Below are 532,699 nucleotides of genomic sequence, written 5' to 3'. Positions count from 1 at the left end.
TCTGTGGCTGCCACACAGAGTGATCTTAAATTGGGAAAGTCTGTGCACGGGCAGATTTTAAGAACTGGATTTGAATTGGATACCCATGTCGAAACAGCGCTTATAGTTATGTACTTGAAGTGCAGCAACATTGATATTGCCATTCAGATATTTGAAAGGACTGCAAATAAGGATGTGGTTCTGTGGACGGCCGTGATCTCAGGGCTTGTGCAAAATGATTCTGGTGACAGGGCACTAAACGTTTTCAGTCAGATGCTACAATCAAGAACAGAGCCATCTAGTGCTACCATAGCTAGTGCTCTTGCAGCTTGTGCGCAACTGGGTTCTCTTGATCTGGGAACCTCAATTCACGGTTATGTCTTGAGGCAAGGAATGAGACTGGATATCCCTGCCCAAAACTCCCTTGTTAGCATGTATGCAAAGTGTGCACGTTTGGAGCAAAGTCGTGCCGTTTTTGAAAGGATAGGCAAAAGAGATTTGGTTTCTTGGAATGCTATAGTTGCTGGATATGCACAAAACGGTCATTTACGAGAGGCTCTGGTTCTTTTCTCCGAGATGAGGGCAACCCTTCAGAAGCCCGATTCATTAACCGTGGTCTCCCTCCTCCAAGCTTGTGCTTCTCTTGGGGCACTTCATCAAGGAAAGTGGATTCACAACTTTACCATGAGAAGTTGCCTTAGACCATGCATCTTGATAGACACAGCTCTGGTTGACATGTACTCGAAATGCGGTGACTTAGACAGAGCTCACAAGTGCTTTGTTGAGATGTCAAACCAGGATCTGGTCTCATGGAGCACAATTATTTCTGGTTATGGCTGCCATGGAAAAGCAGAGACTGCATTGAGGATGTATTCAGAGTTTCTGCACACTGGAATGAAACCAAATCATGTCATTTTCCTATCAATTCTTTCTGCTTGCAGCCACAATGGGCTTGTCAATACAGGTTTGAGCATATACCAGTCAATGACTCAAGATTTTGGCATTGCACCGAGCTTGGAACACCGTGCTTGTGTCGTCGATCTTCTCAGCCGAGCTGGAAGGGTTGAAGAGGCCTATGACTTCTACAAGAGGGTGTTTCAAGAGCCTGCAGTTGATGTCTTGGGCATACTTCTCGATGCTTGTCGAACCAAGGGCAATGAGGAACTGGGGAACATTATCGCAGAAGAAATTTTCACGCTGAGACCTGTGGATGCTGGAAACTACGTGCAACTGGCACATAGCTATGCTTCAATGAACAGATGGGATGGCGTTGGTGAGGCATGGACCCAAATGAGGTCTCTTGGTTTGAAAAAACTCCCTGGCTGGAGTTTTATTGAATTGCATGGGACTGTCACTACATTCTTTACGGATCACAATACAAATCCTCAATATGACGATATGTTGTCAATATTGAAAATGTTGAGCTGGGAAATGAGTAAATCGAGTATTGATTTTATAAACCAGACAGTTGATTGCTAAATTTTGCGAAGACCTCTCTTCAATCCTTACTGCAGTATTAGTGAGAGAATTCTAAACTTGCACGCACATTATTTGTAGACCATAGAGTTTTGGTCCGTGTAACAATCCACACCTAATGATACACGAGGAAATGAGCCACTTTCAGCTTAGGCAGTGGCGCAAGGAGGTCTAATTTTGCACAGATGTTTCGAAATTGTAAGAAGACAACGACAAACGAAAAATACAAAGATAATCTTAAAACAGGCCCAAGTAAATGATGCAATCTTTTCAAGCAGATCAAAAATGTCTGAAGTTCCAAATTATTCAACTCGCCTGGAGGGTACAAAGATAATATTTTAATTGTTATATGCGTCTCGAGCACCGTCATGAGAAGACAAGATGATGATGTTCCTATTTCAACATTATATAGAACGCAGCAAGTCTGACTGGAACAAGCATATCCTATTGGATATTTCCTATCTTCTCTGTGATAACTGACGACTCATCATCTTTGAAAAACGTTGAACAGCTGCATCTCTACAACCTTTATAGTGTGTTTAGTATCAAATTCTATCGTGTGAGTGTGAGTGTGAGTATAATATATCTGTAAACCTCTGGTGGGCTTCTTACTTGCTCAGATTTTAGTTTCAGTGTCGGCTAACAGTTAGTGAGCAGCGGCAAGAACTCTTCAAGTATAGGATCATGGTGGTGGATCTAATAATGAAGAGGTATCAAATTGACCAACTACTTCCTCGCTAAGAAGGCGCATGGCAGCCCCTTGGGAGAATTTCCTTGCGAATAAAAAACAGGGAACATATGTCGAATTTACACAACACCACTCTGTCCGGTATTCCGTCTCATAGTATACATGGTTGATCTCCTGTCAAAATAGGCTGGCACAAGTCAAAACAATGAAACAGGAAGGAAAACAAGCCAAGAAAATATTAAAAAAACTCAATAACACCTTTATTTCCTTTATTTTCTGAGGGGCTGCATTTGCGTGGGTGAAAGTCATAGGATGCCAGCCTTTACTCTCTGTTTTAGTTGCAGAGTTGTTCCACAGTGTATAGGTTAATGTCCTTCGCTCAAGTTCATCTTCACGCTCACTCATCTAACAAAGAAATTCATAGAACAGGTAAAAACAAGGATCCCAATCAGAAACTCTCGAACTAGTGATAACTAATTCATAAAAAGCCATTGCAACAGAGCAGTCAATTATAATAAATAAATAAAAAATAACAAAGGGGGAGAAAGATACAAAACAACAACAAAAATTAAAAAATCTTACCGTAAGCAGTGTCTGCACATAGTGTTCATCTGGGATACAGTTGTGTTGCTTCTGAAGTTTCTGCATTTCGAATTTAAGCCAAATCAGAACCTATTATCACTCACTTGGATGAGAAAAACTACACACTTTTAGACGTTATGCCCTGAGCCTATGCACACTTACAATGTTCAGCTTCCCCTTTCTGACATCCAGAGGTGGGCGACGCTGCAAAATAAGAAGCAGTGAAGTTACTTGCTATAAACAAATTAAGGGGATGTAGTTCTATTATCAATGACTTTCAGAGAACAGAAAGAAATTTTGAAATATGTTACAAAACACAGAAATACTCAAGACATACAATGATTGATTACGTACCTTGCAAAATTTCCTGAACGCTGGTAGTACAACTTCATCATCCACAAGGACTTCAGCATGGCTTCGAACCAAAGCAATCCACTGAGATTCCCCAATCAAATTCAAGTCAGAGCATAATCATGCATAATATTACATAGTACTACCATCCCTACCAACCACAGATGCAGAGGAATAATCATAACGATGGCGACAGTAATGATAATATCTAAGCAAGTGAACCAGTGTTAAAGACTACAGACTTGACTTAACAAACAAGAATGTTGGATCTGTAACCCCAAAAGAGGAAGTTGTGGCCTTTGAATGTCCTTCAGAGAATTCAAATAAATGAATTTTTTTATACAAAACGTTTAAAATATATTTTTCTTTTGTTTTACAAGTAAGGCAAGGTTTAGTGCAAATAAAGATAAAAGCAGTCAATAGATTATCACCTGGGATCCTTTTCGCCATTTTTGTTTTGGTATGTTAGGTGACATTTTCGGGTTGTAGCGGCCCTCCTTTACATCAAGAAAGCTACAAAATAAACAAACTGCATAAATAACTTTCTCAGAAACATTCAGAATGCCTTTTCAATTCATATCCATTCAATAACTTACTGAAAATAGAATTGAAAATTTCCTAACTGGCATATCTACAAATTATCCATGATTGGCACCTCAAAATTGAAATCCCTGCATCTACCTGTCCACAAAGCTCCTTGGAGAAGCCATCAAATAGTTGTATATATAGCTGAAGTTGTACAAAGGAACACAACTGCAGTACAAAAAGTAATAAACTTAGGTAAGTAGCACACCATTAACACTCCTATTCTTCAGAAGAAAACACGGTCATACTATAACCTACTTTCTTTTCGGTATTATAACCTAGTGCTTATACACTCATTAATATTACACAGTAAGAATATTAACCTGTCAGAGAGGAGTACAAATCGTTGATTCGCTGGATCCTCAAGAGCTGTTGCGAACAACAACCTCTCTGCTTCAATCATACTTGATTCTCCCCAACCCACCTGCAATATATGACCACCAGTTTGCATTCTATGTAAGTAGGGAATAATACCATATGGACAACAACACGTGATATTGAAGCAAATAATTCCTTTGAACTCAATTTGGATCATTCCACTATAGAATGTTATAATTTATAAGACAACAATCACCACATAACAGAGTTGAATACCAACTCTTTAAACTGCCTTAATCTTCTCCTTAAATTCCCTTCAGCAAACATTCAGCAAACAGGGAATATAAAGAACTTAAGGGGAAAAGGCAGACTGTGATATAGGCATTCATAGGGTGCTAGAATGACATTACTAAAAAAAATAACGGAAGTTTTTGAATTTTTTAATACTTTTCTGTTTCATTTTTTTTTTCTTTCGTTTTCTTAGCAACCAATCATAAGCTAAATGAATAACTACCTGAATGCTATTCGTCAATTGGCGGCCGTAAAAGAAATGTGATCTCGTCGTCGACTCGTCGAAAGAAAAACCAGGCGCCGAGTGAATATAAATCGAAAAATTCGGCATGTCAGCATTCTGCCAAAATTACAGGAATTCTCCTTCACTTTCCCGAGAAAGTCCCAGAAAATAGAAATGGAAAACGATAAATTTATAAAAGTAAAAGACTAAACCTCGAAGAAGCTGCCCCAGAGAAAATCGAGGGGGAGGCTACGGCGGGCGAGAAAAAGGAAGGCAATCTTGGGAGGGCCGCTAAAGTTGTTGCCGTGACGAGAAAGTCGAGATCTTGCGATAGATAATGAAGAAGGAGAGGAGTAGAGGTCAGGTTGCGAGTGAAGCTTGAAGAAGGCCAAGACGCAGAGAGTGATCGAGAGGATGACCACCAGCTTCCAGCTGAACCTGAGTACGTGGCGCGCCGGGATTGGTGGTGACTTCTTCGTCATCATCATCGTCTTTCCTTGAATTAATTGAAAAATACGTGAACTTTATCAGAATGAACAGAAGTCATGAACTCAAAAATTGAAAATCAAAACTCAGAGAAGGAGAGAGAGTACATTGAAGGTTAGATTTTGAAGGAGGAAGAAGGAGGAGCATTTGAAACGGGAGGAGAGAGAGAGAGAGAGAGAGAGAGAGAGAGAGAGCGAGAGAGAGAGGACTCTGAGAATTTGGAGGTTTCTTTCTTTTGCGGAGGTCGGAGAGAGAGAGGGTGGACTGACAGACTAGGCAGGGACTCTAGAGAAAGACAAACTTGGTCGTCGTTTGTTTCCGTTTTCGTGGGCTCTCTTCTGTTGTAGTTTGAAATTTGCGGGCCGTGATCTGGGCCGCGCCAGGTGGTAGTCAGTCGTATGAGGGAGGGAGGGTGGGTCCCACGAGAGAGGGGACGCTAATGGACTCTCCTTTAATTAAACGGCACGGCCTATTTTTTTGGTTACAAAAACGGCACCGCCTTTGCTTTGCCACATGGTGTGATAACGTTTTTCTTCTATTTTCTCTCTCTTCTTTTCCTTTTCGTTTTTATGGAAGTTGCCAAGGGAGGAGGAGATGAATGGAGTATGTTGAAGAATTTTCTTTTTTTCTTAGACTCAACCATTTGAAAATGAGAGGGGTTCATCATGATTTTTTTAAATTATTAATTATGGATATTTTATTAAAACATCAAAAAGAAAATTATTAACAGCAATGAAAGATTCGAACTCTGAATTTGTTTAAATATCGAAAAGAAAAGTACTACTAGAAGTGCTAATAGACCCAAGTTTATCAAATTGCTCATGAGGGTTGCTGCATAGTATTATCTTTTAGAGCATCCAATAAATTCACACAAAGAAACCTTTCAAAATGTCAAGACGAAGGTTTGAAACCCCATCGTTTTGCCAGTACTTGTTCCAAAGGTTTACATCATGTTCAAAATTAAAATTGACCATTGCTTTGCCAGTACTTGTTGCCTCAAGCTCAACCACCACAATTCAACTCGCATTCGATTTTATTGTCACGACTAATCAATCAGATGGGTGGGGATAAGTCCGAGTCAAAAACTCAAAAGCTTGTTGGTTTGTTCACCGTTGAGCTACCAAATCGTGACAGAATCAAACTATATTTATGAATTATTATAAATCACCAGCTTTACATTACAAGAAGAACATCAATGTATATACAATATTGAAGAAAATGATCCCCAATATACCATTCTCATACCAATACAAGTGGCATACAGAGAGGTGTAGACTTTGAAGCCAGACCCACCCCTTTTTCTGATCTACACTGTGGTTTGCGGGTTACTCTTCTTCTGTCTCCATGATTGGCATATAATTCTTCCGCTTACTTGCATGATTTTCATTGGTAAGCAAGGCAAATAAAGGCGGAGCTGTTTCTTTATGGAGTCATCAGACCAGACCTCATCAATGCCAAAATGGGAATGAAGGGATTATCAGACTGTCGCCTTGACGTTTTGAAGGTCCAGGATAACATTCAGGATCTTTCCAGGGACAAAAATCCTCTTTTTAATCACCTTCCCATTCAGATATTTGGAGAGTTTCTCATCTCTTGATGCCAATTGGAAAGCATTCTCCTCTGAACAGGTCTCTTCAACCTGGATTGTGCCCCTTGTCTTGCCATTGATCTGAACAGGTAGGACAATAGTAGATTCCTTCAAAAACGCAGGATCCACCTGCTCATAGGAAGAAATCAAGAAGTGGTCACCATCTACCAATCAGCGTTCCTCAAGTTTGGAAACAAGAAAGAGAATGCTTTCCTTAGTTATCATTATGGTTATGACACCATAGTAATCAGTGATGATATGTTAGAGAGAGGAATTCACACCTTAGGAAAAGGCTCATATGCCAATGATTTGGAGTGTCCCAAGCGAAACCAAAGTTCCTCAGCCATATGAGGTGCATACGGTGATAGCAACAAAACAAATGCTTCAATAATCAATCTTGGATGTTTTTTCCACTGAAAGATAAATGAAACAATTACTCAGTTAATGTGTCATGCTTAACAATCTCCAAAAGATGATACGTATGTGTTTCAAATGGCTTCAAGGACCTTATAAGCCACATTAAGGAACTCCATCATTGCAGATATTCCAGTGTTGAATCTTGTCGCTTCTATTTCCTCTGTTACCTGCAATTGTGGGGGGAAATGAAAAGAAAAGAAGAAGAATTCATTGGTTAAAAAGTGCACACTTTAAACTGATATAAAGGTGCATGCTTCTGATTTTCGGACAGTCATTCTAACATAAGTTTTCATGATTCATTCTGTTCATCTATTATGTGTTTCAAACGACGACCACTATCCATGTCAGATTATGACATCAAGAACACATGGTGGCATATGAAGTCTTCAAACTGCTGCTCAACTTGAACAAATTATCAAGTAAAGAAACAAGTTACCTTCTAACAACACAACTTATAGAAAAAGACAATTGAGGAAAAAATAGGGAATATAACTTATAGAAGACAAAGTCCCAGAATTTGAGATCTGACCTTCGCAATGCATTTATGGAGAGAACGAAGTTGCTCCAAAGTAGGATCCTCATCAGTCACTAATGTTCCATCCTTGAATGTACCATCTGATAATGGTGAACCAACAATTAGCCTCCAGGTTCTTCCCAAAAATCGATGGACACCTTCAATACCACTCGTATTCCAGGTTTTTGAATCTCTAGAAGCAAAATTTAGTAACAAGAAAATTATTTAAGAATAGAGTAAATCTTTTGTCGAAATAATTTAATTCCTTAGAAATGCAAAGATATCGCTAGACAGTGTGGACACATTAGTGGAAAGATAGGCCAAACAAAACAGTTAATAAGATAAAAATGCAATTAAAAAAACTACCTAAGTGGCCCCATGAACATTTCATATAAACGTAGAGAATCTGCCCCGTATTCAGAAACAACATCATCAGGATTGACTACATTTCCCCTGCTTTTACTCATTTTATGAGAACGTGCAATCAGACAAATGTTTGGATTGTCTTTCATTACGAAAGAATCCCCAGATTTCATGACCTACAGAAGGAAAAATTACGTCAAGAGAAAATAAAAAGTGGAAGAGGAATACGGAATACCAAACTAAAGGTTCTTTCTTCCATTAACCCTATCAAAACAGAATCAATATAGAAGAAAAAACTATCCAGAGGGATCCAAGAAGCAAACCTTTTCCTCTGGTATTAGTTCTTGATGATACTCAACTGATGTTCCAGAGTCTGCAGAGATAAAATTCCCATCAGAGTCCTTGTAAGCAATATATTGAACCTGCAGAGCAAAGTATTAGAAACATGTGTTGGCAAAAATTACTCTTCAGTATACAAAACAACTTTTCTTACTTCGCCAAGAATAATTCCCTGGTTTATGACACACTTGAATGGTTCTTTGGTGGACACGATGCCAATGTCATACAGAACCTGAAATAAAAACGTCCAAAGATTTAGTTAAAAAACATGAGAATGAATATTGGACAACGAATCCAGTCAAGCATTTTTTTTCTTCTCTTTTTACTACCCTTTGCATTATTAATTTTAGGTAGTCCTTGGGCATAATGACAATAGATGTAACTATTGCACAAAAATGTGCAATTTCATATTGATGAATCCTATCTACTTGTATTTCTCAAAATGAAGAACACGACAGATTTAAGTCACAGACCTTGTGCCAGAACCTTGAATAAAGTAAATGAAGAACAGCATGTTCAGCACCGCCAACATACACATCAACTGGGCTCCAATACCTGCAGATCAAGAGGAGTTTTATAAAACATGAATAGAAGGTGAAATTCACATAATATCAAAACGGTAATCACTATCTGTTTTTATTTTTATTTTAATAAAGAAAATAGAATGCGAAATGAAGCATGCACAGAGAAAGACTTTACTTACATTTCTTTTGTCTTCGCCACCACTTCTTTTAAATTTTTTGGGTCCATAAATCTCAAATAGTACCTGACATGGTCAAAAAAAAGGTACAGCATCTAAAACCTAAAACAAACTTTCTAACATTTCATATCTGCCTTAACTAACAGAAATCAACTATTGAAGGTATTGAACAGATTACAGAAATCAACTATTGAAGGTATTGAACAGATTACCAGCAAGAACCAGCCCACTGGGGCATGGTGCTTGTCTCTCGTCGAGCAGGTTTTCCAGTTAAAGGGTCCTTAGTTTTGACCTGAAAATAAGTTTCAATGGTGTACATATATAAATACAGAGGGCAACAAAATCATCTGGAATACTTGCGAGAAAAAGTTAAGCAGTTCACCAAAGACTAATAAAACCACAAATCTGAAGTTGCATGAACTCATCCACAAACAGACTAAACAGTAGACAAAACAAAGAAAGTACAGGAGGGAAAACATACCCAAGAAACTGATTTTGATAGTGGTGGTTCTCCTGTTCCAGTGGGAGAAAAATCATCCAGTTCTGGTAGGGTAAGGGGCAGTTCAGTTTCAAGTAGGGGAACAGTCTCACCATTATCATCCAAAAAAACTACTGGGATAGGTTCCCCCCAATAACGTTGCCGAGCAAAAAGCCAATCCCTCAACTTATAGTTCACCTGAAAAAGACAAGTTTGAGGGAAAGAACATATCATATCATATGCATGGAGCAAGTGGGCATACTCCAAATTTCTAATTACATAAGCTTCCGTGCTCTGAAATATCACCTTTTTCTTCCCATTTGCAGTTTTATCAGCCCATTCGATGACTTTAGAAGCAGCTTCTTTGCTGGATAAGCCATTAATGTCCAGCCCCACTGTTGAATTTGAAGAATTTACAACAGTGCCTTCACCTGAATAGGCCTTTCCAGAACCACTGAGATTTTTATCATCCGGCATCACAACCCAACGAATTGGGATGTCAAATTTTGATGCAAACTCTAAGTCACGAGTGTCGTGTGCAGGTACAGCCATAATTGCCCCCGTTCCATAACTGCATAAGGAACAAACTCACATGGTAAGTTATATTGCAATTTAATGAAACATATTTGCATAACAGGAGCAATAATCAACACACACAATTCCCATTTTACACATCGTACCAAGGTAGATGTCACAACTCCAGCACGCATGAATCTTCCAAATGAAAAATACTGGTAAAGAATGTAGGAAATGAGCATAAGCCAAACAAACCTCCCCAGGACATAGTCTGCAACCCATATAGGGATGGCTTCACCACTAACTGGATTTTTAGCATAGCAACCACTGAAGACCCCGGTTTTTTCCTTCTGAAGCTCAGTCCTCTCCAGGTCACTCTTTCTTGAAGCAAGATCTGTGTACTCCTCCACCTGTCCTGAATATTGTTGGCCCTCTAATTACCCATCATAAGAAACCTTTGAGAAAACTGGGGATGAAACAATTGAACGTACACTTTTTCTCTGGGCTGTTGATACTAACGATGACAACAAGGGATGCTCCGGTGCCACAACTAAATAGCTGGAAGCAAACAGCCAAAAAAACTAATATAAATTCAGGGACACTGTGTCAAAGATTCTCTGTACAAGTGAATCTAACATAATAAATTCACGAACAATACAGGAATATGGTGTATGATTATTACGTTGCTCCAAAGATGGTGTCAGGTCTGGTAGTATAGATTGTAATCTTTGTGTCTCTTTCATGTCCATCACTGCTAAGAATAGGAAAATCCATCTCAGCACCTTCTGACCTCCCAATCCAGTTTCTTTGCATTTCTTTTATGCTTTCAGGCCAGTCAAGGTCATCTAAATCTTCAAGTAGACGATCAGCATATGCAGTAATCTTGAGCATCCATTGCTTCATTGGCTGCTCGGCAATAAACAATGACACTGTAAAATTATAAAACCATCCGAAATTTGGAATTAAGCCTAGAAGATTATAACTTAGATGGCTTGTAAAATGAAAGTACATAAAGCTGGTATAAACCTTTCTTATAACTGGATGGCCCCCACGCTCGCTCACACCATCTACCACCTCTTCATTTGCCAGGACAGTACCAAGTGCAGGGCACCAATTAACTGGCACTTCAGCCTGAATGCAACAAAAATAGAGTATCCTATCTGTTTTATGGTGAAAACTGATGGAAACTATCTACAGCCAATATCACATTTATACCTGATAAGCCAATCCTCTCTTTAATAGCTGAAGAAAGATCCACTGGGTCCATCTATAATATTCTGGTTCCGTTGTAGAAATTTCACGATCCCAGTCATATGAGAATCCCAATGATTTAAGCTGCAAAGCAACTGCAAAATTTCAACAAATAGAAAACAAATAATACAATCCACCAAAACCAAGAGAGAAACAAAGCTATTTTCGAACAGGGATAGCTACCATGACTAAAATTGACAAGCATTTACAACTCTTGAGGAAAGAAGAAATGTACAGGGCCAAACCCCTTTAATTCATCAGCATTAAGTTATCTAATAACCTGCTTTATATAATAACCAGCCTATCAGCCATTAGATTGAAGCAACAAGTTCATTTTAAAATGTAACTTCTAAAGGGGTCTTTCATGGAATCGTGACCATAATGCTCAATATAGATATATAGCGTTCTGTAGTTTATCTTAAGTCACAATTAACCAAGTTTCTTCATTTACTGACTTGTCGCACATCCAGCAAAAGAATGAAAAGTATATGACCTGGGAGCGAAACCGATCAATGTTCTTCAAGGTTGTGATCTTTGGGTGAGTTCCTGTCTGTCAAACACATACAAGGGAACCGAATTAGTAATTTAACTGTTCAAACCCGCTGCAGTTATTCAAATAGTTTTAAGCCGCAGAAAAAGCACCTCGATTGCATATTGCTCTGCTGGCAATCCAAATGCATCCCATCCCATTGGGTGTAATACATTGTAACCCTGCATACGTTTAAGCCTAGCGAGAATGTCTGTGGCGGTATATCCAAGTGGATGGCCAACATGTAACCCAGCTCCACTGCAAAAATCCATAAAAATTAGCATAAAAGTCTCAGACTTTCTGTTCCTACACAACCACAATTGCCATGAGAAGAAAGAAAAAAGAAAGCATTTAACAGTCCAAAATCGATTTAGTAAAACTGGGCCTTCACCTTTTTTACATTCATAATCACCCAGCACTCTAAATAAATTAAATCAAGAAAAGCAGAAGTTTTGTGAGAAATAGAGAGACCTGGGATAAGGGAACATATCAAGGACATAGTATTTGGGCTTGGAGGTATCAATTTCATCGGGGGTTCGAAAAGTTTGATTTTCCTCCCAATAACGCTGCCATTTGAGCTCGATTTCGTGGAAAGGGTAGGGCCTCTTCACCGTCACTTGCTGCTTGGGCTTCGGCTCTGCCGCGCCATTGGCTTCCTCAGCCACTGAGCTTCTTATCACGCCACTTTTTCTACCAAAGGCACTGCTTTTAGAGCCGTTATGGTACAATCTTAAAGAGAAACTGCTGTTTCTGATTCTCTTGGATTGAATTGGGTGCGAAGGAAATAGAACTGAGCCAAAGCGTAAGGGAGGTGGTGGAAGTGCTTGAAGCTGGAGATGTAGTTGTGCGTGACCAGAACTCATTTCGCATTAAGCTGAAATAGAGAGAAGAGTGAGAGTGGCTGAGAAGAATGGATGAGATAACGTGCTTCAACTGTTATTGGCGCTCGTTTTGCTTTGTTGGGTTTTCTGGGGGTTTTGGGCTGAACCAAGAAGAAAACTAGCCCAGTGTAAATTGACTAGAATGGACCACAGCCCACTCCACTATAATTGGGCAAATTGACGGGAGCTGTTGCGATGAAGAGCTTAGAGTAGCGAAATTCTATAGCGAGGGTGTTATATATGAACCCTTCATGTGGACTTTCATATTACTCATAGGATCATTTCATTAACCTTAATTACAAGATCATTTCATTAAACTTAAGCAAAATTACTATTCAGATGAATCATGTGGCTAATATGAAAGTCCACATTTATGATTCATATATGACACATTCACCATATAACTATTCGCTTAGAGTGAGGGGGTTGTTTGGGGTTCATTTAAAATGTTTAAGTCTAATAATTTCTTTTCAATTTTTTTATGGTGGGATTGGACCCCTCAAACAACTCCCTCACTCTAAGCTCCTCATTATAGCATTTTCCGCGAATTGACCTTGAATGAACCCCAGCTCAGTGTAATTGGGTTTCTAGAGTCATTCTATAGTGAGAGATGATGTCATATCTCTTATTTGATCCAACGGTTAAGAAATAGAGCCCGCAGTATAGAATTCTTGTGGGTTTCTAATGTTGTCATGTGTAACGACGTGGGTTAGACTAATTGGTGAAGGCAATCAACCTCTTGCACTCAAGTATGAATCCATAGTCTTGTAGAGTATATTTATTTATGATAGTTTAGACTATTGTTGGTATAAAAAAAATACATGTAAGGCGAAATTCTAGTATTTTTGTAACTCAAAATTTTTTTCTCCTCATAATCCTCTTACTTTCTTACAAGTTTTAGAGGTAGATTTGATTGTCATTACTTACTTATTGTAATTTTTTAGAGAAGTTTTTAATATTGGGACTCTGTGTGTGAAGGGGGGAGGCTTATATCGTGCATCCTTTATCACAACAATTACAATTGATAGAAAAGTTCAAACTTTGTTGGTTAAGGACACGGCAATCTTACGTGGGATTTGGATCGACTTTTGAAATATTGGATTAATATATAGCTAATGAATGGCCATGATTCATTCAACTTCTTTAATTGGATTCTAAAGTAAGGACAAATTTGTCATTTCACATAAACAATGAAACCCTAGATCTAACTATAAAAAGGACTTGTACCCTACCATTTTGTTTGGTCTTCCTTGAAGATGGGTTCTCTTGGCATTTCCAGGTTTCAATGCTCTCAAGCAATTCATCTTTTGGTCTTGACTGCTTCAGCAATTGGTGCTTTCAAACAAGGTATGCTTAGGCATGCATACTGATATGAAGATCTGTAGAGCAAGAAACTATACTCCACACAATGATTCATGGTTGATTTCTAATAGAAGAGTGTGCCAATTATTGCCTTGAAACATGGTGGATTGCTTGCGGAGCGCCTGAGATCTCCAAAAGCCTAAAAAGAGGTTTTCATTGTTTGAGAAAGGTTGCTATTCATGGGCTGCTAGTAATTTTGGGTAAGGAACCTGCACAATAGGAGAAGCTTCTTTTGTGGAAGCAATTTTTCTCTTAAACTTTGTTATTTATTATTTTATAATTATCTGTTGTTTATGATTCATGTTAAAACATAAAGAAAGAAGAAAGAAATAATGAGAATTTTACTTATCTTTTTCTTTTTTCAAACCCATTTTCTAATAGAAAAATCTCAAATAATATATATGTATTTTATTTTATTTTTCCTTTTAATATAATATAAACTATGTGAAATGAGATTCGAACTCGAGTACAGAATGGGGCACATCAGCTCTAATCAATTTAGCTAAGTTTATATATGCAAGTAATATATTTTTTAAAATTAGTTTCTTCCACTACTTCATGCAAGTAAAAAGTATTTTTCTAATACGAAGTAGCCATCTAAATTTAATTGAATAAAGTCTTTGATGTGCTCCCAAGTGGTCTTGAGTTCGAACCCCCTATATTTGTGTGTTTCCCCATCCCATCCTAATCTTGGCAAAAATAGATGAGCAAGATGAACTCTATAAAATAACTGCAAAGATTATGATGTGATATATATATATATATATATATATCAATGATTTTGTTTCTACAGGGATAGAGTTGAAGGAGAGTTAAAAAAAACAATTAATCATGTTATCAGATGGGCCCTAATATCATGATTTGTGCCATATTAAGGTATATACTGGTGTGCATCCAAAAATTTATATATGTGTAGGTGTTTTATGTGTGTGATGCATGCAAATTGTTTTTAAAAGTTTTGAGAAAATTTGGAAAATATATGATTGAGTTTGTCCTTTTCATTTGTGAATGATAAGACATAATATTTTACTTAGGGCATATTTTGGGAGTGTTTTTGCAATGGCTAAAAGTGCTTCCCAATAAATTCTGACTGCATTTAGCAAAACAATTCAAAATTTCTTGCGAGTCATAAATCGCTTTTTGGAGAGTGCTTATGAGCAAAAGTACTTCATGTAGAAGCATTTGCATAAGATTTTTCATTAACAACTTAGGGCACGTTTAAGAGTGATTATAAATGCCAATAATCACTTTTATGGAGAATTATTTATCCAAATAATCACTTTAAGTGATTTTTTAAGTGATTTTATGGAGAAGCACATACTTAAAAACACTTTTAGTGATTTTCTGGAGAAGCACGTAGGAGGTATTTCCAGGGGTGGAGCCAGCATGGGACTAGTGTGATCCCAGGCCCCCACTCCATTTTTATCTCTTATATTTGTATATTATATATGATATATGATATTATAATATATTAGATTAGTTTTAGGATATTTACCTTAAAATAAAATAATATATTAGGTTCTTTTTGTTCATAAATCAACCATAAAATTTCTTGACCTCCCTTCTACTCATCTTCCTCAAATCTTCTAGGTTAGTTTATGATATTTGCACTAAAAACTCCTAAAGTTTTAACATTTCTCTCTCTTTTTCTTCCTCTTTTATTTCCTCTTTTTTTATGTATGAGTTGAGTATCTAAATATTGCGGTTTATGAATTTTTTTTTCTTTTCTATGTTGGAATATAAATTACTAATTTTAAGGGGAGATTCACTATTATACCCAATATAGGAGCCCAAATTATAAATAAATAAATAACCTATATGAAATGGACTTTAGAAACACACCCAAAGTTCATTTATAATATAACAAAAAGACTTTTAACTTCTTTTAAATTACAAAACTGTCATTGATTTCTTAAACAAACTCAACCCCAAAATCTCATTAAAAAGCCCAAAACACTTCATAGGACATCAAAGTAATTTAATAATCAAAATTAAATTCAATAGGGCCAGTTGTCATTTTTTGGATTTTTTTATAGAAATTAAATTATGTATGGGTTTATTTATAGTTTTAGTGCTAAGAATGGGTATATGACTAAATATCTCTATTTTTAAGTCTTTAATAATGTAGATGATGAAATTAGTATTTAACCAACTTAAAATATGAAATTCACGATAATTATGAAGAGAGATAGGTTTTATTTTATGAAGGGCCCTCTCTAATGTGAAATATTAGCTTCGCCACTGGTGCTTCTTCCCAAAAATGATTCTAGCCTATCTAGAATCACTCTCCAAACGAGCCCTTAAATGTGCTTACATTTGAGAGTGATTTTGGCCCAAAGTGTTTTTGGTTAATTACAAAAACTCATTTATTTTTGTAGTTTTTGGTAAAAATAGATATAAGTGCTTTTTGCATGGTTAAAAAACCATTTAACCCAAAAAGCAATTTAGTCTTCATGGAAAAGTAAGGTCTATGAAGAAACGTTTGCAGATGAAAATGTAGTTTCACCATGTAAAGATCATTTGAGTAAAAAAAACACCAAAATCAGAAAAAAAAAATCATTTTATTAAAGGTGGTAACTATTTCCCCAATGAGATCTAATCCAGTGAAAAAAGGCATTGATTTGCAAAATAGTAATTTTCTAGTCCGAACCACCATGGCACCTTGGTAGTGTATGTAAGAAACATCTTTCCCTTATAGCTTAGACTATCGCTTGTATTAAAAAATGTGGTAACTTTCGTGTTTCTAGGAAGCACTCTGTTAGTCTATTTTCCTTGATAGGTCTAATTTATTTATTTATTTTGTAGAGATGATCAACTTGAAAATAGACGATTCGGATCATTGAATCATTGGAGTTGGAACTTCATTAGGTGTTCTTCAATCAAGACATAATTTTGGAATACTGAGCAAAATAAGTACCAAAAAACAAAACACTTCCTATGGTTCTCACGAAACACTAAAAGTTCTTTTCCTTAACTCACAATGCGTCCATATGTTTTGCTTAATTTCGTTGTGTAGATATTAGCTTAGTTTCATTTCATTCTACCTTTGATTTTATCTGATTCTAACGTTCATGCTAGGAATCTAACACTAGTTGGTCTACTACTTTTGCCTTTAAACTCAAACATCTATTGGAAACATTTATACCGTGACAATAACAATGGGTTCATCCAAGGTAAAGATGTTGGCCTTAAATCTAGTATAATTGGCTTCAATTTATTTGGAGTGCAAAGAGAACCCCAACGAACTTTTCGACTTTACAAAAATGTTGCTGAGCAAAAAATTACAGAAGCCAACATCAGTATTATGAGAAAATATAATTGCATAGTTGCAAGGTTGGGGTAGTTAGCTCCTAACGCTCAAACTTGAGTTGATACCAAGGCTTCCAAATCTTTAAGGGCTTCGTCGACTGCATAAAGTATCATTTTCTTTATCTGTTCCACCAAGAAGATGAATGACCAAACAAGTTTAGGAGAAGAAATAAAGTGAAACAAAATTGCTTACAGTTAAACAGAGTACTTACCTCAAGTTTGTCTTCTCTAGCTCTATGGTTCTTCGGAAGTTGTCTGAACTCCTCGGTCAAACGGAGGCACTCGTGGACATTTTCAGGAGATACGAAGTCTGCTGCTACTTTTGTACAAGACTGCAGGATGAAAACATAATATTTTAGAGGAACTGTTAAACAAGACAAAATCTTTGGAAAGAGGAATCGTGAAGATAACTAATGATTTAGGACCTTGAGATTCCTGACTTGGTGTGGACATCCGGCTGGAATAAATACTGCCTCTCCAAGTTTTTGTAGAAATGTCCATGGTTCAACACCAAATTCCTCCTTCAGCTTCTTTTTGTGCTCCAATGTTAAATAAAAAGATTGGTCATGAATTGGATGAATGACCTGAACACACAAAAATAAGGGCATAAGAGTAAATAAATACATATATACAGCACCCTTTTAAGCACAATTTGACTAGACAAAAACTGAGGATGGATATATACCCGTTCAACTAGTGAACAATAGGTGTGCCTAAATTCCTTATAATGTTTCATAAGGTATGCCTCTAATTTAGGAACATCCTCTCTCCGGAAGATGTCCCACAAAGCACCACCAGTTTCCTCTGCCACTTCAGTGGAGGAAGAACCTGATGTAGTGGGCCCATCTAACTCATCTTCATCTTCATCTTCATCTTCATCTTCTGGTACTTTCAATTCTACGTTAATTTCAGGAGAGAGAGTGTTTTCTAGGGCTTCTCTATCCTGTGTCTGTTGACCAGGTTGTCCACCATCCTTGAGAGAATTCATCCAATCCATAAGCTCTCTTTCATCTTGGGCCCTATGTAATTTGTTCAACCTTGAAATTGCAGATTGCTGCTCATCACTTAGCTGTACTTCTGATGTGTGTGTCAAAATATTCACCTACACAAATTGAAATAACATGTCAAAATATCGGCATAAACCTTTTTTTTTGGGTCGCTGCAAAGTGAACCAATATCCAGGGAAAGACATTACAGTACGAGAAAGAATAAATAAAAAGAGAGTAGTAATAGTTTAAAGTCATACTGCATCGGACATGTCGCAATGAAGTTTAGTTACAGAGTCCCCTCTTCCAAGCTCTTCCATAAGCCCATAAGCAATATATGTTTTTGGGCCCATGTCTGGTTTCAAAACACCTGGTGGCAACTTAACAGCAAGGTTGAGAATACCAGCTCTAGGATCCGTGTACTCTTGAAATGGCAAGGCACTGATAAATTCATCACAATGGCGGGGCAAAAGGTCCTCAAACTTATCAGAAGGGGGCCAATCCTTCAGCTTAAGCATCTCTGGCCATAAATTACTATACATTCTCCCTTCGGTGTATCCTTCAAAAAATTCACGAGTACTGATTTCCACCTGAAAAAGTTCACAAATCGGCATTAGAAGTGCATGGGTAGGGAAAACCAAGTCAAAAGAGAAAAGAAAAAACTTGAGAAAAAAGTGTGTGGGAGGGAGACAGAAGACTTTTAAACCAAACTCCTGGCAGCCACAGGTCCAGGCAGGAACAAGCTTGTGCCAAATCAATGAAGTGTGAAAAGATATGGAATAAAAATATAAAAGTTAACCTGCATAAGAAATCAGATTGGTGTACCACACTATAAAACAAGTAGATTTGAAAAGGAACTTATAGATATTCAAACAAATGCAATGCCAAATAATTTATTTTTTTTGCATGAAAGTTAAAAGAGTGCGTAGAGTAATAACCGGTAAGAGAACCTCACCTCACAACCCGCCAGGCAATCGATGGTCTTTACTTTTGAAAACTGCGAGGTACTAGCTGTATCCATATTTTCACTTAAAGCACGCCACATGACCATTGGCTCCCAGCTCAATCCATTTGCCTGTTCAAGCACATTTCTGACAATAACTGGTTCACCATTAACCCAATGTTCTTTGAAGCGCAAAAGCCCTTCTTCTTTCAGAGTGTCCCTTGAATCTGGACAAAATAAGAAGTTGTCACAAGAATCCTCTCTAGAAGCTGCTTTTAGTAACGTATCTTTTCTTGTTTCAGCACAATCATGCTTGAAAGTAGAATGTTCTGTTTGGAAAATCTCTAATAAATGTTTTGCTTTGACTTCTAAATTTGAGATCCAGTCAGGTGGAAGAATTCGCTTAAGATCCAACATGCAATCACCACAGCCACCCATTTCTTTCGGAGCACAAGTAACAGTAGCATCATCGTTTGCCTTCCACTCAGTGAACGGCTCAATATGGTCCTCTGAAGCTTCTAAGGGACAACAGTCAGGCGATGGGTCTCCACCATGGATGTAATCATAACCCCTACTCCTATATTGAAATTTCACTTCTCCACGGTCTAAGAGGCATCCCTGGCGAATTTCTCGGCAACAACTTAGACAAAGTTCATAAGAACATTTTGGGCAGCTTCGATGTAGATCAATGATTGAAGTTGCACAATGGTTGCTATTCCAAGCATTAAAAAAAACATTTAGACAGTGACCAAACAATCATATTGTATTAATGTCTAGTAAAGTACAGATGCTTACCAATAGACACGCTCATCATTGAAACAAAGGGTCTGTGGTATTTCAAATTTGGAAGGTGAAAGTCCTGCCAGAACAGTTTTTGTTAGTGTCTAAAACTTCAAAATAAATTGAAACCAAAGCCGAAAATATTTAATATTGTACCTCGAATATTAGCTTCAATCTCTATCTCTTGAACTTGTTCTTGAGAAATTTGCTTTAAAAATGGAAGCAGGTTGGAAATTAAACACTCCAGATGCTGAGCCCTCTCACGATCACTTATATCCCTCTTTGGTGTCTAAAGTTCCCAACAAAAGAAAAAAGAAACGTCAATGGTAATTTTTATCAGAGGGAGCAACGGATAGAAAACAATCTGTGTAATAATAGGGAAACCAACCTCAATCACCCCAGTTGAGTGCAGGCATGCATTACAGTTGCAATTTCTGCGGCAAAATGGGCAGAGGTCCTTCACTTCCTTTACTTTCATGTGAGGATACCTATAGGAACAATAGAAAGAAACCATGATACAATTAAAATGACTATTGCAAATTCGGAAAAAAGAAAAAAGAAAAAAGGAATCTGTATAAAATACATACCATTGCTTGATACAGCGGACGCAATAGGAGTTCTTTTTACACTTGGAGCAGGAAACTATGGTTTTCTTCTCCTCTTTCATACAATGATGACACTTCAAATAAACTTCTCTATTATCCTGCTTTAAGAAGGAAATACAAAATTTTATGTCAGACTAATTTATTTTCTTAAATAAAATAAAATAAAATACAACTCCAGGGGAGATGAATGAATAGAGATATAATACCTCCGTATATTTCGAAGTGCATGATGATCCAGATGAAGATGGTGGTGAAGAGGATGAAATTTTGCTAGTAGTATTCCTTAACTCATATTTTACTCTTTCATCCTTTGAGGAATCTCTTCCCATCACTTCACAGTCAACACTTCTCCTTTTCCGCGATCGTGCCTTAATCAAAAACATAATTTCTTCATCTTCTTCCAATTCATCCATTGAAAAATCATTTTCACAACTTTCTACCACATTTGAGGAGGCACTCCGCTTTTTTGAAATCCTTTTGCCATTTGAGGATCCTTCTTCCTTTCCATGATGCAGGAAATTTGAACGTTTTCTCTTAGGTGTACGGATCTTGTTATCATTATACTGCCCCAGCGTTCCTTGTTCTACTATCAAAACTTCCATTCTCACTTACCTATAAAACAAAAGAGATTCTTAGGTAACTAGTACTGTAGTAGTATTCAAACTTAACAGTCTATAATAGCTTGTGCAGATTAACATAATCAACACATCCACACGTCAATTGTGTTCACATAATGAAAAAACAAAGTCTATTGCACCATGCAACATTGTATTTCTATAATTTCCAATCTGTTTTGATTTGAGTCAATGCAGAACAAAGACCTCAGTTGACTTAAGTCAACCCACAATTCAGGTTAATTCAATCCCATCCCATAAACCCTTGATTCAAACTCATCCCATAAAGCCATGATTCAATCAATCCCATCCCAGAAGACCATGATCCAATACCACCCCAGCATGACAATTTTCTTCTTCTGTTTGTTTCTTGATCAAACAGGACACTGCATTGATGAAGGCCGCAGCCAACAGCAGTACAAGGGAAACAAAGATAGCTAGGGAGGGAGCCCGTCCCTTGACAAAACATGCATGCATTAGGGCCTTGACAATTTTCTTCTTCAGATAACAGATTTCATTTTATTTTCTATTTTAAGTGCCCAGAAAAAAGAAAAAAAAAATCAAAGAAAAGGAAAACGACAATATCAGAGAAGAACAAGAATTCCAATAAACCGGCGAGAGGTGAATTCGAACGGGACTGACCTACGAGATGACAGAAAATCCAGAGCCAAATATTCAGCTGAAACTGGTTTTGAGAGGCGTTGATTGTTGAAGCTATCGAATTTCTTAAAATTTGGGGTTTGTGAGTGACAGACGGATCCGCAAGCTCGACCAAGGAGAAACGCCAAACAGAGAATGCGAAAGATGGGGCGGTAAATTTTGACGAAGAATATTTATAGAAAGTTACGCGTTTCCTGAAAAGCCTAGGTAAGAGGTAAGTACCCGTGTGCGTTTGGTGAAAAACCAAATTTTTCCTGTGTGCGTCTGGTTCTATTCCTTTATTGCTCTTTTAAGCAAATACGGTAATCCCTTGTTTTGATTCGTACATTAATTGTATTCGGCATGTTTGCCTTTTTTGTTGATGGGAGAAGAGATTTGATTTGAAGATGGGAAATCAATTGATTTTCTGTGTTTGGTAAGTTCAATTATGGAAAATAGTTGCTTATGACATAAGAAAATAGAGGAGAAATTGTAACTCACTTCCCCACTTGGGTTTCATTTTCTCTTCTCGAAAGTTTGAGAAAATAAGCAACATCCAATGCATATTTTGTATGACAATTTTGTCCCTACTAGAATTTAAATTACAATATAGCATTAAATGTATTTTTTTTTTATTTGATTTCGTATGGATATAATTGAAAAATTCAACAAATTTTGTTTTACATTCCTACACAAACTAAACATGATAAAATAATTAAAATGATATTTCCTGGTTACTTTTCGAGCATTACCAAACATGAAAAAGACATGAGAAATTAGTTCCCATCAAATCTTTTCCGTAAACCAAACAAGACATAGTTTGTTTTAGTTCCTGTTTAGCCCTTATTCTTCTTTTAGTTTGTAAATTCATGTACTCGCTAAAAATAAAAAAGGAACAATTTTCATCTGCGAGAATGCTAACTATCTTCACCTCTTGCCTTCTTAAAAGGGGAAAGCAAGATTGAGGAGGAAACAAATTTCATTTACGAGAATGCCTACTACCTTCCTTCACCTCTTGCCTTCTTAGAAGGGGAAAGCAAAGATTGAGGAGGAAGCAGGGAGCACGCGGGAATTCAAGAATGCAACTTTTTGTTTTTTTTTGGGTAAGCATAATTGAACAAGGCAGGCAACAATGCTACTAACATCAAGTCCTGCTTGGTTACAATGGTAAGGAGGACAAGGTTCACTGTATTATGCTCTTTAAGGAGATCCCGTCGATTTACAAACCAATTCAAAGTCAGAATTCCTTGCATAATTACACGATTTGTCAACAGAAACAAAAAAAGAAGAAAAGGGAGCTGAATCATAAACCACTTCAAAATCACATAATTACACAATTCCATTGCCCTTTTCATCCTCTTCTGGTTTGCTTCCTCCTTTGGACAATGAATAACAAAAACTCAAGCTGGCATGGCTCACCAGAGCCTATGCTCAGCTCTCTTCTCTCTCTCTCTCTGGCCTCCCCATATGCCTCGCTATCGGCTCATTTAATTTACAGTCCAACTATCTTCTTCCACTTGTGCAACATTGTAAAGGTCAAATTTACACCTAAAATGTAATTTTCCGACTTGCAATTTAAGGCTGTGCATAGTCTTCAACAACATCAGGCAGAGATGGTGAGGATCCACCTGTCATTCTGCTAGGCACTGGGGTGTTCCTCCGAGAATGCCGTTTTGTGGGCACAATCACGCTCTCATTTTCACCCTTGTCAATCGACTCATTGTCTTCATCGTCATCACAATCTCTAAAAACTGGATGGACATATGCGCTCTGAAGATAGCCTTTCAAATTCAAGTTTGGTTCTTTTGCACGTTCCAGAGTATCTTTCATCATTGCTTCCTAAACCCAGAAAAACAAATAGTTAAACGTTGATGATAATTGTCATTAGTAAATCTTAGAGAGAGAGAGAGAGAGAGAGAGAGAGAGAGAGAGAGAGAGATCATGTGCATAGTATAAAAACCAACTTCAAGAGGCAATAGGGGCAAGTGAAATTACCTGTAATGGATATGTCACAAATGCAGGTTCGAAACGACCTTTGCAATACCTATAGAACCATATGGTCAGCACTGGAAGTGCAATGAGAAACGGTGTTGACTGAGCAGCTTCTTTTGTACTCAACAATCCTAAAAGGAGGAGTTGTGAGATAATCAATGCAGAGACAACACGACCATGGACATCAGGCCAGAATGCTGCAGCGCTTTCATACTCCTGGTTATAAACATTTATGATCTGCATGCGGAGAATAAAAAGCATATGGGTTAAAGAAAGTGATATATCCTACAAAAAGAAATAGATAAATGTAATCCTTCGTCTGTGAAATTCTATAATCAATATACCAACTCTTTACCTGATGACGGAAAACAACATAAGCCAGGCCAAAGAAGATAATTATGAACGGAAGTAAGGCTGGTGTCACTGTAGCATACACAAGGCCTAGTAAGAAATACAACTGTATACGAGGCTCTCCAGTGTTGAAACCAATACTTCCTGGATCCATTGCCTCCTCCCTATCCTTATCGGTCTTAACCAGGAAGAAATTCTTCAAATGGAATATTATCAGTGGTTTCAACATCAAAATCTCTGCAGCTATACCAGCCCATCCATCAACCATTATATATGTAATAAAGAAAGTTGCTTTCATTGGGATTGCAACACCAATTGTTTTTGGAATCCTGCAGAAAGAAGAAAAAAACTTAATTTTCATGATCTGAATCATGCCAGAAAGAAAGAAAATAACTGACAATAATATCCTTATTTATTAAGTCAATCGTTAAAAAGTACTTAATGTAATAAGTGTTCTCCCTATATGTACTATAGATTTAGGAATTTTTGATACAGTTTGAATTGTAAACACAATATCTCTATCTGAAAACCACCTCAATACCAGGTTTTCTACACAAATTTTAGAATAAGATTTCTCCTAGTCAGAAAGGCTCAAAGAATTACCTTAATCCTCTATGGTTTAACACAGAACTGTAATTCAAAACTGTCTTGGATGGAAGATGCATATCTTGTTTAAAAGCGACAACTTTTTATGGATTATTTTAGAATAACTTATCCATTAAAACCATAACACCTGAAGCCACACAAACCAATTTATAACCTCTTGCACACAAAAACACAGGTTGATTTATAGAGCAGCAGCCTACAAACGAATCCAGACATGCAAATATTATCGCATAGCCAAAATAAGAGACACTGAACAGTATATTGAAACAAATTATCTTGAAGAACTACGTACTCAGTTGCTGATTGGTGAATGAAAGTATCTAGCTGTTCAAACGCTGTTCCAGCAATAATGCTCCCAAGGAATACATTCACAAAACTGAAGAGATAGTATCTAGATGCGGCTCTCCTTTCAAGGGAAGACTTAGACGTAAAGCCCTCAAATTTAGCCATGATCATCAATATGGTTGGCAGAAAGATTAGAAACAACTTCAGTGCAATCCCAGGTAGAAAACCTGCAATGACTGACTTAATGAACTTCCTGCATATGAATCAAGGTGATATAGTAATTAGTAAAGGAAGCCAGATAAGAAGTCAAAAAGTACAAAGCTAAGATAACTCACATTTCTACAATGGGTTTTAGGAATGGAGCTGCTTTCTCGATTCCCTCAAGGCTTGCAAAAGATTGTACAATTGCAATCGGGATCATGAAAAAGAAGGTGAGAAAAAAGAATGCAACGCCCATAATTAGTCTCTTAACTGAGAGTGAAACATATGGAATTGCCAGGTTTGGCCAATATACATCACGTGGCTCTGGAGCCCAATCGGTTAACCAAATAGTTGGATCTCTGGATTGCTGAGTTTGTGCACAAACAGCAGCACCCCATCGAGTTTTAAAGGAAACAAAGGCAGCTGGCATGATAGACTCAGAATCATTTGCAACCCTCTCCTTTTCTTCAGCTATCTGAGAAAGAAAAAAATAATGCATTCAAATCAACCAAGACCACGGGAATTAGAAATTTGACTAAGAACTCGAGGACTGGTACTTACATCATTTGACAATTTCTCAATCTCAGTTTCATAATATTCAATTGCATCAACTTTAGTTCCCCAAAGCCCAAGAAAACCAGTCTGTGAGTAACACAAGCACAAGCCAGGTTAAAGCATAAATTAATTAGTAACTCTAAACAGTGGAATCATATTAGCTCCTACATATGTGTGCATTTTAAGTACCTTCATTAAGGGCCTTATTGAATTTTTACTTCTAGAAACTTTATTCCGATAGTAGACAAGCCAGTTCTGCATCTTTTTCCTCTTCTTTACCAACTTCGCAAGTTTATTGGCATTGTATACCACCTGCATGTAATATATAACATGGATTAAATTATATAATATACTTCTTTAAATAGAAATAATTGGAGAAGCATGTGCAGTTAACGGTTAATTAAATGGAGATGTTTCACAAGTCTATACTATTCAGGCAAGTAGAGATAAGTATCTATATTACATAATCACTGACTAACTATTCAATAAAAAGTATCTATGCAATTCTTGATGCAAATAAATTTATAGAAAAGTACGCATAGACTGCATGGTTGCTTTTGACTCAAAAAAATTTATTTCCCTCCACGTGAGAATATCAGAAGTCTATTATTAACACTAAGCTACATTTTATACTGTGTAATAATGTGTGTTCTGCTTTTTTATGGAACAAACCTGATGTGTAAGATAGTGATCTGGATGGTTGACCAGAAAAAAGTGCTCCACAAGCTCACTTGTAGATTCGTCTGCGTCTGGTGGAACATTTCTAACAAGGACCTGAGAAAAAACAAATTCATAAGATACAAAGTTGTTTTGTCATCTCTTTTTCTCTTCTCCAGGGTAGATAATGAAAATGAGTTGTTCGCATTCATGTAGCATTTCAAAATTATCACATCAAATAAGCCCAAATGATACCTCTAGCTACTATTCTTATCACAAAAGGAAAAACGCTATAGAAGTAAACATTGATCATTATAACAGATTTCAAGAAAGGAAATAAAATATTCCAAGAAAGGAAACCAAAGCCACCAAATAACCTCCAATGTTTGAAACAGAAAGTACCACGGTAAATTGATCAATAAGTCATATGTTTTATTTAACTATCCAATAACATGAACTAACATACTGAGGAATGGAGTCAATCTCACCGTAAATTGATCTGGTCGGCGCTGCTCTGTTGCAAGAAAATGCAACCGCATTTTGGCAACAGTCTCATACTCCTTCAGCAGCACATAGCATGTCCAAAAGGTAAAGATATAAGCCATCACTATATGACTCCAGAATCTGTCAAATACAATCACATTATTATTGCACTTATATATTGATAAAAAAAGATGAGTACACTTGACCAGAATGAAATTTATAATGATAGATAATCTCCAGCTGAATTAGATGTCAATAACACCAATGACAACATTGATTGAATAAGAATGCAGAATCAAAATTACAGAATTTTTAATTTGAGAAAATAGAATCACGTGATTAGTGCACTTACTTTATGTTAATACGAAAAATGAGTATACTAACAAGAACAAAATTTACATGTTGACATCCTCTTCTCAAAAGAAGTATTGTCCAATTAACTAAATGTTTCTAAAAGCAAAAGTACAGATCAAAAAAGAATAAAGAAACAAAACAATACAAATGCATATGCATGACAGAACTTTTTATGTTTCTAAGCATCCAAAAGGGGCATGTGCTGTACAAAAATGGTAAAGTTACCAGGGGAGTAAAATTCATGAATACTTAGGAATGAAAATGTAAGATTAATAAGCAAGAAAGAAGGATTTCTAATGCGGGAAATTAGAGTTGCAAGATTATCACTCTTAACTTATAACATAAGAAAGATGAGAGAACACTTAACCAGAATTAATTTGTAATGATTGATAAATAATAGCACCAGATATAGATAGAATAAGACTACAAAAACAAAAAATACAAATAAATGCTAACGTGAGATTATTTATTATGTTTCCCAATATAAAAAATATAAAAAAAAAAAAAACAAGTGTCATCAATATCTAGAAAGAATACAAGTCATTATTTGTAAGCAAGAGAAAAGGGTGGGTAGAAAGAATAAGTGTCAAAAATACCTTTGTGATTTAGCTGGGACATTTGAAATTGAGAGCTTATCAATGTCACTGGAAGTAACATTGGCTAGCTTTGCTAGATCCAAAGTGCTATTTGTCCAGTTGACCGGTACCAAAACAGCCCATGCAAGGAATGCTATAGGAACAAAGATTTTAAGCCTACAAGAATATACGAAGAATAGAATTCTCAACATAGGCTAACATATTATACTTAAAAGGGGAAAAGTAAAGCAGATAACAGTGGAAATATAAACTTTGAAGGGTGGGTGTGAGAGTTCAATTAAAACAGAAAACACTGAATACTAGTTCTTGAATTCACAATGAGAGCTGTGAGTTTGCAATCATAGTTATTCAGGATTGGATTTAGTAAGGTTGCTGATGAATGCCTGCCTTTTCTTGCATTAAAAGCACAACAAGTTTATGTGATAGGGAAGCAATGAAGCAAATAAGAAAGACAAGTGGAAGGTAATATTAATTTTTAATCACTGAAAAGCCTAGAATAAGCAGCATAATGCCATCATTAAGAGCAGAACATGGCGGTTCAAATATACAAGAAGAAAGTAGGTACATGCTGAAAGAAAAGAGAAGGAAATAGGAGAAAAATATTGCAGCCTACCCTATCAAATATATCCGTAAGTAAACTGCAGAATCCAATCCTGCATGATCAATAAGCTCCGGTTCCGGCATCTTCAATGCAGCTGGCATCCAATTCAAAAACCTTATGTATGACCTAAAGTCCAGATTGACAAACTTGCGCACAAATGCACCAGAATGAGTGGGACTCTCCCTTAGTCCCTTAAAATACCATTTTGGAAAGTACACCCTATCATTGAAGGGTTGAAGCCTAAGAATGGCAAATACTACAAAGAAAAGGAATGCGCTAAGAATATTGATGGCTGCTCCAACCCCTAAATCTCCAAGTGTAGCCATTTATATCTTCCAGAAACAAAAATGCAATAGCCTGTAAAATGAGAATGAACATCTACATTAGCGGAATAATATCCACACATAATATCCACATTATGTAAACACTTGTAATGGGTTTCTAACAATATCTAACAAAGGAAACTACAAACACTGGTATTACTTCCAATCAAACGCAAATTTTTTACAACCTTGGAACCATTGGCATTTGATGAAATAGCAAAACAATACAATCTCAATATGGTAACACAAATGTATTTGACGACTGGCAGCTCATAAATTTTCCCCTTTGTTCACAGAAAAGTAATGAATTTTAAAGTCTTAAACAATCACAAATAAGTTAGACACAAAATGATCAAATAATCATTCGATGATACATGGTACCCGAAGCTTTACACCATACTTGTTTCTAGGAAATTATAATTCCCGGGAAAACCATCTTCTTTCCACAAAATCACACACAGATACAATTAAAAACCAGTTCAACCTCACGTAATTTCAATATGATTACCAACAGACACACCAAGGCACAAAGTTAAACAAACAAACTTCTTTTCTTTATCAACAAAAAGAACATGAGATTTTAAGCTCAATAAAATAGTTGGTAAACCTGAGAGCTAACTTCACAATTTGGCCTACAGAAAACCCTGGAATTAAAACAAAGATGGAAGGAGAGAGGGAAAGAAAAGCAAACCTGGGATTACGGATTAGGGAGTGTTGGAATTGCTTCAAATTCCCATAAAAGAAAGCAAGATATTCCTCCCACGCCCTCGGCAGGAAACCCAGAACTCACGCTACTCTAACTGTGCCTCCCACTCCGCAAGTTTGCAACTTTTAATCAGAACCACAGAGAAACAGAAGAGTGGGAAAAAAATAACTACAAGAACGATCCCTTTCCAGACAGACACATGGAAAAATATCAATAAACCAAACAGTGGAATTCGTTTTCGTGGAAAAGAGCATTCGAAGAGAGGAGCTTGGAATTTGGGAAAAACGGTGGTTATGATGGATGGGAGAGAGGAAGGAGGTGGTTTGAGTTTTGTTGGCTTCCTTCTTACTCTGTCGTTGGGCTTGCTGGATTTAGTCAAGATTAGTCGTAATTAACTACGTCGTTTGGCCTTCGATGTCGGCAAGGTGCCAAGTGGGACGTCCAACGGCTACTTTTTTTGTGAGTGTCTGGACTCTACGATGGCAACGGGTGTTTTTTCAGGCGCGCTTGTGGGACGTGGACGGCACGGACCAATTGGATTGAGCAGTTGGTGAGGCTGTTCTACCCCGACAACAGTTAAGTCGTTGGAGATGAATGATTTTTTTTTTTTTGTTTTGTTTTGTTTTCGGAAACGTAAGAGACACTGATGTGTTGTGGCCGCGTGAATAGAGCGTCTGCTACGTGGGCTGTGATGGTTAAAGTGGCGACAGCTCGGACATAGTTGGATTAGGCCAGCGGCAACTGATTTACTATTGTTACAGGGCTGTGATTCTTGGGTGTAACAGGAAATTGACGCCTGGAATTTGCTTAACAATGGCCCAACAAATGTCACACTCGCACACACCGCCAAAATGATATTTTGAGGTCATGCTTGCGGATATGGTTGGTTGTTGGTAAACATCAATGATCATGACATTTGATTTTGGAGCTTCAGAATAATGCAGTTTGTGCTTTTCTTACCACTTTGGCAATACATATCATTACTGATTTGGTACTTAGAAGTAGAAGTAATGTTGTTTTGCGAAATTGGTTACCATATTGTTAATCAGAAATACGCATTTCTCTCGCGTTACATATAATTTCTTTTAAAAACTAAATTTCGTAAATAATTAGAGTTATAAAATTAAAATTTTGTAGTTACACCATGTTCATATTTTGGTTAAATATTCATATGCACATTTGGAATTTGGTTGGCACCTTATCTTATCAAGCATTTATTAAATTGAGCTAATTAGATTTATGAGCATGTCATTTTCAACATGGACATTTAACCAAAAATTGCAGACGGATTATTCTAGAGAATTATTATATAAAATGAAAAAGTTCCCCTGGGATTATTACTTTTCAAAACACGGAGATTAGTATGTCAATGACGACGATTAGACATGGCGCACTAGCATCAATTGATGTGATTTTAATGTTCCAACTTTTAGACTAATTAGTGGAGGACACTATTGGTTTGTAATATATTTAATACAATCAGCTGAAATCTGTCTTGGTTTTTTGGTCCTCCATTTGACATTTAGGAGAGCACAGAATTAGACAAATGGAGAATTTCTAGTGCAGGCAAAGACTAACCTAGATATCGTGCTGTTTGCCGACTCCATAAAAATATTCCAATTTCTTGTTTTGGGTCAGTCCAAGAAAACATGAGCAGAAAATGCAAAGTCCAATAGTGCAGCAGAGAGAGGGAAAGCAAACAAAAAACGGCCGAAAAACATGAATTTCTTTGTCAAACGACAACAACATACAATCAGCAAGGTTCAAGGTGAATGAAGGCAAACCAAAATGTTGATATTTACACTGGAATGGAACAAGTTGATATGAAGTAATATACAATGTCGTTTTTTCTATATTATTCTGCTGCCCATTTTTCCTTAGTGAAAACAATATTAAAATCATCTTTGTGCAATGCTTATTTACAGATGATTGCAGATGATTTGACAGACAATCCAAAAGCAAGGAAGTTAGGACTTTGTTCTCTAGAGATCACTTGTCTTGGCATGCCATCTTAATACTTACTTTGCTTTGCTACCTCCCTGACATTAGATTGACTAGATCAGCTTGGCTTTCATAAAATGAACCAACATCCCAGTCCTCATTTGAAGATGAAAGTGTCATTAGTGCAACCACAATAGATCTCATGCTTGGCCTCAGTTGAGGGTTTTCTTGTGTGCAAGCCTTGGCAAGTTGTGCCATCTGCAACCACAACAGAAGACATCACAGCTTTTATTTTATGAAATAAGATTACTAGCTAGAGAACACATCCGCATTCTGGAAGGAAATTTTACCTTACAGACTGAGTCAAGTGGGCAATCATCAGCGAGCCTGGGGTCAACAATTTTCCCCAGATCTTCTTTCGGATCTGGCTGACTTAGAATGTTTTCAAACTGCACATTAAGTACAGTTTTGATCAGTTAAGGGCTGATGGAAACCGTTTTGGGAGTTTTACTTGTTGATGAAGCAATAGTAGAGGCAACGAAGGAAAAACTTACCAAAGCAACTAGTCCCTTTGATTCACCAACATATTCATTTGTCCTAACAACAGCTTGCTTGGCAGATATCAGTTCAAAAAGGACAACACCAAAAGCATAAACATCTATCTTGGGAGAAACATCACCATATTGAGCATACCTGTTCACAAATGCTTTATTCAGAGCCAAATAGAAATGAAAATAATGTATATTTTCGAGATGTTACTTATTTGTGCATGGTTCAGATTATCAAGAAGAACATGCCAATATTCACAGCTGTGAACAAGGTTGTAGTAATGAATGAGCTGATGAAAAAAACTTGGAAACTAATTGCGTACTCTGGAGGCATGTATCCGAATGTACCCACAAGACGTGTCTGCAATGAAGCACTTCCATATTCAGACAGTTTTGTTAGACCAAAATCTGCAACCTGCACGGAAGTTTAATTTTACATATGCATTATACAGAAAAATTGCAGAGCCTACAATAACAGTAAAGGCCTTTTTACAACCTTTGCACGGAAGTTTTTGTCTATTAAGATGTTTGCCGACTTGATGTCACGATGAATGTAGACTGGAACAGTATGTTCATGGATGTATTCAAGTCCTCTAGCTGAATCCAAGGCTATTTGCATCCTGGTTGACCAAGGCAATGGATCTAGACCTGAGAGCAAAAGCTGTGAAATCAGAAAGAGGCCAGGAAGTTAGATACCTTATAAGCAGATGCATTATCTTTCTCACCTGAAGAGCCACGCAAATGTTGACTCAAGTTACCATTCTCAATGTACTCATAGACTAGAAATAAGGAGTCCTCAACGCAATATCCTATCAAGCGCACCTGCATAAAGTTAAAACATTAATGCATGCTAGAAGATACTGATCAATCCACTTTATGGAACTACTTACTGAGTAGAAAAAGAAACTTTGTGACAATAAATTTACAGACAGGTTTACGTTGATTAGAATTCTTGCCCAACAAAAGTTCCTAAAATGTATCTTAGCCCTTACAGTATTATACTCTGAGTAAATTCTCTTGCTCGATCCACATTAGCTAAAGGCCTCAGATAGAAAACCAATCCATTGCAAAGTTATCATAAAAAATATATAGAAAATTTCCAGTGTCATGATGCTGTCATAGGGAAAGTAGAATACCAGGTTTAAGTGATGAACATGTGTTAGAACTTTCAGTTCAGCAAGGAACTCTTTTGATGCCTGCATATCCATCCTTTTAATTGCTGCTTTCTGCTTGATGGGAGGAGAAAAGAGTCAGGCATTGGACTTTGCGCACAAGTGTCAAGTCAGATGACAAGCACTTGAAAGTTACATCTTCACTGCTCAGTTCAAGAAATTTTCCTCATATTTAAAGACCAGGATTTGGTATGGATCATCATACACGTAAAACAGAATAAATAGTTATATGATTGTGAAGCTCATAAGAAACTTTGTGGATGGAACACAGAAGCAAGAACACAAACCTCGCCTCTAAGTTCTGCATAGTAAACAGCTCCAAATCCACCTTGGCCAATTTTATTAGCAATGTTAAAGTCACTAGTAGCCTTGGCAAGCTCTTCATATGAGAACTCCACCGATTTATCCACAGTTATACCTGTAAGGCCCGGAGAAGAAGCACCAACTAGAGCAACCGATTCCAAAGTTTTCTCTGAACTATGCCCGGAAACTACACATGACAAAAAAACTATCAATTACTGAAGTGAGACAACCATATGAAATTTTCCATTTGAAATACATGTATCGCAAAAATCTTTGGTATCGCTGGGAATAAGCCAGCTGCTGCAAATGATTTCCAAAATATCCATGTGATTGGCTAGATGTGTTTGTCTCATTGATCATTTTGAACACATTCAAGTAGCTAACTCATAACTAATATTACTCAGAAACTTACTCTTATCAAATAATTTTCTCAATTTAAACTTATATTTCTCTTAGGATTATTTTTTAACTGACAAATGACAAAAAGAAAATGAGAGACAATTCATTGCATTGGAAGGATTACCATGTACATGTTGAATATATCGGTCTTCAGATGCTGCAGAAAACGGTGCCTCAACTACCTTCCTTTTATAATGCCAAGCATAGAGAAGAAGTGCCAAAATTAGAGCTGCAGAAACTCCTGCAACGCATATGCCAGCTATAGCTCCACCTGAAATACCTGCTTAAATGCCATCACAATGGAAGGCACAAGACATCATCAATGCCCATTTTGAAGTTTTATATTTGACCTTGAACACATTACAGAGAGAGATATATCATTGAAGCAGTAATCAGACAAGCTCGTACCACCTGCTCTGCAAAGAAGGACAAAAGGGAATGAGATGCAAATTTCTAGACAACATCAAAAGAAAAGTCTATATTAAGTGATCAATTAATGCAATGTGATATAGTTTACCTCAACTTCAATGGTGGAAAACTCCCATTTTGATCTGCCAAAAAGAAAGCCAAAATTTAGTGAGAAAAAAAGCAAACAGCCTCTATCACTCCTGGTAAGGGAGAGAAACTAACTGAAGTATTTTCTCTAATTCATAAGTATCCAAGGAAGAAGCAGCCTTTGCCTTGGGTTTGAAGGCAAGGCTGGGCTGGTTTCTCACAGTATTGGGCCTCAGAGTTAAAGTATGGGTGGATATAAAGTATTCTAGCCAAGAACATAAAATAATGTGTAGCTGTGGTTCTTTGGCCTCATGTGATTACTATAACAATCCACCACCAGAGAGTTAATCAAGCCCCCGTATGATTGATTAGCAACTTTCCTATTTCATTCACAGTAAATGCACATAATAATATTCATGTCGACAGTCCTTGTCGTGTTTTTTTTTAAAGAATGGGACAAACATCCACAAATGCAACGGTTATTTGTCATTTTATTTCTAGCAATTATCAGATGAACTCTGAATTATTCTCGAATTATTGTTTGAGCTCTGTCTGATTAGCCGCTCAAAATGGAATATGCTAAGCACAGCAGGTAATTTTATATTTCTATTTCCCTTTCAGGCTAATGTAAAATATAGAAAAACTGTTGAAGACTATGAAGACCATAGGCACCGTGTTGAATATGCCAAGCTTATAAATCTCCATAAGTTCTCTATGAATGAGACTAAATACCCAGCAAAAGACAAAGAATAAAACCAAATACAATACTCGTATATTATATTGCCAGTCAGTCACTTCATAATTCTCATCATGGGTTTGAGAGAAAATAATGAAGAAAAATATATATAAATCTACTTCTCTGAGTTTTAATCTCCTGCAAAAGAAGCACTACAACAAACTAGCTAGTGATCATTGTTTTATCTAATTTTCAATGGTTGCATTATAATAAGGAATAGTATTATTATTAAATAATAATGATGCATGCTAACCTCTTGCCGGCACAAAGACTAAGCCATTCCCTGAACTAAAATCAGACCCTCGGTTGTACGTCACCAGCAGCCCTGCCGGGACACCAGTCTCCACCGCCACGAAGGACAAGTCCTCGCCGGGACGGAGAGGGTATGTCTCAAAAAGCCCATAATCCTTGGAGACATGTCGATTGCCGCAGGAGCAGTTGACTGTTACATTGATTGGAACATTATCTGGTATCTGAGTTGGCGCATAAACGTTCACCCTACTCAGCCATTCCACTGTGGTGAGATTGGCAAAAGCATTCTCAGCAATGGTACTATAGGTGTCATCATGCTGGGTTATGTAGGTGAAGGTATGGCCCAAAAAATCACCATTTAAGCAGTCACAAGAAAAAGGTACTTTGATTCGGGTACCGTTATAATCTCGCAATACTTGACGGTTGTATTGGAGAATTTCAGGAACTTGCTGGCCAAAGATGTTGCTGATATACGTGAGATTTGCACCTTCCCACACATGGTATGAGGCTAAGGCAAAGTTGCAGCCAGTTTTGCATTTGGCTTTGGCTTTGAAGGACAGAAGGAGAAAAACATGGAAGGCCAAGAACTTAATATGTATATTTCCCTCCGCAAGAACGATCATTTTGTGAAAAGACAGAGAAAGAGTATGGAAGAAGCAAAAGCAATAGGTTCAGAGAAAGTATTGCATTATTATAAAGTCTAGACTTGGTTAGTTGATCATAGATTAATTTTTTTGTTATTAAAAATACAGAGGTGACAGCGTCCTGTTTTATCTTTGTCGTCATCTTTTGCTTATGATTCGTTCAATCACGAACCACTCTAGCAATTTGGTTCTAAAGAGGAATTTTTTTGGCTTCAAGTACAGGGCAAGAGAATAGCAATATTCATTTTCAAACTATATTGTAAACAAATGGGGCAGGCGGCCCAAATTCCAATGGGTTGAATTGAAGTTGTTCGGATCTACTGAATTACATATTGGAGCTCCAGAAACAGCTGGTGGGTTCCACAAATGGATATCTTCTCAAAACTCCACTTGCTTTCAAGGTAAGATCATAGATATTTTTTGGACAGTGTGGACTTGGACTTGTGGAGCTTGAAGATTTTCTTTTTCTTTTACTGGGAAAAAAATATTTGGACTGAATTCAAACATAAGCCTGTTTCATTTCAGAAATCCCAGTTCACTGTGCTCTCTCTCTCTCTCTCTCTCTCTCTCTCTCTCTCAGTTATCCATGGAAGCCTCTGCAACAATGCTCCCACTCTCTCAGGTCCCTCGTTTCTTCCCACATAAACCCAACAGAAGCAAATTAGCTTGTCCTCCTTGTGGGCCATCTAAACCAAGAAGAACCTCTCTGCCCAGTCGTCTACACTGCCAAAAGATGTATGTCCCTGGTGGGTAGGGTAGTTTCAGTACTTACAGAGTAAAAGTCCCTCTGCACTGCACCTATATTTGTGACTTGTTAGTGTTTCATTCTGGTATGAAAAGTTGGAAGTTGTTTAATTATGATATCCAGGATTTGGAGAAGCATCGCCAGAAGCAAAAGCAGCCAACAACCTCCATAGTTTCTTCACTTACATTGCAGTTAGGATTGTCACTGCACAGCTTGAGGTTCTGTTCTTTTTTTCTTCCATATATCTTGCTTTAAATTCTCAGTCGTCTCATCGTTTGTTTGTGTTTTCTGTTGAATAATATATAAATAAATCTGTTAACAAGAGTAAATTCCCAGAGCAGAGTTACAACCCCGAGGCATATGAAGAGATGATGGAATTTTTGAGTAGAAACTCGTTGAACGATGGAGACCAATTCTGTGCCAACTTGATGCGTGAATCTTCCAGGCATAACGCTCTTGGTATGTTCATTTCATTTCATTAGATTGTTTTTTTGTGTGCCCTTATTTCTGATTAGCTACGTTGGACTTATTATCTTATCCTATGGCATCCACATGGCAGCTTTGCGCATCTTAGAGGTCAGTCTCTTCTCTTGTGAAGGTCAATTTGAATATTTATTTTATTATTATATATTTGTTTACTGACTTAACTTGCTGACATTGACAAATTGAATATGATGCGATTTGTGTCTAGGTTCGATCGGCATATTGTAAAAATGATTTCGAGTGGGACAACTTAAAGCGATTAGCTTTCAAGGTCTGCTTTTTTTTCTTCTTTTTTAATTTATACCCCATAATTAAATTAAATTTTCAAGCTACTCGTTTTATGTTTCTCATCTGGTTGTGTGGCATCGTGTTTTCAGATGGTGGATGAATCCAACACGAGAATCATGAGGGATTATGTCTTAGAAATAAGTCATGTGGAAGGTGAAGGGAAGTGACAAGTGACCAATCCCAGTCCAATTTCCAAGCAATGTCAAATTAATGTTAGTATTATATATGTAAAACACATTGGGCTCCACATTATAAAGTTTACGTTGAGCATCCTTCCCCTTTGAGCCTTCATCGGGTCTATAAAGAAACACGGTATACTAAAGATGAAGAACGTTTAACTCAAGCAAGTTCGGCATGAAGATGAACATCCAGTTTGGTACAAAATGTGTGTGAATAGAGATGCCTTCAATTTCAAACCATATGTAATCCCTTACTTATTTCATTATATATAGCTGCCTGTCTACAATCTTGAAATACAATCTATATTATGGCACAATCTCCGCGACAAGAATCAAAGAAAACCATCAACGGCGACAGCAAACATTTGAACTGCTTATAACAATCTCTGTACACAAATTTATAAACAATGGTTTTCCATTACAGCGAACCACCAAATTACCAGTAAGGAGATACATACATTGAATTTCAACCCGCCTATAATGTTGTCACTTGAGGTTCCTCCAATGGCTGCAACCAAAATGACATCCAGAATACATGTGAGTTCGTAGATCCTAGGCGTATGTTTTTTGCACATGAATGTGTAAGGCATGTTTGATGGTAACTAATACATCAAGGTGCCCCTTCTGTACATAACTTACCTTAACATAACGGCTTAGATCGCTAGAAGTATGGATATGCCCTGAACTGAAATATGACCGAGCATAGTCTTCAATTTTCCCCAATCTGCAAGCATTGACCAATTAAACCATTCAATAGGTGATATTAAATAGAGATATACTCCATCAGTGAAGTGGTGAGCAAAAAAGAAAAGGCTGGTTTTGGTTACCTGTAAACATAGTTCACCATGATACCTCCGCTTTGATTAAGGCCTTTCTCTGACCGATCTGCCATCCAATTTATTCTTTCAACCATCTGCTCCACAGTAACAAAACTCAGACTTAGCATATCAAACTCCCGCACTTATGAAACATACTTTCTTTTAATTCACCTAACTTATCAAACAGCTCATTTCTAGCTGTTGAAAAAAATTTCTTTCTTGTTCTGAGAATTACATAGAAGAAGCAACATAATTGATCTATGCATCTTAGGTGTTTTACCCAATCCATCATATTATACAACAACTATAAAGGCCCATATGAGGAAAAGTTAACCAACTGTTCTGCAAACTTGAGTTAAATGACGTACAGCTCCATTTTGTAAGTGAAAATTTGCAACAGAATCCAGAGCTTTTCCTCTCTTTTTCTCTTGCAGAAGGTACCTAGAGGCAAAGGAACAAGAATTAGTTAACAGTGTTTCAGACGGAATAACATAGAACACAAGCTTGTGCAAAACTACAAAAGCAATTTGTATGATGTAATCGCCAATTACACAATATTCACTCTTAGCTGTTTCATACCACAACAGAGCCGTCGTCTCCATTTATACCAGTTTTGCAAGAAAAATTCACTTATTAACTAGTTTTATTAGAATACTAATATACCTGGCACACAGTCGCATTAGAGAGGGTTTTAATGCTGAAAGCAATTTATCAGAACTTGTCCACTCATGGTTTGGTGAAGTCAATAAATTGAACAACACTTCCATGCTGTTTTTCCCAGAAGTGAATTCCCTGAAAGTTTAAAATGTTATTGAGTATGCTACTCTCTAGATGCTAAAGTAACTTGCCAATTACAGTATGAAGCTTACACAGAGGCATCCATCAGTGCTCTTTCCTCTTCTGGTTCAAGTATGTTCTCCCAAAACGTAGAACCAGATGTATCAGCTGGCGAATGTTGTATGTCTTCACCTTCAGAAAGTTTTGATTGAGAAGCCAGCTTAGATAGGAGCCACTGCATGTACCCTGGGATGGGGCTGAGAGTCGCAAATGTCTGATTTTAAAGGGAAGAAAAGGCCATGTGTCAGAGAGCAAATCTATGAGCAAGACTTAGACAGAAATGTATGACTAATTTATATATCCTCAAAATTTTAAAAGAGACTGAAGCACTTACAGAAATATTTGTCATTTCTCTTTTCACAAGTGTGATCACACGTTTGATTAGAAACCTTCCCAGGTTGATCCCTTTTAAGCCAGGCTGTGGAATTTTTTCAGTATTCAGATCAAGCAATGGTAGCAAAAAACCGAAGATAAGAGGTCAATATTCCCTTTCAAAAAGGAAACAAAGAGTTGAAGGTTATTTAAATTCTAGAAATAATAATTAATGTAACAATATGCACACCTGAGTTGATGATATGGAGTAAAACAAAGCGCTTGTAGCCTCACATTCGGGACTAGGAGGGTCATCCCACAAAACTTCCTGTCATACTGATATTAACTACATGGCCATTGACCAGAAAACAAAAAAAGAGAAAGAAAAGAAGAAGAAGAACAGTCTAATAAGCTGAAACAAAACTGACCTGTACTGTTTGAGCCACATTCTTCATGAGTGCAACTTCAATGAAAATAAGCGGTTCACCTAAAAGAAGAAAATAGTAAAAACATATAGAACATAATAATCATTCTAGTATGTATTCAAAACCATTACAATGAACGGCCACATAATCAAACATATTATCTACTGAATAACCATAATATTGCTCTTAGGTGACATCAAAAATTACCAAAGAGACAACAATAATAGAATACCAGGTATTGCTGGATGTAAATATCCAAAACAACGGCGACCAAGTCCCAGCCTTCTCTTGAGATCTATAAGATTGCTAATTGGGTGCACAGCCTAAACAATATAATAGGACGACGTCAAGGTTACATACATATAATATACCTAAATTTGTTACGAGACAAGGAAGATTGCGTACCTCATAAGCCACAATTTTTTCCAGCAAAGAGGCTGGATCATGCCATGTGATCTGGTGAAGCTCTAATGCAGCAGGGCTAAGCCAAGTACTAAGTTTTTCCTTTAAGTAGGAATCCAATGCTCGCAAAGACACAATATTTTCCTCTCTGAGAATATGCAAAAATAGCAATTCATCCTGGGGTCTGATTTCATTCTTAACGTTGTAATAGTTGTAAGTGTAACCTTACGCGAGAATGGATAGAATATCAGCTCGAAGAATGGACAAGAACTTCAACCCGCCGGGATGCGTGTTCAGCCGCTCAAATAGAACTTCGTACGCCGGCTTGAGAGCATATCTTAGATTTCGCTCAATACGATAGAAAGCAGAAAGACAAGCCTCCTCTTCAGTGCCAGTTGAGGGAGCATTGTCACCTAAACATGTCGGATGGACAAACCAACTCAAACTCACAAAAGACCAAGTGCAACATGTAAAGAACAACTAAAATAAATCAACACACAACTTACTGCCACCAGGAAGCTCAAGACCCAAATATTGCATTATCAAATCGCGAACTTGTGTCCTGTTAAGATCATACTCCTTGGCAAGTAGTTCAAGTAATTTTCGACGGTTCTCATAAGAGAGGCTAAAATATCCCTACATTAATTAAGAATAAAATAAGGAATTTTCTTATCAAAAACATCAAATAAAATAAGGAATTTCATCGTCCAAATACGATTAAGCACCAACCTCCGAGAAATCATTCAGTACAGAGTCTAAGATTTCGGTTTTGCTCAGTGAAATCGCCGAGTGCATGGACTCACGTACAACTTCAAAATCCCTAAAGAAGAACATGTAAATTCATGCTTTGATAGTAATTAAAATAAATAAATAATAATAATTACCTCTCATTGTTGCTCGAGGCATTGAGCTTTTCGTTTCGTTGTTGTGGAGCACCTTGCACCAGTCGTCCACTTGATTGGCTTCCATCGGAATTGGGCAGCGTTTGGTTAACCAGGTTCTGTTGCAAAAACATCAACACTATCCAAATCCATAAGAAATTTCTTCGTAATCCAAACGCGGACTACGAAAATTGAATATGCTTACGGCGAGAGGAGAGCGAGCGAAGTCTCTGGCGTCGTTGGGCCTCATTCTGGTTCGCATCAAAATGGCCAACCCTTTCTTGTTCATGTTTAGTTTCCAAGTTCGATTTTTATAGTAAACTGTAAATGTAAGATTCAATTCTCAGTCTCTCGGACACTCACTTTTGTCTCTTATCTGGTGGCGCTTCATTTTCCACACCCGCCACTGCCAGCCGCACAACCAGGTACACATTTATTTCGTCCAAAAAAAAAAAAAAAAAATTTCGTCCAAAAAAACCAGGTACACATTTATTGACGACACACTCATACCTCAAGGCCCCTCAGTCTCTTGCAAATTACGAAATTACCTAACTTCTCTTAAGCTGGCTTGGGCTATTCCTTGGATCCGCGCCGACAAAAATTAAAGGCCTATATTTAAACAGTAAAGCCGACCGGCTACTCTTTAAATATATTCAAATATTTAAAAGTATGGCCGGGCGGCTATACTATTTTATTATATTCGAATATTAAATAGTATAGCCGCGCGGCTATACATTGTCAAAGCTTTCTTCCCTTGCTTTGTATGCTAAAACTCTGCAATTCCCATTGATCATGGAAAGAAAGAAAAAAAACAATGACTAGTATTTCAGTGTTATGGGGTCCACTTGTGCATTTCCTATTAAGTCATCTCCAATCATCAAATTTAAGTAAGAATATTGAGAACCAGTAAATAAAACTAAAATGATAAACATGAAGTGGAATGATGGAACTCCAAATGGGTACCAGCTTTTTTACAGGTTTCATTTGTGCTGATGCTTCCTCACAGTTCCTTGACTGATAAAGATTGAGGCCCTTCACCGAGCGCTAAGAGATCATCAACATGACTTTTTCCTTCACTTGCTTGTATTAAAGAAGAAAAATTTACAGCAGCCAGTTCACTATCAGTGTCATATTCTGTTCCTCGTCTTTGTCGCTTTTCCTCTCTGCGCCCAAGTTCATCAATTTGCAGTTCAGTTTCTGTTTGAACAGTAACCCGAAAACAGAAGTGCAATGCTTCATTCCATATGTTTTTTTATGATTCATGCGTTAATGAGAACAAATCTTTTACAGAAGCGGCTGTGTGCCATCTGCTCCAACAAAAAAATATTCAGCCTGGGCGTGTCCTTTTTTAAATAAATAAAAACCTTTTTTCCTGGACTGGACCAAGGTTTAATTTAATTGGGCTTCGTGTGTAATGTATATTGAAGTTGCAAGTCCACAGTGGTTGACGGTTGACTTGTGTCTTTAAAGCGTACAGTCGGCAATGGACTATCGCTAGCAGCTTGGGAATAATGGCGGTGGTGGGGGTGGTCATGTGGTGGGCTAGTCTAGTGAGAGTGAGAAAATGACAAACAAAAAGTGGGTGCACGACAACTGGTAGGGGTCCTCTTCTTTGCTTACTTCAATTTGGTCTTAAAAAATTGAACTAGTCAGGATGGTAAATACGTTTCCTTATACTCAAGTTTAAATCTTCTCCGTAACTTGTATTAAATGCGGGTGGATAGTTGCCCTTTAACATCATATGACTATAAGCATCAAAATAGATTGAGTTAACTCTAAGCATAAAAATAAATTAAGTTGGTGTAAAAAGCTGAAAGACCCAAAGCAAATTTTATATATCATGCCCAGAGTCCTAGACCACCAGGGATTGTGCCGGATTATAGTCAATGAGATGCACTACGTAGAAAGGGCCAAAGCTAGATGCAGTGCGCGGGGCCATATTTGATTAATCAACAAAAGTAAAATAGTCCGTGAATGGCCTTGTTTGGTTGATGGGATGGGACAATGCTAGCTAGCTAGCTGGGCCCTGAATCACCGGCTGTCTTGGCTAATTGCCACAGCAGCCACCTATTATTCTAATTTATAACCCTACCACCGGCCTTTTTATTCGTGTATCTGTGCTGACAAAATGGAGAAAAAGTAAATAATAATTATTAAGTTAAGTGGGGGGGCATGCAACGTGGCTAACAATGCAGACTATTGGAAGGAATGAATACGACTGTGCTGATTCCTATAGAAGATTGAGTGTTAACCAATTATTCAGACCAAATATTAGTCTATAATTAACATAACTCTTTTTTCGATAAACAAATTAAAAATTATATAGAATTTTAAAATTACAGAATCTAGATTTTCATGATTTTAATTTTTAATAATTAAAGATTTCAGTGTTTGAATTTATGTATATATCGAATTTTGTAAATAACATAATTTTATAAATTACACTATGAAAATTGTGAAATGACACCTATTTTTGTGAAAATTAAACTCATGAATTTGATGCTCCAATTTCCACTAATGTTTATGCTGATCATTTAATAAATTTCACTCTTAAGTTACCAAATAAGGGAGCTAATGGTGCGTTTGAACGAGGGAAATAAACTTGAGATTTTAACAAAACTCAGAATTTCTAAATTGACATTAACCAATTCTGGTGTTTTGATAAAAAAAACATAGAAATTTAGAAATTCCGCGCTGACAAAAACATGGAATTTGGAGATCATAAATCCCAAGTTTAAATTATATTTAAAAGTCGTCATTTCTAAAATCCCAAATAGATTGAGTTTTAAAAAAAGATAACTTTATAAATAAAGGTTAAATTCCGTGTTTTAAATCAGTCACCCAAACAATAAACTTTACAAATTCTATAACATTAATTTCCGTCATTTTAAATTCTGTTATTTATGAAATCCTTTGTACTTTTAAATTTCTTCATCCAAATGCACTGTAAGGGAATTGTCAATTTCTACTATTAAATTTTTGACTTTTAACTAAATTATGAGTTATTTTCTCTCATCCATTAAAAGAAATTATATTATCATGTTCAGGATTGAGAAAGAAAAAAACTTATTCTGTTCACTTGCAACAAAAACAAAGACAAAAATTTGAGGCAGTGAAGAAGGAAGCCTGCTCTCTCTCTCTCTCTCTCTCTCTAGTATATATACAATAAAATAAAAGTAAGCTAGTGTAGTCAACAAACAAACAGATGAATTAAGTGACCTAATTTTAATTCAGAATGGATTGTCTCTAATTATGTTATTTTACACTGTTGAAGGAATCTAAGGCAGATGAGGGGCAGTTCGTTGCCTTCCTTATTGGAATAAAATTTAGGAAGGTCTATCTATACAAGTCACCCTTGGTTCTTCAACGCTTACCACACAATATATAACTTTCCACTTTGATAATTATAATTTCCCCATATTTGATGGCTAACAATAATAATGTTCCCTTCATCCTCGCAAATAGTAAATTCTTAATTCTTAAAAAAAAAAAAATTATGGACTTTTGCGATACTTGGGGAAAAAAAGGGGTTTCATGACATGATTCGCAAGTCACCTTTTTCATTTCAATTAATATTAACTTTTTCATGATTCGCATAACATTATTGGTTTTTTGGAACTTCTTCAATTCAACATATCATATCATATGCTTTTTTCCTTTTTTGTTTTTAGAGGATTAGGTACACAACGCATAATTGACATCATTTATTCAGTGCATGCCTCATGTGCAATAAGTCTTTTGGAATTTGATTTTACCACTTTCCGTCCAATGTGAATTCATTTGATTATGGGATTAATTTTGATGTCGTTGGACTATATGTCGAGAAATTATAACGGTTAAAAGAGGTTTTTTAAAAATGATTTTCTAGTGTGATTCTCTTCATATCATTTCAGTTTTTTGGATGGCTTATATCACTGGTGAAGTTGTATCCACGATTGCCATATTGTTATTGGAATGACTTCATTTACAATATGTGTCATTTGTACTCTTTATTCTTATTAATCTAATAAATTTCTATCGTACTTTTATAAATAAAATAATAATAATAAGATCACCACGATGGTTGGGATAAACAAACAAAGAAGTAAGGTCATCATGAAAATAATTGACGCTTTTAGTTGTATTAATTACTTCCTATAAGATCCCAAAACCTCAATACTGGAGACAACTAAGGTTTACAATTGTGTGCAACAATACAATCTACAAGTAATAATACGAAACCAATAAAATATAATTTTGAACGTTAGAAAATTATAATATCATTATTGTTGGCAATAAAAAATAAATTAAAAAAATCCAATGACCAAAGTAAATGCCAATGTTGGCTTATGTTATTATTGATGGTGGAGCAACACGAACATGCATGTACACAAATAATGTGAGATTAATAGTGAATTTTCCCGTGATAAAAATTAAATAAAAAATATTGTGGGAGTCGTTTAACACATGAATATAATTTGTATAATAATATTTCCCATCACTAAAAAGTGAAGAGCGAGTCATGCATGGGACAATTCGTAATCGGCTTTACTGTTTCACAACGGGACATTTTTGTCATTTTTGGATATTCCTTGGTTGCTAGTGGCAGACGTCGTTTTCTCTCAATTTTACACACATGTTCATTTTAACTAGGTTTTTTTTTTTCTTCACAATTTTAACTAGGTATATAGGAGTTCTTCAACTAGGCACCCTGTCGAACCTTTGCTCTAGTCCCAACCAAGCCATCATGCCCTCGTCCACCTCTATTAATATTCCTTCCTCTAGAAAACCTCGGATCTTCATATGCCCTGATTCTGGTAATACTAGATGTCACCTCAGAACTCTCCACAACATCATCAGCAAACACACGGATATGTTCCTCGGGTATATCAGATAAAATGATGAGCACGTGCTGCTCAACCTTAACATCTTGCACCTTCCTGAGTACAAGATACAACTTTCACTTGATTCCCAGGTTTCAAAGTATTTGTAAAGCTCTTTTTCGTTTATGGCAAGAGTTTTTGCAACTTCTTTCATTTCGGGCAAGATATGAACAACCTCTTCCTCAACTCTCTCAACCCATCCTTTCAAATTTTTAACATCTCCCTTGGTAACAATAACTGTATGATATCACCCTTCATAAAGCGTCCCTTCTTTCTGTTTGAATGTAATGTTGACAAAACGACACCATTCTCTCTGGGTTGTTCAAGTTCATCAAAAGTTATTCTCAAAGTTTAAATCAAACAAAAGAGATCAATAAATCAATGTTAAAAAATTTTAGGAGTTTAACCATCATTTCGATCAGAGATGTTCTCATCAAGAATCAAACCCACGATCCCACAATCGCAAGTTCGTCCTAATCAAGGGGCTACCCAAGGGTGGATATCTACCTCATCAACTAATGAGTAAGTACATATGAAAACACCCCCTAAAATTGCAATAAATATAGATGATTATTGTTTTAAAAACACTTAATGTTTCTCACATTTACTTCTCAAGGTTCAACCAACTAAACTCTTTTTTTTAATGCACACATTGCATTTGAGCTGGCTACTTATCAATTGTATAATAAAGATATAAAAAAGAAAGAAAAATTAGAGAATCCTTATTTTGTGGATGAAATTCGAGAAAAATCAGGGGATCCAACTCCATCAATTATTTAAACAATGACCAAATATGATAGTTTTACTATTTATCAATCATTTACAATTGGAATTAAAATAAAACTTGCACTACTGTCGAATCAAAGCAAGTGAGATTTGGTATCAAAAATCAGTCACAAAATGAGTTGCAAACCGGTCAAAACTCAACTCAGAAGTTGTTTTGACTTGTTCTTGTAATCTTGTTTAACGTACTTATTTAAGGTTTAAAACTTTAAATACATATGATTGCGATTGCGTATAATTACCAAGCCCAATCCCCTTTCTCTATGCTTCCACTCGTTATGTCACAAATAATTCGACCGAGCAACATCAACGTCGATCTGTTCACCCATCTGCCTATCAAACACGTGGCAAAATCTCGAGCAAAGTTGACAACAAAAAAACATAGCCGAAAAGCAGAGGATCCAAAATCAGTGAGAGAACTGAGCAAGAAGAAAGAGACGTTCCGGAAAAGGAGTCATACGTTACTTGGCTACTTCTCCTGTATTTACATCTCATTTTTTTTCTTTTCCCAAAATTTAAAAATTCCGTTTCCTTTTTTCGCCGACACAACGCATGCACAGTGACACACACGCACTTTATTTTTTATTTTTTTGTCTCTCTTAATTACTCAAGCTTCGAATCTCCATCGCACTCTCTGAGACTCTGACTCTTTTCTTTAATGGCAATGCTTCTTATTACTGGTGCCCGTCTCCTACTCCAACTACTACTACCTGCAGCCCCACCGGCTACCATTTGGTTTTCTCTTCCTCTTCTTCGCCTGCGCCTCCATGGTTCTCTTGCATGAGCCTCGCCATCCTTAACTCTCTCTCTCTCTCTCTCTCTCTCTCTGCTTCTAAACGCTATAATGGCTGATCGCAACTTCGCTCACTGGTTCTCTGTACCTCGCTTGCTCACTGGATTTGTGTTAATAGCTTCGACCTTTGCTGTTCTGCCTCTCGTTAGTGGCACCACTGATGCTTCTGATGGTATGCTTTTTATTTTGTAAAAAAGTTTTAAGCTTCAATTCCGGGAAGCATCTGATTTATGGATTTGGTAGTGCTGATTGGCAATGTGGATTTTTAGATAGAAAATGGACTTTGACTTTGGGGTTTTTTGATTTTGTGATCTATTTATGCATTTTTTTCTTCAAAGATGAAGATACACAGGCCTTTTATCTTTTTTCCCCGTTTAATGTTGATTTGCTTCGTGGAAAAATGAGAAATTTACCATAACTTGGCTAAAGCTCAGCTCAGGCCTGATTGCACAGAGGAATCTAAGCTTGATACTCTTCCCCATTTTTCAAATTTTCGATTTCTTTTACCAGATGGGAAAGAAATGCAGTGTATATGTAGCAAAGCTTTTGTAAGAAATTTGCGTGCTTTTAAAAAAGTGTTGTTCTTTGCTTTGTAGTTCAAGCACTTCAGGTTTTGTACACATCGGTAAACAGTCCTTCTCAGCTAACTGGTTGGAAAATTAGTGGCGGTGATCCATGTGGAGAATCATGGAAAGGGGTAACTTGTGAGGGCTCAGCTGTTGTTTCAATGTATGATTCTATATTTTGAAAATGCGGCTTTGAATTTATACAATTAATTCAACTGGTTTATTGACATTGTTAATGTGTCTTATTGTTGTTATAACAGAGAGGTTTCTGGGTTAGGTCTCAGTGGAACTATGGGATACTTGCTTTCTGACCTGTTGTCGTTGAGAAAATTGTGAGAATATTTTCATCCTGTTTTTCTTATGATTTTTTTGGGGGGCTTTTCCGAGTATAACAAATTCTATCATTTTCATTGATTTTCTGAGTTGTTAATATTAAGTTCTTTGTGTTCCTCAGTGATTTGAGTGACAACAATTTTCACGATACACTCCCGTATCAGCTACCTCCAAATCTTACAAGCCTGTAATGTTCATTCATTAATTTATTCATTCTTTCGTTTTTGGAAGTTGTTTTCATTGCCAACTATGACACTCAAAATTGTTTTTTTTTTCTTTTCTTTTTTGTGTATGTATGCACAGAAATATTGCAAGGAACAACTTCACTGGGAATTTACCTTATTCCATTGCTAACATGGTTTCTCTCGGTTATTTGTGAGTTTACAGTATTGAACTTTAAGAATTGTTACTTTCTTATGCATTCCATGAGGCTGTTCTGACATGTTTCTGAAATCCATGTTCCTAGGAATGTTAGCCATAACTCACTATCCCAGTCAGTTGGTGACATTTTTGCTAATCTTGTGGGCCTTGCAACCTTGTAAGATACCTTTCTCTAGCGATATATATATATATATATTCATAAGCATTCTGATAGCTTGATGTCATGAATATTTTGCCTGCGTTGTCTAGGATTCGTTTTTTGAAAACTTTTTTCATATAATGGGCCACTATGCTTTTCCGTGCAGGGATCTATCTCTTAACAACTTCTCTGGTGATATTCCTAATTCCTTCACTTCATTGACCAATCTTTCTTCCCTGTGAGTTTCTTGAAGTGCTGATTTCTTGTGAAATTTCTGTTTGTGAATATTATGCTATTTATTTGCTATCACTTGTAATGACATCTCAATTTGTGCCAGCTATGTCCAGAACAATCAATTGACTGGTTCCCTCAATGTTCTTACGGGTTTGCCATTGACTACTTTGTAAGTGTGTTTTCCCTCCTTAGTTTGGCATTTATGATTCTACTCTTATCTTGTTATGCTCATTATCTTGAACAGAAATGTCGCCAACAACCATTTCAACGGGTGGATACCGCACGAGCTTAGTTCAATTCATACTTTTATGTAAGTGCCATTTTTATTCAATGCAGATCTTTATTTAGTGCTCAACTTTTTAAGCATGTCTAATTTGGCTCTTTAAAATTGAAATAGTTATGATGGAAATGCTTTTAAAAATGGTCCTGCTCCTCCACCGCCACCGTATAACCCACCTCCCCCAGGAAGATCCGATAAGAATCACAATCATTCTGGATCTGGAACACATCCAGAGCGTTCTGATGGAAAATCACGTGATTCAAAAAAAGGGCTGACAGTTGGGGCTTTGGTAGGGATAATTCTGGGTTCTGTTGTTGTTGCTGCTCTCATTATCTTACTTGCTCTTGCCTTTTGCATTCGCAAAAATAAAAGGGAGGACCGTGTTGCAAGAGCTTCAGGGGGAAGTCTCACTGTTCCCACAAGTAATGGTAGAGTCTCTTTCCCCACCCCTATTTTTTCCCTTTAATTTTGGAGTTTGGCTTTTTAATATACAGGAATATAAGTTGAGAGGCATGTGATTTCTTTAAAACTAGATTATGTTTTATTGTAACACTCAAAAGTTTTGATAGTTTTCTGACAATGACTAGCATATATATTTTCCCCAAAAAGTCAGAGCTAAAGCTTACCTATGTTTGCAGGTGTATGGTCTTCTCTAAGCATCTTAACCATTTCAATGTTGCATCCTGTTCTATTTTGCAGTAAACACTGAGATGCAAGAGCAGAGGGTAAAAAGTGTGGCTACTATAACTGATCTCAAGCCCCCACCTGCAGAAATATTGGTAGTTGATAGGTTACATAATAAAAATGGATCAATAAAAAGGATAAAATCACCTATCACTGCTACTCCTTATACGGTTGCTACTCTCCAAACAGCAACAAATAGCTTTAGTCAAGAATTTCTTGTTGGTGAAGGTTCTCTTGGTCGTGTATACAGAGCAGATTTCCCTAATGGAAAGGTACCTTTGTTTATGTATTGTTGTTTTCTTCCTTTTCTTTAAAACAATGTTGTATGGACGTGTTTAAAACTAGTGATGGTTGGATTAGCTAATGTAACAAATATTTCCATTATAAGAGATCGATGGTTCTGCCATTACTTTTAGCTGGTGGGAACTGTGCAAGGGTCCTGAATCTCATTCTCTCTCTCCCTACACGATATAAACACACACACACACACACACACACACATTGATGCATGTATGTATCTTTATTTGCTTTTGTCCTTGCTGTGTGGAGTGTGACTAATCTTAACGGTCGCATTGTTCAAAATTATGATGACCTTTTGCTTATTTAGTTTTTATGATGTGCAAATGCTCAACGCAAGTAAAAGGTTAAAATAAGATCAAATTTAGTTTGTTACCCATGATATAGACTTCAGTCTTCAATAGTAATAGATGGAGTTATCTCCACCATATACTTCTTGCCCTATCTGTTGTACTTACCTTCACTTGCTAATTAGGGTCAACTATATTTTGGCACCCTGAGCTCTGACTTCTATTTGAGGTTGATTTCTCCTGTAGTACCAAATAGGACTAGTGGCACATCAACTAATTTCTTTTTCTTCTATTTTTCCTACTGTAGATAATGGCCATTAAGAAAATTGACAATGCAGCACTATCCTTACAAGAGGAAGATAATTTTCTTGAAGCTGTTTCAAATATGTCGCGTTTGAGGCATCCAAACATTGTTACACTGGCCGGATATTGTGCAGAGCATGGACAGCGTCTTCTAGTCTATGAGCATATAGGAAATGGGAGCTTGCATGACATTCTTCATTTTGCTGAAGATGGCAGTAATACTCTGACTTGGAATGCCCGTGTTAGAGTAGCACTTGGCACAGCTCGAGCTTTAGAGTAAGTTACAACTTACACGTATATGAAATTTAAGCCTCTGTGTGTGTGTGTGTGGGTGTCTGTTTGCACACCCTCACACGTGGATTAAAGGTGCATAATGATTACTCAAAAACACTTCTTAAGTTAAAGACCCCTTCTGCCTGCCAGGTACTTGCACGAAGTTTGCTTACCTTCCGTTGTGCATAGAAACTTCAAGTCAGCAAATATTTTACTTGATGAAGAGCTCAATCCCCACTTATCTGACTGTGGTCTAGCTGCTCTGACGCCAAACACAGAGCGACAGGTAAATGGATGGAGTTAAATATGGGTTGTGAGCGGTCCTCATACTTTTGTCCAATTGATTTATTCAACTTCATGATTCACAGGTTTCAACTCAGATGGTAGGTTCATTTGGTTATAGTGCTCCTGAATTTGCCTTGTCAGGAGTGTACACTGTAAAAAGTGATGTCTACAGCTTTGGGGTGGTGATGCTTGAGCTATTGACTGGTCGCAAGCCACTAGACAGGTATACCTGTCCCACTTTACTGAATTGTCAGGTTTATGATCTGGAGTTTCTTGATTTCATTTTAATGTTGATTAATAGTTTCCCTTTTTCCTCAAATTCTTCTACTTTTTTAGTTCAAGGGTGAGGTCAGAACAATCCCTTGTGAGATGGGCTACTCCCCAACTCCATGATATAGATGCCCTAGCAAAAATGGTTGATCCTGCACTAAATGGCATGTATCCTGCGAAGTCTCTTTCACGTTTTGCTGACATCATTGCCCTCTGTGTTCAGGTAACTTCTTTATGAATGATAATACCAATTAGTTGCCCTCTTATGGCCTTTAAGAGCAGCTTAATACTTGGTAGTGATGGTTTAAAAACTAGGGAATTCTCAAAAATCACTTTAAATAAATGGCCTTAAATATATTCCTTGTATGTCACTTTAAATAAATTCCCATATCTCATCTTTTATAATAACCAATTTACATTATTGGTCTTTTTGCATAGCCGGAACCTGAATTTCGGCCTCCCATGTCTGAAGTTGTACAAGCACTGGTGCGCTTAGTGCAAAGAGCAAGCGTGGTCAAAAGACGTTCCAGTGACGAATCTGGTTTTTCGTACAAGACCCCTGATCATGAAGCAATTGACATGTCATTTTAAGTGTCCCTGCCATCCTTTTTTCCCTTCTTTCCTGCTTTCTTCTGCTGGGAAAGATTCTAGCAGATTCGAACCCAACCGTATCAAAGGAGACAAGTGCCTTTTCAATCACACCACTTGGGTGTGGTGTCATTGCAGCCATCTTAAACCTGCTGGTATTTGCTGTTTCATGTACTAGCTACCATGTGTGGAGGTGAGGGATGGCTGAAGCACATAGTTTCAAGATATTTGCAGTTTTTATATACAGAGGCCAGGGTTTGGATAAAACACACAGAAGCGTAGAGGAACATGCAATATGTACTAAACTTAGACGAAAAATATATGTAATTATGATTCATAGAGTTATTTGCACATAATAAGAAGCCTGAAAAACACTGTCAAACAATGCAATGCAATGCAAATAATTGCAAATATTCTGACAGAATTTGAGTCAGATGCCTGCTGGAACTTGGCAGATAATTTTATCTTGTTTAAATGTTTTGGCTTATTTATTTTTCTGAAAGCCATGTAAATCAACTTCTTATTTTCTTTCATTTCATGCGATAGAAACTAGAGGCAATGCAAAATGTGATTGATGATGTAGTACACTCACATGATGGCATATTTGATGTTGAAATAGTCTGCATGAAAAGTAAATAATTATAAATTAAATCATGAGTTACGATAGAAACCTTCAAAATTCAATTATAATCAGCAGCCAAAATGAAGTTCAGTTATAATTCGAATTGATAAGGATAATAATCGAAACCTTCAAAAAAAAAAAGTCTAATTTTTTTAAAGCTAATCTGATTGGCCATTGCGAAAATCGTTATCCTAAACTCGACCGCAGACAATCTTCAAGAATACGGACAAGAAAATCAAAATAGATACGGTAAGTCCCAGTTGGAACTAGGACAACTCCAATTCGTTCTTCCATTTTTAGCAAATTGCGGACAGTCATTTTAGCAAAAGGACCCGAAGAGCAGACTTATCGCACTCGTTTCGCTTCCGGCTTCTTAGCGTTTCTTCCTCAGGCTCTCTCTCTCTTAGCTCTTGGGGCCAAATCCAGAGGAGCCGAGCACAAATCAATGTCCTTAAACGCCATTCAAGTTAAACCAGTCTCAGAAGAAGAAGAAGAAGATGGACCTTCAGCTCAGCCCGACCCCAACACCTCCTTTCCCAGCCTGTTGCATTACCGCTCCGGCTCTGGCTCCACCACTCCGAGGAGCCGCCAATCCTCACCTGGTAACTCGCCGCGACTCGGCCCCACTCGATTCGCCAACTCGGACACGTGTGATCCACAATATACGCCGTTGTTTTGGGGGTTCGATAAGGAGCTGAAGATGCAGAGGAGGGCCAAGAGGAAAGTAGGGAGGGCTTGGTATAGCAGAAAGCGAGTAAAGTTTGTTGTGGGTGTGATTGGATTATTGGTTTTGTTTTTCTTGATGAATTGGGTGATGCTTTTACGGCTACAAGATCATGGGCTCCATTCTGAATCTGGGTTTTCCGGGAATTCGTCTGTGGCTTCGGTATCGGTTACCGTTCGGGTATGTGCATGTTGGGCAAGTTTAAATTTTTCTTGGTTCAACTCTAAACTATTGAATTTGAGGCATATTTTTCATTGAGGTATGATGGGTTGCTTTGCAATATGGTTAGTCAATGTGATTCAGGTATTTGAGAAAGAATAGAATTGTAGATTATATCAAAGAAACATATGCCCTTTCATTATTGCCTCAATAAAGGATGGTGATTTTGCTAAGTATAGCCTTCAGGTTATCAAACTGTCAAGCTTGACTTGCTGTAATTGCAATAAGATTGTTCATGGAAAAAGAGTTGCCGTCAGATTTGATTGGTCATGTTCTGTCAAAAGGTTCAAATTAATATCCCTAATATTATGTACATGAGTTGATGTCGGAATGAAATTGTTAAGGGCCAGTTTAAGTTACGTTTAAGTTTTTGGTTTTTAGTCCCCCCTTTTTTTTTATATAAATTTTATATAAAGTTTAAGAGATACAGGAAAATACATGAGAGAAATGAGGGAGGGAGGTGAGATATGAGAGATGCGAGGAAGAAATGAGGGAGAATACACAAAACTAAAACTAAGAACTACATGTAAAATTATTTTTGGTTTTTATTTTATGAACTATACCATGTACATTTTCTCATCCTTCCCTCACATCACATCTATCCCCTTTCTTCTCACTATTTTCTCATTTTTCCTTTCCTATGTTTAATTAAAAATAAAAATAAAAACTGAAAATGAAACATTACGGATCCTAAGATTTTCCTTTTTGGCTCTTACTTGGTATGTTTGCAGGAAAAATGGAGAAAACTTGGTAAAGAAAAAAAGGCACAGAAAGGTAATTACGGACGGATGTTAGATTTAGCTGCGCATGCATTGGCAGAGGTACTCTCATCTGGTTAACTGGAATTTCAGTTTAGTTAGTTAAGGCAGGCTTTAATTGATGATGTCTCGTTCTAATCACTTGTTGTGGCTGATTCATTGATATGATGCAGGGACTGAATAAACCTGAGCCGAAAGATTTGTGGCTGGAGCCATTTGTTCCTGCTTCTTCTTGGAAACCTTGTGCTGACCAACGGAGCTGGGAACCTAATGGTATCTCTCTCTCTCTCTCTCTCTCTCTCTCACATGTAAGTGTGGATGGAAGCACATATTTTCATGCAAGTCCTTATCTATGCATTTTGAAGATTGCAAAACTAATGGATTAAGCTGGCTCTAACATTCATTTTTCTGTGGTACGTTATAGAGGGAAAGAATGGATACATTTTGGTCACTGCAAACGGTGGGATGAACCAGCAGCGAGTGGCTGTAAGTGATGCTTGAGGCTCACGGCTGTTTTTAGGATTACTTGTGTGCAAATTCTATGAACTTGCACTGAGTCATAACTTAGAAACATAAACATAGAATGTGGTTCTATGGGGCCTTATTTCGATGTGGGTTCTATTTCTTTACCTAATAGTATTTTATTTGGGTACAGGTTTGCAATGCTGTCGCTGTTGCACGATTACTCAATTCAACCCTGGTTGTTCCCAAATTTTTGTATAGCAGTATATGGAGAGATGTGAGGTCACCTATTTCTTCCTTCCTTCTTTTTTTCCACTCAAGAATTTTTCTTTGTTTCTTATGCGTATGGTTGATGTCAGTTTTGTAATAAAAGAAAGCTGCATTTAACTTCTGGATTCAAAACTTGAATAGGGTTGGAGGGTTGTTGGGGTTGATTATAATAATTGCTTCATTATTCATATTCATATTGATCATGGTTAAAATAATAATATTCATGTGTGCTTCCTTCAAATAATTAATTGCATTTCCTGGTCTGCTGGGTATGAAATGAAAATTTCTAGCCCCGAATGCTTTCATATGCCCCAGTTATTTGGGATATCTTCGTTATAATTTTACTTTAGGTTTAAATTTTTATTTATTAATATCATTGTTTTATTAGTGGCTTTGGCGTTTTGTAATTTCTTACTGTTGACTTTTCATCATGCGTTATTTGGGACATCTCCATTATCATTTTCTTTAGTCATTTTCTTTTCGACTTTTTTTTATATAAAAAAAATAATTGTTTTATTAGTGTCTTTGGCGTTTGTGATGACTTATTGTTTTCCTTTAAAATAATAATAATAATGTGTTGATTATACTAACTTCATGTATAACTAGTGATTTATTTTTAATTTTTGTTAATCTCATATATTTGCCTTTAAAATTAATGACAAGAAGTTGTGTGATTTCATAGTCAATTCGGCGATATCTATCAGGAGGAGCATTTTATTAACTACTTGACTCCTGATATTCGGATAGTGAAGGAACTCCCTAAGGAGCTACAGTCACTAGATTTGGAAGCAATTGGTAGTGTTGTAAGTCCCTGAGCGAAATTAAATATTCTTAACCATCAAAGTGTTTGCTCCTGTGATGAGTTTGTTTCTACTTGTTACAATTTGTTCCAGGTGACAGATGCAGACATCCCCAAAGAGGCAAAGCCAAGTTTTTACTTAAAAAACATTGTCCCTATTCTACTTAAGAATGGAATTGTACATTTTCTTGGATTTGGGCATCGCTTGGCATTTGATCCAATACCATTTCAGTTGCAGGTACACAATAAGCTTCTAAAACCCTACCCTTAAGAGTTTCTGGCTAGGAAATTTTTAGTGGATTTTCATCCTCATCCTCCCCAAGTTTCACTTTCTTGCTTGCCTACCATTTATCTTTTTCCACTCTTCCTAATTGAGGAACTTCATCTAGAGACTTCGATGCAGATGTAATTTTTATGCCCTTCAATTTGTCCCGAAGATACAAGAAGTTGGTGCTTTACTTCTTCGAAGACTGCGTCAAAATGAAGGTCACCCTGGACCTCTGGATCGTTATCTGGTTGGTTCATATGCAAAACGAATCAAGAAAAATAAAAGTCATTCTAAGAAAGCTTCCAGATATCTCGCTTTACACCTGAGGTTTGAAATAGACATGGTAGCTCATTCTTTGTGTGAGTTTGGGGGAGGTGAAGAAGAGAGAAAGGAGTTGGAAGCATATCGTGAAATCCATTTCCCTGCATTGACAGTTCTCAAGAAGACTACAATGTATGCAGTATATCATTTGGTTGGTGTGCTTATTTTTTTGTTAGTTCATAATATCATAATATGATATTAATGGTAGAATGAGAGAAGCCCATTTGGTTTAAGGGTTTCTGTTCTTGCACTTAGCATTTTATACATGCTTTTTAGCTGAACAATGAGATTGAGTTTTATGGTCTTTTCCTACGCATTTCAGGCTGCCTACTCCTGCAGAGCTCAGGGAAGAAGGCTTATGTCCTTTAACACCTGAAGAAGCAGTACTCATGCTTGCTGCTCTTGGTTTCAACCGTAAGACACATATATTTGTGGCAGGTTCACAATTATATGGAGGGAGATCAAGGATGAATGCTTTGACGAGCTTGTATCCTAAATTGGTGACTAAAGAAAATTTGCTTACGCCAACTGAACTTGAACCCTTCATGAATTTTTCATCCCAGGTAATAAGATGCTGTCAAATGTTAAGATTATTCCATTTCAGTTTTACTGCAGCTTTTACATGACTAATTCAGTTCCTTCTGTAGTTAGCAGCACTGGACTTCATAGGCTGCACTGCTGCCGATGCATTTTCCATGACTGATTCAGGAAGTCAGTTATCGTCCTTGGTGTCTGGTTATCGAATATACTATGGTGGAGGAAGAATGCCAACGATACGACCAAATAAACGCAGGCTCGCGAGCATTTTTATGAAGAACTCCACTATTGAATGGCGTGTGTTCGAGCAGAGAATTAGAAAGGCAGTTAGACAAACTAAACATGTCCAACCAAGGCCCAAGGCAAGGAGTGTGTATAGGTATCCACGGTGTGACGAGTGTATGTGTAACATGACAATAACCACCTGATTATTTTTTCATGCCTGCCTTCAATTGTGTCATGCTCTTTTTGATGACCTAGCGTATCTGAGTCTTTGGCCCGACGAATTGGAACAGCCAGGACTAACAATGGGGAGGTGGCGCCACATGGGTGTTCGCCTTGTTGCTAATTCAGTTGTAATATGGAATCTTCATCATGCTTTGTATTCTAACCATTGTTCCAATCATAATCAAAATCATTCAAATACCATTCATCAAATCTTTTTGGCTTTACTTATCGTGGGTCCGTGTTATTTGAAAAGAAAGGGACTCTCCAATTTAGTAGTGCGAAAAGGTGTGTTTTTTTCTCTCTTTCTGGGGGTCTGCCTTGTGAGAAGGTTATTTGAGCGCCTATAAAAGCAGGCAAATCGGAGGTACCCAGGTAGATCTTTTATTTTCATGAAATTCCGGATTGCATTAAAACAAATTATGAGGACTTTTAAGCTCCTCTAATATAAGCAACATCATATTGGCATCAATTTCTGTTGTATTGATTGGCCTAAATTTTGTATTCAAATCGTTGCACAAGGAAATGCATGTGAGAGAAAGCCAACATTTGCGTGCATTGGATTTCCTTGAGCATGGCTTCTAACAAGTATAGCAACAGATAGTGCAAATGAAAGCTAACACTTCTCATGTGTTTGATGTGGAAACGGGGAAAACTGATAAGGGTATCCTCACAATATGATTTAAACTTCCTGTAAGAACAATTTCGCCAAATGTAAAGCCATCCATTGCTTGTGCCACTTTAACTTGTATATGTAGCTCTTGGCTGCCTTGTGGAGCAATTCTAAACCAAGTTGGACACAGGTCTACTATTGTTCCATTAGGTGACAAAGCAGAGCAAAGGTAAGTCTCTGGCTTGCTCCCTACGTTTGTGAAAGTCCGTCGAACGATTCGAGACCCCTTCAATGCTGATAATGTTACTGAAGGAATGTTCAGATTGGCTGGATGGTCAAGTGTGTTGTTGCACAATTCTCCAGTGGCATTTCTAATTGTAGCTGGATTGATCTCAGGTAATGAACACAAGAAACTGATATAATCTTCATATCCAGAAGACAAGACTAGACCGGGGTCCATTGCACGACTAGGACTGACAAAGCCAGCTCCGAAATCGAAAGGGGTGGAGGGATATGAACTGCCTATATCGGATCCTTCAGCCATTATAAATTCTCCGTCACCGTCATACTTTGTGGCAGTGGTGGAAATTGCAGATGCAATCATGGATGGAGTCCATGAAGATTTGTACTGCTTGATAAGTGCTGCTATACCGGCCACATGAGGTGTAGCCATGCTTGTACCAGATAGTAGTGCAAAATTGTATCCTAAACAACCAAAACCCCCCAAGTTTTGTTAACTCTTGCTTTTTATATTAAGGTATTGCAAGAATAGCACCTAAAAAGAAAAAAAATTAAGTTGCAACTTCTACTTACCTGTTAATGTGGGTTCTAAGGCGCTGATGGGGCTCCAAGCTGCCCAAATTTGGTGCCCTGGGGCAAGGATGTCAGGCTTTAGTACATCACAGGGAGTTCTGGAGCTGTTTATGAAATCTGGTCCCCTCGAAGATAATCTGCTTACAACGGGTGCATGGCCCGTGAAAGAAGCAACTCTTCCTTCTCCAATAGCTGCTTTTGCTGCAAACCTAGTAGCAAATCCTTTCTCCTCCTTGCAAGTTTCTTGTTCATAATATTGTAGAATAACCTATAATTTATTATCAATTCTTGTAAGATTCTGATAGTTCTGATTAGGCTAAGGTTCATGGGAAATATGATAATATTGTTAATAATAGATACCTGGACATTGGTTACGTTTGGGACCATAATACCAGAAACACCAAAAGGAATAGGTTCTGCAATGAAATCACCATAGTTTGGATTTGCAACCAGAACAAAACCCATAAATCCTAGAACTTTTGCGGTGTTGATGATGGCGGTGATGGTGGATGTCCCGTTATAGAAGCCCTCTGAGAAGGTGCAGATCACAACACTACCTTGCACCACATTGGGGTCCAATGCTTCTGGATATTGACACTCTTCAACATATGGTGGAGTTCTTGGGAATGACCCACTTGCCTTAAGTACATCCTTAGCCAAAACCAACTTATGCAGAAGTAAACCATATCCAAAAGTTGGTCCTGAAAGAGAAATAGATAACCAATTCAAGAAACAGTTATGGATGAATTTGAACCATATAGGTCTATTTAAGATGTTCTTGAAATTAAGATATTAGTACCTGATAATCCCACACCTTCAATCTTCGTGCCATTTCCAAGAATAACAGAACCAGGATAAGTTCTATCTGTGCTGGATGAAGCTACACCCACAGCCCAAGGGCTATAAGACACTACGCTTGAAGGAGCTGGCCCTTGATTTCCCGCTGCTTGCACCACAAAAATCCCAGCTCGTCGACCAAATAACATGGCAATATCAAACGTGCTTAAGAAGGTCGCCGTGTCTTCTGGAGGTTCATCTGGTCCTACGGAGAGTGTCAGGATGTCCACTCCATCTAGAACTGCCTGTTGTTGCACAAAGGAAAAGATATACAGGTGAGCACGCGCGCGCGCACACACACACACACACACCAGAAAGAAACTGCTACTTGTTATGGAACTAACTAGTAAGTTTCTGCATTGCTTAGATGTCCAGTTGATTGGGATAATCTATCAGGCACTGAAAGATGAAAGTCTAGAATATGAGTACTTACTTGATCAATTGCTGAAACCACATCCGTTAAAGTTCCAACCGTAGGATACACAGCTTTATATACAGCAATTCTGTTACAAACTAAAATCAAAACTCAAAAGAAGCCAGAAATGTTTTAATTGAAGTCTGAAATAATCTTGAGGTTGCTGCAACAAGCATAGACAACACATACCGTGCACGTGGTGCCATCCCACTGGCTCGTCCATAGTAGAAGCCATTCACAACCACCGGAACTCCAGCATTTCCAGCGGCAATTGATGCCACATGACTGCCATGACCGACTGCATCAAAGGGTGAAAGAAAATCCACTGTTGAGTTAAGTGTGGCAACAGCTTGAGCCCCAGCAGAGAAGAACTTTGCTGAAACTATTTTTCCATTGCATGAACTTGCTGGAAATTGAGGACCCGTTTTGCAAGCACCCGAAAAATGAGAAATATTGGAGGTGAAAGGGTTTAGAGGATCATAAGCAAAACTCGGGTGTGTGGGGTTAATGCCTGTATCCACAAAACCAATCACAATTCCTTCACCCGCATTGTGATCATCTCCTCCTCCTTGTGTCCATACTCCTTGGGGTAATCCTAGGAATTGAGGGGTGTATGTTGTCATCAACTTAGCTCCTCTGTCACTCTCAACCAACTTCACTCTTGGAGCTTCTTTGAGCTTTTCTGCCTGTAATATTAATCATAATCAAGTTTATTATTGGCTCGAACTAATTACATGGAAAGAATTTAAAATTAGATAATACGTGAAGTGGGAGAGGACCTGGGAAGGGGTGGTATGGACAGCAAAGCCATTTAAAATGTGTTTAAAGCTGTAAAGCTTGCTGTAGCTTCCAGTCTCCAGAGCACTCTGTAGAAGTTGGTCATGAGAATCCACCAAGCTCTTTGCATGAGCCTTGAAAACTTCGCTAACCATATTATCCATGCATGAAACCATAAGATAAAGATCATAATCACTAAGTGATTACCATAGGAAAACAAAATTAAACAAGTTGTTTGTTAATCTCACCCATTTACGTCGAGGCGTCTTCCATCTCCATACAATGCAACTGGGTCTCCTTCCATCAAAACTATATATATTGCTCGCTCTTCTGCAAAACTTGTAAATACAACAGAAACAAGAAGCAGCGTGAAACATAATGGAGGCATTACATTGGCCCTTACTGTCATGGTCACATTACAAACAGAGAAATATCGGGGATTATGATTTCAATTGCTTTTGGTTTTAACAATTAATTGTGGTGCTAATAAGTACCAATATATAAGAGTCTCCAGTGATCAATTATGGACAAACATAATTTTGTCACACTGGACAGATTTAAAAATGAACAAGTTGCCATATGAGCCATGCAGACAATCAATGATTAACCGTGCCATCAATGTGAATAGGAGCTTTTTAAGAGTAAAACCAGCCCGCTTTGGACTAAGCCGTTATCATTCATTGAATTATGCTCATGTTTTCAAAGTATATGTGCACGCTGTTCATGCTGCCATCTCACACCAAACAACCTTGATGAGTTCATATCTTTTTTCCTTTTAGGGTGGGAAAAAGAGCGAAAACTATAAACAAATAAAAAAGTTGGGTTGTGATTGTTGATTTCAGTTATAATTCAAAATCTACCGAGTTGAAAAAAGCAGCTACCAGACCAGATGTTTGCTGTAGTAGCATTTTCCGTGCGAACTTTTTTATCTGCGAAAATGTTTTCAACTGCAGTGAATCATCCCATGTTTCTTACAGCTTAAAACATACAAAAAGTTGCATCCTTTTACATCTTTAACTTCTTTCTTAATACAAAATCACGGCCACCATCATTCATTGTACATAGATTTTTTTTTTGGGTCTGAGCTTTCCTATTTTGGTACCAGGAAAATGGAGAAGTGCAGCAGCACAGCTGTGATTGTGTCACATAGCTGCCTCATGAGTCGACTAATCTAGAAAGGTTACACAGCCGCAATGTTAAAGAGAACGAGCAAAATGGATTCAGATGTTAATGCTAAAAGAAAGATCCGGCAATTTGGCATAGCAATAGACAAAATGATATTCTGTCAAGATAGAGAACAAGGTTCGAATTGAATTATGTTTTGTTAAATATACAGGACCAATTTCCTAAATGTGGAGCTGGTGCATATAGCCTAAAGTCAAACTAAGGTCCTGATATCCTACTGTACAGTCCACATGACAGCAATCAAAAGTCTCGCCTCTAGCAACCTATGCTTGCAAAGGAAGTCATTTCTTCCGCCGCTTCAGCTCTCCCTACAAAAGGTTATGAATTCTGATTATTCATTTTGTAGGAATCGTAGTAAAAGTAAAGAGCAACAGTTACTGTAATAATTATAACATAACTTGATACATGGAGTATACGATGAAAAGCAAAACCACTCTATTTTTAACCTTAAAAAGTTTTTGCATTGAAAAGAAAAAACCTTAAACATTGCATGAGCTTGTTATGGGGGAAAACAAATCTCATAGCCCAGAAATAACATCACAGTATAAACAAGGAGAATGGACAATACATGTCCATGACAAAAGCAATGCAGCATTGATCATAACTTTACAATAAACATGTAACACTGCTAGTTTAATCATGCACTCTTGTGACAGCCAGATTAAATTTGTGGTGAACCTATCACACACAAAATTGCATCTCAGAAAGAAAAAGTAATCAGACATGACGAAAAAAGAACTGAAAAGTGATTCATCAAGGACTAGACCATCACACAGATACTTGGGACGAGTAGTTTGTCAATAAATATATTTTAGAACAATTAACTAAAACTCCATTATGAGTAGCCAAACCTTTGCACCAGCTTGTGGTGATGCTGAAAATGCGTTCTGGGGCTTTTTCACATCCTCCTCAGATGAACATTCTGAACAAAGAAAGCTATCCAATTTTTTTGCTTCTACAATAGTCATGCCCACGCAAGCAGGATGGTACCTGTAAGTCCGTAGTTAAAAAAAATGCATCTATGAGGGTATTTAAGATGTACTAGGGGAGATTCAATAATGTTGCAACAATGACCCAAATTTCTTCCAAACAAGATTCAATAATTAAATATTCATAGTATTAAGCCCATCATGGACATCAGGAACCACACTCAAGCATGAATATGAGCAATAAACTTCTAAGCAACAGACATGGAAATTAACCTTCATACAGCGCAATTTTTGAGTTGGTTAAAGTAGAAATATAATTTAAAGCCACCAGGAGACACAGAAAATTATTGTCAAAAGATCACTCCTTTTCTTTTCCACCTTTCCATGGTTAAATTGCTTCTTCCAAAACTTATATGTTGTCTGCATACATACTAAACAAGTGATCAAGACTGCAATTGTTAGAACCATTAAAGATACTTTATTTAATGTTTCTTTTGGGGACAATATTCAAGTAAGACAACACAACACATCCAACAACTCAAATCTCAAAAACGAGCAATATACTAAGAAATAAAAGAACTTGAAGAAATCACCAGTCTTTGCACCCCTCGCACTGCACCATGAGGTCATCCGGGTTATATGGCATCTCACACTTGCAATACCTTCAAAACCGACAAAAACAAACCCATCAAATCCAATCCATAAACACCACATTTCCACTCAAACCAAGGCAACAGGAAAAGACACTCACACAGCAACTCTGTCTGGTGTGAACGCTCCAGTAGCAGCCTTGTACTCAAATCTACAGTAATAATCTTCAGCTCCCACATTCTCAAGCTTTGTGTAGCTCTTGAAAGAGTGGACCGTACACTTGCCTTCGATGGTGTGAGCGCTCTGAACATCATAGTGGTCAGACAAGAAGAGCTCTTTGGCTCCATGGAACTGTCTGCGCCCTCCTATGGACTCCTCTGGCCTATAGTACCACCTGACTCTCACTTTCGTGTTGCCCCGGTTGTCAGCTTCGATCTTCTCGATGCGTGCCACGTACGGAGGCTTACCGGTGTCCGATGGGCGCATCAGCACACAATCCCCAGCTGCAAAACCACCATTTATTCAACCCATTTAGCTTCCCAAAAATTAAAAAATCAAATTTTTTCTTCTACATTTTTTGGAAACAAACAAAAAGCATTGTTTTCTTTACCTCTGACGACCTTGTTGGTGCCTCTGATCGTGTACGAATCCGCGTCCCTTTTCCCCGGTCTAGTTTTGGCCATGGAGGGTCTTTTCAAGGAAGACTTGGTGCTAGAAAATGTAGCAACTTTGAAGCAATTTTAATGGCGTAAATAGGTTTCCTTTCAAAGCCCTAAAATTTGGACATGCGGGAGGGGAAAACTCAGAACATAAACCCTAGGCGCTGCTTCTCGCGGAGACAAAAAGAAGAGAAGAAGACAGCACAGGCGAGTGTGACGCTTGGCCTTTATGGTAGATAGATAAATCTCAGGCTCATAATACGCGTCTTAAATTTTGGAGTTAATGCCTGTTTCTTTCGATGTTTTGCTGCTTCACCTGTGTCTCTTTGTTTGCTTACAATTTCCACGTGTCAAAATATACGACTCAAACACAAATTAGCACAAAAGATTAAGTGTGTGCGTCGGGTCGGATCGGATCCATAACACACATTTCTTAACCGGACTGAGTCAATGTTTACTAGTTTCTCATCGTCCTTTCTTTTATTTCGCTCTTCTTCTTTTTTTGGTTACACTGTAGGAAAAAAAATCCAACTAGAGTTCGATCCTGGGCGCCATGCCGAGAATCCACCACCTCTGTAGTAGGAACCCATTTTCTCTCTCCTTTAGATATTTCGATTTCAAGTAAAATTTTCAATAACAACCATTTAAGTGGGACACTTAAATAATTACAGCCCCGTAGAGTAACTTAGCTTCGTAACAATAATGTATACAACAATTAACAAAAACAACATACACATTAGTTTTTGGCTAAGAGTTTTGGCCTTCTTTTAGCTGGTTCCTATCCTGAGTTAAAAGTAATGGAGTGGTGCATGGAGACAAGAAGAAACTAGTTCAACGTTTAATTGGAGTGTGCATCCGCTCAATAATTTCATTTACCGCAGCACGGGACATCACCAGTGTATCATGCTGCAGGATGCTGTAGACATTCAAACCCTGCAAAACGTGTGAAATACACTTTGAGTATTTAGGGAGAGAGAGACACAGGTTTTAGTTCTTGTGAATCAAACATTTTCAACAATGGAAAAAATTTTGTCAAAAATTTATACTCTTGAGCAATTGCTAATGTATAAATACGCCTGCTGATCTTCGGAATAATGTGTCTGTGGAATGGCATCTCATCTCAGGCTGCATATAGTTTGCTAGCTATAATACAACACTTCTAAAGGGTCAGAAAGAGCAACTCACTACTGCGGGCAGCACATTCACATAATGTAAATTTTGTGTAGCCAACTTGAGCTTTTCAGGTAACATACCATCTACCAGCAGAAGTTTCTTGGAGTTCCCCATTTGCTGGACGTAGTTCACAATATTCTTGGTTTTATGTGTTGGGACCTCAAAATCATCAAAAACCAGAAGCTGCAGTTTCATACAGTTTCTCTAGTTAAGTTACATTTAAAACATAAAAGTTCAGATATTTAATTAAAATAATTCAGCCCCATTAGCACACAAAGCAAGAAATCCATTCAGAGAGCGAGAGAGAGAGAGACAGAGAGTTGCCTTTCCCTCTGCTGCTCAAGCTGTCAGAGCAATCTTTAGCCCTAGACGCCGAACCTTCTTATTCAGCTTAAAAGCATGGCTTCGTGGCTTAGGACCATGCATTGTGGAACCTCCTCTGAACTGTTAACACTCATTAAATTCATTATGCAAAAGCATCTTAAAGGCAGAGTTAGATTGAAAATCAAGAAACATGCTAATTTCAAAGCATGATAAAATCAGTACCTGGGGACTACGCAATGATCCCTGCCTCGCTCGACCAGTACCCTTCTGATTCCATGGCTTTCTCCCAGTCCCACTAACCTCACTAATAGTTTTTGTTGAATGCGTTCCCTGTAGACCACTCAACAAGCATAAGTTTTTTTTCTTTTCTTTCTCACATTCACTTGTGTATAGAGTCTCACCAACATTATTTCAGTGGTTATTGCATAATTTTTGCTAGACCTTCAAAAGTATTTTAAGCATGGACGACAAGAATTTCAAAACACATGACATGTGAAAATAAAAATATAGAAAAGTTATTGGTCAATTGACTTCCTCTTATGCAAGAACCCATATACTTCGTATGTGATCCAGAAGCTTTTTCGGCAAAATGCTCCCCCACAATTCCCCAACACCAAAAAAAAAAAAATCTCACTAAAGCAGAGACTATGTACTTTCAAGTGGCATAGCAACTAAGATTCTTTTCTATTTTTAAAGTTCAGGATCAGAATGCAATATTTGCTCAGCCATCATTAGTGCCAATCTTTACATGCTTGAGGTGTCAATGCTTCAGTTTATAGATAAGTCAATACCTGTTGCCGTTTTGCTAGCTGCCATAGTACAACCCGATGAACAATATCCTTCCTAATAGGTACATCAAAAACATCACCAGGGAAAACTGTGAAGCCTTTATCTTCGTAATGAAAATTTGTCACTTGAATTACAAGGTCTTGACAGAGCCCTATATTACAATACACAAAATCATTAAAGAAGTTCTGCACGTTTTTTTTTTTTTTATAGATAACATTAATAAGACATCCTTACACCTGGTTTATAATGTAAACCCAGTAAGTAATATATAAATTTTACCAAAAACTAACCCTTGATGCATACCAACACTTGCCTATAATGTTTTCACTTGTCTCAATTACTATTTGCAATGGGTTTTAAGTAAGAGAACATCAGAAGCACGCGGTCATTCTCTTTTATATCCATTGCAGAGATCAGGGACAAGACATTTGAAATTTATGCCAAAAGTTGGGCAAAAACTTCAGCCCATACCCACTGTATAACAATTAATGCAGGCATTTCAATACTTATAATGCTTTTCCTAGGTAACATAAACCTGAACACAAGCAATGTTTTGTGACCTTTCCTCGTACCTGTAGTACCCTCTGATGCAACCACAGGCTTTGCAGACAATAAATTAGAGGAAAATGCACCTCCACTTGATTCAGGAGTTGAGATAGAAGTTAAAAGTCTTCGATTTGCTAGAAAAGATGATCCAGCCTATATTGAGATACAATATAAAATGAGTTCATTACTGAGTTCCAAGGTATACAGAAAGCAAAGAATCCAAATAAATCACCATGTTGAGTATATGAACATGCTGCACTGATTCATATGATATAGCTTTCATGATATTCTTTTCTTTTTTTAATGTAAAAAAAAAAAAAAAAATCAGGTACGGTGTAATGAAAACAGATATGATGCCAGAATACCTTAGAAATAGGTGACAATTCTTCACAAAATAAGACATCCCCTGGAACATGGCCACATAAATCCGTTCAAGGACCAAAATAAAGGTAGAAAAAGAATAATATTTGCAACGCCACAAAATGTTCCAATCATGTAAGTCAATAACAAACAGCTACACGTCCTCATCGAGAGAGGCATGAAGTGATGGATATAAACTACTTGGAGAGTCACAGTGGCCCGATGCTAAGACGGAACCAAACGAAAGTAAAAGCCTTCTGGATACCGACAAAGCCATACTCAAAAGCACTACCAAGACTTGGCCGAATTATATTCAACTGGTTATGTAATCAGCTTTCTCAACGTTCCCACTACAAAAGGACACCTTTAGACTTTCGTAAAAAATATACATATTTAAATATCAAATTGATAGTTCATCTATCATGCTCTCATTACCACTAGAACTATTGCCTACATCCCCAACAGCACTCATTTTCTGTTCGAAAACATCATTTTTTTTTTAAAATCTCAAACAAAAATGCTCATCAGAAAAATATAAAAACAAATAACAAGAATATAAAGCCAAACACAGTTTTTAGAAGCCGAGGAATGATTAACGAATGGTAACCTTAATTATTTTTTTCACAAACAAATATTCATCCAAATACAATATTGACAACGCAATACGAAGATAATAAGTGCCCAGACGGTGTAAGAGCTGATAAGAAGAAGAAGCAAGTACCGTATCCGTATGGAAGTAATCGATGTAAATCTGGCCGTCGAAATGCGTTCGAAGATTTACAACCTCCAATCCTCTTCCTCCAGCCAGAGAGAGAACCTTCTTTTAGTTAGGAGGAGGGCGGAGCGAGAGTGTGAGCTAGCCGGAGGAGCCAGGTCTGGTGCGGAAAATGAAAAAGGCAAAAGCCCAAGTAGAATACTACAGCACCCCAATGTAACAATTATTAGATTTTGGGCTTTTTATGCAGCAGGTCCAATATGAAGCCCAAGTATTCCACATTGGGCTGCTGTACTATGTCTTGTATAAAAATTAGAATGTAATCGTCAGCAAAAAAATAAATAGAAATTAATTTTTTGTTTTCAAGATTGTTGTGAGGGCCTCAATTTTGTATTTTGGTTTTTTTTTTTTTTAAATTTTATACCCTATAACTTAAAATATATAAAGTTAAGGAGTACATGATTTCTACTCCTAGTATAACATATATTAAAAAACATTTAACCTACTAACATATCTAATTAGCAGGACATTATCTCATATATATTTAAGTTAAAAAGATTGGATGCATACTTTTAAGGGAGTTTCTAAAACACCCAAAATAGGCCCAAAGCACTGTTGACTTGAGACTACCAATATGTATACTTGTAATCTCGAAGACTACCAATATGTTTAATTAATGCAATCCAATAACTAAGGTTAAAAGTATTTAATTAATCTTTAACATAAAATACCTTTAGTTTGCAGGTTTTCTCTTATTAGCAGTCCAAACCATCAGTACTATATATCGTATACTCTTTATGGTGTTATTTTATTTATAAACAATCCATCTCTTCCAACCAATGAAAAAAACAACCCACATACCTAAAATTATAGCGAAACTTCATTTTGAAGTGGAGAAAAGTAGAACTTTTAGATGCAAAATCAAACAAGTAATTTAAGTGCTAAATATCGTAATAATAAATAACCCCTACATAAATATATATTAGTACACATAGATGATTGTGTGACAATCACAATCCATTGTCAAAGGTCATATATAAATTGTTCAGAATGACTACAATTAATAAAGATATTGGAATAATCTTAGCATCATACTAATTAATTAGTTGGCACGTTGTTGTCGAGTCAGAGCAATGTGGGAGAAATATCCATGGGAAATGGGTTGCCCAAGACAGTGTCCATGTAATAGTGGCCAGGGTGTGTAGCATCCATCACCACAAACTGCATATCCTCTGAAGGCTTCCAATGCCTCTTCCTTTGGTTGATAAACCAGTTGTTTATTTGCTTCTGGTCCAGCCCTGTCGATTCTGCAAGAGCCAGCTTCTGCGACTCCTGTAAATGCATCAACACACGCGTGCGTAGGTACGTAGGTACATATATATACATATATACAAAGTGAGATGAGGGAGAGCAAAAACTACGTAGAGCCTACGGAATTATTGATGAACAAATCCAGCAATTAATGTTCAGATAAATTGATAATAATATGGTACCGATGGATAAGGCCATTTGTAGTGTCTGCTCCACCAATCCAGCAACTGTTGCCTGGCTTCTTTAGGCAGCTTCCCTTTCTTCCTCTTCTTCATGAACTCCTGCTTCAAACTGCCTAGATATCCACTGTACTTGCGCAACAGCTGACCTTTTAGCTCCCTATCTTCTGCTTGTGGATCTATGAAGTTGTTATTAACATCAACCTCTTCCTCAGATGATCCGTTCCTATCAAGTCCATCGCCACAAACTGATGACACACATCATGAATACATATACAAGTCCATCAACAAGGAATTGAATCAAAATCTTTAACCATGGTAAAACTGATTAAAAAACAAGGGCTCCCCAAGAATCCCTAAAGTAATAGACTGACAGTGCAGATTTAAGTGCACAACACACATTAATTTGGTTAATCGCAAGGAGCAATGGTTAAATTATTCTCTTACAAGAATCACAGGCATGCCATAACACAGAATATCCGATTTGTACAAAAACACTACACCAATATTGTTTCTACACATCGCATTTTTAACGGCTAAGTGATGCATTCAGGTTAAGAAGAATTTAGGCAGTTTTGTGGCAAAACATGGCCAAACTTTTGTACTCTATATATTGGCTGCTCTAGTAACATTCTTTAGGGCCTGCACCATATTGTAGTCTCTCTTTATCAATTCAAACTGATTCGATCTTTGTAAGGAGTCACTGACCTCTTACACTTACGAGGAAGAAAAAGCACCTAATGATTTAAAGGTCAAAAGTTCCAGCTGGGTTCGAATAAAACTTCATTAAGGTCTATTGCTCTATGATATGAAAGTTTTATGCATAAATTCTATAACCTGCAGACAATTCCTTCACAACATATTATCGAAAACATACATTGCTGCTGTAAATTCAGCCTTAGATATATTCTAAGACACAAGATTTAATCAAACTTTTTTCCTTTTTCCCCTTTTTCTTTTTGCTAAGGATTGAGTAGAATTATATCCCTAATCATGAGGAATATATTCAGCCCCCAGAACGAAAGTACTTTTGAGTTCTTGTACAGCCAAAAAGTGTATCCTGTAAATAGTGTGTGATATTCTTTTTGTTATAGGGGGAACTTTTTAGACCCATAGACATTCTTTTTCTACATCCAACAAAGAATACAATCACAACTCCATGCAGAAGCAGACCTACTTTATCCAAAACATATAGGGCATGGATCTAAGCTACTTAATTCTACTTTGAAATGCAATTTACCAAAAATGCAATCGCCACTTATCAATTCCAATGTGGGCCACACCAACACAGAAATCCAGTATATATACGAATACATAGGCCAACTGCAGATACATATACTTCCTCCCAAGGTTACAAGGAATTCTAGGCTATATCAAAAAATGAGAACAAAATTAATACATACACAGGTTAACAGCTAGCACACCATTCAAGGACACGGCTGTTAGATTAGCTCAGGATTTGTTCGATGAGCTGCGACTCCACTTACATCATTAGTTTGTGTGATTAAATACTCATTCATGCATTCAGAGCGAAGTTTCTCACTCAGAAACCAACCATATGCGCTAATAATTGATTCCTTTAAACTATTCTTCGTAAGCTACTAATCAAGTATTTCAAACGACTCCCTAACTGCAAATATGAGATAATTCATCAACGTATTAACGCTAAATAGCCCCATTTTCTTCTGTAATCAAAGTATCCGCTTAACAATCTGTAAAACCTTCATCACATGCTTTCTTTATTGTAATCTAATTAAGGAACCTTTATCCATTCCATTGCACAACCAAAAGAAAATAGAAGGAATTGTGTCTATCTAATCATATGCATGCAAGCGTAAACAGAATTGAGTGCAGAAGAACTGACACCTCGAGTCCAACACGCACATAATCTAGGAACCAAATTGTCAACTTCTATCTAATATCTTGGGTTGTCTATCATAACATTTGGGGCAACCAATTCAAGTGTAGTATTCTTTGCGATGAAGACCCGTGTCATTACAAAAACACCCACTGTGATTGTAAATACTAACTAAAACTTAAATGGACATGTTGTACTAATGCAAATATTTAGAAAGATGGCCAATGAGGCTTTCACAAATCTTGGAATTTGGAATGATCACAATTGCAATAAGCTTTATTCTATTTACCAACCATAAAATAAGGTTGACCAGTAGTACACAAACTCATTTCCAAAGTAAATTTCTTTTAACAAATCTTTTCTATCTATATGTACTTACCAGTAAGCATTAAGAAACAAGAGCATACACACTGCAAATACACTCCAACTTTGGCAATGACAAGACAAAAATATAAAAATTAGCGTCACGTGAACATAACCAAGATAATCAGTTTCAGATCCGGGGAAAGCAACAGTTGTTTCAGAGTATCTGAGCAATGCAATTTGAATCTAACAATTACACAGATCTTTTCAGCTTTCACGGAGTGATTAAACCCTAACTAAATATTTACAATACCCTAATTAGAGTACATAGGCTTCTTCCAAACCTCACCTCACTCGAAAGAGAACACAGATATTCAAAGATCCATTATTTAAACTGAACATTAATTTTCTCTGTCCACAATCTGGGTTCAAACAAACCCTAGTCTCTAGGACAGCAGTTGCTTCAGCATTGCTATATATATACATGAAAGGGGGAGACGACACAAGCCAAACCTTTTGTCTTATATTTAAATATAAGGTGCATCGGTGTTAATATCAACCAGGTAAAAAAATAAGTAAAAAAAACTCGAAAGAAACAAATCAATCTCATTCAATTCACAAACACCGAGAAGAGAACCAAAGCCAAAAATCTACGCAACTCCAACGATTTGTATATAGCTAAAAATAAAATGACTTGCGCGTGCAAACCTAGCTAGTAGTAACAAAAGTTGAATACACGCCAAAAAAACTGAAAAATATAATTAAATAAGTTATAGAAGCAGGTAATTATTTAAGCACAAAACTTAAAGAAGAGACTTGAAAAGCAGAATGTAGACGAACTGAGCACCCACGTTGGGAGACATGCTCTTCGCTAGGTTGCTATATCCATCGTTTTTATAATAAAATAAACCTACAGGATCTTAGAACCAGCATTCATGCATGGCTGGTTATTATATTATTTTCCTTATTAAAAATTCGGATGATTAAAAAAAATCAAAGAAACAGTTTAAATCTTGCTAGACTTACTAAAAAATAGTTGGAAAGATAAACAGTGATAAGAGGAAGATAGAGGTAGAGAGGAGAGAGAGAGTGAAGTGATGATGACCTGCAGAATCGGAAGAAGAAGAAAGAGTGAGGGCTTTGAATTGGGACTCAATCCTCTGCAGGAAGATCATAGCTTCCTTGAAGGGTTTGGAAAGCTCTTGCTCATACTTGGTGAGCATCTCGCAGTAGGCCTCCATGAACTGATCCAGAGCTGGATCTTCACCGAGACACCCTGATCCGCTGCTGCTACTCATCATTTGACCTATTGACGCTGCTGACGAGCACGCTTCTTCCAGTCTTGCCACCACTTCAGGCGGTGCCCCAACCTGCACTCAAATTCTTTTCAAATAAATATTTCGACCTTTTTTCCTGTATATGAGAAATTATATAATGATGAAAAAGCAACAAAACCAGCTATCAATCGATCAGCTTGTTTGAAAGAGGTTTGACTCCCTCATCACTTTACTTCCTCGAAACATAATTACTCAGTAAAGCGTGACAGTAACAAGTACTTGATGTCCAACTTCATCAACTATTAATTGAGGTTCTCAGATCCAAAACTTCCAAAGAAAAGAAACTTGCAAAGATCAATTATCTATCACTTTCGGGCATAGGGTATCTAAATTTGTGTTTTTTTTTTCCTTTCACCAGAAACAAAAGAAGAAAAAAGGAGGCAGAGTTGTGGTCCTAACTCCTACGTTTGTGGGGGAATTAAAAGCAGATATACTTGGACATTGACGTGGTTTAATCTTCACCTTTTGACAGTTGATATAGGAGGCCAAGAGACGGTGATAGTGAGGGTGAGCCATGATCTTGGCCTTGACAGAAGATGAGGAAGAGCTGCTGCCGTCATGGTTGCTGTTGTTGTTGTCCATGAAATAACAGGCGGCAGCTGCTGCAGGGTGGTTGTTGTTGTTGTTGTTGGGGTGGTGGTCGTTGAAAATGAAAGAGGAGGTGCTGCTATTGCGGTTGTGGTTGGATGGAGGTAGCTGGGGAAGCTGAAACGGAGTGGTGGTGTTTGGGTCTGCATTAGTAGGATTAGTAGGATGGTGATGTTGATGATGATAGTGATGAGAGTGATGGGAAGTCATTAGAGCTGGCACCATCATCATGGGACATAGTCCTCCTCCATTACTACTATTTTCTCCAAAAGCCATCATACTACAAGTGCCATTAGAACCACCTTCCATTCTCTCTCTCTCTCTCTCTCTCTCTCTTGCTATCTTGTCTTTCAATTTACAACTTTCCTAAAGTTATTTTGTTCACTTGGCTTTGCTATACCCCAAGAAAGAAACACAAACAAAGAACTAGTCTCTGTCTCAAAGTCTTTTTCTCTCTCCTACGCAATAATGTTTATTTTTTGGGTTGCTGTCGATCTAGGTAGCTAAAGAAGGGGGGGGTGTGTACATGCACATGTGCATGAATGGATCTGATCTCTCCAAGGGAAGGGAAGGAGAAGAGGAGAAGGGGAAGGGAGGGCTCTCCCGGGTTTTATGCCACAAACTTTGAGCAGGCTTTTATCAGGGAAATCCTAAGTTAGTGAGAGTGATAGTGTGGGAGAGTGGATCAGTTAATGTAGCGTTTGTTTTTCTCCATTTGCTGGGGTCTGCCAGAAAAGCCTGCTCAGATTTCCTTTGGAAAATGCCTTGGTTTTATCTCTCTCTACACATGCATTAACTCACACAAACAGTACTTTCTCTTTTTTTGTTTTGTTCTTTTGACAGCTGCTGGCTTCAGTTCAGACTTCTGATCTTCTTAACTTATATATACAAAATATTTGGGGGGGTATTGGTATTGTTGTACACAAACACAAGTGAATGACTGTGAGAGTCATTTATTCATACGCAGAATCCGCACGCGGGGGTGGAAAAAGAAAGGGCGGAGGTGGTAATTCACTCAAACTCGAAACTCAGCCGGTTTCATTTCATATATATTTATTGATGATAGATAATAGATAGGGTTTTAGATAGTGGTCATGTGAATATATGTATCTCTCTCTCTCTCTCTCTCTCTCTGTGTCGTGTGATGCAAAGCTTTACCTTCCCGATGAAAACTCTCACCCTCTTTTCTTGCAGTGGCAGTGCTGCACTGCCATTACTGGCAAAGAATTATGAGAGAGATAGACAGCCAACGATCGATCAAATCGAGGAAGAGCTAAACCGGCCGGACACACACACCCCTAAATAAATGGCTAATAGTATGTCTTTCTTTCTTTCAACTTTCAACTTTCAACTTTGATGGATGGAGAGAGAGAAAGAGAAAGAGGAAGAGAGAGAGACATAGGTTTTTTTGGGGCATGGAAATTGGAATCACTACTGCTACTACCTAGCTACTCTCTTTCTCGCTCTCTCTCTCTCTCTCTACAGTACCCCCTTTGCCACTTTTTCTTGTTTACTACTGGAGCTTGATTGCAATCTGTCCACTCATTTAATATTCGCATTCTGTACCTTGTCTTCTTCTTCTCTTATCTTCTCTTCTCTTCTCTACTACGCGGCTACGCCTCAACACCAACGGCAGCCCCAGCCCAATATCCATCACATTCACAATGTTCATAATCATCAATTAAATACAGTAATATTTAATAAAGAATATTAGTCTTATCATACTATTACTTATTTCATTTTTATCATGTGCAATTGTCACCTGTACTCATCCCTATCGGACACTCAAATGCATCAAGAATATATGTTTGCTATTTTCCTTTTTCTCCATACTTGGACACTTGTTCATATAAAGGAAGGTTTGGTGTTAGTACTTACATCAAATTCAAACCAATCATTCCTTTTACATTGATTCAAATCACAATTTGACTTGTAGGAGGAAGCATTAATCGTTAGATACTGGATTCATATAGTAATTTTCAACTTCAATTAAAAGCAGTCAACTGGATAATTATAATGACAAAAGGGCTTGCACATCATCAGCTCATGTGGTACTTTATTATATTTTGATTATTATTAGGTAAACTTGGGTTTATTGTACGTTACGGAACGTAATGCTATTTTGTTGGCATCGATTCTCTTAATAAGTTATCAACATCATGCATCCTATATCCATCCTTGTTGTATTTGCCAGATTTGCTTCGTAGATACAATATTCTACAAACAAGTATTTTCCACAAAGAAAATACAACGGCATGTCCACGAGACCGTCTGAAGAAAAGAGCTTTTTCAGTTTTCTTGGATTTGGGTCAAGCGAAAAATAAACTGACAAAATCTTTTTACTAACCAGTATATATACATGAATAAAATCTCTCACTCCATCCCATTAATTATTAGTCAGAGTCATAGCATCTAATCTGTAATTATTTGGCATGGAGAAAGAAAAAAAAAGTAGGTTTGCTGCAGCTAAAAATAAAGCTGGTAAAGCTAGTGGGACAGTCCGAATGTCTCTTCCTCAAATCTCCCTCTCTCTCTCTCTCTCTCTCTCTCTACATATTGTGATCTCGGTTCCAATTTTCTCTCTCCTATTAAAGTTGGTAGCTCTATGTTCCAATGGAGCTCCATCGCTCCAATCCTGCGAAATCCGCATTGCTCCAATCAATGGAGAACAAATTGTCTCCACTCCACTTAATAATCCCTCCATCCAATCCAATACAATGTTTCCTTGTACGCATTGTCCATTCCCTTCTTATTTTTCTCAACACATTTTTTTGTACTTGAATCCATTTATTTGTTAATTAACAGTTAACAGTGCATTATCGCATATATTTGTTTTGGATTTGGATGAATCAATTATACTTACCCTACCAACCTTTTTGTAAGGGAATGCAAGCTTAAGCTCAACTCTCCCGTAGCTGATATATTTTCCTTTTGCTCAATGTTCATCTTATTTTTCTCGTTTTACACCTCCAAATAAATGAAAGGTAGCTAACAATTTAACAAGGGGCCCCCCTTTAAAAGGGAAAGAGGAAGGAAAAAGAAGTGAATTACCGGAATCTGGCCAGAATAGACAAAAGAGTTGGGGAAATAATTTTCAATGGAGGACACTAGATGATGGTTTGAACCAGTGGGTCCTAAATCTCCTCATAGATATCCCGTACGCAATAAATCAACCCATTTTAAGATACAGAGATTGATTGGCATTTCAAACTCGTTCTCAGGCAGGAAGCTAAAGACAAATCAATTTGGGATTTTTTTTATTTTTTATTTTTTGTCCTGGAGTTTCCAGGAGGAAGCTACAGAAAGTACTGATCCAGCCTCTGAACATGACACTACAACCTGGGGTTGATGGTTAGGGTTTGGTTTGGAGTTACGGTTTTATAAGTAGGTATAGGGTTAGGGTTAGGGTTTGGAGTGAAGGAGGATAATAGTACGCGAATCCGTCACAAAAGCGTAAGAATAAAAAGCAAGTAAAGAAAGAAAGGAAAAATGTTAGACAGACGTCACTGGTGTGAAGTTTCAAGAGTGAAGTGTATAGAGGGACAGGAATGCTAGGCCCCTTGCAAGCAAAGCTTTTCTGATGCACTTTACGTCGTGTCCATCAACAGTTGTTTGATTGAAGAATTGCTTCATTTCATACATTAAAAAAAAAATTTCAAAAGACCTTTGATTATCACAAATTGTTAGGGATGAAAGGATAGAATGGTCACGTCGATAAACAATTTATTATTACTAATACATTTGATAAAAGAATAATGTTACTCTTATCACATTTGTATATTACATTTTCATACTATCTTATGTGGCATATGAGATGAACAGTCACATTAATTAAAATTAGTTTATTATTTTCTTTTCTTTTATAATTTATTGACACTTTTTAATTGATATAATTGTTCACTTCATGTATCACATAAGATAGTATGAAAATGTAGTATACAAATATAATAAGAGTATCATTTCTTGATAAAGTTATAGCTTATCTCTATCTCTATTTTTTGTAATTTCTAATAGTTCCTATTTAGTAAAACAATTTTCATTTTTAAAATTGCTATTAATCTAATTTAAATTTAATTACTTAGAAAATATTTGTACATCTTTGTTTTCAAGTTCTTATTAGGGAAAATCTGTAATTGTACCATTCTTATTAGGGAAAATTGTAACTGTGCTAATATCACTAAGGTCTTTTAAGATAAAACTTTATACCTTTTGGGTTTTGTAGATGGTTAAATCATAGATAATATATGTGTTGTTAGTAGCGGATCGCTGACCCATCTCTTTGAAATCTAACAAACAGAGCCTCGCCTATTCATGACTGTGATTCAATTCCCTGTTGAAAATCTCTTAAACGCTCTTCATGCTTAGAATCCCCTCAAGCACTGAAATAGTAAAATAAATGGGAAATTATAGTGGTTTTTTTGCGGTAAGAAGTGGAAGTTATGATTTGTGGTTGCTGAAAAGTTTAAAAGGAGGGGAGGCTACCCATCCCAGGGCCACCGAAGTTATGATTTAATGTGGAGAATATTGTAAATAATTAACAACATATAGGAAGGATATTCCCACAAGAACGAGAAAGATGAGAAATCCAATTTCAATCAAATGAGGTTGATATGTTGATTTTCACATAGTACAAACGAGTTGTAGCTATAGCTTAGCTAGCTGCAATATTAACAGTCTGAGTGAGTATATGCGTACATATTTACAAAGTAGTTTGTTCTTGTTTCGCATATTGTAATTATTCCCTTTGGCTCCATATATACGTTCTGTTGTTCCCCAAAAATGCAGCCTTGCAGCTTCTTTTTTAATGTCTCATTTCGTTTTGATCTCTTTTTTCCTTATTTCCCCAATCAATGGCTTGGGTTTATAGACCCTGCTTTTTCCAAAGCTGTCATTCTATGGCATTGAGGAATCTAAATTCATAGGAATACAACGGGGTTTTGTTGCCAATCTTGTTGTCCATTGGTGAAAAGCGAAGATGATGCTACTTTCCAAACAAAAATAATGGTGATGGACAATTTTCTTTCTTTCATTTTCAAATTTATTTATCATTTTAATATTTTTACATATCAAATTTTTGTATGAAGAGAACAAAAAATGATTGAATACAAAACCAATGGCATTCTGTGGGTGATTGTTGTTAGTGAAGCTCAATATGTTCGACACAGAGGTGTTCTAGTTCAACTTGTGCGTGCACTGCTTGAACTCAAACACCTCTAAGAGATAAAAGGTACCAAAATATAAGCAAATTATGAGACTTTGTTAGGAAAACATGAGAGTATTCGTCAGAACTGTTATAATATGATTTTTTATTATTTAAAACATGATGTTCCTAGCATTGCTCAAGAATAAATCATTGATTTTGACAGGGAACTGCAGGAGAGAATATTATTGAGAGGCTATTGGTCAACATTTATTAAAGCTTATCATGTATGTGTTCCTTCCATTAGTGCAAACGCTTCCAGCCAACTAGAAAGGAGTAATTTGCTTTTCTACTTGCGGATATAAACTCATCATGTTTTCCATTTGCGGTGGCCGGCCCCTTTGCTCCCTCCCATTAAGCTTTGCTCCCTGCATGGTAATATTGTGATTAATTCATGTTAATATTGTGATTAGTATAAATATAAACATTATGTGGGAAAAGTTCAAGGGGGAAGCTTTTTGTGGCTGGCACATTAGCATTAACTAGGCGACCCAAACTCTAATGATGCAGAAAGATTTTTCATATTTGAATAGGATATATAGTCCTCCCAACCCAAAATGCTAAAAAAAGGAAGAAAGAATAGGATATGTAGGCATATAAATAGTTCTTTTGGCCGACATTGTATGGCTTTTTGGTGTCCAATCTATGCCACTATGAACGGAGCCGAACTGTTGCGCAGAATGAGATGCCTAATTAATTTCCTTCCCACGCTCAATCCCTCTCTGGTAAAACCAGACCACATCTAGTATCTGGCTCCTTGTATTGCTAATTACTATTTACCCCATTTCTAAGGTGACCGACCGATGAAATGGGTTAATAACTTAAGTAGTTAAGAGCAATTATATATGTACCCGAAGTTCTATATTTGAATTCCCTCATTCATCTCCCAACGATGAATATGATCTTTAACTCACCGACGTACAGTCAGGCTCAGAGAGTGGTTCGGCCTACTTGGTTGGTGGGCTTCAGTCCAATTCGATGGGTTGGTCAACAAGGGCTTAGACTCAAAACCGGAAATTGATTTGAGGTACTGCTCATAAGTTCGGAAGTCCAGTATCGGTGAGTCATGCCTAAACACAAAAAATCCAAAGATTCTGGGTTGGGTTGTTGCGGTTGTACCTGGGTTCTCAGTGTTTTTGTTTTTGGTCTGATGTGGCTCTTGGTGTTTAATGCGGATGAAACCAACTATTTTGTGCCGTGTACAACGCACAGAAAGCTCCATCTTTATCAAATGCTTTCACAATTGCAAATTCTCAACTCAATGTCAAGCCAAATTAAAACAAAAAATATGCTTTCCAATAGAAATTCTCCACCATTTCACTAGTAATTTTTTCTTAATTTTGAAGGAAAATGCCTTTTTAAGTTTCCAAAAGTATTTTATAGAATCCACCCACTTCTTGAAAGACATTGTACACATGGAGCAAACAGTACAGGTTAACGTTCTTAATACCTACCTGGTACATATATATAGCTAATGACCAGATAGCAAATTACCATGGTGCTGCTGGCTATAACTTCTGGATCACAACCGAATTGGCAAGCCCTGCCTGCTCTATTGTTTGAGTCGGGTCATTCAGGAGTTTGGGAGGGAACCCCATAATCTGCAGCTGATAACTCCTCGGACCCTCTGGCCTAGATGTGTCAATGAAGGCGCGTATGTCACTTATGGTATGGTTGTAGTTAAAATGTGCAGGCAAGCGGGTCCCATCAGCCAACCTAAGCTGAACTGATGTTGATGGCAACGTTTCATCCACAACCAGGCCAACGGATGGGGTTGGAGCAGTGTTTAGAGGAGTCGGTGCAGTTGTTGGCTCAGATGCTACTGGAGTAGAGCTGCTACCTAGAGTTCTTCCCACACCCTGAAATGGAACACGCCGCTTCACCGGTTCCTGCAAGAACAGAAATATCAATGATTGGTAAAAGTAAAAATGTTCCACTGGCCTTTGATATCAGGCCATCTAAACTTAAATGCATTTGCAGATATGACTTCATATTGGAGAGCCTTCAACTAGAATACTATTGAATGGGAGTGTACAAAGTATATATCTTAAAGAGAGAACTCACTGGGCATTTCTCATTCCTCCTTATTAGATTGACATGAACTGAGGTACTTCTATCTTCAGGTTCCAACTCTTTTGGACATTCAGACTTTTTGATGCTCTGGGTTGAGACAGGGAATGATTAGATACAAAATGTCATTCCTGACAATGGTACAATACCATGAAACAGAGCAAGAGCAACCCAGCGCTTATGCCAGGGTAATTTGTTGTCAATAATAAAGATGAACATCTACGTATGCAGAAACAATTCATCCATAAGATCACAAGCAGAGTTATCACATCAACTAATACACAAGAATGCACCGTGCAAGCTTATTGTACAGAAAATAACTTTAAAGGACAGTAATAATCAATCTCATCCACAACAATTGAACCTATAATCTACCGGTTTCTTTTTCTTTTTTTTTATGTCTATGAGTCACACTTCCATGGCCATTACCTCTAAGAAAGATGCATTTTCAGGATCATCCAACGGCCTCAACGGGCCATCATTTATGGTAAAACCGTTGGACCAGAAAATGATGTTGTGAACAACAGTCTCGGGCTGCTGAGGAGTAGATTGTACAGTTTCCCCAGAGAGTAATCTACCAGTTCCAGTAAAGCTTCTTGAGCTTGAAGATGCACTAGAAGGATCAAAAGGCCCCTCTACAGCTCCCAATTCCCTAGCTTGATCAAAAATCGAATCCACGTCATTACCCTTTGAAGGATCCTGGACAAGCATTCCACTGCCAATATTGTAATTACAAATGTTAGAATTTCTTTGAACATTTAAAGTTTAACATCAGCTCTTATTACTGTTCATTTCTGTAAGACAGAGCATTAAAAATAATAAGAGTTTTTTGAAAAAGAGCCACAAGGATACTACCCATGTAGCCACAAGGCAATATAGACAGGGGGGGAGAACCAGTTTTAGCAAACCCCTAGCACATTTAGTATCCATTCACCATCACCCTCCTCTAGGAACTAAGTTACCAATTAACTTACAGCTGCATCCCATAAATCTCTCTTTCATTTCATAACATCATATGCCCTTCCAAATATGTTTCCTAATGGAACCCAGACTCACCATTAGCAGTTCCACAACAACCTCAACCCATCTGATGAAAACAGAAAATAATGGCAGTATGTCCCACTGTAAACGAATTGATGTCGTTAAGTGTGAGTACAGGATCATAACAGTGCCTCCTTTTCTTTACCAAAACATACAAAAATTCAGTTTTCTACGTTTTAGTTGATACAATTGGCAAACAAGCATGAACAAATGAACAACAATGATCAACAAAAAAAGACTGTTAAATTCAAAGCTTAGCATGTTGGCTATTCAGTGATACAAACAAACCAAAAAGAACAAGAATTTCATAAACCCCATAAGAACAGAATCCGAGAATCGAAAGAAATGTTAAAAAAAACAAGAAAAAAAAAAGTCTCAAAAGAAAGAGAAGGACGGACCTTTTCTCGCCACCAGTGTAGTATTCCTGGGGGCCATCCGAGTCACTGTCCGAGTCGGCAGACCTCCGGTTCAGATCGGAAAGTGTCCGAATTCCTCCGATTCGACTTTTGGGCGCTTTCTTGTCCTCCGACGCCATTGCTGCTATCTCACCAGAGAGAGAGAGAGAGAGAGAGAGAGAGAGAGCGATCTTGATTCTTGACTTGACTGATCAGCTAATGTGTGCGTCCGTCACTTTTAACTTATTCAACGCTCTTCAGAAGCGCGTGTCCACGATTTTCCAAACGTGAGATGTGATAGGATGAGGGCGGTCTCACCGACTGTTTACTGAGCTCTCCTAGTTTTGACTTTTAACTGTTTAACTTGGTGTGACATTAGTTACCGTGGAGTAAAGTGTATAATATACTTGTAAATTTGCTTATTTACGTAAAACCAATAAAACGTCAACCAAACGGTGCATCGCTTTTGCTTTTCCGTAGTTGAAGAAGATCATCGCACAAACGAAACGAGGGCCCGATAGTGATAATAATGGCATTTCAGACCGGTCGAACCAGACCGCTGAACCGGAACGCACGCAACAACGAGGGCCGTCAGAATTACGCCTTTGATGCCGGGCTCTTATCCGGCGCACGCCCAAACGTAGCCGATCGCGATGGTGAAGATTGTGACGTGCAGTTCAGCTCTGACTCGGAGAGCTCCTCCGACTCGGATGGCGAGTCGACGCGGTTGTCAGGACTCGCGGCGAGCTTCCGAGTGGTGTCCGATTCGCTTCTGAGAATGGAGCAAACGGAGCTGGAGATGGCCAAGGCGAGGGAGGCTTTGCGGTTGAAAGCGGAGAAGCAGCGGGTTGAGCTGGAGGCCGAGTTGACTCAGATGCTGTTGCAGACTCAGTTGCAGGTGGCGTCGTTGGTTTCGCGGCAGAGTCCGAGGCGTAAAAGGAAGCGAGTTGAAGACGCAGATGAGTCGCCGTCGCCGTCGTCATCAATCTCCCAAAGGTATGGCGGGTATTGTGTTTGCATTGATTGAAGTAGTGGAATTTGAGAGTGATCAAAGTTTATTGTTGTTGAATGCAGGGAAGGAGCTTTGGTGTTGAGCCTTGTTCAATGCAATTTGCTATTTTAGTTATGTCACCGCTAATAAGGGGGTGGTTTGTTTATTTCATTTTAGCTCCAGCTCCAAGCCTCTAAAATGGCGGCAGTGCTTCATATGCTTGTGCCTGCCTGTATTACATTTCAAGGGGCACATTCATGCTTGTACTTACTTGATCACTTCTACTTTGATTATATAAAATTTTGGATTTTGACCATATCTACTGCTGCTGTTTAAGAAAACCTCTGATAATTAGACATCATATAAATAAGGAACTACCAAAAAGGGCATGGGATGTAGGAACTTTTAATCAACTAAAAGCTTGGGCTTCTTCGTGCCAGACTCAGAACTTTGGGGTTTTCCTTGTGCGGAAGTGAGTAGACCCTTGAGTCGATTCAGAGCACTGTCTAAGTAATGCTGCAGAGGCGGAAGAAGAATGCTGCCTTGCTCTCCTCCATCTTTGGATATTTGTCCACGGATTATCTATCAAATTCAAAACCATGAATGAAGATAAGCTGTTTGTAAAAACTTGGATGAAGACAATTGTTTACCTTTGATGCCCACGACCGCTCAGCTTGTTGACACACGTCTCTAATATCCCTTCCAGACATTCTGAAAAATGGCACGGCAAGGGACGATTGAAACAGTGAAGCAAAAGCCAGATCTTTCTACTAGGATTAAAAGAAGCTTTTCGTTTATTGTTCTGTTAGGAGGTCAGAATGGTATGTCCATGCACATGGTGATCAAAGAGGGGAAATAAGGTAAGAAAGTTTTGTATGTCAGGGCCTATGTAAAACTTACCCCTCTGTTGCTGTTGCCAATTCATCCAATTCAGATTCAGTCAGGTGCTTTGCATACTGAGCTGCTATTTCCTTACGATTTCGCTGATCAGGGAGGTCGAACGTAATGATTGAATCAAACCGGCTGCACATTATTGATAAAAAGTGGGCAAACAATTGCGGCAACTTAGGGTACTGTACTACTATCATCCTCTTAAGGAAGAAAATATACCTAATCATGGCCGGATCGAGGTCTTGCTTTCTATTTGTTGCAGCAATTACAACCACTTTCTTATCTTGTTCAAATCCATCAATCTGCATGGGAAGAGTATGTTTACCCCTCTGTTGGTATGTCCATGCACTGATAGTTTCTTAACAGTACGAGTTTTTTACTCAAATTACTTATTAAAAAAAAAGTTTGCCTCAAATCACTTGGAAGTTGGAGTCACAGTCTGGATCAAGCAAACCCCTGTTCCAGGGCATGCTCTATCTAGAAATAAGCCTTTTCTGTAATTCTTAAAAGGGAATATTGAAGCTTTGCTTTTAGGCTTGTTTTCAACATTACTGTAAAGCAATGAGAATCCAATTTCACCTGTCGCAGTAAAACTGATAAGACTCTCCGTGTAGCTTCGTGCATGTCACTATCACGCGAAATAGCAAAAGAATCAACCTGAAATAGAGTCAATATATCAGGAAGCAAGGTTATCTCAAAACAAAATACAAAAATATAGAACTGCAGTCAAACCATACAACAACATATTATCAGTCTCCAAGAAATATCACAAACTTGGATGAATATCTCTAAGATCGCCGCTAGGCATTAATTGCTTCAATTACCTCATCCAGAAAAATGATAGCACCATCAGGGAGTTGATTTGCAAGTGAAAAGACTCTTCCTAATAGTCGTTCACTCTCACCATAGTACTTGGACAAGATAACCTCAAGAGGCACATATAGCAATGGGACGCCCTGCAAAAACAGGTGACTTAGCATGCCAATAGATAGACAAATAAATAAATTAATATACTGAAAAATGGTAGTGCCTGGAAGCGCACCGCTTGATTAGCAATGACACGAGCAGAAGATGTCTTTCCCGTGCCTAAAATTGAACACACATTCTTAGTAAGTGTGCCAAATATCAAAACTAATGCATTTGCATAATTCTCATAAGTTCCAAAAGCAGGCATGTGAAAACCCAAGTCTATTTGTTTTGGTAATTCTATTGGCACCCCAAAAAAAAGGTTCAACACACCGAAGTTTTCACAAAAAAAACTCATGGTAAATGTATCATTTTGAATTAGTAAAATGGACCACGATTTAGGAAGAAAGAAAGCCAGTTCCATGGTTGGCTTCTTTTCTAAAGTGTTTTGTTTTGGGAATTTGCGCTCCCCATCATCTGAAGTAATTAATTTATTGCCCTAGCACATTAGTTTTCCATTAGCACTATGATGAATATTATGCTCCTGTGTAGAAAAAGATTCCAACCTATGATAAATGTTTTTTCAACAAGGACCAAAATTCACAAGTTTTTTACTTGATGCTTTTGTACTCTAATGAATCATTACATTCTCTTGACAGAATGACAAACAAGAATCAGGGATGCATAAAATGATCAATATCAGTATGTCAATGCCAAATATAGCAAGTTATTCAGGTTTGATAGGTGCACCTGGTGGACCTTCAAACAATACAGCTCGAGGTCTATTTGACTCAAATTTACAACGAGTCCCACGGGCAATATCATCATATGTTTTAGGACTAAGCAGAGCCAACAGTATAGTGTCTTCTATATCCCTGCACAATGAGAAGCAGCAGTTGAATATTGGTAAGAAATGAATGCACTCTCATGCATATACATAAATGCACTTATACATAAACAATATAACCACAAACCAAAGCTCTCTTTCTTAAGTATCAGACTAATTTAATATTAACACAAATGATTAAACTCAGCCAGAACATCCATGTTACTGTGACTCTTCAAAGAGATAGCAAAGGCAACTATGATTTCATACAAGAAACAATTCCATTACTCATATTTAATATTAGGTACAACTCAGTGGTGAATTGACTGCTTTCCAAGGACACGGCCTCAGTTCAAGTATGGACCCTAACACCCCAAAAAAGCATTGCAACATAATTAAATCGCATTTCGGTTCAAGCATTGACTGCTTTATTTACCGTTTTTGCTGATCATATCCAGCAATATTGTCCCACGAAATCTCTTTGCTAGAGGAACTCACATGGGGTTCATTAATTCCATAAATTCTCACTCCCATAGACTCAAGACTGGCTATTAATTTCTCTGAAGATGGCACTTGTGTGGTATCTTCTCTCGGTCTTCTTTCCAACGTACTGTTTTGCCCTGACTTTGTCCCAGCTAATTGTAAAGCAGCCACCAAAGCATCAAGCTCTTTGGGACTCAAGCTCCCCTCCTTCATAAATTCAATGTCCTGCAATATTTTATGCTGACTGATATGAAAATCTCATAGCCCACCCCTTCTTTACCTTTGTGCTATTGGAGCAGCACAAAGTAAACAAGACAAAATGCAATATTTTCAAAAACTGCATAAAATGGAGACTTACAGCTTTATCTGAGGGAGTAATTACTGAGCGGAATACAAGGATGCGCAGATCTCCTTCATGTTTATTCACATCTTTTAATTCCCCTCTATCACTTCCAGTTTCCTTCTTTTTTTCTGGGTGAGTTAGCATTAGTTGCCAAGCAACTCCACTTACATAGTTCACAAGAAACAGAATATTTAGCACATTATGGTTCACACAACTACAAATAACGCTAAATGGCTCAAACAAATGCAACATAACGTTTAAGCTAAATCTGATAGTTAGAGTTCAGAATACAATAATAGAACCAAGAATCAATGGTCTAAGAATACCTGTCCCAAGCACGTAACGACATATCTGAACCACCACCATGTTCTTCTACCTTTAGTCCAAGATGCGAAGCAATATTTGCAATCAGTTGTGAAGCTTCACATGCTGGAGGAATTTGGAACTTGATGGAAACCTATACCCATTGGAAGCTCGTATCAACACTGATTTGAAAGAGTTCTATACATGTATTCTTTTATGAGAACAAAACCACATATAATAACTAATAAATCCTACAAGTAGATGAACCCTTTATAAATTGAGTATTCAAAATATGTGATTATCAGGCATGCCTCAACGCTTAAGATATCAACTTCATAAACCATGAAGAGTAACGACAACCAAGAATATTATAATATAATAAAGACCCATCAAAACCCTCTTGTCAACAGAACAAAATCATATTTACCAAGTAGTTTTCTGAAGAGGACACTGCATAATTAATTATAAGACCTTAGCATGTGTGCATGTTCGTGTCTAAGTATGTATTAAACTTCCAGACATGTAAAACTGTGGCATTTCAATTAAGTGCAATAACCTTTTGTCCCTTCACAGCAACAGTAAACTGGGGATAAGAACCACGTCGAATTCCTTTACTTTTCAGCAAGTCTTCAATTTTCTGTCGTTGTTTCTTGGCAATTTCCTCCAGGTCCACATGACTTTCAGTTGCAGGAGACTCAGCTGGCGAAGAGGGCTTGGAAATATCCTGCACAAGTTAAAGAGTAAGAATAGTAAAATTGGTCCAAGAATGATGATCCTACAGAAAATTTATGCACATGTACCTCCTCCCCGCATCTGCATAAGCCACCTCTATCCCTCCAACTCCAACTCCAAGCAAACCAGCCAACACAGCTGGAAACATAAGATTTCGTCCAGAACCATTCGGGTTGGGCACCTGAATTTCAGATGCACTGGAATGAAATTGATGCTCAAAAGCCCCTGCATTTGTCAATTATAAGCATCAATTTCTAGCGAGATGCATAGGCACCGAAGAAATTAAACAGAAAATTATTAGTCTAAAGGAGAGGAGAGAGATAGAGAAGGCGAGGGTTTGAAATATCACGTGAGCGAGCACGAGGAAGAGGGTTTAGGGTTTGGGAAGGGGTGGAGATTGACCGCCAATTCCGATTCCGAGCTGTTCTAACCACCAGTCGCAAAATGGTCATAGTGTCTTCTGTCTCTAAGTATCAGCGTAAGCTTTGTGAGTAATTGGTGCCGTGAAGTTTTGATCGCTGTGTGTTTGTTTTCATGAGTAAATGTGGCGCGGAATCCCCGCACACCTACCCAACTCAAATGTAGCCAGCCAGCCAGTCACGAAACACACACCGACGATATTATTCTATTCCATTGCCTTCTGGTAAAGTATCGCTGCGCCAGAAAGCTGGGTTTTTATGCCACAGTAGTCCATCTCAATTATGTGGCCCAATCTAAATCTGGTCCAACGTTTAGGCCCCTTCTTTTACGTCAATGTATAATAGTACTTTTTATTATTATTAATAATTCACATTTGAATTTATTTAAAGTCTCCTTTGCATCAGCAACAGTTCAACATATTATGTCTTACAAATCTCATGTGTCACTCATAAAAACTAGCTTTGATTAATCTCCAGTCCAGTTTAACTCGAATCCAGTTTAACCCGAGTCACCAAACGAGACCCAAATATGTAGGTATTTATTTGCAGTCAGTACCAGTGTACTGCCAACAAATATAAGTGAGTTTGGGATATTCCGGTGCACAATCTTGTTTTCAAGAGGTGTGGGTGAAAATATCACCAAACCAAGCCTAATCTTATAAAAAACAAAGGTGTATACCCAGCCATTTTGTGTTGTGTGTATTTAGCAAACAGTATCCAGAAAATATGGCGCCTCACTCTCTCTCTCTCTCTCTCTCTCTCTCTGCAACTTTGAGTGAATAATTGGTTGGCTCGGGTTCTAATAATAAGTCATCGGTTCGGGAAGAAGGACCACTTCTTTCATCATGGACAATTATCAGCGTTATAGCAACCTACAACTTGAACTTGTAGACAGGAGGATTTGGAGGAGATAGTACTACACCAACAAACAAGCAACCAATTTTGTGAAATCTTTAAAAGCCACACCGCTTTGTTTTCCACTTTTTGCCTTTCTTTTTGTGATAAAGGCAAGGGAAAAGGCCATCACTTTCCTGATTGCTCGCATTGCATTTGCATATATTTTGCATATGCAGTGAAGCTTCTCAAGTCAACAAGGCATATGCTGCTGAACATGGCTGCTGGTAAGAGGTAGGGCTCCAGTCCAGAAAGTTGATGATAGGTAGGGCTCCAGCCCAGAAAGTTGATAATACGTAGGGCTCCAGTCCAGAAGTAAATCAACAAACTAAAACATCAGATAAATAAAATTATACAACCAAACCAACCCATTTGTTTCTGCTCAGAAACCTACTTTTCAATCTAATTACATGTAGAAAAGATACCCTTTTCATATTATAAATATTTTTTCCGGTTCTATTCGCCAGAGAGAAAAGAGAAGAAGAAGATTATACAAAATCAATCAACCATGGACCCTCGGAAATTATACAAAAATAAGTTAAAAAGTCGAAAGACGATTAATATTACTTAATACACCTTCTTAGAGAAAAGGCTGCGCAGATTAAAAAGATTACCACCGACGCCACTATCTCCACCGTGACCACCGCCGCCACCGCGGTTTCTGCTGCCACTGCCTCCACCGCCGGCCACACCTACAGCACTATTCTCGTCACTTCTACAACTCAAATGGCTTCTGTACCCAATGCACATCGGAACATTCAAATTCAAGACCCTGCCTTTCGCACCACCCGCGCCAGCGACAACGGTGGTATTTTTACTCCGGCGACTCTCGGGCACTTCCTTTTTGGTCCCCTTTTCAGCATTCCGAACATGTGGTTCCAAGCTGCTCTTTACCGCCACCGAGCTCCCGCGCCGGACCTGCCAAACCGGGCTGCTGCGACCCAAATGGACTCCGGGCCGACCCGGACTTGCAGGAGGCCATTTTCTCGACTTCGACTCGCCCGTCGAGTTGCTCCTTGAACACGGCGCGCTGTTCACCTTCCGGGTTGCGGGGGATCCGAATGGTGGTTTGGGTCGGGTATACGCGTTCCCGGCGGATCTACTGCGTGAAAAAGGCCATATATTGATGTTCAACTCGGCCGAGCTCGCTCCGGTTCCACCCTTTCGCTCTTTCTTCTTGTCTTTCTCTTTATCATTCTCGTCACCTTTGACGGTTTTCTTCTCGCCCTTCTTAAAAATGTCCCTCCAACGCTTCGATGCGGTTAGAACTGGAGCGGTTGACAGCTCGGGTCCTGGGCTGGGTTCCAGTTCTGGGTCCGGAACAGCTGGTTCTGAGACGGTTTCTGAGTCTGGAACAGGCTGTTCTGAGATAGGTTGTGGATTTGGGTCAGGTGGGTCGGGTTGGTTGGGGAGGAGGTGGAGAGGGAGGAGCACGCCATCAACAAAGAGTTCATCTGCGGAGAGGAGATTGGGTTGAGGGCAGGAGGGGTTCCGGACCATCCAGAACTCGAACTCGGGCGAGTTGGAGTCGGTGCTGGTTCGTCTTCTTCGACTGCTGCTCTGCGAGAGGGTTTGTGGTTTGAATTTGGGGCTTTCTTCCATTGAGATTGAGATTTTGGCAGTGGGAGAGGGAGGGGGAGATGTGTGGAGGATGAAGAGCGTGGGTGAGATACTTGGGAGGTGGGAAGTTTCTTTTGGTTCCTGAGTGAGCTGCTCAGGGTTCAGTGCTTGGGACCCTACAAACAATAAAGAAAGGAGAATGAGTTTTCAAGGCATTAATAAAGCAGAGAGAGAAGGGAGCTTGGGTTGCTATTTAGTATTGGGTCCATTTTTATGCATACAAGTAGCAAAGGTGAAAACAAATGCTAATTAGAAATTGTCATGGATGTGGTTTTACCCTGGAAAAGGAGAATAATAAGTTTGGTGAATTTAAAGTGTTTGTTGTGATTGATTCATTCCTAAGTCATACCTAATTTCGTTTAAATTGGAGTTTAACTAAACACTGTCTTTACGCGTACACGTAAATACGAACTAAATATTAATTGGTGAAATTCACACTGACTAAAATAACCATTGATCATTTCGTACGCGCATAAACAACAATACAGTTAATTATCGTAATTTAATATCAGATTGCAATTTTGGATTTTTGAATTATGATCATATATTATGGTACGAATCGTACTCTTACGTTATGATATCTCCTAATTTAGTATCCATGTGGTAGAGTAATCAAATTTGAAGCATATGTGATCCAATTCAAGTTTCTAAGGCAATATGATATTCCTATTTCGCAAACGACGACTTCAATGTCTTTCTAATTTAAATGGAGAGCTATGATTATCTTTATGAACACGTATCAAGTATTAAGAATGATGATGAAGATACACCTCAAGTTAAAGTGGTGAGCAAAAATATTTTGATTCAATTGTACATCTTGATTTTATTCTAACATCAAGAATCTCAAATGTGTACAGCCTTTTTTGGGCTTGATTTGTAAAATGAAAGACATGTTTGCAAATTTATCCTGCCTATTAATTATGTATAGGAATATTCACCCGCATTTAAAAAAAACAAAAATAAAACAAAACAAAGAGGAATATTCACCATCCAACATTATTTTTCCCATCCAAATTGATCATTGAGCATCGCATAGCTGATGTGTATTTTGGTTGATGATAAGCCTATTATTAATTAGATAATTAGTTAATTAATGAGAATATGCTGACAACATATATACAACAAGGAAAAGTGGATTAAACCCCAACATCAAAAAGTGTGGACAATATATGAAGTGAGGCTGACGTCGTATCAAGGCGCCATGTGGATGTGGGGTTTCCAAATTCAAACCAAGTTGCCTACCCAGATTCATGGCACCTCCTCCTCATTATAGAGTGTCATCCTAAGCGTTGACATTCAGTCCCATTATTATTATTTATCCCTGTTGATCCAAAAACATCAAACACAATCATTTTACTCACATTCGATTTATTAGGTATCATACATAGATGAAACTAATCAAACTCTCCCTAACTCAAAATGATTATATCATATTCGTTTTATGACTACTTTGAATTCTTGATATTATACAAATTTGACAGAGAGGAGGGAATACGAATAGAAAACTTCAATCGCATCGATAACTAATCTTAACTACTCATACGCGCAAAATTCCTTGCGAATCTGCTATACCTTTGTAGGCATAAGTGTGGATTATAGAATGTTTTTGTTGAGGATGAACTATATTTTTCATCTATTTATCGTTTTATTAGCAGTTGACTTGCTTTCTCTAGCTGGCTGCGGGCTGTAAATAAATGAAGAAACTTTTATCAATTTAGTTTTGGCCCATTTATTAATTTAATCTTCCCAACAACTATCAATATTGACCATGTGATGGGCAGAAAGTAACAGGAATAAAATAAGATCACACGGTTGGAGTGGTCGTGGCAATATCGAAACCTATGCATTAGGTTTAGGTGTACAAAATGACAACAATATTTTGGGCGGATATGTTATGTGATCTCATATCAATCACAAAATGAGAGAACATAAGGAAGATGATGGGTAAGTTGTTGTATGCTAGTAATGGTGGTGGTGAAGCCTGTGGACCTGGGAACCAAAAGCATAGCTATTGGGAATGGCTGAAAAGGATCTTCCTTTTTTCCCTTCTGTTAATGGCGTTTGTTTGTAGGCAAAATGATGAGCCATGTGAAAAGCAAAAAAACAACCTTCTCCATCGATGTAACGGGCCCCTCCTCCGAAACAGACCCTTGTTCATATGTATCAACACTACATGTCGTGTCTTTACTATAGTAGCAACGCACGACTGATGTAAGCACAACTCACAATATGAATTTCACATTACCCGTTTAAAGACTCATCATAGAACCGCTCTTATTACTAATTCGTTGAGATAAGATCATAATTAGTTTAATCATGTGGAGCATATGAGTTATATACGAGTGAAGAAAGAGGTCTAATAGCATTATACCTCAATTGAAAAACCAAAAAGAAGAAAACAAAAGGACCCAGGCTGTCATGAATCAGAAAAGTGTTGAAGGCCTGTAGTCTAGTCGGTATAAGGACAATAACACATGATATAAGGACTATCAAAGGGTCCATATTGCTTAATTTTTTGCTTTTGATGGGTTTACAACTTTAGAGATATTAGGTGAACTATTATTCTCTGTAATTCCCATATATTGCCATCCTTCCTTGGGGCTCTTGACAACCAACATAAAACAAGTGCACAAGACAAAAGCTTCGTCTCTCTCTCCCTCTCTCTCTTAATTTTCTTCTTTTGTTTATTAGGAGATGAAGATGGTGGCCCCCCACCCACTTCATCCTCCCCTCAACAAGGGAAAGGAAGGCTTTATTGCATCCACCACAGCCCAATGCTTTATCTAGGAAACCTCGAGAAACCCACATCCAGGAACCAGTCACTCAGCCAGGGATGGTACCCAAGAGGGTTCAGTGGCTCATAGGCTAACTTACTAGGCTCATAGCACTAGGTCTTGGGCTTCGGTATCCTCGATTCTTACACTCTATTGGTTTTTATTGCACACCAGTCCCAACTTTGTCACCATGCTTATGCTTGCTCGTCCTCTTTATGTGACGAGAGTAACATTGTTTTACTAGTCGACAGGTGTGATTGATAAAAAATAGCAAGCTATCTCCGTTCACACATACGTTTCTCCCTTTTTGGGGTTTCTTCTTTCTTTTTGCTTAATCTTTTGGTTCTTCTGATGTGATGGTTAGCTACTATTTTACTATTTTCGTGTAAAATTTAAAATTGCACTTCACTTGGGCTTTGAATTGAAGGCGAAATGATATTTGCACTAAGATTGAATTATAGAATAGAATACTATGATAACACGGTTATGTAGTACTTATTGTACACGTGCTATAATATGAGTCTTGTGATAATAGTTTATTTTCTCTTTTTCAGAGAATAATATCAATAAATATTTACTTATATCATGACATATATATATAATATACCACGTGATCGTATTACCATAATATTCTATAATCACTCCTTACTAAATCATATTTTTCATACACTTTTAAAGTCTATATATATGGTATCAAATTGTACACAGATTAAAGCAGCTCGTTATATTCTGTTGAAGGAACAAAATGAAAAAACACTAAACATGGCCTGAGAGTCGCACATGAATGTGCTGTGATTACGCCCCTGTTGTTTTTCCAAGTGCCACCTAAACATTATTATATCATTACATGGTCCCAACTCTCCACACATAAAACATTTCCAATGAGCTCGATCGAGAATGAGTCATCATCTACGGTGAACGAAATGTCATGTGCCTCAATAATGTGAGCCAAAGGGATCGTATCATATGTCTTGTCCAAAGGTTTCTTTTTCGTATCGCATTTAAAACCATTCTGTAAAACTCACAATTATACTTGGTTTAGCACCTAAACCCAGAAGAGTAAGCCCATGTCTACCCAGAAATGCTATAATGAAGGGTTGCAGGGAGGATTCAATCTCATCAGATAGACTATAATGAGGGGTTATAATGAGCCGTCTGATCCAGAACTTCGAGATAAAAAATATTAAACTTAAACTTTTTTAATAATTAAATAGTTGGATTAAATCCCTCATTCAACCCCGTCACCCAAACCCACCCGGCAGCACATGTTTCATCTCTGTTTTCTGGTCTCTTCACACAAGTACATCCATGCCCGTATTAGACGGTCTTTGGCTTGTATAAATCATAGGGAGTCAACCTAGGAAATAGAAGAAATAAATAAACGAGATGAAGTCAAAAAGTGATCAATCTATATTTTAGCCTACGTTTCCTAAGATGATTTGGCACCATTACCTGCCTCGGTTACTCATAACCCTATTATTTTTGTAAAATAATGTGGTGGGATCAGTGACCAGAAAAATTAGGTACAAAAAATAGAGAAGTAACATCAATATTCACAAATAAGATAAGAGATCGAAATATAATCGACAGTATAATGCTACCATTGCACAAGTTTTTATTTTATATCTTATTTATTTTTCCGCAATCGCAAAAGTTGTATTCGGTCTAGACTCATTACGCAGTTCATAAACTCACAGTCGAACTCTAAAATGCAAGGGAAGAGCGAAAAGATATATGTAAAGGAAAAAATGGGGCTGGGCTGACACACCCAAGTTCCACGTATTGATGTGGAACTTTCTTGTTCATCAATCCTTTAATTTAAGCAAGTGCCACTATTCTACTCAAAAGCAAAACAAGGCAAAACGTCAAGGACGCTGCACCAAGACCTAATAAAACGGCTAAGCTTGTACTCCAAGTTCCAAGAGTAGCGTGTGACTAAGAGCATTCGATGCTGGCCCGTGAAACTGAATGGGACCTGCAATGAAAAAAATTCAGATGAGTTACAGAGGAATGTAGCGAGGCCTAAAATCAAAATTACAATAGACACATGGTTAACAACACCAAAAAAAGAAAAAGAAAAGAATCGTGAAGTTCATAGAATGTTGGTGAGAATCACAAACCAGGACTGATGTAACGATTGTTGATAGCCCAATCATTCCTCAGGGATGCAAATTTCTTGAAGGGTGCACCTGAAAATTCATTATGAATAGTTCATGTTAAGTTGTTTGTTGATTCAAGATTTGAGAGTGATCATTGTCACCTGATATGCTAAATCACTACGCCTACTACTAGCAGGAACAGAAATACTCTCGAAGAAAAATCTTTACCTTCAAGTTCCACCATTGCCTTCTTGATCACAGGCTTGAACTTACCTGGAAAACAAATTCAATATTCAGAAAATCTCCCAGTAATTTTGAAGAAACTTGAACGCCAAGTTACAGCCAAGTACATCAGACAAAAACAAAAAACCTAAATTACTATTCTAATGAAATTTTGTAAAAGACCAGAAAGGTCATTTATAGTGCCAAAGAAAATTGTCATAATTATTTTTGGAGAGATGTATAGTATGCTGGTATGCCTAGGACCAGGACAAAGAACCTACAACTGCATAATAACAATAGCCAAAGGTTACTATACCATGTCTCCTCTCCACGTCCATTAATGAAGTCAATGCAGTCCCACCAACGGTCCATTCCTCCACAGGAGCAGCCAAATTCCCAACCTGGAGACACCTCACGAAATATTACATACATAAAAAGACTCTTAGTCATAAATAATACAATTAGGACAATAAAAATCTGGAACCAACAGCAACTAATAGAAGAAAAATGGTTTGGCAGACTGAATAAACAAGAAATAGGATAGAGGCACAAACCGATGATATCACTCCAGTTTTTCCACTGTGAAGGAGTGCTCCAGCACCATAACCCAATGCATAGCAGTAGGTAGAATCAAAGTTGGTTGGTAAACCACATCTTCCTTCATACCTGCATAAATTACGAAACAGGTGAACTAACCAGGGATGCAAACATTAAGCAATATGTCTCACACAGAAACCCTAAACCTGTATCCAAAATAAAATGATCAATCCACACACTCAGTGCATCTGTTATCCTCAAGCCCAGACCCTAAACATGGAATGCACACACATGCAATCAACAAATCCACATCAAGCCAAAGTATTATGTCACTAGGTTCAAAAGATAATTACCCGAAAAAGTGAGACTGTCCTTTGAATTGGCCATTATATGAACCTTCCTGCCTTCTCTTCTCCAAGTCAGTCTCAACCATTTGAATAAGCATCTTCTCTGTTTCTATTTTGGCAACCTAGTGGTAGAAACAAAGATACAAAACATGATTATGCCCAGAAAATCCCCAGACAGGTGAAAGCCAAATAGAAAAATCGTAAATGTACCTGAACATTTCCATGTGGATCTCTTTCAAGCATCAATTGCTCTTGGATTGCTTCAGGTAGGAAATCAAAAAGCTGTAGAGACTGACTTGTAAGTTTATTTTTCCACAGCCCACCTTCATCTACGACGTCATGGGCCAGGATTTCATTCAATTCAGCAATAAGGTTCTGCACCTGAAAGTGGAAAGATTACAAACATTATATGTTAGTCAACACAGTTATTTGAGTGTGCATGTATGTGTGAAACAGTAGAACATTTGATTTCTAAGTAAACATACAAAGAAAGATGAAGAGAGGAGGATGAAGAAGTTAATACATTAAAGATCAAGAATACTACCTCAGGAATGAAATCAATTAGACCTTCAGGAATAAGTATGACACCATAGTTATAACCAAGGTCAGCACGCTTCAAGATTATATTCACAATGTAGTCGGTGACATTTTTCAGCGTCTGCTTCTTTGCAGCAACCTGTAGGAAAATATTAGTTAGATATATACAGCAAATGGATATTTTTCATTGCAATACTAGATTTTTTTTTGCAATATTAGGTATTTCAAAACATTCCTCTTCTTTGGATATTTGCACCATGTGGTTCTTTTATATAACCTTAACAATTGAGGAAGATCAGCAATAATACAACATGTACAAAGAATGATTGAAGAGGCTCTTTGAAAGCAATACCTCTTCTCCAATAATTGTAATGTTTGGATGGGTTTGCAGAGCACACTCCAATGTAATGTGTGAGGCTGCACGCCCCATAAGCCGTACAACTGCAGACATACACACTCAGTTAAATATTTATACTGAATACATGAACTTGAAAATATCTAAGCCAGAGAGAGAGGTGAGGAAATGTTGCCCTTAAACTGCATGCCAGCTATAAGACACCGTGTTTGAAATAACAGCTATAAGACGGCGTATTTGAAATAACAGCTATAAGACGGCGTATTTGAAATAACAGCTACAAGACGGGTATCTCACCTTAGCGTACCAAACATAAATATGTATAATTTTTATCAACTAGATGTAAATTCTATATACTTACAATGATAATATTTTCCAGTTGACCGGGCATCTATCATGACATTGCCAATCATTTCTGCATATATCTGCATAACATTTTAACAGTCTATTAATATTATGCTGAACCAGAGTGAATGATAGCTAAATTTATCACATAAGGTATCTAAATGCTCATGGCGTTCCTGTTGGTCAAGAAGAATTTAAACCTGATCATTACAAAAATAATATAATAACAAGTATAGGCATGTAAATTAACCAGCGAAACACAAAATTATATGTTGAATATATGCAATGTCATTGCAAATAAATTAAAGGTACTTTCATGTTTGTGATAGGAAAGATGAAAATGAACAACAATAGAAAATGGAGGTGTAAAATTTGAGTTTATATTAGTAGTTATGGCCAGCAAGAAAAAGTTTTAAAGGTTTTAGTCACCTTGCAAGCAGTGTCAAACCCAAAACTTGTAGGGACCTCTTTACATTTCAAGTCACCATCAATGGTTTTTGGGCAACCTATCACTCGAGTTTTCAAGTTCTTCCCCCTGGTTTAACAGATAAAAGAGAAAATTATCAAACCGGAAAAACAATTATATCAAAAGAAAAGGCAAGCTACTCTTCTCATAGAAGAAAATTCCCACGTCATTAGGTTTAATTTCAAGCAAATGATAGAAAAAGCTGCCACAAACAGAGAAGAATGCAAGTTTCCTCTGACCAGTAAAATCACTCCAAAGAAATTCATCACAACATACCTGAAGTTTTCAGCAAGGAGGCAGGCATTTGTGTTGGAGTCATCTCCGCCAATAACAACAAGGCCATCCAAATCCAGCTTCACAGCTGTTTCTTCTGCTTGTTTAAACTAAAATTCATATCCATTAAAAACTGTTAGTTGTCAATGGTTACACAAATATACTTAACATGAATTTCCTCACAAAGAAAACAAGAGTCACCTGCTCTGGAGTTTCAATCTTGTCCCTTCCACTACAAATCATATCAAAACCACCCTGGTAAGAAGAAAATATGAGTATTACGTCATTATTTTCTTGATAAAATGCATCTGCACATATATAGCTAAGTACATGTGCAACACTTGCAATGCTTACAATCTAAATACAGACGCGCATATCCTCATGATAGATTTATGTGCATGTACATATACAATTACAGTGTTACATACTAATTGCTCCTTGCAACAAGTCACTTGAGGTAAAACCTTCACAAAACTAAGAGATTCACATCAAAATTCTCACCTGATTTCTGTAGGGATAAATATACTCGGAGTTAAGTTCGACGTATTTATTTTTCATGATCCCAGCAGGCCCGCCTCTGAATCCATACAATGTGCTCCCTTTGGCACGGTCTTGCAAGTAATCTGTCACCAAAACACAGATAGAACTCAACCAAAATTCAAAAACAATAGAAAGTTAACAAAAAGGATCGAATTGGTCATTAAGACACTCACCAAAAATTCCAGAAATCACATTGTGCCCTCCAGGTGCTTGGCCCCCAGATAAGACGACACCGATCTTCAACTTCTGCTGGGGTAGAGCAGAATCGGAGTCGCTTGGCACCAACAGTGCAGATGGCTGACCGAAAACATTCGGAAACAGCTTTGCAATCTCATCTGAAAAAAAAAAAAACCGAACAGTCAAATACGGAAGAGAAAAAACATAGAACACACAGAATCCTCTGTTTGATCAACAAGAAACAGCAGGAAAGTGAAAGTCCGAAAGAAAATATTATTTTGCACGTCAAATATTCTGCTTTTAATATCTAGAAAAACAAAAACAGAACGAAAATAACTTCACCAATACAACTAAATCTAACGTGAAATTTCAAAATCTTCTAATCTTACGAAGTCGAAATTCTCCAAGATCAAACGCTACTATCGGTTGACCAACTAAAACTCACGGATCGGAGTAGAATATGAAAAGAAGAAACTGACCTGGATTGCCGGCGGCGGAGCTAGCGGGTCCGTCGACGACCTTGAAGGGCTTTGTGAGCACGGAAGGCAGAGGAAGCGCATGGTCAATGCGACTCGACTGAACTTCGCTGTAGACTGCGGCGACTCGGCCGGTGACTGGCGCAGCAACTGCCTCGCCGGCGGCGACACCACCATTAGCAACCAGTGAAGGAGTCATTGTTAAACCTAACACACACAGACAGTGTCTCCGAGATCTCTGAGTTTTAGGTGTGACAGCGAGCGAAGCGTGAATCTATTCAATTGTGTTTGACTCCCGACAGTGCGTGCGTGTTTAAACGAGGGGTTGAAAAGGGTAAGAACGTCTTTTTAAGGGTTTGGACTCTCCGCCTTGGAGCGGAATGTTAGTTGTTGCCCCGTTGGATTCGAGGGTATTTGGGAATTGGACGGACTAGATTTGTGGAAGAGGCGGTGTATAGTATGTTATGGTGGTCTAGAGGGCAGTGGATATTGGATGGATGGTTTTGCGTGTAGGTAGATACCTAACCTTCCGGTGGTTGGTGGGCGCCAGAAATCCAGACGCAAAAGGCATATTCCGGATTCGAGATCCTTCGTTTGCGTTCAAATCAAGGGTGCTGGTGGCAAATCATTATTTGCGTAAACAATTGGGTAAATTACGGGCCCAGTTGCCTCAGACATTTTCGTCACCCAAATTGGGCTCAAATGAAAACCCAAAAGTGAGGTCATTATGGAGAAGGGGATTGAATTCGGGTGTAAGAGAGCCGATACACTGTCTTAGCCGAATGGTCTAACACATGTCTACATTAGCTTATGAGGCAAAATATTGTTAAGCAATAATTAAGCAAATTGAACACGGAGAGAATGGCATAATACCTACCAACTACCAAGGCTTTAACTCATAATTTAACCCACATGGAGATGATGGAGGCAATACCCCTCTAATCAAAGATGTGGTGATGATTAGCCTACTACAAATCACTTTAATATCATATCATTAGGATGTTTATGCTTTAGCTTTGCTTTACTAATGAGGATCATCATAGCAACACCAACACGTGCCGCTATACTCATTTAACGAACTTGGTTAGCAGCAATGATGGTTTTGTACATACAGATTAACTTAAACATATGATCAGTTGTACATAATCCAAATTAATATGATCACATGCTAAACACCTTGTGCTTACATTTGATTTAATTTTCACTTTTCCTTTCTAGCTTGCTTTGTGTTCAACCTACAGGGAGGAATCCACAAAAGAGATTCTCACCAGCTGTGTAAAATCCTTGTCGGATTTTCTGCATAATTGGATAAGGCAACATGCAGCATTAAACAAGTAGAGAAAATGGAGATTGAAAATATGCAAAGAAGCTCCATTCAGCTCATCTTATCATCTAAAACTTAAAAAAGAGACTCCAGAAGAGGTGAGCAAAAGCACTTTGTCCCTGAAGAATATGTATGTATGTATGTATGTATTGGTATGCATGCATGTATTTTCCTTGTAATATTTAAGAATGCCAATGTAACTAAATATTTTTAGCATCAATTTTGAAACCATGAAAATCAACTTTGACATTCTGTTTTCTTTTACAACATGGAAAATCCGATTTACAGCAGGAAAGGCTAATTGATAGGAGGAGATTGTAAAGTTGACTTCCGTGTAGGCTAGGAAAGGAAAGCTGCGTTAACACATACCTACTAGTCTTTAATCAATAGGCTTCATGGAATTGGAACCCCAATGAGATGCTGCTTTCCATATTATTAACCAAACTTTCAAAACAAGGCCACCTAATACCAATGAGATGAGACCCTATAAAGAAAACTGTTAATTAAGGTCCACTTAAACATCATGATTACTTACTGGCTCGATTAACCAAACGAATGTTCCCCATTTGCCTTGTAATCTTTCACTAACTCATGTATTAAATGTCCTAAACACAAGACACAATCATGATAAACTTGCCCCACTTGCCAATTGTGCATAAATGATTTAATTTTGGCACAAAATTTTTCTTCAAAGCTCCAGCTTAATTCATGTCCAAGAATGAAAGCCTCCTCCAGTTCCAGGCAGCAGAGCAAGAAGCAAGTCCAGCTTCAGCAGAAAGCATGCAGGGCTCTGTGTTGCAGCTGCAGGCTTAGCGTGTCTTCATCGAATTCAGAGGAGGTAGAGAGCTCAAGCTCTGATAGGTACCCTTCCATATCAAGCCTGTCACATGCCATGGTTCAAGAGAGATTGGACCAAATGATTAGAGAGAGGCAGGAGGCCTCAAGATATGTAGATTGTCAGAAAAGAAAGCAGAGAGCAGGTGATCATCATCAACTTCAAGCAGGAGGAGGAACTAAATTCATTGTGATGGTTGCCATGGAAAAATGCTCTTACGATCCAAGAGAGGATTTCAGGGAGTCCATGGCGGAGATGATAATGGCGAACCGGATTGAAGAGCCCAAGGATCTTCGCAGCCTCTTGAATTATTATGTTTCCATGAATTCGGAGGAGTATCATGGGATTATACTCGAGGTGTTTCATGAAGTTTGCTCTGATTTATTCTTATGTAAATTCCATTAATTGATGACCACTGTGCTAATTATTTGAGCATAAAAATGAAATGAGGATTATGGGATGATACTGAAGCGTTTGTCATTGTAGTTGTCCTTATGTAACTTAATTCATGAGATGATTTTCATGATAATATTGTGTGATTACGGTTAGCTCAAGTGGTTAATAACACTTGGTAGTATTTAATTATGCACTTGAGGTCTTCGATTTTCCTCTTTCCAAGCAGGAAAAAGAACCAAATTTAAAGGCACAATGCAAAACAAACATTATACACCTTAATCAACATATAAAAATTTATATATATATAAATCCAAATCACAATCGCAAATCAAACACAGGCATGATACTAAATCTCAATTAGCATACAATTTATGACAAAGTCCTTATTAGTACTAGTAGTCAGGGAAGATTGAAGACACATTAAAATTGTACAAATCATACAACGCTTCATGCTGGCTCTGTGATTCAGTTTGCCTTGGTCTTATCACATTGATTTTCTCTTGGCAAAGCTGCGGAAGGGCAAGAAAAAGGGGTGGGAAATCTTTTTAATTATATGAAATATGACTTTGACAAACTGATACATAGGAAATTGCAGCAGGCCAAATAGAGGGACAGGAAAAAGGGCAACAGAGTAAAGCAGAGACTTAGTCCATTCCTTCTCAACACGAATCAAAAGAAAAATACTAGCAGCGAAGGCTAGCATGGTGGTTGCCATGGACAAGAAGAGCAAGATGAAACCGGTCATGAGCTTGCGGGGAAGACCGTGACAGAAAAATGAGTACTCAAGAGGAGAGGAGAGGATAGAGAGGAAAAAGGCCACCGAAGACAATGAGCAGGAGATGGCCGCCAGGTCCATGCAGGTGAAGATCCAAAAGAAAGAAGAGTCTTTTGGTACTTTAAATGTATCACCAGGAATGGCGTAAGCTGCTGCAAAGACCACACCGACGAGCACTGCCACGGTTGAGCACGACTGAGCTGTGTCTTTTATCCATTCCTGTGCTGACTTCAGAAGCTCATTGTGCTCCTCGTTGAACAGCTCCTCCGCTGTTTGATCCTTCTTGTTGCGGTGCATGGTGTAATGAGGTAGGTACTATATTTTTCACACGCTGGAGACGGAACATATATAAGTCTAAGCCCAACGTTTGTCTTTTCAAAGACCACTTTTGTTATTAACAAGTTATCAGTAGTATATTGTCAGTCCGTGAGTCCGTAAGTCCGTGAGTCCGTGAGTCCGTGACCGCCTCTTTTAATATCAAAAAAAAAAAAGAGTGATGATTTCCCCACTCCATATATATATCAAGTAAGTATGAATATAAAGGGGATCTTACCAACATCCATCGCAACTCAGGCTTGCAATTGCATGGCTGGACCAATTAATTTCTGAGCATTGCTATAGAGTAATCGCTCCTATTCTATCCGCAGCTTTGTGCAATATGGTGTTGCCATCACCGTCAATCCTCGCATTCAACCTTGACGGTGCTTAATGGCCAGATGCAAAATGTTCTGTTGATCAACGCTACCGTGCTCAGCTGCCTGAGGATGCTGCCCAGGTATCTCTTTAACAATAGGCACAAATCCTGTGATAGTAGCTATAAGCAATGGGGTATAGGTATAAACTTTCTGCTTCTTAGATTTGGTTGGTCTTGCAGAACCCTTTCCTTTTTTATATCCTCCATGTTCCACTGGCACCACAGTCGTCTCGTCTTTTGCTTGTTTAGTATTCTGGCACGAATAACCTTTCTCGGCGAGCAAAGGGATGAGTTTCTCTAGAGAATTATTAAGTTTCTCAACTTAATTATAGTAAAACTCATGGACATGTGCCAACATTTGAGAAAGGTGATGAGGGGAGCGAAAATGCTTCCCCCTAAGAGAGGGGAAAATAAACTATGTTGTATACCTATCTTACAATTATTCAAGTATTCAAATTTGACGGTAACAACATAACTACGCTATCTCCCCTATCTATCTCACGCTATGCTCAAGAAATGCAAGCATAAATTTAGACGTGTTTGTCCTTGGGAACCTGGCCCACTTGCCAATTGTGGATAAATGATTAGTGTTGCACAAATTTTCCTTCAAAAAGCTCCAACTTAATTCACGTCCAAGAGCGAAGGCCTCCAATTCCAGGCAGCAATAGAGAAAGAAGCTGGTCCATCTTCAACAGAGACATGCAGGGTTCTGTGTTGCAGTTGCAGCCTCCAATTTTAAAAATATTTTTTTTTGGTCTTGTTTAATTATGTTAAGCATACAAATGAAATGAGGTCTTCGGTTCTCCTGTTCACGGTAGCTTGCTCAAGTGGTTAATAACATTTAATCGCACTTGAGGTCTCCGGTTCTCTTGTTCCCAAGAAATTAAAGGCACATAAGCAAGTCCTATATGCTAAATAAACATTAGACACCTTAAGCAGATACAAATGTGTATATATTGTGGGAGCAAATGTTTTCGTCTCCAATCACGGCACACCACATGGAAAAGAAGATTATCTCTTAAATTAATTAATTGAACCAATTTAGTTGGCCAATTAATTAATAGGATAATATCTGAATTAAATATGATATTATCTTTATTTAATAAGATAATATCATTAATTCAGATATTATCCTAATAAAGAGAAGATAATATCATTAATTAAGATATTATCTTCATAAAAAGAGAGAATCATTAATTCAGATATTATCAAGTCCGACTCAATCCCTACGAATTTGGGTAAAGAATAAATTAATCCGAATAAGAGTTTATTCTCTACGAAATCATAGCCCCGATACTCCTATAAATAGATGATTTCATTCATCATTCAAAGTAAATCTAAACCTACTCCTAAACTCTAGAAAAATACCCAAAGTTCTCTCTCCCTCTCCACTCTCCATATTTTCTTCACACGGCTCCGGCCACCCGGTTCACACTATACATACAACTCCGTACCCATTTTTTTCCTACAAACACTATACATACATCCGGACCCTTTGCTTAGCTAGTGTGGTCTATTTACTTCAATCTTTTTTACAGAAATTGAGGAAGAGAGAGAAGGAAGATCGAAGGTTGAAAGGATCTAGAAGCGAATATTCTCCCACGAGATTATTTGTACAAATATATATAACCCAAATCACAAAGCAAATCAAACAGAAGCATGATACTGAATCTTTATTAGCATACATTTAATGATGACAAGCCTCTTCAATATTCTTCTTATTGTCCATATTAAATGGGAATGAAGATTGAAGACACATTAAAATTGTACAAATCATATACTGCTTTATGCTAGCTTTGTGATTCAGTTTGCCTTGCTCTTACCACATATTGATCTCCTCTTCGAAAAGCCGAGAAAGGGAATGAAGAAGGGGAGGAAAATCTTGGTAACTTTCTGATACATAGGAAATTGCAGCAAGCCAAATAGAGGGACCGGAAAAAACGCAATACAGTAAAGCAGAGACTTAGTCCATTTCTTCTCGATATGAATCACAAGCAAAATGGTAGCAGCAAAGGCGAGCATGGTGGTTGCCATGGACAAGAAGAGCAAGGTGAATCCGATCATGAGCTTGCGGGGAAGATCGTGATAGAAAAACGGGTACTCAAGGGGAGAGGAGAGGATGGAGAGGAAAAAGGCTACCGAAGACAATGAGCAGGCAATGGCCACGACGTCCATGCAGGTGAAGAGCCAGAAGAGAGGAGAATCATGGAAAACAGGAAGGCCATTTGGTTCGTTACCCCCAGGCATGGCGTAGGCGGCTGCAAAGACAACGGTGGCCACCAGCACCGCCACAGTTGAGCACGACTGTGCTGTGTCTTTTATCCATTCTTGTGCTGACTTCAGAAGCTCATTATGCTCATCATTGAACAGCTCCTCCGCTGTCTGATCCTTGTTGTTGTGGTGCATGATGTAATGAGGTGGTAATATGTTCTTCACACCCTGGAGACAAGAACACACACATTTATCAAGTTGATCAACGGACTAGCGAGTTGTGAGTATGTGAAGAATGTTCTGCATTGGAAAGTTAAGAAACCTCGCAACGGCCAATTGGTTAGCATGAACATTTTGTTTTATCTATTGTCAGTCTGTCCTTCTCGTTCAGAGAAGAAATGTATAATAAAGTAAATGCGAATATAAAAGGAATCTCACCATCATCCAAAGCAACTCTGCTTGCAATTGCATGGCTGGGCCAATTAATTTCTCAGAAATTGCTACAGAGTAGTAGCTCCTATCTGCAGCTTGGTGCAATATAGTGTTGCCATCACTGTCAATCATCTCATTCAACCTTGAGATGGTTATTGGCTTCCTTTTTAGAAGCTCAAGGATCTCTCTTTGACGGTGCTTAATGGCCAGATGCAAAATGTTCTGTTCACTATCGCTAACGTGCTCAGCTGCTTGAGGATGCTGCCTAAGTATCTCTGCAACAATAGGCACAATTCCAGTGATAGTTGCTATAAGCAATGGGTTATACTTATACATGCTCTGCTTCTTAGAATTGGTTGGTTCTGTGGAATCCTTTCCTTTTTGGTCTCCTCCATCATTATCACCTTTACAAAGATTTTCCACTGACCCCAGAGAAATCGTCTTGCCTTTTGCTTCTTTAGAATTCTGCCATGAATTGTCTTTCTTGACGAGCAAAGGGATGAGGATTTTAAGAGCATGTTTAATTCTCTTATCCTTCCAGATCTTTTCGATTATGTCCATTTCTATCCATCATGGCCAAGCTTATACACGATTAGTTCATGTATAAGAGAATCAAATGAAAGAGAAATGAATTAAGCGCTATAATTAAGCAAGCATGCATGCATCATAAAGTATAGAAAAGCCAGAAACTAAGCAACCTTTAGCAAGGAAGTCCCACAGGGAAGTGTACACCTTCAGAATACCTGCAATGTTATGCATGCAACTTCATCAGGATCCTAGCTATATTAAACTTGTATGTATAAATATAAATATTAGTTCAAAAAATCTGGTTAACAATTAAATAGATCACAAATTATTTTGATTACCTTCAGGCTTCTTCCAAGAGATGGCTTGGTGGGGTTGGTTGCTGCCCAAGCTGCTCTCCACATCATCCTTGGGATTTGCTATGACCTCCAGGTCTCGAGCAGGAAGGCCTGCAGCAGCATGTGTAACAAGAATTAATATGCATGTCAATGTCATAAAACTTGAGCATCTGTTAACTGATGTGCTGTAATTAAACTGCAAGGCTTAACCATCATACAATAATATATGAGCATCTTCCATCTACTTTGTTGAAATTGCGGTGTGAAGGCAGTTGGCATTTGGGCTAGCAACTGAAGGCTTGTCAATCCTTTACCTTCCCTCTTAGTTGCAAGAAATGGGTACTTGCTCTGCAACCAAAGAGCAGTCCCTGCATATTGGATGCCAAAAGAACAGTTGTATAAATTAATGTGCACTGCATACATTGTACACACACACACACACACACACACACACACACATATATATATATATATAGAGAGAGAGAGAGAGAGAGAGAGAGAGAGAGAGAGAGACTAAATTGTTGGCCAATGACTGCGATATGAAGAATGGACATTCTATCATTTCGGTGGAAGTGCCTCCGAAGATTCTCCGGATTCTCCTCCTCCAGTTTGTCAGCAAAAAACTGGACCAGGTCAGGGTGACCAAGAGCAGCAGCCCTGTACAATGGCGATTCTCCTAACTCATTCCGAATATCTAGCAGAGGCAGTGTAGAATTCTCCTCGTTACTAGTTTTTCCTGCAGGTTTGTTGAAGTTGCTCACTAAGAAAGTTGCTGCCTCCAGATTGCCGGACATCGCCACCTCGTGAAGAACGTTGTTGCCGAGTTTATTTGGAACCCTCACGGCCTTGCATCTTTCATCATAGCTTGGTGGCAGTAAATTAATCAAGAATTCAAGGACTTGTTTACCCTGTGATTTGCTCCTGCAGCAGGAAGCTACAATGTGCAATGCAGTGTCTTCGTCCACTGTCATTGGACAATTCAGTTTTTGCGGATTGTCCACGTAGTATCTCTTCATGCCTTCCCAGTCATTCTCCATGGCTAGATCATAAGGAAGTTTCAGTACTTCAATTTCACTTGCACTCTCGCCCACCCCCTCTTCTTTAAGAACATCTTCCGTTCTCCAGTAAGCCACACCTGCGTGCTCTAAGTCCTCCATCCCTACTTGCTCCTGCTCTGTGTGGTGGTTTTTGCTTCGTTTTATACCTAGGCTAGCTGCTCCTTTTGTATAAGAAATTCTTATGTGCAACTGTTAAGCTTTGATACTTTGCTTAATAAATTCCTGTGATAGTTCCTTTGATCAATGGGGTATAGTTATAAAGATGCTGCTTCTTGGTTGTTTGATACTGCAGAACCATTTCCTTTTTCATCTCCTTCATTATTAGTATCATTTTCCACTACTGCCCCCAGATCAAGGTCTCGTCTTTCGCTTTTTTAGAATTCTGCCATGAATGCTCTTTCTTGACGAACAAAAGGACGATTCCTTTAGAGAATTTTTATTTTTCTTGTCCTTCCAGATGTTATCTATTATGCCAATTTCTATCCATCGCGATGATCACCATCAAGATTATACACGATAAGTTAATGCACAAGAGAATCAAATGAAAGAGAAATTAATTGAAGGAATATAATTAAGCATGTAGCATACATAGAAACACATGCATCTTGGGTGTGTTTATAAATGGGTTTTGAGTGTGTGTAATGATGGGTTTTATTTTGTAAGCATGTGTTGCGCGGGATGTGCGTGGACACAGCCGTTATTATTAATTCCTGGCTTTCATTTCACAGGAGGAGGAGAAATCGGAGGAGCCATAGAGGATCAGACACCGTTAGGTGATTGAAGTGTAGGAATATTATTGTCTGTAAACTTTGACAGATAAAAAATAATAGAATTGCATTCGCACAAGGCAAGTGATGAGAGAAAAGTGAGAAAGGACTCAATCAATCAGACAAAAGGAAATTGCTCTTTCTATTACTAATGGTGTGGAATTAATTCTCAGAGAGTGTAATCCTATTACAAGATCTTTTTTACGGGGAGTAGAAAGCTGCATTTTACATTTACAACTTAAATCCACTGTTGCCATGGTTGTTGAGGTTGTTCTTTAGAATCGTTGTTACAGTATTCAAATTTAATTACTGCATTATCAACAACAAAATCTTAGCTATCCCCTGTTTCATGATCCATCTCACGCTATGCAAATGCAATCCCTCTGCCCAAGAAACAGAGCATAAATTTAGACAAAACTTTTATTTCAATGAAACAGAGGATGGAGGCATGTTTATTTGTCCTTGAGAACCTGGCCCAAGTAAGAACTCCTGTTTTCTCAAATTGAAAAAAATTCCATGAGTGTGTGTGTATGAACAATGTTATATGGAAGTGTTTCATCAAGTTTGCTCTGATTTATTCTTATGTAAATTCCATTAATTGATGAACATAGTGCCAATTATTTGAGCATACAAATGAATTTGAGAATTATGGGATGATATTCAAGAATTTAGGGTTATTTACTCAAATGGTCCCAGTGGCGGTTCGGATTTGAAAGTCGACCGGACAAAACTTATATAATAAACTCGACGATACGAGTGAATTTCATTAATAAACGTAAAAAGATACATATAGTAAGGGGGGGACGTAATGAGCCTTACCCTCAAATGCATCTATATCTACAAATATAAAAACTAAAATAAAAACCAAAAGTAAAATTAAAAGAAAAAAATAGAAAAAAATATATTCCAAATTAAAAAAAAAAGATAAAACAGGGGACTACATTAATTTAAAAAAGCTGGGTTTATATCGAGAGAAATGGGAAGGAAGAAAATTGGCAGAGCTAGGTTTATTTATTTATTTTAAGTAAATGAGTTGTGACCTCATTTCTCCCCTTGTTTCCTTTTATAGACGTCTATTATGACACCTATTTTTGGTTTTCCACCTCGAGCTCCACAGCCCCATCAATCATGTTCAATAATTTCTGAAACAACTGTCTTTGTGCGAGACAAAAATAATAATAATCATAAGTAGTGTAGGAAATATTTTTTTAACAAAAAGAGAAAGAGGGAGAGAAGAGAGAAGGAGAAGAATGGAAAGAGAGAGAGAGAGAGAGAGAGAGAGAGAGAGAGAAAAGGAAAAGAATTATAAAAAAAGAGAGGAGAGTGTATGTAATATTTTTTTAACAAAAATTTGGGCTCGGGATCCCTAGATTAATAGTACCACGCGTGGTGTAATGCAGACCTCTCACTTGCACACGCCTATTCTACACTTGGATAATCACATTTATTAATCTTGTTAAAATTAGAGTTCAGTTACATTTAAGCATTAGAATTAGGTCACTTGAATGATATCCTAGTGATAAAGAAGTGATACAGTGGTGATACAAAATGTTGATTGTGTTTATCTTTGGTTTTTGTTTTGTTTCATTTCGTTTACTTTTCTTTACTCATTTCTAGTATCCGATTTGTATTTTACCTTTGTGTTGTGTTAAATAAATGTTGTTTACGTACTCAAACTAGACCTTTGTATATGCCTCCAATTCCTCGTGGGAATGATCCCGTATTTACAAATCTATACTCTAATAGATTTGTACACATATAGGTATTTTTAATTGGATGATTAGCACATTAATTTGTGCCAATTATTAATACAACACTATGTGGTACCTCTTGTACACGTGCAATAAAGGCGAGGAATTAAACTCTATTTGTCCACTCATATTATTATAATATAAGTTGATATTTATTAATACTATTCCCAAATGGTTGTTGAGGTGTTCTTACAATTGTTACAGTATTAAAATTTGGCAGTAACAACATAACTACTGCTATCCCCTTTCATCCATCTCACGCTATGCTCAAGAAATGCATGCATAAATTTAGACATGTTTGTCCTTGGGAACCTGGCCCACTTGCCAATTGTGGATAAATGATTAGTGTTGCACAAATTTTCCTTCAAAAAGCTCCAACTTAATTCACGTCCAAAGCGAAGGCCACCAATTCCAGGCAGCAATAGAGAAAGAAGCTGGTCCATCTTCAACCGAGACATGCAGTGTTCTGTGTTGCAGTTGCAGCCTTCAATTTTAAAAATATTTTTTTTGGTGTTCTTTAATTATGTTAAGCATACAAATGAAATGAGGTTCATGAAATAATTTTGTTTGTTTATGATAGCTTGCTCAAGTGGTTAATAACAATTAATAGCACTTGAGGTCTTCGGTTCTTCTGTTTCGAAGAAATTAAAGGCACAGAAGCAAGTCTTATATGCTAAATAAACATTAGACACCTTAACCAGCAGATACAAATGTGTATATATAAACCCAAATCACAAAGCAAATCAAACAGAAGCATGATACTGAATCTTTATTAGCATACAATTAATGACAAGCCTCTTCAATATTCTTCTTATTGTCCATATTAATTGGGAATGAAGATTGAAGACACATTAAAATTGTACAAATCATATACTGCTTCATGCTAGCTTTGTGATTCAGTTCGCCTTTCTCTTACCACATATTGATCTCCTCTTCGAACAGCCGAGAAAGGGGATGAAGAAGGGGCGGAAAATCTTGTTAATTTTCTGATACATAGGAAATTGCAGCAAGCCAAATAGAGGGACGGGAAAAAACGCAATAGAGTAAAGCAGGGACTTAGTCCATTTCTTCTCGATACGAATCACAAGCAAAATGGTAGCAGCAAAGGCGAGCATGGTGGTTGCCATGGACAAGAAGAGCAAGGTGAACCCGATCATGAGCTTGCGGGGAAGACCGTGACAGAAAAACGGGTACTCAAGGGGAGAGGAGAGGATGGAGAGGAAAAAGGCTACCGAAGACAATGAGCAGGCGATGGCCACGACGTCCATGCAGGTGAAGAGCCAGAAGAGAGGAGAATCATGGAAAACAGGAAGGCCATTTGGTTCGTTACCCCCAGGCATGGCATAGGCGGCTGCAAAGACAACGGTGGCCACCAGCACCGCAACAGTTGAGCACGACTGTGCTGTGTCTTTTATCCATTCTTGTGCTGACTTCAGAAGCTCATTATGCTCATCATTGAACAGCTCCTCCGCTGTCTGATCCTTGTTGTTGTGGTGCATGATGTAATGAGGTGGTAATATGTTCTTCACACCCTGGACAGAAGAACACACACATTTATCAAGTTGACCGACGGACTAGCAAGTTGTGAGAATGTGAAGAATGTTCTGCATTAGAAAGTTAAGAAACCTCGCAACAGCCAATTGGTTAGCATGAACATTTTGTTTTATCTATTGTCCAGTCTGTCCTTCTCGTTCAGAGAAGAAATGTATAATAAAGTAAATGCGAATATAAAAGGGATCTCACCATAATCCAACGCAATTCTGCTTGCAATTGCATGGCTGGGCCAATTAATTTCTCAGAAATTGCTACAGAGTAGTAGCTCCTATCTGCAGCTTGGTGCAATATGGTGTTGCCATCACTGTCAATCATCTCATTCAACCTTGAGATGGTTATTGGCTTCCTTTTTAGAAGCTCAAGGATCTCTCTTTGACGGTGCTTAATGGCCAGATGCAAAATGTTCTGTTCACTATCGCTAACGTGCTCAGCTGCTTGAGGATGCTGCCTAAGTATCTCTGCAACAATAGGCACAATTCCGGTGATGGTTGCTATAAGCAATGGGTTATACTTATAAATGCTTTGCTTCTTAGAATTGGTTGGTTCTGCGGAATCCTTTCCTTCTTGATCTCCTCCATCTTTATCACCCTTACAAAGATTTTCCACTGACCCCAGAGAAATCGTCTTGCCTTTTGCTTCTTTAGAATTCTGCCATGAATTCTCTTTCTCGACGAGCAAAGGGATGAGGTTTTTCAGAGCATGTTTAATTCTCTTATCCTTCCAGATCTTTTCGATTATGTCCATTTCTATCCATCATGGCCAAGCTTATACACGATTAGTTATTGTATAAGAGAATCAAATGAAAGAGAAATGAATTAAGCGCTATAATTAAGCAAGCATGCATGCATCATAAAGTATAGAAAAGCCAGAAACTAAGCAACCTTTAGCAAGGAAGTCCCACAGGGAAGTGTACACCTTCAGAATACCTGCAATGTTATGCATGCAACTTCATCAGGATCCTAGCTATATTAAACTTGTATATAAATATTAGTTCAAAAAATCTGGTTAACAATTAAATAGATCACAAATTATTTTGATTACCTTCAGGCTTCTTCCAAGAGATGGCTTGGTGGGGTTGGTTGCTGCCCAAGCTGCTCTCCACATCATCCTTGGGATTTGCTGTGACCTCCAGGTCTCGACCAGGAAGGCCTGCAGCAGCATGTATAACAAGAATTAATATGCATGTCAATGTCATAAAACTTGAGCATCTGTTAACTGACGTGCTGTAATTAAACTGCAAGGCTTAACCATCATACAATAATATATGAGCATCTTCCATCTACTTTGTTGAAATTGTGGTGTGAAGGCAGTTGGCATTTGGGCTAGCAATTGAAGGCTTGTCAATCCTTTACCTTCCCTCTTAGTTGCAAGAAATGGGTACTTGCTCTGCAACCAAAGAGCAGTCCCTGCATATTGGATGCCAAAAGAACAGTTATATAAATTAATGTGCACTGCCTATATTACACACACACACACATATATATATATATACATAGAGAGAGAGAGAGAGAGAGAGAGAGAGAGAGAGACTAAATTGTTGGCCAATGACTGCGATATGAAGAATGGACATTCTATCATTTCGGTGGAAGTGCCTCCAAAGATTCTCCCGATTCTGCTCCTCCAGTTTGTCAGCAAAAAACTGGACCAGGTCAGGGTGACCAAGAGCAGCAGCCCTGTACAATGGCGATTCTCCTAACTCGTTCCGAATATCTAGCAGAGGCAGTGTAGAATTCTCCTCATTACTAATTTTTCCTGCAGGTTTGTTGAAGTTGCTCACTAAGAATTTTGCTGCCTCCAAATTGCCGGACATTGCCACCTCGTGAAGAACGTTGTTGCCGAGTTTATTTGGAACCCTCACGGCCTTGCATCTTTCATCATAGCTTTGTGGCAGTAAATTAATCAAGAACTCAAGGACTTGTTTGCCCTGTGATTTGCTGCAGCAGGAAGCTACAATGTGCAATGCAGTGTCTTCGTCCACTGTTATTGGACAATTCAGTTTTTGCCTATTGGCCGCGTAGTATCTCTTCATGCCTTCCCAGTCATTCACCATGGCTAGATCATAAGGACCCTTCAGTACTTCAATTTCACTTGCACTCTCTACCTCTTCTTTAAGAACATCTTCTGTTTTCCAGTACGCTATCTCTTTGCTCTCCATCTCTACTTGCTCTTGCTCTGTGTGTGGTAGTTTTTGCTTCGTTTTATACCTAGCCTAGCTGCTCCTTCATGTACACGAAATTCTTATGTGCTACTGTTAAATTTGATATATAATACTTTGCTTGATAAATTAACTAAGTTGAAAAATATAAAGCATAAACGAATATTGAAGGTTACTAGCTGTTTACAGGATCCGTACAGTACAGGGATCTGCCTTTTTTTGATACAATACTTTGCTTGATAAATTAGCAAAGTTGGAAAATATAAAGCATAAAACGAATATCTAAAGTTACTATTTGTACATGCTCTTTCCGAAAGTTAAAAAAAAATGAGAAAAAAAGAAAGGTTACTATCACTATGCTTGATCCGTACAAGTATCTGCCTTTGCTTAGTTAATTAGCTTAAGATTGTTGATTCTGCGTGCATCACATGATTTAAGTTAAGAAATGTTCTGTCGCCAAAGAATGTATACTATACGTACAATCCAGTGATTGAAGTATTCATATAATTCATTATAGAAAATTGCATCCCCCTATCCTTGAAGAAGTACATAACACACAATAAAAACTTACTCTGTGTGTGAGTTTGATCAGGGAGTCAAGACGGAGCTACCTTCCTTGATGAGCACGAACACACTGCCATTGTCTCCCTTGAAATCCGAAGCTCGGGATCAAGGTATGCGGTTAGCAACCATGACTCAGCTTTGCTGTTTGAGACGGAAAAACTTAAACGGGGGTTGTCTCCCTTGATTTGGTTTCTGCAGAAAGTAACCGGACTTATATTTTTATTTATTTTTACAAGCCATATTAGTAGAGGAAGAATCAAACCTAAAATCTTATTTATGCAAACACTAATGGAAGCAAAGAAAAGGGAATGAATTGACCAAACCTGGACGCGCTTGGGGCTTCGAACTTCAAATGGGGTGTATATTTATTTGTCCCTGAGAACCTGGCCCAAGTGAGAACTCAAGTTTTCTCCAACTGAAAACATTCCATGCCAGTGTATGAAAATGGTATATATACGGAGGAGTTTCATCAAGTTTATTATGATTTATTCTTATGTAAATTCCATTAATTGATGAAACAGTGCCAATTATTTGAGCATACAAATGAAAGGAGGATTATGGGATGATACTGAAAAATTTGCCATTGTAGTTGTCCTTATGTAACTTCATTCATGAGCCGATTTTCATGGTAATATGTGTTTATGGGTGACGCAAGTGGTTAATAACATTTAACAGCGTTTAATCTTTTCCCAAGCAGGAAAAAGCACCAAATTTAAAGACACAGAAGCAAGTCTTATATGCAAAATAAACATTAGACACCTTAACCAGAGCAGATACAAATTTGTATATAATAAACCCAAATCATAATTGAAAATCAAACAAAAGCATGATACTGAATCTTTATTAGCATACAATTAATGACAAGGCCCTTCAATATTCTTCTTATTGTCCATATTAATTGCGAATGAAGATTGAAGACGCACTAATATTGTACAAATCATCAAATAGTACTGCTTCACTCTAGTTTTGTGATTCAGTTCGCCTTGCTCTTACCACATATTGATCTCCTCTTGGAAAAGCCAAGAAAGGGAACGAAGAAGGGGCGGAAAATCTTGGTAATTTTATGATATATTTCTTTGAAAGACTGGTACATAGGAAATTGCAGCAAGCCAAATAGAGGGACAGGAAAAAAGGCAATAGTGTAAAGCAGAGACTTAGTCCATTTCTTCTCGATACGAATCACAAGCAAAATGGTAGCAGCAAAGGCGAGCATGGTGGTTGCCATTGACAAGAAGAGCAAGGTGAACCCGATCATGAGCTTGCGGGGAAGAACGTGACAGAAAAACGGATACTCAAGGGGAGAGGACAGGATAGAGAGGAAAAAGGCTACCGAAGACAATGAGCAGGCGATGGCCACGACATCCATGCAGGTGAAGAGCCAGAAGAGAGGAGAATCATGGAAAACGGGAAGGCCATTTGGATCGTTACCCCCAGGCATGGTGTAGGCGGCTGCAAAGACCACGGTGCACACCAACACCGCCACAGTTGAGCACGACTCAGCTGTGTCTTTTATCCATTCTTGTGCTGACTTCAGAAGCTCATTATGCTCATCATTGAACAGCTCCTCCGCTGTCTGATCCTTGTTGTTGTGGTGCATGATGTAATGAGGTGGTACTATGTTTTTCACACCCTGGACAAAGAACACACACAGCTATCAAGTTGACCGACGGACTAGTAAGTTGTGAGAATGTGAAGAATGTTCCACATTGGAAAGTTAAGAAACCTCACAATGGCCAATTAGTTAGCTTAGCATGAAAATTTTGCTATTGACATGTTATCTATTGTCAGTCTTTCTTCTTGTTCAGAGAAGAAATGTATAATTAAGTAAATGTGAATATAAAAGGGATCTCACCATCATCCAACGCAACTCTGTTTGCAATTGCATGGCTGGACCAATTAAATTCTGAGAAATTGCTACAGAGTAGTAGCTCCTATCTGCAGCTTGGTGCAATATGGTGTTGCCGTCACTGTCAATCATCTCATTCAACCTTGAGATGGTTGTTGGCTTCCTTTTTAGAAGCTCAAGGATCTCTTTTTGACGGTGCTTAATGGCCAGATGCAAAATGTTCTGTTCACTATCGCTAACGTGCTCAGCTGCTTGAGGATGCTGCCTAAGCATCTCTGCAACAATAGGCACAATTCCAGTGATAGTTGCTATAAGCAATGGGTTATACTTATAAATGCTTTGCTTCTTAGAATTGGTTGGTTCTGCGGAATCCTTTCCATTTTTATCTCTTCCATCATTATCACCCTTACAAAGATTTTCCACTGACCCCAGAGAAATCGTCTTGCCTTTTGCTTCTTTAGAATTCTGCCACGAATTCTCTTTCTCGACGAGCAAAGGGATGAGTTTTTTAAGAGCATGTTTAATTCTCTTGTCCTTCCAGATCTTTTCGATTATGTCCATTTCTATCCATCATGGTCAAGCTTATACACGATTAGTTATTGTATAAGAGAATAATGAAAGATAAATGAAATAAGCAAGCATGCATGCATCGTATGGTATATAAAAGCCAGAAACTAAGCAACCTTTAGCAAGGAAGTCCCACAGGGAAGTGTACATCTTCAGAATACCTGCAATGTTATGCATGCATCTTCATCAGGATCCTAGCTATATTAAACTTGTATGTATAATATATAAATATTAGTTCAAAAAATCTGGTTAACAATTACTTAGATCACAAATTATTTTGATTACCTTCAGGCTTCTTCCAAGAGATGGCTTGGGGGGGTTGGTTGCTGCCCAAGCTGCTCTCCACATCATCCTTGGGATTTGCTGTGACCTCCAGGTCTCGACCAGGAAGGCCTGCAGCAAGCATGTATAACAAGAATTAATATGCATGTCAATGTCATAAAACTTAAGCATCTGTTAACTGATGTGCTGTAATTAAACTGCAAGGCTTAACCATCATACAATAATATATGAGCATCTTCCATCTACTTTGTTGAAATTGTGGTGTGAAGGCAGTTGGCATTTGGGCTAGCAATTGAAGGCTTGTCAATCCTTTACCTTCCCTCTTAGTTGCAAGAAATGGGTACTTGCTCTGCAACCAAAGAGCAGTCCCTGCATATTGGATGCCAAAAGAACAGTTGTATAAATTAATGTGCACTGCATACATTATACATATATATATATATATATATAGAGAGAGAGAGAGAGAGAGAGAGAGAGAGAGACTAAATTGTTGGCCAATGACTGCAATATGAAGAATGGACATTCTATCATTTCGGTGGAAGTGCCTCCGAAGATTCTCCGGATTCTCCTCCAGTTCGTCAGCAAAAAACTGGACCATGTCAGGGTGACCAAGAGCAGCAGCCCTGTACAATGGTGATTCTCCTAATTCGTTCCGAATATCTAGCAGAGGCAGTGTAGAATTCTCCTCGTTACTAGTTTTTCCCACGGGTTTGTTGAAGTTTTTCACTAAGAAAGTTGCTGCCTCCAAATTGCCGGACATCGCCACCTCGTGAAGAACGTTGTTGCCGAGTTTATTTGGAACCCTCACGGCCTTGCATCTTTCATAATAGCTTGGTGGCAATAAATTAATCAAGAATTCAAGGACTTGTTTGCCCTGTGATTTTCTCCTGCAGCAGGAAGCTACGATGTGCAATGCAGTGTCTTCGTCCACTGTCATTGGAGAATTCAGTTTTTGCGGATTGTCCACGTAGTATCTCTTCATCCCTTCCCAGTCATTCTCCATGGCTAGATCGTAAGGAAGTTTCATTTCTTCAATTTTACTTGCACTCTCTCCCTTGTCTTTAAGAAGAACCTCGTCCGTTTTCCAGTACGCCATCTCTTCGTGCTCTATCTCTGAGTCGTCCATCTCTACTTGTTCCTGCTCTGTGTGGTGGTTTTTGCTTCGTGTTAAACTTTGATATAAAATACTTTGCTTAATAAATTAACCAAGTTGAAAAATATAAGCATAAACGAATATTGAAGGTTACTAGCTGTATACAGGATCCGTACAGTACAGGGATCTGCCTTTGCTTAGTTCATTTGTTTAAGACTGTAGACTTTGATCTACAATACTTTGCTTAATAAATTAGCAAAGTTGGAAAATATAAAGCATAAAACGAATATCTAAAGTTACTATTTGTATATGCTCTTTCCGAGAGAGAGAGAGAGAGAGAGAGAGAGAGAAGAAAAAAGAAAGGTTACTTAGCTGAAGATTGTTGTTTCTGCCTGCACCACATGATTCCTAAGGGCTAATGAAATTAAGAAAGCCGCATCTAACTTGTGGGTTTACAAATTAAATGGGGTTGCCATGGCTGTTGATGTTGTTCCTTCTTACTATTGTTACGTTATTCAAATCCCTTGTTTTATCCGTATCTGGCTGTGCAATCCCTCTGCTCAAGAAATGCATAAATTTAGACCAAACTTCAATTTTTCACTGAAACAGGGGAGCCATGTTTGTTTATCCTTGACAACTCAAGTTTAATGCACAACATTTTTCCTCAAGATATGTTCTGTCACCAAAGAGTGTATACTATACGTACAACCCAGTGATTAAATTATTCATATCATTCATTGTAGAAAATTACATCCCCCTATCCTTGAACAAGTACATTGTGTGTGAGTTTGATCAGGGGGTCAAGAGGGAGCTGCCTTCCTTGATCAGCACGAACACGCTGCCGTTGTCTCCCCTTGAAATCCGAAGCTCAGGATCAAGGTATGTGGTTAGCAACCATGATTCAGCTTTGCTGTTTGAGATGGAAAACTTAAACGGGGGTTGGCTGGATATGGTCTTTGCAACAGATGAAGCAGTGTCTTGAACAGAGGTGAGCAAACTTTTGAAGACTGTGAGGTCAAGTTTTTGTCCTAGAAACTCAACATTTTCTGGTATCACTAGTGAGTCTGTCAGCTGGGGAGTCCCAATTACGCCTTCTTCAAACTTAATCTGAATCAACAAATTAACGGGGAAACAAAAAAACAAAAACAAAAACTCATTTAAATTCAGTTTCCAATGTGCCAAAGAACCCTAAATCATATTTGTTTTTTGAATGAGCTAGCTTTCCAGAGTGACATAAACACTAGGACACACAATTAATTAATCTGATTTGGTTTTGTGTAGAAAGTAACTCCAATCATATTTATGCAAACACTAACGGAAGCAAAGAAAAGGGAAATGAATTGACCATACCTGGACGCGCTTTGGGCTTCGAACTTCAAATGTGGCGTTAGTGGTAATAGAAGTGGTAGCTAATGGCCCAGCAAACTGAACAGAATTTTGTACGGTGAAATTCTGAGAGTCAATCGTCTGCGAAACCTCCTCCACCTTCACCAATGGAGTTCCTCTGGACAACAATGGAAACAGACCTGCAAACGAAGTGTACCTGCAAAACAATTGTCTTCAACACTCAGTCTGCGAATTAAAAGTCAAATTAGGGTTTTAGGTGAAAGGGGATGAATGGATGGGACTAATTACGTACGCTAGAATCCATTTGCCATTGAGCAGAGGCAAGGCCTCGGTCGGAGCCGGGGTCGGGTTTTGGGCCTCCAACTGAGTAATAAGCTCCACAATCTCGGCCCGGGTCTCGCTGGTGGCGCTCAGTCCACGATCAGTTCCGTAAAACGAGTCTACCAGAGCCTTCTTCAGCCTACTGGTTTCGGCTGGCTCGGGCTCAGCCGGCTTGTCATCCTCAGCCACAGCCACAGCCGACTCGGTCTCCTTCTCGGGGCCCCATTCGTCCTCGTCCACCACCCGGAGCCGGGTAGCAGGTCGGGTCCCGACGAACTCATGGGTGGAGAATTTCAATTGGTTGTTGAATTTGGCGGCGAGCACGATAGAGTTTGGCGCGAACAAGAGGGAGAAGGGCTTGGAGGCGAGACGGTGGTGCGCTGGGTTTAGCGATAGCATCTTGCAGGGGAATTGGTTTAGCTGCGAAGCGAAGGCCATTTTCGTCTTTTTCTTTTCTTGAATTACAGAGAGAGAGAGAGTAAAGAAAGTGGTTCTGGCTTTTCTGGGTTGAGCAAATTTAAGCAGCAGCGAAAGGGCTCGAAATTGGGAGGGAGTTGCAGGCTTTCTGGTAGTTTTGGTACTGTTGCCTTGTCATGCCTGGCAAATGGTGTTTAAAAGGACACTTATGTCCCTAATTAGTTTGTTCTTATGTGCTTTGGTGGTGAGGGTAAAATGGGACTCGCGGTCTCTAAATCATGTGGGAGAAGTAGACACGGATGCTGTCCACAGCTATAAATTTTATGACACGTCGATTGCGCGTAATGAAAAGACAAATCACATGAGGAGAAGATAGGGGAAGAGGTGGAGCCGGAGAGGAGGAGGACCCTTATATGATTTTGGCAAAAGGCTATTTTATTGGCTTCCCGACTCTATTATCCTGTTTGGTCACTTTCATCTACAAGTACGTGCGAAATGAATGAGTGAGTGATTTGGCTCAAATATTTTCATGCTTATTAATTGTTGTTCTTGGCTCAAATATTTTCATGCTTATTAATTGTTGTTCTTGTTTGTTAGGAGATAAAGGTTTTTCTCACGCACACTAATGTCATGACGATTTGAACATGATACCATCAGTTTACGCTTTTTCATCTAAGCAAAAAACTATTCACGTGAATAGTGTCAAAGTGCAGAAGTTTAGTATGTATAATTGAAAAGGGCATGATGATGAAACTGTTTGTTTTTTTCTTCATTCTTTTATACTTTAAACTACTTAATTTGTTAATTTGCACTTTTTAGATTTATCAAAATTTGTAATCTACAATTAGCACACATATATTACCATAAATTATAAATTAATATTGTAACAAAAGTAGTTCTAAATATTGTTATATTAATATAACAATGTGTTTTGAAATAACAAATATTTCAAACATAAATATTTTATGGCTAATTAGATTTTTCGTAGCGATGCTAAATGCATTCTTGGTTTTGCCTTGACTAATTCTATGTAAAAAGATAATTTGAAATGCAAAAATCATATATATAATTATGAAAAGCAATTAAAATGGATGGCATAAAAATTTTTCTTTTTTCCATACTCGTTGCTCAAGATTTTGAAGTGAAAGTGAAAAATATTGGAAGGAGATGAGCCTTTTATGAAGATTCTGTGGGTAGAAAGTGAAGAAAATCAGATTATAGATATATTATAGAAAAATAATGGATGTCATAATTTTTGTCTCAGTATTTAAACATTTAAATGTTCAGAATTCTTTTGTCTAGAATCTTCTTTTACCTAACATTTTCTAATAACTATTGTGTGTTTGACAATATAAGCAGAAAAATTAAAATGGTACGTTTTCTTTCATCCTAACCCAGACTATACGTATACATATATAGATGGCTTGTACGTATAACCATTTGTCTTCTAACTAAAAGAGAACTAAAACTAAATTTGAGCTTGAAGACAACAAGGTGAGGACATTGCAACACGGACCTGACTTGGGGACTTGGGAATCATCCATAGAACTTACAAAGCCCCAAGAACACAAATCCCCCAATTTCATAGAAACCAAACTACGTAATGGGAGATGAACTCACTGATAAGTAGCTGATTGTTGTCGGCAATTAAGGTCCTTGATTGAGATGGAGTTTTGAGATGCCAGTGAGAAGAGCAGTCTGTGACAGAGAGTGTGAAGTCTGAGATCTAAGTGGGTCAAATGTTGTCACTTAGATTCTTTCATTAATGAGAAAACCGGCTACACCACATACCTGACTTTGATCGATTTCGCTTTTTTTCATTGCACCTATATCTTGTTGATTATTATACCTTTCAATTCATAAACTTTTATGAAACATAAATAACATTATTTTGTTATACCCAACTAATCCCAAACTACCATATTAAAAAATTATCACGCATGACAAAACTTTTCATGCAAAGTGTTTCTGGCCTCTTTTACATTGTGCCGTTGGGCGTGTTTTAGATTTGCAACTATTGCTCAACAGCTCAAGCGTTTAAATTGAAATTTGGGTTGGGTTGGGCCTTGCAAGTGGGGTTTGGGGCTTGGGGAAAAGGGTGAAGGAGGAAGCTTCAAGCTTGGGCTGTAATTGTGAAGGAAATAAGTAAAAGAAATTTGCAGGTCCAGTCCAGGTTTGAGTTAGGGTTGTGTCTAATATCAAAAGACGTCGTCATTGCTTGAGCTCCATGTATGCAATGGTACCAATGGCAACTATAAAAATAATTTTGTGTAGAATTGTTTACGCGATATTGAGGACTTAGCCAATCATTGATGACTTATATGGAGATGAATATTTGCAATTATATGCTTGCCTGCCGCTGCCAGCCGAGCCGAATATTGACCATAAACCCGTTAGAATAAGAAACCTGTAAAATGGGTATAAACTATTATTAAATTAGATGATAACCCACGAGAGGGACCACTCTAGGTTGCGAATTCACGTTATTAAATTATTAATCACAATACATAATTAGGTTAGGCTTTAGGCTTTTCAATGATTTTCTTCCTTTTGAAGCAGTTGATTGATTGATCCAGCATCACTCACTCTATTCGCTAATCAGATATGCTTTGTTTGCTAAGTTGCTCGCTCTCTCACTCGGAAATGGCATATATTCCTCTTTCTCTTTTTTGCGCAATCAATGCCATGCCCTTTTATTTGTGGAGGGACAAACTTTTTTCAGTTACATCATGGCGCATACCCAATAATGATTGAACTCGCACCAACCTCGCATAAAGTCGCCTACCAATTTTACAAATAAATGAGCTCGGGGTTGACCTCATTTTTTGCCCTTGTGATTATCTCTGTGTTCATTTTCTACATCGACGTCGTGCTAGAAAAATGTCGGTGATGAGCGAGAGCTAGTAATGTTAGAAATTCAGCTCCCCATTTTCCTATCTTTAACATGCATTCTGAGCGAGAGCCGAATATAGGAATGATCCAAGGGCCATAAATAGAGGATATGCATTAGGCAAAAGAAAAGTAACGGAAGAATAAATCTGGTATATATAAAAAAAAACATTTTAAGCACCTAAGGATTTTCTGTCTAAAAAAACAAAAGCACTAGGGATTTTCATACCAATTGAACCATTGGCATTGAAGTTATAGTTTTGGAGCATTCGATTGTTTGGGATTGCTTTTACACAAGATTAACAAATCTATATAAGAGCACATCCATGAAAATAAAATATAATTGTCGTATATTAAATAAACAAACAAAACTCAAGCGTTGGAGGGTAGTGCCACTTGGCAGAGCATCGATCGATGCGCCGGCTTCCAGGGCTTTTGACTTTATTCTAGCCGGCGACCAGCCAGCCAGCGTACAAAGAACACCAGCCCAAGCTACCTGAAATCAAATACAAAACCAACCAATTTCTCTGTTCAAAATAAAATTTTGATTTTTATAATTGAATTCCCACCAATACACCCAACACAAAAAAACTAGTTCTTGAGTTGCTCCCAGCCCAAGAGAGAACACAGAAACCCTGTAAAGTAGTTCCTTTTGTTTGCTTTCCTTCTTCTTCTATTTTGTCTCTTTTCCCTTTTTTCAACTCCAAAATCCTCTTTTTCAACGAAAGAGTTGGGCATCAGCTCACAATTCACAAACCCAGAGCGTCCTCCAAAACCCAATCATCCGATCTTGCTTTTTTGTTAATGATATTGGCCCAGATTTTTGCTTATGACGTTTGGTCACTGTCGGCTTCTCCTATTTGATCAGCGAGATTGGTGCTGGGCTAACTACTTTTCTCCTTCTTGAAGATACTCACGGGTTTTCCATGGACAGAGCCCTCTCTTTAATCCAGACCTGTACGTCTTTTTCATCTCATCCTTACAACAATTCTCTTTCTCTGCTGTTTCTCTGTTTTCTTCTTTTGGGTTTGGTGGGTGTTGAAGAATGAGTCAACTCAGTGTGATATTGCAGGAAACGGTGCGTCGAGAGAGGGAAGCAAGAACTGTTCTTGAAATTCTGAGGGAACAAATGGACGATACGGATGGAGCGAGAGGCGGGAGGAGGACCTTCAAGCAACGGCTCAGATTGAATGGGTTTGGCTGCTGTGGGGCCGCCTGGGTTTTTGGACGAACGGCGGCGATAAGCGTAAGAGATGGCGATGAGGACGACCAAGAACCACAAAACCATCATCTACCACTACCACCACAACAACGAGTTGTAAGTGTGGTGGGCCAGGCTCAACCGGTCAACAATTGGGATCCGGATTGCATGGGTCCGATTTCGACCGGGTCGGGCATGAACTTGGCTGCCGCCTTAGCAGCCGAGCGTCAGTTTCGGGCACCGCAAGAATCGGACGGAGGAGGGTCGGTGGTGGGGCCCGCGGGTGTCGGAAGTGCAGTAGCAACGGCACCTGGCACGCCAACGAGAGTGTCGTTGATGAGATTGCTGGAGGAAACGGAAGTGGACGGCTGTGATGCGTTCGGTGGTGCGACGGCAGAGAGCGACAAAGCAGAGGGAGGGCTGGGCAATGATACGGTGTGCTGCGTGTGCATGAGCAGGAAGAAAGGTGCAGCTTTCATCCCATGTGGGCACACCTTTTGCAGAGTGTGTTCGAGGGAGGTGTGGTTGAATCGAGGGTCTTGTCCCCTCTGCAACCGTTCGATCCTCGAGATCCTCGATATATTCTAAGATGGTTTGATGATCAACAATACTAAAAGAGGAACTACATTGATGCGATTGGGAGATGCCTCGACATTCGTGTGATTGTTCAAGTCTTGATGGCGGAGTTTTCAATCGCAGACAAATTCAATTGAATTGTTCAAATGTAATTGTTTTTACTCTATTTTTTTCTTCGTTATGCAACCTGCAAAAGTACAATGAAGCTGCAACGATTTTGTGATTGTTTTTTTCAAAGTAATGTTTGGTTTCTTAGCAAATGTTGTTAGAATATCCATGCAGCATGCCAAGAATTTGGTGCTTGGGTTGGGCCTCATAGTACGTATCAAGTCATTTATACGTCCTGTGCAATCTTCAGGAACATATGCATGACAAAATCAAAGTGCTTTTGAGGTTGGGTTGGATCAAACCTACCATCAACTTAATTTTGTGCGCTTTTAACAAATATATGGGCTGATGACAATCAGCTATAAGCACAGCACTCTTCAGCATTGGACTCACTTGAGAGCAGGCTATGTTACTTATTGATGAAGTTGGTGACCCAAAATTAAAATGAAGTTGGGCCTAGTCCTGAACTAGCAAACCTAAGGCTCTTTTTCTTTTTTGGAAACAAGCTATACTTGAGTGATAGAGATTCGAATATAAGACCTTCGGTGCACGGCTATCTGCTCTTAATCATTTGAAATACAATCCTCTTGCAGACATTGGCAGATCCACAGAGGCGCAAAGAGGTGCAACTACACCTCCCCTCGCCAAAAGCTTCCTTTGGGATGCCAGAATTTGCCCCTTTGCTAAGTGAGACCCTGAATATTTACCTTAGATTGTTGGGCTCGATCTCACGAACATGTAGGAGAAAACGGTTCATCAATCGGAGCTCCACAACCAAAGTTATGAATTTTCGAAGTTTTTATAGAATATGTGGAGTTAAGTTGCAGAGCCACAGTTCGAGCAAGAAGAAGACTCCACGTCTGCGCTTCTCATTTTGATTTTTTTTTAAATGGTCCAATAGCAAGCTGAAATATGTCTATTTATAATTGGTCTAACTTAAAAAATTCATTAAAAACTCATATGTGTTTCGAAAAATTCACCAAAAATTACCCCGAACTTTTAATCACGTGTACTTTTATCTCGTGACCTCTAAATCACATGTGTTTTTGGTTAGATTAATTGGCATTGATTTTGGTTAGATTAATTGGTATTGACTTTTATTAAATTAATTATGTAATTGACATGGATTTTGTTCATATTTGATATGAATTTTGGTAAACTAATTGTGTGACAAGGATTTTGTTCATATTAATTGATATTCCATATAGACTATAATCAATTAGTTATATATGTAAAACTCTTATTGTTTTAATTATGAATGACATTAGTTTTGTTCAAATTCTAAGGGCATTTGGTTGTCTAAATTGTTTTTTGAATTTTTAGCCTTTTTTTTTACACACTATACGAATGTTAGTACTTGAACTCAGGACCTTGCTTGAGTCCTTTGCGAATTTTTAGACCTTCAAATATTGTACTTCCCCTAAAAAATTCCTAAATCCGCCAATGCTTACAGATTTTTTTTTTTTTTTTTACGTACTCATCAAAGTAAGATGCCTTTTTATATCGTCATTGTTAATTTGTTGGTGCATTAATTCCTTGTTTATTGACTTATATATATATATTCTCATATTCTGCTTGCTTTTGTGTGTGTTGGAGAGATGAGAGAGCTTTCATGTGCAGTGATTGAAAGTGGGAGAATCGTGTAAAAGCATAAGAATGAGCTAGTCGTGCATTAGGAAATAAAAAACAACTTAATTATGATAAACGAGGGTGTGCAATATATATACATATAGGAATAGGATTGATGAAAGTGAGAGCATCATATTCATTTCATGCATAAATAAGTAGTGATCTGATTTGAAGTGCAGGATATGAATCTCTCTGACCTGACGAGGTGATGAGAGTTGGTGTCGTTTGAAATGCATGAACATGTTTTATTTTTACGCGCAGTGCACATCCACTCCACATGTCTTTTTATTTATTTATAAAAGTGCAGAATATGTGTTTCAAGGAAGAGTTTCTTTCAGGTCCAATCCAAGACACAATTCCATTAAATTTGCATAAAAATTCCGTCCACTTTTGAGAAAAAGCTTCTTCTTCAATTGGTTCCAATTATGTGGCATATTTTTCCTTCTTCAATTTAGCAGTGTGACAAAAATGTACTGCCCCCTTTCACTTCATTGACGTTGATCAACTCTGAGCTTTTTCAGCTTTGGCATGATGGAGACGCTTTGGCATCTATACCTGCTAAAATGTATAGGGTTTTTGACTCAAATAGTCACGAACTTATTCACGATTTGTCTTTTTGTCAATTAACTAAATTATTGATTCCAATGGTCTCTCGCTTGCCTTTTCATTTTTATTATAATATAAATAATATTGACTATTTACCTTCTAGTCTTGCCCATGTAGAGTTAAAGATTGCCTGCTTCTTTCATATTTTAAGGTTTCATCGCTTCATTTTATATCCATGGACGCTCCTGGTTCCCACTACACTAAAGATTCTTATGAATATATAATTTATTCTTCAATCCAGTGACAGACTCACAAAACAGGTCACATGTTACAAGAAGGGAAGTTGCAGATGATGTAGAGCCTATTAAATATCAAAAGCAAATTCACAAGCTTCGATATCATGAAATCTAGTCGCCCCCATACACATGCATGCTGGATCTGGATGGACCCCCCTCTATGACTTATCCAATTCATCTCTCTCATCTCAACTCAATCACATGACCGAAAGAAAGAGCTATATAGCTACTACCAAACTGGTCAATTGCACGATCAAGGAAGAAAAACATCCCACTGAGGGTCCACTTTAGATCATTCATTCGTATTTATATGATTGATTGATATATAGAGCAGATACCTCACATCAGAGATCAAAGACTAACAATCATAAGTTTTGGACCGTTGATTGACATTTGATTCAACACGCGGGGTCCATATAAACAAATATATACACAGGATCCAAAATAATAACATGTTGCCACCATGCTTGACCTGAGAGAGAATTTGTTGAGTGCAGGGCTAGGCTAAGGCTATAGAGGGGGAGGGGGGAAAGGTTAATTTCATTCGCCATTTGGGCAGCTTCTCTCTCCTTTCATTTCATGGAAAGAATAAATCTACTTTTAGTGGCCTTCTCTCGATCAGGATTAGTGGTTAAAATAGGTTAGTAGTCTGGCTAATCAACACTAATTACAAATTATATTCGAATCTACACAACCCAATTACGTAATCAATTAAAGAGTTGATGGGAGATCATGGTACGTAATCTCGTTCAATCTTAGGTTTAGAACAACCAGCCACTGCCACTGCCATTGCCGGGGATATGATGTTCGCATAATAAATGTCAATTCTTGTTTTATTTAAGGCACTTGCTGAGTGCAAAAGACCATAGTCATTTTCCATCTGAAAGGTAAGGAATCCTATTCGTCTAATCGAGCCGATCCAATTATTCTAATCAAGTAATTATTCTCAAAACTATAGTGCTTCTTCTTGGCAATGCCATCTTTTATAAGTTATATTCTGTTCTCTTTGGCCTTAAAGTACTACACTACTGTAAGAGATTTCACTTTCAAATGGATGAAATCTAAGCTATTGGTGAAGGAAGTTGAGGTTCCACCTCAAAACCAATTGGCAATGAGGGGAGTAGCCAAACTCCTTATAAACCCAGGCTAGTCCCTTAACATTTCAATGTGGGACAAATACTCTCAACACGCCCCCACACGTGTGGCGAACTTTCAAGCCTAACACGTTCACAACACATATTGGGTGACGTGGGAGCACATGTGGCCGTTGGGCCCAACACGTGAAGCCTTGCTCTGATACCATGAAGGAAGTTGAGGTTCCACCTCAAAACTAATTTGCAATGAGGGGAGTAACCCAACTCCTTATAAACCCAGGCTATGTCCCTTAACATTTTAATATGGGACAAACACTCTCAACAATTGGGCCAATAACTCTCTCTCTCTGTGGCAGAGTAGCCATGGCTGCTGTTGGCTCAGAAAAAAAGAAAAAAAAAGTTGTAGCTAGGGTAGGGCAGTAGTAGTATGCATATAGCGCCAAACTGGGGAGGCTTTGGCAGATATAGATATAATATATAAGTCCTGGAAAAAAGAGATTAATTGTTCTTTATTTACCCCATATCATATGTCAATAATATTATGTAATGTGATTGTCTGGTACGGCGGTTCTCCGACCAACTCAACTTCATTTTTCTCAATGATTTCTTGTAATGAAAATGAACCAGCAGTAACTGTTCATGGTTATTGGTATTTGCTAGGTGAAAGTAATAAAGACCGAAAAGAAAAGAAAGCGCTTATGCTCTTTGGGTTTAAGATTATCATGCCCGACGTGGAATTCATACTCTCAATTGTCGAGCGATGCATGCATGACTATACATTCTAGATTTAACAAGCAAAAGGAATTGCATTATTTGAAGATTATAAAACAATACCGAAAACCCACCAATAGAAAATACATGGAATTTGGAACTTGATCCAAAAACCAACAAAGCGATCGAGTAAGAGGGACGCATGATAGATCATGATCCAGTTTTTATGCTTTTGGTTTGCTCTCCCTTATCGAGAATGCGTACATGGGATATTCTTAGCCGAATAACTTGTTTGACCACTATACATTTTTATGCGTAGCCTAGATTGTGTGTGAATTTAGCACAAGTACGTATATATTTGAACTAAACGACTAAAACTGATTATATCGAAACTTTCAGAACAGATTTCTAATAAGATGATTTCATTTTCCTTAATAACCTACGAATCAGTCAAATGTATAATCAAAGTTAGTCGTCACGGAGTTGTACTTGTTGGGCCATATAACTCGAACTGGGAATTTAGATGCTATTTTTCTACATGTGTTTTTTCTTCTTCCAACTTCTGGTCGTTAATGGCAGCGACAGATTTACTAGATGGGGTTAAATCCAACAAAAGAGTGAATAGGCAGATTTAGAATTTGACTAAGCGACATCAGCATGTGACTGAAGACCGAAAGACCGAAAGTTGAGAGCAGAGATTTCTTTGGTCAGATGTCAAGATGCTTGAAAGTTGGTCAGGTCCAGGTTTTGTCACCTCAACAAATCAAAAAGCCCATAGATTTATCTTTGCTTGAAGCTGTTTGGTGGTAATTAACATGGAAGAAGGAAAATTAATCCAAATTCAACCACCCTAAGTTGTTAATTAGTTTATCAATATCTTTCATTAAACATAAGAAGAGCCCTCTAAAATCTTTGATTAAACCTTGGTTAATCATTAACAAAGCTTGTTAATTATATTCATTAACGCGCTAGCTTCCCTTCCCTATAGTTCATGTCATGAATGATGAAATGTTACCTTTTGTGGCATGCCTTACTTTTGTTTTTACTGCTTACGATAATTGTCATTATTAAGAAAAAGTGAAACAAAACATGGCAAATGAATAAGGCATTCATTTCAAGTAAAGGAATTGGGGCCATGCGTATCACTCATGCACTCGCGGGACACTTCCCCTTTTTCAGGCTTTATGTTTAATGATAATTGAGAAATTATATTAGTGTTTAATTGGGATAATTGAGAAATTAGGGTTTTTTTTTATTCAAATAGAAAAGCTTAATTAGGCGCGTGCATGCATGGTTTGGTTTGGTTGGTCTAATTAAGACTGGAAGAAATAAATAAACAGAAAACAAAAAAAACATGTAAAAGACAAAAAAGAGGAAAGAAAGATAGGTGATCCAACCAACCAACAGGGCATAATATATAGCATAGATCATGGCTGCAGCTTCGAGACAAAAGTTGGTAGGGGTCCATCCACCATGGACGGGCTTTCTTACATACTCCACGAGTTCTGTTCCTTTTTATTCTGTTTTATTTCATTTCATTTTCTGTATATTTTCTATTTTTAAATGTAACTGGATTTACATTCATCATTTAAATTTACTTTCATGTTTTCAATTCCATGCGTTGAGTTGATACTTATAAATTCTTCTTCTTAATCTTCAGGGTCAGTCAGGGTATTCTTTTCTTACGTGAACAATTTCGTTTCAAACTTTCTCTCTCTCTCTCTCTCTCTCTCTCTCTCTCTACGTACAAAAATATGCCAACATTCCATTATACTAATTTTCTTATAAATTATTAACTAAGAAATCCTAGGTATTCACAGATCTGCCACTCCCTTAGCGCCTATAAATTGCCACCATATACAAGTACACCACTCACCAAATAGAGCTAGCCACATAGACTCACTTACATCGAGAGGATTAAGTTTGCGTGTGTGCGAGAGAGAAAGGGAGAGAGAGATTGCGAGAGAGAGTAACTAAGGAGAGAAATGGAGGCTTTCCCAGTTGTTGACTTGAGCCAAATTAATGGTGAAAAGAGAGAAGCTACCATGGAGAAGATAAATGATGCTTGTGAGAATTGGGGTTTCTTTGAGGTAAACCAACCATTAAGCTGCTTTGAGATCTTTTTATTTCTTTTAAAGCTTTGATGAGAAGTCAGCTAGTTAATTACAAATGATGTTTTTTCTTTCTATATCACGATCATATGTGTTTCTAATAATAACTCTTTTTTTTTAATGTACAAATTAATTAATGAAGTTGGTGAACCATGGGATATCTCATGAGCTGATGGATACTGTGGACAAGCTGACAAAGGACCACTACAAAAAGTGCATGGAGCAAAGGTTTAAGGAAATGGTCGCAAGCAAAGGCCTTGAAGCTGTCCAGTCTGAAATCCATGACTTGGACTGGGAAAGCACCTTCTTCTTGCGCCACCTTCCTGTCTCTAACATATCCCAAATCCCTGACCTTGATGAAGATTACAGGAAGGTCATGAAAGAATTTGCAGTGGAATTAGAGAAACTAGCTGAGCAACTTCTGGACTTGCTGTGTGAGAATCTTGGGTTGGAGAAGGCTTATCTGAAGAAGGCTTTCTATGGATCAAAGGGACCAAACTTTGGGACAAAGGTCAGCAACTACCCTCCTTGCCCCAAACCAGACCTGATCAAGGGCCTCCGGGCCCACACCGATGCAGGTGGCATCATCCTACTCTTCCAAGATGACAAGGTCAGCGGCCTCCAGCTCCTCAAGGATGGTCAATGGATTGATGTTCCTCCAATGCACCACTCCATTGTCATCAACTTAGGTGACCAACTTGAGGTACAAATACCATAACCTAGTTTCAAATTTTGACTTTTTTTTTTCTTCCCATTAGAACGGTTATTTTAAATCTCAAATTTACTAATTAAAATATGATTTGAATTATTAATATAGGTGATCACTAATGGGAAATACAAGAGTGTGATGCACCGTGTGATAGCGCAGCCGGATGGTACCAGAATGTCCATAGCCTCATTCTACAACCCAGGTGATGATGCTTTTATCTGCCCAGCTCCAGCATTGCTGGAAAAAGAAACTGAGAAAATTTCAGCCTACCCCAAATTTGTGTTTGATGATTACATGAAGCTCTATTCTGGCCTCAAATTCCAAGCCAAGGAACCAAGATTTGAAGCCATGAAGGCCATGGAATCCACCGTTAATTTGGACCCTGTTGCAACTGTCTGAGCTGTCCAATGGATGACAATAAAATAATTAAAATTTGGTTTGTGTGGTTTTGTGTGGTAGTAGTAGTTGGTGTGTTCTAAATAAAGCTGTTGGGAGGAGAAGTTTGGGTTTTATTTTAAATTTTGTGTGTTTTATTTCCTCCTGGCCTGGTGGAATTCGTAGTTATAAGCTTAGCTTGGGAGTTGGGAGTAGCAGTTCCCATCCCATGGTGTGGTGTTTAGTGCTTATGATGTGGATGAAGTATACTGTTATAGAAAGTGACCAACCATATCTGATCTGCATAACTGTTTCTGTAATTGAAAACAATATATAAATACAAATGATTAGATGCCAAAAACTTGAGGGACCCATGTTTGATTGTTAATTAATCCTCATTATATTGAATATAGAATGGAATTATTGGGAGATGCAAAAAATATATTAGCTGATTCTCATTCTATCTATTGTAATTTGGAGCCTCCAAGATAATATATTCAAGCACTCCATCCATTTGGTATGGCTCAGTCAGAGCCCTCAAATTTTGATTTGCCGTCACTAAAAATAATGGCACCTTCCCATCATGGTCAAGATTTAAGTAAAAATCGATTTCATCCTCATTGGCATTGGCAACCAAAGGGAGAAAAGTCCTGAAAATCTCTTCATTTTTCTACTGACATGAAATCACATCTGAAACTGACACTAACAAGAATTTAAGAATTAACAAAATGAGGGGAACAAATTTGAAGAGCTTGTATCCATTTGGTTTCTGGTGATTTGTAACAAATTTAAGAATCAGCTCAAATAAGATGCATCGTAAAAATTAAGATTAGCATTTATAAACCACACTGCACTGAAGTGGAGCAGCGAGCTAAAAATAAGACCCTACGCGCATAAAGTTGACACTTGAAACTCATCAGCCTTGCGAAAAAAATGTTTACAACATGTTATCTTTACCATAAGAACATTGCCCAAAATCTTGTTGAGTACACAGCTGCATATTCTGGCACCCAATCTTTCAGAACTGAACAAAAAGAATTCCAGCATTCCTCCATTCAGTACAGAAAACAAAAGCAGTTCATCTCTCCAGTTTATTATCATGATTAACAAGCACAAATTGAAGATTATTCACGGAAGCCACCATTAAAATAGATTATCTCGCTTCCCTGAAAAAATCTCATTGTCTTTATTGGCTTCAACAGGTACATCACTGCCTAAATTCTGAACCTTTTTCCCATCTCCCTCAACTCCATCGCCATTGGAGAAATGGTTCTTCAGAACCAAAGAAATGTCAGCCTCAGAAGCTCCAGCAAGCTTAAAGCGTTCGACAGCAGCATCCAGGTTTTTCTTCCAACCATCCAGCCCCAATTTGCATTCAACCTGAGATCGCTCAAAAAGCATGTTACCCCAGAAAAGATGGATCTGTGATCTCATAACAGCTGCCTGTTCTGCTGCTTCATCTGCCGAAATCTCACCCTGACCAGATGCTCCAGAGGACTCTCCTTCATTACCGCTTCCTTGTTTTTTTCTTTTTTTCAACAATTCTTCTCTTTTGCTTGCACTTGGATCCTTTAGTTCCTTAGCTCTCTGCTCCTCCAGCTTCTCCCACATCTCAGTGGCAACTTTCATCTTCTCCTCTGCACTGTCGAAAAGGTTCAGCATTTCTGTGGAATCGCAACTTGAGAGATCTATTTTCTTAGCAAGTGCAAATGACCAATGAAGTTTGGCCATTTCAAATTGCTGCTGCCCCAGGGCCAGCAGCCCCTCATAAAAGTCTGGCTTGATCGACAGTGCTTCCTCATATTTCTCTCTGGCCAAGGAATATTTTTCCTTGACCCAGTCATAAGCCGTTTGAAGCTGTGATTCCACTACCTCCTTTCCAGCAGACTCATCTAAGGGAATCCTTTTCCTTGCCGCACACATATAAACATTTCCCCAATTAAAGAAAGCCAATGCAGCCACCTCCTGGAACTTTGAGGCAGCCTTGTCAAAAAGACCCTGAGCTTCTTCACTAGTTACTGCCTCTTCAAGGGCCTCAGAACAAAGCTCCATTCCAAGCTCATGCAAATCAATGTGAGCATCTGGATCAATACCGACATGGCTGCGGAAAAGCTGAGAAAACTCAAACAACCAATCATCCATTTCCAATTCCTTGCAATCAGGATCTTCCGAGGCTCCTGGTTTCTCCTTTTGAGCTTCTTTCTCCGCCTTATCAGTTTCATAATCACCAGCTTCCAAAACAGATTCACTAAGTGATGAATTAGAATTGCTTTCATCTTCCTTGATCCCCTCGTTTTCGGCAGCTTTTTCCTCCTCTTCTTCCAACAAAGGTGGTTCCTGCTCAGGAGTCACGTCCACAATATGCAATCTCAACATTCCAATCGAGTCAGCTTTATCTATTTCAGGGTCTTCTGGAATGAACCTGTCTGCACAAGACTCAGCCAACCTAAGTTCAGCTGTAGAGGTTATAGTCACCAAATCACCATCATTATCCTTATACTTGATCAATACTGACTTTGATGATGGAAAGCGTTTTGTTACAGCTTCCCTTAACACTCTGAAAGTGCAATTAACAGGCATTTGGGAAAGCCTTATGTCGTGATCATAAACAAGCTTCAATGGTCTCCATCGATTGGCAGCCTCAGAACGCTGCCCATGAATGGACAATGAAACTGATGATGGCTCCTTCTGGTTAGCCTTACTTGGATTAGGAGATTTTGAAGAAGCATTTGTAGGCTTCAATACAAGTTTTGGCATCTGGGTTTTGGGCTCAGGTCCATTCTCAGCCGGTAGAACTGTTTGTGGCTTATCTGGCCTGTTAATTTGGGATAAACCAGAACCCCCAGCTGAAGCAGCTGCCTTCTTTGCTGCTGGCCGGGCTGGTAAACAAGGCCCCAGCCCAGCAATTGGAGCACCGCGAACTGCGGAAGCCCCAAGGGCAGCAGGGGACGGGCGGCTCTGGAGGTCCTGCTGAGCCTCCTGACGAGGCCCAAGTGCTGTCCGCAACCGCTGGGCAATCTCCAAAGCATCCCGGTGATTTGGGTCAGCCCCCAGTAACACCTGAACATCCTGCATTGCCATTTCATACTTCCCTATCGCCTCAAATGCCCGAGCCCTCCGAAGGAGAGCCCGGACATACCGGGGCTGAACCTGAAGCGCCATGGTGCATTCAGCAACCACAGTTTCATAATCTATAGGCTTCATTTGCATCAAACAAGCGGCTCTATTGCTATGAAAAACCGCCCTGTCCGGGTGAATCTTAGGAGTGAGCTTAAGAGCATTATCATACTGCTCAAGAGCACCCACATAGTCCTTACTCTGAAATCTCTTGTTCCCTTCTTCTTTGAGCTCTTGTGCTCTTTTCAAAAAGATTGAAGAGTCTAAATCAACACCACCATTAGCCATTGGAGATGAATTTCCATCACTAGAAACTTGGTTTGAAGCTCCCTTCTTCTTTCTGCCCCCTGATTTCCCCATTTAGTACTCTCCCTCTCTCCCACTTGCTCACAAACGCACCCTCGCTTGTATATACAAAAGCTCGTATCTATCTAATTGAAAATTAAGGCACAGGAGAATTAAAGCAGAGAGCTTGCACTATTTTACACGGAAATTTAACGAAAAAGGAAAGAGAAGCGAGGCACTTACCAATGAAGAAACTCAAAAAGCATGAATCTCTTACGCAAAGGCTTTGATTCGGAAGGATGGGCTTTTGGAGCCTCAAGAGCCGAGGTAGATTGGATGAATTCCAATCCTAGAAATGTTCAGGCGCTCAGCAACTCAGGTGGGGGAGGATAAAAACCCTAAATAGCTGGAAGCACACTTGGGCTTCAAACCCTAAACTAGTTGGATGAATTCCGTCGGGGTTTAATAATCTAAGGTGGGCCCTACTTATTAGATCATCTTCCACCGTCGATCCTTGTTATGTTGGTAGAATCGTTGACTCTAACGGATTTGACTCTTCTATTGGACATTCATCAAATCAGGTAAGCGGGGCCACTGGGATCCAGATATCCCTGCATCTTTCTGATAAATTGTCGAGAAGATTGGGCCCGTTGGTGCGAGATTGGGACTGAATGAAAATTACAGGCCCAATTGTGATCCAAGTATGGTAAGATAAGGGTTGTGTGGTAATTTCGAAGGGGGCTAGGCTAGGGTTGGCGACTCTATATAAATTCCCACGACGCAGCAGCTTTGGAAGAATTGAGTTCTTCAGCCCCTCTCTGTAGATCTGTAGTTTGCTGGTCTGTGTTTTGTGCTTTTGTTCTTTTGTTTTATATTTCTTTGTTTGAATTAATTTATGCCTCGCTTCTTTTACATGACGAGGGACAGTTTGTGTGTCTCCTGGATTGAGAAGAATAGCGAGGTAGAGTGAAAAGGCCGAGCCATCGTTTCGGTCGTCATTATTTGGATTGGCGATTCGATTGTTTCTCGTCCACATTCTTTTCAATTTCATTTCATTTTATCTTTTTCTTTGCCAGAATTTATGACAATCTCAGAGTGTTCAAAAAATCGGCCTAGGCGGCTCTAGGCGGGGCTAGGAGGGGCTAGGCGGTCCTAGGCGGCTCTAGGCGGTGGGTTCTTTTCTTTTTACTTTTAGCCTACCGCCTAGCGATTTTTCAAACTTGTGCACTGCAGTTGGTTTTCATGCTTCTAAACATGAATGAACCCTCCAATTTTCGACTGGGAATCTAGTGACAGATCAAATTCATGCATCATAAAAAGTTTAAAGTAAAGTTGGAATCAACGCGTATTTTGTACTGCGAGGTACAGATTTGCATGATAATGAACACGCATTTTGAGTATTGCACATTCTTCTGGACCTGATCAGTCATCAATAATCAACTTCACATACTAAAGCACCGAAAGGTCATTCTCCAGGGAGCGAATGACTCTACACTATCCTTTTCGAACACGAAAATGACATTGGCAAGTTTTTGAAGCCAGAAATATCAAACAATTCGATGAACCTTTGATCTGAAACTCTAGCTTTTGCAGCAGCAAACCTCTGGTACTCGTCGAAGATTGAGGTCAGGCACCATTTTTGCAACTTTCTTAAGCATCCAACAAGGCAGCCTGTCCGGTGCTGCACAATATCAAAAAAGAAAACACTTGTATTGTTGGAAGATGGAACCCAACATTTTGGGTGAGAGAATGCAAATAAGTTAAAAAGAATTGAGTACCTTCCCTCGTTTGCAATGAATCAGGAGCGGGTGATTCCTTACATCTTGCACACACAGGCATCCAAGTCGATAAGCAAATTGCTGTGGTATAATCTTAAGCACGAAAAAGAAAGAAAATAAAACTTTAAGTCGAAGGTGTTATGATATACCAAGGACTACGTTTAATGCTTCACGAATTGCGTGCTCCGGAATTTTCACAAAATGTTCCTGTCGTCCAGCATCCATTTGCAAATATGTTGCACGCCACATGAGTGAAAACATCAACTGATAGCAATCATAACTAGCTCAAAGAAGAAAAGTCCCTAGCTACAAACATGAGTGAGCTCAGAAGATATCATCAGTCAACAAGCTCATTTCAAAAGATTGAATAACATTTAAGTCACCGAAAACAGAGAAACAACAGCAGAAAGAATCTTAGATTATGCAGGGGTTAGTACAAGGATCAAAGTGAGATAATCGGTACTGCAGACAAAACCAGAGTAGAGAACAATAGGCAAATGAAATCTACGCTTACTGCCAGCTGACAAAACCATATCTAGTAACTGAAAGAGTTAAGGTAAACTGTTAAAGCACAAGGCAAGCAAAAACAACCTGAGGTTAGAGGTGCACGGCTGTTTTCAAACATGGAACATACGTCAGTAACAAGTAAATATAAAATCCAACTGCCTATTAGGATTGTCAATATGTTTATCTTGTCGTTCCATTCAATTATATATTTCATGCAAAGCGGAGGCTTAGCAGAAAGGGGCATTGTAGTGGGAAAAAAGACAACGGACACGGGGCTTGCACCAGCAAATTGGGAATGGGATATAGCAAGGCCATAGGCTCATGGTGATGCATCTCTTACCCAAAAATTCATCAGACTTGCACTTAAGCTGATGAAGTGAAGTGATTTTGACACGCAATTTGCCATGTCTCTTTTTCTCAACAAGCGGTGACGGATGTTAATTATTTTAAAAACTCATGAACTCAAACCAGAAACTCTTTCACTCCAAAAACAAATTTCATCTGAAATCATCAATCAAATAGTCTTTTTATTTTCCCCAAGCCCTCATGTGATTTCTAATAAATTCAAGCTTTCGTCCCGGAGGTTCAACTCTTCTGCATAATCATTTTTCTACAGAAGAGCACCCAAATTGATAAACACACGCGGTTATAGCAGGAATTATAACGTAGAGATGACAAAGTTTGCATCAGTATCATCTTATTGTCTAATCTCAAGATATTATGTCAAAATACCATTATTGCAACATAAGGCAAAAAGAAGAGGAAACCTGAGAGCCATCCATCCCAAACTGGAAAAGCCTAATCCCATTTGCTTTCAAAAACTCTTCGGTCTCCTCCGGATATGGCTCTGGGCACAAGTATCTAACGCAAACGCACGAACCCAAACCAAAGAGTTAGTCAAAATTACCGAACTCTGATAAACTGAAGTCAAATTTGAAGTGCCCAGAAAAAGAAGAAACTAGGAATAAATTAAATTTACAAAAACATTGCTGGATTTGACTTACATAACGGAACGTAGACCTAGGGATTTCAAAAAGCTGAAATTGGCAGAATGAGGGAAACCGGACCTAAACACGCCATTGTCGACCATCGCAAAGTTTAGAGGTGGCACGAATGCGTCTGCCTCCCTCTCTTTCTCATCTCCGACCGACGGAGCCTTCGCCGCAGGCGAGGCCACGCACACCTCCCGATCCCCATTGGCTATTTTCATTGCTGCCTCCTTTTTTTTCGCGCCAAAAAAACAGGGAAGCAGAGAGAAAGTTTTTTTCTTTCCTTTATAATTTTTTTCTTTTCTGGGTTCGTTTCTGGTATCTCAGAGAGAGAGAGAGCGTGATTCTGGGAATCTATAGGGAGGAGGAGGATCTCTATTTATTTATATATGAGTGCTGCTATTTGTACATAGAAGGAGCGAAAAGGGAATAGGATTGTAGGAGAGAGAAAGAGAGAGAGGATCTTGTAGAAGATGCGCAGTGCTGGCAAGCAGCAAGCCTATGGGGAAGAAATAGACTGCTGACTTGGGGTTGGGTTGGGCTGGGCTTGGTACCTAACAAATTTGCATTCACATAAATTATTCGTTACAAATTTCATGGTCTCATGTCGATCCTTTTTTTCATTTGAAACATGCAAACAAAAAATAAGAAGCCAAGTTTGAATCCAAAAGATGGATGAAGATATCTTTCTTTGCCTTTTTCTAAAGAAATCCCCGTTACAAAGAAGCTTTTTATTTAATGAATTTCCTTTATGACTGGCTAATTTACTTTTATAATTCCTTTATTTTATGTCCAACTTATTTCAGTTGTTACAATATTGATTGGCATCTTTTATTTCTTTGGCGGTAGCAAAACTTTATGATCAACCGTTTCGCTTTTTTAGAAGGGTGTTGCATTTGGTTATATAGAGTTATTTACACTAACACCCCTTAAGGTTGTCGAATTTTTCACAAAACTCCTTGAGGTTTTAGAAATTATGCAAACACCTCCTGAGGTTTTAAATTGTTTTCACAAAACTCATTTTTATTGATTTTTCATCCAAAGATTGATGATTTTATACAAGAACAACAAAATTCTACAAATACAAATTTGGCTTTTGAAATTAGATTGCATATACTTCATTGAGGTTAATTTTGTAATTTGCATAAGTTTGTTTTTTTTTTTTCAAATGAAATCATCAATTTTTGGACAAATAATCAACAAAAAAAGGATTTTGTGAAAATAAACTAAAACCTCAGGGGTATTCGTGTAATTTTTGAAACCTTAGTGGGTTTTGTGAAAACACAAGAAACCTCATGAGGGTGTTAGTGTAAATAACCCTTAGAAACGGACACAACCTTGCCTCTATGTGGGGGTGCGGCACAAGAACAGAAGGCCTCCCTCCCTCCCTCCCTCCCTCCCTCCCTCATTTGCATCCTTCTTTTCATCAACTGTCCCTCCCTCCCTCCCTCATTTGCATCCTTGTTTTCATCAACTGTTCCAATTGACCCCATTTTCGCTAAGGAAATTCCCTTTATTTTGGTGTATGCCCTTCACTTGTTCTTTCGTACGTTCAAAGGAAAGAAGGGAACCATCATTAAAACTTTCGAACGTTTTAATTCAACTATTGCAACACAAGAAACAAAATACCAGGTTTGAATTCAATACAAAGACACACATCTTTGTTTAGCATCGATAAAATTGATGTATATCTTTGTGTTGGCGATACCTTAAAAGAAATTTTTACTTGATTACCGATATTCTCAGGCTGCAAGTAGAAGCACATTAATTGTTCCTCGACTGTTTGCAGTCAATAGCATTGGGCTATCCCTCTTCCAACACACAGCACTGATAAAGAATGATCCTGCGTCGTCGTCATTCTCGCCTAAATCTGAAGAGCCATGCCAAGCCATAGGTTTCGAGATTGCCTGCAAGTAGACACCAAAACTGAATCAACTACTGTTGGTGCCAAGTACCTTATATACAATGTAAACATTGTAATTTTGGTGGGGGTTCAATTTTGGCATGTCAACTTAGCTACCACATCATTTTCTTGTTTGTCAACTTAACCTTATGGTAAACGAACACTTCATTTGTCTCGCTGCCGCAAGCAATATATTCGTTATTTACAGCGAGACCCACAAAATTCTTCTCATTCATGTGGCCTCTATACGTGCACAACTGTCATTGTGAAAACAAAGAATGAGCTCAAACTCTGTTTGGAAATTAGAAATCAAAAGTCCCATAAGCAAGATGACTCACAGGCAAGTTTTCCTTTACATCCCACAATCGCAATGTGCTGTCAGTGGATGCAGAAGCAAGTTCATTGTTAGACAAGAATTTCACATATGAAACAGCTTTCCTATGCCCACTAAAGACATGCAGTGGTTGGCTGATATTTCTCAGGTCATAATAATGAATGTGATGATCTGCAGAGCCAACCTGCAAAATTACCAAGTGCATTATACCAAGCTCTGTGTCCTAATTTGATTAAACGATATGTTTTCAATCACATTGGGCTCAGGGAAAGGCTATACATATACTAGTTTTGTTTAATCACTAATTGGCATGAAAAAAAGGAATCGACAGTGAACTTTCAAAATATGGTGTACGTATAAATTTTTTGCATTCTTCTGGATAGGAGAATTAAACAAGCTATGTTCTCATTTTAATCTTAAGAACAGAGACATACTGCCACATAAAAGCTGGATCCAGGATTATACTTGACAGAACAAATATTTGCCTTCATGTTGATGTTAAGAACACTTTCTTCTTGCTTTGTGCACCAAATTTTGACCTGTTTAGCATAAAAAATGCATGCTGAGAGCACTTATATAAACATAAGACCATCTAATACATCCCTAGCAAGTGTATCATTTCCTAGAAGTTGGAAAACAATTCGACCGGCAAAAATTATCCCACATGAGAATTTCATATAGGGTTGGCAGGAGGATCAAAATGTTGCAGTGTGGACAGATTTTCCAGAAAATATGAATTACTTTAGCTTCTGGAAAGTAGAAACATAATCGCATTATGAGTTTCTATTGAAAATGAAATGCTTCCTTACAATATAATAAGCTAAGGATCTTCACCGTTCATTTTTTACAGAGACCCTATGCAGAGGCCTTCCAGGCATCATGAAGGCCATGCATTTCTTACTTTCTATTTATACATCGCTAGCCAAACTTCTTGATGCTACTTCAAATACTCCAAGCCTATAACTACAACTAGTTACTTTTTAGGTCACTTAACAAGATACAGCTCACAAACCCCTAAGATATGAGCTAAAATTCATGTCCAATTACCTTGCAGTCATCACTTCCGGATACAAGCATTGAAGGATCAATAGACGAAAAATCAACACTCCAAGTACGCTTTTCATGCTCCTCATATTCCATCACACTCTGGTAAGAAAAGAGTCTGGTTAAATAACTGGATGTGAACAAATGGGTTGAGGCAGTGACAAAATTATGACAGCATAGGGGTGCAGATTAGCACTATTTTAATGAAAAGAAAAGATTTCACTACCTGATGAGTAGTTACATCCCAAACAGTTACTATCCCCTCATAGTCGCTACTAGCAATATGGGTTTTAGTGTACTTATTCCAGCTCAAGCAACTAAGTTTGGATCGTGCGGATATCTCTACGATAGGACAGTGGATATCTGCTGGTTCATTAACCACCTGGAAGTAATCACAATAGAACTTATTAACTATGAACAAATAAAGAAAAAAAAAAATTCCATGAGACTGAGGTGTTCAGGCACAACCCAAAGGCGACAGGTATATCTGCGAAAGCATTGTCTTATGCAGAAAAACAACTATTACCTAAAAGTAATATAAAAAATCAAAAATGGCATCCCTTTCATATTTTACCATAACATACAACTTTTAGATATCAACTAGATTAGTGCACTGAAGAAGTATAAAGATGCACCAGTAGCACTTGGAAGCAATATATGGAGTCATTGCTCAACTTCGGCCCTGGAACATTATTCCTGCTTAATAAAAAACTAAAAGTAACAGACTTTATAAAGGTACTAAAGCGTCTGTCCAATGCTTACCGAGGAAAATTCAAAAACTTTTATGCACCGTGAAACTCCAGCAGTAGCAAACAGTTCATCATCACGATCAAATTCTATACTGCAACAAATGTAATGGGAACCTCAAATATCACGATACATTACCAAGATCAGCTAAAGATAAATTTTCAAGCACAGATCACATGTTGCAGTAACCAAACGACCTAACTAAACAATGGACCATGATGATAATTTGCCTAAATTTAGTAGATACAGCCTACAGGTGTACAACCAATGATGGTTACAGGGTAGCAAATCGCTGATGAAAGGGCTAACAAAATTGTACGAAATGAGAACCATTTCCAATTTGTCCTGAAAAAAGTGCATGAGGGATGACATTTTAAATCACCTGGACACAATATTGGCAGAGTGAAAAAGATCACCATGCCTCAGTTCAGCAATGACCCTCATTCGACTGTTTCAAGCAACCAAAAATTGCATTAGTAACTATAACAGGATAGGATTTCCTAGAAGAAACTTGAAATTGATACTTGAGAAGTTTGTACCTGTATTGTGTAAAGCTTGTAAACACAGATTGAAAATCTTCAAGGCCTGGATTATAACCTTCTATATTCATAGTGTTTGCGCCCCTTTCTTCCTGTCTGTACCAATTTCGTCGCTTTTGCAAGTAGCACTCTTGTAGGTGATTGAACTGTTGCAAGGAAAAATAGAAGTCCAATAGTTCAGAATCTGGGAAGTTTTGTTGGTAGCCTCCTCAGATCAATTTGCAGGATCACTAACCTGTGAATGGACTCGCCTTTTTCTTGCTAGTGATGCTACACCTGGTGTTGTCACACACTGCATATCAGAGCTGCTGCCATAATCATTATTTAGTTGGAGTGCCTTGGAGATTGCTTGAGCCTTTACATCAGATCTTTTGTTCTGTAAATCGTTACTACTCATTTGAGCTTGCACGTGATGCGTGCTACAGACAATGCCATTGCTGTGCTGCTGCTGATCACCAGGAGCAAGCATTTTCAGCTTCATGGAGCTCTCCTGTTCCCAGCTGCACAGCTCTAGTCTCCGTCTCTCAACCGCAGTTATGTCCTCCTTGATGTACTGAAGATCGGCCTTTATCTGCAGAGGAAAACAGAGCATCATAATCAAAGTACAGAGCCAAAACAAAAGAATGCGAAAAAGAAAATTAAACTCATGTCATAAAGTTTATACATATATATTAATTTGGACCTCATTGAGCTCTTCAAACTTTTGCTTTTTCAGGCAATGTAAGAAGCCAAGCATGATCTCCATGCTTATCTCAGATTCTTGCTGCTCCATTTTTCTCTTCTTCTCTTCAAGGAGAGACAACAGGCCGTCCAGCTCTTTCATCGACATCTCGCAACCCTGTCTAAGATTGCGAATTACAAGTCGTACAAGTAAATACGATCAAATTATTAACTAATCAAAATCATGTGAATGAAGAAGAAAAATAAACAAGTTTTGATTTAATTATGACAAAAATGGCTACTGACCTGGTGCAGTCCCCGACGAAGTTGTTCAAATGGAGATGCAGTCTTCGCCATTCGAGAAGCCAAAGCATTTTTCAGCAACTGCAAATTCCAATATGATGTTACTTTCTTTCTTGACACTGTCAACCAAACACATCGAAATGGAAAGGCGAAGAGAGAAAAGAAGGAACCTTGTCGAGCAAGAAATTGGGGAAAATGAGGTCTGTGGTGAGAGAGTGAGCGCAGCAAGGGCAATCACTCTTGATGCGGAGGTGAGTGAGAATGCAGATGTAGCAGAAACTGTGGCCACAAGCCGTGAGGAAGGCGTCTTTGATGATCTGCATGCATATCGGGCACATAATGTCCTTGTCCGGCTCCTCCGACGCAGTTTCGGTGGCCGAGCCTGGTAAGTGTTCACATCCTTTCACGGTGGGGACTAGCGCACCGCCCATTGAGCTGTCTTCCATTGCAAATATAAATGGAATTTGTGAATTTGTGGTGAGCGAGAGAAGGAGAGAGAAATTAGAAAAGTAACCAAAGGAAGAGAGGAAATTAGAAAATAAAGGAAAGGAAAAGAAAAGAAGGCTGTGTCTTTTCTACTTTAGGTCTTCTAGTCTCTCTGTGTGTAGTGACTTCGAGAGCATTGATTTGAGTGAAGACTTTGTTGTGAGGGCAACAGCGGCCCACGTAACGTTAGGCGGGTGATGTATGTTTTTTTGTTTTTTTAAAAAAAATTAGGTGGGACGACGAGTATTGAACACGACGTACCAAAGCTGGTGCAGTGCAGCTGCAATTACTGGTTATTAATAAAAACAGGAAAACGAATGATTCGTGCACCAAACAAAACAAAAAGGAAAATGGAAAATGGAACAAAGACGATAATAATTTAGCTTGCATTAATGTTTAACACACATTGACAGATTTTATGTTTGAGAGATTTTAGACGTATCCCCAAAGCAGAGAATTCTTTGTGCATGTACATTTTGTTGGCGATAATGTATATGTTTTGTTGGCAATAATAGTATTGATACATTATCGACTACATATCAACAATCTGCTGCATGGTCCGACTAATTCCGCGAGAGGTAAAGGTAACCAATCCAGTTTAGGGGAAGATTTCTAAAATATTAAATATAGTTTAAATTTAATAAGTTTATTCCTACTCCAATAAATATTTAGCCCACACATGCATTGTGTGTCTATATATATATATATATATATATTTATTTATCACTGTTGATAACTCATACCATCACCACGAGCCGAGCCTATTGTAAGAACGCCATGTGGCCGTAGTAGACTCGTATACCGACCCGATCGTGTACAATTCAAGGGGTGTCGTCGCCGACCCTCCCTGTGGAAATGCAACGAACTCAAGGAATGAGCCAGTGCTCAGGTAATCGAGTATTTACCCAACCACTGGGCCGAGCATTCTAACCAAAGGCGTGTTACAGACCAGCCGACCCTACCAAGCTCCTGTCATGTCCATTACTTCACCCTTGCGGTACACTGCCTGGCAAACAAGAAAGTTGATTAAGTGCACGTCCCATTCTCAAAATAGGTGTCGCCTTATCCGTTGATCTCCGAGTGAATAGGCAGGTGATGGAGAGGGATCATTTAATTCCCCTCCCATCCTTGGTAGCCTGTCACTTCACCACTTGACCTTTGTCAGAGACAGAACATTTAATGTAACTTAGGCCAGGGGGACAGGAGATAAAGATCTATTCTACAAAATATCTTGGTCCTTCATTCCCCTTATAAATACTCATCACCTATCTCTAGACAAAGGTAATAAGTTCGTGACCTAAAAAAGATCCACATTGTGTAAACCCTATATCCATTCTCCCCAAGCTTAAATCAACTTCTGACTTAGTCATTGGAGAGGGCTCAACTGGGATCAACCCCAATTCACCCTGGTTCTGATACTATTTTAAGTGTGCAGATCTTCTCTCAGAGATTGCCCAGCTACAGGATTAGAAACGAGCTCAGGCCCTAGCCCAAATCCAAGTCACATATACGAGAAGGATATGCAGAGTGCAATCGCTAATATAATAAACTAATAATAGCCCAATATTAGTAAAGTAAATAATAACTTAGCCTTCTATTTAAAATAAGCCCACTCCTCTTAAAGCATACAGGAAATAATAAACATCAATCCAAACATATATAAATTTGATTAGACGCAGAACTCACGCTAAGGGTGTACCAATTTGAGCTATTCTAATCGTACTGATATTATGTTACACCCACAGAGAGCAAACATCAAAAAATTTCTTCTAGCCACCCAAAACGTCATATTTGAACCTTGAGAGCCTAGAGGAAATAGTTCTCCTCCTCTTAAAAATTGTACAAACCTATCTTCACTGGGTTCTTCAATCTTGGTAAGTTTTTCTCTTTTTATATATATTCAATTTCCAATTTTAATTGTTGTTGTTAAGTTTTTATGATTTAGGGTTTGAGTGAAAACTTTTGCAGATTGTTGATATATGTTTTATTTTTGCAACTTGAATTATTAATTAGCATATATGATTTTTGATGTCTAGTATTTCTTGTCAGGATATCATTTCACATGATGAGAATAGGCTGGTAAAGAGAGAAAAAACTATTTATTCATTATTCAAAAAAAGTGGATTTTATTAATATTTTGTACTTCTTTGTGTTATATTTGCTTGTAATGTGACTTTGATTTACAAAATTTTATTTATTTTTGTTTCAAGAGAAAAAGGGCTTACAATATATCTCCTTTATAAATAAAAAAAATTATTTAGCCTACCCCTATAAAAATTCCTGAGTCCACAATTGAAGGTAACTACGAGTATGATAACATCACATCACATATGAGATGGCTTATAACGAGATGTCATTCTAAAGAATAATACTAGTCTTACCACATTTTTTATACCACATGATGTGACAGCTGATGTGTACATTCGACATCATGTAAAATACTAGTTTTTGTCTTTCTAATTTTATTTATTAAAATACACTTCTTTGTACATTTTTTAAAAAAAAATTTGGGTAAATGGTTCTTTTTTATTGGTGAGGCTGGGTATCTGGTTTATTTATGTCCTTATTTTTCTGGGTGAATTATGTTGCTCATTAAAGATAAGATGATAAGGATAGGTACATAAACATAATGCAATTAAAACGAGAGTTCATCTTCTTTTCTTAGCATAAATGCCGGTGGAACACAAACTCACTGATTAGTGTTGATATTTTCTAGGGTTTTTAAATACAGGCGGTTTGCGACACTGGAACAACGCAAGAAGATAGCAGTATGGGCAGGCATTGTCAATGTCACTCGGTCACGACGCGCGGACCAAAAAGAAGATATGCTGGGGTAGGGGGGGGTGCCACCACATATTAATGATAGCTAAGCTAATAGTCCCACAAAACATGTCCAAAAAAATGGAAATATGCGAAACAACCACGCCTTGAAGCCTTCTCCCCAGTGGAAACTAGAAAAGCAACCTTCATTGGATAACCAAATGCTTCTTTTGGATCTATATCATTCTTGTGTATACAAACAAATTTCTTATACCATTCACTACTTTTACCTAATTTCCTCGTCCCCTCTTGTGTCTTATATGATCAATTTTCTGGCTTTGTTGTCACGGATTTTGTTATACAATCTACAATACCTTCACAGTCTGTTTGAGGAATGACGCACGGGGCGTCATCTTCTTCTTCTGCACGGGAATGAGGAGACCACAGGTTCCCGTGAGTCTGGCAGGCCTTCATCGTCTTACAGTGTTCAGCTTCGTCATCTCTTATGTTCAGAAACACGTCGTACAAATTCTCTGTGAAAAAAGAACAGATCACAATATGCTTACTCTTATTCTTAACTCATTCAGTTGGTGTTACAAGACACCAAGGTTAGTTGGCCCAAAAATCTCAGTCCTGTGGAATGGTGTAGGTGGGACCCACAAACTTCTATGGGTCCCACAACCCATACTATGTGAGAAGCGAAATTTGTCCATCCCACACAAGTTTATTTCGTAAAGGAGAGAGATCATAATCTAAAACAAAGTTTGACAATAGAGCTAACTCCTAGCATGATCATGTACTAACTGGCAGAATAAAATCAGAGTCTGAAAGTTACCTATTTTTGGCCTTCGAGAATTGGGAGCTCTGGAAGTTTGAAATTCATCTGGATGAAATTTGGGGGGATTGTTAAATCTAGGATTAAAGCATTTCAGGACACAGAAACAAAGATTGAAAAACAGAAAAACTTACCAAATAAGTACAAGTCACCGCTAGTGTAATATTTTACAGCAACCTCAGGAGCAGGCAACCTTTTCAAATCCTCTACAACAGAAGAAAAGACCACGTCAGAATAAGTGAATATGCATTTGAGGTAAGCACAAGACAGTGCACTTTACAACTGATCGGATGATACAAGATCATCTCTTTGACTTTGCATGCTTAGAAGTTAGTGTAATTTGATGTGATCCAACAAACACCTTTATATGAGCACAAACATATAGAGAAGTGATCTAAAAAATACCTCCTCTGGCCTTGATAAACTTGTCGTAAGTTGAAAATGCATGGCCCTCTACACATTCAGAGAAGTGATCTGCAGTAGTCATCAAACTTAATACATAAAAACACATTACTGCAAGCATGCAGGCTAATTCAGCATTCTGTAGAACTTAAACAGAAAATAGAAATATCCTAGAAACTATGCAAATATTATCAAATTTCAACAAGTTTGCCTGCATACTTGGTACTAAAAGGTTTAATTTTGGTTTAGATGGAGAGTTCTTGCAAGTTTGCAACCACCAAGGATAAATGCACCAACAGGGATGCTCAGACGCATGAGCGACAAACCCAGGAAATTATAGTACATTAAAAAACCAGATACTCATACTTACATGCCATTCTTGGGCTTATTATATACATAAAGGCCGTCATAAAATAATAGAAGATCGCAATATGCTGAGCAAGAAAGCGGTCAAACCACCAAGCATTTCCCCCCAATTCCTGCAATTGTATCCATATGCTATTATTAAATCAAGCAAACCATGTGGACCTCTATGTGCACAGAAGGGAAGCCAGAAGTAAACAGATGAAGCTACCATAATCTACACAAAGTTTTTACAAGAGTGCCTTTGAGCCAGAACATCATCATTTGAAAAAGCCTTCACCACATGTCATACTAGTTTTCTTCTATCTATTTTGTTATCTCTCCTAAATTCACTCTAGTCTCCTCCTGCAGGCTTACTTTGTTGATGCTATTTATCTAAATTTCTTTTATTGTGGAATCTCCAACAATGTAAGGAATCATTGGCGAGAGAACAAAAAATAAAGATACTCACTTCCATGATAAGCAAGTGGTGCATCTCATTCCAGCTCTCAGCAAAATGCACTTTCAGATAATCTGCTCTTCTCCACCAGCCAAAACTCTCATACATGTGCAAAACAGACATAAAGGCTGCCACAAAATAACACACACACACAAATTAAAAATCACAACTGAGAATCACAATAATATATTAGGAAAACGATTACAAAAGAATGTATTCTTAGCAGTAGCAGGTAAAATGCACATTTGCAGAGAAAATTAAGAGGAACTAATGGGCATGCCTTTCCATGATCAACATCCGAATCCATATTTCGGATGAAGCATATTTATAATACAAGATATTGGACCAATTGTGATGTATGCGAGGGCATGAACGATTGGCAATGTATTGGTAACTGCTCCTCAAGCATTTGAAGGCTTATATTCCTATTGTTTGAAGTTATTCACATATCTTTACAAATACCCACTTACAGAACTGCAGAAATTTATTACTAAACAAAGTGTAGCACTCACCAAAGTAAGGAACCCTTGCAATGGTTTCCAGTACAAAAAACCTTGCATAATCTCGGTCACGGTACAGAGTATCAAGTATCTTTATGACTGTATCCTGGAATGATTAGTAGAACTGAATTAAAGATCAACTAAGAGGACATCTCAAAACGTTGAATGAATTAAGCTCATTCAAGCATCATGCCAACAGTCAACAAGGAAGATAAAAAACTGCAACTGTGCACATTCATTATGCACACAAAATGAATCAACAAAGTCACAGCCTGATAACAATTATTTGACAATTCGAAATGGGAGCGACGGTTAGTACTGTAGAACAATTATTCGATAAGAGTTAAGATTTACCGTAAGGAAGATGTTGATGGTTTGTTCACATATAATAACCCAGCTCTCAAAAGTACTTGAAGACGAACTCTCTGATGGGCCCCCACTGCTTGATTTCACTTCATCTGAGGGAGAAGAAGTCTTGAACTCAAAGGATTCCTCCACTATCACTTTCTCTTCATCTTCTTGCAGAATAGTTGCACGAACTCTATACAAATTCCAACACCAATTATGAATCTTGTTATCCAATCATGGAAAAGGCCCAAAAGTTTGAATGATGAATCCACTTGCCAGATCCCACACCGAACCATGCTAGGTTTCTACATTTTCTCACAAATAGGAACATTAAAGATTGTTTTTTTCAACATATAAAGTGGTAGCACACAAACATACCTGGAAATTGATGGACGAGCAGAAATGGGATTGTAAGGAAGACGATTCTGAGAACAAAACGAGGAGCAAGCTAAGTTCTTGTAGTTCCTTGCTTTGAGAGACGAAGAAGAGCAGGAGGTTGAGATTGCAACCACCGAGGAGGACAAAGTCGCCGCTGCCATTCCCGACGGTTTTTGCAGAGACGGAAACGAAAATCAAATTGGAATTGGTTTCGGTCAGTTGGTATAAGGGAAAGTGTCAACCGCCAAAGAGGGTGAGGAAAATGGCATAAATGGGGTACCTTTCTTATTTTTGTTTGCAAGTATTTTGTGTCGTCTCGCAAGTCTAGCAAAGTTGGCGCGGCTTGCGTTGCGCATAAATTTTGGGGACGGCCAATGCCATCTGTGTTTTTGCTTGGTGCTTTGTAGTTGCACGACACAAATAAAAAATATATAACGATAGGATGATACTATGTTAATACATACAAAGTCATGAATTTTATTTTATTTTGTGGCTTATATGTTGTTCACATTTTAGCTCTCGTGGCTCCTCTTTTCACCAGTTGTATTAGACTGTGGGCTCTGGTTTTGACTTTCTGCAACTTGTGTGGTCATTGGGCTTGTCCAGGTTTGGCGCGTCCAGATTTTGAAGCGGCCTTTGACAGATTCTGCATAAAAAGCCCATCACAAAAATAGTAGCCCTTCCATATTATATTTATCTAAAAAAATTAGACCAATTCATCAAGACAATGTTCCCTCGTCACACCCTTACACACGAATTAGATCTCATTTCCCGTATACATTATAGTAATTCAGAACATCTTATAAATAAAAATCACAGTCGACCGGTTGACTGCAGATCATGGGTAGCTCTCTCTCTCTCTCTCTCTCATTGGTAGCTTTCAATCAACCTCAACCTCTTTTACGCGTGTACAGAAGAAACCCAAACCTACTCTAAGACAGTTGAAAATTGGTTGCCCAAATTCTTCAAATTGTAACGTGGCGCATCATGAATTCATAAGACTTTTTAACACATTATTTTATGAAAGTTGCTAAGTAGGTGTCTTGTGCACCTTGATTCAAGTAGAACTGACCATTATGTCATAAATTAAAATAATGTAGAACTGACAAATTAGGTTGGTATAGAGAGAAATCCGATTTGTTTAGTTCGTTGTTGGATCTGAAACTTATTATGAAAGTAGTGACTAACGTTGTCGGATCTGCTTTTTTGTTTTTTTTGTTTTTTTTTTGAGAGAGAGAGAGAGAGATATATATATATATATATATAGTTGACAGGTCTTCCATTTCTCTTGGCTATATGCTTTCCTCTGCTTTCTGATTCTAACTCGAGAAAAACCAAAGCTTACAAAACCATGGAAGACGAAAGGCAATCATTTCTATCAAAACACCGAGCAATCTCAGGCTACATAGGGCACGAAGGACTTGAATTGAAGAACTTCGATGCATGCCTCAAATGGGTTTTCGTGGATCAGTCCAATGTATGGAGGACTGGTATTTCATGGTCCATCTTTTTCGTTTTAGCCATTGGCGTGCCGCTTGTCTCACACTTTCTCCTCTCCTGCTCCGACTGCGATGAAAATCTCAGCAGGCCTTACCATGTAGTTTCTCAGTTATCACTTTCTTTATTCTCAGTGCTTGCGTTCATCAGCCTCTCCTGCTGGACCCGCAAATATGGTTTGAGGAGGTTTCTCTTCCTCGACAAATTATATGACGCAAGTGAGAAGGTTCGCCATGGATATAAACAACAGTTTCAGGTATATATAATTAGTTGACTTAAACAAAACCTTAGACAAAATCTTGAAACTTTGAGCTTCTAATCTCTATGTTTTTACGTATTGCTGCAGAATTCAACGAAGCTCCTCTGCATGATCGTGTTCCCCTGTTTTGCGGCAGAGTGTCTCTACAAGATATGGTGGTATGTCTCGGGAGCAACCGAATTACCGTATTATGGGAACATCTATTTAAGCGACACGATTTTGTGTACGTTGGAGCTGTGTTCATGGCTTTATCGAACCACAATTTTCTTCCTGGTGTGCGTTCTGTTCCGGCTTATTTGCCATCTTCAAATACTGAGACTAGAAAATTTTGCCCAAGTTTTTCAAAAGGAGACCGAGGTTGAGTTAATCTTGATGGAGCACCTCAAGATCAGAAGGAACCTTCGGCTGATGAGCCATAGGTTTCGAGTATTCATCTTGCTCTCTCTAATTATGGTCACAGCAAGTCAGCTCATTTCTCTGGTCATGGTAACTAGGTCTAGTGCTCATGTTAATATCTTCAAGGCTGGAGATCTTGCGGTAATTTTCAATATTTCTTTCACTTACATATATGACAATATCTGATTCTTGTTCAAATTATATATTTATTGTCATTTTTGTTTTCTGGTCATGTTGCAGTTATGTTCCATTAGCCTAGTTATCAGTCTTTTCATTTGCCTGCGAAGTGCAACAAAAATAACACACAAAGCACAGTCGATAACGGGGCTTGCTGCAAAGTGGCATGTCTGCGCCACAATACAGTCTTTTGATTACACAGAAAGTGAGACTCCAATGGCTCCGATTTCCTCAGCTCAAGTGTTTCCTTTTGGTGCTGATACCGAATCAGAAGATGACGAAGCTGGAGAAGATGACGATTTGGACAACACCAGGCTGGTGCCAATTTACACTCAAACAATCTCATTCCAGAAAAGACAAGCTCTAGGTTGTACTAGGAACAGATCATCATCTTCAGTGACAGTGTTGAATTTATTTATTTATTTTTGTTTTTGGGCCCCCCCCTCTTTCTTTTTTTTGGTAATGATAGCGTGTGGTCGCTTTTGCAGTGAAATATCTGGAGAATAATAGAGCAGGGATCACAGTGTTTGGGTTCACGGTGGATAGAATGTGGCTTCACTCTATTTTTGCAATTCAACTGGCCCTTCTGCTCTGGCTGCTCAACAAGACAATTGGTATTTCTTGATTTTTTCATTTCTGAGACACAAAGAGAATCAGAGATTGAGTTTTGCATTGATGCTAATATTTTCTTCTTTTTTTCATTACAGGGTAGTTAACATTGTAAGAACCGAGTATAATACCTAGCAATGTGGATTTTGGTGAGTGAAATTTTCTAATGAAAATGGTACAACAGTAAGGCTCCTGGAAAATGTCTTGACGTGCAACAGTAACTCTCAGTCTCATTCAAACAAGCCTCCACAGCTGAAAACACATTATTTCAGAAGAGTTTGGAGGCTGCATTTGGAGTTTGGAGTTTTATTTAGTTTTGCCATCTGATGCGTGTCAAATTTTATAGCCTTATAAAAGGATACAGCTTAATTGCTTTTTAGTTGGGAGCAGAGACTAAACCAAGTTAAGAAAAAAGAGAGAAACTGGAGAAATGATAGCATTCGTTTACTTTATAATTGTTTTTCAATACATATTTTGGATGTACAGAAGGAATCAAACACTAATTAATTTTCTGCACATCCCAAAACATCTGGCTTGCAGCTAATCATTCTCCAAGTTTTATTTCATACCATCATCATGCACACACACCCTTTAGAACAGAGGAACTCTGCACATCACAAAAGTAAAAAGAACACATTAGTCCAACCAAATCATATATATCATATGAACAAAAAATGTGTATGATATTCTTAGATACATAAATAAGAAGAGAGAGAGAGAGAGAGAGAGAGAGAGAGATTACTTGCTGCAGTCGACGGTGGGGTCAAGAGGTACAGGAATGGAGACCTTGCAGTAGTCGGGGATGGCCTTAAGTCTGCCTGGGTCAATCTTCATCCCAGCTGCAGCTTTTTTCAAGCATTCACAGAGGCTCCTGCGGATTTCAGTGGAGGTAGCCTGAGAAACAAGGGTTTGGACACCAGCACAACAAGGAACGGCAGGAGTGCCTGGGCCAGAACCCACCAAGTATGTCTCACAGGGCATCAAAGTCATTAGGGCCTCTTGGCATGTGACCCCATTTGCAGGACATGCATTGTTCAAAACCATAACCACCAACCCAAAAACTATCAGAGACGAACAACCCATCAGTTTCATCTCCGTACTCTCTCTTTCTGAACAAAGGGAAGAGAAAAACACAAAGGCAATATGAAAACTGCTTGCTTGTTGGATATTGTAAAACCTCAACTCACTCACTGTGGCTTAGAGCATAAGATGCATGCCTCTCTTTATAGGGCAGGCACCACCACGTTTTTGGTACCTCATTTACTGTGCAGTTGTGCAGTCCAGATTTTTTTGATTCTTCCTAAGGCCCTGTGTGTAACTGTCAGTCAGACCAAAAGAAAAACTGGTTTAGAATATGTAAAACCACCGGCGCCAACTAATACAGGCCATTGCAAATACCATTAACAGCCTTATTAAGCCTGTGTTTCTTCAATCAGTCTTTGTTTTTAAGTTTTTTTTTTGGGTTCAAAATATGATTTCTGTGAATTGTGGAGTTTGATTTAGAGACATTTTCCACAAACTCTGCAGATTTCCAGTTGAGGGCCTTATTGGCATGGATTACACTTGACATCTTTAGCCTGGTTCTATTTGTTATTTTCTCTGAAGAAACGTGATCTTTGCTATCTGTTAAACCGCCTTCTAGTCTTGAAACAAACAAAACATGAACTGTGCTGAAAGCGTGATTATATTCCATTAAATATACTTAAAGGGTATATCCGCCCGGCTATACTATTTAATATAAAAAATTTAAAAAGGGACGCACGTATAGCCGAGCGGCTATACATAATAAATATATTATATTTAACGAGTATCGCCATTCGGCTATTTATTTAAAAATTTTAAACAGGCTCAGGTATAGCCGAGGGTGCGAGTATAGCCGCACGGCTATACTATTAATTAAAAAAAATATTCACAAAGCGCCGCCGGGCTATACTATTAATTAAAAAAAATATTCACAAAGCGCCGCCGGGCTATACTATTAATTAAAAAAAATATTCACAAAGCGCCGCCGGGCTATACTATTAATTAAAAAAAAATATTCACAAAGCGCAGCCGTATAGCCGAGCGGCTATACTGTTTAAATATATTATATTTATAAGTATAGCCGTGCGGCCATACGATTTATTTTTTAAGTTTGATGACGTGACATGAGTGTTTTAGTAATTTTGTGCACTTTAATTTTTTATTCATAAATTTGAGTGGGTAATGTGGCAAAGTGGAGCCCACCTCCAGCATGGATTAAAAAAATTAATAAAAAATTAAAATACAAACATAAATTATTTCTCTCTCTCTCTCTGAAAATTTTCTTAAGCACATTCAACCATTGGCACAACGTCTTGGAGACCCATTCTACTTACCTAACCAACATGCCTTCAATTCTGGGTATAAAACGAAACAATTTTTATGGTTTCTTCAGCACTGTATAATGAATGCAAAATCTCCACTGAGAAGAATTTCAAGCAAAGCAACACCATCAATATAGAACTCAGAAATGCGACGGCTCTAATATATTAACAAACCATTCGCAACAGAGTTCATGAATGTGAACAAAGCAACTGGGTAAGGAGGCTGGGGATCTGATCTGCTGGGTTTCTTCAATTTAATCATTTTTGTTTGATTGGGTTTCGATAACTGAAAAGGAGAAATTGAGTTTGATGAGTAGAAGAAATTGAGTTTGATGGTTAATTGAAAGAGAAGGAAAGTTGTCTGGTTAAGGATTGATTCAATTAATGGGTTTGGGTTAGTGGCTGTTGGAGAGATGGAAGGGATGAATGTTCAATGTTAATTTTTGATACATATGATTGACTGGTTTAGGATTGAAATTTGGAACTTTGGAAACTGATTTGTTCAATGTTATGCAGCATGATGCGGATGCTGGTGTGTTGAAGAAGGTGATGTTGGCAGAAGGCGCTGTGGTCACAGTGAAGGATACTGGGAAGGGGTTTGCTTCTGGTCTTGTGATGGGTAGTTTTTTTTTTTTTTTTCTTTCTCTAAAATATATATATATTTCAATTTTATGTTTATATTTTAATTTTTTTAAGTAATTAAAAAATCTATATGCACAAAATTAATAAAACACCCCTGTCACGTCATTAAATAAAGGGAGTTTCACTAAAACACCTAAAATGAGGGCTGAAATTATAAAAAAACCCAATACCCAAAACTCATTATTACATACTCAAAACTCATTTATAAACACACCCAAAACATATACAATTGTTGATTTTAGGGTTGATTTTGGGTGTGTTTCTATGTTTAAATAGTGTTTGAGTTTTATTATAAATACATGTATCTAGGATTGAGTTTATTTATAAATTTGTATTAAATTTAACAGACTTTTGGATGGAGTTAACGGAAGGGGCAATGTGAAACATCAAACCTTGGCCAAGGGGGCAAAGTGAGTCACTTTAACTTTAAGGGGGTAAAGTGAGAATTGACCAATGTTTGGGTGTACTGTAGCACTTAAGCCTAAAAAATATATATGTATGTGTAAATTATTCTCTAACTCCGCTTTTTTTTTTTTATTTTTTTATTTTTAGGATATTTCGTATTGAGAGATGCGATAATATAATAAACTCACTTACAACACATGTGCTAGAAGAACCAAGAACCTTGTCTAGATGAGCAATTACTTCAAACCATTACACTTATGGGTCATTTACCGTTCAATTTTTAATATAAGCTCTAAGTTGTACCTTTTTTTTTTTCTTTCTTTTTTGGGGTGCAGTTTTCCAAAATTAGAAAGTAAAGAATATAATTATTACCGCGTGGAATATGATTATTAGTTACGATAACTCAGACTCAGAAAAAGAAATGAAATCAAAATAATAATGAGTTGAAGTCAACTCACGGATTATCTTCATCAAATAAAAGTTAATGACAACTCATTTATGAGGAAATCAGGAGAATTGAATAGAAATCGATAATTATTTATTGAAAATCAGGAGCAAAACAATAGTAAAACACATTAGTTGAAAATCTATTATTTCATAAGAAATGTCGATTAAAAAAAACCAATTTAAATGTTGCTAAAGGCCAATCATAGGGTAAGTTATTAATTTGTCGTATCTGCAATTATATAAAGGGAATCATGTCTCTGTATATTATCTCTCTGTATCTAAGCAAGCATTTTTTGGTTTTTGGTGTCGCGTTAGAGATCTATGGAGAACCAATCCACAAACTGCCATGCTGCCGAAAGTAAGGAGGTTTGGTCTTTTCTTCTGTTTTTTTTATTTATAATCCGGGTCGTTTGTTATCTTGCTTGAGGAGCACTTTTCTAAGCATAATTCCGCTTATTTTACTCTCTTTTTAATATACTTTACTACATATTATGAGTAATATATGGGTGTAATATGATGAGCATGCCGACGAGGAAGAAGAGGAGCAAGAGAGGACGACAAAATCGCCACTTCATGGCAACCATAACAGATAACATATATATATATATTTTAAAATTTGAACTATAGTTAGCTAACAAACAAAGACATTGTTGCTTGGGGGGTTTGAAATGGTTTATACGCTTAGCAAACTTTGTAACCATCGGATGGACGATGTTCTAACGCACGTCCAGATCCCCAACTTTAATTTCTTGGTGCTCAAAACGCGTCCTGAATTGTCTGAAAACAAGAAAGGATCAATCGATCCACCTTCTTCTTTTTCTTCCTCCACCCTCATCTCCTTCTTCTTCACTCATCATTTCTACAACAATTAATCCACCGATATTATGTCCGTAAGTCATGTTCTTACTATATATGCTTTTTTGAGTTTTGGAATTTGACTTATGTTGATTGGTTTTTGTGAAGAAATTGATCGTCATTGGTTTATTGATTGGTTTTTGTTAGTTGGTTAAATATCGCTCGATTCACTCCATACATATATTTTTCTTATTTTTATTGTTATAGGGTCATAAATTATTTGCTTCATGAGTGGGAAATTAATTATTTCATTTTCTTAAGGATTTATTTGATTAATTCATACCATAAATTAATGTCAGGTTTTGAATTGAGAGTTGACCGTCTTTGTTTGATTGATACAAATTAGGAAATTTGAAATTTTTAGATTTTAAGTGGTGTGATTCGTATACATTAATTTCTCATCGATATTTAGTCGAGAGGATTCTCTTTTTTTTTTAATTTGTTTATTTAAAAAAGGATCTCTCTTAAACTTTTCACTTTTGTTTTTCTTTTGCAAAGTAATTAGTAGCTTTCTTTCTTGTTGAAATGACTACGTTGCAGAAAAAAACCCATGTCCCGAAATTTGGGGACTGGGACAGTGAAAATATATCCTACACTGCTTGTTTTGAGAACGCCCGTAAAGATGGGGTGAAGAGGAACCCAAATGATCCTGAAGAGAACCCAGAGGCCTTCAAGGCCATGCTTGATTTCCAAGCGGCACAGCCTCCATACAATGGCATGAGTTCCAGCAGCACATCAAGAACCTTGACAAACCCTAAAGCAGAACAAACTGAGGGAGACGCAGGCCATGGGGCGCATCGACGAAAGACTTCTGTAGGGAGCCGCAAGAGTAACACGTCCGAGTCTGGCAGTGAAAGGAGCAACTCAGATTATTCACTGTTGCAGCAACAACAGTCAAGACACAGACGTGAGAGATCTGATAGAAGAAAGAGCAGTTTGGCTTCGTCTGGAACTGGAAGCGATCATAGCAGCATGTCCCATTCTCAGAGCAAGCCTAAGAGTACTACCAGTAGCCATCACTCTCACTCTGATCTTCTTGGTCACGACACTGTGAGTTCTCTTTCCGAACAAACACTATAAATCAGAACTGTTTTTGGTCTCGCTTTATAATAGTAGAGATTTCTTTCTCTAGGGTCATCTTGTTTTAATAATCTTGTGCAAAATTTGTAACGTGACAGCATACTAGAGTAGCGTCAATACCCAAGTTTGGGGATTGGGATGAAAAAGACCCCCACTCGGGAGAAGGTTTTACTTACATATTCGAGCAAGTGAAAGAAGAAAAAAAAACTGCATCACAATTTCCCAGTATGCCCCAACAACAACCAGTCAATCATTTAAATAGTGCAAATAAACGTGGAAAATCTTCTTCCAATTCCAAATCAAAGGTATGGTTGAGGCCGGCCAAAGCTTCTGTCATTATATATGTTTTACATTTCCTCATCATCAGGAGCAAACTACTAATATTTTATGTTCTTTTCTTCTTTCGTAGAGTTGGTGCTGTCTATTTCGAAGTGAAAGGCAGTGACATGGGCATGGCTTTGCTTTGGGTCTTTTTGGAAGTGAAAGGGAGAAGAAAAGTTTAATTGGTTGTTTTAAAGACCGGAAAGTTTATTTGTGGTTGTCATTATTCTTTTTCTTAAGAAAATGTTTGCTATATTGACTTAATATTAAAGTAATTAGTACGTATTCTTGGATGTTAATTTTTTTATAATCTTATTTGTCATGTTAGTCTTCATTCTTTGGCTCTTATTAGTGTTATGCCTCATCTTGCATGAGGTTATTTATGTAAATGAAGGATTTCATGCAAAGTATATATTATTGAGTTTGTTGACACATAGAAAAAGAATGTAACAGCTGTACCCAACTTTTCTTTATTAGTTTTTGAATTTTTGTAGTTTCAAAGATTTCAAAAATCGGAATAGAAATGAATTCAGCATAGAATTATAAGTTTTGGAAATACTTTGAAGAGAAATTATAAAATAATACTGAACTACAAGGTGGAGATGAAATCTTTGGGTGAACTTAACTAATTTGAACACATATTGGCCCAAAAAAAAAGAAAAAAAACAAAGACTAATTTGAACATATAGGCGCTCGAATTTTTAGTTCAAAACTTCAAATTACGCACTCCTCTATTATTGTCCCCAAACAAAAATTAGCTTAGGTAAGAATGGCGTACAGACGCCCCCACCTTCTTATGCTGTTCCTTACGCAGTTGCATTAATCCAACGGCCGGATTTAGACCTAGTTTTTTAATTTCCTAAACGGGGCCCAGTTTCGACGTCCAAGTCCACCAGCATGATTATCACCTGGCCCGAACGTAAAAATCATACAGATCAACGTTCCACAGGGACTCTGGCCCCGCTTATAATTCAAATGCGAACCGCTTTAATATTTCCACTGGCAAAATACCATTCCGCCCAAGCGCCAAAACTGTTACAGAAAAAAGAGATAAAAACCACACGGCCGCTCCGGCCCTCTCTCATAATCTCATTTCGTTTTTCAAATTTCTAAGTTCCTTTTGGCTCTCAAATGGGTACCGTCAGTCTGTGCCCGAAAGAGTACCAGAAGGTTTACCAGGAATGGTTCAACTTGGTTGATTCAGGTATAATTTGTTTCCGTCTGATTCTTACTGAACTTTAATCAAATATTGGTTTGGATTCTTAGCTATGTTTTTCTGGTTCAGATGGAGATGGTCGCATTACCGGTAACGAAGCCACTAAGTTCTTCGCCCTGTCAAAGCTTTCTCGACAAGAACTCAAGCAGGTTTTTAAGTTTCACTGTGATATCAGGCTGATTTCTATTTTCCATTCCAGTGCTTTTTGTTAGAATCCATGAGAGAGGAAGAAGCTAGAATTTGTGAGTGAGAGAAACCAGAGAAGAAAGATAAAAGAGAAATGAAGTAGAATAAGATTCTGTTCTTAATTCCAGTGATTACAAGAGGAAGGTGCTATTTATAGCAACTCCATGACAGCTAACTAATAATAAAATAATAATTAACCCCAAACTATTGCTGACGAGGCTGGTCAGCTATTACCCCCCTGCAAACTCATGCGAGGTTTACCAAGCATGAGGTTGTTGCGCAGATATTGAAACTGAGGAGCAGCTAAGCTTTTGGTCAGAATATCTCCAAGTTGCTCAGTACTAGATAGATGACAGACTTGCATTTCCTTCCTTTGAACTCTCTCTCGAACGAAATGAACATCAATTTCCATATGTCGAGTCTTACTATGAAAGACTGGATTATGAGCAAGAGCAATAGCAGAAATATTGTCGCACCAGATAACTGGTGGTTTACGAAGAGTGATGTGGATTTCCTGCAATAACTGTTTGAGCCAAACCAACTCACACGCTGAATTTGCAAGAGATCGATACTCTGCCTCTGTGGAAGACCTGGATACTGTTGTTTGTTTCTTTGCTCCCCAAGAAATGGGATTTCTCCCTAAGAAGACTACATAACCTGATGTTGATCTGCGATCATTAGGGTCACCTGCCCAATCAGCATCTGTGTAGGCCTGTAACTCTAGGAATCCTGAAGTAAACTGAATCCCATAGTCAAGAGTGCCTTGTATATATCTCAAAATTCTTTTGACTGCAATGAGATGTGTGGTCGTAGGTTGTTGCAAGAATTGACAAGCATAATTAACTGCATATGCAATGTCTGGTCTGCTGAAAGTAAGATATTGAAGAGCTCCGACAATACTTCTATAAAGAGACGGAGTGTCCAACAACTCACCATCATTCTTGTAAAGTTTTGTTCCTGTAGCATTGGAGTAGGGACAGTGGCACAAGTTTGCATGTTCATCTTGGCAAGTAACTCTGAAGCATATTTAGACTGATTGACAAACAAGCCTGAGGAAGTATGTTGAATTTGTAGTCCCAGGAATTGTGGTCTTGAAAGGGAATGTAACCATCATTAAAATTGCCTCGATTATTAAACCGTCCTCCATTGAATCTATTATTATACCTTCCACCATTGTAGTTTCTGTTCTGACCACCTCTATAGTTTCTATTGCCACCACTGTGATGCCCCCTATTATTCCAGTGGGAAGAGCCATGATTCCAATTGGAAGAGCCATTATAGCCGCTCTGATTGTTATGCCAGTGTCCTCCAGCAGGAGAAGAGTTGAGAGACTGTTGGTTCGACTGATGCACAGGAACTGCAGTGGATTTAGCCATCATAGCAGTAAGTACAGGAGGATTAGAGTGTGAGGCAGCTGCTGCAATGTCTTGTTCTTCAGCCAACAATAGAGACCTCAACTCAGCAAGGGTAATGGAAATAGGTCTAGCTCGAATGTGGGACTTAAAATGATTATACTCAACAGGTAAACCAGTCAAGGTAATTAGTAATATATCCTTGTCAGAAACTTGTATTTTAGCACTGCTGAGTCTCTGTCTTGCAGTTTTGATCTTAGAAAGATAGGTCTCAATATCATCCACACCCTTTTGAATTGTTTGAAGGTTTGTCTTTAGTTGCATGACATTGGCCTCTGAGATAGAAGCATAGCGGTCTTGTAAGATGTCCCAAGCATCCTTAGAATTAGTACAAGTCATTATCTCAGTATATGCATCCTCTGAAATTGTAGCAATGAGCATATTCAAAATGGCCATATCATTGTCAACCCAAGTCTGATATGAATCTGCTGTTCGAGCAGGGCAAGGCACAGAACCATCAATATACCCTAGTAAATGATATCCTTTCAACAAATGCTGGATTTTCGAGCTCCAAATGACATAATTGGTTTCATCCAATTTGAGGGACATGAAATCACAGACTCTACGAAGCAATTCCATCACATTAATTTCTGGAGCCATAGGTAAGGTTTCACCAAAAAACACACCAATCTTGACACAATGTCGATACAGAGAGAGCAAAATCCCAAATTAATGCAAAAATTAGGGTTTCAAAATGTGCGCCAGAAACACCAAGAATTAAGCTGTCGCAGAAAGTAATGAACCGATTGCAGAAAAGAAGAGTCTCGAAGAAAGGAACTTAGCTAAGCGAAGAGAGATGACGAAGCGAAGAATCTTGAGTCGGCGCAATTGAAAGCAGCGGAGGAGGAAGCGAACGAGAGCTAAAAGAAGATGAACAGGTCAACCGCACGGCTCTGATACCATGTTAGAATCCATGAGAGAGGAAGAAGCTAGAATTTGTGAGTGAGAGAAACCAGAGAAGAAAGATAAAAGAGAAATGAAGTAGAATAAGATTCTGTTCTTAATTCCAGTGATTACAAGAGGAAGGTGCTATTTATAGCAACTCCATGACAGCTAACTAATAATAAAATAATAATTAACCCCAAACTATTGCTGACGAGGCTGGTCAGCTATTACTTTTAGCTTATGATTTTGTTTGTTTTATAGCCTAAACTAGTTTATTGAACTTGGAAAGTAAGATTTTGTGGTTTTACCCTCAGATCACTAGTTTTTGGCTGCTAATTTGCTTGTATCTTGTATTTGGTCTCTTAGCCTCTTCTATGTGACAATCTGATGTATGGGGTTTGAAACTCACTTTCTGTTTCTCATTTATCATTGAAGGTTTGGGCCACTGCTGACAAGAAGCGACAGGGGTTTTTAGGTTTTACAGAGTTCATTACTGCAATGCAGGTTGTACATGATTTCTTTTTTGTGTAGAATATTTGGGATATGTTATATTAGCTATTGTAATAGAATCTTACCCTCATCTGTGTTCGAATTGATAGCTGATTTCCTTGGCGCAAGAACATGAATTAACCCCAGACGTCCTCAAAACTGAAGGCAAGTGGAATATATTTGTTTAATACTTCTTTGCTGTTTTGCATTGCATGCATAAATTCAGAACCATACAACGTATACAATTTGACTAGGTCTCATTCATTTTTTTCCTCCAGTTATATTATTTGAAAGCTTTTCCTTGAGGCTGACAAGAATGTTATGCGTTCAGAACTCTCTAAACATTATTCTTATTTAATTGCAGTTGACTGGGAAAACATTAATCCTCCACTTATGGAAGGTTTGGATGCTCTGTCAGCCGTGAGTATCTTCCGTTTTCCTGCTTCTTGACATTGTGGCCTACACTATGAATTTCACTCATTAGTTTCTTGATTCTATATCAACAGAAAACCAAGAGTTCAACGACAAATGGACTTGAAGTAAATGGTTAGAAAATCCATCTAACTTATGTGAATAAATGTGTTACGATCTTTTACTAAGTTTGTTTGTTGGTAATGATGTAGGAAGCATTCAATCTCAACCACCAGCCCAGTGGTTTGGTTCAAAATCAGTGAAGAAGGTAAGATCAGATGTCCTTTCTTCCACTGGAGATAATTTTTGATTTTGAATGATTTGCTTTAGAACTGCTGCCATGTCGTCTTTCCAAAATCTTATCATTAGCATATATAGATAATGATGCAAGTCTATCGTCCTTATTGATGGTTGAATTACAGTTAGGACTGTATCTTTATACTCGTACATTTTTTTATTCAGTTGAATTATCTCCCTAACCAGTTTCTTCGCTTATTCAGTTAAAAGTAGTTAGTTTCCCTGTGTTCTAATTCACGGATATGACATTGTATTTTTCGTAGACATCTAACCCTGAAATTTGGTAACTGATATTCATTGTTTTACTCCCAAATCTTTGGCAAAGGTTTTTTTTTTTCTTGTGTCTCTTATTATTTTGATTCTGTAATCTACATATCAACTTGTTTTCATATTTATAAAGGGATGCCTTCTCTTTCCTTATTGCCTGACTTGTTCAAATCCGTTTCTTCAGCTACCTCTTATTGCTGTTACATCTATAACTGATGGTTTGAAGAGATTGTACAACGAAAAACTAAAGCCATTGGAACTTACTTATCGCTTCAATGACTTTGTATCTCCATCATTGGTGAGTCTCATATCTTCTTATGTATTTAGTAGGATACATATGATTTTGTTAGTTCTCCAATTGGGATGGGAATGAAATATGGTTTGCTCTTCTTAGTAACGTTTTGTTTAGGTAGAGCATTTGCTAAATTTATGGCTGATTTATTTTTTCGCAGACTAATAGTGATTTTGATGCTAAGCCTATGGTCATGCTTTTGGGACAATATTCAACTGGAAAAACAACATTTATCAAACATTTGCTAAGATGTAACTATCCAGGTTGGTTAAGTTCTCTTTCATTTTATTTTGAAGTGATTAATTGACAACCAAACGATTTAATGACCTAACATTTACTTCTTTGAACAGGAGCTCATATTGGTCCAGAACCTACTACTGATAGATTTGTTGCTGTGATGGTATAATTTTTAATAACAATGATTCCTTTTTTAAAACTAATTAAGTTTATCATTGTTTCTTTGTAATATGAGGTTTATTGTGTGTCAAATGTTCTTGGAAATTCTGAATGATACTCATATTTTTGTACTTAGTCTGGACCTGATGAGAGGAGTATTCCTGGAAATACCATAGCCGTTCATGCAGACATGCCTTTTAGTGGGTTAGCAACATTCGGAGGTGCATTTCTGTCAAAATTTGAGTGTTCTCAAATGCCACATCCAGTGAGTTGAAAGTTTTTGATAACCATATATTTGTATTACATTTTCATCAGTGTGTTGATCTTTCTTTTTTATGATTACAGTTGCTAGATGAAATTACATTTGTTGATACTCCTGGAGTTCTATCGGGAGAAAAGCAACGAACGCAAAGGAGTTATGATTTCACTGGTGCTATATCGTGGTTTGCTGCAAAATGTGATGTTATTCTTCTTCTGTTTGACCCTCATAAACTTGATATCAGCGATGAGTTTAAACGTGTAATTACATCTCTACGTGGTAATGATGACAAGATTCGAGTGGTTCTAAACAAAGCAGATCAAGTTGATACTCAACAAGTGAGATGCACTTCTAGTTTATATATTGTTTTGGCTTTGTGCATTTTACTTTTTCTTGATAACACTTTTCAACTTATTAACTCTTCAATTACACATTGTAGTTGATGAGAGTTTATGGGGCATTGATGTGGTCACTTGGAAAAGTTTTGAATACTCCGGAAGTTGTGCGTGTTTATATTGGGTAAGCTTTCTAGTTTTGAATTTGTTAATTATTTAAGCTGGTTTTATGCGTAGTTGATTTAAGTGAATCATGTTTTTGTTTTTCTTGGCTTTGCAGATCATTTAATGATAAACCTGTCAATGAATCAGCTGTTGGCCCTATGGGTAAAGAACTTTTCGAAAAAGAACAAAACGATTTACTAGCAGATTTAGTTGATATACCAAAGAAAGCATGTGATCGACGGGTAAGATTGTCTTATTTTGATATTTTGTTACTGTTTTGGTTGATATACCAAAGAATACTTGGTTACTTTTGATTATATAGTGTCCTTTTTTATTTCTATATTAGGTTCTTAGATTTGCACTGATAAAATTTGATTCTAATGTTGTATATTGTAGATCAATGAATTTGTTAAACGTGCTAGAGCTGCTAAGACTCATGCCTATATAATTAGTCATCTGAAAAAGGAGATGCCTGCTATGATGGGCAAAACTAAGACTCAACAACGATTGATGGATAATCTTGAAGATGAATTTGCAAAGGTCTCTCTTTAACACTATTTAGTTTTACCCCTATATATTCCAAGCATACTTACTCATATTAAGCTTTCCAAAAACAGGTTCAGAGGGACTTCCATTTACCAGCAGGAGACTTTCCAGATGTGGAGCACTTTAGAGAGGTCTTGAAAGGTTACAACATCGATAAATTTGAGAAATTGAAGCCGAAAATGATTCAAGCTGTAGATGACATGCTTGGCCGTGAAATCCCGGAACTGTTGAAGAATTTCAGAAATCCTTATGATTAAAAATGTTGGTTTCTAGATATATGGCATGGTATATCAGACTATATTGTTCTATATTTGATCATCCATCCATTTTATTGTTGGTTGAATACCTTTTGAGAGTTGCATTCCCAGAAGTTGGAACGCATCATCATCCATGGGCATGTAAGATGTGAACATGATTTGGGTATTTGGGCTTTCATACTGAAAGCTTTGGCTTTTCTTAAGCTGTATGTGGGATGGTCTTGCTTAAATTGATGTTCCATTTCTTTTCTCGTCTGCTTATTGTTTCAATACTGAATTTGAAATGGCTTTTCTTACCCTCTGAATCTGAATCAGTTTTCTAATATCTATCTCATTGGAACATAAAACAAATATTACTAATAAATCAATAGAGCTTCAGTATAATGACACTATTTTTATCTCTAATTACTAATAATTAGCCAAAGAATGAGGGATCATTACATTTTAAACATTAAATAAGTACTATGTAAAAATTCTTAAACTCTTAACCGTTTTCCCCTCAGGGTCAGGAGGCAATAATTTTCAGTTTAAAAACAAAAAAACAAAAAACAAAAAAACAAAACAAGTCTCTGCTCGCTGCCTAGCTAAAAAAGACAACTTGGTTACGAGAAACCCAAGAAAATGGAGAAATCGAAGATTGGGAGGAGATTCGAAGGCAAAGTAGCGATTGTGACGGCTTCCACTCAGGGCATCGGATTCGCCATAGCCGAGCGCCTCGGTTTGGAAGGAGCCTCTGTTGTTATATCCTCTCGCAAGCAGGTAATTTTACATCTTTGGCCTTTTGTTTTTCATGAAATTCATCCGGATTATCGTTGCTTCTAGTCAAGTATGATTGCTTTTTGGTTTCTGTGGAAACTGGGATCGAAAGACGAAACGCTGAATTTCGTTATATGTGGTTGCTGAAAATGATATCAAATGTTCAGTTTGTAATGTATATTTAGCTTTTCAATATTGCAAAGCTCAGATGATGATTGGACCAATTTGTTCCATCAAATTGGATTTCATCCCCCTCTCTTAAATTAATTCCAGAGAGAAAGGGAGAGAGGAAAAATTAGTGAAATCTTGCGTATCATGAACTTAAAATTGCAATAGTTTTATGGATTACACATACATTTCAGGTTCAATCGAGCTAAAATGGTACATGTTTGAATCTGTACTTTTGGTTCTTTTGCTATCTTCCACAACCAGCCAAGTGGTATTGAGTTTTGTGTTGTTTTTGAATAGTTGTGTTGAGTTGTTTCAAGCTTAATCAAATCTTTCCAGAAAAACGTTGATGAAGCAGTTCAAACACTTAAAGCTGGAGGAATTGAAGTGTTTGGAGTCGTTTGCCATGTGTCAAATGAAGAACAGAGGAAGAACCTCATAAGCAAGACTGTGCAGGTAAGATCATTTGTTGAATCCTTGATTTGCCACTTATTCTCCAAGCAGGATGGAAAATATAAACAGAAAGTTGTGAGAAAAATGTGGGATGTATGAGTTTTGTTTAGGTTTAAAAATCTACTTGTGGAGGTCTCAAATTCAACGACAGATGAGTTAAAAAGCTGTTATCTTTGTGATGGCTACAGATTATCTCTTTTACTTGAAAACAGTTACTGTTTCTATTTCAAATGGTTCTTCAATGCCATTTTGTTGAATGGTTGAAATTTACTTGTTTGTTTGCAGAAATATGGAAAAATAGATGTGGTTGTATCAAATGCTGCTGCCAATCCATCAATTGATACCATATTGCAAACCAAAGAATCTGTGCTTGACAAGCTATGGGAAATAAATGTCAAAGCTTCTATACTTCTGCTGAAGGTAAAATGCCATAGGTAGACACGCTTGAGGAGCCATGACTCATCGTGAGCTCTTTTCCCATGGAAATTTTCTGCTTGAGCTTTGGAATAAGCTATTTTGATCCTCTCTTTGCATTTTCCATGTGCATAATACTTCTGGTGTAATATATTCAAGGTTATAATACAACTTAATTATTTAACAGGACGCGGATCCTCACTTGAAGAAGGGTTCTTCAGTTGTTATCATTTCCTCGATTGCTGGCTACCACCCACCAGCTTCCATGGCAATGTATGGGGTCACTAAAACAGCTCTTCTTGGATTAACCAAGGTATGTACATGATTCATGTTTCACCTCATTTATTTCTTCATCAACTCACAAGCGAGGCATTTCTTCTGCTTATTCTTTGCTGGTCTTACTTTAGGCCCTTGCTGCTGATATGGCCCCAAATACTCGTGTAAATTGTGTTGCTCCTGGTTTTGTACCTACAAACTTTGCTTCATACATTACAGAAACTGATGCTGTGGTATGTATATATCGACATATGTCTTTGCATATATAGTATATAGTTCCTAGGGATCTTGGGCAATGGGCATTCACATTTGCCGTTGACTGAATTTGAATGGTAATTTATTGCAGAGGAAGTCCCTCGAGGAGCAGACGTTACTTAACAGGCTTGGTACCACTGGAGACATGGCTGCTGCGGCTGCCTTTTTGGCATCTGATGATGCTTCTTACATAACGGGAGAAACTGTGGTGGTGGCCGGAGGGATGCCCTCTAGACTCTAGTTCCTTTCTTTATCTCTGTGTTTTGGCGGCTCAAATGCTTACTAGTTACAAGAACACGTGAATTTTATATTTACTGTTAAAGTAGCAAATATCAATAAGGATTTGGGAGGGATGAAGTGCAAACAAAAAATGTCATGTTACTGGTGTTTCTGAGCCGGTGCTCTTTGGCTTTTCAATAGAATTAACCCATAATACTATTCATTCATGGTCAAATTTTCGCATCTGAGGGTGTAGTTATTCTTTCCCATCTGATACAGGCGCTTAAAATAAAGTGCTACTTAATAATAATACTAGTAATCACACAAGGACAATAACTATTGCCACATACGATCTTGGGGAGGGCAGGAAGCATAAACACTACAAACCATGCTGAGAAGAATTTTAACATTACTCAGCTTGTCACAAACAATACACATGAGATATTAAGATAAAAATACACGTGATGGCAGATGATTATAATGGAAAAGAAAACCAGAGACCCTAGTAACTACTTTTTGTACTAAAATTGAGCTTCAGAAGGAAGGCAGCCGAACCCCTTTGGGCACTCTATGAAGCTATTGACTTATGTACATGAAACCAGAGCATCCTGATTTCTGACGTTACATCATCTAGGAACTTCTTCAAAAGGTAGTAGTAGATCCTTTTTTCCCTATTGCATCACCACCTTCACAGAACGCTTAACCTTGATTATTAGATGATCTTCGGTCTATCTCTCTGAACTGTCTTTAGGCGAAATTACATACAATTAACCAGGAAAGGAAAGAACAGAGCTGGTGGTGGTATCCGCTTTCTCCTTCAGTTTCACCCTTCAACTTTTTACATGCAAAATCCACTTATAAACAAAACTATCATGAAGCTAAATATATCTACACAGGAACCACATCAGCATTCTGATTATCATCGCATGTCAGAATGAGGCCTTCAACATAGGTTGGGAGAAGGCAGCGTAACCATTGAAAGCCTGTTGAAACAGGCTCTGTTGGAGGAACAATCATGACCACGTTATCATGGCGCCTTACAACCCCCATCACACTTACGGTGCTTCCCTCTTTAATATACCTGACGAAGAAAAAACACTCTTAAAAGCCTATAAATTGTAAACGATCTCATAAATTGCATAAGCCTATATAAGTTTCTATTTACAAGTTCAAAGTAAAAATTTCCAACCATCCACAAGTTATGAGGGGGCTAGAAATAGAAAAGTGGCATACCCTTCTTTGAGGCGCATTATGCGGTCATCAGTAGAGAGGTTGCGCTCAGCAAGCCACCGCAAAAAACTTGGAGATAACTCTTTGTTTTCCTTTGTGACATCCACTACAGTGGCTGGTTTTACGAATGGGGCAACCTTGGCCCCATAGCCAGCTTTCACTAACGCTCTTAATCCAGATTGGAAGTCTGATATGTAAAAATCAGCCACATATTTCTGTTCAAAATAATCATAAAATTAGCTTTTGATATTAGTGATACGGACAATTGAAGGTACTGATTTCTGTACCAACGAACCTGATTGAAGGTAAACAGGAAAAATGCATAGGCAGTCTTTTGGTGGGGTAAAATAATTGCAAACATGGCATTCATTTACTTCTTCAGGGAATTCAGGTCAATTAGACTATATTATTGCTCCACACCCCCCAGAAACATGCATGTAAGAGAGCCAAAAATGGTTGAATTGAAACTACTGCATGCCTAAAAAGCTTGACTCTACCTAGTGTATGTACATTTTCAAGGCCCACCTCATATGTAAACATTCTTTCGGTTTTCCATAACAGACATATGTCTGATTGATAGTACAGTATTTATAAATTTGTATTTAAAATCACCATTGGCCAAACTTTGAACCTCAACATAATTCAGAGCATAATCTGACAACTAACCTCTGAATGTCTAGATTTTTTACTTTCCGACTTGCCACTGCATCCTTTAGATTTGCATAACTCTGTAGAAACATATACACACCTAGGTACCCTTTGGTAGGACGATTCCAAAGGAATACTGCCACAGGTAACAACCTACATAAAGAGATCTCCATCATATATTTACTACGGATTAAAACAAACATAAAAAGTAAAAACCAGACCCCATCATAGTAAAATAAAAGAGCACTTGTGATGAATCTCATTCCTAGGTGGTTCTGAATGCCCTAATATCTACAACAAGGAAATGAGCAGAAGAAATTGGAAACATTTTGCAGAACATATTGTTATAGCATCCAATGCAAATGGTCGCGGTAACCACAATTATTCATGAAAAATGGCAATCTATGCCTCCTGGGTCAAAGCGGACTCGTACTCAGATTCCCTTCCCCAATTGACACTGACAGTGATGATAACCCAAACTCTTAATAATAATATAGCTTAGTATTTGTCAAAATCAAACAATTGACGTGTTCTGTCTCGAGACTAAATTATAAATAAACGTTGTACCAAATAAATCAAAACAAAAAAAACAACATATAGTAGCATCAGCAAGTATCCCAAAATCAAAATCTTCAAAAATAACAAATTGGGAAAGCATTAAGTGTATCTAATTTAAATAACAAAGTTAAGCTGAATTATTTTAAGAACGAGCATCAGAAAGAGAAGAGGGGGGTGGGGGAGAGTGAAATTACCCCGGTGACCTTGACGTACTGTCCGTCAATGGCACCTCTAAGCTCAGCATCAGGGTACCTCCTCACAAACCCTAGCAACCCTCTTCTCCCCCAGGCGTAATTCCACACAATCACCACCACCACGGGCACCAAAAAGAGCGCAACCGCCACCAAAATCACCCACTTCTTGACGGCCACCATCAGAAACCCACCCACCAGCAACCCCATCACCACCACCACCATGAACACCCACACTGCCGCCTTCGATACTCGAAACTCCACCTTCACCTCCTCGCTCAAGGTCGTCACGGCCGACCCGTACACCACCTTGCTCATCGACCCGGTGTGCTCTAGCTGGCCGGAGGACCTCCTCGGTCCGGAACCTAGTGGGCCCGAGCCCAATGGCCCAGAAGTAATCAGACCCGTGGGCTGGAGCTGGGGCGTCAATGGCCCGGAGGATTTCTTGGAAATCTGGCCGGAGTTGGGTCCCGATCGAACGGATCCGCTGTTGTGTTGGGAAGAGGAGGAAGGGCGTGAGCCGGAGAGCTTGGAAGGAGGAGGACCGTTGGATGGGAGATGAGGAGGATGATCGGCGATTGGGATATCGAACATTTTGCCGAGCTCCCCGGACTTTTTAACGTCACCGCCGGTGTAGGGGACGGCGCGTGACGCCATTGTGGGCTGGCGCTCCTTGAGCTGCTGCTCGGGTCGACCCGACACCACCAGCCCGTTGCTGAGCTGGTGCGATGGGATTCGGCTCCCCATTGGGCTTTTTGGGTTTTTCACAGAGAGAGAGAGAGAGTAGCAGCAGCAGCAGCTGCAGAAGTAGAGAAAAAGCGAGTGAAGGAGGGGACTGAGGAGGAGAGTGTCAGTGTGTGTGCGTGCGTGCGTGTGAAATGGAGATGGTGGTGCTTGAGGGAGGAGGTTAGTCAAATGACGGAAATGGGTCTGTGGCTTTGTGATAATGACGTGTGTGTCCCCTGTCTTCAAATGGCGGTACAGCGAGTTTACTTGATTGGGTTTTTCCCATTTGGATGATGATGATGGCTGGTTACTCCCCTCCTCTCCCCTCTCCTCTCTCCTCTCTCCTCTCCTCATGCCTTCTTCAAGCCTTCATTCAAAGCCTTCATGTGATGTATGTATAATGTACCCACCCCACATACGTACTCACTAAGTAGTCTGTCTTTGATTTTACCCTTTTACCCTCAAGCTCCTTTTTGTAGCTTGGCTGTTCACTATAGAGATGAATCAATCATCTCCACCACACCCTTTGCAGTTAATAAACAACATCCATCACTCCATTCTTTTGTTTTTCATCAAATAATAGTAAAGAGTACGTTTAATTAATGACATTCAAAATGTTATGGAAATTTTTTTTAATTTTTTTTGTTATGACAATATTCTAAACTATTTTAATATACGAGGAAAGTTAAAACTCGAATAAAATGAGACATGTATACTATATTGGCTAATTGACCTAACTCACATTTGCTCCTCATTTATGAAATATGATGTTAAAACCCAATTAGGCAAATTACCCTCCCTCCATATAGCGCATTTGATATGATATTTCCAAGAATTATATAGTGATGATTTTATATATAGTCCTTAAATGAAGCTAACAAATTTGATTCAACGACTAACCAATTTGATCTAACAACTAAAAAATAAAGTCTCACCTAAGGGTCATATATAAGACCCTTACTATAGAATGACTCATGATATCTCACGGTCAATCTTATAAGTCCAGATCCCACCCACCATGAAGTTGGGATTGTTGTGAGTTAATGAAATGGGGTTCTATGGTTGCCATAAAATCTTCAAATATTAGAATCTTCTTAGATTCTGCTTATGCACAATAAAATGATTATTAATTTGTGATGGTTGGGGATTTATAAACTAAGGGCGAATATAATCTCATTAAATCCAATTCAATGCAATGAAGATTAGATTTACAGGAACTATAGTCGGTAGACAAAAATACACGAATTAATTGTAAATCATATATGTATGCTGGTGCTAGGGTTCGTGCCAACTTTCAATATAAAAATCAGATCATTCAAGACCTTGATTTTTATTTTTATTTTATTTTATTGTTGCTTTTAATACAATGATTTTGGCCGAATGGGTCTCTCTGTCTCCCTCACAATCATGGAATACACACAACAATGTGGTTTATGAATTTCAAGACATCGTGGAATTTAAAAAACCCCAAAGGGCAACATTGGAATTTGAGTTTTCAACTACGTCGGTAGCGAAACACATACACTTCTCCAAAGTAGTAAACGGTAAATTTGATTATGACTGAATGGAAATAGATTTGGTTCGTTGTGAACTTGTGAAAGGGGTAAGGTAAATTTGTAAAGTACTACCGCCTTTGCAAGGGTAATTTGGTCAAGATGTTGTGGTGGGCTCAGACTCGGCGGCAATTTAATATTTATTTGATACTTGAAGAAGGTTTGTGATGCCGGTAAAGGTTTATCCGCTTTTTCTTTTACAAGGGAAGGGATTCTCTCTTCGCGTCCTTATTTACGTTTTTCCTTTTTATTTATTTATTATTATTATTATTATTATTATTTGAAATTAAGTTATCTTGATTCTTCTTAAGGATTGAATTCAAACTTTCTAGTTGTATTTGTATGTGATAAATTTGGACTGTGGGCCTGTTGGTTAGCAGCTGCATAATGGAGGATCTAATTCAGCATTAAGCCTGTAGCCCAATAGGCCACCCAATATATTTTCAACTTCATTCCTCGTGAAACCATTGGTAGTAGAAAGCTCATCTATGGTTATAAACTTATAATCGTTTGCAATTCAGGACAATTTATAAGAGAAATATAAAGATCCACATCATTAAATTTAAGTGAAGTTACTATTCAAATAAATCATATGGCTCATATAAAGATCCACATCTATAGTACATATATGACATTCACCATAGAACAACTCTTATAACGCCTCTGGTTGTTGGGTTGAGATTTCAAAAGAATTTGACATCGTTATTAAAAAAGTTGTCGGTGCGGCCGGAGGAGGATTGGGGAATGTAAACAAATGAAAATAAATCAAATAAAAATAATTAAATAGTGTGCGTGTGTGTGTACATGAGAGAGAGAGAGAGAGAGAGAGAGAGAGAGAGAGAAGGAACGTTAGGTGAGTTGTAATAGAGAGAAACAAAGTTATTGAAAATCAGCCTCATGTTTGAAATAGGTGTTGGGTGATGACCATGATGGGCATTAAATATGCTACAAGTAATAGTTGAACTTGAATCAATCAATCATTCTTGGAATGTGAATGAACCCAATATTATGGACATACATTTCCATTCCATTCCATCATCCCATGTATTGAAATCAAGATTAGAAAGACCCATAAAGCTCCAAGGGGTATACAAGATTAGATCATCATGTATTGAAAACCAAAGTAACCAACTATAAGATATGAATGAACCAATGAGATAGACAAATTGTAGCATTGACAGAGGAGGGGGAAGTGATCAATGGTAAGTAAATCCTTAATCATTATACATTAGTTTTTAGTCAATTGTAAGGTGTTTGAATTCGAAATACCTAAACAAACATAAACAAAGGAATGTAGGAGTAGGAGCATCGATCGGCTATGAATCTGATTACAAATAATAAGGAATCTACCTTGACGGAAAACTGCTAAATCACTCTTTTGAAATCCAAAGATTTCATGGCATCTCCCGCTTCTTCTATCTTCCTTTTCTGAATATGCTTATCTATAATTTGTTGTATCTGAAATGGAAATAAGCATATATGATTTGATAGTCATTATTTAAGCAGCAGCAGCAGCAGCAGCAATGTGATTTGGGAATCTGAAAACCTGATAACAAGTACATACCCTGTTAACTAAGACCTCCTCTCTTTTCTATCTCTTGCCAGTTTGGGTCCGTGTAAGGAACCAACTTCTCTTTCTGCAAAGGAAGTTTGGATTGAGTAATTGTGATAACAGTAAAAGGCAATATAAAAACAGAAAGACATGAAGCATGCATGCATATATATATATATATATATATATATGTATGTAGGCAGAATCTTTAGTTCCTTTCTTTTACCTCCTCAACCCTAGAGGGAAGCCAAGGGATAAAATGACTACAAAATTTCGAAGCACCGGCCTCAACAGCAAGGTGTGAATATTGTGGGTCTGTCCTTATGACGATCTCAGCCGAGCACTGGGTACAATTGAAGCAAAATCCTGAATGTGTGATCTTTCCAAACCTCCCAAAACTCCTGTAATTAATGATGCAACAATTAGTAGTGTGTATCGCATGAAATTTAAACCTGTCCAATTAGAAAACACCAAAGCTCTCAAAACCTAGAGCGAGAGAGAGCTTCCATCATCAACAAAATTAAACAAACCCTAGAACTAGAACTAAGAGAGAGCAAAACGAGAGATGAACTGGCCAATTAAAGCTTCAAAACACGAACAAGATTAAGATTAAAGAACAATAATAAGCCAAGTAAGTACCTCGCCGAGGACTTCTTCTTTGCTGGAATTCAACTTGGTGCCTTTGGCCATGACAGTGCTACAAGCGGTGCAGCGAATGCTCGAGGGAAGCATCATCAGAACATTCTCAATCTGCGGGTTCTTACGCTGGGCCGCCATCACCACTTTTATATGATATCTCGAAATCGAAGGTTATTGGAGTATATTTAACCGTATAGCCGAGCGGCTATACTTTTAAATATTCGAGATATTTAAAATGTATGGACGCGCGGCTATACTGTTAAATATTCGAAAATATTTAAATCTTATAGCCGCACGGCTATACTACTTAAATATTCGAATATATTAAATACAAATTTATAAATAAACCCAATCCTAAACATATATTTATAAAAAAACTCAAGTACTATTTAAACATAGAAACACACCCAAAATCAACTCCAAAGTCAACTTTTGGGTGTGTTTATAAACGAGTGTTGAGTGTGTGTAATAATGAGTTTTGGGTGTGTTTATAAAGTGTTTTATTTTATAATTTCAACCTCCATTTTGGCTTATAAACTCCCTATATTAAATATTTGAATATATTAAAATCGCGCGGCTATACTATTTAAATATGGGCCTTTAATTTTAGTCGGCCCGGATCCAAGGAAAATAGAGCAACAGCCCAAGCCAGCTTAAGAGAAGTTAGGTAATGTCGTAATTTGCAAGAGACTGAGGGGCCTTGAGGTATGAGGGTGTCGTCAAGAAGTGTACCTGGTTGTGCGGCTGGCGGGTGTGGAAACTGAAGCGACACCAGACAAGAGACAAAAGTGGGAGTCCGAGAGACTGAGAATTGAATCTTACATTTACTATAAAAATCGAACTTGGAAAATTAAACACGAACAAGAAAGGGTTGGCCATTCTGATGCGAATCAGAATGAGACTCAACGACGCCAGAGACCTCGCTCGCTTTCCTCTCGCCGTAAGCATATTCAATTTTGGAGCTATTGAGCGAAATCTAAGACATGCTCTCAAGCCGGCGTACGAAGTTCTATTTGAGCGGCTGAACACGCATCCCGGCGGGTTGAAGTTCTTGTCCATTCTTCGAGCTGATATTCAATCCATTCTCGCGTAAGGTTACACTTACAACTATTACGACGTTAAGAATGAAATCAGACCCCAGGATGAATTGCTATTTTTGCATATTCTCAGAGAGGAAAATATTGTGTCTATCTCTTTTGGTAATTTTTGATGTGGGTCTTACGCCTAGAGGAGTAATCGGGGGCCCATCTCTTCTTTTGTTTTTTTTTCTCTTCAACATATGAATGCAATTTTCCTTCTCAAACCCTAACTCTAACAAGAGCCATCTTCCAGCCCCTCTCTCTCGCTCAGACTTCTTCTTCAATCCTCATCTCTCTGTCTCTCGCTCATAGCACCATCGTGATCTCTTCCCTGACCTTGGAGATTCCAAAATGGCGTTTTTTTTTTTTAAGGCTCAGCGCCCTCCTAGCCCGCCCGCCTAGACCGCCTAGAGCCCGCCTAGCGACCGCCTAGACCGCCTAGCGAGCCTAGCCCAGCCTAGCCCGCCTAGCCCCTGCCTAGAACATAGAGATCTTGGCCACCATCTGCATATACCTCATGTCGCCACCTAGACCGCCTAGAGGCCGCCTAGCGACCGCTAGACAGCCTAGCGAGCCTAGCCCCCGCCTAGAACATAGAGATCTTGGCCACCATCTGCATATACTCATGTCGCCCTCCTAGACCTCCTAGAGGCCGCCTAGCGACATCCTAGAATGCCTAGCGAGCCTAGCCCCCGCCTAGAACATAGAGATCTTGGCCACCATCTGCATATACCCCAGTGTTTTCAAAATCATGCCTAATCGCGCCCCGGTGCGCGCGTTGGAGCGAGGCGAATGGAAATTGTCTCAAGCGTTCATCTGTTTAGCTTGCTGCACTTTTAGCGGAGTGAGGCGCAGCGAGGGGTGGTGAGGCGGCCCAGGCGGAGCGAGGCAGAAACAGCATAGCGCGATGAAGAAGATGAAGTTGTTTTTTTTTAAGGTTTTCTTCAATAAACCGACTTCGTTTTAAGGTTTTGGTTTCTTTATTTTAAGTTAAACGCAGTTTTGACTCCCCAACTATAACCTGGACATATATATATATATATATATATTATATACTATAACATTAGTATTATAATGTTAAGAATGAAATCAGACTCCAGGATGAATTGCTATTTTTGCATATTCTCAGAGAGGAAAATATTGTGTCTTTGCGAGCATTGGGTTCCTACTTAAAGGAAAAACTTAGTACGTGGCTTAGCCCTGCTGCATTAGAGCTTCACCAGATCACATGAGATGATCCAGCCTCTTTGCTGGAAAAAATTGTGGATTATGAGGTACTCAGTCTTCCATTTCGTCCAACAGTAACCGCGCATTCGATTCCTTGTATTCTCTAACAGCTCCCTTCTACCCATGAATTTTTGTTGGAGCAGAAGCTGTGCCATAGTGATGATTGTAAGGTAGTCTCAAAATCTTTAAAATCTTAAACCAAGTCTTGTATTATGCTTAGGTGATCTGAAATGTAATAAAGTACCCGTTTTCTTTTGGAAAAGCAAAGAAACTTTATGTTACACGCTATATTCTGTTTTTTCTATTATTTATTAAAGCGTTATTTACACTAACACCCCCTAAGGGGTAAAATGATATACTCACTATTTGCAAGTGACTATTCCTAGTGGGTATAGTCGAGATGTTGTTGACTATGCTACTAAGTTTTTTGTATGCTTGACTTAAGGTTGGTTGGTTTAGGCTACTCGAATACGTGATCTACGTTTGTATCTGTTTTATTTAGTATATGAAAGTTTGCATATACAGGACGCTAAATTGATGCGTTGTGTGTGTAGTATCTGTTCTTGTATTTCAGCTGGGAGAAAATAAATATGTTAATTTTGCAAGAAAAAATTAATGGATTCAGAGAAATATTGGTATGCCCTTCCTTGTGTAATTTTGACGTTACATATTGGTTGTCGAATTGTTTAGTATGTTTTAGCAATCCCAATAATTGTGGTGTATGCTTGAGTTAAGGTTTGGCTAACAATACTTAAATATTAGATGCCCCATACATTGGCTGCCCTCACAGTTTACCACCTACCCCATCTGTAATTTAAGCGGACTATTTAAAATGATGCTGTGCTTTCAGCTTTTTTGGTGCTCAAGGAATGTTCATTGAAGACTAACTATGCTGTCCTCTATTCTCTGTATAACAAACAGGTGAAAGTTTGGTGCACACGGCAGGAAAGGAAACTAGCTAGTGTAAAAGGAACCTTTGCTGTTTTGTCCAAAAACCTTTACTCTCTTTGTTTTTGCATTTATGAAACAGGCACATTACACGATTTATCAGCCAACGCCAATCTCGAAGCTGAGGTCTGTGATTCATTTCATGCAGTACCGGAAATGGATAACATGAAAGAAACCGGAAATCCTTCTTCATGCTCTGAATCGATGCTCCCTTCAACTGAAGAAAGCCCTTCCTCTCCAGCATTTATACAACCCAATCTTCCTGCTGTCACAAATGTTGGGAAAGGTACAGGGGTGAGGAGTTACTCGCTGTGCAACAGGGTTAGAGTTTACACAGAATTTCTTGATATTGCATTCCCTAATCGCATAACGGTGCTGCCCGTTAGTGATGACAAGTGGGTGGCTTTCAGGTTGGAGTTCCCAAATGAAGAAAGCAATTAAGTTGAGTTGCTGGTGTTACCAGAATATTGTTTTTGATAAGACCCAGTTTTACCATGATATCCAACTAGACTTTCAGTTATGTTTAACCTAAACTTATGCTGGATGCTAGTTTTACCATGTGTCTGATCCCATTTGCACCAGTCTTATGAACTTTTAAGTTATGGTTGAAACAATTTAGTATAAAATTACTTTTGGGAAAATTATCAAACATGAACATTTAGAACATAATAATAATTTTTAACTGGTAAATCAAATTGTACAATGAAAATGTAAGTAAGGGAATTAGGGATAACCTTCCAATGGTCAAGCCCTTTTATTCAATTCATGCATTTTTCATAGAACCGAAGTACCAGAACAAATAAAAATGCCAAACCCAAGTTCACCATTATTTTCCTTGGCTGCTGCTTCATCTCCATAACCAGCCCATCCACCACCTGCTTATAGTTATAGTTAGAAGAGCACTTCTCAACACCAGCATTGTCCTCAGGATGCCCAAATATTGCTCTTCTAAGCTCCTTCTTTGTCGAATCCTATCATCATTTCAGGTAAGAAAGCATCACAGGGATAATCAAAGCTTTCCCAAAAGATTCCTCCAGATATATGATCTCTCAAAATGAAGTTTCCGGAGTCTAAAAGCACGAGCTGGGCTGCACGCATGGGTCTTACGCCTAGAGGAGTAATCGGGGGCCCATCTCTTCTTTTGGTTTTTTTTTTCTTCAACATATAAATGCAATTTTCCTTCTCAAACCCTAACTCTAACAAGAGCCACCTTCCAGCCCCCCTATCTCGCTCAGACTTCTTCAATCCTCATCTCTCTGTCTCTCGCTCATAGCACCATCGTGATCTCTTCCCTGACCTTGGAGATTCCAAAATGGCGTTTTTTATTTCTAGGCTCAGCGCCCTCCTATCCCGCCCGCCTAGACCGCCTAGAGCCCGCCTAGACCGCCTAGCCCAGCCTAGCCCGCCTAGCCCCCACCTAGAACATAGAGATCTGGGCCACCATCTGCATATACCCTCATGTCGCCACCTAGACCGCCTAGAGGCCGCCTAACGACCGCCTAGACCGCCTAGCGACCGCCTAGACCGCCTAGCGAGCCTAGCCCCCGCCTAGCCCGCCTAGCCCCCGAATAGAACATCGAGATCTCGGCCACCATCTGCATATATCCTCATGTCGCCCGCCTAGACCGCCTAGAGGCTACATCCGCTTTGTTTTACTCCATATCATCAACTCTGGTGTGCATATTGTTACATTAATTATTATTTCTAGAATTTAAATAACCTTCAACTCTTTGTTTCCTTTTTGAAAGGGAATATTGACCTCTTATCTTCGGTTTTTTGCTACCATTGCTTGATCTGAATACTGAAAAAAACCGGAAATGGATAACATGAAAGAAACCGGAATTGAAGTTTGGGCTTGAATGCGCATGAAAGTGATAATGGTTCTGCTCTAAATACTGAACAAACCAGAAATGGTTAGTTGCAAAAGTAGGTTCAAGTATTGGTGAGCCTATGATTGGAGGTCTTCGAAAAATGGCACTCATAAACTTCAAAGGAGGAGCTAATTTGTTGGTGTCTAATTCTGAATTCAGTTTTCCCTTTGGCTTTATATTTTACCTATGGCCATATAGGGCAAGTGAATTTCAGTGGCATACGCATGTACTACTAGTCTTCATTTGATGTTTCATTGTTTAGCCGATTGCAAATTGCACCCATTTGGTATAAGATGCAAAACTTTTACTTTCAACATTGAAATGATTGAATTTTTTTCCGCGGCCATTTTTGTTTACTTCTGAGACAGGAGATGTTGTACTTGGAAATTGTAGTGGGATTTTAAACTTTTGATTTATTAAACAAGAACTATGGTAAAGTTTAGTCTTACTATGCTTTAGTTCCTTGATTACACCAGTTGAAATGTCTTGCTATGTCGTTTCATGCGTGATTATGCTAATTATAATAGTTAGCATGTTAACAGAGATGTACCACCAGTTTTAACTTTGATGCAATTTCAGTGGCATGCTCTTCTATACGGCCAGCCTCTCAAGCTCCTTCCCTCTCTTACATGCTCTTAAAGCTTCGGCAGACCTTCCTACTACTCCCTTCAGAATTTTATACTTCTTCTCATCCAAAGCTTGCTGACGCAACTCCTCAGGAGAAGCAGATCCATCACCACTCTGTAAATGATTAGGCTCATCAACAGAAAGACTTCTATGTATTTCTCCCACCCCATGCTCTTAATGCTGCATACTAGCAACCACATTACTGTTAGACTCTTGTCCTGATTCATTCCTATCATTACCGAGAATTTGGTTCAGAACTTCATCCTCAGGCTTTGATGTCAACTTCAAACTGCCTGCACAGAAAGTTAGAAGTTTGATACAGAAGGAACCATCAAAGGGTAGAGTAATTCAATCTTTTTCTATCTGCCTTTAAAATGAGGCAAGTGCAACAAAATCTATCTATACCATAATTCAGCAAAAGAGCATGTGGCAGAATCACAAAACTAGCAAAACTGGTGACAGAACCGACAAATGTTCAACACAACAAGAAATGAACTAACAACCTTAGAAGGAATCAAGATGGCACCTCTCCCAGCTCTAGTCTTGTGCTCATGTCTCTCAAAGCGTACTGCTTCTTCTAGCTTTTCACAAGGCTCACAAATGTGCACAGGCGAATCACCTTGCCCGCGTAAAAACATTTTTTGCTGGGTGCAGCTGTTGCAAAACAAGCCCCCACACCTCCGGCAATGATGCTGAAATTCCACATTGCATATAACCAAGAATCAGAAAAAGACCCAGAGACTAGAAAGAAATATCACATTCAATCCTAGAATAACCTGCAAATAAGCTTAAGTTGGATAACAAGTCCTTTATATAATTAGAACACATTTCTTTGCACAACACAAACTATAAATCCCCGGTACATTCTTAAACGAAATAATCATAGGCCTGTACAAAACAAACAATCTACGACGGTGCCCACAAGGTTCTAAATGGAAAGCCACGAAGCGCAGTATCGAAATCACGGTTGAGTTCACATATAAACTTCATAAAAAAAACTCAAATTTTGAGGCATGGGTAATGAATAAACAAAAGAACTTGTCAAGAACTCATAGATGGGTCATTGGATCGGAGATGGAGGGAAGCATAAAAAATGAACATTGCGATTGGTGAAGGTCAACTGAGAAGTAAATCCGACAAATGAGAGGCGTCAACCACCCAAGTATCCTCTCGGTGATGGCTTTGCCGGCAACCCAATCTGCTCCAACATCTTGACGAAGGTCAACAGAGAAGTACGCCGGCGGCTATGCGATAAATATATTAGATATTTTAACAGATAGCCGCGCTGTCCTCTTGAAATATATTCGAATATTAAAATAGTATAGCCGGTCGGCTATACGCATTCGAATATTTAAATATTACAGCCGCCGGCTATACTCTAAAGGATATTTTAACCGTATAGCGCCCGGCGGCACTCTTAAAATGTATTTGGATATTTAAGCAGTATAGCCGATCGGCTATACCCTGGAACTATATTCGGGAATTTAATTAGTACAGCCGCTCGGCTATATAGGATATTTTGACAGTATAGCCGTCCGGCTGTACGCTTGGAATATATTTGGATATTTAAATCGTATAGCCGTCCGGCTATACTCTGGAAATAAATTCGAATATTTAAATAGTACAGCCGCTCGGCTGTACTCTAAATATATTAGGATATTTAAACAGTATAGCCGTGCGGAGGTACTTTTGAAATATATTTGGATATTTAAATATTATAGCCGTTCGGCTATACTCTGGAAATATATTGGAATATTTAAATAGTATAGCCGATTGGAAATATATTCCTTTCTTTAAGTAATACAGCCGCAGGCTATACTCTTTTCGAATATTTTAATATTCCGGGTATGCTATAGCCGTTCGGCTGTACTCTCTCCCTCTCTCTTTGGATTTGGTACAACAGAAACAAAGAGGATGGCACAGCTCCCTTCTACCCATGGATTTTTGTGGGAGCAGATGGCACAGCTTCTGTAAATGATGAACACATAAATCATAAAAAACATATGGAATGAAGCATTGCACTTCTGTTTTCGGGTTACTGTTCAAACAGAAACTGAACGGCAAATTGATAAACTTGGGCGCAAAGAGGAAAAAGCGACAAAGACGAGGAACAGAATGTGACACTGATAGTGAACTGGCTGCTGTAAATTTTTCTTCTTTACACTTTTTATTAATTTTTGTTTAATTCTCTTGGTATTCTTGGATTTGGGGCTGATTATTGTCTGGGTGTTTTTTTTAGTCGTTTAATGAAAGCATTGTGGGTGATTGAGTTGAATTCTTTATGTGTTTTCTTGGGGTTAATAATAATTTAGGGTTTGGTTTCAGGATCTTTGGAAAGGAGGTCTTTTTGGGTTGATTAGACACATTGGAATTTATGGGTTTATGTTTGCTTTTAATGTCTTTGGGGGCTGATAAGCGAGGATCTCGTGATTTGCATTAATGTTTGTCCTTGAGTTTAAAAAGGAATGATAGGTTATTGTACAATTTGAATTTGAGTTCTTAGACGAGTTAAAGTGGTGGCTTAGCTTAGCTTGTAATTTGTAAAGGAACTATTTGAAGTTTTGCTACTAATACAATAGAGTTGTTATTGCATTTTGTTTGTGTATATTTTTTAATGCTCACACTCATGTTGTGAGTCATACTTACCGCAGCTCACGATCATCCATTTAAAACTGAAAAAGAATTAGCTCATTAGAGAGTTTTGTGTTTAGTAGTAGTATGATTTGAGGAGAAGTCGGAACTTGTGGTTTTCACATTATGAATTTCTTGAGTTGCTTTATGATTAGTGATTTTGTAATTCAAGTAGAGGACGCAACGGTTACTGTTAATATATGAGACGAGCTACTGTGGACGAATTTATATGACATTAAGCTGAATGTTGTTTTAGTAATAAATGATTTTAGTACTTTGATAAAAGATAAGATGTTAAGGGTTGTAGTGATTACAAAATGAAGTTAGCGTTCTCACAAAGTTGATATTCAATCTCCGTTATCAAGAGGGGGTTTTTGGGGTTTACTTTGATATTTTATACTCTAGAGAATGCTCTACTGCTTATTTTCAATTTTCCTTTTGGCATCTTGCTGAACTTTAGCGTATGGGAAAGAATTTCCAGCCATTCCTAAGTGGTCAGTAGCAAAATAACTTTGGTAAAAGCAGTGATGACGTTTTGATTACTACACATCGATAAGGATGTAGTTATGGAGCAATTTGATAATCAAAAGCTTACACGTCTACTGTGCTTATTTCTACGGTTTATGTTAAGATCTAGATTTATCTCTGCAGATAAGCAAGACTCAGAGAAAACATTGATATGTGAATGCCTTTGTGGTGTTCCTGGGGATCTGTTATTTTCCCAGAATCTGCATTAGTGCTTGCTTGACTGAATCCTAATTTAGGAGCCAGCTATGTTTATAAAATTAGTAGTGTTTGTCCTCATTGGAAATTGGTGTCATGATCTTATTCCTATGGTGAGCTTCTGGAGGGAAAAGAGGTGGTTTACTTACACTGGATAGTTAGGAAAGTACTTGCATAGGGAGGTACCATGAAGTAGTCAAACTTGAGTTTGTGATGTTGTGTACTTGTGCTTGGAGTGAGTATAACAGTTGAAAACAACAACGTAGAGGTTCTCTATGCTTGTTCGTGTGCTCTAGTGGATTATTGGAGGAACATATGTTTTACAAAGGATGACTCTTATGATCGTAATGGTATTGAGTTCATTGTGCTGTAACCATTAGTTTTCCAAGATTGGAATGTGTTTAACTGGATAGAATCAATTCGACTTTCTTAATTATTTTGTGTGATTTCGTTGTGGTTTTCTGTTGAATGATAACTTTGGCCATCTGACAAAGCAGATTGCTTTACTGGAAGAACAGCAACTTGAGGCTGCAGAACAGGTTGAAGATGAATCTAACTCTATCGATAATGAGCCAACTGAAACAGAGGCCACTCCCAAGAATGAGGTTTTAGATGAGAAACCTGACATTAATGATGTTCCTATGGAAGAAAATGAGGTAAAATGTTTGTAACTATTTTTATGCTTATGTTGTTTCCTACTATTTCTTGCTTAATGGAGACAACGTGCTTATTATGTGCATTGATGTATATGGAAAACCTAAATTGACTGATGAATATGGACATTTTTGGGAAGGAGGAAAACTTGATGGTTAGGTTTTCTGTATAAAAGGTGAACTATTATCAGTCTATATGGGCACTGGACTTTTCTGGTGGAGGGATTCCATTTAATTTTCGTTCTTTATATAGGAAATTGAGGAAAGCATATTGGCAGTAGAATTCCAAGAGAAATCAAATGGGTTTGATTTCATTTTCTATTGACTATAACTTGTATTTTGGTTTCATTCTCAGGACAATAATCAGGTAGTATGCCAAGATCTGAATGAAAGCACTTTGGATTTAAGTTTGGGCTTGAATGCACATGAAAGTGATAATGGTTCTGCTCTAAATACTGAACAAACCAGAAATGGTTAGTTGCAAAAGTAGGTTCAAGTATTGGTGAGCCTATGATTGGAGGTCTTCGAAAAATGGCACTCATAAACTTCAAAGGAGGAGCTAATTTGTTGGTGTCTAATTCTGAATTCAGTTTTCCCTTTGGCTTTATATTTTACCTATGGCCATATAGGGCAAGTGAATTTCAGTGGCATACGCATGTACTACTAGTCTTCATTTGATGTTTCATTGTTTAGCCGATGGCAAATTGCACCCATTTGGTATAAGATGCAAAACTTATACTTTCAACATTGAAATGATTGAATTTTTTTCCGCGGCCGTTTTTTGTTTACTTCTGAGACAGGAGATGTTGTACTTGGAAATTGTATTGGGATTTTAAACTTTTGATTTATTAAACAAGAACTATGGTAAAGTTTAGTCTTACTATGCTTTAGTTCCTTGATTACACCAGTTGAAATGTCTTGCTATGTCGTTTCATGCGTGATTATGCTAATTATAATAGTTAGCATGTTAACAGAGATGTACCACCAGTTTTAACTTTGATGCAATTTCAGTGGCATGCTCTTCTATACGGCCAGCCTCTCAAGCTCCTTCCCTCTCTTACATGCTCTTAAAGCTTCGGCAGACCTTCCTACTACTCCCTTCAGAATTTTGTACTTCTTCTCATCCAAAGCTTGCTGACGCAACTCCTCAGGAGAAGCAGATCCATCACCACTCTGTAAATGATTAGGCTCATCAACAGAAAGACTTCTATGTATTTCTCCCACCCCATGCTCTTAATGCTGCATACTAGCAACCACATTACTGTTAGACTCTTGTCCTGATTCATTCCTATCATTACCGAGAATTTGGTTCAGAACTTCATCCTCAGGCTTTGATGTCAACTTCAAACTGCCTGCACAGAAAGTTAGAAGTTTGATACAGAAGGAACCATCAAAGGGTAGAGTAATTCAATCTTTTTCTATCTGCCTTTAAAATGAGGCAAGTGCAACAAAATCTATCTATACCATAATTCAGCAAAAAAGCATGTGGCAGAATCACAAAACTAGCAAAACTGGTGACGGAACCGACAAATGTTCAACGCAACAACAAATGAACTAACAACCTTAGAAGGAATCAAGATGGCACCTCTCCCAGCTCTAGTCCTGTGCTCATGTCTCTCAAAGCGTACTGCTTCTTCTAGCTTTTCACAAGGCTCACAAATGTGCACAGGCGAATCACCTTGCCCGCGTAAAAACATTTTTTGCTGGGTGCAGCTGTTGCAAAACAAGCCCCCACACCTCCGGCAATGATGCTGAAATTCCACATTGCATATAACCAAGAATCAGAAAAAGACCCAGAGACTAGAAAGAAATATCACATTCAATCCTAGAATAACCTGCAAATAAGCTTAAGTTGGATAACAAGTCCTTTATATAATTAGAACACATTTCTTTGCACAACACAAACTATAAATCCCCGGTACATTCTTAAACGAAATAATCATAGGCCTGTACAAAACAAACAATCTACGACGGTGCCCACAAGGTTCTAAATGGAAAGCCACGAAGCGCAATATCGAAATCACGGTTGAGTTCACATATAAACTTCATAAAAAAAACTCAAATTTTGAGGCATGGGTAATGAATAAACAAAAGAACTTGTCAAGAACTCATAGATGGGTCATTGGATCGGAGATGGAGGGAAGCATAAAAAATGAACCTTGCGATTGGTGAAGGTGAACTGAGAAGTAAATCCCTGACAATGAGAGGCGTCAACCACCCAAGTATTCCCTCTCAGTGATGGCTTTGCCGGCAACCCAATCTGCTCCAACATCTTGACGAAGGTCAACAGAGAAGTACCGCCGGGCGGCTATACGATAAATATATTAGGATATTTTAACCGTACAGCCGCGCGGCTAGATTCTGGATATTCGAATATTTAAATCGTACAGCCGCGCAGCTATACGCTGGATATTTTAACAGTATGGCCGCGCGGCTGTCCTCTTGAAATATATTTGAATATTTAAATAGACTAGCCGTTCGGCTATACTCATTCGAATATTTAAATATTACAGCCGCTCGGCTATACTCTAAAGGATATTTTAACCGTATAGCAAGGCACTCTTAAAATGTATTTGGATATTTAAGTAGTATAGTCGTTCGGCTATACCCTGGAACTATATTCGAGTATTTAATTAGTACAGCCGATCGGCTATATAGGATATTTTGACAGTATAGCCGTCCGGCTGTACGCTTGGAATATATTTGGATATGTAAATCGTATAGCCGTTCGGCTATACTCTGGAAATAAATTCGAATATTTAAACAGTACAGCCTAGCGGCTATAATCTAAATAAATTAGGATATTTAAACAGTATAGCCGTGCGGATGTACTTTTGAAATATATTTGGATATTTAAATATTATAGCCGTTCGGCTAGACGCTGGAAATATATTGGAATATTTAAATAGTACCGCCGCGCCGCGAAACTCTCAATATATTCGGATATTTTAAGTACAGCTGCTCGGCTGGACGCTTGAAATATATTTGGATATTTAAATAGTATAGCCGGTCGGCTATACGTTGGAAATATATTCCTTTCTTTAAGTAATACAGCCGCAGGCTATACTCTTTTCGAATATTTTAATAGTCTAGCCGCCCGGCTATACGTTAGGTATGCTATAGCCGTACGGCTGTACTCTCTCCCTCTCTCTTTGGATTTGGTACAACAGAAACAAAGAGGAGCTGCATATATTTCTTTACCTACCTCATTGGGACTTTCGACCAAATAAAAAAAATACGATTCCGAAGTTTGGAGTTAATTTAAGCTGGTCAGCGGGTTAATCATGCTTTCAAGTTTTTTTTTTTTAGGGTTCTAATAAAGAAGAAAAACCCAATTCTCATTGCGACAACGCCAATATTTTGGATTGACCAAAAGAATCTGGGGAAATGGGGGAAGGGAATATGAACTGCGCAGAGCTACAAAAATGTAGAGCAAATGAAAGGAGTTCGGACCCCAAAAAGAAGAGAGAGTTTTGGAGAAAAGAGATTATTGGTAAATTAGGGACTTTTGGTGTTCAACTATCCACTAACTTTCAGTTGCAAAATGACAAACAACAGAGAAGTACAAATACCCGTACCACATCTGACTATCCAAAGATCTCCAAGAAGGCAACCGTAAATCAGGGGTACCAAATTGAATTCAATACAACGGAAGGGAAGTAGGCAACATGAGCCTTTGCACCCATGAGAAGATGTGCTCAGGACAATTTTCGTCATCATTCTTCAGCAGCAGCTGCTTCTGTCTCAGAGAAATATTGATATGCCCTTCCTTGTGTAATTTTGACGTTACATATTGGTTGTCGAATTGTTTAGTATGTTTTAGCAATCCCAATAATTGTGGTGTATGCTTGAGTTAAGGTTTGGCTAACAATACTTAAATATTAGATGCCCCATACATTGGCTGCCCTCACAGTTTACCACCTACCCCATCTGTAATTTAAGCGGACTATTTAAAATGATGCTGTGCTTTCAGCTTTTTTGGTGCTCAAGGAATGTTCATTGAAGACTAACTATGCTGTCCTCTATTCTCTGTATAACAAACAGGTGAAAGTTTGGTGCACACGGCAGGAAAGGAAACCAGCTAGTGTAAAAGGAACCTTTGCTGTTTTGTCCAAAAACCTTTACTCTCTTTGTTTTTGCATTTATGAAACAGGCACATTACACGATTTATCAGCCAACGCCAATCTCGAAGCTGAGGTCTGTGATTCATTTCATGCAGTATCGGAAATGGATAACATGAAAGAAACCGGAAATCCTTCTTCATGCTCTGAATCGATGCTCCCTTCAACTGAAGAAAGCCCTTCCTCTCCAGCATTTATACAACCCAATCTTCCTGCTGTCACAAATGTTGGGAAAGGTACAGGGGTGAGGAGTTACTCGCTGTGCAACAGGGTTAGAGTTTACACAGAATTTCTTGATATTGCATTCCCTAATCGCATAATGGTGCTGCCCGTTAGTGATGACAAGTGGGTGGCTTTCAGGTTGGAGTTCCCAAATGAAGAAAGCAATTAAGTTGAGTTGCTGGTGTTACCAGAATATTGTTTTTGATAAGACCTAGTTTTACCATGATATCCAACTAGACTTTCAGTTATGTTTAACCTAGTTTTACGGAATATTGTAATTGGTTATTCCGTCTGAAACACCGTTAACTAATTCTTGTTCCTTTGCCTATGGTTACCTTCTGCGAGAGAGAAAGAGTGGAAAAGCTCCTGGATTCTGTTGCAAATTTTCACTTACAAAATGGAGTTGTGCGTCATTTAACTGAAGTTTGCAGAACAGTTGGTTAACTTTTCCTCATATGGGCCTTTCTAGTTGTTGTTGTATAATATGATGGATTGGGTAAAACACTTAAGATGCATAGATCAATTATGTTGCTTCTTCTATGTAATTCTCAGAATTTTTGGAATATATTTCAACGTACCGCCGCATGGCTATACTGTTGTATAGCCGTCCGGCTATACTAGTATCGCCGTACGGCTATACTATTTAAATATTCGCCGACTATACTGTTTAAATATAGGCCTTTCATTTTAGTCGGCCCGGATCCAATGAAAATATTACAAAGTATAGCCGTGCGGCTATACTATTAAAATTTTAGAATATATGACCAATATATAGCCGCGCGGCTATATTATTTAAATATTCTAATATATTACCAAAGTATAGCCGACCGGCTATACTATTTAAATATTCTAGACGGCTATACTATTTATATATTACATTTCTTTGCCTAGACCCAAACCAGCCAGTTACTGGAGAAAGGCAGGATGAATCAACACCTCCTACTAGTGGGGATCTACTAAACAATGCCACCGGTAAACCTTCTATCAAAAGTTCTGAACTAGCATCCGAGTTTTGTCCAATTCCTCATCTGTGGAGGACATTCTTCCAAACATGGTTTATCCCACAGCCCAACTTGCTCTTATGTTATGTACTTGTCGGCTTAAATCGGGCTAAGCCCATTTCATCCAACAGTAACTGCGCATTCGATTCCTTGTATTCTCTAATAGCTCCCTTCTACCCATGAATTTTTGTTGGAGCAGAAGCTGTGCCATAGTGATGATTGTAAGGTAGTCTCAAAATCTTTAAAATCTATAAAATCTTAAACCATGTCTTGTATTATGATTAGGTGATCTGAAATGTAATGCAGTACCCGTTTCCTTTTGGAAAAGCAAAGAAACGTTATGTTGCACGCTATATTATGTTTCTTCTATTATTTATTAAAGCGTTATTTACACCACCCCTAAGGGGTAAAATGATATACTCACTATTTGCAAGTGACTATTCCTAGTGGGTATAGTCGAGATGTTGTTGACTATGCAACTAAGTTTTTTGTATGCTTGACTTAAGGCCGGCTGGTTTAGGCTACTCAAATACAATACTACCCCATCCATCTGTAATTTAAGCGGACTATTTAAAATGATGCCGTGCTTTCAGCTTTTTTGGTGCTCAAGGAATGTTCATTGAAGACTAACTATGCTGTCCTCTTCTCTGCATAACACACGCAGGTAAAAGTTTGGTGCACACGGCAGGAAAGGAAACTAGCTAGTGTAAAAGGAACCTTGTTTTTTGTCCAAAAACCTTTATACTTTTTGTTTTTGCATTTATGAAACAGGCACATTACATGATTTATCAGCCAACGCCAATCACGAAGCTGAGGTCTGTGATTCATTTCATGCAGTACCGGGAATGGATAACATGAAAGAAACCGGAAATCCTTCTTCATGCTCTGAATCGATGCTCCCTTCAACTGAAGAAAGCCATTCCTCTCCAGCATTTATACAACCCAATCTTCCTGCTGTCACAAATGTTGGGAAAGGTACAGGGGTGAGGAGTTACTCGCTGTGCAACGGGTTAGAGTTTACACAGAATTTCCTGATATTGCATTCCCTAATCGCATAACGGTGCTGCCTGTTAGTGATGACAAGTGGGTGGCTTTCAGGTTGGAGTTCCCAAATGAAGAAAGCAATTAAGTTGAGTTGCTGGTGTTACCAGGATATTGTCTTTGATAAGACCTAGTTTTACCATGATATCCAACTAGACTTTCAGTTATGTTTAACCTAAACTTACGGCATGTATCTGCTTCTCATGCTGGATGCTGATCCCATTTGCACCAGTCTTATGAACTTTTAAGTTATGATTGAAACAATTTAGTATAAAATTACTTTTGGGAAAATTATCAAACATGACAATAATTTTTAACTGGTAAATCAAATTTTACAATGAAAATGTAAGTAAAGGAATTAGGGATAACCTTCCAATGGTCAAGCCCTTTTATTCATTCATGCATTTTTCATATGCATGCATGAGCAGTTATTACAGATTTACAGTTCTTGGCGTTTAATTTCCTGAATTGAATGGATTGTATGCTTGACATAGAACCAAAGTACCAGAACAAATAAAAATGCCAAACCCAGGTTCACCAGTATTTTCCTTGGCTGCTGCTTCATCTCCATAACCAGCCCATCCAGCACCTGCTTATAGTTATAGTTAAAAGAGCACTTCTCAACACCAGCATTGTCCTCAGGATGCCCAAATATTGCTCTTCTAAAGCTCCTTCCTTTGTCGAATCCTATCATCATTTTAGGTAAGAAAGTATCACTAGCCGGGCTGAGAAGCAGATATATGATCTCTCAAAATGAAGTTTCTGGAGTCTAAAAGCACTAGCCGGGCTGCACGCATGGGTCTTACGCCTAGAGGAGTAATCGGGGGCCCATCTCTTATTATTATTTTTTTTTCTTCAACATATGAATGCAATTTTCCTTCTCAAAACCTAACTCTAACAAGAGCCATCTTCCAGCCCCTCTCTCTCTCTCTCAGACTTCTTCTTCGATCCTCATCTCTCTGTCTCTCGCTCATAGCACCATCGTGATCTCTTCCCTGACCTTGGAGATTCCAAAATGGCGTTTTTTTTTTCTAGGCGCAGCGCCCTCCTATCCCGACCGCCTAGACCTCCTAGCGAGCCTAGCCCAGCCTAGCCCGCCTAACCCCCGCTAAGAACATAGAGATCTTGGCCACCATCTGCATATACCCTCATGTCGCCACCTAGACCGCCTAGAGGCCGCCTAGACCGCCTAGCGAGCCTAGCCCCCGCCTAGCCCGCCTAGCCCCCGCCTAGAACATAGAGATCTTGGCCACCATCTGCATATACCCTCATGTCGCCCTCCTAGACCGCCTAGAGGCTGCCTAGCGACCGCCTAGACCGCCTAGCCCCAGCCTAGCCCGCCTAGCCCCCGCCTAGAACATAGAGATCTTGGCCACCATCTGCATATACCCCAGTGTTTTCAAAATCATGCCTAATCGCTCGTCTGTTTAGCTTGCTGCACGTTTAGAAGAGTGAGGCGGCCGAGGCGGAGCGAGGCAGCTGTTTCTGCGTTCTGCAAATAGCGCGATGAAGAAGATAAAGTTGTTTTTTTTAAGGTTTTCTTCAATGGAATGACTTCGTTTTAAGGTTTTGGTTTCTTTATTTTAAGTTAAACGCAGTTTTGACTCCCCAACTATAACCTGGACCTATATATATATATATATATATATTATATACTATAACATTAATATTATAATGTTAAGAATGAAATCAGACTCCAGGATGAATTGCTATTTTTGCATATTCTCAGAGAGGAAAATATTGTGTCTTTGCGAGCATTGGGTTCCTACTTAAAGGAAAAACTTAGTACGTGGCTTAGCCCTGCTGCATTAGAGCTTCACCAGATCACATGGGATGATCCAGCCTCTTTGCTGGAAAAAAATTGTGGATTATGAGGTACTGAGTCTTCCTTGTCTCGTAACAAATTTAGGTATATTATATGTATGCAACCTTGATGTCGTCCTATTTTCGTTGAAGTTGCACTCATGAAGAATGTGGCTCAAACAGTACAGGTCAGTTTTATTTCAGCTTATTAGACTCTTCTTCTTCTTCTTTTCTTTCTCTTTTTTGTTTTCTGGTCAATGGTCATGTAGTAAATATCAGTGTGACAGGAAGTTTTGTGGGATGACCCTCCTAGTCCCGAATGTGAGGCTACATCGCTTTGTTTTACTCCATATCATCAACTCTGGTGTGCATATTGTTACATTAATTATTATTTCTAGAATTTAAATAACCTTCAACTCTTTGTTTCCTTTTTGAAAGGGAATATTGACCTCTTATCTTCGGTTTTTTGCTTCCATTGCTTGAACTGAATACTGAAAAAATTCCACAGCCTGGCTTACAAGGGATCAACCTGGGAAGGTTTCTAATCAAACGTGTGATCACACTTGTGAAAAGAGAAATGACAAATATTTCTTTTTAAGTCTTGCTCATAGATTTTCTCACTGACACATGGCCTTTTCTTCCCTTTAAAATCAGACATTTGCGAGTCTCAGCCCCGTCCCAGGGCACATGCAGTGTCTCCTATCTAAGCTGGCTTCTCAATCAAAACTTTCTTAAGGTGAAGACGTATAACATGCGACTCTCAGCCCCATCCCAGGATGCTTCTGTGTAAGCTTCATACTGTAATGGCAAGTTACTTGATAACATTTTAAACTTTCAGGGAATTCACTTCTGGGAAAAACAGCATGGAAGTGTTGTTCAATTTATTAACTTCACCAAACCATGAGTGGACAAGTTCAGATAAATTGCTTTCAGCATTAAAACCCCCTCTAATAAAACTAAGTGAATTTTTCTCTCCTCTTTTTTCCTGCAAAACTGGTATAAATGGAGACGACGGCTAAGAGTGAATATTGTGTAATTGGCGATTACATCATACAAATTGCTTTTGTATTTTTGCACAAGCGTGTGTTCTATGTTAACTAATTATTGTTCCTCTGCCTCTAGGTACCTTCTGCAAGAGAAAAAGAAGGAAAAGCTCTGGATTCTGTTGCAAATTTTCACTACACAATGAAGCTTTACGTCATTTAACTCAAGTTGGTTAACTTTTCCTCATATGGGCCTTTCTAGTTGTTGTATAATATGATGGATTGGGTAAAACACCTAAGATGCATATATCAATTATGTTGCTTCAATTATTGAGGTTAGATACCAATGTATAGCCGGCTGGCTATACTATTAAAATTTTAGAATATATAAAAATGTATAGCCGCTCGGCTATATTAATATAGCCGATCGGCTATACTATTTAAATATTGTAATATAGTAGTAAAGTATAGCCGCTCGGCTAAACTATTAAAATATTCGAATGTATTTTTACAGTATAGCCGGCGACTATACTATTTATATATTATATTTACAAATTTATAAATAAACCCAAACCAGCCAGCAACTGGAGAAAGGCAAGATGAATCAACACCTCCTACTAGTCAGGATCTACTAACCAATGCCATCGGGAAACCTTCTATCAAAAGTTCTGAACTAGCATCCGACTTTTGTCCAATTCCTCATCTGCAGAGGACATTCTTCCAAACAGGGTTTATCCCGCAGCCCAACTTGCTCTTATGTTATGTACTTGTCGGCTTAAATCGGGCTGAGCCCATTTCCTCCAACAGTTACCGCGCATTCGATTCGTTGTATTCTCTAACAGCTCCCTTCTACCCATGGATTTTTGTGGGAGCAGATGGCACAGCTTCTGTAAATGATGAACACATAAATCATAAAAAACATATGGAATGAAGCATTGCACTTCTGTTTTCGGGTTACTGTTCAAACAGAAACTGAACGGCAAATTGATAAACTTGGGCGCAAAGAGGAAAAAGCGACAAAGACGAGGAACAGAATGTGACACTGATAGTGAACTGGCTGCTGTAAATTTTTCTTCTTTACACTTTTTATTAATTTTTGTTTAATTCTCTTGGTATTCTTGGATTTGGGGCTGATTATTGTCTGGGTGTTTTTTTTAGTCGTTTAATGAAAGCATTGTGGGTGATTGAGTTGAATTCTTTATGTGTTTTCTTGGGGTTAATAATAATTTAGGGTTTGGTTTCAGGATCTTTGGAAAGGAGGTCTTTTTGGGTTGATTAGACACATTGGAATTTATGGGTTTATGTTTGCTTTTAATGTCTTTGGGGGCTGATAAGCGAGGATCTCGTGATTTGTTGCATTAATGTTTGTCCTTTAGTTTAAAAAGGAATGATAGGTTATAGTGACTATTGGTTATACTCAATTGTACAATTTGAATTTGAGTTCTTAGTCGAGTTAAAGTGGTGGCTTAGCTTAGCTTGTAATTTGTAAAGGAACTATTTGAAGTTTTGCTACTAATACAATAGAGTTGTTATTGCATTTTGTTTGTGTATATTTTTTAATGCTCACACTCATGTTGTGAGTCATACTTACCGCAGCTCACGATCATCCATTTAAAACTGAAAAAGAATTAGCTCATTAGAGAGTTTTGTGTTTAGTAGTAGTATGATTTGAGGAGAAGTCGGAACTTGTGGTTTTCACATTATGAATTTCTTGAGTTGCTTTATGATTAGTGATTTTGTAATTCAAGTAGAGGACGCAACGGTTACTGTTAATATATGAGACGAGCTACTGTGGACGAATTTATATGACATTAAGCTGAATGTTGTTTTAGTAATAAATGATTTTAGTACTTTGATAAAAGATAAGATGTTAAGGGTTGTAGTGATTACAAAATGCAGTTAGCGTTCTCACAAAGTTGATATTCAATCTCCGTTATCAAGAGGGGGTTTTTGGGGTTTACTTTGATATTTTATACTCTAGAGAATGCTCTACTGCTTATTTTCAATTTTCCTTTTGGCATCTTGCTGAACTTTAGCGTATGGGAAAGAATTTCCAGCCATTCCTAAGTGGTCAGTAGCAAAATAACTTTGGTAAAAGCAGTGATGACGTTTTGATTACTACACATCGATAAGGATGTAGTTATGGAGCAATTTGATAATCAAAAGCTTACACGTCTACTGTGCTTATTTCTACGGTTTATGTTAAGATCTAGATTTATCTCTGCAGATAAGCAAGACTCAGAGAAAACATTGATATGTTAATGCCTTTGTGGTGTTCCTGGGGATCTGTTATTTTCCCAGAATCTGCATTAGTGCTTGCTTGACTGAATCCTAATTTAGGAGCCAGCTATGTTTATAAAATTAGTAGTGTTTGTCCTCATTGGAAATTGGTGTCATCATCTTATTCCTATGGTGAGCTTCTGGAGGGAAAAGAGGTGGTTTACTTACACTGGATAGTTAGGAAAGTACTTGCATAGGGAGGTACCATGAAGTAGTCAAACTTGAGTTTGTGATGTTGTGTACTTGTGCTTGGAGTGAGTATAACAGTTGAAAACAACAACGTAGAGGTTCTCTATGCTTGTTCGTGTGCTCTAGTGGATTATTGGAGGAACATATGTTTTACAAAGGATGACTCTTATGATTGTAATGGTATTGAGTTCATTGTGCTGTAACCATTAGTTTTCCAAGATTGGAATGTGGTTAACTGGATAGAATCAATTCGACTTTCTTAATTATTTTGTGTGATTTCATTGGGGTTTTCTGTTGAATGATAACTTTGGCCATTTGACAAAGCAGATTGCTTTACTGAAAGAACAGCAACTTGAGGCTGCAGAACAGGTTGAAGATGAATCTAACTCTATCGATAATGAGCCAACTGAAACAGAGGCCACTCCCAAGAATGAGGTTTTAGATGAGAAACCTGACATTAATGATGTTCCTATGGAAGAAAATGAGGTAAAATGTTTGTAACTATTTTTATGCTTATGTTGTTTCCTACCATTTCTTGCTTAATGGAGACAACGTGCTTATTACGTGCATTGATGTATATGGAAAACCTAAATTGACTGATGAATATGGACATTTTTGGGAAGGAGGAAAACTTGATGGTTAGGTTTTCTGTATAAAAGGTGAACTATTATCAGTCTATATGGGCACTGGACTTTTCTGGTGGAGGGATTCCATTTAATTTTCGTTCTTTATATAGGAAATTGAGGAAAGCATATTGGCAGTAGAATTCCAAGAGAAATCAAATGGGTTTGATTTCATTTTCTATTGACTATAACTTGTATTTTGGTTTCATTCTCAGGACAATAATCAGGTAGTATGCCAAGATCTGAATGAAAGCACTTTGGATTTAAGTTTGGGCTTGAATGCACATGAAAGTGATAATGGTTCTGCTCTAAATACTGAACAAACCAGAAATGGTTAGTTGCAAAAGTAGGTTCAAGTATTGGTGAGCCTATGATTGGAGGTCTTCGAAAAATGGCACTCATAAACTTCAAAGGAGGAGCTAATTTGTTGGTGTCTAATTCTGAATTCAGTTTTCCCTTTGGCTTTATATTTTACCTATGGCCATATAGGGCAAGTGAATTTCAGTGGCATACGCATGTACTACTAGTCTTCATTTGATGTTTCATTGTTTAGCCGATGGCAAATTGCACCCATTTGGTATAAGATGCAAAACTTATACTTTCAACATTGAAATGATTGAATTTTTTTCCGCGGCCATTTTTGTTTACTTCTGAGACAGGAGATGTTGTACTTGGAAATTGTAGTGGGATTTTAAACTTTTGATTTATTAAACAAGAACTATGGTAAAGTTTAGTCTTACTATGCTTTAGTTCCTTGATTACACCAGTTGAAATGTCTTGCTATGTCGTTTCATGCGTGATTATGCTAATTATAATAGTTGGCATGTTAACAGAGATGTACCACCAGTTTAACTTTGATGCAATTTCAGTGGCATGCTCTTCTATACGGCCAGCCTCTCAAGCTCCTTCCCTCTCTTACATGCTCTTAATGCTTCCGCAGACCTTCCTACTCCCTTCAGAATTTTATACTTCTTCTCATCCAAAGCTTGCTGACGCAACTCCTCAGGAGAAGCAGATCCATCACCACTCTGTAAATGATTAGGCTCATCAACAGAAAGACTTCTATGTATTTCTCCCACCCCATGCTCTTAATGCTGCATACTAGCAACCACATTACTGTTAGACTCTTGCTCTGACTCCTTCCTATCCTTACCAAGAATTTGGTTCAGAACTTCATCCTCAGGCTTTGATGTCAACTTCAAACTGCCTGCACAGAAAGTTAGATTGTTTCACATAGACAAGCAGGAGACGTAACGTAAGGATTAGCTAAAATGCGAAATTAGGGGTATGTGATAGATAGTGATCTATCTTGACTCTATATTTTGATACTTTTTACTTAATGAAATGAAGGTCAACAAAAAAAAGACTAGGTCTTATTATTGCTACATGTTAGTACCATTCCCAGAGGTTAGATACAGAAGGAACCATCAAAGGGTAGAGTAATTCAATCTTTTTCTGTCTGCCATTAAAATGATGCAAGTGCAACAAAATCTGTCTATACCATAATTCAGCAAAAAAGCATGTGGCAGAATCACAAAACTAGCAAAACTGGTGACAGAACCGACAAATGTTCAACACAACAACAAATGAACTAACAACCTTAGAAGGAATCAAGATGGCACCTCTCCCAGCTCTAGTCTTGTGCCCATGTCTCTCAAAGCGTGCTGCTTCTTCTAGCTTTTCACAAGGCTCACAAATGTGCACAGGCGAATCACCTTGCCTGCGTAAAAACATTTTTTGCTGGGTGCAGCTGTTGCAAAACAAGCCCCCACACCTCCGGCAATGATGCTGAAATTCCACATTGCATATAACCAAGAATCAGAAAGACTCAGAGACTAGAAAGAAATTCACATTCAATCCTAGAATAACCTGCAAATAAGCTCAAGTTGGAAAACAAGTCCTTTATATAATTAGAACACATTTCTTTGCACAACACAAACTATAAATCCCCAGTACATTCTTAAACGAAATAATCATGGGCCTGTACAAAACAAACAATCTACGACGGTGTCCACAAGGTTCAAAATGGAAAGCCACGAAGTGCAGTATCGAAATCACGGTTGAGTTCACATATAAACTTCATAAAAAAAACTCAAATTTTGAGGCATGGGTAATGAATAAACAAAAGAACTTGTCAAGAACTCATATATGGGTCATTGGATCGGAGATGGAGGGAAGCATAAAAAATGAACCTTGCGATTGATGAAGGTGAACTGAGAAGTACATCCCTGACAGTGTGAGGCGTCAACCGCCCAAGTATTCCCTCTCAGTGATGGTTTTGCGGGCAACCCGATCTACTCCAACATCTTGACGAAGGTGAACAGAGAAGTACCGCCGGGCGGCTATATAATAAATATATTAGGATATTTTATCCGTATAGCCGGGCGGCTGTCCTCTTGGAATATATTTGGATAATAGTATCGCCGTTCGGCTATATTCTGGAAATATATTCGAATATTTAACTCGTACAGCCGCGCAGCTATACGCAAAATATATTAGGATATTTTAACAGTATGGCCGCGCGGCTGTCCTCTTGAAATATATTTTAATATTTAAATAGTCTAGCCGTTCGGCTATACTCTGGAAATATATTCGAATATTTAAATCGTACAGCCGCACGGCTATACTCTATTAGTAGGATTTTTTTAACCGTATAGCCACGCGGCGGTACACTCGAAATGTATTTGGATATTTAAATAGTATAGCCGTATACCCTGGAACTATATTCGAATATTTAATTAGTACAGCCGGTGGCTATATGTTAAATATATTAGGATATTTTGACTGTATAGCCGCCCGGCTGTACTCTTGAAATATATTTGGATATTTAAATAGTATAGCCGTACGGCTAGACGTTGGAAATATATTGCTTTCTTTAAGTAGTACAGCCGCCGGCTATACTCTTTTAGAATATTTAAATAGTATAGCCGACCGGCTATACGTTATATTCGGGTATGCTATAGCCGTACGGCTGTACTCTCTCTCCCTCTCTCTTTGGATTTGGTACAACAGAAACAAAGAGGAGCTGCATATATTTCTTTACCTACCTTACTGGGACTTTCGACCAAATAAAAAAAATACGATTCCGAAGTTTGGAGTTAATTTAAGCTGGTCAGCGGGTTAATCATACTTTCAAGTTTTTTTTAGGGTTCTAATAAAGAAGAAAAACCCAATTCTCATTGCGACAAAGCCAATATTTTGGATTGACCAAAAGAACCTGGGGAAATGGGGGAAGGGAATATGAACTGCGCGGAGCTACAAAAATGTAGAGCAAATGAAAGGAGTTCGGACCCCAAAAAGAAGAGAGAGTTTTGGAGAAAAGAGATTATTGGTAAATTAGGGACTTTTGGTGTTCAACTATCCACTAACTTTCAGTTGCAAAATGACAAACAACAGAGAAGTACAAATACCCGTACCACATCTGACTATCCAAAGATCTCCAAGAAGGCAACCGTAAATCAGGGGTACCAAATTGAATTCAATACAACGGAAGGGAAGTAGGCAACATGAGCCTTTGCACCCATGAGAAGATGTGCTCAGGACAATTTTCGTCATCATTCTTCAGCAGCAGCTGCTTCTGTCTCGGAGAAAAAATCTTGCCTGGAATATAGAAGATTGTGTCGTAGAGATGTTCAGGTTATGATGGAACAAACTCATAAAAACATTTTGATTAATTCCAATTAAACCATTGATAACAAGCACTGTTTACTGAATCATTTGATAAGATCCTATCCTTGAATAATCACCAAAATTCCACATCAAAACAAATAACATCAAATTGAACTTACCGTATTTTACGAGAAAGTTGGTAGAGGCCTGTCCCTGCCATTGCTACATTCACACTAAAAAGATTCCAGTTCTTCTGCAATTATAAATTACAGAAACCAAAACTTAAAATCCAGCAGAAAATCCATCCAGGAAAGCTCCAATAACAGAATCAAGAAGAGAACCAAAAGACTTATCCTTAACACAAGCACTTTTACTCCTTTTACCTGCAACCAGGTCCCTTTTTTCTGTTCTATTTCCACATCAAAGAACATGTATGACTATTTTGACTATTATCTTATGTGTTTAAGGTTTTGGAGGGATCCAGAGGCATGCCACCATTACTTTATCATGGAGCTCACAAGTTTACCGAAAGCAGGTCTTTCTAATCATTTAAGAAAACTCCAAAGTTGACAAACATAAACCTGAAATAAAATTTTCGAACCAATCTTCCTTTGGAAAGTAAAAAGTTTGGATTGAACTTGTGATCACAACTACAATTTAGCACATCAATCATTTCAAGCAAACCTAATTACATCATTGATTGTACACTACACACCAAATCTACATAAGATATGTTCCAAGTTCACATGATCAACAAAATTTACAATTTGAAGCAAAAGCACAACCTGTATATGTATTCATTTTATAAACTATTCAATAAAAGTTGGTGTTAAGTAAACTTCAAACAGAAGTAGCTGTTTGACACTCTCTGGATCAGAGTTATTATCATCAATCTTGTGATCTGCTAGAGGCAGGAATATTATATCAACAGTTGTGCTTACCGGAGTGATGACAGTGCTATAGCGTGACCAGACAACTCCAGTGCATGCAACCGCTGTGTAACAATATTGAAAGAGACAAAGAAAAAGAAAAGTGAGAAGAATACAACATTGAGGTGACTCAATTTGTATCTTAAAGCGCTTGTCGTACAAGAAAAATGACTCCAAATTTACAGTAGTACTTGTATACAACATCAAACAAACCTAGTTGCTGAGGATATGAAAGATTTTCAGGTGGTTTAGCGAAGTCAGCAACATTAGCTATGCTGATGCCCCATTTAAATGTGGGTGCCCAAAAGTGAACTGCAATGCAATAACAGAGTAATTAATTAATACAAATCACTATCCGTAAAAAAATAGCATTATAATTATCAATATAGCAGAGTTTATATAGATTGGTTTTAGGTGGTCTCCAAAGGGTAGCAGAGTTTTTCCCAATTATCAATATATTAGCAGCCAACTTGGTTTCAACCAAAGCTCTGTTCCAAACAATGCTTTGTTCCAAACTTCCACACGACCACCAAAAAAAAAAAATTCAAATGCAAACAAAACAAATGGTTATTCTAAACCTGTGAAAGCCATCTAACCAAGTGAAGTTAGCTCAGAAATCCAACTCTCAGTTCTCCTTTAAGATCATTTCCATTAGTAATTTTCTTTTTTAATGCAATGCACTACAGAAATTTGTTGACAACGTCAACGCACTTTAGTTTTTAAAAAATCAATCAATGAATGAACAAAATTTGCAGGGAAGAAACAACTAGTCCTCCTACTTCTAATTTCTAGGATAAGTCTCAATTGGGTCTCTTCACCAGAAGATAGTTAACGGTATGATTCATTTTAGGGACGGGTTAACTCTATCCAAAGAAAAAGACCTAAATCGCGCAAAACAGAAAATAAAAATTTTAAAATTGAAATTCGGATAAAAATAATTAGAGAAAAGGATGATTCAGGCGTGAGATTGGAGTGACTGTGACTCACTGGTTTTAGGGCCGGCCGGGTGATTCCACAGCGCTTGGAGCTTCGAAGCCGCCATTAATATTCTCTCTCTAGCTCTGTAGCGCGCTCAAGTCAGAGAGAGATCAATAATATCTGCTCGACCGTGTTGATCTGTAGACCAATAGAATTATGCCACGTATGCAATTAAAGGAAAATAATTTTTTTTGGTGGGAAATAATAAAATTCCCTTTTTTCAAGACATTTTTGTTGGACTGGAGCGGGGTTAGGTGCCGAGACAGGCCCCAAAGAGACAGGGGTAATTCTGGTAATTTCACATCCATCTCCCCAAATTTGCGAATGCTAAGCCCCATGGTTGATGATCAAGCATGAATCTTTGGCTTTTAGCAAAGCCAATTGCTGTGCTTTTGGTCACCGTAAGCAGCACCATCTTCTTGCTGCTACTCTCCTGGCAAAATCAATCTCCAAGACCAGCGTCAATGGCTCGAAGCTTTGTTCTGTGGCTTCATGGGTTGGGTGACTCAGGCCCAGCCAACGAGCCCATCAAGACCCTCTTCACTTCGCCTGAGTTTAGGAACACTATATGGTCCTTCCCATCTGCTCCATCAAACCCAGTGACATGCAATTGTAAGTTTACATTTACAGTCATAATTTCCGGATACTTGTAATTTAATATGTAATTTTGAATTAGCTTTTTTTATTTTTTTTTATGATATTACTTTTGTATGTTTATGTAATTGAGGGTTATGCTCTTCTGGAGAATTTAATTACCGTTGCTATTAGTTGCGTTTTGAAGGATTGTTATAGATAGCTCTTGAATTACATGAAGTTCGAAAATTCCGCCTAGGCGGCCTGGGCGGGTCTCCTTTTTTTTCCTGACTTTAAAGAAAACCTCACGCAGCACGCTAGGTAGTCCCTTGTTATCAAACGCATTATGAGTCTATGATGCATTCAATCTTGATTTTCAATACGTAACTTTTATTGCTTTTAGAATTGGGGTCTCAAATTAAAGTGGAGACTGCGGTCATTGTTGAAAGTGCAGGAATCTCTTTTCTTTTTTTTGTGAGTGAAAGATGCCTTTGTGCTGATAAATACATAGAAAGAGCATAACTTGATCTAGAGCTATTCAGTATACTGATCTAAGGCATAACTTTGTTCTTGTAGATGGTGCTAGGATGCCTTCATGGTTTGACATTGGCGAGATTCCTGTAACAGCTGTAAGTTATGATTCTGTTTCTTCCCTTTATTTATTTAAATATGCTTGATAATTTGCAGTAGACTCATGCCCAGATAATATTAAGCCCCTGATCTCACCCTTCCACCCGTATTCTTAAGGCCAGAGGAGCTGTCGAAAAGGCCATTGGCCTCTCAAAATATAATTTATTTTTTTTCTCCTGCTTAAATCTTTCTGTTTTGCATTCATGTTATGAATTCAAATGAAAAGGGGGTCTGACACCCTCTACCACTTGAACCTGTTCTCATGAAATTGCTTGTATACTTTGTTGTTTATTGAAGACCATACTGTTACATGTTTCAGAATTCTCCAAACAATGAAAGTGACCTGCTCAAAGCAGTTAAGAGTGTGCATAAGATGATAGACAAGGAGATAGATGCTGGCACAAATCCTAGTAATGTCTTTGTGTGTGGATTCAGCCAAGGGGGTCTGTCTCTTTCTCTATGCACTTACGTATACACGGGTAGAAACACTTGCACAATTGATTTCTTTGTTGCTACTGACTTGCAAGTACAACCTTTTCACCAGGTGCCTTGACATTGGCAAGTGTTCTGCTATATCCTAAAACTCTTGGAGGAGCTGCAGTGTTTAGTGGATGGGTTCCTTTTAGTTCATCCATAATAGAACAAATCCCACCAGAAGCAAAGAGGGTACGTTTCAGAAATCTATGACGTCTCACTAACATAGTGCCATGCAGCAATCTCTTTTGTTTTCAATCAGGATTAGTTTCTGTTATTGTGTTGTGCATCAATAATTTATCACTTGTCATTGGGAGAATTCAAAATCAAACTGTGCTTGTCCATCTATTATAGTGATACCATCATATCTGGTAATAGATTTCATCATTGTCATCGTCATGGACTTTGTCCCATTTGTAAGATTTCTGTCTAATGAAATCAAATGTCTGTGAGTTCCTATTATATGGCGTCCTCTCTCCTATTAATCTAAGAGAAAAACTATTGTGGTCTCAATGTTAAATGTGATTGAAATGAACTGGTGCTTTCTTGTGAATTGTCGCGTGATACAGCCATCTGATTACCTAAATATCATTACTACATGTGCAGACACCTATTTTGTGGTCTCATGGGATCGCAGACAGAACAGTATTTCTTGAAGCTGGACAAGCAGGTCCCCCTTTCCTCGAACGAGCTGGTGTAAACTGTGAGTTTAAGGTATTTTATGCAAAGCAACACAAGACTTCTTAAATGCACACTTCACTTGTATGCAACTCCGAAAATTTGACTGGTTGTAAATTGCAGGCTTATCCTGGTCTTGGCCATTCAATAAGCAATGAGGAGCTCAAGCACCTGGAATCATGGATTAAAGCTCGTCTACCAAGTTCTTCTTGAAGGTTTTCGCTTTTATAATTATAGCCATAGGTCCTTGGTGTTTGATCATTATAAATGTGAGAATTCAAAATTCCCATTTTTATCTGACTCATATTTTACCTTTTGCCCTTATGTCAAATTTGCATTGTCTTGAATCTGATCGGGGGGAAACTGGAATGCCATAATAAGAAGTTGTTCATGGCTAGCGCAGACCTTGACTTGCTCTATTTATCATTGTTATTGCAATCTTCGGAATTTGCATGTAAATTCCTTTGACGATTTCTGATATGATGTGTAAATTGTAATGGCGTGCATTTTGCTCTACATTTTGATATGATGTGTCAAGTTCAAAAACTTTGGATATACGATGTTGTCTGATCATATGCTGCCCATTTGAGATGTCTAAACACAGAGTGTGATGTGAGTGAGACATGAGTTAGTTTCCATTCCAAGTCAACAAAATGTAGAGCAAAATGCACGCCATTACAATTTACACATCATATCAGAAATTTGACACTCTACTTGCAAATTGCAATCTATTAAACTCGTTTTGACACAGTCAAAATGGCATTATCTTTTTATAAAAAAATAAAGTATCTTATTGCTTGATTGATTAATCCAGTTTAGTTAACAAAGCCTTAGAATTCATTGAAAGCATTTGTATTTAAATAAACTATTACCTCGTACAGCTTTGTTCAGGGTCAGGTTCAACTGTAAATAAAACAAGGATTAAATAAATAAAATTTCATTTAAAAAAAATTATTATTATTTAAAAAAAACAAGAGGTCCAGGCTCATCCCCCTGGGCTGTAGCACCACAGATAAGGCCGAGCTCAAAGCCCCAACCAACCCCTACTTACTTACTTACACGGAGGAGACCGAGAGAGACTAATCAAAGGTAAGCTGGTCCCACAACATCACAACCGTCCAAGTAATCCTATCCACGCACTCTGAGACACTGCATGTACAGATAGTAAGTAGTCCTGCGTTGCACGTGAACATTGCCCCCAATCAGAACCCAACTTTCGTAATTTCATACATCACCCCAACACCAACTCCAATGCGTCTCTCTCTCTCTGATGAATAAAACCTCAGCAACCCTTCAAAGGCCAAAACCTCTCCCTCTGTCTTCTCTCTCTGAACCTCATCGTCATCAACTGTAAGTCTTTGATTCACCAATAGACAACAACCATGAAGAAGCTCTACCGGAAAGGCACGGTTCATCCTTCACCGCCAATCATATCAGACCAACTGGCCTTCCTTCCCGCCACCATCCTCACCCTCGCGGCGGCTCTGTCGCCCGAGGACAGAGAGGTCTTGGCTTACCTCATCTCCTGCTCCAACAGCTCCATCAACTTATCATCCTCCTCCTCGTCATCATCATCGTACGGTTCTCGTAAGTCCACCGCAGCCTCTGCCGCCAAAAAGGGCGCCGCAAAAGGCAGTGGGAGCGGCGGTGACCACCCAGCGCGGTTTAACTGCGACTGCTTCAGGTGCTACAAGAGTTACTGGGTCAGATGGGACGAGTCGCCGAATCGGCAACTGATCCACGAGATCATCGATGCTTTTGAAGATGGGGTGTTGGCTGAGAGTAAAGGGCAGGCAAACTCAAAGTATAATAATAATAACAGTAGGAAGGAGAGGAGGAACAAGAGGGGTCATAATGGTGGGTCATCGGGTGAGCTGAAGCGGTCCGAGTTGAGTTTGAAGAAGAAGGAGCTGGCTCAGGCTCACATGGCGGATCAAGAGACTGGTGGTGGTGGTGGAGAGGTTGATGAAGAAGACTCAGAGAAGGGTTCAGTGAGAAGGTTTGTGAGCTTTGTTGGAGAGAGGATATGGGGTGTGTGGAGCCAATAAGTTTTCCCTAATCTCAAAGACCACATCAAGCAATAATTAAGTTATAATATGACTTAATTATGAGGTGGGTTTAGTTAATTCCATCTTCTTCTTAATCTTCATCTCCATATCTTCATGATGTGTCTTTTCTTTTGTTCTGTTTTTTGGCCGTAAATTACCCTTTCAAGTACATGTAAACAAAAATGGGTAATTTTAATTTTGACCTTTGAGTCATCACAAATTAGTTTGCAACAACTGTGACTCTGACTCCGAGTGTTTTTTATTTTGATGGTGCATGCAAAAATCTATTATTTTCATCAGCTCCTGCCTGAAAGGTTTTTGGAATGAGAGCACGGCACGGGGTGGCTTCTTTCCTTCTTTCCTTCTTTTGACTCTTTCCTCTTTGCTTGCAAAAATGTTGAACGACCCGTCGTTTGTCAAAGCATATCTTTGCCAAATCTCCAAATGCCTTGGCTTCCCATATTTTGGCATCAACATAATGTTGGAAACTATCACTTTACCGGTTTATTATTATACACAAATTTTGATTCCAACACATAATCTCGTAACTACTTGCGATGAGAAGAGGTAGGTGTCTCGCACAGTCGCAGAGGTTGGTGTCTCGCACAGTCGCAGAGGTAGGTGTCGCACCGCACTAGGCGAACACAAAAAAGTTAGGCTTCGATTAAAGCAAAGGAGCCAAAAGAGTTCCCCACTATAAACTCCAGTCCAAACCCTCACCTTCTTTTCGTTGTTCCCCAAGCCCATTTATTCCTTCCATAATTGATTAATTTAATATATAACATCACCTTTTGTGGACGAATTTACCCCTTTTCCAACATCAACCCCAAATTTATTGCCTATATTGTTTGTACTCAAGTTGCTAAAGCAATACCTGATTATAGTTTATATGGTGGTGTAATGCTAGCTCAATACTTTTGATAATGAACTACTTCTTTACAAGGCTACTATGCACTGAATCGATCGATGCTTAATGATTATAAATAGGGAAAGGAAAATGGGTGGTCTTTCTATTGATTGAGAGTAAATCGGCTTCTTTTTGAGAAATCACTTAAAACGATGAGGAAAAAGGTGAGGGAGAATTGTAGTTTACCAAACCGAAAGAAAAAGGTCATCCACACTTTTGTGTTTAGTTTTATACTAAATTTCACTTATCAAAAAGAAAGAAATCACATACGTACTTTAAACAAACAATTATGACAAAAATGAAAAGATAGATGATAAGGACTATTGGTAACTCTAGTATAAATATTCTAAGTGGAAGTGTACTTTTTAACAACATAATTAAAGAAGAAACGCACTTTGTTAACTCTAATTAACCTTGCACAGTTGCACCTAATTACCAACAATGAGACACTTGTAAGCATATATGTGCACTACATGCCTTCTCCGTTAAGTGAGAAACATATCCATCTTTGACATTTCCTTAAGAAAAGTGCATTATTCAGTTGATCGAATCGAAATGAAAAGGGCATTTGGGTAATTTTCAAAAAGGAAACAGAATATTGTAATAATATATATTCTCTGAAATTTTGCACCCTGATTGTTTTTTTTTAAAATAACTAATAAAATTTGGTAAAATAAATGAGTGAGAGAGTATCTTTGGAATGCACAACTTGGGTTGGTTTGGGGCCAATAAATAAATACCGAACCGAAAGAAGGGGACAATTAGCCCAACTCTCGGTGCCTCCAGCACATATTCCCCGACCATATAGCTTAACATGCACCTACGTATCATCACCGTACACGTAGCATGGAAAACCTCGGATGTGCCTGATTCCTGCGTTATTTTGACGGTCTAGATTTATCGTTAAACTAAACCCATCCATACATGTTTTCCATTAGGTGGTTAACAAACTTTAGTTCAAGATGGTGTGAGTTGAGTTTACTCTTGAAATGAATAATGCTTCAAGGATTTATAAACAAAACAATAAAGTTGCAAATTATAGGTCCCTAAAATAAAGTTGCATTATTATTATTATTATTATGTATAAGCGATGTTTTAAATTCATTTAATTTATGTAAAGATTCGGATGCTCACTTCACTTGGTGTCGTTTTTTAGCTTTGTTTTCATGCGTTTCATTTGGCTAAATGATTTAATGTATTTGTTTCTTGGTGAGCCATCCAAAATTCTTCAGACCACTTATGATGATAATGCAGATAATAAGAGTTGGATTTGGATTTTTGAATGGGTCAAGGTCAACAACTTTTAACATTTAGATGAAGTCCTCAAATAAAACCTGCAAGAGCAGGCAGAGGCTCATGCTCATCCACAATTCAGAATGAACAACATCTCTTGGCTTTTGTTGCAGACTTTTTAAAGTTCACGTTATGTTTGTGATGCAGATAGCAACTGAGCTTTTCTCCACTCGTCACATATATATATATCAACCTGACGTGTTTTACCGAGCGTTGATTTCGTTTGTAGCTTTCACAAAAGTCTTATTAAGACTTAATTAAACCCAAACAAAACGCTTGCATGCAGCATATGCATAATGCATGCATGAATTAGTCAATGCCAAAAAGCAGATTCTTTCTTTTTTGGTCCACAGTATCAAATTGAAATGCTTTTTCCCCAAGTAAGAAAACAAAAAACCCATTGGAATCCATTATGTATGCGAGATTAAAAAGCAAAATGCTTTTCTTTTCTTAAACACATGACTCATGAGCCGTACCGTGTAAGATTTTTCTATTATTCACCAATATATCAATCATTTCATTCATGGTTTGTCAAATGAATTTCGAATTCTATTTCACTTTTGTGATTGGAATTCTATATCTGGTTGCTTTGATTTGAACGACGTTGGACAAAGAACAAATCTAATCTCTTCTTTTTTTTCTTTTTCTTTAGTACTCAGAATTCTATATCTGAACATTCACATCGAAGTTTTTACATTCCTCACATACAGTTACATAAGATAATTAAAAGAACATCATGTTAAAATTACAATGGACTCATTCATTGACTCATTTGACAGCCTTTTATGATGGAAATAACAACAGCAATACCTTATAATGTGGACTTAGGCTTGTACAGGTACAGAAGAGGAGCTCATGGATACACAGCCTTTCAAGCGTTCAATAACATTTCTGCTCACCAGCCCGGAATGGTGCGTCAGAGGAAGGCCCTCCTTCACACACTCATCATACTTCTCCAAAGCAGACACAATGTCACTAAAATCCGGCCGCTTTGAAGGGTTTGCTGCCCAACAGCGCTTGATCAGGTGTGCAAGCGCCGGTTGACAACTAGCCGGCATTGGAGGGCGTTCATTCTGCCGCATCAAAATAAAATGATGCTTATTTCCTCCAATTTCAGCAAATTATTTTTTTTCCACGTGTAGCAGCAAACAAAAGATTGATTACGCACTTGTAACAACTGTAAATAGGAATCTTATTCTATAAGAGCTTTGGAAGCCCCTACATAGATGTAGACTGATGTAGCAGCTTGCATTGCAGCATATATATAACCAAAACCACATCTTAATTAATGAACAATTCCTGTTCATTCAAAGCAAATACATTTTTCACTAGAATGTTTTTAGTCCATTAGACAATTTAGGATCCAAATTATGAGAAATCCAGAATTGAAAAATAGTATATATCTAGTTAGACAGATAAAAAAAGCGTAAGACCTAAGCATATTTCAAGAAAGATGGTATGGAATATCTTTTGACTCTAATGAAAGGATGTGCAATTTGAGAATAACCATCTCACCTTTTCAGCCACAGCAAATGCAGCCTGCACAGGGGTCATTCCTTGAAAGGGAAGCAAAGCTGTTGTCAGCTCCCATAACACAATCCCGAAACTATAAACATCAACCTTCCGAGTACAAGGTTTCTCCTTGATCATCTCCGGTGCCATCCAACGGTAAGTTCCCTTGTTTCCCTTGGTTTCCCGGCACTGTGTTTCAAGACACGATGTACCAAAATCTGCCACCTTAACCCTCATTTCATCATTAAGAAGCAAGTTATTGGATTTGAGGTCCCTGTGGATCACCCCTTGAGAATGAAGATACTCCATTCCTCGGGATATGTCAAGAGCTAACCTCAGTATTGTTTCTGTTGAAAGAGAGTATGGCTCCTTCTTGTTGAGATACATCCTCAGCGTTCCTTGTGACATATATTCCGTGATGATACAGTACACAGGGGGCTTTTTACAAGCTGCAATAAACTGTGAACAAAAAGAGTTTACCAATTTAGCAACAAGATATTCGATAATCACATGAGCAAGTGTTGATGCAGAGTATTATTGGATTACACCGGGTCTAAAAGTAGACCACCAGTTAAAATGCTAATATATATTATATGCCAACATGATAAAACCAACATATAATCTCGGAGATTAAAGGCAAGGCCAAAGAAGAGGTGGGATTTACATATTAAGAGCCTAACAGTGAGGCAGTAGCCAACCTCAAAGTCTAGATAATTTAATTTGCTCAAAATTTCTTAGGATGTCTTTCTTATATTTGATCATCTAGACAACCAAACCAAACCAAGTTTGACAGAGGAGGATCAATACCGATTTCCGCTAATCTGAAGTGGAAAAACAGATAGAGCTATACTTTTACTAACATGTTCTGATTTATAATAGTAATCTATAGATAATACTAGTAGTACAGAGCAGAGCCAAGGGACTTTGTTAACTAACTAGCATCCTCCAATACACTATTTCCCATGAACTTTTTTAAACATTTGAAAGCAAGCAAACCTTTAATTAATGTTACCAATAATAGTAGATGAATTTTTGTTTTGGGAGTTGGAACATAAACCTTACCTGCACTATGTTGGGATGAAAGAGACGTGAAAGCAGGGCAACTTCAGACTTAAATTGCTGCTCAAGTAAGGTTCTGGTGTCCTCCCTCTGGGTTGGAATTCTCACCATTTTCACAGCAACAGCTCTCTGCTTGTAGATTCCACGATAAATCCGACTATGTGCTCCAGACGCAAACTTGTTGCCAATAAACAGCTGAGAAAGATCAGCAGTCCACTCCTCCTGGTCCTCCTTTGACACCTCCCAAGTTTCCACATTTTCCGACTCCAATATCATAGACCATGAGTCCAAACTATCAAATCTCTTCCTCTCCATGCTGTCCATGTCAGAATTGAACTGGGGTCTCGACGAGGAAGGGTTTGGTAAAGACTTGCTCTTTGACTTTCGAAGACCAAGTGCATGGAAACATGAGGCCGCCATTGGGGTTCTAACTGAGGTGGTTCAATAAGCCCTTTTAAGGAAAATTGGTATTATTATATGAAATATGGCAAGTCTTCTGTCAAAACAAACAATCAAAAGGTATTTTCCTTCTGAACGTGTGAATTGATTTCAGGAAGTGCATGAACAGATTCCGAAACATGGATCACGAAGAAGAGTGGATTACATATGTGGGTTTTCATCAAGTGACGGAACAGGGATGTTATCAAGGAATAAGCTTCAAATTTCTCAGAGAAAAAACACAAACATAGAATAACCAAGAGACTAATTTCCATGAAAAAGATAGGCCAATTGTTGTGTATCAAAGGAAAAATGAATGAGTCGAAACCTTGTGCTTGTGATGAAAGTAAAACACATGGAAAGGGAGATGACTTGGTTTCATGGTTTCAAGGATTAGAAGCAAAAGAAGAGAGAATGCTTGAAAATGAAGATTTTGCAGATGAAGAGAGAAAGGGGTACGCAGATTTTCACGGTTGTTTTGTTTGTGATAGGATAAGGAGGATTAGGTCGTTCAGCAGTAGAAAGATGAATTCGAAGGCAGAGATTTCAGGGGTGGCTCGTGATTGCTCGGTTCAAAAGTATACTTTTTTTTATTGGTTTGAGAGAGAGAGTCGAGCCAGCTACTCTGTTATGTTCTCTCTGTAGCAGGTTCTTTTTAGCATCATGAATGCTAAGTGGCCACAGTGGCAAAGGTTTTTTTAGATTTGCTGTTCCTGGAAACTTGGGATATATCCCAATTCTTTAACCGTAATTAACAGTAATGCCACTTCTGCTTTGCACAAATGTCATACAAAGGGGGCTTCAAACCCAAAATAAAAAGGCAAAAACAATTTCTTTTAGCGGTTGACTGAATTTGAATTTAACCATTGTCAAAATTAAATAATTGCATCAACAATTCATTGTTCTTCTTACTGAGCGATTTGGGATTTAAATTTGCCCAAATGAAATGATCTATTACTCTCTCCATCATAGGATATGATTGACAATGCCTAATCTTGTTTATGTCCTTATTAATTTATTTGTTAATGAAAATATTTGATTCTGCGAATATTTTTGCCCCTTCTTCTCGAAGAAACTTGGTGATGATTCTGATAGTCTGATTTATGTCAATACTGTACCAGGCATAATACTTGGTCAGCCGCCCAACCTTAATGGGCTTTAAAATACGTGTAACGTGGCAATGCTTGATTTCATATGTTTTTGATGATTTACGTGTTAATGAGAACAAATCTTTTACATAAGCCGTGCTATCTGCTCCAACAAAAAACCATAAAAAAAATTATATTGAATATTTTACTAGTACAGCCGATTGGCTATACTTTGTTAATATATTCGAATATTTTAATAGTATAGCCGTCCGCTGTACGTTTGAAATATATTCGAATATTTAAAAGGTATAGCCGCTCGGCTATACTATTTAAAATTCAAAAGTGTAAAGAAGAAAAATTTACAGCAGCCAGTTCACTATCAGTGTCACATTCTGTTCCTCGTCTTTGTCGCTTTTTCCTCTTTGCGCCCAAGTTTATCAATTTGCCGTTCAGTTTCTGTTTGAACAGTAACCCGAAAACAGAAGTGCAATGCTTCATTCCATATGTTTTTGATGATTTATGTGTTCATCATTTACAGAAGCTGTGCCATCTTCTCCCACAAAAATCCATGGGTAGAAGGAAGCTGTTAGAGAATACAAGGAATCGAATGCGCGGTAACTGTTGGAGGAAATGGGCTCAGCCCGATTTAAGCCGACAAGTACATAACATAAGAGCAAGTTGGGCTGCGGGAGAAACCCTGTTTGGAAGAATGTCCTCTGCAGATGAGGAATTGGACAAAAGTCGGATGCTAGTTCAGAACTTTTGATAGAAGGTTTCCCGATGGCATTGGTTAGTAGATCCTGACTAGTAGGAGGTGTTGATTCATCTTGCCTTTCTCCAGTTGCTGGCTGGTTTGGGTTTAGGCAGAGAAATATAATATATAAATAGTATAGCCGCCGGCTATACTGTAAAAATACATTCGAATATTTTAATAGTTTAGCCGAGCGGCTATACTTTACTACTGTATTACAATATTTAAATAGTATAGCCGAGCGGCTATACATTTTTATATATTCTAAAATTTTAATAGTATAGCCAGCCGGCTATACATTGGTATCTAACCTCAATAATTGAAGCAACATAATTGATATATGCATCTTAGGTGTTTTACCCAATCCATCATATTATACAACAACAACTAGAAAGGCCCATATGAGGAAAAGTTAACCAACTTGAGTTAAATGACGTAAAGCTTCACTGTGTAGTGAAAATTTGCAACAGAATCCAGAGCTTTTCCTTCTTTTTCTCTTGCAGAAGGTACCTAGAGGCAAAGGAACAATAATTAGTTAACATAGAACACACGCTTGTGCAAAAATACAAAAGCAATTTGTATGATGTAATCGCCAATTACACAATATTCACTCTTAGCCGTCGTCTCCATTTATACCAGTTTTGCAGGAAAAAAGAGGAGAGAAAAATTCACTTAGTTTTATTAGAGGGGGTTTTAATGCTGAAAGCAATTTATCTGAACTTGTCCACTCATGGTTTGGTGAAGTTAATAAATTGAACAACACTTCCATGCTGTTTTTCCCAGAAGTGAATTCCCTGAAAGTTTAAAATGTTATCAAGTAACTTGCCATTACAGTATGAAGCTTACACAGAAGCATCCTGGGATGGGGCTGAGAGTCGCATGTTATACGTCTTCACCTTAAGAAAGTTTTGATTGAGAAGCCAGCTTAGATAGGAGACACTGCATGTGCCCTGGGACGGGGCTGAGACTCGCAAATGTCTGATTTTAAAGGGAAGAAAAGGCCATGTGTCAGTGAGAAAATCTATGAGCAAGACTTAAAAAGAAATATTTGTCATTTCTCTTTTCACAAGTGTGATCACACGTTTGATTAGAAACCTTCCCAGGTTGATCCCTTGTAAGCCAGGCTGTGGAATTTTTTCAGTATTCAGTTCAAGCAATGGAAGCAAAAAACCGAAGATAAGAGGTCAATATTCCCTTTCAAAAAGGAAACAAAGAGTTGAAGGTTATTTAAATTCTAGAAATAATAATTAATGTAACAATATGCACACCAGAGTTGATGATATGGAGTAAAACAAAGCGCCCTCACATTCGGGACTAGGAGGGTCATCCCACAAAACTTCCTGTCACACTGATATTTACTACATGACCATTGACCAGAAAACAAAAAAGAGAAAGAAAAGAAGAAGAAGAAGAGTCTAATAAGCTGAAATAAAACTGACCTGTACTGTTTGAGCCACATTCTTCATGAGTGCAACTTCAACGAAAATAGGACGACATCAAGGTTGCATACATATAATATACCCAAATTTGTTACGAGACAAGGAAGACTCAGTACCTCATAATCCACAATTTTTTTCCAGCAAAGAGGCTGGATCATCCCATGTGATCTGGTGAAGCTCTAATGCAGCAGGGCTAAGCCACGTACTAAGTTTTTCCTTTAAGTAGGAACCCAATGCTCGCAAAGACACAATATTTTCCTCTCTGAGAATATGCAAAAATAGCAATTCATCCTGGAGTCTGATTTCATTCTTAACATTATAATATTAATGTTATAGTATATAATATATATATATATAGGTCCAGGTTATAGTTGGGGAGTCAAAACTGCGTTTAACTTAAAATAAAGAAACCAAAACCTTAAAACGAAGTCGTTCCATTGAAGAAAACCTTAAAAAAAACAACTTCATCTTCTTCATCGCGCTATTTGCAGAACGCAGAAACAGCTGCCTCGCTCCGCCTCGGCCGCCTCACTCTTCTAAACGTGCAGCAAGCTAAACAGACGAGCGATTAGGCATGATTTTGAAAACACTGGGGTATATGCAGATGGTGGCCAAGATCTCTATGTTCTAGGCGGGGGCTAGGCGGGCTAGGCTGGGGCTAGGCGGTCTAGGCGGTCGCTAGGCAGCCTCTAGGCGGTCTAGGAGGGCGACATGAGGGTATATGCAGATGGTGGCCAAGATCTCTATGTTCTAGGCGGGGCCAGGCGGGCTAGGCGGGGGCTAGGCTCGCTAGGCGGTCTAGGCGGCCTCTAGGCGGTCTAGGTGGCGACATGAGGGTATATGCAGATGGTGGCCAAGATCTCTATGTTCTTAGCGGGGGCTAGGCGGGCTAGGCTGGGCTAGGCTCGCTAGGAGGTCTAGGCGGTCGGGATAGGAGGGCGCTGCGCCTAGAAAAAAAAAACGCCATTTTGGAATCTCCAAGGTCAGGGAAGAGATCACGATGGTGCTATGAGCGAGAGACAGAGAGATGAGGATCGAAGAAGAAGTCTGAGAGAGAGAGAGAGAGGGCTGGAAGATGGCTCTTGTTAGAGTTAGGTTTTGAGAAGGAAAATTGCATTCATTTGTTGAAGAAAAAAAAACAAAATAAGAGATGGGCCCCCGATTACTCCTCTAGGCGTAAGACCCATGCGTGCAGCCCGGCTAGTGCTTTTAGACTCCAGAAACTTGATTTTGAGAGATCATATATCTGCTTCTCAGCCCGGCTAGTGATACTTTCTTACCTAAAATGATGATAGGATTCGACAAAGGAGGAGCTTTAGAAGAGCAATATTTGGGCATCCTGAGGACAATGCTGGTGTTGAGAAGTGCTCTTTTAACTATAACTATAAGCAGGTGCTGGATGGGCTGGTTATGGAGATGAAGCAGCAGCCAAGGAAAATACTGGTGAACCTGGGTTTGGCATTTTTATTTGTTCTGGTACTTTGGTTCTATGTCAAGCATACAATCCATTCAATTCAGGAAATTAAACGCCAAGAACTGTAAATCTGTAATAACTGCTCATGCATGCATATGAAAAATGCATGAATGAATAAAAGGGCTTGACCATTAGAAGGTTATCCCTAATTCCTTTACTTACATTTTCATTGTAAAATTTGATTTACCAGTTAAAAATTATTGTCATGTTTGATAATTTTCCCAAAAGTAATTTTATACTAAATTGTTTCAATCATAACTTTAAAGTTCATAAGACTGGTGCAAATGGGATCAGCATCCAGCATGAGAAGCAGATACATGCCGTAAGTTTAGGTTAAACATAACTGAAAGTCTAGTTGGATATCATGGTAAAACTAGGTCTTATCAAAGCCAATATCCTGGTAACACCAGCAACTCAACTTAATTGCTTTCTTCATTTGGGAACTCCAACCTGAAAGCCACCCACTTGTCAACACTAACAGGCAGCACCGTTATGCGATTAGGGAATGCAATATCAGGAAATTCTGTGTAAACTCTAACCCTGTTGCACAGCGAGTAACTCCTCACCCCTGTACCTTTCCCAACATTTGTGACAGCAGGAAGATTGGGTTGTATAAATGCTGGAGAGGAATGGCTTTCTTCAGTTGAAGGGAGCATCGATTCAGAGCATGAAGAAGGATTTCCGGTTTCTTTCATGTTATCCATTCCCGGTACTGCATGAAATGAATCACAGACCTCAGCTTCGTGATTGGCGTTGGCTGATAAATCATGTAATGTGCCTGTTTCATAAATGCAAAAACAGAGAGTATAAAGGTTTTTGGACAAAAAACAAGGTTCCTTTTACACTATAGCTAGTTTCCTTTCCTGCCGTGTGCACCAAACTTTTACCTGCGTGTGTTATGCAGAGAAGAGGACAGCATAGTTAGTCTTCAATGAACATTCCTTGAGCACCAAAAAAGCTGAAAGCACAGCATCATTTTAAATAGTCCTGAGCACATCTTCTCATGGGTGCAAAGGCTCATGTTGCCTACTTCCCTTCCGTTGTTTTGAATTCAATTTGGTACCCCTGATTTACGGTTGCCTTCTTGGAGATCTTTGGATAGTCAGATGTGGTACGGGTATTTGTACTTCTCTGTTGTTTGTCATTTTGCAACTGAAAGTTAGTGGATAGTTGAACACCAAAAGTCCCTAATTTACCAATAATCTCTGTTCTCCAAAACTCTCTCTTCTTTTTGGGGTCCGAACTCCTTTCATTTGCTCTACATTTTTGTAGCTCTGCAGTTCATATTCCCTTCCCCATTTCCCCAGATTCTTTTGGTCAATCCAAAATATTGGCAATGTCGCAATGAGAATTGGGTTTTTCTTCTTTATTAGAACCCTAAAAAAAAAACTTGAAAGCATGATTAACCCGCTGACCAGCTTAAATTAACTCCAAACTCCGGAATCGTATTTTTTTTATTACAAATTTATAAATAAACCCAATCCTAGACATATATTTATAAAAAAACCCAAGCACTATTTAAACATAGAAACACACCCAAAATCAACCCCAAAGTCAACTTTTTGGGTGTGTTTATAAATGGGTTTTGAGTGTGTGTAATGATGGGTTTTGGGTGTGTTTATATGTTTAAATAGTGCTTGGGTTTTTTTATAATTTCAACCCCCATTTTGGGTGTTTTAGTGAAACTCCCTTTTTTTATTTGGTCGAAAGTCCCAATAAGGTAGGTAAAGAAATATATGTACCAAATCCAAAGAGAGAGGGAGAGAGTACAGCCGTACGGCTATAGCATACCCAGAATATAACGTATAGCCGGGCGGCTATACTATTAAAATATTCGAAAAGAGTATAGCCTGCGGCTGTTTTAATTAAAGAAAGGAATATATTTCCAACGTATAGCCGACCGGCTATACTATTTAAATATCCAAATATATTTCAAGCGTCCAGCAGAGCAGGTACTTAAAATATCCGAATATATTGAGAGTTTCGCGGCGGTACTATTTAAATATTCGAATTTATTTCCAGAGTATAGCCGGACGGCTATACGATTTAAATATCCAAATATATTCCAAGAGTACAGCCGGACGGCTATACTGTCAAATATCCTATATAGCCGAGCGGCTGTACTAATTAAATACCCGAATATAGTTCCACGGTGTAGCCGAACGGCTATACTACTTAAATATCCAAATACATTTTAAGAGTGCCGCCGCGCGGCTATGCGGTTAAAATATCGTTTAGAGTATAGCCGATCGGGGAATATTTAAATATTCGAATGAGTATAGCCGATCGGCTATACTATTTAAATATTCAAATATATTTCAAGAGGACAGCCGCCATACTGTTAAAATATCCAGCGATAGCTGCGGTCAGACGATTTAAATATTCGAATATATTTCCGAATATAGCCGAACGGCTATATATCACAATACGGTTAAAATATCCTAATATATTTATCTTATAGCCGCTATTCTCTGTTGACCTTCACAAGATGTTGGAGCAGATTGGGTTGCCGCAAAGCCATCAGAGAGGGAATACTTGGTGGTTGACGCCTCACCGCCGGGATTTACTTCTCAGTTCACCTTCACCAATCGCAACGTTCATTTTTTATGCTTCCCTCCATCTCCGATCCAATGACCCATCTATGAGTTCTTGACAAGTTCTTTTGTTTATTCATTACCCATGCCTCAAAATTTAAGCAGACACATGGTAAAACTAGCATCCAGCATAGGTTTAGGTTAAACATAACTGAAAGTCTAGTTGGATATCATGGTAAAACTAGGTCTTATCAAAAACAATATTCTGGTAACACCAGCAACTCAACTTAATTGCTTTCTTCATTTGGGAACTCCAACCTGAAAGCCACCCACTTGTCATCACTAACGGGCAGCACCGTTATGCGATTAGGGAATGCAATATCAAGAAATTCTGTGTAAACTCTAACCCTGTTGCACAGCGGGTAACTCCTCACCCCTGTACCTTTCCCAACATTTGTGACAGCAGGAAGATTGGGTTGTATAAATGCTGGAGAGGAAGGGCTTTCTTCAGTTGAAGGGAGCATCGATTCAGAGCATGAAGAAGGATTTCCGGTTCCTTTCATGTTATCCATTTCCGGTACTGCATGAAATGAATCACAGACCTCAGCTTCGAGATTGGCGTTGGCTGATAAATCGTGTAATGTGCCTGTTTCATAAATGCAAAAACAAAGAGAGTAAAGGTTTTTGGACAAAACAGCAAAGGTTCCTTTTACACTAGCTGGTTTCCTTTCCTGCCGTGTGCACCAAACTTTCACCTGTTTGTTATACAGAGAATACAGGACAGCATAGTTAGTCTTCAATGAACATTACTTGAGCACCAAAAAAGCTGAAAGCACAGCATCAGTTTAAATAGTCCGCTTAAATTACAGATGGGGTAGGTGGTAAACTGTGAGGGCAGCCAATGTATGGGGCATCTAATATTTAAGTATTGTTAGCCAAACCTTAACTCAAGCATACACCACAATTATTGGGATTGCTAAAACATACTAAGCAATTCGACAACCAATATGTAACGTCAAAATTACACAAGGAAGGGCATATCAATATTTCTCTGAAACAGAAGCAGCTGCTGCTGAAGAATGATGACGAAAATTGTCCTGAGCACATCTTCTCATGGGTGCAAAGGCTCATGTTGCCTACTTCCCTTCCGTTGTTTTGAATTCAATTTGGTACCCCTGATTTACGGTTGCCTTCTCGGAGATCTTTGGATAGTCAGATGTGGTACGGGTATTTGTACTTCTCTGTTGTTTGTCATTTTGCAACTGAAAGTTAGTGGATAGTTGAACACCAAAAGTCCCTAATTTACCAATAATCTCTGTTCTCCAAAACTCTCTCTTCTTTTTGGGGTCCGAACTCCTTTCATTTGCTCTACATTTTTGTAGCTCTGCGCAGTTCATATTCCCTTCCCCCATTTCCCCAGATTCTTTTGGTCAATCCAAAATATTGGCGATGTCGCAATGAGAATTGGGTTTTTCTTCTTTATTAGAACCCTAAAAAAAAACTTGAAAGCATGATTAACCCGCTGACCAGCTTAAATTAACTCCAAACTTCGGAATCGTATTTTTTTTATTTGGTCGAAAGTCCCAATAAGGTAGGTAAAGAAATATATGCAGCTCCTCTTTGTTTCTGTTGTACCAAATCCAAAGAGAGAGGGAGAGAGTACAGCCGTACGGCTATAACATACCCGGAATATAACGTATAGCCGGGAGGCTATACTATTAAAATATTCGAAAAGAGTATAGCCTGCGGCTGTATTACTTAAAGGAAGGAATATATTTCCAACGTATAGCCGACCGGCTATACTCTTTAAATATCCAAATATATTTCAAGCGTCCAGCCGAACACTACTAATTTTCCAATATATTTCAAGCGTTCGGCTATACATTGAGAGTTTCGCGGCGCGGTGGTACTACTTAAATATTCCAATATATTTCCAGCGTATAGCCGAACGGCTATACTATTTAAATATCCAAATATATTTCAAAAGTACTCCCGCACGGCTATACTGTTTAAATATCCTAATATATTTAGCGTAGAGCCGAGCGGCCGTACTATTTAAATATTCGAATTTATTTCCAGAGTATAGCCGGACCGCTATACGATTTAAATATCCAAATATATTCCAAGCGTACACCCGGACGGCTATACTGTCAAAATATCCTATATAGCCGAGCGGCTGTACTAATTAAATACTCGAATATAGTTCCATGGTATAGCCGAACGGCTATACTACTTAAATATCCAAATACATTTTTTAAGAGTGCTATACGGTTAAAATATCCTTTAGAGTATAGCCGATCGGCTGTAATAATTAAATATTCGAATGAGTATAGCCGATCGGCTATACTATTTAAATATTCAAATATATTTCAAGAGGACAGCCGCCATATCATTAAAATATCCAGATAGTCAAGGGTATATGATTTAAATATTCGAATATATTTCGAATATAGCCGAACGGCTATACTATCATGCTATACGGTTAAAATATCCTAATATATTTATCGATAGCCGCCCGGCGGTACTTCTCTGCTGACCTTCGTCAAGATGTTGGAGCAGATTGGGTTGCCGGCAAAGCCATCACCGAGAGGGAATACTTGGGTGGTTGACGCCTCTCACTATCAGGGATTTACTTCTCAGTTCACCTTCACCAATCGCAAGGTTCATTTTTTATGCTTCCCTCCATCTCCGATCCAATGACCCATCTATGAGTTCTTGACAAGTTCTTTTGTTTATTCATTACCCATGCCTCAAAATTTGAGTTTTTTTTATGAAGTTTATATGTGAACTCAACCGTGATTTCGATACTGCACTTCGTGGCTTTCCATTTAGAACCTTGTGGGCACCGTCGTAGATTGTTTGTTTTGTACAGGCCTATGATTATTTCGTTTAAGAATGTACCGGGGATTTATAGTTTGTGTTGTGCAAAGAAATGTGTTCTAATTATATAAAGGACTTGTTATCCAACTTAAGCTTATTTGCAGGTTATTCTAGGATTGAATGTGATATTTCTTTCTAGTCTCTAGGTCTTTTTCTGATTCTTGGCTATATGCAATGTGGAATTTCAGCATCATTGCCGGAGGTGTGGGGGCTTGTTTTGCAACAGCTGCACCCAGCAAAAAATGTTTTTACGCGGGCAAGGTGATTCGCCTGTGCACATTTGTGAGCCTTGTGAAAAGCTAGAAGAAGCAGTACGCTTTGAGAGACATGAGCACAAGACTAGAGCTGGGAGAGGTGCCATCTTGATTCCTTCTAAGGTTGTTAGTTCATTTGTTGTTGTGTTGAACATTTGTCGGTTCTGCCACCAGTTTTGCTAGTTTTGTGATTCTGCCACATGCTTTTTTGCTGAATTATGGTATAGATAGATTTTGTTGCACTTGCCTCATTTTAAAGGCAGATAGAAAAAGATTGAATTACTCTACCCTTTGATGGTTCCTTCTGTATCAAACCTCTAACTTTCTGTGCAGGCAGTTTGAAGTTGACATCAAAGCCTGAGGATGAAGTTCTGAACCAAATTCTCGGTAATGATAGGAATGAATCAGGACAAGAGTCTAACAGTAATGTGGTTGCTAGTATGCAGCATTAAGAGCATGGGGTGGGAGAAATACATAGAAGTCTTTCTGTTGATGAGCCTAATCATTTACAGAGTGGTGATGGATCTGCTTCTCCTGAGGAGTTGCGTCAGCAAGCTTTGGATGAGAAGAAGTATAAAATTCTGAAGGGAGTAGTAGGAAGGTCTGCCGAAGTTTTAAGAGCATGTAAGAGAGGGAAGGAGCTTGAGAGGCTGGCCGTATAGAAGAGCATGCCACTGAAATTGCATCAAAGTTAAAACTGGTGGTACATCTCTGTTAACATGCTAACTATTATAATTAGCATAATCACGCATGAAACGACATAGCAAGACATTTCAACTGGTGTAATCAAGGAACTAAAGCATAGTAAGACTAAACTTTACCATAGTTCTTGTTTAATAAATCAAAAGTTTAAAATCCCACTACAATTTCCAAGTACAACATCTCCTGTCTCAGAAGTAAACAAAAATGGCCGCGGAAAAAAATTCAATCATTTCAATGTTGAAAGTATAAGTTTTGCATCTTATACCAAATGGGTGCAATTTGCAATCGGCTAAACAATGAAACATCAAATGAAGACTAGTAGTACATGCGTATGCCACTGAAATTCACTTGCCCTATATGGCCATAGGTAAAATATAAAGCCAAAGGGAAAACTGAATTCAGAATTAGACACCAACAAATTAGCTCCTCCTTTGAAGTTTATGAGTGCCATTTTTCGAAGACCTCCAATCATAGGCTCACCAATACTTGAACCTACTTTTGCAACTAACCATTTCTGGTTTGTTCAGTATTTAGAGCAGAACCATTATCACTTTCATGCGCATTCAAGCCCAAACTTAAATCTAAAGTGCTTTCATTCAGATCTTGGCATACTACCTGATTATTGTCCTGAGAATGAAACCAAAATACAAGTTATAGTCAATAGAAAATGAAATCAAACCCATTTGATTTATCTTGGAATTCTACTGCCAATATCCTTTCCTCAATTTCCTATATAAAGAACGACAATTAAATGGAATCCCTCCACCAGAAAAGTCCAGTGCCCATATAGACTGATAATAGTTCACCTTTTATACAGAAAACCTAACCATCAAGTTTTCCTCCTTCCCAAAAATGTCCATATTCATCAGTCAATTTAGGTTTTCCATATACATCAATGCACGTAATAAGCACGTTGTCTCCATTAAGCAAGAAATAGTAGGAAACAACATAAGCATAAAAATAGTTACAAACATTTTACCTCATTTTCTTCCATAGGAACATCATTAATGTCAGGTTTCTCATCTAAAACCTCATTCTTGGGAGTGGCCTCTGTTTCAGTTGGCTCATTATCGATAGAGTTAGATTCATCTTCAACCTGTTCTGCAGCCTCAAGTTGCTGTTCTTCCAGTAAAGCAATCTGCTTTGTCAAATGGCCAAAGTTATCATTCAACAGAAAACCACAACGAAATCACACAAAATAATTAAGAAAGTCGAATTGATTCTATCCAGTTAACCACATTCCAATCTTGGAAAACTAATGGTTACAGCACAATGAACTCAATACCATTACGATCATAAGAGTCATCCTTTGTAAAACATATGTTCCTCCAATAATCCACTAGAGCACACGAACAAGCATAGAGAACCTCTACGTTGTTGTTTTCAACTGTTATACTCACTCCAAGCACAAGTACACAACATCACAAACTCAAGTTTGACTCATTCATGGTACCTCCCTATGCAAGTACTTTCCTAACTATCCAGTGTAAGTAAACCACCTCTTTTCCCTCCAGAAGCTCACCATAGGAATAAGATCATGACACCAATTTCCAATGAGGACAAACACTACTAATTTTATAAACATAGCTGGCTCCTAAATTAGGATTCAGTCAAGCAAGCACTAATGCAGATTCTGGGAAAATAAGAGATTCCCAGGAACACCACAAAGGCATTCACATATCAATGTTTTCTCTGAGTCTTGCTTATCTGTAGAGATAAATCTAGATCTTTAACATAAACCGTAGTAATAAGCACAGTAGACATGTAAGCTTTTGATTATCACATTGCTCCATAACTACATCCTTATCGATGTGTAGTAATCAAAACGTCATCACTGCTTTTACAAAAGTTATTTTGCTACTGACCACTTAGGAATGGCTGGAAATTCTTTCCCATACGCTAAAGTTCAGCAAGATGCCAAAAGGAAAATTGATAATAAGCAGTAGAGCATTCTCTAGAGTATAAAATATCAAAGTAAACCCCAAAAACCCCCTCTTGATAACGGAGATTGAATATCAACTTTGTGAGAACGCTAACTGCATTTTGTAATCACTACAACCCTTAACATCTTATCTTTTATCAAAGTACTAAAATCATTTATTACTAAAACAACATTCAGCTTAATGTCATATAAATTCGTCCACAGTAGCTCGTCTCATATATTAACAGTAACTGTTGCGTCCTCTACAAGAATTACAAAATCACTAATCATAAAGCAACTCAAGAAATTCATAATGTGAAAACCACAAGTTCCCACTTCTCCTCAAATCATACTAGGTAAACACAAAACTCTCTAATGAGCTAATTCTTTTTCAGTTTTAAATGGATGATTGTGAGCTGCGGTAAGTATGACTCACAACATGAGTGTGAACATTAAAAAATATACACAAACAAAATGCAATAACAACTCTAGTGTATTAGTAGCAAAACTTCAAGTAGTTCCTTTACAAATTACAAGCTAAGCTAAGCCACCACTTTAACTCGACTAAGAACTCAAATTCAAATTGTACAATTGAGTATAACCAATAGTCACTATAACCTATCATTCCTTTTTAAACTCAAGGACAAACATTAATGCAAATCACGAGATCCTCACTTATCAGCCCCAAAAGACATTAAAAGCAAACATAAACCCATAAATTCCAATGTGTCTAATCAACCCAAAAAGACCTCCTTTCCAAAGATCCTGAAACCAAACCCTAAATTATTATTAACCCCAAGAAAACACATAAAGAATTCAAATCAATCACCCACAATGCTTTCATTAAACGACTAAAAAAAACACCCAGACAATAATCAGCCCCAAATCCAAGAATTCCAAGAGAATTAAACAAAAATTAATAAAATAAGTAAAATCGCAGAAAATTACCGGAATGTATTTAAATTTTCGGCGAGGCGGCTCCTCGTTAGCCGCCAATGCATCGTCGTCCTTTGCAGAAACCTTGTCCCCCCCATTGCCATTGGCGACTGCGTTATTATTGTTGCTAATGGCTGTGTTTTGGCTTTGGGTAATTGGGGTCCACTTGTAAAGCAAGAGATGCGAGCCGTTATTACCGTTAGAGGTGCCGTTGTGGCCGTTAATCTGATGAGAGTGATGGGTGGTAGAACTAGCGTTGTTGGTGTTAGAGGATGGTGCTACGTGGACCCACTTCTTCTTCCACTTCCTCACCGGCCCAGTGAACACCGTGGCTGGTCCGTACCGGGTCGAGGACCGCCCGAGTCGGGCCCCAACTCCCTCCATCTTGCTGATGGATCTCCGATTCTGCGCTGGCGACTCGGTGGGCGTCCGATCCGTGATGAAATTTAAAAAATTAAAAAGATTTTTCTATATAAATTCTTTGTTTCTTTGTATCTTTCTTGCTTTGTTTCTCACTTTCTCTCTCTAAAGATGGGTGGGTGTGCGTTTTGATGTACGTCCTTTAATGGTTTCCGTGTTTAGGTAGGATTGGATGGCGCTCGTACACTGTTACTCGCGTGATGCTAAATCAGGGCCGTTTACGTGGACTCTTCACCAGATTGGGACTTGGCCCTTCTCTAGTTTCCACTTTCATTCACCAATCATTGGAAACAATTTTAAAAAAAATTATTTACTTAATTGTGTACTTGTCTTGAGAAAACTAAATTAACAAATAGGGTATTTGATCCGGTATTCAAAACACTTGAATTGTGGAGTAGTATGATGCAATCAGAATATTAAAAAATTTGAGCTGTGTTTTTAATATGCGGATATTTAGTGTCTAAAAACATATTTAAAATTAAATTTGAATTAGTTCTGTCCGCCTTATTGCATCCGAATTCGAAACTCCTCCCCTATACATTACAATTGAGAAAAAAAAATGAGAAAATAGGTTTAGTATTGGCATATGCCAATGCCATACCCTTATCTAGAAAAACAATGAAAAATCGGATATGTATTTTTGTCAGTAAGCCTTTGACTGGACCTCTGGCATCCGTCAAGAACAAGCCCAAAAAGAATGCGAGGCTCCAGAATGGGCTGGGCCATTATTCAGTAACTGGCCTTGCCAAGACACCAAAACGTTACAGAAAAAAAGACAAATTAAAACGAAAATTAAAAAAGGAAGAAACACTGGCAGAGCCAGCGTCTCCCCTGCTTCGATCGAGCGGCGAAAAGAAAAGGCAGACACTGGCAGCCGCTAGCAAAATCAAAGCCTTTTTTCACATTTAAACTCTTCTGCTTCTTCTAGGACATTTGTGCAAGTCTTTTGGCTCCAAAGATTCTGTTTTTCATTGTATTTAGTTATTCAATTAATTGCAGCATTCCCTCTCATCCTTTCAATGGAAGCTCAGCGTCTGCTTTCTGGGTTTTGCTCAACCCCACCGATTCAAAATACCAAAACCCGAGTCTTTGTAAAATTTCCCCTTTCCTCTTCTTCTGCTTCTTTTGCTCAATCCCAAAAATGGGTCTCCTTCAAAGCTTGCCCTTCTATTTCAAAAAGTGCATTGTCTGGGAAGGTATTTCAGTGTAGGAACAGTGGAGAGAGCATTGAATTCCTTGCTTCTGATAAAGAAGATTTGAGAAGTGGGATTAGAAGGAAAAAGCTTGCGGTTTTCGTTTCCGGTGGAGGCTCCAACTTCCGGTCCATTCATGAAGCATGTCTTCGGGGTTCAATTCATGGAGACATAGTTCTTGTAGTCACAAGTAAACAAGGTCTCCTCCACTCTCCAAATCTGTTATGAATTGTGTGAAATTGATTTTCTTGTTGATATTGTTCTAGCAACTTGGATAAACACCAATTTGAGATATAATAGTATTTTATGTTCATAGAGGAAAGGTCCTCATTGATTTCTTTCTTCTAATGAGAGTGTGGTGAAAACAGAAAGCAAATTAGCAACTTCAGAAATATATTGTATAAATCTTTGATACAAATATTGTATATTCAGGTTGCGGAGGTGCTGACTATGCAAGAGATAAGGGCCTCCCAGTTATATTGTTCCCCAAAACAAAACTTGATGCTGATGGAATATCTCCAGCTGACCTTGTTGCTACCCTTAGGTGAGGCTCCTTCACATTTTTGTTAAGCCAGGAGGAGTGTCTTATATATTAACTCATTGTTGTATAAGCACTGCCATCAAAATATCTAGTCTTAACACTGGGAAATTATTTGAATCTAATTCAGCTTCTTCACATATTGGAAAGATTCTAAATAACATTGAGTGTTGCCTGCACTTTAACACAACTTATTTTTATGGCTAAAGTTGCCAGCTCTTCTATGACCGTAGCGTAGGTTAAATGTACCTGCTTTTTATGTGTTCTCACATGTTTCATAAGCCTAAGAATATAGGCCAAATTGAGCTGTAATTTTTTTAAGCTAGCATGGCATAAATTATCTGTGAATGTTTTTATAAGCATTGTTTTATTGCTTATTAGCTTTTGATGTCTTATATACTCAGGAGATTTGAGGTTGACTTTGTTCTCCTGGCTGGTTACCTAAAACTTATACCAGCAGAGTTGATACAAGCTTATCCCAGATCCATACTGAACATCCATCCCTCACTTCTTCCAGCATTTGGAGGCAAAGGTAATTATGGGATGAAGGTCCACAAGGCGGTCATTGCTTCTGGAGCAAGGTATGCTACTATTGCCAAAACTCAATAGCTTCTGAATCTAATTTCGCTTATTCAAGATACACTGTGCTGTTTCCATGTATGAGGAGGAGACCTAATATTATGTTTCTTTCATTTTGGTCAGATACACAGGCCCTACAATACATTTTGTTGATGAGCACTACGACACGGGACGTATCCTTGCTCAAAGAGTTGTCCCTGTGCTTGCCAAGGACACTGCGGAGGAGCTGGCAGCAAGGGTTCTTCGGGAGGTAATGCAATTTTATGACAAACTTTTATTTATAATTGTTGATTTGTCTGAACCACTGACAGACCACAATATGCTTTTTCTACCTCCCTTTCATTTTTTCTTTTATACTGACCTCTTTTTGGATGCTATACTCATAGATTTGATAGTATGTGCATCCTATGCAAATAATTTTCTGATTTGGCTTCATTATTGAATTCAGGAGCATCGCATATATGTGGAAGTGATAACAGCATTATGTGAAGATCGGGTCATTTGGAGGGAGGATGGTGTTCCTATAATCCGGAGCAAAGAAAATCCCAATGAATACAGCTAGCAGAACCATAGGATTTCATTTTTGAAGGGCTTTGTCCAGATGATGTAACGTCCTATTACTTGGATGCATGCAGATATAAACACACAAAAGAAGGGAAAGGGCCGGGGGCTAAGAAAGAGCTCCAAACTTAGACTAACATGATTTCTGTTCGTCATGTATGAGTAAATTAGTCAGCGCTTGATTTCCTGTTAAACTACAGGCTATCTTTTTTGTAGAATGGCGCGACGAGTGTGTATGCGTATGTTTATGTTTTCTCTCAGTTTGCTGCATCGGCTGTAGGAGTGTAACATTCTTGACAGTGTGATCTTGTTTTGTTTTGAACACATCTTGTTCATTATCTTACAGCAACAACAAATACACTTGGCTTCCTGGTGTCAATCAAAAGAACACTAATGGACGGTCTAGATTTCAAAGCAGCATATGCTAGTTATCATCCAAAGACACTTGGCTTTGGATTTCAAAAAAATAAAAGGAAAAAGGTTAGCAACTCCAAGCCGTACTTTATATGGGCCTGACACAAATGGACGGTCTAGATTTCAATAGCTATTTTGAAGCCCAAGTGATACATTTTGACAGCGCAGTGGTGGCGATTGTGTTGGGTAGTAGTACATCTGCATCCGCAGCACCGGAAGATATTCTTGACATCACAGATGTGCGGCTGAGATCTAATCGTCTTCCACCCTACTTAACATTTATCCGAGATTCATTCATTATAAAGCAGCCCCTAGGGTTTTGAGAGAGTCGCATCACATTGCTCTCTCACTCTTCAGCCGTTTAGCGTTTCTTTTCTCTCTTTCTCCCTCTCGGTTTCTCTAATCTTCAACTCTGCATGTCTTTTAGTTTTTGCAAAAATGAAAGTTTATAGATTGTATGAGCTACTTGTACCAAGAGAAGGGTTTGATACAAAAATCAGTAACCTTGTTCTTGAATTTGGCCAAAGCGGCTGTAGCTAAATCGATTTCATGAGAAGTTTACTGGCCGGTCGTTGTGCTCTGTCGACGGATCTGCTTACCGAGCTTCTCACATTTCTTTTCTCTTATTAAACAATCTTTTTAATTGTTTTTTTTTCATCTTCTTAATTTGGGGTGTTTTCAATTCGAATGAATCATATGAGAAGGGGAGATGAGGGAAATGGCATAGGATTTAGCCTTTTCATGAGAACCTTCTCTTACATGAACAAATTTTTCGTTTGGGTACCTTCCAGGCAAACTTGCTTTGATTTCCCAGCTGTTTGCGTCTATCGGTGCCTACATTTTTTCATTTTTATTTTGTCATGCATTTGGGGATTTCCAAGACAAATCACAAATTTCACTTTGGACTTTAAATTCTGATGAATCATAAACATGAGAAGAAGGCTTAGACAAATTGATACGACTTGACCCAAGCGAAACGAGACAAATTAATTTTACATTTTATTCAAAAAAAATATATTGGTATTTCACAGACATTGTTCCAATCAAAACCCGGATGGTTTCCAAAATTACTACCCAAGGGGGTAGCCAAAAGAATCACACTCTCAAAATTTATATTACCAAACTAAAACAGGACAAAACGAATGCTCAGATGCCCTGAAACGCAGCAGTTAAATGCCCAACTCTTAAGCCGTTCTTGCTAGCGAAGGCATCTCTGCAATAATAAGCCTTTGTGGTCAAAGCCTCAAACCCCGTTGATCTCTTTAGACCAACGCTCTCATTGTGTTCCAACTCCTTGGCTGGAACTGCATTTGTTGTGCGCTTGTAGGAGCCAAACCATTTGGATTGCATGTACCCATTTCTCCTCCATGGTGGCATTGGCATGTCCACGCTCTTCATCGACTTTTTGATGGCGGTGCACATGAGCCTCACAATTTTCTTCAGCTCCTCAACTTGTCCGACGAATGTCGTCGGGAAGACACTGAGCAACGCTTCGTATTGTCTCGTGGGACGAGCGATTTCGAATTCTCCCACAAAGAATGGTTCCACAATGTGACGAGTCCCTTCGACATAGACATCTACAAATTCATATTCCCCTGCTGGGAACCGGCTGGATTTCACCCACTTCGATTTGCAGAGTCCTGTAAAATTGGGAAGCACAACATAATTAGTAATTAATCTCAATCTCAGCAATTTGCAATTGGGTTTATAGAGTGCATCTTAAGAAATTGGGATTTTTCAAAATGCATCAAGAAACTTTCACAAAATTTTAACCAATTGAACTAGTTTTTACTTATTAAATTTGCAATCTTTCAACAGAAAGGACAAGAAGGAATGAATGGTTCAAATTTTGAGAACTAAAAGACAGATTTTCTGTCAAATAAATCCTATTTCTTTCAAGAACTGAGCAGAGGAATCAAAAGAAAAAAGACTTTACTCACCAGCATCGAAACCCTTGTCGCGCAAATGAGCCATCAACTTTCGCTTGAACCCCGGGGACGACCTGTCCCCAATAGCCCCTCCAACTGCGACTTCTACCTCAGCAAAAATCCTCTGCTTCACATCATCGTCATCATCCTCGTCACTTTTATCAAGCAGGCTTTGAAGGGTATTCTTGGTCTCTGAATCAGACCAATAACCCTCCGACTCGTCATCCATCAACTGCTCCGTATTGTTTATGTCTTCACGGGCATCCCCTTCTCTGAAATCTCCTCTTTCAATGAAAGAGTTGACAAGAGCCGATAAATCCGAAAAGCTCTCTGCCGCCGCCGAGTGCTCGCTTCCACTGCTCTCGCAGAGCCTCGCCCGCGCCACCTCATCGAAAGCCTCTGCTACTCTCTGAAACCTCACTGGAATCTTGGCTGCCATTTGAATTCTCTAAATTCTAATGCTATAGCCTATAGCTAGCTATCAACTTCCTTGCTTTCTTCTTCCCCTTTTTGGGTGCTTTGCTCTGCTCCCTTTAATGGGTTAGCTCCCAATCAGCTATCCGCTTTCACTTTTGTGAGAAAACGTTTCAAGTGAATGGTTTCTTTTTCTTGTTTTTAATAAATATATATAGAGAGAGAGAAAGAGAGAGAGAGAGATAACGAAGGGGAAAGGTAATTGGGTATTTGCTCTATAGTGTTGTCATATTGTGTTCATGGTGTTTACATAGAAGACAGAAGTGGCAAATGAAGATGACGACATGATGTGAAGGGCTAAACGCCGCAGTGCATTATTTATAGCTACGTCTCATACCAGTTATGAGTCCGCGAGTTCGCATTTGGGGGGGTGGGTTTTGATGTATGTGGGCTTGATCGCGTTCTTTCAAATGAATCTGCCCCTTTTCACGTCCCCGTTCCGTTTTCTGTATTGCTTTTTTTTTGGACGAGGAAGAGTGTGTGAGATATACAAGGATTTGTGTACGAAATACAATACGAATGACGAAACCGTGGATTAGTTTAAATTAACAATTTAGTTCAGAGGACTTAATTGGATTTTGATTTGGTCACCATTTCACGTCCAATTAAATTGCATTGCATTTAATAATTGAATTTGGGAGATAAGGATGGATGATTAAATATATTTATCACCTATACAACTTGTATTAATTATTTTTCAAGCCAACATTGATGGCTATTTCTTATAGCAAGTTATAATCTATAAAGGATTTAGACTCAATTTAAATTTTTTGATTCCGCTTCGGTATTAAATGGGTTGTACATTAAAAAAAAACACAAGGTAAATGCATTTCTTTTTTGGGAGTTTCACTAAAACACCCAAAATGGGAGCTGAAATTATAAAAAAACCCAACACCCAAAACACTTTATAAACACACCCAAAATCCATTATTACACACACTCAAAACCCATTTATAAACACACCCAAAAAATATATAATTGTTGACTTTGGGGTTGATTTTGGGTGTGTTTCTATGTTTAAATAGTGTTTGGGTTTTTTTATAAATACATGTCTAGGATTGGGTTTATTTATAAATTTGTATTCTTTTTTATCACATTAAATTTTTTAATGATTCTCGACTTGACTAATCTTGTGCAATGTCACAAATTTAATCATGATACATAAGAGTCGAACCAAAAGATAACCCTATGACGCACTAACAACTATGCATGAGAATGGAATAGAATATGCTAAGTTTAGTAATGTAGAACATAGTTTTCCTTGGTGGTTTGTTCCTTAGGGGTTACAATTTTTTGGTTTTACTATTAGTTACAGTTTCAAGTTGGCAATGATGGATGAGGATCTTTGATTATTTTGGCAAACGTATAGCTAGTTTCGAAACTGTAGAGTTTTTTATGTGTGCAGAGTGGAATGGTGCATATATGATATGAATAATACTACTCTTATCATATTTGTATATTACATTCTCATACTATTTTATGTGGTAAATTAGGTAGACAACCACATCAGTTAAACTTATTTAACATTTTCTTTTCTTTTATGATTTATTAATACTTAAAAAAAACTGTTAATTAAACTTTTTTTATTAAAATACATTTCATTCATTTAATTAATATAACATATGATATGAACGTACCATATCATATAATATAAAAATATAGTAAATATATCATTACTCCTATGATATGTTAGATTTGACGCTAGCTGCTCCACACGGTTTGTTTAAATATCTCACTGTAGAATATAGGCTCGTTTTCTCACGCGTGTCCCAGTCTGCCAACTACGTCATCCTACATCTCAGATGTGGAAAATGTGGAAAACGGAAGCTGAAACCATTTTTGGCGTTCCGAAATGTCCACGTTCAATGAACCGAAACATGTCTACATGCATTGAACCCTAATACTTCTTTCTCTAAATCCAAACCAATGTAATTTATATATAATAAAGACAACAACAATAATAATCAAGAAAACCGTGACCTTGTTGAAATTGTTAACAGGTAAAGTGACATATCCAACCACATTATAGCCGCCAAAGGAAGATAAAAAGGCAAACTTACTTTTTGAGTGAGGAAACAGTGTCATTCAAGAGTTATGGCATCTTAACGTCTTTTTGACGATCCATAGAAGGAATTTTTATTTATTTATGATTTTTACAGATTTTCTATTAAAAGAGATTGTCGACAACGAGACTAAAATATAGACTTTGATAGCGTAGAGAACAATCATTACCAACTCAATCAACCTTCGTTGGCAAGGCAAACTTACTTTTGAAACTTGATAAAAATGTGCGTTTTATATTTTATTTATTTTTTAAATATAAATGTAAAGCAACTTGGGTTATCTATTTCAATTGGACCAAAAAAGATCGTAGGTACTACTAGTCTACTATCAGTCAATTATATTGTCTATTTATGGCCAACAAAAAAAACAAATATTATGCTGGAAATACTTCCATTTGGTACTTGTACATATCAAGTTTTAAGGAAATTTGTCTCATTCTCTCATCATTGAAGGACGAATTTGATAAATATTATATATGAGGTCTGTTAATGCATGTTTAAGATTGTGTATACGACTGTTTTTTGAGGTAGATGCATTAATCATGTTGGCCTAATCCCTCTATCTATTGGTTTTTTTTATAAATGAAAAAGGTATTGTTATATAAAGGTGGAAGCATTTGATAATGACTTTATTTTTAAGCTTATCTTTGATACAGAAATTTATTTTTCATTCATACATTGGCCCTTCTATATACTCAAGTAGGACTTTTTTATTTTAAAAAAAAATTGAAGTGAGTTATAAACATTGTTATTGATTCAGCTTCGAATACATTATTATTAAAAACTAACTTGTGAAAGAGCACCTTCTCACGAAGTTTGAAAGGTCAATACTTGATAATTATATGTTCTATTTTTCTTAATAATGTATTCGTTACGTGGAAACTTCGTCTTAAGAGTATATCATTTTACCAATGCATCTATATAAGAATTGACTATTGTCATTCCCTATTATTTTATCAGTAATTGAAGGTTAAAATATTCATTACAACTTTACTAATCAAATCTGCAGGGCTTTTCCCTATTTAAAATAAAAATAAAAAAATAAAATGTATATTTCTTTTTAAGGTGCTTAAAAATAATATAGTTTGTAGGCCCAAATTGTAACCAAGTTAAGTGGACTTATTGAGATCTAAAGCCCATTTAGCAACCTAACAAGGGTGAGGCTATAGGATGAGCTGGGTTACGATGGGCCGTCGTTTTTTGTCTGCACTGGCCCGGCCAAGAAGTCAAAAATAATCCAAACCATTAAAAATGAAAATCAAATAAAACGGGAAAAGAATAAAAATAGAAAAAAGAAAGAAAAGAAACACAGGCAGACTCGGTCTCTTTCTGCCTCGAACGCCGAAAAGAAATTCTGAGCCTCTTGCCCTCATCACCACCACAAGCCATCCCTTTTGTCATTGAAATTTGGGGAGGGAGACATACGGACTCACCAAGCCTACCAGAGAAGAAGGAATGAGATCTCTTTCAGCCCAGACGGTGCGTTTTGGTACTTTATATGCACAACACATAAATATACTATTCCATTATACATTAGCTTATACCATGTATCTGGCTTTTGTGTTCTTTTTTTTGTATCGATTCGTTGGTGGCTTTCGAGCTTTTGAGCACGTTCATGGATTCATAGGTCATGGGTAATGGTTGAGTTTGGCTTTCATTTTTTCTGAGATTACTTAATGGTTAGATTGGATCTTATTATTTTCGAATATTGATTGTATTGCTGGGATTTCGTGTGTTCCGGAGAATAATGGTGCTGGTCTAATCAGGGTTAAGGATTTGTTATGTGGGATCTGATTATACCTTCGTGGAGTGTGGACTATTTGCGAATATAATGCCAACAGACCCACCGGGTGGAAATTAGCTGGTTTTCATTGCCATGGTTTATTTCCATATTGTTGTATAGATCGATGCATAATGCATAATGCAATTTGTTAGAATGCTTTGAATCTGGGTTTTAGGATATTAATTTTATGCTTTCATTGAATATGCATCGTTTGATGAACATGGTTTTTGCCATACTGTTCTGTTTGTAGTAAATTTTATTATACCATCTCTATCCAAACTGTGTTCTTATGTTTCTTATTTCCTTTTTGTATTATTTGAATCAAGTTGCCTGGTTGCTTAGAATATTATCTTGTGCAGGTATATGGTGTGCAGGTTTTATGAACTCTGCAACTTTCTGGATAACAAGACTTGGTTCAATATATACAGAACATACAAAGAGGAATGGCTGATGCCGGATCAAGCTTCTGGGGTCCTGTCACATCCACGATTGAATGTTGCGAGAAGAATTATGCCTACTCTTCTTATATTGCGGAATTTTTCAACACTTTATCAAACATCCCAAGCATTCTTTTGGCACTCATTGGCCTTCTAAATGTCTTAAGGCAGCGGTTTGAGAAGAGATTCAGCATTCTTCACATATCTAATATGATTCTTGCCATTGGAAGCATGTTATACCATGCCACGTTGCAGCATGTGTAAGTATTATTCTGAGTTTACTTGTTCTGGAAATTTAAATGAATGGATCATTGGCTGAACTCGGATTCTCAAGCTAGAATTAGAGTAACTATGATGTGTTGATAGAAGAGTCTTAATTGGAAAATGTGAATGACATGTGTATATTAGACTTTTATGAGTCTTATAAGCATTTTAGCAGTAACTCCCAATGTGAAGTGAACAACTTTCACATGGAGAGTCGCAAATATTTTTATTTGATTGTTTCCTTCTCTCTTCTATAAATAAATTTTCTATGGATATTGTAGATAAGTATAATTCATGCACCCAAAAGTGTTTTAGGTTGAGTTGGTTAGTTGCAGCAAATGTAGTCTTCTATGGACTGGGGAAAATTGCAATGATCCATAATGTTTGAGAAACATATAAGAATTCATGTTATTGAGATGCTTCATTAAATATATTCTGGGTAGCTAATGATATCAGTGTTAGCTTTCTTGAAGAATGAACACACACATATGCACACATGCACGTCTGCATTAGTTATGCAGGCTTTATGTGGACGACTTCTCTGCCTCATAGTTGTATTTGTTACTCACTCTCTCAAACTTTATTATGAAATTTTCTCTTCTTGACTAAATAGTTGCTATGAAAATTGATGTCTGAAGATTTGTTTGATATATATTTCCAGGCAACAGCAGAGCGATGAGACTCCTATGGTTTGGGAGATGCTCCTTTACATGTATATCCTCTACTCCCCAGATTGGCACTATCGCAGTACAATGCCCATCTTCCTCTTCCTCTATGGTGCTGTTTTTGCTGCTGTTCATTCTGTGGCTCGTTTTGAAATTGGCTTTAAGGTGCACTATGTGATCTTGTGCCTCCTCTGCATTCCTCGAATGTACAAGTATTATATATACACCCAAGACTTGTCTGCTAAGAGGATTGCAAAGCTGTATGTTGCCACCCTTCTTATAGGGAGTTTGTGCTGGCTCTGTGATAATGTTTACTGCGAAGAGATATCCAGTTGGACCGTTAACCCGCAAGGTCATGCCTTGTGGCATTTGTTCATGGGTTTTAATTCCTACTTTGCAAACACTTTCTTGATGTTTTGCCGGGCTCAGCAACGAGGGTGGGGCCCCAAAGTAGTTCATTTTATGGGGTTTTGCCCTATGTGAAGATTGAAAAACCGAAAACCCAATGAGATGTTTGAAGCAAATGGCAGGCGTATAGTTTCGGTTGAGACATCTTTACAGTTTCAAAATGTAAGCAAACAACAGGGACAATCTATTTGTTTCACTTTCTAGATGGGCCAAGAAGAAGTTTTGTTTCTATTCTTTTAGATGGGATATTGTCTTAATTTTCGTTGTAAAAGTAGGACATGTAACATATCTATAAGCTCTTTATTGTCGTATCAGACAAGATGGCTTAATTTTTTTTGTTTTTCAATTTGAAAGCCAAACTATGATTCTGTCAGGTGTTTGTTACAGAAATTGAGAGAATCATGATTTTTGATTGTAGTGGATTGGACATCACAAGCATCCAAGTATTCTTTTGCCGCTTATTGGTTTAACATGATTCTTTTGCCACTACGGTTTTTTTTTGTGCTCTGGAACTTCCAATGATTCTTTTACTTTTCTTGTGTAATAGGGCTTAATTAGAAAATGGGTGACACGTTTGGAAACATGATAAGGCATGCAAGTAACACCAATATGCTTTCTCAACGAAATTCCATCAAAATTTAGAAAAAGCAAAATACAATGTTGGTCATAAAACACCCATTTTTGCAGTGGGCATATAAACTAATAATCAATCCATCAAAAGGCGCATCAAAGGGAGGGAGGGAGGGAGAAAAAGAAGGGTCACTTCCATCTAGAGTTCATGTATATTAAAAGACAGAGACACTATACAGGGTTTGCGCACAGAAGAATGCCTCCAACCTAATGGGGTTGCTCTACGAAAACAGAACACCACCATTTACAAAATATTCTTTTTTTTTTTTTTTTTTTGGTTCCCTCTCTGTGCCAACATGTACAAACATGCAAGGGAGAGGAGTGATGACACAAATACAGGTTATTCACACGATTATCCAACCAGCCTATCCTGTAACACTTGTTTAAGCCTCTCAAACAGAACTTGCTGCTGCTCAACGGTGAGGTTCATCAAAATCTATATTTGCATAAGAAGAAAAAATGTCAATGCAATTGGAATTACTTCTAGTTCATTAGCAAAATAAAGCCAAGAACAAAATTATGCGTGACACTTGTAAAAACAATACCTGGTCTATGATCATTTCAACTGAGAGGCTTTGAGGCACAATAAACGACTGATGATAGATGTAAGCAAATATAGCCATTACCATCTGCAAGATAAAATAATGTCAATTACAGAAGCGCAAAAATGGAGACGGCAGTTAAATCATTGACAAAAAACCATGTTTGAAGCCAAACACAAGGGTAAGAAGACCCCACAATATAGAATACAAGAAACGTTTAAAATTCCATTACTAAGGACAAAAGAGTCAACATAAGACAGCTTCAAGTAGTTTCATAAATGTGGGAAGTGGAAGCAACAATACATAGTGCACATTCAAAGTACCAAAGAACAATTTGAAGTGCTCTTTTATTATCTTAGTTTAAAACAACTTACCTGGCAATCCATTCTGTCTGTGATTCCACCATGCCCAGGGATACTGTCTCCAAAATCCTACAACAAATGGGAAAAATTATTAAAAATAATGTTGAACAATTGACACTTACTATACATAATTGCATCAGTCAAATTAAAACATCAAAAGCAAACCTTGACTTTAAAAGCTCTTTTGAAACCACTTGCAAAGAAACCTCCAAAAGGTGCTATTATTGATGAAAACAACCCAAGACATAGAGCATGCCATTGAACTGGCAAAATCGAGATCCCTTTCCAAGGAAACTGCAACACAAAAGACAGTAAATATTATTATTACTTATAGTTCAAGATTGAAATAGCCAAATTCAATTGCACGCATAGCTTTTATATAACCAAATCTGTGCATTAAGAGTTCATCTTCGAATTGTTAATAGTAGGAGACAATATGCTGAACTACAGACAGAATAACAGTCATAGAATAAACTATTAGATTTAATTATATGGCAAGCTTCAGAACAGACGACAATGAATAGCATTGTACAACAGCAGTCTTAGCCCAAAATTTATCAATGTACGAGGGAAAAAAGAACAAGTTTCACTTGAGAACATCATTATTATTCATCTACACCAGACAAGGAAACACAAATAGCTCCCGGATGCTGCAGAATCTCAAGACATACATGTGCCTGGTCGGATACAAATATCTTATCAGAATAAGAGGATAAAGCACAAACTGTAGATACTAATTATTATATACAAAAGTTATATGGGATATGAGCATTTTCTTTGACAAAATGATGACTTCACCATGAAAAAGTGAAAAACAAGTCAAATATCTGATCTCCAGCACAAAGAACTCAATTCAAAGAAATACCACGGACCATGGTTTACTACTATACACAAACTGGTCTGGTTTCATGTAATTACAGAATCAATAAATGTCACTTCACTCACCCATGGTGAGAGCCATTCTGGAAAGGTATAATATTCTGGCTTAAACAATGGACCAGGGTCACAATCAAGCCAACCAGTTGATAAATCCTGCAAGTGTATCAACATATAAGCTACTATAACCAAAACTCTATTTCTTTCCCAAAATCAATTGGCTTATATTTCATCAAAATTATTACCTTTCTCGGACATGTTAGCCACTGGAAACGACCCATGATATTTGCAAGCTGCACATACAAAAGTACATACCATGTTCATATAACTCAAATTGATATAACAAGAAGATTATCAACTCTCATGGAGCTTATAGTGAATGTGTATGCATCCCAGGAACATCGTACATTTGGTTCAAGCATGCAACCAAAAACTTAGGGTGTACAAGTTAATTTTGAATTCAAAAGGGGAAAACTTTAGGTTTGATAAGTCATTCGGGAAAACCTTTTAAACAGGTCCTATGATTGGTGGTGTTGCAACAGTAAAAAAGAATTGGCAAAACACACATCGCAATAAGTTGAGATATACTGTGACCAATTATCGTGGCACTCCCAGTAAAATCAAAACATTATTTTATTGGAGGATAAGACCTATAAAATGTTATCATGCTCGATCCATGTTGGACATTACCCTTGGCACAGACCTTAAAGAATGGGCTACAACCCCAATATAACTGAAACTATGGTTTCAATTTTATGTAAGAAAAACTGAAGTCTATTTATTATCACCAAGTTAAATAACAAGCTCACCAAAAATGCCGATATTATAGTTGTAATAGAGGCTCCAATGAATCCCTCCCAAGTTTTCTTTGGAGATATCTTGATCAAAGGGGTTTTTCCAAAGAAGAAACCGCAGATATAAGCAGCAATGTCATTGATTACTATGAGTGATGCTGGAAGAAGAAACCTGCATCAAATTTTCCTTTGCGTTAGGGAAAGCAATTATTAAAAGAAAAAAGAAAAAAGAAGGTAATGTGTGTCTTTGAAAATGTTGTTCCTTCAGAAAGTTAAATTACCAGAAAATTCCTTCAAAAATGTTGGCTACAAAGAAAGATGACTGTGTAAACACGGTAATTAGAATCATGTGCGTCCATGCATACTGGCCAAATTGATACTTGTACATCTTCTTCTTCAATGTAAGAATGAACCACATAAAACCTGAACCCAATTTTGGGGAAAGGAATAATATCAGTCAGAATTGGGCTACATAAAAATAAAAGAGGGCAAAGGAAAAACACCAACAAAACGAAAATTCACAAACAAGTAGGTCATTGTGCATATCAAATATGTAGTTGGATGATGATAAAAAAGAAGCAAGCCCAGCGAAATGCTAATTTCACTTCAATTCAAAATATGCTATGCAGAGAAGTACTTTATATAAAAACAAACATAACATAACTAACCTGCGATGTACAAGAAATAACAGACGACCATATGATACTTGATAAGACTGCTCACAAGCTGATATAAAAATTTATCTGAAGTTACAGTGTTGACAAGCCGTTGACTGAGTATGCGACCGTAAACAAACAGCATTGCAGTGAAGAAAAAGTGCCTGAGCAGAAAATTTGAAATCAAATAATATTTTAGTAACACATATAAAAAACATATGTACTACTTTCTGGGAAATAAAACACACTAGACACAACTAAATACTACTATTCTCACCAATTTAACAGCCTGAATCCTGGGAGGTGCCTATCTTCATGAGCTTTCCTGAGTAGATTAAACAACTCCTTTGCCATAAAGATTTGGATAACCACCACCATGGCAGTGATACAGAGATGGCCCAGATATATAATCAGTGCAAACCCTCCGATCATCCAAACAGAAGAGTATGCACGAATCAACATTGACCTGTATTTATTACGGTCATTAACAAGTAAATTGCCTCCATTTGTTTTACCAACATCCGGGAGAGCCTGCAGCCATAAAGAAAATAAAATGACTAAGTATTACCCAATTAATCTCAAGCATGTACATCTAATACAGCAATTTTCTGTAATTTTTGTTCCAAAAGGGCTCAAAACAAATGCCCGTTATTGTGTCTAAATAACTATTTAAGCCCCTAATTTAAGAACAAGCACATGATTAGTTACAAAATCAGGAAAAAGTAAGAAAAAAAGATTTAGGAGAAAATTATATGTGGCCTCTCTATCCACTAATTAAACTTCTAGACAAATTCATTTTGTCCCAAATAATTTTTTAGAGAAAGAATAGATTCATACAAAATGAAACTATACAGTCCATTCCATTAGAATGAAAAAAATAACGAAGTATCCAAGTTAACAAACCTCAGCTGAGCGTCTACGATGCCGAAGTCGAGCAGTTGGGGACCTTGGGGCTGATGGGCTTCCGGTACCATTATCTCTTTGCATGACTGTTCTAACTTACTTTTGCTCAATAGGTTAAAACATACATGTATCTGATTCAAAATGATCGTCACCTGAAAAATGCAAAACACCTTATGATACTTGGGGAAGGTAATTGAAATATAAAGTGACAATTGTTCTGTCATTTCACACTACAGAGACTAAGGTAGAAGACGCTAAAACCTCAACTGCCCTTGTGGCACGGTAAAGGACAAATTGAAAGAGAGGCTGGAATGGGCATTTTAGTAGTACTGGTACATGCCCTACTTATGATTGCAATCAAATAGGCAGCTTTCAAACACACTCCACCACAGGGTGTGACTGCAAGCACTAGTTAAGAAAGACAACATTCCACATTTTGGCCAACGGGCAATTCAACCATCAATGACAAAACTTTTGGGATAAACTTAATTTCAATAACTTCCACCATACTGATCACTTCCTAGCTTGTAAAGTGAGTAAAAAGAGAAGAATAAAAATTCCATTTCAAGGCAAAGAAGTAACCCATAGTTAATTAAACACCACCAACTCCTAAAAGTTTCCGTTTTCAGACTAACCCAAATACGCACTAGTCTGCGTAGAACTCGCATTGCTCAGATATAAACCCCCAATTTCACCAAAGAAAAAAAAAGAAAAAGGCTTCAAAATTTCACTGTCCCAATGAAAGATTTATAAAAAATCAGAACTTGGCCAACCGCACAAGATTCAAACACACAAACGCAGAATACACACACATAGTGCAACGGTGGAGAAAAAAAATTCCAACAATATAAAAGCTGAATACAGAGGAGCTCTTGAAATTTAAATCTGAAAACAAAAAATTTGAACCCAAAGATCGAAAACACCAGAGAGAGAGAGAGAGAGAGAGAGAGAGAGAGAGCGACCTCGTTTCCTTGGTTCTGGGAAGTGACAGAGTGAAAGAGAGGCAAGGAAGCCCAATAGAGGAGAAGGAGGCGAACACGCACGAATAATGGAGAGAGAGATAGAGGGAGATAGAGTGAAAGTGTCTTTCTCGTTACTGGTTTTCTGGAAGAAGAGAGAAGGAAACAACGAAAATAATCTCGAAATTCAACAATCTACTTCTAAATTCCCTTGTAAAGTATAAAGTGGTGATACGAAATGGATTTATGAGCGTCGGATTTGTGATTTAGGTCTGGGAGTTACACGTGTATGGCTATTGGCTAACATCTTCAGATGTGAAATCGTTGGAAATTTGAGATGCGCTGTCTTTACTTCCTAGACCCCTCAAGTTCTTTGAATTCCCAGCGCCATCCCAAATAACATAACCACCACGTGGTCAACATGTAAAAGTCAATGAATCAACATTCATTGGTTTAATATTTTAGGAAATCAACAAACAATATCTTTGGTTTATGGTTTTGTGGTGCCTAACTAACTAGTGCATGCATTTACCGTGTAACTTGGTTACTCAAAAAAATCAATTATTAAATTATAATCATTTGATACACGGATATTTATTTATTTATTTATTTATTTGTGGTTTACGGACATTTAGTGTTAAGGAGATAACGAGTTTTAATATTATGGACGACAATTGTTGAATGAATAAAATCCTTTTTTTCCTATTTCAAAACGATGGGACACAACACGAATCCTTTGTTTAGTGATTAATTACAAATTTTTGACAAAAAAAAAAGTGATTAAGTATAAATATAAATAAAATTAGTGGGCTATTATTTCGGGTTGTAAAATAAGTCATCATCATGGAACTCATGTGACGAGTAAGAAGAAGAAGAAGAAGGTGATATTAATATTATAAAAGTTTTCCTTTGCATTATTGAATATTTACAGGTCCATTAAAGACAGTGACATACGAAAGTGAGGGCGGTGGTGAAGAAAGGAAGCCCATGCCCTTTTTAAGATTCTGTGTTGTCTATTCTCTATCTCAACTCCAAGTGAAGTCCTTCTCAATCTATTAAATTCTATCTGGTGCTTTGGCCCCCATTTGACACTTGGAATATTAAACGTGTGGGTTCATGCCATTCTTTTTTTGTAAACATAAAGCTTTCTCTTTGCCCCATCCAATTCACCGCCGCCAGCGCCAGCCAGGGCTTTTAGCCTAAAGATAGGGTTGGCCGCATCGATGGAGCTCGGATTTGAGCTTTTAAATTGGGCCTGCTAAGGCCCATAATCTTTTTCCATCATGTCACTCATAAAAAATCATACACATTTAGCATAAAAAATTCTTTGCTCTTGTCCAATTTTGTATCGATATTGTTAATAATGTATCAATACGTTATAAATATCGTATAATTGAAGTCCATCCTGAGATTATCACACTGTTATATAGTAGGATTATCAATCTACATGACGTTACGGTCACACCGAGAAATTTCTTTGCCCATGTATGTCAACAAGGAAACACAATAGACGACATAGGTAAAGAGACTGCGAGACCAACCATAACATATTATATGTGAATGTGATGTGATGATACATGCAATATTGACTGACCATGAAGACAAAAAGCAGAGTCAGTCACTGCATGAACTCGACTAAATTAATGCCCTTCATTTTCCAAATCCCATTCATACCATCTATAAATATGAATCTTATTAAACAAATATTTACGGCCACCACTCAGAGTCAACGGTAAAAGATCGGTAAGTCCAATAGCAATTGGATTCTCTAATCGAAAACCAAATGATCTCTACGTACTAAAAGACGACGAAGATACTGATGAGTTTGATATATCATCGTCTCCAGATCCCAAGGAAAGAGAAAATTCAAGGATCAAAGTTGTCTTTCATACCTGTGTTGTTATGTATTTTCTTAACGTAGATCATTGATGTTACCGCCATTTTTGTCAAAATCTGAAATCCAACTTGTAATTGGGCGGCGTGTTAACTTGGCTTACTAAGATGAAGGATAGGCCAAGCTACCTGCGGTGGTTCTTGTGTGTATTAGATTAGAATACAGATAACCTGCCAATTGATGATGATCATGGTAGCATGAAATTCAACTTACATGAGCGCACGCACACACACATATAGAATTATATATATGTAACATATGGATAAAGCACATACATACGACATAACAACACCAAGTTGACGTAACCTAAGCTTTTCATTGTGCTCATGAGCGACATTAATCTTCTAGGCCTCTCCGTCTCAAAATTTCTTTAAAAACCCCCCAAGTCCCCAATTTGCACTAAGTCATGGCATTTCTCATCATGGATATATTTTCAAATCTATGAGTAAACTTCTAGTTTCCTTCAATTAATTATTATTTGTTACGAGAGGGACAAGTGATCGAAATGGGAGCTAATCTGAGCACATTCAAGCGCTCATCGTCATCATCAGCTGCTACACAGAGACTGCAGCAGGCAGGAGGAGGTGATGATAATTCAAGTCCAGCCGGACCGTCCTGTATGGAGTTGCTGAGACCAGAGTGCTTAAAAGTAAAAGCAGAGAAGAAGAAAAGGAAGAGACCATTGACCCCAGAGAGGAAGAAGATTCATAATAATAATAATACTGGAGGAGGAGGAGCATCTGGGAGTGGGACCAGGTTGACCACACTCGAAGAATGTCTCTTATCTTCTCCCGGCTATCATGGCATGAAGAAGCCAGATAATTACAATATCACTGGAGGTGAATTGTATGTGTTTAGACCCCATTCTAGAAGGGTGCACCCTGCATCTTCTTCTTCATCTAAATTACCAGCTGATCATGTTCCTACGGCAGCAGCGCCTTTAGACTCTAAAGCAAGAGACACCATCTGTCTGGAGAGATTCGTCAAGAAAGATCAGATTAATGATAAGTCGAAAAAGAAGGTAAGCTTTAGACTGCCTGAAGAAGCTGATATTATCACATTTTACCCCTCAGAGGAGATCATGACAGACAGTGATAATGATGATGAAGACTGTGATATAAAAACATCTACCAGCCAAGATGTCAAATCTTAGTCAAAGACCACAGTTTTGCTTCATTATGTTTGGTTTTGGATTTTGATGTGAATAATTTGTTTGCAAAATTCTCCTTCAATCATTTCAATCTTACTCACAGCAGCTCAGTTTTAATTATAGCATGAGGCACTACTTAATCCTATTATTATTGCTATATACGGAAGAACTCTCTGTTTCTCTACTACTGACAAATGTCTAAGGTGCATCCATCTGCACATATTTAGTTATTCCCATGCATGGTTTTAGCGACTTCATTCATCTTGCTCATCATCAATTCACCTCCAAAACAAGAAATAACTTACAGCAGGGATTGATATATTTTATTAATATATACCAATAAGGTAAGAAAAGAAATATATGCGGCTCCTCTTTGTTTCTGTTGTACCAAATACAAATGGGAAGAGAGAGAGAGAGAGAGAGAGAGAGAGACTTTTTTGCCCATTTGTTACAAGCACTTATGTCTCTGAGTTTCCAGTTTTCCAGTGCAAGGAGCAGTCATAATCTGAAAAGAAAACCAACTGTTCTCAAACAACATGGTGGTTCGAACACCTTATGTTCTTGCATATCAATTTAATTGACAAGGTGTTAAGAAGGATGATGTTCCAGGAGCTTCATCATTCTACAGTTTTCAAGTTATTATTCCATTATCATCAATCAAAGTCTATAGGTGCCACCACACCAGCCGACAAGCGCAAAATCACAGAGGTCTGCCTTATGTGCTTGATAGAAGCTCCCTTTCTCGCGGAGGTTCGAATCACCAACGCCCAGTTCGGTGGGACTCGGACAAGCTTAAGTTTTCAACCATACGCACGGGGGGGGAAATTTTTGAAAAATCGTACAGCCGCGCGGCTATACTGTTTGTATTAAAATATACGAATAGCCGCGCGGCTATACTAATAAAATATCCTAATATATTTCAATCGTACAGCCGAGCGGCTAAACAATTAAAATATTCAAACATAGTATAGCCGGGCTATACTATGTAAATATCCGAATATATTTCCAGCGTTTAGCCGTGCGGCCATACTATTTAAATATGCGTACCGCCGCATGGCTATACTATTCAAATATTCGAAAACAGTATCGCCGTACGGCTGTACTATTTAAATAACCGAATATATTTCCACAGTATAGCCGTGCGCCAAGACTATTTAAATATCCCAATATTTTTAAGAGTATAGCCGCACGGCTGTACTATTAAAATATTCGTATAGCCGGACGGCTGGACTATTTGAATATCCCAATATATTTCGGGTATAGCCGTGCGGCGGATATACTATTATAATATTTGAAAAGAGTATAGCCGTGCGGCGGTACTATTAAAATATTCGAATATTAGAGTATAGCCGATCGGCTATACTATTAAAATATATACGAATATATTCGGAGTATAGCCGCCTGGCGGTACTTCACAATTCACCTTCGTCAGGATGTTGGAGAAGATCGGGTCGCCGGCAAAGCCATCACTGAGATGGAATATTTAGGTGCTTGACGCCTCTCACTGTCAGGGATGTACTTCTCAGTTCACCTTCATCAATCGCAAGGTTCATTTTTTATGCTTCCCTCCATCTCCGATCCAGTGACCCATCTATGAGTTCTTGACAAGTTCTTTTGTTTATTCATTACCCATGCCTTAAAATCTGAGCTTTTATAATTTTATATGTGAACTCAACCGTGATTTCGATACTGCGCTTCGTGGCTTTCCATTTTAAACCTTGTGTACACCGTAGATTGTTTATTTTGTACAGGCCCATGATTATTTAGTTTAAGAATGTATTGGGGATTTATAGTTTGTGTTGTGCAAAGAAATGTGTTCAAATTATATAAAGGACTTGTTATCCAACTTAAGCTTATTTGCAGGGTATTCTAGGGTTGAATGTGATATTTCTTTGTAGTCTCTGGGTCTTTTTCTGATTCTTGGTTATATGCAATGTGGAATATCAGCATCCTTGCCGGACGTATGGGGGCTTGTTTTGCAACAGCTGCACCCGGCAAAAAATGTTTTTACGAGGGCAAGGTGATTCGCCTGTGCGCATTTGTGAGCCTTGTGAAAAGCTAGAAGAAGCAGCACGCTTTGAGAGACACGGACACAAGACTAGAGCTGGGAGAGGTGCCATCTTGATTCCTTCTAAGGTTGTTAGTTCATTTGTTGTTGCGTTGAACATTTGTCGGTTCCGTCACCAGTTTTGCTAGTTTTGTGATTCTGCCACATGCTTTTTTGCTGAATTATGGTATAGATAGATTTTGTTGCACTTGCCTCATTTTAAAGGCAGATAGAAAAAAATTGAATTACTCTACCCTTTGATGGTTCCTTCTGTATCAAACCTCTAACTTTCTGTGCAGGCAGTTTGAAGTTGACATCAAAGCCTGAGGATGAAGTTCTGAACCAAATTCTCTGTAATGATAGGAATGAATCAGGACAAGAGTCTAACAGTAATGTGGTTGCTAGTATGCAGGGGGCCAGTAGTAGTGCATCTGTTCAAATAGTCAACAAGATTTCAGCCACCATGGGCTGGGAGAAATACATAGAAGTTTTTCTGTTGATGAGTCTAATCATTTACAGAGTGGTGATGGATCTGCTTCTCCTGAGGAGTTGCGTCAGCAAGCTTTGGATGAGAAGAAGGTATTATAAAATTCTGGAAGGATAAGGAAGGTCTGCGGAAGCATTGAGAGCGTTTAAGAGAGGGAAGGAGCTTGAGAGGCAGGCTGACGCATTGGAAATACATTTGAGAAAAGAACGTAAAAAGGTTTCTCTCTGGCAATGTGGCTGAGAGCCAAACTAAAGATGGGCCTTCAGAATCTGGAAGAAGAAATAAGGTCACTCCTCCGGTGAATAAATCAAAAGATGACCTTTGCGATGAGCTTAAAGAACTAGGATGGTCCGATATGGATCTTCGCGACAAAGACGAACAGCAAGCAAGTCTTAATAGGGTGAACTTTCTTCTCTTCTTGGAGAAATCTCACAAAAGACCAATAAAAATAAGGATAATAGTGCCATTGACAAAACCCAGGTTGTTGCACATAAAAGAAGGCTCTCATGCTGAAGCGTGAGGGAAAACTTGCAGAAGCCAAGGAGGAACTAAAGAGAGCTAAATTTTTGGAGAAGGAACTCGAAGAACAGGAATTCTTGGCGGAGGCTGAAGATTCTGATGATGAGCTATCTGCATTAATTCGCAGTATGGATGAATGATGACAAACAACAAAAATTTTCAATTCAATATGAGCAGGAGGATGGCTTTAATTTTGATCATCTTATTAGTGCTGCTGATGATCATATTCTGGACATTAATTTTGAAGTGACAGACGAGGATATGGAAGACCCGGAAATAAATGATGCTTTATAATCTTTAGGATGGTCTCAAGATTCTAAGAATCCTGAAACCCCTGCGTACCCATATAGCTGCTGTTGACAGGGAAGCACTATTAAGTGAACCCTTCTTCCCTTTCACTTTAGGAAGAAAGCTATTGATTAGAGAACTACCAGCTCCACTGACTCAATAGGCGAGGAATCGCTGGAAAAGGCATGATCACCGGCGATACAATCGAAGGAAGGAACGCCAGAAGAGGTCAAACTTCGCACACGTAGGACACAGCAAGACGTCAAAGAGTCAGATCTTACTTCAATCCTTAAAACGAGGGGCTCTAAATCATAAGCGGGCAGGTAATGTTACAGAGGCAATGGCCCAGCTAAAGAAGGCAAAGCTACTTGAAAGGGACCTCGAAAGCGTTGACTCTCCAGAGGGCAATGTTGCAAATGATCGCACAACAATTCATAACCAAACTGCTGATAAATCATCGAAGTCATTTACGGTGGGTGATGGAATGTTAATAATACAATGGAAGACATGAACTCCAAACCTGCAAGGAAGAGTAAATTAATGATTCAGAAAGAGCTTCTGGGCTTGAAAAAGAAAGCCCTGGCTCTGAGAAGGGAAGGACGATTAGATGATGCTGAAGAAGAACTGAAGAAAGGCAGTATTCTTGAGCATCAGCTTGAAGAGATCGAAAATGGTTCTATGCCAAAGGCAATGCATGGGACTGTTGGCACTGGCAGTAAGTAAGGTCCCAGATTTGTCACTTGAGCATCCCAACCTGCCAGTTGCCGACGAGGAAGGAGACAAGTAACAGATCAAGATATGCATGATCCAACTATTGTCTCTGTTGAGGGTCTTCTTGATCCTCAACTACTGTCTGCCTAGAAAGCAATTGGCATTGATGATGCTAGCATTTTATCTCAAGGCCCTGGAAGACCAGAGCCTTCAAAAGTTAATGCCAGCAAGAGCAATAACCCAACCCAAGATAGAACTCAGCTGGAAGACCAGATCAAGGTAGAGAAGGTTAAGGCTATAAATTTGAAACGTGCAGTAAAACAAGCTGAGGCCCTGGTTACTCTTCGGAAGGCCAAAATGCTCGAATAGAAGCTGAATTGTTCTCCTTCAAAGTGAAAAGTAAACACGTCACCTTGGTAAGTTGGGAAGGTCCATTATTTGTTACAAGCTGTGAAACTCGATAGCTCTGTAAATGTTGTTGGTATGCCAAATTAGCCAGAGGAAGCAGGATAATTGAGGATTTATGCAAGAATGGTTTTACTCATTGAATGGTAATATGAAAATGTATCGTCATATTGTAAAGGGGCATTTTCTGCCTGCACACTTGGAGATGTGCTTTCTTCTTGTTTCTTAAGTCTTCTTGCAAGGTTTTTGGTCTGCCTCTTAATGCAGCAGATGAAGCAAACTTGGCCAATTATATTTCAACATCTGTAAGCTGCAGAACCCAAATTTTGAATCATAATAAGTTGAAAAAGAAGGTAAGCTTTAGACTGCCTGAAGAAGCTGATATTATCATATTTTACCCCTCGGAGGGAGAGAAACTCTTACACGGGGATATCACTTTTTGCTATCCCCGGCCAATAACTCAATGACACGTAGGATAACTTTTCCACATGTCATTATGTTATTGGCCGCAAATAGCAAAACAATGTTATCCCCGTTACATGTAAGTTTTTTGCCTCGGAGGAGATCATAGCAGTGACAGACAGTGATAGTGACGATGAAGACTATGATATAAGCACATCTACCAGCGAAGATGTCAAATCTTAGTCAAAGACACAAGTTTTGCTTCAGGTTTGGTTTTGGGTTTTGATGTGAATAATTTGTTTGCAAAATTCTCCTTCAATCATTTCAATCTCACTCACAGCAGTTCAGTTTTAATTACTTAATCCTATTATTATTGCTATATATGGAAAGACCTCTCTGTTTCTCTACTACTGACAAATGTCTAAGGTGCATTCATCTGCTCATGTTTTAGTTATTCCCATGCATGGTTTCAGCGACTTCATTCATCTTGCTCATCATCAATTCACCTCCAAAAAATGAAAAAGCTTACAGCGGGGATTGATTTTATTAATATTTACAAAGTCCCAAGAAGTTAAAGTAAAGAAATATATGCGGCTAGCTCGTTTCTGTTGTACAAAATACAAATGGGGAGAGAGAGAGAGAGAGAGAGAGAGAGAGAGAGAGAGAGCGCGTCTTTGGTTTGTTGGTGGTGCATGCGATGTTGGGTGAGAGGAGAAGAAGAAAGGATACATATTACATACGCACCTAACCTTCAAATTTGGGTCAGACCAAAAAAAAACCTTCAAATTTCAAACCGTCTTTCATATTCGGATTCCTATATATATATATATACACGGTTAATGTCACGCATAAAGTGTGCCCTTTATTTTATCAATTCTCTCTAGTTTTATTTCTTCATTAAGTTGTCTGTAAATTTGATGGTGTATTTAATTAGTATAACATTCCAAATTCTTAAAAGATATGTTTTCATTTACAAAGTTAACAACATGGGACACAATCTTATATATGGGCCAATTTCTCATGAGAATTAACGTTGCCAAAAAGAGCAAAGGAACGAATGTCCTAACAAACAAGGTACGTAATTAGTGTAATTAGATGCATAATTAAGTAGACATCACTAGCTAATTAATTTATGCGCAACAAACAAATGCAGTTTCGATTCAAGTTTCAACTTTTTTTTTATTTTATAAAGGATGAAGGTCATATAGGAACACGAAAATAGGGTTATGCCGGTACGTGTACCCTCGAGATGGAGAACACAAGACCGCTTAAGGCTAGATGCACATCGGTCCCAAAAACAAATGAATAGGGTATTTTGGTAATAATAAAAAAAGCGAATGAGCAGTAGGAGAGTGGTCGGGTGATGGTGATACATACACCGGTAGAGAGGGAGGGCCCTATAGGGTAGAAGAGAAGAGAACAAACAAACGGTCTTTCAGTCATGGATGCGATGCGTAAGTCACCAACCACCGGTCCTTCAGTCTTTTATGTGCGTGGGGGGTGTCCTTTTAAGAACGGGGGAGAAGGGAAGTTGCGTGGAAAGTATATCTTCACAATTTCTAGTGGGATGAGGTGAGATGAGAGCTAGCTACCGCTAAAAACCGAAAGAAGGCGCCTTTACTTGCCCTTCACTTTATCACACTCTCTCTCTCTCTCTCTCTCTCTCTCTCTCTCTCTGTGTTTAGCATTTACTTTTTGGTCCGGAAAAGAGAGGGATAAAAGCAAAGCTAAGCTACCTCTTTGGGTTGAGAGAGAAAGAGAGACTTGAGTATAATGGCTGGAGAATATGGTTTGAAGGTGGTGGTGGCGATTGTGGTTTTGGCCACTGTGAGCCTTGGAGGGATTTGTAGGGTTGGAGCCCAACTGCACCATGTCGTTGGAGGAGACCGTGGCTGGGACCCTTCTTCCGACCTCGCTTCCTGGTCCTCCAACAAAACTTTCAGGGTCGGAGACAACATCTGTGAGTCTTCCTTCTCTCTCTCTCGCTCGAGCTTAAAAATTTGTTATTTATGCTTTGCTTTCGTTTTGTTGGCATCTTTTAACCAAGCCATTTGTTTGGTTTCCGAGAAAATGGAGAGAGTAAAGTAGAAAGAAAGTCATTTTCAACGCAGTTGTTCATTCATTCACAAGTTCACAACAACTCACAAGACTCTTTTGTTTGTGTGGGGACTTTTATGGATGGGCAGGGTTAGCCTACTCTGCAGCGCATGGGTACATAGCTGAAGTGAAGAGCAAGGAGGAATTCGAGTCATGCGATGTAAGCAACCCAATCAGGATGTTCACGGACGGTTTGGATAGCATCTCTATGGACCAGGAGGGACTTCGCTACTTCGCCAGCAGTAACGTGGAGAGCTGCAAGAATGGGCTCAAGTTGCACGTGCAAGTCATGCCTCAATCTCATCAAAACCCTGAAACACCCAACCCCAAAATAGCAATAGCAGAACCAAAGAGCTCTCTGTTGGCTGCAGCTGCTGCGGGGCCCACAACTCCTTCTGGCTCAACCCGCCTCACCGCTGCAAGTCTCATTTTGTTATCATTTGGGTTGCTTTGTTATGTAATGGGTATTTAGTAAGTAGTCATACTTTGGGATTTTGTGAGGGGTATTTTGTTGTTTGCGTGTTGGATTGTATGAGCCACTGAAAAGAAGAGAAGATTGCCAGCTTTGTTATGTATTAATTCTAATTTAGTAAGAGGTAAGGATTGATGTGAATTTGGATTTTTCCATGTATTAATTCTACTTTAGTATGAAAATGAAAGTTGAAATTGTTTCAGCTAAACTGTCACACAATGCATTCGGAAAATGAAGCCAATTAGTTTCGAAATATTTACGCACGCAACTGTCCATATTGCTAACAAATTGGAAAGACCAAAAAAAGACAATCCAATTCATGGCCACCTCAGAAGTACTGTTTTAAGGCTGATTACATATTCGGGGTCGGGGAGGAGGCAGGGGTGGGTGGCACTCATTTATCTCTCAGCACAACATAGCTGGATCCATTGGTGGTCTTCTGTATCTTAGAAATTTTCCTCAGGATCGCAGCAAAAGCTGTCTTGTCCTGCACCATACACAGAATGAACAAATAAGAACAAAACTGCCATATTCCAAAAGTATCACGTCTCTATGTTCCTTCAAATTCAAACCATATTACAACGCAATTGTTGTTCAAACATATGCGAGCAGAAATTATATGAACTATATGCATTTGACTTGATGGAGAAGAGGAACACATGAATACAATCAATTTCAGTATTTGTATCTGGGCGAAAAGAAGCAACACATTTAAAACTCTCCATAATGTATCTCTTTAGGACCATCTTTCCTCCAATCATTGTTCGTTTTGAGTGAACATTTTATAACTTCCATAGCGTTTCTTTAGGACCATCTTACATCCGATCATTCTTTGTTTTGAGTGAACATATAAAGATTGCATCATACTGCAAACAAACGCAAAACTCATTCTATATCCAAGGTCATTAATATAACCAAACAATTAACGTTCACATAAAGAGTCTGCTTGAATGGACACTACAGCAGCAGTCACACACGTTATTTTCAGCAATGGTTATACAGAAGAGGTAAAAGCCAGGAAAATGAGTCAAACAGTAGTATAAACACATGATAGATCATACCTCTGGCAATCTGAGTCTTGCCTTAAATCGAGCAACAAGATCTTGTGTGGTGACTGGTGTTCTTTGCACCAAAACAGTCCTGATTTCTTCCTCAGTGACGGGTCCACTTGATGATGTTGGCTCCACTTTTACTGATGGAGTACCTTTTGAAGGTGTACTATTTTTAGAAGCAGATGCAGGCTCCTCTTTGATGGAAACTTTTTGTTCCTAATTTTGGTTACATGAATACCATCACCAGTAAGCATAGGGAGTTTCGAAGCTGATGAAAAAACAAAGTTAGTAACAATCATACATTTTCACTTTTCACCTTCTTGGGAGGTGCACTGTTAGATGTCTTAGCATCATCAGCACTTAATTTTCTCTTTCCCTTTGCGGACTTGGCAGTAGATGGAGTTCCTCGAGCAGACCCAGAAGGCACTGGTTTTGAGGGACTGTTGTCAGATGGTTCCTCTTTGGGTGCATCCTTTTGCTTTGGTGCTGCTGCTTGAGGAAAGCCAATATCATCATCCATCTGGAAAAAGCAGAAAGGAAATGCCGATCAGTGGACAAAGAGCTATGATGCACTTTAACAGTACAACACCAATCTTCAAAAAGTCTAAGTCAATGCATAAAACAAATTGGTATCTTCAACATAAATGCCCCATCACTTTTCAGAGTGCAGGACAAAATTATAATCATATAACGGACGCAGTTCTGACTAAGTGACGCAGGCAGTATAGCCTTTGAGTTGTTATCATGTAACATACTAAGATTGAGTATCCCAAAGATAAATAAATAAATAACCTACATCGTCATCATCATCGTCGTCATCCTCTGCATCTGAATCATCCAGCCCACCAGTTCGCCCAAGTAGCTTCTTCAACTCTTTTCCAGATTTGCTCAGTCCACCCTCCTTGTCATCTTCCTCCTCGTCCTCATCATCCTGTGAAAGAAAATGGACAAAGAGCCACAACTTACAAAGAACTTGGACCAGTATAAAATTGACATACATTGTGAAAACAACATAAATAAGTTGCACCAGAAAATGGAAATCATCAAGCATTATATCTTGAAATATCAGTATTTTCTAGCAGAAGATATACTTGAAGAGCACAGTGCAACATAACACATACTGTAGAACCCCAAACAAAGCAATTACGGGACATGTGTGCAGCAAACCTGCTTAATTTCTGGAGGAGCTGGAACCTCAAGTTCCAAATCTTCCCTTTCCTCAGGATTATTGCCAACAGCTTCATCATCATCAGTGAAAATTTCTTCATGCTCCCAATCATCGCCTACAACAAAGGGGGGGACAATTATAAATAAATGCAGACATGGTTATAATGGACTTCATCAAGTTCCCCTTTCATGTTTACGAAAAGAAGACATGAAGCCCCTTGCCTGTTTACGAAAAGAAGACATCAAGACAAGACTTAAATTTCATTTAACAGAGATAGCACAGGATCTGGTCAAGCTCACTGCAATGTAAGAACCCCCTCTGAGAACCTATTCTCATGCACGTTAAGAAAAAAAATGCAAGTGCTAGACATAAAAGCACCTCACATCGCATGAAACAAAAGGAAGCCAATTGATATGGCTTCCCCAGTGGATGACCAAACATAGAACTAACAAGTAAAGCCCAACCTATTAAGTAATGAAGTACTTTACGAAAGAGATGGCTAATGACCATTAATTTTCACGAGATACATAAAAAAGACTGTAAAACGGATGCCCCCATTATGCCTAAACATGCATCATCTTGCCATGGCAAGTAGGTCCATTGTGAATTTCATTCTTCTGAAACTTTGTGGAGATAAATAATTGTATTGGGTATTGATGATTGAGAGGTTAGCAAGGAAGAAAGATGACTGTGTTCATATCACCCCAATGGTATTGGGTATCAGCTATTGAGGTTAGCAAGGAAGAAAGGAAATCGTGCTCATGATTTACTGTTTATAAATCAAAATAGAGAAAAGAATAACTGCCTACCCTTCTCGACATCATCATCGTCCAAGTCAGCATCAGCTCCCCTTGCACCATCATCATCATCATCATCACCACCTTTTTTGTTCAGTCTATTTTTCCTGGCTAACTCTTCTTCCTCATCCTCCTCACCTTTATCTGAGACATTTCCTTCACCATCATCATCATCACCAGCTTTTTTCCTTCCCTTCCCACTCGTCACACCATTATCCTTGTCAAACCTCTCCACCTCACCAAATGCAGCAGCTCCATTATTTGCAGCTTTCATCATCCATCTTTCATATCCATCTGCGGTCTTTTTCCTATTCTTAATTTTCTCTTCGGCTTCCTCCAATGTAAGTTGCTTGTATTGTGCAACCTTGTTGAAGTTGAACCTAAGAGATATTATCAAAACAACCTTATTTTGATATGTAGATGGACAAAACGATTGCAACCATAATTGGTAATTATGAAAAGCTCTTCTATGTATTCATGTTAAGACTATTAGTTTAATTAATGATTAACTCTACACTCAATTTAATTAATAAACAAGTGCTCCGATGGGTTAATAATTGATTCAACTCCTGTTTGTGAAACATATACAAAGGACGACAATCAATTGCAACTCTCCTGCAGACCCAAATATGAATACATTTGCAGTAATGATGATCTAAAAATGTTCACCTTTTTCCAGGATTGTCACTATTAAGTTTTTGTATAGATTATGATCATTTGACATTGCCTAATTGCTCTTTGTAGTCTAGTCACATTTTAATTTTCACTTATATTGATCCAAGAACATTTATTACCTAACCTATTTCATTCTATGCTTACTGTAGTTATTTGTTGATTTTGGATATATATATAAAAAAATTGGAGGACAATTCATACAGGGCTATCAATCCCATTTATTATTTGCCTTCCTTCACTATTATTCAGAACTTTAGGTAACATGTACTACGGGTGGCACTTAGATCTTATTGCATATACTAACGGTTAATAGTGATGAATGAGTAACCACAAACTGAAAATAGCTCTAACAGAAAGGCCAAGCAGGCATACCAAGAACCAGCAGGAATAGCAGAAAACTCCTTTCCTTGCCTCATTAGTAGGTAGTATGTTGCAGTTTGTGCACCTTCAAGATGACCCTGGTACTGAGACTGGCCAGTTTCATCCTCCAAGACCCAAGGTTTGTTCTTGTACTTCTCCTACGTAAACAAAATTTAATGTAATAAGAACACGTGATAAACCCAAAGCATACACTGAACCCTACAAACTGCATCATTGTCCGTTCATCAAACATCTCACGACTGTCTTAAGTTCAAGCGGATTCATAATTAATAGAAAAGAAAAAACACAAGAACTTGGAGTATTTGAAGTGCAATGCACACACCAAAATTCTGTTACAAAGGGAATGAAAAAAATTGAATTGAATTACCCGCAAGTTATCAGAAAGTTGGCGTCCTTGTAGTCCTTCCTTGTGAAGAGACCACTTATTTTCAGCATTTTTCTTCTTCGAAAAACTTGGCAACCCAGTCACAAATCTACCAATGAAGTAGTTCTTGTCGTTTACAGTACTTGCACGAACATTATACTCCTATTTCAGGAACAGCCGAAAAATACATAAATCAGTACATGTATGTATATAACAAAGAGAGAGAGAGAGAGAGAGAGAGAGAGAGAGAGAGAGAGAGAGAGCGAACTCGAATTAAGCGAGTGACGATGGCGCCACATTCAAAGCATTTGGCGCGGTTCTCAGCCATGGTTTTGCCACAGGACAGGCACAGAGTCATGTGTTTGCAATTGCTTCCGTATAATTCCGACGTCGATCCACATCCGCTGCAAGATGATCTCAGCGTCAAATCGGCCGACATTTTCTCTCCTTCAAAATCACAAAATTTACAGGAGAATAATACAACGGTCAGAAAAGCTAGCTAGGGTTTTAGATAGTCAAACTAACAATTCAACAATTCAATTACCTTTTAATTCAAAACGAGACTGAAAACAAACGATATCCGAGTTTCGATTATGAATTTGATTTGAAAGTCTGTTTGGTTCTCATAGGTTTTCTTGTTTTCGTTGTGGAATGGGATTTAGGGGTGGATGGAAGACTAACGAGGAAGAAAAATGAATGCGCTTTCTGGCAGGTGCCGTAGAAGTTGTGATCTGCTACAACAGACGTGTTGGTGGTCCCGCAAATTAGTTATGATCCCGCTCTAACGCCAATGCCTAAAATGTAAATGGCCTGTGGTTTTGTTTTCTTGGTCCGACGTCCAAACTGAAAACAAAACCCAATTTGCCTGTTAAGCTCAAGCCCATTCGGGCCCAGTCCACATATGACCAATAATCCCAAGGAGTCATTCTATACGGAGGGCCTTATAAATGACCCTTATGTAAGGTCCTTTCTTTTAATCGTTGAATCATATTAACCAATCTGATCCAACAGGTAACTAATTTGATCCAACAATTAAGAAATAGGGTCTCAATTAATGGCCATTTATAAGGCCCTCACTATAGAATTCTTGTAATCCCAAGACCCTAATGAACTCCGGTGCCAAATTTATAGACCTTTTATAATGAGGGGCTATATTAAGAGGTGTGTTGAGAGGTTCAATGCAACCTTCGAATAATGACTACCATATGGCTATTAAATACCTCCTCGTTATAAGCCTCATGCCAAATTCACACCTCAAATAGGAACGACACTATGGGTCTCTTTCTACCCTTCTATTTTGGTGGTGCTAGACTTTGAGGTGGCAGTTATGGCTGCTGAGAGGGAGAGGGGAGGTTAATGCCCCTATTTCAATCAAAAAAAATGAAAGAGAAAATTGAAGGAGGTTGGGTGTGAAAATGACCAAAATATTCTTAAAATAGAATCGAATGTATGCTCACGTAACTCTACTCTACTTAATAGATTTATGGATGAAATTGGACGATTTTGTCGATGGGGTGACATTGGCTACAAATATAAATTCAAATCCTTAATTAAAAACAAAATCAAATAATAAATTGAAGGCTTAAAATAAAATGAAATAATTTGAAATTTGAAATAATAATGATAGAAATAAAGTTTTTATTAATTAAAAAAAAACATATAATAAAGAGAATGTCATCCTCAAACCAACAACCCCACTTCCTATTAGCTTATGAATTTCTGCTTACCAACCCCACTTCTTATAAGCCTCAGACCAACCCCCTTCTTCCCCAAAATTGAACACATTCCATACAACAACACCATAACCACCACCATATATTTGAACAAAAAAAATCCATGTGCACATATTTGAACACAAAAAAAATCCTAGATCTATTTGATCAAAAACCGCACCAGGGGCAGAGGGGTTGTGGCGAGGTGGGTGATTTTGTGGGTGTCGGGGATGGACCTGGGGTTTGGGGGAAGAGAGAGAGAGAGAGAAGCATGAATTTCTTACAGAGAGCAAATGTTTAAAATAGGGAAAAGGAAAATTAGGAAGATTTCTATCTCAGGAAAAGAAAAATAACAACGGAAGAAGAAGATGGGGTGTCTTGAGTAAATTCTCAGTTATTTGACAAAGCTTGGTCATGCTCTGGATCATGGTTTTGCTGGGTAGAGGAAGTTCCCTTTTATAGACACCTAGAACCCCTAATTTTGTCTAACCATCTTCTTCTTTTTTCCTTTGCTTCTTTCCATTCAATCATATTTGGTGAAATTTTCCTAACCAAGACGCATGGGTAATAGACTATTTGGGGTTCCAAGGTTTTTGAGTGGTTGAAGCTCCCCTATTGGGATGAGGCGCCACCTGCTTTCCTCATTGGTTTTCAAAACAAAGCTCACAGAGGAAAAGAGAATGGGCGGAGTCGTTTGTTCTATAGGTACTTCTCTTACACATATGAATTTGCTTTGGTCCCTGCCATGGCTCTTTGTTGAGTATTTCGGAGCTTTGACAAGGGTGGAATACAATGCTAAATTTTTTTAGAAGGTGCTGGGCTGGGCTTTGTCCACAGTATTGGGTTATTGGTGTTCTATTTCCAACGTTTGGTGGGTTTTCGTCAGGCTGCTGGAAGTAGTTTATCCGCTTCTTTTTTTGACAAAGTGTTTGAGTGCTTTAACTAACATGGAGTTTGCTAAGCAGACCATTATATTCTTCTAAGGCATTGAATCATTTTCTCTTTCTCTTATGCTAGCCCATGCGCTTGGGCTCAATAAATGGGCTTGAGTTTTAGTGCTCCAAAGCAGCCCAAAACTCTCATTCCTTGACCCTTAATGAGCCTTGTGAGTGTTTGTACCGTTCATACCATAACCTTCTCAGCAAGCCCCGGGCAATTACATGGTTTTGGCCCACTTCAGCCTATTAGCATGGCTTGGTATTAAAATAACGGTTCTTCACATGACATTGCGTGTTTATTTAACGTACTTATGTTTGAACTTCATCGTGTTATTATAAACCATGATCGGGCCGCATAACATTGAATAGATTTGTAAGCGGGAATTTATAGAGCTGATGCGTTTTTGGCTCTTTTGAGCATACTTGCTTGGCGTGACGCTTGGCCCCTAGCTTGTACATGTGTGTCCTACAAATCTTCTTATGTCCCGATTGGGCTCTTTTTGCGATCAATTATTTGTGATGGGCTAAAAAATAAATCCGAGCCCAACCCTTGAATTTTTGGGCCTTAACAAGTTGCAAAAGGGGAAACAACGACTGTGGGGAGATGGGATGGGTTGCAATGGGTCTTGGGGTGAGTTGCAGATGGGGTAGTCAAGTCGGGGGAGAAAAAATGAGAGGGGAGGGGGGTCTGTGGGTATGGATAGGTTTACTTTTGTTTTTGTTTTGTTCTTTTTGTTTTTTTTTTCTAAAAGAATAAATTTATTTTTAATGATTTAATAGAAAATTGAATGAAATGTTGATGATTTAGATGGCATGAGGGAAATTAGCCAAAACAAAATTTAATATCCTTAATTTTCTTAAAAAAAAAAGAGAAAAAAGATAAGAGTAAATTGAAATTCATGAGGCAAATTACCAGTTAATCCTAAAATGAAAATACGGATGTTCTGATAGCAATTCCCAAGCCAGCCCCAGGCCAATCCGGGTTAGGCCCATTACCAGGTCTGCGTAGGAGGGTAGATCAAGTGCACCGTTTTGAAAGATTGGTAGGCAGCCACCCGCATGACTCAAAATTAGGACCGATAATCTCAAGTCCCTAACCAACCTTCCACACCAAATTAATAATCCCAAATAAAATATTACTATTTTATCCTTGAAAACTGAGAGAAAACCAGCTTTACTTACTCTTGCTTCTATGTAAATTAACACCTCAGTCTATCTTCTTCACTGCAAGCTCCACTCTGCCGTCTTCTTTGTCCGAAATTTTCAACAGCTCAACGACGCCGTTTCCAGCATGGCTCTGAAGTCGTTCATCGAAGTCCACACCAGCTCGCACTTCCCCATACAGAACCTCCCGTACGGAGTCTTCAAGCCTGAACCAGGTTCAGTGGCTCGACCGGGCGTGGCAATCGGTGACTGCGTCTTGGACCTCTCTGTAATCGCCGCAGCTGGTCTCTTCAACGGTCCGATCCTCAATAACTCCGATTGCTTTAACGAGGTCCGTTTGATCATCAATTCCATCTTCACTATAATTGATGATCAATGCAGTAATTAATTGCTCTGTTTTGGTTGTTAGCCTAATTTGAACAAGCTATTGGCATTGGGACGGCCTGCTTGGAAGGAAGCGCGTGCTACGCTTCAGAAACTATTGTCATGTATGCGTCTTTATTTATTTATTTATTTATTTATTTATTCAAGTAATTAGGTTTAGTTTATACTTCATTAAGTTAATAACTAAGCTTCATTTGGTTAATTATTGGTGCAGCTACAGAGCCATCATTGCGTGACAATGAAAGTTTGAGGCAGAAATCACTTATTCCACTGGTATCTGAGAAATTATATGGTTTTGAATATATGATACTTTTAAGCTTAGATTTTTCCCCTTTTTCTATATATTTATTTATTTATTCGTCTTTCTTTATGTGGATCAATGTTTAGAGCGACGTAGAAATGGTTCTTCCTATTGCCATAGGGGACTATACGGACTTCTTTTCATCCTTGCATCATGCAAAGAACTGTGGAACAATATTTCGTGGACCACAGAACCCGATTCCACCAAACTGGTGTGTGGATTTTGAAAAACGCATAGAACATAAGTTCTTTTTTTACTTGTAATATTGTTTTTACAAGTCCAGGAAGTCTGAATATTACTTTATGCCCAGGTTCCACCTTCCAATTGCATATCATGGTCGAGCTTCTTCAATTGTTATCTCTGGAACGGACATTACTCGACCCAGGTCCGAGTTTATTTATCTATTGTTGCTTTTAGGCTCATTGAGTACGCAGGTTGAATGGAATCTTATATTATACAATTTTATTTGTTTTATCACAGAGGTCAAGGCCCTCCTGCTGGAAACTCTCCACCACCTTTCGGTCCCTCCGTGAAACTAGACTTTGAGCTCGAAATGGTTAGGCTTTCTATGCTCTAGTATAGCCTTTAGTACTGTAGAATCTCATAATTTTGGTTATGTCCATAACTCATTGTATTTATTATGTTCTGTCGATTCTCATTTTGCTTGTAGGCTGCTATAGTTGGTCCTGGAAATGAGTTAGGAAAGCCCGTGGATGTTAATGAAGCAGCAGATCACATCTTTGGACTTGTGTTGATGAATGACTGGAGTGGTATGCTTGCTTCTTGCTTCTATAGGTTCTTCTCATCCTTCATATTTAACTTTTGGTTATGCTTGATAAGAAGTTGGTTTTGACAGCTAGAGATATTCAGGCATGGGAATATGTTCCCCTTGGGCCTTTCCTTGGGAAAAGCTTTGGTAAGAACCGAAAACCATGACGCCTCATTCTTACATTCCATTTCTGTAGCTTAGAGTACTGGATTTAAGCACTATCTCAGTTGGTTGACTGCAAGACTGACATTATTTTGTGTAAAAATGTAAATATTAGGGACTACAATATCCCCTTGGATAGTGACGCTAGAAGCTCTAGAACCTTTTTCTTGTGAGGCTCCCAAACAGGTGCTTACTCAGATTTGCATAGCACCATAATTTCCCAATTTTCTTTCTAATTGTGTGTGGGTTTTTATTTATGTTATACATGCTGCGAATTGTAGGACCCCCATCCATTGCCCTATCTGGCTGAAAAGATCTCCAAAAATTATGACATTTCATTGGAGGTATCTTCCATCTCGTTGGCACACTTGCTTCTTTCAGTTTATAAACATGTTTCTTTTATAATCTCCAGTGATGCATAAATCAATAATCATCCTTCTTGGCCTTATGAATTTTGTTCTTTTTAATGGTTAAGATTGTAAATAGTTATATGCTCTTCCATTCTTGAGATGACGATGAAACTGCCTTTTATTGCAAGGTTCAAATTAAACCTGCTGGACAAGATGATTCACACGTGGTCACAAAGAGTAATTTCAATAATTTGTAAGGATTTCTGCCCAATTACTTCCTCGACATATTTAATCTTTAGTTGGGACAACGTCTTGCCCTGTTAACCATTGAATAAGTTACCTAGCTTTCTCTGTCTTCCCTCAACAAAAACTATGCAACAGTGATGATGCCTACTCAGACTTGCCCTGACAACGTCTTGCCCTGACAATCATGATGCCTACTCAGACTTGGGACATCTCCTCTGTTGTAGTTTACTTGCAGTCTGGTATAAAGTGCTTTATATGCATCATTACCAAGCTTTCTTTGGTGCTGCACTTCCAAGGGGCATCATAAGTTCCTTGTAGCTTAGTTGAATGCTTAACAGGATGCTAAATAATCCGATGAAAGAAAATCCATGTTTTTATACTTTTTATTTGTTCTGGTGTGATCCTGTTATAATGTTATCTTAATTTCTGCAACTCGTATACAGATATTGGACATTGACTCAGCAGCTAGCACACCATACTATCAATGGTTGCAATTTAAGGCCGGGCGATCTCCTTGGAACAGGGACCATCAGCGGACCTGTATGGTTTCAGTTTGTTCTAATATATTCCTACATTCATATGACATTTTGTTTGAGTGAAATTTTTTGCTAGAGTGAACTCCATTCATCATTTGTGTTTCACAACAGGAGCCAGAATCTTATGGATGCTTGCTGGAGTTGACATGGAACGGACAAAAGCAGCTGTCCTTAAATGGGACTCCTCGTAAATTCCTAGAAGATGGAGATGAAGTCATCATTTCTGGTGTTAGCAAGGTTAGTGCTTTCCATATATTTGATCATGACGATTTTGTGTTGTAAAATTTGCTCCATTTATCATGAAGCTAATTTATGTTTTCACATAGTTGGCGATTTCTGTTTAAGCCAGCGATAGGATAAGCTTTACGTGCTTAGTTGTCTATCCCTTGTTGTGTTTGATATTTTTACTATGTGCAATTGCAAGTGTAGCATCTAATATGTTTCCATTGCAGGGGAATGGTTACAACATTGGCTTCGGGACATGCTCTGGAAAGATTGTGCCTTCACCTCCTTGAAGACTTTTGCTTCTTCTTGTTGGAGCTGTGTGTCCCACTCGCTTTTCCATTGTCGTCATGTAATTCTTCTTTTGACTTCATTCGGTGCTCAATGAATGTCGTACTATTTAGTGAATAATTCATTCCCCGTGTGTCCCACTCACTTTTCCATTGTCGTTATGTAATTCTTATTTGAAGGAGGCTTTTGTTTTGCTGCTTTTTCGTGTGACACTATGAATAAAAAAGAAGCATTCCTCCAAAAGGGAGCGTGGGCGTGGGTCCCGTAAATTAACGGACGGGAGGACCGACGGGGTTGCTGAGCTGAGTGCTCACGCCGCCCATGCAACACTGTTACGCGCCAAGACCATTCAAGAACCTCCTACAGTTCCGAAATTATTTCTTTTTATTTTAAAATTCACAGACGATTTGCATTTTTCACACTCAAAACTTTAACTCATCATCCACACTACACGCACAATTCTAGTACTAGACTAGGCTTTTAGCAGAATATGAAACCCTCTCGCAGTCGCAGGCTCAGCTTCTCCTCCTCCTCTTCTACCACCACCGTCACCTACACTCTCCACAATGACCAACCTGGCCCGCCCACCGCCACCGAAATTCCCATCCAGTCCTCTGCTACCCCAATTCCCATCACCGTTCACGTACCCCAATCCACCGCAGCCATCAAAATTCAATCCGCCTACCGGGCTCACCTCATCCGCACTCTCTATAAAACAATCGCAGCCGTGCATTCCGAGGCCGACCAGTTCCAGCGCCTGATTCAACGGCAGGAAACGGTCGACGCCGTGAGGAGCAGCGAGCGCGAGAAGCTGAGGATGAACGAGGAGCTGATGAGGTTGCTGCTGAAGCTGGACTCCGTTCGCGGGGTGGACCCCGCAGTGAGAGAAGCGAGAAGAAAAGTGAGCCGTCGGATCGTGGGGTTGCAGGAGATCGTAGACGCGATTGTTTCAGAAGATGTTGATGGCTTTTGGGGATGTGGAGATGCTGGGTTTGTGAGGAACTGGGACGACGTCGTTGCGGAGATGGAGGAGGGTGTGTGCAGGGAGAGAGGGGGTGAGGAGATGGAGAGGTTTTGTGCTCAGTATCTGGGGTTTCGCTGCTTACAGAGGTTTCTGCACGAGCCGTGATCTAGTGCGTGCGGCCACTGCTTGTGCGTAATATGTAATGTACAGACTGCATATGCACACTGCAAATTGTAATTGTTATGCAGTGTGCCTGTTATAGCTAGTCTTTCTATTCGTCTATTTATTTATCGTGAATAAAACCTCCACTTGTAGTAGTTTCATGAAATTGAAACGCCTCAAATAACTCTCAAATTCTCAGTCTTGGTCACATAGAAATCTGATGTTAGCTGTGATTCTGTGTCACAAAATAGATACTGAAATTGAAATTAATTTACAAACCATATAAAGAGATTTTTCAATAAGCTGGAGATGCATAAAATTTGCGATAAGTAGAAACATACAGACACAGAGCTTCTTGGGAAGTCATCTATCTATGACATGCAGTTGCACTTGCAGCGCAACATGCACTTCTTGCAGTCAGAGAGCTTAGGTTTGCCACCAGAACCACAGTTACACCTCTTGACACAGTTGGCCCTTGAGCTTCCACCCCACAAGCATCGAGCCATACACCGCAGAACCGGCGTGCATTCTGGGCATCCAAACTTCATCTGATTAGCCACGCAGTCTCTACACTGACTGCCGTCCGATGGGCAAGCCAGTGCTGGGAACACAAACAACCACAAAAGCAGCAGCAGCAGCATCAGTGGCACAGCAGCTAGTGTAGAAGCCCTTTTCTCCATGATCTGCTTCTGAAATGAGTCGTAGATGCCTGGCTAAGTGATTTATATTCTTGTTTGTTACATTACATGCATGTAGAAGAGGGTTTTCAGCCTCGTTGAACAACTACCTCATTTAGTGCCATTGAATGCCACGTCTTGGTTTGCACAACGTTTTAATCTGCACGTATTTCTATGTCCGGTCTCTAGAGTGCACCACATCACCAGCTACTAGTGCTCAGTTAAGGTCAGCACAAACAAAGTAATTTTGGGGTTGGTCAATGAGCTATTATTATGGTGTGTTGATCCAGATTCCAGATCCATGCTGTAGGATAACTACTTGCACCAGTACACAAGACATAACCGCCCCTTCTGATTAAATGTATAAGACTTTGACAATTGTTTCCTTGTAACATTTTTTGAGAATGAGACAATTTCATTAATCAATCGAAACTGAATAGTACAGCAAGTAAAAACGTGGCATCGTTAAAATCTTCCCGAAGAAAACTACATAAAATAAAACTTGGGTAGAAAAGAGTGCCACACTTACCAATTACAGAGATAAATCAATATTATAAAGAAAGACAATCATCCTGGATACAATCCATGAGCCATGGGCCCCCGACTCCAGCCAGTATGAGAGATCTCTGTCACGTAAACAAAACTTGGCAATCCGATGAGCCACCTTATTAGCAAGGCGAGGGATATGTCAAACAGTCACTGACGGATTATGGTGCAGCAGCCTTCGGATTTCCTCCACTAGACCCCCCCTGGTAGCAAAGCAGACATCTCCACTATTGATCATGTTTACAGCATTCAGACAATCGGATTCAACTATCAGAGGTATAAAGGAAGCATCAATCGCAAAAAGAAGGCCAGCCTTCAACGCATATAATTCTGTCGCAAGGATGGAGACCATAACAGGCGCCCGCATCGCAAACGGCTCCCACAAGGTTACCATCAGAATCACCTATAATAAAACCAACACCCCGAATTCCTTCTTCCAATATTATGTGTGTAAAATACATTTGTTTCCTTGTAACATTATGTGTGTAAAATATACGTGTCATGGACTGAATAGGAAAGGCGTGAGGGAAGGTAGCTAGCCTAATTCTTTTTCAGACCACCATTCGAGGGAAGAAGCTTCCAGTTCTTACACTGCCCTCAAACAATCTATAGTTTTCATGCACATATATAAACCAATAAGACATGAGCTGGACACTCAAGATCGACTTTTTATTTCACATCGATAAAAAAAGCAGAGTTACATACATACAAATTGGTCTATCTACGACCAAAAAATAAAAATACAGACTGTTCTATCACCCTGTTTTCCAAGGATGAAGGTGAAGCAAACAAATATATTGGGAGAAGGCAATACAACGACCAATCCCAGGTCTCTTAAATTCCGACCAACTCTCTTCCAAAATTATACATCTAAACTAAATCCCGAATGGGAAGTCTGAAACGATGATGTGTGACCCAATTCTGCATGAACAGATTCTTCAATGTTTCACCTCACTCTCCTTCACTGAGGATTGGAACAATGAGCGGTTTCATCTGTGCAACGTATACAATTGCCCACCTAACAAGTATCGAAAAGAGCACGGCAAAGTCAATATCCAAGTGAGCAAGTTTGCAACAAAACTAAAATAAAAGATCAAAGGGAAAACATACATCATCCAACAGCACACTACTGCTGTGATCACCAGTGTAAGATGGAGCCTGCACAGGAGCAACATTACATTAGCTTAGCTGCCAGAGGATTTGAAAGGAAGCCCCCACTGTGGGAAGGTCCAAAAGTTTTCCAATCTCAATCATGTAAACAACATTTCAGCAGTAAGTGCTAGATGTAGATGTTGAGTAAACATTGAAGCAACAAGGCCATTTCTCATTTGATGTAGATGTAGATGTTTAGGATCAAAACTATATTTTCCACAGAGATTCAGGCTAATAATAGAACATATTTCACACACAAGTGTAACCGATTAATGTATACATTCAAGGGGATCTCCGTCATGTGTCTAACTAGAACTCTCACTGATATGATATCCTTAGATGTAACATGAAAACCACAATGATCACGGTCTTCCTCCCGATATAAACCCGACTTAGCACCATATTTCACACTTAAATCAACACGACACGACCATATTTCTTAATTTCTTTTCCAACAATCCCATGTGTTAGATTTTTTCCCCATAATGTTTTGATGCAACAACAAGAGAGGCACTCAAAATCGAGGATACGCTAAAACGGACTACAAATGTGTTTTATCCATTAGCTTAACCGGCATATAGACTATAACAGTTTCGATCTGATCATCCCTAATCTCCAATTTTCTATCATCAACTATGTCCAAATTAACATTCAGACTTACTTCCACTCCATTATTGAATTAACAACTGGAAACAAAATTAAAAAGATAAAAGCTTTGAATTCATATGATAAGGTTTTGCATTGTGGAATAAATGGAAGAGAAAGCAAAGTAGCAGAGCATGTAAGACATACAAATTGGCCGAAGCGCCTCTACCGCAGCAGATTCTGACCATAAGGGAAGCAATTACGCCCACCATTGCAAAGATTAGAGTTGTAACCACAAAACCCATTACGCTCTTATTTGATTCCAACCCTTTTCTTTAGGCAATCAAATCAGCAAACAGTATCAGTTGATCTGCAAAACCATAATTTTACAGATCAGAATCCAATTGGATATCAATGAGCTCAAACTCTACTTGGATCTTCAACAGATTCTAAATAAAAATATGAAAGGTAAAACACAGCAAGATATAAAAAAGGAGGAACCTTCTTACCCTGAATGATATGATTGTCTTCCAAAAACAAACAAAGCTGTACGTTGCCTTAGGCTCTCTCCAAGCTCTGGTTTTGCTGTGATGGGGATGAAACAGATTGGGATTTATTAGTAACTAATAAGCTACTGCCGCGTCAGCGTAACTTTTATCAATAATAAACAACAACAATAAACAAAAAATTGATACCATGACCAACTGGAAAATGGTAATTTGACCTGCTTATTTATACTGTTGGGTTGCAGTATCATGTAGCCCTTCAGGGTATGTGGGCTCAGAATTTAGAGCAGCTGGACCAGAATGGGCTTAGTCATGGTAGTTACCCAAGATCAATGGAATTGCATTGGACTTGACGTTGGGCCTCATAACACATGGACCATTAACACCTGCCCCTTGCCATTATTGGTCTGGAAATACTTTGCCGCCTTCTTCGTTGGAGTAGGAACTCTTACTTTTATGTTAATCACAGCTTGATATGCGTGGTTTTAATGTTTTCATGAGAGGGAAGTAGATTTCATGTCGGCCCGGCAAAAGTGGTTGTCATGTGCGAACTAGTTGTGTGGGAAGTAGTGTTCATGTTGTCACGGAAAAAGGTTAAATTTTGTTTTGTGTTTCTGGTTTGGTGTGGTTATTAGACTATCTTTTACTTTTACGACTCTTTGGTGTCACAAAAACAAACAATTAAATTGATTTTGGCAACTTCTACTCCAAATCCAGTTGCAATAGTTGTTTCTATATATACGTGTTGCTTGGCATATGGGTTAACTTATCATGAATGCGTGGTGTTGGAAGCAATTGCTATTTGCATATGGGTTGAAAATTCAACGTCAAGCTCTAATACTTTAATTTCTATACCTGACTCTGACAGACATCCATCCGCTTTTTGGTTTTTGCTTTTTAGTCCACGAACATCATTTTGTTGAGTTGAAAATGCTTGTGTCGGAAAAGTCTGAATTCCAAAGAGTAGCGAGCGATTGCAGTAATTTCTTGTGGCTCTTTGACGAAACCACAATTAGAGTTGTTAAATCAAATTTAGAAGCATAAATAATAATGATTACTATTAGACTAGACCAGTAGAGTCTAACACATGAATTACTAGCATCACTCGATCATGACCAAAAAATTCAAAAGCAGAGACAACTTTATAAAGACCATTTGATTTGGACAACTTTAAGCTTCAAATTAAATGTTCTGGTCCACCATGCAACAGTAGCCACGGGAAGAAAATGGTATCAAAAGAAATCTAGACCGACTTTGATTGATGCACACAAATAATGTAAAGTTTAATTTGCAATTTGGATCTTTTTTTTATTTAATAAGACTGGGATTATTGCTCAGTAATTAATCCCCTACAAATACTCTACTCATGTAGTATTTACCAACTACGCTTAATTAAGAGAGAATTGGGTTTAACAAAGTTGCTAACATTTTCCATAAACTCGGTGAAAGCCACATATTCTCTGTATGCCATCACGTCCGCTTCACACCGCACCAACAGAGAGGGCAAAAACAGCCACAGCCCCGTCACCACCACAAACGTCATTGCTAACGGCCCTGACAAGGCCGCAGGCAACCGCCATTTACCGTCAAACGTCTGCTTGAGCATAATCTCAACGGCCAAACACACCCCGTGGAGTAGAAAGAAGCACGTGAGCTCCCACGTGGGCTTCGTTCGTCCAATGTAATAGAAGATCAGCTCATGCATCACTGCCGACACGAAAAAGGTAGCGATCACAGCTGGAAGCGGAGCCCACCTGTTCCCGATCACGCGGCTGGAGATGCTCCGGACGGGGTCGTATACTGTAGGGTGCAGGATTCTACTGACCATGATGTTCCACCTTCGTCCCCAGAAGTCCTGGAGTGACGTGGCCAGATAAGGCTCGTCGAACTGCGGCTCGAAATCGACACCGAGGAAGGCTTGAGCCAAGGAAGCAACCAATGCCAGGACAAGTTCAAGGCCAGTGTACATGTAGATTAAGTAGAGGAAGAGTATGATTTTTGGGTGGATATATTGTTTGTTGTGGAAAACGTGTAGAGATGTGGCAAAGATTAGAGCTTTGATCGCATAGTTAAAAGGAGATTTCTGGCCTTTTGGGGCAGATGTTGAAGATCCTGATTTTATTTTGTTCTCAACTTTTCGGAATTTGATTGGAAGGCAAGCCAAGGGGATGAAATGGGAGATGGAGATGGGTGGGGTGGTGGAGAGAGGGCCTTTGCCATAGGCAAAGAGTAGGAGCTTGAAGTTGGCAAGCCAAGCAAGAAAGAAAGAGGAAGGGCCTCCAAGGAAAATGGTGGTGAGATTGAGAGGAAGGAAGAAGAAGAAAAATATGACTGGAAGTATGGCAAGGAGCCTGGTTAAACCAGGAGAAGTGAGCTTACCTATGGTGTGACAGTAGGAGAGTGAAGCCACAGCTAAAATCCATACCATGATGAAGTTGGGTATTTCTCCTTCCATTTTTCTTTGCTTGCTTAAATTTGATTTCTTAATTGTGTTTGTGGTGGTGAGAGATATTTGTGAGAGGTTTTGAGTTTGAGATCGATGTACTTTTAGAGAGAGAGAGAGAGAGAGAGAGAGAGAGAGAGAGCCTATTTTGGTAGATTTGTATGAATCGGTGATTGATGGTTTTTAATTGGGTGGTTGCCTGGCTTGACTCGTGGTCGAAAACAAGTTGAGAAAAAGATGTGGGATATGAGAAATTTTTATATGTTCCAGGTACACTACGTGACTGGTGTACCATTCAATAAACATGGGACATGTGGAATTATTATCTAACTTACTGCATTTCTTTTTATAACACGTGTTAGACTGCATTGCAAATATTTCATATATCTTCTTTCTATTGAATGGTACACCAGCCACGTGGTGTACTCGGAACACCCAAAAATTACTCGTAGGATATGTGCTATTAATTGCTAAAAACCAGTTATATTAACACCCATTGTTAATGATGATGACAAAATGTTTTATTCATTTTGGAAGCGAAAAAGAAAGACAGATACTCGGTTGGATAAAGAATTAATGCAGGACAAAAATACTTTAAGGAAACAATTCGTCTGATTAGCTTCCCAATTGACCTAGTTAATTAGTCAGTCCAAGTTCCAACCATGGGTGCCTACCAGTCAAGGTATGCACCACGTTTTCTTAGAACTTCCGGGGAGGAGAATTTTGAACTTTGAATAATTAAGGGCTACTTCCATCACTTTAATCCTTGGTATAATTCAATGATGCATTGTTGTTGCTATTATTGCCTTTTCTGAGAACATTGAAGCCAACTTGCATCAAAACAAGAAAATAATTAAAATAAAAAGTGACGACTACTTTGATTAACTTGAGAATGTGACCCATCGGTTGCATAGTAATGCTATTTAGACATACAAGATTAAACATATTAACCCACCACGTCATTTAAATACCCTATTTTTATGGTATGTGGGCTCATAATTTAGAGCGGTGGGATCAGAATGGGCTAAGTTATGGTAGTTACACACTGCATTCGACTTGATGTGGGCCTCATAACACATGGACCATTAATACCTGCCCCTTGCCACAAATACTTGCCATTATTAGTTAGGAAATACTCGCCATTATTGGTTAGGAAATATCCTATTTTTATGCTAATCAAAGGAGGAGGGAACTAGTGTTGATGTTGTCCCGGCAAAAGTGGTGGTCTTGTGCGAACTAGTTGTGTGGGAAGTAGTGTTGATGTTGTCCCGGCAAAAGGTTAAATTTTGTTTTGTTTTCTTGTTTGGTGTGGTTATTATTAGAGTGTCTTTTCCTTTTACGACTCTTTGGTGTCACAAAAACAAACAATTAAATTGATTTTGGCAACTTCTACTCCAAATCCAATAGCAATAGTTGTTTCTATAAATGTGTTGCATGGCATATGGGTTAACTTGTCCAGCAGAGTCTAACACGTGAATTACTAATACCAGCATCATTCGATCATGACAAAAAATGCAAAAGCAGAGACAATTTATAAAGACCATTTGATTTGGACAGCAATAAGGTTCGCGGCGCGCGCCTTGCCCTTTTCATAAAGCTTCAAATTAAATGTTGTGGTCTACCATGCAAAAGTAGCCACGGGAAGAAAATGCTTTCATTGATGTGTAAGCTTGTAAAGGTCATCAGAGTCATTGAATCAATCTTGAACTCATGTTTGCGCACATAGAGATTAATACAAATTTGTCCGGTAAACTCATATAGATGTGAATAAAGAATCCTAAATGAGTTTAGGAATCCTAATCCTATTAATATTGACATAAGTGTATAGATACTAGGTGTACAAGTTATATTCTAATTGGGTTTCTAATGGGAGAATCCAATCAAATTTTCACCAGCTAACAGCATTAATACAGAGGTCCCTGCCTTCGCAAGCATACGCACCAAAACAGTACTCGAGCCCCATTGAGAATTGGTGATCTAGAGCTTTCAGAAGGTAGAAGATCTTTGTGTATCAGAGTTAATTTTTCCGCAGGTTACTGCTTAATGAGTTAGAGTTTCAGTCGTTATTTCGATCTACATGATGCACACAACACAAATAACGTAAAGTTTAATTTGCAATTTGAATCTTTTTTCATTTAATAATACTGGTTTATTGCTCAGTGTTATACTAATTAATCCCCTACAATAATGAAAGTGCAATACTCTACTGATTTAAGAGAGAATTGGCTTTAACAAAGTTGCTAACATTTTTCATAAACTCCGTGAAAGCCAGATACTCTCTGTATGCCATCACGTCCGCTTCACACCGCACCAACAGAGACGGCAAAAACAGCCACAGCCCCGTCACCGCCACAAACGTCATTGCTAACGGCCCCGACACGGCTGCAGGCAACCTCCATTTACCCACGAACGCCTGCTTGAGCATAATCTCAACGGCCAAACACACCCCGTGGAGTAGAAAGAAGCACGTGAGCTCCCACGTGGGCTTCGTTCGTCCAATGTAATAGAAGATCAGTTCATGCATCACCGCCGACACGAAAAAGGACGTGAGCACAGCTGGCAGCGGGGCCCACCTGTTTCCGATCATGCGTCTGGAGATGCTCCGGACGGGGTCGTATACCGTAGGGTGCAGGATTCTACTGACCATGATGTTCCACCTTCGTCCCCAGAAGTCCTGGAGTGACGTGGCCAGGTAAGGCTCGTCGAACTGCGGCTCGAAATCGACACCGAGGAAGGCTTGAGCCAAGGAAGCAACTAATGCCATGACAAGTTCAAGGCCAGTGTACATGTAGATTGAGTAGAGGAAGAGTATGATTTTTGGATGGATAAATTGTTTGTTGTGGAAAACGTTGTAGAGATGTGGCAAGGATCAAAGCTTTGATCGCATAGTTAAGAGGAGATTTCTGGCCTTTTGGGGCAGATGTTGAAGACCCTGATTTTATTTTGTTCTCAACTTTTCGGAATTTGATTGGAAGGCAAGCCAAGGGGATGAAATGGGAGATGGAGATGGGTAGGGTGGTGGAGAGAGGGCCTTTGCCATAGGCAAAGAGGAGGAGCTTGAAGTTGGCAAGCCAGGCAAGAAAGAAAGAGGAAGGGCCTCCAAGGAAAATGGAGGTGAGATTGAGAGGAAGGAAGAAGAAGAAAGATATGACTGGAAGTATGGCAAGGAGCCTGGTTAAACCAGGAGAAGTGAGCTTACCTATGGTGTGACAGTAGGAGAGTGAGGCCACAGCTAAGATCCATACCATGATGAAGTTGGGTATTTCTCCTTCCATTTTCTTTGCTTGCTTAAATTTGATTTCTTAATTGTGTTTGTGGTGGTGAGAGATATTTGTGAGAGGTTTTGAGTTTGAGATCGATGTACATTTAGAGAGAGAGAGAGAGAGAGAGAGAGAAAGAGAGAGAGGCCTATTTTGGTAGATTTGTATGAATCGGTGATTGATGGTTTTTAATTGGGTGGTTGCCTGGCTTGACTCGTGGTCGAAAACAAGTTGAGAAAAAGAGGACAAAGGTACCTGAAGGAAACAATTATTGGACAAAAGAGCTCTCATTCATTCACTGTACAACCTTTGACACAAACAAAAGGGGATCTTGGAGTTGGTCAAATCTGACCCAATGATCCTACATACATACAGATATATATAACTGGGTGCAAAGTTGGAAGGCGGTCCAAATTTCCACCTCTTGATTTAGATTTACTCTAGAAATATAATAACTGGGTGCTTCACATGTTTCTGGTACACAAACAAAAACAATTTCTACTTGCTAGCTACTCACAGATCCTGTTAATTCTTTCCTTTCCTATCTACCAAATTCCAAAGACATAACAACCGTCCAAAAATGAGTATCTCTCTCACCGATTTGAGCCACGCAGTCGCTCGCTGTGTTCGTTCCACCTCCAATAGTTTAATCAATGAAAATCATTACCATAACCACCCAATTGAAATACTAATTAATTAAGCTGAAAACAATAATAAAAAAGGACAAGTGGTCACATGGGTACCATTCATAGATTATTGCGTCAAGTCAAACAACTTCAGCTAATTGGCCAAAAGATAGTATTGATTCGTAGTCGTTTTTGGCTGATGGATTGGATTGGATTCACCGAAATCCTAGTCTTCGCATTGGCTTTCTTTCTTTCTTTCTTTCTTTCCATCTTGGTTGATGAATTTGGTATTATTTTCCTTAAGTTTTTCTGCCTCTGCCGTGACGTGATGTCCTGACGGAATAAACTCCACCGGCCCTTCATTAAATAGCCAGACAATATCTATTTGGTCATGTGGCAACAACCAGCACCCATTCCATGTTCCATGGGCATCTTACACAACACAACCCAACCCAACCCAAGTCAATCAAAAAAGTTCCAACCTCAATAAGATCCAAAATAGCATTTTGGAGAAATATTAAGAGATCGTTTCGTTTTGGCAGAAATGGAAATGGAGGGTGAGATTGGAAACTTCATTAAGGTATGGCTCTCGGTCTTCTTATCTCTCTTCTACTGCTATGCATTTGGTAAGTTTGTACCAAAAGGTTTTCCAAGACTCTTGCTCATAATTCCAGTTGTAGCCCTCTTCCTAGACCTTCCTCTTCACCTCTCCACCATCCATCTCGGAGGCACCACTGCTTTCTTCATTTCTTGGCTTGCCAACTTCAAGCTCTTGCTCTTCGCCTTTGGGAAAGGCCCTCTGTGCTCCGACCCTTCAATCTCTCTTCCCCGTTTTGTAGCCGTCGCTTGTTTACCCATCAAGATCCAACAAAACCCACCTCCAAAAACACCCCAATTCCAAACCTCAAATCATCAAAATGGCCACAACTCAAACACAAATGGGCATGCAACAACAAAACAAAACCCAGCTCCGAAATCCCCGTTCAACTACGCACTCAAAGGCCTGCTCTTGGCTCTGTTGATAAAGGTATATGACTACAAAGAGCACCTCCATCCAAACCTGATATGGGCCATGTATTGCTTCCACATATATTTTGCCCTAGAAATCATCCTCCTCATGGCTGCCGCGCTGGCTCGAGCCCTTCTGGGACTTGAGCTCGAGCCCCAATTCAACGAGCCCTACCTCTCCTCCTCCCTCCAAGACTTCTGGGGCAGACGATGGAACATTATGGTCACCAGCATCCTGCGCCCCACCGTGTACGAACCCGTCGTCGCGCTTTCGACACGGGTGGTGGGGCGCAGGTGGGCCCCGCTCCCGGCCGTGATGGGGACCTTCATAGTGTCGGCGATTATGCACGAGCTCATATTCTACTACCTGGGGCGGCTGCCGCCCACGTGGGAGATCTCGTGGTTCTTCCTCCTCCACGGGCTGTGTTTGGTGGTTGAGATCGCCGTCAAGAAGGCGATTGCTAAACGGAAGAAGTTTCAGGTGCCGAGGTTGGTGTCTGGGCCTTTGACCGTTGCGTTCGTGACGGGCACCGTGTTTTGGCTCTTCTTTCCTCCGCTGCTGCGGTGTAATGCTGACGTGAGGGCTCTTGGGGAGTACGCGGCTGTTGGCGCGTTTTTCAAGAAGGTCGGTCGTGCTTTTGCATCTAGACTTCTAGAGCCATGAACACAACAAGAAGAAGCAACTGGTCGTAGCAGAAGACTTAGTTGTAGCTGTTGACATTATTTTACAGTTACGTTACATACAATTTTAACACTTTTTTAAATGAACATGCAAAAGCATGATAGAGAAGTATTCAATCAATCGGCTGTATTCTCAAGTTAAGTTAATCAAAGTAGTCGTTACTTTTTAATTTAATTAGTTTCTTCTTTTGATGCAAGTTGGTTTCAAGTTCTCAGAAAGGTGTTTTTGAAAATAACAAAAAGTTATCAGAAAAGAACATGATGGCGCCACTAATAGCGACAACAATGCATCATTGAATCGCATCAAGGATTAAAGTGATGGAAGTAGGCCTTAATTATTCTAATAGGGAAAAATTCAAGGTTCAAAATTATCCTCCCTGGAAGTTCCAAAAGAACGCGGTACCTTCACTGGCAGGCACCCATGGTTTGAACTTGGACTGACTGAATTAACCAGTTCAAATGGGGAGCTAATCAAACCAAGCGGAAGTCTTGCAATTATTAAACTAACCACCACTTGCAAATTATGTTTGTTTAATTAATAATCTAATGTTAATGTCAGCCCTCAGCAATCTGTCAGCAGACAGCACATGACTAAAGCAATTGAATTTTATGGCAATCAGATAAAAGCTATATGAATGAATAATCAACCCAATCATAGCACCGAAAAGAACAAAAGAAAAAGGAAAAATCATAGGTTGGACATTTAGAACGGAGATCATTATCAAACAATTTGCTACATTCCTTCAGCACTTTACATCTGCCTACTCTACAGTACCGACGGTTTTTTCTCTGGGTAAACATATAATATCAATTACTTCACTGTCAAAATTTGGTCAAAACTAACAACTTACAGAATCCATGGAACCATAAAACTCATAAACTCAGGCAAATATCACGTCAAAATGTTTCCCCTCTCTTGTTTTCCTCGTGTATGAAACCACTCGACTCCCATAATAGGCTTAAAAAACCACCTAAGCCGTCAACCATGGCACTTGAAACTATCCCAAGTTTACTGCTGCTGCTCATATATCTGCATATAAGTCTCAGAAAGGGCAACCATCTGGGGAAGAGTTTCTGAAACATGAAGATCCTGCATCTCATACCTGAAAACATTTCCAGATGTTAGCCCATACATACAGTTCCATTTTCTCTTAGTTTACATTTATGCCAATAAGTATAGAATAGACTCACCATAATTCTTCAGACTTCCTCTGTACAAATACCCTGTATGAACCTTCACCAGGTTTGCCATCATGAACAATGTTGGCGATCAAATCATACTTTGAACGCATTCTCTCATTCTCTTTTGGGGTTGACAAGGGGATGTAGTCTTTCAATTCAAGGTTCTTCACAGGAAAGTTGACTGCAATAGGAATTACATCAGTTGGCAAAACGTTGCAGTTGATCAGGCAAGGATCCATGGCACACTATAGGCCTTAAATGATAATTCAAATAAAAATAATTCCAGAAACATATAATCTCACCTAAAGTCGGATTCTTTTCCACAAAGAAGTTGTTCTTGGTAAATCGCTGCATGTGGAGAATAAGATACTGCGGTAATCGGGTGACTCGATACCTCATCCTGGCTATGCGAGGTCGGACCACTTCAGTCACAGTGTCCCCATCAAATTTCTTCAAAATATTGAACAGTGGAACCTAAACCATAACGCACAAGCTTTAAAAAAATAATATAAAAACATTTTTAAAATAAAACTCAAAAAATTCTCATCATCAATGCTCTCTTCCCCACATACTATTTCTGGAATAAGGTGTAGTGATAGCATAGGTGTGCTATAAACATTTAAACAACGCACAATGCAAGACTGATGAGACATGCATAAAGTAAAGGGCATGCTTTTGCATCATTCAGGGCTCAGTTTAATATTCAAGAAAAATGGAGAACCAAAATGCTTGGAACAAAGAACAGTTGCTGTGTTTCTAATTTGCAATTAGACCTTGAGTAACTATATACATTATAGAATAGAAGCACAAAGACAGACTGAACCCCCCATATTTAGATAATAAAAAATCAACTAGTCTCCATACAGACTAATAAAAATAAGGAATATATCCATCTTAACAGTCTACACATTTGTCACTACCTAAGATATATAATTACATAGACTCCCCAAAGCAATCTAGTTACCTAGTCCACAAGTTGCGAACATAGAGGCAATGTATGTAATTGAAGCAAATTGCAACATGTTTTTATTCAGAAACATAGACATGGAAATTATAAGAAAGACATTAAAACCAATAAAAAAAAGGCAATTAAAGAATGAACTTCCAACTCACTAATTAGACATATGTACCTGGGGTATGATATTTTTTTCCATAACATCTTTGAAAAGAGGTGGTGGGGGCAAATCCAATCCAAGCATTAAGAAAGGCATTTTGTACCTTTCCTTGACAATGCCATTATTTTCAGTCACAACATCTGTATTCTGGTCATCACCATTTTCTTTCTTCTCAATACCTTTCTTAGGAATCTCCTTCACAACCTCCAGTTCCCCCTATCAGCACAGAACATTATATTTAGTCTAAAGAATACTGCAAGTTAAGTTGCAGCAACAGCAATACAATGAAGAAAGTAGATAAAGAATAAGAAAGAAAACCTGAAAGCACTCATAGATGATGCTGCTATCTTTCTTCGAAGTTCTAAGATCTGCATGCAGTGTATTAAGCAGCCATGACATGAATTCAACTGGGTCAGATTGCGCTCCTATTCGAAACCGTTTCTTACTGGCTTTCATAACTGCCTGCAGGAACTCATGTGGGCTCACCTGTAGACATTAAAGATTTGACACATGTGAACTATTCTTAACAACAAAACCTAGAGACCAAAATATGGAGTCAACAAGGTCAAACCTGTCCTTTGAAGTTCCGTGCATGCCATATCTTTCTCGTGAGCTCCCCAAATCGATGAACAAGCGGAGACTTGCAATGTTGATAATTCTTAGGGATGAGGAAGAAGTTTCTCAGTGGAGTGACTCTCATTAAAGATTGAATTGTGACATTTACAAAATCAGTCTCCTTAATGTTATTGAGCCCCACCTGTTTTTTGAAAATTAAGAAAACACAGGTAACAATAATTAGGACCCAAAATTAACACCTTGCTAGAAATTGTTAAGACGTAAGTTGTTATGGAAGTGTATCCATCTGAGAGATCAATCACAAAATATATCTCCCTTGAACGCATGAAAAGACAGTAAATGTGGTTCAACATAGGCTTGTCTAACCTTACAGATGAGAAAGAATCTAAAAAAACATAGAGAATTACAAAGATGTGAGAATACTGCAGTAAACCAAAAACCATATTACCTAAGTGCTGAAATCATGCTTACTGGTATACTCCCACACAAGTCTATCAAAACTGTGAAACAACTCTATCATAAGTCTAATTGTTGGCCAGCCACGTAATAGATTCAAAATAGCTCATTACTTATTTGGCAAGGAATAAAGATTATTCTGTCCCAAGTAACTTAAATAGGAAATCTATAGTATTGACCAAGTCAATTAGGAATTTGAAACATAATATTGAACTCATATGAATTGACAACAGCAGCAATAGAAGCATATATGGAATCTTGTGCAAGTAAGAACAAAAATCAGTACCATTCCAGGAAGGTAATCAGAACCATCAAGTGCCCTAGACCATTGCTTGTTTTTGTCAATCTGCTCAACTTGTTCCTCAGTAAACCTGCATATAAAGAACCAAATGAATTCAAATCCTTAAAAGGATACCCAAGGAAAACTAGAAATATAAACAATATAAATCAAACCTTGGGTTCAGAACATGTCTAATGTCATCCAATGACGGGTCACTGATTTCATATCCATCCGGAAGGCAATATACTTTCTCTGTTCGAAGATTGATATAAACATGGTGTCCAGCTTCAAGGCTATGCGTATATGCATGGGACTTCTTCCCTCTTCCTTGGTAATACTTCCCACAAACTAAACATGCATACACATTCAAATTTGACAGAGACAGAGAACAAAACTTCTCAAAATCAAAATCCAAAACCTGGAGAAAGCAAAATCAAGCAATCAGTATCAATACAGTGGATGCTTTTGTAAGCATAATATACAGACAAGCTGGAATGCCATATTGTAACAACTTAGAATAGTAATATACCTGGCGATTAACAGCGTCAAGATATGGACAATCCCTCCTAACCTCAATTTCACGGCTCCGCCTGTAAAGTCCTTGTTCAAGATCATCATCTTCTTCTTCTTCTTCTTCTTCTTCAACTTCAACCCCACTTTTTATATCCCTTTGATTATCACCACCATCCCCTCTATAGCCATCAACAGGTGGCCTTCTCTGGTTGTCCTCGTCATCCTCATCGCCGTAATTAAAACCAGGAAGAAGGGAGCCTTCAAAGGCAGGTGGAGGTGGTGAAGAGGAAGGAGATGAATGCCCATTCCGTTTTTGCCTCTTTGGGTCAGATTCAAACCCTTCCGCGTTCACTCTAGCATCATCTTCATGTTCCATCTTACAGTTCATGCTCTTGACCCAGCTCAAATCTCACTGTTTCTACAATAATACCGGAGCTTACACCAACTGAGCGTCACTCAATTCTTCAAACGATTCTCAAATTAGGGAAGAATCTCGGAAACCCTAGAAGCATATAACTCAGCCGTCAATAGAAAGAGAGAAAACAGTTCTAGAGTAGAAATCTGTAAAATATAACAAACGCAAGAAAATAGTTGACCGAAGAATTTATTATTATATTCCGAGTTTTAAGAGCAAGGAAATAGCATAATGCTCCGTTTGGTTACCGAGAAAACGCGGGAAAGTGAAAGAAAAAAACAGTGTAATGTTATGTGTGTTAGGATTTTGCTTCGTTTTCGCGTCCGAAATAATTTGAAGCTATCTTGGAAATAGCTCGTGATTTGAAAATGCATATAAAATTAGGTCCGTGAAGGAGGTAGAATTACCTGAATCAGTGTGGTGTTTTGCAGTTTGGAGAAGTAACAGACCGCCTTTCGATCCTTCGAAGCAAAACTGGAAGAGAGAGAGTCATAGGAGATGAGACCAACCAAGAATGGAAGGCTTACAGATTGGGCCTTGCACAACCGTCTTGCCTTAAATTCGGCCTCATACTTATTAGGCCCAAAATAAAAATATCTAGGCCCATTTACTTTATTTTTTTTAAATTTTTTTTATTTTGCTAAAACATTTACCAATTTTATAATTTCTTGAAAATAAAATAAAAGCATATGACTGGCTAAATGAATTACCATCAAGGGATCAAAGACTAGAGTGAGTATAAAACCAAGGTGGTTGGTGTGAGTGGTTCGGCACTCTCATTCCTTAAGAGAAAGTTAGGGTTCGATCTCTGCTCAGTATGTAGTCATTACTTTGGCCAAGACTTTACTCTTTACTGGCTGACTGTGGCGGGATTAATCTGGATTGTGATTAAGGCAAAGATGTCACCCATAGTTAGGATCCATCCAAGACCACCTCGTATTTCAGACAAAAAAAAAAGACTAGAGTGAGTATTATTTCGGTAACATATTTTAAAGTTGGGTAATATTTTGCATAAAAAATTGTGAAAGAATGAAGAAAGATTACAGTATTTCGCTTGTTTTTTTCACTAGAAAAGTCCACTTCAAGATCCATTTGCTTATCTTTGCCTTTGCTCTAATATTGATCTTGGAATTTTATATTATTTTTTCGGCTGAATAATGTTCTTTTATTGTGTCAGGCCAAGATGATTTTTAAGTAGCTCGTCTTGAAAAGGCCATAATGATAATGAGGGGGTTGTGAGAGAGGGAGGGTAGCGTGCATCATCAACGGAGGAGAAGCGAGCAAAGAAAAGAAAAAAAGGGGTCAAAATTAACATGGAAAGGGCTGTAAGAAAGAAACCCTGCACTGCTTTTCAACTTTAAAGGTGTCCCTTGCCCCACAGGAATAATTAAAATGGTCAAGCCACTTGAGTAAGAGCAAGCTTCAATTAACATCACATAAACAATAATCCCAGAGAAAGAAAAGCTCAATTTATTAACCAAATACCTACCAAAAGAATTAACCATTCCCTTCTACTTTCCCCCCTTCCCTTCTCTTTTTCAAAGGATCCTCTCCTTCTCCTCATTGTTTAAGAAGTTTGAAACATAAACAAGGCATTCGAATTTTTTTGACATGTTCACAATGAAGCAGATCTCTCAGCTTGAAAAACAATGGACTGTTACTACAAACACAACAAAACTGCAGTTATTTTACTCCGATTGCCAGTCCTTCCGAATGTCAAAGGTGTAATTGATCTCCAAGTAGCACTTGTTGTCATCATCAACAAACTGGACCACAAAGAAAAAGGAAATCACAAGATGAGACTAAATCCAAAACTCGAAGGTGAAGCTATTTATTTATTAGAAAATTAGTTTGAAATCTGAGGTTGAATTTGAAATCTGAAGTTCATCATGCACACAATCATTCATGGGATGCAATTAGTAGATAACTCAGGTAATAACATTAATATCAACAGAACGAAAAATTTATGAACACATGCATGATGGTTGTGTATGTAACAAATCTATCAGTTTATGGGCATATACCGCTTTCTCTCGAATTGTGTGGTCTAATCTGAGTGGAAATTAACATCAAGCACTGATTTAACTTACCTTGCTTCTAGCTGAATAAGATCCCCTTGCAAATATGCCAGATGGGGTTGTGTCCTCAGGCAACACATGTGTGTAAGGCTCTGACTGTGGGCTAAAGGTTCCGAGCATCTCTTTTGTGCTATCAACTGCAAAAAGGATCCGTACGTAAGAAGGAAAACATCCGATCCCAGCTTCATTATAAGGCTAATCTATCCTGTTACATAATTTGAATGAGAGAGAGATAGAGAGAGTGTACCTTTTACAGCAGTTTTCCAGACTGCGTTAGTGTATTTGAGACCTGAAACAATGTTATTGCTGACCTGGAAAGTGAACTCAAGGCTGTAACGGCTACCTTCTTTCAAAGTAAACCACAAGCCCTTGGGATTTCCATTCTCAGGAATAGGAAGAACTATGTCAGATCTATCAGGGGATTTAATTGCAAGGCTCAGGATCTTAACATCTGGTTCTAGAGTTTCTACAGAAACACAGAGAAACAAGGAACACTCAGGGAGAAATGAAACAGTACAAATATCTATTGTACTGAATGTTGAAGATACACCAATAAACTGCTAAGATATAAAGTAGAAGCATGCAAACAAAATCGCTTCTAAATTCCAAAGATTCAACTTTAGTTAGGAGAAACTGCATGCGGTTTCTGGTATGACAAGACTTATGACAATAAGATGAGGCATGAGGGCCAAATTTACCAAAAACAAAGGCTTTTCAGAGCATAGAACAAGTTTGACCTCTGATTCGCAATAGAACTCTTACCAAGTGACAAGATATATATATATATATATATATATATATTGCAAGAAAGAATAGGATTTTAGTTGATAGAAAGTACTTTCGCATGCCTTCTGCAAGTGACAGAACTAAAGTTTTGAACCTCAGCAGTGAAATGAAGGGGAAAATTCATAGTTTAAACATTTTTTCTGCTCCATTTTTTCATTGATAAAACGAACTTAAAAGCAAAAGCTATTGACTCGTTACAATGCTTACCTCCAACAGAATTAACATCCACACTCCCAAGAAGCTGTTCCTTCCACCTCCTTAAGCTCTCATCGTCCTAAAACCTCAAATGATCACCAAAACAAACAACATTACACAGATATAAAACTAAAAGGCCGTTAGAAAGAGAGGGACAAAGGAGAACAAATTATGAAAAGAAAGAAGAATTGAAAATCAAACCTTATCCTTCTCAATGTGTTCTTTGAGAGTGCACTGAGGACCCAACTCAATTTTCTTTACTTCATCATCGTCATCATCATCCTCAGTTACGTACATGGAACTCTCACTCGGTTCTCTAACCAACCCTGTGGATGATTTATCCACGTCAGTAGCCGTTTTAGCTGTCTTTGCTTCTGAAACTTCAGCGCCAGTCTCATCATCCAAACCCATGTTTTTGGAACTTGAAATCTCTCCAACGGCCAAAGACATCAACAGCCCATCAACCCAACAAAAAAGAAAGATCAAAGGGCACAGAGAATGTAGACCCAATGGCCAAGTATAAATGCAAGTAAAAACCAGAACAAAATGGCAAAAAGCAAAAGAACACGGCAAAGACCCACTTGGAAGAAGAATCTCTGTGAGAAAACAACAAAAAATGAGAGAGCCCAATAAAAAATGAGGGAATTTGAGTATAACAAGAAAGGAAGGAAAGAAGGACTAATTGGGTCAAAGAAACCTAGAAAGAAAGCTAAACAGAACACCAGGGAAACCCAACAAGGATAAAACTTGCAGCAAGAAAAAGACTGTTTAGGCAGAGTTCAAGCAGAGAGGAAAAGGTCGTGTGGTGATCCGAAATTGAGTCTTTTCCATGGAAGAAAAAAGAAGAGAGAGAGAGAGAGAGAGAGAGAGAGAGAGAGAGAGAAACGGGTGGCGAGATCGTGAGGGTCACTCTTGCTGCACTAGGTTCCACGAAGACCAAGATTCGAGGAGTGCTTTTCTTTCAATTTAGTTTGAAAACTCAGAAACGAACACATCAGATGAGACAGCCTAGCCTAAAGATTGGGTGGACCAAAGCTGCACTTTGACCCCTTCTTATGGGTTTTTATCTTTCTTTTAACCAACCATGCTCTGCTCTCTGCTCACGCCTTCCCAAAATTGTAGCTTCTGGTAAAACATGAAGAAGAAGAAAAATAAACATAAAAGGTGAAGGGTTTATGAGTCTTACTTTAGCATCTGAACGTTTCCACTATAGAGCTCCACAAGCACAATGCTATATAAAATTCAAAGGCAGAGCATTTCCAGATAACATAACATGTCTGCATAACATGTATTTTCAATTAATTTGGTTGGTGGTAAAGCTTTGATGATGCATTCTAATTTCTTTGGTACGATATTATTTCTCCACCAAAAATAATTAAACAATCCAATGTCGAGGAGTCCAGCAATGATAGCATTATTATTGCACCTAATTATAGAAGTTTTGGTCGATGGTTTATATTAGGCCAATTATCAACACCCTTGTAATATCTCTATTGATCAACTAGCTATTTATTTAGCGGTACTTCTCTTCCTAATACAGGAAAAAATCTCAAGTTCGAATTCTCCTTCCTATATTAACCAACTAGCTTTTAATCCAATAGTACTTCTCTTCTTAATACTGAAAAAGTGCTAAGGTCGAATTCCCCCACTTCATTGCTGTTAGTGTCATAACAGTTGTGGCTGTCTGCTGTCAAACATTAAGTGTTGCTAGGTTGTTCATAGTAGGAAATACAGCTCAGATGATTGTGAAATCAGCCAACCAGACTACCCAATTTACGCATGGTGATGGTCAGTTCAAGCCCAGAACCTTTAAAAGTTTTGATGCATACAACTATCTCATCCGCTATTGACGTGACGACGATGGCTTAATTTCAGCTCTCATTATCAATATTCATGGCGGAGACCACGACATTTCTGGAATTTCATGTGATTCAAAATTTGAATGCACAAGTTGTTCATTACCGTTCAGAAATCAACGGTTCAAAACTACTCTAGGGCCAAAATTTCGTGCATCCTAGATTATCCAAACTTCTGTGCCTAAATCTGGACAGAACATTAAAATCTGGTGGCTGCAAATTTACCATGCCCATTTTCTTTTTTCTTTTTTTTCTTATTAAGAAAAATAATAATAAAGGAGAAAAGACTGCAGTCAATAGGTTAAAAAATGTTGACAATGCTAACAAATACACAAAGATATGGACAATTTTTGTCTGTTTTTACAAGGGGAGTTTGATTATGTGTCCATAATAAAAACCAACCTATGCATCTCCAAATATCATCGAAAAGTAAAATGGACTGATTCATTATACTGTCTACATACGAGGTTGAAACTCCCTCAATCAAATAATAATTTATGTGCAGTCAAAAGTTCCGTTGAGAATGCTAGGGATTGTAAAGCTAGCATACAAAAATCCTAGGTTGATAATAGGTTGGGCATTGAGGCAATTCAAACACATCCTGGACTTCAGATACAAAAAACATAGGATACAAAAATAGTGGCCAAATTCTCAATGCATGTTGCGAGTGATCTCAAACCTGAAACAAAATTATCACCCACTTCCCCATTTTCTCAGAACACTTTCTTTAGCAGAGACACTACTGTAGGCTTCATTCTTCGAGATATTATCAAAAACAACCTGACCATCTGGTCCTGTCTTCCTTAAGATTTTAGAAGTTATGAAAGCGAACACATTTCTTGTCCCTCGCAAGGCATACAGTAACGGATTGAAGATGACAGCAAGCATCAGTTCTCCCTTTGCAATTATGAGATACTAAAAAATAAAGAATAAGATTATGAGAGAGAGAGAGAGTATATATTTACAACATGATGGTATACAGCTGAATTTAGAAAAGAAACAAGGAAATGCTTACCATCAGGATAATACCCAACACAGCAAGACTTGCTTGTTGTGCTTCTCGCCAGAAATGGTCACCATTCGACCATCCAAACCATCCGCGCCACCCAAACCATCCCCTCCACCAGCACTACCGCCTCCACCCACCTCCTCTCTTCTCTTAATTTCTTTGTCCCATTTCTCAAATTCACTTTTTTTCCCACCAAGTGCACCTTCTAATGCTTTCCTGGCTTGATCCTAGAAGAACAATAGAAATGGCAAAGTTAAATTCATCTGCGCAAAAGAAACCAGCATTTAAACTATATCATGGCATTCTGCGTTCAATAAAACCAGATGAAATGAGGGGCCAAGAGACCAAACGAACTCCTATGCTCAGTAACTATATCTGATATATATTGGTATCTGTCCTAATGCTGATGTGCATGTGTCAAGTTAGACCTTATATTGGCCCTATACCTAGAACGACTGATTATGTTCAATGACAACCATACTACTATCATATCCTTAACCTTTAGTGAACCGTAAAGGTATTATCAGGCAAAACCAAAGTTGTTTGCTCCAATTGTTTGGATAAGGCTTTTGTGCAAGCTTAGTAGAACTACCTTCTGTGTGCAGCTTTTAACTCCATGAAGGACAAAAATGCTCAGCAAATTACGAAAGAGAAAGAGAAAGAGAATCCAACAGTAAACCGGCATGTGCCCAAGTATTCTTCTAGAAGGATCAACTGCCTAATATTCATCTGTATTCTTATTTACAAAGCAAATAATCCACATTTTATACTTGTAAGAAGTAAATTCTCCAACACATTGAACACTCAAACTACAAAATACTCTACTGTAATTCAAAATTCAAAACAATGGGTGAATGTGTGAAGCTCCTAAAACTCACTTTCCTGAAGCATTTAAAGAATGAACAATTTTTTGATAAATTTGAACTTCAAATGAAGCATTCCACACCTTACTTAACTGATTATGCAAATCTCCAAACAGCACAAGGCGAAGTAGAGACAAAGAATTTATTGCCTACCAACACTACATGCCCAGTTAAACCTAATTGCTCAATTTATCTCAATATACATATACCCACATATTGAGCTGCCAAACGAGGAACTTGGGTTATTTTTCATCTCTTGACAAATTTGAAACATGAAAATTTTCATTTCGCAGCATAACATAAAATAGGAAAAGCACGCAACAAAAGAAGAGAAACTGAGTTCAAATTACGAATTTTAGGACCTCTTTGCGATTATCTGAGAAAAGGCAAGAGAACCTGCCGCGGCATTTGAGCTTGAACAGCAGAGCAGTCCAATCTTGGGTTGTTTCATTTTGACGGGAACTAGTAGTTGGCAGTGGACGAGACGACGACGAGTGAAGTAGGATTTGGGATGGCCGGATTAGGTTAAGAACCAGCGCCATCTTCGCATTTCACACACCAAGTCTTTCCCTTGTATTAAACGCTGGGGAACCTTTAGAATCAAACGATGCGTTTAGTTCTTTAATTCGCACAGACTATGAGAAGTGATTTTTAAAATAATTTGGGAAGCCCAACTCGTTTTGTAAATTATCAGAAAATCACTTATTATTAAAAATTATTGTGAAAGAAAACTATAAAGGAAATCAGCTAATGATGTGCTTTCATTTTCTGATTATGTGAGAATCAATTTTGAAGAGGCGTTGAGTTTAATGATTATGTGAGAATCATTTTCTGATTATGCTGGAATCAATGCCAACAATACTTTTAACAAAAAGTTTATTAACCGCCAAACTGTTTTATCTCACATCTGATTTCTCTTACAGCAAATCTAACATCGATTATTGTCACAGTATAGGTAGGGCCAGTTTGGTATTGCTTATTTGGAGTGATAAGTGATCTTTTTAAAATTTTGAAAAACTCAGCCCGTTTGGTATACTATGAGAAATTCACTTATTGTTAAAAATTGTTGTGAGATAAAACTAAGAGAAAGCAACTAATGAGGTGCTTTCATTTTTTGATTATGAATGCATCAATTTTGAAGAGGTGTTGAGTTTAATGATTATGCGGGAATCATTTTATGATTATGCGAGAATCAGTACCAATAACACTTTTAACAAAAAGTTTACCAAATGCCATATTGTTTTATCTCACAGCTAATTTCTCTCACCTCAAATTTGATAACGATTATTCTCACAGCACAACAATGTCAAACTAGCCACAAATATCGTTTGTGTTTTTGTAGTTATTTTGTAATATAATGTCGAAAATAATGATGAGGCTTTTTTTTTCATTCGTCTTATGACCAAAATTATAAAAATAAATAAAAATAATAATCGAATTTTACTAACTAATTTTTTATTTTACAATATTGAAAGATGTTTCAAATTCAATTTTTTCTTCAATAAATAAACAAAATGTTCATAGATCAACAACACCTTTAATTTGGATGTGAATTAACGTATAGCCATTTTACGTTTTATCACATTTTTTTTTAAAACAAAAATTTTATAAAGAAAATCACATATCAATTCATTGCAAACATCTCAACTAATTTTGACTATCTCTTGATGTTGAAATGAAAGAGATAGTCAAAATTAGATGAGGTATGATTATAAAACATGTTTGTCATGCATGGTTGAGAATGTTGTCATTTTCAATCTCTTTATTTTGTTAGGAATAAATGAATTATTTGTCTCCATCCACCAATTGAATGCTTCATTATATGAGCTCCAATTCAAAGTTTTGTGTGTGTCTTGAAACAAACATAATCATCCATGTAAAATTTGGTTAAGAATCAAATCAAGCTATTTCTATTCTAAACGACTATGGAGAAAGTGTCCCTTACAAAACACCACACTATTATCCATCTAAATTAGGTATTGTGTCTGAAAAGTAACATCCCATCAATCCCACAAGTATGTGAGTCGATTTTGATGAAAAATGTATGTAAGTGCAGTAATAGTTTTATCTTAATTGTAGATTTATCATAATAAATTTACAAGCGTAAACGACTAACTGTAGCATTCTTAAATTGTTTATCCATATATATATATATATATATATATATATAAAAAGTAAACCTATATTCTATGTGTGTACATTTGTGTTTTATGATTTCACTTTTAGCTCTCATTCGGATGGATTTTAAAGAACGAGCAAATTTTTTGTTGTTGTTGATTGTCTTACCATGATTATGCTTTATTTTTTATGTGGTTTGCAATAGTCCTTGTTTTGAATTGCGTTCTTCATGTCTCTCTATCTTGTTTTTGCATAAACTGCGTTTCATTTGTGTGCCAATCATTAACAAAATATATAATCTCTCAAGTATCATTGAACTAGCTGTAGTGCATTGCAAGTGATCACATAAAGAGAGTTAGGTGGTAGGTAAAGAAACATGGCCAGTCTGATAGATAATTGAAAGTGCTTTCTCAACCTTTGGATCAAGCGATCACATTCAACAGTAGTTGACCAAACCCACCAATTCTTATCCAACGGTCTATAGTCAAGCCGAGAAATCATATTTTGTTGACCACATTTGCCCTTACCTTCTCCACGAAGCAGACTCTCATTCGTCAGAGAAAAAGATCGCAAAGTTGCAGAGGTCTAGTCAGGACTCAGGGCATCATCGTAATTCAATCAACCAGTTTGATTCTGTAGCTGTAGACAATGTTTACCTCTCTTTATCTTTATCTTTAATTTGAAAAGTGAAACAAAAAGAGGAACAAAAGAAAACCAGCTGCCACTTTCCCACGTGACATATTTACCCCGAATCTTTTACCCATAATGGGATGGATAGGGTGAAATTCAAAAGGGTACTTTCGTCTTCTGGAAACCGGACGGGGAGATCGAGCTCAACAGTTTGAAACTCTGAGTGGATAGAACAATGGGCTTTACCGACTTTTCATAATAAAATCAACGTGAAGGGATATTTTCGTCATTTCAGCGTTATAAAGAGAGCGGTAAAGAGTAGAGAGAGACAGATAGAGGAAGAGAGAGACAGAGAGAAGAAGAGAGAGAGCAGGCTGAGAGAGAGAGAGAGTGAAGAGCGTTTGGTTTCCGTTTATTCTGTTAATATATGTGTGTGCACCAGCATGGTGTCGGACCAAGAAATAGCGGAAGGTGTGGAGACTGTTCTCCGTCAATCAGGCCCTAACGACGTCACCTCCGTAAACGGTGTCGTTCAGCAGCTCGAGGCCAAGCTAGGGTTAGACCTGTCCCACAAGGCTGGTTTCATTCGGGACCAGATCAGCTTCCTCCTCCGCCCGTACGCTCAACCGCAACCCCAACATCAACCTCCGAAAGACCATTTTGCCCTCCACACCAACCCCCAGCACCATTACCACCACCACCCTCAATTCCTCCCCCAACAATTTCCTCCCCATTTTGCCCTCCACCCCCACCACCGCGCCCCCGAGCCCCACAGCTTCCAGCAGCCGCTGCCGCCTCAGCAACTGCGGCCTCAGGCTCAGCTGCAGCCTCCCGCTGTGAAGCACGAGGCCTTGGTGCAGAATGCCACTAAAGTCGCCCCAGAAACGCCCAAAGAGAGGTTTGGATTTTGTTTTCAAAATTTCAAATCAGAAATGGTGAATTTTTAGGGTTTTACTTTCCTTTAGATTGCAAAGGCTGCGTTTCTATGAAATGTAAGTGGTGCACGTTTATAGAGTTTCCAATTAGCAATATTTCGTTAATGGCCGTTTTGAAAGTTTTGTACTTTTCCTGTTTCCTGCTAACCAAGTTTCGCTAAATTGCATATTTTAATTGCAAGTACTTGCTATTTGAAATTTTTATGGTTTCCCTTTTTGGGTAAAACTAAGACTGATAAGGTCAAATTGCCGGCGTGTATCGCTTTGTGTGAATGAGAAATTTGAAAATTGTTTGTAACAAATAAAGAAACATATGGAAATTGGCATTTAAACCCTGATATTACTGTAATGGGAAAGTTTTAACCTTTTTGTTACCGTATTGTCTTTCATATAAAAGTCAAAACTGTTATTGTTTGTCCTTACTCCCAAAGCATGAAATACAAATCAACTAGTACTTACTTACTCTTGCAGTTGCAGTCTCTAATTATATTATAAAAAGTGCTTGACTTTTCAATGTATGAAAAACTATAAGTTTGAGCTTAGCATAAAATCAAATTTGCTTATTAAAGAGCTGGCTTAGCATGGTCTTACTAATTAAACTAGTAAGCTTATCTGTTGGGTTGGGCTTTAACATTTTTGCATAAATTTGGAGGATTACTGCTTCAAAGTTCCATTATATTAAATGCTTCTTCTTTTCTTAAAATTTTAAATAGGGTAGTTTTCTCTGTCTCAGAATTAACTAGTTGGAAAAGCTCAAATCTTTATCCTTTTGTTTTGTAGTTGTAAGTAATCTATTATGATTCAGTGCTTTATTCATAATGCAATAAAATGACCTGGCATGTTTGTGTCGGTCATAATTTTTTTGCAGTGCTCCGGCTTCTGGAACCAAGAGAAGAGGTGGGCCAGGGGGTCTTAACAAAGTCTGTGGTGTCTCACCTGAGCTTCAGGCTGTTGTTGGTGAACCTGCCTTGCCAAGGACTGAGGTTATTACTCCCAAATCAATCCAGATTCTCTTTTTATGCTAACTTTCCAATGATGTGGATTAAGTTTTTGTGCGTAAATCTTAATGCGTGTTTGTGGGTGTACATTAAGTTTTTGTTTTGCGTATTTCAGATTGTAAAGCAGCTCTGGGCATACATAAGGAAGAACAACCTCCAAGATCCAAGTAATAAGAGAAAGATAATTTGTGACGATGCCTTGCGTGTGGTATTTGAGACAGACTGTACTGACATGTTCAAGATGAATAAGCTGCTAGCTAAACATATTATACCCCTTGGACCTAACAGTACGTCAACATTGTGCATATTGCTACACATAGTGTGTAATGATATCTTTGATTTTATGTATAACATTTCTCCTGCATATATGCAGAGGAGTCAACTCAAGCTAAACGATTGAAGTTAGAGGCCAAGTCCACCACTGATAGTACTGAACCTCAACCTCAACCACAACCACAACCACAACCACAACCTGGTTCCCCTACTGTAGGAATATCTGAAGCACTAGCTAAGTTTTTGGGCTTTGGAGGAAGGGAGATGCTCCTATCTGAGGCAAGAAGCCTTGTTTGGGAGTATGTAAAGGCTAACCGTTTGGAGGTAGGATCCTGCTGCACAATTTTGTACCTTCTCCGTCTCGTAGATCTAAGATGATTATTTTATTGGAGACATCGTACTTTCGTCCATTATTCCATCATCAGTCACAAGTTGGATTGATTTCTTCTAGTGAATGCTGTATTTGTCCCGATCATAGTGCATTTGGAACAAAGACTTATGATGGTGCTGTTCTTGTATTTCCACAGGATCCTTTAAATACTACGGTGATATTATGTGACGCAAAGCTCCATGAGCTTCTTGGATGCGAAAGCATTTCTGCAGTGGGGTTGCACGAGATGTTAGATCGCTATCACTTGTTCAAACAATTGTGATTTCTGGTAGTGTTGACTGGTTAGTATAAGTTCCATGTGTTTACTCCATCTCATTTCTTTCTTAAATTATTTATGTTAGTTTATTTGCCTGTCTCTGTAGATGTATCTCTTGCTAAAGTTTTTCTGCCTATGGCCTGCTCTGATCTGTCCTAAACAAGTGACGGAGTGGTTTGTTTATTCTTTTGCAGGTGCATGGGGACCTTTGCCATCTGGTCTCTTCTGATGGTAGAAAAGATAGGAAAGAAGCTTTTTTTTTTCTTTGTTTATTTCTTTTTTGTGCATTGACGTGGTTAGGTGTCTTACATGTCGTGGTTATTTATATATAGAATTGCTATATGCTGTGGGTTGATGGCAAGTTTCTTGGTTTATGCCATTGCCCGGGGTTTAGTTCTTTTTAGTTGTCTTCTCCTAACCCAGAAACTGTGACAGAAGATAAATGCTCTGTACATCGTGGAAGGACCCCTTGCATTTTCTTAGATGGCTGGCAGTAAGTGTTAGTTTTGACTGCAGCTTTTGTGTATCTTGTTACATGGCAGTAAACTCCTCTTTTAACTCCGACTTGCTTTATTTGCTTTCTGGCTTTGTCGATGGTAAGTATATGTCAGACATTTTAAATTGAATAATACTGAGTACTGATGATGGAGACAGGACTTTGTATGGGTGGCCTGAAAGTTTGAAAGGTTTCACCAGCAATACAAGAGTCCTTGCAGAATGAGCACCTTTTTTCATATCAAATTTTCGACTTTACCATCACACGGTGGAGTGGAGAAGGAATTGCAAATTGTTAATTTGTATGAAAATAGTACATTAAATCAAAACCCACCAAGGTCTGCTCTGCAGCACCTGCGCCTCGGGTGGGTGATGGTGGCTTAATGCAAGATGAGTTTCAGTAAAATCAGAATGGCGGCCTTGATGAGCAGGAGGAGGAAAGCCAACACAAGTCTGTTTGCCTTGCCCTTGAACACTGCATTGAACCCAATCTTATCCAGTACAGCCGTCATAATTCCCATGAGTTTCTGCACAAGTGATATATAAGAAGACAAAGAAAACAATAAAAAGGGACGCATTTCTGAAGTGGAAATAAGAAGTTGCGAGATGCTTGCTTTGCTTACCAGTCTAAGGGGTTCAATATGGAGGAGTGGTTCCATGAACATCTCCACATTTCTAAAAGAAAAGAAGATGTTTATTATATATATGTTATTGAAAGCGGGGCCAAAACTAATAATTCAGACTCAGAGAGAGGGTATGCAATTTGAAGCAGTACCTTAACATCACCTTGCCTCTGTAGATTTGACAAATATGGAAGCTAAAGCCCTTTCCCAGAGGCACATGCGATTTTTTCCACTCTGCATATCAATCCAACTAGCTACTTGTTGTTTCCCATTTGTATACTATCATCTTAATTTAAAGAATGAAAAAAGAAGTTGTTGTGTGATATATAAATACCTAAGCTCCACTGAATTCCGACATTCATTCCATCGTGCAATGTCGGTGTTACAACAAATTCAATGTTATTCCCCAAGTTTCGGATTAGATATGAGAAAAAATCCAATACTTGCTGCAACAGTTGTAGTCACAGTTCCCAATTAAAAACAGCAAGAAAGAAAAGAAGAACTGCAGCTGATTACGATTGAATACATTGTTTAATCATGGTTTGTTTAACACGTAATGCATCAAGAAAGATGACTTTTACTGCATAAGCGTTCGTTATATATTATATATAATATTGAAATCAAGCAGTATATATAAAATGTATACCTTCTTTCCTCGGAGGGGTTGGAAAATTGAGAAAAAGTTGCAGACACACTGGCATTCATCTCCTATAATCTCCGACAACTCGCGAATATTTTTGTTCTTGATGGCAGTGTAGAGTTTGAGCACTGTTTCGAGAGCTCGCGGATCCTCCTCATCTCCTGGTAATCCAGAGTTTTTGGCATTCAATGGCACAAGCAACAACCCTCTCTCTCTGTGCCTTGATTTTGAAGAGAAGAAGCTTGTTGTGCCAATAATAGGTTGACAATCACTACAACTTGGTGGATGGAATTCAGCAAAAACAACATTATTAGCTGCTGTTTTGTTTAGGTTTTTGTGAACAGCAGCACTAGAATGAATGGTAATACGTGTGATGATATTGGTTGAGTTACAGTAGCAGAACTGAGAGATGAATGGATGGAAAGACACCAAAGCCATATGAACGAACACATTAAAATATCAATCAGAAGAAGAAGCAGAGCCATATATTTGTGCAAGATTCCAACGCAACCTAAGTGAATATGTGCAGGTGCAGCACAGGAATGGAAATTAAAATGAATCAAGCAAACCATATGGATGGTCCATATCTTGCATGCGTCAATAATAGCAACTAACAAGTTAAGTATCTTTCCCACAAGCTAGGTTTCTTCCTTGGTTATGCTATTGTCTTGTCCTCTCTCTCTGCCTTATTTGGTTGCTTTCTTCTTCTTCTTCCTCTGATCTGCATTAACAAAAAAGGAATTTATTTAATATCTAATAAATCTATTAATTTGTGTCTTTTATTGGATTGAAGGGTCCATAATTTCAGTCTCGAAAGTGTATTAAATTTAAAACTATGAAATTATCACTAATTAATGTAATTAAACAAGACTAAGATATTACTTAATTACAAATATTAAACTAAACAAACTAATTTTGTATTATAAAAAGTCCACCAAATAATTTAAAATAATTTAATCATTATTTATTCAGTAATTTATGAAATTAATAAAATATTTAAATAATGATTATTCAATAAAAAAATAACAATTAAAATATAATTACTAATTAAATTAATTAAAAAAACTAAGATATTACTTAATTACATATACTAAACGAAAGACGTTGGCCAAAAAAAGAGTAAAAAAACTAATTATATATATTTTTAAATAAAATAAAAACCTCTCTCGACAACATTTCGTTGGCATGATAGATGCCAGCAACAATTTTTCAGATTAGACAATTCCCGACGAACTTTGCCATTCGTCAGGAGAGGTCTAATCAGAAAAAGTATCGCCGGCATATATCTGTATTGACAAATTTTCATCTAGAAAGGTTGTTTTCCTATTTTTTTTCTAGTGAATGTTTAAATATTTTACTGATTTCATAAATTACTTAATAATTATTTACTATTTATTAAATAATAATATATTTAAAGAGTATAGCCGTGCGGCTATACTGTTTGAATATTCAAATTTATTTAACGAAATATGACGAAGGGCACATGAATTCTAGGGACCTCCAAATGATACATCTCCCCATTTAGGGACCTCCAAATCATAATGTGCGTATTTTCAAGAGTGCAGAATAGTGATACCATAAAGGAATCGGAAGATTGCAGGAACATGAATTCTAAATTGATCAGGTTTTTTTTCCTTTAACAATATACACTTACACATGTTTTATCAGTACTGCAACAAACTGCCCTCAAATTTGTATTAGTTCTACTGGGGCTAGCATACGACAGTGCATTTATTAGCTGCTTTATTTTCTTTTAAGTTTACTAGTTTATGTACTCCTTGAATTTGCACTTTGACGTATGCCATGAAATCACATTGTGTTGCACTGTCCAAGCTAATTCATGGAAAAGTTACCACTTCCATTCTTGCATACTTCATTTTACTAAAAAGAAAACAGAAAAGATCCATGGAAGAGGGAACAAATTTGTACCAGACAGAAACCAATTAGTTTTAAATAGATTCAAGCTTTACATAGACATCGTGTACTGTTCTTTTCCTTCTTTTTTGAATCAAATCTACAATTGCCCATCACTGTACAGGTTGAAACCCTATCTATGGGGACTGACTCTGGAGATGAAACGGCATCTTACTCCCAGGTAGATGATGGTGTTGTACAGAATAATGCGATTCATGTTGAACAAAATGCTGCTGATGATACTCAAAAAACAGTAAATGGATGCTAGATTGTTGCAGGTTCATTTAATAACTATTTTACATCACGTGCAGGAGGAATGCTGCAGAGACATGTGCATATCAAGCAACAACGACAAAATAGAAATCCAATCGGAGGTGAAACATGAACGTCGTTATCTGAAATCAGGTGATTTACATAAGGAAAACAAATGTATTATGGAGATCAGTGAAGACGTTGAGAGGAAGGCTTTGCAAGCTAAATTGGACAAAATGGTTAAGGACTTGGAGGAGGTCAGATTACTCAATAGCCACTTTCAAGAGGATCGGCTATTACAGTTGTCTCACCAGAAACAGACTGAAATAGTCTGTGAACAGGTTGAGATGGAGACAGCAAACACAATTCTTCATTTACAGGAAGAGGTTGCTGCCCTTCAGTTTGAACTTGATGAGAGATTACACTGCATGATTCAGGAAAATAAGGTACTGAAAAACACCATTGCAGCTAAAGAGGATGAGATAAGGTCACTGAGTGTGGAGTGGGAAAAGCAACCTTTGAACTAACAAGATTCCTCCTAGATGGTTCTAGATCCCTCAAAAATGCCTCCTGCCAAATAGAAAGTATTGGTTGTTCATTTCCTCAAGCTAATGTTTGTATTAGTGAAGATGTCCAGAGGGCTGCCAAAGTTTGCATGGAAAAGGAAGAAACAATTGAATTAATACAAAAGAGTTTGGAAGACGCTCAAAAGATGGTAACAGAAATGGGACAGAAGTTAAGTTCCTTGAAGGGAGCAGCAATTGCTTTAAGTGAACTCCAATATCTGGATAATGATGAAACCAAAGAGGAAATTTCCTTCTGCATGCGGTTGGATGAGCAGACCAACATGGTAGAGATGCTAGAGAGGAAACTTATATTCAAGGAAATTCAGGACAAAGAAGCAGAAAATTGTGCCAATGCTGCATTCCTTGTAATAAAAGGTGACAGACAAAACAGAGAGAAACATTCCCATCTCAATACTAGGTACACCAGCCAGAAAAGTAAATGCTTTAGGATGAGAAGATGTCGTTATTGAACTTGAGTTGGCCAGGTTAGGAATATTGGAGTCTGAGAATGCTATCGAAGCATTTTATGCACATACAGAAATGCATATAGTGGCCCTTGAGACCAACATCAGTGAAGTTTCTGATGAATACAAGGAATTGGTTCAAAACTTGGTAAGTGAACGTGAAATAAGGAAGAAATACATGGAGTTAAGAGAGCATTCCAAAGTTTCTCAGTTTTGTACAGTTGAGTCGCTTTCATTAGAAGCACACAAGTATCTGAAGTCTAAAGATATTTATCACATGATTCTTGAAATAAAAAATGAGCTCACTGTAAAATGGTAGATTGAAAATTACTGAAGATTTCATTTACACAAAAGTAAATGTGTATGATTGCCCTTCAGCAGACAAAAGTTCAGAAGATGAAGATGAATGGAGTACTGATTGTACTACGTCAAGCTGTGATTCTTCAACCGAAAGTTTTGCTTCTGGAAACAAATTGTGGGCATTAGAAGGGCAAATGGGGGACCTGAAAGTTAAAGAACGCTCAGTACTTACAGTCTGCTGATCAAGATCCAGAAGAGTCAAAGTGGGTCTTAAAAACTTTCACGGACTCTAAAGGAGCAACATTCTGCCTGAAAAAGGAATTAGAGATATCACTTGATGCTTTCAACAAACTATATGTTAGGCTAGCCACACTCATTAGCGAGTTGGACATTGGAGGTTGTTCTAAACCAGCAGGTATATTCTTTACTGAATATCTTACACTTTTAACGATCAGAAACATAAATTGATCAAGGGACTTAATCAGCTCAAATTATATGCAGGGCTGAAACAACTTGTTCCATTGTTTGAGTCAAGGACGGAGAGTTCTTATGGTTGTCATGCTACAAAAAAGGCACAACAAATTTTTTCTCAAATCATCCAATTCTTGCATTGTAAATTTGTGAGGCAACTATATGTTAGAAAGGATTAATAGTAGCACTGTCCTAACCAATCTTTTCTAAATAAGAGACTAAGTCAGCAAAATCACCGTTCTTATACTTTGTGTAACACTCTTGTGATGTGCTGGTAGTTTCTGATGAGAAGAATAATTTTGCTAGTAGCTTCTTAACCAAAGCGCATGCAACAATAAAAGAAGCTGATGTTATGTTAAATGCCTTGATGGAAGCAAATGAAAATGCAAAAGAATTGACTGGCCTGTGGAAGCAAACTGGTGAGGAACTGATGTTAGAGAAAGCAAGCTTTATTGAAGAAGTTGAACATCTCAAAAATTCAGTACGTTTGAAAGAAAGAGAGAATGAACTACTGCAGGATCAATCTCGTTATAATTTGGTGGAGATAGCAAAATCATTGTCTTTGCTTGAAAGAGTGTTTTATGCAATTAAAAAGTGAAGTGGAGGACAGTTTCAAAGTATTATATGCTGATAATTTTTCTATGGGAAGGGAGATACACTGCTTCATTAGCAAATTAAGACCATTACTAGAAGAAATATGCTCTGAGACATTGGAGAAAAAATTTGCCATATTTGTCCTTCATCAGTGTCTCACAGGAGAGCTGATCCATAAAATACCATGCTTTAACGTTGGAAGTGGTTTCCGCTCCAGCAGACAGCAAGAAGGCCTTTCAATTACAAACAAACAACAAAAAATGTGGTCAAGTTGTGAGGATGACATTGCACTTACTAGTAACATCTCCAAAGACAATAATGATCAAAGTGGAGTCACAAATTTGAAAGCTGGTGAGCTCAGTTTGTCCCGTGATAGTTTGATGCACGAGAATTTATCACTGAAGGAAGAACTGCAACGGAAAGATGCTCTACTGGAGGGCTTGCATTTTGATTTTAGAATGTTGCAGGAATCAGCATCCAACACAATGGATATAAAGGATGAAACTGAATAGCTGATAAAATCTTTGAGCCAAATTCAGAATGAACTAAAAATAAAAACATGCCAGCTTGATGACCTGCTGTTTCAACATAAAAAGCTCGAGGATCATCTTACTGATACTGAAAAGGCTCTGCTTTTATCAAATTCTAATCTTGAGCAGGCCAAAGATACAAGCAATACTCTTTCAGAGCAAAATTTTGAGTTGAAAGTGCTTCTAAATGATCTCTATCTCAAAAATTCTAAAGCCAATGAACAACTGGAAGAGCAGAAGGAAATGGTGAAAGGTTGGGAAAAAGAAATTCTTCATTTGACTTCTTCAATGGAAACAAAATTACTCTGTCAAGTTGAAGGTATCGAGATGAGTTGAGAAGGATCATCAGCGAGAGAGACGGACTTCTTGAAGAAGTTGCGTCCCTGAACGATAAACTTTGAGATGGCATATGCAATATCCGATGAACATGAGGCTATCTCTATTGAAGCTCGCCAGGTATGTTCTTCAGGTTTTTTTCTTGTTCATTTGATAGCATAGTGATTGCTGGTGGATTGTTGTTATTTTAAGCATATAGCCGTGCGGCTATACTACATAAAATATTTTAACCGTATCGCCGAGCGGCTATATTCCACAAATAGCATATTTTAAAAGTATAGCCGGTCGGCGATACTCCATACCTAGCGGCTATACTCAATACATTTTATACGTATGGCGGGCGGCTATACGCCAGTTTATTTTAACCGTATCGCCGCGCGGCTATACTCTATAAATAGAATATTTTAAAAGTATACCGTGCGGCTATAATCTCCATAAATAGTATATTTTATAAGTATGGCCGTTCGGCTATATCCATAAATAGTATATTTTAAGAATATAGCCGATCGGCGATACCTCATACATAGAATATTTTGAAATCTGCATAGAATATTTTAAACGTATAGCCGCACGGCTATACTCCATAAATAGTTTATTTTAAACGTAGAGCCACCTGGCTATACCTCATAAATAGAATATTTTAAACGTATAGCCGTTCGGCTGTAATCCATAAAATAGCATAATATCGATTTCTCTTTTTTAATTTGTTTAATTAATAGTTATGTTTTAATTATTATTTACTTAGTAAAAAATAAAAAAAAAACTATTGAAAACGTATAGCCGCACGGCTATACTCCATAAATAGTTTATTTTAAACGTAGAGCCACCTGGCTATACCTCATAAATAGAATATTTTAAACGTATAGCCGTTCGGCTGTAATCCATAAAATAGCATAATATCGATTTCTCTTTTTTAATTTGTTTAATTAATAGTTATGTTTTAATTATTATTTACTTAGTAAAAAAAAAAAAAAACTATTGATGAAGTTAATTAAAATATTTAATACTAATTATTCACTAAATAAATAATAATTAAAAGTAATTAAATAAAGCAAATTACTAAAAAGATAATAAATTTAAATTTATGTTCAGAAAACCTCTCCTGACGAATCTTCGTCGACATAGGTCTATTCCGACGAAACTTTGACAGATTTGACTTTTCCCAACGAAATTTCGTCGGCAGAGATAAATTGCATTGGAAGAGGTTATTTGACAAATATTTGCTAGCATATATCTATACCAACAAAAGTTTATCATGAGAGGTTTTTAAAAAATAATATATAAATAAATTTCTTTGTTTTAATTTTTGTACTTTATTAAATAATAATTAAAATATAATATATTTAGAGAGTATAACATTTTGAATATTCAAATTCATTTAAGGAAATATGACTAAACAAGTAATAAGTAAAAACTAATTACTAATTATATTAATTAACTAAGAGTAAGATATTACTCAATTAAAACTATCAAGTTAATTAGCGATTCCAAAGAAAATTTTATCATTATGAAAATTAAAGCAGAAAAAAAGTTTTAAAAAATTAATGAAGTCAATTAAAATATTTAATACCAATCGAAACTTCTTTGGTGAAAAACATGCACTGAGGATTGAAAAATAGGTAAAACAGCTGAAAAAGTGGCCCATGCAGGTTTCGAACCTGCGACCTTCGCGTTATTAGCACGACGCTCTAACCAGCTGAGCTAATAGGCCAGATGGTTTATCATTTTGAAATTTGTGATTATATACTATTTTGATTTGTTGGACTAATCAGAATTTTTTATAGCAGTTGATGAGAATGATTGGGCTGGGCCTGTCACTCTTTCATTATTGGGTTGTTCGGACTCAGCATATGAAATCCACGACTTTTAAAGAAAAAAATAACCTTTGACTATCCAAGAGGGACACGGATGTCCCTCGTCCGTCTTTGATCTTTTCACCTTTGCTAAACGGAAGTGTATAGTGAAATAAACAATCGATCGAAGCAGAGGAGAGCAGAGACCCAAAACGAACCAAAGAGTGTCATTTAGTGCCTGTGAGGTCCAACAATGGCGGCAGATCTGGTGCTAGACACAGCCATCAGAGATTGGGTTCTCATCCCTCTCTCGGTGGTCATGGTTCTCATAGGTGTCCTCCGATACTTCGTCTCCAAGCTCATGCGCTCCAACCAAGTCCCCGATGCAAAAATCATCAAAGAAGGGTCTCTCTGTCAACACTAACTATGCTTGCTTACTAAACGCATCTATATATATTACTAATTCTCTATCTGACTTTATCAAATTAAATTTTCTTTGCGAATTTCAGGCAATTGATTATTAGGGCTCGGAATTTACGTGCTGCTGCTAATTTCATACCTCCCAAGTCGTTTCGCGCTCGCCGTTTTTATTTCAGCAATGAGGTTTGATATTAATTCTCGCTGTAATTGCTATTTATGCAAGTAATTCCCCTAATAACACTCAAATTGACGTGTTTTTGTTCATCTTCAAATTATAAGCTGGAAAACAATTTTTATTTGTTCATCTTGTTGATGAGTTGAGTTAGCATTAGGCGTTATGTAATTTGGATTGGAAATTTGAATCCACCATGGCAAGAATTCTCAACTTTGATTTATATGCTTCAGGGGTTCTTTTATAGCAGATGCTTTTGCTGAAACTAGCTTGTAGTCTGCTATTTGTTGTTGTCACTCTGTTGATACTTAAGTCAAACACGTTGCACTGTGGCAGGAAAATGGGTTGTTAATTGTTCCCAAGGGTCAGGCACAGAATGCACAAGCGCAAATGTTCTCTGATCCCAACATGGCTATGGACATGATGAAGAAAAATCTGTCTATGATCATACCCCAGGTATTTCAAATTGCTTGTGTTTTTATTGTAATTTGGCTTTATTTTCTCAGATATGGTTACTGATATTTTTATGATCGCCTTTGTGTTGGCCAGACTCTTACTTTTGCATGGGTCAACTTTTTCTTTTCTGGATTTGTAGCAGGTAAGTTTCAATGCCTCTGAATCCAATTTTTCTGTTCCTATGTTATGCAACTGCTTTGTTACTTTGTATGGGATGTGAATCTTGCAAATACTCGAACTTGTGACTTCTTGCGTTTTGTGTTATTTTTTTTTTCCAGTTGTGACTTCTACTCTTTTATGTCATTAATGTTCTTTCACCTTGGTGCTTCCATAAATTTGTCATCCTTCTATCCTCTTCCCTTTCTGCTCTGCCTGTATGATAGATCGTTGTTCAATGTATGTATGGTTGTATTCACTAATATAAAGTGTTACTATCATATGGTCAAGTTATCATGTTATATATTTGTTTCTTTTTCTTTTCCACAGCCAAAATACCCTTTCCTCTTACTCAAAGGTTCAGGTCAATGCTGCAGAATGGGATTGACTTAAGCACTGTTGATGTTAGCTATGTCAGTAGCCGCTCATGGTACTTAAAACAATTTCCTCCTCTTGGTTGTTTGCTTAACTGATTGTCTCAAATTATTCAAAATCTCTTTCTCTCAGGTACTTTCTTAATCTGTTTGGATTAAGAGGTTTGTTTAGTCTCATTCTGGGAGAAGAAAATGGTTAGTGCCACATTTTGTGATTATTTCACCATGATAGCTTTCATACTCAGAAATGCATGTTGAGCTTCTTTTCACGCATGTAACACTGAAACTATGAGCTAGAATTTATGTACTCTAGGAGGTTGATAAAGTAAAATAAAAAAATTTCTTATGCAGCAATGGATGATACTCAGCGTATGATGCAAATGAGTGGGTTTGGTTTTGATCCATCAAAGGTATGAACTTAATAGTTTTTTGTAATCCTCGAGGTTTAAGAGTCATTAATCTTAGAAAATTTCAGATGCCATTCTTTAGTTTCTTCACAACCTTTCTATTTATGTAATTTGGCCTGCTCAATATGATGAACGAAAATAACTGATATCTAACTACATTTCATGAAAGTATCCTTTTTAGACCTTGGATTCTATGCATTGTCATCGCTATTGTTTTTTAAGTGCATTTGTTGTCAAGTTGTGTGAACGTTAAGGTCAGGGATTTTTCCTTTTGGGACAATAGGTATGTTGGGGCTTATATGTCGTCCAATCAACTTACTCGCTTGACTGACAGTGGATGTGATCTCCTTAATTAAACTACTTAGGACCCGTTTGATAACCATTTCAATTTTAGTTTTTATTTTTCATTTTGTTGCTAAAGTACAGAAGGAACAAGAGGGAGAATGGAAGTGAGAATGAGAGTGGAGATGGGATTTACAGGGAAGATGAGAGGGGAGGATGGGAGGGAGGAGTAACAAAAGTGAAAACTAAAACTAAAACTAAAACTGAAATATATTTGAAATTGTTTTCACTTTCAAGTTTTTATTTTCACTTTTGTTACTCCTCCCTCCCACCCTCCCCTCTCATCATCTCTCTCAATCTCACTCACTCCCATTCTCACTCCTATTTTCCTCTATACTCACACAAAAAATGAAAACTAAAAACTAAAATTAAAATGGTTATGGGCCCTTAATTTATTATTTCTTAGATTGTGAAGCACCCATCACTTTGCATGATCAACTTTGGAAGAGAATGGACGGATGTGAACTGTCCCTAACATACTTCATATCTAACAAATGTGTAGCTGTATGAAAAGTATTGGAGCATTACCTTATAATTTGTTAAATGTATGGCTTCACGTTTCGAGATAAAAACTTAACTCTAAAATAAAATCTAAAGCAATTTTTTTCTGTATCACCACTGCTAATGTATACGGTTTTCCGTATTTGTTTAATTGGTCAGAGCTTGGGCGCTGAGAAGGACAGTCTTGACATAGTCCAGCATGATTGGGCCTTACCAAAATTTGAGCACCGTGCTGAAGCAGTGTTGAAGAAACTTGCCATTTGAAAAACCGAATCATGCAGTCGTCTGGGTGGCTCGGAAACACCGTTCTCTGCCTTGCGTGCTCCAGTCTTATGTTTCTTCCATTCCCACCGGCAGGAAAGTCAGTTAGACTTAGACCTATGAACAATATAGGAACTTTGGAAAACCTTATTATAGTCTGTAGCAAGGTTAAAGTTGTTCTGATCATTAAACAATGACACGCTTTGCTTGTTGTAGCTTGTATTGACTTCAAAAAATATTAAATTATTTTGAGATTCCAATTTTCATTTTTGAATCGCAGGAAATGTTTTCAAATAAAATATTGTGAGTGAGTTGTATACAACTCTATCCTATTATGTCAACATGACATTATATTTGTAAAAGAGTGGTTTAAGTAGTTTTATTATTATGTTTATGGATGCCATCGATACAATTACTTTGCAAAAGAGGCTTTTGGAGTTGGTTAAAAAATAAAAGAAATAACAAAGTTGCTGCTATTAGTTGGAATTATATTTTTCGAGGTTTGACGGAAAAGGACCCAAAGAAAAAAGTGCGTGCTATGTTCTTTAATGAATATGATTAGCATGAATGTGGTCTGCAACTTTAAAGATTCACATTCACTCAGTACAAGAAGAAATAAGATTCAACTGAAGCAGAGCCGACAGCCGAGGTTTCCCCTTCCTTCCATGATCCAGTGTCATTCATTCTCAGCGGCCGAAACTTCGGAAGTTTTGATTGATTGATATATCTCTTGTCGATCCAAGGCCCACTTTGTATATATGGTGGCCTACCTGGACCTGCTGCTAAATTGAACATGGGAAAGAAAGAATCAATCAACCAAGAGGAAAATATACTTGAAAAACAACGTGCGGGGGTATACAAAAAGAGTGGAAAAGAAATATTAAAAAGATGTTTGCCCAAGGGTTGCAAATTGCAATTCCAAAATATACAAGTTATGAACATTGAGAAGAAACATCCCTACCTCCGTTTCATTGTCTCATTCTTCTTATATCTCTCCTCATGTCACTTATCAAATAAAGAGAGAGATAAAAATACAAATGCAATAAAACGGGAGTAAGAAAGCATTTCTCCATAAACATATGTCAAGACGATAAGAAAAAAACAAAAAGAAATTACCTAAAGCTAGTTAGTTTCTGATTGAGTAGCTAGAGCTCAATCAATTAGATCACTTGGTTCTTGTTGAAAAGAAACACTTGTTCTGATTGTGACGTTTTTGGCGATTGATTGGGATTTAAAAGCTCCATATAGAATGGACCAATTAAAACTTGGTAGTTACGTATAAAACTCACCACCCTTCTTCCACTGCCATAGGCAATCATGTTGAAAGCTACAATTCATAAGAACAATTTATATATAGAGATTTTATATAAGATTAAGCGCAAGTATGTGAAGTGAGAAACTTTATCAAGTAAGTTAATTGATGAATTAAAATTACGTGGCTTATTTATAATATTTTATTTTATTTTATAATTTAAAAAAGTAGTCTTTCTCCTTTTAAATCATCCTCTGCTCGCATTATATAAATTTGGAACGTAAAATTTTGCGTGCGTTTCGATCTTATATAGTAAGGGAAATAGTACCTCCTACATTCTACTTTGGACAATTGCGTATGGGCAAAGGGAATTGTTTTTCCAGCATGGCCAAACTCAAGCTTACGTGTATGACACCTATACACACACACTAACTGGAGTCATGGAATTGTAGACCAGCCGTTGACGCATGGGTCCCACCTCCCCCGAGGAACTGCGCTCAGTTGTCCCGTCCCTGTTCTACTTTTTTCTACTTATAAAAAGCCATGCCATGTAGACTACTGACTGGTCCAATTGTTTATTGTTGTCATCACTCATCACACTAATTTTGGCGGGGTCCATTTGGTGGGACACTCCCCACCGTCCCTTGCTCTTTAGCCTTTATCAAACTATTTCCCTTTGTTGCACATTCGCCGTTACAAATTAGGGAAGGAAACGATGACATGATACATCTATGAAAAACAATTCCTTATTCCAGTTTTATTGCCTCCTTCTTTCTATTTTTTGCCTCTTGTGAGAAGTAACGTGAGGAAAATATAAAAAGAAAGGAGCGATGAAATGAGATTAATGAAGTCTTTCTCCCCTTTCGGAGTCCATCCAACTTGGACACATTTTATCCGAGATTACTAATAACAAAATACAAAATACAAAATTAGTAATGAGACGAAGTTAACCTGACTTAGAGCATCCACAATGAGCTCACTAAACTACCTCCTTAGACAAATTTTAGAAGGAATCGTAAATATGTAATTTAACCACGCTCCTATTACCTCCTCTAGGAGCTCCTAAATTTGAGGAGAGAGAAATGGCTCATAGTGACTTCTTATAATTTAATGTTGTTTTATTTAATAAGTATTTCAAACTTTTATTTAATAATAACTATTTTTTATTTTATTTTTTAATAGAGATGGACCAATAAAAAAAAAGTTATAGCATTTATGACTCTCCAAATTAGGGAGTATGGTTGGAGTTGAAATTTTTTAAAAAGCTTCTAAAATAATTTTATTATATTTTTAACTAAGAAATAGAGAGCATCATTGTGAATGCTTAATCTAATACTAATACACATCACACGTAATGATTATTTACATTACAAGGGGGCATGGCATGGATGAATTTCATGACGCGCAAGTCGAGGGGAGGCATGATGGATCGTTTGCTTACTTACTTTCGTCCAAAATTCGAGTTACTCTGTGCAAGAGAATATTATACGTATCTCAAAATTATTATTATTATAGAGATCCACAATAACATAGTAAATTCTTATTGGATCAGTCAATGACGAATATGCCCTTTACTTGGCTATAGTATAGCAGCTATAGCTGGCCAGAGTACCTAATATTGATAAGGGTAGTATAGTACGTGTGCAGTTGACGATATAATCAGAGCGATGAGTGTAATCCAGCAAGGCAAATCAGACGGATGCAAGTGGGTCCGGAGTCACGAGTATCCGACCTGGAAAGCATCAACAGCAGGACCCACTGGGCCCTCGCAGCCCTCGTCTTTATAGAAAGGGCGGTTGCCAAAGCCAAGCGCAATGGGCTCAAAGGATGGGAAGGTTTGCCACGGCAGCGTTTTTTATTTGTTTTGCATGTGGGTCCACATGGAATTGGAGGGGCCCATGTGGACGGTGATGATCGCAGTTGGTGATGTCGGGTCCCACCCTGAGGCACCAGGCACCGGCCTTGATACGTTGTTTTCTTGTGTTTGGCTCGCGTCCATTTGATGGATGATCGATCAAGTTGTTTTTTTTTGGTCCCAAATTCAATTCTCTCCAAAGTGATTATGATGAGAATGAATGAACGTGAAACCTTAAAAATGGTAAACAATTTTTTGACTATAATAGTGAAAGCTGCCTCTCTCTTTTTTACCACTAAACGACACTACCATCAAGTTTGTACCCTCTGCTTTAATTTGTCTACTAATCCTGTGCATTTGATTAATTAATCAATTAATCAGAGCTAGTGACAAAATTGAATTATATTGCAGATTCTGTGCATTCCTCATGCCCCCGTCCCCCATGCCATGCCTATTCAACATTGAGTAGAAAAAAAAGAAAAAGAAAATATGCATTATCACCGATTTTATACAACCATCACGTAATTTATCGTAATTGATTGTGTGGAGAGAGAGAGTCCTTGTACTTTTGAATTTACTTTAGTTGAAATCCTAACTCTTGTCTCAAACTTTGTTATATTCTCTTGTATAATAAAAGTGCGGAAAATTAGATGAATTTAATTTAGTCTAATTCTATTGCATCTTGTGTAACGTTTTTAGTTTGCAAAAGCAATGTTGGAACACTCACTCACTCATGCTAGAAAAAGAAAAGAAGACTTTTAACCGAAATTAGGCTAAGCTTATTAGTGATAGGGCCTACTAACTAAGACATAAAAAAGAAATGGAGGGCACAAGAACATGAGTGCATAATGGCCAGTCACCTACATGCCCTACTGCACAAAACATAAAAAAACCAATTCAAAAGAAAGATATGATGCTGGTATGAGAAACGGCCTCCACCATTTGCCATTCCAATTCATTCATTGTCTACAAAGCTATTTCTATTACAAAATATACTTTAAAATCTGAAGGGAAAAACAAACACCAAACCAAAAACATTTACAACTAGGCAAGTTAATGTCCTTTAATTTGTGTCAGTGACCATGAGGTGTCAAATTGCCAAAAGATTCTTCAAGTGCTCTCTTTCTCCTTTTCTTTTTATTATTTTTTATTTATTTATAAGATTTAGGCATTGAGGCACTCACACATCTATCTATATATAGCTCTCACACTGATCATTTCTCTCACTCACTAGCAATTAAGCACTCTTTACTCACTCCTCCCATATCTTGATTCTTCAAGCATTCTAATTTCCCAGTTTCTGTTCAATTTTCATTACCCTTTGCTAAAGCAATGGCCACTGTTGAGGTAATGCGAGCTCATCTATATAGACAATATCTCTGTTGCTTTTCTTGGTGTTCTTTGGTTTCAAAAACAACCCATCTGCATATATATATATATATATATATATGTGTGTGTGTGTGTGTGTGTGTGTGTGTGTGTGTGTGTGTTGACTTGACATATTATTTGCTACTGATTTGCATACAAATATAAAGCTTGAAAGTTGATGGATCGACCCATGTCGAAAACTTAGGATTTTATGTAATTTATGTTATCATGCAATATTAACTTCTTAACATGAAAATATGAGTGATTTGTTTTTTTACAAAACTTGATTTTGAAGGTTGCACCAGCAGCAACGTTGCAAGAAAATGAGGCAAAGACAGTTGAGGTGATCGAGACTGACGAGAAAACCCCGGAAGAGCCTGTGGCTGCAGCACCAGCTGCTGTCCCCGAGTCTGAGGCTGCAACCACCGAAGAGCCAAAGGAAACCACACCAATAGAAGCAGAAGCAGAAGCAGAGGCAGAGGCACCTGCTGCTCCTGAAGCTGAAGCTCCAGTTCCAGCTGAAGTTGAGACCAAGGAGGTTGCAGAGGAACCCAAGGCTGCTGAGGCTGAGGCAGAGGAGCCAGCAGCAACCGAAACAGAGAAAACAGAGAAAACAGAGGCAGAAGAGCCCAAAGAGGTCACAGTAGCGGAGCCTGTTGCTGCTGTTGCAGAGGAGACCAAAGAAGAGACCACTGAAAGTGCTGAGACACCAGCAGCTCCTCCTGCAGAAGAAACTACCACAGATGTTCCGGTCGAGAAGACAGAGGAGTAGAAGATTTATGACATCATCATCATCATCAGAGAAGTTTGTTTGTGGGGGTTATTTTCTAGGTTGCATGTCCAATTTGGTCAGCTTCTTAGCTACATTTATATTTTGGTTTTAGTTTATAATGGAGGTAAGGTTTTAAATTAGTGGGGTATGGCATTTGGAATCTACCCTTATTTTAAGCTCTATATCATATATGTTCAAGACGACGGCATGCATGGTGTTGGATTGAAGTAAGTGGAATTGGTGTGAAGAAGAGATGTGATTTCTGTTAGTTTTGAATAATATTTATTTATGCACTTACAATATTCTTGTTTGTTTTGCTATATCTTTCTTCTCCTCGCCCTTGCCGGAATTTTTGTAAAAGTTTTGGCCTTCTTTATGCCAATGTCGGTATGAGCTTGCACTTCAAAGAGAGATTTTATTTCTACCAACAAAGGTTAAGCGCTCGTTAAGGAGGCGCAAATAATAGAACATCAAAAGGCTTAACTCACACACATATAAGAAAGTGGAAATTAGAAATATGCAGGAAAAGTGTAGGATCAACACGCATGATATTGCCGCCTGCATGCTGTGAAGCCTGTAATTGTGAAGGCTCAGTACTGAGATTTCTAGTCGTGTGAGCAGCAAATGGGCATCCGGCGACTAGTTGATTCAACTCTATCGCGTCACGTAAGGCCAAAGGAGAGTAATGGGCATCCGGAGAGAGCTGACTTGAACTCTCTCCCGTCATGTAAGGCCAACGTAGTGCCACTCCGACAAAAAAACATGCATACCAAAACTAAAATAAGACCCGCATTACACCAATATATACAAGTTTCTTTGATTACACAAAACTCAAAAATGCTTCAATGAGGGAAATAATTGGCAACCAAAATGAGGCCAGAGACGGGTAAATCTTTGTATATAGACTTGCATGCCATTGCATCATATCTGAGTGTACTAACATGTCATGAAATAAACGTCCGTTAAGTAGAGAAATTTTCTTATTTCTTGCCTCCCAATTTATTTATAGCTATACCCTATATAGACAGTTGACAAAAATAGCAATGACACTGCAAGCCTTCAACAAAGAAAACACTAGCATAGTCTCTTCTAACATTAGTCAAATGACAAGACGATGACGGTGTCCTATAATCTGTACAATCTGAGTACCGAGTCCTTTTTATGTGCAGTCCAATCCCCTTTTTACCCCAAAATGCAGATGCAACTACTAATTTATCACCATGTCCCAAAGCTACTGCCAACATGTTCTTGGGTGATGATGTTAAGGCGGTCTTGCATGACAGCCATAGATGGATAAGTTGGGAAACACAACCGGTAAAAGCATGTATGAGACGAAGGCAGACGGCTGTACGGCTCTGAGGACTTGTAAATGTAAAGCCGAGAAGCCAAACCACTAAACCCCTCAACTGGAAGATACTTCACAGAGGTCCAAAAGAAGAGAAGAACCTTTTTCTGCTCTGCGGACATCTCCCCAACAATCTGCACAATTTTTAAAGAAATTAATTTAACCACATAACAAACTAGCAACAAATACTCATATTTATATTGCTATCAGCTGATAATGCAGCATCCAACTACCCCCAGATTAACATGGTCAATTGTTTCAGTTCTATGCTCAAAGCTTTACCAAAACAAAGCAACTTTTAGCTGTTTTTCCTGTCTTTCAATCATGCCTACATCAACCACGTAGTATAAAATGATCCCAGCTGCAAATGAAGTTTGAGGAACCGATGCTGTAATATCTAATAGCAGTGCTAAATAACTAATTGCATAGTCCAAAAGCCACCAGAATGAACTTTAAGATAATTCATCATGTTGGCCCATTGTGAGTTGATAATTTTGATTTTCTAACATTTCATTACGCCTTCTTATGTTCCATGATATTAGATCTATAAAGACTTCTTTATTTAGTCAAAGCATCTATGAAGATTAAGAAATCTAGACATCAGAGCCAAAAGAGGAAGGGAAAAAGTGCAGTACAAAGGTGATCAAGCAACTTCAGGCCAAAGCAGCATATAATAGATTTTATACGACTGTATTTAAAATACCATAAGTTGCCTACACGAGGCCCGACAGACACAAAAAAGTGACAATTTAAGTAACCGCATAAGTAAAAATACGTTTTGCTCCATAACTTCAGTGTAAAACAGTAAAATTTATTAAGGTACTTTATAACCACAACCTAAGAAAATATAAAGACGCAGTCTATCTGGAAATCAACTCCTATCCTCAAGTCCTCAGCCAATTTCAGCGGGAACGTAATAAACACAGATTTATTAGTCATCCCATTGTTAATTCAAAACCATCCTGTTGCATGCTTTCATTAATTTGAAAATCAAATCATGCACACAAGCAAAAGCTTCCATGACCGATCTCAGTTAACAATTAAACCAAACTGGTTCACTAAGACTATTTTCTATTTTTTGAAAAAGGAAACAAGATTTTATTACAAAATTCAATAGAGTACAAAGGTGGTCAAGATGACCACAAGAAAATAGTAAAGCAAAGGAAAGCAGAAAACGAAACAGGCCCCAACACACCCATCATGAGATCATCCCATTGTTAATTCAAAACCATTCTGTTGCATGCTTTCATTAATTTGAAATTCCAATCATGCACACAAGCAAAAGCTTCCATGACCAATCTCAGTTAACAATTAAACCAAACTGGTTCACTAAGACTATTTTCTATTTTTTGCGAAGGAAACAAGATTTTATTACAAAATTCAATAAAGTACAAAGGTGGTCAAGATGACCACAAGAAAATAGTAAAGCAAAGGAAAGCAGAAAACGAAACAGGCCCCTACACGCCCATCATGACAAGGGCATGTATAAACTAACTCTAGAAAACGAGCGGATGGCTGCTTTCCAATCTAGCCAAATATTCCTAAAAGACAGGTCTCTAAAGTCTAAAAATTAAGACTATTTTCTATGAGTAACACTGCTTGGCAGTTTGTCCCCAAAACTTTAGTGTGATTAATATGTTAACTTAATAGGTGAAAAAAATTAAATATATAAGATACATAGATAAATAAATAAAATAAACAAGAAGCAAGTTAGATTTCTTTTTTGTATAATTCTTGGTTGATTCAACTAATACAGCCCAGAAAAGCCAAGCATCCCCAGTAACATGTACACATCAATATCTCAACCCAAATAGTAGTAGAGCGACAAATTAAGTCCATTCAACACCAGAAGTTTCCACACACATACACTAACCAAACTCCTTGAGAACTTAATTTTGTACATCATTACTTCAACTATACTGGATTATAATGACAACACATACACACTCAAAAGGAAAACCTGACACTCTTCCTTACCAAGAAAGGGCACTCATCCTCAATCAAACGATGCCATACATAGAAGGTATAAGAAGAAATCAAAGACAAGCATGACATTTAGGTTTTGTTTTGATTTAAATCAAGGGACTTTAGTTTACGTATCTTTCTTTGGACCTAGACTTTAGTTAATTTTTATAGTTAAATTGCTTGAATACGATGTTAACAATAAATAAAGCTAGTATTTATATACCCAAAAAAAAACATGAAACTTATATGATTCATTGTAACTAGTCATTTCGATTTCATGATATCATACTCTATGTAGGCATTTAAATCCAATTCAATTACCTTGTATCTTGTTTTTTTTTATATGGTTCTTCCACTCAACATAAGTTTATTATTAAAGTCCGAATCCATATTTTAAATCCTTTCATCAAAATGGAGCCTTACATTGTGATCTGCAAGAAACTTCCCTCATTTGAAATGTGCAGCATCTGATATCCAAGGACACAAGTCTCACAAAACTCATGTTTGGTTTGTGCTCTGAGCTTAAAGGCGTTTTATAAATTATTTTCCTGCATTGAACAAAGGTTTTACATTTTTATTTTATTTTTCTCTACGTCTTTATTTGCCCAGCAAGTAAACAGCCCAAGACAAATAAGAAAAATGCATATTCATGTGATAAATTCACTATCACATGCATATGTAGCTGTTTCTTCATGTCTAGGTTTTGAAAAGCATAGATGTTAACCATCCCCCAATTGAAAACTTAGTATGATAACAAAAAATCTTATGCGTACTTTCAGCAGGTAAGTAGTGAAGAAGCTGTATATAAGGAAGGGGAAAGCTAAGAGAAGACAAGCACATTCAGTGCTAATAAAACAAGAATCAAGCAAGCATACCTGCCAGAACCAAAGTATTTGAGGATCGGTCTCTTTGTAGCCATTGTACTCAGTATGTGCCTTCCAATCTTCAACACTAATAGCACTTTCACTTCCATGCAGCATCCAATCAAGATCTTCTAGTTCTAAAGTTCGGAAAAAGAAACTCTGGATCCTTGAGCTACATAGAATATCAGCGAAACCTTGCGCAAATTGAGACACCTGCTCAGATATAGATGTGACAAAGCGATGCTGAATTAGATAATTAACATATTCCTCCCTGTTCTTGCTGTTCACAATTTTGCTTTTCCCACCAGGGCAAAGCTCCACAGTTTTCCTGGCTCCTAACTCCTCCACCTCTCTAACAAATGTCAATCCTAAAGCATCTGAATCAATAAACTCGGCATCCATTTCGAGTATCTGCTTGCAACTATTATACAAGAACGGATCAGCATCTCGTATGTCTTCCAAAGACAAAGATAAAGTTCCAGCCAGTTGCTGGAAAAACACACGATCAAAGACAATGCCGACTTGCACTTTATGCATCAAAGCTAACGCAATCACCCGGCCAGCAAAGGTGAAATACTCAAGGTGCAGAGGATCCACCTTAGATGCTGCAAACAGAAAAGATGCATAAACTGAATATAGTTCTCTTACGGAAGGAGTTATTTCTGTCAGATGATCTATGTCAGAATCTGCTATAGCCAAATACAACACAATAGAACTAAAAGTTATTAATGATTTGTAGCAATTTTCCTCCCAGGAAAGCATAACCTGAAAATTACATGCAGGAAAAGCACTACATTCGAAACTGCCAAGTAATGCTAAAGTGGCAAATTCCATGAAATTAATAGTGATCAACAAGTTAGCAGAATTATGGCCTTCCATTGTCTGCCTACAGGGCAACCAACAATAACACCAATACTGAGGACCAGACTGGCAATCCTTGTTATCTGTTAGTCATTTCTTATTATAAATATTTCTAAAATAAAGACAGATGTTCAAGACTTTGACCTTTCCATATTGACCAATGTCCATGTAATTCTGAAAAAACTTTAAGCACATTAAAAATCTTGGAGTCGAATTAACCAAAACAAATTCATAGAAGGCGACGTCACCATTTTACTGGTCAAAGTCTTAACCTCAAGGTAAATTAACTACAATGCCATTACCATTCAGCGAGATCAAACAAAGTAATAAGCTCTCTCTCAAACAAACACAACTGAGACATGTTTAGTGATTTTGATAAACAACACAAAATCTAAGCATTGGTGTTTCATCATATCTATCAACTTACCAAGACTGTAATGTCTGTCAGCAATTTGGAACTTATATGCCAAAATCTTGGGTCAATACTAAATCATATTTCAACACTCATCTATATATAAATGCTAAAAAGGATTTAGTCAACCATTTCCATCAAAAATGGGGATAATTTTTTTATAAACCAAAAAAGTCAAGACAAGCAAAAATGAAAACAAAATTATTTTTGATGTTCAAGAACACCGTGCATTAAAAGGGCATAGTAAGCACACCTGGATTAGGATAGAACCTTCTATGATCATGAGGGCATGCAACAAAAAGTGCATTTTGGGGATTAAATATGGCCTGGCATACCAAAAAGAACCATTCCCGCAGCACACCTGGACCTGTAGCTTCCTCATTTTTGAATTCCATAAATAAACCACCGTGCAGTGACTCAGGTTCCGCGCGTCCTATGTACTCAAATGATTCAGCCAACAATTGAGACCTATCAATGAGCATCTCATGCAGCTCCTCGTAGTCTTCTTTAACATCAGGGAACATCATCATTGCCAAATGCCTCCGAGACTCGAAATCAAGCACATCTTTGTGCTGAATAAGCCACTGATGATCGTCACTTCGCTTTGCACATTTGACAACGAGTGCACATAAAGAAGCCCTTCTAAGCCTCAGAATATTCTTGAGTTGTTCTTCCCCACCCTGGTAAAGTATACAAATTCCACTCAACTCCTTCAAAATGGCCAGATACTGTGACCATCCAGAGTGAACAATATCACCCTCCCCCTTTCCTTTCCCAGCCAAAGACTCTCCCATTTTTCCAAGGCATTCATCCATTTTTAGGAGCAAATCAGCCTGTATGACACGCAGAAGCTCAATCTCTTCCCCATACAAGGGATGCTTACAAGCCTTCCCTTTCAAGGATGCAGAAATAGGACCCTTGAAACACACTTGCTGCTCAACTGCAGTACGCAAAGGGAGCAAGAATGCCTTAAAATCACTTACATCATCCGACATCGGCCTGCCACAAGTAGGAAACTCCATACTCAGTAACAAATCCCTGGACAAGATAGTTGCCAGCTCACTAACAAATGGAGATATCTCCTTCAACCCGCCAATCAATCCCTCAACACTCTCCGAGTCCTGCAAATTTCCAACATTTTCCAACAAGGAACCAAGAGCGCTCCGGCACAGTAGGTACAGGGGGTCCTCCTGCCCTAATCTCCTAAGAAACTTACAAAACTCTAACACTATAGGCGCGCAGTGATTATGCAAGTGTTTGGGCAACAAAGTAGGGTAGGAATTCAGAAAATACTTTATCGAAGTTTCAGCAACCGTTTTGTTACCTGGAAGAGTAGAAACATACAGCATCAGCAGTGCCAAGGGGGCCGAGGACGGGACGAAGACCTGGAGATGGCTAACCCCAGAGTCGTTCTTCTCCTTCTGAGCCATGGCCAAGTACTGGCTCATCCGGCTCTTGATGTATTTCGATGGTTCGTGAACCACTTCACCTCGGCACAACCGAAATGCTGTGGTGACTATGTCCTCCAGGACTTGCCACGCCTGGGGGTGGTCGGTGCTTCGCAAGCGCCCCACCAGTTGCAAACTGGCGTCGTTCTGGATGGAGCACTCGGCCAGTGACTGCTCCCACTGAAGCTGTTTGCCTCTGTAAATAAGCCTCTGCTCGAAAACCGGAATGCCGGTGATCGTTTGGATGCGCTCGTGCAGCGATTTCACGGTGTCGTGAGCGTAGGCCTGGATTACAAGATTGTTGCCCCCCGACATGGTTCGGATGAAGAATTGGAGCATGGCTCGGGACCGAGTCGACTCGGGGTGGGTGGACTCGCCGTGAGAGGTCGATCGGGCATTGGGAACCCTGGAATTGAGGTGGTCGGTGTTGCCTGAGGAGTGAGGGGGGTTGGCGGCGCCGTTGGACGACGAATCGACGGCGTTGGGCTCGTCCTTCCTCATTCTGACGTGTACTAGGTCAGAGAGAACGGCGTCGTCCTCGTCGTCGGAGAAGGTGGGCCCGCCATAGTCGTCTAATTTGCGCTTGGAGGACAATCGCTGGTGTAGTTGATCCACCGCGGCGGCGACGGCGGCAAGGGCTGTGCTGTCGCTGCGCTGGTAGGCGCAATCGACGGTGCTGGTGGTGGGGCTCCCGGTGATGGACATTTACAGGTGGGGCCCACCCGCCAGCCGGTTCCTGGAAAAATTCAAGCGCACGGTGGGCGTGGGTGCATGGAATCGCAGCCGCCCCGGGAAGCAAATCGCGAAAATGAAACGCAGAATAAAATTAAGGGTGAGTGTGTGTGAGAAGAAACGCGAGGGGAATTGGGGAAGACAATGATCGGGAAGGGGTCGTCTCACGTCTGGGCTTCACAGCCGTCATCTACAAAGACTGTAATCCCACGCTATTATATATTTCTTTATATATTTTTCGATTTATTTAATGTTTGTGTTTCAATTCAATTGAATTACAAAAATGCCCTCTGTTCTCTCGTTCTGCTACTTGTAACTTAGGTGTTGAGCGAGTCGTAAAAGGCGTTTCTGAAACAAAACGAGCCAGCCAAGCTGATTTTTAGAGCAAGTTCTAATTATAGTTCTTAACAATTGATATCAGAATCGGGTTTTATCATGTAACTCGAGGGGAATGCGGAATTGAGCCAAATTTCACAGAAAGAGCGATCTTTATAGTCTGGAGTAAGAGAGCTCACGCCAGTTTTTAAGCGCAAGTTCTACTTATGGGCACAATAATTGGTACACATTCAAAAATTTAGAATCCCAATTTTGTTAATGTGGTACATTTTCTAATTTGTAAATCCATTAAAATCAACAAATACAAATTGGTTTAAATTTTCAAAAAGAGGGGCCCGAAGAAAAGAAAAGGAAAAGAAAAGGCTGGAATAGTAAAGAGGTGGGTAAAGGTCTCTAACTTGTAACTGTATATGCATAATGTATAATGTATGTGCGTGTAAACTGTAAAGGAGACGTGGTTCTTCTTCCTGTTACTGAATTTCTACGTTGCTTCTTCTTCTTTTTCTTTTCAGCAGCACTCGCTCTTTAATTTCCATTGCGTTCTCTTTTCCCACATACTTTTTCAATAATAATAACCATAGAAAAAGAAAGTTGGACTGCCACCAGCAAAAAGCCATCCAATCCAATGCAAAAATGACTGGCCTAATGCTTTGACGGTTTCTTTCTCTTACACACACACACACACACACACGCTCAAGTCAGTCTAAGCTTGTTTCAACTGCCAATATCAGCAGCTTATTATTAAACTAATGAAACATAAAATACACAATGGATTGAGTGGAACGGTGTTTTAAATGGACAATGAAATTAAAATTCCCAATCAAATATGGAAATTGGCTTTACTTAGCCTCCAAGGAGCTTCTTCCTCGAGTCTTCTCACCTTTTAGAGGCCCAAATATGATACTAAAACAAAAAAAGTCTCTGGTCTGCAAATGCAATCAGATGACTTTAGAAAACTAGTTTCTATGCGCTCCTCCTTCAGTATCACTGACGACCTATTTTAATCAGCTCCTCGCCCGCGAGCTAAGCCATAGATAGACTATCCAAATTAACATCGCTCTGAATCCAATACATAGTGAAATGTCAATAATAATATCACTCTCGCCTGGACGACCAGAGCTGGAGCTGGCCAACAAAGTTCAACATAGAGTCAGACAGGCTGTTGTCTTTTCCTGCCAAACTGTTACAAAGACGGGACAAAACGTCAAGTCGATCCAGTGAATCACAGAGTATGAGAAGTGCTTTTCTATCATAATCTAGTGATTAGCATGCAATGTTCTCATTCCAGCCACTTTCTTACAACGTGAGATAGGGACCCATATCCACTGAACAACCCTCACCTGATCCCTCATTGATGATAACAGAAAACTAAGGAAGAAGGAGACTGAGAACAGAGAGAAAATATTGAGATTTTCTGTATGAATTCACTGAATGAATATTACAATGTACAGTTTAGCTTATACACAATTGTAAGGACTGAAGGCTTAAGTAACTAACAGCCATGCTTAACAGATGCTAACAATAACACATGAGTAACACGTGGGTACTCTAACAACAGTAAACTAACTTGAGCTGATGTTTTCATCCATCAATTGAGGAACCCAACAAGATGAAGGAGATAGATGTCAACACTACACCTGTGGTGCACGCGTATTTACAGTGAAGCACAAAAGTCAAACCCTAATGTTCAAAGCCACACATGTTCGAACACAATTGCCAAAAACAATCAAACTGAACCAAGAGAATGCTAAACTAGTTGATTTAAAAGGTTTTAAGTTCCTACATAGTCATTTTCTGTACATACAAAATTCGAAAGCACACAGACTAATTACATTAAAAAACGTAGTGATTATTACATTCAACAACAGCACAGTAACTATTACATTTAACAACAGCACAGTAACTGTATTAGAAAGTACGTGATTATCACATTCAGGATCTCTTACAGAAGGCCTTAACTGGAAGAAAAAGAGTCTTACAGAAGGCACCTCCTTGTTGTTGGTTAGCAGCTGTGGAAGAAGAAATGCGCACCTGATATGGTAACGATTGGACAAAACCTGACTTGAGTATGTTCCTAAAAAGGAAGTTCAAGTATTGTAAGGTAATTATGCTCTAGTCGTTTGACACACGGATGTGCTCAGCTCAAATTCAACATGGTTCCTTCATCTTCAGCCCTAAGAGAAAAAAATGTGTCAAAGACCAAAGTAGGTGGGTGAATGAGACTCATGCATTCAACTTTTAGATATCCCCGGTTCCTACCTTTTTTCGAAGCAAACAACTGAGAAATAAAACAAGGGAGCTATCTAAGGATAATTCAGAAAATTACCTCTCCACTCTTTGTTCTTGTCTTCTTTTCTGATTGCCTAAAGCACCAACTTGAAGCCTTCAGCCAGGAAATCATCCCTGATAAATACAAGGACCAACTCAACTCATGAGGCAAAGACTACCGATTCATATAATAGTAGATATAACAATATTACAGCAAAATAAGCAACACTTAAGAAAACCAGATAAAACATTAATTCGGCAGGGAATCAGAGTAAATTTAAACCGCTTCAGCCAAATAAAAGAAACTATCGATAGATTAGAGATCAGATATCCTGTTATGTTAGTGTGTTATTAATGAATCGGAATTATGCCACACAATGAAAACAACGCCAAAACAATCTCAATAATGACAACATGGAAACTCATTGCAGATACAAAGAAATAAATTGGCAATGAAGTGCAAAAATTCATGTCATTTACCTCTTCTTATTCTTCTTCCCCCGTACAGATTCCTGCTTTTTCCTATCATCTCGTCTACTAGGATGAACTGAAACAAGGCTTTCCATACATACTACAGCCTCAAACAAGTCCGGCAAACCACGAACCTTAACACTCTTGACCCTCTGACTTTTCAAGTCAAACCAAACAAGATTTTCGTGGTCTTGTTCCAACAAAACTTCACGGCCATTTTTTGAATACACCAGAGGCCTAACACTCTTAATCCTTCGAGCCTGCGTTAAGGTAAGCAACTTACTCCAAGACTCCTTAACCCCATACTCCTTTAGCGTCCAAACATCAACACCCGCATCTTCATATTTAGCTACAATACAAAGACACCCTCCCAAGTACCCCACATCAATCTGACATTTCCTGTTCATGCTCTCCGGCATCGGCACCTCCCGAAAAGTCTCTTTCACAATGTCAAAGGCAATGACCAATTCGGTTGCAAGTTGATCCAATTCAAGCTGCCGGGTCACCACCCAATGGACACAACCACTCACAAGAATACCCATTTTTCGTGTATAACAGAGCACATAAGGCATGTCTTCGACTTTCTTCCACGCATTGTTTCTGAGGCTATAAACCTTCACCTCAGACTCAAACGAGAGGTAATCCAATCCGATGAACTGGGAAATCCTGACCAACTTATAGTCATCGTGACCGGCGTCGTATCCGAGCCCATAAACCCTCGCACCACACAAACACATGCCCGAGTCGCGCTTTCGATCGGAGGGCAGAGAGGGCAATACCCTGTACTTTTTGGTAGATGGATTCCAGAGAGCGATGTCTTCGGCCACATTACAAATGCACAAGAGGCCGTTGCAGGAGCCCAAGACGCGAATTCGATTGCTGTAACACATGAGGGGGTGATTGAGCTCGACGGCGTCGTCTAAGGAATCGAAATTGATGTAATAGAGGTCAGAGTCCTTTCTGAGAATCAAACTGAGATGGGATTTGGCTTCTGCGGATTTTTCAAGGTGGAGATCGACGAAATAGGGGCTGTCGATGAGGGAACGCCATGTTTTGGCAATGGACCTGAAGCAGAGGAGGCGCCCAACTTGTAGACGAGAGAGTATGTTGATGATGACCTCAGGTGGGAGTTCCGCCATGATTGCTTGGATTTCAAGCTGGGTCTCTGTGCTAGATGTTGGAGTCTTCATTTCTAAAATTTGCTTTCTTTTTCACTCAGCTAGGGTTTTCAGTTTCGCAGTGCTATTGCAGTTGGGCGAGCGTGAGTGGAGATTGTTGGAGAGAAAAGCGAGAAACATAGGGCCGAGAGCGCTCGTTTTTACAGAATTATCCCTTAGAATTGAATAAAGAAGGGTGATTTTGACTTTCCCACGGGAATTGAGCAAACGTGGAGCTAGCAAATGACCAACAGCAAACCGCCTTTTCTCTTCTTTCTCCTATTTTTATTCATCAGTTTCAGGTCCACAATACCTGCTACACGATAAAATATGAGATTTTCTATTTAAACCTCGCACTTCTCTTTGTTCAAATACTTAAATAATTAAGTGTAAATTTTATTATTGTATAAAAAGACAAAAAAGGTCATCCAACTTAATAATTAACCATAATACATCTATACACACACCCCCACCACTCTTTATATTAAGTTTTAAAAACCTCATTCCAACTTCCTGTTTACAAACTCTCTCTCTCTCTCTCTCTCTCTCTCAACAATACCAAGTGTTAGAATTCCAGATTACAGTTCTTGGAGAGAGGTAAAGTTGTTCTCTTTCTCTAAAAAATATTAAATTTCAGATTTGTGATTTCATTTGTTTGTGTTTTTTTTTTTTTGGCTGAGAACAAAGAAAATTGTGGGATTTAAATAGAAAATCTCTTTTAGTTTTTATTTTTTTAGTTTGGGGTGTATTTAAGGGTAGTTTAGGAAGATAGTGGGGTTTTCTTAGAAATTATGAAAATTTAAATTAAAAGTTGGGGTGAACTTAGAATATGGGGTGAACTAAGAGAAGTGTGGGGTTTAAATAGAAAATCTCTAAAATATATATACACACACATAATTGAAATTAAAATTATCTAATTGGAATCATCTTTACATAAATTCGACTAAAATGGGCCTCCATATCTGGAGAAATGGGTTGGTTCAATTCGTAGGTTTGGGCCTAGTAAGGTAAAAACTCATTCCCGAAAATTCAAAATTAGCCCAAAAAATTCTGTAGCTTCTCAGGCCACAAGTTTGCAAAGATTTAGATGAGGAGGGAGATAGGACGGATATGTGGAGTTTAATTGCAAAGATAGAATAGGTGTTTGAGACGAATCCAGCTCTAATTCTCAACCTTAAATAACTTGTGGCTGGTTTTTTATTATTTTATATACAAGCGATATTCTACTTTAATCTAATCTAAATAACGAGAGGGAGATTTGAACTCAGCCCGAAAATGAGGAGCTCTAACCAACTTGTATTCATAACATCTGACATTTTAGTTTAATTGCAAATGTGTATTCTAAAGCTGCACAACACTTGCCAGAAAAACTGAAGGAAATCCAAATCCCACGTTTTTTTTTCTTCATTTTCTTTCATGGTCGAAAGAAGTCGAAAATTTTGATCAGTCTCGAAGTCAGTGTAGAAAGAAGAAGAGAGACAACACGATCTTTGTCCCACTGAACTGAATGATGATAGTATGATCTGAAGCTGTTAAGGATTGCATGCTAAAAAACAGAGCACGAAACTTCTTCCCAAGTCACTCATTTTGAAGCCATTTGCGTTTTTCTTTCTCTGTCCGTCTGTCCGTCTGTCCGTCTATCCGTCTATCCGTTGGTGTGTGAGGAGAAGAGAGAAATTGAAATAATATATATGGGTTAATTCATTATCTCTGTGACAAATCAAAGAATTAATAAACTTGTTTGTTCTTCTTCCTTCTAGAGTTTACTAGTAGCGATTGATGATGACAGAAAACAGAGCAACGTGGCATCACATGATGATTGATGCTGCCGTACCCATCCACATGGACATAATTCTGCATTATTGTGATGATAGTCCTGTTTTCAGTCCCCCACACGTTCCTCCTTTTGTCCTTGAAACCTTAATTATTAGATTGGGCAGCCATGAACATGATTGAACATTATTTGTTCATGGGCCCGTCGTCGCTATGATTCATGATTCATGATTCATGATGTGAATTATATGCTCTCCCCATCAGATAGGAACCAAAGTGAAGAGATTATACTAGGACTTAAATCATCTTCAGCCACGTAACAAATTGTGCTCTGCCACTTGTACAGACACCTCATTTTGAGGTCAAGAAAACAGAGTTTATCCACCACTTATTTTGTTTTCTTTCTTTCCTTTTCTAATATTGTAATATTGACATATTATAATCAATCATGCAGATCATAGCCAGGCATTATTCTTCTCTCTCTACTAGTTCATGGTTGAGACAATTCCTGTGGTTCTCTCTCTGCACATGTGGCTTTAAATTGTGGACTCTGGAGTCTGGGCCCCACCAAATTGGAGTGGAAGACCGTCTCTACTCTCTAATAACAAAATGTGTCATACTTGGCTATACACTTAGCAAATAAATACCATTTATTAGTGGCAAAATCCAATTTAGTAAACACTAGAATACAAGAGTGTAAATGTGGAACATCGTAATTATAAAAGGAAAGGCAAACTCCTCTGCTACTTCCTTTCTTCTATACAAAAGCCAGCAACCATTTATATTCATTGCTCCAATCCAAACTCAATTAATTTTCAGATGGATCATCCCATCTCCGATGACCCCAAATCCCCACTTCTCCCTCTCCACCACCACGATCATGATCACAATCCAATCCAACGCGCACAAAGCTTCCTGTCAGGTTTGAAATCCATTCTAACACTCAAGACCTTGTCCGTCCTCCTAGGACCTCTTCTGTGCACCATTATATGCCTCTCTGTGAAGCTAGATGGCCCTGTGGCTAGCCGGAACATGCTGGCAGTGCTTGTTTGGGTCTTTGCTTGGTGGCTCACAGAGGCTGTGCCTATGCCCATCACCTCCATGTCTCCGCTCTTTCTCTTCCCGCTCTTTGGAATTGCCTCTGCCGATGACGTCGCTCACTCGTACATGGATGATGTCATTGCGCTTGTTCTTGGAAGCTTCATACTGGCTCTCGCTGTTGAGCATTATAACATACACAGAAGATTGGCCTTGAATGTCAGTTTCTCTAATCTCCAATCTCCAATCTCTACTCTAATATAATAATATAACATGGCTTAGTTTTTCAAACTTGTCATCTTTTCTTAATTACCCCTAACCAGAAAACTAAATCAGAATTTTTGTCACTGTTGGTCCTATCATATGTTAAATAATAACCTATATTTGAATACGTAAGTTAGGCCAGTTGACCGCACTTTGTACTCGAGTTTCATCTCTATCTCCTCCGTGCACTAGAATAGTTTAGGATGGTTATGTAAAAAAAAGAAATCCATGTTTTACGTATGTTCACTTCGACTTGTTACATAAATTAAATATTACAATCATTGTTGTCAATTTCAAGCATAAAAAGCATTTTAAATTCTGAATTATCGTACTAAAATGTTGTCTCAATTATTATTCGCGTGAGACTGAGACTGAAAGTGATTCACGGTATGTGGTGGGCCATCCACACAGATAACCATGCTATTCTGCGGAGATCCACTGAATCCCCCGCTGCTCCTGCTGGGGATATGCGCCACGACAGCTTTCGTCAGCATGTGGATGCACAACGTGGCAGCAGCTGTGATAATGATGCCGGTCGCCACCGGGATCCTCCAGCGCTTTCCAGTGGGTCCCGACCAGTCCGTCGCTGTGAGCAAGTTCTGCAGGGCTGTGGTTCTGGGGGTGATATATTCTACAGCCATAGGAGGGATGAGCACTCTCACGGGGACAGGTGTCAATCTCATATTGGTTGGAATGTGGAAGAGCTATTTTCCAGAGGCAGAGCCCATCAGCTTCAGCACCTGGTTCTTTTTTGGGTTCCCTCTGGCCTTGCTCATGTTCTTGGCCTTGTGGGTTATACTTTGTTGCTTGTATTGCTCAAGGAATTCAAGCCAGGCTCTCTCTGGTTATTTGGACAAAGCCCATTTGAAGAGGGAACTTGAAATGTTAGGTACAATATTATAATCAGTTAGTGTCTATTTTTCTCTTTTATTTTCTCTCTGAATCTGAATTGAACTCATCACCTTCTGTCTAATTCATATTTCCGAGTCAGCTAATTACAAGTGTTGTTGTGATGAGACAGGTCCAATGGTTTTTGCCGAGAAGATGGTATTGGCTGTGTTTTCGGTACGTTTTACTTTGACTTCGTTTTGAAGTGTACGTACATGTTGACTTCGTTTTCAAGTGTACATATATGTGTTTCAACTATAATTATAAGGGAGTTTCACTAAAACACCCAAAATGGGGGTTGAAATTATAAAAAAACCCAAGTACTATTTAAACATATAAACACACCCAAAACCCATCATTACACACACTCAAAACTCATTTATAAACACACCCAAAAAGTTGACTTTGGGGTTGATTTTGTGTGTTTCTATGTTTAAATAGTGCTTGATTTTTTTATAAATACATGTTTAGGATTGGGTTTATTTATAAATTTGTATAATTATAATTATGATGATGACAAACAGAGTTTTGTGCAGATGCTGATAGTTTTGTGGATGACAAGAAGCATAACAGATGACATTCCTGGGTGGGGAGCCCTCTTCAAAGGGCGTGCTGGTGATGGAACTGTCAGTGTGAGTATTTGCTTGGCCCTTCAAAATTTATCAACAAAACTTGAAACTGACCTTTTATTGTGAATTTGGATTAATTAGAAATTAACCATGTAGGTCATGATGGCAACTTTGCTGTTCATAATTCCGAACAAAAAGCAAAAGGGAGAGAAGTTGATGGACTGGAACAAATGCAAGAAGCTACCTTGGAACATCATATTGTTACTAGGAGCTGGTTTTGCCATTGCCGACGGAGTACGAACCAGTGGCCTTGCAGACATTTTATCAAAAGCCTTAGATTTCTTGGAGGCAGTTCCATATTTTGCCATTACGCCTGCCGTCTGTCTCATAAGTAGCACCATCACTGAGTTTACATCAAACAACTCCACCACCACGCTGGTTGTGCCTCTTCTAATTCAAATAGCCAAAATCATGCATGTAAATCCACTCCTTCTTATGGTTCCTGGAGCCATTGGGGCACAATTTTCTTTCTTGCTTCCAACAGGAACACCTTCAAATGTAGTTGGATTTACCACTGGCCACATTGAAATCCAAGATATGATCAAAACCGGGTTGCCATTAAAGATTGCTGGAATTGCTGTGCTCTCCCTGTTGATGCCTACACTTGGTAACATTCCTAGTGTCTCAGTTATCAGCTAACGATTTTGTTTTTGACCAATTTTCACAAGTCACCAATGAATTTTTGGCTATTGCAGGAGCATATGTATTTGGGACTAACGAACAAGTTCAATGACTTGAAAATTCGAAATATTTTCATGTCTTGTGAAATCTCAGGCTCAGGGCATAAGAAAAATATTATATGTGTGTGTGTGTGTGTATACATGTAGTCACACCCACAAGCACAAAAATACTTCTCCTCTTACAATTTTCCCCTGCTTCTTTTTTGCATTCCTTCGTTGGTAGGTAGAGCTTTGTATGTACATCTATGATCGCAGCCATTTGCAATTATATATAATTTTCAATTCTGTGTATCTCATTATTTCTCTGATCTGTATGTGTTGTATAAAAGTTTCTTAGGAGAATGCTATATTTGCTTTTCCTACAACATTACTTGCAGTTATGCTCAACATTACTTGCGTATGGGCCTTTTTTTCTCCAAGAATATGGGGAATGCAAGAGAGGAGCGGCAATAACGCGCCCCTACTCCCCTGCTACATGATTGGATGACCCTTAGCAAATAAATGACATTTAGTATCAAATTGCAGGTTAATGAACACAAAAATGGAACACTAGAAAGAAAAAGTGAATTTGAATTTGAATTTGCTCACACTCTAATATCAACAAGAAATCAAATGGATATTCCCCCCTCCAATGACCCCAAAACCCCACTTCTCCCGCTTGATGATCCAAACCAAAGGTCACAGATAAAATTCCCTTCATCATTGAAATCCATTCTAACATCCAACAACTTCAACATCCTGCTAGGGCCTCTTTTGAGCACCATTATATGTCTCCATGTCAACCTAGATGGCTCCCTCACCACCAGCCGCAACATGTTGGCAGTGCTTGCATGGATTTTTGCTTGGTGGCTCACAGAGGCCGTGCCCATGCCAATTACCTCCATGTCCCCGCTCTTCCTCTTCCCGCTCTTTGGCATTGCCTCTGCTGATGATGTTGCCCACTCTTACATGAACGATGTCATTGCCCTTGTTCTTGGAAGCTTCATATTGGCTCTTGCCGTCGAGCATTATAATATACACAAAAGATTGGCCTTGAATGTGAGTTATCTTCTAGTTTTGGTTTTCTCTCAACAATTAACGCACATTGCATATAAATTTTGAATCTTTTATTTTTTTATTTATAGATAACCCTGGTGTTCTGCGGAGATCCCCTGAATCCGCCATTGCTGCTGCTGGGGATATGTGGGACCGCAGCCTTCGTGAGCATGTGGATGCACAACGTGGCGACGGCGGTGATGATGATGCCCGTCGCCACCGGCATCCTTCGACGCTTTCCGACAGGCCCCAATCAGTCCGTCGTTGTGGGCAAGTTTTGCAGAGCTGTGGTTCTTGGCGTGTTATACTCCATAACCATAGGAGGCATGAGCACTCTCACGGGGACAGGTGTCAATCTCATATTGGTTGGGATGTGGCAGAGCTATTTCCCAGAGGCAGCTCCAGTCACCTTCAGCACCTGGTTCTTGTTTGCTTTCCCTTCGGCTCTGTTAATGTTCTTGGCTTTGTGGGCTTTACTGTGCTGCTTGTATTGCTCCAGGAGTTCAGGCCAGGCTCTCTCTGTTTATTTCGACAAAGCCCATTTGAAGGTGGAGCTCGAAATGTTAGGTTGGTAGGACAGGGGAGCACCTCAATTTGTCATTTTTTTTTTCAATGCATTGGTCCTAATATCTTTCTGCTCTCTTTTGTCTCTCTTTTTTGTTTGGTAATAGTTGTGAAAAACCCAACATGCCAGAATAGGACAACACATTTGAACTGGTGTGTGAATTATTGGCCTAATGTTCACTATCCAATTTTAGGCACTAGACAACACCTTGTAGCTAATTGTATTTCCAAATCAACTTATTAGTGTTGATGCGGCACGGGCAGGTCCAATGGCTTATGCTGAGAAGATGGTGTTGGCTTTGTTTTCGGTGCGTTGCCACTTAGTTTTGCGTAGTTCTTCTGAGGGTGTTGGAATGTGGATATGTCTTCCAATTCTTATGACAAGAAGAGTTTTGTGCAGATGCTGATAGTTTTGTGGATGACAAGAAGCATAACAGAGGATATTCCTGGCTGGGGAGTCCTCTTCAAGGGGCTTGCCGGAGATGGAACTGTCAGTGTGAGTATTGGCCCTTCACATTGCTTAAGATTAACAGAGGCCTTCCCTTTTGTAGTTGGATCAGATTTTGAAGTGTGACTTGAAACCATGTAGGTTATGATTGCAACTTTGCTGTTTATAGTTCCAAGCAAAAAGCAGAAGGGCGAGAAGTTGATGGACTGGGACAAATGCAAGAAGCTACCCTGGAATATCATATTGTTACTAGGTGCCGGTTTAGCCATCGCTGACGGGGTTCGATCTAGTGGCCTTGCAGATATATTATCAGAAAGCTTAGATTTCTTGGAGGCAGTCCCATATTTAGCCATGACACCGGCTGTCTGTCTCATCAGTAGTACCATCACTGAGTTAATCACATCAAACAATGCCACTGCGACGCTTATTGTTCCTCTCCTGATTCAAATAGCAAAAACTATGCATGTGCATCCACTCCTTCTCATGATTCCAGGAGGCATTGGGGCTCAATTTGCTTTCTTGCTTCCAACAGCAACCCCTTCGAATACCGTAGGGTTTGCAACTGGCCACATTGAAATCCAAGACATGATTAAGATTGGCTTGCCATTAAAGATTGCTGGAATTGCTGTGCTGTCCCTTTTGATGCCTACACTTGGTAACATTACGTTTCTTATCTCTTATCAGCTATCTTTGACTAATTTTCTGTAGTTGTTGTACATGATTTTGTAATGATATGATGACTGAGTTTTGGCTATTGCAGGAGTTTATGTATTTAGGACTGGCGAACAAGTTCAATGACTTGAAAATCTCAAAATGCTATGTTGTCTTGCGATGTTTCAGGCTATAACAAAAAGCATTATGTATTTCATCAGCATTAGTCGTCTACTTACTTTAATTTTGTATCCTTGATGTCAGATTCAGCTTTGACAGATGTAAACATCAAATAGGCATATGTTACACAAATTTTGTTAACTTAGTGCATAATGTACAGATATCATCTTCAACTTCAGCACAGAATCCTTATTCATACAACAGTGCAATTTACAATCTTGTGTTATGAATCGAAAGACAAACTCGTGTTACAGATAGGTTCAAGATGGAATGCACGCCATTTTGAATAACATACAAATTCATCATCCTCGCAGGACATGACCAAGTAAATAGAAAGCACATACCTTGTAATTTAAAAATACTGCACTCTGCACTCTTCCTCTCAACTAAAACAATAACAGAAAACACTACTGCACTCCAACAAGAATTATATGGTTATTGCTACAGCAAGAAACCAGATGTCTGTTAAACAACAGTCCTGGTTTCTTTATTTTTTCTCCACTAATGATGCATCGGTGTGTACTGCTGCAATAGTCCAGGATGAAGCCAGAATTATCTTCAAGTCACCAATGATCAAATTTAAGCAATACCTCCAAATAGCAGGTGATTTGTCAATTCTCAACAATCTGACACCTTAATCTTGATTCTTTCTCCAGCTGTCGAATTCGATAACAGAGCAAGGGAAATCTTTCAGCTTGTAGCAATGGCTAATATCCATGTAGCGTAGTGCAGGCATATCCTTCTCCAAGTCCTTCCACTGTATGTCTAGCTTCATCAAGTACTTCAAACACAGACCTTCGACTTTCCAAGCGGGTGACCACTGCTTAGATTGACAAGGTCACTATTCTCAATACAAAGATATTTCAATCTAGAAAGCTGTTGGGGATTGACCCAGCTGGGGAGAGTTTCTCGTTGGTAATTCTTCAGATATAGCTCTTGGAGGCTTGGAGGAGGGGTCAGCTTATCTAGCATTTCGAAAACATCTTTCTCTCTACAATCTTCCGCATCAATAGCTAGAACCTTGAGCATTTTAAGCTGAGATAAGACATCAAGTTCGTTGTCTGTGATTATGGTGACATCACTTATATGCATTCGCAGTACTCTTAGGTGGATCAGGTCCTTAATCTCAAGAAGCTGGAAACATTGCTTTCTATGCTGACTCACAACCCTGAATCCGGAGAGTTCTTGAAGATAAAACAGCCTTCCTAATCCCTGAGGCAAGTACTGGATGGGACACCCCACAAGGTCCAAGATAATCAGCTTCTTCAAATTTGTGATTGATGGGTGTATCTTTTCTAGATGGTTGCACCCATTTAAAATCAACAGTTGGAGGTTGAGGAGTTTATGAATCGAGGATGGCACTTCTTTTAAGGCTTGAATACCACTCAAGTTCAAAGATGCTAGGCGCCTAAGGGAACTGATCCAGTTGAAGAGATCCTTCACACATGTCTCATCCACTGCGCAGTTTGATAAATCCAACATTCTCAGGGATCGCAGGAACCCCGAAATCCTGTCAAACTCAAATCGGCGGCTTGACATCAGTAACATTGCCCTGAGCTTTGAACTATATTTCAACGATTTTTCATCCATTTCATCAATAAAACTTAACCACCGAGAATTTGCTGTCAACTTCTGCCTGCTTTGTTCGTTGAAACTGCAAAACCCCTCCTCCTCCGCAATCATGATTATCATTTCTCTCACCATATCATGTATCTTGCACTTATAGACTTTCCCATCAAAGCCTCGCCGCTTCACGATTTCAACCAGGCATCTGCTGATAAGTTCTGCAAGATATTCACATCCCACTTCTACTGCTGTTTTTGAGCCTTTTCCCTGAACCAGGCCCTCTCCCACCCACCAGTGAATTAACTGATCAGCACTTATCTCAGCGTCTTCACGGTAGATGGAGAAACACAACATGCATTGTTTCAGAAAAGGCGGGAGTTCATCATAGCTCAACCGCAAAGAAGCCATAACTGGACTAGCTTTTCCCTCTGTTGTTAAGGCATGAAAACTTTCAAGAATGTCTCTCCACTGGGAAGGGGAGTTGATCTTTGATGCTAATAAGGATCCTACGGTCTTGATTGCTAGTGGCAGTCCGCCGCATTTCTTCAAGAGTTCCTTTCCAAGATTTTCAAACTGGTCATCCGGGCATATTCCACTGCTTGAAGAAAATGCAAACTTGGAGAACAAAGACCAACTTTCATCATTGTTAAGAGTATTGGGACGGTGAATTCGCGAGCTCTCAACTCCCATACTAATTGCAGCATCTTCATTTCTAGTTGTAATTATGATGCAGCTGTTTTCTTTTGGTAAAACAGAACACAGGTTAGTCCACCAGTCCACCTCTGTGTGACTCCACACATCATCCATAACAATGAGGCATCTCTTCCCTTTAAGTCCTCCCTGAATTTTGCTCAAAATCTGAGTAAGACCAAAACCAGAGACATTTTCTTCTAACCTTTCCAGGATGCTCCTCATGATCCGCTCAGCGCTGAAAGACTGCGAAACACACACCCATATCATCTTGTCAAAGTGGGCTAATACTTTCACATCATGAAAGATTTTCTGGGAAATGGTGGTTTTGCCTAAGCCCCCCATTCCCACAATGCCTATGCGGTGAAGCGATTTGGTGGTGTCAAACATCCAACCCTTTATCTTTTCGACATCATCATCCAATCCAATGGTGTCAGTTGGGTTCCAGTCCTGCGACATAATTCCCCTAACTTGGTATGAATCATCTGCATGAATGCTATCTGGAGCCTTCAAAAACCTGCCCAATGTCTTCTCTATCTCCTTCATATGCCGATTAATGCCTCTCAGCTTCTTGCCCATACGATGACAGAAGAATGGATCGTGAAGTAAGTAAACGGCCCAGGATGCATCTTTCATATATTCATGTCTGACCAAGCAATCTGTGAGTACATCATCAGCTTTATAAATCACTTCCTTCAAATGTGTCAAGCCTGCCCTGACAGTTTCGTTCTTGCGATTGAGATTCTCTGTGTCTGCAAGTAATGCCTTGGCAAGATCAAGCCCTGTCTTCATCTGCTTAAACTGGCCGCTAAACTCAAGTGAGAATTGAGCTTGGTTCACAAGAGCTTTGAACACTTGCTCCGTCAGCGTTTGGATCATAGCATTTATTGGTGATTGCATGATGGGTGATTGCATGATGATCTCTTCTACTCTTGTCTCTGAAACTGCGTGCATATAGTTTTTTAGGTCGAGAAAGTTTTGTAAATTATCTAGTCAATGGTAACCTTAATGATACTAACACCACGAGCATGAACAATCAAATAGCCAAAAACAAGTTATTGGTTTTTTCGTGCATATATTGTAGTAATTAGTCAATCGATGAATTGAGCAGAAACAGGGGAACTTACGACTGGTTTTACCGAGTAAATAATAACAATTCATAAATCATTTACCTTTACCTAAAAAGAGCAAAGGCCCAGCGCGGTTGATTCTTGCAGGATGAAGGACGTGAATGAGAGTTGGAACTTGAAATATCCAGCTGAAAAATACTGAAATTTTGATTACGAAAAAGATGTGACTTCTTCCCAGCAGATAAATATCAATTTCATCTTCCTTAATTCATATTTCATAGTAAAGTGAATAAATTCCCCTATCTATCAGCACAATTGAAGTCGCTGCTGCTTTTAGGCCAGGGAAAAGTGCTTGAAGCCGAGTTGTGGGGTCTGTTTTTTGGGTTGAATTTGGCTGTTCAGAAAAAAGTAGATGATATTGTTATTGAGATGGATTCAGAGACTGCTGTGCTTCTTCTTCAGAGTAAGGTTTTGAATGCTTGTCATCCTAATGCTGGGCTGGTCAGTAGCTGTAAAAAGCTTATGAATTTGTTTCCAAGGAAAGGATTAAGCTTCAACATATTTATGGAGAGAGGAGTGATGTAGCTGATGGGTTGGCTACTTGGAGTCACAATTTGGATCTGGGCTGTTGCTATCTTAAGGAGAGTCCTGCCTGGCTTGGGTATCTGTTGCTTAAGAGCACTTCTAGCAGTGAGAATGTTGCCATGGCAAGGGGGGGTGGGCAGACACTATTCACTGCCACTTCCTGCAGTTGCCATGACAAAGGGGTACTATTCAATGATAATTTTTTTTATAAAAAATTTCAGATAAATTTCAAATTTTCAATTTCATATAAATTTCATCTGAATTTCAAATTTCAGATAAATTTCATTTGAATTTCAATTTCAAATAAATTTCATTTGAATTTGAATTTCAAATAAATTTCATCTGAATTTCAATTTCAGATAAATTTCATCCGAGTTTCAAATTTCGGATAAGATTTTTATCCTATAAAATCATACATCCAATTTCAAATTTGATAAATTTCATTCAATTTCAACTTTTCATTTGAATTTCACATTTCATATACATTTAATTTGAATTTCAAATTTCGGATAAGATTTTCACCCTATCAACTTGCGCCACGTGTCATGTCTATCGACCTAAATTTTTCTATAAAACAAAGGTTCAGCTCACAAACCTCTCACACTACATCTTCTCAAAAATTTCATTATTGTTTTGTTTCAGGAGACATGTGGCTTGTATCCATGGTCATGGTTTCCCGATCCTTCTTTTCTTCGTTTTCTTTGCGTTGATACTCTCTTTCTTTGCGTACATACTCCCTTTCTTTAGCAAATTCTATTGTCATTGCCCTATCATCTTCTTGGACTTTCTTGTCTATTTCAATTCTCAAGGCGCTTTGCCTTGCAATTTCCTCCAAAAATTTAGAGGTATTACTCGTAGAATTAATTCCTTGCTTTGCCTTCGCCGCCTTCCTCCCAATAGGCCTCGGCTCCTTTTTAATGGGTGAGTCTTCACTCATAGGGGATTCCATAGGCGAATCCGAAGCTTGTGAATCATGGAGTGGCGTCTCGTTTAACACCACCGTTGGAGCCGTTGGAATAATGCTAAATCTCTTACAATGCTTCACCACCTCCCAACATTGGGTATGGTTGAAAAAAAATTTCCCTTGTCCAGTAGCACCATACCACATTTGAGCTTGCACAATCTATATACAAAAAATTGAATAAGCAAGGAACTTAAAAAAAATATTGGTAATGCAAAAAAGATAAAGATATGAATGAAAATCCAAGAAATATTAACAAAATATAGAGAATGCAAAAAACATTCAAATAAATATTAGAAATACAAGAAATAAAAAATATATATACAAATTGCAAGAAACATTCAAATAAATATGGAAATACAAGAAATATTAACAAAATATAGAGAATGCAACAACCATTTAAATAAATATTAGAAATACAAGAAATAATAACAAAATATAAAAATTGCAAGAAACATTTAAATACATATGGAAATACAAGAAATATTAACAAAATATACCAATTGCAAGAAACATTAAAATTAAAATTAATAGGACATTAAAACTAATAAAATGAAAATTACAAATAATTTACCTCATCGCTTAGATTTTCCCCGCTTGCATGGTTATTCATCGCTTTTGTGAGGGCATCTCTCCATTTCCGCATTGCACGCGCCAACGGTAAAAAAATTCAAACCGCGTCTGACGTCACCAAGACTCGGGCTCCTCCGCCTTCGGGCCAGCCCATGCAAGTGGACCCTCACTGCCTGGCTAGCCTTTGTTGCTGGAAGCTTGTGTTTTGGGCTCTCCCCACCCCAGCCTGAGCCTTAGGGGGCTGCTGGAAGTGCTCTAATGATTCACTGGGAGCTGTAAAGGCTCGTCCGATTAGAACAAGATAGTTGTGTTGGTGGTGTCTGGGGGTTTTGCCCTTTTTCATTTACATGTAGGGACGGAAGGGACAACATGTCCAGAGCATCAACATCATATTCGGATTTTTTTTTTGTTCATACGTCATCTTCGGATTTAAACAAGGGACATTTTAGAAAAGGCCAAAAGAGAGAGATATTTTGGAAAGAAGCCAAAAAGGAGAACCAACCAAGAAGAAGTTGGTGTTTGAGTCAAGCGTGGTCTACCAAATACATATGACAATAGCTTGGTCCATGCATGCATGCACGTACATTATTTATGAGTTGTATTTCGATTTTGTTAACGGATGAATTTATAAACAACGGATTAAGACATAATTATATATAACACAAGTGTTTGAGTGGTTCACTCATAATGAGGCTACATCCATTATAGTTTATAGCTTTATATTTGTATTTGAATATAGAGATTATATTGTACATCATACATGAGAGAAATATGGAGAAAGAGGCTTGAGAGCTCTAATAGAAGAGAAATAGAGAGTTTGGGAGAGCTTTGGACAGCTCTTAGAGAAGTGGCAGCCGCTGGTTCCCTTTACTTGGAGGTGGTGTGCTCCCTTTTGTAGTCCAAGTAGTGGCAGAGAATGCATGGCTCTCCATGATTTGGAGATTCTACACTACATGGCCTCCCCTTGATTTGGGGCCTTGGGCATTGAGAAGGCATGGGAGGGGGCATGGCTAGCTACTCCTTGTTTGGTGGGATGTGAGGTATGACAAGTAAGGGCTATCTCTTAATTGGGGATTTGCTTAAAGCAGAAGGTGAGGTCAACATGGTGTTAACATGTTTGTTTTTTCCCTTTTCATGCGCTTAATTAGTGTCTTCTCTCCTTGTACTGAGCAAAAAAATTTCCCTTGCATGATCAAATTCAACAAGGCAAAAACTTGGGGGGACATGGTTTTCTCATTTTAGAAAAAGCAAAAGGAGAGAGAAAATTTTAAAAGAAGCAAAAATGGACAAAATGCCCTTATTTATTTTTAGATTTCTAAAATCCAATACATTTATGTCTTTGATTTGAAAGTTGAGCGGTTTTTTTGTCTTTTTGAAAAAGCTTTGGCTTTTTCCAAAAGTGAAAATTTTTTTATGTCTAAAACCTAAAAAACCTTTAATCCAATTACTCAAGCAAATAGATAATCTAGAGCAATTAAAAAAGATCAAAGAGGAAAACTAATTAAACTCTCAAATAACAGTAACAATTAAAGGAACGAAACGACTTCAAACAAGTTAAAAAATTCACTATTTACAATTCATACAAAAGAAACTGTCCATCATCAGCGTTCCCTATATAAAGAAGAAACTGAATTACTCCCCGCCGTAACTCAATACATCCAATTTCCACAATTTTTGGACCGCAAATTTCTGACTTCATCTCCAAATTATGCCATAATTTTCTGTAACCTTCCATCTACATTTTTGTCCACGTCCAACTTAAGCACCAACCCACCAATATATATAACGGAAGGGACCAACGTAACTTGTCCATCCCTCGACTGAGACTCAACTCAAACCAAGAAAAAAGAGAAAAAGAAAGCCACACGGACTGAAGATGCGTTCTCACTGGCTCCTCCTAGCACTGATTGGTCTCCTCTTTCCTCTGATGCTGGTGGCTGCTACTCCTCAGCGGGCTATTCCTGGCGGTTTGAAGCCCATACCCAAAGAGAACATCGGTGACCCTCGTCTGAAGTTGATGGCAGAGTTCGCGGTGTCCATGTACAACCTGCGAACCCACAAGAAGTTGGTGGTTGAGAGGGTCATCCGCGGAGACACCCAGATGGTCGCGGGCCAGAACTATCAGCTTGTTGTTTTGGCCAAGGATGAATCGTTGCCTAACTCCACCGCAGGTTTCAATCATGCCCATTATGAGCTTAGTGTGTGTGAGCAGTCTTGGAAGGATCTTTGGAAATTGAACTCTTTTCGTCAACTTAACAATTAGCCAATTAATAATGTATTTAGTATCTTTAAATTCCTTAGTTATAATAAAAGACCTACTGTATTGACATTGAGGGATTTCATATATATGTGGTGATACGTATGCGTATCAAATAATGGTAATAAACTTCTGAATTTTCTTGAATTTTTAATTTTTGTGTCTTGTTTCAATATTTTAAGGTTATTTTAATTTAGGTTATTTTGTTCGTGATTTGAAAATTAATAATGTGTGTGAATCTCCATCACTGTTCACTCTTACCTAAACCCTAGAATTCTAAAACCTATTTCATGTGTGAGAATTGGATAATAATTGAATTCAAGGAAGAAAATCGTTTCCTCCTCCTCCGAATAAATGGAAAAAGAAAAGGAAAAAAATATTTACAGATTTTGTAGAATCACGGGCTCCATTCAAAGGTAATTGCGATCAAATATATATGGAAAAGATTATGAAAAAGATTGCAAGAAAGTCACAGAAAAGTCTTTACCTTCCGGTCCAAGTTCCACTCACCACCTCTCTCCCTCTCTCTATATATATATATATATCCAGTCCAGCCCTCGAATGCATGAAGGTCACTTCACTTGTGGATCCGAAGAAGCCAGTTGAGAAAACCCTTCAAAATAATCAAAGAAATCAATCAAACGGTCACAATGCGCTCAAACTGCCTCCTTGCACTCGTGGCCCTGGTTCTTGCTCTGGTGGCCTGTGCCGCAGACGGACGGGACGTGAAGGTGGGCGGTTGGCAGCCCGTAGGGGACCTGAGCGACCCCCACGTGGTAGAGATAGCAAAGTTTGCGCTGTCGGAGTTCAGCAAGCAATCAGAGCCGGTCCAGAACAAGTTGGTGTATTATAACATGGCCAAGGGCGAGACGATGGTCGAATCGGGTGTCAGGTATCGGCTCGTCATTGGGGCCACCAATGAGACGATTCCTGATCCCCTCTTCTCCCTCAATTATTATGAGGGTGTTGTCTTGGAGAAGGCTTGGAAGCATTTTAGGCAATTGCTCTCCTTTGCAGCAATTCCTAAAGAAGGCAATTAATTTTAGGGATTCTTAAACTTGCACGCATATATTCATGCCTACTACTTACTCTTGTCTTCATTCTGTCTGTCTGTTAGGATGTTTTATTAATTAGTACAATTGTTGAATGGTTTAGTACGACGTTTTTCTTGTGTTTCATATCTTTTGTCTATTTTTTCGTGACTATTCACGTACATGTCATCACTGACCTATAATATCCTCACACAATTTTTTAAAGTTAAGGAATCAATATCATTTCTACCTCGATTCTAGATAGTTTGGTAAACAACTTCAATGGGAATTCAGATTCTAACCCTCCTCAATCCAATTCTTCCTCGATTCAATTTTTTCTCAATTCAATTCATCCTCACCCGATTACAGATTAGTAAACATAGCCTAAATATCGCAAATAGATAACTTTAGCAATTTATACTTTAATATGACAAACAATATCTGAACTGTTATCATCACTGCAATGCAAAAGGAATTTGGTTGGATTCTAATTTTAAAATATAATTCCTAATTATATCACATGACCGATACTCAAGTATCATACAAAAATTTATCTCCTCATTAACTCCTTTCCCTCCCTTATCTCCTCAATCCGGCAAATTCTCCTTTTTGGTAAAGTTAATTAGTAAGGGTGATTTCATAATATTTCCTAGGGTACGTGATCCTCTTCCATAATAGTGAAATTTAGATATACTTTGGCAAGGTCGAAAGTAACCTCCAAATGACCAGATTTGGACAATAATTTTCAGGTTGAGAGAAATCATTCACCTTTGCTGCCAGTCTCCATTATCCAACCAAGGACTATCGATGACTCTATATATCCATCCAGCCCTCCATATTTCAAACAGGTCAGTTCAAGTGTGAATAGTCATTTGACCAAAAAAAAAAAAAACTTCATCAAATTCAGTAAACAAATCACCGGTCACGATGCGCCCTCACTGCCTTCTCGTACTCCTTGCCCTCGTCCTTCCTCTGGCTGCAGCCGCGGCCTCCACAGGCCGACAGAGCACTCCGATCGGCGGTTGGCAGCCCATAAAGAACATCAGCGACCCCAAGGTGAAAGAGGTGGCGGGGTTCGCGGTGTCCGAGTATAACAAGCAAGCCCAAGGCAACTTGGTGCTTGATAGCGTGGTCCGTGGCGAGCTCCAGGTCGTACATGGCCTCAAATATAGGCTTGTCCTTTCGGCCAAGAATGAGTCGTCAGTGTCTAACCCCACGGCCACCTCCGATAAGTATGAGGCAGTTGTCTGGGACATGTTTTGGCAGCATCTTAAGAAGTTGATCTCCTTTCAACCATTGTCAGAAGTTAACTAATTCTGTCGGGGTCGTAGAAGATGATCTCATGTCGTTATAATAAACAAATACATATGGTGCTAATTAATACAAGTTCAATGCTTCATCTTCCTAATGGAAAACTCACCACAGGCAGACTGGGCACTCCGATCGGCAGAGGCAGCGACAACGACATTTCAGTTATTTTATGTTTTTGTTTGGGTTGGCTTTGTTTGGGCATTATTCATTTGGCGTTGTCAACTCTTTCAAGTGTGATGCGTGTTTGCGGTTTCTCTACGGGAGACTTTGGGTTTATAGTCAACGTTATAGGTGTTGTACTTGACTTTTCCGGACATGTGCTGGGCTATTTTAAGTCACGTGCGAGTTTGAGTAGAGGTATGCTATGAATTTGAGTTTGATGTTGTTGCTGAATCCCTTCGTTTTAGTTGTAACCCATTTGTGGCCAGTGGTTGTAACTCCTTTATGGGACATTGTATTAGCCTTTATGGTTATTGTATTTGTATTACGCTTAGCTTAGCGTAAAGCAATACAATCTTCATCTGGTTTGACCAGAAAAAAACTACCAATTATGAGGCAATTATTGGCCTTCCATTATGTCGGGTGATTTCATTCCATATTAATTACATTTTTCTTTTCCTGTAATAGAAAATCATTTTATCCTCTTCCATAAATAGAGAACTGAAGAATCCCCATGCCCTATCAAAATTATCTCAGCTGTTTTAATTCAAATGTTCTTGTTGAGGGGGTGGGGTGGGGGTGTTATTTTGTTATTGTTTCTTTTTAATTTTTTATTTATTTTTTAGGGTATAATTTCTAATTTCCGTTTTGTGTCTTAACAAGAAAAATTAGAAATCTTCAATGGCCAGGTGTTATGGTTTTATTGGTGAGTATCAACACAAGGTAGGAAAGAGCGCTGCTATTTCACCTCTCATTCTTATTTGGGGAATGCTAGCAACCTTATCTTTTAAACTTTCTCCTTTGGACTTTCTCATTTTTACTCATGACATGTGTCATTCTCATTACACTTAAAATAATGTCATTAATGCATTATACAAGCTAACTTTTGCTTTTCAAGTTTACCCTATTCAATTTATCTATAAAAAAATTTTGACAACTTTCATACCATCTTAATAAAAAGTTTTTTTTTTTTTGTAATAAAATTTTAACGTTAATTATTTTTTTGGTCTTTGCTTCTTGTTTGTACAGGTTTTGGCTCTCCTCTAAGCCTTTTGCCTCGGGTTGTTATAAATGTTTATCTTCATGACCATTAAAAAATAATAAAAATAGAGTAGAGCAACGTATTATAGCCGTTTGTATAAGATAAATGCAGACCACTCTTTCATTTTTCTTTTGTTAATCTAAACTGTAATTTTATTTTATTTTCCGTATTGAATTTGAGTTTGATGATTTTTTATTCTTTTGCTTCTATATATTTTATCTCAAGGCTATGTTGTTAGGGATTATTTTTGGTTTATTTAGTAGTATAAAAAATGCAATCAAGCAATTTCCTTTATGAAAAAAAAAGGTTAGTCTATAAACTTTGTACCATTGGGGTGCTTACAGATGTGAATAACGTCTTTTTTTTTATATATAAAATAGAAAATTGACATTTCTTTTGTGTTAAAAAAGATATGAAAGCATACAATTCTTTCCACACAAAAAAAACGTTAAAAAAAAAAACCTTTTTATTAAGATGGTAAGAGAGTTGTCAAAAAAACAAAAAATGAATAAGATAAACTTGGAAAGCAAAAATTAGCTTGTATAATGCATTAATGATATTATTTTAAGTGTAATGAGAATGACACATATGAAAAATGGAGAATGCTAAAGGAGAAGGTTAGATAGAATGTTGCGTATTCCCCTCCTTATTTTCCTACCTATCTTATCTTTAAAAATTTGAAGACAAATTTAGCTCTATGCAAAATGACTTATAAGGACTTATAGAAAAAATATTCAATATTTAATATAAAGTTAAAAATGATTAACCTAAATGTAAAATGTAAAATGTAAATATTTTATAAAGAAAAGTTTAACAAAGGGAAGAAACATCAAATCAAACAAACTAAAATCAAACAAGGAAACCAAAGAAAATATGAATACTACAAATAAAAATGGAAGAAAAACCAAAGAAACCAGAGCAGCTACCCATCGAATCTGGAAACATCCACCAGATTCAAACTTTTACTCTAAAAAAATATGAATAATACAAATAAAAATGGAAGAAAAACCAAAGAAACCAGAGCAGCTACCCACCGGATCTGGAAATGAACATAGAAAGGAAGGGCGAAAATAATCCCGAAATGGGCAAATTTGGAGAGTAAAATAGAGGACAACAGAAACAGAAGTCAATCTGTAACCTTCCGTATACGCCAATCCTTCACATTCCTGCACGTTATGCTCGCCCACTGCCCAACCACACCCATGTATAAATACACGCCTCCGAATCCAATGCTGCTCACTCTTTATGAGGATAGTATTGTTAGTCAAGAAAATTCAAGAAATTCAAGAGATAAATAAATCAACGGTCATGATGCGTTCTCACTGCCTTCTCGCACTCGTTGCCCTCGTCCTTCCTCTGGTGGCCGCCGCCGCCACAGGCCACAGGGAGGCCTTGGTCGGCGGTTATCAGCCCATAAAGAACATCAGCGACCCTCATGTGAAAGAGATCGCAGAGTTCGCGGTGTCGGAATACAACAAGCAGGCCCAAGGAAAGAACAAGTTGGTGTTTCAGAGCGTGATCCGCGGCGAGACCCAGGTGGTGGCCGGCATCAAGTATCGCCTTGTCATTTCGGCCAAGAATGAGTCGTCGGCGGTGTCCAACCCCACAGCCGCAGCGGCTGCCGGAGAGAATTATGAGGCTGTTGTCTGGGAAAAGAGTTGGGAGCATTTTAGGCAATTGATCTCCTTCCGTAAATTGGCAAAGACTTAAGTAATTTTCAGGAGAATGATCCTTTCGTGTTTTAATTATTATCGTCTGCAAATGTGTGCAAATGTGTACTCTGGAGTATGGACTCTAAATTATAATAAAGAAATTTGAATAGTTGATGTTCAATTTTTGTTCTTTTGTTCTGGGCAATTTTGTTAGTGGTTTTTTATCTCCATCAGTCTGACTGACCTGATCTCGTGAATGTGTTGGATTAATTTGCTACAAGTTAGAACTGAGAAAATTGCAAGTTCTCTGTTGCTGATAATGTTTAAAACCTATCCGATCCATTCGTTTGTAGCGCTATTTACAGGTTAGAACATAGAAAGTTCTTTTTGTTTTTTTTTCTGGGTCAAAATACATAGGAGAAGAAAACATAGGTGACTAAGCAAACAAGTGAAACACCAGAAAATCATGAAGTTCAAGGTTTTGGGTCCGATGATTTTACCCAATATTAAATTTACAAAGATAAATATTCTATTATAGATAATTTAAGACTACCTAACAACAGGGCAGACAATTTTGGAATTGTCATAATCTACCATGACTATGACTCGATATGGTTTGAGTTTTGTTTTTCATTTTCCATCAAAATTTTGTCTGTAAGTATATGATTCGAAACAGTGTTTCAAGGATATGGGAGAGATGAAGCGCGGTTGGTAATCCGTCATATTTTCCCAAGAAATACCACCATAGACTATAGAGGCCGGTTAATTCATGAAAGTACTTGTCTCGCTCTCATACAAGGACAAGGACTCGGACTCGGACTCGGACTCGGACTCGTCTTTGAGAGTTTAGGTCATGTTCCCCGTGCACATGCGCTCGGGTAATCAATCCGCTATCTATCCATCCATCTATAATCTATTCAGATTACAAACTACCAACCGTTGGTGGGATAAGAAGAATACCCCATTCCTATTCGAAGATAAATATTACAAAAAAAACCTGATATTATCAATAATTTATGTGTCTGCAAATGTTAGATAATAAAGGCAATTAATCACTCATCGGGTGTGAGGGTGAGGCTAATTTGGGTTAGAGGCAAAATTTAGCGAAAAGCAGAATTAAGAAACCGCCACAACTAACTAACCCTACGACACACCAACACAAGATAGGAATCTGTGCGTCGTCCAAACAAGGTGGGCAGCGGAGAGCCTCCTCCAGCCTTCTTCTGACGGCACCGAGGCTCTCTCCTCAGCCACCGCAGCATCAAGACCATCATCTACGGGAGCAATCCAAACGGCATCAAGAAGAAGAGATAGAGAAACATCATCGTCGCAATAGCAGCAACAACAACAACAACAACAACAAGATGAAGGGACTCTTCAAATCCAAGCCCCGAACCCCCGCCGACGTTGTTCGCCAGACCCGCGATCTCCTCATCTATGCCCAGCGCACCCCCGATTCCCGCGAAAGCAAACGCGAGGAGAAGGTTCGTCCCTCAATCAATTCACGTTCCGATTCTATTCTATTAAAATTTTGATCCGATTCTCTATTGTTTTTTATTTTGAAGATTTGAAACAAATTGGGATTAGTGTTCTGTTTTTCTATCTTTTTATGGTGGAATCTACCAAATTGAGAAATCATAATAAAGTGCATGACTTACTTTCAAATTAGTTTAATTTAAATGAAATCGAACTTGTTTGTTCATTGGATTTAAACAAAAGTGCACGGCTTACATAATGCGCGGTTGATTTATTAGAGCAATTTGTGTTGCGCAAGCTGATCTGTTTTGGAATTTCGTTGCTAACCAGATGTCAGAGCTATGTAAAAACATCAGGGAGATGAAGTCCATTCTCTACGGCAATAGTGAGTCTGAGCCTGTCTCAGAAGCTTGTGCTCAATTGACCCAGGAGTTTTTTAAAGAGAACACGCTTCGACTTCTCATTATATGTCTTCCCAAATTGAACTTGGAGGTAATTGTCAATCCCTTCTTCTCTCACCTTCTCTTGTCTTGTCTTCAATCTCATTTGCTCCATTCTGGGTTGACTTTCTGCAGGCTCGAAAAGATGCCACTCAAGTTGTTGCAAATTTGCAAAGACAACAAGTTCAATCCAAGTTGATTGCATCTGATTATTTGGAAGCAAACATAGATTTGATGGATATTTTAATCCAAGGGTAAGCGACTATTCACAAGGACTTGGGATACTCGGTGTCGGTGCTTTTATATTGCAATGTTTCTGTTTGGTCCTTACAGTCCATGTATTGATTTGCATATGTTTACTTTGAAAAGTTATCTTTTAATTGACATTGATTTTCAATGGTGTTCTATATGTGTCCAAATATTTCAATCACGGAAAACAATGAACTCCCCAAATTTGAGATACATTGAAATACTTGTTACTAATGACCTCCTGTGAAATTCTGGAGAAGATCTGTGGTATCTTCTTCTTATGTAATGATTACATGTAGAAGTTCCTTTGCTTTGGCCAGTAAGTGGTTGTCAAAAGATGTTTTCACAAACATTCAGGCATCTTTGGGATTCATTGGACTTTGGAATCAAAAAGAGAGGACAATGTTGTTGATGCTTGGAGTGTCTCAGTTACATCTTTACTTGTTTTTTTTTTTTTGGCAGCTTATTAGATTGAAAACATTCCAATTATTAGTCTGTTCTTTATGAATCACTCTTCAAGTTAAAATAAGGGTCCCAATCTCTTTTCTTTTTCCAAATTCTTTTTTATTTTACCAAAAAGCGGGCAGTTGCGGGTTTCAAAAAGTATCTCATCTTAATTCACTTTATAATCTTTGGCTTCTCATTATTACATTCCACATCTTTTAGGTATGGAAACACAGACATGGCTCTACATTATGGTGCAATGCTGAGGGAGTGCATACGCCACCAAACCGTTGCAAGGTATGCAAAATGAACCTGGTCCATTGGTCAACTTCAGATTTGACTGTATTGCTGCGCGAGATATCATTAAGAAGTGGGAAATGGAATATTTGGATCATTTAGTAGCTTAAACTCGTAGCTTTCTGCCACATCAGGTGTATCTTATTTATCTTTGATCTTACATAATTGCCTTTTGAACATTTCTGTTTTGATTGCAGATATGTTTTGGAATCAGAACACATGAAGAAGTTCTTTGATTATATACAGCTCCCCAATTTTGATATTGCTGCAGATGCTGCTGCAACTTTTAAGGTGAGTTAGTTTGGCCGAACCAGTCATGTGTTTGTTTTTGTAACAATATTTACACTCTCCGATTCAGACAAAAAAGAATCTTTAAACTTTTAGAAGTTACTGCACGGTTTTGCAGCCCTTGGGATAAGCTGAACACTCAAAATGCTGCATGCTTTGTCCTTCATGCATGTGGGAAATGTTTGATATGTTCTGCTTCCCGGTTTAATAGTAGATAATCCACAATATTGCAATTATTGATCCACAATGTTCTTATCCGAAATTTTACAGGGAATCTGATATAACTGTACTGTGGATTGCTCATAAAAAATATAAGAACAATTTATTTTTTATTTTTTTACCACCACTTCTTCGACTCATGTACTTGTCTGGTTGCAGTTGCACTAGCATCATTCTGAAGTTCTGTAACATCTACTTGCAGGAACTCCTGACGAGGCATAAATCTACTGTAGCGGAGTTTCTTTCCAAGAACTATGACTGGGTAAGGGGTTTTTTTATTTTCTTTTGATATACAGATGATGTGTGTATTCATTTATGTCCATCCATTTACACAGAACATATGCATGTGGACAATAAGAAACATGTATCGGCATTTGATTGAATAATTACATTAGAATTACTTCAAGGAAAAGGGAAATAAGAACTTGGAAAGAGCATATAAATGTCACAATGGATTATTTCGTTTACTTTGTTGTGTCTCAGTAATTTTGTTTTGTTACTCATATGTATTCTGACATTTTTTGTTTCTGGACTTGCTGTTGTTGCTGCCTTTGTTATATTATCACGGTTTCTTACTAAACGGAACTCGATAATTTTATGCCAGTTTTTTGCGGAGTATAACTCAAAGCTTCTAGAATCCTCCAATTACATTACCAGACGGCAAGCTGTCAAGGTATGATAAATATTCGACCTTAAATAGCCATCTCTTAAATAGCATAATGCCTTAACCTCGGAGTGCCAATCTCCTCTGGAACTATAACTTTCTAGTTAAAGTACCTTGTGTTCTCTTTAGTTTTATCATGTTCTTGAGACAGGCTGCGTATTTGGCTTTTTGTGGAGACTATTTTAACTCGTGTGACTATGGCGTTTGCTGAAGAAGATTCTTTATGCCTTGCAGTTGTTAGGAGATATTTTGTTGGATCGGTCAAACTCAGCTGTGATGACTCGATATGTGAGCTCAAGGGACAACTTGAGGATCCTTATGAATCTTCTCCGAGTATGATATATTCTCCTACCCTGTTTTACTACTAATTGCCATGAAACCCTGCCCCCCCTTCTCCTTGTAGGCCTTTAAATAAAATAAAATAAAATGTTGGTTTAGGATGCATTTAATTTCATATTCAGAAATTTTCAATATATGTAAGCCATGTGGAGTTTGTGATGATGATTGTTTGGTGGATGGGACAAACAAAGTTTTAATATATTACCGAACCAAAATGTGCTAAGTTGTGGGTTTTACTGCATTTGCAGGAGTCAAGCAAGAGCATCCAGATTGAAGCATTTCATGTTTTCAAGGTTTGGTTCATCCATTGTGATTTATTAAATTTCAGGGGGAGTGGTACCCTTGATTCTTGTTGTTGACATGTTTTTCTGTTCACAGCTATTTGCTGCTAATCAAAATAAACCTGCTGACATTGTGAGCATACTTGTCGCAAATAGAAGCAAACTTCTACGGCTGTTTGCTGATTTTAAGATTGATAAAGGTATATAGTTAATTCAATTTGCACTTTGCTACTGTTGGTTTGGGACTGGCTTTACAAGTTTGCGAAAATGGTTTGTTGCAGAGGATGAACAATTTGAGGCAGACAAAGCTCAAGTGGTGAGAGAAATTGCTGCCTTGGAACCTAAAGACCACTCATGAATGTAACATTGTCTTGTATGTGGAATCTGGCTGGAGTTTCTGGTTCTTTTTATTGTGAATCTTAGAGTTGTCATAGTTGTTGGCGTTGGTGTATGATGACGCTGTCAAACATTCGAAGGAGCCTTTTCTTCTGTTCAATCTCCATGTGTAGTAGTTTCTTCTAATTATCTCGATGATACTTTTGTAAAAGGTAGATAAATAAATTGATCAAATGTTTAATGCTGTAGGTGATGCCGATGATTGAATGGTTAACCCGGCAGTCTTGTAATGTATTTGAATTCATGCAGTGCTCCCCACTCCCACTAGCGTCATATTGTTTAAATTAACACCTATATGCAGGATAAAGGTGCTCGAATTAGGAAGTTTTCGTAAAATATAATTCAGATTTGGATTTGGAGAGTTTTCAAGGTTTACAAACCCACAGTAAATGTAGTATAATCCAGAATTAAGTCACCAAAATGTAAAGCTAAAATCTTCATTTGCTTTCGCCAACAAGAAATATAATTAAACGTCATACCATGAAATCTTGTCAATGCAAACTATTCCATCAAGTTATAATTATGGATCTAAACATACATCAAACCTCTAATTTGGAACCAGACATGCGTCAATCCACACACGACGTAGGATAATATCATGAAATCCGAAGGCAACTGGAGATAAGCTATTTTCTTCTTAAACAAAATCAATTAAACAACGAAAGGCAGATGCGCACTAGCCAATTGGTGAAAGGCAGATGCGCACTGGCCAATTGATGAAGACAATGAACATATTTCATGTGACAGTTCTTTAAATCATGGGGGAGTGGCACTTGTTCCAAATTCCTTTAACATATTCCTTACGAACAACGAATAACGTAAGGAATATGTTAAAGGGTGTATCAGTAAATAAAAGCAACCACATGGGCATATACTCTATGCCATAAATGAATGGCCCATATATCTTACATTATTTATTTATCAGCCTTAGTGTGCTACGTGAAAAGCTCACAAACAGAGCACGAACCCACCGTCATCAACATCTCCTATTATTATTAACACCGCATTCCTTCTCTCATCACACAGAAAAATGGCTGAAAACGGTAGGACCCCATCCATCTCTTTCTTCTATTTTTTTTTAAAAAAAAAATTATAGAAGAATTCATGTGCTTCCATAGCCATTGTTGTTTGTATCTAAAAACTAATCGAAATTTGTTCTACAATTGATCTCCTCTGGTGGCTGCCGCCGCCACAGGCCATAGGGTCGCCTTGGTCGGCAGTTATCAACCCATAAAGGACATCAAAGACCCCCATGTGAAAGAGATCGCAGAGTTTGCGGTGTCAGAATACAACAAGCAGGCCCAAACCAAGAAGAAATTGGTGTTTCAGAGCGTGATTTGCGGCGAGACCCAGGTGGTGGCCGGCGTCAACTTTCGCCTTGTCATTTCAGCCACCACAGCAGCAGCGGCTGCCGGAGAGAAATATGTGGCTGTTGTCTGGGAAAAGAGTTGGGAGAATTTTAGGCAATTGACCTCCTTCCGTAAATTAGCAAAGACTAACTAATTTTCAGGAGAATGATCCTTTCGTATTTTAATTATTATCGTCTACAAATATGTACTCTAGAGTCTGGACTCTATAAATTATAATAAAGAAATTTGAATAGTTGATGTTCAATTTTTGTTCTTTTGTTCTGGGCAATTTTGTTAGTGGTTTTTGATCTGAAATGTTTAATGCTGTAGCTGATGCCGATGATTGAATGGTTAACCAGGCAGTCTTGTAATGTATTTGAATTCATGCAATGCTCCCCACTCCCACTAGCGTCGTATTGTTTAAATTAACACCTATATGCAAGATAAAGGTGCTCGAATTAGGAAGTTTTCGTAAAATATAATTCAGATTTGGATTTGGAGAGCTTTCAAGGTTTACAAACCGACAGTGAATGTAGTACAATCCAGAATTAAGTCACCAAAATGTAAAGCTAAAATCTTCATTTGCCTTTGCCACCAAGAAATATGATTAAACGTCATGCCATGAAATCTTGCCAACACAAACTATTCCATCAAGTTATAATTATGGATTTAAACATACATAAAATCAAACCTTTAATTTGGAACCATACATGCGACAACCCACACAGGACATAGGATAATATCATGAAATCCAACGACAACTGGAGATAAGCTATTTTCTTCTTAAACAAAATCAATTAAACAACGAAAGGCAGATGAGCACTGGCCAATTGGTGAAGACAATGAACATATTCCATGTGACAGTTCTTTAAATCATGGGGGAATGGCACTTGTTCCAAATTCCTTTAAAATATTGTTTGGGCCTAATTTGACACGCCCAACCCAAAATTAGAGAAGCTCATGCCACTTTTAAAAGCCACTAAAGTTTATCTTGTGTTTGTGCCAAAACTCTGCAAGCCGGCCCGTTTTTGTCGATAGGCCCATGAACCAAACATTTGGGTTTTCATCTACAAGAATCAGAAGGAAAAAACCAAGGCACTGAAAGAGCCCATACCCTTTTGAACAAATCACAAAAGTAGCCACTTGATCTCAAAAAAGTCAGCAGATATTTCCTTACTAAAAAATGGTTTTTTCAAAAGAGCCCCTTGTGACTACTTGACTTTGAAAAGTAAAAAATTTCAACTATTACAGAGGAATTGATAGGAAGTTAATGAAGGCAGGTCTTACAGGGAGACTTCTCTGAATCTTTGAAGCCAAAAGATCAAAAACCCTTTCTATATGTAGAGAAATTCTGCAGTAGAGCAGGTGTCATTTCCAAGAGATAAGCAGACTACATTTTCTAAAGAAATAAGTAAGGAACAGGGAATTGTTCATCAGGAAAAGCAAACTAACTATCATGGCAGATTGCATTCTTACAAAGGGCGGTTAAAAAGTAAAAAGGGATTAGGTTTTCTTTCAGGAAAGGCTGGGAAGTGATCACTATAAGAACTGACTATTGATAGCTTTTTTGCCAGAATAGATAAATTTCCCTTGTCTATCTTTTGGAAAATCTGCCACCCATTATTAAAAGATTAGAAGCTCCACACCATCTTTTTTCTATAAAACTGAGATGAGGTGAACAGATCAGGACAACCAAAAAACCAATCAAAACAAAACTCTCAAAGTCGCAACTAACAAACTCAAAATGATCATCAAAAGCCTTCAAAACACTGAAGCAACTAAAGCTCATTGAGCCACAAGAAAGAAGTCAGCTATAAATTCAAAATTTCTTCTTTCAGTTCAGTTTAGAGAAATAGTTCTATAAAATGAGATTTCTCTCGTTACAAATTTGGTTCAGCATAAAGCCAAGTCAAGAAGAGTCAGAGATTTTTCACAAATATGAAAACCCCAACAAATTTATAGAGAGCCTTGGTTAAGCAGAATAGACACCATAGCGCAGCTCAGTGATCATCAATCCAGCCACTTTTGCCCTCTCCAGACTGAAGATGCCTCAATTCTGCCCGTGCTCAACAAGTCTTCCATGGCTCGAAATTAATTGAAGCTCTGCCAAACTCAAACGTTGGTATGGATTTCCAGCTGAAACTCAACAGTTGAAGGCGTTGACGAGCCAATCCAGCACAGACACATCTAATCTAGCTCGGTTCAGAGGTAGTTATCCAGGCATAAATGGAAATCCAACATCCTGTTGTTTTGTTTCGGAGTTGTCATTTCATTTTTGAGTCCTGTAACATGCAGTTCTGCCTAAAACAGTTCGTCTTCTTTTTATCTATTCTAGCCAGAACTACCCATTTTGTACTGTGAAAAATTATGAAGTCCTCACCAGTCTGAGGCAAGAAAAGAACTTACTTGGGAGATATTCATCACCCAAATTCACAATCGCTTGTTTGGAAATCAATAACTTGGGGCGCAAGTTATCTATTTTTTAGAAGTCTGCTAGGGTTTTGCACTGCTAGCAGTGGTACGCTTACACATAAAAGAAAGTTGACTTGTTAATCACTAATGGTTGTCAAGCTAATGGGGAACTTTACCCTACCATCACAGGATCTAAATCAAAACGGGTGAACACATATTCCTTACGAACAACGAATAACGTAAGGAATATGTTAAAGGGTGTATCAGTAAATAAAAGCAACCACATGGGCATATACTATATGCCATAAATGAATGGCCTATATATATATATATATATATATTACATTATTTATTTATCAGTCTCAGTATGCTATGTGAAAAGCTCGGAAACAGAGCACGAACCCATTGTCATCAACATCTCTTATTATTATTAACACTGCATTCCTTCTCTTATCACACAGAAAAATGGTTGAAAACGGTAGGACCCCATCCATCTTTTTCTTCTCGTTTTTTTTAATAGAAGAATTCATGTGCTTCCATAGCCGTTGTTTTTTATATCTAAAAACTAGGGCTGGGCATTTGGACTTGAAACCTGGCCAAACCGCCTAAACCAAATTGATGGGTTGGGTTGGTTTGGTTTTTTTTCAAATTTTTTTTTTGTGATCGGTTTGAGCCAAACCAAACCGAAATATATGGTTCGTGTACGGTTTGCAATATTCAAAATCACGGTTTAACCAAACCAAATCGAAGATATTAAAATATATTATATATAATATTATTATAAACATATATATGTATATATAGATATATAATACATAGTTTCAATCTTTTCCTTTTCTTCTCTCTCAATCTCTCCGTTTGTCTTGTCTTCATCAGTCTCTCTCCTCATCTCCCTCTTCTTCTTCTTCTCTCTCTCTTTTCTTTTTCTCATCATCTTCTTCTTCATCTCTCCCTCTCTTTTTTTTCTTCTTCTCCTCTCCATCGCTTTTATTTCTTCTCTCTCTCTCTCTCTCTCTCTCTCTCTCTCTCTCTCTCAGAGAGCCAAAAAACCGAAACCGAACCAAACCAAACCAAACCACCAAGTCCGGTTAACCGAAGTGATCAGTTTTCATCAATTATGGTTTGGTTTCGGTTTACAAAATAGCCAAACCGAAGCCTACGGTTCGGGTCGGGTTGAGCCTAAATGAACCAACCCAAATCAACCCAGCCCTACTAAAAACTAATCGAAATTTGTTCTGCAATTGATATCCTCTGGTGGCCGTCGTCATCACAGCCACGGGGTCGGCGATTATCAGCCTATAAAGGACATCATCGACCCCCATGTGAAAGAGATCGCAGAGTTCGCGATGTCAGAATACAACAAGCAAGCCCAATGCAAGAAGAAATTGGTGTTTCAGAGGGTGATCCACGGCAAGACCTAGGTGGTGGCCGACATCAACTCTCGCCTTGTCATTTCGACCACCATAGCCGTAGAGGTTGCCGAAGAGAATTATTTGGCTGTTGTCTGGGAAAAGAGTTGGGAGCATTTTAGGCAATTGATCTCCTTCCGTAAATTAGCAAAGACTAACTAATTTTCAGGAGAATGATCTTTTCGTGTTTTAATTATTATCGTATGCAAATATGTACTATGGAGTATGGACTCTCTAAATTATAATAAAGAAATTTGAATAGTTGATGTTCAAATATGTATTCTGGAGTCTGGACTCTATAAATTATAGTAAAGAAATTTGAATAGTTGATGTTCAATTTTTGTTCTTTTGTTTTGGGCAATTTTGTTAGTGGTTTTTGATATGAAATGTTTAATGTTGTAGGTGATGCCGATGATTTAATGGTTAACCAAGCAGTCTTGTAATGTATTTGAATTCATGCAATGTTCCCCACTCCCACTAGCGTCGTATTGTTTAAATTAACACCTATATGCAAGATAAAGGTGCTCGAATTAGGAAGTTTTCGTAAAATATAATTCAGATTTGGATTTGGAGAGCTTTCAAGGTTTACAAACCCACAGTGAAAGTAGTACAATCCCGAATTAAGTCACCAAAATGTAAAGCTAAAATCTTCATTTGCTTTTGCCACCAAGAAATATAATTAAACGTCATGCCATGAAATCTTGCCAACACAAACTATTCCATCGAGTTATAATTATGGATCTAAACGTACATAGAATCAAATCTCTAATTTGAAACCGTACATGCGAGACATAGGATAATATCATGAAATCCGAAGTTCTTTTCTTCTTAAACAAAATCAATCAAACAACGAAAGGTAGATGGACACTGACCAATTGGTGAAGAAAATGAGCATATTCCATGTGATGGTTCTTTAAATCGTGGGGTAGAGGCACTTGTTCCAAATTCCTACACCGCGCATACGGGTTATGTGAAAGAGACCATATGAATGAATGACAAGCGAACAACGAATCACGTACACAGCATATTATTGGCATATTCCATGCACCTTCCCATCTATGATTAGACGATTATGACCTCCACCATTAAATTTACCCCAGACATTATTATCTTTTCACTGGGTAATTATTTACCAATTTAATTTAGAGGCCTACACTGTTTTTGCATTCAGGGAAATACCAAGAAGATGCCAGAAGTTAGAGACTAATGGCATTTTCATGGAAATTTCACAGGCGTACGCGTAAGGAATATGTTAAAGGGGTGTATCAGTAAATAAAAGCAACCACAAGGGCATATACTCTATGCCATAAATGAATGGCCTATATATATATATATATTACAGTCTCAGTACCTCAGGCGGCTTTAAGTGCTACGTGAAACGCTCGGAAACATAGCACGAACCCATCGTCATCAAAATCTCCTATTATTATTAACACCGCATTCCTTCTCTCATCACACAGAAAAATGGCTCAAAATGGTAGGACCCCATCCATCTCCTTCTTCTCGTTTTTTAATTTTTTTTTATAGAAGAATTCATGTGCTTCCATAGCCGTTGTTGTTTATATCTAAAAACTAATCGAAATTTGTTCTGCAATTGCTGTGGAGTGTAGATTCGCTTGCTCAGCTTCTCGCCTCTGCAGTTGACGCCGCCAAGAAAGCTGGCGAGGTCAGTCCCCACAGACCCTCCCAAAGCTCTACTCCTTTCAGCTAATTTTATTTTATCTCATTTTTCACTTCGCATTTGTTGAACCAAAGTCTTGTATCTGTATGTATATGATTAATTGCAGATAATTCGAAAAGGGTTCTACGAGACCAAACATGTGGAGCATAAAGGCCAGGTCTTTTAACTTCTCTTCTCTTCTTTTAATTATATAATCAAATGGGTGTTTGGTCAATTTCGATTTAGCTGTGAATTGCTAATTCAATAATTGTATAACTTTTTTAAGTGAATGATTTGTAAAATTGAATGATTTGTAAAGCATCGATGACATATATGTGAATGATTTTTGAATAAGTTGTCGTCCATCATCTTCTTGGCAGCCAAATGCTGCATTGAGCTAAAAATATTTTTTTCCTAAATGATAAATTTGATCATGAAAGTTGAGTACAATTAAAGGGAGAAACTTATCTTATGTGTTTCAGTGAGATGGCTCAGTATTATGTAACAAGATATTGCGAACTGAAATTTTAAAATTAAACAACTAATTTTCTGTTCATCCTCCATTTTTGTTGTCAAGTACAGGTGGATTTGGTCACAGAAACTGATAAGGCATGTGAAGATCTCATATTTAATCATCTCAAGAACCTTTACCCCACACACAAGGTTAACTCCTCATTCCCATGTAGCAACAAAGTTTCTCGTTGGTGCCTAAAATAGCATTGTATCTCCCAAGACTAGTTCTGTTCTCTCCGTTTCTGAATTTTTTTAGTCGATGTTAATTTTAGTTCATTGGGGAAGAAACTACTGCTGCTTGTGGTGTAACAGAGCTGACTGACGACCCCACATGGATAGTTGATCCCCTGGATGGAACCACTAACTTTGTGCATGGGTAAAAATCACTTCTTGTGTTGTAGATGATTGTTTCTTGTCTCTATGCTGATTGATTCTCATTGCTGTTTATGTGAACATTATTGATTGTAGGTTCCCCTTTGTCTGTGTCTCAATTGGTCTTACAATTGGAAAGATTCCAACAGTTGGTGTTGTTTACAATCCAATAATCGATGAGGTTAGGACTCTTATCTTCACTAATGTCAAGCTCAAGTGATTAACCATAACTTTTATTCTATTAGAGTATGGAATTATGATGGTCCGAATGATAAGTATTATAGTGAAACTTTTGGGTTGAAATATGAAAATTTGCTTTTTAAGTACTACTAGCTGAGGAAAGTGTATTAACTTTGAGTTCATCATATGTAGCTTTTTACTGGTGTACGTGGAGGAGGTGCATTTCTTAATGGAAAGCCTATAAAAGGTGACCATGCCGTTCTTAATCATCAAGTTTATTGTTTCTTAATGATTACAGAATTACCTGTTTAATCTCTTCGAGCTGCATGCTTATGTTTTGAATTACTGCAGTATCATCTCAGACCGAACTTGTGAAGTCTCTCCTTGCAACTGAGGTATAGATTTGACTGATTGATGGATGGTGGTATATTATTGCTTTACCCTTACATAAATGGCTGATTCGTTGTTTTTTACTCTATGCCCCCATGCAAATTAAAGCACACATCAAAGGTTTTATTTAAACAATGAGACTAGAAATCAGTAATGATAGGATGTCCTGGGATCCGGATGCAGTTCCATTAACCATGCATATTGTGTCAAATGCTCTGAAGTGTCATCGAGGGTGAAATTTAGGCATAGATTGACAATTCATTACATGTTCTTCGATATGCCGCTGCATATTAGCACCTGAATTTGGAGTTCATTATATTAATTCTTTTATTTTATTCTTAAATATCATAATTTAATGAAGAGTTACAACGTGATAACTGTTGTCTTTTCATCCTAAAAACCTGATCATTAGTTGTTTCACTGGAAGAGCAGGCTGGGACACAACGTGATAAATTAACTGTGGATGCTACTACAAACAGACTAAATAGCTTACTTTTTAAGGTAAAACCAGAACTTTCCGATGGTGATATTCAGTTGTGTTGGCATCCCAATATTAAACAGTTTCTGTTTTGAGCAGGTGAGATCTCTTCGCATGAGTGGCTCCTGTGCACTGAACCTCTGTGGAATTGCATGTGGGAGGCTTGATCTATTTTGTGAACTCGGCTTTGGTGGTCCTTGGTATGGTTTTCTGTTATGCCAGTTAATTGTTGTAGTGGCCGGCAAATGATTGACATTTGTTTTTCCTTTGCCTCAGGGATGTGGCAGGTGGTGCTGTGATTGTTACAGAAGCTGGAGGATGTGTGTATGATCCGTAAGTGACTTCATCCTCAGCTTTCGATCGTTTACAAATTAATTTGAATTGGAAATATAAGTAGTTTTCGTTGTAGTGTGCACTGCTGCCGGCAGTTGCAGGTCAATAACATCTATCCTTTTGTTGACAATCTTAGAACATGCATGTGACATTTTATCATCTATAAGATTTTACTTATGTCAAAAATTGGTTGTAATTTTTCACATCAGATCTGGTAAGGAGTTTGACATCACAGCTCAAAGAGTAGCAGCATCAAACCCTTTGCTTAAGGATGCATTTGTTGGGGTTTTGCTGGAATCGGAATGAGACAGCCTCTATCACTATATCAAATCTTTCAAGCTGAACATTTTTCCATGAAGCAGGATCCGCATTTGATTCAATTGTATTTAGTGCATAGGCAATGCCAAATTAGTTGTCGAACCAATTTAGATGACATATCTTCGGTAATCTTGCTCTAAACTACTATGTGTGTTTTCGTAATGATGCATAGCTGAGAGATTCTTCGTGAATGACTTGCAAAATAGTCAATCTGAAAATTTTAAAGTGCTTGAAATGTTCTATTTGAAACTGCTTGAGACGTTCTCTTTGGGACGCCCACCTGTTATCTAACTTTTTGACATCACTCCTCCTCCTTCCACTGAACTCAAGTTAACAGTGTTAAGTAATTAAATTAAAAAAAGAAAACTAGTAATTGAAGGAAATAAAAAAGACCCAAGGGCGAACTCCCTCCCACCACCCCCAATCCTCAGCAACCCCAAACCAGCCGGCAAAGCGTTTGCCTCCTTTTCTCTACCTCTGTCCCCCTTGATTTCTCTGCTTCCCTCTCGATCTCCCTCTCTTTCAAAGAAGAAGAGCAGGGGAAGAATATAGATCTTCATCCAAAATCAAGGGGGAGAAAGAGAGTTTCCGACGGCGAGTAGGAGAGGGGGCTGTGCGTTCAGGGTGGGGTTGTTGACGGATTGGGTTCGCTGTTGGGTTTTTTAGGAAGGGAGAAAGGAGCATGGATCAATGGAGTATTCTAGCAGACAACGTTATTGGGTGTTAGAAATCAAACTCGTGTCGTGCAATCTGAAGGCCTTCAACTTCTTTCAGAAACTCTCAGTTTATGCGATTGTGTCGCCGAAGTTTTTAATTTAATTAAACTTAACACTGTTAACTTAGAGGTTTTTTTTGTGCGGACGAACTGTTAACTTAGAGTTAAGTACAAGGACAGGTTGCAAAAAGTTAGATGAGTAACAGGTGGGCACAGGAGAACTGGTAACAGGAAAATTGAACTCGCCCAAAAGCAGTGTTTTGAGGTTACTCGTGTGCAAAAGCTTTTATTTATTGTCTCTTTAATAAAGCGTGGTTATTAGTGTCACGAAATGCAAACTAATTGAAGTCACAATTGAGAATGCATCAGAAAGTTGAAATAAAACAAATTTCAGCAATGAAATGAGATGGAAAAATAAATATATCAGGAAAAAATTCCCTCAGTACAATACATCAAATCTCTCAGGTAGCATGTCTAATTTACGAAAGAATTATCTCTAATCCTGAAATCCCTCAGTACATAATAGTGTACACACTCATGCCATAAAATATACAAAAGGGTGCAAGAACATGTATGCAGAAGGAAGATGAAGGTGGAGGAAGAAACTCAAAAGAACCATTTCCTCCCGCTGCCAAACTATTCCGTACGCTCTGCATCTCCTTCCTCTGACCTCTAAGCACTGTAGCCGTTGACACCATTGGCCGTGCGCGGTGCCTTTTCTGACCTCTTCCTCTTCAGTACAACATACCATGTATAAGCTTCCAACAATGCAGCTTGGACACCCAAGGCAATGATCAAGCCGATGTATGCATTCTTCCACTTCTTCTCGGGTTGCAAGATGTCAAATCCTTCGAATATGTTGACGATGCTGAGGATGATAACAGCGTACCCAGTTGCGTGGTGGTAGATGTTCCAGTGGAATCTGAATTTGTGGTCCTTGTTGGGTCTCAGAAGCAAAGCAAAGACCTACATCCAAATTCAGAGCTTCCATTTAGATGCCAGGACAAATAACCAAGACAACACAAAATTGTTATCGAAATATTATCCATGCGTCGAAATAGGGTGAGAAGAATGTCGAAATACCTGAAGTGTTCCAAGGCAGAAGAGGGTGATCCCAATGTTTCTGTGTGTGTCGTACTGGATGCCTGTAGAATCGCTACCAAGTTTAAGACCAGTGGCCCAGCCAGCAACACCAACAACGTAGGCTGAGGTTTGGCAAGTGGCGTGAAGGTAAAACCATGCAGGGTCTGCGGATTTGAAGACCTTCAAGTACCTTGCTACCATTGCTCCAAAAGGCATCAACACACCCCAACTCACTGCATTTAGAATTCCATGGATCTGCAATTCGTTTCAAAATCACAAAAACAAGTTAGGGGATTGACTAAAAGGCCTTTTTTGTGGCTGCCAACAAGGGAGAACTCAAAGAAACCTTAAAACAAGAAAACAGATCCTCAATTCTACAACTTTTAAAGATTAATTTATAAAGATTTTTTAAAATACAATAACATACTCCCTTATAAATATCAGAGGCTTTAACAACTCAGATTTCTGTTATTTTAACAAGCAAAACAACTACTTAGGGACCAAAGAACAGAGTCAAAACAGATCTACCCACCAAAGAAAACCAAATTAAAAACACTAGTTATGAAGTAACAGGAAAAAACTCTAGGACATGTAGCTTAAGGATGAACATTAAAGAGACAGAATCACTTACGTTTTTCTTTCTAATTCTAGAGCCGCCTCCACCGCTCGATGCTGTCTGCCCAGAAAGCAAATTCAAAGTCCCCTTGGCATTAGTGTTGGGTGCAACGGTGGGATGAACTGAGGGCGAGTCACTGGAAACCGGACCCTGCTGCCAAACCTGAAGTATGGTGGTTGAATTGGTGGGAAGAGTCCACGTAGCAAAGATGATCATCTCATCATTGTTCAAATACTCGGCTGACAAATCAGAAACGTCGTATTCCAGATTTCCCTCCGCCAAATTGGTCTGGTAGTTGCTGATAGGCGACTTGTAGACCCTGGTGGTTCCATTGGATTGCTGAAAAGCAACCAGAGATTGAGCACCAACCATGGCTGACGATTCACTGTTTTGGTTTGGGTTGATGGCCCACGCGACCCAGTCTGAGGTTGTGATCCCTGTGTGTCTGTACGCCATTCGAAGTTTCCCGGTTGATTGTTCAAAGGTCCAATGGAGGAAAGAGTTGAGGTAGGGAAGGTCGCTGCAGGAGGTGAAGATATTGTTGCTTGTAAATTTGTAGTTTCCACAAGCAGCGGTTTGGGCATGGGATGATGGCAGAGACAGAGAGAGCAAAACAGAGAAGGCCATGGCAAGTCTCAACATGCCGGCCATGGTGTGTTGCAATGAAATTGAAAATCTGAAATGGTTTTGTTATTGTTTTGATAAACAGGTTTGGTGTATTTTAAAGAGAGAAGAAGTGAGCTGTTCTGGTTTGTGAGTTTTTCTAAAACAAGCGTTTTAGGAAGGAGGAAATTGTTGGAAAGCGTTGTGATTGGAAGTTGCGGGTTTGAAGAGGGTGTTATTATAAGAGTTGGTGGTGTTAGGTTGTTGGCTGGTCTTGGGGAAGCTTCCAATGCTGCCATATTTTCTATCACATAAGTGGTTTGAACTTTCCCTGTTTTTCGTTTGTTTTCTTTCCTTTGAAAAATATACCATATGCCGTTTGGAGAACCACCTTTCCCTTTTCACACCTGCCTTTGCCAACTCGGTCTTCAATCCATTCAACGTTTCAACAACAGGGACATGTGGAATTTCATGGTGATTTCGATTAAGGAATCACACAGAGATAGAAATAGTTGGTCGGCTGTGTCCAAAGTCTTGTTCACCGTGCCACACGTCTCACACAATTGGAAGAGTTTGTAGTTTCTTTTCTTTCCCTTTCCTTTTATTTAGATGTTAAGACGAAGCACTCGTAAGAAAGTCTCTATGCTAAGAGATTTATTTATAGGCACTCAAATCTCCAAATTACAATACTAAAACAATTTCAAATTCATGTAAAAGTTGATAATATGTACCATAAGGTTTCTTTTAGGAGTAGTTTAGATATGGCGGCTAGTTGTTAAAACACAACATCTATAGATAGTTGAAGGCAACAACATCTGATCTGCCCTTGTAATTTCCACAAACCAAAGCCAAAGGACAAGGCCCCTAGCTGGGTGCACTAAAAGATAAAGACTTCAGACTGACAAAAGTCAAAGGCACTAAAGGCGGTCAAAAAGTACCACTCAAGCTGCAGTACGTATGTATCAAATGGGTGGAAAAACCAAGTCAATTGACTCACTCACACATTCTGCATTCCTACTGCCTCGGCTAAAACGCTACGTTTTGTACTTTCCCCTAGACGCGTACTGGAACAGGAGATGCTGGGATAGGTTGAGATTAGGTTTATGGTTGAACAGGGCAGGTGAGAGAGATAACATTGACTTGAAGCCTGGCTGGTCAAACCAAACCCAAACGGCCTCGTATCGGCTTTGACACAATGTCACGTGGGGGACCCACAGGCCCCGTGGAAGACACCCATTCCTTTTAATTTACCAGCTGGGCAGCCCCGGCAGCCGTTCCATCACCTTCGTTTGTCTTCATGCATTCCCGCTGTATCTCGGTCCACGTGGCCCCCCTCCCCCCACAAAAAACAAGGCAATATTCCCGCAAGGGACATTTTTGTTTTTTTTCTGGGAAAAACAGATGGAAATGGGAGAAATTATTATATGTTATTATAAATATGACCATGTGATATAATTTGTTAATATGTTATAATATAAATATTTATTTATATTATAATACGTGTATGAGTTATACCACGTGATTGAAGGTAAAATATCAATAATTACTCAGCCACATGTTTCAAGTGAAATTGTTAAATTAATTGATGTAATATTTCTTTTATTTGGTCAACACTGGATAAAAAAAATGTTTTGTGTGTGTGTGTGTGAGAAAGAATCTAAAAGAGTTTTGTTTGGTTTGCAGAGCGGCATCTTGTCGTATCTCCATGTATGAATGTGAATGCATGTCTTGTACAGCTGAGCTGAGTTAGCCCATTTATTTAACTAATAATTAAAAAAATATCAGTTGCATATATTGATGTCAATTATTTTTACTATTATTATTTTTGTTATATATTCATGTATCCAATATGTCCATTAATTTAGGTGACGTATATATATACATAAGGCTGACGTTTTTGTTTATATGTGAGAAGAACAGGTCTAGTCAACTCAATCACAAAAGAATTGTTTTCGTCTAGATTCCAGGAGTAGAGTAGGAGGAGGAGTTAATTGAATTGAAACAAAAAGGCCATTAAACTTCAAATGGTGTGGGTTCTTTTTTTTTGGTATGAACCACGAGGTGGTCCTGAATGGGCCCCAACTATGAGCCGATACTTTGCCTTTAATCACAACTCAGACTAATCCCTACTCACACCGGGTAAGAGTAAAGTCTTTGGCAAAGTGGTGATTCCATACGAGGCGAATCGAACTTGACCTTCTCTTAAGGAATGAGAGTGCCGAACCACTCACACCAACCACCTTGGTTAAATGGTGTGGGTTCTTTCAACTCAAAGTAAACACCTCTCTCCTTCCTTTCCTTTCCTTTCCTTATAAGCAAGCAAGCAAGCAATATTTATGCATGTTCGCTGCCAAAGCTAAAAGGCCTGGTCTTCTATCTTTCATATGCAATCATTAAGGATTGTACTGTACGGATATATTGAATTTATAAACCCAAAATAAAAATAAAAATTGAGAATTGGAATCCTTTCCCACGAAATAGAAAAGATCAACTGTCAACGCAAATGCCGTAGGTCTAAAATGTACGGAGATAATAAATTCAATATGAAGCGTTCTTTATTGAAGTAAAAAAACATTTAGGATTCCATATGTAAACTCAAGATTGTGATTTAATATTTATATAGAGGACGACCAATTCCCTATTTATTTATATATCTATATGTAGTTTTGTAGTATCTGTCTTCCAAGTAACTCTATGCAACAACAAGGTCATGATTCATGTATAAGAAGCTATTGATTGATCGATTGATGCCGTTGTATATGATATTTTATACCATCATGCATATTATAATGGATTTTTCAAACTTCAAATCTTTATATATTATATATAAGATGAATGCAATGCTCTTTCCGCCTCCAAAGTTGAGTAAAATCCATCTATGTACGTATGTACTAGCCAAATCTCAATTTGAGTCGACATTCAAACCAAAAACATACCACAACACAAAGCATGACGTTAATTAGCCTGCCTTTCAATCTTGTCTCATAAATTTTATATTCATTCATACAAAACAATTGAAATGTTTGTTTAACTTCTTTAACCCTAAGTTGAACGTGTCAACATACACACACCAATCAAGTTCTTCATCAAGCTCATCTTCCATCTTTTCTTTTCCCCTCCTTATAACTTACACCATATTTAGTATTGAAAAATACTTTCCTCCTTATTAGGTAAGTAGGAACTCCTACATTCTTGCCAATAACAATGTAAAATGTGAGTGTTAATATGTATATAAATGTTATTCCTCTTTTAGTGGAAGCTTCTTGGAATTATGAGCCTTTAATAAATAAGAGTTGGAAAAGGAAACACAAGGGAAGGGAGAGGGGTGGTAACTTGTAAGTATGGTATATATCATATATGTATATGTATATATCAACGACAATGATGAATGATGAATGATGCATGCATGTCTCTCAATCTTTCTTTCGTGGAGTTGGTGAGATTATGACTAGCTAATGGAAGACCCTATCTTATAGCTAAGCTGAACGTAACAACTCCTTTCGAATCACTGAAAAAGACAATAAGTAAGAAGCCTATTACATTGACCTACAAATTTAATGTGCATCATGGAATTCTGTAGAAGGATTACTCTTCTTAACTTATTACATAAGTCTTCAATTCAACAACCTCTTAATCTTATTGTTCATATTGTTTATCACTCACGGTCCCAAAGGATGTCAATGTCATTGCCAATGCCATTGGTCTGCCTTTTTATTTGGAAACCAAGAATGCCATCACGTCAAGTTAAAGACTTTTTATTACCATTACTTGTAATTTTAAATATAGTCTTTACTTGGTCAAGGTCTGCCTTGTAACTTATAAGTTACGACAAGGTTCATTCTGGGTTGCCCAAACCTCATTCCAGCTTGGGCTTTATCATTTGGGTCACGATGGGCCGGCCAAATTGCATTCCATGCGACACAATCATGAAGTATACAAGTCGACCCAGACCCAGTCCTCATATAGGCCCCAGCTCAAGCTAACACAACTCAAAGGTGCATGATCATGATTAGACAAGGTGGGCCTAGAGTGGACCATTGCCAGCAGTGAAAATCATTACGGCTTCTGCCAAAAGTTGTTGGAAATACATCTTTTTTATTTGTCAAAGATATCTATTAAAGGCCAATAGGGTCTAGCTTAGTGGAAAAAGAATCTTGACTTCCTTCAGACTAAAGATCTTAGGTTTAAACTCCTATAATCTCAGTTTTGGAAAAAGAATCCAAAAAAGAAGAAGAAATAAAATAAAATCTAAGTAGAAGAAGATAGAGGATGTTCATTTTTTAAACTTTTGTGAGCGTCTAATTCTATCGATCAAAAGTGTGACGAGGTGAAAATAGGATTCGATTTAGGCCACTTGTTCTATTATAACAATAGATAACTTTAGCAGAGTCGTTCTATAATGAGGGTGTCATATATAGACTATAGATGTGGACTTTCTATAGACTTTTGCAACTTTAGCATCGTTTGTGTATATATATTATATATAGTATGTATGGGTTGCGCATACGCATGCGCATGCTATGCCAAAAAGTTAGGTGACAAGCGAAGCCAAGCAAGCAGGGGAGGGGGTCTTAGATTCTGAGAAGTTTGCGCTGTTGACCACCCATTAGTCTTGATCTTGATCTTGATATTTGAAGGCTTGAAGCTATCTTTTAAGGTATGTAGCTGGGCCACCCTTTGATATATCTGCAATGCCACCGATGGGCTATAGCTTGTGGTCCTCTATATCTTCATTATCCCACGTAAAACCATGATATCCACATCTTCAAAAAATTATTGTAAGGCTTCATTTGGTCATAGTCTTAGTCACTCACTGCACTGCACCCATATTAGCTAGCTAGGGCCCAGACCACTATGCATGGAACACATCAAACATACCTACTTTATATTAAGTATCCCATTCCCAGAGTTTGCTTCAAGTTTCAGGTTTGCCATTTTGATGAAATAGCATCCATGCATCATGCACGCAACACGAATTCAATCACTAAATCCTCCTAACTTTCCCATGATGAAATCGAATGGGCACTTGCTGTTCTCAAATAGCATTTAACTGATCAAACTAAAGCCTGAAAGCGCCCGCTTGGCTAGCTGTTGAATGAATGGCAACAACAACACAAGCATATATAACCAGAAACTTTATTTTGAACCGTCGACTATCCTAATTTTGAGGTCTCCATAACACAATTTTGAGGTCTACGACACAGTACCTTCCTGTTGTCGAAGTAATTTTCAGCAGCTGTCTGCAGCTGGCTGAGCATGGTTGGGCCGGGCACATTAATTCCATCAGTGTTCTTGACCTTGGGTAGTCGATTCGAATGATAAATTAGGGTTGAAAAACGTACACTCTAGTCTCTCCCTCTACAATTACAGTCTTGTAGATAGACATAGATTCAGGTGATCTGAAGTGAAAAGATCTCGAAGAAGATTTGAAGCTAGAAAGCAAGAAGACTCATGGGCCATGCATGTCAATAAAAGATAACAAAAAGTTACAAAATATTTACTTTTGAAGATGCCACGTGCTGTCAAAAAAGTGAATTGCAGCAAACGCAGAATTCAGCCTTCTTCAGACTTTTCATCAATCTGTAACATCAAACACAGTTAAGCTTTCAATTCTTTTATTTTCAAATGTCTATCTTATAACATAATCAAACACAGTTGGGTTGGGTTTGGGTGGATATCATTTACTATAGATATATTTATTTATTTTCAATCAATATCTTCATGTTATATGTCAGCCAAAAGACCGAAAGACCGAAAGGCCAAAGAGGAAAAGAACAGAAAAGAACTAAATTTTTTTGCTTTCAAATTTGGTGTGCTGAGCCTGGGATAGATAATATAGATATGTTATAGGTAATACGTAGCTCACACCGACTTTATATGAATAGTTTCATAGATAGAAATTAGAATGGATATGGTGTAAAATAGTGATCGGGACGCCCACAAGTCACAGATTCACACTCACACTCGCAACACAGACAAACACAAATGCTTTCTTTCGCATGCAGAGTAGACCGACTCTTGTCAATCTGCCAGATGACCCCTCCAAAAGTTCCCCTTTTCATATTTACCATAAAAATAATAATAAAAAGTTTATTAGCCTAAACGCTTTTAGGAGTAATATTAATTAGGACTAGTTCTTGTGATCATGAGGAGCACCTCTGGCTTTTCTGACCACACAAATTGCACCAACAAGTTTCAAAATATGTATATGAGATCATGATTGCATGGCCCCCCATGTTCTGTGGTAATAATGTTTTGTGCAAAAACCATGCTTTGCACACTAAAAAAGTGTTTACTTACTTCCTTAATCAGCCGGCTGGTTGTAACTCATGAGCTGGTGGTGGCGAGTGCCAAATTGCTGATGCAGAGTATGGTAGTGACCTCAAACATTAAATCTCATTTGCGAAAAGCGCACAAATTGTTGGAAGTCTGCGCAGCCATCATTAGCCTCTTATATATCTTAAACATATTAAGTAATTATAATTATATTATTGTATAATTTATCATTTAATCACGATTATAAATATAAAAGAAGATTTTACCGCAAGCTCGTCATCATTCCAAAGATTTTAGTCAAATACGCGTTATAATAGAGGGAGAGTGAGTTGAACTAATTAAAAAATAATGAAAACTTTTACTTGATAACCTCGGATAAGCAAAATATTAATATTCTTTATGTGAAAAATCGACAAATAAATATTATTGTAAAGGCCAAGATATGCCAGGATTGACCTCGACCAAAATGAATAAACAAATACAGTAAAGGAGATTAATTAAACATATGGTAACGTGGCAAGATATTGTTGATCCACGTCAATAATTTTTCTATAAATAATGTGTGAAATTTATTTTCAACAAAGACAAACACCATCTTTTCCCAAATTTGGAAGGTGCAGTTAGGGTGCTAAACAACTCATCATGTTGCACTGACAACGTTGAACTAATAATAATAATAATAAAATATTAATAAAGGAAAAGGTATTCATGATACATACATAGTATGACTACGTACGTATGTTGTGTTGAATGACAAGACGAGCTTTTAAATTATTAGTGTGGCTGCCGAAATATATGAACATGAGATGGACGGTAGAGGAGAAGACAAAAAAATAAATTAAAGTGATTAGGTGCTGAAAAATTCAAGACACGCTATGTATAATGAATGTTTAGTTAGATGATTAGGTGAGCAAATTCTTTGTATTAGTTCAGAGATATGCATGCAGTGATGGGTGAGCGAGCGGTGTTTGAAAATTTGAATATATTACGAGTCAGATTGAAGCAACACAAACTCATTAACTCTTGTCGCGTGGACTAATTATAATTAATTAACAAATGCACTTTTTTCCCTTCTTTTCTCGGATAAACCAAACGCTAATAAACGTGGTTAATAATAATAATCCAGTGATGGAGTCATAATTAGTGGTACTAGGTCTCTGTGTTTGCTCTGGCACGTGTGGCTGACGTGGCAATTGTAGACACAAAGCTAACGCCACTCGCTTTAAAGTAAAGTAAAGTAAACAGAGTGTAGTTGACTTTGGCCCACTTCTGAAGACCGCCCAACCCAACCCAGCACCGTCTTCATCAAGAGATGGAGAACAAGAGAAGATAATCACACGGCTGCAGGAGTATTTACAGACTGAGCTTGCTGGCAACACGTGTCCCTCCCGATTCTAAACTGACTCCTGTCGTATGCCCCAACGCAGGAGAATCTTCCCACACGTCACCTGCCCCCTCCTTTTTTTTTAAAATATTTTATATTTTATATTTTGTTTTTTCACCAAGGACATATGTATGTACCAAATTCAATTTTGACCAAAACCGAGCTAAAGGGTTGATGACATGAGAGGTTGAGAAAGTGCACAAAACGACGGCGTCGCTGCCTATCAGGTTTTGGCCGACGCGGTAGGTCCCACCTAAACACCCATCCCATCAAAAAGAGCCAATTGCATTTGTGCCCACTGCCCACTGCCCACAGTCGCATCAGCCCCCTAGTCCTACTGTTCTAGTTTTAGACCATGAGTTTGTATCCCGGAACGACGTCGCCTTCCCCAACCCAATGTTTGGTGTGTGACCATTTTACATAGGAAAGCCTGGCATTGCCTTGTGACTCCGTTCTTTTTTTACTTTTTTTCTGCAGAGACATTTTGTATTAAAAAAAAATACAACAGTCTAAATTAAATTTCTTTCTTTAAATTAGTTCTTTCTTTTTGTTTTCTATCCAAACATACTCTAATTGAGCTGATCTATAAAAACGGAATTTGAGGACGAATTTACTGTCGTAACCAACTAACCCAATTCATATCTACGGCTCCATCCGTCTTTTAAACCTAAACAGAAGACAGAGACACCACTCTTTTACTGTTTTACTTACAGAGAGAGAGAGAGACAGAGACAGAGACATACAGTCATATACACATGACATATGACAGAGACCCTAAAATAAATAAATAAATCCCACTGCCTCATCTCCAGTCCTCTCCCTCCCAAATTCCCAATTCCTACTTCCTCTACACCACGAGCTTCTTCTCTACTCAACACCACTAGTTCAAAAATTTTAAAAAAATCTACCAGTACCAGATAAAATCAAACTATATATTGTGTAAAGGTCTCAGCTTTGGCTGATTTCCCGTCCACAGCCAGAATGGTTTCTCTACAAGATTCTCATTCCAGCTCCAACCACTTCCCTCCTCACACCCGAAACTTCTACTCTCCTTCCTCCACCAAAATCCACAGGCAAACAGGCCGTTCCATGCGCACCATTCGCTCCAACATCTACCATGACGATCAATCCCGAAACTCCTTCACCACCGAAAGATCGTCCTTCGTCTCCGAGAACTTGACCGATTCCGTCATCGACATGCGTCTCGGCGAGCTCGCCTTGCGCACCCACAGCTCTGCTGCCAAGTCCGCCTCCTCCGACGAAGAGTTTCTCCAGCTCTCCCAAGCCTTCAGCGATTTCTCCGCCTGCAGCAGCGACATCTCCGGAGAATTACAGAGACTCGCTACTTTGCCGTCGCCGGAAAACGAGCCTACCTCCGAAGCCGAGCCGGAGGTGCCGGAGGAGCCCTGCCAGGGGTTTTTGCAGAGGGAGAACTTCTCCACCGAGATCATCGAGAGCATTTCGCCGGAGGATCTTCTACCGACGGTCAAGATCTGCGTCGACGGCCTCCAATCGCCGTCGATTGCCATCAAGCAATCTGCTGCGGCCAAGCTCAGGCTTTTAGCGAAGAACCGGGCGGACAATCGCGCTTTGATAGGCGAGTCCGGTGCGGTCCCTGCTTTAATTCCTCTGCTCCGGTGCAGCGACCCCTGGACTCAGGAGCACGCCGTCACGGCCCTGCTCAACCTCTCTCTGCACGAATCGAACAAGGCGATAATCACCAATGCCGGAGCTATAAAGTCTTTAGTGTACGTGCTCAAAACCGGGACGGAGACTTCGAAGCAAAACGCTGCGTGTGCGCTCTTGAGCCTGGCCCTAATTGAAGAGAACAAGAGCTCAATCGGAGCCTGTGGGGCCATCCCGCCGTTGGTTTCGCTGTTAATAAGTGGATCCACGAGGGGCCAAAAAAGACGCCTTGACGACCCTGTATAAACTCTGCTCGATAAAGCCCAACAAAGAGAGGGCAGTGAGCGCCGGAGCTGTGAAGCCGCTGGTGGCTCTAGTGGCGGAGCAGGGGACGGGCTTGGCGGAGAAGGCGATGGTGGTGCTGAGTAGCTTGGCTGGGGTTGAGGAGGGGAAGGAGGCCATTGTGGAGGAAGGTGGACTTGGGGCGCTTGTGGAGGCCATTGAAGATGGGTCGGTCAAAGGGAAGGAGTTTGCGGTGTTGACGCTGTTGCAGCTGTGTACTGAGAGTGTGAGAAACAGAGGGTTGCTGGTGAGGGAAGGAGGGATTCCACCTTTGGTTGCGCTTTCGCAGACTGGGACTCTTAGAGCTAAGCACAAGGTATTTTGATCATTTCATGAAATTTGGGGATTATGAATTCTCATGGTTTGGTTTGTGTTAATGCGTTTATAATTGTATAGACGAAATGGTGGGGTCCTGCCCTTTGAATTACAGATGGTTCATTTGAATTGGGGATTGAAGCCAATTAGTATTAGTGTGCGAATTTTCGTTCATTTTGTAATGCTAAGTCTGCATTTGGATGCTGCGTGTTTATGTGTTCACGGAGCTGGCTTGATTTATAATGGGGTTTGGTTGTTTTTGCAGGCTGAAACGCTTCTTGGGTATCTGAGAGAACCGAGGCAAGAAGCGTCCTCTTCAGCCCTTTAGAGAAGAGAGGAGAAGAGAAGAGAAGAGAAGAGAAGATAGGTACTGGTACTGGTACTAATTAGAGAGGAAATTATACTAGTACGTCTTATGTGGTTCAGTGTTTGGTTGCACTTGTATATAGGAAGTGTTGTTTCATGGTTTTGTACAGTGTGGTTGAGAAGCTAGGAAGAATATGATTGTACTAGGAAGGATTAGAAGAAGCTAGTGAGCAAGAAACTGACTTTTAGATGTTTGATTTTTAACTAGGTTTTTGGTTGGGTATCTTGTTTGTTTCTTATCCCTCTTTTCTATTATTGACTTGGTTTTTTGTAGGGGTGGAATACTTGTTTGCCTTGTGGTTTTGGGTTGATAAAGATTTGGGTTATTTTCCCTGTGTTTTGTCTGGGAAGCCCCAAATTTTTCTCAAAGGGTTTTATTCATTGTCTGGTTTTCCTTGTAATGATAGATTGTCTAAAACTGGTTGGAAAAATCTCCTCTCTTTTTTTCAATATTGTGTTTTAAGTTCTGTATGATGAAATTGATCCATCGGATTCGTCCTTCAAAGCACAATGTGTGTTTTAGTGTCCGTTGGTGGTGGTAGCAAAATTGGAATCTTGAACTCAATTTGTGGTGGGGATCTGGACCTTTAACCATTGCCCAGCTACACGATCGTTATACCTTGCTTAGTAGTGAATGCAACTTTATACTTTGCCTAGATGCCAATACAGGAAGGTCATCTCCTGAAGATTTTATCCTTTATTCTCCTCTTGTTGGGCAATTTTCTCGGCAGCCAAACAGCAGGCTTTAAAACAATTTAATTTTATGAAAGTAGAGAGAAAAAAGGGGCATTATTTTAGTGGAGATATGCAAATCTATAATGACAGAGGGCCCTTGACATGCTGCTTGTCTTTGATGTAAAGTAGGTCACCTGCTCGCGAGATACCATCACCACCTGTCCTACATGCAAATGCAATTGATTCATTCATCTGGCAAACCCAATCCAAAGGCCACCAACCGATCCAATCCAAACCCCACCAAGCGAAAGATTTTGAATACTTGTTTATAAATCCTTGTCCATACTAATCATGCATTAGCTGGCGGAGCAGCAGGTATTGTTTTGTCCCGCTGTTTGCTTGGATGGTTGCAATCTCGTATTTTAAATGTCAGTGAATTACAAGGTGTCGGTGCGCCTTTTGCGTCAAAGCGTACACGGGTCCAATCTCCAATCCTAAAGTGTTTGATGTGTTTTGCATGCGTTGCCTCTGAGCGAAATGTGATGTGATGGTACACATTTCAGTAACAGTATGTCATGGTCTCTATCTCTCTGTCTCTACAACGGTACCATTTAGTCGAGTTGGCCAAGACAGTGAACCCATGTTTTTGCACTCAAGTTCCAATCCTCTCCTCTCAGGCAAGAGATTATCTTTCACTAATTATTCTATTTCTCACGTGTCTACAACATTCATCACTAGCATATTCTCAAGATAAAAATAAAAGGGAGTTAAAAAAGAAAAACTATAGCATAGTATAATCGACCGTATTATTATTAAATGACATGACATATACACATCAATTCTCACACAACTAATGATATGGTCCCTAACAAATTAGATTACTCCTCAACTTTGGCTTTGCCTTTGGTGTCCTTGGGAGCAAATAGTTTAGGTTTGAAGCCTTTCTGAAGCAACTTCTCAACTTCTTCAAATTGCATTCCTTTGGTTTCAGGAACCAGGAAGTAAATGAATATAAGTCCAATTAAAGAAAATCCAGCAAATAGTAGAAATGTTCCGGCAGAACCCAGAGCCTTGGTGAGGGTCAAGTATGTCTCACTGACTATGAGATTGGCTGTCCAGTTTGAAACTGCAGCAATCCCTCCACCTATTCCTCTGTATCTCAGAGGGTATATCTCTGAGTTCACAATCCAGGGTACGGTTCCCATTCCAGGCGCATACATAATAATGTACAGTCCCAGTAAGATCACTGCAAAGATTCCAATTTTGCTGGGACAACCTTTGCTGTACCACGTACGACGGTCCTCGCGACACGAATCCCTCATGTTATCATTGGCAGCCAAGCAAGCTCCCGGGGCGAGCTGACAACAATTAAGGGAAAAACAAATGGATTAGTTGAGGTCAAATCTTTAATTTATGTTGAGTAAAGGCTCACTAGTTAGTTGTGCGCTTACATCCTTCACTTTGCTAGAACAGAAGGCGCAGTCTTGTTTCAAACATGTCATGCAGTTCCATGATGCAGGGTTAGAAGCAGAGCCATAAGCCGGGCATGTAGAGTTGTTGCCAAACCTAGCAGATTCCAAATTACTAATCTTGGGAGAATTTTCTGCGGCATAGTAAAACACCCCAGCTAACACCACCAGGCAAGTGATGATCCCAAACATAGAGATAATCATCAGCCTTCTCCTTCCATATCTATCTACAAAGCACATGCTGATGAGGGTGCCAACCACGTTGACACCAGAGGTGATCAAAGACAGCGCCATAGCCGTCTGGTTGGACGCGAACCCGGCAAATTGAACGATGGTTGGGCTGTAATACATGACAGTATTAATTCCTACAAATTGCTGAGCTACTTGCACAGTGATTCCTGCATAGAGTCCTCTTCGGACCACGGTGTTGCTCAATGCACCCTTTAGTTTTCCGAACACGCCATTCCCAGCTGTTCCTTCCTCAGCCTTTTCAAATTCCACGGATTCATGCAAGGCTTTCAGTTCATCATCCACCTCTTCAGCAGGATAGATTTTCGCTAAAATGGCCCTAGCTTCATCCACCTTGTTCTGTTTCATTAACACAAACAACACCAAGAACAAGTTATATATTTGGCATATTGAACATAATATGCTTATGTCATTGCTAGACTGTGAATTCAGATAATTTATTGATCGTGTTTGTCCAAATTCACAGTTTGACAACATAAGCATAAGCATGCATTTATGTTACGACAACATATGACTAGCTACTATGATCAGCTCACCTCTCTGTAGAGCCATCTGGGAGACTCAGGAAGCGACAACATCAATATGAACTGAACCACAGCTGGAAGTCCTGCGACTCCAAGCATCCAACGCCACGTTCCAGGAGCTTTCGTGAAGGCCAGATTGATGAGGTATGACAGGAATTGTCCTCCTGTAATCAACATACCGTTTGTGCTAACAAGAGCTCCTCTGATTCTATGAGGAGAAGCTTCCGAGATGTAAAGGGGTGCGGTCATGGAAGCCATTCCAACTCCCACACCAACTATAACTCTTCCAATGATGATCACCCACGGAGCTGGAGCCACAGCCATAACTATTGCACCCACGAAGAACACCACGTCCGCGATCAGGATTGATTTTTTCCGGCCAAGGGCATCGTTCATCCATCCACCAAATGCAGCCCCAATGATGGCGCCTGCAACTGCCATACTCACTATGGTCTCCTGCAGCCATGTTTTCCTGTCAACTTCGCGAAAGTCCTCACGAATGTATAGTAATGCCCCGGAGATTACACCTACAGCGCCACACCAATTACAACACGTCCAATTAGTGCATAGACATTTTTCCTTTGAATGAATTCATTGTTGGTATAAATATAATTGAGATTTTAATTACCTGTATCGTAACCGAAAAGGAGGCCTCCAATGCCGGCAGAGAGAGCGAGACGCATAATGTAAGGCGTCTTCCATGTTGTCCTCCAGCACTCTGTGAACTCTGTTTTACTAGAAGGGTGGGCTCCCCCCTCCACCATTTTCTCCTTCTTCTTCTTCTTCTTCTTCTTCTTCCAAGCAACTCAGTGCTCGCTGAAAATTAATGCAACAAGCAACCAATGCAGCATGCAGTGGTTCAGTTTCTGTATTTGAAATTACAAATATCAATCAATCACTTGCTAATCCTATTAACATGGCGGTACTTCTTCTTGATATATAGGCATTGGAAGACGAATTTAGTTGCTAGGGAAATGGATAAAGACTCATTGACCATCATACTGTCAGCCTTAGTTACAAAACAATCCTAAATTAAAGCCTCCACACGCATTTTCTTATCTGTCTTCAGTTTTTACATCACAAGAATAGCTGTTCAATCTCAACAAGGAGAACTAATTTCGATTTGACACGAAAATGGAAATAAATACATTAGCATGCCACCATATAATTATATACCATATGATCTGTGTCTTACCAAGTGACTACTTAACTTTTGTTGTTGTTGGTGTTGAGCTCCTGTTTCCTCCGGTCTCTGACCGCTCCGTAGAAGCACCTTTGAAGCTGCTTCTTTAAAGATTGCTGATGTTCAAAAATCACCAAAGAGATTGCTGGTGTTAAAAGACCTAATTTGGAAGAAGAAGGTTTGGGGGTCCTTGTAATGTGTATATACCATACCTAGTTTTGACAATGTGGAATTCTCTAGGCTCAACACTTTTCTCTCCAACGCCTCACTCTCTCTGTTTCCTTACATGCCCTCAAATGTCGCCAATTACTGACCGCTATGTAGTGCATTGACCGATTTCTGTTGAGAATCATCTCGCCCATTAGCCATGCAACAAGTTTCTTCAATTTGTATATATCATTCCTACTATTTCTTTACTATTTTTAGACATTCATGAGCAGAGCATATTTCCAAATACAATTTCTTCTTAACTGTAGTGTAGATGTGATGTCAAACTTTTATCTAAAATCTTCAACTCTCATTTTCAAGGATTGGATTAAGGTCCACTAAACTCAAATATAATTCCCCTAAATATGGTCAACTTATATAAATATTTAGGCTGACCTCAAATTATTCAAAGAAGATACCAACTGGATAGGATTTGAAAAAATAGAAAGAAAAAAAAATCATGTCAAGAATGGGATTCGAACCCATGCCCTTTCGGACCAGTACCTGAAACTGGCGCCTTAGACCAACTCGGCCATCTTGACCTTGTTGTTGATCCCTCCAACAAACACATTCAAATAGCAACTGAATATGGGGAAAATTATTTTAGGCCTTTTGGTTTTGATTGGTACACAATCTACATGCTTTGGCGCATTGGACCTCTCTCTCTCTCTCTCTATAGGCCCCAATTTAGTTTAAGGTTATGCATGCAAAAATATTACTTTGGCTTTATGCATCCATGATTTCTTTAACTGTAATGACTTGTGCTTTTACTGTACTCTTTCCCCATTGCAAATATGGAAGTGGGGTTTTGAACTAGACGAAAAGACCTTCATATTTTGACCATATGGATTATTTGACACCAGCATTGGTTGTTGCAGCTTTGGTCCAAAAATATGATTTTAGAGATTAAAAAAAATTGTTTTAGAGTACATTGAAGAGAACATATATCAGAGGACTAAAGAGACTTGTATTGCTTGACTCAAGAAGATTCAAAATTCTTGCTTTGCTTTTCCTTTGAAGCAAATGGCTTGGGTCTAAAGCCTTTCTGAAGCAACTTCTCAACCTCCTCAAATTGCATCCCTTTGGTTTCAGGAACCAGCAAGTAAATGGCTACAAGTCCAATGACAGAAATGCCAGCAAAGAGGAGGAAGGTGCCAGCAGATCCCAGAGCATGAGTCAGGGTCAAGAAGGTCTCACTCACAATGAGATTGGCACTCCAATTTGCAACTGCAGCCATTCCTCCACATGTGCCTCTGTATCTCAGTGGGTATATTTCTGAGTTGACAATCCAGGGTACAGTTCCCATTCCTGGTGCATAGATAATGATATACAATCCCAATAGAATCACTGCAAATAACCCAACTTTGCTTGGACAACCTTTGCTGTACCATACACGATGTTCTTGGCGACAAGAACTCCTAATATCATCGTTAAGAGCCAAGCAAGCTCCCGGGGCATACTGACAATTGCAACAAGGGAAAAGCAATCAGAATTTATTGGATCATAAGTATCTCACAAGGCAACTTGAGAAGAAGGCCAAAGTAAATGCGGAGAACTTACATTGACTTTGTTAGCACAGAAACCACAGTCTGCTTGCAAACACGTCATGCAGTTCCATGATCCAGGATTAGGAGCAGACCCATAAGCTGAACATGTAGAATTTTTACCAAAGTGAGTGGATTCCAAGTTACTAATATGTGGAGCATGAGATGCTGCCTGGAAAAACACTCCAGATAACACTACCAGGCAAGTGATAATCCCAATCATAGAAACAATCATCAGCCTTCTCCTCCCATATCTATCCACAAAGCACATGCTGATAATGGTGCCAACCACGTTGAGGCCAGAAGTGATAAGAGAGAGTGCTAAAGCCGTCTGGTTCGATGCAAATCCAGCAAACTGAACGATTGTTGGGCTGTAATACATAACTGTATTAATACCCACAAATTGCTGAGCCACTTGAACAGTAATGCCTGCATACAGTCCTCTTCGAACCACAGGGTTGCTCCAAGCACCCTTTACTTTTGTTATCATGCCATCCCCAGCATCTCCTTCCTCAGCCTTTTCAGCTTGGACAGATTCATGCAAGGCTTTCATTTCGGCCTCAACCTCTTCAGCAGGATAAATTTTCTGTAAGATGGCCCTCGCCTCATCTGCCTTATTCTGTTTAACACAAAGAAAACAAAACTGAGTATGGTAGTATACACATAATCAAGTAATTATGTATGAAAAGTAAAAAACTAATGCTACAATCAGACCAATCTCAATGAAGAAGAAAGATCTAAGTTTAGCAAGTTTGTTGCCTTATGTCAACCTTAAAACATATTTAAGATATTTCAATATGCTTGAATAACTATGACAATGATCATGCACAGAATATAGTTAAGATGAGAGTTTGATAAATGGTCACCTGTCTGTAGAGCCATCGGGGAGACTCTGGGAGTGACAACATCAGTACAAATTGAACCAAAGCAGGAACTCCTGCTACACCAAGCATCCAGCGCCAGGTTCCAGGAGCCTGAAGCAAATTAATTTCACAACAATTAATTAAGTTGAAATTGATATAATTGATTTTTTATTGTTCAAAATTGTTGTCTTTGTGACATATGCAATTGAACTGAAGCTTCAAATGTAATAGGTACCCTGGTGAAGGCGAGATTGATGAGGTAGGACAAGAATTGTCCTCCTGTAATTAGAAAACCATTTGTACTGACTAGAGCTCCTCTGATTCTAGCAGGAGAGGCTTCTGATATGTAGAGCGGTGAGGTCATGGAAGCCATTCCAACTCCCAAGCCAACCAGAATTCTCCCAATTATGATCACCCACGGAGCTGGAGCGACAGCCATAACTATTGCACCAATGAAGAACACAAAGTCTGCAGCTAGAATTGACTTCTTCCGGCCAAAGGCGTCGTTCATCCATCCACCAATTGCAGCACCAAAGATGGCCCCTGCAATAGCCATACTCACTATGGTTTCCTACAAATTAATGTCAATGAACAATACCACAAAGTTAGCTGAGACATACATAAAATATGAGCTTAATCAGTTACACTGATTAACATGAACAAAACAGTGGAAATGTTATAACTTACCTGCAGCCATGTTTTCTTGTCAACCTCGCGAAAGTCCTCACGAATGTATAGTAAAGCCCCAGAAATCACACCTACAGTACTCCAACAACACAGATAGAATTAGAAAATAGTTACATGGATCCTGCATAGAATTTTGTCCTTTGAATATGAACTAAATTAATTGTTGGTTTGGATAATTGTGGTTTTAGAAGAGATTTAAGTAAGCAAGCACCTGTATCGTATCCGAAAAGGAGGCCTCCAATGCCAGCAGAGAGAGCAAGACGCATAATGTAAGGCGTCTTCCATGTTGTCCTCCAACACTCTGTGAACTCTGTCTTACTAGCAGGCGGGTGTCCTCCCTCCATATCATGCACTATTTCTTCCAAGTAAACTCACTCTAACCCTGAAATTAAAAAATCAACTGCTATCAATCTTTTGAATTTTGAGGCAGCCAATTCACATTCATTTGTTGCACCCAATACCATAAATAAAAGAAAATAAAGAAAAATATATGATCTTTATGGGCAAACAATTCAAATGAATTCAGTCTCAAAATTAAAAAATTAATAACAAATCAAATAAAATCCTTTGTTATGATAAAAAAGAAAAAGAAAAAAAAAGAAAAGAAGAAGGTATAAAGTCCTAATCCCATATCAAAACGTAGAGGGAAATTATGAATTTGATAATCTTCTTCTTTTAAAACACCTTCCTACTGCAAGAAAGATTGGTTCCAAAACACATGCATATATGAAAGAAGCCATGGTTCGCCATTCTTTGGCTGTTTACTTTCCTCCTTCTACCATTGGACGCTTACCCCAGAGAGAAAAAAAAAACATACGAACAAGAGCAATGCTGAAAACCAAAAACCATTACCTTGCTATGCCTTATGGATTGAAGCTCTTCCCTTCTGTTCTTCTGCCTCCTAGTTTTAGATTAGAGTTGGGTTTTCTCTGTACTTCGAATTTTGATGATGATGATGATCAACTTTTATCTAATTATGTAAAATATTTTTGTGAGGGATGGATGATATATATATCTATTATGATTGATTTTGAAATATAAAAGCGTACCTGTTTCCTTTTTATTAATTAAATTGTTGAGAGTTTCTATAGAAGTATAACAGAGACTACATAAAGAGGAGAGAGCACCCGTGGTGATTGAGTGAGTGAGTGAAATTAGTTGCAGAAAAGGATTCTATTGGATAAAGGAAGAAACCAGTCAACACAAACCCAATGACAAAACACAACCAATGACAAAATCAAATTTGTCTGCATTTAATCTACCAACGTAATCCTAGGCGATTTTGTCGTATTTTTCTTCTTTTTTTCTCTTGGTTGCATTACAGGTGTCTTCTGTTCTTTTGCAGACGGAATTATAGTGCAGACTGGTACTTTTATAAAATCTTTGGTCTTTGGAAACCCAATAAACAAAGATTATATTTGCAAAAAAACCTACTCAAACAAAACTCATGCAACGTTCCCCTGCTTCACTAAAACCATGTGTTTGTGCGCGAGCGCTACAGCCTACAGCCTACAGGATATTTCAAAGAAACAAGATAGGCTAGGCTGATGCTTGAACACGAAACTAGTAATAAATCTTACCTCTATGCACCAGGCGAGAGGCTTTTGTGCCTGATGATGATCTTAGGTTGAAGAAACAGATGTCTTATATTTCTATGGTTGCGAATTACCCAAAAGACTAATAAATATACAGCATCCCTGATTTCGATTTAATTTCAAAATGGAAATGGAAATAACATTAGCATTGACAACAAGGATAAAACAAATTAAAATATTTCACCCTATATGGTAATGCGTGCTCGTGAAGTAGACCTTCGTATCGTAGTATCTAACATATTAGTGCAGGTTTCTATTGTTGAATTTAGAACACAAATAGAAACCATGTTTATGAGATTGGATAGGATTTGCACCTAAGATTGAATTGTAATGGATAACATTACATCGGAGAGAATAATCACTTATTTCAATAATTTGTCTAGTGCTACGCATAATTAAGCAGGATCTTACGTATCAAGAAATGTTAGGAATCATAACAAATATTAGGAGTAATGACTTCAATCTTATCCAGATGTAGTCAAATTAGGTTATCAAGAAATGTCAGGCTCATTCACTTTCTTTTTTCTTACATTGAATCACGCAATTCCTCCATGGCTACAAACCAAGGTAACAAAAATTTACAAACCATTACACAAGATATTATTATGAAATCTACCACACATACTATGAACAATTTATTTTTCTTGTATGTAAATATTAATAGAACATTTACATATGTGACCATTCAATTCAAATTCCTGGTTTTTCACATGTCCTATTATAATTATTATATTTATCTATATATATATATAAAACAAAAAGCAGATATCTATATATATAAAGCAAAAGGCAGAGAATGGTGAAACATTCAAAATACCAGAAAATGCCCTTGATTAATTCAAACATTAAGAATTGAAATTATTAATTAAATGAGGATAATTTGGTAATTCACATTTTTTCATATAAAAAATAAAAATAAAATCAGATAATAGGTCCTACTTTTATGGAACATAACTACCATGTTATCTTTTCTTAATTCTAAAAATAAAATAAAAAATAAAAAATGAAACCAATTGGCACACTCTCACCCGTGTGCCAAGGAGCTAGTATATATAAAGCAAAAGGCAGAGAATAGTGAAATATTCAAAATATCATAAAATGTCATTGGTTAATCCAAACATTAAGAATTAAAATTATTAATTAAATGAAGATAATATGGTAAATTCACTTTTTTTTATATTTAAAAAAGATTAAAATTAAAAGAAAAATCAGATAATGAATCCTATTTTTATGGAACACAACTACCCATTATCTTTTTTAATTCTAAAATAAATTTAATTTTCTTTATAAAAAAAGCCTCTTGTAAGTGCGGTAGCACATACGGAGAGGCTAGTATCATAATATGACACCTGATACTACCGTATTATTCTATAATTTATCGATTAGGTCAGTCTCTTACTTTTTCGGTCGGATGGGCCTCATTCTGTACTTTCCAATTCAACCCTAGGTCATCCGCAAATCCCCTTTATCTTGGCCCATGCATTGATAGTTTCTTTACAACTGTTTTACCGTTACTGTTTTCACGTTGGAAGAGAATTTCTTAGCTAGACGAAAAACCCCTCACATCTTTGAACATATTCCGAAATTACCTTTGATATCGTCCTCATCCCCCTCATTTGTCCGATGTGTGCTTCTGACGCTCTCTGTGCACTTTTATCCTCTCACCTCTCTCCGCTGGCCGTCCCCCCTCCTATCACCGCCGTTCGCCACCGATCTTCACCTTTGATTACCCTTCATCACAACACCCACGGTCTCTTTCTCTTTCTCTCTCTCTCTCTCATCCTTGTAAATTTGAGATTTGTATTCCTTAGGAGTTGCGGCTCTTTTCGATCTCCAAATTTCGATTTGTTTATTTTTGAAATGTTCGATATCATTGTCATCGTTATCGTTTGGTTTGTTGTGCTTATTGGGTAGATAATGAAAAATGTTTGAATGGATCGGGTTGTGGCAGGTTTGGACACGTCCAAGCTATTGATCCATTATTGACCCCGCAATCTGGTAATTTGTGGATTTAAAATTCCTAATTTCTCTGTTCATGCATATTAATTCCAAAAAACATAATGTTTACGTCTACAAGTTATTATTTTCAATAGGATCGGGATTGCTGGGTGAATATGACGACGAGTGAATGTTACTGGGTTGGTTTGTTAGCCTGCCCCAGTATGGCATTCATCTGGGTAAAAGCCATGATTTTTTTCCCCTCTGACTTTTTAGCTATATTTGAGAATTAAAGAGTCTGAGTTACAGTGACCATGTTGTTTTTTAAAATTGTGTACTCTTATTTTTACCCCTAAAAAGGAAAACTATGTAAGCTTATCCCCCACTTTGGAACAGTCCACCAACTTCTCAGAGCTTAGCATTGTTTTTGGTGATTAGCAATTTATTGTAATTGCTTAGCAATTTGAGACATGTGGGGCTTTTTAAAATGGAAATGTGAATAAGGATGATTCAGTTTAGCTCTTTCTCAGGAAGTAGTTGATCAATCTGGTTTTAATTAGCATCCCCTTTTATTTTCTTGACTTGGAAGACTAGCATAAAGTAGTTTACTTCAAGAGTTAGGTTCTTTTAGTGATTAGTGGTGAGGTTTGCAATATAAAGTTGATATTCTGAATAATGCAGCCATGTGACCTTTGACACGATAATGTTAAACATTTGAGACTTTAAGAAATCTAAAATTTCATGTTGTTTCAGCATCATTGTCTCATGGTGCAATCTCTTACAAGAGTAACTGAATTAGCTAATCATCATTGCCTCTGATTTCTAGGTTTCAGCCTTAAAGCACTGAGTGGGAGGGAAAGCTGGAGTCGGAGGAGGCTAAAATTACGGTCAAAGAAGGCATTGAGGTACTACATATAGCCCATGCGAGGGTAAAATGTTTTGGAGCATGCATACTTGTGTAGACTGCAAGCACAAAGGCAGTTGCATACCGATCTCTCATGTTTAAATTATTTTGCTTTTACACCTTACGCTTTGGTTCCCAGTCCCCTAGAGAAAATAATAGTTGTAACAATCTTGACAGGGGAATAATTTGGCTTTAACATTTCACATCCAATTCATGATTAGAAGTCTGTAATACCTGATGCTTTCTTGATGCTGCAGGGTTTGGCACTTTTTTTATGTAGGGCTAGATTGTAATTTGAAATGGAGAAAGCTATCCAGATAGATTTACATCTGTAGAAGGAATCTAAGAGGGGGCAGGGAGGGTACTATCTTTAATCCTACCTTAGCTTTGTAAGGTAGGTAGCCTCAAATTCTGTTATTGCTGGAAAGCTTTTTCGCTTTATATACCTTCCCTGCCTTACACATTTCCTCTGGCAACTGTTTTATTTTTGTACAGAGAATCATTTCTGCAGTTTGAACAGGGTAAAGTAGATATTTTGTAGGTTATTAGTCGCTTAAAGATCCATCCAGGCTACTCACTATTAATATGGTCCATTAGCTCAACAAATCTGTACACTTTGGGCAATGGCTTTTTATTCGGGGGAGGAAAAGACTGAGGATTATCTGTTCAAGATTGTTTTAATTGGTGATTCAGCGGTCGGAAAATCTAATTTGCTTGCAAGATTTGCTAGAGATGAGTTCTACCCTAATTCAAAGTCAACTATAGGAGTAGAGTTCCAAACCCAAAAGATGGATATCAATGGTAAAGAAATCAAAGCACAGATCTGGGATACAGCTGGTCAAGAGCGGTTCAGGGCTGTTACATCCGCATATTATAGAGGTGCTGTTGGAGCTCTTTTGGTGTATGATATCAGTAGACGCCAGACATTTGATAGCATTGGCAGATGGCTTAATGAACTCCACAGTAAGTCATTTGACAGTGTCCCTTGTTTTTTACTTAATAGCTTTCTCCCAATACATATTCTTCTGGTACTTCACAGTAAGTTCTTATCAACATAATGCAATATGTAGTTTGCCTTCTTGGTAACCTTAATTGGGAATCCCACATGCCAACAGATGATTTGTATGAACTATTAGCCTTTAAAATCTTAGATACATTGAGGAAATGGTGGTGATGCTTTATGCCTTAGGGCTTTGCATAGAGAAGGTGTGAGTATCCTTAAAAAAATTGGATGATGAATGTTTCATCCTCACCATGTATATCTGCTGGGAATGTCTTATTTTACACTCTCAAACTATATTTTAATGGTTCACTTTTACATTCTTTGCCAAATACTCTTTAGTGGACTATTTTGAATGAGGTAATGGCTATTAGTTGTAAATACAATATCCCTGTCAATTTGTTATTCCTGTACCCCTGTGGCTTCAAAAGATTCCTAGCATTTATCCTTAATTAATGTGATGGACTGAGGATTGATCAGGTGGATATACTGTTGAACAGCTCACTCCGACATGAATGTAGTTACAATACTTATTGGTAACAAGTCTGATCTCAAGGATGCCAGGGAGGTACCTACTTCTGAAGGCAAGGCGTTGGCAGAAGCACAGGGTTTGTTTTTTATGGAAACATCTGCTCTCGATTCATCCAACGTTGTCGCCGCCTTTCAGATGGTTGTGAAAGAGATCTACAACATACTAAGCCGCAAAGTTATGATATCTCAGGAGCTCAAGAAACAGGACCCTAGCTGGGTGGGGAATGGGAAGACGGTAGTTTTACAGGGAGATGGGAACCAAGAAGACGCAGCTGCTGAGCCTAAAAAAGGTGGGTGCTGCTCATCTTAGGGATACACAACACATGAGGGTCTGGACGGATCTTTTTGGCGGGTCCCAACTAGCCTCTTTTATTTTTCAATTCAAGTTCCTTGCCTTCCTTCTTCTCCCTGTGATCTAATTTCTTGAATTTGTTTAAATGTTCATTCAAGAAACATGTTTTCACTCAATCTGGTTGAAGAAAAGAGAATTGAGGTAGAAGATGTAAATGACCCGAAAGGTGGATTAGAAAGCTTATACAATGTTCAAATTCAGTAATTTATGCACTGTACTTCTCAGCCATTTTCATGTTTTTCATTTATTGGTTCCTTATTTTTAATGCAATATATGAACTCGTTCCTCTGCCTTCTAGGTTTGTTATCTTATTTTCCTTTTCTTGTGATTTATTGGAAAAACTTTCCAGTCAGTAGACTAGTGTGTAGAGGGGCTAAGTTTATGTGATTGACTCTCATATGCCTTGCTTACTCTGGTCAATTTCATGTATTGCATTGGTGAAGATGATGATGCATGTAGTTCTCTGGATAATTCCCTATAACTTATAAGAGCCACAATTGATCAACAAATGAAAATAAGAGCCGCTAGCAAAATTCAATGGTCTTCGGAGGACTCGGAAAAATCAGTCCCATCCCAACCCATTTTCCCAAACAGAAAATGAGAAAATTTGCCTCGTGGTTAATTAGATAGATAAAATAATTAGGATGACAAAAATGCCCCAAATTATGACGTGGCAATATTTTATTGCCTCCTACCCTACTACTACCTCCGAACGCCCACAACACCATTTTACTCTTTACTTGGAGAGAGCGCGAATTGAAGGATCAGGTTTGTGTCTTTTTGACTGCGAAATCAATTTGGGAATTAGGGCTCGGCCCAAAACAAATTTTGAAAATCATGGGGCGGCTGTTTATAGAGACGCTGAGTGGGCCAAGGATCTTCAAGTGCAGGTATTGCAAGGTGGACTCTGCGTCCCGCGACGACGTCGTTTCCAAGGAGTTTCAGGGCCGTTATGGCAGAGCCTATCTCTTCAGGAATGTGTAAGCCATCCAATTCAACCCTCATTTCCTGTACCACTTGGTGGTTCTCGCTTTGGTTCGAAATGGATTACATTGATAACATTGCTAATTTTTGTGGAAGCATAAATGTTATTTCATTATTTCAATATAATGGCCAAGTAAAATCTTGTGCGTAAAAATGTTGACTTGATGTTGAGTCTTCCCGATGTGTTTATGCTATGATATGATTTGGGTTTGTTACTTGTTCTGATCGTTGAGCATTCTTTTTTCAGGGTAAATATATCTCTTGGGCCGATTGAAGAGAGGCAACTCATTAGCGGATTGCATACTGTGAACGACGTGTATTGTAGCTCTTGCCAGCAAATTATGGGCTGGAAATATGTAAGTTCTAAAGCCTGTTGTGATTTTTAATTTAGGTTCCATGTTTATGCATGATCCGCGATCCATTTTCGAAGACAACTTAATGGAAGGATTCACAAGCTTGTCTACTTAAATCTAATGTAATATGAAAATGCTATTCTCTTCAGCACTCTCACATCAAGTGGGTCTCGCTAAATTAGCATCTTTGGCTGTCGTGATGATGCTACGCATGGACCTTGTTCATGCTCCGCTTCAATGCTTAAGCATGGATTTTAAACTGATCAGCGGCTGTTAAACTTGTAGGATCCTGCTATGAAGTAATCATTTTTAAAAAAACCTTGCAATAACAGTTTTTTTGATCAATTTATTGGTGGCTGCTTCTCCTTGTGTTGTGTGATTACTATTTTCATTAATGGGGTGTGGTCTAGATTTTAGACTAGTGGTGGACTCAAGGGGGATGGTCTATTTTTATGATGTGCTTAATTAGACCAGCCCCATCTTTAGATTTCAGTTTATTTTCCGGTACTCTCTGATCATGTGGTCCAATTTTATGTTTGGAAATCTCTTAGCCACTTATGAAGATTATAGTGTGCAAGTTCTGGTTTAAACTAACTGCTTTTGATTTTCATATTCCTAGGACAAGGCTTATGAGCCAAGCCAAAAGTATAAAGAAGGAATGTACATCTTAGAGAGGGAACGGATGCTGAAGGAGGGTTGGTGATGCTTGGAGAGGAAACATTTGCGAGAATAGACCAAAAGCCATCTCTTTGCAATACTATACACTTTCTGTAAGTAAACAGTGTTCATCCAGATTGCAGCTGGTGCAACTTTAGGATAAGACCTTTTTAATTCTGAGCACCAAACAGCAATAATAGTGTTCTGTTTATTGGATTTCTTGCTGTCTTTGAAATAGCTTCAGTAAATGATTATGGAATTGTGTCATGGTTTGGCAAATGTTGTGGTTTCATGTTAATGTTTTATGTGTGGAATTGTGTCATGGTTTGGCACATGTTGTGGTTTCATGTTAAGGCTTTATGTAAAAGACACAGTAAGCAGCCGTCATGAAATGATTATGGAATTGTGTCATGGTTTGGCACATGTTGTGGTTTCATGTTAATGCTTTCTGTAAAAGACACAGTAAGCGGCCGATAATCTTGAGATGAAATAAAGTTGAAGGCTAAAATTCTTATTGATTTTGTTGTGTCACCATCTGAAATAAATGGTTATGTTGTATCAGTAACTGCATTTTTGGTGGTGTTTTCCTGAGCTAAGCTTTTTGAAGGTGATTTGAAAGCTCGAAGAGGCGATGGCTTGAAATGGCGTTATATGTGGCCTGTAACCAAGCAGAAACCAAGCAGTTTTAGCATTTGATGTCTGCAAACGAATGTCCTAGTTCTAATCTAATAGAGAGTGAAAATGATATATCTTCTTCACACGGTAATTTGTTGTTGTTCTTTGGTGGAGGAAAAAACCCACCGTTGGTGAAAGTAATTTAAAACCTCGAATCGAACAGAATCAAATTGCTGGACAATTGTCAAATGCGGACCATGAGCATCTTGATGTAACCCCACGAATCTCTATTGAGATCATTCATTTGATTGCAAGCAGCCTACTTAGGAGAAATTTTTCAGTGACTGATTGAAGAGAAAGCTTGTCTAAATTAAATGCCCTGCGATTTGAATTAACAACCAATAAAATGTGACAAATTTGCAACTGGGGTCCACCGTCCACAGCCTTGACAATAAAATGTGGCAAAATTGTTTGTTTTTCTCAAAATAAAATCAAAATAAGCAAAACCCTTTAAACCCTTGTCTCTCTCCCTGGCCTTCTCTCTCGACCAAAGTAGATGTTAGCTATTTCAAGAATGAAGGCCCTCATCTCCGCCACAACGTTCTCAACCTACTCCGTTCCTCACATCTCCAAGGCCACACCTTTGGCCCTCTCATCTTTAGCCTCTAAGTCCTTTTCATTCAACCCACCAACCCTTTTCCAGAACCCCAATCTTCTCCTCCCAAATCCCAATCTTTTTGTGCCCAAAACCTGCATTTCTTCAGTTCAGAACCGATGTATGCAAATGGAGACGGCTTCTCGCCAACGGTCCGGTGAGATTCACGTGATCGTCGGCCCAATGTTCGCCGGCAAGACCACGACGCTTCTTCGTAAAGTTCAATCCGAGAGAGGCGATGGCAGGTTTGACTCTCCACTGATTTTGTTTTTTTTTTTTGGGTTTTGAAGTCTGAATTTTATGTGATTTTCCATTTTTTGGTGGATCATGGATGTTACTGTTTTGTGCCGAAGATGAATCACTAATTGACTATTGAAGTGGCTATTGAGATTTTGAATGTTGGGATATTTGTAGTACATGAAATTTGAAGTTCTTCAGTTTTATACTTCATGCGAGTTGTTTCTTTAATGCCAAGCCGAATCTTTGGGTTTAATATGGAATTGGGCTTACTTTCTTTGTTGAATTTTAAAAGGTTTGCATGCGTATGTACAGTTATAGTTACATATTACATACTAGCGTGGAACTTGTTATTTACACTGACTGATGAGTGATGGTGCTTATGTTACATAGGGTCTGAATGTCCACATGTAGATTGATTGATTGATTTATGTAGGACTAGTGATGTTAATTGTTGCCTTTTCTGAGACTGAGAATTAAGCAGCTAATTTGGAGCATGTATGCCAAGTTTATGGAAAGTCTTTTCCATTGACATGTGATTCGGGTGAACTTTCAGTTTCTGTGTCATCATTGTTCAATAGTTGACTTTTTACCAATTTATTGGATCCATTGATTGAGTACATAAATCACCAGTAAGAAATTCCAGCTTTCAGGTCAAGCCCCAAAAGCACATCCCAGTGGATAAAACACTGAAGGGACTCTGCTATTCAGGAAGATTGGCAGAAGCCATTGGGCTATTGTGCCATACAGGGTTAGAGGTAGACCCAGACACCTATGCTCTTCTATTGCAAGAATGTATATTTAGGAAAGAGTATAAGAAGGGGAAAATAATTCATGCACAAATGATCGTTGTGGGGTTTGTTCTCAATGAATATTTGAAGACCAAGTTGTTGATCTTGTATGCAAAATCAGGAAATTTAGGAACTGCCCACATTTTGCTTGATAAGTTGCTTGAGAAAAGCTTGGTTTCATGGAATGCAATAATTGCAGGGTATGTGCAAAAGGGACTGGAAGATGTGGGATTGAGTCTTTATTACAAGATGAGACATGGTGGTTTGATCCCAGACCAATATACCTTTGCATCAGTGTTCAGGGCGTGTGCCTCTTTAGCAACACTGGAGCATGGGAAGCAAGCCCATGGTGTCATGATAAAGTGCCAAATTGGAGAAAATGTTGTAGTCAATAGTGCCCTCATGGATATGTACTTCAAATGTAGTGATTTATGTGATGGGCAAAGGGTATTTGATACATGTCAAAATAGGAATGCCATTACCTGGACTGCTTTGATATCTGGTTATGGTCAGCATGGAAGAGTTGTAGAGGTCTTAGATTTTTTTCATAGCATGAAGAGTGAAGGTTTCAGACCAAATTATGTTACTTTTATCTCAGTTCTTTCTGCTTGTAGTCATGGAGGTTTAGTTGATGAGGCTTGGGAATATTTTTCTTCAATGACAAGAGATTATGGAATTCACCCAAGAGCACAGCATTATGCTGCCTTGGTTGACCTTTTAGGACGTGCTGGGCAGTTAGAAGAGGCCTATGAGTTTGTTTCGAACTCACCTTGTAAGGAGCACTCAGTGATGTGGGGTGCTTTTCTTTGGGCTTGTAGAATTCATGGAGACAGAGACTTGTTAAAGCTTGCAGCAAAGAAATACTTCGAATTGGAACCAGAAAATGCTGGAAAGTATGTAGTCTTGTCTAATGCTTATGCCACTTTTGGGTTGTGGGACAATGTTGCTAAGCTTAGGTCTATGATGACGGATTCAGGGATGAGAAAGGAGCCTGCTTATAGCAAAGTAGAGGTTCAAAAAGAGGTCCACTTCTTTCTTAAGGGTGATACATATCACAAACAATCCAAGGAGATTTATGAGATGGTTAAATTGGTTGATTGCTCTCTAAAGGATTCAGGTTATGTTCCTCATTTAAGTGGAAGCTCATTTATGTAATGGAAAAGTGCTTATTTCCTAGGAATGTCTCTCTTTTGCCTGTCTTGTAAAGAACTCGATACATAAGTGCTTCATGCTTGAGATGTCTACTTTGGTCTTGTCTGAAAAACCAATTAAACATGCAGTGATATACTCACAGAAAGTTAACTAATCAGTGTCATAAGCGTGATAGAAATTGCAGTCTTTAGGAAGTTGAAAAGCATGTAAGAGAGAAAATTGTTTATATTCAGTTCATGAGCCCTATGCATGCCAGAAGCTTGCAAGTGTTTTTTCCTTTAGGTTCTTAGTGAGAAGAAGAAAGCCACACAAATGTAGATGATACTTCATAGAATGTATCAGCCAAGTGCTTAGTAAATACTTTTCCAAAGCTTCAGCTTGATAACTAGAAGTTGAGAGTTGATGTTTATATACAGTGGTAATACCCCTAGTACTGGACATTAATAACTATCTCTAGGATTGATCTTTGCAATGTTGGAGGACTCTCATGATTGTTGGTATGCAGCGCACATCCAAGAGGAGAGTCCATGGGCCAAGTTTTTTCATTGTCAACTTCCCCATAAGTCATTAATCACAAGATGTAAGCAAAAGAGGTAAAGATATTCACCCTTTCTAAGTTTTTAGTGCTACCTCTGAATGATGCTTAAATAATGTACGTTGAACCTTGTATCCATATACTTCCAAGTTACTGTTAATATTTTTTCGAGATGTAAAGGTTTCTGGTTTGTTTGTAGGCAGAGGGCTAATCTTTTTGAGCTCTTGTTTGAAAATTATTACATATCTTACTGGATTCATGCTTATCATTCATTAATTCCTTTGAATAACTCTTTGGCAGAAATGTTGCTATAATTAAATCAAGCAAGGATACAAGATATGGATTGGATTCAATTGTGACGCATGATGGGGTCAAGATGCCGTGTTGGGCGTTAACACATCTATCAGCATTCAAACAAAAGTTGAGCCCTGATGCATATGATCAGGTATCGTAGTGCCGGTATTTGATTAGATAGCAATTCTTATTTGAAATTATTATAGTTTCACTGTTATCTGGGTGACAAATTGCATATTTTGTCCATGTACAATTTATGTTACTCATAATTACTATGCGGTGACAGCTAGATGTAATTGGTATTGATGAAGCCCAATTCTTTGACGACCTGTATGATTTCTGTTCTGAAGCCGCTGATCATGATGGTAAAAAAGTAATAGTCGCTGGACTAGATGGTGACTATTTAAGGTATTATTTCAATTCTCCACGAGTTGAGGTTCTCAAGCTCATTCTTTGACTTTGCAATGGGCAGTTCTTGCCTGTTCTTCGGAAATATTATTCCCTTTTGATTTGATGGTCAATTCAAAAATTGATGGCAGGAGGAGCTTTGGTTCTGTGCTAGATATAATTCCTCTTGCTGATTCTGTAACCAAGTTAACATCTCGATGTGAACTTTGTGGGAACCGGGCTTTCTTTACATTAAGAAAGACGGAGGAGATGCAGACTGAGCTGATTGGCGGGGCTGAAGTCTACATGCCTGTCTGCCGGCAGCACTATGTTGGTGGACAAGTAGCCATAGAAGCCGCGAGAGTTGTCCTGGAATCTCAAGTTCAGTGCGGTTCATATGCGTAGTAACTTTTGCCAGTTAGTAGGATATATCTCTATTCTGCAACCTCCTTACATGTCTTATTGGAAAGTTTACACTTTGCTGGATGACCCTTTAGACAACATGTTGATAGGGAATATTACACGGTCTCGATCAAGAATGTAGTATATATTCTTTTCACCAACCAAAGAATGTGCGAAAAAAGAAGATATCTTCTGCTTCTCCTGTTAATTCGTTTAAACATGATTGCTGGCAATTCATGCTTCAATTATTTTATTTTATTTTTTCCAATACAGAAAATGCCATCACAGATAAATTTATACCGGTTGAGATAGTTTTTTCGTTTGACACCACCATAAAATTTTGAGGCATTCGAAAATGAATAAGCCCTAGAGTTGGAAACCTTTCAATCTCTAAATGGTAAATACATAATGACAGACGCTCCTGAAACCAGTGGAATGCGTGTGTACTTCTTAATATAGGGAGTTTTACTAAAATACTCAAAATGGGGGTTGAAATTATAAAAAAATTCAAACACTATTTAAACATATAAACACACTCAAAACTCATCATTACACACACTCAAAACCCATTTATAAACACACCCAAAAAGTTGACTTTGGGGTTGATTTTGGGTGTTTCTATGTTTAAATAGTGCTTGAGTGTTTTTATAAATACATGTCTAGGATTGAGTTTATTTATAAATTTGTATTAAATATATTCAAATATTTAAACAGTATAACCGTGCAACTATATTATTTAAATATATGAATTATGTTTTATATAACAAGTATAGCGCGGCTATATTTCTAGGTATATTCGAATATTTAAATACTATAGCATAATAGAGAACCAGAAATTTTGGACTCTTTGCAGTAAAGTTTGGCCCGAATGTGCTGAATATGTATTGGTGGCCGAAAGTAGTTCAAGCCTAGAGCTAAGCCAGCCCAAAATTGTCCACAAGACCTCGTTACAGCAGTTGAGTTGGTAACCGAGGCCCGAAGGGGAGCCTAAGAAACTAGAGCACATGTTCTCTCATGACTCGATGGCTTTCGAAGACCTTCCATTTCCCTTCCATGTGCTTGCACCGGTATGTATTACTCTCAGAGTTTGATCTTTCTTTTCTCATTTTTCTATTCAATGCCTTTGACGGTTTTATGGATTTTATCTTTCTTCTTCCTTAGTTCTTCAAGCTTCAGAAATTTTCGGCCGAAATGGTTCTCAGGTGTCCCGAATCTCTGTAAAAGGGCTCATGGCCAGTTTGCTTATCAGGTTTTTCGAATCTCTGGTTTTCTTGTTTGTTTCTTAAAACTCTGAGCTACCCATTTAGAGTAATGTTTAGAAGACTACATATTTCAACCCCTCTGACAATAAGGTTACAGTCTTTGTTAAAAACCCACTGTTTTGCAATTTTCTCAGCTGGGTATGTTACGGATACCAGTGATAGGGTCTTAAATACTAATGGGTCAGAGTCAGAGAATGAATGGGAGAAGTTGCTTAAGCCGTTTGACCTCAATGAACTTAGGAAGTCACTCGTTCAAATCACTCCAATTCAGCTTTGTAAGTTACTTGAACTTCCACTCGATGTGCCCACTTCGATGGAGATATTCGAGTTGGTAGGTGCCCAGAAGGGCTATTGGCATTCTTTTGATGTGTACTATGTGTTAATTGATAAGCTTGGGGCGGCCGGGGAGTTTAAGGTTATAGATAGGTTGTTGATGCAGATTATGGAGGAAGGGATTGTGTTTAGGGAGTCCCTTTTCATTATGATTATGAAGCATTATGGGAGAGCAGGTCTGCCCGGACAAGCAACTAGGCTGCTTTTGGATATGAGAGGTGTTTATTCTTGTGAACCAACTTTCCGATCTTATAATGTTGTATTGGATATACTCGTGGCTGGGAATTGCCCAAAGGTTGCTCCCAATGTCTTCTATGACATGTTGAGTAGGGGTATCTCTCCCAATGTCTACACATTTGGGGTGGTTCTGAAAGCACTTTGTATGGTTAATGAGGTGGATACTGCTTGCTCGCTTCTGAGAGACATGACAAAGCATGGGTGTGTGCCAAATTCAGTGGTTTACCAGACTCTTATACATGCACTCTCCAAGAATAATCAAGTGAATGAAGCATTGAGACTTTTGGAGGAAATGTTTTTGATGGGTTGCACACCTGATGTTCAGACTTTCAATGATATTATCCATGCTTTCTGCAAGGTCAATCGGACTCATGAGGCAGCAAGGTTAGTTGATCGGATGCTTCTTCGGGGGTTTACTCCTGATTATGTAACTTATGGTGTTTTAATGCATGGATTATGCAGGACAGGGCAAGTTGAGGAAGCAAGGGCATTGTTGAACAAAGTGCCTAGCCCAAATATTGTGCTTTTTAATACCTTGATAAATGGGTATGTTATGAGTGGACGGTTTGATGAAGCCAAAGTTGTTCTATATGATGGTATGCTAGGTAGTGGCTGTGAACCTGATGTATATGCATTTAACATATTGATTCATGGACTCTGCAAGAAGGGCCGTTTGGGTTCTGCTCGTGAATTGGTCAATGAGATGGAAATTATGGGTTGCAAGCCCAATGTGATAACTTACACCATATTGATTGATGGGTTCTGCAAGGAGGGCCAACTGGAGGAAACTGGTGATGTTTTAAATGAGATGTCATACAAGGGATTAAGTCTGAATATTGTGGGATACAATCGTTTAATATCTGCTCTATGCAAGGATGGGAAAGTTCATGAAGCTTTAAAACTGTTTAGTGAAATCTCAAGCAATGAATGTAAGCCAGACATATTTACATTTAATTCTCTAATATATGGACTGTGCAAGGTTGATAAGATGGAAGAGGCCTTAGGGTTGTACCGTGATATGGTACTGGAGGGTGTTATTGCCAACACTGTTACTTACAACACATTAATTAATGCTTTCTTGACTAGAGGTGCGATCCAAGAAGCACTTAAGCTTGTAAATGAAATGTTATTTAGAGGATGCCCTCTTGACAAAATAACCTATAATGGGCTAATAAAGGCACTCTGCAAAGCTGGAGCTGTTGAAAAAGCAAGGGGATTGTTTGAAGAAATGATAATGAAGGGACTTCATCCCAATAGTATCTCATGCAATATTTTGATTAATGGTCTGTGTAGAAGTGGCAAAGTATATGATGCACTTGAGTTTTTAAGAGACATGATTCATCGGGGTTTGATGCCAGACATAGTCACTTATAATAGCCTGATAAATGGTCTGTGCAAGTTGGGGCGCATTTCGGAAGCTTTGAATCTCTTTGATAGGTTACAAGTTGAAGGGATGTGTCCTGATGTTATTACTTATAACACTTTGATCAGTTGGTATTGCAAAGAGGGCATGATTTATGACGCTTGTTTACTTTTAAATAGAGGTGTGAATAACGGGCTCGTTCCAAATCATTTGACTTGGTATATACTGGTCAGCAACTTATCTAAAGAAAGAGATGAGGGGAATCAGCGCTATATTGTTTAGGGATTGGGAGGAAGCTTGATTTTAGTTTCCTCTAGTGCAAATCATTGCAAATACTAGAATCCCTGTGGTATTGTTTGGATGTCTGCCCTCTGGCAATTTGAGGTGGATATGGAAGTACTTTATTATGATTTTCTGCCCGGAAATGATACTCCAGATTTTGATTTGAGCTCTTTTGAGTCATATTTGGGTTGGCGCTTAGGGAACAAACTGGCTGGCTGTCTCATCTCGTCAAGAGTTTTTTGCTGGTTGAAGCAGAACAATTCACATTATGATGTGAGAGGTAAATGCAATCCTGGCCGACCTAACATGATATACAATATACCTGCATTAACTATTTACTTAGTTTACTTTTGTGTTGATTGAGCTTAAGGTTCATTCTTCATGTAGAAATTTTCTAGTAGCTATTGCAAATTCGTATTTCATCCATACTCTGACATAAGTGAATCTGTATCATTCGGAAGTGGTAGCTTGCATGCGTACTGTTAGGAAGTTTCTAGAGTTACATATTGTAAAGAGGCCTTCTGGTGATTTTGGTGAAAGAGATCATATGCATGCTTCTATATTTATATTCTGCTAGGCTGTACACACACACACGTATATAGACATCATTTTTTATAAAATGTCTGAAAATAATTAGCGTTTTCCTTCCAAGTTCTGAATGCAAATGTGTAAGTAGGAACTTTTAGTAATAAATAGTATAATAATGTTTGTTGGGACCCCTCAATTCACAAATCTACAATCGTTGCTGTACAGTTTCTGTATAATCCCATTATAGTTGGTACGTACTAATTATTTATTTCTTCAATGATAGATCACATGGTATGTGTCTTTCCACTAGGATTTGATTTTTATCATGTTACATTATCAGCTTAAGGAGCTCATTATAATCCCAGGTTTATGCTTGCAAGCACTCGGCAGGCAAAGTTGAGTGGAGGAGGTGGAAAAAAGTAATTCATCAAAGGATCAAGTGATCAACTTGTCTAAAGGACGAACAGTGTTCGTAATTCTTAAGGTTGTTCTCCATACTCCTCAGACGTTTTTTGGCTTTCAGTCCACATGATCACTATATTTATGCCATATCTTTCATGGTGAATCCTCATTTGTAGTCGATACGAGTAGATATTTATGATCTTGGCTGGCAAGTGCTGGTTCCTGATACTTTTATTTGTATTTGTATTTGTTTTGTAACAGGGAGCTTTTAAAGTGTCATATAGAAGAGGTTATGGCCATGATCTGATAAACCCAATGCAGCACGTTTTGGATAATCATTTACCTTGGTGGGACTTGGAATTGTGCAAATTCCAGTCAGAGCAGATCCATGACAACATGTGATTTTCATTTTAAAATCATGATGCTGTTCTTTTCTTGTGATTGTTCTACCCTGGGTAGATACAACATTGGTTATTATAAATGCGAGACAAGCAGCATTTTTGTACTTCTTTGTTTCTGCTCGAACAAATTTGACAACACATGTTATCGTCATTGCTGCCCTGATTTTTCATGTTCATATTTATGTTCTGTTCAAACTGGGTTCACTTCGGTAATTTTAAGATGCATCCGTCCAGCATGTCTAAAGATCTTTAAGGTGATCTCATATTTCTTTTGCTAACGATATTGACGACTAGCTAATCACAATTAGCACCAAAATCTTTTTAGGATCAGATTATACACTTGGATTTCATATATGATTTTCCGACCAAAATGAATTCAGGAATCGAACAGCTTTGCAAGAAATCAAAATGAACTTTTGGGAAATAATCGGATGATAAATAGCAAAGTTGATTAAAAAGTTTATATTTGGAAAACGCAAATTACAAAGCAGAAATTAAAAAGTAAGAAAAAAAATGAATGAAAGCAATAAAACGAAATATGACAATGCCTCAGAATTGCAGAAAGTCAGCACGGCTTATAAATAAGCCACTCAGTCCCGAAAGATGGTGTGTTTTATAACTGATTTCATCACCGGCAAAGACTTAAAAACTATTCCAACAAAACAATATCATAAAATTATGAAGAGAAAAAATGTCGGTCTCATGGCCAATCCCAAATGGTAAAGGCAGTAAACACCGCTCCACAAGGCGATAGGATATGACACCACTCGTCGACGGAGGAGCTCCATCCCAGGAGGGAGGGAGGACCATCAACGTCGACGAGAATTTGTATGCGACGTTTACTTGGGAATGTACAGACACCAATAGCCTGCTCCTTCAAGTTGGAGACTGATCAATGTCCCCCGTCACAAATTTCACAATTTTATCAAACAAATAGAAAAGCTTTTTGCAAAATCTTGACGACCCAATGGTCCCCATATTTGGAAAACAATAAATCTTATAGCTAAACTCGATGAACAATCAACCTGACTAAAAAGGATGAAGCCTTGATGATCAATCAAACAATATCTTACATAAAACTAAAAACCATAAAGAGACTGACTGAATAAAACCGATAACAATTTTGCTGCTGAACCCTAAAACCAGAAGAAGACATAGGCGCAAACTAAAACCCTAGCACCGATATGCTGCAAATCTGATTTCGGGTACAAGTGGAAGAGGATATTTATAATGTGAGTGATTTAGGTCATGACCGTCCGATGCGTATCGTGTGACTGGGAATGAGTCATAGTTAAACACGGTCGCCGACAATGAAATTAGGGTTTTACTGACCTTTTTTCCTTTTGGGCCGTACGGTTTGGTTTTGGGACTCAGGCCCAGAAAATAAACAGCATTGAGATTGGCCCAGATGAATATACGAAGCCTGCATATGTTTAATGAACTCCGCATAAATCCAAATGGTAATTTTTTTGACACGAGCTATATTTGGACCGGGAGATTCAAGAACATAATTTTTTTTTTTTTTGAGATAACTACTCTTAACCACTTGAGCTACAACCTTTGCATTCGAATGGTATTTTTCATTATTACAGTTTGGTCTTGTAGTTGATCCGCACATCCATACACTAGATACAAAATTAATCCATATTTCCAACAGAATCCAGATATGCTATAATTTATATTTCTTTTATTGATTTTCAACAGGTGTGAAATAATTTACTGTGATTACAGAAACAGCCATAGCGCATTTGAATCACACCAGACGTATACATTACAATACCAGAAGAAACAAACTTACATTTTTCCTACAAATTATACTAAAGCACTCATCAACTACTCTTCTAGTTGGATGAGTTGAAACATTAAGGGTGGGTGGCTCTAACCTTTTGACTCCTGAGGCTTTCAAAAGACAACAAACAAAATTGCACAACATCAACAACAACAACATAACACTAACACTAACAGTTTCTTTGAAATTGAGCTCCTCCTGATGAGATCAATCAATCAATCATATTTAGTCTAGGGGGACGCCACTGTCAATGAAACTCAGTACTTTCCTTCCAAATCCACTCATGAGTTCATTCCGATTTTGTTCGAGCTTTGCTAAAAGCATTTGATAAAGGGGACTATGTGCACGCTTTGTGGCCTTCAATGCTGTTTGGATCACGTAGTTTCCAAATTGATCCCGCGCAATTTGCGACAGTTTTTCATACTTGAGAAAAGCATTTACTACATAATCTGTCTCAGAAGAGTTCAAGCATTTCTCTATAACATGACTCCCACCTCTTTGTGAAGAGAGCTTTATGTACAGATCCCTCAGCTCAAAGCATATCTTTGCAGAGAAGACAGGGTTATGGAGTCCCAGGACGTGCTGGACAACAAAGTTCCTGAATGACAAAGATATAATGTATTAACTAAAACAAATCAATATGATGCAAAAACCACAATTGAAACGAGAAAAGACCAAGATGGGAGAGGGATTTGTACCCTGAAGGATCCTGAGAAAGGAGTTTTGATTTGCTTGAGATTTCATTCATGAGTCTCTCTCTGTATGGAGTTTTACTGTAGGTGATGAACTCATTCAAGTATATGCATCCCTTTTCATTCTGGGCCAGAGTGATGCAAAGCCTTTCAGCAGTTTCATATATTTTCTGCAATCAAATCACACAACCAACCTTGTCATAAAAGCAGGCTTAAAAAAGAACCACGTCAAAGGCAATGATATGTATCAACAGCAGAAACATAAGAAGTACCTCATTTTTCTGTGTGTCAAGGAGGTTTAAGCACTTCAATATAACAAACGACCCTGTTCGGTTGGTCATCAGTGGCCCCAATACACTGGATAGAGCTAATGTCAAGGTGTAAATCAAGGGTGATTTCTCAAGCACCTTGACAAGCCTCTGAATTGATTTTGATCTGCACAAACAAGTTAAAGACACGAGTCCATCACAGCTATAACCATAAAATACAGACATATATAAATATATTTCTTGAGTATTGACTGATGAAGAATAAATGATGGGGTGGGGTTAAGGATTAGATAGGTACCCAAATTTGCTGGTTGATATGCTGACAAGTGATTCAGTATTCAAAGTCATCAGTGCTACAATGTGTCTTAACTGATCGTAATTGCATGATTCAATAAGCTTCCCAAAAACATAGTATCCATGTGAGTCATTCATCACCTCGAATATGGAACCGAAAACCCCAGTAAAAATCATATCCTTAGCGAATGGGTCCTTAGAAGCCACCATGATATTTATTAAGCTCTGTGATCCGGTTTGCGTCATAGCGAGTCGAGCTATATCGGCATAAGATCGCAGCTTAAATATCTGATCACCATGGCATCCATCATTGTTAAAGCTTGACTGAGTCCCCATATAACTAGATATTCCAGAACTTGGGTACCGATCACCATTTGAATACATTCCAATCCTTTCATTGCTTCTGTAATATTGTTCTCCTGAACTTTGGTACCAGTTATTAACACAAGGGTTGAGCTGGTTTGCCCAGTTGCAGAAAGATGGAGATGTTTCTCCACGACTTAATCTTGATTTTGTAGTTTCTTCTGTCAGGTTACCAAGAGGGTTCTTTGGTTGATAAGCATTGGCATGCCCATTCAGGTTGTTTGAACCCAGAAAGTGTCCTACAAAATCAAGAATTTAAATTACAAGAAACTCAAAACATATACGAAATTATACCAGAATTTGCAGAGGAGAATTTGAGGGTTTACCTCCACCGTTCAAAATATGATCTCTCCAGATACTTTGTGGATACAATGGCACTGGAACTCTAGGCGAATTTTCAAATCCGCTTTCGTATTTTGGATAAACATCAGGCTGTGCTTGTTGGGTTTTGCTTGGAGAGGCATTAGAAGACGAACCCAAACAAGTAATGTTACTATTATGCACAGAGAAACCAGGTTTCTCATTCTCAAACTTTTCCGTCTTTACCCGAACCTTGCCCAAAGAAAGGCAAAGGCTTTTTTTTACTTCTTCTTCAACAGAAGAACCAGCGTAACATGAAGTCTCCATTGCAGAACAAGAAACAGGAATTACAGTGAAGACAGAGAGAGCTCCTATAAATATAATGAATGCTCGAAAGATTCTCTGTTTGTATAGGATTGGAGTCCTTGTACGATTAGGAATTTTATTTTATTTTATTTTTATTTTTGGTTTTTTGTGTCACAGTATGATTAGGAGTTTTAACTTAGCCAGGAGTTCTATGTGTATTAAAGATGGAGAACGTTTGTGGAAACAAAATAAAGTCGGTGACTTTCCTTGGAAACAGATGTTCAAAACTTTTCCCACTCTTTCTTGCCCCAAAAGAAAACCCGACCCGACCCGGCCCAGATACATGTGGGTTGAGTTGAAAATTGGGCGTAAGCATCTTAGATTAATTCCAGCTGAGCATTTAAGAAGAATGAGAAAATGTAATGACAAAGGAAGCAGAAAACAATACGTGGTAAATTAAACACTTTGAACAGAACAGGCCAAAATAAAACCCCCCACAAAGAATCTCTTATAAGTAAATCTGTATAATTAATTCATCCACAATTTGATCTACATGTATAATCCTATTCATTCAAGGCCCTTATGAATATTTTCTCTTTCTCCTAATCCAAATCTGCCAGCAGCAGAGCTGTGAACCGTAGTTCCAGTTCTTTGCTCTTCCCGTTACGCATAATTACTCAAAGAAATCAGAGAGCTTTGCCAGCAAATTTTATGAATCCAAGAAGCTTTTCTCATCCCGTTAGCTTTCCTCTGTCATGCATTCTAGAAATATAATAGAAAAGTTAAACAATCAGTCCATAAAAGTTGCCCAACAAATGGTAGCAAACTATAACAATAGATATTCAAACACAATCAAGGCTCGGTTTCTAAGGACTCCATAATCTACTGCTGATCATGAATGGCAACCAGCATACTTCATGTTCCCCTGCCTAATTATCTCATGTTGACTGAGACAAATATATGTGAGATCTACATGCATCTCTCACAACTATTTAGAAAGTAGATAAGACATGCTTAAATCTTTTACATCTTCCACTATGAAAGTGGAAAGAAATCTTAATGAATCTTAGGGATAATAACGACAAGTTGGTGACAAAGTAACAAATCCTGCACAGCTACACCCTTTATAGTGGATCATCAACAGACATGAATGCAAGCAAAAATTGATGAATACTTTCCAACTTACTAGTCTTCAGTCAAAAACCTGTAGAGAAGAGCTACGCAAAGTCCATTGCTTTGTGTGTGGTTAAAGTTCACCTCTTGACATTAGTACATGAGGGGGTGTTTATCCTGAAATGGGATACCAAAATCTAATTAGCACATCCATGCAGATTTCTCTAGTACAAAATCAACAAAAAAAGAATACATATGAAACACCAACCAATGCTTTAAGTACATGGAAATTGTAGCTGATTATTACCATCCATGTTGGGTCCTTCAACATCTCCTCCGACCCTGATAGTTTGTCCAAATTTAGGCTTATCATCACCGGTCGCTGGAACCTCTTCCGCAGACACATTCTGGTCCACTGGATCACAGATGCAATATTTAGTAACAAATACATGGACAAAAGTAAGGTTTACTGTTCCTAACATGAGCTGGGCTACTGAAAGTGAATGAGCATGTAATATAGTTTCAGGCGAAAACAAATAGCAAACTTACATGCACATTTTTCTTTAGTACCTTTCGGGCAGTTGACAGAAGTCTCATGAGCAGCAATATTTAATGTCCGTGCAAGACGTTTAACACGATTCAATCGTAGTCCATTTGGCAGCCTACCAGAATCAAAATCTCCAATTCGGAAGCCTATTTTATAAGAAAAGAAAGAGAGATGATATACGAACAAGTTCCTGCTTAACTAGAATCATCATATTAGCAGGGACATTGTGGAACTTACAAGAAGTATTATTAGCATCACCCTTTGTAATCACGTCTGCTACAATTTGGTGGTTACCAATAGCTTCACCCCCTAAATGATTCAAGGATCGTGCAAGCCGCCTTATATGACTCAAACGCAACCGTTTGGTGAAATTAGCCGATTTACAAGCTGCAGCTTCCAAGCCTGTAAAAATATCATGTAAAAAAGAAATCATTTTGATTTTTGAACAAGTGAACAATTATAGAACACTTACACTCAGAGTAATGCAGACGTTCGGTGCTTAGCTTTTCAGTCTGAGTAACTTCTTGGGCATCATTCCCTTCATTCCCTTCTGCTGCTGCTGCTTCTTCATGTTCATTGCTTATGTGCTGAGATTGGCAATCAACTTTAGCATTCTCAGCTCTCAGTCGTCTAAGTTGATAGTTCCTACGACGCCGAGCCAGATGTCGTTCTCTCTGTTCAACGGTCATAGACTGCCTTCTTTGCCTGTCCCTTATACGGCGTCGTTCCCGCTCTTGCTCCCTTTGCATTCTGCGCAACTCTGATCTATCTAACGACTCCTTCATTGTTCTTCAAATCCGTTGGTCAACATCCAACGGACTCCCAATTCTTCCACCAGAGTTTGCTACTCGTTCTGAATCAATACGACAAGCACTTCTCATATTAAATTTTCCCCTTCAAATTTGATGATCTTTTTCTCTTAGATTAATCATTTTAAAAAAAATATAATACTGAAAAACGAAAGAAACACGTAAAATCAAACACGACTTAACAAATTCAAAATTCAAAAAAACTAAAAACCATATTGTGAGTCTATTATATCATTGAAAAATAAATTATAAACCTAAAATTTACAAGAAATCAGAAGTTTACCTCTACTGAAATTGATATCCGTAGGTCTTACCCAAAAAAAAAAGATATCTGTAAGAGAAAAGCATTGAGATTGAATGAATACAACATACCTCGACTTTCCTGATCAGAATTCAGAAAGCTGCAATTCATGCATTTGATCATGGAATTTCGAATCGCAGCGGCGTGTAACTTTTTTTTTATTTTCTTTTCGTTTTTCACGGGTTAATAACCGTATTTTCCGGAGAGTTACCAAGTAAGTGGTCGCTTTTACCGTGTAATATTCTGTATCAAAATGAACTAATTGTGATCCCACCCGTTTCATTTCAAATAGAAACGTGCCAAAACGGTTCGTTTGGTTGTTGTTTTCGATATTCTAAATTACTATAATGTACAAAGAGAAGGATCGATGCCAAGACAGCTCCGGTGTTTCGGACACCTTTAGGGCTACCTGTCCAAGGCCACCAGCTCCTCCAGTTAAATTGTGTGCGTTTGGTTGGAGAACTGGTTGCTTGACTGAAATTAGAAATTTGGGTTTTTGGGGGGGTGGGTGGGGTGGGGTGTTGTGGGAGGTGTCTGTTTTCAGATACTCCTCAAACTGCTGCCGTTCTTCAAATAGTAATTAGATAAATGCACTTTTAGTTTGCTAAATGCCACGATAATGCATCACGCAGAAGAAAGTAAATTTGCAGTAAAACTGAACTGAGAGCTATTCCCTTTCTTTGCAAGGCAAACATTTACACCAAATCTCGAGATTCAGGTTTGTGCCTATAACTAGGAACTCTTGCAAGAAAGCTAAAAAGTCTGGATTCTACAGAAACTACACAAATCAATCTCCCAAACTAAAACAAGACGAAAACATAAATTTTACAGTTTTGCAGTCACCACCATCCGCTTCACCTCCATGCAGAAGACGTTACCAAATCTCTTTGCTTCCAACCAAGGTAGAGAGCCCCATTTGCCTCTTTAAGTCTATAATTCCCATTAAATTCCTTCAACAGACTCCTGATGGCCTCCGTCACTTTAGGACTCAATGGGTATGGAGTAAACCCATCCATCGTTAGCCTTAACTTCCACTTCCCCAGAAGTTCATGTCGTTCCACCCTCTCAGCCCCCTCACAAGCAACCATGTTCACTATGTCTCTAGCCACACAGTGCATCTCTGCACTAATCCGCTGTTTGTCATCCCTTGGGCGAGCCACATCAATCGATTCAAACATGGCTGTATAATAATCTACCATCTCAACAAACCTTGAGAAGAATGGGGAAGTATTCGTGTTTGATTCTTGCTCCACCAGTGTCATAACTTTGGGTGATAAACTCTTAACCAGCCTTAGCAATCGATCTCTGTGATTCTGAGTGCTTACACTCTCATCTGGCATGTGGTGCAACACATATGGAAAATTAACAGCTATGGCTTCACCTGGTTGAATCCTAAGATTTTCTAATTCAACCTCACAACCAGACATGGCAGCATTATTAAACTCAAATGGCACATTCCATGAATTAGCAATCTGTGAAAGCCTCTGCCCTACGATATGAAGTCCCCCGCCACGAGCATGAGCTGATTGGGAATCATCAACACCGGTGATTCGGATATGTGGGGGCCCACCAGGCTGACGTGCTAGATCTTGGATGAGGGGCACCCACTGACTGCCCTGTGCAATCTGAAAATCAATTATGTGGATTCTTGGCTCATTTTCCAAGGCTTCCCGAATGACGACATTTGCAGACATGTAAGCAAACCTCCAATATGGGCATATCTGAAAGAGCACAGACATGTACGACATAAGTTCTGCGCCTGTTGGAACTTCACATTTTAAGGTTTTGTAGATTGAACTCCCTGATCTTTCCAACCTTGCTCTAAGACCTTCCAACATGTAAGCACCCAATCTTTGAATTGGCTCCCCAGAGACTGACACCATTTGCCCCAAAACTTCCATTAAACTATTTGCCGTGGGTAGATCATCTTCAGCTATTGCATGTGCACAATGAATAAGAACATCCTTTAGGTTTAAGTTGGGCATTTCAGCTATTTCATTCCTATTCCACCTTGGCATATCACTCTTGTAACAACAATAGTGGCTGTCAACAATAATATCTGATTCGGGCCCTAGCAGTGAAATTTCCAGTTCCCTGAGCTTGTACCTCAATCCATTGCCATCATCAGCTACGGAGCACCCACTTATTGGTGATCCAGAAGTGTTGTCAGGGGAATGATGCTGATCAGACAAGCATGATTGAGAACCTTGTGATGAAAATGGACTCCTGTTAGACAAGCCACTAACAGCCGAAGGGGAATCACAGGCTACAAAACCAGTAGTGGCAGGGGATGATTCCAGGGTGAAGTACTCTTCCTTGTAGGTTTGAAAGGAAACGTTGTTTCCTTGGCTTCCAGTATCTGAACATACACTGTTTTCCAAAATTTGGAAAATGGAGGGATCAATGTCCTGCATAGGCTGGTGGTGGTACAACCTGTGGATACTGGCTGTACTTCGGTGTTTCTGAGATGTTTGCATCTGAAAATATGAAATGATTGACCCGATCCAGAGAGTGATTCTCACCAGCTCTTTCTAATATATGTTCCTAAATTTGACTCAATTGCTGGTCTGTCAGAACTTGAATTGAATCTCAATAAGCAGTCCAGTATCCGCCACGTCTCAACAAGCAGCTATATGGTATGACTTTCACAAAATTGTTGGTCACCATCTGCGTGTGATATCCAGAAAAAACTTTACAGAACCACCACAATCTGCACAGAGGATAAAAGATTCTGTTAATGAAACAAATAATAAAAGTGATATGGATAAACCAAGTTTGAACAAACAAGGATCACAAAAACTCTTATGAGGAGCAAATCTAAATATACAGATAGCTGCTTGGTCCTGCCATTGTAGTTTTAACATAACACAGATGATAAATGCTAACTTGTCAACTTCTACAGCCATCCATGATTCGGGAAACAACGTCCAGGCACAGGGTCTAAAAGCAAGAAGGGTTAGTTTATGTTTCTGTTCAATAATTGTAGGTCGGTTAGTACTTCCATTCCAAACTGCAACTCAACTGAGACTCTGGGCTCAGGTTGAATGCATAACAAAGAACCATTAACGGGTCACAATTTATGCCTCTGAGCTTCCATGAGCACTCTACTCCTATCTGCTCCTTAGACAGTTCTCCATAAAAATTTTGACACATTGTCTTGCTATGCCTTGCAGTGATCTCAGTCCTCAGATAGACATGATAGCAGTTGTTGAAATTATTGGCCAACCATCATTAAAAAATAGCAGCACTTCCCCTTTTTTCTGCTTTTTCACTTCTTGGCTGATTAGCCATGCATTCCTTAAGGAAATACTTAAAACAATCAAAATATGTGACCCACTAGCTAGTAAATAACATAAGCAAATTAGATAGTCTCTAATACAATCTGACTCAGATCGAGTAGGTCATGACTCTGAACTATATTGGGTGCAAATGACAAACTTACAAGTTTTAGTATTTTAGAAGCATCTGTTGAGGAACTTAAAATCTGATGGAACCAGCCCGTATTTCATAATCTAGAAACAGATTCAAGAGAGGGATCCATATTGGGAATTAGGGAATTCAGATCTATAGTCCAGATCAATCACCAGTCAGCACCTCACAACCACAAAGTTGAAGACTATACAAACAAGCATACGTAAATTTGATGCTTGGTGACAAGCAAAACATGATGCTTAAAACCAACATCTTTGACCCCTGACTTAGAAAATCAAAAGTTGAAACCCAAAATTGCACGAACCAAAAGCGTTTACGACTAACGCAGCCATACTGTACATAACTTTGGATTCTATTTTTTACCCAAAGAAACTCTTTTTAAGAAAAATATTCAGAAGTCAAAACCAAACAGCACAGGTCAATACTCTAGGTATGCCTACTCATTTCTCTCTACAGCAGCATCCCCAGAGCTATAAGCAAGAAAACGTGAAATTTCTGAGCACACGGTTGTAGAGACGCGTTTTTGTGTCTATTTAAAATTCCCTATTGCAACTTCTCCATCTTATGAAAAGAAATAAAGTAACTAATTACAGAGAAAAAGGCACTTTAACAGCACAAAGGTTAGTGGGTGGGAAGAGGAAACTACAGCTGCAAGCAACATGAAAAAGAGGAGAATAACTCAGATGCCAATGAAACCAAGAGAAGTAAATTTATTTGGCTTGTGAAACAAAAGGAAATTCGGCCTGAATCTTTTGATTTCTTAAGATGGGAAAATTTCAGCCAAATAAAATTATGAATTTGTTCTTAGATCAACAAAAATGGCACTCAAAGATAATAATTTCACAAACTTACGCCTAATAACGACAAGAGATGGCCGAAATTTCTAATTCCCATTTTCAGACGCCAAATTTGAATGCAAATCGGCGAAAAAAACCCCACTTTTTAAAAAATTCTAACAGAAACCCTTGTTCCCTGATCATGAAATCATCCAATAGAAGTTGAAAGTTGAATCTACACCTTAAAACCAGTAAACCAAACATACAACCCAAGCAACACAGAAAACCTCATCCAAAACGATACTTCAAAAACAACAAATTTGTCGAAATTAATGAAAGCTTAGCTCCGACATACCTGAACCATAGGCAAGTCTCGTCTCGGCTCAGCTCAGATTCTGGCGCAATAAACCTTAACGAAGCTTTAGATTCGTCTTCAGAAGCCAGATAGTAACCGCTCTGTCATCTCCTAGAAGTATGCGTTTGTGGGCTTTGTAAGACTTTTATAGTTGTACGCTTGTAGCTCAAAACAAAAAACCATCGTGGTTCAGCTTTAATTACACGAGTTACCCCTTTTGAATGGAATTCTGGGTGACCGTACACTTGCCTAGAAACTTGGTGCCAAATTACGATATTAACCTTTTCCCCACACAACGTTACACCGTGTGTGGTCAGGAAGTGTAGAGTAGAATATTGGCTTGATGTGCTCCTCCTGTACTTTGTAGACTTTGCAGGAGTCAAAGCGATGTAAGAACAAATTACGAACTCTCTGACTCAATAAACTCCTCCGCGCTTCATTTACTCGATCCAAGTCTTATTTTTTATTTCTTCTTTGGTCGCCTTGACCAACACGCAAATGCGGTTGAATTTCGAGTATCTTTAAGGGAGATGTCAAATATCAAATATTAAAGTTGAATTTGATCATTTATGTGGCAATTTGATACATAAGAGTTTTACCCGACATGTCAAACTAAAATATTTTTTTATTACATATTATTTATTAGTTTACTACAATTTAGGCACATTAATTGAAAATAATAATAATAATATCACAAGATCAAACATCAAAAAATAACAAGAAGAGATAAAAATGTCATTCCACATAGGATTTACACATTTTCGATGGGAGTGAATTGTCTCATCTATTTTTTATACCTACTAAAAGTGTCACGTTAAATTTAACATCTCAGCTTGAAATGCTCCATTTAATGTCACTAATAATGTAGTTAATATGAAATCATGTAACAAGGTTGTTAAAAGAGTGTTGAAACTTCTAATATCTTAAACTAAAACATACTATATAATATCAGGAGATCCTCATACTATATAAATACTTCATAGACATTAAAGCAAAACTAGCTAATCTAATAGCTACAACACATCAAAAACAAAGAAAACTACTATACAATTGAGATATTAGTCCTTCACTCGTCCGTCAAGGAAGTTGCGAGGGAAGAGGGGAGCAGACTTAAGAGTATTTTCAAGCCCCCTTTGTAAGCCCAAAACATAAGAAATTGTAGTAAATTACAAGATGACCATTACTTTTAGTACGAGATTTGTTTGTTTATAGGTGATTGGTGTCCCATAATTTGTTCTCTAACTATAGTAGTAAAGTCTCCAATTTGTTCCCATTTTTTCCAAAATATGATTTCAAATTATATATATATATATATATATATATATATATATAGGAACAAAAAACTCAAATATTGGTTAATAGAGATTTGTGGCCTTATAATTTGCTCATCTTCAAATAATATGCTTAAAGTAAATAATAAGTGTAATGTAGCTAATTCCCAACTTCCTCCTAATAAATGTCATGTTACTCATTATGTCACAACAATGAATAAGTTTAGCCAAGGTTAAGAAATAATTTAACTTAATCAAACGTTAATTACGATAGAGTTCAACCAAGGCATGCTTGCTTGACGTTCTCATACTCGTCTAAGTCTTGTTCTAAAGAATCATTGCAGTTGGAGACAAACTTTATATGAAAAGGACAACATGTGGGCTAAAACATTATTCAAAAACACAATTAAACCATATAACATGTTTTTTTTTCTCTGTGTTTTACTCATTGATTAAAGCTTATGCATTTTTTTTTTATACAAGTGATATTCTACTCTAAATTTATCTAAACAACGAGGATGAAGATTTGAACTTGGGTGCAGAGTGGATAGCACATCCACTATAGTCAACTTGACTGACTACCAACACTCATAGTTGACATATCATGAAAACAGAGCCGTGCATGTTGTTATCAATAGAGTTAAATGCTTTACATGTATAAATTTTTCCTTCATTAAAGCATACATAATGGACTTCTTAAACCACCTTTTTATATAAATTTTAAGTAGGAAGTGAGAAAACCCACCTCCAACCATGCTCCTTATCCAACTCCTAAAATAGATAAATCTCTAGGAGATCCTATATATGATGAGAGATAAATGACTTCTAATTACTCCATAAAATTAAATGCTGCTTAGTTATAATGATATTTTAAGTTTTTATTTAATGCTAACTATTTATTATTTTATATGAAGAGAGAGCATTTAAGCCAAATTAAAAAAATAAATAAATCATTTATGATTTCCTAAGTTAGAGAGTATGATTGGAGTTGAAATTTTATAAGGAGCTCATAAAATAGTTTTCTAGTATTTTTAATTAAATTTTAACTAAAAAATTAGGAACATGATTGTGAATGCTCTTAATACGAAGTATAGATGTTAATTGTTAATTTTCTATATATTTATGTTAAAGCTTTGATTGCACAAATCTCTCAAATATAAAGATTACGAAAGCTTTAAAAAAAATAAAATAAAAAGACAACATAGACCAACACCAATGCGAGCTAAAACAGACACGCGGCGTGGAAAACTCCCTGAATTTCTGTGAAACAAAGTAAGTTGTCTTGTCTGTGTGCGTTTATTGTTAACTGTTAATTTAGACAAAACCATGGGCGTTTTCGGTCCTGATTCAATTGAGTCGTTTAACAATAGTCAAATGGCATTCCCGTAATATGATGGGGAAAGAAGGGCCTTCTTTCACGGAGAGCTTTGCCTGGAAGGCCGCCACGCACCGCACATTCTCCGAACTTCCCCTGCACCTTTACTCATCATATTTTATTCAGTGTTGAACAAACGTTTTTAAAACCCCAAATTAAAATGATTAAAATATATAATAACGTGGAAATTAACGTCTTCAGGTCCACTCTAACTAAAAGATCTGATGGTCTACGGAGCATGGAGCTAACATGAACCCTCCAAAATCACGATTTGATGTACGTATACGTATTATCTAGAAAAAGGAGTACACACAACTGGATTTGGATTTTCTGAAATGCAAGTGTTTGATTCTTGTATAATAATTGAAATATAATTGATTTGAAGCACAAAAATAACCAAAGATAGTTGAAACTACCCAATCAGGCACATGCCCAAGTCATAGTTTTAAAATAAATCTGAAAATGACAAAAACAAGCAGTCAGCAGCAAGATAATGCTTTTTATTGACAAAATTGGTAAAACCAATAGGATGTGGAATATATACCACCATATATACCTTATGCCCTACTTACATTACATGAACTTCGCATAGCAAAATATAATATTCAAAAAAACAAAAGCCGCATTTCTTCATGACATATAATAAGGACCGGGATGTATATATGCGTTATTATAATGCGAATATCATATATTTTTTACGACTCTTCTCTATTTTTCTCTTTATTTACAATGATAAAGGAAATATATATATAGTATAGAGAGAGAGAGAGATGTATAAAAGGAAATATTATTCTCTTTTGATAGACAGCAAGATGACATGTCATTTTCAGAGAAATTAATATGACATGGGATTTCAAACTCCAATGGTAATGAGCACTATCTCGAGCATAGCAACCGTTCATTTTGTGAACAAAGAAAAAAGAGAGAGAACATACATACAAGTTACAACGACATAATAATTAACTTGAATAAAAAATAGCCACATGTCAATACTGAGGGAGATATTTTTTAAATTTTTTATTTTGGGTTATGAATGAATGGTGGTAATTTAATAAGGAAAGGTGGAACGAACCATTACATGACACTAGAAGATTATAAATTTTGATTTTGAGTCGTAGAATAGGACGTATTGTCCTTGCCAACTCGCCATGGCCATTCTTCACCCTAGGGTCAATTGTAATGATGTACATGCGTGTAACACATGCGACCTTAAGTTAAGATATATATTTGCTGAGAATCATAAAAATCAAATTACGTTTCAGACCACAAAAATCTATTAGTATTAGATATGTGTTGTAATATGCTTATTTTTACTTTGTTTATGTTTTGTTATTCCGTAACTAAGTATGTTCACGCACGATTGATGGTAGTATATATTTATATTGTATTGTAATATCACTCACGCTTGATCTTCTTGGCGATGAGATGATGATGTTGTGATGCACAGTTAACTTTGGGGGTAGTTTAAGCATAAAAAGGATGGATGCTGTGGAGCTAATTTAGCTTTATTCTTTTCCTTAGGTATTTTTGTAGGGAACTGAGATCTGATAATGATGTTGATAAAGGAGAGGATAATTAGAAAGGAGAATCTTGGTGGCTGGTGCTTTGCTTTCCTTTTCCTTTGCTTTAACGAAAGAAAAAGAGCAGTTTACTCTGTGGCATGCATGCACGGCCCACTTTCTTATCTTCAATGCATCAGCACCATCACATTACATCCAAGTGAGAGTGCCACTATGGATTAAAATATCTAGATAATATCTTCTAATTTACAAATATTTCGTCAAGGTTAATTTTCATACTTGCTAAATAAAAAATTCAAGGTAGCCATAATTCTTTGGAGGCTTCGGTTTAAACAATGAGGAACAACCATCGAATTCAAAAAAGCTCCTCCTCCATGTGTCACAGTAGGTCAAAACAAAACACTTGACCTAAATAAAATTCTTTGAGTTAGTAGTAGGTCTATTTCCTATGGATCCAAAATTGTCATTCAATAAGATAAGACGAGACGACCGAAAAAAAGAGAGAGTAAACACTGAGATGAGAAAAGGCCGAATAAATATTATGCAAATTCTGTTGTGTGTCATTGTTACACTTACAACCACCAACCACACTAATTACATTCAAATATCAAATTCAATCCACGTACGTCACATGAATAGAGCCCACAGAGGTCATCATCTACGTCATCCAATTGTATTAGGTAATAGGGGGTATTCGGACGACAGCCAGTTCAATTCAACTACACGCTGCATTACTTGATTAATGATTTATTAAGAAATTATTGGGGGTTCATTATCATCATCATTATCAACATTCAACAGCAAGTTATTATCTCTAATCCATAAAGATTTTGTCCTCATCTGGTCTCAAGTTGTCATGACGCATAAAGGAAGCTTCCACGGATGAATGGGGCCCATGTAAAGAGCAACCATAAAAGAAAACAAATAAATGCAGGAATGGAATGGTCTGAAGCAAATCTTTGAGCTTTATTATTTACTAAATTTTGTATGGAAGTGGGTGGAGTTATCTTCACTTTGTGCAAAGAATAAAGGCCGAAAGCTTAAAAAACAAACCCAACCCATGGTGCCTGCCCTCCTCCTCCCGGTGCTGGTGATGGTGGGATGACATCACATCAGATTGCCATTTATAATGCCAATTAAGAAAATAAGATAGTGACATGTGAAAATTAAATAATAATAATAATGAAATACTTTATTTTAATTTACAGCATCATTCAAAATATCCATCCTTGAAGTTGAAGGTTGGTTCTTGGTTTGTTCATATATATTAATTGTATTGATATTGAATGACACCTGCCCTGCTGCCGCCCACCGGCTCCAAAGTCCATGTGTCCACCCGCGTTTCAAAAAGACAAAGACAATACAGACATTAGATATTGCCTTCACCTTTCCTCCGCTGGGTCGCGACTCGCGTGGAACTTGAACCTTGGAATTGGAAGGCATTTCTTGTTTGTTTACGCGTATAATAAGCCAATTTACCAACCCTAAAAAATAACAATTCTTTTTATTTTCCTTATTTGTCCTTCAACTTTACAAAGCCCTAATTTACAAAGATGGTGCTTTTCTGTAAAGACCTTATATTAGCTGTAAAAACTTTACTTTTCTAAATGATTCTTGTTAACTCAAGTTTTATATGTCTTATCATTGATACCTCTCATAATATATATATATATATATGTGACAATTTCGATATTACGAATTATTCTAATATACATGGAGGATGATTAAATTTGAGTGGACGAGAGTGCGCTCACTGCCTTATTCAACTGGTTTAACCCACAAGTTTGAAAAGTATGCTTATTATGTCCAACTTAACATGGAAAAGTTATTGACTCTCACTTTTATTTTGACCAACTTATGATGCAAAAATCAAAGTGTTGAAAAATATCGCACAACTACTTGTAGAGAGGAGGTAATGTTATGGGCCTACATAGACTAGATGGAGTACCCAAAACCGACCCATGGTTAACCCAAGTTGGCCCTTTCGTGGAACAAAAGTATTTTAGATGGCCCAAGGACACTGAGGAAGAAAGACCCACGCCACACAAACAATATTCAATTCTCTGGAGTCCAGTGTCCGGTGTACATTTTACATTACAGACTTCCGTCTACAGAGAAGAGAAGACCCAACTGAGCTCAACAAAACCAGAACCAGACAGAGGGGGACGGCGTCGTTTCTGAAGTTGAACAGGAAAGAAGATGAACACAGACATCACTGCGTCGACGAAGCCCGAGTACCCGGTTATAGATCGGAACCCTCCATTCACCACAGTCGTCGGCAACTTCAGCACCCTCGATTACTTTCGCTTCGCCACCATCACCGGCGTCTCCGTCACCGTAGGCTACCTCTCCGGTCTCACTCTCACTCTCATTTCCCGATTTTCTTGTTTTTCAAATTACGCAGTAATTTTGATTAATGGTTCTTTAATTTTTGTAATTTATAGGGATTAAGCCAGGGATTAGAGGGCCGTCTATGGTCACCGGAGGTCTGATTGGGCTAATGGGCGGGTTCATGTACGCTTACCAGAACTCGGCGGGACGCCTCATGGGCTTTTTCCCCAACGACAATGAGGTAGCCCGTTACAAGAAATGAAATGAAATCAATGTCCTCAATTTTAGGGTTTTGGATTTTTAATAATCAGATTGTTCCTTTTGTGGTGAATTTGTTCATGTGCTATCTGAGATTAAAACTTGTGGTTTTTTGATTCAATGTCAAGGCCGTCATTTTTAAGTGTTAAAATGTCATACAACTGATAATAAAATGCTCTTGTTGAATTCCTCATTGTGTGATGCTACACGAAGTAGTCGAATATTTGAACAAGTTGATTTTATTTGTGATTAAAGAGGTGGTTCTTTTTGCATTATCTATTAGTGTTAGCTCAGCAGTCAGCAGCTCTCTCAGTCATAGTGGGTTCATTTAGAAGCATATGAGATTTCACTATATTCAGTCAAGCTGAACATGTGGTTTTCCTTTTATGGGATTGCAAATTAAAAATGCTCCGGTATGTACTTCCTTTGAGCCGTCATATAAGTAAAAAAGATCTTTTAGGAGCCAGCATCCCCTTTCCCTTTCCCTTCCCTCTTCTCCATGTTGGTCAGCAAATGGAGCATAGTACCATTTCAGGAGCAGGATCGTTTACATTCTTTGCTCTTTCATGAAAGGCTTGAATTGGTGATATTATTGTAAAACTGGAATTGAATCTTTAGACTTAGGAGTCTTATAGCGATAAGAGTCTGGTTCTTAATATGCTTTTGTGATTGAGGCATATGAGGAGGACATAACTTGTAATGAGGAAAACATCACATTCACTGGAGATGAGTCAGTCAGACTTTGACAATTGTAGTAATGTTCTTTTACTTATAGAGGATAGTTTATGAAATTTGTTAGAGGCGAAAGAAAACTTGTATAGAGTAGGAGAAGAAAGTGAAGGAAAAACAGCTAAACACTAAGCAGGCAGTGCTACTAACTGATTGCTCCATGATTATCTGATCTGGACAGATAATGAGCTCTGTTGAACATAAGTAGTGAGCTCTTTAATGGTTTATTGAATCTTGTTTTCACTTTTAAAGCCGGGGAGAGGGGAGGGGGAATGACCAGCTCAGTGGGGGATTGTTTTGTGCAAAAATATTGTGTGTTCTACTTTACTCTGTCTTGAGTAGAATTTTGGTTTAAAGAAAGAGAGAAAAGAATTACTTTTGTATGGAGCATGTGGATTATTATACATATATGATCATGCCAATTCATTTTGGGAGATCCTATAGATTGAGAGGGTTTTGTATGACATGACAAACTGTCATGTGAAATGTCTGTTTAAGTTAATGATAACAGAATGGCTGTGGGCAAGGGACAGTGCCAGTGACGGTGCTGCTGTAAAATGGAAATTGTTAGTTTTATTGTAAGCAAGCAATTGTCGTTTCGAAACTTTGAAAGAGAGGCTTTGTATATATTTTTTGGATTGAAGGGCCTACTCAGCGTTCCAATTTTCATCACTAGGCCTACTGGTTTCATTTTGTTAATGGTCCTACAATTTTGTAAATAGGTCGATAGTTTTGTTAATGGACTGAGTCATTCTATAGTGAGGGTCATACATATATGGGGCGGATCCGTGACACCATATTTTTTATACAAGTTTTGACACAATTTTTGGGCCATTAGATTATTCCACTTTTAATGGATGAGATTAAATCTGACATAATTTTTTTACATAAAAAATAATTAAAGTATTTTTCTCTCTTCTCTCTATTTTCTCGGAAAGTTAAATTTCTCTCACAAAAGCATTTTTTTTCTCTCCTCTTTCTCTTCCCTATCACGTTTTCTGCTAACACTTTCTTTCATTAGACCAAAAAAAAAAACATGTTGGTCTTTCTATCTTTCTTTCATATTGTTGTTCATGTTTTTGAATTTTTGGGTTTGGGATTTAGGGATTGTAATCTTCTCGTTCAACCAAGATGAGTGAGGACTAGATGTTGGCAATTTTATATTTGCTTTGTGTAGCTTCATTTCTGAAACTCCAAACTTTGAACCAAGCCATTAAAAGCCTTAACACATAAGAATGTATCACCCTGATCTTGTAAAAAGAAAAACTTGTAAATTGGAGTTATGCGAGTCAATTTTACCATCATTTCTCAAGCCTTAAAGGGAGTAGCGGTAAGGAAGTTTGTGCAAATTAGAAGGTAACCCAACTTAGCATTTTTTTTAAAAAGACGAAAACCAATGAAAAATTGGGACTTTTCACCTAATATGCTGGATTTTTTTAGTTTGTTTGTTTCTTGCTTGCAGGGCCTGTTTTGTCTTCAGTTTTCTTTGTTTTTAGTCTGGCTGTGTTTCCTTTTTGATCTCCAGCGTTTGGAATGGAATTGTCTTCGACAAAAATGAAAATAGTACTATAGCAAACAAAAATCTTCACAATTATTGTACATTTCTTCGAGTCTCATTAGAAGATCAAGAGACAACTTTGAGCGGTTAAAGCAAGAGAGAGAGAGAGAGAGAGAGAGAGAGAGAGAGAGAGAGAGCAAGAAGGTTTTTGGGTCTGATGAAAGAGAGAGTTGGCAGATAACAGGAAAGAGGAGAGAGGAAAATTACTTTGCTGAGAAAAATTTACCTTTTTGAGAAAATTGATAGATGAGAGAAAAATATTTTAAATAATTTATTTATGTCAAAAGGTTTAATCTCATCCATTAAAAGTGGAGTAATCTAATGGCCTAAAAATTGTGTCAAAAATATGGTGCTACGGATCCACCCCCTATATATATATCTTAGGTGAGATTTTATTTGTTAATTATTTTATTCAACGGCTAACTAATTTAATCTAACGGCTAATGAATTTGATCCAACGATTAAGAGATAAGGTCTCCCCTAAGGGCTATATATAAGGCCCTTATTATAGAATTCTTGTTAATGTACTTACTGTTGGGCTGACATATTTTTGTAATGGCCCAATTAAGAACCAACCTATTCGTTATCATTGGGCGAACACTTTGACATCTGCATGGAATTGGACGACTCCTCGTCGGCCTGCAATATATGCTACCACTTGACACTTTACCAGGCAGCTTCTTTCTTCTTTTACGTACACACACACGCATCTTTCTTCTCTCATACGATACGGACGGTAGTGTTGAAATTGGAACAACAGCTTAATCAATATATAAAGCAAAGCATGGTTGTCGTTAACATTTTTCATAATTATACATGAAAACGTATGCTTTCCAGTTTCCAAATTCAAATAGGTTAAAAGAGATTATGAAATAAGTTGGAAGGGGAATATAACATCAGTATTAATTGGTGGCGTGTCAGTTACTTCATAGCCATAAAACAAGACTATAAAAACCGCGTCTACAAATGAGAGAAGAAAGATGAGTGTGTTCCCTAAACTATATATATATATATATATATATATATATATATCTTTTTTATTGAAGAATTCTTTAAATAATTTTATTTGAAGGACACTCTTAGGGTACCCTACAAATTTTTTTTTAACGATCCAAACCATCTATTTTTTAAGTCTACATTCATAGATCATCCTTACAAAAAATTAGACAAATCGGAAAACGTTTCAACACCCAATTGTATCATACAAAATCAATGAACACAGTTATTCAAGAAAGTACTAAAATTTCAATAACACAATTGAGTTGTCAAACAATATCGGATTCAAGTGATTTTTTTGTAGAGGAATGATTATCTAAAACATAGACGATGTGGATTAGTAAAATATAATGTGAAGTGGGCCCTACGAATGTGTCATTTAAATAAGCTAATTTGAGGGATCCCTCAATGATCTCTCTCTCTCTCTCTCTCTCTCTCTATATATATATATTTATATTTATATATTTGAGTAACAATAATTTGTAATTACGAATTGGATTATATTTACATAACATTAATTTGTGTCCGCAACTGCAGGTGCAGTGCAGTGCAGTGCAGGCGGAGTTATGCCGTATGTGCTGAATGACCAAAGTGAAAGTGCATGTAACCAATTAATAGTAGAATATACATGAAATGAAACTCATAACATAAGGAAAAAACTTACGTGAAGTGAAGCTTCTGTAAAATTACACTAGAAGTTCCCTTCACGCGTTTTTGTTTTTCAGATTTCATTTCAGGGCCTTGCCCTTCTCTCTCTTCTCTATAAATATCCCACAACCTGCAGCATTCCTTACTTGCATTTCTTGAGTCCCACTCTCTCACATTCTCCTCCTCTCCTTCCAGCAGCAGAGAAATTTCATTTTTGTTTTTTCAGTAACTCATCCATTTTCTTTATAGCAAATTCTAGTTGCTAATTAATTAAGTAAAAGGTATCCCTCTTTATAACTCTATCTGTTTCGTTGTTGCATTAATTTTTGTTCCCTTTTCCATTGAATCTCGTTTTAACTCAATCTCTTCCATTTAATTTTTGCATTAATTTTCGTCTTTGCAATAAGGTTGGATAAGCACCAAAGCCACTAGCTAGCTACTAGTATGACAGACACAAGAAGCTCTGGGCACCATTTAGACCTCGAGTCTCAGCAGACGGTGTTGCTCATAACCGGTACCAACCCGCCACGAGTCGACCACTGGCGCTGGATTTTTGTGATCCTCCAAGTGCGCAAACTCCTCATCTCATCAAGAGCCAATCGAGCTAACAAGGCATCTCCTCAACCCTCATCATCCGCTATCCATTATACAGTTACCAGCACTGTTGCTGCAGGAGATACACCAGTGAGTATACTATACATATAGCCAAATTATTGCTACAGCTTTCCCACCGCTAACTATATATAGCTAGCTAATTTGAAGAAAATATATGACATAGTATAAAGAATCTTATGTGAAATCTCAATTTTGTTCTTCTATCAATATTACCATTTAATTGAAGGAAGTTGAGGTTCTACCCAAAATCCAATTGGCAATGGAGGGAGTAGCCCAACTCCTTATAAACCCAGACTTGGTCCCTTAATATTTCAATGTGGAATAAATACTGTCAACATGCCCCGAACGTGTGGCGAACTTTCGCCTAACACGTGGACAACACATATTGGGTGACGTGAGAGCACGTGTGAATGTGGGATTTTTACATTCATATTCTCACATGCCCCCGCACATGTGACAAATTTTCAAGCCTAACACGTGGACAACACATTTTGGGTGACGTGGAGCACGTGTGGCCGTTGGGCTTTCACACGTGGGCAACCCACTTTGATACAAACTCCTTATAAACCCAGGCTTGGTCCCTTAACATTTCAACGTGAGACAAATACTCTCAACAATAATATCCTACTGTACATATCTTTTTATGAAAAAGTCATAACATATGGAAAACAACTCTTATATATGTATTGGTGCTGCATAATATATCTTTTACATCATATTCCAATCTTTTGTGTGTATTATGTATTGGTACCGTAAAACATGGCCTATGATGATCTCTACTTTTGTCTGAGCAAATACTACTTTGACAGTTTTGAGTCTGATTAAGACTTTTACTCCACGACTGTGACTGGAATGCTGAGTTATTTATGGGCTATTCTAGAGCTTGACAGGCAGATGTAATATGTTGCTAGATCTGAGCCCCAAAATCGACCTGAGATTCACAATCGAGCAACATATAATACTTGTTTCGGTTCTTACTCTTGTACCAAATTGCTGCAGTTCAAGTAACTGTAGTTAAATTACTGCTAATTGATTTTTGCAGGACTTGGAACTCACAGGGACTACAGAAATTTCACCTGCCTCACCTCAAGTTTCTGATGTCCATTTGAGCAGGGATAGTACTGCAAGTGATGCTGAACTCCAGCATGCAAATGTTGCCAAGATAGTGAAGGACGAGGATTTTGTTTCCTTGCAGAAGTTTGGAGGCACCCTAGGGATTGCAGAGGCACTCAACACAGATTTACAAATTGGAATTTCAGGCGAACAAGAAGATATTTGTCATCGACGCATGGTCAATGCACTCTCGACAACACAGGCTCCTGCTCCAAGCTTCTTCAAACTTCTCCTTCAATCGTGCAACAATTACACCATTGTCCTTCTCTTTGTGGATGGATTGCTGTCAATTGGGTTTGGCATCAAGGTGGAAGGCCTAAGGACCGGTTGGTATGAAGGGGCCATCATAATGTTTGTCATCCTCATACATGTGATTGCATCTTCCATACGTGACTTCTGGCTTGAAAACTCACACAACCATAATGCAGTGATACAGACTGCAGGGATGAGTGCAAATGTAGTTGAGGCCTTCAGAGGGGGTTGTCCGTGTGAACTTTCTGTATCTGATGTTGTGCCAGGTGACTTAGTGTGTTTGAAACGGGGATCTGTGGTTCCTGCTGACGGTTTGTTTGTTTCTGGTGAGTTCTTAGTATTGGATGATGGTATGGAGACAACCATTGATGACAAGAAACCATTTATGTTCTATGGTGCAAAGGTGGTTAGTGGAAATGGTCGCATGCTAGTTACCTCTGTGGGCATGGACACGGCCTTGGGTGAGCTGATGAACCGAGTAGCACATACTCCTAACCGTGCCCAATTACCAGCTCAACTTGACAAGATGAACACATGCACCCATATTGCCGGGCTCTCAATCTCTATTCTCCTCCTTGTAGTGTTGTTCTTTCGTTTCTTGCTTGAAAAGAAAGATTACAGCTCTGGCCTCCCAGAGCTTAAGGGGAAACAAACTGCAAGTAAGGAAATAATGAATGAGATGGGGAAAGTTTTCTTGAAACCAAGTGGGCAGATTAGCATCTTAACAACAGGTCTGGCCATCTTGCTTGTAGGAGTAGTGGAAGGGATACCTCTTTTTGTTACACTTGCCATTACCTATTGGAATAGGAAGACACTGTCTGGCAAGGCCATTGCTCAAGGAATTTTGGCTTGTGTCACCATGGGCTCTGTCACAACCATTTGCACTGACAAAACTGGTGTGCTGACTTTGAACTCGCTGGAAGTCGACGTGTGCTATATTGGGAACGAAGTCATAGAAAATGACTGTGTCACCAGAATAGACACAAGTGTTCGTGAAGCTTTGTGCAATGGAATCTGCACACCACTTTTGAAATCGTCAAGCTCTTGCAGCTCATCAGAGGACCCGCTCCTTCCCTGGGCTGCCAATTTGGGGATGGAAATTGAGATTTTGAGGCAGAGCCACACCATCCTGGAGGCCAAGGAGTTGAGCACCAACGAGGAAGGCAGTGGAGTATTGATGAAAAAATCCAGTGACAATGAAGGAGATATGTGCTTGCATTGGAAAGGACCTGCAACAACAATATTAGCCATGTGCTCACACTACACTGACAGTAGAGGGACAATAAAGGTCATGGATGAACAACGTAGACTGGCTTTTAACCAGATTGTAGAGCACATGCAGTCCAATCTCAAGACCATTGCATTTGCTTACAAGCAGACTGATGTTGCAATGCTTGAAGAAAACAGCTTAATCTTAATAGGACTACTAGGTGTGAAGTATACATGTTGCGAAGATATAATGGAAGCAGGAGTGAACATCATATTGGTGTCAGAAGAAAAGGTGTCAAAGCTGAAAGACATTGCTGTTGCATGTGGAATATTTGCCAACTCAAACAGGTTGGTGCTCGAAGGCGAAAAGTTTCGAAATAGTAGTGCAGAAGAAAGGATGGACATGGTAGATAAAATCTGCGTGATGGGAAACTCCATTCCTTCAGACAGGCTCCTTTTGGTGCAATGCCTGAAAGAAAAAGACCACGCTGTGGCGATGGTTGGAGTCAGAACAAATGAGACTCCAACTCTTAAAGAAGCAGATGTGGGCGTTGCAATGGGGACTTGGAGTAGTGAAATGGCAAGAGAAAGTTCTGACATCATCATCTGGGATGGAAATTTTAGTTTCTTGGTCCCCATTATAAGGTGCGGAAGATGCATTTACTATAACATTCAAAAGTACATCCAACTTGAGCTCACCATGAACATAGCAGGGCTGCTGATAACAGCCACTACCACAATGGCTTGTAGAGAGAGTGCAATTACAGCAATTCAGTTATTTTGGGCAAACATGGTTGTGAATCTTCTAGGTGGGCTTGCTCTACTGATGGAGCCGCCGACAAAGGAACTAATGGAGAAGCCACCGGTCAGACGAACTGACTGGCTCATTAGCAAGGTAATGTGGAGAAACATTGTCAGTCAAGCCTTATATCAGAGTGCCATCTTGGTCAGCTTTCAACTAAAAGGGCAAACCGTCCCTGGCATCAGCAAGAAGGTTAGCGAGTCCATTGTTTTCAACAGTTTTGTTCTGTGTCAGGTATTCAATCAAGTCAATTCAAGGGAGCTAGAGAAGAAGAACGTGTTCAGGGACATACTTCACAATCAGTGGTTCTGGGTGTCTGTGGGTGGCATTCTTGTCCTGCAGGTGGCTTTTATTGAGATCTCACATATTCTTGTTGGCAATGCAAGGTTGAATTGGGCACAGTGGGGTGTGTGTCTATTAATTGGGATGGTTTCATGGGAAATTGATTTGGTTGTGAAGTGTGTATCGGACGTTGTCGTGAATGGAACATTCAGCTCTCATGTTGGATGTATTAATAATAGTATGACACCCTCTGCTGTCTCAGGTTCTGCATCTAATCTTGAGCTCCCACTCATTGATGGAAATTCCACAAGACCCATGATCCTATGATCCCATCTTAGTTTTTGTATCAAAAAATTTCAGTGGCTCATGTTCTCCACTTTTTGGAAGATATTGAGTGAATCCTTGTGAATGCTTCCTAGTTAGTTTGTATATTCAATCTTGCATACATTAATTCATCCAAGATGGAGAAGAATAGAACACACACAGTTTTTCTTGAAGGCTTAGAGATTGTTCAGGGCTATAGATTACCGCATGCATTCTACTCAAGCAAAATTTCCAAGAAACAATCAGTATAGAGAGATTAGCATAGAATAAAAGAAAAAAACCAAATCAGGAAATTCAACAAATACTTGGAAATCTACTCTACCTCTAACTCTAAAGCAATGCAAACAAATTAACAAAAATTGCATCTCACCTTCACCTTAGATATAGTGAAGTCAAAGCTTTCCGGGTAGCGCACTGGTAGGTTTATGCAGAGCGGAGAATGACTGAATGCATTGCACGGTTTGGTGGTAACCTATGGTTGACCTCTCAAGTTTCCTCTTTTTTGTTTTTTGTGGTTGATTGACCCCTCAAGTCCACAGATCAAAGATGCGGTACATAATAACGATAAAGCTGTATTACCCCCATGAAGTAACGGTGTTCCACCATGCCATGCCACATTGACGGGTAGTTGGTCTCACTTTGCCCTCCACCACCGTCAATTCCCTCAAAAATTCTGTCATAAAGTTTGACAAGGCTCTCACGAGATTTAAGGGGGCACTAGTATAATTAAGCCTAATGATTATTCAAATCCCGTAGACGAAGCGGTGTAACTTCAGTTCTGTATACTCCAAAACGACATACCTGTCTACTGACACACAATGAGCATGTAAACACCCCATACCCATCGGTCCCATACCCATTGCAAATATATGTAGTGTAAATATCACACGCCTGGTCTAGTTAAAAGTTTATCTTTTCTTTTCTTATCCTTGAAGCTTCGACATTTGAAAATTAATAATAGAGGGGACTCTTTTGCTGCAAAGAAAGAAGCAGCCAATCCACCTCCAGCTTTCTCTTCTGCATGCCATTCCATTCCATACACTCCAAAACAAAACATACATCCTCCCTCACACTGATTGGTAGATAGATAGAGAGAGAATGTTAATGTAATATTTGTCTTTGTCATGCATTATTGTTCACACCGCCCCCACATAATACATTCTTCCCTTCTATTCTTCACACAAATTGATAACTTAAAAATAAAGCTGATCAATTGAAGCTAATTCAAGCTAAAGAGGCCTGTTTGATACAGAGTATACTCCATCCATCCAATCCAACCTATTATTCCTCCAAGCACAACCTTCCATGCGCTAGTTTCAACATGGTCCTTGGACTTTTCTCCAGACTCTTTTTCTTCTTTAGCAATGCCTCTGTCTCTCCCCCCAACGTACACTAAACGAACAAACAAACTCCCTTAGATTTGGCCTCACAACCTTTTTCTATTTGGACTTTGCAGCTTCTCTGCCGATTCTCATTCCTTTCTTAAAACCACTTATTTAGAGTTTCATCCGAGGACTGATGAGTTCCCTTATTGAAACTTAATTGAGGCAGAAGCCGACAATCTTATACATGTACATGCCACTGCCCTATATATACATGAAGCCTGTTTAAGGCTCCTTAGAGTTAGAGGTCATCACTTCCCTTCCCACCACGGTCCACCCCAATTTTTTGAAGCTCAACTAAAAAAACTTGCCCATTTAGAAAAAAAGAGTATATTATATACTTTGTAATGTATCAAACTCAAATGGAGAGGGAAAGCCATGATGCCACAGTCATTCATTCTTCCATAGCTCTATTGCAGGAAAGGTTTCGGCAGCTGCAGAGAGTGAAGGCAATGAGAGAGGAGAGAGAGATTTTGAGAATGCTAGCTCTCTGTGACTCAGAACCAAAGCATAGGCAGCAGTTGATGATGATGAAGATGAACACTAGCAATCCCATTCCCACCGTGCATAACAAGCCGGCCGTGGAAAGGTTGTTTTTCCATCCCGATCACCATGATCTTATTCAGCCTCATGGTCATGGATCATCAGAATCCGGAATTTCTCTGTCATTGTGGCCAGCACTGCAGAGCAAGCATGAGGATTATATACTATATAGGAGCACTGAGACCCCGCTGTTGATCAACTTACGGCCTTCAGTCACAGACATCTCTTCGTTAGACACTTGTTCAAATAAATCCCAAGGTTCCGATTGCGACTCTGATGTGGATACTTCTCTTCATCTGTAAACGAATTCATGCTCCTTAGAGTGTTACATGAATTGCTATATTATTATTTATTTTGGCATAAGCTAACCTTCATGCATTAGAATGATGCCATGGTGTAACATGCATGCATGCATGAAGCTGTCAAAGTTTTCAGTGTATGTATCAAATCAAACTTGAAACATCACTCATGGAAGTGAAGTATGTATCACCATCCCAACCCTTTGGAACAAGAACAATGTGCTGGCTGTATGCACTCGGCATGCCTACATGAACTAGTCTTTTCAGCTATCATCTGGAGAAATAAAATAATATCTACCCCCTTTGACAGAATTTTTGAACTATTTGTTTAGTTTTCGATTGCCAAATTTCCTTTCCATCCGGGATAAGTTAAAATGCTGAAGAGTTGCTCTAATTTCTAAACAAGAGTTCAATTTTTGATGTCTAAATGTGTTCCTTATCGCCTTATAATAGTCAACATTTCAAATGTTTCACAACCCTCGTGTAGGTGCTTAGTAGGTTTAGATCTTCGTCTTCTTCTTCTTCTTAGTTGGACACGGCGCATTTCTTAAGTTAAAAAACAGGGGCATTGCATATCAGCCAGCTTACGACCAAATGCTTTTGTGTTATTTACTGAATGCTGCTCATGAAATCGCCTGTAAGTGTGATTTAGAAATAGGAACTGCAACACAACATACAACTTACAAGGCTGGACAAATTTCCACTTGTAATATTATATGTATATGTGCATTTACCCAAACACAAGGCAAAAGGATAACTTAGTGTAGAAACTTTAATTGCACTGCACGCCTGCTCCAAAAGATAAAAAGTTTATTTCATATCTTTCAATCTTTTGAGCTTTTTAAATTTAATAACAGAGAGGATCCTTTTGTTGCATAAAAAAGAAGGATCCAGTCCACTTCCTTTAGTAGACGCAGCTTTCATTTCTGCATGCCATTCCATTCCAAAGACTCCAAGACAAAACGTATATCTTGAGAGAGAGAGAGAGAGAGAGAGAGAGAGAATGTTGGTATGTTTGTCTTTGTCATACATTATTGTCCACACCGCCCCCACATTCTTCCCTTCTTTTCTGCAGCGCACACAAAGCATAAGGGCAAAGGAACTCGAAAAACCGAACCAGAAAAGAAAAAGGCCCCCCAAAAAGATAAAAGAGCCTTTCAAAGCTAAAGAGGTTTTTTTTTTTTTATTATAATGGGAGCAGCTAGTTGACAGAGTATCATCCAATTCCAAACACTCCCTTCCATGTGGTTGTTTCAACATTCTTCTTGGAATTTTCTCCAAACCATTTTCTCCTTTAGCAACGCCTTTGCCTCTCCCCCCACATACACAGTACACTAAACAAACAAACTCCCTTAGATTTGGCCACTCAACCTTTTCTTTTTGGACTTTGCTGTTTGCCTGCCGATTCTCATTCCTTTTCTAAATCACTTAGAATTTCATCGAACAACTAAACTCACTTGTTTAATTAATTAATTAATTGAATCAGACAATCTCATACAAACATGTTTGTTTGTACAAGGGAGTTTGTTTGTTTAGACAATCTTATACGAACAACTATATATACATATATATAAGGCTGCTCAGAGTTCACTCCTCCCCACTGTCGTTCCTTCTTCCATAGCTCTATTGGTTTAGACAGCCGCAGAGAATGAAGACAATGAGAGAGAGATTTTGAAAATGCTAGCTCTCTCCGACTCTGAACCAAAGCAGTTGATGATGTTGAATAGCAATCCCTCCCGCCACGCATTAAGCTGGAAAGGCTGTTTAACTTATATCCACCTTCATTATATTGAAAATGCTTTACAAGCCTGAGTTTCTCTCTCTGCATGGCCAACATTGCAGAGCAAGCATGAGGAGGAGAGAACTATACACATAGGAAAACTGAGACCCCACTTTTGATCAACTTACGGTACATTGATACACCACATGATGGCTAATCTTCTAAGTTCACATTAGGGGAGCCAAGAGTTTGATTTAAGCAGGGGCCCCATTTTCCTGTCGGAGTTTCACATTACAAGGTCTTGAGTGATCTCTGTGTACTCCATTGCTTGATACATCAAACAAATTGTTTAAGTCAGCTACAAATTTCTCGTGCGTGTGATTGATTACATGACATCAAAGTAGGGCAGGAAAAGTGAGCATGATTGAATTGAAACAAAGAAAATAAAATTGGAAAAAGCTACATTTACATACTAAAATTGGCATTAAAAAATTTATATGATTTATTACAACTGCATGTAATTGATTCTTTCTTCCATAAGGACGAGTTCACTATATACATTATGTAGGGGGAAAAATTGTCAAAACAAAATATTGATCCTCTGTATCAAAAATTTGAGAGACTCCCAGATGATGACGTGCCTCGGCACTCAGTAGGGACCGTCTAGGGATGTTCGCACCTTCTTGTGAAAACTGGAGTTTGGGAGGTTAAGTCAATCATTTACCAATTGTGTAACTGAGAACTTATGCTTTTCACGACAGGGTGGTAATCTGTGTGAAAGAGTCGCTTAGCCTTCTCTGAACCAGGATGCTCAAGCCACTCATCGTATAAGCTTTGCACTAAAGGGTTTCCAAAAGGATCCGCTATCAAAACCTGTACAATATTAAAGGATTGTCATTCAAAGCCTACAAACATCATCATTATTCTCAGGCCAAAGATAGGGTTCACTACCACAACAGCAAGCTAAATGACAAAATAAACAAAGTTAACAATTACAAAAGATCCATGCATGTAAAACGAGATAGTCTCATGGCGACTCTGTAAAGTGAATGTCTACTCCCCTCCTTTTCTTGGACAGAATAGACAAGAAAAGGGCCAACAGTAGATGCCTCAAATATCCATCACTTAAACGGCCAAAGTTATCAAAGTTTATGAGCCTCATACTGCAAATAGAGTCCACAAAATAACTGAAAATAATGCTACAAAACACTTACGTTTTCCATATAGGCTGTTTGTAATAACTGAATCAACTCCTTTGCAGATTGCCCAGGCCGTGGCTTAATCTGTCCTCCACCATTCAAGCAACCTGTTAACTCCCAGTTAGTATTACTTCCAAAGTCCCAGTTTCATACGAAGGATAATTGAAAATATTGAACAACATATTCATTTGAAGAATTAATAAGTAGCACGTTTTACAAGAAACATACCTGAAGGGCATGCCATGATCTCTAGAAAATGATAATCACATTTTCCAATTTTGATTTTCCTGACAATGTTTTGCAGGTTCCGGAAACCGTAACATAGTGCAAATTTCAATACGGTCTTGCCTTCCACCTAAATGAGAGGGCATCAATATTCTATACAAAAACGGACAGCAACGCTAATACAAGGACTTAGCCCTTAATTTTTTTTCCAAATCTATATACTACCCACCAATACTGTACGGATGCAAAGATAAAGACTGGAAATGCCATATGACCGGGAATACAATACCAGAAAACTATCCAAACAACCATAACAAGAAAGGTTTAACATGCATAAAAAGCCACAAAACCATGACAAGCAGATCACCTAAACTAAATCACAACTACTATCGGCCAATTGTCCTACTTCCCTCTACATTTTATCAAGTGGTCGGGCTAGAGACATAAACAACCATAGGTAATTTCAATCTAACCAGTGCTTCAAAACACTGATGACCTTCCCCTGCCTCTTACAAGCCTACCACATTTGTGAACAAAAGTACAAAGAAACTTTACTTACTTCCAAAGTCACTTCCTGGAAGTCTGAATTTTTAATAGTTCTGAAATCAACAGGGCCTTTGACTTCTCTTCCAAAGAGCACTTTACCAGCATAACGGAATATTGTTTCTGCATAACCCCCAGAGCTTCCCTGGACTCCATAAAGATGCCCTTCATTAAAATTTGTCAACCTGGTGGAATAACATATTTGTTAAAAAGTCCACAGCACATAGAAGGAGCCTTATGGAAATATTTGCAGCTCTTACATGCCATCCAGAGGAGACTCTTCTAAGCCTTTAAAATCAACTCCTTTTAACTGCAGCCGCCCAAAACAAAAAAGATTTTGAGTTCATATAAGTAAGCATTATTTAGAAAAGTGGAATAAAGTGGAGATGGTAATAATTACTTAAAATTTTGGTCTCACCTGTATCAGTTCTAAAACTTCCCCAGATGTCAACACCGAATCTACCTCTGAAACCCTAAGACCTTCATTCTCATTAGTTTTGGATTGTTCAACTTCAAAAACAAAGTCATCACGTGAAGCCTCAAGCTTCTTATCATAACAAGGCATCACAGTCACATGGTACACATCAGCCGGCCTGTCAAATAAAATCATTCAGGGATATGCAATGAAAATAAGATACTTCTGTGAATTCATTTAATTTCACCAGAAGAAAATTATGTACTTCAAACTTCCAACACTAAATACAGCCAAGGCAGCATAACAATCATATGTGGACTAAACCTATTAACAATTATGCCTAAGATCCAAGCACAGCTAGTTTCTTATGAACTTTAACAGAAAATGATGCTAATATATGCTAGAAAATTGTCAATTTCCATTGTACAAAATAAATTTATAAATTCTAAGTAAAAGAGGAGAAAAAGGGAAGGAACACAAATTTTTTGGCATGCATAACAGCTAAGTACGCGCTAAGAATTTCATTACTGATACAGAATGGTCCTATTAACAAGACTGTCAACAGCAGAAATTTGATAAAAATAATATGTACATATTATGGAACATCAATTATTAGAATTCTTATAAAGCTACAAGCATACAGAAGAAATTATCCGCATTCCAATTATGATCACAGTTTGGCTGAAAAGAGAGCAGGCTTGAAATTTAGACACAAAAAATAACCTATCAACCCAAGAAAAGAAACAAGGGACAGAAAAAAAAAATACCTAAGACCCATTTTTTGGCATATATTATTTTTAACAATAACTCCAATTGTTTGCTGGGGACTCTTCACTGAAGAAATATAAGGAAGAACATAGGATCCAAGTTGTTTTTCAGCATAGCATATCCAACCTGCAACAACACATATTTTATAAATCATGACAGAAACAATTCACCACATTCTTTATCAACAAAAGCAAAAATGTGAATATAGTATTGAACTATTATCTTTTATCAATTAAAAACCCTTTCTTTTCCTTTTTTCCACTTTGTGTACCTCTACAGCAAAGCAGAAAAAAAAAAAAAAAAATCAGGCCTCTTTTCTCTCTCTTTTGTGTCTGTATTAAGGAGGGAAGAGGAGAAAAGGATATAATGCAATTACCAAACAAATATAGGCCTTAGATGTATATACCTGGACACGCTGATGAAATCATGGGCAAGGAAGATTGACAGCTTTTATCATCTGTTGACTGGCTTTGTTTGTACCTTGTGATGAACTCATTACAAGATTCAACAAGAGTTAAATCTCTACTGCAACTTGTATCAAATATAGCCTTTACACCCAATGACTTAAAAAAAGTCGTGAGTTTCCTAAAGACCTGGAAAATTGAAATAACATCCGATGTTAATATCCAATGACAACAGGTATGCTCGACTAACTTATTGCATACACCAATCGTGAATGAACAGTTATTAGGATTCTATAAGAACCTTGACTTAGAGTTAACAATTCATCGTAGGGAAAAACAAGCTGCAACGTTATATTTGACCTGAAGTGGTGAAATTCCAAAATACACGGCAAGTGAAGCTCTTGATTGAGGAGATAGGGAGACAATGACAGCTTTTCCCTTATCAATATTAAAAAGGAACTCATCCAAACTTTGCTTCTCCAGCATAACTGTCTCCGCTGATGTTACACACCCACTGCACAGTACAGAAAATCATAGATATTATCCCATTTGTATGGGCTTACAGTAGATTCTAACTTGGTTGAGCTAGTCTTAATCATAATCCACCCAGCAGGAAGGTTGGTAAATTTGAGCCAACTATTTTATGTTCACAGTACCTAGTCTTGCACAATATATTATGCAGATTCTAAGAACCCAGTTATTTTTTTCCTTCGAAATTTTAAAATGGCAAATATCGTTACAACATATATTGTTAGTGAAAATTAGGCCAAACAGCAAGTCCTATCCCAAATATGAAACAACAACTTTAACATGGCAATTAAGGCTAGTAAAAAAAAGTGATTTTATAAATAAAAGATTAAAAACTCGAACTTCAACGCGCCCTAGTACCCGAATTCTGATTTGTTTCACATTCAAATTATAAAAAAAAAAAAATCAGAGGCATGATTTACCTGCATGCTAAGCAATCTTTGAGTGAAATTTTAACTGGTTCTGTTTTCAATTGCTTGCTAGAAGTTGAAACCTTCACAACAAAAGAAAGAAAAAAAATTACGAACAAGCTTAAATATCATTACTTCAGCTCCAATTAAGAATAAATGCATATGTCAAAATCGAAGAGCTGACACTTGCTTCAACAATTAGGAAAACGAAAAAAAAAAGTCTACCAGAAAAGGAAAAAATAAAGAGAGGGAGAAATTTACCTCAGGCTTAGCAGAGGGCTTGGTTGAGGAGGCTTTGAGTCCTTTGAGAGAGACTATGCAAGCCTGAGATGGTGCTATGAAATCGTTGAGATCTCCAATTCGAAGCGTCGCCGAGAACTTCTCTGACATCACTTTAAAGCCGACAAATTTAAAGTCGAAAATTTGATATGAGGGTTTCTGCAAATTAGGGTTTTTGGAGTTTGAAGATGAACGAGAAAGGGAAAATGGGTTGATAGGTCAGAGGCGGTGCCAGAAGCTGGAAGAGAAGAGAAGGTGTGGCTTAGCCTGTAATTCATAAGAAGGCTGTTTAGACTAGCAGCCAATGGGGTTGTAGAATGCTGTGGAAAAAATAAGGTCAACGAAAGTAGTTTGATTTGTGTATTCGTTTTGGTAAGGGTTTGATATGTATCTACTTGTTTCGTTATCTATTAGATTTCGGGTTGCTTTGGTTGGTCGGTCGGGCCCTTTGTATACTTCTGCACCGTCAGCGTTTGAAGCACGTGTCGACCACGGTCCACCACGCCACTCATTCTTTACGCTTATATTTACATTATAATATAAATTCCAAATTTTAGATATTTTTTCATATTAAAAATAAAAATATCATTAGACTAAAATGTAATTGATACTTTTAAAATTATTTTTTCATTAATTCTTATATAATGTTTTGTTGAATTGATTAACATATTTTTTTTTTAAGTGCACACATTTATCCCACAATGTAAATTTATCATCATAATTAATTATGTTTTGAATTATCGCGGCAATTGTTTGGTTGTCTAAAATGTGCAATCTGTTATTTAAAGGAAACTAAGGACATGGTTACTATAAATTGCCTCATGGTTTGTTATTGTAAAAGATTAACTAGTATGTTATATTATAAGAAAAAGTAAATGTTATATTGTACCAATATTCTTTACTAAAAAGAGTTGTTTATGAGCCTCCACATCTTTCCTTCAGTGCCTGCCCCCTTTCCTACGAGAAATACTTATATGAAACGGGAATAATATTATTTTGTTATTTTTGATCAATCATGGTATGACACACACACACACATGTTAGCTGTTTCACACGGCAGATTGTGATTAGCCTGAAATAGTAAAACAGTGTTATTCCCGTTTCATACAAGTTTTTATGCCTTTACCCTCTCCCCTCCCTTTCCCTCATCTCCTCCTCTTGCTTTGATTTTGTGTGGTTCTTTTGTTTCTGCAGGTGTCTTGGTTTTGTTTTGTTTTGTTTATTTTTATTTTTTTTAAGATTCAAGAATTCATGTATAGGTCTATTCCAGATCTATACTTTTCCAGAGGATTGACAATTGGTTTTGGTCGACTTGGGTGATTTTGCTAGAACTCTTGTGTGTCTTGGAGGTTGTTGAAGTAGCCAACGTGAAACATCATTGTCGTCATGATTTAGTTGTTGTTTTTGGCCTATATACACAAGGTGTTTAGCTCCTATTTAGAGTTTGAGTTACAATAATGAAAATTGACGGTTTGTGTAGGTTGGGGTTTAGCCGATGCGGCACTAAGGGTTTTAGTAGGCATGGCTCTTTGGATCTCTTTGGGTGTCAGAGAGGATGTGGAGCTATGGTCCTATTTTTCTTTGTCTGTTTTAGTCTATTACTCATTAGGATTTTCTTAGTTTGTATTTTACTTTCAGTTGAGATTCGGATTAGTCGTTTCTACCGTTGCACAGTGGATCTATATTGTTAGTATGAGTACAAATACTTTGGGCTACTGAATCAGGAGTTTGAATATTTGTTGGTTTAAGCATAATTTTCTCCAGATTCATTTGGTCATTGGAGATATTGTATCCATTTCGACACTTTTATGACTTTGTACTATGTTCTATTTCTTCAATAAATACTTTCGCTTTATTTTTATTTTTTTAAAAAGAGTTGTAGATGTTTAGAACAAAAAAAATAAAATTGCATATGATCGATAAATAAAATATACAGCCCCTAATTGAAAATGGGGTATCAATTTATTTAACAAATAAAAATAGTAAATGATGTTAGTTATTAGGCTTTTGAAAGTTCAACACTATGGTTTAGTTTAGTGAAAAAGGTCTAAATTTGCAAATCAGTGGTCTTCAATTTAGTGAAAAAAGTCTTAATTTGCATATCAATAGTCTTCGGTTTCAACCTCCATGCTCCATGGCACTTGACACTGTGTATGAGTAAATCTCCCTCCCAACCCTCAAACCTATAGTTTCTTCTATATATACAAGCTTTTGGGTTATTGTCTAATGCAAATCTTTGTATATGGTCTATTAGCTTGGGGTACTGTTACCAAGCAGATACACTTTTGCTAAACACATGCAGCTAATTAAGTTCAATTATCACAACACAAGAAAGCAAAGGTGAGAGGTTTGAGAAGTCCTCCTGCAACAGAGCTTGTAATTAATTAAGGCAGCTCTAATGTTACATTGACCACTTGAGATTATAGTTCCAAGTTCAAGAATGGTTCATCAAGAAAGAATAAACTCTACAAGAACATACTGGCCTCATCAATTTATTGTAAGAATTCAAAGGCAGCAAAAGCCTACATTTTTATCATCACCGTCCGTCTAATCATCACACATAAGAAGTGACTAGTTTAAGTTACAAAGTAGTGGTTGGTGTTTTGTTGGGGTCTTTGTGGTTCCTAGAAGAAGGCTGGCTAGACCTAGACCCCCTACCACCTGGTGGCGCTGCTGCTCTTGCTCTTGTTGCCACCATACAAGCGGAAGAGATTGAAAGCAGAAATGCAAGAGAGCACCACAGTGCTCAGACTAACTAATAAAGCGCTTGCAATTCCCTCCCCAACTTGGTTGCAGAACTTGTCATACATATTGCATATCTTCATCCATTGCAGCTCTGACTGCCCCAACTTGGCAAACACCGCAGATTGCGCAGCAGCTCCTACTGCAGCCACACTCACATATGCCATCACCTACACAAACCCATTAACAAATTAATGATTTCTAATTAAGTACCAAATTCTGATTAAAATAGGTGAAGGCTTCTCTGCTTGCTATTAATTCACAGTTATTTCTAATAAACTACCAGGGCAATAATAATTAGTACCAAAAGGAGCTACTTAACTAATCAAGATGCAATGTAATGATACCTGATCACCAGAGAAAATGATCCAAGCTATGGGCTTGCTGAAGAGCACATTTCCTCTAACCATGCTCACAACACAGCGCAGCACTTGCACCAGAGAGTATGCAGCAATTATTCCATTGGCTATCACCAAAAACCTACATAACAAAACATGAATAAAAAATTGCCTCAAAGAGGAAAACAGAAACATGGGGGATTTAGAACAGAGGAGCATTGGAGATGTACACAAGAGCTTTCATGTCAGTGAATTTAGCTTTCTTCTGGATTGTGAAGATCTCTTTGACCTGGGTATCAGTTCCCACAAGAGCAGCAGCAATGACTCCTAAACCACAGATCACACACCTCAAAACCAACTCTGCCACCCTCACTCTCCGATCAATCACTTTTAAATTGGTGTTGTGATACACCGGAACATTCCCAGGACTAACACCAACACCCAAGTAGCTCATTCTTCCCAAATGTGAAAAACCAGTCCTAAAAGCCTAAAACTTCGCTCAACAAGTTGAAAAAGAAGCAAGCAAGAACAAAACTCTCACACCCACACAACAGTAGTACCCCACCCAGCAATTTGCACTATCATCACTCAGCCCACCTACCTTCAACTTCCCACTACTTTTATATAGACGCTCAGAAAAGCCTTCTTTTTTCTTTAATATTATAAAGTTCCAACCTTTTTCTTGTTGGGTTTTTTTCCTTTCTTATTCTATAAATTCCGAAAATATTATATTTGGTGATTGGAGGAGCTTTGCTGCCAGCATAGCATGCAAGGCCTGCCAAGTGGTGAAAGACAGAGGCGCTTGTTTGGGGGAAAGGGCACCTCACAGTCACTTAATTTAGGTTAGGGACATTAAATGGAACCTCACCTTACCTCTGGTTTTCTGCATTTATTAAACATAGTGGCCTGGGATCTTTTGGGGGAGTTTTTCTTTTATTATTATTTATTTTATGAAATTTTCTCCCTGTAATTTGTTTCTAGGAAGAGGCAATAGTTGCTTGCCCCAAGGAAGGAGTTAGATAAGGTGAGAAACTTAAATTCTACCATTAATAAATTATGTCTGTTTCTGGTGGTGGAACTCATAATGACCAATTTCTACCATTAGAGTTAAAAAGAATAAAGGAAGACGCAAAGTCGGATTGTGGTGGTGGGGTCATTTTGAATTTTGTTGTGTTGATCTGTGCTTAGTTAGTGGGTCCCTGTCGGTTTTTCCATGGTAGGTAAGGTTTGTGTACGCGAGATGAGAGATGAGAGTAGCATGAAGAAAGAAAGTTGGTGTTTGCTTCTCACCACCACCAGTCACTAATACCGTGGACTATGGACTATGGAGCCATTTCTGTCTTCCTACTCAATTCACATTAACAGTAAAAGAGCTTCACTACTACCATGGACTATGGACACACTGTTCATAAATCTTCATCCAATTTCACTTGCAAGCAATGTCTCAAAACTATTTCACAACAATAATAATTCAGATTACACAAAAATGGGAAGTGATTATATTAAATTTTGAAATAAGATAACTTATTAGGAGCCGTGTTTGGATTGGTATTTGACTGATATTTGGATTGGAATTGAGAGGAGGAGAGGGATGGCATGGAGGCAACTGTTGTTGATGACCCTGCTCTAGGCTCTTTCTCTGTGCCCATTGATAACATACATACTTTTATGGGATCTGATTGATTGGGTTAGTCTTTTCATGTAGAGCTAGCTTAGCTATTATGAGTATCCATGCATGTGAAAGTGACCATGCACCCCATGCCGCCATCTTTTAATGACTGCCTGCTCATAATATACAGGGAGAGAGGTTAGGACTCGGGAGAGGAGAGGCTAGCTATTAGCTATTTTGTGACATGACTCACAGCCCATATCTCTGCTCCACCACTTGGATCATAACCCTTTTATCTTTCATTCTGTATATTTTGGTTAGAAATCAATCGACTGAGTTGAAGCCTAGAATGTGAAAAACATGTTCCAGTTTCTGGGTTATGGCCCAATCTGCTGTTCAACCTAGCCCAAACCTTGCATGTTATTATCAAAGGAGAAACTCGGGCCTAGTAATATAGTTGGGCCAGTTTCAGGATTATGGGTCATTCTGCTCAACCTGGCATCAGGGCATTCTATAGTGTGAGAGCCTTATCTAAAGCCCTTAGATGAGGTCTTATCTCTTAACCGTTGGATCAGGCTAACAAATTTGATCCAATGACTAACCAATTGATCCAACGATCTAACAAATTTGATCCAATAACTAACCAATTTGATCCAACGATTAAGAGGTAAGACCTCACTTAAGAATAAACATAGCTAAGTTAAGAGTAAAAGGGTCAATGCATCGACCATAGCAGTCCTGGAAATAATCTAAGGAATTAAGCAGAGCAGAGCACAGTGAGAGTGAATGGAAACTCAAAAATAATTTTAATTGGATCTGTATGTGATACATACATAGTGATAATACCACAAATGCAAATCCTCTGTTTTAACTTTTTCACTGCAAATCCCAATCCTCCACGCTTTCATCAAGGAAGGTACTCAAACTTGCACGACTTATGACCTGTCACCCACCCAAGCACAAAAATAAGAAGAAGAAAGAAAAAGAATTACGGTATGTATATAAAATAAATCCAATGCAAGCTGAAATGAATGACGAATTATTACTTGGATCAAGGGCAGTGACGAAAGCAGCAGCATTGAAGTAGCAAGTCCCTCCCTGCTGCTTCAACTTTTGATAGTAATTGTTGAAGGCGTAAGAGGCGTGGTGCTGTAGAGTGTTGGGCAAGTAGCATGCTTGGTTTTCTTGGATCTTACTGCAGTCTGCTCCTCCCACTTGACAAGCCCAATTAAGCGCCATTTGCAGCTCCTCGTCTGGGGTCTGCTCATCGGCTATGCACCACTCCTCCTCCAACTGCCCTCCTTTCATTTCACAACAACAACAACAACACCACAAGGCAACTCTTTAATAATAAATAGAATAAATAATGACGAGACGAGACGAAACGAGTTTAATTACTACCACATCTTTGTGGTGTTTGAGCCAAAAACATGAGAGCTAGCACAATCCATAGCAGCAATGTAGAAGACATTGTTTTCAAGTTTTAACTCAACAAAAACTTGTAACTGCTGCAATTCAAACATCTCCACCGACTCCCTATAGTATTTATGGAGCAACCAAACCAACTTGGGCCACAAGAGATTCTCATCTCATCTTTAAAAAGAAAAGCTCAAATCAAAGTAACATGCTATCATATGCGTTCCTTCAATTCTAAGTAATGACGAATCAAATCTAAGACTAATATATACTCTCTCTCTCTCTCTCTCTCTCTCTCTCTCTCTACAATGCCTAAAGTACCCTCATCCTTGCAATTTGCAATGGCTTTGCTTTTCAATATTTTTAAAATGAGCCACCGCCAACCTAGGCACAAACAAGCCATATACACTTTTGCTAAGTTAAATTTGGGTCCAATCCAAGAGTGATCGCTTCCTCGTGTATTACCTACCCTCAAACTAACTTGTAATAGAATACGATGTCATGAAGCACTCATGTCGTGCATCTATTTTTACCTACTTGCAACTTGCCACCACAACAATGGCCTTAATTCCCTTTTTGTTCCTCTCTTGGTTTAACATATATACCCTTCAGCCTCATCCTGTCCTCCAATCTCCATCTCTCTTTCTCTACAGTCTACCCTCCAATATAATGGCTCCTTGGTTTTTGTTCATCCTTGTTTCTGCTCTCTTCCCACTTTCCCCACAGGTCCACGGTCTCAACTACACCGATGTGCAGGCGGCAGTTACGGATATGAGATCAAAGTCTTACTATGGATTTGCAATTCTTCTGCAGATGCTAAACAGCACGTCGCAACCATACCGGTCCTTAACTTTCTTGATGCCAGGTGACTCCCAATTATCTGAATCCCCAATATCAGTAGACCATCTCGAAGATTTCCTGATAAGTCACGCTGTCACAACCCCTCTCCTTTTCAATGACTTGTTACATTTTCCAACCGGGAGCCTTATACCGTCTGGTGCCGAGAACAAGATGATCAGAATCAACAACCGTGGCAGAGCTAACTTCTTTGTCAACAATGCGCATATTGTCACACCCAATATTTGCCAGAACTCTTACATTAAGTGCCATGGAATTGATACTGTAATTCAGTACGAGAATAGCTCATACATAAATAGCTAAATGAATCCAACATCATGCTGGTTCAACTTACAGACCCCTACTAGTACTACACTAATGCTATGAAGCATCTCTGCCCCTAGTTAAGGTCTCTTTATCTTTAAAGAACTTTATTCTGTCCATGTACTGTCTTGCAAGTTAGTTATACAAATATTCATCTTCAAGAAAAGTTCTAATCCTACTCCACAAACACATATAAGAACCAGATCGAACCACGGTGGATTAAACTGCATTTATCCTTCTCCCCAATGAATCTATTCCAATTACAGTTTAATTTTTGTTCGGTAAAGAATGCTAAAGAAATCCTCATTTGATTCATTGAACACAAAGAAACATGTTACTGAAATAGAATAATGTAGCAGATAAAGCATAGCATTCAGTAACAAAAAAGACTTTGTTATTCATGTTCTTCACGTGCACCATGTACAATCACTCACCAGTAACTTCAACACCCTTTAAGAACGCACAAACTCTTCTACTGCGAAAGGACTTTCACCTTTTGGTCAGTATATCTTGTGCATAAGATGGTAGATTAGATACTGACCCCGATGAAGCAAAAGATGAAATAGGAACAGTACAAAACAAATTACTAACATATGACAGCGGATTTAGATAAATCTTTGATGAATTTGTTTTCCATAAGTTCGTCTGCCATCACCCAATCTCCGGTTTGCTTGAGCTATTCTGCTTTCTGCTTCGGACTTCTGGGAACAATCAGAACTTTTGGACAACTTCTTGGCACAAAAGTTAAATCCAAACTCCATCTTGTTTTGAGATAAGCTTTCATGATGTCCATATGGAGAGTCATAGCCCATCTCGTCAAATTCCTGCAAAAATTCAACCCTATTTCAAACATTTATGACTTGCAATCAATCTGGAAAAGCATACAGGGTTTATGAGTTCTATAGGAGACTACTAGAACCAAACAAACATGTAATAGGTAAAACAAAATTAAATGTGACCTTGGACTTTGTTTTTGCATAATAGGGTGTCAAGCAAGGATTTAAATCCTTCAGGAACATGTCATCTGGACTACCAGGGCTGGTTGGATCACCAGAGCTGAACTCCTGTTTGAATGAACAGATTATTAGTTAAAAGGAAGTAGGAAATGTAAATTGACTTGAACATCACTTTGTCTATTACATTTGTAAATCTAAGATCATTCGGCCCTAGCTGTCTATTACATTTTCCAAATTATTACTTCATCAAGGTGTGCTTACAACAGAGTTGGAAGGTTCATTGTCATCATATGTTGGGGTTCTTGGAGAACTATCATCACGTTGAAAACACGCCCTAACTGAACATTTATCTGCCTTCACCTGCTCAATGAATATAACATTTGTCAGCAAAATCTAAGACAAAAACTAAAAGTAAATAAATAAATCCCAGACCAGCATTTAGTTCCCTTTGAATTCAGTAAGCATAGTATTCCACAGAGAAGGGAACATTATAGTCATAATGGATGTTGGAAAGAATCCTCTAACAGTAGAATATTGCATTACGACGTAAAAGGATCAATTAAAAAGTGAAAAGGTGAATGGCAATACCTCAGCAAGATCCTCTGCAAGGCACTGAAGCTGGCCAGTAAGGGAAGTGACCTGCCTTTGAAGATTTGGGATTACTTGTTTTGCTTGCTTCAGCTCTGACCCCTGCTTCTCTAACATCTCTTGAAGCTGAGAATTCATAACATCTGGAAACAAAATCGCATTCTTTAATGATTTGATTTCTTCCCTTTGCTTCAAACACAAATCCTTCAATTTATCCACCTGCACTTTCCAAACAAGTCCACCGCCTCATTATTTCTCTATTACAAAAACCGCACTCAAATTGGCCCAATTTATAACTGTCCAATTCAACTTTAAAAGGTCTGGAATTTACTGCCGAATTGTTTCAAAAGTTTGAAATCTGTGACACTAATATGTACTTCATAAATGTAAACGCAGAGTTAACAAATGAAAAAAAAAATCAAAATTTAAAATTCAACCTTATTATCTGCGCAAAAAAGAAGGGACAAAATGACTCACTTCTCCGTTCTTTTCTTGAAGCATCAACTTGAGCTCCGCAATCTCCACTTCTTGCTCCTTATTCAGATTCAAAAGCTCTCTCTCACTTCTTAACACCATGGCCAGCGTCCTGGTGTTCCCTTTTACCTCAGTCAACGCTTTGACCTCCTTTTTCTTATCTGACGACGTCGTCCCTGTTCCTTTCCCAAAGAGCTTCCTACCCAACGCCGTTAAATTCGAACCCGTCCCGTTCCTGGCCGTATTTTTCAAGTCGCCGGCGATTAGATCAGACGGAATCACCAAGCCCGTGGCCTTAATTGGCTTAGCCTTGGACGTGGATCGCTTTTCCATGAACTTTTTCATCATCGTGGCGATGTTGGGATCCGACGCCTTAGATTTGACCACGGCGCGTGAGGATGTGGGGAGCTTGAGCTCAGTGGAAGACGAAGGGTCGGAGAAGTGCGACGAGGTTGAGGAGCGTGCATCATACGAACTGTACCGCGACGAAGGCTTCATTGTAAGGCACTGAGCCGACTTACTGAGCTCTGCTAGTGCTAGGGTTTCTGAGGATGAGGGAGGAACTGAGCGACTACTGGAGAGTATTTGAAGTTGGAATTGAATTATTGAATGGTTTTGAAAAAGAGGAGGAGGAGCTCCAGGACACGTGGCGCTGTCAGCAGCTGTGTCTTGCCGCTGTCTTAATTCAAATTTTTGCGCCATCCGCGCCGTCAGCCTTCGTTTTGTTCGATTGGGGCTCGTTTGAGGGCGCCTCGTTTAATTACTAACTCCCCCTCAATCATTTTCTATATTACGGTATTACCATTCCCAGCCTTAGACATCAAACGGCGTGTCGTCTCAGTGGTGTTCGCTTAGATCTGTGCACTGTTAATATGTGGTGGATAGTAATTTCGCGTCTCCAAATATTTGGTTTCACTGTCCATTTCTTTTCTAAAATTGTTCAAACGGATAAATCTAATTCGCAAAGAATACTTCTTTTTTCGATTTTTACGTACACTTGAAAATACTTGTGATCTACATTTAAAAAAATTTCACTAAAACACTGTAACCACTTTTAAACATATAAACACACCCAAAACCCATCATTACACATACTCAAAACCCATTTATAAACACACCCAAAAAGACTTAATCTAATAAATACATGTCTAGGATTGGGTTTATTTATAAATTTGTATTAAAAAAATCGTAACCACTTGATTAATCTAACATGTTGGAGTCAGATGAAAATTAGGGTGTTGATTAAAACAAAGTAAAAAAAACCGATCTCATTTAAGACAGAGAACTATAAATAATACGATATAAAAGGTTAGCATTAGTTATATTAAGGGAAAATTACAGTAAACTCCCCAACCTATAAGGTCATTTACGAGTGCATATTTGATTTTTGGGACATTTACGAGTACATATTCAACGTCGCGGAAAACTTACAATTTGCCTCCTCTTAGTCAAACTGTTAATGAGTCTATTAAATGATAATGTGTTAAAAGCGTGACTTTTTTTTAATGACGTGGACTTCCACGTGGACCAAAAATTAATAAAAAATTATTTAACTATTTAAATTAATTATTGTTGTTAAACTAATTCAAATTTAAAAAAGCAAAATTAAAAATAAAAATCTGGCAAAAATGAAAAGAAATTTTTTTCTCTTCGTCTCTTTCTCTTCCCACACCCCATCAACCACCCTTCCTCCTTGCACACTGCCTTCAAAGCCATCACCATCGACTTTGTTGTCGTTGTATAGAACCAAGGGCAAGATCTCCGTCCTCATCAATTGCGCCAACCTCACCACGACCTTGTACAAAATCGATCGGCCCTCTCGCTTTTGTCTCTACCCCTCCCATATCAAGAAGATGAGAAATTGAGAATGGAAGTGATGCATTTCCAGTGCAAACCTAAATTCTCATACTCAAAGCCACATCTTTTTTGGGTCTAAGAGATCTGAACTGGATCACATGCTGTGATTCTTGGCTCTGAATCAAATGGGTTCATCTGCAAATTCTGAAAGATTGTTCAACATACAAACACCCCTTCAAGAGATCCTTGGTGGAGGCCTTGGTAAGTCATCATCTTCGGATTCTTCGAGGAAGATTCTGTACAAGACCAACTTTTGCAGGTCCTTGGAGGAATCTGGAAGCCGCCTTTACGTTCAAAGGCCATGTCTCTCTCTCTCTCTCTCTCTCTATGTTCCTGTTCTTAAGTTTTTCTTTATAAATATTTAATTTTTATGAATTTATAATGGTTGAAGTATTTTATTAGCCAGTTTGGAGAAAACATTTGCTCATTTGTGAAATTATTGGTTGAACTCTCTCTCTCTCTCTCTCCTCTCTGTGTGAAATTGTTGCTGGTTTGTTGTTTTTATTTTAAGATATTTTTGTTTGGAGAAAACAATCTTTGTATGCCAGTTTAGTACTCCTTGCACATGAACTTCTTTTTAGCCTAAAATTCAAGAATATTTGTATGTCAACAGAGGAGGAAGGAGCTCAACGTCTTGATTTCGCCTCTGCCCCTCTCAGATCTTGGACCCAGAGGTGAGGTGGTGGGTAAGGGGGTGGGGGCTGTTGGGTTTTGGTGTTAGGGGAGGTGGGAAGAGGAGAGGCAGTTGATGAATAATGAGATCTTGCCCTCGATTCTATACAACGACAACGACGTTGGTGACGATGGCTTTGAAGGCGGTGTGCACGAAGGGAGGGTGTTGGGGTTGGGAAGAGAAACATACGAAGATAATTTTTTTTTCTTTTGATTTTTGCCAGATTTTTGTTTTATTATTTTAATTTTGTTGTTTAAAATTTGAATTAATTTAACAATAATAAATAATTTAAACAATAAAATAATTTTTTATTAATTTTTAGTCCACGTGGAAGTCCACATCAAAAAAGGGTCCCACATTTGACAAATCATCATTTAACAGACTCACTAATTTGACTAACAGATGGGGCAAATTGTAAGTTTTCCGCGACGTTAATGTACTCGTAAATGTCCCAAAATCGGGTATGTACTAAGTAAATGACCTTATAGGTTAGGGAGTTTACTGTAGTTTACTCTTATATTAATTTAATTATGTATGTCGACTTACATAAATAAACTTTATAAGATCAATTAAATGATTAAATTTTTTTTTAAATACTCTTTAATGCATCAATGTCAAATATAGAAATTCGGGATCCGTATATTTAATATCCACGGTCGTTTGAGGATTTTACAACCAAAAAAGTTGGTCTTGAGGACCAATCCATTCCAAGCGAAATGGACAAGTTGAGCATCCAAAACTGACAAACCCAGCTACTTACTGTTCAAAACAGCTCGGCCCAAATAAAGTCCATCTCTAATATTCATCCGAGTTTTTTCTTTCAGACCAAATAAAACTTCTTATTTTCTTGTCCGGCAAACATCATTTTCTTTCGAAACAAAAACAAACCGAAGTACCCCAAATAAAAAACCCAAGCTGGGGTTTTTTTGTCCTCCCAGTAAATTAGTGCAGTACAGTCATAGTCAGTTTACAGCAAAATTCAAAAACAGACAATCTATGCTCCCCTAAAAGCTTGAGTATTTATGACACTCAAAAACCCGAATACCTAAATCTTCAGAAAGGAGAGAAAATCTCACAAATGTCTGAATTTCTGAACTGACCCGTTGATCCCCATCCGAAAAACTATCAAACCCAATTACAGTAGTTCAAATTGTTTGGGGGTTTAAGTCCTTGTATAGATATACCAAGTCGTTGTGCTTCTTGTTTATATAAGTGCGTTTGAACAGACACACTTAAAGCAGGTGCTGCTGCTCGTGAGCTCGCTCAGCTTCAGGAATCAACAATGGGTCGTTCTCGTGGAAACTTTCATTCTGATGAGGACCCCACTCAAAGGTTTTAGTTGGTTTTAATTAAAGTGTTATTATTTTCCGTAAATTATTAGTTAGAGTTGCATTCAACCTTGCGTGGTTAGGGATTTTCATTCTGTGTGTTTTTATTTTGGGGTCAAAATCTGCATTTGGGTACGTTTTGGAGCTTTGATTGTGTGGTTCTGCTGAATGAAAACATTGATAAGCTGTTAAACTGGTATACTGGAGAATAACTGTGTAATCAACTGGAAGAGCCAGTCCCATATATTCTTGCTCATGGCCAGGAAAATGTATAGAACGGGGTAATGTAAAATGGGACTGCGTATTCTTACCTAAACTTTTAGTCAATCCCACATGACTTGTGGGATTTTCATTTTCCCGGAAAATACAGGCAAGCCCACTTAGCAAGTGATAAATCTACAAATGCGTTTTGCTTTACTTTTTCTGTATTAGTCTTATTTTAGTTCACATCTTTTTTCTGCCATTGGGACCTTCAGGCTGCCTGTGTCCTATCCTATCACAGAATCCTTTACTCAACATCCATCTTTCATAACTTGGACCGTGCTGATGTTTCATTATCTTTTCGGGACATATATGAAGTTTTATCTGAATACCAACTTTTGATCAAGCAGATCAAGGAGAAAAAAGAATGCATCCACTGGAGAAAACTTAGAATCTTCAGTAGCAGGTACTTTTCACACCATCATGTAGTTCTGAATTGAATTTGTTAAAAAGTGGGATATTGCAAATGGTTTGTATAACTTTTGCTGTTTCAACTTCTTGTTATAATGGTATTATGATATTGTAATCACGTCAAGGAAGAATTACCCTACACTCTTTGTTTATCGACATATGCCTCCAAAAATAATTATTCATTCTAATTCATTCTTTATTTCATCTTAATTTTGTTTTAAACTTTCAAAATTTCCGGGCGCAGGTCAGGGAATAAGTGAAGGGAAAAGGGCTTACCACTGCAATTATTGCAACAAAGACATTACGGGGAAGATCCGAATCAAGTGTTGTATGTGCCCTGATTTTGACCTATGTATAGAGTGTTTTTCTGTTGGAGCTGAGTTGACATCTCATAAAAGCAATCACTCTTACAGGGTTATGGTTAGTATTAAGAAACCATCTCATTTTTCTTATATCTTGTTAAATAGAGTTCTCTGTGGTTCTTATTTATTGACAGACTATGTGAATCAAGTGTTGTGTAACATAGAAATGAGCTTAGCCCTGTTTAAGCAATTCTCTAACAACTAAAGTTAGGCTTCCTTTTTCTCTATGAAGTTGAGAGGAATGCTATCATCTAATACTTTTTCTTTTGACTTACCCTTTCAACAAATATTCATCATATCTAACTGAAACTCTGTTTGTAAATGCTTTTCCAAAGGTAAATAGAATGTGCACTCAATCATTTATTTTTTAACATGTTATGATTCTCAGCCAATAAAGTTGCTAGTCTAGTTTTATCCAGTTATGATGCAATGTTTGAAATTAGTGACTTTGGACAATAAAATGTAGCCCTCTTTGCACTTAAGTTTTTATTTATTTATTTATTTATTTATTTATAATACATATATATATTTCCCTTTCAACAGGACAATTTATCTTTCCCGCTTATTTGCCCAGACTGGAATGCAGATGATGAAATACTGCTTCTGGAGGTACTTTATTTTGTTTTTAATCCCTCAAATAAAGTTGCTACTGATCCTTTTTCTATCTTTTCAACAATGTATTTGGACTTCGCGGGTAAAATTTGACTTATATCCAATTTCAATTTTTGTTATATAAATTCCCTTATTGCAGGCAACCGAGATGTATGGATTGGGGAACTGGGCTGAAGTTGCTGAGCATGTTGGGACAAAGAGTAAAGAACAATGTATAGAACACTACACAAATGTTTATTTGAACTCACAGCGCTTTCCTATTCCGGTATGATGCATTTTGAACAAGTCAGGTCTCTTTCAATCTTAACCTTTCACAAAAATAATCAAGTGCTGGAATGTTTGTTTTCAAGGACATGTCTCATGTAGAAGGAAAAAATAGAAAGGAGCTTCTTGCTATGGCTAAAGGGCATGGAGAGGACAAGAAAGGTTAGTGATAATTACTTACTCTCAATGTTTGGTATCTCTGTTTCCTTACATTCTGAACTGTTAGCATGCATTAACAAAGTTATTTTCATATACTGGACTTTTAGACAGGCATATACGGTGGCTGATGTTCTGTTCTGCCCAATTAAAGTTCTAGTCTCCCATGCTATGTGTAGAACTGTTCCTCATAGTAGAATGATAATTCTCACGGAAGACATATTCTAGATCAATTTCCTGCATTCAGTTTCCCTATATTTATATTCTTTTAAAATAGCAAAGAACATTGAATTTTTGTGAATTAGGCGGCCCATACTTTGTAGTTTATGTATGTCTTCTGGTTGTTTTGGTTATATTCTCGTTCATTTTATTCTTCTTAGTGTTGGTTTTTCTTATTATCAAATACTTGTGACTGTTGTAGGATTTCCTCTGCTGGGGGATCATAGTTTGAAGGAGGAATCTCCATTTTCTCCTTCAAGAACCAAGTATGGTCATCATTCCCACAAATTAATGATATTAGACTATTAGTACACATATGGTACATTTTAATGGGAATCTTCTTGATTTACTCAGAGCGGAAGATATGCACAAAGGTGGCCATTCTAGCCGTTTACTGTCTAGTATCAATACTGGTCAGATAAGATCTATTCTTGACTCCCTGTTTATGATTGATCAAATATAGATGATCTTGGACGTTTCTCAGGTTTATTCCTTTCTTTCTTATACTTCAGATGCAGAATCTGGACTTCGCTCTAGTGGTGCAAGTGTGGCAGCAGCAGCTGGTAACAAGAAGCCATCCAACATGGCCCAGGTTAAAGATGGTCCTGGTGTCATTAAAGTGGAAGGTGATACAAAATTTTCACCAATAGATTGCAACTAGCACGTCCGTTTTTTTTTTTTTTTTGGTTTTGGGGGTCAAGTCCTAACAAAATCTGACACAAGTTTAAACACTATGGCTGAAGCAATGATGGTTGTACTCTGTGTGTGTGTGTTTGTGTTTTCAGGTAAATCACATTGACTGGTGTTAATTTTGACAACACAAGAATAATTTGTCCTGTGCACATCACAAACTTCCAGTCGTCTACTAAATGAATATTAAGAAGTTACAAGAATTGGTGTGGGATCCCTAATTTTCTAGTAGTAGGTTATCTAATCTTGTTTCTATTGTTTATGGCAGAACCTCAAGCAGATAGAAAAGGGAAGAAACCAAGTTCTTTGGGGAGTTCGGGCCCTTCTTTAGTCGAGTCGAGTGGTTATAACGTCAAAAGGCAGGAGTTCGATCCTGAATATGATAACGATTCCGAGCAGCTATTGGCTGACATGGAATTTAAGGATACTGACACTGAAGATGAGCGTGATCTGAAGTTAAGAGTGTTGCGAATCTATTCAAAAAGGTAGCTCACTAAGTTGATTTTGGTACATATTTACACCTAGATTAGTATATTATAATTCATTTATTTTTTGGAACTTAAAGTAGGCAAAACGCAGACCAAATTAGGAATAAGTGAAGAAAAGTAAATTGATTAAAAAAAAAAGGAATTTAGTCATTAATGCAAATTGCAATGGATGAGGATTCTGTTTTATGTGGCTTCTTTTTCTGTTTCAATTTCCTCTTTTTGGGTTAAGAAAAAATTCTTGTTTGGCTGAATTTCTTTTTGTACTTTTGGTCTACTTTGAGGTTTTGTATATATACCAAGTAGCAATATAACATGAGATCTAACACAACAATTTTTGCTTAAAGCTATTAAATGTTTTGACCTTCATGAGGATAAACTTGTTTGCAGACTTGATGAGAGGAAGCGTAGAAAGGATTTCATACTAGGAAGAAATTTATTATATCCTAATCCTTTTGAGAAGGACCTATTGCCTGAAGAAAGGGCGATATGTCGACGTTATGATGTCTTCATGTGCTTCCATTCCAAGGAAGAGCATGAAGAATTACTTCAGACTGTTATTGCGGAGCATCGGACTATGAAAAGAATTCAAGAACTTAAGGTATGATACTTGGCTGACTTTGGAATTCTATATTTACTTGATTCCCTTATCTTATTTGAGAGCAAAATGCTCTTGGACGCTAATCCATTTTTCAGTTACCAATTGGAATATATTGTCCATAAGCATATGCCAGAACTAATTTCAGTTGTTCTCAAATCGCACGTAACCAAAAACATTTCATGGAGAGGTGCCATGTCTTTCCTTTCAAACTGTAAACATGCATGTTTAATCTTAAAAGGTAGGATGCATGGTGTCAATTTTGTGTCCAATTGTTGGTTGCCTTTTTCCCCTTGGATCATCATACTCTTTAAATCCATGAGCAGTTGTCTGATATATTTACAAAGTACACACATGGGTATTGCTTTGTTGATTCCTTCCACGAATCTTGTAATATAATCATGCAGGAAGCCCGAGCTGCTGGTTGCCGTACATCGGCCGAGGCAGATAGATATCTTGAGCATAAACGGAAAAAGGATGCTGAAGAAAATGCTCGCAGAGCAAAGGAAAGTGGGCAAGTTGGTCCGAGCAGTCAGGGAGGTCCAAATTTGTTCGTGTCCTCAGAGTCTGTTGACAAGGACTCAAACTCAAGGCCAGCTGGACAGGCTACTTCAAGCTCTGCCAGTGATATGGATATAATGGGATTTTATGGATCAGATTTACTGTCTGAAGCTGTAAGTATTCATTAAAAACTTCCTAGGTTGTCAATAAGTAAGCATAAGGACACAATTCTGGTTGTTCGCTGTGTTCCTATGGTTTACCAGTCACGAAGAAGTGATCTCTAACTTGGCTGCATTGCATCTGTCAGCCAAATTAATCCAAATATATAGTTTTCACAATATGGTTTTTCCTTTTTCTGGTTGTGACGTGGTACTGGATGCTGAGTCATCAAACTTTTAGATATTACTTGTAGGACTGGATGCAAAGCCCATGTACTTTTATTTCTAACCTATGTGACTATTGTACTTGTACAAAGCCTTTTTCTGAAGCAATCTACTTTTTGTCCCATGGCAGGAGAAACGTCTCTGCAGCGAGATTAGGTTACCACCACCTGTTTTCCTCAAGATGCAAGAAGTTATTTCAATTGAAATCTTCAGCGGCAATGCCAGTAAAAAATCAGATGTCCATCACTTGTTCAAGATTGAACCTAGTAAAATCGACAGGGTTTATGACATGCTTGTGAAAAAGGGGATCACGCAGCCTTGATAGTAGATACCATTTCAGGCTTCATGTTGTTTTTGTTGTACATTGTTTGGATTTGTATCAGTTTTGTTCCAGAGAAATAACAAAATTGCAAATGCTGCTGCTATATCCTCTCCTTTCCATTTCAAAATTGCTTAGTTACCCTGTTATAATATCATTACAGAAAATATGAAATATAAGTGCAATTTAATCAAGCCTTCTTTCGTTTGATCCAAAATACAGATGTATTACGATGTCCAAGAACTTACCATTTCCGAAGAAACTGGAGTTACATCTCTTTTCCCTTTCCATTCAAGAGTTCTTATGTGTTTCCACGCCTCGAATGGCTGTCTCTCATTTCCTTGGTTTTAATGGTCATGTCATGCGAGTAGAGACCTTGGAAAAACCATTTGAAAATGAAATGTAGTATGAAAACCTACTGAAACTATGCACCCAAAAAACAGAAGAGAGAGATCTACTGAAACTAAACAAAAGCAGTCGAGTAAAAGGCTTACGGATATACAAGGGTAAAGGAAAAATAAAGTTCAAACAAATATAGTATAAAAACTGCGGACGAGTAAGCTTCATCAAAACCAAAATCATAAGCAAATTTATAAAATTGACACTTAAAAACAACGAAGACAGATACATTAATAAAAATTGAACAAATACACAATTGTGTCGTTTTTTAAAAGAAGTGAGATTTAAATTCTCAAATCAAAACTACTGTCGCAAGGAAAACTATTTAAAAAAAATAAATGAAAAGGAGAATCAATGATACCATATCACTCCTTAATACTGAGATGAAGATGATTAACATACACTACATCTGATCCAAATCCTATTCTTAGCTAAAAGTTGTTTTGAAAGCAATACCTTCATAAGCTTTACAATTAAATCTAAAGACTTAAAGAAACTATACTTAAAAGATACCATTAAGATACAAAGGGAAATTTTTAAAAGTTCACCGCTCATGCATGGGTGCAAAAGCACAACCCCAATTACTCCTACGAGTGAGTTGAGCTGCTACTGCCTAACCTGATGACCATCAGATTACATTTACTTGAGCACTTGTTGAACTCAATAAACTTAAACCTATCAGATATATAGCTGTACACCTGCCAATTCTCATGATGTTAGAAACTTGATAATAGTACTTTGCATATCTCAATTCCCTATTCCCGACAGTTCATCTTATCTACAAGAACAATGAACCCAACCTTCCAGGATCCTATGGTCAAAAGTAAAAAAATCTCCACCTCAGCCCTGAGCAGCCATTTCTGTGGCTCCCGGTGTTTCAGATTTCTCATAGGCGGGATCAACTTCTTCCTTATAAATCAATTCATCCTTGCTGCAAGTACCATCATCACCGCCACTAGAATTGTTCTTTTCGTCCTCATTACTGGTACAAGGCCGCTTCCTCAGATTCACCCTCTTCACATTTCCAAATACATCATCAGGTGGGGATAAATCTGGTAAATTCTGTTTTTCTTCTGCCATAGAACTAGCAGAGATTGTTAAGAGCTTCATGCTAGAACTGATATTTTCAGATATATGTAAGAGTATATCAGGCTTTGCCTTCACATCAACCCATGTGTTCTCAACCCAGTCTCTGGAAGCCCTAACATCCTTTCTCTGGAAAATCATAAGCTTCTCCTCACCTAGTATACATTAAAAGAAACATCACTCATCGTGATAATTTATCAGAAAATCAGATAACACATTTTACCAGCTTGATCAGAAGTTCAAGTAAACTAGCAATGCACTCTGTGAAAGGTAAGAAACATAACTTAAAATAAAATACAAAAAATCTCATACCAGGGAAGTAGATTTGTAGAGTATCAGTTCCTGAAATGTCAACTCCAGTAACAACACCTTCCCACCAGCCGTCACACCACCATGCATCGACTGGTACTCCAACATCAAAAGTACACTCTGTAGAATCATTAGGACAACAGGGTCGGATTGTCAGGCGGCCTGAGCATCTCATGCCCAGTTTATCAGGAGCAGCAACTCTAAACGCAGGGACCCATTCCTACACATTAACAAAAAATGTGGAGATCTAAATTCCTTTGTGATTAGTTTGCTTAAACAATCCAATTACAAAAAGAAAAACATACAGACAAAACATTTCTTGAAAATGCAAATGCTAGAACACAATGTTGATGTTATTATAGGCAATTTGTTTGATAGTAGTAAGACCAACAATCACCAATGTCATTATTTCAACTCATGCAGATCATCTACTCAAACACTTGCATAGATGACTAGCAACCAAGCTATATAAAAAAGGTGCCTTCAGATCAGATCTATTTCTGATCACCAAATGTTTATCCATGCTCAACTCTTTCCATTATGAGGCCAGAGAAGAATTCAAATAAAGATCTCTAGAGGATCACATACCTCCAGATTGCCAGATCCATCTACATCTTGCACATCATCATATTGAACTTTGAGAAGCTTCTGAGATGTCCGCAAAACCTGACACCTAAACCAACATCCTCGCATGCCACTATCTTGACAGAGCAACTCTATCTTCTCATCAACCTTAAAAGACATTGGACATTGGGGCTCAGATCCAGCAATCTTAACTCCAATTGCCTTCCTAGATAATTTTAATTTCAACTTTGGGTATGTTGGGACGCAATTTGGTGGATTATTCCCAGTGACCAAATTTTTAACTACAGAACATCCCTGATTCCCCTTGCTGCTTCTATTTCTCTTACAGCTAATCCTCAGAGGATCATCAGGTGCTAACTCTTCCTCTTCCTCATCTTCATCTGATAATTTATGGCACTTGGCTTTTTGCTTGGAGACATTGTGGACATCTAAAGAAGAGAGAATTGCTTGATTAGAATACCCCCGCAATTTAGCAAGACTGAAGGGCCTAACCATATGGTTCTTAAGTTGCCGAAAGCACATATGGATTCCAGATGAAGAATTATGAGCAACAATAGCCAAGCATTTCTCGTAGTGCTTTGGAGTCAAAACTGTTGCAGGACCATCAACACACTCAGCACTGATCACCTGAACATGAGGTGTGATAAAAACTTCTCTGGGGTGTGGATTTAGATGAGGAACTACATCCTTGACTTCCCGAGTGTGGTGAAACCAACGCACTTTAACCTTTTTCTGCCCCTTCTTGTCTTCATACATGTCTTCCAAGTAACCAAGGTAGTGGTGTTCTTCTAACGCCATTATAAACACAAAAGAATGGACCTAAAAATCAGGGCCACAAGAATAAACATTACAGAGGATCTCTATGAAAATTAAAGAGATGCTACTGAAGAAAAGAAAGAGCACCACTAAATGTAGAAATAATAACACATACAACAAAAAAAGGTAGATATCAGTTGATGCTTACACAAATGGTAGCTCCATTCCTGCAAAATGCTGGGTAGTGCTTGAGCTGTTTGGCACAACTCCAGGCAACACCAGACCATTCAATGTCTGAATTGTGAACTTTCAATTTCCTTGGAACCTGGTTAAGAAATGGAGATTACTTAGTAAAACTTTTCTAAGAACCCGAAACCCAGACTTAGCAAAAGACAGCATGTGAATACCATCTGGTCTGGCAGATAAGTTTGATGAGCACAAAAGCCAGTAATTGGTAATGCTTGTGCTGTTTCATCTGTTGGTGAATCTGCTATAGGAAGAATAAGTTTGTTTAAACTTATAATACAAACTCAAACATGTACGCGTAGAGACAAACATGACAAAAGACCATACATGCATTCAAGAATAATACCATAATTACTGTTCCTGAAGCTATGAAAACTCAACAGTAAAAAAATAAAATAAAAAAGCATACCAACAAGTGACAAAGTACCATTTAATAGTATGCTTTCCAATATTTACTAGTCAGCAGAAAATTTTCAATCCATAAGAAGGATTTCGCCCATAGCAGGCTGCCCATCTTTATGTATTTTCTAAATGAGAATGGACTGAATATAAGAACATCTTACCATATTTTCATCTACACCAACTTACACTGAATATCAACAGGTACCCCCCAAAATTCCATTTCACCATATATTTTTTGCTTTCTTATGGGCAATGGTGCACACAGAGTTGATAGTCATGATGGCTTATGGTAACATATGGCTCATGATAAGATTGGAAATAACTAAATTAAAACTAAAAAGATCTTTCAAGGCATTGTGTTTGACTCCAAAAATTAAGATTAAACATGAATTCCTGGTAAAGATAAATTAGAAAGAAAGTTGTTTAAGCAGCCAGCTTTCTCAACTTTGTTTAATAATCCATGAACGAGGTGAACAAAATCTTAATTTCATAATATTGATACCTAAATAGATTATAACCTAAAAAAAAACAAAAACTTCAAATATGAGAAATCATTATAACACCTTATAATGACCTAAATAACTTAATGCTTCCATTTAAGGTTACCACTTTAATTGAAAACTCTCATGGAATACCCAGAGGTTGACAAATTAGTTTACTAAACCAAAATAGGAAAGCAACAGAATTAATGGAAGAAAATATATTCCATTTCTCCTAATCAGCAATTTCACATGTTGACTCAATCCAGGAATAAGTTTCAACGTAAATAGCAATGTCTACGGCTACCCAGCATACCGTGTCATATGATACTAGTCTCCGCAACAGAAGCAACGACTCCACACTAAGATACTGAATTCCTAAGGGCTTTAAACAAATAAACTACTGATATGTACTAAAATCTTCCAAAATTTCAAAATTCGACAGGTAAGAAAGTAAGGGTCACTAAACTAGGGATTTAAGACTCATACCGCATGCCCCTCCCTTCCCTGGCCCCAAAAAAAAAAAGAGAGAGAAGAATTCGCATCAAAGTTATAATTCCAAAATGTTCAACAAGCACTCAAATCATAGATCAAAATCAAAACAGGTAAAGACATGATAAACAAGGAAAAGATAGTGCAAAGCATGAATAAATTGTGATTGATAGGCGTGAGATTTAAGGTACGACATGGTACCCATTCTATCATTAGAGGTCAAAAATCCCGTCGACAAACTCATACTAGTTCCCCCTCTTTCTCTCTCACTCACTCACTCCCTTCCCCCTCTTTCTCCTTCCTTAAGTGGGTGCAATGGATTTGTGAGAATTGAAGAAATAGAAGGCAAGGATGTTTAATGTGACAGGAGAACAAGCTGGCAGAAAGAGCTCATAAAACAATGACCATACAGAGACACATAATAGCCAGCCTCTCCTTTTTGGAAAGATGCTGAAATATAATTGGCTTGCATTCTTTACAAAAAGTTGGATTTTCTGCTCATCAAAAGAAATCCAGTTACTTAGGCAATCTCCACTAACATATATAATTAAGTTGACTTTTCTTGACTGCAAATCCAAAATAAATTTCATCTCTAGGAGAAAAGGTAGGCTGGAATACTCCCTCTATTCTTATAACAGAAAAGAAAAAAAAAGGTAAAAGCAGGTGAAAATTTTCTTATGATTGTAGATTAATAAGAAAGGACTCATGTAGATTAATAAGAAAGGACTCGTGTATCCAGCCCAAATATTCTCTGATGATTCTACATTCCTAATGAAAAACTTACTAGATTTGATTAAGAATGGCTTACTTGATTCCAAAACTACTAACTATATCATGTGGTTAGAATTACGTTCCTAAAGAAAAACTCATCAATGGAAAAACACGATGCTTTGGTACGGTAAAACCGATTATTGTATGAATTTCAAAGGCACGTTCAAGGATGCTTCCCAACCTTCAATAAGATATATGATGCAAAAGAAATTGCCTCACTAAAGCAAAGAAAATATATTTTCTATATATAAAAGTAGAAATGTCTTTTGCTATAAATAAAAGTGGGAATGTCGTAAAACAGTTTTTGGACAAAAATACCCTTACATATTAAAACTAAATTGTTTAAAAGAATAAGTTTATTTCATTATCATCTTTACCTCTTTCTTCAATACTTTAGCCATCCCTTATATGGGATGAACGTCAGCTTCAAACTACATTACTAGAGAGAAACTAGCACCGGCAAAACACATTGCTTTGGTACATTAAAATAGGTTACTACAAGAATTTCAAAGGAAGGTTCAAGCATGGCCTCCACCCCCAATCAGATAAATTACATGAAAAAAATTGCCTTTCTAAAGTGTAACTCTTTATCATACATAAAAGTAGGAATGTCGTACAACAATTTGTTGGACATAATTACCCTTTTTCCTTCTTTCTTTATCCTTTTTTCCTTTATTTCAATACTCTCGCCCTCCCTTGATGCCCACCATGCCGTCTCTCTTACGTTATTGATTCTCGATATTATATGCATCACATAATTAAAGCCTACTATCAAAGCAATTTATTTAAGATCACAATTCAACCTACAAATCTCCAATAAATTATTTATTCATAAAAACAACTCTGTACATTTTAAAGGTTTAAAACATCTCACAATTCAAATAATTCACAACCATAAACAGAAGAATTCACCTTCTAGATGTTCAAAATTCAATAGAATAGTTATGCTCTACAGTACACACATATGAGGCGCACATGCACACGGGCATGCATGAGCACACACACACATGCATGCTCGAACACTACAGAATCTAACCTACAAATTAGAGAACATGAGTGCAATAGATATGGGGAGGATTATAAACAGATATCATCTCAAATTGAGATTCCAAATATGTTCAGATTTCAAACATTTAATGGGGTGACAGACATGAATAAATTTTGAACAGAAACAGTTTTGTCACATTACATAACCAAACAGAATTATTGTTAGATGCTTGTGCAGTAGATATGCAAGTAGAATTTGGTCCAGAGGATTACAGCTGAAGCGAGAGCTGTGGATAGCTCAACTGGTATGTATATCAAAGTTGTAGACAAACTAATATAAAGTTACACAGCTTCTGAGGCTACAACAAGCTGAAATAAAGAAGTTCTGGATGAGAACATTTTATTCAATTATACACCTTTGATTCAAAACAACATGAAACAAAAGTAATATACAACTTTGCATTATATTCCAAAAACATACTACTTTGTGAGACTTCTTAGGGTAATGCTAATTTCAAACTTCTAGAATACGTTTGAGTCCATTTTTAACTAAAGGATTATGATAATTGATCTAAAAAATTTAAAATTCAAGATTCTAAAGAAGAAGATAAAGGATGCAATGTCGGAGGGACCTACAACTGCTTTCCCTAGACTGAGAAAATTACATCAATTCAACAAAAAGATGAGATAATGCTATGTCACAAATATCTCTGATTTTCACTTTGCATAGGAGATCGCCACCCCTAAGTAATGCATAACCATGCATGAAATTTTTATGCTTAAGCTGGTATGTCAAGTGCTACTCTTCTTCTGTATTGATATTCTAGTCTAACAGTACATTGAGGCAATGCTTATCATAACCTGTATTCATAAGTTTAAATCCACTTACAAATCACAACAAAGGACAATATTATTCAACATAAATATCCAAAATTGCTCAAAATACCATGAAAGGAACCTGAAAATTTCAATATGATAACATAACATACTTGAAACCTCTGACCAGCTAGGCCTCGAGACCAAGGAAGTAAGCCATTCTACAACTTCTCTTCTTGCTCTCCATTTGGTACACGCATTAATGAATCCCTTGGACCCATAAGTCTCCACGAACTCCTCTGAAACAACATACATCATGTGCCTTATACTCCTCTCAGTCCCTATCACAGCGAGGACAAATTCCCCTGATGCCTCCTTCAAGTAATAATGAACGACACGGTTACCACGCTCTTGACAGAGAGTGTGCTCCTCCCACGACACAAAACTATGAGTATTCGTCATCATCATATTATTTAGGGAGCCCCAAAATGACAGAAGAAGCCCCCTTTATCACATTTCCTGAAAATTCCAAAGTCTACCAGTAAGGAGCGTTTTAGTAGTCAAATAACCAACTCAGTTGACTATGAAACCCTAACTGAGAACATGGGTTCTCATAAAACTCCATCCCATTCAAGGAAAAGTAAAGTAAATTATAAATAAATAAAAATTAAATTGAAAAAAAAAACCGGTATAAAAGAGAAACCTACCGTTGCTAGTATACTCAAAGAGGCGGAAATTCTTGGAGCCAAACAGCCTCCAAGGAAGTGCGTATGGGGCAAAGTGAACAAAACTGGAAAAAAAGTGAAAGGGAGAGAGAACTAGGGTTCTAAAACCTAGACCCAATTCATAAAAACGAACTGGGTCTATCACTCAGCTTGGCTTCAAAGGCGAGGGGAACAAGCAGGAGACTGAAATGGCATTAACGATGACCGTATGATTAGCGAGGGAACCCTTTGTCTATAAGCATGAGGATGACGAAGAAGCCCCAAAAAGCGAAAAAGAAAGAAACAAAAGGTGGGGTTTTTCAGTGGTTGAAGCGGAGCAGAAAAAGAGTGAGCTTTGGTTGAAAGGGCATGGGAGGAGACAGAAAGCAGAGAGTAGGTCGTCAAATGTCTATGGAACTTCAAAGAAGCGACTGAATGGCCTAATGTTTAGAGAGGAAGAGAAAAGGGGGCGCCAGGACTTGAGTCAGGGCTTGCAGAGCTTGGGGACCAAGGCAGCCCATTGACATCTGGTGAGGGAGAAGTGGAGCAAAATGGGGAGGGTAGCCTCGGAATTGTGAGATTTGCGGGAGGCTATTCTTGTACGTTTCAATTGCGGCCTTCTTTGGACACGTGGTACTTAGTACTCAAAATAATTAAATAAATAAAAGAAAAAGTTAAGTGAATTAAGGACGCGTTTGTTTTGTGGGAAAATGAGTTTGTGAATTATTTACTTTTTTATGTTTGGTAAGTTTATATTTGAGAAAAAGTTTAATGCCAAATAAGAAAATGAGTGGAAAAATCAAAATAAGTGAATTTATTTATTTATTTTCAGGAATCAAAATAAGTGAATTAAGCTGACCCAAAAAAGGAAATAAATAATAAAAGTAAGTGAATTGAGGGTGAGTATCCCACCCTCAATTATTATTATTATTTTTTGTATCAATTTTATCAGTGAAACTAAAATCACTCCTATGACCTATCCTATGTGCATAGAGTTGAATCAAATATTGCTAAAATATCGACAGATGATGTACAAGAAGAACGTGCCCATAAACTTGGAAAAGTATTGTAAAACCATATCCGTATTCTTTTGCCACACAAGGGACTTTCATTTCATCATATCACAGAATGTCACTGGTGAAGGATGATGTGATATGTGTCTGTGTGGCAAAAGATGATAGGCTATAAATATTGGCATGAGAGAAGATAATGGTAGCTTCCCACACTCAATTTGACCTTCCCTTATCCTGAATAAAGAGAGATAAGAAGGCCAAGCAATGATGTCCACAAACTCCCAATTGAAAATTTGTAAGGATAATAGATGGTATAGCTTAGCTTAGCAGTTAGATAGAACTTAGCAGTGAGAGAGCACTCTTGTGTTGTGTTTGATAGAGGTTGGGGGAGCAAATGAAAATGTCTACCTTGAGCTCCCAATTCCACCTCCCAACCAAGTATCTTGCAACTTCAACTTCAAATCCTTCATTTCTCATCCCCACTACTTCACAACAAAAACACCCTGCATATCCAACAATATTATCATCTCTACCTTCTGAAGCTACAAGTATCCTTCCACCAACAGTAGCATATGCTAGAAAATCCAAGGCCTTACTTATACAACATGAACAAGTCAGTGGGAACTCCTCCTCGTCGAGGTCAAGGAATTTGATAATGGGAGTTGTTTCTGTTGGAGTTGTGGTGTTTCTGATGGGGATGGACGGGCAGAAAGCTATGGCTTTGGGTCCTGAAGGGCCGCTGATGGAAGAGTTTTGGGATAATGTTAGGAGATATGGACTTTACGCTCTCACAGTGAGCACAGGTGCTCTGTACGCTACCTTCCAGCCTATATACGAGTTGTTGAAGAACCCCATCTCTGCAATTCTGGTGTTGGTAATATTAGCCGGCGGTATCTTCATCCTTTCCCAAGTGGTTACAGCCATGGTTGGTGTCTCTGATTTTACTTATGATTATGGATATTGAACTGATATATTTGAATGTGGATTCATTCTCTATATCTATTATGTAAGTAAAGAGACTTTTTGATGCATGTCGACTAGGAAGTTCATTTCCTATTACAGTTTCTCTAGACGCAACGCAACGCAAATTTGGCGTATGTGAAAATGGTAATTATTTATTTTAGGAAATCTTATTGTTATACAAGTTTGGCAACTGGTAATTATTTATTTTCATTTTGAAGAGAACTACATATCTCTAGACTCAGTTATAAAGTCAAGCAAACTTATTGCATTATATATAATATGATTGCATAAGAACAAGTCCTCTGTTTTTAACGAAAGATTTATATATTAGCTAGCTTGGAGCTTGGTTGGTGGTTTTAGTTAGTTTAGCAGCAAACTACAGATGAAACTGATAGAGGGTAGCGGAAACTGTTGGCATACTGGAAAGAGAGGGTTTCTCCAGGGCCTAGAGCCTCACCATCATTGACTAGGCAGTCATCAAAGTCATTGCGTCTAAACACTTTTGGATTGACCAGCCGGACTGAGCTAAACCACCCACAGCTGACGTGAATGTTGGATATGCTGCAACCCGAAACGCAGGCGTTCAGGATCTCAACCGTGTAGGCTGGAATTCCATTGGGAAGTGGGGCTGTTTGGCCTTGCAATATCACTATGTCGTCTTTTGAGCATGCTGCCCCAATACGATTCATGTCTCCTCCTCCATCATCATCTGCATCTGCATGCACATCATTAGTTAAGTTTTCTAAACTCACTGCACATTATTATTACTGTCCCAAATTAATTAAACTACACTGATGTGAGCCTAGACACGTTAACCACGTCCTCTTACACCTAAAAATTAGCATTGCCTAGGCCTCCTTACCTAGACGGTTAGTAATAAAAGGCTTCCATTGCAATTCTGGACACAAGTCCATCACATTCTAACACCTGGCATTGTGCTGGAGTCAGACTTGACAGATTAATGTTGGGGCATAAATGAATCAGAATCGGATGGTCCAAAACCAACCAACCACACAAGCCCACATGATCATTATGGATTATAATGATCTTGAGAAATTTAAAGGCCCAATCATGTCAAAGCAAAATTCATGTCTAGGCTCTAGCTTTCTGATTATAATAATCCAGTCTTACCTTGTCTAGGCAATCTAGACAATTATTCATCAAGTCAAAATGTACTACGTAGCTAAAGATAGAGTTACACTGACATACATGGCAAATTAGAAAAAATAGTATAGCAAATTTGAAGGAAAGGTGGTCAAAGATTAATAAGGGTAGAGTAACCATAGGCTTAAATATTAGTATTACCACCAGTTGACTGCGACAGCTTCCGATGACCATAGCCTGCAATGTGGTTTTCATTGGAAAAGACCAGCCTATTATTATTAATGCCAACACTACTTCCCAAGTGATCAATCACTGCATTTCGAGAAACAGATTCATTGTATTAGAACGGAATCGGTCATGACATGAGGAAAGTACTTTGAAGATCAAATGATATGAATGAGCTTAACACATCCCATAAACAAGTGATTAAAAATGATATAATCATATGTATGGTCTAGACTCTAGATCCAGCACCATGGCAATGAGGGCATGCAATTTCATCTGGAAACTAAAAAGTAGCTTCCAAAACAGAGTTATGCTGGGTGTAGGGAAACGATCAAAAAATGGCCGGCCCTCGCTGTTGCCAAAAAAAATGAAACTTGTATATGTAATATACGTACCGAAGAACAAAGCAATAAGCATCATAATAAAACCGAAACAGATGATCATCAGGGCCACAGAATTAGCTATGAAAAGTCTCCTGCTGCAGCCATTGATCAGTACACCTCTCAATCTCATCACGGATGATCACTTGCTTGCTTCGATATAGTATATATGTTTTCAGCTAGCTAAGCTGCATGTCAACAAATATTTCATACCAAAAAAGAAAATAGCAGGTAAAAGCGTGGATGCATCTTAATGGGGGGAAACTAACAAAGTATATATATATATATATATATATATATATGAATAATGAACCTCACTCACTCTTTTAGAGAGAAATATAGCTAGCCAATGTGCATGCGTTGTTCAAGAGCCAAAGAAGAAGGTGGTGGTGCTCTCAGCAAATCTGATGCTGTAGAAACTTGAATCTAATAAGGGAAGGGAGAGAGCAAAGCTATATAATATATATAGCTCGATGACATTAATTTCCATCCATTCGAAGTTGGACTTCAATGTGCAATCTATTACAGAACTGACATTGCTTTTGGGATTTTGCATGGGAAAGTTGTTGACTCGTTGACTGCAGCTAGCGTACCTACCTATGTGGCTATGTCCCAATGAAATTGTCCAGATTCCAGAACTGCAAGGGACGACACACACGGCCGGGTTTGAAAAATTGAAAAAAAGAAAAGAAGGATTATTGGAATTAAAAAAGAAAAGAAAGAAAAGGCATTTTATTTTATTTTGGGTCAAGGTTTGGACTATATATATATATATATATGTACATGTTAAAAAAGGCTTAGGAATTCGATATTGAAGTTGTCTTTTTGGCGTGATTCAATATTGTTCAACAAACAAAGCTTTGGGAACCAGCAGCAAAAATCAGGAATTAAAATGAGGCTCTATTGATTCCTGATGACCTCTCCTCCTCCTCCTCCTCCTCCTCCTCCTCAGTAATATAAGTAATAAATTAGTGGTCCTAAAAGCAGTTGGTGCATTTACAGTGTGTAAATACACAAACACAATAAAGAAGGACATCAGCCTCAAGATTTCCCAAGAAGAAATTGCACCCCACGGGCCATGGCCAGCAACTTCATTATGGTAACTACCTCTAGCCTCTAGCTAGCTACCTAGAATAGATTATAACTTGAGGCAGCAAACCAAAAAGAAGATCACAGGCAGGCAGTGATATACGTGGATTTTGGATTTGAATTTGAACCGCTAGTGGTAGGGGTCAAGGTCAACTACAACATGATTGACAATGAAGGAGAGAAATTAGGCTACTTCAATTATGTGAAAGAGCAGCCAAAAGCAAAAGCAGAGAGCAGGGGAGGATGCATCATGCATACATGCAGGCTGCAGCTGCTCTGCTGCTGGGCCCGGCTGGCTGGCTGGCTGGCTTTTCATCTACCGTCCAAGTCCTCAGTCGCATCCCACATTAGCTTAATTAAATTGTTTTTATCACAGCTGAAGTGATTGATTCAAGTTAATTAGTATTATACTTACTGCTGGTGCTGGTGCTGGTGCTGGCTGAACCAGAAGTAGTAATTGGACATCATTCACCTAACCAAGCTCGCACGTGCTGCGTATTAATTTACTGCATCTATTTATGGTAACTATGATATGTATATGTAACATGTTGTTGGCTCTCTCTCTCTCTCTCTCTCTCTACTTAAGCAGTCGTGTCTGTTTTCTTCTGATAATGTAATTATGTAATTACACATCAACATGGCCGTGTGATCATCTTCATCTCAAGTCATAGTACCGTGTCACCCAACGCGGATTTCAGGCAACAAAACTTGGCATAGATTGATTGCAAAATCATTAGTATAAACTTTTGATTCCGGCACAAGCAACCTCATTAGAATACAACCTAATAAAAATAATAAAAAGAAAGAAAAATGAAAACAGCCCATTTATGACGTCCTTATCTTATCTTAGATAGGGACTTTTAGTTTTTGTGGTGTTGAGCCAATCATGTAAGAGAATCCAATTAGCGAAATTAAATGGGTCATGAAATCTTAGGTAGAAAGAAAGCCACTAGACATATTATTGAAGATATATAATTAATGCGAAGCTGGGGAAGGGATGATGTGTTAATACGCAACTCAATCATTGTTGCTATTTTCATTATATAAGAATAGTGACTAATAACCACTCCTCAAACAAGTTGAGTATCCTATTAATTCCTCTGTATCTATATATTTTGATGTTGTTGGCACCCAAAATAACCATCCGTATCATATGTACATGAATGAATATTAATACATGATGATGGTTTGCACCGCTCGACTAAATTTCAAACCCTTTTATTATTAAATTGAAATATCTTATCGTATCGTATGGACCACTTCAACGAAATGTGATATTAGGCAGTTTTTATATATTGAAGGCTTATAAATACGGGCTTAAGCCACTATAAACTTGCTGCAGATCAAATATCAATTGCTTGATTGATATTATATATCCTAATAATTTCCTCTTCCTTTGAATCTCTCTCTTTCTCTCGTTTTAGCTTGAGATTGAGAGAGATCAGAAGAAGAAAAAAGGACAGAGAGAGAGATGGCTGCAGCTTTGAGTTGGCTTCTTCATTCAGCTTGCCATGTTTTATTGTACCCAAAGGTCGACTCAGACTCTAATAGGGTGATGGGCAACCCTAACCCTAGTAATAGTATTGAAGGAGATCATCATCCTTCAGGCTCAGGCTCAGACTCAGACTTAGGAGGAGGTCATGTGATGAAGAAGGTGGTTTCTAATTACTCCAATAAGAGTGCAGAAATAATGCATCCTTCAGGTTTAGGCTCAGGAGGATTTCAGATGCCCCTTCATTACCCTCGCTACACAAGGCGGACTATGAGAAGATGGAGGAGTGGAAGGTGGACCTGCTCCTCAAGCAATACGGGCTTGCTTTCCAAGGGACCCTTGATCAAAAGAGGGCATATGCAATCGGAGCATTCTTGTGGCCTGATCAGTACTGATATTATCACTCAACAATATTTATTTTCTTTAATTAATAATTAGTTCGTTATCTTCTATTGTAATATTGGACACGCACGTACGTACCTACCGAAGTCACACATTCGATCGATGAAATGATATATGCGTGAGCATGGCGTACCTATTGTGTAAGAAATATAGGATAAGAGGCTTCTGATTATGTGCATTTGATGTGTTTTGGTCTGTAATCTGGCGGTAGCCTATCTTCGCATTCTAGTACTACCTTATTATTATTGTTATTTGACAATTAATTAATATATTATATATGTATGCCTCGCCTTCCTCACTTATTTTTGCTGTGACCAACCAATTAACAGATGTACAAGTGAAATGAATACATCATGTATGTACTCTGTACATGCATTTGACTGCGAGAGATTGGCGCTAGCTAGCTAGCTCCTCAAATTATACAATAATAATTAATTAATTGATTAATAATGTCAGTTTCTTCATTAAAATCGGCTTGCCATAATATGCCATTGCCAAGCGTACGTCGGTGTATTTCCATTTCCTAATTAAGTGAAGGATGTTTTGCTGAACCCGTAATTGGAGGGCATGATTATTCTTGCAAATTAAGCTGCTCTGTCAAGAAGATCCTGGTCAAACTTCTCTTGTCTATTATCTATATAGCTATCTCTTTTTTAAAAGTCAGCTGTCCAATGAATTTATGTCCCTTGATCATCTGTTCCGTGAATCCGTATCCGAGATGATGATTATATTTGTAACCGTACCTAACCAAGCTTACATTATATCATAAACAATATGACTACAAAGAAAATGTTGCTGCTGTATACTATATATTATTTACATACATCCTTTTGCGGAGCTATAGTTTTTATTTTCTGAGTTTTTATCGTGAAGAAATGAGAATTAAGAGGTCATTTTATTTCTGAATTTGAGGAGATAGATTTAGATTTTTATGAGTTTGAAGAGTTGTGAGAAATGGACAGAGCTACATTTTTTGTTTTATGAGTTTATGAAGTTGTGATTTTTTTTTTCTCCCCTTCTTTTCTTTTATTGACATCTATTACAACACATGTTTGTAGGGTCGTCCCCATGAAGTTTATGAAGTTTGTCTGTAAAAACATAAAAATATCAAATGGTATAACACGTAATATAAAGTTGTACATAGTATGATGAATAAGGTGTTAGAGAGGAACGAAAGTGGAAGGGGTTCGAAACCCTTGTTGCCGTGTGGACCAAAGCCAACCCAAGGGAATAACATTTTGTTAGTGCACTGCAGTCTTACCACCATGTCCTGGACTCCTAGACTAGTTGTAGAATATTATTAGATTTAGTGGTGACAACTTTTTTTCTTTTATTTTGGTGGCAGCTAGAAACTTCAAGAGAACATTTTCATTGTTCTTTCAAGTTTGATGCTTTTTATTTATTTATACTGATTTGGGCGGCCCTCTCCTGCACTGCGCCCATGCATGTAATAATTGTTTGAAACGCTTCATTCCCTGCCCACTCCTTCATAAGAAACACACGAATACCAATTAATAAGAAACATATTCATTCGTTCCCTCCCTTCCCTTGTAAGTTGTAACCTACCTTCTTCTGTTCTCTTCACTTCCACAACAGAAGAGAATTAATATTTAATTATAAGCAGCAGTTATGATTATGGATCAAAGTAACGATGAGGATCAGAAACTCGTTGCTGTGCCTAAAAAATATTCGAACAAGTACTTGTTCTACTTGGGCCAGTTGTTGATGAAAAGGACTTTGAGGCTTCTACTCTCAGTGTCTTTGTTGTCTTTGTTTCTTCTTTGCTATTCTTCTTCATCAGGTTTTTCTTTATTTCCCTATTCCTTCACTGAGTTCAATGTTTATTTCTCCACGTTGCTTTTCTCAATCTTCACCCGCGCCCTAGAGAGGAAGTACATGTTTCTCGTTTGTAATGGAATCCTTGCTTTTCTTGCAAAAACTACTACTTCCAAATCCAATGATAATTCTTCCACTTGCAGTTTCAGTTGCAGCACCACCTCTATTAATAATCATGAATCCCACGATGAGTCTCTGGATCAGGACGCCATCGCTTATGCTGCTGGTGAAGATGAAGGGGAATCGCCAACTATACAAGAAGAAGAAGACGACGATGACGACGGAGATGGACAACAGGAAGAACTTGAAAATGGGACTCTATTGCAGGCAGAAGAAATACCTCAAGCTTTTAGCGCAGAAGAAAAAGGAGGAAGTGAATCTTTGATAAAACAACGCGAAGAAGAGATGGACACACCAGAGCTGGAAACAAATCATGTTAATGACTACTTAGCCGCTACTAGTACAGATGAACTCAACCAAAAATTCGAAGAATTTATAAGAAAAATGAAGGAGGAAATCAGGATTGAAGCTCAACGGCAACCCATTGCCGTTTAACCATTCAGCGAGCAGATGTGCCTCTGCACATACATAAAACATATACAGCTCAGTTTGTTTAACTCATCATCATCATCATCATCCTCCTAACAGTCATCGTCATCGCATCATCAGATCAGGTTTTAATTATTTTCTTGTAGCTCTATAGCTGGTGGCTAGCTAGTACTGTAACGTCACTTGGACCTTGTAAACATCTCAAGTGTATGATTATGCATTCCATTTTTATGTCGTTGATTGCTCTTTCCATCCAATCATTTAGTGGAACGATTTATTTCTGAATCCTATTAATTTACAGTGATACGATATATCCATCTAGTCTTCAAAACTCTATACTACACAACAAAGCCAACGTTGCATTGCTTTGAAGAACAGAAATTGCAGCAAATGGAATGATGTGAAAAAATTATTATCTTTCGAGGGTTGAGGAAATTGCATTAAGATAGCTAACCTTAGGCTGCCCATCAGAATTCAGAATCAGATCAATGCCTCCATAACTTGACCATCTATCTACGCCCCAAAAAATTATCACTAATAGTAAGTAAATGCATAGGAAAATGAGATATTGTTTGACAACAGACAACAGACAACAGGCAAAAACAGTGAATGAAAACCGACTTTTAATGACAAATTGGTTGGGCCTTTTGTCATCTACTACTTTGTACAGTGCGCAAACCGACTCTTGATTTTTTAGATTTACAATAATCAGGAATATCACCGACACCTCGAACGGTGTCTCTAATCTCTTGAGAATAGGGGCCCCTTCCCTTTCCGGAATTTTGAAAGGAGAGATCTAGAACTAGAACTAGAAGCATTCCAGAGTGATCATGAGAAACGCAAACTGGTCCCTGTCTCTGTCTGCAAATGAGGACAAGACGTGAGTGCCAAATAATTGCCAACAGTTCCAGTACAAATTATGAAAATACTTCTTCAATCAACCAAGGCCTTCATTCAAATACCAAATAGATAAGGATAGGATCTAGGGTCCAATTTTCCAAGACAGACAGTAATACTAATAATAGTTGGGTTTGGTCCAGCACCTCTTGGCTCTCTTAGAATGATGGAGAGTTCAGTTAAACTTGAATTGGAATTTGGATTTGGATGGAGGAGGACATGAGATGACCCCATGATCCAAATCACCACTTTCTATAAGCAACTTTACTTGGAGGCTATCTATTGCAAAACCTTAATCTTGAAAAACTTGCACAATACAAAAACATATTACTACTACTACTCACAAATAATTAAAAGTGCAGCTAGTATGGTAATTCGCAACACTTCTTCCCCATTTTTATTCTCCACTTTTTCTCTTTTAAACTAAACAGATTGTGTTATCATACTAGAATCCAATTTTTATCACAGTTAAGGGAAAAAAGAATCTAAAAACTGGTAAATGCTAAAGAAAGCTACTCCACAGTTTCCAGAAAGAAAGGGCAAGACCACACAAAGGAAGAAACTCTACTTTGCTTCATTTCAAATTTTATCAATGACATATACAGATAAGAGTACATCACCTTAGGTAAGTTCCTTTCTCCACTTCCTTTTTGTGTGTTGTGATGTCATACATCAGGAAGTTTAAACAGCAATTTGGCCGAACAGCAATGGATCTTCCAAACATTACACTTTTCCGCTTAATATAAGAGAAATAATGCAAAGCCATTTTGTCCCTCCATTGCCTAAACCTTCCAACCATATTTTCTTGAACTCTGTCTATTCTCTAAATTCCAGAAAGCATGTTGGAGTTGCATTTGATACCAATACAGTACACATGAACAACTGCTTCAAATTAGCCCGTAGGGGAAAATGTCAGATCCATAGCAACTCCTTCACATTCTGGCATATTTCTAACCTCATTAAGAATCCTTGTCAGTTGTGTTGTCAATTCCCTGCGAACATAATCGGCACGCTCCTTTGTAATTGATGATTCTGTAAACAGGGTTTCAGTAAGGCAGTGATAATCTTGAAACCATTCATCATCACTAGTTCGAGTAATGTGGTCATCATAAAAATCAAGAGAGCTTTCTTTCCGCCATCTATTTAAATAGTACTTGTCAGGAAGCTGAAAGTAGTTCTTTACTACAAATACACGCAGAGAATGTCTGCATAACAATCCAGAAGATTCAAACTCTTTACAGGAACAATGAATCTGTTCCTCTTCTGGTATCCATATCACAAGACGCTCCCCATCAATCTCCTTAAAGTGGCGCACAAGATATGACCCATTGGACATTTCAGATACTGCATATTGCATGGCGAGCACAAGTTCATGCTGCAAAGCATTGAAGGCAAAAGGCGTCAGAATACTCCTCACATGCTCTTCAATGGGAATGCATGTTTTAATATGCATATACTGCATCTCTTGACGTGCCTGATTTTGAAAATTGGCAGAAATACCAACCTGCAAGTGTTCAAGCATTAAGAAACCATATCAATTGAAGAACTAAAGGCATATATCAAACATGAAAAGTTTTTACTAAATACCTGCTCAAAAAAGCTACGCAAACATGTTTGTGCACTGAAAACTCCTTTCAAAAATGCATCTACAGACTTTGAATATGCTGTCGTAGCCATACAAGCAAGAAAGTAACCCTTCATATACGACAGAGCCCAGGATGCCCGGAATGAATAAAGTAAAGCAATATGTTTATCTGTAGTAAGCCCAAACATTGAAATCATTTGATTCCATTGAAGCTCGAAATCCTCTGTACTCTCCACCCGACATAACACATCAAACTCAGATTTAAATTCTGCACAGCGAGATCCAAGTGAAACAGAGAACCAGCTGGATACCTTGGGAATAATATTCCATATAGAAACGACATGTTTAGTGCCTGGTAATTCACTTCTTATTGCATCTCTCAGCCCAGGATCAAGATCAGTTAGAATTGTTTGCGGGCATCTCCCTCTCATGAAACGAACAAAAGTCTGTATGCAAAAAGTACAAATCAATGTCAGGGAGCAAATAAGAAGACATGGCTAATCTAAAATCAGTATAGTGGATATTGGATAGAAAACCTGTAAAGCCCACGAGAAAGAACGAGGTGTTTCATCTTGCAAAAGAACACAGCCAAAGAAAATGGTCCTTCCATGGTTGTCAATGCCAAGCCATGCTCCAAAAAGCACGCCGTACGTGATTGATTGATACGAAGTGTCAAAATAAACTGCATCACCAAACATAGTGTATGCATGGACTGAATCACCATAGGACCATGCAATGTGTTCAACTTTATCATTCTCATCAACTGTAAAATCATAAACAAAGTCTTCATCTGCTTCTTTTGTTCCCTTGCATGCCTCAAGAAGTTCCAATGTATCGTTTTCCCGTTTTTCAGTGAGCAAAGCATCATTTTCTTGAACAACCTTCTTACGATTTTGGACAAAATTTCTAACGTCCCTCTCTAAAAAGGGTAATTGACCACCTTGAATCCCCTTTTCCAACTCCAACACCTTCACTATGCGATGTATAGGAAACCCGGCTTTAGAAAGTAATAGTATCCGCTCTTGATCCGCCTCATGAATTTTACGATATGCAGGAAGAAGGCGTACTTGGTCATCTTCCAAAAGCTCATGGTTATGGACATTACTGAATTGCACAACAAACCATTGAGAAACCCCATCAACTACCTCCTTGGACAAATACATTTTTGCATCACATCCACACCGAACTGACTTCCTATCCCTGTGGTGTTCTCCTGTCGGCTTCTTCTTCACTGGTGCAAAGCCAGAACGATAACAAACAAAGTCACGCTTATAAATACCCAATTGAGGGCTAAGTCGGGACCGCTCTTTCCGAATTGAGAAGCCATTTTTTCTAGCAAAGTTGCCATAATACTCAAATGCATCATCGTCACTCTTAAATACCATTCCAACATAAGGGGAAACCATAGCTTCTGAGCCTGCACTATCGTTCTTTACCAATTGGGATGTTATGGATGATGTCTCTTCAGAGTCTCCCTCATATGTCACATAACATTTCCAATCCCCACATGGGCATTGTTGCCGCCGAATCCATATGTTTTTCGATGGTGGAGAAGTCATTTATTACACTTCAATTTAACCGTAAAACTCACCCTTAAGCTACTCCAGTCTTGAGTCACCAAGAAACGTCGCCCGCAGTCTAAACCCTTAAACAAAAACTAAAATAGATAGAAGGAAAAAAACCAGGGTTTTTTATGGGTTTCACAAAGCGGCAAGTGGTTTAACAGATTGGAGAAAGGAAATCGAACCCCAGAAATATAAAAAGAGCTTAGAACCGGGCTGAAAAATCACGTACCAGTGAAAGAATAGGAGAAAGTGTGCTTAAACCCTTGTTCCTTCTTCAACTTCCTCCACAGCTGAGCTGAGTGTACTCCTTTTTTTGCTTTTCCCTCTCTCTGAAAATTTCCCAAATAATTGTAACCGAAAAAAGAAAAAACAAAGAAAAAAGGGTTTCAATAATGGAAGCAGAAGCAGAAGAGATGGGTCAGGCCTGTTAAAGGACTTGTTTTACTCTGGGCTGGACTTGGGCATAGTCTTAGTTGGAGTCCAAGTTTGGGCTTTAGTTCTGCAGACCTTGTTAACCGAACATAAAAAACACACACACACACACATTTCTTTTCTTTTGTTGTGATGATTTTGGAGTTTCACCCAAAATAGGATTGGAAGGGACATAAAATAAGGGAAGGGGCGCAATTAAGGGGAAATATTACTTGTTTCTTAAATGCGATTTTCACTGGATCTTGACCTCGGTTGGGAGATTCTCTAATAAGTATTTTATGTTAAGGATTTGTTATGTACTTATAATCTTAGTTATTATATTGCATTCATTAAATGTATTGGTAGTCTCTTAGATGCAATCCAATTGCCGAAATTAGAAGTATGTAACTAATCCTTTAACTTAAATACTTGGAGAATGTCTGTAAGTCCAATAGCTACAATTTGTTAGCTTGGTTTAATTTGTGTGTATTGACCTTGAGGAATTTGTTCTTGGAACTCTTTGTAAAACGAAAGCTCATGGAATGGACGTTGAAAGAGTGGACAAGTGAGAGACACACATGGGATGAGAATGGGATGCGTCCGAGTGGATTTCAAATCCCCCCACTAAGTAGCTATTTTCTGTTTGCGGTGAAAAACTACCCAGTTGGAAGCAGCAGAGTGATTCTTGGTTGCTTCTTCTTCTTCATCACTCTCTAGAATCAGCATGAAATATATTGGTATGATCATGTATGTAGAGAGAGGAGCATGTATATAGACCACCATATTCATTTCTCTGCCTCTTTCTTTATTTTCTCATTTTCTGTATGAGGGAAACAACATTTCATTTGAAGCACTACTGCTGGTGGATTGAGGGAAACGGTTTCATCAGGCAAGATATTATAGGGCATATATTTATATAGTGTTTCTTCTTCTCTTTAATTTGTTTACTTTATCATCATATCATATCGCGTGTTCATTTATATTTGCGGTCTTCAATACAAAAAAATGGTATCAAAGAAGAGATCCATGTCATTGAGTGTGGATTAAATTCAAAGCACGTGTTTATTTGTACTAGGAAGTCATTTGAATTGATTGTACAAGTTATAGTTCCATTTTTACGATGAGAATTTGAAATGGATTTTTGTCCTCATTGTTAGATTCTTAATCGTAATGACACAGCCAAAGAATGAGTTTGGCAAAAATTATGTCCCTTTAATCTGCTGATTTTGAATATTTACTGCGTGGATCAAGATTCAAAATAAATACAAAGATATTGCATTTCATGGGATGCATTGTCATTTTGATTTTCTGTTGGGGATCAGTTTCAAGGATATCAGTATTTGCCAAGGTGCTGATAACAAATTCACAAAAGAATGGCACTCAAAGGCCTATCAGTTTCAATTGCCGAGACTTGAAATTTTTCGGTGAGATATGCTCTAGTGACACAACCAAATTCATTCCAACTGCATGAGCACTGTTGAATTTTGACCATCAAAAGTTTTGGCTGGAGAAGCTTTGACGGCTGAACTTTTAAGCTAGTGAGAACCAATGTTAACTTATGTTGTGGTTTGCAGTACTTATATAATTTCAATTTTTCTGTGCAGGTCCTTGCTCAAGCAGATCAACCTTCATGTAATGCCCTGATGGCTAGTGATCATGATGATGTTAAACAAGGCTTACTTTCTGAAAAGAAAGAACCTGCTCAACTCAATAACGAAAAGAACGCGGTCCATAAAAGAAGAAATCGCCAATATGGTAGCACTCCATGTCCATCATTTAAGAACCGCCTAGAACAAAATGAAGCGGGATCTCAATGTCCTGCAGATTGTGAGCCAATCTATGTGAAACCACAATTTAGTATAAAGCAAGTAATCTTGTTGTTGGTGGCATACATTGGTGGAGGCACCTTCTGCTTTTTCCTGATGAGGCATCAGATAAAAGGTAAAAAAACGAATGCGATTCTGGATTCCATGTACTTGTGTGTAGTCACAATGAGCACCGTTGGATACGGGGACCTTGTACCCAATAGCATGTTGGCAAAACTAGTTGCATGCTTTTATGTGTTCACAGGCATGGCTCTTGTTGGCTTAATTCTTGGCAAGGCAGCAGATTACATTGTAGAGAAGCAGGAAATCCTTTTGGTTAGAGCCATACACTTCCGGGAAAAAATTGGGACACCAGAGCTTCTTAAGGAGGTTGAGACTGAAAAAGTCAAGTTCAAATGTGTTACGGTTGGAATCCTTCTTTTGCTGCTTGTTATAGTAGGAACTGTCTTCTTATGTCTAGTTGAGAATCTGGAAGTTATGGATGCTTTCTATTGCGTTTGTTCCACCATTACTACTCTAGGCTATGGCGATGAGAGCTTCTCAACTGGAGGAGGTCGAATTTTCGCTGTGTTTTGGATACTGAGCAGTACCATTTGCTTAGCACAATTCTTTCTCTACCTTGCTGAACTATACACTGAAAGAAGGCAAAGATCACTTGTGAAGTGGGTTCTTACTCGGAGATTGACACTCTCGGATCTTGAGGATGCAGATCTTGATCATGATAAAGTCGTCGGGTATGAATATAATGCTCTCTTATTTGTAAATGAGATGTATCAATTCTCACGTGGTTTAACTTGTTGGATTTTCTGTATCAGTGCTGCAGAGTTTATCGTATATAAGCTAAAGGAGATGGGGAAGATCTGCCAGGAAGATATTTCACTGGTGATGGAAACCTTCAAAAACCTTGACATTAATCATTCAGGAACTTTGACAGCATCTGATCTAGCACCATCTCATTCTCAACCAACTTTTGAGTACACAGCTTAACGTTTGCACCATTACCTCGGAAATTGTTACAGTAATTTGTTAACGTATTCATTGAGTTGCATTTGAACAACATGTTGTAAATTCTCATTTGGTCTTCTTCTTTTTCCTTTTTCCTACTATGCAATTCAATTACTTTAATCAAGTCAAGAATTCAACTTCTGGTGACATTTTCTAAGCATGATCGTGGAAAGCAACAAGCATGAAATGAAAGACAGGGTTCCCTAAACAGGGACAATAATTATTTCCTCTTCTTTCTGCATGATCATGCTGCCTGCGCTCCTTAACTTAATCTGTGCTTCCATTCTTCTTAAATTTAGGAAGGCATGAAACAAGGAATTGAAAATTTCCCTGTTAATGAGAGAGAGAGAGAGAGAGAGAGAGAGAGAGAGAGAGAGAGCTCGCAAGAGTTAAAGTTTCAGCAAACCGGGTAGCAACCGGGATTGCTAATGAGTGGAAGGATGAAAATGACAAATTTATGCCCGTTAAACAGCGGCTGGAAGATAGAAGACTAATGCAGGTATTTCTTGTCCGGGAAATAAAAAGAAAATTCTAAATAACCCATTGGCATGAAACCACAATATGTGTCAAACCATGACATAATTCCATAGTCATTTAATGAAGCTGCAATTTTGTGGAGAAATCCTTTCAAAGACAGAGCAAGAGATCCAATATACAGAACAACAAAGTCGTTTGGAATTTTGGAGAGACAGATTGAGATCTGCCAGGCATGATCGTACCTTATATGGCTAAAATATCATCAACTTTCGTCACTAATCATGATACTCTTTGTCATGCTCATGTCCATATCTCCATAACCAAATATGAAGAAAATGCAGAATCTTGAAATCAAGAAACTAATATATGACAAGAGAGATGCATTGGCTGCACAATATGCTGCAGAAGCAACTCTTAGAACGCTACATGCAAATCAAAAGGACGATGAATCTCCTCCTATTCAGTCTGTCATCGCTCCTATTAAAATGCATAAGAATGAGGCAAACGAATTTCCATCTATAAAACCAATTCATGCATTATATTTGAGCATGAGGAGGCCTCATCACACTGGAAAGAGTTCTACATTCCATTTTGGCATTTCTTCAGATTGCAGCGCATCAGCTCTTCTTCAAGCAGAACGGATATTAACAAGTGCACTAGAAAGGGCTCTAATAGTTGAAGAGGTTCAAAGCCACAACTACGAATTGAAGAGACAGATTGAGATCTGCCAGGCATGATTGATCGACTTCCCAGCATAAAATTCTAGTAACTTCTTAGGAGTTTTGGAAACCAGTGATGGATTAGGAAAGAGATCGACTTCCTAGCCAAGGGCTTCTACCCTCCAGTGCAACATGCCAAATTTAGACGATGAAACAGCCAATGTAGCTGGACAGCTAAAAAGAGCAAATAGCCTCAGAAAGAAATCTGGTTCTGGAGAACTTAGGTTGAAAACGAGCTAATGGGCATCTAGAAGTAAAGTTGTTGATAATGGTGAAAGGGATAACGCAGAAATGAAGGCAAATACTGATACTAATAAGAGCGATGATAAAACAGTTGCGTTAGAAATTAAAGCTCAAGGCAGTAGCAACAAGTGCTCGCCCAACACGATAAGTACCAGACCAGCTGTGACAGTGACGATATGGTCTCAGAGTTCCTCTATGACAGACTTCCGAAGGAGGCCCTAAATCTAAGGATGATACTAGTAAAGGAGAACAGAGAAATAAAGGCAAATACTGATACTAATAACAATGATGATGAAACAGTTGCTGCAGAAATTCAAGCTAGCTTAAGACGGTTTGTAGTTATGAATCACTTGTACTTACTGCTATTACTGTTAACAAAACATTCACAATTATCAAGAACAGTTCCAGCAACATTCTTTTCAATACAGAACAACAAAGTCGTTTGGTGCTCAAAATCAAATAGGTCTTATCCTAAACTTGTACCAGCTGCAATCAGCATTAACACTGTTTACTTACAGAAAGTGTCTGGTATTGCAAAGAGATGGCATCCGTTCCCTCTGTAGGATATACATTCCTTCTTTGTAATTTCAGCTTGGCTCATAAGCCTTGTCCTAGGATTATGAAAATCAAAAGCAGTTAGTTTAAACCAGAACTTGCACAGTATAATCTTCATAAGCGGCTAAGAGATTGCCAAACATAAATTGGACCACATGATCAGAGAGTACCGCATGTTTCATTCAAATACAAAAAAGACTTGTTACCCTGACCGGAAAATAAAGTTGAGTTTGAAATATATGGGGCAGTCTTATTAAGCTGATCATAAAAATAGACCACCACTATTCTAAAATCTAGAGTACAACCCATCAATGAATATAGTAATCAGTGATCACAACACAAGGAGAAGGAGCCACCACTAAATTGATTAAAAAAGTTGTTTTCCAAGGTTTTTAAAATGATTACTTCATAGCAGGATCCTGCAAGTCTAACAGCCGATGATCAGTTTAAAATCCATGCTTAAGTTAAGTGTTGAAGCGGAGCATGAACAGAGTCCAAGTATAGCATCAAATATGCTAATTTAGGAGGAGTATATTGCATGGGAAAATTATATAAATCCCAACTTTTTTCCAACTCTCTGACAAGACCAAAACCCACTAAGTGGTATATTTTGATTTTCCAGTCAAATTCCAATCTAATCCATACGTATATGTGATATCAAACAGACTGCACTGAATTAGGATGAAGCCCTTAACCTGATTGTTAAGAAGATGAAATCCAATTCCTTGTTTAATTGATCTTCAACTCAACTTTAACCAAGAAAAGAGATACATATGTACAAACAACCACTAAATAGCCCAAAATTTTACAGGGAATTAGGAAAATTCTCAACCCCATATTACTAAATTATTTTACCTAGAAAAAAACAAATTAACAATAATTTATAAATAAAAAAAATATTACAGAGATACAAGATATGTGTGGTTGTGGGTTTAAAGAAAATCACTCACAAGATTAAGAACACAGTCACAGAGGCAAGCTACATATCAGCATCCGGACAGGCAAAGCTGTAAGAAAAAAAGCAATTAATCAATAACCTAAACCCAAAACATAAAAACATTTAAAATCAATACGTACTGGATGTGGAGGTGCTTGAAGCCTTTGGTCATCGCCATTTTTGCCAAACAAAAGGTGAACCTTCTTGCTAGCACTAGGCGGAATGATTACAGAAACACTGTTGTTGTTGAAATTTTCCCAGAGCGAACCCAATGTTTTAGTCTCCTGCAGTGTTTCGACCACCACTGACATCTTGTTCATTTTTTGCTCAAATTGGAAGAGGGAGTTCCGAACAATATTATACCTCCTCTCAGCTGATCGGGCTTCACTGAACTTGCGAACGTACTGTTTGAATCTGTTGTGGGAGCGAGCCTTACTCTGGTTCTTGGTGAAATTGGAGATACCATTACTGCAGGCCATTAGAATCAGATCATCAGCGGTGGATCTGACTTCCTCTGGGTTCTGGGAGATGTTAATGCAACCACCATGCCAGAAGAGACCCTCTCTTTTAGAAAAATGAATTAGTGCCTCCATCTCCAATTTTTTCTTGATGTTTATGAACCTTCTCTTGTTGGACCCAGTTCTCACCAGAAATTCTCCAAATCTGTTCAGAGATTGTTGTGCATGGTTGTACTGGACCAACGCAGGCGCAGCAACCAATTGCTGTTTCATGTCGAAGTAATTTCTGATTAGCAAGTATTCAGCCATGGGTGTGTCACAGAGAAGAAAAACTGAGAAGATGAAATGGGTTTCGTGTTTCAGAGAAGAGAATGAGAAAAACAAAATGGGTACGAAATGGGTCGTGAACTTGGAGGGAAAGATAACCGTCTTGAATCTTTGATTGTTGTTGACAAAAAAGAAAATAACCGTTCTTGATTTGATCGGGCTTTGTGTGCCGTCGATTTGACCTCAATCCCCTCCAAAATAAGCCTGAAATCCCATTGGCTGATACGGTTTCTCCTACCGTTTCTTTTATGCGTCTTGCTTTTAGTAGCATGCACATTTTGAAAAACTTGATAGAACCGAAGCGGCTATAATTTTATCAGCAACTCCCTACTCTTTTCAGCTCAGATTCCATTCCGACTGAATTGAGGTGCACCATTTCCTTCCTATGATTCACACACTACCATCAGTCAATTTTTAATTACTATTATTTTCATTAAAAAATATGTCAATAAACCTTTATGAAAACAATTTATTTTCACCATGGGCAATATGACTTTTAACGATCTACACTCACATAAGGAAACACAGGATGAATGACAACGTTGCCAACGCCCGCTTGCCATATAATTAATTTCGTAGAAGAAGCTGAGCTTGGACTCAGTTTAACAGAAAACATATAATAAAATAAAGTAAAGATAAACCATGTATCATTTCGAGCACAGCACTTACTACTACAGACATACAAATTCAATAGTTGAAGCCACTTTTCCCTTCAGCTGTTGCATAGCATGATCTCTTGCTTCCACTTCCTCTTTGACTTGTTTGACTCCTCTATCCTTTTCACTAGGATATAATTCACTAGGATACTCCCAACGCCGAACAGGATCAATAACTAATTTCTCTAATGCAATGGCATTTTTTATAAGGTACATGACATGTTCAACAACACATATTTCAGCACGATACCCTACTATTTCTGCTACCTTGAGGTTAGGATGGGGACATTTGCCAACTCTCCATTTTTTCCCTGCTCCTTTTAAGGATGAGAAACCCAACTGCAAAGGACCATTAAGTATATTAATCAGCATATTGTTATAAACCTGCGGAAAAAGAAGTTATCTGTTTACACTTTCCTTACTTCAATATTGGTAATGGAATCAATAGAAGATGAACAAAATAATCGAAACTTCAAATTTAAATAACAAGTTTTATCACATGTAATCTACCAAGAACGAATATATATATCACCTTCAGCACAAGTCTCCGCAAGCAAGGCGACGCCTTCATGAAAGAATTTAAATGACAAAGAGCCCGGCGATTATTTGCTGTAACTATTAGTTCCAAATGCTTGAGATTTGCTAATACAGGAAATACACGATTCTCGTCATATATCTGAAAGCCAAACAAGGAGTAAGGAACTACCCAATCCAAAAAGAAGAAAAGAAACCAACACATCATAATTACATTTACTAACCGCTCCTTCGATATCCAGCATGAGAACCGCTAGCTGAGAAAGACAACTTGAAAGTTGGGAGAAGGGAAGCTCTATGGATTTAAAGTAAAAATGACCCTCATTATAGAAGGAAGCAACAAGATCCTCAGAAATGGATACCTCAACCAGCAAAGGTACGTTACTGAGAAGCAACTTTATCGCATGTCCTTGGTAAATAAATGAAACAAGGTTTGTTGCATCATGAATTTCAATGCTTTCGAGGACCCCACACCATTGTATATCTAAATATTTCAAGGCAATCAACGGACCAACAACTCTTAACTTTACCAAATTCATAGCAGAGTTCACTGTTAATCTTTCAAGAACCTGACAGGTTAGACAAAAAGTACTCGAGAACTTCACCAGTCACATCAACATACTGGAAATGAAGAACTTTGAGGAACTTAAATCCAACATTGTATCCACACGAGTGTAGACTTGGAATGTCAGAATGCATGTGCTTAACCTTCGAGGTAGAATCGTTTTTGAGACCTAATATTCTGTGGGGAAATTGATAGAGTTCTGTATACGGAGTAACAAAATCAAAACGAAACACCAGCTCAAGTATTTGAACTCTCCTACTCATTGCATAATGAATCCATTTATCAATGGAACTTGTAAAACGAGAATTTATAGAAGAGCAAACCCTAAATCGTTCAATGGCTGGGCCTCTATGTTGTTCCACCACAGTGTTTACCCAATCGATGTATCTACGTGTTTCCAGGTCTTTCAGTTCTGGTTTCATTTGAAAGAAGCGCCATAAATTTTCATGGACTTCAAATTTAGCATCAAAATTGAGAGTTGTAGTAGACGTCCACACATACTGCCATCGCTTAGAAAGGACACTGGTAGCTGCTGCTTCCTTTAGTGGCAAAAGAGACACTATACTAAAAAGAATTTCATCTGGCAACTCGCTAATTCTGTCCACCAAGATGTACTCACCCTTATTTTTCCCTTTCTTTCCCAAGCTTTTCTTTTTTCTGTTCGGCATGCACCTACTTCCTCTATAATGGTTCCTAGCAGATGATGCTTCCTTTAGCAGCAAGAATGACTACAATTTCATGGTTCCACTAGGTTATTAAATTTATTTAACAAAAAGCATTAGCAAATATTATAACGACAACAGTAAGGAAACCAAACAAAAACGCACTTTTACAACACGGACAGCAAAAGGGATGCAAATTTGTACAAAGTTAGATATGTGGAACATGTAGAAAAATAAAAATAATAAAAAAGAAGCAATTTTTAAACGTTTGGTATCGTGAAATTTAAATTTAAAAAGAAAGGTGCAATTTTGATGCTAGTTTAATAGCTGGGAAAAAGAAAGATGCAAAATTTTCATACCAATTAGATATTTAGGATAGAAAAAGAAAAACGTAAACTTTGAAGTTTTATCTTCAAAAATCAGTCTTCACCTTGCTTTGGGAAAATTGAGAGGCTGAACCCTTTTTCTTCATAAAATCTGGCAGGGCAGTGCTTCTTCCCTCTTAAATGATCTGACTAGATGTAATTAAACCCTAATAGAAATTCAGAGAATAAATTTGCCTTCAAAATACAAAAATCCAATCATAGTTCAATGACTCAGCAAAAACACAAAATCAAAGTTAAGAAGAAACGCTTACGTCAGCTCGAGCGGCGGTACCGTTTACCGAAGTTAGATCTCACTATGCGATTGTTGCAAGCGCCACCTCACTGGTCTGGTCGGACAGATCGATTTTGCTTAGGGTTTCAATTTCTAAGGACATAAGCGCTTTAGAGTTGGCGAGGACAGAGATTATTGGGGGATTGCCTCTTAAAGGAGTATACTGTTCTTTCCTATGATAGGGAGGACAGAGGGAGTCAAGTTCAATTTGAAGAGGGAAACTGTTCAGATTGTCGAGGCCATTTAAAAAGAAAATAAGGTTGTTATATTGCTTTTTTCCCCACGTGCTTTTATTTAAAATAATAATAAAAGGCAACTTTTTTTGGCGGTTGCATAAAAAGATAAAAGTTAATTTTGAATGTTCCAAAAAATCGAATTGAAAAAGAGATAGAAATCCTCCTATAAGTAATTTATGTTAAATATTGGTCACATATTTCTAATTTTGGTCGTTGGATTGCATTCATTAAATGTGTTGGTAGTCCCTTGAATGCAATTTAACGACCGAAATTAAAAGTATGTAACAAACTCTTAACTTAAATACTTATTGGAGAATGTCCCGAAGAAGAGAATTAAGTGATTTGCAGATTAATTAGTTAAAGAGTATATGTTATATGTTATGAAACTTAGTATCTTTCAAGTATCTTGTTAAGCAATTCACTTCAAAGATATACCTTTTTTGTTAAAAAAAAGTCAAAAGGATATATAGGCTTACAAGTATTTTGTGTTGGATTTCCTAAACACTCATATTTCTCTCGTAAAAGGTTCTAAGGACATAGATTTAAGAGGTATCTTGCGTTTGATTTACTCCCCAATCAATTGTTAGTAAATTCAAATTTTTTTTATAAAAAAAGCCAATTTAAGGTCTACCGTAAGATTCTTAAAGATTCCATCTAAATTTCTGCATGATTAATTTTTGGTTTCATTATAGACAAAGTGAACCTAACACATATTCAAAAAAGTATATAACCCAACTGCCTTGCAATTTGCAAGTATTATTTCCTGAATTTACATCTTAGTTGCTGTGAAATTTAATTATACATTCTATATACATGCACTGGTATGAATACAGAAGAGATTCGCATTGCTCAATGGATACTAGAACAGTGTGTCTGAGGCTGCTTAGAAACTAGTTTGTGTAGTCTGGCCTGCCAGCAACATAATCAATGATTCCTTGACCTTGTGTGTTTCTGTTGACAGCTGAGAAACACCACCAAAGGCGATTACTGCCACCAAGAAGAGAGTTGTGGAGGCAAAGAGAGGCCAAAAGTAACCCAAAATGGATAGAAGCCGAGGGGCTGCATACAGAAGCAAGGAACATATCAATGAAACGAAGATTGCTATGCCAAAATGATATCTGTAGTTGAAAAGCTGTGGTGAGATATCATCAATGGCCATGGCTTGCTTTCTTTAGGTTATTGTTGAGAAATATGAACCCTATGGTTGTATCTCTCAAAACCATTATTTTGACATAGATAGATTCCTTGTTCATTTCTTTGGTTGGTGGGTTACTTTGTCCCTTTTCAAGTATGTAGCTACTTTCCGCATGGAATGATGATTACTAAGGAAAGGAATGGCATCTTTGTTTTTCTCCTTTGTGGTTATGGGTTTCATGAAAAGATTATATTAGCAAATAGGTTGTTTAAGTTGATTGCCTTTTGTTTATTAAAAAAAACGAAAGAAATTTAAAATGACACACATTCGTTTCTGCATTTAAAGCATCATGGTGGGTCTGTAGGAATTGGTTTTCATAATGTTGAATGCTATAGAGTTGAGTTGTTCAATAGATAAAGGAGCATATGGTTTTATAAGAATTTACAGAGGAGTATACTTGCTTATCTCGTGTAAGGATCCGATTTGAGAGTTTTCTACTTGTTCCTCATGGATGACGACGACCTACTACTGGATCCCAAAGGACTCAAATGTTAATAGATTTGAAGATTTTATAGTTAAGACGATTCAACATTCCTTTGCCAAAAGGTACTAATCATGATACTCTTTGTCATATATCTCCATAACCAAATATGAAGAAAATGCAGAATCCTGAAATCAAGAAAATAATATACGACAAGAGAGATGCATTGGCTGCACATTATGCTGCAGAAGCAACTCTTAGAACGCTACTTGCAAATCAAAAGGACGATGAATCTCCTCCTATTCAGTCTGTCATCGCTCCGATTAAAATGCATAAGAATGAGGCAAGTAAGAATGAGGCAAGTAAGAATGAGGCAAACGAATTTCCATCTATAAAACCAATTCATACATTATATATGAGCATGAGGAGGCCTCATCACACTGGAAAGAGTTCTACATTCCATTTTGGCATTTCTTCAGATTGCAGCGCATCAGCTCTTCTTCAAGCAGAAAGAATATTGACAAGTGCACTAGAAAGGGCTCTAATAGTTGAAGAGGTTCAAAGCCACAACTACGAATTGATGAGACAGATTGAGATCTGCCAGGCATGATTGATCACTTCCCAGCATAAAATTCTAGTAACTTCTTAGGAGTTTTGGAAACCAGTGATGGATTAGGAAAGAGATCGACTTCCTAGCCAAGGGCTTCTACCCTCCAGTGCAACATGCCAAATTTAGACGATGAAACAGCCAATGTAGCTGGACAGCTAAAAAGAACAAATAGCCTCAGAAAGAAATCTGGTTCTGGAGAACTTAGGTTGAAAACGAGCTGATGACAGTGACGATATGGTCTCTCAGGGATAGACTTCCGAAGGAGGCCCTAAATCTAAGGATGATACTAATAAAGGAGAACAGAGATATAAAGGCAAATACTGATACTAATAACAATGATGATGAAACAGTTGCTGCAGAAATTCAAGCTAGCTCAAGATGGTTTGTAGTTATGAATCACTTGTACTTACTGCTATTACTGTTAACAAAACATTCACAATTATCAAAAACAGTTCCAGCGACATTCTTTTCAATACTATTCGCATAGGATTTTTTCGATATGTAAAAGCAATGAGAGTGCAATACATCACAGGCATACAACAAAGAGGGAATATTGATCTTCCACTTCATTATATACCGTTATATTGTCTCCTCTGTCAAAAATGGGATCTACTCCAGCAGGCTCCTCTTGTATATGGCCACTTTCCCATATCGAATCCTCCCCCTGTTCCAAAACTTATAAAGGTAAGAAAAATGAAAAGAGCTAAATCTGACCCAGAAAAAAGCTAAGAAGTGGTATTTTGATTTTCTAGTCAAATTACCTACAGGAAGCAAATCTAATGATAAGGCTGATTGACTTAAGTGACTAGATAAGGACAAGGAAACACAATAGAAGTTGTTGGTTGAGTTAGAGAAAATCTAATAATGATACATTCATTATGTGAAAATGAGGTCAGAGGAGTGGAATTCCAATGTAATCCATAACATTTATCAATCAGCTTGCACTGAATTAGGATGAAGCCATTAACTTGACTACTGAGAAGATGAAACCCAATTCCTTGTTTAATTGATCTTCAACTCAATTTAACCAAGAAAAGAAATACATATGTACAAACAACCACTAAATTGCCCAAAATTTTACAGGTAATTAGGAAAATTCTCAACCCCATAGTACTAAATTATTTTACCTAGAAAAAAACAAATTAACAAAGATTTATGAGAAGAAAATTAGGGTTCAGGGCTAAAGAAAATTACAGAAATACAAGATTAAGAAAATCACTCACAACATTAAGAACACCGAGGCAAGGTAGATCTCAGCATCCGATAGGGTAAAAGCTGTAAGAAAAAAGACAATGAATCAATAACCTAAACCCCAAAATATACTAACATTAAATCAAATTAATTAGGATTAGGAATGCTTACTGCAAGTGTAGGTCGGTGAAACCCTTCGCGGAGGCCATGGTTGTCAATTTAGAGATGGTTTTCTTGGAAGCAGCGGGTGGAACGATAACAGAAATGGTGGTTTTGGTGAATTTCTTTGTCAGATCACTCAGCTCGTCAGCCTCCGCCGCTGTTGCCACCACCACCGGCAAATTATCCAATTTCTCCTCAAAATTGTAGAGGGAGGACTGAGCCTCCTCCTCTTAGCTGATCTGGAGGCTTCCATCATCTTGGTAGTGTACTTTTTGAAGCTCCTGCCAAAGGACTTCTTCGAGATGGTGCACGACCAGATTTTAGCCTTGGTGGCCCTTGCAGCAAAGTGCATAGCCTTGGACATCACTATGACACGACGGCCAGTACGCCCCGTTGGCCTCTTTAGCACCAGAAAATTTAGTGCCCACATCTGCGTGATCACGAAGGCCTTCCCCCTTACATTTGTCAGCGCTTTCTTGAGAGCATTTTTGGCATCATTTGCTTGCTCCTTCAATGACTTCACCTCCTTTTTCAGCTTCACGTAATCAGCAATGGTTAAGTAGGCAGCCATGGAAAATTTCAGTTTCAGTTTGAGAGAAGTGAGAAGAAACGAAATGGTATTTTGGTTTTCAGAGAAGAAAAGAAGGTGAGAAGGATCGTGAACTTGGAGGGAAAGACAACCGCTCTTGAATCTTGATTGTTAATGACCAAAAAGAAAATAACCGGTTTTTGTTTGATCGGGCATTGTGTGCCGTCGATTTGACCTCAATCCCCAAAAAATAATCCTGAAACCCGATTGGATGAAACTGCTTCGCCGGGATTGCCAGCGTGGCATTTCACTGATTCAAATTACAATAACCCCATGGGCACATGTCCACCAGAGTACCCAGCCCAAACTATTTTGGGCTTTCATGGTCAAATTATATATGGTGTAGGATAGAAATTTGGGCTTTGGGCTGCCACAATTTTTTGGAATTTTAATCCAAGTGAATGTGATCACCAAAATCGCAATGAAGTGATTTTTTTTTTTTTTTTCCTTTTCCAAAGTTAGGAAGGGGGAGGAGAGAAAAACTCACACACATGGGTATCGTGGGAGTTTTGGTCTTTTATCTTTTCGTGAGTGTTAGTTATCATTACATACGACTCTTATATTCTCACCAGGGTCAATTTCAATTTGGTATTTTGAACTCTCATCTTTAAGACGTTTCCACGCACTCTCAATTTTAATAATAAAGTATTATATGTTTGTAAATTTGTTGCAATGTGGTTCTGCCATTAGAATGACCGTTAAAGAATCTGTTAGGTGATGACATAGTAAACGTGGGATCCGCTTCTTTAAACTTTTGTTTAAATTATGAATAAAATATTAAACTTTTGATTAAATTATGAATAAAATATTATGAAATTGAAGGGAAAAAAAACTAACACAGACTCATTACCCCCCCCCCAACGTTTTGTTCTCTCGTGACCAATCGCCCTTTGCCTTGATTGAATTTGCCTTTTTGCGCCTTGAATCAATCAAAAAGCTTATTTATTTTAGGGTTAGTTGCCAATTTACTTTATGAATTTGTACGTTATTTTCAATTTGCATCTTCAAATTTTTTTTTATTATTGTCAATTCCCCTCTACAGTCTAAATCTTAACATTTCATCCCATTTGCAGTTAAATATAAGGGCAAATTGGTCAATTTATTATGTCAAAATAATTAAATACTATAAAATAAAATAATCTAAAATCTAAAATAAATAAATAAATCATTTTAATAAAAAAAACAGAGGGAGTGGGAAGCTCGAATGGGGAGAGAGAGAGAGAGAGAGAGAGAGAGAGAGAGAGAGAGAGAATGGAGGAAAGGTCTGTTTACGGTGGTGGTGATGGGGGAATGAGGGAGAAGAAAACACATGCCGCGGAGGGGGGGACGGTGGTGACTTATCTGGGCGGCTCCAACCACCCATACGCCTAATAATCCCTTCCCTCCCTGGAAATCACTCTCATTTCTTCACTAACAAATTTCTCAACACACCCATCAACTCTTTGTCTCTTTTTACCCTCACCCACTAGGCCCCATCCCCGATAACCGCCCCCAAGTTTCTTCTTAGATGACCACTATCACCCTAGTTAGCCCCACAACAGTCACAACCTAGACCCTTTAAAGGTAGACATTGAAGACAAAGGCGATGATGCAGAGGATAATAGCGACGATGATGTGAGGTCGAAATTTGCAATCGTCCACTGCCAGAAACAAACCTCGCCTTTCCTCTCTCTCCCTCGATGGCTTAACACTAGATTCCTAAACCTCATATTACATATGAACAAATATGTGGGTTGATGGCTGGAGAGTAAGTGGTCGGTGAGGCTGGGGTTGGTGGTTGGGGATTGGAGTTTGGGATTGGGGCCGGGGGAAGAAGAAATAGAGGGGGGTTTGGCATGTTGCTGGCTGGGGTTTCTGGGTTTGTGGGGGAAGGGTGAAAAACTGATGGGAGAATTGAGGGGAGAAAGAAATCAGGGGTAGGGGGTGGATGTTGGTTTCTCAAGATTTTTTTCTTTTTGTTTATGTTTTATTTTCAGTTAACTGAACTATAAACATGTACTTATTTTTCAAAAAAGAAGTTGAAGTGCAATAAAATAAAAAAGAAGTATTTCCGCGCGCTAAATAAAAGAAAGTTATATAAACAAATAAAGAGAAACCATGTCTCTTTAGATTAGTAAAGGCAAAACAAAAAGAAAAACCATTACACATGGCTCCTCAAGTGAACTTTGTGCTTGCTCATACCTTGTATTCATTGACATCCATAAGTTTTTATAATAAATAGTGACACGTGACAATATAATCTAAAAAGCTTATCAAAATTAATGGTTTAAAGTATAAAAAAATAGGAAATAAAGTAAAATGAATAATAATTGCCTTAAATTTGCCCTAGAGCCAGAATGGGCCTTGTATTTGTTAAATTCCAAGTTTTCAGGTCACCAACTCAATTGAGGTCTACAATGTTCTGACACTATACCAAATTTCTAATCGTCAAAAAACATTTATATATGAAAACAATTTACTTTCACCGAACAGACTTTTAACGATCTACACTCACATAAGGAAGAAAACAACTGCCACATATAATTAATTTCAATGAGCTTTGACAAACAGAAACATGATCTAGATGTCTCAGTTCGACTTTGTTTGCTCAAGCACATGTCAGCTACCAACACAACACAATGTCTTCAAATTTCAATCGAAAAAGAAAGGAGAAGAAAACACTACACAATGTCAATGTCTAGATAATTTAAGCACTGCACTACAGGCATACAAATTCAATAGTTGAAGCCACTTTTCCCTTCAGCTGTTGCATAGCATGATCTCTTGCTTCCGCTTCCTCTTTGACTTGTTTGAGTCCCCTATCCTTTTCACTAGGAAATAATTTACTAGGATACTCCCAACGCCGAACAGGATCAATAACTAATTTCTCTAGTGCAATGGCATTTTTTATAAGGTACATGACATGTTCAACAACACATATTTCAGCACGATACCCTACTATTTCTACTACCTTGAGGTTAGGATGCGGACATTTGCCAACTCTTGTTTTTTTCCTTATTCCTTCAAAGCCTGAGAAACCCAACTGCAAAGGACCCCAAGGACCATTTAATTAGCATGTTTTTATAAACCTGCTGAAGAAGACGTTACCAGTTTACACTTTACTTGCTTCAATATTGGTAATGGAATCAATAGAAGATGAACAAAATAATGGAAACTTCAAATTTAAATAACAAAATGTAATCTACCAAGAATGAATATATATTACCTTCAGCACAAGTCTCTGCAAGCAAGGAGATGCCTTCATGAAAGAATTTAAATGACAAAGAGCCCGGTGATTATCTGCTGTAACTATTAGTTCCAAATGCTTGAGATTTGCTAATACAGGAAATACATGATTCTCATTGTACATCTGAAAGCCAAACAAGAAGTAAGGAACTACATAATCCAAAAAGAAGAAAAGAAACCAACAATCATAATTACATTTACTAACCGCTCCTTCGATATCCAGCATGAGAACCGCTAGCTGAGAAAGACAACTTGAAAGTTGGGAGAAGGGAAGCACTATGGATTTACAGTAATAATGGCCCTCTTTATAGAAGGAAGCAACAAGATCCTCAGAGATGGATACCTCAACCAGCAAAGGTACGTTACTGAGAAGCAAGTTTATCGCAGGTCCTTCGTAAATAAATGAAACAAGGTTTGTTGCATCATGAATTTCAATGCTTTCGAGGACCGCACACCATTGTATATCTAAATATTTCAATGCAATCGACGGACCAACAACTCTTAACTTTACCAAATTCATAGCAGAATTCACTGTTAATCTTTCAAGAACCTGACAGTTAGACAAAAAGTACTCGAGAACTTCACCAGTCACATCAACATACTGGAAATGAAGAACTTTAAGGAACTTAAATCCAACATTGTATCCACACGAGTGTAGAATTGGAATGTCAGAATGCATGTGCGTAAGCTTCGAGATAGAATCGTTTTTGAGACCTAATAGTTTGTGGGGAAATTGATAGGGTTCTGTATAAGGAGTAACAAAATCAAAATGAAACAAGAGCTCAAGTATTTGAACTCTCTTACTCATTGCATAATGAATCCATTTATCAATAGAACTTGTAAAATGAGAATTTATAGAATAGCAAACCCTAAATCGTTCAATGGCTGGGCCTCTATGTTGTTCCACCACAGTGTTTACCCAATCGATGTATCTACGTGTTTCCAGGTCTTTCAGTTCTGGTTTCATTTGCAAGAAGCGCCATAAATTTTGACGGACTTCAAATTTAGCATCAAAATTGAGAGTTGTACTAGACGTCCACACATACTGCCATCGCTTAGAAAGGACACTGGTAGCTGCTCCTTCCTTTAGTGGCAAAAGAGACACTATACTAAAAAGAATTTCATCTGGCAACTCACTAATTCTGTCCACCAAGATGTACTCACCCTTATTTTTCCCTTTCTTTCCCAAGCTTTTCTTTTTTCTTTTTGGCATGCACCTCCTTCGTCTATAATGGTTCCTAGTAGATGATGCTTCCTTTAGCAGCAAGAATGACTACAATTTCATGAAACCAAACAAAACCGCACTTTTACAACACGGACAGCAAAAGGGATGCAAATTTGTACAGATATGTGGAACATGTATATAAAATTTAAAAAAAAATTTAAAAAAGATGCAATTTTTAAACGTTTGGTATCCTGAAATTAAAATTTAAAAAGAAGGGTGCAATTTTGAAGCTAGTTTAAAATCTGGGGAAAAAGAAAGAGGCAAAATTTTCATACCAATTATATATTTAGGATAGAAAAAGGAAAACGTAAACTTTGAAGTTTTATCCGCAAAAATCAGTCTTTACCTTGCTTTGGGAAAATTGCGAGGCTGGACCCTTTTTCTTCATAAAATCTGGCAGGGCAGTGCTTCTTCCCTCTTAAATGATCTGACTATATGTAATTAAACCCTAATATAATTACAGAGAATAAATTTGCCTTCAAAATACAAAAATCCAATCACAGTTCAATGACTCGGCAAAAACACAAAATCAAAGTAAAGAAGAAACGCTTACGTCAGATCGAGCGGCGGTTCCGTTTATCGAAGTTGGATCTTACTGTGCGATTGTTGCAAGCTCCACCTCACTGGTCTGGTCGGACTGATCGATTTTGCTTAGGGTTTCAATTTCAAAGGACATAAGCGCTTTGGAGTCGGAGACGACGGAGATTATTGGGGGATTAAAAATCTAGTGCGCCTCTTAAAGGAGTTCACTTTTCTTTCCTATAATAGAGAGGACGGAGAGAGTCAAGTTCAGTCGAAGAGGGAAACTGTTGGGACTATCAAGTTCAGTTGAATAGGGAAATTGTTTAAAACTGTTTATATTGCTTTTTTCCCCATGTGCTTTTATTTAAAATAAAATAATAATGATAAAAGGTAACTTTATCGTTTTTTTTTTCTGTTGCATAAAAATAATAATAATAATAATTTTGAATGTACCCAAAAATCGAAGTTAATTTTGAAGAAGAGGATAAGTTATTTGTAGTTTAATTAGTTAAAAGAGTATATTATTATACATGGTATATGTCACGTATCTTGTAAAAAAAGTCAAAAGGACATATAGGTTTATAGGTATCTTGTGCTGGATTTGCTAAACATTCTTTCGTAAAAGGTTTAAAGGACATTGACCAAAAAAAAAAAAAAGGTTTAAAGGACACATACACTTTGAGCATCTCCAGCGCGCAGCCTTTAGCCAGGGCAGGAGGCCCTTTTTGAAGGGTTTGGACCTCCAGTGTGCAACCAACAGCCCGAGCAAGGCCTAGGTCCCACCAGCCAGGATAAGCCCAATGGTTGATTCTGTTTGGGCTTCAGCTCGAATCGCTGACGTCAGTGAGCCAAAAAAAAAAAATCAATTTTTTATAAAAAAAATACCAAAAAATTATGGATGTTTTCTCTATAAATACATAACAATTTTATTCACTTTCCCTATAAATACATAACAAGTTTATATTTTGTTGCATATTCTTTTTTTTTTTCTTGCCCTTGCCCTAACCTTTTGAGGTGAAACCAAAAAAGACAAGGTTACCACTATTCATATGAATAGTAGCAGCCCTTACCTTGCCCTTGCCTTAGCCATAGCCATTTGGGGTGGAGATGCTCTTAGAGGTATCTTGTGTTTGATTTCCTCATCACATTAGTATTTCTTTCATAAAAACTTAAAAAGACACGTAGAAAGGGGTTTTAAAAAGTTGAAAGCTTCTTGCTCAAGCAGATGAACTTTTGTGTAATGCCCCCATGGGTAGTAATCATGATTTACACATGATGTCATGAGCATGTTAAACAATCCTTTCTTTATGAAAAGAAAGATTCTGCTCAATTAAATAACGAAACGAACGTCGCCTAGAAAAGAAGAAATCGCCAATATGGTAGCACTCCATTTTCATTATTTAAGGACCCCCTAGAACAAAATGAAGCGTGATCTCAATGTGCTGCATATTGAGAGCCAATCTCTATGAAACCATAATTTAGTTTAAAGCAAGTAATCATGTTGTTGGTGACATATACATTGACGGAGGCACCGTTTGTTTTTTCCTAATGAGGTATCAGATGAAGGGTAAAAAAATGCTTTGTGAAACCCATAAAAAAAAAAAAAAAAGGGTTTCTTCTAGATGACCACTATCACCCTAGTTAGCCCCACAACACAATCACAACCTAGACCCTTTAAAGGTAGACATTGAAGATGAAGGCGATGAGGCAGAGGATAATAGCGACGATGATGCGAGGTCAAAATTTGCAATCATCCACTGCTGGAAACAAACCTCGCCTTTCCTCTTTCTCTCCCTCGAAGGCTTAACACTAGATTCCTAAACCTCATATTACATATGAACGAATATGTGGGTTGATGGTAGTGGCTTGAAGGATGGAGAGTAAGTGGTCGGTGAGGCTGGAGTTGGTGGGTAGGGACTGGAGTTTGGGATTGGGGCGGGGAGATGAAATAAAGGGGTTTGGCATGTTGTTGGCTGGGGTTTCAGGTTTGTGGGGAGGTGAAAAACCAGAAGGATGGTCATGGGAGAATTAAGGGAGAGAAAGAAATCGGGGAGGGTGGGTTCTTTGGTTTCTCGGATTTTTGTTTGTTTGTTTATGTTTTATGTTCTCTTTTTCTTCAATTTTTCTTAATTTTTTTTATAATAAGTTAATAAAAAATTGGATGAAATGTTGAGAGAGAGAGAGAGAGAGAGAGAGAGAGAGAGATGCCCGTCGGATCTCGAGAAGCGTCGTCTGCAGGGAACGAGGTCTTGAGGATGGAGAGGACTGTCGCCATGCTAGGTTCTTTGGTGGAGACTGGATATTGGGGTCGAGGCGGGGAAGAATAAATCTGGAAGGGAGGTTATGAGGGAGGGCTGAAAAACAAGAAGAGGGAAAGGGTGGTCATGGGGAATGGGGGGGAGAAAGAAATCCAGGGAGAAGGGCTGGTTCGGGTGTGCCATGATTTTTATTTCTCTCTTTTCCTTCAATGTTTTCCAAAAAAATTAATATTTTAATCAATTGAAGTTTAATGAAGTGAATTCCGCATTTGCCACATCATCACTTAACAAATTTTTTAATAGCCATTCGAACAGTAGAATCACATTGCAACAAATTTACAAATATAAGATACTTTATTGTTAAAATTGAGAGTGCATAAACAAACACACCAAAAAGTTCTAGTTGGTATTTTTGTTTCCTCTCGTAAAATTACTAAGATATGACATACTTGAAAAGAAAAACTTACAAGATATGTAGTTGTGGGTTTGTAGTTTTTCCAAATCAAAATATGTTGTCGGTTCGTTGTTTACCTACTAAGTTGCCCACAATTTTGTAGGTAATTAGGAAAAATCTTAACCCCATCTTACTGTTGAGAAAAAAGATTTATGAATAGACACTTTGCCTTTATGTACAAAATGACCATTTTGCCCTCATATTTAATGGCAAATTGGATGAAGTTGCAAATTTAGTTTACAGGGGGAAATTGGCTCGGTGTTAGGTGGAGGTTGTCTGCAGGAGCCAATCTATGTTAAACCACAATTTAGTTTAAAGGCAAATAATCTAGTTGTTGGTAGGCGTGGGCATCGGGACCGGAAAACCGGAACACCAAACCAAACTTGTGAAAAAAAATTGGTTGACAAACCGGACCGAACCGATTCCAACCGGTTCCGGTTACAGTTTTACACCGCGCCGCACCAGATCGATCATATAAATTTTTTTTATTTTTACAAAATTTTAAAATCTAATGCCATATTTAAAATTTTATAATCACTATTTTTCCAAGTTCAACTTCAAAAAATTTCTAAATGTATGAATTGGATTATTTGTTATTTTTTTTAAAAAATAATTTTTTTGGAACAAAATTAAAATAATAATCCAGTTCAAAATTGGAACCGTCGAACCGAACGGCTGGTTTTTGAAATTTTTACCTTAATCGGACCGGTTAAATAGTACCGATTACAATTCGGATTTGAGGTGAGAACCGGACCGTGCCCACGCCTAGTTGTTGGTGGAGGCACCTTTTGTTTTTTCCTGATTTAGGCATATTCTGTTTTTTTCTTGATGGGTTTCACAAAGCGGCAAGGGGTTTAACAGATTGTAGAAAGAAAATCGAACCTAGAAACATGAAAAGACCTTAGAACTGGGCTAAAAACCTACGTACGGTGAAAGAACAAGAGAAAATTTGCTTAAACCCTCCTCGACAAGGCCAAGGCGACGATCACACCCATCGGTGCCACCAAGAAGTTCGGGTTGTATGCGGCACGGGCGTAGCCGGGTGAGCTAGATCCTTTGAGCGGGAGGCTGCAGAGGTAGCTGAACCCCATCTTGAAGGATATAAGTGAAAAGACAACCTCACCGTTTTTCAGACGGTGCGAGATTCGGAAGGGCTAGGGATTTGCCACTTGATAAAATCCGAAATCCGATACTTGGCCCGATACATAATCAACTCCCATTCGGTTATCTTGTTTAGCTCCAGGTAATCAACGTCAAACATATGTTCCTTGGGCATACCTAGCGGTATCTTAGGATTTCCCAAATTACCCCCGGGGAGAGGATTCGCAGCATCCCCACACCGACGTAGATGTCTCCGATTGGTAGTGGCATAATGGTACCCGAGTCTCACTACGGAATCCCTCGATCATCCAATGACTCCCCATCGAACTCATTGGGTTTACTCTTGTACCGAGACTCGCTATCAGACATCTACAAACACAAAGGAAAGGGGTTTAACAAATTGGAGAAACAAAATCGAACCCATAAACATAAAAAGAGCTTAGAACAGGGCTAAAAATCTACGTACCAGTGAAAGAACAAGAGAAAGTGTGCTTAACCCTCCTCGCTTCTTCACTTCCTCCACAGTTGAGTTGAGTCTGAGTGTCTGCTCTTTTTTTGCTTTTCTATCTCTGAAAATTTCTCAAATAATTGTAACCGAAAATTTAGAAAAAGGTTTTTTTGCAGTTTTGCCCTTGAACTATTTCACTATTGTCAATTTACCCCCCAATCAAATTTTAGTAAATTAAGGACTTTTTTCTTTTAATTAAATAGCCAATTTAGGGCCTACTATAAGATTCTTAAGGATTTCATCCAAATTTCCATTAGATCAAGGACAAATTCATAATTTTATGGAAAATTAAAAAATGGCACAACATTTCATTTATTTTTTGTTTTGTTATAGACAAAGTGAACCCCTCCCAGGAGAGGCACCTTTTCGAAGACTCGGACATCTTCTTGGCCTCAGCAGATCTCCTGGCATCAGTCACTGCACAAAAAGGATTGGTAAGACGATGAAATCCTACCAAAGTGAAAATACAAACAAAAGTGCACTTACTCTCTGTAGGATCAACGAGGCGGGCTTTTATCAGATTCTCGGTGAAGAGGAAGTCCGGATATATCCTCTCAACGGCAGGAACCCTCATATTGAAAAAAGAAACGTTTAAAAGCTCATAAGTACGAGAGGATATCCCTTACTGAACGGCTGGTTAGTAACCTACCGATTGTTTGAAAAATGGTGGGTATGTGGAAACGAATGGGTTTGTCCAAAGGCGATTCCCAGTCACCAAAAGATAGGACCGCGATTCCTCCACAACTTCGAGAAGTGGACACAACCCGCACAAAATGCCCCCATTCGGAAGCCCAGAGGCAATTAGCTGAATCCAGCCTCTGTGCCCCCCACACATGGATTTGGTGACGCTATATAAGTAAGAGAATTGCTCGTAGGACGGCTCACCCTCCTCGGCAAGGCCGAAGGTGACGATCACACCCATAAGTGCCACCTAGAAGTTTGGATTGTATCTGGCCTAGGCGTAGCCCAGGTGAGCTAGGATCCTCTGAACAGGAGGCTGCAAAGGTAGCTGAACCCCATATTGAAGGATATCGGTGAAAAATACAACATCGCCGCTCTTCCGATAGCAGATATTCGGTAAGGCTAGGGATTCGCTACTTGACAAAATCCGGAATCTGATACTCAACCTGATACTTAATCAACTCTTGTTCGATTATCTTGTTTGGCTCCAGGTAATCAACGCTGAACATATGTTCCTTGGGCATACTTAGCGATATCCTAGGGTTTCCCGATGGATTATGGTTACCACCGACCAGGGAGTTGAAGAGGTTCAAAAACCACTACTTCGAATTGAAAAGACAAATTGAGATCTGCCAGGCATGATTGATCGACTTCCTAGCAGAAAATTCTAGTAACTTCTTAGGATTTTTGGAAAGCAGTGGTGGATTTTTGAAAATTCTAGTAACTTCCCAGCTAAGGGCTTCTAAGCCCTCCAGTGCAACATGCCAAATTTAGACAATGAAACAGCCCATGTAGCTGGACAGCTAAAAAGAGCAAATAGCCCTAGAAAGAAATCTGGTTTTGGAGAACTTTGGTTGAAAAGGGCTTATAGGCGTTTAGAAGTTGATAATGGTGAAAAGGAGAAAACAGAAATGAAGGCAAATATTGATACGAATAAGAACAACGATAAAACAGTTGCCTTAGAAATTAAAGCTCAAGATGGTAGAAACAAGGACTAGACCAACTATGACAATATGGTCTCGGGGTTCCTCTATGATAGACTTCTGAAGGATGATACTAATGAAGGAGAACAAAGAAATAAAGGAAAATACTGATACTAATAAAAATGATGATTGTTGATAGCTTGTACAATCACTATAAGCCGAACCTATTATGAATCGCCACGTGGCCGTAGCAGGTCACTTGTCTACTGACCCGAGCATACTACCATCACTAACCTTCCCAGGTCGAAGGGCGACAAACCCGAGGAGTAGCCCAGAGATTGGGTATTCGAATATTTACCACGAACATCCTATACCCTAGGCACAGACTTGACCAGGCTTCATCAAATTGATCAGCCATATTCCTACGATGCGCAGCCTGGCTAACAAAAAGATTGATTAAATGCACGTCCCATCCTCAAGACAGGTGTCGCCTTATCCATTTGATCTCCAAGTGAGCTGGCAGGTGATGGAGAGGGATCATTTAATCCACCTTCCCATCCTTGGTTGCCCATCACTTCGCCACCTAACCTCTGTCTAATCGTAGGCTGATCAGAAATAAAGTATTCAATGTAACTTAGGCTAGGAGACAGGAGATAAAGATCTCTTCTATAAAATATTTTGATCCCTTTTCTCCCTATAAATACCCTTCATCTACATCAGAATAAAAGGTAATAAATCCTTTAATAGTGAAAACCCTACATCCATTCTTTCTCTAGCTCAAGTTAGTTTCTGACTTAACCACCAAAGAGGGTTAGACTGGGATCAGCCCATCCGCCTTTATTCTGATATCGCTTAAAGTGTGCAGATCTTCCCTTGAAATTACTTATACTCAAAGGTCCGGTATAAGCACCAGCCCCCGAGTAGGGCCCAAATCATCTATATTAGAAGGATACGTGGTTTACATTTGGCATCATATGTGGGAACAACTTTCATCACGAACAGAAGCTGCATCCTCTCATCCATTTGAGCACCAATACAAGCACATCCAAATCATGTTGAGGAACCAGCACCTTAGGAAAGAAGCCTCATTGGGTATGGCAGGGAGAAATGTCCAGAGGCGAAGAAAAAAAGGCTAAGGTCAGATCGTCTAAAAGGTCTATAGGAGAAGATGAGCCAATTCCTAAAGGGCGTAGAGGACGTGCAAAATCTCAGCAATAGCCTCCGCATGCAAAATGAGATACTACAAGATAACTAGGCCGGTGGCGAGGCCAAGTGCAGGCACAACGAGAGCCAGAGCCGACCGGCACCAAAAGTACCGACGGAGCCTCGTCCTCGTCAATAGTAGCTGAAACACCAGGCAGAACATGGCCAACGCTAGAAACATCCTTAAAGAGAAGAAAGCTGGCAAGAGCGCAACGAACGCCTAGCGAGGAAGCTTCGCAAAAGGAAAAATCAAGTCAGCTTGGAGGAGGCTAAGGAAGAAGTTGACGACTCACCTCCAAACTCGGGATCGGTCAAGAGCAGCCGAGGGTGTGTGGGATCGACTCGGTAAGTCGAGAAATCCAAAATACCTCGGGGACCTAAGTTCACCGAAGAAGAAATCCCCTACCATACACCTCGGGACTTGCTCAAGGCTAGGGTGATAGGGGATTCAAGGCTCAAAAATCCCTTTATATGATGGGATGGTGACCCATCCATTCTTACTGAAAGGGGATAGTGGCAGAACACCTTGTTTCAACATATCTGCGCACAAGGTCACCCACCCAAGGGGAGAGTGCTCGACTCTTCTTCTCCGGTTGGCGCTATGAGCTTTACGCTGCTCGGTATAGTGTACTCCTGAATCGGCACTTGGCCCTACCACCCCGCCCGAGCCCGCCTTGGCCATCATCATAGTTTCCCCACTAGGTTCGATAATCCCTACCTACCCACCATTCTCCTCATCCCTTCCCGCTCGATACTCAAAAGTCCTACCCAGCCCAATGGACATCTTCTCACCCATTTGGTCGGATGCGTCATACATCTGGCCTACCACATCGTCCCTAAAGACAGACCTACTACTCATCGTGTCTTATGAGTCAAACATGTCTGATCGGCTTGACGTTTCTAATCAGCTCGACATATTTCACACCGCTCCCAGAACAAACACAACTAAGGCTGAAGGATCAGGGTCCACAAATCAAAATAGACCACAATAAGAACTCCACTTGACGAACACAACTCCTAAACCCAGATATATATGCACGCACTCCAGGCTACACTTAAAATATGGGCAAGTTAAAGGACAAAGAGAAACGGAAGCAGAACAAAGGAAGAAAAAAAGGAAGAGGAAGGAACAACGAAAAGCTTTCCAAAACACTTAGACACTTTTCTTTGTAAACAATCGAACGCTGCTTGACAAACCTTTCACAAACGCTCTCAAATGGCAGCAATGGCGAGAAAATGGCCAAGGTTGGCTAATCTTGCCTTTTATATATAACCCAGTTTGAGCATCTCCATCGTCTATCCATTTCTTTCCCTGGCTCGGATGCTCACATGTGGAGCCACCCAGTTCCTCGCAGACGGCGACAAAATGAGGACCGGCGACCCTCATAGACCCCAATGTCAAGAACCATTAATGTGCCGCCTGCACCACCAACCGTACCTTGCCATGTCGCATCTACTCAAGTACCCCCATTTTCAAAATTGGCGCCACACGACTCAAAGGTGACCTTCTCGGCTGGGGACTTGGGGCTGCATACCAACCATTTGTGCACCAGATGTCATCTATAGGCTCAGCTCACTCAAAATTCAAAATCTGAACTCCTCACCCAAGATCGGCTCTTTGAGTTGAGAGTTGGGGGCTACTGTTGATAGCTTGTACAATCACCATAAGCCGAGCCTATTATGAATAACCACGTGGCCTTAACAGGTCACTTGTATACCGACCCGAGCATACTACCATCACTGACCTTCTTAATCGAAGGGCGACAAACCCGAGGAGTAGCCCAAAGATCGGGTATTCGAATATTTACCCGACCACTAGGACGAACATCCTATACCTGAGGCACATACCTGACCAAGCTCTTGTCAAATCGGTCAACCCTATCCCTACGATGCACAACCTGGCTAACAAGAAGATTGGTTAAATGCACGTCCCATCCTCAAGACAAGTGTCGCCTTATCCATTTGATCTCCAAGTAAGCTGGCAGGTGATGGAGAGGGATCATTTAATCCATCTCCCATCCTTGGTCGCCTATCACTTCGCCACCTAGCCTCTATCTAGTCATAGGCTGATCAGAGACAGAGTATTCAATGTAACTTAGGCTAGGGCAGTGGCGGAGGTAGAATTTGATATTTGGGGGAGGCCACAAGCATAAAACTATGGGATTTTTTGTGCAATCTATACTACACTCTTTATATAGTCAAAGATATGAGAAGATGGTGGAGGGCCCAGGCCATAGTCAAAGAGGTGAGAAGATGGTGGGGGGGCCCAGGCCATCTCAGGCCTATGAATAGCTCCGCCCCTGGGCTAGGGGACAGGAGATAAGGATCTATTCTATAAAATATCTTGATCCCTCCTTCTCCCTATAAATATCTTTCACCTACAGCAGGACAAAGGTAATAAATCCTCTAATAGTGAAAACCCTACATCCATTCTCTCTCCAACTCAAGTTAGTTTTTGACTTAACCATCGGAGAGGGTTAGACTGAGATCAGCCCAAGTCCGCCATTATTCGCCATTATTCTAATATCGCTCAAAATGTGTAGATCTTCCCTTCGAAATTACTCATACTCAAAGGTCCAGTACAAGCCCCAGCCCCCGGATAGGGCCCAAATCATCTATACGAGAAGGATACGTGGTTTACAATGATAAAACAGTTGCTACATAAATTCAAGCTCAAGATGGTTTGTAGTTATGAGTCACTTGTACTTACTGCTATAGGGGAAACAAAACATTCACAATTATCAAGAACCTAGTTCCAGCAACATTCTTTTCAATACTATTCACATACGATGTTTTCAATATGTAAAAGCAAAGAGAGTGCAATACATCACAAGCATACAACAAAGAGGGAATATTGATTTTCCATTTCATTATATACCGTTATGTTGTCTCCTTTGTCAAAAATGAGATCTACTCCAGTAGGCTCCTCAACTAACGCACAATGCATCACAATTGTATATGGTATTCCACTTTCCCGTATCAAATCCTCCACTTGTTCCAAAACTTATAAAGGTAAGAAAAATGAAAGAACTAAATCTGAACCAGAAAAAAGCTAAGAAAAAAGCGCAAGAGGTTTAATGATTGGAGAAATAAACATAAAAAGAGCTTAGAACTGGGCTAAAAATCTATGTACCAGTGAAAGAACAGGAGAAAGTGTGCTTAAACCCTTGTTGCTTCTTCAGCTTCCTCCACAGTTGAGCTGAGTCTGAGTGTCCTCTTTTTTTTTTTTTGCTTTTCCATATCTCTAAAAATTTCCCAAATAATTGTAACTAAAAATTAAGATAAAGGTTTTTATGCAGTTTTGCCCTTGAACTATTTCACTATTGTCAATTTACGCCCCAATCAATTTTCAGTAAATTAAGGACACACATTTTTTTTTAAATAGCCAATTTAGGCCTACTGTAAGATTCTTAAGGATTTCATCCAAATTTCCGTTAGATCAAGGACAAATTTGTAATTTTATGGAAAATAAAAAGGGAGTTTCATTAAAACACCCAAAATGGGGGTTGAAATTATAAAAAAAACCCAAGCACTATTTAAACATATAAACACACCCAAAACCCATCATTACACAAACTCAAAACCCATTTATAAACACACCCAAAAAGTTGACTTTGGGGTTGATTTCGTTTAAATAGTAGAAAATAAAAAATCGCACAACATTTCATTAATTTTTTTGTTTCGAGACAAAGTGAACCTAACACACGTATTTCAACAAAAGTAAAGAAAATAAATAAAAGTATAACCCAACTGCCTTTCAATTTGCAAGTATTATTTCCTGAATTTACATTTTAGTTGCCTTTGAAATTTAATTATACATTCTATATACTGTTATACATGCACTGGTATGAATATAGAAGAGATTCACATTGCTCAATGGATACTAGAACAGTGTGTCTGAGGCTGCTTAGAAACTAATTTGTGTATTCTGGCCTGCCAGCAACATAATCAATGATTCCTTGACCTTGTGTTTGACCGTGTGTTTCTGTTGACAGCTGAGAAACACCACCAAAGGCGATTACTGCCACCAAGAAGAGAGTTGTGGAGGCAAAGAGAGGCCAAAAGTAACCCAAAATGGATAGAAGCCGAGGGGCTGCATACAGAAGCAAGGAACATATTAATGAAACGAAGATTGCTATGCCAAAATGATATCTGTACTTGAAAAGCTGTGGTGAGATATCATCAATGGCCATGGCTTGCTTTCTTCTCAATTACAATCACAACTCTCAACTCTCAACTCTCAACTCTAGAGAGAGAGAGAGAGAGAGAGAGATTTATGGTTGTATCTGCTTTCTTTAGGTTCTTGTTGAGAAATATGAACCCTATGGTTGTATCTCTCAAAACCATTATTTTGACATAGATAGATTCCTTGTTCATTTCTTTGGTTGGTGGGTTACTCTGTCCCTTTTCAAGTATGTAAGCTACTTTTCATATGGAATGATGATTAGTACTAAGGAAAGGAATGGCATCTTTGTTTTTCTCCTTTGTGGGTTATGGGTTTCATGAAAAGATTACATAAACAAATAGGTTGGCTAAGTTGATATTGCCTTTTGTTTATTAAAAAAAGAAAGGAATTCAAAATGAAACATATTAGGGCTTGTCTCATAAACATAGTGTATAAATAAAAAAAAGATAACCATTTCTATTTTCAGTTTCTATTTGCTTTGTTCGGTGGTCTAACTATGGAAGTATTCATTCTTATGTATTGCAGTCAATAGCATTGGTGAATTAGATGACGAGTATGGAAAGAGAGAGATTGAAACACACAGTAACCCATAGATTTGTTTCCAAACATGCATCGTTCTGCGGATTTTATATTTAAGACTTTTCAAATTTCCTTTGCTAAGAAGAGGTACTTAACAAATAGAATGTCTTCCAAAGATTTAATAGTTATTTTTTGTGTTAATAATACACTACTGCAGAAAAGCGTCGCGAATTAGGGATTGATATACCGTGGAGATCCAGTCTCTCGATCTACTCCGGCAGGCAGGCTAAACAAATTAACTACGGCAAGTAAATGTAATGATAAAGCTGATTTACTTAAGTGACTATATACGGGGGACATGATAATGCCATGACGGCCAGGAACCCAAATTGGTCTATTTAATCTCTGATCATTCTTCATGTTCTCAACGCGTTCATCCATCCAACAAGACGAACGTGTTGATGAACATCAAGAAAAGATCAGAGATGAAGGGACTAATTTCTTTTGCATCATTTTCTATTTGGTTTGGGAGGGTGTCTTGTGTGCCAGAAACGAAAAAGAAAAAGAAAAACTCAAAATTGCAGCAGTCAATCTGTGGGTTAGGCGGGGTGGGGATGGGGTTTGCGTTTGGGTGAGTGCGGATGGATTCTGTAGTTGAGTGAGGTGAGAGAGATATGAGAGTTCGACCGAAACAAAGAGAGAGAAATGAGAGAACAAGAACAAGAAGAACAAGAGATGCTGACCGAAAATAAAAGGAAGCGGCTGCTTTAATGTGTGAGAGTGGTAGGGTTTTGAGTGGGAGAGAGGTATGGTGGGTTAGCTTTAGCCTTAGTTAGATGTGAAGTTGGGTTAGTTAACTTGGGCTTAAGGGATTTGACTAAATGTTTAATATATAAAACATTGATGCTAAAAAATTAATAAATTATTTATATCAATAACAAGTGCATTTATATATTTAGTAAGTAAATAAATAAAAAATTATATCAAATTGAATCGAATTAGGTCAAATTCATATTTGTTCCGTTAATTTTATGAATAAACGAATTTGGAACATAATTGTATTATCGGATTATGCCACTACTAGATCCATCTTCTATTAATTACATCCAATTCGGATAGAATTTTGGTCAAAATCCGAGCATTGATAGGTCTACTTGTGAGCCTTCGATTTAATCCAATTCATTCCAAAACAACTGCGGTGCAGATCGGATGAAAAGTAATTCATATGGATAGCCAACACACATTTCCCTTTATTTGGGATCAGATGAGGCGAGACACGGTGGGTGTACATTTTATATGGGCTTTGTTTATATGTCAATCCGAAATTGGATATGCAATATCACAAGCTTGACCCAACAATTTCATATGATCAAATTGGTTTATTTGACACTTGATGATATTGTATTCACGATAAAGGACAAAAATAACAATTGTATAATTTGTATTGGCTCTATGCTAATAATACTAGTCTTGTCTAAATTCATAAAGAAAAAGGAACACAATTCCACATTTAATTAAGGAAATAAAAGTAGCTTTAAATCCCTTATGAGAATATTAATCTACCTACTCCAAAGTCCAACCAATAAGGAATACAAGACACGACAAAGAGAACCCCTCAATGCTTAGCTTGATCGCACTTGCTCATATCACTTTCAAAAGCTAAAGATGGTCACTTCTCAGTTAGAAAGAAATCAATTGAAAAATGATTCGCATAAGATTAAAAAATATATCTATAGTGATCATGAATCAATAACCATTTAAATATGTGAGTAATTTTGTTGTATTAGGATTTGGTGTTGGTGGACAGATGGAGTTTTCCCTTTGTTGCCTGGCCAAACCCAAAAAAAGTGCTCCAATCCAACTTAGTTTGCCCTGCCATATGGCTCTGTCTCAGTCTCAGTCTCATATTAAATTCCATCATACTTCTAAGCAAAGATGTGATTTTTCTCTCTGTTTATGTTTATGTTTCTGTTTCTGTTTCTGTTTTCTGTATATGAATGAGAATTTGTTTGTTCTTTGAAGCCACTTTAGTTGGTCCCTTTCACTTTCATTAACAACGCGTTAACTTGTTCATTTGATTTGAGTGAGTCTCTCTCTCTCTCCCTGAGCCTAAGCCTGAGCCTGAGCCTAAGCTATGTGACGTCTGTCTGTCTAATGATAATGAAAAGTGGCAAGGTTTAAGCAAGTTTTTGCGCTTAAGCAATTTAATTACTCCAAAACAAGAGCTTTCCTTTCCAAATTCCTTTCATCAATAATAATATGTATCCAGAATCCAGATCATGACAACCCTAGCTAATAATAATATTCCTTACTTATTATCATTTGCAAAGGAGAAATTGTTTATATTCTTTCCTCCACTGTCCACACAACAACTTTGTTTACCTATTTTCTCTTTGCTTTTCTTTTTGGTCTACATATCAGAACCAATCCAATGGAAACTGCCATCTGTCACCAAGGTTATGCTTTATGACAACAACAACAACAACAAAATCCCAGTTAATCTCATAGATAGATAGATAGAATACTCCCTCTGTTCTTCCTTCTCTAATTTAATTTAATTTAATTTAATTTAATTTATGTGGTTAATGACTTGGTGTTGGGCGTTGTTGATGTTTGAAAAGAATAAACAAGAGAAACGTTTGGCTCTTTTGTGGTACATATATTATCTATCTAGAAACAATAATCCTTAAACGGTCCAAAATGCAATTATAATCATAGATTAGGTACGTAGTAGGAAAAACAAATGGATTGAAAAAACGACTGTGTGAATTTGCAGTCACCATCAATCAGAAATCACAACAGTTGGAAAAAATGACTTTATAATTTTATTTTGACAACTTGAGCCTTGCCTGAGGAGATAATGTTGTTTTGACAACTTTGGAAATCAAATCAATCATAATGACGTTTGAAACAAAGAAATCCCTTAAATTTAGTTTTAGAGCAAAAGATAGACTATGCAGATAGTTTTAAAATCAAAGTAACCGTTACTGTCAAAATTAGGAGGGAAGAAGAAGGGGAGTTGAAGAAGCCGGTTTGGCCGGCCTAAGATTTATCGTTTCTCAAAATTTGCTTCACACTCACACACACACACACACAGAGCAAGGAAAGGGAAGTCCATCTCTCATCATCCATCCCACTCTTTCCGGTCAATTCCTTAAAACTCACACACACCAATCCTTATTAAAACCCCACATTCCAATTCCCATTAAATCCCAATTAAGCTTTTCAACTTATAGCTCCTTCTCTATCTTTTAATCCCCAAAGTTCCAAATCATAAACAAACCAAAGGGAATGGTGTGTCATGAAGAACAACTTGGAGTTGGACGGATTGGGGGAGAGGACCTCTCCCTTGTCCATCCAGACCCTGTTGTGTTAGAGCTCAACCGTATGCACAACCTACTCACAGGTCCCTCTCTCTCTTTCTCACACACACATGCACCTCTTTCCGGATAGTGTTAATTTCGTTTTTGCATTTTTCACTGGTTTTCGTGATGTTGAATGCTACAGAGTTGAGTTCAATATATAGGAGCATTTGGTTTTATTAGTAAGTAATAGTATTTTCCTTATCTCAGTAATAATAATATTAAGGACATGGCTTGAGAGTTTTCTGCTTGTTCTTTGTATTTTTTATGTACATTCAGTGGTTTATTTTATTTGAGGGTTTTGTTCAATAAATCATGGAGACTATGGATAAAAAGAAAAGATACATGGATTATTTGTCCTCAAAGGACTCAAATGTTAATAGATTTGAAGATTTTATGGTTAAGTAAGACCATTCAGTGTTTTGGCTGTTCTGTTTTCTGTTGTTATTATTTTAAATAAATGACCATGAAGCAAGTAGGTATATGATTGTTTCTTCCTCATAGCAAGTAGCCTTGATATCTTCAAAGATATAATGGTAGGTTTTTTTCAAAATCAATTGTTGCAGAAAAGAGTCGGGAATTAGGGATTGCTCAAGGTGAGATCAAGGCTCTGAGAGCTTGTGAAGTTCTAAAGGATAAGGCTGTAGAAGAGGTACCTACGTGCTGAACAACTTATTTATGGACGTGTAATTTCATGTCATGAGAAGTGGATTCAATATTTATTTATATTCATTTTTGTTACTACATTTTCCAGCTCATAAATGAAGTACAGAAGTTGGACGAGAAACACAGAGTCACTGAAAGTCTTTTGGAGCATAAGGTAGATGTGTTTGGTTTGGTTCTTGAGATTTTTGGGTATCCTTAGTTATATGGCTGTCATATCATATTCCTCAACTTCTGTCTTTCACTAATCAAAAGATACTTTGTGATGCTCATGTCCAAAACCAAATACGAAAAAATGCAGAATCTTGAAATCAAGAAACTAACAGATGACAAGAGAGATGCATTGGCTGCACAATACGCTGCAGAAGCAACTCTTAGAAGGGTACATGCAAATCGAAAGGATGACGAATCTCCTTCTATCGAATCTGTTGTCGCTCCTCTTGAGGCTGAAATCAAAATGCATAAGAACGAGGTAAACAAATTTCCACCTATAAAACCAATGAATTATATATATGAGCATGAGGGCTCAATTAATTTGATGGCACACACTGGAAAGATTTTTACTCCCCTTATGGCCTTTTTTCAGATTGCAGCGCTTCAGGAGGATAACAAGGCTTTGCAACGTCTCACCAAGTCAAAAGAGTCTGCTCTGCTTGAAGCAGAAAGGATACTCCGAAGTGCCCTAGAAAGGGCTCTAATAGTTGAAGAGGTTCAAAACCACAACTTCGAATTGAAGAGACAGATTGAGATCTGCCAGGCATGCCTTTCCGCACCAGATCCTATTTCATTTGTTGAACAAAATCAAGTATGAGTATTCAACCCAATTAATATACCGTATGATATGCAGGAGGAAAACAGAATCCTGGAGAAAACAAACCGCCAGAAGGTTTTAGAGGTTGAAAAGCTTAGCCAAACCATTCAGGAACTTGAGGAGGCCATCTTAGCTGGTGGGGCTGCAGCCAATGCTATTCGTGACTACAAACGACAGATAGAAGAATTGCATGTATGTTTCATGGTTACATATCATGATTTGCAGGAAAAAGAACAAAATATATTTACTGCTATGACAATTTTGGTCTTTGAGACTAACCATTACCATGGTTTCCTCAATTTCACAGGAGGAGAAGAGAAGTCTGGAAAGAGAGCTGGCAAGAGTTAAAGTTTCAGCAAACCGGGTAGCAACTGTGATTGCAAATGAGTGGAAGGATGAAAATGACAAAGTTATGCCCGTTAAACAGTGGCTGGAAGAGAGAAGACTAATGCAGGTATTTCTTGCCCAGGAAATAAAATGAAATTTCCAAATAAACCTTTTTTTTATAATCCGCAATGTTTCTAATCCAATCATACCCTTCACCCTTTCTACCAATGAGGGATGCACGATTTTCCTTGTCAACTCATGCTACTACCAGGGATATGAATGAGAAAATGGTATGTGCAACTTTTTATGGACATTATTCTTTTGCGTATGCAGGCAGACATGCAACGGTTGAGAGAGAAGCTGGCTATTTCAGATAGAACAGCTAAAGCTGAAGCACAACTCAAGGTGAGTACATAATACTTGCAATCTTCCTGTCACTCCATTCCGAATCCTTTGCTTTTTATTCAACTGAGTAATCTTCTTAATTACTTTTTTCAATCAGGAAAAGTTGAAGTTGAGGCTGAAGACACTAGAAGAAGGGCTAAAGCATGTTTCAAGCTTCAATCCTCATTTATGTGTTTCCCCAAAAGCAGAAAAATCTAGTAACTTCTTAGGATTTCTGAAAAGCAATGGTGGATTAGGAAAGAGATCGACGTCACAGCCAAGAGCTTCTACCATTGCTAGAAGCTCTCCAGTGCAACAGCCAAATTCAGACAACGAAGCAGGCAATGCAGCTGGACAGCTAAAAAGATCAAATAGCCTCAGAAAGAAATATGGTTCTGGAGAACTTATGTTGAAAAAAAGTTTATGGGCATCTAGAAGTAAAGTTGTTGATATTGGGGAAAAGGAGAACACAGAAATGAAGGCAAATAATGATACTAATAAGAATGATGATAGAATGGTTGCCGCAGAAATTGAAGCTCAAGCTGGTGGCAATGAGGACTCGCCCAACAAGATAAGTACCAGCTGTGACAATGAAGATATGGTCTCAGGGTTTCTCTATGATAGACTTCAAAAGGAGGTCCTAAATCTAAGGAGGCATTGCGAAGCCAAAGAGGGTGATATGAATGCTAAAGATCAAGAAATAAAGGTAAGATTGACAGATACTCTGTTTGGCCCCCGACCCCCTCTATATCCCCCCATTAATGTACTGAATGCATGATATGACTGTGTTCCAGATGCTGATGAAAAAGGTTGATGCACTGTCAAAAGCCATGGAAGTAGAGTCTAAGAAAATGAAGAGAGAAGCAGCGGCTAGAGATAAAGAAGCTGCAGCGGCCAAAATGGATGATAACAAAAAGAACAGAAATATAAACTCCTCTAAACGGTGGGTGACAAATTTTGAAGAGCCTCAGTTCCAGTTTTTGTTTCTTTTTTCAGATTTCATTCTAGCATTATGATTTTTCAAAACCCTGATCATCTGAACATTCTCAATAACTTGATGGCTTATGCAATTGCTGCAGGGCAATGAAAGCATCTTGAAAACTTACATTGGAGATAACTGAAGATCATATGAAGATTTATTCTTTATCAGTGTGATTTTTTAATATGTAAATATAGAAAGCACAGTTTCACCAGTGAGATAGCTGATTGAAATAAAGGTTCTGAATGCAAAAGGGGGGCCGAGTTTGTACATTTTTTAGGTTGGTGATTATTTGTGTTTCCCTGTGCTTGAAACCTACATAAATGAAATCCAATACATTTTACGGTTTGTCATTAAGAATCAATAGTACTTACTGCTTACTAGTTTTGGGAATGGCATCAAACAAATGAATTGGAAATGAAAGTGAAGAATGCATTTTAACAAGATGGGAATCATATATTGAGGAATGGGTTTTTCCAATCCCAACACATCATACAAGAAAGAATGCAGTATGATGGCACATTAGCAACAACATGTAGTCTTGAAATTCGATGACTTGTCCATTAATACAACTAGTAAAGCAGTTCTTCACATTGTGATATAATCACCTTATGCATGAGGAACTAATTGGAACCAAAACAAGGATTAATACTAAAACATGAATACCCTCTTATGGTTACCTAGAACATCTACTCTAAATATCCTTTGAAATGTACAATTACCATGGCGGTAAAGGGAAGATATATAAAAACCAAAAATCCTGCCATTCAAAAACTGTGCACCTCCGGAATGATGGCCAAAGAAGGCCGCCATTTTGGAGACTGAACACCAATTTCTTTAGGCGACCGGAACTTGTTTGCGCTCTTCAACAACAACTCCAACTGTTCCCTAGTCACCACAATCTTAATCTTCTGTCTCTTGCAGCTTTCTTGGTGAACTATTTTTGAAGGAACCAAGGGCTTACCAAGACTTGCAAGGTTTGGCACAATATGGTAAACTTCCCCTGGTTCTAGCTTGGTGTTGGGTGGCAATGGCATATACAGCTGGATGTGGTGTACCAGCTTATAGCCAATGTAAGGGCCAGATGTGATTTCTTCGATCGGTGTCGAGGCTTTGAATTCTCGTACTCCACCCTTAAAGATTACTACTTTAATCTTCTCTTGAGGGGTATGGCACAGAACATGTAAGCAGTTTCCCATGGTGCGCAGAGCAATACAAATGAACAAAGACTCCGTCGTTTTTATAGTGTTTGGCTTTGATCATTTCACATGGGACTGGGAGGCAGTTTGACGTGCAAGCCATGAAGCATTTTTCTTTAATTAATTTATAAGCTTTTACTCCCCCAATATGTGTGATATTGGTATTTTCTTTTGCAAAATCAACTAGTGGTGTGGGTCTAGAACTTAACAAGCACTCCCAGCATTATGATAACATCTAAATAAATACCTCCAAGTCAATGGTCTGTGGATTGTTCATTGTATTTGTAACACAGCCTCAACGGAATAATTCTATTACAATGTCAAAAGTCAAGTCCAATATAGAATTGCCAGATGAAGTCAAACACGTTTTACTTTAATTTTTTATGTGTATTAACATACTTCCGTTTAAGTTGCTTTAGTCCTCAGATATTGGGGCTTAGTGTTATGCAATTGGGAATTTGACTGTTCATATATATTTTTCATGGCCGATTCGACCTCTTGCATTACAACTATTGTTTAATATTGAACTTAACCGTCAACTGCCAAATAAATGTCAATGAGGCCTAAAATCACACAGGAAACCTGAGTCAACTGCCAAGAGCATTATAATAGCTTTGGCCCCTCAGTTTCAACCAGAAGAGATGTAGCGGACAAACTTTCTACGTCTCCCAGGCACATAGCATGCCCTGTATCTCAAGAATGACAATAGAAGAACTAAGCCCCAGAATGCAAGTATCTAAGCTAAGGTAACAGTGCCAATTGGCCTGTGCGATAGGTTGGATGGTAACAAGACAACAGAACAATGCACTTGTTTTGTACCTCCTGTTATTCCCATGTTACATACAACAACTTCCAAAAGGCATTTATCAAAGTGAATTTGGAAACCTTTCTTAACATACAAACGGGTCTTTTTCCACTACTTCCAAGTCTTAGACTTCACCCAACCAGATTTAACAGGATCTTACTGATAATATTACTCAACAAAATCAAAGCGCATAAATAGGTACATTACCGCTGAGTAGATGCAAGGATTTTGAGAACTTCATTAATTCTATAAGACTAATGGATGGTTGAGATCTAATGGTACAAAAATGTTCTCTACACCAAGAGAGGAAATTCCATAAACAATATAAATAGAAAATTGAGAAGCAGCACATACCAGTTCTTGACATTACATATCAGCGTGACAAGCTTTCTCAGTAAACTAAAGAGCCCAACACCTAAGCAGCAACAAATTCCGATGAACTTCTAGACTCCAACCATGACTTGACTGCAACCTTTGTCGTCAAAAACCAGCCAGCCTTGTCTGGGGCCTCATGGAATGGCGCATTTAATTCCTTCAAATGTGATTCAAATACACTCGCAAGACCTTTGTCTGAATACTTATGTTTCCCATGTCCGGTATTAATTCCTAGCAATGGCGGAAGCTCCTCACCAGATTCTAATACCCGAGACAAGTCATTAATCCAAACATGTAATGCAGTCAGAGCTGCCCCAAGGGAGAGACCCTTGAGATACAGAGACCACTGGGTCTGAGACCTTGACTGTATGCCTATGTATATCTGAAGTGTAAGCCCCAAGTCTAGTAGCTCACAGGCTCTCTCCAAGAGATCGAGGTTCACACAAAGATCAATCAAGCAATTGCAGTAAGCCTTCTTTACATCGGAACCAATTGAATTAAAAAGTTCTGATGCTTCCTTCTTAAAGTTACCACTGTTGTCTTGCTTCTCTAACAAAAGTCTTACCACATACCCAAGCTTTTCATCAGCCCTCTCAATGCAATTGGCAAGCTTACAAAGTTCTTCCTTCGGTGTTTGAGTCATCACATTCAGGAGACAACCACAGAAGCGCTCATCTGGCGTTATGCCCAATTCTAGGAGTTGATTGAATATCCTGACAACATCATCTGTACGCTTTGCCTTCCCATAGCATTGGATGAGTGATGTCAAAATAAAGATATTAGGCTGAAAACCAGCTTCCAACATCTCATTTAACATTGTCTCTGCCTCTGTGACTTTCCCGCTACATGAATATATGGTAATCATGGATGAAAATGTCCAACTGTCAGGCTTCCAAGTTTCGGAACTCTTCATGTCTTTAAAAATCTCAACAGCTTCGTCAGCGTAACCAACATCAGCACACATAGCTAAAAGGGTATTATAAAGAATTACATTCAACTCCATTCCCTTCTCCTTCATCTCTCGATAAATGTTAAGAGCATCATCACCGTAGCGTGCTCTACCATAGGCCCTTAAAAGAGCTGCATAGGTTACCCAATTTGGTGAAAACTCCTTGTTGATCATCTCTCGGTAAATTTTCTTGGCCTGCCAAGGCCTCTTAGCTCTTCCCATAGCATCCAACAAAGTGTTATAAATAACCAGGTTTGGCTTAGCCCCTATAGCTTTCATTTCCTCATACACATTCAAGCACCCATCAAAATTCCCGGACTGCCCGTGAATTTTGATCAATGTTGAAAACGTCACTGGATCAATGCGCCATTTCGATGTCCTGGCTCGGTCATACAAACTGAAAGCCATGTCAACCTTACCGGAACGCCCATAGGCGTCAATCATAGCGGAATAGGTAACATCATCCGGATTACACCCAAAACTGGGCATCTTCTCAAACCACTCCACAGCCTTATCAGGCAAAGAGGACATCCTAGCACAACTAATCATAGTAGAAAATGGTAACATTATCAGGTTGAACACCTCTCTCGAGTAATTCATCAAACAGCTTCTCTGCCCTATCCAAATCCTTACACTTCCTACACACTTTCAAAGTAACATTGTAGAGAATCACCTCCCTCTTTGGATTCAAATTCTGCTGAAAGTACTTGAGCGCAAGCAAAGCATTTTCTGGATTGGTCATATTATTAAGCACAACCACTGCGTCTTGTTCCAAGATTCTATCACCTAAACCCTTCAAAGCTTCAAAAACATCATTTTCACTTGGACTGCAAGAGTTCAAAAACTCGGCTACTTTGACTAAAGAAGCATACCTGGAATCGTAGGATTTCTGCCTGAGCTGCGAAGCTCTGGGGCTGCTGGGGTTGACCCAGATATAGCTTTTGGACAAAGACCCAGAATTTCTATTTTGGCGTTGAGGGCCTTCAACTTCTGGAACATTGGTGGGGGTCTGGGTCTCTTGTGCAACTGGTTCTTGTAAAGAAACATGGTTTATTTGGAGAGAGGTTCTTGAGTGGAGTGAAGGAAACCTGAGTTTCAGAGTGCGAAGACCAGAGCTTCCCAGTCGGAAACTTCTTGGGGAAGGGAGAGAATGGGAGGGAGTTTGGCGGTTATGGAAGAGAGAAGAGGGTGAAGAGCATAATGATAAGCCATTTATCCCTCTGTGTTTTGCTCACACGGTCTGTGAGTAGTGCATTCCAGGATATAGGATAGGAGGAATTCCTATTTGCTATGAGTACGCGGCGCTTCCAATATTTCACTGGGAACAAACTTATCCGTATCCCGTGAACGTGTTTAGTTTGGGACCTAAAGAGACTGATTCACCAAGCTGCTCTATGTTTTTTTCTTTTCTGCTTCAACTTGTTTAGTTTGGTATAAAATTGATCCAATAAAAATTAAATTGGTTTTGGTTGGCATAACAAGAAGAAGATAAGATGGAAGGAGCAGGCCACATGCCCACATGGGCTTCACTTGAAGAAGCAAGTTGGGCACCATGCCTAGATGGAACTGGTTTAGACTAGTATAGCATTATGGGCTTTTTGGCTTTCGCTGACGTTTGTCTTCTTCTTTTTTAAGCAATAGCAAGAAGAGCAACTGAACAGACAGCCAACATGGTTAAACTAACAGATAAAGGCATTACACACATATCTAAATTGATCTCTTATAATTCTCACTTTCAAAGACAATGATCAATGGTATATCTCTTAATTGTATATAAACAATTGAAATGGGTCAAACTAACCACAGAATTGGACTGGGGAAAATTTGGACCTCTCACTCCTCTTGTGGAGATTGGCATGAGGGTGTTTATGGAGTATAATCCAAGTAGCATCCCTTATTTTAAAATTTTAAATGATACGAAATGAACAACTAACACACATTAGGAAGTAACTAAAGAAAAAGCATGTGCAGTGCAGCAGTTGTGCAATGGAAACTCGTTTATTATTGCATTGAAAATTGTAGCAGCAGCAACTTCATTCATCTTCAGTAATGTAGGTACAACGAATAATAACATGATTGTGACTCAGTCCTCCACCACCATCCACAACCAACTTTATTGATCACTTTTCTTCTCCTATAAATATAAACTAAACCAACACCGACACTGGACTGCTGCTAATTAAACATAAAATGACCCAGGATTTAAGATGATTTACATATATTTAATTTATGTCCCTGAAACTCCAAACCCAAATGAACTTGACCTCAACAATATTCTGCAGTGCACCATATCCATATCCTCCATATGGGAAGTCACATGACTGTGCAGTCTTGGGGATTTTCTTCACTGAAACAGTCAGGGCGGGCAACACAATAGTTAGTATTGTAGCTCCTGCCACCGCCATAACTGCCGCACACAGGCCTTCCACAGTAACCATCATACTGAATGTATAGGTCTACTCCGCCATAGCCAGTCTGGCATGGCCCACCAGGATGCCCATGGTGACAATCCTCACAGCACGCGTTCCTGTTCACTGGATAAGGCCGTGGGCATACATGTGTTGGTTTGCATTGTGGCCCGGGTGGCCCGGGGCGGCGGCCTTGTGGTCCATGTGGTCCTGGCGGCCCTTGTGGTCCTGATGATCCGGGCGGCCCTTGTGACCCAGACGGTCCCTGGTGGCGGGCACCTTGCTGGCCTGGACGGCTTTTGGCCCGGGCGGTCCGGGCTGTGGTTTGATCTGAATGCACTTGATGGCTCCTCCCCCTTTGCAGCATATCATGTCCCTTATCTTCTCTGGACTGCAGCATACCACTTTGATGACCACCTGGTTTTGCTTCTCGTCGTATGTCTGGTCTTGTATTTCTCTCGTTCACAAAATCCAATTCCACAACACACACATTTACTCAGTTTAATTACATTCTTTTTGGTTTTAGCATGTCTATGTGACTATGTCTATGGAGGGAATTATACAAAGGAAAAGATAGAGAGACTCACGAGGGAATTTGCTGAGAACTTTTTTGACCTTCTTATAGCATTTGTGACACTGAAGGTCCACCTTCAGCACCATTGTCGTCACCTGAAGCGAACCCATTTACAATTAGGGGACAATAAGCAAACTACAATTAAGCATTTCAGAAAAACAAACAAATAATAATATTATGTACAAGAATCAAGATGGCTGCTGCTCCTGGACCTGCTGCGGTGCCCAAGAAGATGAGAAAGTAAGAAACTTTATGGATGGATTGTGGTTTGTAGACAAAAACAAGTGGAATGAGGTTCTGACTTGTGACAGGGAAGAATCATGATGAGTAACTGACAAAATCAAGGACAAAACTCGGTGGAGTCTTGGAGATATTAAAAAATAGCAGCCACAAAAGTTAAATAAGAGCTAGCTACGCCTGAGCCAGACAAAATCATCAACTGGGTTTATCTAACTGAACTGAACCACAAAAAAAGAAGAAGAGGAAAACATAAACTTCACAAATTACCAACCATTTCTTTTTCTGCCATTGCAGTGTGAGTGCGTCTCAGATCTGAACCTCAACTGGAATGATTGAATGGGACTGGAACTCACGGGACCAACTTGTATATATATGTAAATTATGACAAGGTTTGATTGAGGAATTCGTTAGAAGTGGGAGCAGAGAGGAAGAGAAGGAGAGGAGCAAGATTTTATTTGATTCAAGATGTTTATTATGAGTTTGTAAATTATGACAAAGTGCTTCCTAAGAAAGAGTGAAAAGATGTGAGCACAATGTATTTCGTACACGAAGGTCCAATGGGATGTGAACACGTAGTTATTGGAGGTTGATTTCATTTCATGGTATGATCATCGAAGTTGTCGTTATATGAGGGTAGTGATGGTGGCTTTCTTCGATCGCTAAAAGTTGCCAACTTTTGTATTTGCATGTGCTGGCTTAAAGCTTTGATTCACCCACCCCACTCACCCTCCGAACTATCCAACTTCCAAATATTATTTTAAAGTAAATATTCCACCAAAGTTTGGTAGACCATCAAAGCAAAGCAAAGTAAAATTATATTTTAAGGTAGTACTAGTACGTATATAATAATTGTCAAGTCTCTCAAGTGCGATTATGGATGCACCATTGCATTGCACGGTTGCACCCCCACATGGCACATGCCACATGGAGATTCCTCCAGTTCTCTTTAGATCTAGTCCTCTACCTAGTGAAGAGGTAAAGAGGGTGTTTGTGACAAGTCATTATAAGTGGGGACAAAGATTAGGCAGCTTTTGGCTGGCTACATGCATGCCTCACAAACTTTTCGGGTGCCCAAAATTCTCATCAACAATTCCACGAAGAATGGAGATATTACACAAGGTACTATCACTGTTAGGTGGTAGTGCGTAACAATTGCATAGTGACACTGTCAGGTCCTAGTACGCACCAATTGCATAATGACATGTGGCGTGAGTGTCTTTTAGAGCATCTCCAACCGATATGTCAAAAGTCTTATATAGATATTTAATGGTAGAAATAAGATCTCACATCACTCTAACCGAATTGTCACAAACATGTGGAATAAAACTTAAGTTCAATTTGTTATTTTTACATCTCAAAAGTTTAGATGTCAAATGAATATTTTATTATTTTTTTAAAACAGATGGCTGCTACTTTCATTTATTATTTTCTTATTTTATTTTGTTTCCTTCTTTCTCTTTCCAGTTTATTTCCTACCGTTGAACAATTGTTTTTAAACACACGACCATTTCTTCCTATCGTGCATATGTTTATCACCTCTTTCATTTTCTTCAAAAAGCTATATGTATATATATAAAGAACTTGTGCTCAAACACAATTCTTTTTTTATACCCAAAAAAATTCTTTTCTTTTACAGTGAATTGTGAAGAACCCCAACATGTCTCATCATTTTTCCGATTCATCTTCTGATTCGACAGACGAGCACTTTTGGGATCTTGTTGATTCAAAGTCTGATGAAGAACTAGAAATGTTGGAAGTGGTTGCTTTGCAAAAGGAACAAGAGAATATGGAAGGAGAAATGAATAAACATCGTGGTGCTGTCCAAGGTCATGCATATATCGACAAATGACGACTACAAGGGCACCAAAAACTCTATGATGATTATTTTGCTGAGAATCCTAAGTACTATCCAGCTTAATTTCGAAAAGGTTTCGAATGCGCTGACTACTTTTTCTTCGAATCGTAAATGTTGTAGAGGATTATGACTCATACTTTACCCAAAAAAGAGATCGAGCTGGTCGTCTTGGTTTATCACCTTTACAAAAAGTCACTGCTGTGATGAGAATGATTGCTTATGGAGTTGCAGCTGATGTTGTCGATGATTATGTGCGGATTGGTGAAACTACTTCAATTGAATCAATGAAAAGGTTTGTTCAAGCGGTTATTGACATTTTTGGTGAGAATTACTTGAGAAGGCCAAACAATGCTGATATTTCAAGGTTATTAGTAGAAGGTGAGAGTCGGGGGTTTCCAAGAATGCTGGGTAGCATCAATTGTATGCATTGAAAATGAAAAAATTGTCTGGTTGCATGGAAAGGGATGTATGCTCGTGGAGACCACCGCGAGCCTTCGTTGATTTTGGAAGCTGTGGCGGGCCTTCATTGTCTTGTAGTATTTTTTTTCTTGTTCAATTAATTGATTGTCTTTTAGTATTTTCTTTTCTTGTTTTAAAGATAAAAATATTCTAAACACTTTTCCAGAATGCCACGAACCCATCTGAGGCCATCTCGGGCTCCAAAAACGCAATAAAAGCCCAAAACGTCATTATTCCAAAGATCGCATACTTCCTTTATTTCATTGCCAGAAAATTACCGCTTAGTAGAAAAATCTGAAATTTTGATATGATCAAGCTAAGTGACTCACGTACGTCCTCCAATTGAAATTAGTCCAAAATTCGTCCTGTTGGTTATGTTTTGTTCCAGAGGAAGTTGAAAGTCCTATTTAAATATATAAAACAAACACGAAAACTAACGAACTAAAAATACCCCCAAACTTAGCTTTTTGCTTGTCCTCAAGTAAAACAAATCTAGAAAACAAACACGAAAACTAACGAACTAAAAACTTTAAATAAAACCTAGCTAAACAAAATTTCCATTCAAGTTGCAATCCATAAAAAATGTTTAAAACACAACACACCTACCTATAAGTATTAGAATTAACCTATAACTTTTTTCCTTTTTTCTTTTGGTTGGTATTTATTCCTTGTATTGTATATAGTATATATGATTTCATAAACAAATCTGCATATGCATGTACTTGCCATGCCTTGGCTTCGAGGCTGCTGCTTGTCATGTATTTGCAGCTTTATCAGCATAACCAACATCAGCACACATAGCTAAAAGGGTATTATAAAGAATTACATTCAACTCCATACCATTCTCCTTCATCTCTCTATAAACGTTAAGAGCATAATCACCGTAGCGGGCTCTACCATAGGCCCTTAAAAGAGCTGCATAGGTTACCCAATTTGGTGAAAACTCCTTGTTGATCATCTCTCAGTAAATTTTCTTAGCCTACCAAGGCCTCTTAGCTCTTCCCATAGCATCCAACAAAGTGTTATAAATAACCAAGTTTGGCTTAGCCCCTATAGCTTTCATTCCCTCATACACATTCAAGCACCCATCAAAATTCCCAGACTGCCCATGAATTTTGATCAATGTTGAAAACGTCCATCGGATCAATGCGCCATTTCGATGTCCGGCTCACATATAAACCAAAGCCATGTCAACCATACGAACGCCCATTGGCGTCAATCATAGCCGAATAGGTAACATCATCCGGATTACACCTAAAATGGGCATCTTCTCAACCCACTCCACAGCCTTATCAGGCAAAGAGGACATCCTAGCACAACTAATCATAGTAGAAAAGGTAACATTATCAGGTTGAACACCTCTCTTGAGTAATTCATCAAACAGCTTCTCCGCCGCATCCAAATCCTTACCCTTTCTGCACATTTTCAAAGTGACATTGTAGAGAATCCCTCCCTTTTTGGTTTCAAATTTTGCTGAAAGTACTTGAGCGCAAGCAACGTATTTTCTGGATTGGCCATATTATTAAGCACAACCACTGCGTCTTGTTCAAAGATTCTATCACCTAAACCCTTTAAAGCTTCAAAAACATCATTTTCACTTGGACTGCAAGAGTTCAAATACTCGGCTACTTTGACTAAAGAAGCATACCGAATCGTAGGATTTCTGCTGCAAGCTCTGGGTGGGGTTGACCCATATATAGCTTTTGGACAAAGACCCAGAATTTCTACTTGGGCGTTGAGGGCTTTCAACTTCTGGAACATTGGTGGGGGTCTGGGTTTCTTGTGCAACTGGTTCTTGTAAAGAAACATGGTTTATTTGGAGAGAGGTTCTTGAGTGGAGTGAAGGAAAACTTGTTGAGAAGTCAACTAAATCCCAATATATTTGGGATTGAGTGATTAGCCAAATTATATGTATGATTGTACATGATTTGCTTTCCTTTATTAGTCTCTTGATTTTAGGAAACTTGGGTATAGATACCCTTGGCATTGTAAAGAGAAAATCATTAAGTAATCAAATATTCTTCCTTTGATTACAATTTTACATGGTATCAAAGCAGGAGAAAAACTAGCTCTTGTTTTTGTCTCTTCACCGTCAAAAATCCCAGCTTCCTCCTTCTTTGTTTTCATTAGCTCTCTGCCATGGCTAATGACAAAGAAGTTGAAACTTCTTCCAAGGATGAAAACAAGTCTGAAGTTTCCAACCCTTTTTTCATTCATCACTCTGACCATCCTGGCATGGTTCTTGTATCCAAACCATTGAATGGAGACAACTATAGGACATGGTGTCGTTCCATGCAAATCTCCTTGAGTGCCAAGAGCAAACTTAGTTTTGTCAATGGCACTGTCAAGAAGCCTTCAATGAAAACCAATCCTGATGAGTTCTCCCTTTGGCAACGTTGCAATGATATGATCCTATCTTGGATCTTGAATTCCCTTGATCAAGACATAACTGATAGAGTTATCTCCTCTGACACTGCTCACGATATATGGGAAGATTTGAAGGAGCGTTTCTCTCAAAGCAACGTTCCTAGAATTTTCCAGATCCAACGTAACATTGCTTCCCTTACTCAAGATCAAATGTTGATTGCTGCTTATTACACAAAACTTAAGGGGCTATGAGATGAGCTGGCATCATATAGTGATGTGCCGACTTGTACTTGTGGTGCCATGAAAGATCACGTTGAACGTGATGAGAGGAATAGGGTGATGCAATTTCTCATGGGTCTGAATGATTCATATGCTGCTGCTCGTGGACAGATTCTTCTTATATGCAGCCCTTACCATCCATACACAACATCTATTCCTTAATTTCCCAAGAGGAGAAGCAACAACAACTGGGGACTCCTCACACTACCTTGGAACCTGCTGCAATGGCTATTCGCCAACACCAGGAACCTTCAAATTCTAATCGCAAGCCTCTTCACTGCACTCACTACGATCGGGATCATCACACAATTGATACTTGTAATAAACTTCATGGTTATCCTCTCGAGCATCGACTGCACAGATCCAACCGAAACAAGAAAGGCTCAAGCTCCTCTACCAATCACGTGCAGAATAATCTCACTATGCAAGAATTGAAGTCTACCATGCCCAACCTATCTGACAGTGAGTATCATCAAATTCTTACCATGATGAATGATAAGAAAGAGCCACAAGCAAACTCTACAGGTTTGTCATATTATCTTTTACCTTTACACTGCTGGCTGATTGATAATGGCGCAACAGATCATATTGCATCCACCTCACATTCTTTTACGTCCACAAATAACAACCCTTCCATTCCACCAGTTGTATTGCCTAGCGGTGAAAAGGCTTCTATTCTTTCCATTGGGAATGCATTTCTCAACTCATCTCTCTCTAAACAATGTCTTGTATGTGCCCAGCTTCAAAGTTAATTTGATGTCAGTAAGCAAACTTACACAAGGACTTCATTGTTCCATCTTTCTTTTTCCTAATTGGTGCATTTTCCAGGACTTGGCTACGAGGAAGACGATTGGTCTGGGTAAACAGCAAGGAGGTCTTTACTACCTGGTTTCTTTGGTGTCAGACAAGCCTTCCCTTCTCCAACTATCTTGCAACCATGCTCATGCCTCAACTCACCTCTGGCACAGCCTTTTAGGCCATTCATCATCTTCTCGTTTACAATTTTTAGCTAAGAATGTTTTAAATTTCCCTTTTACAAATAATGCTTACGAGGTTTGTCCCTTGGCAAAGCAAACTCAATTACCCTTTAATTTAAGTTCTATTTCCTCTTCTAAACCATTCTCTCTTATTCATTGCAACATTTGGGGGCTACATAAAACTGCATCTTTTTCAGGGGCCCGTTATTTTCTAACTATTGTGGATGATTTTACTAGGTTCACATGGTTATTTCTCAAGCAAAATAAATCTGAAACATAGAACCTGCTTAAATCATTTTTTGCCTTTGTCCAAACACAATTCAATACTCAATACAACAAATACGCGTTGATAATGGAGGTGAATTTTCTTCCATGTGTCGTTTCTTCCACGAACATGGGGTCATCTATCAACATACTTGCGTCTACACACCACAACAAAATGGTGTTATAGAGCGCAAGCACCGACATATCATAGAGATGGCTATGGCTTAATGTTTTCAGGCAAATATCCCTATTTCTTTTTCGGGAAAGTGTGTTCTCACCGCCATTTACTTGATCAATCGTCTACCCACTGCCCTTTTATCCAAGATATCCCCATATGAGAAGCTGTACCATAAACCTCCTTCTTATATCCACCTTTGCATTTTTGGTTGTTTAGCCCATGCCACCATTGTCCAACCTTCCCATAAATTTGATCCTAGAGCCAAGCGATGTGTTTTTCTTGGTTACCCTTTCGGTCAAAAGGCCTACAAATTATTTGATCTTACCACCCAAAAAAAAATTACCAGTCGCAATGTCGTTTTTCATGAAAGTCACTTTCCTTTCCATACTCTACCTTCTTCCTCTCCCACAGAACCTCCACCTCCTGTTTTACCTATTCCTTTATTTGATTTGTCATCTCCTCCATGTCTATCCCTTGACTTACCTTCACCACGTCCTCCATCTTCTTATACCTCACCCGATCTCACGGCTTCTTCAACACCGTTGCCCCCTTTTTCCCCTCCAACACCACTGTCGTACCAGCCCCATCACAACCTTCTTCTCTTTCTGTACCACCAGCCCCCATCTACCACTCTCTTCGCCACAAGTTTAAACCAGCCCATCTCCGAGATTATGTTTGCTCACAGGTTACTTTACCCACAATTGACCAATCGTCGGACTCCTTGCCATGTCGCACCAAAGGTACTCGTTATCCCCTTTCTAATTTTCTTTCTTATCACTGTTACTCACCATCACACTTTACTTTCATTGCCAATATTAGTCGGCCAGTGGAACCTAACACTTTTTCATAGGCTGTTTCTAATCCACAATGGCAAGAGGCTATGCAATCTGAACTTGCAGCTTTGGAATCCAATGAGACTTGGTCCCTTACTTCTCTTGCACCTTGGGAAGCAACCCATTGGATGCAAATGGGTCTATAAAGTCAAGCATCGTTCCGATAGCACCATTGAGCGTTATATGGCTCATCTCGTGGCCAAAGGATACACTCAAACTGAAGGTCTTGACTACCATGACACATTTTCTCCTACTGCCAAAATGGTTTCTGTTCGGTGTGTTCTTGCTCTTGACGCTGCCCACAACTGGTCTTTGCATCAACTTGACATCCACAATGCATTCCTCCATGGCGATTTACATGAAGAAATCTATATGTCACCTCCTCCTGGTCTTCGGCGACAGAGGGGAGCATTTGGTATGTCGCCTTCACAAATCCTTGTACGAATTGAAGCAAGTATCTCGCCAATGGTTTTCTAAGTTCACTGAAGCCATACAAGCTACTGGTTTCACTCAGTCCAAAGCCGATTATTCGCTTTTTACCTACAAAAATGGCAAGTCCTTCACCGCTCTTTTGATCTACGTTGATGACATCTTGATTACAGGAAATAATTTGCCTGCCATTGATGCTCTCAAGCGATTTCTTAATACTCGTTTTAAGATCAAAGACCTTGGTGATCTTAAATATTTTTTGGGCATTGAGGTCTCACGTTCCAGGAAAGGTATTTCTATTTGTCAAAGGAAATATGCACTAGACATTATTAAAGATGGAGGAGCTTTGGGAGCACGTCTAATAACCTTTCCCATGGAACAAAATTCCAAAATTTCTTCTGATACAAGTGAGATACTTCATGATCCAGCAAAGTATAAACGATTGGTGGGACGTCTTATTTATCTCACCATAACAAGACCTGATATTACGTATTCAGTACATATACTCAGTTGATTCATGCATGAGCCTCGCAAGCCACACTTAGATGCCGCCATGAGAGTTTTGAGGTATCTGAAAAGTACACCAGGACAAGGACTCTTCTTTCCTGCTGGAAATGAGATGAAGTTGACGGCATACTGTGATTCAGATTGGGCGGGATGTCCAACCACACGAAGGTCAACAAGTGGCTATTACGTGTTTCTTGGAAATTCTTTGATCTCATGGAGAACAAAGAGACAAAAAACAGTATCTCTTTCTTTAGCAGAGGCTGAATATCGTGCAATGACAGGTGCTTGTTGTGAAATTACTTGGTTGCGTTATCTATTGCAAGACCTACAACTCCCAAACCCAGGACCAGCTACTTTACACTGTGATAACCAAGCTGCTGCACATATCTGCCAATCTAGTGTTCCATGACAAAACTAGACACATTGAAGTCGACTGTCATTTTATCAGGGATAAAATTCTGGATAGAACAGTGGTTACAAGCTATATTTCATCTCAACAACAAGTAGCAGACGTGTTTACGAAGGCCTTGGGAAAAGAAGATTTTTCGGCTATGGTGTGCAAGTTGGGAGTTCACAATATTCACTCTCCAACTTGATGGGGAGTGTTGAGAAGTCAACTAAATCCCAACATATTTGGGATTGAGTGATTTGCCAAATTATATGTAATTGATTGTACATGATTTGCTTTCCTTTATTAGTCTCTTGATTGTAGGAAACTTGGGCATAGATACCCTTGACACTGTAAAGAGAAAATCATTAAGTAATCAAATATTCTTCCTTTTATTACAATTTTACAAAACTGAGTTTCAGAGTGCGAAGATTAGAGCTTCCCAGTCGGAAACTTCTTGGGGAAGGGAGAGAATGGGAGGGAGTTTGGCTGTTATTGGAAGAGAGAAGAGGGTGAAGAGCATAAATGATAAGCCATTTATCCCTCTGTGTTTTGCTCACACTGTCCGTGAGTAGTGCATTCCAGGAGATAGGATAGGAGGAATTCCTATTTACTATGAGTATGCCGCGCTTCCAATATTTCACTGGGAACAAACTTATCCGTATCCCGTGAACATGTTTAGTTTGGGACCTAAAGAGACTTAGGGCTACACGCTTATGCCATTAGCGTGCCCATAGCACTTATGACATTTCTACAAAGAAGCAGTTTGTTGTTTGGATATCACATTTAAAAGTGCTTTTACACTACATAAAAGCGCTTTTGATATTTTGTTGAGTGTTTGGCTAACACAGTAAAAGCGTTTTTAAAAGTACTTTAAAATAATTTAAAGAATCCCAAAACACTATAATAAACATAGGAAATAAAAATTATATAGAGATGGATCCCTGCAAAAGACCAAATCCTTAGTAGTTAATTAAGGAGATAACATAGAGATGGATCTATGAAATCAGGTAACAATGGGGTCACAGGGTTGGGATTTGCAGCATTGTTAAAATCAGTAGACCTATATTGATTATCATAATGCTACATTGAAAAAACAACTAACCTTAGAATCACATATTGGATAAATAATTGAATGTTTGACCATGCAATTTGAGAATGCTTTGTTCAATTCCACCAATTCCATTGTTTTATCTTCTTGGTTGGGTCAGGAGTTTCCAAACGCTTGGTTTGAGAATATAATGACAACTAGTATAGCAAATCTCCTTCTTCCTAAAGAATTGGTTTGAGAACACATACCCCACTTACAAAGCATTTCTTAGGCTCTAGTTTCCAAAAATATTTCCATATACAATTTTCAGAAAACAGTATAAAACAATGGCACTACAGTTTCTTAACCCAAAACTGAAAAATTATTTTTAAAACAATACATTTCCAGCTTTCCAGCTTGTTATGAACACCCTTTTGGCTGCATTAATTCCAGATAGTTTGCAAACGAACAAATCAATACAAATTGACCCAAATTTCAAAAAACAAAAAAAATCAATCAAAACCATGAAAAAAGACTTCAATTCGTACACACTAAATAAAAAATTCAAAAACATGAAAAGGACTTCAAGGCAAAGAAGATCCAGTTTCATCCAAATAATAAAAAATCATTGAAGAACATATCCAATTAGATAACTCAGATAAGGAAATCCAAAAACGAAGAATACCCAAATGGTTTTTAATGATTAGATTACGATTGCGGAGAAGCAAGGATGGCCATGGCCTTTAATTGATAGTCAGATCTTCTACCTGGAAAGAAACCATGAGGCCAAGAGAGAGAAATAACATGATGAAGTCTGAATGCGAGCAATAGAACAGAGAATGAGCATACATTAAAGGGAGCCAAGTGCTTCCCGTGTATTCACTTGGCAACACTTCTATGAAGAAGCATTTCTCAAGTGCAAAAACCACTTCAAGTGCTTTTGAATCCCACCCAAAGCGCTTTTACAATTTCTGCCAAACATAATTTTTAAAAGATAAAGGCTTTTACCCATTTACACTTCTATGTTTAACTTGTTTGGTATAAAGTTGGTCCAATAAAAATTAAATTGGTTTTGGTTGGCATAACAAGAAGAAGATAAGATGGAAGGAGCAGGCCACATGCCCACATGGGCTTCACTTGAAGAAGCAAGTTGGGCACCATGCCTAGATGGAACTGGTTTAGACTAG

At 38.2% G+C, this 532,699-nt stretch overlaps 103 protein-coding genes, 8 long non-coding RNA genes, 5 other non-coding genes and 12 pseudogenes across 172 annotated transcripts in view; 56 read left to right on the top strand and 72 right to left on the bottom strand.

The window, feature by feature from the left end:
* LOC103324474 (Tetratricopeptide repeat (TPR)-like superfamily protein) overlaps positions 1-1,487 on the top strand; it is a 2,355-nt gene extending 868 nt beyond the window's left edge. The window contains 1 exon segment of the mRNA XM_008226534.3: positions 1-1,487. This exon segment is cut by the window's left edge and continues 438 nt beyond it. Within this exon segment, the coding sequence (XP_008224756.2) occupies positions 1-1,458 (1,458 nt within the window). The 3' untranslated portion in view covers positions 1,459-1,487.
* Positions 1,488-1,670: 183 nt separating this feature from the next.
* LOC103324430 (Core-2/I-branching beta-1,6-N-acetylglucosaminyltransferase family protein) lies at positions 1,671-5,343 on the bottom strand. The gene is made up of 11 exons (XM_008226483.3): positions 5,087-5,343; positions 4,706-4,989; positions 4,494-4,610; positions 3,985-4,085; positions 3,758-3,829; positions 3,508-3,589; positions 3,080-3,160; positions 2,888-2,929; positions 2,726-2,785; positions 2,402-2,548; positions 1,671-2,317 (listed from the first exon to the last, which is right to left on the bottom strand). Exons 2-11 carry the CDS (start codon positions 4,979-4,981, stop codon positions 2,138-2,140), a joined length of 1,158 nt encoding a protein of 385 aa, XP_008224705.2. The 5' UTR covers positions 4,982-4,989; positions 5,087-5,343; the 3' UTR covers positions 1,671-2,137.
* A 764-nt stretch (positions 5,344-6,107) lies between these two features.
* EMB2369 (tRNA synthetase class I (I, L, M and V) family protein) lies at positions 6,108-12,585 on the bottom strand. Of its 2 annotated transcripts, XM_008226484.3 has the most exons (20): positions 12,146-12,582; positions 11,788-11,932; positions 11,639-11,695; positions 11,110-11,229; positions 10,921-11,025; positions 10,577-10,800; positions 10,386-10,452; positions 10,150-10,304; positions 9,685-9,949; positions 9,382-9,576; positions 9,113-9,192; positions 8,904-8,966; positions 8,674-8,755; positions 8,355-8,432; positions 8,185-8,283; positions 7,865-8,037; positions 7,514-7,691; positions 7,074-7,151; positions 6,849-6,980; positions 6,108-6,696 (listed from the first exon to the last, which is right to left on the bottom strand). In XM_008226484.3, exons 1-20 carry the CDS (start codon positions 12,535-12,537, stop codon positions 6,457-6,459), a joined length of 2,928 nt encoding a protein of 975 aa, XP_008224706.2. In that variant the 5' UTR covers positions 12,538-12,582; the 3' UTR covers positions 6,108-6,456. The 2 variants fall into 2 exon arrangements, 1 of the variants encoding a protein (XP_008224706.2); XR_016125178.1 differs by lacking the exons at positions 6,108-6,696; positions 6,849-6,980 and having other exon boundaries at positions 7,069-7,151; positions 7,514-7,599; positions 12,146-12,585.
* A 4,527-nt stretch (positions 12,586-17,112) lies between these two features.
* On the bottom strand, positions 17,113-22,076 carry LOC103324432 (lysine-specific demethylase JMJ26). 2 transcript variants are annotated; one of them, XM_008226485.3, is made up of 12 exons: positions 21,797-22,076; positions 20,747-21,152; positions 20,523-20,641; positions 20,324-20,423; positions 20,092-20,224; positions 19,951-20,014; positions 19,168-19,867; positions 18,473-18,802; positions 17,912-18,328; positions 17,652-17,810; positions 17,439-17,558; positions 17,113-17,349 (listed from the first exon to the last, which is right to left on the bottom strand). In XM_008226485.3, exons 2-12 carry the CDS (start codon positions 21,140-21,142, stop codon positions 17,275-17,277), a joined length of 2,613 nt encoding a protein of 870 aa, XP_008224707.2. In that variant the 5' UTR covers positions 21,143-21,152; positions 21,797-22,076; the 3' UTR covers positions 17,113-17,274. The 2 variants fall into 2 exon arrangements, with proteins under 2 accessions (XP_008224707.2, XP_008224709.2); XM_008226487.3 differs by having other exon boundaries at positions 20,523-20,638; positions 21,797-21,961.
* Positions 22,077-22,952: 876 nt separating this feature from the next.
* Positions 22,953-29,892, bottom strand: LOC103324433 (hyperosmolality-gated Ca2+ permeable channel 1.2-like). The gene is made up of 12 exons (XM_008226488.3): positions 29,489-29,892; positions 28,487-28,831; positions 27,874-28,029; positions 26,929-27,064; positions 26,456-26,557; positions 25,973-26,095; positions 25,790-25,870; positions 25,363-25,703; positions 25,035-25,280; positions 24,141-24,465; positions 23,789-24,022; positions 22,953-23,632 (listed from the first exon to the last, which is right to left on the bottom strand). The coding sequence occupies exons 2-12, from the start codon at positions 28,798-28,800 to the stop codon at positions 23,369-23,371; spliced, it is 2,322 nt and encodes a 773-aa protein (XP_008224710.2). The 5' UTR covers positions 28,801-28,831; positions 29,489-29,892; the 3' UTR covers positions 22,953-23,368.
* Positions 29,893-31,276: 1,384 nt separating this feature from the next.
* On the bottom strand, positions 31,277-35,994 carry LOC103324475 (lysM domain receptor-like kinase 3). The gene is made up of 12 exons (XM_089049242.1): positions 35,351-35,994; positions 34,384-34,417; positions 34,275-34,282; positions 33,991-34,146; positions 33,452-33,654; positions 33,129-33,218; positions 32,718-32,814; positions 32,489-32,640; positions 32,316-32,407; positions 31,999-32,137; positions 31,795-31,893; positions 31,277-31,702 (listed from the first exon to the last, which is right to left on the bottom strand). Exons 1-12 carry the CDS (start codon positions 35,970-35,972, stop codon positions 31,535-31,537), a joined length of 1,860 nt encoding a protein of 619 aa, XP_088905368.1. The 5' UTR covers positions 35,973-35,994; the 3' UTR covers positions 31,277-31,534.
* A 421-nt stretch (positions 35,995-36,415) lies between these two features.
* Positions 36,416-37,779, top strand: RBCX1 (Chaperonin-like RbcX protein). Its single transcript, XM_008226490.3, has 6 exons — positions 36,416-36,739; positions 36,862-36,956; positions 37,080-37,197; positions 37,298-37,314; positions 37,430-37,492; positions 37,599-37,779. The coding sequence occupies exons 1-6, from the start codon at positions 36,580-36,582 to the stop codon at positions 37,674-37,676; spliced, it is 531 nt and encodes a 176-aa protein (XP_008224712.1). The 5' UTR covers positions 36,416-36,579; the 3' UTR covers positions 37,677-37,779.
* A 139-nt stretch (positions 37,780-37,918) lies between these two features.
* Positions 37,919-41,806, bottom strand: LOC103324434 (malonyl-CoA decarboxylase family protein). Of its 2 annotated transcripts, none has more exons than XM_008226489.3 (16): positions 41,569-41,806; positions 41,367-41,482; positions 41,212-41,302; positions 40,989-41,118; positions 40,712-40,895; positions 40,486-40,630; positions 40,313-40,403; positions 40,084-40,142; positions 39,906-39,983; positions 39,678-39,761; positions 39,376-39,557; positions 39,170-39,298; positions 38,875-38,947; positions 38,516-38,601; positions 38,328-38,412; positions 37,919-38,196 (listed from the first exon to the last, which is right to left on the bottom strand). In XM_008226489.3, exons 1-16 carry the CDS (start codon positions 41,650-41,652, stop codon positions 38,164-38,166), a joined length of 1,650 nt encoding a protein of 549 aa, XP_008224711.2. In that variant the 5' UTR covers positions 41,653-41,806; the 3' UTR covers positions 37,919-38,163. The 2 variants fall into 2 exon arrangements, with proteins under 2 accessions (XP_008224711.2, XP_088905367.1); XM_089049241.1 differs by having other exon boundaries at positions 41,367-41,502; positions 41,569-41,789.
* Positions 41,807-47,576: 5,770 nt separating this feature from the next.
* Positions 47,577-53,199, top strand: SRF8 (STRUBBELIG-receptor family 8). The gene is made up of 16 exons (XM_008226536.3): positions 47,577-47,973; positions 48,398-48,530; positions 48,628-48,699; positions 48,822-48,887; positions 49,004-49,075; positions 49,167-49,238; positions 49,387-49,458; positions 49,558-49,623; positions 49,699-49,764; positions 49,852-50,162; positions 50,434-50,690; positions 51,313-51,584; positions 51,732-51,867; positions 51,950-52,089; positions 52,203-52,359; positions 52,575-53,199. The coding sequence occupies exons 1-16, from the start codon at positions 47,853-47,855 to the stop codon at positions 52,725-52,727; spliced, it is 2,166 nt and encodes a 721-aa protein (XP_008224758.1). The 5' UTR covers positions 47,577-47,852; the 3' UTR covers positions 52,728-53,199.
* Positions 53,200-53,626: 427 nt separating this feature from the next.
* On the top strand, positions 53,627-58,361 carry LOC103324436 (O-fucosyltransferase 2-like). The gene is made up of 10 exons (XM_008226491.3): positions 53,627-54,250; positions 55,021-55,110; positions 55,221-55,320; positions 55,472-55,533; positions 55,703-55,791; positions 56,462-56,582; positions 56,673-56,816; positions 56,968-57,299; positions 57,490-57,730; positions 57,815-58,361. The coding sequence occupies exons 1-10, from the start codon at positions 53,792-53,794 to the stop codon at positions 58,130-58,132; spliced, it is 1,956 nt and encodes a 651-aa protein (XP_008224713.2). The 5' UTR covers positions 53,627-53,791; the 3' UTR covers positions 58,133-58,361.
* A 390-nt stretch (positions 58,362-58,751) lies between these two features.
* ALE1 (PA-domain containing subtilase family protein) lies at positions 58,752-61,781 on the bottom strand. The gene is made up of 7 exons (XM_008226492.2): positions 61,606-61,781; positions 61,016-61,512; positions 60,845-60,914; positions 60,374-60,656; positions 59,935-60,275; positions 59,575-59,842; positions 58,752-59,466 (listed from the first exon to the last, which is right to left on the bottom strand). The coding sequence occupies exons 1-7, from the start codon at positions 61,777-61,779 to the stop codon at positions 58,775-58,777; spliced, it is 2,325 nt and encodes a 774-aa protein (XP_008224714.2). The 5' UTR covers positions 61,780-61,781; the 3' UTR covers positions 58,752-58,774.
* Positions 61,782-62,830: 1,049 nt separating this feature from the next.
* LOC103324438 (chromatin remodeling protein EBS-like) lies at positions 62,831-65,260 on the bottom strand. Its single transcript, XM_008226493.3, has 5 exons — positions 64,919-65,260; positions 64,469-64,811; positions 64,311-64,379; positions 63,640-63,778; positions 62,831-63,096 (listed from the first exon to the last, which is right to left on the bottom strand). Exons 1-5 carry the CDS (start codon positions 64,989-64,991, stop codon positions 63,070-63,072), a joined length of 651 nt encoding a protein of 216 aa, XP_008224715.1. The 5' UTR covers positions 64,992-65,260; the 3' UTR covers positions 62,831-63,069.
* Positions 65,261-65,543: 283 nt separating this feature from the next.
* On the bottom strand, positions 65,544-68,986 carry LOC103324477 (uncharacterized; the record flags this gene model as incomplete). Its single annotated transcript, XM_089047982.1, has 7 exons — positions 65,544-65,900; positions 66,153-66,323; positions 66,687-66,794; positions 67,256-67,404; positions 67,826-67,952; positions 68,165-68,205; positions 68,881-68,986. Coding segments are annotated over 7 exons (804 nt in total), but the record flags the coding sequence as incomplete, so codon positions are not given.
* An 821-nt stretch (positions 68,987-69,807) lies between these two features.
* STM (KNOX/ELK homeobox transcription factor) lies at positions 69,808-75,194 on the bottom strand. Its single transcript, XM_008226494.2, has 4 exons — positions 74,325-75,194; positions 73,631-73,895; positions 70,368-70,612; positions 69,808-70,206 (listed from the first exon to the last, which is right to left on the bottom strand). Exons 1-4 carry the CDS (start codon positions 74,757-74,759, stop codon positions 70,000-70,002), a joined length of 1,152 nt encoding a protein of 383 aa, XP_008224716.1. The 5' UTR covers positions 74,760-75,194; the 3' UTR covers positions 69,808-69,999.
* LOC148918352 (uncharacterized) lies at positions 75,183-76,273 on the top strand. Its single transcript, XR_016125356.1, has 2 exons — positions 75,183-75,456; positions 75,645-76,273. It is a non-coding gene; the product is annotated as an uncharacterized LOC148918352 (long non-coding RNA).
* A 3,544-nt stretch (positions 76,274-79,817) lies between these two features.
* LOC148918351 (uncharacterized) lies at positions 79,818-80,632 on the bottom strand. The gene is made up of 2 exons (XR_016125085.1): positions 80,502-80,632; positions 79,818-80,018 (listed from the first exon to the last, which is right to left on the bottom strand). It is a non-coding gene; the product is annotated as an uncharacterized LOC148918351 (long non-coding RNA).
* A 373-nt stretch (positions 80,633-81,005) lies between these two features.
* LOC103324441 (plant UBX domain-containing protein 4-like) lies at positions 81,006-83,374 on the bottom strand. The gene is made up of 4 exons (XM_008226495.2): positions 83,160-83,374; positions 82,150-82,435; positions 81,715-81,810; positions 81,006-81,539 (listed from the first exon to the last, which is right to left on the bottom strand). Exons 1-4 carry the CDS (start codon positions 83,294-83,296, stop codon positions 81,159-81,161), a joined length of 900 nt encoding a protein of 299 aa, XP_008224717.1. The 5' UTR covers positions 83,297-83,374; the 3' UTR covers positions 81,006-81,158.
* A 191-nt stretch (positions 83,375-83,565) lies between these two features.
* LOC103324443 (uncharacterized protein At4g22160) lies at positions 83,566-84,463 on the top strand. The gene is made up of 2 exons (XM_008226498.3): positions 83,566-84,152; positions 84,231-84,463. Exons 1-2 carry the CDS (start codon positions 83,686-83,688, stop codon positions 84,277-84,279), a joined length of 516 nt encoding a protein of 171 aa, XP_008224720.2. The 5' UTR covers positions 83,566-83,685; the 3' UTR covers positions 84,280-84,463.
* Positions 84,409-89,232, bottom strand: LOC103324442 (P-loop containing nucleoside triphosphate hydrolases superfamily protein). The gene is made up of 14 exons (XM_089047980.1): positions 88,981-89,232; positions 88,711-88,856; positions 88,456-88,623; positions 87,923-88,053; positions 87,612-87,759; positions 87,207-87,478; positions 86,695-86,819; positions 86,081-86,124; positions 85,863-85,994; positions 85,618-85,695; positions 85,258-85,340; positions 85,048-85,170; positions 84,798-84,858; positions 84,409-84,729 (listed from the first exon to the last, which is right to left on the bottom strand). The coding sequence occupies exons 1-14, from the start codon at positions 89,081-89,083 to the stop codon at positions 84,553-84,555; spliced, it is 1,791 nt and encodes a 596-aa protein (XP_088904106.1). The 5' UTR covers positions 89,084-89,232; the 3' UTR covers positions 84,409-84,552.
* A 1,028-nt stretch (positions 89,233-90,260) lies between these two features.
* Positions 90,261-91,708, bottom strand: LOC103324444 (serine/arginine repetitive matrix-like protein). Its single transcript, XM_008226499.2, has one exon. The coding sequence runs from the start codon at positions 91,544-91,546 to the stop codon at positions 90,512-90,514; it is 1,035 nt and encodes a 344-aa protein (XP_008224721.2). The 5' UTR covers positions 91,547-91,708; the 3' UTR covers positions 90,261-90,511.
* Positions 91,709-95,941: 4,233 nt separating this feature from the next.
* Positions 95,942-101,314, bottom strand: MEE51 (Phosphofructokinase family protein). Its single transcript, XM_008226500.2, has 16 exons — positions 100,716-101,314; positions 100,233-100,394; positions 100,021-100,142; positions 99,721-99,774; positions 99,523-99,629; positions 99,210-99,315; positions 98,797-98,860; positions 98,433-98,521; positions 98,088-98,219; positions 97,754-97,924; positions 97,550-97,665; positions 97,214-97,325; positions 96,976-97,060; positions 96,666-96,710; positions 96,459-96,527; positions 95,942-96,313 (listed from the first exon to the last, which is right to left on the bottom strand). Exons 1-16 carry the CDS (start codon positions 100,909-100,911, stop codon positions 96,237-96,239), a joined length of 1,707 nt encoding a protein of 568 aa, XP_008224722.2. The 5' UTR covers positions 100,912-101,314; the 3' UTR covers positions 95,942-96,236.
* A 1,249-nt stretch (positions 101,315-102,563) lies between these two features.
* On the top strand, positions 102,564-103,346 carry LOC148918350 (transcription repressor). The gene has a single exon (XM_089049158.1). The coding sequence runs from the start codon at positions 102,755-102,757 to the stop codon at positions 103,274-103,276; it is 522 nt and encodes a 173-aa protein (XP_088905284.1). The 5' UTR covers positions 102,564-102,754; the 3' UTR covers positions 103,277-103,346.
* A 405-nt stretch (positions 103,347-103,751) lies between these two features.
* LOC148918349 (uncharacterized) lies at positions 103,752-104,339 on the bottom strand. The gene has a single exon (XM_089047981.1). The coding sequence runs from the start codon at positions 104,337-104,339 to the stop codon at positions 103,752-103,754; it is 588 nt and encodes a 195-aa protein (XP_088904107.1).
* Positions 104,340-106,382: 2,043 nt separating this feature from the next.
* Positions 106,383-109,531, bottom strand: LOC103324479 (uncharacterized). The gene is made up of 6 exons (XM_089049157.1): positions 108,757-109,531; positions 108,461-108,610; positions 108,246-108,353; positions 108,078-108,122; positions 107,386-107,942; positions 106,383-107,175 (listed from the first exon to the last, which is right to left on the bottom strand). Exons 1-6 carry the CDS (start codon positions 109,397-109,399, stop codon positions 106,540-106,542), a joined length of 2,139 nt encoding a protein of 712 aa, XP_088905283.1. The 5' UTR covers positions 109,400-109,531; the 3' UTR covers positions 106,383-106,539.
* A 2,971-nt stretch (positions 109,532-112,502) lies between these two features.
* On the bottom strand, positions 112,503-115,591 carry LOC103324481 (uncharacterized). Its single transcript, XM_089047885.1, has 6 exons — positions 114,903-115,591; positions 114,629-114,778; positions 114,414-114,521; positions 114,254-114,298; positions 113,562-114,118; positions 112,503-113,350 (listed from the first exon to the last, which is right to left on the bottom strand). Exons 1-6 carry the CDS (start codon positions 115,525-115,527, stop codon positions 112,715-112,717), a joined length of 2,121 nt encoding a protein of 706 aa, XP_088904011.1. The 5' UTR covers positions 115,528-115,591; the 3' UTR covers positions 112,503-112,714.
* A 508-nt stretch (positions 115,592-116,099) lies between these two features.
* Positions 116,100-120,064, bottom strand: LOC103324446 (uncharacterized). 2 transcript variants are annotated; one of them, XM_089047884.1, is made up of 8 exons: positions 119,270-120,064; positions 119,006-119,155; positions 118,790-118,897; positions 118,621-118,665; positions 117,944-118,500; positions 117,085-117,721; positions 116,415-116,466; positions 116,100-116,283 (listed from the first exon to the last, which is right to left on the bottom strand). In XM_089047884.1, exons 1-8 carry the CDS (start codon positions 119,910-119,912, stop codon positions 116,124-116,126), a joined length of 2,352 nt encoding a protein of 783 aa, XP_088904010.1. In that variant the 5' UTR covers positions 119,913-120,064; the 3' UTR covers positions 116,100-116,123. The 2 variants fall into 2 exon arrangements, with proteins under 2 accessions (XP_088904010.1, XP_088904009.1); XM_089047883.1 differs by lacking the exons at positions 116,100-116,283; positions 116,415-116,466 and having other exon boundaries at positions 116,899-117,721.
* Positions 120,065-120,472: 408 nt separating this feature from the next.
* LOC103324447 (plastid-lipid-associated protein, chloroplastic-like) lies at positions 120,473-122,113 on the bottom strand. The gene is made up of 3 exons (XM_008226502.2): positions 121,519-122,113; positions 121,230-121,422; positions 120,473-120,986 (listed from the first exon to the last, which is right to left on the bottom strand). The coding sequence occupies exons 1-3, from the start codon at positions 121,983-121,985 to the stop codon at positions 120,672-120,674; spliced, it is 975 nt and encodes a 324-aa protein (XP_008224724.1). The 5' UTR covers positions 121,986-122,113; the 3' UTR covers positions 120,473-120,671.
* A 3,647-nt stretch (positions 122,114-125,760) lies between these two features.
* LOC103324448 (uncharacterized) lies at positions 125,761-126,867 on the top strand. The gene has a single exon (XM_008226503.2). The coding sequence runs from the start codon at positions 125,899-125,901 to the stop codon at positions 126,640-126,642; it is 744 nt and encodes a 247-aa protein (XP_008224725.2). The 5' UTR covers positions 125,761-125,898; the 3' UTR covers positions 126,643-126,867.
* A 6,021-nt stretch (positions 126,868-132,888) lies between these two features.
* On the top strand, positions 132,889-134,570 carry LOC103324450 (1-aminocyclopropane-1-carboxylate oxidase 1). The gene is made up of 3 exons (XM_008226506.2): positions 132,889-133,104; positions 133,268-133,828; positions 133,943-134,570. Exons 1-3 carry the CDS (start codon positions 133,000-133,002, stop codon positions 134,231-134,233), a joined length of 957 nt encoding a protein of 318 aa, XP_008224728.2. The 5' UTR covers positions 132,889-132,999; the 3' UTR covers positions 134,234-134,570.
* A 449-nt stretch (positions 134,571-135,019) lies between these two features.
* Positions 135,020-138,054, bottom strand: PHOX2 (Octicosapeptide/Phox/Bem1p (PB1) domain-containing protein / tetratricopeptide repeat (TPR)-containing protein). Of its 2 annotated transcripts, none has more exons than XM_008226507.2 (2): positions 137,855-138,054; positions 135,020-137,757 (listed from the first exon to the last, which is right to left on the bottom strand). In XM_008226507.2, the coding sequence occupies exon 2, from the start codon at positions 137,684-137,686 to the stop codon at positions 135,353-135,355; it is 2,334 nt and encodes a 777-aa protein (XP_008224729.2). In that variant the 5' UTR covers positions 137,687-137,757; positions 137,855-138,054; the 3' UTR covers positions 135,020-135,352. The 2 variants fall into 2 exon arrangements, with proteins under 2 accessions (XP_008224729.2, XP_008224730.2); XM_008226508.2 differs by having other exon boundaries at positions 135,020-137,753.
* A 467-nt stretch (positions 138,055-138,521) lies between these two features.
* LOC148918348 (small nucleolar RNA snoR111) lies at positions 138,522-138,647 on the top strand. Its single transcript, XR_016125731.1, has one exon. It is a non-coding gene; the product is annotated as a small nucleolar RNA snoR111 (small nucleolar RNA).
* Positions 138,648-138,917: 270 nt separating this feature from the next.
* Positions 138,918-141,106, bottom strand: LOC103324453 (inositol diphosphatase DSP1-like). Its single transcript, XM_008226513.3, has 5 exons — positions 140,901-141,106; positions 140,664-140,757; positions 139,539-139,596; positions 139,390-139,433; positions 138,918-139,292 (listed from the first exon to the last, which is right to left on the bottom strand). The coding sequence occupies exons 1-5, from the start codon at positions 141,104-141,106 to the stop codon at positions 139,101-139,103; spliced, it is 594 nt and encodes a 197-aa protein (XP_008224735.2). The 3' UTR covers positions 138,918-139,100.
* Positions 140,671-147,022, bottom strand: LOC103324452 (E3 ubiquitin-protein ligase COP1-like). Of its 5 annotated transcripts, none has more exons than XM_089047881.1 (14): positions 146,586-147,022; positions 146,419-146,496; positions 146,135-146,290; positions 145,688-146,023; positions 145,453-145,598; positions 145,296-145,361; positions 144,929-145,007; positions 144,393-144,548; positions 144,170-144,268; positions 143,557-143,661; positions 143,127-143,306; positions 142,935-143,045; positions 142,620-142,792; positions 140,671-140,757 (listed from the first exon to the last, which is right to left on the bottom strand). In XM_089047881.1, exons 1-13 carry the CDS (start codon positions 146,859-146,861, stop codon positions 142,628-142,630), a joined length of 1,953 nt encoding a protein of 650 aa, XP_088904007.1. In that variant the 5' UTR covers positions 146,862-147,022; the 3' UTR covers positions 140,671-140,757; positions 142,620-142,627. The 5 variants fall into 5 exon arrangements, with proteins under 5 accessions (XP_088904007.1, XP_088904006.1, XP_008224734.2 ...); XM_089047880.1 differs by lacking the exon at positions 140,671-140,757 and adding an exon at positions 141,301-141,439; XM_008226512.3 differs by lacking the exon at positions 140,671-140,757 and having other exon boundaries at positions 142,462-142,792; positions 146,135-146,294.
* A 2,824-nt stretch (positions 147,023-149,846) lies between these two features.
* Positions 149,847-153,354, bottom strand: IM (Alternative oxidase family protein). The gene is made up of 9 exons (XM_008226514.3): positions 152,927-153,354; positions 152,555-152,741; positions 152,213-152,306; positions 151,713-151,828; positions 151,269-151,377; positions 150,902-150,970; positions 150,631-150,702; positions 150,497-150,544; positions 149,847-150,194 (listed from the first exon to the last, which is right to left on the bottom strand). Exons 1-9 carry the CDS (start codon positions 153,085-153,087, stop codon positions 149,986-149,988), a joined length of 1,065 nt encoding a protein of 354 aa, XP_008224736.1. The 5' UTR covers positions 153,088-153,354; the 3' UTR covers positions 149,847-149,985.
* An 882-nt stretch (positions 153,355-154,236) lies between these two features.
* Positions 154,237-156,194, top strand: LOC103324482 (uncharacterized). 3 transcript variants are annotated; one of them, XM_008226540.2, is made up of 5 exons: positions 154,237-154,679; positions 154,770-155,219; positions 155,319-155,622; positions 155,744-155,869; positions 155,963-156,194. In XM_008226540.2, the coding sequence occupies exons 1-5, from the start codon at positions 154,278-154,280 to the stop codon at positions 155,965-155,967; spliced, it is 1,287 nt and encodes a 428-aa protein (XP_008224762.2). In that variant the 5' UTR covers positions 154,237-154,277; the 3' UTR covers positions 155,968-156,194. The 3 variants fall into 3 exon arrangements, 2 of the variants coding, with proteins under 2 accessions (XP_008224762.2, XP_088903852.1); XR_016124947.1 differs by having other exon boundaries at positions 155,319-155,869; XM_089047726.1 differs by lacking the exon at positions 155,963-156,194 and having other exon boundaries at positions 155,744-155,880.
* A 93-nt stretch (positions 156,195-156,287) lies between these two features.
* LOC103324455 (non-specific lipid-transfer protein 4.1-like) lies at positions 156,288-157,310 on the bottom strand. Its single transcript, XM_008226515.2, has 2 exons — positions 156,607-157,310; positions 156,288-156,471 (listed from the first exon to the last, which is right to left on the bottom strand). The coding sequence occupies exons 1-2, from the start codon at positions 156,954-156,956 to the stop codon at positions 156,456-156,458; spliced, it is 366 nt and encodes a 121-aa protein (XP_008224737.1). The 5' UTR covers positions 156,957-157,310; the 3' UTR covers positions 156,288-156,455.
* A 3,084-nt stretch (positions 157,311-160,394) lies between these two features.
* Positions 160,395-162,291, top strand: LOC103324456 (RPM1-interacting protein 4-like). The gene is made up of 4 exons (XM_008226516.2): positions 160,395-160,593; positions 161,099-161,608; positions 161,737-161,943; positions 162,048-162,291. The coding sequence occupies exons 1-4, from the start codon at positions 160,588-160,590 to the stop codon at positions 162,081-162,083; spliced, it is 759 nt and encodes a 252-aa protein (XP_008224738.2). The 5' UTR covers positions 160,395-160,587; the 3' UTR covers positions 162,084-162,291.
* A 685-nt stretch (positions 162,292-162,976) lies between these two features.
* EHD2 (EPS15 homology domain 2) lies at positions 162,977-169,623 on the top strand. Its single transcript, XM_008226517.2, has 16 exons — positions 162,977-163,163; positions 163,245-163,324; positions 166,094-166,162; positions 166,258-166,312; positions 166,512-166,567; positions 166,654-166,693; positions 166,771-166,826; positions 167,307-167,420; positions 167,575-167,677; positions 167,765-167,814; positions 167,947-168,075; positions 168,156-168,407; positions 168,509-168,588; positions 168,685-168,811; positions 168,966-169,109; positions 169,187-169,623. The coding sequence occupies exons 1-16, from the start codon at positions 163,091-163,093 to the stop codon at positions 169,370-169,372; spliced, it is 1,614 nt and encodes a 537-aa protein (XP_008224739.1). The 5' UTR covers positions 162,977-163,090; the 3' UTR covers positions 169,373-169,623.
* Positions 169,624-169,920: 297 nt separating this feature from the next.
* Positions 169,921-172,156, top strand: IBR1 (indole-3-butyric acid response 1). Its single transcript, XM_008226519.3, has 6 exons — positions 169,921-170,131; positions 170,636-170,752; positions 171,035-171,169; positions 171,351-171,476; positions 171,571-171,672; positions 171,786-172,156. The coding sequence occupies exons 1-6, from the start codon at positions 169,994-169,996 to the stop codon at positions 171,933-171,935; spliced, it is 768 nt and encodes a 255-aa protein (XP_008224741.2). The 5' UTR covers positions 169,921-169,993; the 3' UTR covers positions 171,936-172,156.
* Positions 172,157-172,302: 146 nt separating this feature from the next.
* Positions 172,303-175,608, bottom strand: LOC103324460 (Ubiquitin-specific protease family C19-related protein). The gene is made up of 4 exons (XM_008226520.3): positions 174,544-175,608; positions 173,810-173,944; positions 173,147-173,358; positions 172,303-172,994 (listed from the first exon to the last, which is right to left on the bottom strand). Exons 1-4 carry the CDS (start codon positions 175,285-175,287, stop codon positions 172,802-172,804), a joined length of 1,284 nt encoding a protein of 427 aa, XP_008224742.2. The 5' UTR covers positions 175,288-175,608; the 3' UTR covers positions 172,303-172,801.
* Positions 175,609-177,955: 2,347 nt separating this feature from the next.
* Positions 177,956-179,146, bottom strand: LOC103324461 (uncharacterized). The gene is made up of 4 exons (XR_513588.3): positions 179,011-179,146; positions 178,598-178,772; positions 178,384-178,456; positions 177,956-178,277 (listed from the first exon to the last, which is right to left on the bottom strand). It is a non-coding gene; the product is annotated as an uncharacterized LOC103324461 (long non-coding RNA).
* Positions 179,147-179,859: 713 nt separating this feature from the next.
* On the top strand, positions 179,860-198,267 carry LOC148918344 (uncharacterized; annotated as a pseudogene).
* LOC148918347 (uncharacterized) lies at positions 184,466-185,869 on the bottom strand. Its single transcript, XR_016125626.1, has 2 exons — positions 185,266-185,869; positions 184,466-185,055 (listed from the first exon to the last, which is right to left on the bottom strand). It is a non-coding gene; the product is annotated as an uncharacterized LOC148918347 (long non-coding RNA).
* Positions 186,688-190,036, top strand: LOC148918346 (uncharacterized). Of its 2 annotated transcripts, none has more exons than XM_089049315.1 (3): positions 186,688-186,905; positions 188,614-188,772; positions 189,125-189,649. In XM_089049315.1, the coding sequence occupies exons 1-3, from the start codon at positions 186,771-186,773 to the stop codon at positions 189,245-189,247; spliced, it is 417 nt and encodes a 138-aa protein (XP_088905441.1). In that variant the 5' UTR covers positions 186,688-186,770; the 3' UTR covers positions 189,248-189,649. The 2 variants fall into 2 exon arrangements, with proteins under 2 accessions (XP_088905441.1, XP_088905442.1); XM_089049316.1 differs by lacking the exon at positions 189,125-189,649 and adding an exon at positions 189,781-190,036 and having other exon boundaries at positions 186,699-186,905.
* On the bottom strand, positions 189,983-191,042 carry LOC148918345 (uncharacterized). Its single transcript, XM_089049317.1, has 3 exons — positions 190,928-191,042; positions 190,332-190,520; positions 189,983-190,121 (listed from the first exon to the last, which is right to left on the bottom strand). The coding sequence occupies exons 1-3, from the start codon at positions 191,039-191,041 to the stop codon at positions 190,113-190,115; spliced, it is 312 nt and encodes a 103-aa protein (XP_088905443.1). The 5' UTR covers position 191,042; the 3' UTR covers positions 189,983-190,112.
* A 240-nt stretch (positions 198,268-198,507) lies between the features above and the next one.
* LOC103324462 (uncharacterized) lies at positions 198,508-201,771 on the top strand. Its single transcript, XM_089049314.1, has 3 exons — positions 198,508-199,002; positions 200,737-200,895; positions 201,248-201,771. Exons 1-3 carry the CDS (start codon positions 198,868-198,870, stop codon positions 201,368-201,370), a joined length of 417 nt encoding a protein of 138 aa, XP_088905440.1. The 5' UTR covers positions 198,508-198,867; the 3' UTR covers positions 201,371-201,771.
* On the bottom strand, positions 201,654-203,403 carry LOC148918343 (uncharacterized). Its single transcript, XR_016125625.1, has 3 exons — positions 203,225-203,403; positions 202,632-202,820; positions 201,654-202,239 (listed from the first exon to the last, which is right to left on the bottom strand). It is a non-coding gene; the product is annotated as an uncharacterized LOC148918343 (long non-coding RNA).
* Positions 203,404-204,341: 938 nt separating this feature from the next.
* Positions 204,342-206,716, bottom strand: LOC103327007 (mitochondrial pyruvate carrier 4). Its single transcript, XM_089049313.1, has 5 exons — positions 206,558-206,716; positions 205,784-205,882; positions 205,583-205,635; positions 204,821-204,894; positions 204,342-204,632 (listed from the first exon to the last, which is right to left on the bottom strand). Exons 1-5 carry the CDS (start codon positions 206,610-206,612, stop codon positions 204,587-204,589), a joined length of 327 nt encoding a protein of 108 aa, XP_088905439.1. The 5' UTR covers positions 206,613-206,716; the 3' UTR covers positions 204,342-204,586.
* Positions 206,717-206,791: 75 nt separating this feature from the next.
* On the top strand, positions 206,792-209,419 carry LOC103327008 (putative carboxylesterase SOBER1-like). Its single transcript, XM_016793253.2, has 7 exons — positions 206,792-207,160; positions 207,698-207,750; positions 208,071-208,194; positions 208,296-208,417; positions 208,832-208,939; positions 209,027-209,118; positions 209,288-209,419. The coding sequence occupies exons 1-6, from the start codon at positions 206,902-206,904 to the stop codon at positions 209,114-209,116; spliced, it is 756 nt and encodes a 251-aa protein (XP_016648739.1). The 5' UTR covers positions 206,792-206,901; the 3' UTR covers positions 209,117-209,118; positions 209,288-209,419.
* A 604-nt stretch (positions 209,420-210,023) lies between these two features.
* Positions 210,024-211,185, top strand: LOC103327009 (uncharacterized). The gene has a single exon (XM_008229277.3). The coding sequence runs from the start codon at positions 210,286-210,288 to the stop codon at positions 210,949-210,951; it is 666 nt and encodes a 221-aa protein (XP_008227499.2). The 5' UTR covers positions 210,024-210,285; the 3' UTR covers positions 210,952-211,185.
* A 2,583-nt stretch (positions 211,186-213,768) lies between these two features.
* Positions 213,769-216,765, bottom strand: HT1 (Protein kinase superfamily protein). The gene is made up of 3 exons (XM_008229279.3): positions 215,726-216,765; positions 214,667-215,122; positions 213,769-214,224 (listed from the first exon to the last, which is right to left on the bottom strand). The coding sequence occupies exons 1-3, from the start codon at positions 216,140-216,142 to the stop codon at positions 213,976-213,978; spliced, it is 1,122 nt and encodes a 373-aa protein (XP_008227501.2). The 5' UTR covers positions 216,143-216,765; the 3' UTR covers positions 213,769-213,975.
* Positions 216,766-218,212: 1,447 nt separating this feature from the next.
* LOC103327005 (uncharacterized) lies at positions 218,213-230,690 on the bottom strand. Of its 3 annotated transcripts, none has more exons than XM_089049312.1 (3): positions 230,152-230,690; positions 228,262-228,420; positions 218,213-218,509 (listed from the first exon to the last, which is right to left on the bottom strand). In XM_089049312.1, the coding sequence occupies exons 1-3, from the start codon at positions 230,521-230,523 to the stop codon at positions 218,426-218,428; spliced, it is 615 nt and encodes a 204-aa protein (XP_088905438.1). In that variant the 5' UTR covers positions 230,524-230,690; the 3' UTR covers positions 218,213-218,425. The 3 variants fall into 3 exon arrangements, with proteins under 3 accessions (XP_088905438.1, XP_008227496.1, XP_008227495.1); XM_008229274.2 differs by lacking the exon at positions 218,213-218,509 and adding an exon at positions 226,999-227,254; XM_008229273.3 differs by lacking the exon at positions 218,213-218,509 and adding an exon at positions 227,386-227,909 and having other exon boundaries at positions 230,152-230,687.
* Positions 230,691-231,368: 678 nt separating this feature from the next.
* LOC103327004 (Formyl transferase) lies at positions 231,369-233,768 on the top strand. Its single transcript, XM_008229272.3, has 5 exons — positions 231,369-231,951; positions 232,185-232,296; positions 232,695-232,871; positions 232,993-233,119; positions 233,318-233,768. Exons 1-5 carry the CDS (start codon positions 231,579-231,581, stop codon positions 233,429-233,431), a joined length of 903 nt encoding a protein of 300 aa, XP_008227494.2. The 5' UTR covers positions 231,369-231,578; the 3' UTR covers positions 233,432-233,768.
* Positions 233,769-234,371: 603 nt separating this feature from the next.
* Positions 234,372-234,459, top strand: LOC148918342 (small nucleolar RNA snoR109). The gene has a single exon (XR_016125756.1). It is a non-coding gene; the product is annotated as a small nucleolar RNA snoR109 (small nucleolar RNA).
* Positions 234,460-234,822: 363 nt separating this feature from the next.
* LOC103327003 (phosphoenolpyruvate carboxylase, putative (DUF506)) lies at positions 234,823-236,353 on the bottom strand. Its single transcript, XM_008229271.3, has 2 exons — positions 235,785-236,353; positions 234,823-235,484 (listed from the first exon to the last, which is right to left on the bottom strand). Exons 1-2 carry the CDS (start codon positions 236,209-236,211, stop codon positions 234,991-234,993), a joined length of 921 nt encoding a protein of 306 aa, XP_008227493.2. The 5' UTR covers positions 236,212-236,353; the 3' UTR covers positions 234,823-234,990.
* Positions 236,354-239,617: 3,264 nt separating this feature from the next.
* On the top strand, positions 239,618-242,105 carry LOC103327002 (alkaline ceramidase). Its single transcript, XM_008229270.2, is given in 4 exon segments — positions 239,618-239,788; positions 240,452-240,789; positions 241,455-241,918; positions 241,921-242,105. Coding segments are annotated over 3 exon segments (765 nt in total). The 5' UTR covers positions 239,618-239,788; positions 240,452-240,535; the 3' UTR covers positions 241,968-242,105.
* Positions 242,106-242,609: 504 nt separating this feature from the next.
* On the bottom strand, positions 242,610-247,785 carry LOC103327001 (phosphatidate cytidylyltransferase 1-like). Its single transcript, XM_008229269.3, has 12 exons — positions 247,592-247,785; positions 246,630-246,781; positions 246,004-246,257; positions 245,739-245,890; positions 245,352-245,493; positions 245,086-245,242; positions 244,522-244,569; positions 244,346-244,432; positions 243,566-243,694; positions 243,413-243,469; positions 243,042-243,125; positions 242,610-242,932 (listed from the first exon to the last, which is right to left on the bottom strand). The coding sequence occupies exons 2-12, from the start codon at positions 246,711-246,713 to the stop codon at positions 242,849-242,851; spliced, it is 1,278 nt and encodes a 425-aa protein (XP_008227491.1). The 5' UTR covers positions 246,714-246,781; positions 247,592-247,785; the 3' UTR covers positions 242,610-242,848.
* Positions 247,786-252,065: 4,280 nt separating this feature from the next.
* LOC103327026 (uncharacterized) lies at positions 252,066-255,901 on the top strand (annotated as a pseudogene). Its single transcript, XR_016125624.1, has 4 exons — positions 252,066-252,179; positions 252,580-252,745; positions 252,979-254,066; positions 254,253-255,901. The product of XR_016125624.1 is annotated as an uncharacterized LOC103327026 (transcript).
* A 1,125-nt stretch (positions 255,902-257,026) lies between these two features.
* LOC103326999 (uclacyanin 1-like) lies at positions 257,027-258,262 on the top strand. Its single transcript, XM_008229267.3, has 2 exons — positions 257,027-257,451; positions 257,678-258,262. The coding sequence occupies exons 1-2, from the start codon at positions 257,265-257,267 to the stop codon at positions 258,058-258,060; spliced, it is 570 nt and encodes a 189-aa protein (XP_008227489.1). The 5' UTR covers positions 257,027-257,264; the 3' UTR covers positions 258,061-258,262.
* A 21-nt stretch (positions 258,263-258,283) lies between these two features.
* On the bottom strand, positions 258,284-263,245 carry RAP74 (transcription initiation factor IIF subunit alpha RAP74). 4 transcript variants are annotated; one of them, XM_008229268.3, is made up of 10 exons: positions 263,042-263,245; positions 262,766-262,944; positions 262,501-262,659; positions 262,125-262,270; positions 261,090-261,457; positions 260,280-260,395; positions 259,909-260,043; positions 259,414-259,632; positions 259,122-259,328; positions 258,284-258,547 (listed from the first exon to the last, which is right to left on the bottom strand). In XM_008229268.3, the coding sequence occupies exons 2-10, from the start codon at positions 262,934-262,936 to the stop codon at positions 258,455-258,457; spliced, it is 1,614 nt and encodes a 537-aa protein (XP_008227490.2). In that variant the 5' UTR covers positions 262,937-262,944; positions 263,042-263,245; the 3' UTR covers positions 258,284-258,454. The 4 variants fall into 4 exon arrangements, with proteins under 4 accessions (XP_008227490.2, XP_088905435.1, XP_088905436.1 ...); XM_089049309.1 differs by having other exon boundaries at positions 259,429-259,632; XM_089049310.1 differs by lacking the exon at positions 258,284-258,547 and adding an exon at positions 258,592-258,926.
* Positions 263,246-266,192: 2,947 nt separating this feature from the next.
* LOC103326998 (fumarylacetoacetase) lies at positions 266,193-269,765 on the top strand. Its single transcript, XM_016793233.2, has 14 exons — positions 266,193-266,642; positions 266,721-266,799; positions 266,910-266,968; positions 267,083-267,207; positions 267,307-267,381; positions 267,477-267,552; positions 267,667-267,766; positions 267,853-267,912; positions 268,043-268,113; positions 268,209-268,271; positions 268,466-268,530; positions 268,967-269,063; positions 269,171-269,296; positions 269,512-269,765. Exons 1-14 carry the CDS (start codon positions 266,439-266,441, stop codon positions 269,572-269,574), a joined length of 1,263 nt encoding a protein of 420 aa, XP_016648719.1. The 5' UTR covers positions 266,193-266,438; the 3' UTR covers positions 269,575-269,765.
* Positions 269,766-269,913: 148 nt separating this feature from the next.
* On the top strand, positions 269,914-270,864 carry BAG5 (BCL-2-associated athanogene 5). Its single transcript, XM_016793234.2, has one exon. The coding sequence runs from the start codon at positions 270,063-270,065 to the stop codon at positions 270,699-270,701; it is 639 nt and encodes a 212-aa protein (XP_016648720.2). The 5' UTR covers positions 269,914-270,062; the 3' UTR covers positions 270,702-270,864.
* An 86-nt stretch (positions 270,865-270,950) lies between these two features.
* On the bottom strand, positions 270,951-272,425 carry LOC103326997 (uncharacterized). Its single transcript, XM_089047776.1, has 2 exons — positions 271,486-272,425; positions 270,951-271,387 (listed from the first exon to the last, which is right to left on the bottom strand). The coding sequence occupies exons 1-2, from the start codon at positions 271,498-271,500 to the stop codon at positions 271,070-271,072; spliced, it is 333 nt and encodes a 110-aa protein (XP_088903902.1). The 5' UTR covers positions 271,501-272,425; the 3' UTR covers positions 270,951-271,069.
* Positions 272,426-272,569: 144 nt separating this feature from the next.
* LOC103326996 (V-type proton ATPase subunit e1-like) lies at positions 272,570-274,328 on the bottom strand. Its single transcript, XM_008229262.3, has 4 exons — positions 274,168-274,328; positions 273,866-274,028; positions 273,032-273,079; positions 272,570-272,939 (listed from the first exon to the last, which is right to left on the bottom strand). Exons 2-4 carry the CDS (start codon positions 273,961-273,963, stop codon positions 272,873-272,875), a joined length of 213 nt encoding a protein of 70 aa, XP_008227484.1. The 5' UTR covers positions 273,964-274,028; positions 274,168-274,328; the 3' UTR covers positions 272,570-272,872.
* A 1,113-nt stretch (positions 274,329-275,441) lies between these two features.
* Positions 275,442-276,812, bottom strand: LOC103326994 (acyl-CoA--sterol O-acyltransferase 1 pseudogene; annotated as a pseudogene). Its single transcript, XR_016124909.1, has one exon. The product of XR_016124909.1 is annotated as an acyl-CoA--sterol O-acyltransferase 1 pseudogene (transcript).
* A 1,896-nt stretch (positions 276,813-278,708) lies between these two features.
* On the bottom strand, positions 278,709-280,052 carry LOC103326993 (acyl-CoA--sterol O-acyltransferase 1 pseudogene; annotated as a pseudogene).
* Positions 280,053-280,727: 675 nt separating this feature from the next.
* Positions 280,728-282,357, top strand: LOC103326992 (acyl-CoA--sterol O-acyltransferase 1-like). Its single transcript, XM_008229260.3, has one exon. The coding sequence runs from the start codon at positions 281,038-281,040 to the stop codon at positions 282,163-282,165; it is 1,128 nt and encodes a 375-aa protein (XP_008227482.1). The 5' UTR covers positions 280,728-281,037; the 3' UTR covers positions 282,166-282,357.
* A 501-nt stretch (positions 282,358-282,858) lies between these two features.
* On the bottom strand, positions 282,859-287,260 carry LOC103326991 (uncharacterized). The gene is made up of 10 exons (XM_008229259.2): positions 287,127-287,260; positions 286,321-286,806; positions 285,965-286,209; positions 285,798-285,882; positions 285,051-285,236; positions 284,798-284,965; positions 284,495-284,695; positions 283,667-283,838; positions 283,374-283,545; positions 282,859-283,285 (listed from the first exon to the last, which is right to left on the bottom strand). The coding sequence occupies exons 2-10, from the start codon at positions 286,690-286,692 to the stop codon at positions 283,192-283,194; spliced, it is 1,695 nt and encodes a 564-aa protein (XP_008227481.2). The 5' UTR covers positions 286,693-286,806; positions 287,127-287,260; the 3' UTR covers positions 282,859-283,191.
* Positions 287,261-288,171: 911 nt separating this feature from the next.
* Positions 288,172-291,072, bottom strand: LOC103326990 (Immunoglobulin E-set superfamily protein). The gene is made up of 5 exons (XM_008229258.3): positions 289,980-291,072; positions 289,791-289,857; positions 289,045-289,263; positions 288,810-288,934; positions 288,172-288,485 (listed from the first exon to the last, which is right to left on the bottom strand). Exons 1-5 carry the CDS (start codon positions 290,226-290,228, stop codon positions 288,408-288,410), a joined length of 738 nt encoding a protein of 245 aa, XP_008227480.2. The 5' UTR covers positions 290,229-291,072; the 3' UTR covers positions 288,172-288,407.
* A 981-nt stretch (positions 291,073-292,053) lies between these two features.
* LOC103326989 (sulfate adenylyltransferase subunit) lies at positions 292,054-294,125 on the bottom strand. Its single transcript, XM_008229257.2, is given in 4 exon segments — positions 292,054-292,549; positions 292,650-292,742; positions 292,745-292,870; positions 293,869-294,125. Coding segments are annotated over 4 exon segments (621 nt in total). The 5' UTR covers positions 294,049-294,125; the 3' UTR covers positions 292,054-292,327.
* A 2,422-nt stretch (positions 294,126-296,547) lies between these two features.
* On the top strand, positions 296,548-299,668 carry LOC103326988 (SWIB complex BAF60b domain-containing protein). Its single transcript, XM_008229256.2, has 6 exons — positions 296,548-297,152; positions 298,058-298,172; positions 298,303-298,474; positions 298,561-298,784; positions 298,988-299,132; positions 299,302-299,668. Exons 1-5 carry the CDS (start codon positions 296,698-296,700, stop codon positions 299,111-299,113), a joined length of 1,092 nt encoding a protein of 363 aa, XP_008227478.2. The 5' UTR covers positions 296,548-296,697; the 3' UTR covers positions 299,114-299,132; positions 299,302-299,668.
* Positions 299,669-299,817: 149 nt separating this feature from the next.
* On the bottom strand, positions 299,818-301,385 carry LOC103327025 (uncharacterized). Of its 2 annotated transcripts, XM_008229294.2 has the most exons (5): positions 300,872-301,385; positions 300,560-300,671; positions 300,378-300,459; positions 300,226-300,277; positions 299,818-300,129 (listed from the first exon to the last, which is right to left on the bottom strand). In XM_008229294.2, exons 1-5 carry the CDS (start codon positions 301,301-301,303, stop codon positions 299,983-299,985), a joined length of 825 nt encoding a protein of 274 aa, XP_008227516.2. In that variant the 5' UTR covers positions 301,304-301,385; the 3' UTR covers positions 299,818-299,982. The 2 variants fall into 2 exon arrangements, with proteins under 2 accessions (XP_008227516.2, XP_088903901.1); XM_089047775.1 differs by having other exon boundaries at positions 299,818-300,277.
* Positions 301,386-302,057: 672 nt separating this feature from the next.
* LOC107880721 (kinesin-like protein KIN-12C) lies at positions 302,058-306,454 on the top strand (annotated as a pseudogene).
* Positions 306,455-307,929: 1,475 nt separating this feature from the next.
* TRNAI-AAU (transfer RNA isoleucine (anticodon AAU)) lies at positions 307,930-308,003 on the bottom strand. Its single transcript has one exon. It is a non-coding gene; the product is annotated as a tRNA-Ile (tRNA).
* A 199-nt stretch (positions 308,004-308,202) lies between these two features.
* On the top strand, positions 308,203-311,440 carry LOC103326987 (ER membrane protein complex subunit-like protein (Protein of unknown function DUF106, transmembrane)). The gene is made up of 8 exons (XM_008229254.3): positions 308,203-308,490; positions 308,595-308,688; positions 309,014-309,133; positions 309,227-309,275; positions 309,620-309,719; positions 309,797-309,858; positions 310,015-310,073; positions 311,073-311,440. Exons 1-8 carry the CDS (start codon positions 308,339-308,341, stop codon positions 311,175-311,177), a joined length of 741 nt encoding a protein of 246 aa, XP_008227476.1. The 5' UTR covers positions 308,203-308,338; the 3' UTR covers positions 311,178-311,440.
* A 315-nt stretch (positions 311,441-311,755) lies between these two features.
* Positions 311,756-312,242, bottom strand: LOC148918340 (uncharacterized). The gene is made up of 2 exons (XR_016125166.1): positions 312,136-312,242; positions 311,756-311,953 (listed from the first exon to the last, which is right to left on the bottom strand). It is a non-coding gene; the product is annotated as an uncharacterized LOC148918340 (long non-coding RNA).
* Positions 312,243-315,176: 2,934 nt separating this feature from the next.
* On the top strand, positions 315,177-316,723 carry LOC103326986 (uncharacterized). Of its 2 annotated transcripts, none has more exons than XM_089047887.1 (2): positions 315,177-315,200; positions 315,945-316,723. In XM_089047887.1, the coding sequence occupies exons 1-2, from the start codon at positions 315,192-315,194 to the stop codon at positions 316,419-316,421; spliced, it is 486 nt and encodes a 161-aa protein (XP_088904013.1). In that variant the 5' UTR covers positions 315,177-315,191; the 3' UTR covers positions 316,422-316,723. The 2 variants fall into 2 exon arrangements, with proteins under 2 accessions (XP_088904013.1, XP_008227475.2); XM_008229253.2 differs by having other exon boundaries at positions 315,197-315,628.
* Positions 316,724-317,304: 581 nt separating this feature from the next.
* Positions 317,305-324,252, bottom strand: UPL5 (ubiquitin protein ligase 5). 2 transcript variants are annotated; one of them, XR_016125037.1, is made up of 4 exons: positions 322,121-324,249; positions 320,607-321,199; positions 320,155-320,279; positions 317,718-317,900 (listed from the first exon to the last, which is right to left on the bottom strand). XR_016125037.1 is itself a non-coding variant. In XM_089047886.1 (3 exons), exons 1-3 carry the CDS (start codon positions 324,018-324,020, stop codon positions 317,637-317,639), a joined length of 2,757 nt encoding a protein of 918 aa, XP_088904012.1. In that variant the 5' UTR covers positions 324,021-324,252; the 3' UTR covers positions 317,305-317,636. The 2 variants fall into 2 exon arrangements, 1 of the variants encoding a protein (XP_088904012.1); XM_089047886.1 differs by lacking the exon at positions 320,155-320,279 and having other exon boundaries at positions 317,305-317,900; positions 322,121-324,252.
* Positions 324,253-325,133: 881 nt separating this feature from the next.
* Positions 325,134-328,500, bottom strand: CPR1 (F-box and associated interaction domains-containing protein). Of its 2 annotated transcripts, XR_001677592.2 has the most exons (4): positions 327,132-328,500; positions 326,710-326,786; positions 326,415-326,557; positions 325,134-325,563 (listed from the first exon to the last, which is right to left on the bottom strand). XR_001677592.2 is itself a non-coding variant. In XM_008229251.3 (3 exons), the coding sequence occupies exons 1-2, from the start codon at positions 328,310-328,312 to the stop codon at positions 326,747-326,749; spliced, it is 1,221 nt and encodes a 406-aa protein (XP_008227473.1). In that variant the 5' UTR covers positions 328,313-328,500; the 3' UTR covers positions 325,788-326,557; positions 326,710-326,746. The 2 variants fall into 2 exon arrangements, 1 of the variants encoding a protein (XP_008227473.1); XM_008229251.3 differs by lacking the exon at positions 325,134-325,563 and having other exon boundaries at positions 325,788-326,557.
* Positions 328,501-330,690: 2,190 nt separating this feature from the next.
* Positions 330,691-333,842, top strand: TDT (tonoplast dicarboxylate transporter). The gene is made up of 6 exons (XM_008229250.2): positions 330,691-331,309; positions 331,766-332,243; positions 332,376-332,419; positions 332,779-332,874; positions 332,968-333,478; positions 333,567-333,842. Exons 1-6 carry the CDS (start codon positions 330,872-330,874, stop codon positions 333,602-333,604), a joined length of 1,605 nt encoding a protein of 534 aa, XP_008227472.1. The 5' UTR covers positions 330,691-330,871; the 3' UTR covers positions 333,605-333,842.
* Positions 333,843-333,982: 140 nt separating this feature from the next.
* Positions 333,983-339,631, top strand: LOC103326980 (tonoplast dicarboxylate transporter-like). 2 transcript variants are annotated; one of them, XM_016793087.2, is made up of 7 exons: positions 333,983-334,589; positions 334,676-335,153; positions 335,258-335,303; positions 335,395-335,458; positions 335,551-335,646; positions 335,740-336,253; positions 336,359-339,631. In XM_016793087.2, exons 1-7 carry the CDS (start codon positions 334,053-334,055, stop codon positions 336,394-336,396), a joined length of 1,773 nt encoding a protein of 590 aa, XP_016648573.2. In that variant the 5' UTR covers positions 333,983-334,052; the 3' UTR covers positions 336,397-339,631. The 2 variants fall into 2 exon arrangements, with proteins under 2 accessions (XP_016648573.2, XP_008227468.2); XM_008229246.3 differs by lacking the exon at positions 335,258-335,303 and having other exon boundaries at positions 335,415-335,458.
* On the bottom strand, positions 336,593-339,600 carry LOC103326981 (disease resistance RPP13-like protein 4). The gene is given in 2 exon segments (XM_089047774.1): positions 336,593-337,239; positions 337,242-339,600. Coding segments are annotated over 2 exon segments (2,535 nt in total). The 3' UTR covers positions 336,593-337,063.
* A 4,119-nt stretch (positions 339,632-343,750) lies between the features above and the next one.
* Positions 343,751-344,137, top strand: LOC103327024 (cysteine proteinase inhibitor 5-like). Its single transcript, XM_008229292.2, has one exon. It carries the CDS (start codon positions 343,751-343,753, stop codon positions 344,135-344,137), a length of 387 nt encoding a protein of 128 aa, XP_008227514.2.
* Positions 344,138-344,781: 644 nt separating this feature from the next.
* LOC103327023 (cysteine proteinase inhibitor 1 pseudogene) lies at positions 344,782-345,171 on the top strand (annotated as a pseudogene).
* A 918-nt stretch (positions 345,172-346,089) lies between these two features.
* LOC148918339 (cysteine proteinase inhibitor 1 pseudogene) lies at positions 346,090-346,476 on the top strand (annotated as a pseudogene).
* A 2,424-nt stretch (positions 346,477-348,900) lies between these two features.
* Positions 348,901-349,507, top strand: LOC103326979 (cysteine proteinase inhibitor 1). Its single transcript, XM_008229245.2, has one exon. It carries the CDS (start codon positions 348,920-348,922, stop codon positions 349,382-349,384), a length of 465 nt encoding a protein of 154 aa, XP_008227467.2. The 5' UTR covers positions 348,901-348,919; the 3' UTR covers positions 349,385-349,507.
* A 964-nt stretch (positions 349,508-350,471) lies between these two features.
* On the top strand, positions 350,472-354,667 carry LOC103326978 (Mo25 family protein). Its single transcript, XM_008229243.2, has 11 exons — positions 350,472-350,810; positions 351,133-351,294; positions 351,378-351,496; positions 352,158-352,232; positions 352,430-352,523; positions 352,942-353,001; positions 353,344-353,412; positions 353,638-353,736; positions 353,991-354,035; positions 354,121-354,223; positions 354,305-354,667. The coding sequence occupies exons 1-11, from the start codon at positions 350,691-350,693 to the stop codon at positions 354,379-354,381; spliced, it is 1,023 nt and encodes a 340-aa protein (XP_008227465.1). The 5' UTR covers positions 350,472-350,690; the 3' UTR covers positions 354,382-354,667.
* A 651-nt stretch (positions 354,668-355,318) lies between these two features.
* LOC148918338 (cysteine proteinase inhibitor 1-like) lies at positions 355,319-356,033 on the top strand. The gene is made up of 2 exons (XM_089047773.1): positions 355,319-355,462; positions 355,615-356,033. The coding sequence occupies exons 1-2, from the start codon at positions 355,450-355,452 to the stop codon at positions 355,920-355,922; spliced, it is 321 nt and encodes a 106-aa protein (XP_088903899.1). The 5' UTR covers positions 355,319-355,449; the 3' UTR covers positions 355,923-356,033.
* A 4,893-nt stretch (positions 356,034-360,926) lies between these two features.
* VTC4 (Inositol monophosphatase family protein) lies at positions 360,927-364,024 on the top strand. The gene is made up of 12 exons (XM_008229242.3): positions 360,927-361,066; positions 361,200-361,255; positions 361,377-361,427; positions 361,832-361,912; positions 362,035-362,138; positions 362,231-362,315; positions 362,507-362,561; positions 362,666-362,709; positions 363,137-363,205; positions 363,282-363,382; positions 363,459-363,515; positions 363,725-364,024. Exons 1-12 carry the CDS (start codon positions 361,054-361,056, stop codon positions 363,819-363,821), a joined length of 813 nt encoding a protein of 270 aa, XP_008227464.1. The 5' UTR covers positions 360,927-361,053; the 3' UTR covers positions 363,822-364,024.
* Positions 364,025-364,936: 912 nt separating this feature from the next.
* On the bottom strand, positions 364,937-367,075 carry LOC103326975 (Auxin-responsive family protein). Its single transcript, XM_008229241.3, has 3 exons — positions 366,263-367,075; positions 365,632-365,886; positions 364,937-365,514 (listed from the first exon to the last, which is right to left on the bottom strand). The coding sequence occupies exons 1-3, from the start codon at positions 366,896-366,898 to the stop codon at positions 365,221-365,223; spliced, it is 1,185 nt and encodes a 394-aa protein (XP_008227463.2). The 5' UTR covers positions 366,899-367,075; the 3' UTR covers positions 364,937-365,220.
* Positions 367,076-375,312: 8,237 nt separating this feature from the next.
* On the top strand, positions 375,313-377,609 carry LOC103326973 (ARM repeat superfamily protein). Its single transcript, XM_008229240.2, is given in 3 exon segments — positions 375,313-376,412; positions 376,414-376,794; positions 377,059-377,609. Coding segments are annotated over 3 exon segments (1,365 nt in total). The 5' UTR covers positions 375,313-375,491; the 3' UTR covers positions 377,122-377,609.
* A 1,014-nt stretch (positions 377,610-378,623) lies between these two features.
* LOC103326972 (inositol transporter 4-like) lies at positions 378,624-381,445 on the bottom strand. Of its 2 annotated transcripts, none has more exons than XM_008229239.3 (5): positions 381,272-381,445; positions 380,705-380,942; positions 380,089-380,603; positions 379,286-379,891; positions 378,624-379,192 (listed from the first exon to the last, which is right to left on the bottom strand). In XM_008229239.3, the coding sequence occupies exons 2-5, from the start codon at positions 380,838-380,840 to the stop codon at positions 378,713-378,715; spliced, it is 1,737 nt and encodes a 578-aa protein (XP_008227461.2). In that variant the 5' UTR covers positions 380,841-380,942; positions 381,272-381,445; the 3' UTR covers positions 378,624-378,712. The 2 variants fall into 2 exon arrangements, with proteins under 2 accessions (XP_008227461.2, XP_088903898.1); XM_089047772.1 differs by having other exon boundaries at positions 380,705-380,892.
* A 482-nt stretch (positions 381,446-381,927) lies between these two features.
* TRNAL-CAG (transfer RNA leucine (anticodon CAG)) lies at positions 381,928-382,008 on the bottom strand. The gene has a single exon. It is a non-coding gene; the product is annotated as a tRNA-Leu (tRNA).
* Positions 382,009-382,345: 337 nt separating this feature from the next.
* Positions 382,346-385,757, bottom strand: LOC103326971 (inositol transporter 4-like). 2 transcript variants are annotated; one of them, XM_016792942.2, is made up of 8 exons: positions 385,610-385,757; positions 385,413-385,530; positions 384,772-384,942; positions 384,561-384,631; positions 384,109-384,444; positions 383,877-383,984; positions 383,027-383,629; positions 382,346-382,925 (listed from the first exon to the last, which is right to left on the bottom strand). In XM_016792942.2, the coding sequence occupies exons 3-8, from the start codon at positions 384,902-384,904 to the stop codon at positions 382,446-382,448; spliced, it is 1,731 nt and encodes a 576-aa protein (XP_016648428.2). In that variant the 5' UTR covers positions 384,905-384,942; positions 385,413-385,530; positions 385,610-385,757; the 3' UTR covers positions 382,346-382,445. The 2 variants fall into 2 exon arrangements, with proteins under 2 accessions (XP_016648428.2, XP_088905119.1); XM_089048993.1 differs by lacking the exon at positions 385,610-385,757 and having other exon boundaries at positions 385,413-385,603.
* A 1,899-nt stretch (positions 385,758-387,656) lies between these two features.
* Positions 387,657-391,173, top strand: RABA5A (RAB GTPase homolog A5A). 5 transcript variants are annotated; one of them, XM_089048996.1, is made up of 7 exons: positions 387,751-387,905; positions 388,107-388,153; positions 388,249-388,332; positions 388,920-388,998; positions 389,255-389,391; positions 389,493-389,960; positions 390,498-391,173. In XM_089048996.1, the coding sequence occupies exons 6-7, from the start codon at positions 389,621-389,623 to the stop codon at positions 390,836-390,838; spliced, it is 681 nt and encodes a 226-aa protein (XP_088905122.1). In that variant the 5' UTR covers positions 387,751-387,905; positions 388,107-388,153; positions 388,249-388,332; positions 388,920-388,998; positions 389,255-389,391; positions 389,493-389,620; the 3' UTR covers positions 390,839-391,173. The 5 variants fall into 5 exon arrangements, with proteins under 5 accessions (XP_088905120.1, XP_088905122.1, XP_088905123.1 ...); XM_089048997.1 differs by having other exon boundaries at positions 387,761-387,905; positions 388,070-388,153; XM_089048994.1 differs by lacking the exon at positions 388,249-388,332 and having other exon boundaries at positions 387,657-387,905.
* A 431-nt stretch (positions 391,174-391,604) lies between these two features.
* Positions 391,605-393,738, top strand: LOC103326969 (putative yippee-like protein Os10g0369500). 3 transcript variants are annotated; one of them, XR_001677481.2, is made up of 4 exons: positions 391,605-391,860; positions 392,112-392,220; positions 392,837-392,987; positions 393,482-393,738. XR_001677481.2 is itself a non-coding variant. In XM_008229236.3 (3 exons), the coding sequence occupies exons 1-3, from the start codon at positions 391,718-391,720 to the stop codon at positions 392,918-392,920; spliced, it is 336 nt and encodes a 111-aa protein (XP_008227458.1). In that variant the 5' UTR covers positions 391,605-391,717; the 3' UTR covers positions 392,921-393,310. The 3 variants fall into 3 exon arrangements, 1 of the variants encoding a protein (XP_008227458.1); XR_001677482.2 differs by having other exon boundaries at positions 393,437-393,738; XM_008229236.3 differs by lacking the exon at positions 393,482-393,738 and having other exon boundaries at positions 392,837-393,310.
* Positions 393,739-393,892: 154 nt separating this feature from the next.
* Positions 393,893-398,195, top strand: LOC103326968 (Tetratricopeptide repeat (TPR)-like superfamily protein). Of its 2 annotated transcripts, XM_089048991.1 has the most exons (6): positions 393,893-394,389; positions 395,028-396,289; positions 396,830-396,917; positions 397,160-397,304; positions 397,440-397,561; positions 397,693-398,195. In XM_089048991.1, the coding sequence occupies exons 1-6, from the start codon at positions 394,046-394,048 to the stop codon at positions 397,943-397,945; spliced, it is 2,214 nt and encodes a 737-aa protein (XP_088905117.1). In that variant the 5' UTR covers positions 393,893-394,045; the 3' UTR covers positions 397,946-398,195. The 2 variants fall into 2 exon arrangements, with proteins under 2 accessions (XP_088905117.1, XP_008227457.2); XM_008229235.3 differs by lacking the exons at positions 395,028-396,289; positions 396,830-396,917.
* A 657-nt stretch (positions 398,196-398,852) lies between these two features.
* Positions 398,853-402,945, top strand: LOC103326967 (Pentatricopeptide repeat (PPR) superfamily protein). 3 transcript variants are annotated; one of them, XM_089048992.1, is made up of 5 exons: positions 398,853-399,009; positions 399,104-400,158; positions 400,237-401,699; positions 402,313-402,431; positions 402,611-402,945. In XM_089048992.1, exons 2-3 carry the CDS (start codon positions 399,254-399,256, stop codon positions 401,417-401,419), a joined length of 2,088 nt encoding a protein of 695 aa, XP_088905118.1. In that variant the 5' UTR covers positions 398,853-399,009; positions 399,104-399,253; the 3' UTR covers positions 401,420-401,699; positions 402,313-402,431; positions 402,611-402,945. The 3 variants fall into 3 exon arrangements, with proteins under 3 accessions (XP_088905118.1, XP_008227454.2, XP_016648824.2); XM_008229232.3 differs by having other exon boundaries at positions 399,104-401,699; XM_016793338.2 differs by having other exon boundaries at positions 399,104-401,699; positions 402,288-402,431.
* Positions 402,946-403,294: 349 nt separating this feature from the next.
* Positions 403,295-403,388, bottom strand: LOC148918337 (small nucleolar RNA SNORD96 family). The gene has a single exon (XR_016125724.1). It is a non-coding gene; the product is annotated as a small nucleolar RNA SNORD96 family (small nucleolar RNA).
* A 1,029-nt stretch (positions 403,389-404,417) lies between these two features.
* On the bottom strand, positions 404,418-407,078 carry LOC103327020 (pumilio homolog 18-like). The gene is made up of 5 exons (XM_008229289.3): positions 406,484-407,078; positions 405,799-406,396; positions 405,504-405,666; positions 405,238-405,401; positions 404,418-405,137 (listed from the first exon to the last, which is right to left on the bottom strand). Exons 1-5 carry the CDS (start codon positions 406,782-406,784, stop codon positions 404,765-404,767), a joined length of 1,599 nt encoding a protein of 532 aa, XP_008227511.2. The 5' UTR covers positions 406,785-407,078; the 3' UTR covers positions 404,418-404,764.
* A 134-nt stretch (positions 407,079-407,212) lies between these two features.
* On the bottom strand, positions 407,213-410,030 carry LOC103326965 (zinc finger CCCH domain protein). Of its 5 annotated transcripts, none has more exons than XM_008229227.3 (7): positions 409,605-410,030; positions 408,896-409,276; positions 408,661-408,825; positions 408,426-408,569; positions 408,145-408,291; positions 407,950-408,053; positions 407,213-407,525 (listed from the first exon to the last, which is right to left on the bottom strand). In XM_008229227.3, the coding sequence occupies exons 2-5, from the start codon at positions 409,206-409,208 to the stop codon at positions 408,152-408,154; spliced, it is 762 nt and encodes a 253-aa protein (XP_008227449.2). In that variant the 5' UTR covers positions 409,209-409,276; positions 409,605-410,030; the 3' UTR covers positions 407,213-407,525; positions 407,950-408,053; positions 408,145-408,151. The 5 variants fall into 5 exon arrangements, with proteins under 5 accessions (XP_008227449.2, XP_008227451.2, XP_088905116.1 ...); XM_008229229.3 differs by having other exon boundaries at positions 408,184-408,291; XM_089048990.1 differs by having other exon boundaries at positions 407,968-408,053; positions 408,184-408,291.
* Positions 410,031-410,176: 146 nt separating this feature from the next.
* Positions 410,177-414,310, bottom strand: SCL13 (SCARECROW-like 13). Its single transcript, XM_008229226.3, has 2 exons — positions 414,097-414,310; positions 410,177-412,243 (listed from the first exon to the last, which is right to left on the bottom strand). Exon 2 carries the CDS (start codon positions 412,008-412,010, stop codon positions 410,388-410,390), a length of 1,623 nt encoding a protein of 540 aa, XP_008227448.2. The 5' UTR covers positions 412,011-412,243; positions 414,097-414,310; the 3' UTR covers positions 410,177-410,387.
* A 6,008-nt stretch (positions 414,311-420,318) lies between these two features.
* On the top strand, positions 420,319-421,037 carry LOC103326963 (NADH-ubiquinone oxidoreductase). Its single transcript, XM_008229225.3, has 2 exons — positions 420,319-420,615; positions 420,707-421,037. The coding sequence occupies exons 1-2, from the start codon at positions 420,462-420,464 to the stop codon at positions 420,853-420,855; spliced, it is 303 nt and encodes a 100-aa protein (XP_008227447.2). The 5' UTR covers positions 420,319-420,461; the 3' UTR covers positions 420,856-421,037.
* Positions 421,038-424,863: 3,826 nt separating this feature from the next.
* On the top strand, positions 424,864-429,382 carry LOC103327019 (putative calcium-transporting ATPase 13, plasma membrane-type). The gene is made up of 2 exons (XM_089049182.1): positions 424,864-425,466; positions 426,440-429,382. The coding sequence occupies exons 1-2, from the start codon at positions 425,227-425,229 to the stop codon at positions 429,380-429,382; spliced, it is 3,183 nt and encodes a 1,060-aa protein (XP_088905308.1). The 5' UTR covers positions 424,864-425,226.
* LOC148918336 (uncharacterized) lies at positions 426,008-430,253 on the bottom strand. 4 transcript variants are annotated; one of them, XR_016125552.1, is made up of 3 exons: positions 429,750-430,253; positions 427,533-427,991; positions 426,008-427,415 (listed from the first exon to the last, which is right to left on the bottom strand). It is a non-coding gene; the product is annotated as an uncharacterized LOC148918336 (long non-coding RNA). The 4 variants fall into 4 exon arrangements; XR_016125550.1 differs by having other exon boundaries at positions 427,558-427,991; positions 429,756-430,242; XR_016125549.1 differs by having other exon boundaries at positions 427,558-427,991; positions 429,750-430,214.
* Positions 430,254-430,632: 379 nt separating this feature from the next.
* LOC103327018 (uncharacterized) lies at positions 430,633-431,896 on the top strand. Its single transcript, XM_008229287.2, has one exon. It carries the CDS (start codon positions 431,109-431,111, stop codon positions 431,604-431,606), a length of 498 nt encoding a protein of 165 aa, XP_008227509.2. The 5' UTR covers positions 430,633-431,108; the 3' UTR covers positions 431,607-431,896.
* A 1,891-nt stretch (positions 431,897-433,787) lies between these two features.
* NAR1 (ferredoxin hydrogenase) lies at positions 433,788-438,518 on the bottom strand. The gene is made up of 11 exons (XM_008229223.3): positions 438,077-438,518; positions 437,828-437,898; positions 437,238-437,391; positions 436,880-437,066; positions 436,473-436,599; positions 435,709-435,883; positions 435,551-435,600; positions 435,307-435,475; positions 434,751-434,877; positions 434,538-434,629; positions 433,788-434,196 (listed from the first exon to the last, which is right to left on the bottom strand). The coding sequence occupies exons 1-11, from the start codon at positions 438,203-438,205 to the stop codon at positions 434,044-434,046; spliced, it is 1,434 nt and encodes a 477-aa protein (XP_008227445.2). The 5' UTR covers positions 438,206-438,518; the 3' UTR covers positions 433,788-434,043.
* A 2,042-nt stretch (positions 438,519-440,560) lies between these two features.
* LOC103326960 (CASP-like protein 2B1) lies at positions 440,561-441,628 on the bottom strand. The gene is made up of 3 exons (XM_008229222.3): positions 441,405-441,628; positions 441,184-441,316; positions 440,561-441,006 (listed from the first exon to the last, which is right to left on the bottom strand). Exons 1-3 carry the CDS (start codon positions 441,626-441,628, stop codon positions 440,749-440,751), a joined length of 615 nt encoding a protein of 204 aa, XP_008227444.2. The 3' UTR covers positions 440,561-440,748.
* LOC103326959 (PLASMODESMATA CALLOSE-BINDING PROTEIN 5-like) lies at positions 441,570-445,591 on the bottom strand. The gene is made up of 4 exons (XM_089049470.1): positions 444,185-445,591; positions 443,830-444,084; positions 443,617-443,725; positions 441,570-442,956 (listed from the first exon to the last, which is right to left on the bottom strand). The coding sequence occupies exons 1-3, from the start codon at positions 444,252-444,254 to the stop codon at positions 443,691-443,693; spliced, it is 360 nt and encodes a 119-aa protein (XP_088905596.1). The 5' UTR covers positions 444,255-445,591; the 3' UTR covers positions 441,570-442,956; positions 443,617-443,690.
* A 141-nt stretch (positions 445,592-445,732) lies between these two features.
* On the bottom strand, positions 445,733-448,068 carry LOC103326957 (structural maintenance of chromosomes protein). Its single transcript, XM_008229218.3, has 5 exons — positions 447,382-448,068; positions 446,905-447,123; positions 446,578-446,676; positions 446,320-446,424; positions 445,733-446,184 (listed from the first exon to the last, which is right to left on the bottom strand). The coding sequence occupies exons 1-5, from the start codon at positions 447,874-447,876 to the stop codon at positions 445,966-445,968; spliced, it is 1,137 nt and encodes a 378-aa protein (XP_008227440.2). The 5' UTR covers positions 447,877-448,068; the 3' UTR covers positions 445,733-445,965.
* Positions 448,069-450,772: 2,704 nt separating this feature from the next.
* Positions 450,773-456,691, top strand: ADA2B (ADA2 2B). The gene is made up of 13 exons (XM_008229217.2): positions 450,773-451,240; positions 451,848-451,903; positions 452,153-452,328; positions 452,814-452,879; positions 453,022-453,147; positions 453,233-453,308; positions 453,724-453,787; positions 453,876-453,934; positions 454,034-454,147; positions 454,480-454,696; positions 455,087-455,297; positions 455,702-455,968; positions 456,309-456,691. Exons 1-13 carry the CDS (start codon positions 451,191-451,193, stop codon positions 456,498-456,500), a joined length of 1,674 nt encoding a protein of 557 aa, XP_008227439.2. The 5' UTR covers positions 450,773-451,190; the 3' UTR covers positions 456,501-456,691.
* A 544-nt stretch (positions 456,692-457,235) lies between these two features.
* On the bottom strand, positions 457,236-465,097 carry LOC103326954 (uncharacterized). Of its 3 annotated transcripts, none has more exons than XM_008229214.2 (7): positions 464,533-465,097; positions 463,999-464,344; positions 460,040-460,122; positions 459,841-459,957; positions 458,880-459,695; positions 458,295-458,511; positions 457,236-458,137 (listed from the first exon to the last, which is right to left on the bottom strand). In XM_008229214.2, the coding sequence occupies exons 2-7, from the start codon at positions 464,291-464,293 to the stop codon at positions 457,737-457,739; spliced, it is 1,929 nt and encodes a 642-aa protein (XP_008227436.2). In that variant the 5' UTR covers positions 464,294-464,344; positions 464,533-465,097; the 3' UTR covers positions 457,236-457,736. The 3 variants fall into 3 exon arrangements, with proteins under 3 accessions (XP_008227436.2, XP_008227437.2, XP_088905595.1); XM_008229215.2 differs by having other exon boundaries at positions 460,040-460,119; XM_089049469.1 differs by lacking the exons at positions 463,999-464,344; positions 464,533-465,097 and adding an exon at positions 463,283-463,309 and having other exon boundaries at positions 460,040-460,119.
* Positions 465,098-465,820: 723 nt separating this feature from the next.
* On the top strand, positions 465,821-466,727 carry LOC103326953 (uncharacterized). The gene has a single exon (XM_008229213.3). The coding sequence runs from the start codon at positions 465,937-465,939 to the stop codon at positions 466,504-466,506; it is 570 nt and encodes a 189-aa protein (XP_008227435.2). The 5' UTR covers positions 465,821-465,936; the 3' UTR covers positions 466,507-466,727.
* Positions 466,728-466,838: 111 nt separating this feature from the next.
* LOC103326952 (tapetum determinant protein) lies at positions 466,839-468,365 on the bottom strand. The gene is made up of 3 exons (XM_008229212.3): positions 468,230-468,365; positions 467,811-467,921; positions 466,839-467,220 (listed from the first exon to the last, which is right to left on the bottom strand). The coding sequence occupies exons 1-3, from the start codon at positions 468,345-468,347 to the stop codon at positions 466,871-466,873; spliced, it is 579 nt and encodes a 192-aa protein (XP_008227434.2). The 5' UTR covers positions 468,348-468,365; the 3' UTR covers positions 466,839-466,870.
* A 2,270-nt stretch (positions 468,366-470,635) lies between these two features.
* On the top strand, positions 470,636-471,397 carry LOC103326951 (uncharacterized; annotated as a pseudogene).
* Positions 471,398-472,350: 953 nt separating this feature from the next.
* Positions 472,351-473,820, top strand: LOC103326950 (uncharacterized). Its single transcript, XM_089048450.1, has one exon. It carries the CDS (start codon positions 472,827-472,829, stop codon positions 473,586-473,588), a length of 762 nt encoding a protein of 253 aa, XP_088904576.1. The 5' UTR covers positions 472,351-472,826; the 3' UTR covers positions 473,589-473,820.
* A 290-nt stretch (positions 473,821-474,110) lies between these two features.
* On the bottom strand, positions 474,111-477,996 carry LOC103326949 (putative protein FAR1-RELATED SEQUENCE 10). 4 transcript variants are annotated; one of them, XM_008229208.3, is made up of 5 exons: positions 477,859-477,996; positions 476,601-477,702; positions 476,067-476,510; positions 475,100-475,983; positions 474,111-474,443 (listed from the first exon to the last, which is right to left on the bottom strand). In XM_008229208.3, the coding sequence occupies exons 2-4, from the start codon at positions 477,621-477,623 to the stop codon at positions 475,372-475,374; spliced, it is 2,079 nt and encodes a 692-aa protein (XP_008227430.2). In that variant the 5' UTR covers positions 477,624-477,702; positions 477,859-477,996; the 3' UTR covers positions 474,111-474,443; positions 475,100-475,371. The 4 variants fall into 4 exon arrangements, with proteins under 4 accessions (XP_008227430.2, XP_088904574.1, XP_088904575.1 ...); XM_089048448.1 differs by having other exon boundaries at positions 476,601-477,709; positions 477,859-477,991; XM_089048449.1 differs by having other exon boundaries at positions 476,601-477,721; positions 477,859-477,983.
* Positions 477,997-478,610: 614 nt separating this feature from the next.
* Positions 478,611-481,008, top strand: LOC103326948 (two-pore potassium channel 1-like). Of its 3 annotated transcripts, XM_008229207.3 has the most exons (3): positions 478,611-478,929; positions 479,645-480,600; positions 480,682-481,008. In XM_008229207.3, the coding sequence occupies exons 2-3, from the start codon at positions 479,684-479,686 to the stop codon at positions 480,851-480,853; spliced, it is 1,089 nt and encodes a 362-aa protein (XP_008227429.2). In that variant the 5' UTR covers positions 478,611-478,929; positions 479,645-479,683; the 3' UTR covers positions 480,854-481,008. The 3 variants fall into 3 exon arrangements, with proteins under 3 accessions (XP_008227429.2, XP_088904653.1, XP_088904654.1); XM_089048527.1 differs by having other exon boundaries at positions 479,645-481,008; XM_089048528.1 differs by lacking the exon at positions 478,611-478,929 and adding an exon at positions 479,358-479,464 and having other exon boundaries at positions 479,645-481,008.
* Positions 481,009-482,642: 1,634 nt separating this feature from the next.
* LOC103326947 (uncharacterized) lies at positions 482,643-484,837 on the bottom strand. The gene is made up of 3 exons (XM_089049162.1): positions 483,943-484,837; positions 483,816-483,872; positions 482,643-482,921 (listed from the first exon to the last, which is right to left on the bottom strand). Exons 1-2 carry the CDS (start codon positions 484,567-484,569, stop codon positions 483,852-483,854), a joined length of 648 nt encoding a protein of 215 aa, XP_088905288.1. The 5' UTR covers positions 484,570-484,837; the 3' UTR covers positions 482,643-482,921; positions 483,816-483,851.
* A 280-nt stretch (positions 484,838-485,117) lies between these two features.
* On the bottom strand, positions 485,118-487,888 carry LOC103326944 (F-box/FBD/LRR-repeat protein At5g22700-like; annotated as a pseudogene). Its single transcript, XR_016125546.1, has 5 exons — positions 487,642-487,888; positions 487,435-487,536; positions 486,002-487,070; positions 485,776-485,919; positions 485,118-485,582 (listed from the first exon to the last, which is right to left on the bottom strand). The product of XR_016125546.1 is annotated as an F-box/FBD/LRR-repeat protein At5g22700-like (transcript).
* A 2,585-nt stretch (positions 487,889-490,473) lies between these two features.
* On the bottom strand, positions 490,474-492,198 carry LOC103326945 (uncharacterized). Its single transcript, XR_513750.2, has 3 exons — positions 491,486-492,198; positions 491,347-491,398; positions 490,474-490,787 (listed from the first exon to the last, which is right to left on the bottom strand). It is a non-coding gene; the product is annotated as an uncharacterized LOC103326945 (long non-coding RNA).
* A 2,472-nt stretch (positions 492,199-494,670) lies between these two features.
* On the bottom strand, positions 494,671-497,332 carry LOC103326946 (FBD-associated F-box protein At5g38590-like). 5 transcript variants are annotated; one of them, XM_089049089.1, is made up of 5 exons: positions 497,069-497,332; positions 496,862-496,963; positions 495,496-496,563; positions 495,271-495,414; positions 494,671-495,136 (listed from the first exon to the last, which is right to left on the bottom strand). In XM_089049089.1, the coding sequence occupies exons 2-5, from the start codon at positions 496,901-496,903 to the stop codon at positions 495,068-495,070; spliced, it is 1,323 nt and encodes a 440-aa protein (XP_088905215.1). In that variant the 5' UTR covers positions 496,904-496,963; positions 497,069-497,332; the 3' UTR covers positions 494,671-495,067. The 5 variants fall into 5 exon arrangements, with proteins under 5 accessions (XP_088905215.1, XP_008227427.2, XP_008227425.2 ...); XM_008229205.3 differs by having other exon boundaries at positions 494,671-495,133; XM_008229203.2 differs by having other exon boundaries at positions 494,671-495,087.
* A 14,540-nt stretch (positions 497,333-511,872) lies between these two features.
* On the top strand, positions 511,873-515,744 carry MAP70-5 (microtubule-associated proteins 70-5). Its single transcript, XM_008226398.3, has 11 exons — positions 511,873-512,276; positions 512,799-512,884; positions 512,987-513,052; positions 513,197-513,367; positions 513,482-513,652; positions 513,743-513,898; positions 514,014-514,160; positions 514,367-514,438; positions 514,536-515,123; positions 515,212-515,360; positions 515,497-515,744. The coding sequence occupies exons 1-11, from the start codon at positions 512,162-512,164 to the stop codon at positions 515,513-515,515; spliced, it is 1,740 nt and encodes a 579-aa protein (XP_008224620.2). The 5' UTR covers positions 511,873-512,161; the 3' UTR covers positions 515,516-515,744.
* Positions 515,745-517,614: 1,870 nt separating this feature from the next.
* SVR7 (pentatricopeptide (PPR) repeat-containing protein) lies at positions 517,615-520,278 on the bottom strand. The gene is given in 3 exon segments (XM_089047977.1): positions 517,615-519,282; positions 519,284-519,954; positions 520,236-520,278. Coding segments are annotated over 3 exon segments (2,181 nt in total). The 3' UTR covers positions 517,615-517,815.
* Positions 520,279-520,703: 425 nt separating this feature from the next.
* LOC148918335 (uncharacterized) lies at positions 520,704-522,511 on the bottom strand. 3 transcript variants are annotated; one of them, XM_089048125.1, is made up of 4 exons: positions 522,218-522,503; positions 521,720-521,801; positions 521,417-521,587; positions 520,704-521,342 (listed from the first exon to the last, which is right to left on the bottom strand). In XM_089048125.1, the coding sequence occupies exons 1-4, from the start codon at positions 522,233-522,235 to the stop codon at positions 521,038-521,040; spliced, it is 576 nt and encodes a 191-aa protein (XP_088904251.1). In that variant the 5' UTR covers positions 522,236-522,503; the 3' UTR covers positions 520,704-521,037. The 3 variants fall into 3 exon arrangements, with proteins under 3 accessions (XP_088904251.1, XP_088904250.1, XP_088904252.1); XM_089048124.1 differs by having other exon boundaries at positions 520,704-521,578; positions 522,218-522,511; XM_089048126.1 differs by lacking the exon at positions 522,218-522,503 and having other exon boundaries at positions 520,704-521,351; positions 521,720-521,816.
* A 1,092-nt stretch (positions 522,512-523,603) lies between these two features.
* On the top strand, positions 523,604-524,361 carry LOC148918334 (uncharacterized; annotated as a pseudogene).
* Positions 524,362-525,014: 653 nt separating this feature from the next.
* LOC103324397 (pentatricopeptide repeat-containing protein At4g16390, chloroplastic-like) lies at positions 525,015-531,164 on the bottom strand (annotated as a pseudogene).
* LOC148918333 (uncharacterized) lies at positions 526,400-530,741 on the top strand (annotated as a pseudogene).
* Positions 531,165-532,699: the final 1,535 nt, after the last annotated feature.

Source organism: Prunus mume, linkage group LG3 (assembly GCF_029339155.1).
Source record: "Prunus mume cultivar Tortuosa linkage group LG3, ASM2933915v1, whole genome shotgun sequence".
Classification (NCBI taxonomy): domain Eukaryota; kingdom Viridiplantae; phylum Streptophyta; class Magnoliopsida; order Rosales; family Rosaceae; genus Prunus; species Prunus mume.
The sequence above is the reverse complement of the archived record's forward strand: the minus strand, read 5'-3'. Positions and strand labels throughout refer to the sequence as shown.

Excerpts from the sequence above, each read along its gene's own strand:
- RBCX1 (XM_008226490.3), top strand. The coding sequence starts at position 36,580 with ATGGAAGCCTCTGCAACAATGCTCCCACTCTCTCAGGTCCCTCGTTTC. Across the intron at positions 36,740-36,861 it reads CCAAAAGATGTATGTCCCTG|GATTTGGAGAAGCATCGCCA; the intron begins GTGGGTAGGGTA and ends TATGATATCCAG. Across the intron at positions 36,957-37,079 it reads TTGTCACTGCACAGCTTGAG|AGTTACAACCCCGAGGCATA; the intron begins GTTCTGTTCTTT and ends TTCCCAGAGCAG.
- LOC103326999 (XM_008229267.3), top strand. The coding sequence starts at position 257,265 with ATGGCTGGAGAATATGGTTTGAAGGTGGTGGTGGCGATTGTGGTTTTG. Across the intron at positions 257,452-257,677 it reads CAGGGTCGGAGACAACATCT|GGTTAGCCTACTCTGCAGCG; the intron begins GTGAGTCTTCCT and ends ATGGATGGGCAG.
- LOC103324434 (XM_008226489.3), bottom strand. The coding sequence starts at position 41,652 with ATGAACAAGAAAGGGTTGGCCATTTTGATGCGAACCAGAATGAGGCCC. Across the intron at positions 39,762-39,905 it reads ACTCCATATCATCAACTCAG|CCTGGCTTAAAAGGGATCAA; the intron begins GTGTGCATATTG and ends AAAATTCCACAG. Across the intron at positions 38,197-38,327 it reads ATCTAAGCCGTTATGTTAAG|CCATTGGAGGAACCTCAAGT; the intron begins GTAAGTTATGTA and ends TTTTGGTTGCAG.
- LOC148918349 (XM_089047981.1), bottom strand. The coding sequence starts at position 104,339 with ATGCACCGCAACAAGAAGGATCAAACAGCGGAGGAGCTGTTCAACGAG.
- LOC103326979 (XM_008229245.2), top strand. The coding sequence starts at position 348,920 with ATGAGGATAGTATTGTTAGTCAAGAAAATTCAAGAAATTCAAGAGATA.
- LOC103326960 (XM_008229222.3), bottom strand. The coding sequence starts at position 441,628 with ATGAGCTACTTGGGTGTTGGTGTTAGTCCTGGGAATGTTCCGGTGTAT. Across the intron at positions 441,317-441,404 it reads ACTGACATGAAAGCTCTTGT|GTTTTTGGTGATAGCCAATG; the intron begins GTACATCTCCAA and ends TTTGTTATGTAG. Across the intron at positions 441,007-441,183 it reads TCATTTTCTCTGGTGATCAG|GTGATGGCATATGTGAGTGT; the intron begins GTATCATTACAT and ends GGGTTTGTGTAG.
- LOC103324442 (XM_089047980.1), bottom strand. The coding sequence starts at position 89,083 with ATGACCATTTTGCGACTGGTGGTTAGAACAGCTCGGAATCGGAATTGG. Across the intron at positions 87,760-87,922 it reads TCGTTACGTGCTTGGGACAG|TGGAGTTGCTTGGCAACTAA; the intron begins GTATTCTTAGAC and ends GAACTATGTAAG. Across the intron at positions 85,171-85,257 it reads CTCGATCCGGCCATGATTAG|CCGGTTTGATTCAATCATTA; the intron begins GTATATTTTCTT and ends AATAATGTGCAG.
- LOC148918350 (XM_089049158.1), top strand. The coding sequence starts at position 102,755 with ATGAAAGCCTCCTCCAGTTCCAGGCAGCAGAGCAAGAAGCAAGTCCAG.
- IM (XM_008226514.3), bottom strand. The coding sequence starts at position 153,087 with ATGGCAGCGGCGACTTTGTCCTCCTCGGTGGTTGCAATCTCAACCTCC. Across the intron at positions 151,829-152,212 it reads TGCAAGGGTTCCTTACTTTG|CCTTTATGTCTGTTTTGCAC; the intron begins GTGAGTGCTACA and ends ATTTTGTGGCAG. Across the intron at positions 151,378-151,712 it reads ACCACTTGCTTATCATGGAA|GAATTGGGGGGAAATGCTTG; the intron begins GTGAGTATCTTT and ends ATACAATTGCAG.
- MAP70-5 (XM_008226398.3), top strand. The coding sequence starts at position 512,162 with ATGGTGTGTCATGAAGAACAACTTGGAGTTGGACGGATTGGGGGAGAG. Across the intron at positions 513,899-514,013 it reads GACAGATAGAAGAATTGCAT|GAGGAGAAGAGAAGTCTGGA; the intron begins GTATGTTTCATG and ends TCAATTTCACAG. Across the intron at positions 514,439-514,535 it reads AAGCTGAAGCACAACTCAAG|GAAAAGTTGAAGTTGAGGCT; the intron begins GTGAGTACATAA and ends TTTTTCAATCAG.
- LOC148918345 (XM_089049317.1), bottom strand. The coding sequence starts at position 191,041 with ATGTTGGAGCAGATTGGGTTGCCGGCAAAGCCATCACTGAGAGGGAAT. Across the intron at positions 190,521-190,927 it reads TCACCTTCACCAATCGCAAG|CATCATTGCCGGAGGTGTGG; the intron begins GTTCATTTTTTA and ends GTGGAATTTCAG.
- LOC103327020 (XM_008229289.3), bottom strand. The coding sequence starts at position 406,784 with ATGGAGACTTCATGTTACGCTGGTTCTTCTGTTGAAGAAGAAGTAAAA. Across the intron at positions 405,667-405,798 it reads ATATCAACCAGCAAATTTGG|ATCAAAATCAATTCAGAGGC; the intron begins GTACCTATCTAA and ends TTGTTTGTGCAG. Across the intron at positions 405,138-405,237 it reads CTTTCTCAGGATCCTTCAGG|GAACTTTGTTGTCCAGCACG; the intron begins GTACAAATCCCT and ends TTTGTCATTCAG.
- LOC103327009 (XM_008229277.3), top strand. The coding sequence starts at position 210,286 with ATGAAGAAGCTCTACCGGAAAGGCACGGTTCATCCTTCACCGCCAATC.
- LOC103326998 (XM_016793233.2), top strand. The coding sequence starts at position 266,439 with ATGGCTCTGAAGTCGTTCATCGAAGTCCACACCAGCTCGCACTTCCCC. Across the intron at positions 267,767-267,852 it reads GTTGATGAATGACTGGAGTG|CTAGAGATATTCAGGCATGG; the intron begins GTATGCTTGCTT and ends TGGTTTTGACAG. Across the intron at positions 268,272-268,465 it reads ATTATGACATTTCATTGGAG|GTTCAAATTAAACCTGCTGG; the intron begins GTATCTTCCATC and ends TTTTATTGCAAG.
- EMB2369 (XM_008226484.3), bottom strand. The coding sequence starts at position 12,537 with ATGAGTTCTGGTCACGCACAACTACATCTCCAGCTTCAAGCACTTCCA. Across the intron at positions 10,801-10,920 it reads GCCATCCAGTTATAAGAAAG|CCAATGAAGCAATGGATGCT; the intron begins GTTTATACCAGC and ends ATTGCCGAGCAG. Across the intron at positions 9,577-9,684 it reads CTGCAAATGGGAAGAAAAAG|GTGAACTATAAGTTGAGGGA; the intron begins GTGATATTTCAG and ends TGTCTTTTTCAG.
- LOC103324447 (XM_008226502.2), bottom strand. The coding sequence starts at position 121,985 with ATGGCCTTCGCTTCGCAGCTAAACCAATTCCCCTGCAAGATGCTATCG. Across the intron at positions 121,423-121,518 it reads AATGGCAAATGGATTCTAGC|GTACACTTCGTTTGCAGGTC; the intron begins GTACGTAATTAG and ends ATTGTTTTGCAG. Across the intron at positions 120,987-121,229 it reads GAAGCCCAAAGCGCGTCCAG|ATTAAGTTTGAAGAAGGCGT; the intron begins GTATGGTCAATT and ends TTGTTGATTCAG.
- LOC148918346 (XM_089049315.1), top strand. The coding sequence starts at position 186,771 with ATGAAGCATTGCACTTCTGTTTTCGGGTTACTGTTCAAACAGAAACTG. Across the intron at positions 186,906-188,613 it reads CTGATAGTGAACTGGCTGCT|ATTGCTTTACTGGAAGAACA; the intron begins GTAAATTTTTCT and ends CTGACAAAGCAG. Across the intron at positions 188,773-189,124 it reads TTCCTATGGAAGAAAATGAG|GACAATAATCAGGTAGTATG; the intron begins GTAAAATGTTTG and ends TTTCATTCTCAG.
- LOC103327008 (XM_016793253.2), top strand. The coding sequence starts at position 206,902 with ATGAATCTTTGGCTTTTAGCAAAGCCAATTGCTGTGCTTTTGGTCACC. Across the intron at positions 207,751-208,070 it reads GCGAGATTCCTGTAACAGCT|AATTCTCCAAACAATGAAAG; the intron begins GTAAGTTATGAT and ends TACATGTTTCAG. Across the intron at positions 208,418-208,831 it reads TCCCACCAGAAGCAAAGAGG|ACACCTATTTTGTGGTCTCA; the intron begins GTACGTTTCAGA and ends CTACATGTGCAG.
- SCL13 (XM_008229226.3), bottom strand. The coding sequence starts at position 412,010 with ATGCAAACATCTCAGAAACACCGAAGTACAGCCAGTATCCACAGGTTG.
- LOC103326963 (XM_008229225.3), top strand. The coding sequence starts at position 420,462 with ATGAACACAGACATCACTGCGTCGACGAAGCCCGAGTACCCGGTTATA. Across the intron at positions 420,616-420,706 it reads CACCGTAGGCTACCTCTCCG|GGATTAAGCCAGGGATTAGA; the intron begins GTCTCACTCTCA and ends TGTAATTTATAG.
- LOC103324462 (XM_089049314.1), top strand. The coding sequence starts at position 198,868 with ATGAAGCATTGCACTTCTGTTTTCGGGTTACTGTTCAAACAGAAACTG. Across the intron at positions 199,003-200,736 it reads CTGATAGTGAACTGGCTGCT|ATTGCTTTACTGAAAGAACA; the intron begins GTAAATTTTTCT and ends TTGACAAAGCAG. Across the intron at positions 200,896-201,247 it reads TTCCTATGGAAGAAAATGAG|GACAATAATCAGGTAGTATG; the intron begins GTAAAATGTTTG and ends TTTCATTCTCAG.
- LOC103324456 (XM_008226516.2), top strand. Across the intron at positions 161,609-161,736 it reads ATCTTCTTGGTCACGACACT|CATACTAGAGTAGCGTCAAT; the intron begins GTGAGTTCTCTT and ends GTAACGTGACAG. Across the intron at positions 161,944-162,047 it reads CTTCCAATTCCAAATCAAAG|AGTTGGTGCTGTCTATTTCG; the intron begins GTATGGTTGAGG and ends CTTCTTTCGTAG.
- LOC103327018 (XM_008229287.2), top strand. The coding sequence starts at position 431,109 with ATGTATCAAACTCAAATGGAGAGGGAAAGCCATGATGCCACAGTCATT.
- LOC103326946 (XM_008229203.2), bottom strand. The coding sequence starts at position 496,903 with ATGAAGAAAAAGGGTCCAGCCTCGCAATTTTCCCAAAGCAAG. Across the intron at positions 496,564-496,861 it reads CGCAATTTTCCCAAAGCAAG|TCATTCTTGCTGCTAAAGGA; the intron begins GTAAAGACTGAT and ends ATGAAATTGTAG. Across the intron at positions 495,088-495,270 it reads TGCAGAGACTTGTGCTGAAG|TTGGGTTTCTCAGGCTTTGA; the intron begins GTAATATATATT and ends GGTCCTTTGCAG.
- LOC103326950 (XM_089048450.1), top strand. The coding sequence starts at position 472,827 with ATGATTATGGATCAAAGTAACGATGAGGATCAGAAACTCGTTGCTGTG.
- LOC103326990 (XM_008229258.3), bottom strand. The coding sequence starts at position 290,228 with ATGTCTTTGGCCGTTGGAGAGATTTCAAGTTCCAAAAACATGGGTTTG. Across the intron at positions 289,264-289,790 it reads GGATGTTAATTCTGTTGGAG|AAACTCTAGAACCAGATGTT; the intron begins GTAAGCATTGTA and ends GTGTTTCTGTAG. Across the intron at positions 288,486-288,809 it reads CTTATTCAGCTAGAAGCAAG|TTTGTTGATGATGACAACAA; the intron begins GTAAGTTAAATC and ends TTTGTGGTCCAG.
- LOC103326971 (XM_016792942.2), bottom strand. The coding sequence starts at position 384,904 with ATGGAGGGAGGACACCCGCCTGCTAGTAAGACAGAGTTCACAGAGTGT. Across the intron at positions 384,632-384,771 it reads CCTTTTCGGATACGATACAG|GTGTGATTTCTGGGGCTTTA; the intron begins GTGCTTGCTTAC and ends GGAGTACTGTAG. Across the intron at positions 384,445-384,560 it reads ACAAGAAAACATGGCTGCAG|GAAACCATAGTGAGTATGGC; the intron begins GTAAGTTATAAC and ends ATTAATTTGTAG.
- VTC4 (XM_008229242.3), top strand. Across the intron at positions 362,316-362,506 it reads ACAATCCAATAATCGATGAG|CTTTTTACTGGTGTACGTGG; the intron begins GTTAGGACTCTT and ends CATCATATGTAG. Across the intron at positions 363,516-363,724 it reads GGAGGATGTGTGTATGATCC|ATCTGGTAAGGAGTTTGACA; the intron begins GTAAGTGACTTC and ends TTTTCACATCAG.
- LOC103327019 (XM_089049182.1), top strand. The coding sequence starts at position 425,227 with ATGACAGACACAAGAAGCTCTGGGCACCATTTAGACCTCGAGTCTCAG. Across the intron at positions 425,467-426,439 it reads TTGCTGCAGGAGATACACCA|GACTTGGAACTCACAGGGAC; the intron begins GTGAGTATACTA and ends TGATTTTTGCAG.
- LOC103326992 (XM_008229260.3), top strand. The coding sequence starts at position 281,038 with ATGGAAATGGAGGGTGAGATTGGAAACTTCATTAAGGTATGGCTCTCG.
- UPL5 (XM_089047886.1), bottom strand. The coding sequence starts at position 324,020 with ATGTCCATCACCGGGAGCCCCACCACCAGCACCGTCGATTGCGCCTAC. Across the intron at positions 321,200-322,120 it reads AAGGTTCTATCCTAATCCAG|CATCTAAGGTGGATCCTCTG; the intron begins GTGTGCTTACTA and ends TTCTGTTTGCAG. Across the intron at positions 317,901-320,606 it reads AAATACTTTGGTTCTGGCAG|ATTGTTGGGGAGATGTCCGC; the intron begins GTATGCTTGCTT and ends AAAATTGTGCAG.
- LOC103324432 (XM_008226485.3), bottom strand. The coding sequence starts at position 21,142 with ATGGAAGTTTTGATAGTAGAACAAGGAACGCTGGGGCAGTATAATGAT. Across the intron at positions 18,803-19,167 it reads ATTGCCTGGCGGGTTGTGAG|GTGGAAATCAGTACTCGTGA; the intron begins GTGAGGTTCTCT and ends GAACTTTTTCAG. Across the intron at positions 17,350-17,438 it reads CTAGAGAAGACAAACTTGAG|ATAAAGAAAATGATACTTTA; the intron begins GTAAGTACTCTG and ends TTGGTGGAACAG.
- TDT (XM_008229250.2), top strand. The coding sequence starts at position 330,872 with ATGGATCATCCCATCTCCGATGACCCCAAATCCCCACTTCTCCCTCTC. Across the intron at positions 332,244-332,375 it reads GAGGGAACTTGAAATGTTAG|GTCCAATGGTTTTTGCCGAG; the intron begins GTACAATATTAT and ends GTGATGAGACAG. Across the intron at positions 332,875-332,967 it reads CTGGTGATGGAACTGTCAGT|GTCATGATGGCAACTTTGCT; the intron begins GTGAGTATTTGC and ends TTAACCATGTAG.
- LOC103326959 (XM_089049470.1), bottom strand. The coding sequence starts at position 444,254 with ATGTCTTCTACATTGCTGCTATGGATTGTGCTAGCTCTCATGTTTTTG. Across the intron at positions 444,085-444,184 it reads TCAAACACCACAAAGATGTG|GAGGGCAGTTGGAGGAGGAG; the intron begins GTAGTAATTAAA and ends GTGAAATGAAAG. Across the intron at positions 443,726-443,829 it reads CGTCACTGCCCTTGATCCAA|GTCATAAGTCGTGCAAGTTT; the intron begins GTAATAATTCGT and ends GGTGGGTGACAG.
- MEE51 (XM_008226500.2), bottom strand. The coding sequence starts at position 100,911 with ATGACTCCTTCACTGGTTGCTAATGGTGGTGTCGCCGCCGGCGAGGCA. Across the intron at positions 98,861-99,209 it reads GGTTTGACACTGCTTGCAAG|ATATATGCAGAAATGATTGG; the intron begins GTGACTAAAACC and ends AATGTTATGCAG. Across the intron at positions 96,711-96,975 it reads GGACGTGGAGAGGAGACATG|GTAAGTTCAAGCCTGTGATC; the intron begins GTATAGTAACCT and ends TTTGTTTTCCAG.
- SRF8 (XM_008226536.3), top strand. The coding sequence starts at position 47,853 with ATGGCTGATCGCAACTTCGCTCACTGGTTCTCTGTACCTCGCTTGCTC. Across the intron at positions 49,624-49,698 it reads GGTTTGCCATTGACTACTTT|AAATGTCGCCAACAACCATT; the intron begins GTAAGTGTGTTT and ends TATCTTGAACAG. Across the intron at positions 51,868-51,949 it reads CGCCAAACACAGAGCGACAG|GTTTCAACTCAGATGGTAGG; the intron begins GTAAATGGATGG and ends CATGATTCACAG.
- LOC103326972 (XM_008229239.3), bottom strand. The coding sequence starts at position 380,840 with ATGGTGGAGGGGGGAGCCCACCCTTCTAGTAAAACAGAGTTCACAGAG. Across the intron at positions 380,604-380,704 it reads CCTTTTCGGTTACGATACAG|GTGTAATCTCCGGGGCATTA; the intron begins GTAATTAAAATC and ends GTGGCGCTGTAG. Across the intron at positions 379,193-379,285 it reads GTTCTAGCAAAGTGAAGGAT|CTCGCCCCGGGAGCTTGCTT; the intron begins GTAAGCGCACAA and ends AATTGTTGTCAG.
- LOC103324441 (XM_008226495.2), bottom strand. The coding sequence starts at position 83,296 with ATGGCGTCGGAGGACAAGAAAGCGCCCAAAAGTCGAATCGGAGGAATT. Across the intron at positions 81,811-82,149 it reads AAAATGCATCTTTCTTAGAG|AGCATCAAAAAGTCTGAATG; the intron begins GTAATGGCCATG and ends GTCTCAACCCAG. Across the intron at positions 81,540-81,714 it reads GGAGGAATGAGAAATGCCCA|GAACCGGTGAAGCGGCGTGT; the intron begins GTGAGTTCTCTC and ends CTGTTCTTGCAG.
- EHD2 (XM_008226517.2), top strand. The coding sequence starts at position 163,091 with ATGGGTACCGTCAGTCTGTGCCCGAAAGAGTACCAGAAGGTTTACCAG. Across the intron at positions 166,694-166,770 it reads AAATGGACTTGAAGTAAATG|GAAGCATTCAATCTCAACCA; the intron begins GTTAGAAAATCC and ends GTAATGATGTAG. Across the intron at positions 167,815-167,946 it reads ATAGATTTGTTGCTGTGATG|TCTGGACCTGATGAGAGGAG; the intron begins GTATAATTTTTA and ends TTTTGTACTTAG.
- NAR1 (XM_008229223.3), bottom strand. The coding sequence starts at position 438,205 with ATGTCAGAGAAGTTCTCGGCGACGCTTCGAATTGGAGATCTCAACGAT. Across the intron at positions 437,899-438,076 it reads AGCCCTCTGCTAAGCCTGAG|GTTTCAACTTCTAGCAAGCA; the intron begins GTAAATTTCTCC and ends TTTGTTGTGAAG. Across the intron at positions 434,630-434,750 it reads GATCATGGCATGCCCTTCAG|GTTGCTTGAATGGTGGAGGA; the intron begins GTATGTTTCTTG and ends GGGAGTTAACAG.
- LOC103324453 (XM_008226513.3), bottom strand. The coding sequence starts at position 141,106 with ATGAAAATAGCCAATGGGGATCGGGAGGTGTGCGTGGCCTCGCCTGCG. Across the intron at positions 139,434-139,538 it reads AGCATTAAACGTAGTCCTTG|ATGTAAGGAATCACCCGCTC; the intron begins GTATATCATAAC and ends TGTGTGTGCAAG. Across the intron at positions 139,293-139,389 it reads TTCATTGCAAACGAGGGAAG|CACCGGACAGGCTGCCTTGT; the intron begins GTACTCAATTCT and ends GATATTGTGCAG.
- LOC103324481 (XM_089047885.1), bottom strand. The coding sequence starts at position 115,527 with ATGGAGAGCAAAGAGATAGCGTACTGGAAAACAGAAGATGTTCTTAAA. Across the intron at positions 114,522-114,628 it reads GAAGATGCTCATATATTATT|GCCTTCCTGGTCGAGACCTG; the intron begins GTATGATGGTTA and ends ATGCTGCTGCAG. Across the intron at positions 114,119-114,253 it reads GTGGGACTTCCTTGCTAAAG|AAATGGACATAATCGAAAAG; the intron begins GTTGCTTAGTTT and ends CATGATGGATAG.
- ADA2B (XM_008229217.2), top strand. The coding sequence starts at position 451,191 with ATGGGTCGTTCTCGTGGAAACTTTCATTCTGATGAGGACCCCACTCAA. Across the intron at positions 452,329-452,813 it reads ATCACTCTTACAGGGTTATG|GACAATTTATCTTTCCCGCT; the intron begins GTTAGTATTAAG and ends CCCTTTCAACAG. Across the intron at positions 453,309-453,723 it reads GCATGGAGAGGACAAGAAAG|GATTTCCTCTGCTGGGGGAT; the intron begins GTTAGTGATAAT and ends TGACTGTTGTAG.
- PHOX2 (XM_008226507.2), bottom strand. The coding sequence starts at position 137,686 with ATGGGGAAATCAGGGGGCAGAAAGAAGAAGGGAGCTTCAAACCAAGTT.
- LOC103326957 (XM_008229218.3), bottom strand. The coding sequence starts at position 447,876 with ATGAAGCCTTCGTCGCGGTACAGTTCGTATGATGCACGCTCCTCAACC. Across the intron at positions 447,124-447,381 it reads TTCAAGAAAAGAACGGAGAA|GTGGATAAATTGAAGGATTT; the intron begins GTGAGTCATTTT and ends TGGAAAGTGCAG. Across the intron at positions 446,425-446,577 it reads ATGAACCTTCCAACTCTGTT|GAGTTCAGCTCTGGTGATCC; the intron begins GTAAGCACACCT and ends TCATTCAAACAG.
- LOC103326969 (XM_008229236.3), top strand. The coding sequence starts at position 391,718 with ATGGGGCGGCTGTTTATAGAGACGCTGAGTGGGCCAAGGATCTTCAAG. Across the intron at positions 391,861-392,111 it reads GCCTATCTCTTCAGGAATGT|GGTAAATATATCTCTTGGGC; the intron begins GTAAGCCATCCA and ends TTCTTTTTTCAG. Across the intron at positions 392,221-392,836 it reads AAATTATGGGCTGGAAATAT|GACAAGGCTTATGAGCCAAG; the intron begins GTAAGTTCTAAA and ends TCATATTCCTAG.
- LOC103324430 (XM_008226483.3), bottom strand. The coding sequence starts at position 4,981 with ATGATGATGACGAAGAAGTCACCACCAATCCCGGCGCGCCACGTACTC. Across the intron at positions 4,611-4,705 it reads TCTGGGGCAGCTTCTTCGAG|AATGCTGACATGCCGAATTT; the intron begins GTTTAGTCTTTT and ends TAATTTTGGCAG. Across the intron at positions 2,786-2,887 it reads GAAAGGGGAAGCTGAACATT|AAACTTCAGAAGCAACACAA; the intron begins GTAAGTGTGCAT and ends TTCGAAATGCAG.
- LOC103326949 (XM_008229208.3), bottom strand. The coding sequence starts at position 477,623 with ATGACTTCTCCACCATCGAAAAACATATGGATTCGGCGGCAACAATGC. Across the intron at positions 476,511-476,600 it reads CTTTCTCGTGGGCTTTACAG|ACTTTTGTTCGTTTCATGAG; the intron begins GTTTTCTATCCA and ends TTTTGCATACAG. Across the intron at positions 475,984-476,066 it reads TGCGTAGCTTTTTTGAGCAG|GTTGGTATTTCTGCCAATTT; the intron begins GTATTTAGTAAA and ends GAACACTTGCAG.
- LOC103327004 (XM_008229272.3), top strand. The coding sequence starts at position 231,579 with ATGGAAGCTCAGCGTCTGCTTTCTGGGTTTTGCTCAACCCCACCGATT. Across the intron at positions 231,952-232,184 it reads TGTAGTCACAAGTAAACAAG|GTTGCGGAGGTGCTGACTAT; the intron begins GTCTCCTCCACT and ends TTGTATATTCAG. Across the intron at positions 233,120-233,317 it reads CAGCAAGGGTTCTTCGGGAG|GAGCATCGCATATATGTGGA; the intron begins GTAATGCAATTT and ends TATTGAATTCAG.
- BAG5 (XM_016793234.2), top strand. The coding sequence starts at position 270,063 with ATGAAACCCTCTCGCAGTCGCAGGCTCAGCTTCTCCTCCTCCTCTTCT.
- LOC103326967 (XM_008229232.3), top strand. The coding sequence starts at position 399,254 with ATGTTTAGAAGACTACATATTTCAACCCCTCTGACAATAAGGTTACAG.
- LOC103324482 (XM_089047726.1), top strand. The coding sequence starts at position 154,278 with ATGGAAGACGAAAGGCAATCATTTCTATCAAAACACCGAGCAATCTCA. Across the intron at positions 155,220-155,318 it reads TCAAGGCTGGAGATCTTGCG|TTATGTTCCATTAGCCTAGT; the intron begins GTAATTTTCAAT and ends GTCATGTTGCAG. Across the intron at positions 155,623-155,743 it reads CCAGAAAAGACAAGCTCTAG|TGAAATATCTGGAGAATAAT; the intron begins GTTGTACTAGGA and ends TCGCTTTTGCAG.
- LOC103324444 (XM_008226499.2), bottom strand. The coding sequence starts at position 91,546 with ATGGAAGAAAGCCCCAAATTCAAACCACAAACCCTCTCGCAGAGCAGC.
- LOC103326952 (XM_008229212.3), bottom strand. The coding sequence starts at position 468,347 with ATGAGATTGAGAGGTGTACTGATCAATGGCTGCAGCAGGAGACTTTTC. Across the intron at positions 467,922-468,229 it reads GCTTATTGCTTTGTTCTTCG|TGATTGATCACTTGGGAAGT; the intron begins GTACGTATATTA and ends CTCGAAATGCAG. Across the intron at positions 467,221-467,810 it reads GCTGTCGCAGTCAACTGGTG|ATGCAGATGATGATGGAGGA; the intron begins GTAATACTAATA and ends ATGTGCATGCAG.
- LOC103324436 (XM_008226491.3), top strand. The coding sequence starts at position 53,792 with ATGTCCTTAAACGCCATTCAAGTTAAACCAGTCTCAGAAGAAGAAGAA. Across the intron at positions 55,792-56,461 it reads AGTATATGGAGAGATGTGAG|TCAATTCGGCGATATCTATC; the intron begins GTCACCTATTTC and ends GTGATTTCATAG. Across the intron at positions 57,731-57,814 it reads TCATGAATTTTTCATCCCAG|TTAGCAGCACTGGACTTCAT; the intron begins GTAATAAGATGC and ends TTCCTTCTGTAG.
- STM (XM_008226494.2), bottom strand. The coding sequence starts at position 74,759 with ATGGAAGGTGGTTCTAATGGCACTTGTAGTATGATGGCTTTTGGAGAA. Across the intron at positions 70,613-73,630 it reads TTCTTCTTCCGATTCTGCAG|TTTGTGGCGATGGACTTGAT; the intron begins GTCATCATCACT and ends GTGTGTCATCAG. Across the intron at positions 70,207-70,367 it reads ACAAATGGCCTTATCCATCG|GAGTCGCAGAAGCTGGCTCT; the intron begins GTACCATATTAT and ends ATGCATTTACAG.
- RABA5A (XM_089048994.1), top strand. The coding sequence starts at position 389,621 with ATGGCTTTTTATTCGGGGGAGGAAAAGACTGAGGATTATCTGTTCAAG. Across the intron at positions 389,961-390,497 it reads ATGGCTTAATGAACTCCACA|CTCACTCCGACATGAATGTA; the intron begins GTAAGTCATTTG and ends ACTGTTGAACAG.
- LOC103324475 (XM_089049242.1), bottom strand. The coding sequence starts at position 35,972 with ATGATCGTTCTTGCGGAGGGAAATATACATATTAAGTTCTTGGCCTTC. Across the intron at positions 34,418-35,350 it reads AGTCTTTGTGCCGGCAAGAG|ATCAAAATGGGAGTTTTCCA; the intron begins GTTAGCATGCAT and ends TCTTTTTGGCAG. Across the intron at positions 32,408-32,488 it reads ACAAAAACTTCCGTGCAAAG|GTTGCAGATTTTGGTCTAAC; the intron begins GTTGTAAAAAGG and ends ACTTCCGTGCAG.
- LOC103326953 (XM_008229213.3), top strand. The coding sequence starts at position 465,937 with ATGAAAATGTCTACCTTGAGCTCCCAATTCCACCTCCCAACCAAGTAT.
- LOC103326987 (XM_008229254.3), top strand. The coding sequence starts at position 308,339 with ATGGCGGCAGATCTGGTGCTAGACACAGCCATCAGAGATTGGGTTCTC. Across the intron at positions 308,689-309,013 it reads GTTTTTATTTCAGCAATGAG|GAAAATGGGTTGTTAATTGT; the intron begins GTTTGATATTAA and ends GCACTGTGGCAG. Across the intron at positions 309,859-310,014 it reads CATTCTGGGAGAAGAAAATG|CAATGGATGATACTCAGCGT; the intron begins GTTAGTGCCACA and ends TTTCTTATGCAG.
- LOC103327003 (XM_008229271.3), bottom strand. The coding sequence starts at position 236,211 with ATGGCAGCCAAGATTCCAGTGAGGTTTCAGAGAGTAGCAGAGGCTTTC. Across the intron at positions 235,485-235,784 it reads CGACAAGGGTTTCGATGCTG|GACTCTGCAAATCGAAGTGG; the intron begins GTGAGTAAAGTC and ends CCAATTTTACAG.
- LOC103324438 (XM_008226493.3), bottom strand. The coding sequence starts at position 64,991 with ATGGCCAAAACTAGACCGGGGAAAAGGGACGCGGATTCGTACACGATC. Across the intron at positions 64,812-64,918 it reads CACCAACAAGGTCGTCAGAG|CTGGGGATTGTGTGCTGATG; the intron begins GTAAAGAAAACA and ends GTGGTTTTGCAG. Across the intron at positions 63,097-63,639 it reads CACCACAAGCTGGTGCAAAG|GGAGAGCTGAAGCGGCGGAA; the intron begins GTTTGGCTACTC and ends AACCTTTTGTAG.
- LOC103326965 (XM_008229227.3), bottom strand. The coding sequence starts at position 409,208 with ATGAAGGAGTCGTTAGATAGATCAGAGTTGCGCAGAATGCAAAGGGAG. Across the intron at positions 408,570-408,660 it reads TGATGCTAATAATACTTCTT|GCTTCCGAATTGGAGATTTT; the intron begins GTAAGTTCCACA and ends CTTATAAAATAG. Across the intron at positions 408,292-408,425 it reads TACTAAAGAAAAATGTGCAT|TGGACCAGAATGTGTCTGCG; the intron begins GTAAGTTTGCTA and ends TCTGTGATCCAG.
- LOC103326968 (XM_089048991.1), top strand. The coding sequence starts at position 394,046 with ATGTTAGCTATTTCAAGAATGAAGGCCCTCATCTCCGCCACAACGTTC. Across the intron at positions 396,290-396,829 it reads TTGCTCTCTAAAGGATTCAG|CGCACATCCAAGAGGAGAGT; the intron begins GTTATGTTCCTC and ends GTTGGTATGCAG. Across the intron at positions 397,305-397,439 it reads GCCCTGATGCATATGATCAG|CTAGATGTAATTGGTATTGA; the intron begins GTATCGTAGTGC and ends ATGCGGTGACAG.
- LOC103326991 (XM_008229259.2), bottom strand. The coding sequence starts at position 286,692 with ATGAACTGTAAGATGGAACATGAAGATGATGCTAGAGTGAACGCGGAA. Across the intron at positions 285,237-285,797 it reads CTGATTACCTTCCTGGAATG|GTGGGGCTCAATAACATTAA; the intron begins GTACTGATTTTT and ends TTCAAAAAACAG. Across the intron at positions 283,839-284,494 it reads AAAAAAATATCATACCCCAG|GTTCCACTGTTCAATATTTT; the intron begins GTACATATGTCT and ends GTTATGGTTTAG.
- LOC103327007 (XM_089049313.1), bottom strand. The coding sequence starts at position 206,612 with ATGGCGGCTTCGAAGCTCCAAGCGCTGTGGAATCACCCGGCCGGCCCT. Across the intron at positions 204,895-205,582 it reads ATAGCACTGTCATCACTCCG|AAGAACTGGAATCTTTTTAG; the intron begins GTAAGCACAACT and ends TTATAATTGCAG. Across the intron at positions 204,633-204,820 it reads CAACTTTCTCGTAAAATACG|GCAAGATTTTTTCTCCGAGA; the intron begins GTAAGTTCAATT and ends TCTATATTCCAG.
- LOC103326948 (XM_089048527.1), top strand. The coding sequence starts at position 479,684 with ATGGCTAGTGATCATGATGATGTTAAACAAGGCTTACTTTCTGAAAAG.
- RAP74 (XM_008229268.3), bottom strand. The coding sequence starts at position 262,936 with ATGTCGGCCGATTTGACGCTGAGATCATCTTGCAGCGGATGTGGATCG. Across the intron at positions 260,044-260,279 it reads CTCCTCCAGAAATTAAGCAG|GATGATGAGGACGAGGAGGA; the intron begins GTTTGCTGCACA and ends TTTCTTTCACAG. Across the intron at positions 259,633-259,908 it reads ACGACGATGATGATGACGAT|ATGGATGATGATATTGGCTT; the intron begins GTAGGTTATTTA and ends TGCTTTTTCCAG.
- IBR1 (XM_008226519.3), top strand. The coding sequence starts at position 169,994 with ATGGAGAAATCGAAGATTGGGAGGAGATTCGAAGGCAAAGTAGCGATT. Across the intron at positions 171,170-171,350 it reads CTTCTATACTTCTGCTGAAG|GACGCGGATCCTCACTTGAA; the intron begins GTAAAATGCCAT and ends ATTATTTAACAG. Across the intron at positions 171,477-171,570 it reads CTCTTCTTGGATTAACCAAG|GCCCTTGCTGCTGATATGGC; the intron begins GTATGTACATGA and ends GTCTTACTTTAG.
- LOC103324443 (XM_008226498.3), top strand. The coding sequence starts at position 83,686 with ATGGCATTTCAGACCGGTCGAACCAGACCGCTGAACCGGAACGCACGC. Across the intron at positions 84,153-84,230 it reads TCGTCATCAATCTCCCAAAG|GGAAGGAGCTTTGGTGTTGA; the intron begins GTATGGCGGGTA and ends TGTTGAATGCAG.
- LOC103327025 (XM_089047775.1), bottom strand. The coding sequence starts at position 301,303 with ATGGCTTTGGTGTCTTTCCATCCATTCATCTCTCAGTTCTGCTACTGT. Across the intron at positions 300,672-300,871 it reads AACCCCTCCGAGGAAAGAAG|CAAGTATTGGATTTTTTCTC; the intron begins GTATACATTTTA and ends CAACTGTTGCAG. Across the intron at positions 300,460-300,559 it reads CGGAATTCAGTGGAGCTTAG|AGTGGAAAAAATCGCATGTG; the intron begins GTATTTATATAT and ends ATTGATATGCAG.
- LOC103324455 (XM_008226515.2), bottom strand. The coding sequence starts at position 156,956 with ATGAAACTGATGGGTTGTTCGTCTCTGATAGTTTTTGGGTTGGTGGTT.
- LOC103326947 (XM_089049162.1), bottom strand. The coding sequence starts at position 484,569 with ATGGCTGAATACTTGCTAATCAGAAATTACTTCGACATGAAACAGCAA. Across the intron at positions 483,873-483,942 it reads TTCAAGCACCTCCACATCCA|CTTTGCCTGTCCGGATGCTG; the intron begins GTACGTATTGAT and ends TTTTTCTTACAG.
- LOC103324452 (XM_089047881.1), bottom strand. The coding sequence starts at position 146,861 with ATGGAAGACAGCTCAATGGGCGGTGCGCTAGTCCCCACCGTGAAAGGA. Across the intron at positions 145,599-145,687 it reads AAAGGCGAGTCCATTCACAG|TTCAATCACCTACAAGAGTG; the intron begins GTTAGTGATCCT and ends TCCTTGCAACAG. Across the intron at positions 144,269-144,392 it reads GGGATGTAACTACTCATCAG|AGTGTGATGGAATATGAGGA; the intron begins GTAGTGAAATCT and ends TTTTCTTACCAG.
- LOC103327024 (XM_008229292.2), top strand. The coding sequence starts at position 343,751 with ATGCGTTCTCACTGGCTCCTCCTAGCACTGATTGGTCTCCTCTTTCCT.
- LOC103327005 (XM_008229273.3), bottom strand. The coding sequence starts at position 230,523 with ATGGAGGGAGTTGGGGCCCGACTCGGGCGGTCCTCGACCCGGTACGGA. Across the intron at positions 228,421-230,151 it reads GAAAATTTAAATACATTCCG|ATTGCTTTACTGGAAGAACA; the intron begins GTAATTTTCTGC and ends TTGACAAAGCAG. Across the intron at positions 227,910-228,261 it reads TTCCTATGGAAGAAAATGAG|GACAATAATCAGGTAGTATG; the intron begins GTAAAATGTTTG and ends TTTCATTCTCAG.
- LOC103324460 (XM_008226520.3), bottom strand. The coding sequence starts at position 175,287 with ATGGGGAGCCGAATCCCATCGCACCAGCTCAGCAACGGGCTGGTGGTG. Across the intron at positions 173,945-174,543 it reads AGTACGTCAAGGTCACCGGG|GTTGTTACCTGTGGCAGTAT; the intron begins GTAATTTCACTC and ends CTCTTTATGTAG. Across the intron at positions 172,995-173,146 it reads ATAATGCGCCTCAAAGAAGG|GTATATTAAAGAGGGAAGCA; the intron begins GTATGCCACTTT and ends TTTCTTCGTCAG.
- LOC103324433 (XM_008226488.3), bottom strand. The coding sequence starts at position 28,800 with ATGGCTACACTTGGAGATTTAGGGGTTGGAGCAGCCATCAATATTCTT. Across the intron at positions 25,871-25,972 it reads CAATAAGGCCCTTAATGAAG|ACTGGTTTTCTTGGGCTTTG; the intron begins GTACTTAAAATG and ends TGTTACTCACAG. Across the intron at positions 25,281-25,362 it reads CTAAAACCCATTGTAGAAAT|GAAGTTCATTAAGTCAGTCA; the intron begins GTGAGTTATCTT and ends ATTCATATGCAG.
- LOC103324448 (XM_008226503.2), top strand. The coding sequence starts at position 125,899 with ATGAGTCAACTCAGTGTGATATTGCAGGAAACGGTGCGTCGAGAGAGG.
- ALE1 (XM_008226492.2), bottom strand. The coding sequence starts at position 61,779 with ATGGTTTCATGCATGGATAATATGGTTAGCGAAGTTTTCAAGGCTCAT. Across the intron at positions 60,915-61,015 it reads GGGATGGCACCACGTGCACG|AATTGCTGTATATAAAGCTG; the intron begins GTATGTGTTGTC and ends AGTTTGTAACAG. Across the intron at positions 59,843-59,934 it reads CAAACGTAACCAATGTCCAG|GTTATTCTACAATATTATGA; the intron begins GTATCTATTATT and ends AATAAATTATAG.
- LOC103324446 (XM_089047884.1), bottom strand. The coding sequence starts at position 119,912 with ATGGACGACTCAGAGATAGAGCACGAAGAGATGGCGTACTGGAAAACG. Across the intron at positions 118,666-118,789 it reads CTCTTGGAAGAAGCCTGAAG|GTATTCTGAAGATGTACACT; the intron begins GTAATCAAAATA and ends ATAACATTGCAG. Across the intron at positions 117,722-117,943 it reads CAGAGTTGCGTTGGATGATG|GGTGTGAAAAACATAGTACC; the intron begins GTGAGATCCCTT and ends TTCTTTGTCCAG.
- LOC103326954 (XM_008229214.2), bottom strand. The coding sequence starts at position 464,293 with ATGATGATGACGAATACTCATAGTTTTGTGTCGTGGGAGGAGCACACT. Across the intron at positions 459,696-459,840 it reads GGAATGGAGCTACCATTTGT|GTCCATTCTTTTGTGTTTAT; the intron begins GTAAGCATCAAC and ends CCTGATTTTTAG. Across the intron at positions 458,512-458,879 it reads ATGGATCTGGCAATCTGGAG|GAATGGGTCCCTGCGTTTAG; the intron begins GTATGTGATCCT and ends GTTAATGTGTAG.
- LOC103326980 (XM_016793087.2), top strand. The coding sequence starts at position 334,053 with ATGACATTTAGTATCAAATTGCAGGTTAATGAACACAAAAATGGAACA. Across the intron at positions 334,590-334,675 it reads ACAAAAGATTGGCCTTGAAT|ATAACCCTGGTGTTCTGCGG; the intron begins GTGAGTTATCTT and ends TTTTATTTATAG. Across the intron at positions 336,254-336,358 it reads CCTTTTGATGCCTACACTTG|GAGTTTATGTATTTAGGACT; the intron begins GTAACATTACGT and ends TGGCTATTGCAG.
- LOC103324450 (XM_008226506.2), top strand. The coding sequence starts at position 133,000 with ATGGAGGCTTTCCCAGTTGTTGACTTGAGCCAAATTAATGGTGAAAAG. Across the intron at positions 133,105-133,267 it reads AGAATTGGGGTTTCTTTGAG|TTGGTGAACCATGGGATATC; the intron begins GTAAACCAACCA and ends TAATTAATGAAG. Across the intron at positions 133,829-133,942 it reads ACTTAGGTGACCAACTTGAG|GTGATCACTAATGGGAAATA; the intron begins GTACAAATACCA and ends TTATTAATATAG.
- HT1 (XM_008229279.3), bottom strand. The coding sequence starts at position 216,142 with ATGGCGGCCTCATGTTTCCATGCACTTGGTCTTCGAAAGTCAAAGAGC. Across the intron at positions 215,123-215,725 it reads TTCATCCCAACATAGTGCAG|TTTATTGCAGCTTGTAAAAA; the intron begins GTAAGGTTTATG and ends TTTTGTTCACAG. Across the intron at positions 214,225-214,666 it reads CATTTGCTGTGGCTGAAAAG|AATGAACGCCCTCCAATGCC; the intron begins GTGAGATGGTTA and ends TTGATGCGGCAG.
- LOC103327001 (XM_008229269.3), bottom strand. The coding sequence starts at position 246,713 with ATGCAAAGAGATAATGGTACCGGAAGCCCATCAGCCCCAAGGTCCCCA. Across the intron at positions 244,570-245,085 it reads CTATAATATCGGCATTTTTG|CTTGCAAATATCATGGGTCG; the intron begins GTGAGCTTGTTA and ends TTGTATGTGCAG. Across the intron at positions 244,433-244,521 it reads GGCTAACATGTCCGAGAAAG|GATTTATCAACTGGTTGGCT; the intron begins GTAATAATTTTG and ends ATACACTTGCAG.
- CPR1 (XM_008229251.3), bottom strand. The coding sequence starts at position 328,312 with ATGAAGACTCCAACATCTAGCACAGAGACCCAGCTTGAAATCCAAGCA. Across the intron at positions 326,787-327,131 it reads GGGAAGAAGAATAAGAAGAG|GGATGATTTCCTGGCTGAAG; the intron begins GTAAATGACATG and ends TGTATTTATCAG.
- LOC103326996 (XM_008229262.3), bottom strand. The coding sequence starts at position 273,963 with ATGGGTTTTGTGGTTACAACTCTAATCTTTGCAATGGTGGGCGTAATT. Across the intron at positions 273,080-273,865 it reads AGAGGCGCTTCGGCCAATTT|GCTCCATCTTACACTGGTGA; the intron begins GTATGTCTTACA and ends GCTCCTGTGCAG. Across the intron at positions 272,940-273,031 it reads GTAGTGTGCTGTTGGATGAT|GTGGGCAATTGTATACGTTG; the intron begins GTATGTTTTCCC and ends GATACTTGTTAG.
- LOC103324479 (XM_089049157.1), bottom strand. The coding sequence starts at position 109,399 with ATGGAGGACTTAGAGCACGCAGGTGTGGCTTACTGGAGAACGGAAGAT. Across the intron at positions 108,123-108,245 it reads CTCTTGGAAGAAGCCTGAAG|GTATTCTGAAGGTGTACACT; the intron begins GTAATCAAAATA and ends ATAACATTGCAG. Across the intron at positions 107,176-107,385 it reads CAGAGTTGCTTTGGATGATG|GGTGTGAAGAACATATTACC; the intron begins GTGAGATTCCTT and ends TCTTGTCTCCAG.
- LOC103326988 (XM_008229256.2), top strand. The coding sequence starts at position 296,698 with ATGGTGTCGGACCAAGAAATAGCGGAAGGTGTGGAGACTGTTCTCCGT. Across the intron at positions 298,475-298,560 it reads TATACCCCTTGGACCTAACA|AGGAGTCAACTCAAGCTAAA; the intron begins GTACGTCAACAT and ends GCATATATGCAG. Across the intron at positions 298,785-298,987 it reads TAAAGGCTAACCGTTTGGAG|GATCCTTTAAATACTACGGT; the intron begins GTAGGATCCTGC and ends GTATTTCCACAG.
- LOC103326975 (XM_008229241.3), bottom strand. The coding sequence starts at position 366,898 with ATGGCCGGCATGTTGAGACTTGCCATGGCCTTCTCTGTTTTGCTCTCT. Across the intron at positions 365,887-366,262 it reads CTAGAATTAGAAAGAAAAAC|ATCCATGGAATTCTAAATGC; the intron begins GTAAGTGATTCT and ends AACGAATTGCAG. Across the intron at positions 365,515-365,631 it reads TCTGCCTTGGAACACTTCAG|GTCTTTGCTTTGCTTCTGAG; the intron begins GTATTTCGACAT and ends ATTTGGATGTAG.
- LOC103326978 (XM_008229243.2), top strand. The coding sequence starts at position 350,691 with ATGAAGGGACTCTTCAAATCCAAGCCCCGAACCCCCGCCGACGTTGTT. Across the intron at positions 353,413-353,637 it reads CCAGACGGCAAGCTGTCAAG|TTGTTAGGAGATATTTTGTT; the intron begins GTATGATAAATA and ends TATGCCTTGCAG. Across the intron at positions 354,224-354,304 it reads TGATTTTAAGATTGATAAAG|AGGATGAACAATTTGAGGCA; the intron begins GTATATAGTTAA and ends GGTTTGTTGCAG.
- LOC148918335 (XM_089048126.1), bottom strand. The coding sequence starts at position 521,816 with ATGGGTTCGCTTCAGGTGACGACAATGGTGCTGAAGGTGGACCTTCAG. Across the intron at positions 521,588-521,719 it reads AGTTCTCAGCAAATTCCCTC|AAATACAAGACCAGACATAC; the intron begins GTGAGTCTCTCT and ends TGTGAACGAGAG. Across the intron at positions 521,352-521,416 it reads GCCAAAAGCCGTCCAGGCCA|GGCCGCCAGGACCACATGGA; the intron begins GCAAGGTGCCCG and ends CAGGACCACAAG.